The sequence below is a fragment of the Ambystoma mexicanum genome, chromosome 8 (genome assembly GCF_040938575.1).
Source record: "Ambystoma mexicanum isolate Mex_15411 chromosome 8, UKY_AmexF1_1, whole genome shotgun sequence".
Taxonomy (NCBI): Eukaryota; Metazoa; Chordata; class Amphibia; order Caudata; family Ambystomatidae; genus Ambystoma; species Ambystoma mexicanum.
The window spans coordinates 819160224-819694708 of record NC_090929.1 but is presented as its reverse complement, the minus strand read 5'-3'; the positions used below and the strand labels follow the sequence as shown (position 1 = coordinate 819694708).

General features: G+C 45.4%; 1 protein-coding gene and 1 long non-coding RNA gene across 3 annotated transcripts; both read right to left on the bottom strand.

Moving 5' to 3' along the window:
- Window positions 1-61215: 61215 nt before the first annotated feature.
- On the bottom strand, window positions 61216-317362 carry LOC138473679 (uncharacterized). Of its 2 annotated transcripts, XR_011268848.1 has the most exons (4): window positions 317101-317362; window positions 193827-193934; window positions 71254-71314; window positions 61216-61478 (listed from the first exon to the last, which is right to left on the bottom strand). It is a non-coding gene; the product is annotated as an uncharacterized lncRNA (long non-coding RNA). The 2 variants fall into 2 exon arrangements; XR_011268849.1 differs by lacking the exon at window positions 193827-193934.
- Window positions 317363-388932: 71570 nt separating this feature from the next.
- Window positions 388933-533811, bottom strand: MYOZ1 (myozenin 1). The gene is made up of 6 exons (XM_069610691.1): window positions 533585-533811; window positions 494162-494263; window positions 490485-490675; window positions 407485-407740; window positions 396985-397171; window positions 388933-389596 (listed from the first exon to the last, which is right to left on the bottom strand). The coding sequence occupies exons 2-6, from the start codon at window positions 494235-494237 to the stop codon at window positions 389365-389367; spliced, it is 942 nt and encodes a 313-aa protein (XP_069466792.1). The 5' UTR covers window positions 494238-494263; window positions 533585-533811; the 3' UTR covers window positions 388933-389364.
- Window positions 533812-534485: the final 674 nt, after the last annotated feature.

The window sequence follows — 534485 nt, the reverse complement described above, 5'->3', positions numbered from 1 at the left end:
TAGAAACATGAGATGTTAGGCCTTGGTTAACTCTGTGTAAGGCATTAATGGTATCTTGGCTAGAATGTTTTGCCGGAAGGGGTTTCTGGGTTTTATAATGAGAGGGATTTATGCGGTGACAAAAAGCCATTAAGAAAGTAGGAATTATGAGGTCTTCCTCTCTCGAAAGTGGAGAATTCTGTGTCACCACCTTCCCCTGACAGTCATCTCCTCCCATGCGATTCTCCTTCAGAATACCACACCTAGGGTCAGGATCAGGGAGCGGCTGCCATCCCCTGGCCGCATGGGAGGAGATCTCTGGCTGGCGTAGATCTCATCACATATTGTAAATGGGATGGCACAGCCCACATTTTGTAAAGTACTTCAAACAAACCCTGATAGCCCTACTATGCCATGCTGCAGCACACATAGGCCTAGCCACAATCCCCCAGCAATCAACTCCATCAATGGACATTTCTGCAACGCTGCCATTTCCCCAATATCATTGGTACCCTGCACTGCACACATACGTGCCATTTGTGCCACCCAATTCTACTGAGCTATTGTAGCATAACAGAAAACAGCAATACACACTGAACTTGTAAATGAACTGTGGTGTGGACATGACAATCAAACACTGTTGTGCACGCTTCTCAAGATCGACAGACAACTCAATTGCCCTCTGTAACAGTGCCCTCATAGCTTACATGGCTATGCACAGGGGACAAACGACATGGCTTCTAGGTAAGGAAACACCAGGGAGAAAGGGGTGATTCACACGGTAGTGTTGCACAGAGAGTTTACCAGCAAGTCTGTTTGAAGGCAATGTGGGAATTATCTGCTACATCATGCACCCTGTAATACCAGGAGCTACAAACCATATCATTTAAAAGAGTACATTGTAACATGAGATGAACTCTCAGAATGCTGACACTGACATATCACCACTTGCATATCGGTGATGCAGTCTTTCCACTCCTACCATGGCTGATGACTCCATACTGTAACCTCCGGAGGCATGAGGAGAGGAGATACAATGCTGCACACATACACACACAGGCCATCACCGAGCAAGTGTTTGGAATGTTGAAAGCCAGTTTCAAATACCTACAGAGGATTGGTGAGGCTCCTGTGTATACCCCTCAGACAGTTGGTCATATCATCATTGATGCTGCAATGTTCCCCAGCTCCACAAAATTGCCACACAACCTGACAGTGATGACGATGAGAGTGGGGATGGGCAACTAACTGGCGAGACTCCATCTCATGTAGGTGGAGGAGGAAGGCCTGGTGTTGTACCGCCATGACTGGATCAGGTCTGCCTGATATTGGACCTACAGAGGGCTCACTGGCAGGTTGGTAACGTGGCACTGAATCCCTGGCTGTGATGGGGTTCTAGGTGTCCAGCTGCACAGGAAGTGTCTTCATCATCAGTGTCACCTCCTGCAGTTGGGCTGTGCACTGGTGTGGGCAACTCACCCACTGTATCGGCATCCACTGGGGAAACTGTAATGTGTGTAAGGGAGATTATCTGCACTATGTTGTATCCGCCCTGTGTCCCACTACGCGGTGATGCAGGGCGTCTAAATAAAAGCCCCGCCCTCGCGGAGTGGAGGTCAGTTCCGGGGCAGAGAACCAGCTACGAGTGTCTGTGTGTTATTAGCTCCCGCTGGAGCTGCGCCACTGAGGCCTACCCCTGCGGCCTCGCACACCCTGTCCCCCGGCCGCCGCAGCGCCGGGACAGGATATCACACTGGCGACGAGGGACGCGATGCCCACGGCACACGCACGACGCACCATCAGCTGATTGCCGCAACAGCGACGCCCGCAATTTTTGGAAACCCGGTAGGATAGGGGGGGTGCGACACACAAATCCCCACCCACGCAAAAGAAAAAAAAAAGAATGTTCTTTTCTCTTCCCGATTTCTACGTGTTCGTTTTTGCGGAGTGAAGGTGCCACCTGCAACACATGGCCACCAAGAACTGCCAATTGATCCCCTGACATCTAAGGATGAGAAGAAACACGCGGCACGACGCTGGAAGGCCCCCAACACGTGACAAGTATGGATGGTCGTAGCAACTAGGCATTTTTCCTGCACCTGGGAAAGGGAAGCAGAGCAGACCCATCCACGCCCAACACATGAATACACACGCAAGTGAGACTACAGACCCCTGCAGCAACGCACCAAGGTGAGGCGGAAGCCCCGGTTAGTGGGAAAGTGAGGCCCTGCCATGGCGACCGGCACATCCACCCCCAGGCCAGGCACGCCATCTAGACTGGTTTCAAACTTATCGGTGTCCACACCGCAAGCCCGCCCACAAGGTGGCTCCTATGTAATGATACAGCCTTTTGACCCATTTACTGATCCGTCGTCAGTTGGCCCCCGTTGGCAACTATGGATCCAAAAATTTGAAATGGCAATGGAATGTAAGGATATTACTACCGCCAGGAAAATGAGATCGCACCTGCTGCTGAATGTGGGGGATGAAGTGCTACGTATTTTTAACTCGCTAACCATCGATACCAAAAAGCAAAGGATGCCTTGAAGGCCCATTTTCTCCCACAACTCAATCCTGATTACGAAACATTTATATTCTGTACCACCCTTCAAGCAGAAGAGGATACCTTAGATGAATATCACACCCGACTCAGAAAACTGGCAATATCCTGCGAATTCACTAACATTGAGAAAGAAATTCGGAGACAGCTCATCAATGGCATCCAATCAGAGAAACTGAGAAGGATGGTACTGAGTGAAAGAGGTATCTCATTGACTCGCATTCCTGAATTGGGTCGTCAGAGGGAACTAGCACACGCCAGAGCTGCTCACATGGGCACCACCCTTCAGAAACTACAGCCTGCACTTGCGACAGCCATGGTAGCCCAAGTCACAAATCGACAATGAACGAGGGATGAGACTGGGGGAAACTACATGCATGCCAGATGGCAGCCACGAATCCCGGGGCCCATGGAATGTGGATGGTGTGGAGGACCGCGACATGGACGGCGGAACTGCCCGGCACAAGGAACCACATGCGGCGCATGTGGCAGGAAGGACCACTATGCCAAAGTATGCCGCTCGTCAGGTGCCCAACAACAAACACCACAAGTTGCCCAGGAAAAAGGGTGGGGGCAAGAAAAAGAAACAAGCTAGTGCCTGACGAGTGGAAACAACAAATTCCTCGACTGAGGAAGAAGGGGATAACACGACCGGGGCCCAACAGGAATCCGTCAAGGAACAGTGGAAAAAAGGAAGGAAAGTCTACCTTGTATCAGCTCTTAATCATGGACATGACACGCCAAGGAAAAGACTCAGGAGACGCAAATGCCAGGTCACAATCCAAAGCCAGCAAATTTTGATGACCATAGACACGGGGGCATCCGTGAAGGTCATGCCCATGAGAACCTTCCAGATGCTGCAGCCACAACCGAACCTGAAGGAAACGGACACCCTACTGTTCGCATATGGGTGCAAGAAACCTCTACCCGTGGTCGGCAGGTTTCGCACCACCCTCAGTCACGGCGAAACCACATTACCGTCCAAGATCTACGTGGTAAACGCGGGCATCGAATGCCTCCTGAGTGGTGATGCGGCAGAAGACTTGGGGCTGGTGAGTTTCATCTGCGAAGTGAAAGACTCACAAGAAGTCGAGAGGCTCCTAGGAAAATACCCCAACCTGCTAAAAGGGATAGGATGCTTAAAAGGAAAGGCGATCAGACTCCACATTGACGAGTCGGTCCAGCCAAGAGCCGTAAGACACAGGAGGACCCCATTCCACATGCGCGAACAAGTGGAAAAAGAGCTCAGAGTGCTGGAGAAGGCTGGCATAATAGAAGAAGTAACAGGACCCACGCCGTGGGTTTCCCCTATGGTGGTCACAAAAAACCTAAACAACCTGGCAAAGTTCGAATCTGCATAGACATGCGTCTACCAAACGCCGCCATCAAGCGGGAACGGCACATTACGCCGACACTGAACAAAATCGTGGCCGACCTCACGGGGTCCAAGATATTTTCAAAAGTGGACCTAAAAGCAGGCTATCATCAGCTGAAGCTACACAAGGAATCCTGAAACATAACCACTTTCTCAACACACATTGGTTTGCGAAGATACAAGCACCTGAGTTTTGGGATCTCTTCAGCTGCCGAGGTGTTTCAACAGACGATCCAAGAAGTAATTCGGGGCATACCGGGTGTTCTAAATGGAAGTGACGACATCCTGATCCATGCCAATGACGGAGAGGAACACATGAAGAGGCTTCACATGCTCCTTGGCAGACTAGAAGGGACAGGACTAACCATTCACAAAGAGAAATGTGAATTCCTAAAAACCAAAATATCCTTTTATGGCTATACGTTCAGCAGCACCGGCATTTCACCGGACCCCCAGAAGGTTGCAGAAATCTAGGCCGCCAGTCCACCCACCACGCCGACCAAAGTGCGTAGCTTCTTGGGGATGGCCACGTACTGTGGGAGATTCATCCGAAATTTGGCCACGCTGTCGGAACCCCTTCGAGAACTTACCAAGGTCAACAAAAAGTGGGAATGGGGGCAGGTTTGCCAGGAAGCTTTTAAAACATCAAAGAGTCACTATCAGCAGACACCACAATGGCGTACTATGACACCACGCTCCCCACGGAATTGTATGTGGACGCCAGCCCCGTAGGCCTAGGGGCCATCTTCACACAAGTGACAAAAGAGGGTGAGCAAAGACCAATTGCATACGTGTCCAGAGCTCTCACGTTGACAGAGCAACGGTATTCCCACATTGAGAAGGAGGCGATAGCCATACTATGGGGGTGTCGCCATTTCCATCTTTACCTGTATGGCAGAAGGTTCACAACATATACAGACCACAAACCATTACTGCCCATCTTCATGGGCACATCCTCCCACCCGCCGTCCAGAATTGCCAAATGGCTATTACACCTCCAACAATACAATTTTGAACTGGTTTATCAGCCGGGAAGTGGAAATCCGGCAGATTTTCTCTCAAGGCACCCTCAAGCAGCGACTCAACAGGAAATTCAGGTAGCAGAGGAGACAGAGGAACATATCTGCCAGATAGTGCGCACCATGAGACCAAAGGCAGTCAGCCTGGACGACATCGCAGAAGAAACACACAAAGACCCGTGCTGCAACCTGATAAAGGACACTATCATTTCAGGGGAATGGAGGTCATTCCTGAAGAACACCCACAACAGGACAACAGAAGCAAAGGCGTTCCTCACGGGGATGTTCACCATAGGGCAGGACATATCCATCACGGAACAGGGACTACTACTCAGGGGGGATCGAATCATCATCCCACCGAGCCTCCAGGAAAGAATAGTGGCATTAGCACATGAGGGCCGCCAAGGAATGGTACGGACAAAAGCTCGCATTCGGCATCGAGTGTGGTTCCCGCAGATAGATGATAAAGTCGAGATACTGATTAACACCTGTCTACCATGCCAAATAACCGGAGCTCCACCTGACCCGGAGCCGATCCAATCGGCGGTGCGAGGACTTGGCAGATGGAACGCAATAAGCATCGATTTTTGCAAGCTACAAGAAGGCCTCCACCTCCTAATGGCCATTGACGACCATTCCCGATAACCAGAAGTCGAGATTGTAGACTCCACAGCAGCAGAGGTGGTCATTCCTGCGATTGAGAAAATGTTTGCGACGCATGGACTGCCAACAAGAATCAAGAGTGACAATGGACCACCATTCCAAGGGGAGGAGTTCAAGCAATACCTATAAGAACTAAACATACGCTACCACCACATCATGCCAAGGTGGCCACAGACGAATGGGGACGTGGAACGATTTATGAGGACACTCAACAAGGTCCTGAGGGTATCAAGGGCAAATGCTAGTCCCTGGCAAGTTGACCTATATCGGTTCCTGCGAAACTATAGGGTCACACCTCACAGCACAACTGGCGTCCCGCCGGCAGACCTGATGTTTGGCACAGTCATAAAGTCGTCCATACTGCACCACCCCAGAAGAAGCCCGGACAGAATTGACATTGAGCGAACAGAAGAAAGGAGAACTGGAGCCAATGCACACATGAGTGCCAAGAGAAGGGCGAAACAATCCAACCACTGGGTAGGTGACCAGGTGGTCATGCTGTGGAATCCGACGAAATCCAAATTGGACTCTCGCTATGAGGCCGTCCCATGGACAGTCAGCAAGAGCCAAGGAACCATGATAACCGTGCAAAGAGGACACCGACAAGTGACACGAAATGCGTTGTGGTTCAAGGCCGTGCCAAGAAACCTGTGGACCGACAGGGACTGTCCCCAAGAAGACAATGACCACCTGCCGAGTGATGGAGAACCTGAGAACCCGCATGGCGGAGAAGAAGCAGATGACAGAACGTTGGAGATGTGGAATGAACCAGAAATGGGTGAGCCGGACACTGAAGGTGAGACACCCAATGAGACAGTGGGGCCCAGTTCCCGGGGTGGGGAATATTAGTTGCGAAGCGCCACCAAGCCGCCAGCTCGGCTTAAAGACTATGTGTGGTAGTCAGCCCCACAAGTACTCTAAGAAGGGGAGGCACCCTGGTTGTAGTTTACGTAGTTGTAAAATGCATGTGACATGTTTTGTTCAATTGATTTAAGTTAAAATAAAGGAGGAATGTTGTATCCGCCCTGCGGCCCGCTACGCGGTGAAGCAGGGCGTCTAAATAAAAGCCCCGCCCCTGCGGAGTGGAGGTCAGTTCCGGGGCAGAGAACCAGCTACGAGTGTCTGTGTGTTATTAGCTCCCACTGGAGCTGCACCACTGAGGCCCACCCCTGCGGCCTCGCACACCCTGTCCCCAGGCCGCTGCAGCGCCGGGACAGGATATCACACCGATCTGACCTGCTGTGGATGAATAGGAGTGGATGTAGGGTTGGGCTCTGGAGTCTCCAGGGGTCTCTCAGTACCTGCAATCGGTGTACCAGGTGTTGTTGCCTATAGGACTGGTAGGGATGGCTCTGCCAGCATCTGCAGTGGCATGGCTTTTTTGCACTGGGTATGGGTCTCTGTGGCTTGAGTTGGTGTATTTGGCCCTTCTCTTTCTGTTGCTGCTTGGCATACAGATGTAATCGTTGTGGCCTTCCTCCAGTCAGGCCCTGTGTTGCCCGAAGTTGATGTACCTGGCCTCACATCCATCATACTGTAACAGGAGGACGATCAAAATTGTTGTTCCAAGGCATATGAACAGCCAGCAGGCCCCTTGTCATTCAGTGAATTCTCATCCAGTCCTGTTTCTTTCTTTGCATTCTGAGCCTTTCAGTCCCAAATTCACTGTAAAATGGGAAAAACAAAATACTGGGCTCAATAATGCAACACATTGAATGTGTACTGTGCTTTCTCAGTTGTTTGTGTCTGGCTGTTCCATGCACTGAGTTAAACCGGCTGTAACAGACGGGTAGACAATCCCAAGATTATTTGATATATGTAACACAAAATGATGCGGATAACTCTCAGATCGTGACTACTGCTAATCAGGCCTCACTTAATGCTTCCTGTTAATAAATTATAATCAAAACATTGCGATCAAACCTATTTTCCAGATAGATCACTTAAAGTATGGATCTAACTCCCACACTCATTTCAATGCACAAAGATATTCTTCTTTATTAAATCAATTCATTGTTAAAACGCATATATTCAAAACATCACCTCTTATTCAGAGATCAACTATATATATATATATATATATGAAAAGCCACCCACAATTTAAAGATATCTTCATATGTCCCCACACAGTTTTGTAGACAGAGGAATGAAATAGACAGCAGCAACATGGTGGCCACCGAGTGAAGCCGTGCGGCAGATAGGATTCATCCTCAACCCACAACCGGGATTGAATGCACATTTATAATGCGGCCAATTGGAATATACACATGAGGAATTAGTATGAAAAGAGGAAAGACGTGCACTAGGAGTACGGCTTGGATACAAGTAAAGTAGGGGTCATTGAAGAGGGGTGTGAGGATCAAATAGGATCAGATAGAAAAATAAGGAAAAGTGTACATAAGGTGTACGATTTTGGACACGAGGGAAGCAGGAGTCATTGAAAAGTATAGTGAGACATAACAGAGCACATGAAGCCAAAGTTGGGAGATGTACAAAGGTATTTCTCCTGATGAAGGGTGAGAACATGAGAGCGTTGGTGATGTGCTCATGAGGCCGAAACACTATGTATCGACATGTTCTTCTAGGCAGTGTCATTTACATACATTGTAAAATCTAACCAAATCATAAGGTGTATTAGGATTATCCCTGATGAGAAGGGGTTGACAAATTAAGATTTGTAATTGTGATCAGTGAGCGTCAACAGATATATTTGTTGTCTATCTCATTCTTGTGTCTAAAAAACTGTGTTGGAACATATGAAGATATCTTCAAATTGTGTTTGGCTTTTCATATGCATATATGTATTGTTGATCTCTGAAGAAAAGGTGATGTTTTGAATGTATGTATTTTAACAAATGAATTGATTTAATAAAGAAGAATATATTTTTGCAATGATATGATATATTTTATTTATATCGCGCCCATACACAAGTGTTTCAGTGCGCGACGAGGCAAGGGAGGGGTACAAGGTAGGACAAAACAATGATCTTACTAGGCCCAGTGACATTGAGAACACACAAGTGCAGCGAAGAGGGAAGGGGGAAAGTGCAAGGGGGAGGGGAGGAGTGGAAAGTGCTGAAAAAGTGATCAAAACAACGACAGATAGTGCGGCCAGCAGGTGGCAAGTGCAAGAATTAAGCGTCTGATAAGTGCAGGTAAGGGGACTGTAGGGTTGCAGATACAGACCCAAGTGCAAGGGTTGCCAGGAGGCAGTGTGGGTATGCAGCTGGGTGGGCAGGGAACCGGGCCCACATTCAGAGGGCAGCCAGGTGCCCAGTGCAAAAACAGGCAAATCAGCAAGGGAGAGGAAGAGAGAAGGCAGAAGCAAAGAGGAAGGTCTTGAGGTGCTTCCAGAACCGAAGATGGTTCTCCTCCAGTTTCAGAGAAGCAGAGAGGCTGTTCCAAAGGGAGGCTCCAGCTGAAGAAAGAGATCTACCACCTATATTCTAAAGGAATATATCAATAAATCCTTGAAAAATGGGTTTATCGGTCACTCACGATCACCGTCAGCTTCTCCTATGTTTTTTGTACCAAAAAAGGAAGGAGATCTCAGATCATGTATAGACTACCGTGCCTTAAATGCTATTACCATCAGAAATCAATATCCAATTCCCTTAATATCTGTTCTTCTTGACCAACTCGGTTTTTCCAAGATCTTCACTAAACTAGACTTACGAGGGGCTTACAATTTAGTCAGCATGAGGGATGGGGACGAATGGAAAACGGCGTTTAAGACCAAATATGGTCTTTTTGAGTATTGTGTAATGCCCTTTGGGCTGTGCAACGCCCCGGCTACGTTTCAACTTTTCGTTAATGACATTTTCAGAGATATGACTGACCGTTTCCTTGTCATTTATCTTGATGATATTCTCATTTATTCCGATTCCTATGACAATCATGTACAACATGTTCGCCTAGTTCTACAACGATTAAGGGACCATTCCTTGTATGCTAAATGAGAAAAAATGTATCTTTCACGGGAAATCAGTGGAGTTTCTTGGGTATGATATAACAGACCAGGGAATACAGATGAGCAAGACCAAAGTAAAAGCAGTTCTGGACTGGCCTGTTCCAAAGGATCTAAAAACATTGCAGTCATTTTTGGGCTTTGCCATTTTTACAGGCGTTTTGTACGTTCATTCTCTGAAATTGTCGCTCCTCTGACATCCTTGACTAGCAGCAAAAAGACATTTGTCTGGGATCAGAAGTGCTCAGGATGCTTTTTAAAAAACCCTCAAATTAGCCTTCACTATGGCCCCAGTACTCTAACATCCCAACCCACTTCAGCAATATGTGGTCGAGGCGGATGCTTCCGATACAGCATTAGGAGCTGTTCTATCACAGGCTTGTCGTGACCCTACGGCCCTACATCCTGTAGCTTACCATTCCAGGAAACTCTCCGTTCATGAACGGAATTATACTATCACTGAGCGAGAACATTTGGCCGTAAAAGACGCATTCACAGTCTGGAGGCATCATTTGCTTGGTACCACAATTCCTGTCCAGGTATACACTGATCATCGCAATCTGGTTGCCATTCGCTCAGTGAAATGTACCACTGCCAGATTAGCTCGGTGGCATGAGTTCTTTTCCGCTTTCAATTTCACGATCACTTATCGGCCAGGTTCTTGTAACTCCAAGGCGGATGCCCTGCCTCGTATTCCAGGAATCGATACATCAAAACCGGTTCCTACTCCACTTTTGCTCCCGCATCAGGTGATTTGTGGGTGTACAGTCGACCCAAAGTTAAGATCTCTCCTGGAGAACTGGGTAGAGCAAAACCTACAGACCATTAAGGATGAGGGTATCGTGGTCATGAATTCGCTACCCTATCTTCATGAGAAAATATTTCTTCCCAACAACGTGACTCGTTCAATGGCATTAAAATGGTGCCATGATTCTAAGTTTTCTGCACACCCAGGGATTAGAAAAACCATGCAATTACTAGGCAGATGGACTTGGTGGCCTACCATGAAGTCTGACACTAGCCAATACATCAAGACTTGTGCTGTATGTGCTCAAGGCAAGTCATCTCATGCGAAACCTATGGGGTTGCTGAATCCCTTGCCCGTTCCCAGGTTGCCATGGACTATGATATCTATGGATTTCATTGTGGATTTACCACCGATCAATGGCCACAACACCATCTGGGTTGTTGTTGATTACTTAACGAAGTCAGCCTTGTTTATACCTTGTTCAGGATTGCCTTCTGCCCCAGTCCTAGCTGCCCTGTTCATTACTCATGTGTTCTGTCGTTTCGGTCTTCCTAGTGTCATTGTCACGGATCGGGGGTCACAATTCACGTCGCGTTTCTGGAGGGCTATCACTTTGTCCTTGGGCATAGAAGGCAGGTATTCCAGCACCTATCACCCTCAGACTGACGGGAAAACTGAGAGAATCAACGCAACTCTGGAACAATACCTCTGTTGTCTTCTGCTCCATCACCAGGGTTCTTGGTTATCCTTTTTGGCCATGGCTGAATTTGCGTATAATAATTCTTTGCATACGGCCACAGGGGTCACCCCATTTTTTGCTCTTTATGGACATCATCCACGTACCTTGCCATTGCCTTTGTCCTCTGGATCCAGTAACCCAGCAGCTAATTCTTGTGTCCAATCACTTACGATCTTGCATTCCCGAGTGAGACAACACCTGTTGGAGGCTCAACGGCATAGTAAACGACATGCGGAGGCCCATCGGTTGGCATCTCCAGCTTACACCCGAGGTATGCAGGTCTGGTTATCCACACGGAATTTGCGCTTACCTGGTCGCAGCTCCCTCCTGCCACAATTCTCTGGTCCTTTCAGAGTGTCTGAAGTGATTAACCCGGTGGCTGTTCGTTTACAGCTTCCTTCCACTTGCAAGATCCACCCTGTTTTCCATGTCTCGCTTCTGAAACCTGTTCAAGGGGGTTCTCGGTTACTGGTCCCGAAACGTCCCTTACCTGTTATTGGCTCGGATGAGTACGAGGTTCATCAGATTCTGGACACCAAGGTTCGTCGTGGTATCGTCTCTTTCTTGTTGACTGGAAAGGGTATGGTCCGGAAGACCAGACTTGGGAGCCTTTGGAAAACATCCATGCTCCGACCTGTTTACGAGATTTCTGGTGTTCCCGTAGAGGGTGGTGTTCTTTGGGGTGGGGTACTGTCAGGAATTGGTCCGGGATCACTAGGATGCAAACTAGGCTAGCGCCGTCCCCATCGTCTCAGATACAACAGGGACAGTCTATTTTGCATCAGCGGACACAATCCCTTCGGATTCCTTGTAAAAGGGGGATACTTCACTGCCGCAAAAAGTTGGTAAAGCCTCATCCTTCCATTTTATTGCACTGGCGGTTGCCATGGAAATTAGGGCAAGGACGTCGACCCGCACCACATCAGCCGCACGTTGCGGTCATATGACCAACTAGATAAACGCTAGCCTGCAGTGAACTTGTTGCTTCTGATTTTGAATTGGAGTCTGCTACGTATCCTGTGTCAAGTCTTGTTGCCTGCTATCGACCCCTTGCCTTCCTGTCTCTGCCTCGCTTCCTGCTTTCCTGCTTTTCTGCTTCAGCCTTGCATTTTGAGTTTCCTCGAAATTACGGCTCCTGTAATTGGAATCCCCATTGATCTCCCTCCTCCTGTCTGTGCTCTCCCCCTTACCTGCTGCCTGCCTGCTCCTTTCATCCTCCCATCCTACCCACGGAACTATCCCCGTTCTGTTCCGCTACTCCTTGTTGCCAAACCGGACCGTGCCCAGGAATTGCCATTGCCTCACGTTTTGATCATCTCTAAACTTCCCGTTGCCGACTCGGAACTCCTCCAGGATTGCTTTGCCTCACATTTTGTCTTTGTGAATTTCCTCAAATACCGACCTGGACTGCCTTATGGATTGCTATTGCCTCTCGCCTGATCAACGTTGTTTATGACTCGTCGTCAACGTGGACTGCATAGGATTGCCCCCTGTTTCTTGGGATCCATGTGACCAGTGCTCCTCAACTAGACTGCAGGTACACTACTCCTTTCCTCTTCCCCGGTACGGACTAGAGACTGCTGTGGGGCCATCAAGGGCTGAGATGGGAGCGTCTTCGTTTCGCCGGGTATTGTACTTCCAACACCTAGGGGTACGCGTGCCGGCGGGAATAGTCCTACACCCCTGTACCTGGCCGTCTTACTATAGCATTGGTTGTCTATGGAATACTTGCTATCAATCCCATGGTAAGAGTGTCTGTCCTTATGTTTGTTTCTGCTTTTCGATTCACTGTGTGTGAGTATTAAGGATTGTTGTTTCTTGTGTATTGTAACAGCTGTCATTCTGCTCCTTGTGATTTCGGCATAAAAAAGCATTACCTTGTGTCAACTGGAATACTCTCGCACACGAGGGAGTCTTCTGCCACGCGTTTTGGGTCCATTCTTCCAAACAATTGATCCCTGGTGCTGGTTTACTTGTATCCAAACACAGGGTTACATTGTAGGGTAGAATTCTTCTTCTACACTATGGGTGCAACTTAAGAAGGCAATCTTAACACCCAGGATGTGGGATACAATGTTTAGAGCAAGGAGACTGGCAATAACACAGCAATGGAAGGGTGGGAGGGTACCCATGAAAAAGGAATGGAAGCAAACATTGCGGGACATGATGGTTATGGAGAAACTGACAGCTTTGGGCAATGACCAAATAGGGTGTTTTTGGGAGGATTGGGAACCTCTGTTATCCAGATGGCAGTGAGACCATACCGATCCTTCTGGAATGAGTTATGATAGAATGTCTATGAGGAAATGTGCTTCCATGAAGGTCATGAGGTTTTATAAATATTACACCTAGGACTCTGTTATCCTCAGTCAGTGACACAGATAGAACCGGAAGGACTGGTATAGTTACAGGGGAGAGGGGGGGTGGGGAACAATGTATTTTTCTTTGGGTATAAAGTATTGAAATGTTGTGGTTTGTAATAATGAATAAATGCATATAAAAATTAAAGTTTATAAAGGTGCCTCCCCAATGCCTGGTGGCAGATTGATAAATACACATAAATGATGTCTGGCTTAATATAGTGGCCTTTGGGAAGCTCCAGTTATAATTGACTAAAACCCATTTGATGTCTTTTTATTCAAATGAATTTCTAGCGATCCCTGCATCTGTACGAATTCTATGTATTACTGTTTAGGGCTGGGTTCCCCCAACACCAAGATGTTAGGCCTAGCCCTAGAGGTTTCCGTTTTTATTTCGTTAGAGCTCTTTACAACTTCCTAGGGAAACAGACTTTGCCCCTGGGCGCAAGGTGAGAACCATGTCCCCAAAGAAACTTCTGCCTGCACAATGGGGTTATCACATCAGGAGGATAATGACTGGAGTCACTTTGATGTAGATACAAGCTGAGGAGAAGAGTTTTCCTCTGTGGAGACGTTCCACAATCTTGGACTTTCCTAGACCATCAACAATTCCTGCACTGCCTTCCAAATTTCAGACAAAGAACACTGTAAGTGACATTACCAGTTAAAGACTCTTGTTAAAGCAGCCGGTATGGCAACTTCACAAAATGTTTGAAATGGACCCATCCACTGTGGCAAAATAACTACATCAGGGGTGAGACCCGTGTCTCCCTTTTTTAAAAAACTTCTTTGGAATACAGAAGAAGGTTTCACCTGAATACTTATTGTATTTGTATTTTATTTGTCATTTGCATAGCGCTTTACACCAAAGTGCTGCACAGTTCAAACTTACAGTACAATAAAATCAGGATAAAAGGAAGTACAACATTTATCAGATTTTACACCATGGCTGGAAGAGATGGTTCTTTAGTGTAGAATCAAATGAGGAATAAGAAGTGAAGTGAAAGAGGCAAAGAATTCCAATGGAAAGGCACCAACACTGAAAAGCAATGAAACTGTGATTGGGTACAAGGGGGACGAGGATCTGATAATATGAATTGAGATTGAGAATGGAGAGAACAATAAGGTACATGAAAAGAAATAGAAGATGAAAGATTAGAGGGCGTAAAACCATAAAGTGATTGAAAAACAATACAGAGAAAGTTAAATTTAAGATGAAAGTGAAATGAAAGCCAACCAAGAGAGGATAAGTACGAAGGGATAGAATCTCAAGGAGAATGTTAAAACATGGATAGAGGCATTAAAACAGATTTTAAAGGAGCCAGAAGAGAGGCGTGAAGACCAAAAAGTAAGAAGGAGCAATAGAAAAGACATGAAAAATAAGTGAAGAAACCAAGAGTTTAATGGTATTAAACATGGGAATAGGGCAAGCTTTATAAATATTGTAGAGATGATAATGACAACAGCGAGAAAAGATCTGTGTGAAGATAAACACCAATATTGCGAGCAGTAGAAGAAATAGGAAGTAAAGATGGGGGAAAAGAAACAAAAGAAGGAGGAGGAGAAGGAATAGCATTAGCCGGAAAGAAAAGAACTTCAGTTTTGGAGGCATTGAGAACAACAAAAATGATCCGACATCCAAGATTTGATAGCAAGAAGACAAGAGGAAAGGTTATCGTGGAATTAAAAGAGGCAAAATACAGAAAAAGTTGGGTATCATCTGCATGGAAGTGATGAGATATCCCATAAGATGAAATAATAGCTACCAAAGGAGACATATGAAGAGAAAAGAGAAAATGACCTAAGACAGAGCCTTGAGGCACCCCTTGGGAAAGAGGCAAAGTATTAGAAATAGTTCCAGCCCAAGAAACTGAATATGTCCGATTAGATAGGTAAGAACAAAACCAAGATAAACAGAACCAGAAACGCCAAAGGAAGCAAGAAAGCTAACAATAAAGTATGACCTGCTGTGTCAAAAGCAGCTATTAGATCCAATAGGATAAGTAGAGAAGATTGTTTAGAATAACAAGCAGAAATCAGAGAGTTACAGACAGAAAGGAGAGCAATTTCAATAGAATGAAGAGGACGAAAACCAGACTGCAAACAAGGAAGAATAGAGTAATCAAAAACAAAGAGAGGGACCTGAGAATAAACAAGGCGTTAAAGTAACTTAGAAAGATACGGAAGAATAGCAATAGGTACTGCGAATAAATACTCCCATTATCACGAAAATGGCAGACAAAGGAGGGAAAATAGTGCTTATGGAATCTAAAGATGACTGGCTAACTACGAGCAAGCATTGGACAAACTTGGGCCTCTTAACTGAGGACGAATACAATTTCATGCATAATTCATCTCCTATTATGACAACAATGTACTAAATCCCTAAGATTCATAAACCTTTTGACACCTTTCCAAACTGCAGACCTATCATCAACGGTATTGGATCTTTAACAAAGCCTATTTCACAATACATAGACCATCATTTGCAACCATTAGCTTCAGGTTTAGCATCTTATATCCAGGACACCAAACATCATTCAGCAATTAGAAAATATCAATTGGGAATCAGACTATAGATTAGTCACCTTGGACGTCACCTCTCTCTATACCAGTATTCTCCATGATAAAGGCATTGACATTATACACCATTTTCTGAAATCTAGTAAAGTATAGTACTATTCGCAAAATCTAATGCTTACAGAAATGCTGCATTTCACCCTGAACAATGACATCTTCACTTTTGATAACCAACTATATCGACAGAAACAAGGCACAGCGACGGGTGCAAAATTTGAAGCTTCATATGCCAACTTATATATGGGACATGTTGAACTGAACTTTGCTTGGCAACATCCGTGTTTCACCATCACCAATCAAATAATATATTGGGGTCGATATATCGACAGTAAATTTCAAATGAAGTCACTGGGCAGAAAACAGACAGGACCAATTATTAAATTACAATTCCTACGTCTCAGGTCACCTGCAAATAACTAAATCTCCCTTTTAAAAAAGCTAACCATCACTCATGTAGATGTTTATCCCTAGTGAGCGCTGGTGTAACACCTATCTTGGTTAGGGATAGATAAGAGACTCGCCCTACCCTCTCTCACTACTTTTTCTAATCTCTGAAAATAGATGCACACTTTCGGAAGTCAATTTTGTTTATTTTATTCATATTGCTTCCTTCTCGTGTGACTTATCACCTCCAATCAGAGGTTTTGCTAAAAATTACAATCTCTTTCGATGACTGGTAGATTGTTGTGTCTGTTATCTATTTTTCATTTTATAGAAACAGACCCTTCTTCTAAAATGATACCATTTTACCAAACTGGTAAATTGTTATACATGTCTGAGCTCAGGCCATCACCCTGAACATTCTGGGCCCGATTCATGGAATACATCTGTGCTAAAAACGGGGCGCTTGCATGCAAAACGCGCACAAGTGCCTGTTTTCCGATTCATGGAACACATTGCACGTGGCTTACCTGAAACCTGCGTTAAATGTGCACTGGTCCAACACATCACTGCAACACTAAGAAAATCTTGTGCGAGACGCCTAGTGGAGGTGCACACCGTCCAGCGCACACACCTAAAAAGGGGCGGAACACGTGGAATGGGGAACAACAAGCGTAAATGTGGGCGTTACGTGGGAAGTACCACAGTAAAATACTCGCAACGCTCACACGCACGCTAACAACACGTATTCATGGAATTGAACTGGGCGCACCTAAAACAATGCATAAAAAGCGCATGCAAACACAAATGCACATATACAGCTACGATGAATGTACCATTCCTCGCAGCAGTGATTATGGGACACCAAAGGAGTAGGAGGATAGCCAGGCCCCACATTTCTTTACCCTGGACTAGCCTTTTTGGGTTGCCTGATGACCAGGTCTATGGCAGGTATAGGTTTCCACCTCATATCATCCTAGACCTGGTGACTGAGTAGGAGGATGACCTTACATCACCCACCATCACCTTACATCTCCCAAGCACTGAGCCCCTTGGAAAAGGTGCTCAATGTACTGCATTTTTTAGCCACTGGGTCATTTCAGCGGACAACTGCCATAGTTGGGGGCGTTTCACAGGCCACGCAGTCACGCTGCCTACACCAGGTGTTGGCAATCATGACTGCACATCCCTCAGTCCGCAGGCACATATACATGCCCAGAACACCTGCAGAAAGGTAGGCTGTAGTCCAGGGCTACTATTGGGTGGCACACTTCCCCAAAGTGCTTGGTGCCATTGATTGTACCCATGTGGCCCTGCGTCCACCTAGGGCCACAGAGCACATCTATCGCAATCGCAAGCACTGGAATTTCATCAAAATACAGGTTGTATGTGATGCCAAGGGAATCATCACCTCTGTATATGCTAACTATCCAGGGTCCACCATGATAGTTTCATCTACAGAATGTCACCCCTACACCGGGCCATGGAAAATGGGTGGCATGACAACACATGGCTCATTGGTGAGTACAAATGGCCTGCCAATTGCATGCATGTCTTACGCAGACTAAACCACATTACTGACAACTCATCTCACCTCCACATGGGACAGTGCCTACCCTCTGAGCACCTACACGATGACACCAATACGGAACCCCACCACACCACCTCAGGTAAGATACAACGCAGCCCATATTGCAACTAGGTCCATAGTGGAACGCACATTCGGAGTGCTAAAGTCATGCTTTCTGCTCCCTTGACCACTCCGGTGGACAGCTACTATATGCACCACCAGTAGTGTGCAGGATCATTGTGGCAGCATGTGTCCTGCACAATGTTGCAACATGGCAGGGAGTACTGGTGGACATGGTGGTTGAATGGGAGTGAAGTAGTGTGGAATTTATTAGTTAATCCAGCCATGTTATTTTTCTTTAAACCCCATTACTGTGGTTAGGCTTAGAAGTAACAAATAGATTTAGATATTTTTGTTCATGTTGTAATCCTTGACTTTGTGTTTCCTTAGGATTATCTGTACACTTCTCTTTCCCGGTGTACTTAACTTGTCACCGTTGTGGGTTGGTTGTTGTTATTTCCTTTTTTTTGTTCTCCTTTTTTTGTTCCTTTTTTATGTAAAAATATTTTTATGTAAAAAAAGTTTTTATGGATTGTGTCAAAGATTTGTATTAAACTATGAATCATGCCATGTGGGCATTTTTATGATGTATATTTACAATTGAAGGTTAAATAAAATTGATAATTGAATACTTGGTTAAATGCACATTGTTTCTGCATCCACTCCCCACTGTGCAGTGCTTAATACTGAAGTACAAATGATTAGAGATATGATAACTGTTTTTTTTTCCTATCTCTATTCCTGCTTCTAATTAGCGAGGTTGGACACGTGACCTTGTGACACCACACTGTGGACCATTTCTTTAGTTTATATTTTTTAGGTGTTCCTAAAGTTAGGGGGCTTTTTTGGTCCTACAGTTTAATCCCCGACCTCTTTTGTATGCATTGCAGGACATGGTGGTGCCTCCACATCCCCAACCATATGCACGGTGGCTGCGCATGGGAGGCTGCCTGTACCCAGCTTGTGGCACAATCTTTCACCTAAAATCCAACCCCTGCGAAGTGCACACAGCCCTGGCACATGCCAGGTCACAATCAATGATGAGAAAGGGACAAACATCTGTCCAAGCCTTACCACCCTGAGCACTGAAAGCAACACAATCTGGCGTGTACAAAAGGGACTCATGGAAGAAGGAGCTTCCAACCACCACCATGCCAAAGCAACCATCTAAATGCTGGTATGTCACCCAAACCCCCACACAATTCATGTCACCTGTCCCACACAACATTCCATGGCATGCAATTCCCAAGCAGAGAAATGGCCAACACATAACACCACTGCCACAAAGTGATGAACAATCAATGGACCAAGTCCATGAATCAACCCACCATGTCAACTAAACCCAACAATGTACACAGGAACAACAATTGGCCAGTACAACATACCAGACACACAGCACCCAACAGTGAAGCCCTCCTCCCGTGATCAGACACAACTGCACTCGTGCTACAATGTGCGGCGACTTGCGCATGTCACCCTTGGACATTCGTGTGTTCCAGACAACCAAAGGGATCATCAAATTGTATACAGCCATAATGCCAACACCAATGAAGACAGAAAAGCAAATAAATTAAGTTAACATACCAACAAAGTATGAGACTAAATGCACAAACCAAAAGGGACAATCATGATTCCCACTAGGGGTGTATGCACATGTTGGACTTGAGACTGCTCACAGATATCATGAAAGCCCATTGCCAATGTGTAAGTTACTTTCACACGATGCACTCCTTGCAAGCCCATGGAAAGGGGAAGCAGGAGGCGCACATGTACCTGGACCCCAAGGCACAAACAAGGAGGGTACCAACATGAGACAAGAGATAAGACTGCATGGGTCCAGCTGGAAACAACAGTGAATGCCTTTGGATGCCACGCAAAGCAACACGCTGTCACATAAATGCACAATAGACAGAAAAAGATTAAAAAGAGAGAAAAATCTAAATTGCCCATGTTGGACTTGGGGGGTACACAGGAGGGATGATGTGCAGGGTGCACACCAACACCCATATGTGTGGATGATTTGTGAGAAAAATAAAACCTCCATGGGTTAATGGGCCGCACAGCTATCAGGGATCAGGAGACCTGTCGCTGCTGTCATCATACTCTGGTGGTGCATCTGAATGTGGAAGTGGCACGGGAGGTACACCACGTATGGTCCTAGTCTGGTCCTCGATGGCAGTGGCTGCGCGGGACTGAGATGCATGCAGCTGCAACCTGATGACTCGGAGGTCTCCATGCAACACCTCACGGGATGCACGCAGTTCCTCCGGGATGGCACGAGTCATCAGTTGCAAATGCTGTTCAGACCGCCTACTGCTGGATGCCTGGAATGCAGCCAGTGTTGTCCTGAGGGACCTCTACTCCAACCTCAGGGCTTCCCTTTGGGCCTGACCTTCTGCAGCCAAGGATGCACGCAGATCCCTCAGGTCCACCCGGCGGCTCATGTTGCTGGCCAGCATGCTCAGCCTGTGTGAGCGGAATTTGTGGTCCGCAATGCCTGCTGCTGTTGCTCCACCTGTCTAGCCGGGGGATCATGAAATTCGCTACTCTATCCATGCCCTGAGCCAAAATTTCCTGTGAAGCAGCCTGTTGTCGTGCAACAGCATTCATGGACTACTCCCACACAGTAAATCCAGTTGATGCACGGCCACCGCGTTGGTGGGTCCCACACCCACCCTGGCCAAGGAAACCTGGCCCTTCATGTGATGGTGCTGCCTGTGGCTGCAGGACTGCATCCCTCCCCTGATCAGCTGACCCAGGCCCAGTAGTCAAGACTGTGGAGCGTGGCCCTGCAGCTGTAACCACCACAGATGGACGTACCAGCACAAACTGGCCCTGTGAGGGTTTTCCCCCACTTCAGACTCTTGGGATGCAACAGGATCCACACTCCATGAACTCACCTGCGACATCACAGAGGCATCCATGTCTGTTTCACCACCTGAGACATAGGCATCTTCAGAGGCTGACTCAGACTGAGTCACGTCCAGGATGGCTTGCAAAACCAGTGGATTGTCATGGGCTACCACCCCACGTCCTCCACTGGTGGTTGGTTGTGGTTCACTATCCTGTACCTCCTCCTCCTCCTCTGCCTCCAGTGCCTCATCACCTACACATAGACAGAAAAACACATGATTAGTCATGGAAACAGTGTAGACCACACACATAGCCACCACAATGTCGACATGCAAGACATCAACCTGCCCTGTCACAATCTCACACACGTACGCAGTGTCAATGCAAGTGATGGACAGCATGAGAGAAGACATGGACATGTGTGGGAAGGGCAAAAACACATTTGGTGCATGGTGCCCAGCACCTGCTCCAACCATGGAGCACTTGAATGGCATAGTCCATACACCAACATCCATGATTGAAACACACATATGCCACATACCATAGCCTTGCCTTGATCTGCTAAATGCAACAGATGTAACATGCATACCACTGTCACAGAGCCATGAATGAGGGATGTGACATGACATGACATGTAACACAAAAACTCCATACACACAAGTCCCAAAAGGTGACAAGATGCAAGGATGCAGTGAAATGTTGAATGTGGATACACACATCCCATGAGTCCATGTCACATCAACACCAGTCAAGTAAAAATGCACGTTGGAGGTGATCCCAGTGGATGTAAGTGGGAGTGGCCCATTCACCACAGGTGAACGTCACACGAATCAAACACAACACACTGACAACCCATGGGAATGTAGCGGCCAGGTGGAAGTGGAAGTGCATACAACAATAGCGTGAAGAGGGTTGTAGGTGTACATCCAACCTCCCCCGAGTGTGGTGTATGGCGTGGATGCAATGCACGTGTAAAACTGTTGTCTCAAAGGCCTGTGCCTGAGGACAGAGTTTGTGCAGGTGACTTGTGCATTCCATCATTTATCGTGGATGTCAGCAGAGGTGAGGAGTAGTGAAAGCACAACACATGTCCAATCACCATAAGAGGGACCTGACCTGGATAAGGATCACCTTCTGTCCAAATTAGGCACGGAGCCCATACCAGAGGGAGCCCACTGCCAAAGAGAGACCCTCACCACCAACTGATTGCAATGTGAGAAGTGACTGACCCTGAGTGAACAGTGAAGACAAAAGAACATCCCACACAGTCCAGCTCAGGATGCGTTGCAGAGCACAGTAGTAGGAGCACATATATATTGCTAGAGGACTTTGCAGTACCACACCGCATGTATGACCAGTCCCCTGTAGACTGCGGGCCACCGTTGGGAAAGGGAAGCCACCCGAGCCGAGGTTTGGCTGGCAGGGTAAACAATCAGAGACGTCAGAGATGAGCAGAGAGAGGGACAATGTTGAGTTGAATATGGTCACAGCCCATCAGACATCACAGGTTTGATCAGTAAGAGGGCCAAGAGGTCCCAGACAGAGGGTGTAACTGGAGGATTGAGCACGTGTGCATGTCCGTTGTCAGGGAGTGCAGCACGTCGTGCAACAGTAGGCTGCAGGACAACAAGTATGTGTCAGAACACCATGACATGGTACACCCATTGTAGTCATGTGAATGCATGCAGAACTGCCAGACAATCGACACACGGCCATGACGCAACATACACATGTCCTTGACACACACCCATCACCACTCACCAGACATTGCCCCATAATTTGGAAGGTCCCCCACGCCCTGGATCTGTTCTGCATCAATCATCTGACTAGTGATGTCCTCATGTGGAGTGAGTACTTCTTCCTCCGCTGCTGGTCCACCTCCAGTCACCAGAGTGGAGGAGTAATTGGCACCCATCTTACCCTTGGCTCGGCGCCAGAGGTCATTCCAGCGCTTCATTGCCTCAGAAGCTGTGCGCCTCTCAATGCCCAGGGCGTTTATGCGATTGACGACACACTGCCAGTGGGCCATACGCTGGGCGTGCGTATGAGTGCTACCTGCCCGCACAAGCATGTCAGCCTTGTGTTCCTCTTCTTCACCGTACAAGTCCTCTGTGCTGTGCCTCGGGACTGAGCCTGTTTGCCTACTGCCCGTTTACCCTTCCTGCAGGTTTGTGCAGTACCTGTGTTGCTGGGACCACTTGGGTCAGTAGGGGCTGAAGCACTTGTGGCCGGGCTGAGGCATCAGCCACTGATAATGTGGTTGGAGGTGGCCCTGCAGGCATGTGCCTGTGTGCTGGTGGCAGGTCCCTGCAGCACACGCCTCTTGGCCTTGGTGACATGGACATGTGCCCCTTGGTCTCCCTGGGCTGGGGCCAGGACCACAACAGGCATGGCAGGAGGACCCTGAGCCTGGGTGGCCGGCGCTGCAGCTGCCCCTGCAGCTACCGGCCCCTGGCTTGTCAGGACAGCAAATGGAATTGCTTGCCCTGGTTCGCCTGCGCTGGTGGCAGGTGCCTGCACCACATGCCTCTTTGCCTTTGGGACATGGACATGTGCCCATTGGTCTCTCTGGGCCGGGGCGAGGACCACAGCAGGCATGGCAGGAGGACCCTGAGCCTGGGTGGCCGGCGCTGCAGCTGCCCCTGCAGCTACCGGACCCTGTTGAGAGGGGGGCCTGTCCCTCCCTGCATGGACCTGGGAACCCCGGATTCCTCGGCCACCTATGCCAGCTCCAGCACCTCGGCTCCCTTGCCTACCTCTGCCAGCTCCAGCACCTTGGCCCCCTTGGCTACCTCTGCCAGCTCCAGCACCTCGGCCCCCTCTGCCATCTTAGCCTCCCTTCCATGGCACAGATGGAATGGTGCAATGGGGGGTGCAGCAAACAAAAATCAACGTGTACACGACCCCTTGGCAGCTCACGTGTGATGAAAAAATGTCCTGCAGTACGCTGTGGCACCCAGCAACACAAAAAATGCATACGCGAGGAGCACGTAAGCTAATCTGCGCCCAAAAATGAGGTATGCGACACACGGGGGCAACCACAGAATGAAAAAGGTGTGCACGGCTCACCGTCTGCCTTGTAGAAAGAAAAAAACACATGCGTGTGCGCGTGGGCAACTCCCCGCCAAAACACTATTCGCGTGTGAACCCACAAAGAAGTAAAGGTCACACGTCTGTCCCCACGAAAAGCACGTACAGTGCACTGTTGTTCAATGCAGGCCTTTAACCCGATGCTAAACGGCAATGCCCAACGTCCAGCGCGCGTCAAGTAACTTACGCGCTTAGGGCCTTTCCTCCGATTACAAGCTAATGCGCTGTTTCCGCACGTGCGGAGTCACTCTGTTTCTGGCTGGCCACGTGAAAGAACACGGAAGACCCACGCTCCTGCCTACAAGGCCATTTACCTGCCTCCAACTGTCCTGATCTGCCTCCTAGAGCCATCTGCTGCTGCCTGCCCCCTCTGTGTGCCTGCTGCCCATGTGCCCTGCATTTAGGTGCCTGCTCTGAAGCCATTGCCAGTGATCCTGTTGTTGTGACCATCTCTGCTGATCCTGAAGACTCCCAACTGCCATACCACTGCTCCACAGCCCAGCCCCAGGACCACCTTTCCCACCCATACCTGCCTCGGGGATTGCCATGTCTGACCCAACACCATCTGAGGCAAGTGGCAACCCCCCACCTGAGAGGCAGAGGGCTGTCAGCTTCTCCTCCACAGAAGTTGACATCCTGGTGGAGCAAGTCCTGGGGCATCATGATGCCCTCTTCCCTGGACCATCGCGAGTCTACAAGGAAGGACGGAGGAAGATCTGGGCGAACATCATGGGTGCCATCAACACGGAGGGGGTGGCACCCCACGACTAACAACATGTCTATAAGCGCTGGGAAGACTTCAAGTCCAGGACCCACAACAAGGCCCGGTGCCTCTTCAAGGCAGTTGATGATCGAGCCAGGCGGCGGGGCCAGTTGACTACCGAGGAGATGAGGGTCCTGGAGCGCTTGTACCCAGTGGTGTACCCCCAGGTCTTGGAGTTGGTTCTCCGCCTGGAGTCGACTGGTAAGTGTTCATGTGTTCTTGTCTGGAGTGTGCACCTTGCCCTTATGTCTGGCATGCCTCCTGTACAGATGTCTGTGTGCATGTCCCTGACAGTGCTGCATATGAGTCCATTCAGGCGTGTCCCACATCAATGGTGTCTGTGTTGCAATGCGTGATGCGCACCAGAATGTTATGAGTTGCACATGTTTGCATATGTGTGTCTGGACTTGGGCATGCGAGAGGTGTGACACGTGGGTGCTCATGTCACCATCATGGACATGCATGGTGTACATGTGCGTGTGTCAGAGTAGTGAGTGTGTGATTGGCAACCCCATGGATGCATGACACATGAGCATCTCAATGCGTGATTGACTCATGCGGCCCAGTTGTCCCCAAGTGCACTGTGACAGGAGATGTACATGGCCTGATGCATGACTGTCAGGTGATGTGTGTGTATGTGATGTGCATGTACCATGATGCATGTGAGGTTCAGCCCCTCTTCTGATGTGCTTGCAGTGCCTTGTACATGGATCGTGTTTGGTTTATTTAGGTATGTTATCCTGTATGTAATATCAATTTCCTTGTATTAATACACAAGATGGAAGTTTTGTTAGAAACACTATCAAATTGTCAATATGTTCTGTTGTGCAACCAGAGTCACCCTGATCAATTGTCTGTATACATTCACCTATAATGTATACCTGAAAGACCAATCTCATAAAATGACTGTTAAAGGAGAAAGTCTGGGCCATTCAAACCATCCAATCAGAAAACACTACTTTTCCCTCATATCCAAACAAATACCACCATTCTGTTGTAACTCAGAGACACAATAAGTACCACCATGGAGCAAAAAGAAAAACTGTCTACATAATTGTAGATTCGTGGGTTAATTGGCTAATCATCTACTTCACGCAGAGAAGAATTCCTCAGCATCTTGGGTTACTCAATGTCCACATAAATCAGAAAGGGATTAGAGGCATGAGATTTGAGCAAATATTCCATGTATTAGTAAAAGTGAGATTGGACCATCATCCACACATCATCATAATTCACTGTGCAGGTAATGATGTTGCTTATTGCAGAGGTGTTCTATTTCTATTAAAATGGAACATGATTGAGTCTTTGGAGGATAGCTCAAAGGCGACGTGCTCGCCTTGGAAGCAAGACGACATGGAGCATCACAAGTTCTATCCCCAGGTCAGCGCTTAGAAACCTCTGGGTATTAAGCGTGTTATAAATAACCTATCATATCATATCATATCATTTGCAAAATCTGAATGACATGCTTCCAAACACATCTTTGGGATTTTAAAATATCACGCAAAGGCAAAAATGGAAAATGGTGCAGACACTTAATAAACAAATTGAACAACATAAAGTAATTTCTGCATTCTTAGCCGACTGCCATATTTTGAGTATCTACAATAACAATATCACATACACAAACAGTGAATTATTTAGACAAGATGGGGCTCATCATACTGACATTGGAAATGCTTGTTCCTCCTGAATATCCAAACATACCTTCTTCACTTCTAACTTACAAACTATTGACCCAAAAGTCCTGTTAAGGACTACCTATAACCATAAAGTTTTTTTTTTAAATTACAAAAAATCCCTCCAACGGGAGGTGTACTCTGGAGGATAGCTCGGGGGGAACGTGCTTGCCTTAGAAGCAAGATGACATGGAGCAACACATATTGGGTCCGCGCTTAGAAACCTCTGGGTATTAAGCATATTATAAATAACCTATCACATCATATCATATCATGCCACCAAAATCTTTTGCAACTTTTTACAGCTTTTATTCCCTCACTGAAAATGAATCGAGAATTCGTGATATTACGAATGATGCATACAGTACCTAAAACAAATAAGAATGTATTGGGAGGCAATACTGACAAATCTCTAATCATACTGTTCCCTGGTTCACATGTATCGAGATTCACACGTACTCTCATTTAACATACACACCAATCCACAATATAAACAAAACAAAAAACGGACTTATTTATTTTCGAATCTCAAACCACAACTACGAAAATCTGCAAATGGATTGGCCCACGGGCACATGCGTGCTAATGAAATTGAGAATTGATTAGTTAATACAAACACACAGATCTTGAATCACCCATACATACTGCAGGAAATCTTCAATTTAATCATTGGTTTTGACACAAGTTCATCCTTTGTTGTACTTTGTTTTCTGTTTGTTTCTTTTGATTGTTCTGGGAAACATGGAAGGCCTGCATCAAGACGATGTTGAGTGGGTAGAGCAGCCAGCTCCACCAAAGAAGTACCAATGAAAGAGCTTTACCCCATCTCTCTGCTGGCAGTACTTTAGAGTACCTAAAGGCACACCTCTTTCAGAAGTAGAAAAGGCAAAGTGCACATTATGCGGGAGATGTGCCGAAGAGGATTGACACAGTTGCAACACAGAGCTTGGGCACCACTGTGTTTACAGACCATCAATTCAGTAACTGGTTCATGAAACAAGCTATCTCAATTTGGTGCACTGCTGTTGACACATTCTCCACAACAGGAACATCAGAGTCCACAGAGGAAGCACCACCACCAGATACATCTTCCTCTCCACTTCCACCATCTTCCTCATCCACTGCTGCCGATGATGGGTGTCCCTCCTCCACTACCTCTGTGCTGGCACTCAACGTCAATGCATATTTCCAGATGGTGGCGTTTTCACCTGCAGGAGGTGCTTCATGCCAATAGCATTGAATGCAAATAGTTTTGAGGCAATTAAGGACGAATGGGTGGAGCACGGCAAAAAATTGAGAGTAGTTCTTTGATTGTTTTTTACATGTTTTTTACTCTTTTTCAGGACTGTTTTCCCCCGTGTTCATTTTCTAAATAATCAACAACAAACATGTCCAAAAAGAAAAAAAGTGGAAAAAGTCTATTTTTCACCTATTTAACCTACATCCTCCCACCACCCATCCCTTCCTTTACCCACAAAAGGTTATTTTCCGAAACACACAAAACATTTAAAAAAAGATCTAAACTAGGGGGAGAGTGGGTTTAAAATTACGCAAAAAAACTCAGGTCCCTGCATTGGACTCAGGCAATATACATCAAGGCAGTGTGCTGCCCCTGCCTATAATGGCCCACTATCCAAGTTAAGGGCCTGAGTAAACCATGGGTCACTTAACGCAAACGTCCGTGCCATTATCACTAGAATCCTGTCACTGAGCTGTATATCACCATTACAACCTGTGAAGTTTTCTACACAGGTGGTACGGGTGTTTACTTTTTTAAAAAAAAGGAAACTTGCCTTTGGCCTACAGTGCAAAACTGCCTGGTTCTCCTAAAGTCCATTTTCAATGTTGATGAGCTCATACGGACCACATGGCCCCACACCACAAACTACAGATCTTTCACTTTATTGATCATTTGCACCAATTAGAAGCCACCCACTGCACAAAGAACACATGAATGGGTGCAATTTATGTATGAACATTCAGATTATCTTTTTTAGCTCTGCACATTTGCACAAATAAGAGGGCATCTCTGCACATTTAAAAGTGCATCCAAATTTCACAAACAGGATGCATTTTGTGAAGGCATCATGAAGTAAGACACAGACAACATACTTAAAGTTCAAAATAAGATAATTTATTAAATGAAATGTCAGGATGGTAGAAGGCCTAACTTGCCCTTTGCTAAGGTGGGATTTCCCTACCTGATTGTAACTAAGGAAAGTCTGTGTCAAAGAGTTCGACTTAAAAGTCTGTCTGTGTCCAAAACCTATCCTTGCCCTCACAACTACAATTAACCACATGTAGGGATTTCAAAGTCAAAAGAAATAGTGTTCAACTCAAAGTTCTGAACCTCTTCCAGCTCACAGCTTTCTTCTTTCAACTCGCTTTGCCAAACATAAGAAAGTTCCATGAAAAAGTCTCAAAATGACCTTTCTCCAGTTCAAAGTGATACAGTTCAAAACCAAACCTTGGGGTTCCCTTCCCCAAGTTTGAAGTAGCACAATCCAAAAGCAAAAAGGGTCTTAAGACTCCGGTCTCAAGACAACAATAGTAGTTGCTTTAAGTCTCATGGTTCCCTTCCCCAAGACTTCAACTCCAGCACCTATACTTGCTACAGTCTTTCCCAAAAAGTCTCAACAACACACTAGGTCAACCTGACATTCTTTCTGGCTCACTTCGCCAGTTTGTATGCAGCGGTTTCATTAAGCTGTTGCTCTGTATTCTTATATTTCACCATTCAGGGGTCTCTGTTCTAGGCGCAGTTGTTAGACTGCATTGTCCACCCATTACAGGTCACGCAGCCAGGGCCCTGGGATACCTCAGCACACACAAAGGTTCTTTGGCACTTGCTCCTGTGCCCCAAGTCACCTTCACTTAGTTCTGTTTATTGGACTCTTGGCTTTATGGGTATTCTTGTACTTCTCTGGCTTCTCCTTATTAGCCTCATGGCCCTACCACCATGTGCTACACACCTACTGCAAAGCTGTGGCCTTGCCACAATGCATTCACTCATACACGTTCACTGTTTAACTCTTATTCACCTTTAATACTCTTGACTTTGATGTTTGAATTAAATCGTTGTACAACATGTACTCAATTCAGTTCAGTGTTCAATGTGCACCTTTATTACTCAGGTTTAAGGTTCTATTCAGTTCGATATTCAATGTGCACTTTTTGGTTTCAATGTTAAGTTTCCATTTAGTTTGGTATTCAAAAGGCATTTATTTGTTCAAAGTTAAGTTGCCCTTTAGTTTGGTATTCAATGGGCATTTATTTGCTTCCATATTACGGAGCGTTGTTCACTTGCGGTCCTGTTAGAGCTTCTATGCCCTTCCGACACTCACCGGCCTTCTGTGCTTCTTCTCCAGTGGTTCTGACGACTTCCCTTCTGCTTCTGAAGTTGGGAAAACTTACTGGCGCAAACCCTGCTTGCCTTGCAGTGCGCCTCTCTCCACGCACCAGCAGCTTCAATGCTTCTTTCAGCACGTGGGCAGCGTCCTCTCTGCTCCGGCCCCTCGGCCGCTCCTGCGGCTGACTCTGGGGTATGGAGGCTTCCAGGCTTGGGGAAGTTACACGACCAGTGCACATTGGGTCCCCCAAGTCCGCTGGGATGGTTGCCAGCATCCAGTATTGGTCTCCTTCCACCATGGCTGCCTCCTCACACAAGTCTTCTGCTGCTCTCCTTGTTGCGCTCCCACTCTCTTTTTCTGTTTGGCTGATCTCCCTTTATACACCTGAAGCCCCTTGGCAGGCTGCAAGTGTGGATGTCTATCTGTCCGGTCTGACCATAATTAAAGGGACATGCCTGACCCTCACAGCTCTTAGTAGGAATCTTCTTCGTCCCATTACTAAAGTGGTCAAAAAGGTGTAATCCTCATTGCTCTTAGGGGTCTCTTCTTCGTCCAACTACTGTTAAGTGCCGTATGTGGAAAGATGAAGGGAACCGGCTTATAACACCCCATGAAGGTTGGGGAAGTGTTGGGAAATAGGGAAAGGGGGATATCATGTTGCGCTCATCTTACATTTAACCCCTTTGGCCGTCTTTCTGTTACATCTGAACTGGTGGTATCTCATATCCTTTTCTTGGTCAATGGGACATGGATATCAATATCCCATAACTGCCTTTGGAATAGAGGGTTCTTCCTGGATGGGAAATGCAGAATATTGTATCTCGCCTGAGAACATCTCATTCCCAATCCCCAAGGACCCTCCACCAAGGTGATCCTCCTTCGCTTCTCCATCCCCAGGGTCGGGATCCAAGAGCGATAGCCTTTCCCTGGCCACTTGTGTAGAGGATCCCAAGGGAGTAGAAGTGAGAATACCCTCAGATTTCACACCATTTTTAAATGTGCAGAAATATAAGGCAACCCCATGCTCCTGTGTGAAAGAGGAGCAGACGGGGTGCACGTTGCATGACAGGATATTTCCTGAATCTGTCATGCAATTTTTCGTAAAGAGGGGCAGCAGACATATGAATCGCTGTTGTCTCACTTGCATTTCTATTCCTCAAATGGGATAAGATTATTTTTTGTTTGAATCAAATTTGACAGTGACATGCCTTTTAAGGAACCATCATGAAGGTTCCATGTCCCATTGACCAAGAAAAGGATATGAGATACCACCAGTCCAGATGTACGAGAAAGACGGCAAAAAGGGTTAAATGTAAGATGAGCGCACTGAGAGCCTATACAACATTAGTGTCAGGTGAGCGCTCCCAACGCCAATGTTATTCAAAGTAGATAGCAGCACATAATTTACGCTACAACTCAGCCCCCTGGAAATGCACATGTGATCTTTGTGAATAAGGTCACCAGCCCGTTTCCAGAAATGGGGCATCTACAAACAGCATGTCCTCTGCCGTATTTTTAGATGTTCCATTTCTTGAGGATCGGACGTAAATCTACATTTTTAAAACATATTTTAAAACATATTCACAATATGGAGGGGGAAGGAGAGAAAAAGAAATGATGGACCATATGGAGAGTGATGGGCAAGATGGGCAAGAAGGCAGAGGGAGAGCAGTTAGCCAGTGGGCAGTGAAACATGACACAGCACAATGCATGAGTCATGAAATACCCAAGACCAAAGTTATAGGCCCAAGCAGTAGAAAATACTTAACAATTGGCTCTGGTCCTGTTATCAATCAGTGCAGCCCACCATTAAATATATTATACATATTAGTACCCCGTATTTTGAACATACAATGTTACTAGCAGTAATTTGTGTTTGAATAAACAGGGCGCAATCTAACAGCGTCCCATTCATTCAAGCAAAACAGTTAGCTAATATGTCCATCATGCCCTCATAGGCCATCATTTAATGCAAATCACTTCACTCACGTACCTATTAACACGTCTTCCATCAGCAATAACTATAACACTAACAATATTAAAAGTTATAAAAACAAGCAAAACCAATATTTTCAAGTCAAGTCAAATGAGCTTTATTTCGGCGTTAGCCAAAAAGCAGCAAATAATACAATGGCCCTCATTACGACCCTGGCGGAGATCGTGGTGCAATATGCACCATGGAGCACGGCGGAAAGCTGCCGATACCGCCATGGGGGTTGGCGGATTTACCGCCCCATTCCGACCTTGGCGGGGCGGTAAATCCCCATTCCCCATTTTACCCTTCCCCATTCCCATTTTTGCCCCATAGGGTATAATGGGAGTGGGGAAGGCGTTAATTACGCCACCGTAAAATACGGTGGCGTAATTAACAACAAGGTCCCGTAGCGCCATGGATTTCTCCGCCCGGAAAAACCAGGCGGAAACCGCTCCATGGCGCTACGGGAACTCGTAGTAGGGCGGAAGGGTCCGCCGCGAATACCGCTGGCGTAAACCCACTCCGCCAGGGTCGTAATGAGGCCCAATAACATTTAAAAAAAAGATATATATATATATATATCATAACTGAGAATAGTTAAAATGCAAAGACATGATCAAAGATAAAATCAATAAAACATTAGATGGACAGTTGTGCAAAACAAGGATGTTATAAAGTGTCACAGTAAAAAAATGTACATCATTGGCGGTCAATGCTAGGTCAAGGACTAATTAAAGGGGGGGCCATTACTTCATCCATTTTACTTCGCTTTAACCATGCCCTATGAATATATTCAGATGCAAAGTAAACCGTTGTCATGCTATTGGCATCCTTACAATAGTTTAGGGCGATCTCAACATGGTGAATACCAACTAATCTAAAAAGTGGTAGTAAATATTTCTCACGATAGCCTTTATAGCCATTGCAGAAGAACAGAAAATGGGCAATGGATTCTTTTATTGCCCCACATACCAGGCATGCTTTAGCCTTTGACCCTCGTCAGTTCTGCGTGAAAGATGCCACCTTTAGAATATTGAAGCAAAACTGTATGTATAAGCACTGCGGAAATCGCAGACTAATCATGTCCAGATAGGACTCAAACCCAAACTCGGGTTTGCACAGTATATAGTGCGGAAGAGTGGTGTATTCCTCTACCAGCTTACGACGAGATCTGATGCCTCCTGCAGATTTGATCTGTCACCTTGTGGCCCTTGTCATCAATTCAGGGCTCCTCCAGTACTGGTCCATGTTCAATTTAGCCATTTCTGTTTTTACAAATTTGAACCATGGGAGGGAATTGGCCCCCACCAAACCAAAGGACATGCACCATTGCATCTTTATAGATAACCAAATCTGGTGAGGTCCATAACCTTCTCCAGTACAAGAGGGGCTTTAGTCTAGCTTGGTCTTTGACCGGTTGAAGGTTGCGTTCCAAAAACATACTGGCGCTTGGTGTAGATCTAGATAACATGAGTAGCATTTTTGAAAATTTCGCCTTGGCTGTACCCAGTGATTTCACTCCCACGCCGCCGCATAGTTCAGCAGCGTATAGTGATGTGGCAACAGCCTGCATCTGGTGTAATTCTAGGGTTGGGCTGATAGCACCACTATAATGGGTACTATGAAAACCCCCTATTTCACCACAGTACTTTTAGAGTGTTAATGATGATTTAATTACCTGTTGGGTCCACAGACCGTTCTCCGTAAACCTAACTCAAAGGTATTTGTAGGATGAGACTTGTTCCAAAATGGCACCATCCACCTCAGTGTACACCTTTAAAGATTGGGCTAAACGGGGTCGGAATACTAATGTTTTCATTTTTTCTTTGTCCAATTCAAGACCCAATTCATTGCATTCCCCTATAAACTTTGACAGGGTGCACTTAGGACCCATTGGCGAGGAAGCCAGCAGAACGGTGTCATCCGGGAATAATAGGGCAGGAAACGTAATGCTCCCCAATCTTGGCCGATCAAGGCTGTGTGGCTCCTCAATGACCTCATTGATATAAGTGCTAAATAATGACGGATTCATATATTTAAATCCACTAAGATTGTCAGCATGTCTTATGTCTTATGCAGACAACATTATTATTCTTGATCAGACTCGCATTGGCTTGCAACGATCACTAACTGCGCTCGCTGATTATGCAAGGGATAACGATATAGTCATTAATAAATTGAAGACCAGAACAATGTGCCTTGGTGATAGCCACACAGCAATAGAAAAATAGAAATGGCAATTGCATAATACTGTACTGCAAAATGCACAGGAATTTACATAGTTGGGTTTCCCAGTAAAATTTGATAATCTTCCACATACTATGAAGCTTTTGTCTGTTTCTGAAAAAATGTAGAAAAGATGGTTAGTAATTAAGAATTTAATTGTATACAGTGGGGGGGGGGTGAACTATTTGTGGCTTTGTAGAAATCTACAAAATAAGTATAATTCCATCAATGTTTTATGCGCTTGAAGTATTATCATTAAATCAGGTTAAGTGGCTGGGAAAGTTAGAAGCAAAATTGTTACGATCTATCATCAACCTGTCGAAAGCAGTCCCGGTTGAAGCTTTGGGACTTGAATATTGCCTTCCATCCTTCCATTCGCTGTGGAGTGCTAGAAGAGTATTGTTATATGCCAAACTGTGCAAATAAGACCGCAGCTCAAATGCTCTCGTACAGCTGTTGGGTAAAGGGATGTCTTTTGATTGTTTGAATCCATTTATTGTAGAATTAAAGGGATTCACTAAAAATCATTTGTCAATGCTGGGCCTTGAACAGGAAATGTTTGAAACTCGTCCTGATTATGAAAGAATAGTCAAACTAAAGACCCAACAATGGGATTTGGCTTCCAACATTGAGAAGCTTCATCAGCACAAAACATATAAGGAATACTTGTATCAAAGTTTTAAGGGAAATATGGCACACAGCTACTTAACCAAATGTTGTAGTTCTGAGCTAAAGCCCTTTATTTTGCACCTTCGATTTAATATACTTCCCACCAAGTGATATACTAGTCGTTGGAATGACTCTGTCTTACGCGATGGATGCCCTTTGTAGATGCTGTAATCTAGAGATTGAGACTGGTCGGCATGTACTAACCTCACGTGTTGCATTGAAGGACTATTACAAGATGGGTATAGTAATTTTGTGAGTTCCATGAACAACATAAGGGAGGACCAATTTTGGTCCACATTAATGGGGGCTGAATCTGTCGTGATAAGTGCAGCTGCTTTTGCTATTTGGAATCTAGTAACAAATGCAATAGAGACTTCAGAGTGTTTAAATGACTAATTATAGTGTTTAAATAATGATGAATTTTAGATTTGATTGAATGATTTATATGTTTGTATTATCTTGTGACTGAATTTTAAGGTGATTTTAAAACTGTTGTTTATTGGAATTTGTAAAGTGCTTAAAGTTTATTTGTAATTAAACTAATGCACACAAAAAAGAAGTGCTAAAGAGCAGTGGGGCCAATTGGGTCTGTCAGTTCACCCTTCAATCCCCAGCGTACAGATGCTGTGTTGCAGGTATACAAAAGGTGAATTGGAGTTAACAGGTTTTGGGGGATGCCTGTATTACTCAATACTTGCCACAGAATATTTCTGGGGACGCTATCGAATGCAGTCTTTAGGTCGACAAAGACAGCATATATCCATGCTCTAGTAAGGCTGGTATATTTATCAAATATTAGTTGGAGACGAAAGCTCTGCTCAGTAGTACTAAACCCTTTCCAGAAGCCGGCTTGCAGGTGACTAATAATACCAGCTATGTCCACACAGCAGTGTAAGAGCTCTAAAATGACCTTAGCAAAGGTTTTACCCACCCCATCAAGGAGGGATATTGGGCGGTAGTTTTCTGGCTGGTCCGTGTCTCCTTTCTTGAAGATTGGTATGATTTCTGCATTGCACCATGACCTTGGTATCACTATACTCAAGTGCTACATTAAATAGATGGCACAATAACGGGACCTATATCGACAGCTGTTTTTTTTTAATCGATCCACTGGGATCGTATCTGGGCCTGGTGCTTTTCCGCCTGATTGTGCTTGGATCGCGCTTTCAACCTCATTCTCTGTTATCTCCAAGACATTTATGTGCGGGGCTAATACATTTTTTAGTGGAGCACATTCCTCCATCTGGGCCACCCTGGATTGGTATGATATTTATTCATATTTTTATATTTTATTATAATTCATTTATATTTTATTTTTTGGTAAAGCTCCCCAAAATGCTTATGCCTTATGAACGAAGATATGCTGCACTACTGGGTATTGGGGCCATAGTCTCGGGAGGATAGCTCAGGGGCAACGTGCTCGCCTTGGAAGTAGGACGACACAGAACACCACTGGTTCGAACCCCGGGTCCGCGCTTAAAAACCTCTGGGTATTAAGCGCATTATAAATAACCTATCATATCATATCATAGAGATCTTTCCCTGCCAGCATTTTCCAGAACAGGCAGGAATCGCCAGTTGAACATGCCCGAAAGCAAAGCGTCCCATCTGTCCTGGTTAAAGGCTGCCTTTTTCTTCTGGATCAGATATTTATAGGCTGTCCTAAGATTATGCAGCCTTTCTTTATCTACCACTAAGCCCTCCTTCAAACAATGCCTTAGATCACACTTTGCAGCTCTACAAACCTCATCGAATCACCTTCGTTAACTCCTTTTTCTTAATCCGCCTAGCAGGCTTGGTTAAATGGCCTGGAGACTTTCAATCATGGCTTCATAATTACCCAATATAACTTTGGCACTGAAGTTAGGAGTACACATTTCTTCGATGTCACACAATATAGAGTGGGAAATGTTGGCGTTGAAGTTGTTCGTTAGTTCATCTCCCCATTTTACCCTTCATTTTGCCAGACCTGTTACCTCAATGTCTACAGATCTATGCGGGGTAGATGGGATGGTGCCCCACATGTAGCTAAATGAATGGAGCACATGAGTGGCTTGTAATTGCTCTCATTGCAGTCAAGTACAGAAAAGCTATGAATCAAGGGTCAGGCTTTGACATTTATCCACATATAATCGATACAGGAGGACCCTTTTGGCCCAGAGAAAGTAAGCGCAGCGGGCTGGACAGCCCTATGTCTACCATTGCAGGCTCTCAGGCCCAAGATGTTCAAAATACAGGCTGCATTAATGGCATGCGGATGAGTTCTTGGAGGGTGGTGGGATGAATCCTACGGACTCCTCACTAAATCCATACCTAAAGTCTCCTCCTAGGTGGCCAGGGAAGAGCAGATGCTTTGTGATCCTGACCTTGGGGTTGGTGTTTTGAAGGAGGATCACCTGGGAGGAGAAAGCACCCAGGAGAATGAGAGGACTCTGTGGGATGGGACGCAGCATTTGTCTTCCTCTTGGGAAGATATCTCCTCAATAACAAAGTATGTAATGGCTTGTTGTAATAATCATATTTTCGTCCCACAAGCTCAGCATATCAATATGGGTGAGAACAATCACAAAGTCATAGGCATCGGGAGAAATACAAATCTTTCCAAAATCCTGAAGACTTATAAAGCGAAAACCCTCCCTAATGCCCAAAGGTGCAGTGAAAGAAAATCTGTAAATAACAGAAGCTTAAAAGAACTGCATTTCTCTTTCCAACCAAGTCTGACGACTGACCCTTATGATATTCCTCAAAGAATATTATAGGGAACAGAAATGAGTTTAATAGTGAAAATCAATCCCGAAAAATGTACTTTGCCATTGGGAACTTCCAGTCCCATAATTCCCCAAGTACTGGGACGAAGAAGAGGGCTGAAAGGGTACAATGTTGAAGGAGTGGTCAGATTGTTAACTAAGATGACCCACACCTGAGGGAGACTAAGAGGCTTAAAAGGTCCACTCAGGTGCAGGGCCTTAGCAAGAGCAAGGGGAAGACCAAGGAGCAGAAGCAGTGTGATTCATGCAGGCAGCCAAGGCAGAAGTTGGAGGAGGGAGAAGACTCCAGGACCACTGTTCAGCAGATACAGGCTGCCGGTCATGAGAGCATCTGCACCTCCAGAAGCCTGAAGTGAAGAGGTCGTGCAGGGGGAAGTGGGCAAGAGGGAAGCTTGCCCTCTGGGGACCTGTTCTGTAGAGGCTGCACAGTGGGAAGTGAAAGCAAGGGTAGCTTTCTTTCCCAGGAGGCTGTCTCCAGTGGCTGACATGCACCAGAAGACCTCAAGAGAAGAAGGAGCTCCTGTTGAAGGTGGTGTGCGCGGTGCAGCACTAAGAGAAGCAGTTTGCCGGGTCACAAGGAGCCATAGAAACAGAAGTCCTGCGAGCGTCAAGGGGATCGGACGCCTTACCTATTGAGCTCACAACCTGGTAGTGACCCTAGAGCGATTCGCACCCATTCACGTGTTCAGGGCAGACATTCACCAATTAAGTGGCACTCGCATATGAGTGAAAGTGGTTCTAAAAGTAATTTTGAATACAAAACCATTGAAAAGCAGAGAAAGCATTAGATAACAAAACCAAATGACTGTACATTTAAAAGTATGAGTTTGTGGAATACCCAGCAACCCTATGGGGTGATATTTTTAAGAACTAATACCTACAAGCATTGCCCAAGCCATGTGAGACTAAAATCAAGGCAATTGTAATCCAGCAGATATTGCCAACGGCAGAACGTGGCAAATGAAAGGTCCATAAATTGTGAAACTTGTTGCCCATACTTTGTACAACATATAGTAAAAGCTGGTTATAAACTGACATTGCCAAAGCCAAGGGAGAAGCAGAATGAGACCCTATCCTTGTCAGTATTTGGTTGCTTATGCGTTGGGGAAACAAGTGGCAAAAGTATGCCCTACTGGAAAAGGGTATTCAGAAGGAGAGGCACATTATTACAGAGGAGTATTAAAGAGCATCAATGTGAATCAATGTGAATCTTGTTTTCCCTGAAGAGTTGTTAAAAGTTTGAAGCTGCAAAACTGTGAAGCTGTTGTGAACCTATTCTGAGTTAAACCTAACCACAAAAGGCACTTGTTATTGTGAAACGCTGTTCAGGCAGGGAAGTATACTCGGATGGCAAATGTTCAGAGGAGTAGACCTGGCATGGGAATAAACGAGGTGTGAACTGAGGTAGTAGGCGTGGCATGGAAGTAAACCAAGTATAAGTTGATGAAATGCTATAAAATATCCTGACAAAGACAAGTTATGTTGCTAAAGGTGCTGAAGAAAGAAATGTGTTAAGCTGTTACAAAGCAAGTATATTTCTTTAGAACTTCTCAGTTGTGGCAAATCATCCTGACCAAGACAATTATTGTTGCTATTGATGAACTGAGAACGTTTCCTTTATGTGAGGAGGATAAATCAAACATTTGTCTAAGGAAGAGGAAGAGCCTTCCATTTTCTTTGTTGAATCACTGGAGTGTTTGAACTTTCTGCTGACAAATTGAAGTTGCAAAGAACTGTGCTGGAACTTTGTTGCAAATCAAAATGTCCTTACTTTCTTTTTGGAACTGTGAAGCAGAATCCTGCTCTGGGGAATGGGAATTTGCCCAGGTTATAAGGAGAGACTGTGGTTACATTACGGATTCACTTATTATATTATTGTCTTTGAACTGCAATGCATTTCCTTATTTATTCATTATATGTATACGTGTGAGGGACAGCTATCCTTTGTTAGAGAGTTTCCTTTAGTTTATTTTAAGCAGGGAAATCCTTGTCAGGGTAGGGATAGTAAGGCGTTTATCCAACCTTCTACTTTAATAGATGGCATTTGTTGTAAAACCCTCACAAGGTTTTCTGCCTCACATTTCTGACCCCTCACAGTGGTCAGCAATCAACATAGCAATTCCCCAAGCAAAACCTTGATCCACCCATTTGTTTATTCCCACCCCAACATCCCTGGATTTTCTACCCTCATAACCCCACCCCAACCCCATCTCGACTCATTCTAACCCATTACCCCACTACTCTATATATATTTATTTCATATTTTCTGTGTTTTTCGGTATTATGGTCTTCGGTAAAATGTACCACTCTGTTTTGTTTTCAGTAAAATGACCGGGTACCCTCTTGCAGTGGCTCAAATTGCAGGTTGTGTGGGAGCGAGGGGCCAATGTGCCCCTCTCTACCGTCACGTCTCAGTACCGAACTTGGTCCAAGTGCCTCTAAGTGGTGGGTACGCCCCTTGCCCTTATGCGATACTAACTTTTAGTTATATTCGCGTAGATGGGACCACTGAGCAGGACACAGGGCATCCATTTTCTGTACCCCCTTTCGACTCCATCTTGGTAACTAGGCCTCACTGCGATAGTACAAAACGCATCTCTCCCCTTTGCCTGCCGCCGCAGCTCGGAGCACATAGCCCCCACCCTCATCCCCACACCAACTGGAAAAATCCGCGCCTCCATTCTCATGCTGAGGCTGGAGCTGCTTGCAACAAATAATGAATGTAACACATCCCTTTTCCTGTGAGATCACTGTCCTGCATGTGAACCGACATGAGCCAAGCACAGAGTGCGTCCATCTCCACAAAAGTGTCCTTGCCCTCTTACCCTCGCCAGTCGAAACTTATTGCCATTCTAACCCTGTGTCCTTGCAAGGCATCCCTTTCATGTGCCAGACTGCCAACCTCGCTATGAAGCCCACCCAACAGACCCACCAGCTAACATTAGACCCCGGTGCAGTATATTGTGCCCAGTACTAACAATTGCCACATACCTGAGATTCTTGTGAGACTAACCCTATAGTTCAATGACAGTATTATAGTGGTCAAGGCTCTTAAATCTGTGACCTGTGTAACCCAAATGTGTAGATGGTGTAAGCCCTTGAGTGATTTGTATAACAACATGATACACTACTAAGAGTCTTTTGATCAACTGTTATTTAGTCCATGCATTATTCAGAATGTATTTTCTTAGCTTAGATAGGGACCATTGTGTTTCACAGCGACCTGACCTTTACCCATCCGGAGTACAATGTCTGACGTCAATCCTCCCGCCAACCAAGCAACCAACCTGGAGGAAGAGATGATGCCCACACCTAAGTCACCACCACGGCTGACCAATCCTGGTCCAACGTAGCATCATGTGTCAAAAGTGTAGATGTACTATATAAATGTGTTGTAACTTTGATGTGGTCAGAGCGCTCTCAGAGATCTAGATAAACCTTCCTTGGAACTCTCGCAGACTGCGCTTTTGTGCCTTATTCCCTGTCCAGGGAGTGTCTGTCTTATTCATTTTTACACGTGTTAGTCAGGGTGGGCACAAACATTTGGTGACCCTCTGTGACGTGATCGGAAAGGTGCCTCGAGGCCGGCGCCGAGCGGCGAGATACGGGTCGCCCCCCAGCAAAACCATTGCCTCCGCGGTCGACCAGCCTGCGCGCACTACGAAGAAGGGTCAAGGGTTCCCGGTTGACGAATACCCGACTGAAAAGCTGCTCGCCGATGCGGGCCACGGCTTGGTTGGGGTGCGAGCCTGACTGGGGTCGGACTGCGAGCGGCGATCCTCGGGTCACCTGACTGAACACGTGAGTGCCGGTTGTGAAGGTTACAAAGGAAAGGTAAGGGGGAAATAGGGAGGACAGGTGGTAACGGTTAGCAGGGAAGAGTAGGGCCTGTGTGAGTGATGATGAGGCTTTTCTGATCTATCCTTTATATGGCCATTAGGTTTTGGTAAGAAGTGAAGAGAAAAAGATAAGGGGTATCCTAGCCCGAACGGGGTAGAAGGCGGCGCCACGTAGCATTGTCTCGTCCAGTGCAGAATAAATAAGTGAAGTTACAGAGAAAATAGTAGGAGTCTCGTATATTAAGTAGACTCGGAGTAGTTATTTAAAACATTCTTTTTCTGGGTACGAAAGGATTCTTGGAAAAGAGTAAGAGGGTGTAAGAGGTGGGGAGTGAATGAGAAGAGTAGGTGAAACGGGAAAGGGAGTGGGAAAAAAGGGAGAAACGGGGAAGAAAACGCGCGCAGGTAGTGCATGTGCATGATAAGTGTTATATGTGGTTTTATGTTCTGTCCATTTTTTGTCAAGGATATCCAAGTACTGTGATTAATTTGTGGTTAAAGTGGCAAACTATGCAACAATGACCTGTTGAATTTGAACATGCAATAACTAAAAGGCTAACGTTGAAAGGGGGGGTGATATATATATCTTGATACATATATATATATACAAATTACAAGCAATTGACAAAGTTTGTGATATATTATCCAACTGGTGAAGAAGTGATTAAGTGGAAAGGGAGGTCAAAAGGTAAGTACAGACAGAGACATGGAAGGAAACACATCATCATGGGAGGAATAACACCACTAGCACATATTTGTCAGCACCTTCCGTTATACAGTGAGAAAATACAAAAATATCATGATCATTGGTTGACGGAGATAAAAGGGGATAGTGTGACACCAATCTGGCCAGAAGGTGGGTCATTCGACAAAAGAGTATTAGATCTAGTATCTACACACTTGTTAGCAAGGTATAAGGGGAAACAATTGCAAAACAGAAGGGAAGTACTAGACCTATGGCGAATGTTTGAGGAAGTTGCACCTGCAGCGGAGGTAAGCAAGGAGAAGGGGAATGAAACACAGAAATCACAGGAAGAGGTAAGTGGAACACCAAAGGGCGAGTGCACAACCACTACAGCTGAAGGCGATACAACGAAAATATACCCTCTAATGTCCAGACCAGCAGTAGGATATAGTGAGCCCCTGAACGTACCAGCATGTCCAACTCCTACACCTACAACAGGAGCAGTTGCCACAGCACCACCGCCTTATGATAAAGGAGGTTTGTATGGCCCAACAAGTGCACCCCCCGTGAATTTACCACATATCATTGGAGAATTAGACCGCCAACTAGCGCATGCACAGATGGAGATAACGCGGCTACGAGCATTGTGCGATAGGAGCCAGATGCTACCACCATTATCTATAGCGGATCTAACACCAACATTAAGCACAGCATGAGAAGTGGCACAAGTGATCTCAGAGCCAGCACGGTCAGTATCATCACAAGGAACACGCATACCACAAGGGCAAGAGAAGGAGGGGCGGTCAGGGGAGTTCCTATTCCATCTAAAGGACAAACCCGTGAGGATTATACGCCCACCTACCCCAGAAAGTGAGAGAGGAGAAGGATGTGAAGGGAACAATGAGCAAGAATCAGAAATAGAAGTGTGGAGTGACTTAGATGAATATAAAGAGGCAGCTGCCGATACAGGGTCCTCACTGCCAAACCGCCGGTACCCAGACACACCATCGCCACCACTATGGCAGGGTAGGTTAAGACAGCGAGAGGGAAATATGATGGTAAGTAAGACAAAGAAAGGTGCAGTAAGTAAGATAGGGAAGAAACACAAGTTGCAAATGCCATTGATACATAAAGGAGCAGGTAGGCCACATTACATTCTGTGGGCACAAATGGACAAAAACAACTTGCTAAAGGTCCTCCCCCCACTGTCAGGAGGGGCCGGGAAATGGATACACGCCTTCGAGAAAAACACAGCAGGAGTGCCGCTAGCAATAGGGGATGTGAAGAGCTTATTAGTGTCAGCAATCAGTGACCAAGCAGACGCATTGTGGGGAAGAGCCGGATTCCCTGGAGTAACGATGAGTTGTGATCGCCACGATGGATCGGCGTTCAATAATGTTCGAGCACAGGTATGGGATGCATTGAGGCGCATGTTTCCAGATATTGCAGATTTACATTTAGTGATGCATTGTACAATGGAGGAGAACGAGGATCCTACGCAATTCATACTACGGGTGCAGGATTTATGGAGAAGTGAAACTGGCACGGTGTGGAACCAGTCCACCGCCTTGTTTTATTTTATCATCAAGAAGGGGCTCCCGAAGGAGGTGCAGAAGGCGTTGGACGAAATAGCTGGGATAGAAGCCAAGGGCTGGCCTGAAATACAGAGTATAATTGTGCACCACTGCAGGAGGATCAAAGAAAGGGAAAAGGAGATAGCACGAAAAAGGCTGGCAGACAAGGCGAAGCTGGTACAGAACAAATTAGTGAAGTTCGCCGCCGTCAACGCCAGCGTAACCACAGACCGAGAAAACGAGGGGGCCGAAGGAGCAGGGAACAGACCAGCAACAATAGCAACACTACGGGCTACAGGAGGGCCAGGACAGTGGAACGGAGAAGAGCAATACGGTGGACAACAGTGGCAAGACCAACTGGCAAGAGGAAGAGGTGGGTACCGTGGCCAGAGAGGGGGGTTTGGAGGTATGGGAAATAGGGGATTTGGCGGCCAAGGAATGAGAGGCAGACCACAAGGGTCATGCTGGAACTGTGGGAGATGGGGACACTACTCTAGAGATTGTAGAATGCGGCCCTCAGGGTATTTCCAGGGGCAACAGCCCATGGAGAACGAACAAGGTTGGGGGTGTCCGCACCCAGGTGTGGAAACAGAGAAATTGATATGAGGCCGGGAAGCCCAAAAGGAAACACACCAACACAGGTTACAAAGGACATACAAAGCGCTTTATTTCAAAGTTACAAAGTTACCAAAGTCAATTGACATGCGAATAGCTATTCGGCCCTCTGACTAACATGCGAACCTTCAACGTTAGGTTCGCACTGAAAGTGGGAGAGACCGATCATCGGGATGCTCGGGTTTTTATACATTTTGTACTGCATTGGCCAGCCCTCTTGTAAGTTAACCATTCTTGGAACGACGGCTAGGGTTCGTAGCCAGGTCGAACATGCAATTTCCATATATTAGATCGGTTCCGCTGATACAGTTACATATTTACACCTAGGTTAAACAGAGGACAGGGTCTTAGTTCATGACCCTAACAGGTAGCCTGCGGACATATTATTCATTCACGTGTGCGGAGGTCACCATAGCCGAAGACTTACTCGAAATATCATTCGGCCTCCATTTTGTGATTCGAGGTGACTTTCACACGGCAAGAGTACCTACAATGGCGGCTAAATCCAAGATGGCAGCTTTCACGATACATTAAGGTCAAGACCTTGCCGCGGAACCTATGTACATAATATTCTTTAGACAGCTTGGCGTAGGCCAACATACATTTAAACAATGCGATTGGGGTCACAATATTATATCGATTTCCACACAGGTAGCCCCTACGGGCTACCAATGGGAAGTGGGAGGCAACAAGACTACTGCTATAACGAACCTCAGGTACAGCAAGGAAGGCAACCACCACCACAACCAATGGCAAGACAAAATGTAGTGGGAAGCGCAACCAGTAATTGTTATGCAACATCTGCGAACGGTGCACCTGCACCGTACCGTGGCGTGACAGTGATCGGAGATAATGTCTTCTCCATGCCAGGGCAAGAAAGACATTCAGAATAGGACAGCCCACAGGGAACGCTTGCGTGTCCAGTCCTATCCACCACCCTATGTGCAGAAGAGGAACCACTAGTGGGGGCAGAGATAGGAAATAAGCAGTTTATCTTCATGGTAGACTCTGGAGCAGAGAAATCATGCCTTATGGAAGGGCGGTTTCCACTCTCAGGCAGGAATTTAGAGACGCAGGGGTTCTCTGGGGCTATTTTAAAAGTTCCTTACACTAAAGATCTTGTTATAACGGTGGGGGGAAAAAACGTGCGCGCACCCTTACTGTACCACGAAGACGCGCCAATTAATCTGCTGGGTAGAGATTTGTTAAGCAAATTGAATATGACGATCTCTTTTACAAAACGAGGAATAGTGTGCTTAACACCGGATTGTGCCCAGTACGAGCAATGTTGATGATCAGGACAGTGATGAATGAAGTTGTGGTGTGAGGGGTACCCATTGATATAAGCATGTTCATATATGGTATCAAGGTGTTGGCACGGGTGGTTCCAGAGATAAAGAGAAAAGAATGGAGAACACCATCACATTTCATATTTCGCCCAATTGCACACACAGACATTGTACCAGGAACGATAATGTCCATAGACATTGAGGCAGTTCAAGTATCCAGTAAATGTATTGTGGTCATAGGACTGGACGCGCAGGGGTGCGAGTGGAGGACTGTGTTGTGCATAGACCCAAATGTAATGCTACGAGACATAACAGATGAGGAATTGTTCACTGATGGTGAGGATGATGGAGAAATAATAATGGAAATAAGCATACCATGTGATATTATGGTCGAATACAGAGAGGTACATAACCCATTGGGCCTCATTACGACCCTGGCAGAAGACCATGGTGCTATTAGCACCATAGTCCATGCCGGTAAATTACCGACTCCGCCATGGAGAAAGGGGGAATTACCACCCCATTACAAGGTTTGCGGGGCGGTAATTCCCCCTTCCTCCATGGCCCTTCCCCATTCCCATTTTTGCCCCATAGGGCTCAATGGGAATGGGGAAGGCGCTAAGTATGGTGCCGCAAATTGCGGCATCGTAATTAGCACCAAGGTCCCTTTGCGGGTCCCTACTTTAACAGCTGGTCTACAGCAGCCGTTAAGGTCGGGTCCCGCAAAGGGACCTCGTAATTAGGCGCTAATAGGTTAACGGCGCCGCAGCCTTTTACGGCGCCGTTAACCCATTAGCACCTGGGTCGTAATGAGGCCCATTGATGGCTAGTGTTAAAGCGACACTAACTATATTTGAGGAAGACATGACAAAAGTAGCACCTGAAATTTGGACTACCGGGCCCCACGATGTAGGGCTGCTGCATGAGGTGACACCAATAAAAGTAAAACTCAAACCAGGTGCAATGCTGCCGAGAGTAAAACAATATCCCATATCAAAGGAAGTGGAGGAGGGAATTAAAGAAACGATAAATGCACTCCTGAAACAAGGCATTATAGTGCCATCAACCTCCCTGTGCAATACAGCGATTTTTCCGATCAAAAAAGCAAAGGGAGGGGTTGGAGGATGATCCAGGATCTCCTCCCACTCAATGACGTCATTCAAAAAGAGTTCCCTCTAGTCCCTAACCCGGCATCAATACTGTGTAGTGTGCCAAAAGAATCAACATGTTTTACTGTAATTGATTAATTGATTTGAAAAACGCCTTCTTCTCAATACCCCTTGACCCAGGATCCCGATACCTAACAGCATTTACATTAGGGAACAACAGGTATGAACATTGCAGACTCCCACAGGGATATTGCGAAAGCCCCAGCAGTTTTAACAGGGTGTTACAGGAAGACATTGGAAACATAGATGTAGAGAGCACCATCATTCAATATGTAGACGATTTACTGGTCTGTAGCCATACAGAAGAAAAGTGTTGAGAAGACTCGATAACACTACTGAATGTGTTAGCTGCCAAAGGATAAAAGGTAGACAAAGGGAAATTGCAATACTGCCTTGCCGAGGTTGTATACCTCGGACAGCTGATATCTAAAGATGGGAAGCGAATACTCCCAGACCGAGCAGCTGCTATACGCAATGCCCTACCTCCCACCATCCGTGGCGAGGACTCCCTCACCACCTTCCGCAAAACACTGAAAACTACCCTCTTCACATAAGGACCGACACATCAGCACAAATACTTATCATTTAGGTTTGTAATTATAGCCCAAATGCTATATTTGTAACAACAGTATGATTTCCTGTACTACTCATAATGTGTCAACAATCGCTATCATATGTACCATGTAACTAAGTTATTGCAAGTAACAGCGCCTCAATGCCCCTGGGCTGCTTGCGCGCTATATAAATTTAAATAAATAAATAAATAAACATAATAATACCAAAAACTGTGAAAGACATGCAAAAATTTCTTGGCATTTGTAATTATTGCCGAGCTTGGATCCTTGATTATGCGGCATACACACGCTCTTTACTACAAGCATTAAAAGAAGCACAGAAGAATAGGGCGACAATAAAATGGACGCAGGAAATGATAACACAGTACTTGAAATTAAAAGACCTTATCGCAGACGCCCCAGTCCTCGCGAACCCAGATTATGAGAGGGAATTTTTCTTGTTTTCCCACTGCAATGGGACACTGATGACAGCAGTACTAACACAGAAGACATCACTAGGTCACAAACCATTGGCTTACTACAATGGGACACTAGATCCAGTAATGCAAGGTCATTTCGCGTGCGAACAGGCCCTCGCAGCTGCGGCCTTCGCGATTGAAAAAAGCACCACCATTGTCATGGGATGTTCGGTAAGGCTATATGCGGAGCATTCCTTGTTCGCCATCCTTGAGCGAACAAAATCAACACTAACGACCCAACGAGCAACAGCGTATGAAGTAATAATCTCAAGCCCCAACATAAACGTTGTGAGGTGCAAGACAGTAAACCCTGCAACATTTATTACAGAGCCATGCACGACAGAGGACATACAAGAACACGATTGTGCCACGTATGAGGGGGAAGGTGACGATATCCCTAAAGCAAGTGAGAATGCCCTACAGGAGGGAGAATTATACTTCATAGATGGGTCAGCATCAATAGATCCCGAGACAGGAGAAAAACACGTCGGAATGGCGGTAGTACGCATGGAGGAAGATGAATATGAGACAATTGTGCAAAAGCGCCTTCCATCCCATTATTCAGCACAGGCGGCAGAATTAACTGCATTGATTGAAGCACTGCACACTGCTAAAGGCTGTGCAGTGACAATATACTCAGACTCAGCCTATGCAACTACCACAGTGCACTCAGGGCTGTCACTCTGGCATAGAAGGGGATTCAGGAGGGCAGATGGTTCTCCAGTACAGCATGCAAAATTGTTGAATGAGCTAATAGATGCATTAGCAGTACCATCAGTAGTGGCTGTGGTGAAGTGCCAAGTTCATACCAACAACACAGACGCAATCTCATTGGGAAACGCGGCAGCCCACGCAGCCGTGAAGGAGGCCTCGTATTTCAATATGACACCAACACTTGAGTGCATCACAAAAGCAACTACGATAGACCCATGAGAAGAAGCATACAATAATACCCCAATAGCACAGATAATAGAGTTACAAAAACGTGCATCCCAAGAGGAGCAAGAGCTGTGGAGCAAACAGGGATGTACACAATCAGCCACAGATCTCATTTGGAGACAAGAGAGACAAGAGGGAAGGTTGTAATGCCCATAGAGTTACTGGAAATAGCATTCCAGCAGTTGCAGTTGGGGCCATGTAGCAAAACAACACATTGCTGCAGACATCCAAGAACACTGGTTCGTCCCCAACTTACAAGAGCACCTGTCAAAATTCATTGTAGAATGCATAACATGCCAAACATATAATTCTGGAATGACATTAAGAACACTACGTGGCACCTTGCCACGACCAACAGGACCATTTAGAGAGCTCCACATAGACTATGCTGATATGGGAGAGCGGTGTAACGGAGCAAGAAATTTGATTGTGGTGGTGTGCCCCTTTTCAAGGTGGGTGGAAGCAGGCCCATGCGCCCACCCAGACGTAAAATGTGTGGCCAAATTCCTTGTGCGGGAGGTGTTTTCGCGATGGGGGATGTGTGACGTCATTAGATCAGATAATGGCACGCATTTTGTGAATGACCTCTTTAAGGAAGTGACCTCACTTTTGGGGGTGAAGCACAAATTATGCTCGATTTATCACCCAATGGCGAATGGAGTGGTAGAAAAGATCAACGGGTTACTGAAGAGTAAGTTGTCTAAATTGTGTAACACATTGAAGAAGAACTTGGTTTATTGCTTGCCCCTAGCACTGTTCCAACTCAGGACGCAGCTGTGCAAAGACCACCACCTAAGCCCCCACGAAATTGCGACAGGGAGGCGAATACACACACCAGTATCCCCAATCAGAAGAGCCTCGGATGCGCACAGGGCTGCCACAGTGCTGGGGGAAGAGTTCAAGGAATACCTAACTCAGTTAATACACGCAGTACGTAGCATAGCTTGACAAATAGCACCGCCTTTTACTGAAAATGTGATGACTGATACTACTACACCGGCCGCAGACAGTTCAAGCGGGCCACTAATGCCGGGGGCACATGTGTATGTCCGCAGCTTTGTGAGAAGGTGGAATTCACCCAGGTTTCATGGCCCCTACGAAGTCATTTATAGTACCCCCACTGCGGTGAAAGTGAAGGGATTGAAGTATTGGGTCCACTTATCCGATGTGAGGAGGGCACACAGTAGTACAATCCCCCCAGAAGAGCAAGACAGCGCCACTGGGACCACAAACGAGGTTGTAGGAAAATAACAAAAGAGTCAGTTAAAGAACATGCAGAGATAAAAATGATGATATGTATTTTGTTCTGCACAACTTGCTTCCTCCTTCCTTCTTTCCTGCCTCTTCCCCACTCTCTTCTTCAATTGGCCAAGCATACTATCTATACCTCACCTATCTCTCCCCCTCTATCTCCCACCTTCATTTTTTAATGGCTGTCTCTACAGTAAAAGAACATGAACAAAAGAGTAACAGAACAAGCCTGACTGAAAATAATGATTAAATGTGAAGTTGAACAAGACCGTAAATAATTGTGTATATTATGATGACTTAACAAATTTATATCGCCCCTGCAGGTGAACAATGGCCCAACGACCCACGATCGGAGAGAGCAAATTAATGTTAGATAGCGATAGGGTCGCCATTAGGGCTAAAAGGTTCAGTGATGTTGAATGCATTTTGAAGTGTGCTGCAATTTTTATGTCGGTAATGGTGTTTTTTGCAGCATGGTATTACACCCTTTTATCTCTTGTTGATGACATGCAAAGGGGAGGGAGCAGGGCTAACTTGGTAAGAGAAGGATCACAAATGATATGGACTGGGGTAAAGACAATATGGCAGGAGTCACATGGACTTAATGTTAACCAAACAGATGGAATGCACCCCTCAGAGTACATCACTGTGGAATCAACAAGTGTGTCAATGTTACGTTTCAATGTAAATACGAGTCATGCTTATGCATATAACGAATATGAAGGAGATTATTATTGGACAAATGATTTAATTAACACTAGCATTAATGCACAAACAACCATACACTCTACCTCGCACAAAATTGCTGCTACTGATGATGATACATATGCCATATTGAATAGTAATGATACAACATGGGCTGGGATGTTTCCGATACAGTACAAAAGGGTGAAAAACAATGATCAGGAATGGAGGAGGAGGAGGAGGAAAAGGGGGGCAGGAGGGAAAAGATACATCTATCACGACCTAGGATTAGATGAAATAGAAGATCCCCGCCACCCTGATCAATCAAATAAATGGTATTCTGACTTGAGTGCCACGGCGAAGCAAGCAACAAATGAGAGCTGCTACGTCTGTTCACTCATCCCGCACGCATCAGGAACACCGAAAATGTTAGTACCACAGGAAGTGCCCTTGTCGGAGGCCCAATGTTTGATTCATCTGGTTCTATTTAGAATAAAGAGCACATTCCAGGCACACACTGTCACATTGGAAAAGCTGGAGAACGAGAAAACATGCACAAGCCGACGCCAAGGAGTAGTTTGCCTCGAAGAACCATTTCTTGTCATCAAGGGGACACGATTTGCAGACAATAAATGGCACGAAGAAACAATACAATGCAAAGCAGAAGCGCTTTGAGGCCTACCAAATGACACTTTCCAATGGATAAAAGGGGCATGTAACCACATCTGGTCGCAACACGTCGCAAAGCTAACATGGGTCACAGCACTAGAAAAACCTATCAAAATACAAAAAGAAGTGCCACATGAACTGTGTTTCTGTGGGGAAGGAAAGGTAAACATGGGAGAAGCAAGGAAATGTAACAAGACGGTAATAATCCCCGACATGAAGAAAGGCACAGCTGTACTAATGGACATGTATTGGGTTTGCGGCAAACAAGCTTACCTGCACCTCCCCGCATCGTGGAAAGGAACTTGTGCTTTAGCGACCCTCCACACAGCCCTGATGGTAATACCGGAGAGCCACATCCAGGGGGCAGCAGAGCAATCGGCTGGCATATCGGCAGCAGAGCAATCGGCTGCCATATCGGCAGCAGGGCAATCGGCTGAACAATTGGCAGCGCCCCAACTAACGCGAACAGAAGCTCCAGCATATGAACTATTGTCAGAATATGAACTAAAGAAAAGATTGACATGAAGTAAAATATCCTCCAATTACATCTCATCCGAATCATCGAAACTACTTGCTGAGATCCCGCAGAAATACAAGCTCTTTTCATCAGCAGAGACATTCTTTGCCTCACTTCTCGCCCCTGGACTACAAGCACGAGCAAACGCCAAATGGTTGCAGATCGTGGGCTGGGAGCTCATTCAATTGGCTAACGACACTGAAGAGGGGTTCAATGTGATAAAGATAGAACTCAGTGCGTTGCGCCTAATGACAATGCAAAAAATCGATATGTCCTTGATCTCCTCACGGCGATGGACGGTGGTGTTTGCCAATAAATTGGGGGGGCGTGTTGCACATTCGTGCCAACTGAAGATGCTGATAACGGGACACTCTCCCATGTGATAAAAGCAGTACACAACCTAGGGGAAAGAATGAGAGCGGAAGGAGGAACAGAGGAAAATACGTGGTTTGACAATTTGTTCAGCTGGATACCATCATGGGTAAATGTGGCAATGAAAATACTGATCCCCATCATCGTTTGTGTGCTCTTACTCTTTTGTGTGTTCCAACTGGGACTGCGGTGTTGTGAGAAAAGCATGCCAACCTCGGCTATGATGATGGTGACAATGGGCCGACCGACAACGGTAGCTACCATGATAGATGCCCAAATGCAAACAGGAGAGTACACCACACCACAGTACAGAATGACAGCAATTTACAGGCAATATGGGGACATAGTGGATAATTTGCATTACACGACAATAAAGGAGCCAAGAGAGTTGCAATGGTACCAAGAAGTATGGGTATATCTAGATGGGGATGGAGGTATTTACTTAATGTGTACCCCAGATGAATATGCCAGAAGAGGGAACAGCCTAAGAAGCGTCTGCAGAGCATGGATGCCCGTAAAAGGTACCCCTGCGTGGGACGAGGCGGTGGCAGAGGCTGAGTACTACCGAAGGGAAAATGAAAAGAATAAAAAGTAGAAGAATTTGTTACTTTAGATGTAACGAAAGGGGCGAATGTGTGGGAGCGAGGGGCCAATGGGCCCCTCTCTACCGTCACTTCTCAGTACCGAACTTGGACCAAGTGCCTCTAAGTGGTGGGTACGCCCCTTGCCCTTATGCGATACTAACTTTTAGTTATATTCGCGTAGATGGGACCACCGAGCAGGACACAGGGCATCCATTTTCTGTACCCCCTTTCGACTCCATCTTGGTAACTAGGCCACACTGCGATGGTACAAAGCGCATCTCTCCCCTTTGCCCGCCGCCGCAGCTCGGAGCACATAGCCCCCACCCTCGTCCCCACACCAATTGGAAAAATCTGCGGCTCCATTCTCACGCTGAGGCCGTAGCTGCTTGCAAAAAATAATGAATGTAACACATCCCTTTTCCTGTGAGATCACTGTCCTGCATGTGAACCGACATGAGCCAAGCACAGAGTGCGTCCATCTCCACAAAAGTGTCCTTGCCCTCTTACCCTCGCCAGTCAAAACCTATTGCCATTCTAACCCTGTGTCCTTGCAAGGCATCCCTTTCATGTGCCAGACTGCCTACCTCGCTATGAAGCCCACCCAACAGACCCCCAGCTAACATTAGACCCCGGTGCAGTATATCGTGCCCAGTACTAACAAATGCCACATACCTGAGATTCTTGTGAGACTAACCCTATAGTTCAATGACAGTATTATAGTGGTCAAGGCTCTTAAACCTGTGACCTGTGTAACCCAAATGTGTAGATGGTGTAAGCCCTTGAGTGATTTGTATAACAACATGATACACTACTAAGAGTCTTTTGATCAACTGTTATTTAGTGCATGCATTATTCAGAATGTATTTTCTTAGCTTAGATAGTGACCATCATGTTTCACAGCGACCTGACCTTCACCCATCCGGAGCACAATGTCTGACGTCAATCCTCCCGCCAACCAAGCAACTAACCCGGAGGAAGAGATGATGCCCACACCTAAGTCACCACCATGGCTGACCAATCCTGGTCCAACGTAGCATCATATGTCAAAAATGTAGATGTACTATATAAATGTGTTGTAACTTTGATGTGGTCAGAGCGCTCTCAGAGATCTAGATAAACCTTCCTTGGAACTCTCGCAGCCTGCGCTTTTGTGCCTTATTCCCTGTCCAGGGAGTGTCTGTCTTATTCACTTTTACACGTGTTAGTCAGGGTGGGCACAAACAAGGTTCAGATCTCCCATGACCAGAACACATGTGCTACTTCTGGCACATCTGTCCAGGGAGCCAAGTGTCTCCTGCATCAGAACAGGTGGTTTGTTTGGAAAGTTCCCAGTTGGTCTATTGTAAATATTGACCATGTGAGCTATTTTATATGTCCATGTTGTTATTGTGAGATATTGCAAATCCGGGCAGCCTGTGGAGCTTTCCACAATTGACCAGTCAAGGCCTTCCTCTAGGGCCTTTGCCAGCAGGGATTGATAAAACACTGTATCCCTGGATGGAAGCTACTTCCCTAGCTCATGCCTTCTGGTAACAAACAATATTGTAGCAATGAATGAACTTCATGGAACATCTAGGTGCTTTTTTAGGCCAAACACGTAATGAAAACTCTCTTTCGTACAAACGCGCCACACTAGTTCAATATTATCTCCAAAGGTTGAGATCAACCTTTGGAGATAATATTGAACTAGTGTGGCGCGAAAAAAACTCTCTAGTGTAGAGAGTTTTCATTATGTGTTTTGACTATAGAGGTTGGAATGTGAGCCTCTATCTCTCTTATCAAATGCGACGTGTACATAAGACTTGTCATCTGATGTCAAACTAATTCTAGGTCGCAGAGGGTGAAGGTCAGCGCTAATCCACTCCAGTATTTGGGTTGCTTTTTTAGGCCAGCAATGTTCCAGGACAAAATCCTGCCAGTCGGACGAGGTTCCGTGATAATGGTGGCAGGAAGAGCCTCATGGGGCCAAACTCTGGGATTGAGACTGTTATAGGAAGTCAATCCACACCCTGCAAACCACTTTCCCTCCCCTGTGCTCTCTTGGCTATCCTTCTTGCTCCTTGAAATCTTTGGGCCAGGTGCTGTTCGGGATGTGCGGCTCTCATGGGTATTCTGGAGCCGGCCCAGGGGATTGGAGCGCGGATATCAGACCATCCACCATGTGGGCGCTAGCCAGTGTTACCTGGATGAAATCATCACCACCCTGTGACATGGGCCTATGGGAGCACCAAATAATGTCCTCTCAGATAATTGATTTACACCTTCTGACCGAACAGAGCCAGCATAAAACCTTGTTGACTAAGGACTCTTGGCTCTCGGAGCTTACCCTTGACAACCGCAGTACGTTGTACATGTGAACACTGCAACCAGCTTTGTGCGGCAGCCTCATTGCATTGTACATGGGTATTTGGGTCCCTACCCCCAGATCCTCTAAAAAATGAGGATATATCCATCCCCTTAATCCAAATAGCAGTGATGGGCTGTTTGTGGACATGGCTCCCATATTCCACATATGAGTGGGAGACACCAAGGTCAGCCTGCCATGCCATTGATTGGACTCCACATGTCTTTTAATCGCGTCATTGATTGGTTTTGACCAATTCCTGCCCTTGATTGATTGAATATATATATATATATATATATATATATATATATATATTAGCATTTTCAACATAATCAAAACATTCCCACCCCTCTTCTCCAACTTCCCCCCTCCCCATGTCTGACTTCTACCCCTGCAAGACCTTACATGCACTCCCTTCTCAACCTTTGATTTAGCGTTTGCGCTGTATCTAGTATTTTCAAATTCTGGGGTCATCATTGTTGCATATAGTCTCCACGAAGGTAGTCCAATATCATTCCCCATTATTTGCGTAATTTGTCTCTTACTCCTTGTATCCCGTATGTCACCCATTCTATGGCTAGTATCCCCCAAACCGTATGCAACCATTGAATATTTGTAGAAGCCTTTTGTTTCCATTTTCTAGCCAAAATGGACAAGGCCGCTATTAACAATATCATGAATGCTTTCCGCTGAGGTTTTGTAGGGATTTGGAACTCTGGGTCGAAGAGACCGAACATCCATTCCATTGGGGAATAGGTTGGCTGACCTGTCCGCATACCATTTGTTGTATCTGGGACCTAACATTTTCCCAGAAGCTCTTCAGTTTTAGGCAGTCCCACCATACTTGTCTCCAGTCCCCTCTCCGCGAGCAGCCCTTCCGACACTCTTGCGTTACCCCCGGATACATTGCAAGCAACCATTCTGGAGTGTAGTGCCACTTGTGAGAAACCTGAAGGTGTCTCCCTAGCTAGTCCCCGGGGGCCTGTCATCCAGGTGGCCAGGACACGGCCATCGCTATTGGAACCAGTTCCTGAGGGTGGACCAGTGAGGGAGGATCACCTGGATGGGGGATCCCTGGGCAGTGGGAGTGGGACACTGATGGGTGAGACGTGGTATCCCCCTTTTTTCAATACCTTTTTGCCCATCCTACCATGTAGGACATTGGAAAACACTGCACACCCCCTTTCCGACACAAACACTTTCGCACAACATGAAAGACAACGGACTAACACCGGAGCCGTTTACCTGAGATGTCCCAATACAAGGGTCAGGCAAAGTCAGGCAATTGACCAGAATCACACACACTTCCTTTCCCACAGGGATAAAAGGTGGAGTAGGAGATCACAGGACGGGCAAGGCAGACCGCACAACGTGAGAGCTAACTCAGCACAGCAGTTTAAGAGGAGGAGAAAGACAGTGCAAACCGAGTGGGTGACAAGGAGAGAAGCCACCTTGCACTTGAGACCTCTTTAAAAGGAATTGTAAGACCACAAACAATAGCTCAAGTGTGTTGCAGTAGATGTCAACGTGGTACCAGCCTTGACTCCAGATATGAAACAGGCCAAGCGGTTCATCACAGCCAGTGAGTCGAGGAGCGAACTGATAAAGAAACCGAACTGTGTTGAATGAAAGTTGCAATGTGGCAAAGTGCAAAGAACTGTGAATTGTAGAGGGAAGACCAGCTGCAGAGGGATTAGACACCACGTGGGTGCTTACTCGAGAGACTCTGGTCAATGCTGTGTTTGTTGAAACTGCTAATACGAGAATGCCTCAGAGAGGCCGCAAAGGAACTGTCAAAGTGATCATACAGGGGTCTTTCAAAATCCTCTGTATCATTGAAAGACTTTGACCAACAGGTGATTGAGAAGGGTGCGATTGATAAAGTTCGCAACAGTGAACCTGGCAGAGGGATGCCAATAAAGAGGGGCAAAGTCTAGCATCCCAGGAAACAGTGTGTTGACAAAAGGTGAACCCGCCAGAGGGATGTCCACGTTGTACTGGGTAAAAGACACCATTGTGAAAGAAAAACTGAGTGAGAAAGCCATAGTGAACCCGGCGGAGGGAGGCAACCACTCGAGAGGTATCGGAACTCGGCGGAGGGGGATCCAGGGATGAGAAGCCATCATCCCCACTACATGTGAATGCAAGAAGACCTTAGAAGGGCTGAAAGGGAACCGTTAAAGTGGTCATACAGGGGTCTAGCAAAAGCCTATGTACAATCGAAAGACTTTGACCGGCAAACCATTGGAAGCCACAGAAGACAAATCCTGTTCGACAGAAAAGGAGAAAGAACTATATTTGTGACAGGGGTGAACCCGATGGAGGGATGTCAACAGTTCATTGTATAAAAAGGACATAAAGACTTGTGATTGCCTCTGGCACCAGGGTGCCAAATAGAAGTTAACAGTCATGAGGAGTCTGAGCCTGGTAGAGGGGGATCCAGGGGTGAAGAAACACGCACCCCAAATTACAATTGAAAAGGAAATTTGCGTTTGTTATTTTCTGATCATCGAAGACAAGAGATCTTCTAGCGGAAAGAGACTTGGCCATCAAGGTTCTTGAAAAGTTGAGAGTTGAGAAGTTGAGAGCAGAGCTGTCGTCTCATGCTGGAGAAGCTTACAGGTATTTCTTAGTGTCTTATGCCATCGAGTCATAAATGTAGTACGGTCTGGGCCCTCCCCTTGTAAGATCATGTATAGCCTTGATACCTACTGCCTGACTCCCGTATGTGTTGTGATAAACCTCTCGCATGGGGTCAAACCTCTTAGCGCTGCCTTCTTTATGTCAGGTTGTTTTAACCAGTGCCTGAACTGATAGTATTCCAGCCTGTCCTTCTCTGTGAGCCTGAATTGTTGTTTACACTCCTCGAACACCCTAATCTCTCCCGCCACCATCATATCTTCCCACCTTTCTACACCCTACCTCCTGCCATCTTACAAATGAGCCTTGGCTCATCCCCGGAGAGAAATGTGGGTTCCCGAATAGAGGGGTAACCAAAGATGGGATTGTCGTTAGATACCCCTGACTAAACAGGTGATCCCAAAGATTGCAGACTACCCGTAATATCTGGCTCAACCCAACATTCTGGGGCCTGTCTTGCCTTTTTAACTATAGCAGTCCCTCTAGGGGAGTCCCTGCTACCGCCTGGTCCGTCCTGGCCCCCCACTCAGACATGTCATTCGAGAATCAATCGCATACGACTCGCAATTGGGCCGCCTCATAATATTTAGCGAAATTTGGTAGCCCCAGCCCGCCCCCAATCTAGGTGCCTTCAAATTCTCTAATGATATGATAGGTTATTTATAACGTGCTTAATACGCAGAGGTTTCTAAGCGCGGCCACGGGGATCTTACCTGTGTTGCGCCGTGTCGTCTTGCTTCCAAGGCGAGCACGTTGCCCCTGAGCTATCCTCCCGAGACTCAGGCAATTCTAGGCGTTTTGCCATACGAATTGTGACACCAGTTTGTTAATGGCCTTAAAATATGATTGCGGCACATTGAAGCGCCTGGAAGTAGTATAATAGTTTATAAAGTGTAGTCATTTTTATTGTAGCTATCCTCCCTAGCCAAGATATGCGCATAGGAGTCTATCTGCATAGATCTGCTGTGAGCTTGGAGAGCAGTCCTGGATAGTTTGCCCCATATAAACCTGAAATAGATTGTGTCCAATGTACTCCCAAGCAAGCAATTGTACACTTAGTCATTTTAAACGGAGAGAGCGTTGGCAGAGTCATTAGCTGACTTTCAGAAAGACCCAGGTTTAGCAGCTTCGATTGAACCATATTGATCTTTAGACCCGCAACCCTTTCCATATCAGAGAGTTTGCTGAGCAGAGCCGTATTGACAATTCTGGGTCTGTCAGGTCATCATCATATCATCAGTGAAGGCTCCTATCTTGTGCTTCTCCTCCCTGAATTGTGTCTCCTTTATGGCCGAGTTTTGCCTAATGGTTGTTAGAAGTGGTTGTAAGTAGACTGCGTAGAGAAGTGGAAACAAGGGACGTCCCTGCCTTGTCCCTTGTGAGATTTGTACCTTATATGATAGGTCAGAATTAATTGAGAGCTGCATCGTGGGAATGCTGTAATTGGCCCTGACTATGTTTATGAATTTAGGGCCCATCCCCATACGTTCCATTGCCTTAAACAGAAAGAGCCATTCGACCCGGTCGAAGGCTTTTTCAGCATCAGCAAAATCAGTACCGCCGGAACCCGAGGGCACTTCACTTTATCAGATGAGCCAGTCTCCTGGTGTTATCTCATGTTTGTATTCCCTTCATGAACCCTGATTGATCTGTACCCACTAGATATGGCAAGAGAGGTGCCAATCTAGCTGCCAGGACTCCGTATACATTTTTGCATCTAGGTTTAATAGAGCAATAGGGCGATAGGACCAGCATATCTTTCGGGTCTTTATTCGGTTTGCTAAGCACCACCACCTTCGCCTCTGTCATTGATTGGGTCCCGGAATCCCTGAGGCTGAACACGTTAAAGAAACAGGCCAATTTTGGGCTCAGTTGTTTACTAAACATTTGGTAGAAACACGTTTGGAACCCATCTGGGCCTGGCGTGTTGTTCCTCTGAAGGCCTTTAATTCCAGCCTCCAGGTGCTCCCTCACCACTTCATCTGCAAGAATCTCCCAGGGAAGTGACCAGGCCCACAGCCCTCTACATGGTTCCCACCTTTTTATCTTAACTTCCAACGGTGCCTGGTCAGATAGTGATATCGCTCCTAGAGTGACCTCCTCCACCTCTCCCAAGAGGGCTGATGACACCCAGACATAGTCAATCCTGGACAGGGTCTGATAGACGTGTGAGAAACAAGTGAACCCACTTTCTTCATTCGCCAGGGATCCTTTAGGGCTATATTGTCAAATGCCTTTTTTAGGAGTTTGTTAGGGAGGCTCCCTCCATGTCTACTCCCTGAAATCCTATCCTTACTGGGATCCCACACCAGATTAATGTCACCAGACAGGATAATTTCACCTACTGCAAACTTTCCTAGCTTCTGCAGCAACCCCTGTAGGAAACTTTCTTGTCCTGTATTTGGTGCGTATAGCATTCCCAGAGTCCGGTTAACACTTAAAACCTGTAGTCCGGTCTGTTACCAGCATTGTGTATGCCCAGACGAAACAGCAATGCAGAGTAAGGCATGCCCGATGGCTCAAAGGGCTGCCAGAGTCCGACTCCCTTCCCTCACTCCCACACTATGTAAAAAGAAGAGAGAGAACCCGATGGGATAGTACTTTGCCAAACTCCTTTTAATTGTGCTGGTGGACCTTGTCAAAGGGACAATTGTCAAAAGGATAGTTCTCAACAGTTCTTAATAGTGGTTGCTGTATTAATACCAAGTTATGACCAATAAGGAGAACATTGTTGGACCTCCAGGATTCAGGATCCTAATCGGTGCACCACTAGGAGGAGCCTTGGAAATGACCTGGCTAGGAGAACCGCCCCCTTCACAATGGTTGTTCACAACGGTTGTTCTGTGCAACCTATGCAAGCCTAACTGACTTGGAAGCTGCGAACTCGTTGCTGCATACAATGTGATATCACCTATGGGCTATGCCATGTGATGGGGTTGAGGAACAAAGTGAAGCAAGGTCCTGAAACCCAAACAATGATGAGTACATTTAATGTAGCTTTTACAGGTAATCTGATGAGCCAAGTTTCCAATCTGCGCCGCTACACACTGCTACACTCCATACACCCGTGTTCCATGTGCCATGTGCCCAAAAGAGCTCTTGCAGCGGGTGCCCGTTACACAAAACAGAAGCAGTTGCGCACAACATGATGTGGTGTGTCAGTCCACCCTCACGCCTCACAACAGAATCCTGAAGTCTTAGGTCTTAGCGCCGAACAGGGCCAAACAGAGTACCGGGCTTATAACATCGGGCTTAACGCTGCAAAGGCGGCTTGTGGCAGGCTTTATGCGTTCATCCTCCTGGGACCAGACCTCCTTGCTCCCACAGCTGTACACAAGGAAATCAGTGCCAAGCAGGTTAAAAGGCTTACAACACTGGGCTTAAGGCTGCAAGGGTAGCTTGAGGGAGGCTTTATGCGTTCGTACTCCTGGAGCAGGACCTCCTCCCCACCCTCAGCTTCACACAAGGAAAGGAGCGCCAAACAGGGTAACTGGCTTACAACAACAGGCTTAATGCTGCAAGGTCGGCTTGTGGCAGGCTTTATGAATTTGACCTCCTTGGGCAGGACCTCCTCGCTCCCACAGCTGCACACAAGGAAAGCAGCGCCAAACAGGGTAACAGGCTTACAACACTGGGCTTAACTTTTAAAGAACTATTTATTTTGGCGGGAAAGTGGCTGTAGGTATTATCTTTCTATCTTCAAAAAACAGAAATCACCTTCAGTATGTAAAATGTCCACAATCACACTAACTTTCTTTTAAGGTCCATGATTTCTTTTTTGACAGTCACCATTTCAAAAAATACCCTTAAATTGGTTTCTAGATACTTTAACTTCATCCTTTGACAAGTCCTGAAGTGGAGGATGAAGAATCCTCCTCCTCATTTGAATTACTTCATCACCTATTAAAAAGAAATTAGAAAATATTATAAAACAATTAAACACATAATTGACTTCAAAGTACTTTTAAAAGTAGTACACAAATTACAAGCCAGTAAATATAAATACCTCACTCACATATTTCACCTTCAATACTGTCTTCTTTGCCACACTAAGGTGAACCTAAACCCCTATCCTCTCTATTACTGACCTTTATTACTTAGGTCATAAAAAACATGACACCGACTTACAAACCCAACTGAAACAATTACCTTAACATTAACCTTATGATAAAACCAGACCCAATAAATCCACTGCCCAGAAGTATTCATGCTTATTATCAGGTTGTATACTAATTGACCTTTTCACAATTGACCTTGGGAGAATTGACCTCGGGAGAATTTACCTTATTTAGAAGGTCAATTAGGACATATATGCGGGGGGAAACCCCCCGCAGCCCCTCACCCAATACAAAACCCCCTGCTACCACCCACCCAATCCCCTTATATTATTTATAATCCAAAACCAACCCAATACATATATAAAATAACTAAAATAATGTAAAGGTCAATTGTGCAAAAGGTCAATTGTAAAAGGTCAATTTGGGTAATACTTATTATCATGGTGGCATGTTCCTCCCTCTTCATGCAACTCATGCTAACACTGACCTATGGCCTAAACCAGACGCAAATGAAGCAAGTATCTTAACATGACACCAGGTCACTACAAGAACCAATAACTGCCGTGCCCAAAGGGATTCAATGCTGTTATCATGAGGGCCTATTTTCCCCTTCCATGGCATTCATGCTAACACTCAACTATGGCCTGAAGCTAAGCTACAATGAAAAACATAATTATATATAAAACACCTCAATCAAATATTTCAATTTCATGACTATGAAAGCAGAAGAAGTTCCAGACCGTGTTTGCCTGTGTTAGCCAGTGGTGCCTGCAGCCATCAACCAACATCGACCAACAAGGTAGGAGACCAGCAATTACTGTTCTTCTGTAAATTGCCCAATCCCATCGAAAATCATTCTAACCCCAACGGTTGAGTCTTGTCACAATCACATATGGCCCGCAGCCATATACTGCCTCTACCGTAGTTTGTGCACAATAGCCATATATTGCTCTAAAACAGCTTGTCTAAACCAGGGACATATTTCACTCTGTTTGTCCTAAGCCAAACAATTCCTTCAATAGATTGCGCAAACAAGCCACATGGGCCACATAGCAGTTTCTCTCATTTAGATTGACTGTGCCAGATAACCTAATTGTGCCAGATATCAGCCTTTCACATCTAGCCTGACTGTTCCAGATAACCTGATTGGGACTGACAGCCGCTTACCAGAACTGGCCTGATTGTACCAGCTAGCACTACTCAAGAATTTCAAACTTAGACATTCGGATTACTGCCTGCCTTCTGTAGTACTGTTATTGCATCTACTGTTGTGTCCCTGCTGTAGGCCCTTTCTCCCTCTATCCAGGTGTTCCAAATCTAGGTGCTGCTATTGCATTTACTGTCATTAAATTTACTGTTGTGCCCCCGTTGTAGGCCCTTTCTGGCTCTATCCAGGTGTCCCAAATCAAGGTGCTGCAATTGTATTTACTTGTGTAGCATCTACTGTCATTGCTTTTACTGTTGTATTCCCGTGGTAGGCCTTTTCTCCCTCTATCCAGGTGTCCCAAATCTAGGTGCTGCTATTGAATTTACTGTTATAGCATTTACTGTTACTGAATATACTGTCGTGCCCCCGTGGTAGGCCCTTTCTCCGTCTATCCAGGTGTCCCAAATCGAGGGGCTGCTATTGAATTTACTGTTATTGCATTTACTGTTATTGAATATACTGTTGTGCCCCCGTGGTAGGCCCTTTCTCCGTCTATCCAGGTGTCCCATATCGAGGCGCTGCTTTTGCATTCATTGTTATAGCATTTACTGGTATTGAATATACTGTTGTCTCCCCATGGTAGGCCCTTTCTCCATTTATCCAGGAGTCCCAAATCTAGGTACTGCTATTGCATGTATTGTTATTGAATTTACTGCTGGGCCGCCACAGTAGCCTCTTTCTCCTCCCACTATTCAGCTGTCCCAAAACCTTGGTGCCACTATTGCATTTAGTGTAATTACTCTTGTGCCCCTGTGGTAGGCCCTTTTCTCCCTCTGTGCAGGTGCCCCAAGTCTAGGTGCCACTATTGCATGTACTGTTATAGCATCTACTGTCATTACATTTACTGTTGTGCCCTGTTGTAGGTTCTTCCTCCGTCTATCCAGGTGTCCCAAATCTAGGTGCTGCTATTGCATTTACTGTTATTGAATATACTGTTGTGCCCCGTGGTAGCCCCTTTCACCCTCTATCCGGGTGTCCCAAACCAAGGTGACACTATTGCATTTAGTGTTATTTCATTTACTATTGTGCCCCCGTGGTAGGCCCTTTCTCCCTCTATTCAGGTCTCCTAAATCTAGGTGCTGCTATTGCATTTACTGTCATTGCATTTACTGTTGTACCTCCGTGGTAGGCCCTTTTTTCCCTCTATCCAGGTGTCCCAATTCTAGGTGCTACTATTGCATTTAGAGTTATTGCCCTCCTAGTGGGCCCTTTCTCCCTCTCTCCCAAACCTAGCTGCTGCTATTGCATTATCGCCCACTGGATTCCTGCTATGTTAGTCTTAGGTGGTTCAACACAGATACATCCCGCCCTAGCCCTCTGTATGTGCAGCTACTCTCTAACCCCCTCATCACACACCTGCTGCACTACTTCATCCCACAACCATGACTGACATCCCCTTCCTGATGGGGATACCACGATAACAAAGCCCGCCTCTCTGCCCCCACAACCCTGCCCCTTCTGCACCACAAACCACAATGCACCCCACCTGGCTGATGCCCTCCGTATTAGCGCCTTCATTCACAAACATCGCCTGCTTGCCACTTCAGCTCCCCATCCCACACCGCTGCACCCGAACACCCATACACTCTGACCCCCCTCATCTGCCCTCCAATCACCATTCCCCCTCTAACTCTAAGATCAGAGGAGTGCTCTGGCGCACCAAACACCACCCGTCTCCTACCCTCATCTCACACATCTCAGCCCAACCCCTCTCTCGTCCTCCCTCTGATCCAGGGTATCTATTTGAAATTACCCTCTACCCCCCATTTGTACTCACCACACAATTTCCAACTCACAAGCCAGAGGAGCTTGTTGGTGCTCCAAACAACAAGATCCCCCGGGCACTACCACAATATTGGTGCAGTCACACAGGAACTCCCCCCCCCAGACCAGCCACCCTGATCTCAGCCCTCCCCACCCCTGCACTAACTCTCTCCCACTCGTGTAGAGCTCCACGTCACACCAACATCATCAACCCTCCACCTACATGCACCCCATCCTTACTCCCTACACCTGTCCCACACCTCCTCACCACCAACCTCCCCCCTTCGAAAAACCCAGTGCCTCCTTGGCAGCGCAGACCCACGAGGACAACCGCTCCACTCGCAATCTGCACAGCTCAACGACCCCCTTTCGGCTGTGAATCCCTCTCGTCCAACCACCCACACCACCTCCCTCCACCCACAGCTCCTGATCAACCCCCATTCCCAGACCTCCACCTTCAAACCCTTCCCCTTCTCTCAAAGTAGCACATCTTGCCCTTTTATAAAACCGTCTCTTCATCCCCTTTCCCCTCCATCCCTCCCACCCTCTCTCACACGCCTCTTGCAGCTAAATGTACAAGACGTGGAAACGATAACTAGCTCTCTCACTCGACTCTCCATAGCTCACCACTTCTTCATCGGTCCAACATCCCATCCTTTTCCAGCCCTGCCGTCAGACCCTACCCTCCTGTCTCTCCCCGTCTCCACCTCTTTGAACTGGATCTCTCACCCAGTACACCTAAATTCATAGCACCCTCCAAACTTGAACCACAATCAACAACTTGCCTGACCCCACACACCACACGTGCACAACTCACCGCCCTCACTACCTCCCGTAATCCTCCCTACCACATCTCTTGCATGCCTACCACTGCGCACCTACTCTTCCCACTCCCCATCAAGCACACCCACTCATCCCCCAAGAGCACTTGCATCCCAAAGTGCATCCACCACCCCTCGGTCAATCGATTGACACGACCACACACTCCATCGCAATGACTGACTCCTTATCCCCTACCTCTCAATCCAGCTGACACCTCCGAGCCATGAGTGTAAAAAAAAACATCATCCCACATTAAATCACCTGCCTCCTTTTCAATGTACGCTCCGTGGTGAGAAACAGACACAACATCTTTGACCTCCTATCCTCTGACAATCCTGACCTTTTTTTCATTACTGAAACTTGGTTCTCAGATGACTTTGCACCAGTGGCACACAAGGCATTCCCCCCTGGCTAACCGCTTATCCCCCGCAACGGACCTTCCAGAGGTGGCAGAGTAGTGATCCTCTACAAACCCAATTTCTCCATCTCACTCACCGAAACCCAGCCATGCAATGCTAACTGTGAATCCCTTCTAGTAAAACTCTCTCTACCATCAACACTCACTCACAGCTTCCTACTCATATAAAGACCCCCGGGATATAAGAGACATTTTGCCAACAATGTCTGTGACTCGCTAGCTACCATTCAGGTAAACCACCCAACACTCACATTACTGGGGGACTTCAATATCTGGTTTGATGTGCCCAACAACCCCATGACCCAACCCATGGTCGACAGTCTAGAGGCACTAAACCTCTCCCGACATACCAAAGGCCTTACCCACTCCAGTGGCCACACCCTTGATGCAATCTTCAGGTCCTATGACCTGGTCTCTGTATCTAGTCCCAAACCGCTAATATGGACAGACCACTCTGGTATCCCTTTCTCTGTACACACACTACCCCCTCCACTCATGGCTTTCCCTGGCCTCAAACATGATCACAAATGCTGGAACAAAGCCTAGGTACACCCTGGCCTAGCCAAAGCCCTGCTACACAGTCTTCCAGCACCGTGGAACTCAGATAGACCCTTAACCATCGAATCCTTTGACTCTTGGCTTAAAGAATCACTACTTCCTCTCACCCCCTCACGTCCCGCAGCATTTCGCAAAGGACAGTTCCTCAAATGGCTCATGCCCCACCTGAAGACTTTCAAAAGCCAAAATAACTCTCTTAAGAGTAAATGGCGAACATCTAAAAACACTTGCAGCAGACCTATGTTCGCCCGACACCACCGTAATTACAAATCTGAGATCAGAAAGGCCAAAAAGGACTATTACAATAAACAAATCCAGAACTGTCACAGCAGCATCAAAGAGCTTCACAGGATCATCTCCAAATTGGTTAATCCCACCTGCACCACTGCCCAGGCCACGCCCATACAAATGATCTGTGACTCCATCTCGCTGCCTTTCTACAACACATCACTAGACAGGAATGGCAACACTTAATATCAAATCTTCCACCCTCACCCCCTGCCCCACACCTGCCCCTCCCGATCCCATTGCTCTGTCTACCGCACTGCCATCCTTCGACTCTTTCAACCCCATGTTGAGTGATGAGTTCCTTGATTTACTATCTGGCAGCAGACCCGCCTGCTCTCCCCCTCAACCCCTGTCCCACCTCTCTTCTGAAATAAATATTCCCCTCCACTTGTTCAGGAGAACAAGCAAGGTCCATACTAAATGACTCACTCACCTCTGGCATCTTTCCCGAGGCCTTTAAAATAGAGCATGTCAAACCACTTCTAAAAAAGACATCTCTCGACCCCCTTGACCCCAAGAATTACAGACTGATCTCTAACACCCGATTCCTGGCGAAACTCATTGGCTGCGTACTCCCAGCTCAACCGCTTCATAGAATCCCACAAACTACTTGACCCCACTCAATCAGGTTTCAGACCCCGCCATGGAACGGAAACCACTCTGATCTCGATCTGGGATGACCTCAAGGTCGCTGCAGACACGGAGGACTGTGTAGCGCTGGTACTCCTTTACCTGTCAGCAGCCTTTGACACAGTTAACCATTCTATCCTCCTCGACCGACTCCACTCCCTAGGAATCCGAGGCCCGGCACGCAAATGGATTGCCTCCTTCCTCAACAACAGGAAACAAATCACTTTCCTCTCCCCTTTTGTCTTAACCGCTCGCACCGTGAACACTGGAGTACCCCAAGGCGCCTGCCACTCTGTTCTCTTTTTCAACCTCTATCTAACCACTCTACCAGGGATCATCCGCACGTACAACCTCACCTGCTACAACTACCCTGATGATACCCAAATTATCCTGAGAATTCCAAAAACATGCTCCAACCCACGTCCCAACTGTGAAGCATGCCTCAGAGATATTGACCGATGGATGACAAGAAACCACCTCCTCCTGAACCCAGATAAAACTGAGATCATGGTGTGCGGCAACACTGTCTTTCTCTTACAACCACTCCATTGGGCCCCCTCCCTTTGCACCCTCCGCCCCCACCTCCAATATAGTTAAAAACCTTGGCTGCACTATGGACATGGGCTTAACCCTCTCCAATCAGAACAATAATGTATCAAAATCCTGTCAGTACCTCCTGAAACGCCTAAAACGCATTTTCCCTTACCTCACCTACCCCAGCAGACTCGCCGCTATTATGTCCATTGTTTTGTCGAAACTGGACTATGCCAGCTCCTTATACCGGGGTGCACCTGCATACCAACTTAAAATGCAAAGAGCCCAAAACGGTGCCGCCAGACTCCTCCTTGCTCTGGGACACAGGGATCACATCTCACCCACTCTCTGCACCCTTCACTGGCTCCCTGTTGGACAAAGGGCCACCTTCAAAATCCGATGCATTACCCACCAAGCAGTGCACATGACTGGCCCAGCATACCTACAAGAGAAGATTACACCCTACCACCTATCATGCACCTTAAGGTCAAGCAATGGCCTCTTACTAGTGATTCCAGCCTCCAATTCAGCCAGGATTGGAGGGGCTGACTTCTCAAACTTGGCTCCAACTCTGTGGAATTCACTCCCTCCAAACATTCGACACAACCAAGACTTCATGGCCTTCCGCAAAGCTCTAAAAACCTGGCTCTTTCCGTAATATATGATTAGGACCATCTAAGCCTGCTGAAACCCACCAACATCAGGAATCATAACTTCAATGACTTTACTTCAGAAAGTAATTACAGCCTACCGACAAATGTTACAACCAGCTGACAAATGTCTGATCTGTCCTTAAGCATCATTCCTTCTGTATGACTACGTTGGTGCAAGATATCTCCTGTCCTATAACCAATTAAACTACCTACCCTGCAACCCACCTAAACTACAACCAGACACCCGGAAAATGGGATCCTGAGACACATTGTGCTGACCCTGAGAATAGTGACCCTCTAACTGAGCAAACCATAACTTACTCCGGTCCAACCTGTGAATGTACCTCGGAGTGCCGCTACCGCGAAACATGACGACGGCCACTACCAGCTCATCCAGATCAAGAATGTAATCCAAAAGCAGTGAGTTCTGAAAAGTAAATCATCCACTCCAGACACTCACATCTCCTACAGCTATGCTCACTCTCTACTTTACACCAACACCCAATAGAGCACAGCTATTCCCCTCTACCAATTTCGACCTAGCTGCACACATACAAACACTACTCCATGAACACCTCACCATCCTGCTAGAACGCAGCTATACTGCATGATAAAATCAGCCTAGCTGCACACATAAATGTCTTACACAGGCCTAATGCCGCCAGAATGCAGTCTCGCAGACCAACCACCTGACTGCACACATTCAACTGATCTCTCAATACCAGGATGCAACTACCATCAGGCAATCACACTAGCTTCACACATATTGAGTACAGACAAGCACCCTATACTACCCTACTCTCTCGACTGACTTGGACTACGGTCCCCATGGGCGTTCCACCCACAAGCACTTTGAGATCATACCAATGATATATAGGGTGCTATATAAATGCCAAATAACAATAACTATCTACTTTACGACCATAAGCAATACACAAAACCACAAGGATCTCTATAACTGACATTCATTAGTCTTTAATACATTGTATAGGAACAAACACAATAAACTCACATAATTCAGAACTGTAACTTCCTCTGGGCTGTGGCACCTCAGCTTACTTCTCCTGCATTTTCTCATCTGAATGGAAATTCTCCTCCAACAACTCTTGATAGCTATCCCGAACATTTCAATTTTGAATAGCGTTCTATGATGTTGAAATTGGAGACTCTCTCTTGGCCACTCTCGATGATGGAGGTAAGGGCCCATTTGCTCTCTTGGGCATTTATATGACTAGAATGCTATTCTGAGTTTCCTTGACACACGTATGTCAAGTGAATACTTGAAGCTTGCATACTAAATAAAAGTTCTTTGATTGAAACACTTGATAAGAACTAGGTACTAGAATCACAATGCCTCGCCTCCATTTTATTCTTGGTTACAAAGTGTGAATTTTAAAGAATCCTTTGAAGAATTGATTTATGTCAGACCAGGTGACATCTCTGGGGCCACTGCCGCTCATTAATGTGGCAAGCCATCCAGGTGAATGATAGCTGTATGTTATGGGAGATGATCACACTATATTTTATGATTACCAAAAGACCTTAAAACTAAATGTCTTTCTTCTTTCGTTTATTCATTCTATAGATTTCTATACTAAGAATCTGGAGAAGATTTATGTATACATTGCTCCTGTTGAAGGGTTAAGCCTGAACGCTTTGAGCTGAACATTTTTAGTTGTATTTTTTTTAAATTAAATTCTTTTTTTATGACTATGCATGGCCTTAACTATTTGTTTACACCATTTACACCTGTTTAGTGGTTGACTGTATTTCAGTATAGTTGTGTGCAAGGGATGCGAGTGTCCTTATCTGAGGTCACTTACTTTTGTTCTTATTTGTTCAACCTTGTGCCAGTGCTATCCATTCTCAAGCAATCCAAACACAACACTCTCCAAAAAACACTCAAAATCCTCTCTTTCTCCTCTCTTGTTAGAATGAAAAACTAAAACACATTAGCATGACAGAGAAGGAGGTATTGTTTCTATTTGATTTTTCATTGGTGCCCTACTCTTCATAGAAAGTGACAAGTGGCCAATAGAGCGTGAAGTACCTCACATGTTCTTCAGCTTTTGAGCCAATAATACAATGGGTCTCATTACGAGCATGGCGGTAGCCGTGTCTGTATGGCAGGCACAGCTACGGCCTTGCTCGCAACCGGCACCGCCTCCCGCGATTGTGCAATAACCGCCCTTTTACGAGATGAATGGGCCGGTAATTGCCCATTCACGGGTGGTGGTATTGCCGGGCTCCCGATCCCCATTCTGCCCCATAGGGCAGAATGAGGGTGGGGAGCATGGATGCGCCAGCACCGGTGATAACGGTGCTGGCGGGATTACGAGTTATGCTCGTGGGTGCCGCACAGCCCGCCAGGTAAGACCTGGCGGGCTGTCAGGAACACGCGAGCAGAACTCGTAATGCGGCAGGACGGTTTGAACGGTACCTTACCAGCACCGTTCATACCGTCACCGCCAGGGTCCTAATGAGGCCCAATGTAATGGTATGACTGACGACTCCATGGACCAATTCAAATTCAATCTAGTCTCAGCACATTAACTGCCTTCCTTGCCTGCCATTGCACACCTTACTATTGTACAAAATGGGTGATGATGGTTATGAGAGCATCATTTCAGATGACCTCTATTCGCAAGAAAGCTACAGTGATCCTACCAGTAGAGCAGGAAGCACAGTAGATCATGATGATGGTGAACAAAAACATAAAAGTGTGTATAGTTTTTTTCTTTACCCGCAGTTTAGACGGTATTGAAGATAAAATTGTCTCTTACGCAAGATGTGGTCAGCTTTTCCTTTGGAAAGAATAAGAAAAAAGAACATTGTGAGTTAATCAGATCACTAATTGATGGCACAGCAAACTGGCACATGAAAGCTACTCTTTGGTGATTGTTTCTCAGACACACTGAAACGCCAAAGGCTCTTTTAAGAGCCAACAACATACTTAATGGTAAACATAGGAATGTTAACACAACACCATGAACTTCTAATATGCAATCAACAGTTTGAATCAAGAATCCATTTTTTTTACAATCACAAGATATTATTCAAATCTAATAAGCACACTAGCTATAAAATGTAAATTAATCCTTTCCTTTTCCTTATCTTTACTTGTACCACTCGTCACGAATCTTGAACGAATATCCATACATCCCCCTTACTTGTTTTACCTTTACTCATCCCAGTGCTTTACGAAATAGTATCTCCGTGCACACCACATCGTTCACAAAACTAACACCACTCCTTTATACCATTCACATCCTCTTTTCCACGAAAGAAAACATTAAACAATCCTAGCATCTTTGACAAGATCTGTAAAAACGCCAACTTTGAAAATCACGCGGAAGAGAACACTGAATCGAGAAGTGCTACTTCAGAACATCTCATCCAATCAAAATAAACCACAAAGGTAACCATGGCTCGGCCACCAATGCATCTCAGTGACACACTTTATTTTCAGAAAATAAAGTTTCATAAAACACTTCTCGATATCAATATACAAAGAAAAAAAATAGACTCACATAGTGTGTATCTTGCACTTAACATATATAAATAATATAAATTTTTTACATTGTACACTCTTCGCTAGTCACTACTTAAGAATCAAGAAATCATGTGAAAAAATGCATTTATCCCCATACATTCTGCTTCTTTTCAAAACTCTAGACAAAGTCTTACTTTGAGATTGGCTCCGAAGAGAACACTGAATCGAGAAGAATTCCTACATATCACGTGAAAACCTCATCCAGTCAAAACAAAACAGAATGTAACCATAGCTCGGCCATTAACGCGTCTCAGTGACTCACTTTATATTCACAAAGCAAAGTTAAATTAAACAGTTCTCAATCTCAATACACAAACGCAGAACGTTTAACCACAATAATACCATCACTCTACACATTTGAAGTTAATTTAGAATTTATTTTTTAAAAAAATATATTTTTTAAAAACCTTCCTTAATTAACTTGAAATACTCATCTTCCCCTAACTAGCAACCACATTGATTACCACATCTTAATGTAGCAGTGTTCTTGACTATTTGCTCTTGCTTTTTGCAATTTGTGCTGTTTCGCGATTTCGGTTATCCTTAAGCCCAAAACCTTCACCAGTCATCATTCCTCACCCTGCCCACATGCTGCCTGCTCTTAAAACCCCCTGATAACACCCGTTATATAATTTTAGAGCCCTTTTCAATGTCGACTAGAAATTTGATTCTCTAATTGCGTAATGGTAGACTTTCAGAACTGAAACCGGTTGACATCAGCAATGCATTATGGGAGATATGACTAACTTTTTGGCTGCAAGGGCACCCTGCTCTGTAGCAATGTTTATAAAACTACTGGACTGATTTGCACCAACACAAGGAAGGACTTTCTGTGAGTGCTTTGTGCCAGACTTGTTTCTTATTTGGTGCAAATCCGCCCAGTGGTTTGCGCAGTGAGCGTGAGCAAATGTTTGACATTACATTTTCCAATGGGAAAATGAATGGAAAAGTGAAAAACACACCCTTTTTTACCTTTATATGTTATGAACCGTGAAACAGATTTGCACAAAACTTTCCAGTCCTGGGGGGCCCAGGCCCTAATATCGAAATGTCAAATGCCATGCTGATCTGTCCTCCAGCTCAAAAGTTATTAACCATAGAATCCTTGCTTTTCCTATGGATGATAGGTTTCACCTTAACTATAGGGTGGCTATTGCTGCCATATAACAGATAGTATAAGGTGGTAAACTGCTTTAAGAAAAAACCAGTTACACTACACCCCTGCTAAGATGGACAAGTTTGTAGAGGTTTTTACGGGGAACTGTATGAAATGTGCTGCACCAAAAGCGGACGCCTTCCATATGTACTGGACATGCCCCCCTGTGGCGAGATTTTGGGGTGAGGTCGCAGATATCCTGGAGGAAATCACATCAATCCCTGCATCCCCGTCCCCTCTGAAATACCTGTTCAGGGACATTGGTAAGGTAGCCGAGACTCCCCGACGATTGTTTAATGTTACCTGTGTGGTTGCAAAACGCTGTATATTGAAGTACTGGAAATCTTCTAATGCACCCCGCTGGGAAGACTTCCTCAGGGACCTCACGATGGTCAATGAATGTGAAGAACAATTTATATTGACTGTATCAGCAACGTGCCACCCTAAAGACATTTGGGCCTCGTTTAGAAGCTACTTGTGTATTATGCTTTCAGATAATGACTTCACACCCTCGCCAACACCCTGATACACTATTCACTATGTATCGTGCTCACTGAAACCAAGATGCTGTGTTTGTTGTGATACTATGTTGAAACTGTGACGTCTTTGCTGTGATGTGAATCTCTATAAAATAAAGTTTAAAAAATCATGATCTGGATATATTTAATAATTGAATAGATGACTACCGCTAAAGAGGAAATCGTTAAGGATGACTCTCTTAAGTATTATGAAAATATGGTCATTTGGACAGTCAATTGTATAAAACCCATAACGAGGAAACAAGAGAATATGATTATCAATAGTAAAGGTGCCATGCTCTGATATGGAGGCTAAACAAACAAGCATCAGCAATGCCAATAGTTGTGGCGTTTACTGCTGTTCTATGTATTTTTCATTTATAGACACCAGGCTGCAAGGAGGAGAGTGCACATTTTCAAAGGAGGATGTAATAAGGGGCGCACATGTGCAGTAGAATGAGATGGGGAATCGAGCAAGAGAGGAAGCCGCTGATAAAGGTGCCATCGGTGATGAACAAGAGGAAATATGAGTGAGCTTGGATGAGAGTGAGAGGTGTGGGGGGAGAGGTGGTATACTCCGCCCCCTGCACCATCCCGCCCTCTGTAAATGTTAAGAGAGCTACGGGGGGGGGCATTGCTGCCCCTCCTGTACAGATTTGCATCTCCCATCTTCCAATATAAGTGTATAAACGTTGTGCCAATGACTGTAGCTTGAACTCCATTTTGTGTCTTTGCAAATGCCATCTTTTTCTGGGAACTCTGCCCCTCTGCTGAGATGTCCACTCTCCCTCTCCCAGCGCAGCGTACAGCCAGCCCCCTCCATTTCCACCCTCTCTCAGCCCAGCACGATTCCTGTTCTCACGGAAACATGATCATTCATTGTTGCAACTAGCAAGTATCGAGCCCTGACCCAGTGCGCTCATCCTAGAATGTGAGACCAAGGCCTGCCTCAGCCGCAGTGCTCCATCCATCTCTGCTGACCGACTCATGCCCTCTCCACCCCCTCCCTGCCAGGCCTCGATCCACTGAACCCAGGCGCCCTATTCCCTTTGAATGCATCTGGCCACCAATCCCTTCCCCCCGACCCACCATATACTTAATCTAGAGGTGCCATATATTCTGATAACACTAACAATTACCTCCAATGTGTTTGAAATCGCGAGGCCACCGGGACCACAAATCGCAGATCGCCCCTTCTGATAAGGCACCTAGAAGAACAACCCCTAACCCATGCTCCTGTAAAACATAGGTTAGAATGTACCTATTTCACCCTAACAGCCCTTTGTAAAGTGACAATTTATGCCTGTAATTATTTCATGCAGGCCAAGTCTTGTTGTTTAGCTTAGATATACAAATGCTACATCATCTCTGCGAAACTCGCCTGAGCTTCACCATGCAAGGATGAGCCCAGCTGACCCATGTGTTGCCTGCCGAACCTCCAAGCTACCAGCCAATCACATGGTGCCAGTCCCTATATCACTATAATGTATCCATGTATTCCTCCAATCCTGATGTAACCCTATGTACCTATAGGGAAACGTCAGTAGTGACGTCTCCAGATCTTATAATGTACTGTTCATGTAATGTTTGGTACAGCACTCTCGGGCAGCAGAGTTCTTTGCTCCATTTATTTGCTTATATACATTTTGGTTTCCTTGCAATTACTCTCCTGGTCTCATTAACTAGTGGGGTGTGTACTTTATTCTGTCTATTGGACACATGCATGATAAGGTGCCAGCCATCAGAGGGTAAGAAATAAAGCGAGAGTGTGAGAGGAAGGATGAGAGGGGATAGGGAGAGGAGGTAAGGTGGGTGGGTGGGGGAATAGAAGAGGTAGGGTGGGGTAAGGTGGGTGGGGGAATAAAGGGTGATGGTAAAGAGAGAGGTAGTAGGATTGAGTAGAGAAATGGGGGGTAGGATGGGTTGTGGTAGAGAGGGGGTAGGGTGGATGGGGATAGAGAGGGGGTTGCGTTTGTGGGGGTAGAGAGGGTGAGGTTAGGGTGGGTGGGGGTAGAATGAGTTAGTATTGGTAGAGAGAGTTGGTAGGGTGGGTGGGAGAGAGAGTTGGAAGGTTAGGTGAGGGTAGAGAGAGTTGGTAGGGTTGGTGGGGGTAGAGAGTTTGGTAAGGTGGGTGGGTGGAGGTAGAAAGAGCAGGTGTAGGGTTTGTGAGGGGGTAGGGAAGGCGAGGGTAGAGAGTGGGGGTTGGGCAGGTGGGGTAAAAAGTGTGGGACTAAGGTGGGTGGGTGGCCGCAGAGAGAGAGTCGGGTAGTGTGGGTGGGAGTAGAGAGAGTGGGGTAGGGTGGGTGGGGGTAGATAGTGGGTTAGAGTGGGTGGGTAGGGGTAGTGAGAGTGGGGGTAGGGTGGGTGGGGGTTGAGAGATTAGATGTAGCATGGGTGGGGGTAGAGAGAGTGGGGGAGGGTGGCTAGGTGGAAGTAGGCGGAGTGGGGGTAGATTGGGTGGGGGTTGAGAGAGTGGATGTAGAGAGTGAGGGTAGGGTGTGTGGGGCTAGAAAGAGAGGATTTAGGGTGGGTGGAGGTAGGGCGGGTGGGGGGTATTGGTAGAGAGAGTGGAGGTAGGGTGAGTGGGGATTAAATGGGTGTTTGGGGGCAGGGAGAGTGGGATGTAGGGTGAGTGGGAGTAGGGAGAGTGGGGGGTGGGGTATGGTGTGGTGGTAGAGAGAGTGGGGGTAGGGTGGTTGGGGTAGCGAGAGCAGTGGTAGGGTGGGTGGGGTGGTGTAGAGAGAGCAGTGGTAGGGTGGGTGGGGTGGGGTAGAGAGAGTGGGGGTCAGGTGGGAGTAGGGTGAGGTTTTAGAGTATGGGGGTAGGGTGGATGGGGATAGAGAGAGAGGGGGTGGGGTGGGTTGGCAGGTTTAGAGAGGGTGAGGGTAGGGTGGATGCGGTAGAGAGTGGGGGTAGGGTGGTCATTGGTAGAAAGAGTGGATTAGTGTGGGTGGGAGGAGGTAGAGAGAATGGAGTGGGTGGGAGAGTAGAGGTAGAGAGAGTGGTGTTAGGGTGAGTGGGGGTAGGGTGGGTTGGTGGGTGACTATGGAGGACAGGAGCAACAGACTCCTTTAATAGTGCGATTAAAAGCATTTTCAAGAGAGGACAAAAGAATGACAAGTTTTGTCATGCACCCACACCAGCCACATGTTCCCCTAACCCTCACAGCATACACTCCACCATCCGTGTAGCGCTTCCCAACACTTACCTGTGTCCTCCATCTTGGCGCCTGTACCCTTTTTTGCATCTGCTCACCCGCCTTCCTGATCGCCCACACCCCCTCCCTTTCCTCTCCTCCTTCTGCCTTAAAACTGACCCTCCTGGGCAGCCCCCCTGCCCGGCAGCCCCCTCGGCTAAGGGCCCCTTAGGCAAAGGGCGACTCCTACGGTTGCGGCTCCTGTTGTGTCTGCAGGTGTCCGCAGGGGACGCCAGGCGCCAGTTATCATCATTGTTAGCTCCACCTGCTCTCCCGGCCCACCCCACCTACACCCGTGTCACTTAATTACGCATTGTGCCAATACTTACTGTTGTTTCCTGCACTGTGTTAAACTAGGCCTTTTTCTCCCCTCTCAGGATCCTCAAACTTAGGTGGCCTCTCCACCAGTTACCTAATACGCATTTACTGTTGTTTCTGCACTGTGGAAAACTAGGCCTTTTTCTCCCCTCTCTGGATTCTCAAACTTAGGTGGCCTCTCCATCGGTTACCTAATACGCATTTACTGTTGTTTCTGCACTGTGGTAAACTAGGCCTTTTCCTCCCCTCTCAGGATTCCCAATCTTAGGTGGCTTCTCCCTGGTCCCATATTGAGCACTGTGAGATCTTTAACCCTGAGAGTCCGTCCTACTGCACTACTGGCTTGCCGCTCACTATCTTGTCCGCTTGCTCTCGTCTGTCTCCCCCCCCTCCTCTCCCTCCTATCTATGGTGCTCTCTATCTCACCTATCTTCTCGAACTGCTTCTCCTTTGACTATCATGCTCTCCACACTAAATCCGGTAGGAAAAAGTTTAAAAAGGACATCCTGGTCTCCAACCCAGGCCTCTCTATCGCTGACACCTACACTAGTGCCTCCTCCAAGGAAGCTCTCACCGACATCCTCTTTTTCATGCCTTCACCTGACCTATGGACCCTTCATATGGTCTCTGTGCTCTCTCCTTTCTCCTCTTCTCCCATTAATGGTGGCACCCGTTGGGATCTCCTCTTGGCCTCCTTCCACTCCTCTAAGGCCATCATTAATGTCTACTCTAATGGGACCATCTTGCTCCAAGGCCCTCAGGCCAACCTTCACCTCTTTGATAGAAGTTTCCCACGCCTCATCAACTTCCTTTCCTCTCCTGCTGTCCCACCTCCTCTGTCCTCGGCTACCTTGCCTTCCCTCTCCCTCCCTGCCCCCGCCCCGCTCATGCTCCTTCTTCACGTCCACAGGGCGTACCTCTGATCTGTACCCCTCCCCGGAAGTCCTTCAAGGATGGCAACCTTCTCCACATTGCCACTCTTAACTCTCGCTCTGCTGTCAAACATTCCTCTGATATCTGTCGCCTTCTTGAACAACTGGACCTTGATGTCCTCGGTCTCACTGTGTCGTAAAGTCAAGCACTAATGAAAGAAAGCATAAAGTTGCTGCCGGAACAGGTATGGGTAAGCCATTAAGCAGATGTCATTTGTGTCCAGGTTGCAGATGTGCTTTGTGTGATAGCAGGACAGTTAGAAGCAGGAAGAGCCTTGCAGCAGGACTTCAAATCCCAGCAGCCTCCGGGCATAGGACCACAGCCCCAGCTGCCCAGACGACTCTCTGGAACAAGCCAGGCACACAGGGCCTGCAAATGGCCCAGGCAACGCCCAAGCCCACGCCCAAGGCATCGCGCATGCGCGAAAGAGCTACCGCGCATGCGCAACCCGCGAACGCTTGTTCGCGCTTGAGATTGCATCGGACAGGACGCATTCAGCAGAGCTCCGGCAAAACCTCTCGTGGGGCCCGTCCTCGCCGGAAAACACCTTCTTTGGCCCCACGCTTCATAAGATAAGTGCCGCTCTAGTGTTAATGCTACGGATGTTTTCCGGAGCGTGTTTCTGACACGTTTTGAAATACTAACTTCTGGGAAGCGACCACGAGAGAATTGCGGAACGCTTCAACATACTAACTCCTAACTGCATGCTACGTTATGCTCGCCAGTTGCGGGCATTGTTTGGGTTGATTGGGAGAAAACAGGATCCACGCACCTCTAGGGAGCACGCACTAACAATTTTCTTTTTTGTGTCAGGAACGAAAACGCCTCGGTCCTTGCAGCCTACAGAACCCACCCAAACTGCAAGGGAGCAAGACGCTTGGCGAAGCCAGAGCTAAGTGCCTATAAGTTATTTGCCTATGCATGAAAACTGTCTGTCTAGTTTGTGCACTGCGGGGCACTCGCTGGAGTGCTCGTTCCAATCCAGTAATTTCTCTGAACAACTTGAGACACCTTAGAGAACAGATAAGAACGTGAATAGAATACTGTTACGTTATTGTCTCTAACCTGCAATTCAAATTCCACCTCTGTGCTGATCATAACGGAGTGTGGAGCTACAACACAAGGGGGTAACGCATGCATGAATGTTGAATGCATGTTTTGACCTCAAAAAGGGTAACGCATGTATGAGGGAATGCATGTGATGTGGAAAATACCGTGAAGACTTCGGTACCTCTGCCTATTGTAACAGATTAGCCGAGGACAGAGCCAAGGAGAATGCCTTTCCTAGAAATCCCCTGCCTATCCATAACCACTCCCTAAACCTCAACCCGGTGTACCTAACAACCCTCTACCCATCCAATCCAAGGACCCCAACCCTCTTTCCCCGTGGGGGTCGCAGTGACCTGCGTTTGCCTAATCCAGGCACCAAGACCACCAAGGGGAGGTAGGAGTTCGTGCTGCTTCTGCGTGGAACGGAACTCGCCTTGACAGAAGCGCAAACCCACGTATTACTCATACGCCCAAGTAGCACAAACTCAGAAAAAAGAAATGGAGGACATAGCTCGTGTCTTAAACGAACTGCAGGCTGCACTAGAACTTACTAGGCAGGATTATGCTACATTGACCACTCGAGTGCAGTAGCTTAACGCTCAGGGTAGGCCACTCCCAGGGGGGCCCCCTCCAACCCCGGTGCAGGTCCAAGTAACTACTGAGCCACCTATGCCCTTGGCTGCCCCAGAAAGGTATGGGGGGACCCACACAAATACTCGATATTCATGACACAATGCCAGTTGCACTTCCTCACAAAACCAACTATTTTCCGTACCGCGCAATCCCGGACCGCTTTTCTTATTTCTTATCTTACGGGAGATGCCGCAGCCTGGGCAACCCCGTTAGTGCAAAAAGATGATGCCGTTTTGTATGATTGGGGGGAGTTCCAAGAAGAATTTGGGAAAATATTCAATAGGAAAGCACCCTCTTTGGTACGGGATTGGGAACTCCTCACTTTGCGACAAGGAAGCAAGGATCTGATTTCATATGTGACCACCTTCAATCGTCTGGTAGTGGAAGCCGAGTGGCCACACGAGAAGAGAATGGCCCTCTTCTATCAGGGACTTCGGGAGGAGCTAAAAGACTTGATAGCACAAGTAGATGCCCAACCAACCACGTGTACAGCAATGATAGATCTGGCCTTACGCTTAGATCATCGTCAAAACGAAAGAAGGCAAGATAGAAGGAGATGGGAGAATAAACCAAACTCAGCTAGGCTGGACTATCAGAAAGGCCCGATCAGTTCCGGTAAGGCAGAAAGAACTCCAGAGTCAGAGCCCATGCAGATAGGGTCAATTAGAGGACCGATTTCCAGAGAAGAAAGGGAGAAGCGGCGGCGAGAAAAGCTTTGCTTGTATTGTGGCAAAGCAGAACATTTCGTAAAAGAATGTGGAGTAAAACCAAATAAAATGTCATCGCAGGGAAGTTCCGGCACGCCTTCGGGAAACGCCAGTGCTCGCCAGTGAGTAGGGCAAATCTGTCGAGCCAAAACCATCACAACGCCCCTAAGCACACATTGGGTAATGTAACTTACGGCAGTAAAATACACATTACCGTCACAGGGATTCTACAGACACGTCAAGCTGATCAGCCCGTCACTTTAATGGTGGATTCGGGAGCCACGGGCAATTTCGTGGATGCTGCTTATGTTCAAAAGATGGGCTTACCAGTACAACTTAAAGATATACAAGAAGCGGTCTGTTCAGTCGATGGATCTCCATTGAATTCCGGACCTGTGACGGAGCAAACGGGGGAGATGGTATTGGACATTCGAGGTCATAAGGAACTAATCAGATTTGATGTTATTGCGGCCCCCCAATTTGGATTCATCCTTGGTCTGCCTTGGCTCATGTTACACAATCCGGTTATTGACTGGCGTTGTGGCACGGTTCGCTTTTCCTCAGAATATTGCAATACGCATTGCACCAAGAACGTAAGGCATGTGGTGCAAGTGTTGGGGGCCACAAAAGAAGATGACCGTAGCTTGTTAGGGGATTTGCCTCAAGAATATGAAGACTTCTGCGATGTTTTCAGCAAGGCAGCCGCTGAGACGTTACCACCGCATAGATCCTTTGATTGTAGGATAGATTTGGAACCCGGAGCCACCCTACCATGCAGTCGGATATACGCCCTCACAGAGGCAGAAAACCAGCATCTTAAGGAGTACATAGACACCAACTTACGAAATGGTTTCATCCGCCATTCTACTTCACCAGTCTCCTCGCCATTATTCTTTGTCCTGAAGAAGACCGGGGACCTTAGGACGTGCATCGATTATAGGGCGATAAATCGGATCACGATTAAGAATCAATATCCACTCCCCCTTATACCAGTCTTATTGGACCAAGTACGTGGAGCGACAATCTACACAAAATTGGACCTACGCGGGGCCTACCATCTGGTGCAGGTGCGTCAAGGAGATGAATGGAAGACCGCCTTTAGGACAAAGTTCGGACTCTACGAATATCAGGTCATGCCATTCGGTCTCTGTAATGCACCCGCCGCCTTTCAACACTTTCTGGATGAGGTTCTGCGAGGATTCCTGGATGTCTTCGTCGTGGTCTACATTGACAATATCCTGATTTACTCCCGTAACAAACAGGAACACATAGACCATGTTCAGTCTGTATTACAACGTTTGCGTGAGCACCATCTATACGCCAAATTGGAAAAATGTACTTTTCATTGTACTGCGGTGGAGTTTCTCAGGTTCATTCTATCACCCGATGGAGTCAAGATGGATTCGCGTAAAGTACAAGCCATCCTGGATTGGCCGGCCCCACGAAACGTCAAAGAAGTGCAATCTGTGCTGGGTTTCGCAAACTTTCATCGAAGATTTATCCAGGGATTTGCGCAAAAAAGCTTAGCCATCACTCCACTGCTGAGAAAAGGAAAACCATTTTTGTGGGGGCCTGAGGCGGAACATAGTTTTCAACAACTGAAAGAAGCATTTACTTCAGCGCCTGTTCTTCTTCATCCAGATCGCACGTTGCCTTTTTTGGTGGAAACAGATGCTTCTAGTTACGCATTGGGGGCTATATTGTCACAACGGGACCAGTCTGGACAGTTACATCCGGTAGCCTACTATTCGAGAAAACTCAATTCTGCAGAACAGAACTACACCATCGCTGACTGTAAACTACTTGCTATCAAAGCCGCCTTTGCGGAATGGAGACACTATTTGTTAGGGGCGAGGCACACAATAACCGTACTAACGGATCATCGTAACCTTCAGTTCTTAAAATCCGCACGTGCCCTTACCCCACGACAACTACGGTGGGCTATGTACTTCGCAGACTTTGATTTCGTTGTAACATACCGCCCAGGTCAAGAGAATAAGAAAGCTGACCTGTTATCCAGGTATCCAGAGCCACCAAGCTGCCCTACCACTGACGAGGAAGCAAAACCTATAGTGCCTTCAACTAAAATCATAGGAAGTACAACCAATACCTTATTGGAACAAATTGGTGATGCAATGACGGCACAGGAATTTCTCCAGTGGGAAGATCCAAAACAGGAGCGACGATTGAAAGAAGGGATACCGTATCAGGGTAAGGTCGTGTATCTACCAACTCAAACACTGCGAACCCAAGCACTCACATGGTGCCATGATTCGCCATTAGCGGGACGTCCAGGCATTAATAAAACTCAGGAGTTGATTCAACGACATTATTGGTGGCCGAACCTTCATAAGGAAGTTCGAGAATATGTAACACAATGAGAAGTGTGTGCTCGGAGCAAGACAGACCACAAGAAACCCATGGGTCTGCTTAGACCCTTACCAACACCATGTCAGCCGTGGCATACCGTGTCACTGGACTTTATTGTGGAATTACCTCCGGACCGGGAATACACAACCATATTAGTTGTGATAGACTCATTCACTAAACTCGCTCACTTTGTTCCTTGTCAAGGCCTACCGACTGCGGGTGAATTTGCGGACTTGTTCTTGCAGCACATAGTCCGATTGCATGGAGTACCACAACACATCATCTCAGATCGGGGGTCTCAGTTTACGTCCCAATTCTGGCATCTCTTCTGTAAAAAGATTGGTATACAGTTACAGTTGGCCATCAGTTACCATCCTGAAACGGACGGACAGACCGAGCGCTTGAATCAAATTCTCGAACAGTATCTTCGTTGTTTTACACATGGGGCAGAGGAAAGCTGGCTGGAAACCCTGTGGCTTGCAGAACTAGCATACAACAACTCACAACATACTGCCACTGGGTACTCACCGTTCTTCGCAACATATGGGTATAATCCACATGTGCAACCATCTACCGCAGTACTTCCAGATACTTTACCATCAGTGCAGACAAGAATAAACTTGTTAACAGAAACTTGGAAAAAGGCTCATCAAAATTTGATAAAAGCTAAAATCACGAACAAAATATATGCTGATAAAAAGCGTCGTGCCAACCCAGACTATCAAATAGGTGATAAGGTGTGCCTTTCAACCAAGCATTTACGTATATCAGGCCCTCAGAAGCTAAAACCACGTTTTATTGGCCCGTTCTGTATCACACAAGTTATAAACCCAGTGGCCATGCGACCGCGTTTGCCTTCCCACATGAAGGTCCACCCTATTTTTCATGTGGCTCTCTTGAAGCCTGCAGCCCCTCACATACGAATGCAAAGACCACCACCCATTGTAGTCGAGGGGTTTCCGGAATATGAGGTAAAGGCAATACTTAATTCATGAATACGGGGAGGCCAGTTATTTTACTTCATAGACTGAGTGGGTTTTGGCCCCGAAGATAGATCATGGGAACCCGCCTCTAATGTGCATGCTCCTCGGCTCATGCGCCTGTTCCATCGCAGCCACCCCTCTAAACCAGGCCCTTTGGTGGGGAGGGGGTGTACTGTCGTAAAGTCAAGCACTGATGAAGGAAAGCATAAAGTTGCTGCCGGAACAGGTATGGGTAAGCCATTAAGCAGATGTCATTTGTGTCCAGGTTGCAGATGTGCTTTGTGTGATAGCAGGACTGTTAGAAGCAGGAAGAGGCTTGCAGCAGGACTTCAAATCCCAGCAGCCTCCGGGCATAGGACCACAGCCCCAGCTGCCCAGACGGCCTGCAAATGGCCCAGGCAACGCCCAAGCCCACGCCCAAGGCATCGCGCATGCGCGAAAGAGCTACCGCGCATGCACAACCCGCGAACGCTTGTTCACGCTTGAGATTGCATCGGACAGGACGCATTCAGCAGAGCTCCGGCAAAAACCCTCGCCGGAAAACACCTTCTTTGGCCCCGCGCTTCATAAGATAAGTGCAGCTCTAGTGTTAATGCTACGGATGTTTTCCGGAGCGTGTTTCTGACACGTTTTGAAATACTAACTTCTGGGAAGCGACCACGAGAGAATTGCGGAACGCTTCAACATACTAACTCCTACCTGCATGCTACTCCTTGCCCACCGCATCGCCGCTCTCTGCCCCAACTTTCAGTGCTATGCGGATGATACCCAGCTCATTTTCAGGCTACCCTCGGCCTCCTCCTCTCCTTCCCTCATCTCTGATTGTCTGTCTGCTATCCAGGAATGGTGTGCCGTCAATTACCTCTGCCTTAATGCCAGTAAGACTGAGATTCTACTCATTGGCACACCCACTCCCTCCTTCTCTGCAACTCTCTGGCCGGCCTCTCTTGGCCCTCTTCCTGCTCCTACCTGCAAGGCAAAAAACCTTGGGGTCATATTCGACTCCACACTCTCCTTCTCTCCTCACATATCTGACGTCTCTAAGAAGTCACACTACCAGCTGCACCTCCTCAGAGGTATTCTTCCATTCCTCTCCTTCCCCCAGAAGCTCACTGTCTCCAGAGCCCTGGTTCTCTCTAAGCTGGACTAGTGTAACAGCCTCTATATAAATCTGCCTGCCTCTACTCTTCGCCCTCTGCAACTCATCCAGAACAGGACTGCAAGACTTGTCCTTGGCCTCAAGCCCAGCGACCGTATCTCTCCAGGACTGAAATCTCTGCACTGGCTCCCAGTGGCTGCGAGGATTAAGTTCAAAACCCTCTGCATTGTCCACAAGGCCTTCTGGGGCCTGGGGCCAAAATACCTTCAACAATCTCTTCCTAAATATCTTCCTTCTCGAGCTCTTCGCTCATCCGCCTCCAACTCCCTCAGGGTCAGCCGCTTCTCCAAGCAACGAGTTGGGGGTAGATCTCTCTCCGCGGCAGGGGCCTCCCTCTGGAACAGCCTTCCTGCCTCCCTGAAACTTGAGGAGAACCATCTCCGGTTCTGGAAGCACCTCAAAACCTTCCTCTTTGCTTCTGCTTTCTCTCCCCCTCTACCCTGCTAAATTCCTGACTGAAACTGCACTGAATCTGCAACTGGGCCACTCTCACCGATCTCGGTCCTTGGCCCAGCCCCTCTCCCCCTTGCACTGCCTCCCTGGCAGCCCCTGCACTGCGGGACTGTCTCTGTATCCCTACAGCCCCCCTTCCCAGCACTTGTCTGCACTTACCTCGCACTTGCCACCAGCTGGCCCTTATTATCTATCTTGTATTCTACCACCCCTGTACTGCACTTTCCCCTCTCCCTTTCCCCTTGCACTTTCCCCTCCCCTCTGCCCATGCACTTGCGCAATCTGAATGACACCTGGCCTAGTAAGATCGTTGTCTGTCTCCCTTTGTCCCCACTCACTGCCTCGTCGCGCCTTCAAACACTTGTGTATAGGCGCGTTACAAATGCCATATCATATCAAATCATCATATCATGTCCGGTCTGGGAATCTGCAGTCCGATGGGCGCTGCCATGTTCCTCTCACCACGCATGCGTAGTGGCCCAACTTCTAGGTTCCGCGCATGAGCAGAGCAGCGGAATCTGTGCTGGTTGGCAAAAGATGACTACCAAGCACTTAGGTGCCTCAATCTCGTGCCGCAGGAGTATTTAAACTCCCTATTGCAGAACCCTGGCGCCTCTTATTGTGCTCCAGCAGTTAACCAGGTTGCTGGCGTCCTTCTGGCCACTTTTGCTGTTCTGCCTCTGTTTTGGCCTGTCTCTTTGTCCAGCCTGAGTTTTTCCTTGCTTCCTGGTTTCTCCCAGTCCTTCCACCTCTCAGTCCTGTACTGTCTTTATTTTGCTTGTGGTTCCTTTGTCTTCTGGATCCCTTCGATCCTCATATCAGCCTGCTCTTGTTCTCCTCTGTTGGATTTTTGCCAGCCTGTTTCTGCCAGTAAACAAAGACTTGCCTGGGTCTTTTCCTGCCTGCTCCTGCTTGCCATCTCTGGAACGTCCTGAAACCAGATACTGCCAGACCTGCTCTGGGCCTCCCCTGTCAGTGTTTGCACTGACTTACACCACGAAAACACAGGGGAGGAGTCTACTTGGTGTGGGAAGTCAGAACAACAACAAGAGGTTTACACTTTCCTGGGGTGTGTCGAACTGGTTCCTCGCATTGCATAAGATCACGTTGTGTCAAGCCCTTTCGCCATGGTGCTATGCTTACCCCTTGCATATGGCTCTTCGCGCTGTAGTTCTGCCGTAGTTCTACGTTCATTGTTTCTACAGTTCTGCAGTTTATGAAAACCGGAGCAGTTCATTGTTCCTAAACTTCCCACACTATCAGCATTCTAGCTGAAATCAGCGGCACTCAGGTTTGAAGTCATGCAGGTGACACAATACAGTGCTTTTGTAGTAATGTGGTTGACAGGAAATGTTGCATGTCTCTTCAATAGTGTCCGCAATGACATTGTCCATCACATTGTGGCAAATGTCTCATGATAATTACAGAAGCTTTATATCCCATGGAAGTTGAGGAATGTATGCCATCTCCAGAGTACAAAGCTTATATGCTTCAGCCGTACACTTACAGATATGGCACTTCAAGCTTACACGCTTCAGCCCTCCCCGTACAGCACTTATGTTTTAGCTGCTGCTGCCTAGGCTGTAGATCTGGACACCAATAATGTTGCTGCGCAGCCTCCACACTCCAACTCAAAGTAGCTGGAACCGATTTACGTAATTCATGCTTTTCTCATTGTCAGATTAAGGTGGCTTGTTCCAGGGCTGGACTAAGAATATTTTCTACAAAGAAGCATTGGTTCAGTTCATTAAATAAACGTCAAACTAAGACTGAAGTAGGAATGACTGTGCGAAGCACCCGTACACCTGCTAGTTTACACTAATAGAAGATCGCTCCCTCAGTAGTGATATGACATGATATGATATGTTATGGCATTTATAACGCGCCTCTACACAGGTGTTTCATCCCTCTTCCTCGTCCCAGTACTGAGGGAATTATGGGACTTGAAGTCCCTGGCAACACAGTTAGGTTTTCTAACACTTTGTGATTTGCTGATTTGCCTTTTAATTTCAACAAAATTCTTTAAAGGAATTTCATTCAATTCAGTGATCTGTCTTGTTGGGAAAGAGGAATAAGGTGTTCTAGGCCTTTGGTGATTCTTATTTACACCGTTCTATTACCTCCTTTATGAATTAAGGAAGCCTTTAGCTCTAGAGGCGTTAGAATAGGTGTTATACATTTTTATACCACTGGAACTTTGGCTTTTTTTGCCCACATTTAGGTGTTTAACAAGTGGAACAGTTGTATCATTGTGGCAACAAGTGGTTAGGTATTTTGACACTTGTAACATATCTTCCTTAGGGGAAGATAAAAACTGTGTCTCACCCCATTCATTCCTGTCACCTCCCTGAACCTTTTCTCCTCCCAGGTGATCCTCCCTCAGAGCACCACCCGCGGTCAGGATCAGGAAGTGTCTGCCTTTCCCTGACCACCTGGAAGGAGACTCTAGGCAGGGATTTGGTGAGGGATATATAGGATTCATCACACTATGTGAGAAATATCTGGGGCAACCTTAGCAACTAAGATATACCTAAAGATCTTATTGCTCCCATTTAACAAAGCCATATGTATATATAATGAAGTAAGCAGTGGGGTTTTATCCTTATTTGGGGATATTAGCATATTAGCCTGCTTCCAAGACTGAGGGGGCTGTCTGCTCAGCGTTACCTGCAGACTACATCATTGTTTATCATTGAATGTTTATTTCGGAAATAAAACATTTCCATGAAAACAGCAAGATAAATACAGAAGCGGCATCCATATCCACAGCCGCAGCATACAGGGGCCTGCCTGACCCTGTCTCACCACCCTGCCTGACCCTGATATGCCGGGCGCAACGCGGCATGAAAACGAGGCTCAGCCTCGATAAGCAGCATTAAGGCGAATTCTGCATCCGCCGGCAGGCGGACGCCGGCGGCCACACGAAGGCCATACTAAGGCCTGTTGGGTGCCCCAGATACCCCACTCCGACGCACTCGCCAAGGAAAAGGGCAGGAGCCCTCTCCCCCTCCCAGAAGCGGCATCCATATCCACAGCCGCAGCATACAGGGGCCTGCCTGACCCTGTCTCACCACCCTGCCTGACCCTGATATGCCGGGCGCAACGCGGCATGAAAACGAGGCTCAGCCTCGATAAGCAGCATTAAGGCGAATTCTGCATCCGCCGGCAGGCGGACGCCGGCGGCCACACGAAGGCCATACTAAGGCCTGTTGGGTGCCCCAGAGACCCCACTCCGACGCACTCGCCAAGGGAAGAGGGCAGGAGCCCTCTCCCCCTCCCAGAAGCGGCATCCATATCCACAGCCGCAGCATACAGGGGCCTGCCTGACCCTGTCTCACCACCCTGCCTGACCCTGATATGCCGGGCGCAACGCGGCATGAAAACGAGGCTCAGCCTCGATAAGCAGCATTAAGGCGAATTCTGCATCCGCCGGCAGGCGGACGCCGGCGGCCACACGAAGGCCATACTAAGGCCTGTTGGGTGCCCCAGAGACCCCACTCCGACGCACTCGCCAAGGGAAGAGGGCAGGAGCCCTCTCCCCCTCCCAGAAGCGGCATCCATATCCACAGCCGCAGCATACAGGGGCCTGCCTGACCCTGTCTCACCACCCTGCCTGACCCTGATATGCCGGGCGCAACGCGGCATGAAAACGAGGCTCAGCCTCGATAAGCAGCATTAAGGCGAATTCTGCATCCGCCGGCAGGCGGACGCCGGCGGCCACACGAAGGCCATACTAAGGCCTGTTGGGTGCCTGTTTGGAGCCGTAGGAGCCAGGGGCCAGGACCTCTGCCCTTTCCACTCCAGGTTCTTCACAATTAGAAGGTAATGCCAATTCAAATTAGTTTGTATGGACTGCAGATATATACGAACTTTGGGATTAGATTATGAAGTTGTCCCCTGAAGCTGCCTCTTACATTGCTTGCTTACATTACACAAATAGACCACAACTGATTGTGTTCTGCCCTGATTTATGCTGCGCCTTTAGACTCTTTAGTCTTTGGCCCTTGCCTCTCACTGCCAATCTGATCTTAGGTGGCCCCTGTCTATGTACATGGTTGTTGTGCCACCCAGCTCTTATCTTTCACCTTGGTAACCAGGACATTCATCATGCACATCAGTGTACTCCTCCCATTACTGTACACACTATCCCTTCGACTTGCCCAAGCTCTCCAGCTACCTACAGTAACAACCTCCACACTCTGGATTAAAATGGACCAGCCTTCCACCAGCACGTCATCCCCACGACCTCTCGCATCACCTAGAATAAGCCCGGCAGCACCCACTGTAGGCCATACCAACCAATACCTCAACAACCCTGCTTTATGGCTGGACCACTTTGCTAGGAAACCTACACCTAACCAACCCTGCCCCCTTTCTCTTAGAAATAAGAGACTAGGCACCAGATTCCGCCTACGCCTACGCCACACCCGCCACACCACCAGGAAACAAACCCCCCTCTCTCCTGGATCTCTGTCAATTGCCTCCACATGCAAACCCACCACCACCGAGGTTAAACTGCCCATGTTCAAAGGTGCCCTCATTAATGCCAGATCCCTCACTGCACACGCACTTGACATAGCTGACCTCATCACCACGTCCGACCTTGACTTCTTAGCTATCTCCGAAACATGGCTTCATGCCGCATCTGGCCCCTTACTAGCGTTAGCCCTACCGCCAAACTACGGCATCACACGATGTGACCGCTCCACCGCCTCTTCCAAAGGCGGCGGTGTGGCCTTCATCCATAAAAATTCTCTTGACCTAAGAGTGTTACCTGATTCCAAACTCACATCAGCCGAATTGCTGTCTGTTAAACTAGCACTCACACCTAACCAAACAGCCACCATGCACCTAATCTATAGACCCCCAGGACCCGCACCAACCTTTGTCAGTGAAATCTCCACTCTCCTCCTCAACAATACAAAGATCAATTCGCAAACAATCATCCTAGGCGACCTTAACTTAGGTCTTGGTGACTCTAAAGATCCTGTGGCCTCTGACCTGGAGATCGCACTATCTGACCTCGGCCTTACCTTATACATCCAAGAGCCTACCCATATTAAAGGTAGAACACTTGACTGGGTAGCTGGCTCCAATTGCAATATCAAGGTCCTTAACAATACCCCCTGGCTATGGTCTGACCATCACATTATAACTTTCAACATTGAAGCCACACCACGAATCCCCTCACCATTAGCCCCAGCTCTCCCAACTCGAAGCAAAAAAGATATAACCAAGGAGAAACTCCTCCCATTGTTACTCCCGTCCCTTAACACAGCCACCAACTCTTACTCTGATCCAACCTCACTAGCACACACCTACAACCAAACAATGCGAACTGCCATTGACTGTATAGCACCTCTCAAACTTAGAAAGGCTAAACCTCAAGCTTATCTTAACTCATGGTTCACACCACAGTTAAGATTGCTCGGCAAAGCCAAACGCTGTGCCGAAAATCGATGGAAAAGCAACCCTCAGACGAGCATAAAGACAGTTTCCTTCTAGCCTCACTCTCCTACAAAGATGCCATCATCACGGCTAAAAAGGAATCTTTCAACAACCGCATTATTCAAGCCGACTCGAACACCAAGGAACTCTTTAAAATCCTAAGAGAGCTTGAAACTCCAGTCGCCCCCCCTGTCACATGCGTGAAAGATAGTAAATGGTGTGCCAACATCCAAGCAGCCTTACTAAATAAAATCTCCACACTACAAGACAAAATCAAAGATAAACAGGACAGCCTGAAGCGCGACAACCACGTTCATTCCCTCACTAAGGCCCCCTTGCCAGACTCTACCAATATCACACCATTCGCATTCTCTCCACTTACCGTGGCAGAGGTAGAAAATATAATTCTTAGAATTAAGCCAACTAACTGCCAAGGTGACCCGTGCCCAGCCCCTACTATCAAGGACTCAGCGCATGAGTTGGCCCCATTCATCACGGCCTTCATCAACTCCTCCTTTCAAACAGGTATTGTCCCAGACAATCTGAAGGATGCTTGGGTTATCCCACTGCTTAAAAAACCTTCCCTAGACCCTAACATTCCCACTAACTTCCGACCTATCACCACTGTACCATTTCTGCTCAAGATCCTAGACCGTGCCGCATACTTTCAGATCCAAAATTACTTGGAAACTAATAACTTGCTAGGTCTACGACAATCTGGTTTCCGCCCCAGACACGGGACAGAGACCGCATTATTAGACCTTAAAACTCAAATCGAGGTTCTAAAGGATCAAGGCAAACTAGCATTGCTACTACTTCTCGACCTTTCAGCCGCATTCGATCTGGTCAACCATCAGATCCTGTGCGAGCACCTCCATTCAGCTGCCAACTTCTCTTCCTCAGCTGCGGCTTGGATCAAATCTTTCCTGAGCAACAGATCCATGAGAGTCTTTGCCCCATCCGCAGCCGCGGACCCTTCCCCGATTCACTGCGGCGTTCCTCAGGGATCTTGTGTGTCACCTACACTTTACAACATTTTCACGAAACCACTCTTTGATGTGCTTGACTATCTGGGTGTCTCCTATACCAACTATGCGGACGACACCCAGATACTCATCCCCATCACTGGTGATTATCTAGGTGACACCAAGGCCCTTAACGACGTCTACTTGGTCATCCAAGCCTGGATGGCCCAACATCAGTTGTGCTTGAATGATGACAAGACGGAGCTCCTGATCTTGGGCACTGCACAACGCCTGAGCAGACTAGAGCCGTCCTATCAGTCATTCAACATAGATGGTAATATCATTTGTGTCTCAAAAGATACCAAAACGCTAGGTTTCTACCTTGATGCCACACTCTCATTAACCCGACAAACTAATGCTGTCAGATCTGCGTCTGCATACACATGCAAACTTATTGCAGCTTGCAGACCATTCCTCACTACGTCTAACAGCGTTACGCTAGCGAGAACCCTCATTATGGCTAAAATTGATTATTGCAGTGCTCATTATCTTGGCACCAGCCAAGAGAACCTGAACAGACTTCAAACGACACAAAACAACGCCATTCGTGCTGCTTTAAACATTCCCCGACACCACCACATCACAGAAACCATAAGTAAGTTAAATTGGCTACCTGTCAAACAGAGAATCTCACTCAAAACACTCGCCCTTACGCACAAATGCCTAGCCAACAAAGCCCCGATCTACCTTGGTAGTCGACTATCGCGCCACTCTACCTCACGACCTCTAAGAACAGCCCAATCCCACTGTCTAGCGATCCCCAGATTTAAATTGCAAAAAGCAGGGGGCTCAAGTTTCCCCGTCTTAGCTTCCAAGTTATGGAACTCCCTCCCTGTTTCAATTAGAGCGGAAGACTCTTTCAATACCTTCAAAGCCAATACTAGATCTTGGCTTTTCAACCAGCTTTAAGGCCGGCTTCGTGCCTCTTCCCGACCTACCCTGACTTGCCGACCGCTACTATCACCTATCGGCACTGAAACTACTGTACATATGTATATAATATCCTCTTGCAAATGTATATAATGATTCTTTGTTAGACTTGCATATCGGAACCCATGTGTAATGATTCTCTGTTATACCTGCATATCTGTAACCTTGTACAAATTGCGCCCTGATGCCTCCGGGCCTGTTGGTTCGCGCGTTATAAATAAATAAAATACAAATACAAATATAGTGCATATATCATTAGAATACAAATGAATACAAATATATATGCGTACAGACCATCCAAAAAAAGATTATGAACTTTGTTTATTCCTCAGACCTAAGCAAGTACATTCCCAAACTGCTGAACTGTGCAGCTGAGTTTTGGTCCATACCAACCTTGTGAAAATGTTGATCCTTCAAAAGTTCTGCATATCTGTCAGGTGCTTTTGATGTTAATCATTAAAAATCCACTCTAGAAATTAAATAAATGGATATCCTGTTTTTGTGTTAGAAACCCCCCTAACCCTGACTAAGCATATGAAAGATTGCTTTTCCATACCAAATTTCCCAATGTAGAAAAAGGAGGCCTGATCATCTCCATTTCAAGGCATTCGTCATATATCTAATATGGTACATCTGGAGGCACACCAAATATACTGATCTGAATTATTTAAAGAGCATCCGTGTTAAGAGTTTACATGCTTGTATAAGAAATCAGAGGTAGATGCAGAGGCAGGAAAGTTAGGGAGTCTACATATCCATCATACACATATTTATATTGCCTGCAGGAAAGGGTTTTCACAGGGTATCTCCAACTATGAAAAGAATATTTTGCCAATGATAGGAATCCTCGATAAAGATGGGATGTTACTCTCTATCAATCAGTTCCAGTGGTTCTTTAATTTACAGAAGCCCACACTGTATCTGCAAATACAGAATTACCTCTCCAATCTTTCCATATCCTCTTTTGACAATTGGACTTCAGGTAAAGGTGCTACTTCTCCGTTTAATAGGAATATGTCACTTAGGGCTTAATTCACTTTTAATAATGGCAAAACCCCATAAATAAGTGCTTTAGCTTCCCAAAGAGCCCATAAAAAGCTCTGCAAAAATGGGCCACCGAGCTTTCACTGTGAAATACTGTTGTTGAATCTATTGTTTAAGTCTCAAGTTCTGTCCCTGAATGTGTCTTTTTCTGAAACACTTGCTTCAGCATCATAAACATCTATTTTAATACTATCTATACTCCATATCAGTTGAGCTGTTGCTAAAAGATCCAGTTTTCCTTGGTGCTCTGAGCTTTCACTGGCTTGATCCCATTGTTTTTTACATGCAGTAAACTACTTACCTACCAGTCTTCCATTTGATCAGAATTAGCAGATATACTTTAAAAAATAAATCTGAATTAAGCCATGCCATACTGAGCTTTTACCTAGCGATGAACTGGGATCCCCGTCAATGTATATTTTAAAATCTTTTTCATAGCTTTTTTGAAAATATCCAACAAATGGAATGACCGGATCTCACCTAAGGGTGAGTAATGGTTCAAAAATGTCCCTGAATGTTATTACTTGGTAAATTATGAGATACTCTTTCCTTAATGTCCTTAAACAGTTGTGTGGAAGGAATTAGTGCTGTTGTAAAGTTGTATCAACGCAAATTAGAACAAAAGGACTCTAATCTTATCGAGACTGGACAAAGCAAGGTATCATTTATTATCGGTTTGCAAACCGCATAAACGGACAGCAGCCCATTTGCCCACCGGCCAAACTAACCCAACCCACCCCCAATTTGCCTTTGCCTTATATCTCCCCACTGCCTGGCCCTCATAATATACATCATTTCCGTTTGACCTCTCCCGCCCTTGATACATAACACTAACCCATCTTGTACATTCCCAGAGTCTGCCTTAAGTTTCCCTCGCCTTCTCTCGTCATCACATAGTCCTCTGCTTCTGGGTCGGTTGATCTGGTCTGACAATATCCAATGTCCACCTCCTCAGGTGAGGGGTGTAGGGCTGCTGCCCCAGTCACACTTCCCGCCAAGAATAAGGTTCCATTGTTCTAATCGGTATATGCCAGCAGAATCAGAAAATGGTGACCAGTCGTCCTTCACCCAGTCACCAGAAGGGCTCCTGAAAGCATTGTCTCAGCAGTCCTACTGTGCATGTCCCTTTACAGGGCCCTCAGGGCAAGTATTGCCTAAAGCAAATGAATGGGTATTTCTCTATGCGTTGTCCCCTAGAATAAAAAAAAATAACAAACACTTGGATATTAATATCTATTACATGGCCCGCGGTAGTGGCGTGTAGTTATGTTTAAGTTGCTCAACTCATAGGAAGACCACTTTTTTGGTGGCTTATAACTTCGCTGCCCCTGGAGGAATCGTCACCAAACTTTGCAAAAAAATATGTTATAAGGCCGTCTCTGAATTCTTTCGCCAAGTTGGGTGAGGTTTCGTGCATGGGGGGCATTCATAGACTGAATGGGGAAAAACTTTGTGCACGGCTACAGGCCGAACGGCTGGACGGATTTTCACAAAATATTCGTGTGTTTGGTGGATATCAGAACAGAAATTAAAGAAAATCCCACAAATCAGCTTCGTTCCCTTACCGCTCAGAGTGAGCCGACCTAGATGTATGTACACTTAATCCTTTGCATTTTTTAACCCAAACAAAGGGCACTTCACCATGTGGTTATCGAAAAAATACACATATTTTAATATTTATCACAACATGTTATCAATTCAAATATACAATGTTAAAACTACACATCAATTTGTTCCAAACACATACTCAACCACATATCTTTGTGTGTACATATTTCTTCATTTCTACTAAAAGCATAGAAATATATGCTTAGAAAACCTTTTCTATGCCTTTCTATGGTGTATTCTCCTCTTAGAACCACCACTCTTATTTATGCCCTTCCCAATTTCTCCGGGCAAAAAGGACTGTGCCAACACTTTCACAAGAATGTGTTTCTAGAACCAACATAGAATTGTATCTTTAAGAATAGGCGAGGCAAATAATCCCTATTGCATATCCTGTTGGTACTGTCTTCAGGGCACTCGGGCTTAGTTCATGTTCTGGTTTTCACACACTTAATAGTATGCCACAATCTTTCTAAAAAACAAACAAACATTTAAACTTTAAAACATGGTAATTAAAACATTTTTTGTGCAAAGAAAGTACTCCAAAACATCTGTAACAACTTTATCTCTATTACCAATATGGGCAGCAGGGATATATTAATACTTAAGTGGTCTAATTATTGTCCACTTTCACACTTTCCCTAGCATTAAGCATGATTTACTCTCTTCGTTTCATGTGTCTACAATTACACATTCTCCCTTTTGGAAGCTCTATTTCATTAGGCTGACGGTCTCCTGACAGAGAAGACTCGTTGTTTTACTTTTTCTAAAGGGGGACACTTTTGATGTCATCTTTCCATAAAATGTCCCTCTATGTTTACTTATCACCCGTTTATAAGCCGAGTCACCTCAATGCTCACCCTTCACTGGGTCTTCAATCTTTTTGCCCCGATCGAGCTGACTCGCATTTACACCGTTCGGGCAGTGTTGCTTCCCGGTTGTATTCTCTATGTCACGGGTAGAGGCAAGAGTAGTCTCCCTACTAGTTTACAGCCTTAATCTATAACAGAAGAACAGGCCTCTATTGTTTATCAATGTGTTGACAATAGTCACCTCAACATTCTATTGTATTGAAATGAAGCTTACCAATGTGTAACGCTCACCTGACTCCCACGGAGGTGCTGGTCTAGTCTGGGTTGCTGTGGCCTCTTCGAGCGTGATGCGCAGAACTCGGAACACCGACTGAACAGGACCCTCAAATCTTGCTTGTCTGGCCCGTAGGAATATCCTTCTGCAGATGAGAAAGGGGATTAACAGTCTGCAGAATAGTGTGCTTGCTCCCCCTTCCCCCCTTCGTTCTTCTCTAACTTCCTCCGAAATCCCCGGTTGAAGCTCACCTTATGGTTTGAAAGGATGAACTCTCCATCCTGCTTCTGGTGCAGGGGCGCGTGTTTGTCCAGTTACTTCACTGGTTTTCAGAATGGCGCTGGCAAAATCCACTTGACTTTTCCGAGCGGAACGCCGTAAGTATGAAGATTACAAAAGTTCAAGTGTAGAGCCTCCTTTTCTGTTGCCTTCCTAACTTGTGATCTGTCCTTTATTTCAGGTGCAGAATGAAGGCGATGCGTTGAGGGATTGAATTGCCGATGGTAAACTCAGGTGAGTTAGCGATGGGGGCGATCCCTCTTAATGCCTTTATATTCCTCCAGTAATGTCTTTTGTCCTTTCCCCTTAGGCGCCGGGGTGCGGTACCTGCCAACGAAGCGGCGCCAACCCGAAATGAGGAATGGTCCATCAACAGAAGACCGGTAAGTGTTATGGCGGAAAATTAGGCTTTCCTCATATGTTCCTTCTGCTCACCTTTTGTCTCTTCTTCTCTCCCCTAGGCGCAGAGATGTGGTGACCGGTGCAGACAGTCGCGGTGGAGCCAGAAGAACTCCCGAGGACAGGTGAGTGAAGCGCGGCGCTGCAGCGAGCAACGCGGTGCTTTTAAATGAAAGTCTTTTCTCAGGAACGCTGGCGTGAAGGTTCCGGATGCAGGTAAGAAGTTTGATAAAATTCTTGGTTTTCACCTTTCTCTTCTCTTCTTTCCATACAGGTGTTCTAGGATCGAGGCGGGCGTGGCTGGAGACCAGATGCAGGAGCAGACACGGTGAGCGTTCAGCTGCTTGGATGCAGAACAACGCGAAGCGTGAGCTACTGTCTGGGCGTGGCTTAAATAGCCCCCAAAGTAGTTCCCGGTAAGTATCCTTCCCTGGCCACGCCCGAGTGGCAAAATAGTCCCAATGAAAAAATAGTCCTTTCAGGTCTCAGGGAGGCCTGAATCTTGCAGCATGGTCTGCATCAGGTAAGTGCACAAAACACCTTCCTTTATGAGCCTGGCGCCTATGGCGCCAGGACTGATGTCCAACATGGGCCTGGCGCCAACGGCGCCAGGACAGAGTCAAAGAGCCCCTATAAGGGGCCGCTGGGCTTTTACCCTGGGGCATGATGCCTGCTCCCGGGGGTGCTGGGCCTGGCCTGGTGCTCCGGGGGTAGGCATCATGACAGCACTCCCCCCCAAGGCCCCTCCCAAGGTCGTTCCCTCTGGAGGTTTCGGTTTGTTTGGGAAATTCCGATGGAACCTTTTTACCAGCCGAGGTGCATGTACGTGGTCGCTGGGTTCCCAAGACCTTTCCTGAGGCCCGTACCCTTTCCAATCAATTAGATAGAAAAGTTTTGATTTTGAGATCTTAGAATCCAAAATGTTCTTCACCTCGAATTCAGGCTCCCCATCTATCTGGATTGGTTCTGGTGGCTTTATTAATCTGGTTCCTGGTTGCACTGGTTTCAAAAGTGACACATGAAAAACGGGGTGAATCCGCATGTTAGCTGGTAGATCGAGCTTGACTGCCACTGGGTTAATTATAGCTTTGATCGAGTAAGGGCCCAAATACCTTGGATTAAAGGTTCGAGGTCCCTTGAGCAATAAGTGTTTGGTAGCCAACCATACTTGATCCCCTATTTGGTATGGAGGCGCCTCACTCCGATGCAGATCCGCATTCTTTTTGTATTTCCCTTTCGCTTGTTGCAGTTGCATCCTTGAAGGCTTGAGTTATCGTGGAATGCAAATGGTCCACTGCGGGCATTTCAAGGCTCAGAGGTGAGTCCAGGTCTGAAGTACGAGGGTGATGTCCATATAGGGTATAAAAGGTGCTTTGTCCAGTTCCAGAGTGTACCGAGTTATTGTATGCATATTCGGCCACCCATAAAATATCCTTCCAATTACCCTCCGATTGGTGCAACATACATCGTATGTATTGTTCAAGGGTCTGGTCCGTTCTCTCCGTCTGACCATCGGTCTGTGGGTGGTGGCTGGTTGAGAGTCTTACGTCGATTTGTGCCAGTTGACAACACTTTCTCCAAAAATGAGAAATAAACTGACTTCCCCGGTCGGAGACTAGTATGGATGCAAACGGATGATATTTTCGAGGAATTCCTTGGCTAGGACAGAAGCTGAAGGTAATCCTTTCAACGGAATAAAATGGGCCATCTTGGAAAATAAATCCACCACAACCAGAATAGTATTGTATCCATTACAAGGGGGCAGGTCCGTGATAAAATCTAGTGACAAGGTGTGCCAAGGTGCTGGTGGAATGTCTAAAGGCTGAAGAAGACTGGCGGGTTTTGTCTTTTGGCCTTTGTTTTGGGCGCAAACTCCACAGGACATCACAAAAGATTTAATATCCTTTCGCCAGGAAGGCCACCAGAATTGTTGTTTAATTTTTTCCTCAGTTTTGGCAATGCCAGGATGTCCTTCCATCAGGGTATCATGATGACGGGAAATAACCAGTTCTTGCAATTCCTTTTCTGGCAGAAATAAGCGTCCTTGGAAGTAAGGTAGGCCATCGTTGACCGAAAAGTAAGACCCCCTTTGGATCCAATCCTGCAAAGCTGTAGAGTCCAGGAGTTGTTTTACCCGTGCTTGAATGTCTTCAAGGGTTTGTAAAGAGGTTATCCCCAAAATTCTTTGTTCCGGATTTATCGGCACAGGTTCAGAGTTTGTGTCTATTTCTCCCATTCCTATTCGAGATAGCGCGTCCGCTTTGCCATTCTTACAGCCGGGGCGGTAAGTGATTACAAAATCGAACTCAGCAAAGAACAAAGCCCATCGGAGCTGACGTGACGATTGAGCTTTGGCAGTTTTTAAATATTGTAAGTTTTGGTGATCAGTGATCACGGTGATGGTATGCCTGGCGCCAAGAAAATAATGCCGCCAAGCCTTAAAGGCGGACTTAATGGCTAATAATTCCTTATCGGTGATTGCATAATTTACCTCAGGCGGCGAGAACTTTCTGGACCAAAATGCTACGGGGTGCAGTTGGTTGGTTTCAGGGTCTCTCTGAGACAGGACAGCTCCCATGGCTAAGCTGGACGCGTCGGTTTCAACTACATATGGGAGATCGGGAAGCAGGTGCTTCAAAATAGGTGCGTACGTGAATTTAGCTTTCAATTCCTGAAAGGCCTGTTCGGCTTCCTCGGTCCATTCGAAGCGTTTATTTTTTCACAAGAGTGCAGTGATGGGTTGTACCACACGTGAAAATTCCGGGATAAATCTGCGATAAAAATTAGCAAAACCAAGCATGCTTTGGACACCTTTCACTGAACTAGGTGATGGCCATTTGAGGATGGCATCCACTTTTCGTGAGTCCATTCGGACCCCTTTAGGTGTCAGGATGAATCCAAGAAATTCAACCTCGGTGGTATGGAAAACGCACTTTTAAAGCTTTGCAAACAGTTTGTGCTGGCGCAATTTCTCAAGGACGGCCCTGACATGCTTTCTGTGATCAGATTCCGAAGAGGAGTACACAAGAATGTCATCGATATATACGACAACACAAACATCGATGAGTTCCCGAAGGACATCGTTCATGAAGAATTGGAAGGCAGCAGGCGCGTTGCACAACCCGAAAGGCATCACCTGGTATTCGAATAATCCATATTTTGTACGGAAGGCCGTTTTCCATTCGTCGCCTTCTTTTACTCGCACCAGATGATAAGCCCCCCGGAGATCTAACTTGGTGTATACGCAAGCGTCCTTCACGTGGTCAAGGAGTTCAGGGATCAGAGGCAGAGGGTAACGGTTTTTAACAGTTATCTGGTTCAATGTGCGGTAGTCGATACAAGTTCTAAGGTGGCCTTCTATTTTGGGCACGAAGAACAAAGCCGAGGATGCCGGAGACTTTGACGGGCGAATGAAACCATTGGCTAGGTATTGATCTAAATATTGTCTCAAATGCAGATTCTCAGGTTCAGTAAGGGCATAAATCCTGCTACAAGGGGGTTGTGTACCGGGCAATCGTATGATCTGTGGGGAGGTAACGTGTTGGCCTGTTCCTTTTGGAAGACGTCCTGAAAGTCTTGGTATTCTGGAGGTAGTTGCATGGAGACAGAGGTTACAGACGCTAGACTAATCTTCAGATTTTCTGGGTAGCAGGTTTGTGCACAATCCGGGAAGGTTATTCTCTTCGCTCGCCAATCAATTCGAGGATTATGTGTCTCTAACCAAGGGATTCCGAGAATAACCTGAAACTGTGGAGCCTTGATTACATCAAACACAACTGCCTCCCGATGGCCGTCCGGACCTATAAGTGTCACCTCAGCAGTGGAATGTGTTACCGGTCCAGAGGCAATTTCGGTTCCATCGACTGTGGTGATGACATCTTTGCTGGTTTTAGGACGCAGAGGGAGGTTAATCCTAGAGACCAATTCACGATCCACATAATTTCCTATAGCCCCACTATCGATGTATGCCTTTATTGCATGCAACCGCTTAGGCTGTTCCGGATCTACGAGGACCATTGGCACAATGAAATGCGAGGTCTGAGAGTTAGTTTTCAAGCTCGGCAAGCGGACCCCTACGCTTGTCGGGCTTGGTCGTTTCCCGAAACAGAGTCTTCATGGTTTTTATCAGGGGCTCCTACCACCTTCTTGGGCGGTTTTGCCGGGCAATCTCGTAGAAAGTGTCCAGAGCACCCACAATAAAGACATAATTGCATCTGCCGTCTTCTTTCGCGTTCTTTTTGAGTTAAAGGTCCTTTAACCCCTCCGATTTGCATAGGCTGCGAGACATCAGCACCCTTGGGGTTAGCGTGGGTCTTGACCAACACCCGGGTCTCAAACTTGGACCGATCTGCTTTTCTGTTTTGAAGTCTGTGATCCAATTGGACCACTAAGTCTATATATTCTGTGCATTCTTGGGGCGGATTTACAACTTGGGCCAAGACATCTTTAAGTTCTCCGCGTAGACCTCGATAAAATAACGTGATTCTTTTATCCTCTGGCCACCCAGTTTCCACAATTAGTCTATTAAAGGTTGCAATGTAGGATAGGAGGTCCTGATTGCCCTGTCGCAGGGATAGGAGTTTGTCATCCAGAGCCTGCCCCTGAGAGTGTCGAGCAAATAACCTTTCCATGCTTGCTTGAAATCCTTGAAAATCACAGAGAATCGGGTCATCTTAAGTAACCAGTGGAACTGACCAATCGGCAGCACAGCCGCTGAGATATGACAATACAAAGGCTATCTTGGTCTGGTCATTAGGGAAGGCCCCAGATCTGCATAGGAAGTGCAAACGACACTGATTCATGAATACGGCGAATCGTTTGGGGTCCCCAGCAAAGCGTTCGGGTGGGGCCAGCGGCATGTTTCCAGGTAGATTAATCTGCACAGGGTTACTGGGAACCACAGGAGCGGGGTTCCCCCCGGAACCGGGTAGAGGAGTGTGTCCAGCTTGACCTTGCAAAAACTGTCTAGCCAGGTCATCAGTTCTTTCCTTTGATACAATCACTTCCCTCCTGAGAGCATTAGTCTCTTGACGAGCGGCGTGTACTTCGGCCCGTAATTCCCCCAGTAGTTGGGCCAACTGATCAGTCTCAGAAGTTTCCATAGCGCCTGGGTGGGAATTTTTAGGAAGGCTTTGCGTTCTGTAACGCTCACCTGACTCCCACGGAGGTGCTGGTCTAGTCTGGGTTGCTGTGGCCTCTTCGAGCGTGATGCGCAGAACTCGGAACACCGACTGAACAGGACCCTCAAATCTTGCTTGTCTGGCCCGTAGGAATATCCTTCTGCAGATGAGAAAGGGGATTAACAGTCTGCAGAATAGTGTGCTTGCTCCCCCCTTCCCCCGTTCGTTCTTCTCTAACTTCCTCCGAAATCCCCGGTTGAAGCTCACCTTATGGTTTGAAAGGATGAACTCTCCATCCTGCTTCTGGTGCAGGGGCGCGTGTTTGTCCAGTTACTTCACTGGTTTTCAGAATGGTGCTGGCAAAATCCGCTTGACTTTTCCGAGCGGAACGCCGTAAGTATGAAGATTACAAAAGTTCAAGTGTAGAGCCTCCTTTTCTGTTGCCTTCCTAACCTGTGATCTGTCCTTTATTTCAGGTGCAGAATGAAGGCGATGTGTTGAGGGATTGAATTGCCGATGGTAAACTCAGGTGAGTTAGCGATGGGGGCCATCCCTCTTAATGCCTTTATATTCCTCCAGTAATGTCTTTTGTCCTTTCCCCTTAGGGGCCGGGGTGCGGCACCTGCCAACGAAGCGGCGCCGACCCGAAATGAGGAATGGTCCACCAACAGAAGACCGGTAAGTGTTATGGCGGAAAATTAGGCTTTCCTCATATGTTCCTTCTGCTCACCTTTTGTCTCTTCTTCTCTCCCCTAGGCGCAGAGATGTGGCGACCGGTGCAGACAGTCGCGGTGGAGCCAGAAGAACTCCAGAGGACAGGTGAGTGAAGCGCGGCGCTGCAGCGAGCAACGCAGTGCTTTTAAATGAAAGTCTTTTCTCAGGAACGCTGGCGTGAAGGTTCCGGATGCAGGTAAGAAGTTTGATAAAATTCTTGGTTTTCACCTTTCTCTTCTCTTCTTTCCTTACAGGTGTTCTAGGATCGAGGCGGGCGTGGCTGGAGACCAGATGCAGGAGCAGACACGGTGAGCGTTCAGCTGCTTGGATGCAGAACAACGCGAAGCGTGAGCTACTGTCTGGGCGTGGCTTAAATAGCTCCCAAAGTAGTTCCAGGTAAGTATCCTTCCCTGGCCACGCCCGAGTGGCAAAAAAGTCCCAATGAAAAAATAGTCCCTTTCAGGTCTCAGGGAGGCCTGAATCTTGCAGCATGGTCTGCATCAGGTAAGTGCACAAAACACCTTCCTTTATGAGCCTGGCGCCTATGGCGCCAGGACTGATGTCCAACATGAGCCTGGCGCCAACGGCGCCAGGACAGAGTCCAAAGAGCCCCTATAAGGGGCCGCTGGGCTTTTACCCTGGGGCATGATGCCTGCTCCCGGGGGTGCTGGGCCTGGCCTGGTGCTCTGGGGGTAGGCATCATGACACAATGAGGTAATCTCTACTGCCTTGGAGTTTCCTTTATTTATATAGGGGGAACTTCATCTTTCATCACGGTTCGTCTAACCGCTCAAGGCGTGGTCTAGTTTGAAAGAGATAACAATAAAAGGGAACAGGATTAGATTTCCCCTTTATGATGGACGCCTCATTGCTAAATGTCTACATCATGCCTATGTCTCACCTCATAGATTTGTCTGTAACCTGTCGTACCGCTCGCGATGTATCTGCAACCGGTCGTCCCGCTCGCGATGAACAACTGCTACTCGGCAGTGCACCGAGCCTACTGTTGGGTTAATACGTCTTAAGTAGCAGGTGTCGTAATGTCACATGATATGCGAACGTACTCACGTGTCGTAATGTCACGTGATACGCGGCCAACTTCTTATAGGTGTATCTTTCCTGCAGAGTGTTGCTGCCACTCTAATGCAGCATAGATGTCTAATTACAATTGTTATGCATTGAATAGCTCCAAGAGAAATTGTCATATTGTTGTCAAGAGATGCGCAATATGCTCGCGTGTCTGATTCACACGTGACCCGCGGCCATCTTACTATGGGCATGCCATCCAACAGTATATTGTTCCAGTGATTACTGTATCTGCTGCTCACTCATTCCCACAAAATATCCCTAAGAGGGTATTCATGCCGTTCTTCACAGAGTACATGTTTTGTGAGAATACTTGCAGCCCCTATGTCTTGTTCACTTTTTGTGATGAATAAAAAGGGACCACTCAATGGAAACATTTCATCCGTTTCTTACAGTGTTTAGGGAGTATATCCATTTCTGTTCTGTTTGTCTCAGCTTCAAATCTCTGTTACCGCCTCTGGGTTGCGCAATTATCACTTCTATAATGAAGCAATGAATATCATGTACTCCATGATGGGCACTTTTAAAATGTGCCACTAAAGGTTTTTCAGGTACCTGGTTCTTCACACAGGATCTGTGTTCACAGATTCTCTGGCGGATAGGTCTCTTAGTTTTGCCAATATATAACAAGCCACATGGGCATTTAATGCCATAAACTACCCGCTTTGAGGTACAATTCGTAAAATGCTTCAATTCCCATTTTCTCCCTTTAAGATCTACATGTTTCATGTTCGATGTTAATTCACACACGGAGCATTTACCACATCTGAAGTGGCCGACCACCGGGGGTAAGTTCCACAGTGTCAATTGGTTGGTGGGCCTATCCTCGGACGGTGATTTGTATGTATGTACGAGTTTGTCTCTCAAGTTAGGCATGCGTCGAAACGCAAAACGTGGTTTACTAATTGAGAAATCTTCGGTGTTAATAATATTCCAATTCTTCAATATGCATCTCCGCAAGTCGTTACTTATCGGAGAAAATGTGGAAACACAAGTAATCTTTTCCTCTGTGACTCATGGTTGTGGTGTTAGGCACCTATGTCTTGGAGAGTTTTTGGCTCTTTTCATGGATCTGCGTACTATGAATGGTGGATAGCCTCTTGCCCTCAATCTAGTTGTTAAATCTTTGCTGTGAGTCTCAAAATCTTCTTTATGGGTACAGTTCCTTCTAACACGTAGGAACTGTCCAAATGGTAAGTTTTGCCGCAAAGATTGAGGGTGGAAGCTTTCAAACAGTAACAAGGTGTTTTTATCTGTAGCCTTCCTAAACAAAGTAGTGCCCAATTTGTTCTCTGCATCTTTAAAAATTTCTAGATCCAAAAAAGGGATCTTTTTCTGGTTGAAACTCATGGTGAAGTTAATACATTCCTCTTGATCGTTGACCCAGGTAACAAATGAGTCAATTTCTGTTTCAGTTCCTCCCCACAACATGAAAACATCATCAATGTAACGCACCCAGATTTTCATGAGATGCTTAAAAGGATTGTGGTCTGCATAGACGGAGCGTATCTCCAGATCGTCCATGAAAAGGTTCGCAAGATCTGGCTCGAAACTAGAACCCATGCTTATCCCATGCTGTTGCAAATAGAACATACCTTCTTCGATGAAAACATTGTTGGTGAGAGCAAGTCTGATGCACTCCAAAATAAATGCCGTTGGTACTGTCTTATCCCTCCTTTTCTCTAGATATTGACCCATGATTCTGACACACTTCATCTGAGGAATACTAGTATACAACGCCTCTACATCCAAGGTAACTAAGATGTTTGTGGATGCCACAACTATCGTGTCTAATACCTTAATCATCTGAGTTGTGTCCTGAATATACGAGCGCATAGTTTTAACAAATGGCCTCAAGAAGAAGTCAGAGTATACCGACAAGGGTTCTAAAATAGACCCAATGGCTGCCACAATGGGCCGCCCTGGGGGAACCATGTGATGTTTATGAATCTTCGGTAAACAGTAAAAGGCCGGTGTAATAGGGTGTTCTTGAATCAGAAAGGCTTTCTCATCGATGTCAATCCGCCCTTCACTTTCTGCGTGATTCATTAGACTTGCTATTTCATCTCGAATTCTAGGTGTGGGATCACATGGTAAAGGTTTGTAGAAAGTGATTCTTTCAAGTTGTTTCTATACTTCGGCCCGGTACAATTCTGTACCCCATAAGACCACTCCTCCACCCTTGTCTGCAGGTTTAATCACAAACAATTTGTTCTCAGCTAGATCTTTTAAAGCTATTCTTTCCACTTTAGACAAATTATCCCTATGCTTGTTTTGTTTGCACAAGAGTTTTCATCTTACTGATGATTTTGTTCTCAAAACTGATGATTTCTGGAGAAACCATCGAGGTTAGAGGGGTAAAAGTGGAAGGTGGTTTCAAACCAGAGACACTTTTGTCTCTAGGTCTTTGATCGTCGTGATCTTTAAAGAAATACTTTAATCGAATCGTTCGGAAAAAATTCCACATTTCTATTTCCGTGGTGAACTGATCGGCTTTATTCACTGGAACGAAAGACAACCCTTTGCTCAAAACACGAATTTCTGCTTGCGTGAGGATATGGTGACTTAAATTAAAGATGGGGATCACCAAGTCGGCGGACCCGGCTGCCACTGTCGTGTGCGCATCCCGTGGTTGCCTGGTTGGCGGTTCCTCCCTCGTCTGCCCCGGTTCTGAAAAGGGCCTCTTTGTGGATTGCCTATATTGGCCCCACCAGTACTGGACCCACCATCGCTGCTGTTAGATGAGTTTGAAAAGGTGACAAACTTCCTGAATGGACGTCTATTGTTCCCACCTTGGCTCTGGCCTTGATTTATATTGCTCTGTGTGAAAAAACCTGGCACCAGATACGGGTTAGGTCACCTCTTCCTTGTAGTACTGAACATCTTTTTTAAATTTCCACAATTTCTTGTCCATGGTGAAAGTTTTGAACTTCCCCATATCCTCTTCTATTTTTTCCAATAGAGCTTTGGCATTAGGTATTATTGAATCTTCCTTGATTTTCTTCTCTAATTCTGCTAGATCCAGTTTTTGTTTTTTTGCTTCCTCATTTGCCATCGATATAACTAAGATAATCCAATCCCGGGAACACTTATTCCCTACACCACTAAAATTTGCCATGAATTTGGGATTGTCTAGAAATACCCGGGGTATATTTTTCACTTGGAGACCCTCCGGGATGATCCCTGCTTTTAGATATTCCACCATTAACTGGCCGTGGGATTCAGTACGTATTAATTTCTTAACTTTCTGAGTTAGCAAATCTAGATCATTGGTGTTAGATGGAGTGGGCTGTTACCGGGATGGACTGTCCCAGAATCGATAGCAGTTCAAAGAATTCTTTGAACTGATCCTCCGAAAAGGAAACTATATTCACATTTTCCATTTTATTAAGCTAATTAGCTCTACCAACCAAAGGGTTGTCCTATAACATCAAGTTTTACGTGAGCTACAGTAATCCTCTTTTTAGGGGCTGAGTGGGTGAGGATAATGAAACACAAATTAAAGAAAATCCCACAAATCAGCTTCCTTCCCTTACCGCTCAGAGTGAGTCGACCTAGATGTATGTACACTTAATCCTTTGCATTCTTTAACCCAAACAAAGGGCACTTCACAATGTGGTTATCGAAAAAATACACATATTTTAATATTTATCACAACATGTTATCAATTCAAATATACAATGTTAAAACTACACATTAATTTGTTCCAAACACATACTCAACCACATATCTTTGTGTGTACATATTTCTTCATCTCTACTAAAAACATAGAAATATATGCTTAGAAAACCTTTTCTATGCCTTTCTATGGTGTATTCTCCTCTTAGAACCACCACTCTTATTTATGCCCTTCCCAATTTCTCCGGGCAAAAAGGACTGTGCCAACACTTTCACAAGAATGTGTTTCTAGAACCAACATAGAATTGTATCTTTAAGAATAGGCGAGGCAAATAATCCCCATTGCATATCCTGTTGGTACTGTCTTCAGGGCACTCGCGGAGATGCATATTGAAGAATTGGAATACTATTAACACCGAAGATTTCTCAATTAGTAAACCACGTTTTGCGTTTCGACGCATGCCTAACTTGAGAGACAAACTCGTACATACATACAAATCACCGTCCGAGGATAGGCCCACCAACCAATTGACACTGTGGAACTTACCCCCGGTGGTCGGCCACTTCAGATGTGGTAAATGCTCTGTGTGTGAATTAACATCGAACATGAAACATGTAGACCTTAAAGGGAGAAATGGGAATTGAAGCATTTTACGAATTGTAACTCAAAGTGGGTAGTTTATGGCATTAAATGCCCATGTGGCTTGTTATATATTGGCAAAACTAAGAGACCTATCCGCCAGAGAATCTGTGAACACAGATCCTGTGTGAAGAACCAGGTACCTGAAAAACCTTTAGTGGCACATTTTAAAAGTGCCCATCATGGAGTACATGATATTCATTGGTTCATTATAGAAGTGATAATTGCGCAACCCAGAGGTGGTAACAGAGATTTGAAGCTAAGACAAACAGAACAGAAATGGATATACTCCCTAGACACTGTAAGAAACGGATGAAATGTTTCCGTTGAGTGGTCCCTTTTTATTCATCACAAAAAGTGAACAAGACATAGGGGCTGCAAGTATTCTCACAAAACATGTACTCTGTGAAGAACGGCATGAATACCCTATTAGGGATATTTTGTCGGAATGAGTGAGCAGCAGATACAGTAATCACTGCAACAATATACTGTTGGATGGCATGCCCATAGTAAGATGGCCGCGGGTCACGTGTGAATCAGACACGCAAGCATATTGCGCATCTCTTGACAACAATATGACAATTTCTCTTGGAGCTATTCAATGCATAACAATTGTAATTAGACATCTATGCTGCATTAGAGTGGCAGCAACACTCTGCAGGAAAGATACACCTATAAGAAGTTGGCAGCGTATCATGTGACATTACGACACGTGAGTACGTGCGCATATCATGTGACATTACGACACCTGGTACTTAAGACGGATTAACCCGACAGTAGGATCGGTGCACTGCCGAGTAGCAGTTGTTCATCGCGAGCGGGACGACCGGTTGCAGATACATCGCGAGCGGTACGACAGGTTACAGACAAATCTATGAGGTGAGACATAGGCATGATATAGACATTTAGCAATGAGGCGTCCATCATAAAGGGGAAATCTAATCCTGTTCCCTTTTATTGTTATCTCTTTCAAACTAGACCACGCCTTGAGCGGTTAGACGAACGGTGATGAAAGATGAAGTTCCCCCTATATAAATAAAGGAAACTCCAAGGCAGTAGAGATTACCTCATTGGTAAGCTTCATTTCAATACAATAGAATGTTGAGGTGACTATTGTCAACACATTGATAAACAATAGAGGCCTGTTCTTCTGTTATAGATTAAGGCTGTAAACTAGTAGGGAGACTGCTCTTGCCTCTGCCCGTGACATAGAGAATACAACCGGGAAGCAACACTGCCCGAATGGTGTAAATGCGAGTCAGCTCGATCGGGGCAAAAAGATTGAAGACCCAGTGAGAGGTGAGCATTGAGGTGACTCGTCTTATAAACGGGTGATAAGTAAACATAGAGGGACATTTTATGGAAAGATGACATCAAAAGTGTCCCCCTTTAGAAAAAGTAAAACAACGAGTCTTCTCTGTCAGGAGACCGTCAGCCTAATGAAATAGAGCTTCCAAAAGGGAGAATGTGTAATTGTAGACACATGAAACAAAGAGAGTAAATCATGCTTAATGCTAGGGAAAGTGTGAAAGTGGACAATAATTAGACCACTTAAGTATTAATATATCCCTGCTGCCCATATTGGTAATAGAGGTGAAGTTGTTACAGATGTTTTGGAGTACTTTCTTTGCACAAAAAATGTTTTCATTACCATGTTTTAAAGTTTAAATGTTTGTTTGTTTTTTAGAAAGATTGCAAATTGTGGCATACTATTAAGTGTGTGAAAACCAGAATATGAACTAAGCCCGAGTGCCCTGAAGACAGTACCAACAGGATATGCAATAGGGATTATTTGCCTCGCCTATTCTTAAAGATACAATTCTATGTTGGTTCTAGAAACACATTCTTGTGAAAGTGTTGGCACAGTCCTTTTTGCCCGGAGAAATTGGGAAGGGCATAAATAAGAGTGGTGGTTCTAAGAGGAGAATACACCATAGAAAGGCATAGAAAAGGTTTTCTAAGCATATATTTCTATGCTTTTAGTAGAAATGAAGAAATATGTACACACAAAGATATGTGGTTGAGTATGTGTTTGGAACAAATTGATGTGTAGTTTTAACATTGTATATTTGAATTGATAACATGTTTTGATAAATATTAAAATATGTGTATTTTTTCGATACCCACATGGTGAAGTGCCCTTTGTTTGGGTTAAAGAATGCAAAGGATTAAGTGTACATACATCTAGGTCAGCTCACTCTGAGCGGTAAGGGAAGGAAGCTGATTTGTGGGATTTTCTTTAATTTGTGTTTCATTATCCTCACCCACTCAGCCCCTAAAAAGAGGATTATTGTAGCTCACGTAAAACTTGAGGATATCAGAACAGTACATTTTTTGCAAAGAACTGAAATGTACGTCCCAAAAAATGTGTGATATCTCGGTCCACTCCGCGGATTGAAGTCTCATTGGCCTGCAGTACGCCATGCTGTCGGTGAACATTGGACGCGACAGGTGGTTGGCTTGAGGGAAGCGTGCTGTGCATCAAAGGTTTTGGGAAACGCCCCCATGGTGTATCGGAGGACCCGTTCAAAGAGATCATACGTGAGATGCAGAGAACTTGTGAAAAGTCGGGCAAAAGTCAAGTGGAAACTGCTGTTGAAAATCATAACAGCAGAATCGCGTGCAGCGATTTCATATTGAAACCCATACATCAATTGGCGACCCGTAGGACCTTTTGTTTTGAATGGTCAAGTTGTGAAAGTCTATCACGAAAACACCACTCAACTCCATCTTTTTAAAACCCTTTGAAATGACAACATGTCGGGCCTATGAATTCAGACCCATTGCTCAAAAAGGAAGCTTAAAAGTACGTTCTACTATATACCATGGGGGTATAGAAGAATAACACAATGTTTAAAGAAATGTCCTCGTCCTAGAGATAGTGTCTTATTGGGAAAGTGGCCGAAACATGTCGACTATCTAAACAGACCGTAACTAATTTCTATGTTCTGGTCTTGTGTTTTTGAGTCTAAACAGAACATAAATAAAGTTTAGTGTCCTATAGAATGATGGGTGTGGACACATGATGACATTTTCAGATATAATGTTCAAAAGCCTGCTGACAAAAGTGTTAGATAACACCATAGAGTGTCCAATTTGTGTTCAAAATATTTTTTCAACTTTTTAATTTTATTTATTTGTTCTCAATTCTTTTCAATTTTTCTAATTTTGCTTTATAAATATATTTGGAAGCTTTTGATATAAGTAAGAAATCATTACATCTGCTGACCCATTTATTCTATCTTTCCCCATTTAATGTTTTTTTACCCCCTTGTTTGTGTTCAATTTGTCATTTTTGATCAAAAGTACGTTTTTTTTAATGATTGTTAATTGACATCACACTTGTGCTGGAAAATAAAAATGTTTATATGTCTGAATAAAATTAATTGTATTAAGGAAAGCACCTGTTTTGTGATGCTCCATGGCGGTGATCTTTAAGATGACTCTTAGGTGGAAAATTCTTTGAAATAGCTACATCCGCAATCTTGGGACAGAGAGGGGGAAATCAGTTTTTGTTTTTGTTGATGTTCTGAATTTTTCCTGTTTAAAAACAGATCCCCCGTAAAATAAAAATCGGGGAAAATACCCAATTCATGATTTTTGCCGAAAGGGACTGACAAACGTACTTTAAGCCATGTGGTGGTGGGAAGAAGGGAACGAGAGGGTGGGGGAATGAGAAGTGATTCATGTGATATATGTCAGTAGGTGGAAGTAGACGGTCGTATGTCTGCAGTATCCGTGCGTATTGAGCCAATTTGCGGCTACCTCCACAGGCGACTACCTTGTGTGGGGGCTGCAGGCAGTCTGCGTTACAGCACCGTAGCTGGTGAGGCAACCTGTTTCCATGGTCACTGATGGCACAGCAATGTATAAAATGTTGGTTCCATGGGAGTGGGGATTGGTAGCACATCGTACAGTGTTTACTGCATGCCTGGACCTCATGGAGTGACCCGTCATGTAGTGTGCCCACAGTGTGTAGTGGTGAAGTACTGGGTGCTTAGAAGTGGCAGGGTTGCACGGTATTTACCTGGCCACTTGTTCACCTGCATGACTCTGTTATGTTCTGCTGGGTGTGGGCAAGACCTACACTGGTGGGTGCATGGTGAAAGGCCATAGGCAAGGCACCACAGAGCCTAGGCCTGCATTGTTGCCATGGCAACATAATGCAGGCATGCAGTTTAAATTATGCATGTCTCCGACGGAGGGGACGTTTAAAAAATGGTGGGGCAGGAAATTGTAAACGTGGTAGAAGAGCAGAAGTAAACTGATATACATACAGTACCATATGGTGTACATTATTGCACGTATTGCACAATAGGGAGCCACATGTTGCCACTTACCTTTGGTATGGGTTACCCTTTATGCCACCCATCGAATGTTACATTTGTGGATTGCGGCATGCGACAAATGTTCCCATTCATTGCGCCAATATGTTGTGCGGGGTCCGGGCATGGCCTAGACTTTTGGGTATATGGCCAAAGGCAGCAGGCCGTTGGTCATGCACCCAAGAGAGTAGGCCTTGGCCACACCCAGCACCACATAAAGCTGCCATATAGGGTTAACTCTGCATCTCTTCGAAGATGATGACCTTTGAAGAGTGGTTGTCGAGAACATTTTACACTTGGTGGGAAAAGCAAAGGGAGGTAATATGCATTCACTAGCGCATGTTGTAGGTCAGTGAACACGTTGCAGATTAGGGACCAATTTCTTAATATTTCCGTTTGCTATGGGTTGCCCTGTACAAGACACTTGCTTAAAGTAGTGTTTTAACAGATTGCGCCATGAGAAGAAGTCGTCAACATCACTAAGTACACGTGTACTGTGAGTGTGTTATGGTACGCCTGGAGTGCTGTACAGAAATGATAGTGTTCAATGCAGTGGTCTTGCATGTGATTGCTACATGTTTGTGTGACTATTTCATACTACCTAATGAGGGAGTTTTGTAAATGTAATAGTGGAAATGGAAGGACTGTGTCTGCTTTTCTTGGGTGCGGTCATAGCTGAAGCTCGGAAGAGGCACATGGTGCATTCTGCCCTTCTGAGCATGGTAGCCATGCAAATGGAACTGTGGGGATTATCCAATCAGGTGTGGAGGGTGTGGTTCACAGGAAGGTGCGGTAGCCTTTTCACCCAAAACTCGATGCAGTGACATTGGCAGAGATGGCGAGACGCAGAGTGCTAATCGTGGGTGATCCCTTTGTGCAACATATGCACATGTATGCCGTGGAAAAAGGCTTTGCTGCTAACTTTCAATTGGAAAGAGTGGAGGCTTTTTGGGGCACAGTCTATGAGTGGGGTTTCGGGTGCATGGATCTCCTTTGCACATGTGTGGCCTGTGTCGGTACTATTGATGTGGTGGTCGTGCATTCTGGAGCACTACATTTGGGGTACATGTCTTGCTCACGTTTGCTCGCTCACCTAAAAAAGTTGATGACAGCAGTGATGCAGATGTTTCCCACTGCCAGGGTGATTTTCTCATCGATAACACCAAGAGGAACATGGTACCATGCTGGTGTAATTTGTCCACAGCCAGAGGTTGGGAGGAATTGGATAAACAGAAGCATGTGTGACTTTATGTGCAGTGCTGGGATGTTCTGCACCGACTATGAAAGCATTAATAACCAGCAAGATTTCCAGTGGTTGCAAGGAAATTGTATTTTTTGACATCCATTGACAATGCTGTTTTGTTTGGCACTCTGCACGAAGCGTTGCAGAGAATCCTGTAGACATGTAAGAGAAGTGTTGACCTTCAGTCGATAGAAATGTCAGGAGGAGAAGCAAGCAGACAGTCAGCGAAAGAGAGAAAACACAAAAATAAATGTATTTACGCACGTACATAACAAAAACACAACAGAGAGTCAGTACTAAAGACAAAATCCCCTAACCTGTTTTACATCCGCTCCACCCCCTGCCCCTCCTGTTCCTAGCACGGTAACTCTGCAGATTCTGCTGTACTTTGAGGATTAGACGTGCCACATCCTGCTCTTTTCAGGATGGCAGCTATGGCATTGGCACTGTGGAGGCTAAGGCATTGCGCAATGTGGTTGCTGGTTGTGGTGTGTACACAAACACTGTGGCAGAAGGTCTGTTTGTACTGAGAAATGTAGGAGGCTATGGTTAAAGTGTGCAAGGTAAGTGGCAGGCATTCTGTTTGTATGTATGCACTGCACGCACGTGCTTGACATTGGTAACATATATTCCGTGCTGCTTTTGTGGGATCACTTTTCCAACATTTGTAGTACATGGATTACAGTTTAAAGAGCATTCTGTGAAACTACAAGGTATGTGGCAGGCATACTGTTGTAATGCATGCATAGGATATGATGTGATATGGTATGCTGTGGCATTTGTACCGTGCCTACACACAAGTGTGTGAAGGTGCGACGAGGAAAGAGAGGCGGACCAGAGGCCACACAGAGACATTGATCCCACTAGGGCAGGTGACACTGAGAGTGCACAAGTGAATGGGAAAGGGGGAGGGCAAACTGGAGAACATGGGAACAACAAAAAATAGCAATAAGTGTCACTACAGCTAGTGCTGGCAAGTGATATGATATGATATGATATGGCATTTGTAACGCGCCTATACACAAGTGTTTCAAGGCGCGACGAGGCGGGGGGAACAAAGGGAGACAGACAACGATCCTACTAGTCCAGGTGTCATTCAGACCACGCAAGTGCAAGGGGAGAGGGGACTGGGAAAAGTGCAAGGGGAAGGGGAGAGGGGGAAAGTGCTGTACATGGTTAGTAGAATACAAGATAATTAATAGGGCCAGCTGGTGGCAAGTGCAAGGAAAGTGCAATACGTGGTTAGTAGAATACAAGATAAATAATAGGGCCAGCTGGTGGCAAGTGCAAGGTAAGTGCCGGGAGAAGGGGCTGTGGGATACAGAGACAGTCCCGTAGTGCAGGTAGGCAGTGCAGGGAAGAGAGGCTTGGCCAAGGACCGAGATCGGTGAGTGGCCCAGTAGCAGATTCGGTGCAGGTTCAGTGATTTTAGCAGGGGAGAGAGGGAGAGAAAGCAGAGGCAAAGAGGAAGGTTTTGAGGTGCTTCCGGAACCGGAGATGGTTCTCCTCAAGTTTCAGGAAGGCAGGAAGGCTGTTCCAGAGGGAGGCCCCTGCTGCAGAGAGAGATCTACCCCCAGCTCGTTGCTTGGAGAAGCGGCTGACCCTGAGGTAGTTGGGGGTGGATGAGCGAAGAGCTCGAGAAGGAAGATATTTAGGAAGAGAGAGTTGAAGGTATTTTAGCCCAAGGCCCCAGAAGGCCTTGTGGACAATGCAGAGGGTTTTGAACTTAATCCTCGCAGCCACTGGGAGCCAGTGTAGAGATTTCAGTCCTGGAGAGATACGGTCCTTGGGCTTGAGGCCAAGGACAAGTCTCGCAGTCCTGTTCTGGATGAGTTGCAAAAGGCCGAGAGTAGAGGCAGGAAGATTTAGATAGAGGCTGTTACAGTAGTCCAGCTTCGAGAGAACCAGGGCTCTGGAGACAGTGAGCTTCTGGGGGAAGGAGAGGAAGGGAAGGATCCCTCTGAGGAGGTGTAGCTGGTAGTGAGACTTCTTAGAGACGTCAGATATGTGAGGAGAGAAAGAGAGTGTGGAGTCGAAGATGACCCCAAGGTTTTTTGCCTTGCAGATAGGCGCAGGAAGAGGGCCAAGGGAGGCCGGCCAGAGAGCTGCAGGGAAGGAGGGAGTGGGTGTGCCGATAAGTAGAATCTCAGTCTTACTGGCATTAAGGCAGAGGTCGTTGGCGGCACACCATTCCTGGATAGCAGAGAGACAGTCAGAGATGAGGGAAGGGGAAGAGGAGGCCGAGGGTAGCCTGAAAATGAGCTGGGTATCATCCGCGTTGCACTGAAAGTTGGGACAGAGAGCGGCGATGAGGTGAGCAAGAAGTGCCAGATACTGGTTGAACAGCCAGGGGGAGAGGTTAGAACCCTGGGGGACACCACAGGTAGAGAAAAAGATGTCAGAGATGAAGGAACCCAGTTGGACCTGGGAGGGTCGATTGGAGAGGAAGGAGGTCAGCCACGCCAGAGCCTGACCAGTGATACCCAGGTTATCACGGAGGCGGTTGAGCAGGATGGTGTGGTTGACAGTGTCAAAGGCAGAAGAGAGGTTGAGCAAAATGAGAACACAGGGGGTGTTAGAGTGAAGGTTAGAGAGCAGGTCCTCACGGATGTTCAGGAGAGCAGTTTCCGTGCTTCTGGCAGCTCTGAAGCCAGACTGATGGTCATGAAGACTACCAACAGATTCAACATGGAGATTAAGCTGGGAGATGGCCAGTTTCTCCAGGAGTTTGCCCAGGAAGGGCGTGATAGAGATTGGGCGATAGTTAGCTGGGCAGGAGGGGTCGGAAGAGGGTTTCTTAAGAATGGGGTGCACAAGGGAGTGCTTGAGGGGGGACGGGAAGACTCCTGAGGTGAAGGAGTGATTGCAGAAGTCAACCAGGGCAGGAGCCAGGGAGTCGATGTGGTCCTTGATAGTTTTGGAGGAACAGGGGTGGACCTGTTTTGACGAGACTTTCATAGATCGGACTTCGTCAGCAGAAAAAAGGGGAAAGGCAGAGAAGGAGGGAGGAGGGGTGGCTGCAGAAGGGCCAGAGGGAGAGCAGGGAATAGAGGGGGGGAGGTGATAGGAGGAGAGTGAGGACAGGATGTCCTGAGTTTTTTAAATGAAGTGAGAGGCCAGAGCCGTGCAGATGGCCTGAGAGGGGACAGGAGAGGTGGAGACTGCAGCAGGGTTGGCCAGCTCCTTGCAGATTTTAAAGAGTTCAGCCGAATTGTTAGATGCAACAGAGATGCGAGCTTGGATAAGGGCTCTCTTCTTAGTGAGAACGGAGAGCCGGTATTGCCTTTGGAGCAGGCAGCAGGCCAGTTTGTCAGAGGATGAACATGAGGCACGCCATTTCCTCTCTGCCACCCTGCACTTGCATTTAAGGGTGACGAGATATGTATGAGTCATACCAGGAGTTACATTTGGCTTTGGGCTTCAGGCGGATCCTCATGACAGGGGCAAGGATATCAAGGGTATCAGATATAGCAGAGTGGAGAGTGGAGAGGGCTGTGTCAGGGTGGGAGTCAGCCGAAGGGGGAGGAGGGGGCAAGAAGGTGGTAGCAAAAGCCTCAACTGACACGCTTTTCATGGGTCGGATGACCGCGATTGTGGGTGGCAGTGATGAGGGTGGCTTTGCCTGTGGGGAAGGGAGAGTGAGGTGGGAGGATAGGAGAAAGTGATCACTCCAGGAGAGAGGAGTGGAGAGAACAAGTGCAAGGATAAGTGTAGACATCAAGTGGTGGTTGGACTGTTAGGCTTACAGAAAACAGTCCCCAAGTGCAGGGGTTGGCAGAAAGCCAGTGCAGGGGTGAAACTATCTGGAGGGAGCTGGTCTGGGGCACCGATTAGAGGGTGGGTAGGAAACCAGTGCAAAATCAGTTTTAGGCAGGAAGTGAGCAGGGGAGAGGAGGGGACAGAAGAAGTACATGGAAAGGTTTTGAGGTGCTTCCAGACCCTAAAATGGTTCTCAGGTTCCAGGGAGGCAGAGAGCCTGTTCCAGAGGGAGGCCCCAGCAGAAGAAAGACATCTACCTCCAACTGCTTGTGTGCAGAAGCAACTGACCCTGAGGGAGTAGGAGGCGGATGAGGGAAGAGCTCGAGAAAGCAGATATTTAGGAAGTGAGAATGGAAGGTAATGAGGTCCCAGGGACCAGAAGGCCTTGTGCATAATGCACAGGGTTTTAATATTTTTCCTTGCAGCAACTGGGAGCTATTGCAGACATTTTAGTCCAGTAGAGATACGATCCCTGGCCTTCACAACAAGGACAAGTCGCAGAGTCCTCTTATGGATGAGGTGCTGAGGGCGGAGAGTAGAAGTTGGCAAATTTAGAAAGAGTCTGTGGCAATAGTGCAGCGTTCAAAGAACCACAGCCGTGGACACACTGACCTTTTGGGAACTGCCTTTAGGTTGGTAAGACACATTCAGTGGTGGCTTTGGTGCCATATTTTTAGGATTTATGTAGGAGATTGGTTAATGGGGAACACAATTTGTAGCATTGTCGGAAGGAAAGAAGAGAGTTCCTGTTTCGCTAATACACTGTATGATATGGGTAAATGAAAACGTTGCAAGCAGATAGCATTGAAGTGCCACTCCATGGTAGGAAATGGGGGAAAAACAAGTATGCTTTGCAAAAACATAATGGACGCTTAGTGGCAGATATCGTGCGCACTTATGACAGAGTTGTAAACATACTGCCAAAAAAATCTTCATACCTTTATTTTGTGGTGATGGGTGCTCATGTGGATCAACGTGCATGCACAAAACTTGCCATTTTTCACTAAACTTTACACTGGACGTGCTTTCGAATAACAGCACACTTGCAACCTGATTTTGTGACGGTACAAATGATGTCTTGTGGAGAACTGACAGTGTTAGATGCTGACTTCTTGGATGGCATTGGTGGATGCGTGTGTGACTACCTAACAATACCCAATGAGGGAGTGGTGGGAAGAGGATAGTGGGAAGGGAAGAAGGACTGTTCCTGCTGTACTGGGGCGTGGCCCTCATGGTACTTTGGGAAATGCACGTGCCACATTCTGCGCTTCTCACCATGCAGGCCAATGGAAATGGAATTGTGGGGTTTATCCAATCAGGTACTGAGGTTGTGGGTCACAGGAAGGGGTGGTAATACTGGTATTCATTACTCTGCATAGTGACGCTGGCTGACATGGAGAAATACATTGGGCCTCATTAAAAGGAAGGCGGCCACGGAATGAACGGCGCCGGTAAGGGACCGGCACTGTTCATTCTGGGCCGCCTCATTACGAGGTCTGAAGCGGGTCCCGCTCTGGAAGCCTGACCAGACCAGACGTGCAGAGCGGGACCCGATAGCAGACCAGGATGCTAACTACGGGCCCGTCATTAACAGGCCCGTTGTTAGCATCCTCCCCATTCCCATTGAGCCCTATGCGGGCTCAAATGGGAATGGGGATGTACCGGGTCTGGGTCCCGCGAAAGGGAATTACCAGGCCCTCCAAGGTCAGAATGGGCCGGTAAGTCCCCTTTTGCGGGACCCGGACCCGGTACCCGGTACCCGGTTTGGGGGTAGCCATGACACTAAAATGGCATGGCTACCTGCAAACTCGTAATGAGGCCCATTCTGTTCACTTTGGGTGATGCCTTTTTGATAGAGATGCAAAAGTATGCCCAGGAAAGACACTTTCATGGAAAGTTCATATTGTTCCTCATGCTGGATCTTGATCGTTTTTTTGAGTGCGGTGACCCATGTCAGTTTTGTGATATGTCATGTCCAGGTTTGGGCACATGTGTCATCCATCCATTTCAGCCTCTCATCTGATAAACCATGCAGTGCTTCATGCAGTGCACATGACTGTTGCATCTTGCCATTTATTTCCTGCAAACATTGTCCCTTTTATTGCAAAAGCAGGCTCCTTGAAACACTTTGCACCTTTAGGTTTGTTCTTGCAGATCTTCTCAGCTGGAGGAAGCAGTTGTAGTTTTATTGTGTGTGCGTGGAAGGTGCTTCTGATTCTACATAGTGCGAGATGAACGAGACATTGGGTTTCTACTATTGGGGTCTCTTGAGACACTAAAACCTTAGGCATTCCTGACGCATGAGATATCAGTGAACACACATAGCAGCTACCCTTCAGGGCCTGTCCCCCAGTGGTGCTCATGTCAGAGTACCATTTGTTAGACTGGTCCGGATGGCGGAGGTCCTCTACCTTATCCAACCCCAACCCCAACCCGTGATACGCATCATATTTGTGTTGTTGCACTTGCCTTCTCCTTCTGTTGGTTATTCGATTTTTATCACCTGCAAGGGATCTTTTGTATCGCTAATTTGTGGCACCTGGGAGTTTATGTAAATACATAGTTTTCAGGCGGTAGATTGGGAAAATACCAGTGTTCATGTCTACATTGTGATCAGTGTTTTGTTGCCAATATGGGGTATCTGATAAGACATTTGGGGCGGTATTAGGGAACATATCATACAATTCGATAAGTGATGAGGTAGTCACATTTTCAGGTTGTGAGGTAGTTTGTATTGTAAACAAAGTGGGCGTCGGCCCCATGACTATTTCTTCATTATGAACATTCATATTCTCATTATTTACAAATCTTTCAGTCCCTGAAGTTGCATTGGTTATATTCTTGTGCAAAGTAGCAAGGTTAGGCAGCATGGTGTTATCCCAAATCAGATTTACCCCATCCCATATTAAGCTTCCTCCTTCCCATATTAGTTGTCCCCCACACCCCTTCTTTCATATCTCCCATAATAAAAGAAGCTACCCAATAAATCCGCAAACCTAACATGACAATGCAAAATACAATTGCTACTAAGTACAAGCCATAATCTTAGCTGTATGCCCTTGTGTTACTTATTCTATTCCTACTGCTATCTATAGGAGGTAGCTGAGTTGTAAGTGGTGTTGTCTACAGCATCGTGGCACCTACAGAAAATACTATACTGTGACTGGGGTTAATAAAAGGTAGATGTTGAATAAGATGTAAGATGAGATCGGGAAGGAGAGAAAACATGGGCAAATAGAAGAGAAGAGACATTTTCACCTAACAGTATGATCATTTACTTCAAGTAGGTATCCTAAATATTACAAAAGAGGTGGGGTTCTGGGAAACTCTCTACCAGCACGAACACAGCCCATTGACTTGTTCTTGGGTGGATGGCTCCTGGGAGAGTCTCAACCAAGTCTTTAGCTCACTGTTCTTTTCACAGAGAAGAAATAGCCCCACATATCAGTTTTTGTCCTGCCCAGGGGCAGTCCAGCACCGAAATGCTAGGCAATTCTCCTCTGAACAAGAGTACCACAGCAACCCCATACACATGTTTCAGCTTAGTTGGGCATCATCAGTGAGGTGAAGCTGTGTCTCTCTAAGAGCAGTGAGCAAGGGGTCCACGTCTGGAGTCCCCTGGTAACTTAGGGTGAGACCCAAAGTTACTTGGTATGCAAAACAGGGGGGTCTAGGAAACTCTCTACCAGCACAAACACAGCCCATTGACTTGTTCTTGGGTGGATGGCCCCCGGGAGAGTCTCAACCAAGTCTTTAGCTCACTGTTCTTTTCAAAGAGAAGAAATATCCTCACATATCAGTTGTTGTCCTGCCCAGGGGCAGTCCAGCACCAAAATGCTAGGCAATTCTCCTCTGAACAAGAGTACCACAGCAACCCCATACAGGTGTTTCAGCCTAGGTGGGCATCATCAGTGAGGTGTAGCTGTGTCTCTCTAAGAGCAGTGTGCAAGGGGTCCACGTCTGGAGTCCCCTGGTAAACTTAGGGTGAGACCCAAAGTTACTTGGTATGCAAAACGGGGGGTTCGTGGAAACTCTCTACCAGCACGAATACAGCCCATTGACTTGTTCTTGGGTGGATGGCCCCTGGGAGAGTCTCAACCAAGTCTTTAGCTCACTGTTCTTTTCACAGAGAAGAAATATCCCCACATATCAGTTGTTGTCCTGCCCAGGGGCAGTCCAGCACCAAAATGCTAGGCAATTCTCCTCTGAACAAGAGTACCACAGCAACCCCATACACGTGTTTCAGCCTAGTTGGGCATCATCAGTGAGGTGAAGCTGTGTCTCTCTACGAGCAGTGAGCAAGGGGTCCACGTCTGGAGTCCCTTGGTAAACTTAGGGTGAGACCCAAAGTTACTTGGTATGCAAAACGGGGGGTTCGTGGAAACTCTCTACTAGCACGAACACAGCCCATTGACTTGTTCTTGGGTAAATGGCCCCTGGGAGAGTCTCAACCAAGTCTTTAGCTCAATGTTCTTTTCACAGAGAAGGGCAGGACAAAGACTGATATGTGGGGATATGTGTATGGGGTTGCTGTTGTACTCTGGTTTAGAGGAGGATTGTCACAGGTATCCCCCCTTCTTACCTGTCTGTGTTCTTTATTTAGTTGGAGTTCTTTGAAGGAGTCTTCTTGCGCACAGTTCGGGTCTTGTATAACCCTGTGCGAACGTCCTCGGGTTCCATCGTGCGCTCATCGTTCCGACTCCTAGAACGTTCAGAATGTCCGGGAAGTCCTGGAAAACAATGAAGAGTGTACTCGGAGACGGGTACACGGAGATCCGGGATGCAAGAGGTAATAAAGAGGAAGGGAATGAATGAGGAGGGAAAATTAGGGGCCAGGAACCAGGAATCAAAGAAGGTAGCAAAAGCGAACTACGGCAGCACACGTCTAGCCACTGCAAGCAGTAGCATTGAGATGCGCGGGCCACAGGGGCATGTCTTATTTATAGAACGTGCTGCGTCCAACGCGGAAGCTGGTAAACAACGTTCCGTGTTTGACGGCCATGTTGGGAGTACTGCTGAGTGCAAACCCCTATGTGTCAGGGACCAGGAAGTCCAAAAGGGACGCGTCTGATGGTTCATGACAGCATGCCTCCTCCAAAGGCCTGTCCCTCTGGGTTTGCCCGGGTGTATAAGATGATACCTTCTGAGTAATCTGGGGGCATTTAGGTTTGAGATTCGTTCCCAGGTGCGTTCACTAGGAGGGTACCCTTTCCACTCAACCAGGTACTGTAGCTGACCATGTCTGTACCTGGTGTCACATATTCTGGACACTTCGCATTCCAGCTGGTCATCGACAATTACAGGGGTAGACCTTGGGGCAGTCCGGGAGGACTGGACGTACGGTTTCATTAGAGACGTGTGAAACACTGGATGGATCCTCTTCCAGGAGTCTGGTAGTTTGAGTTGGAAGGCCACTGGGTTTATGATTTGCTTTATGGAAAAGGTGCCATTGTACCGGGGAGCCAACTTATTCGGTCGTAAATGTCGAGGCAGTAGTTTCGAGGATAGCCAGACCTTATCACCCACTGCATAGGATGGTCCTGGTCTTCTTTTGGAGTCTGCATAATGCTTGGTGTTAGTTCGGGCCCTTTCTAAGTGTGCTTTGGCTTCCTTGTGTACGTTGATGAGAGTTTCAATCCAGGAGTCGACTGTAGGTACTGGTGTAGGATGTGGGAGAATGGAAGGTAGAACCGAAGGGTGGAATCCTTGGCTGCAAAAAAAGGGGCTGGTCTTGACAGCCGAGTGATCCGAATTGTTGTAGGCGAATTCAGCCACAGGTATTAAGAGTGACCAATCGTCCTGTACCTTGGTGGTGAAACAACGAAGATATTGCTCTAGAGTTTGGTTCACACGTTCAGTAGCTCCGTTAGTCTGTGGATGATAACCTGAGGAGAGGGCGCGTTGGATTCCTAGTATACGGCATTAGTGTTTCCAAAATTGAGAGACGTATTGAGGTCCTCTGTCTGATATGATCTTGGAAGGAAGTCCATGAAGTCGAAATATGTGTTCCAGGAAGATTCTAGTGAGTTCTGAGGAAGATGGTAGTTTATACAATGGTGTAAAATGAGCCATATGAGTGAATAAATCAATGGTGACCATGATAGTCGTGTATCCCCTGGAAGGTGGCAATTCCACAATAAAGTCCGTAGCGATGAATTCCCAGGGCCTTGTCGGTAGCGTAGGTTGAAGTAGGAGACCCGCCGGTCTCTTGTTATCATGTTTGTTTTGATTGCAGACTGAACAGGCTTGGATGTACAGTTGGATGTCAACTTTCATCTTTGGGCACCAAAATTGTCTTTGTATTAGACGGAGGGTGTTGGTGGTGCCACGATGTCCTGAGTGAAGGGTATCGTGACAGAGGTTTATAATCCTTTGTTGTAGTCTCTGTGTGGGAATGACCAGGCCATTATCCTTGAACAGATACCCATCCTTTGTTCTAAGATTCCATTGATTCTTCCCTGTAAATTCCTTCCAGATCTCAGAGGACTGGGTTTGCATCCAAATGTCTTCCAGGAGGCTGATTGCTTGGGCTACAAAAATTGTGTGGGGGACCATCTTTGGGAAGGACCGATCTTCAAGAGTTTCGTAGTCGGGACGTCCGGATAAGGCGTCAGCAATTATGTTCTGTGTTCCAGGGACATGATGGATCTGGAACTGGTACTGGGCAAAGAAGAAGGCCCAACGGGCTTGACAACTATTCCTACATTCCAGAGATTGCAAAACTTTAAGATTCCGATGGTCCGTACAGACCTGAACAGGATATTTTGATCCCAGAAGTAGATGACGTCACTCTGCGAAGGCATGACGGATGGCTAACAGTTCCTTTTCCAATACGGAATAAAGAGTCTCGCTAGGAGTTAGAGTTTGTGAAAGATAAGCAATGGGATGTTCTAAGTTATCCTCAAATTCCTGCTTTAGAACTGCTCCTATTACGTAGTTAGAGGCATCCGTCTCCACTAGGAAAGGTCGATTGATGTCAGGTTGAGCCAGGATGGGGGCTTGTGTAAACTCTGCCTTTAATCATTGGAACGCTTCATCTTGGGCTGCTGTCCAGAGAAAGGGAGTATCTTTTTTCAACAATGTAATAATCGGTTGAACTATCTCAGAAAAGGAAGGTATGAATTTCCTGTAAAAGTTGGAAAGTCCCAGGAAGGATTGAATCTGTTTCACGGTAGTTGGAACAGGCCAGGATAGTATGCCTTTTACTTTTGAGTGATCCATTCCAATTCCTTCTGGACTAAGGACAAATCCTAGATAGTGAACAGTAGAGACATGGAAAAGTTATTTCTCGGGTTTAGCCAGGAGCTTGTGTTCACGTAGCCGCTGTAAGACTGCCTTAACATGCTCTTCATGCTTAAGATGGTCCTTGGAGTATATCAGAATATCGTCCAGGCAAAATATGATGAACAGGAACAGCATATCGGAAAACGCCCGGTCCATGAAACGTTGGAAGACCGCTGGGGCATTGGCGAGTCCGAAGGGCATGACCAGGTATTCAAAGTGACCAAAGGGTGTTCTAAAATCTGTTTTTCAATTCGTCACCCTCCCTAATACGGATCAGATGGTAGGCACCTCTGAGATCCAATTTCGTGAAGACTACAGCTCCTCTCACCGCTTCCAGGATATCTGAGATTAAGGGCAGTGGGTAGCGGTCCTTGAGGGTGCATTGATTTAAACCACGATAATCAAGACAAGTCCTAAGCTCTTTAGTATCTTTCTTGGGAACAAAAAACAACAAAGCCCCCACTGGATATTTGGAAGGTCATATGGTGCCTTTTTCAAGGTTGGTATCCAAGTATTCTCGGAGGGCCCTTTTCTCTGGTTCGGATAAAATGAACATCCTTCCAAAAGGAATCACTGCTGACGGTTCAGTATCAATAGCGCAGTCTTCAGGTCTGTGAGGGGGTAGGGCCTGAACTATGGTAGTTGAAAACACATCAGTGTAATCCTGATAGGCCCTAGGAACCTGGATGATATTTGAGACCATGAATGGGCCTTGCTGGTCTGTCAGCGTACCTTCAGAAGATGTCGACGAGGAATCCAGGGATAGACAGTGAGACATACAATGCTCAGAACCAAGAAACAAGGATCCTGCTGCCCAGTTGATGTATGGGTTGTGCTTCTGTAACCAGGGCATACCCAGTGCCATTGGGTAATGAGCAGACTTTATGATGTCAAATTTGATCACCTCTCGATGATGGATCTCTTTGGTTTGTAGGGTTATGGATCCTGAAGAGAGAGGTCTTCCATCGATGGCCTCTACAGGTTGCATGATGCCTCGAGTTTCATATGGAATGTGGTGGGTAGTGACCCAATCTTGATCTATAAATATCCCATGGCTGCACAATCCACCAATGCCAAAATGGGGTAGGTTTCGTTCTTGGATGGTGATAGAAAGGCCTGCAAGATCACAAGATTGTTTTGTCCTGGAGAGTTCAAGGATGGAATAGATGTAGAACAAACATCTCTCTCCCGAAGCTGTGCTCCATCTAGGATTGGGAGCTGGCATTTCCCGAACGCCATGGAGGAGCTAAGGGACATTCTCTCACAAGATGTTTGTCTGAGGTACAATACATACACAGCCCAGTGTGAATCAGTCGCATTCTTTCTTGCGGGGATATGGGTCCGCGGAAGGCCCCCAGTTGCATAGGTTCTGGATCTGTAGTGGGGGCAGGAGTGGGCTCAGCTTTAGAGGAAGGTTTTATGGAGGTCTTTTGGTAAGGCATTCTAGTCTTCTTATTTTCTGCCTTCCTTTCCTGGACACGGAAGTCAATCTGTAAAGAGAGGTCCATAAGAGCCTGGAAGGAACCTGGGCGAGCCACTCTGGCTAGCTCATCTTTTATTTCTTCATTGAGTCCTCTTCGAAAAAGGGTAAAGCAGGCTTCTGAGGACCAATCTGCTTCTTTGGCCAGTTGCTTAAAGCATGTCACATATGTAAGCATATCCTGGGAACCTTGTTGGGAATCCAGTAGGCGTTCCTGGGCACTGTAGACCTGTTCTGGGCGGTCAAACATGGTCTTTAGGGCCTGTACGAATCCATCATAGTCATCCAGGAGGGCATCTCCAGAATTAACTAAAGGTGTAGCCCAAGTTAATGCATTCCCGGAAAGATGCATAATCATAAAGCCCACCTTTGCCCTGGGGGTAGAGAAGTAGTCGGGCTCAAAGGTAAAGTGGACTAAACACGAATCAAGGAATCCGCAAAGGTTTTTTGAAGAACCGTCATATTTATCTAAAACTCTGCCCAGCAATACGCTTTTCTTGGTCGCGGAATCACGGGACAGGACTAATTGTTTTAATGCATATTCTCGGCTTTAAGATTCTGCACTTCTGTTGTTAACTCCTGCATGCCGCGCATGAGGTCTTGAACTGCCACCTCCATGTCCGTATCAATTTCAGTTTGTTGGCATCTCAATCTGTCACAGGTTTCCCCCCTTCTCACCTGTCTGTGTTCTTGATTGGAGTTCTTTGAAGGAGTCTTCTTGCGCACAGTTCGGGTCATGTATAACCCTGTGCGAACGTCCTCGGGTTCCAGCGTGCGTTCAGCGTTCCGACTCCTGGAACGTTCAGAATATCCAGGAAGTCCTGGAAAACAATGAAGAGTGTACTCGGAGACTGGTACACAGAGATCTGGGATGCAAGAGGTAATAAAGAGGAAGGGAATGAATGAGGAGGGAAAATTAGGGGCCAGGAACCAGGAATCAAAGAAGGTAGCAAGAGCGAACTACGGCAGCACACGTCTAGCCACTGCAAGTGGTAGCGTTTAGACGCGCAGGGCCGCGGGGGGGGTGTCTTCTTTATAGAACGTGCTGCGTCCGACGCGGAAGCTGGTAAACAACATTCCGTGTTTGACGGCCATGTTGGGAGTACTGCTGAGTGCAAGCCCCTATGTGTCAGGGACTAGGAAGTCCAAAAGGGACGCGTCCGATGGTTCATGACAAGGATTGCCTAGCATTTTGGTGCTGGACTGCCCCTGGGCAGGACAAAGACTGATATGTGGGGATATTTCTTCTCTGTGAAAAGAACAGTGAGCTAAAGACTTGGTTGAGACTCTCCCAGGGGCCATCCACCCAAGAACAAGTCAATGGGCTGTGTTTGTGCTGGTAGAGAGTTTCCCACCCCCCCTGTTTTGCATACCGAGTAACTTTGTTAGTTGAGTAAGATACTCTTTGAATTCCTCGCCCAATACTGTGGCAGATCTGAGCGTGTCTGACATTCTCCTTACTGATGACAGCGGTGTGTGCATGAGTCTCCCAGTTACTATTTCATGAGGGGACAAGTGGTGGTCTATGCTGGGCTTTGTGCGCAACTGGAATAGGGCCAAAGGGAGGCAATAGACCAAATTCTTTTTCAGAGTAGGGCATAGTTTAGACAATCTGGTTTTAAGAAGACCGTTGATTTTCTCGACCAGTCCGTTAGCTTGTAGGTGGTAAATTGAGCACATTTTGTGTTTTATCCCCAGTAAGGTGGTTACTTCCTTGAAGAGATCGTTTATAAAATGTGTTCCGTTGTCGGACCGTATGACAACACATATACCCCAGTGCAGGAACACTTCTGTCACTAAAAATGTTACTGTACACTTCGCGTCTGGTAGGGTCCTGCTCCCACCCAGCACAAAAAGGGACAGACCACCACAATTAGGTATCTTGCTCCATTGCACCTTTCTCCCATGTCTGCATAGTAGATGTGCAGCTCACAGAAGGGTCCCAGTGGACGTGGCAATGTTCCTCATATCGTTCTGAGGGTCATTCCTGAATTGAATGTTTGACATGTGGTACATTCAATTGTCATTTTGTTAAGATGTTCCTGGAGGTTGGGTACAAACCAATCCTCCAGGATATCTGCAGCAATGTGCTGTTTTGATGTGTGGGCTGGAAAATGTAGTTGTTGGAATGCTACTAGTAATAGTTTTACAAGCATTATTATTTTCCCTGTGGTATCATGTCTCCATAGGAGATCAGTGGAGGACTGAGTGCACCCATTTTTGTCCATAATTCTTGTCCTCAGAGGGTGCTCCTTTTTGCAATTCGATAATCTGGGCTATTGGTAGTGCATTATATCCCTTCCCCATTGGGTTCTTGTTGTTTCCCTTTTATCACACACTCTGGTGTTATTGTTTTTTGGAAATAAGCTGCTTGTTTGTTTCCAAGCGATATTTCGTTGTTGTTGTTTGTATGTGCTTGGCATTTTACCAGGGCCACTACAGATGGCTCTGCAAGTGCTTCAATCAATTTGTTCAATAATTCTGCATGTTGTACTGGCGACCCATCTGCTCTCCTGAACCCCCTCCATCTCCATCGAGATAACCCAGCATGTACCATAGTGGTGACATAAGCCGAGTCAGAATATATCGTTACTGCACATCCCTTTGCTGCATGTAGTGCTTCTATCAACGCTACTAATTCTGCTGCTTGTGCAGAGTAGTGCATTGGCAAGTGTTTTTGTACCAGGATTTCATACTCCCCTTCTTCCAACCTTACTACTGCAGCCCCAACATGTTTGTTTCCTGTTTCTGGAAAAATAGACGCTGTCCCGTCTACAAATAACACTTCTCCCTCCTCCAGGGCCTATTCACTAGCTTTTGGGATATTATCATACGCATACCACATGGACATTTGGGCTTGAAATTATGATTTCGTACGCTGATGCTCTTTGTGTGGTGAGGGTCGATTTGGATCGTTCAAGGATGGCAAACAATGAGTGTTCGATGTATAACATGACGGAACATCCCATCACAATTGTGGAGCTTTTCTCTAATGCAAAGGTGGCAGCTGTGAGAGGTTGCTCGCACACAAAGTGCCCCTGCATTACTTAATCAAGTGTGCTGCTGTAATAGGCCAGTGGCTTGTGGCCCAGGGTTGTCTTTTGTGTTAACACTGCAGTCATCAGTGTTCCGTTTGCGTGTGAAAATAAGAAACATTCCACTTCATAGTCAGGTTTTGTTAGGACTGGTGCTGCACTTATTAGCTCTTTCAGTGTTGTAATTGCAGTGTGCATTTCAGGTGTCCACTTTAGTGACACTTTGTCGTTCTGTGCTTCTTTTAGCCCTTGTAGTAGGGGTCGGGTGTAGGCGGCATAATCTAATATCCATGCATGGCAATAATTCCAGATGCCGAGAAACTTCTGCATATCCTTGACCGTATGTGGTGTGGCTGAGGCACGCACTGCTGCCGCTCTGTCAGCTATTATTCTTTTATCATCCTTGGAGATCAATTGGCCTAAGTACTTTTCTTTTGTGTACTTTGTGCCCCTTTTGGGCCAGCAATGTTAGGAGGGTGACAGAATCTTTTCTGCAAGCTTCTTCTCCTTCACTACACATCAGGAGGTAATCTACGTATTGAATGACCGTGATTTGGACATCAATATTGACATGGTGATTGTAAAATTTTCTGTTCGAGATACTTGGGCTCTCACAGTACCCTTGTGGTAGCCTGCAGTGAGGTATTGAGAATCTGTATCGAGTGGTACTGAGAAAAAAGCATTTTTCATGTCCACTACCGTGAAGTGGGTGGCCTGTTTAGGGATGCTGCACAAAATGGATGCCGGGTTTGGGACTAGAGGGAACTCTTTCTGAACAATATCATTCAGGGGGTGGAGGTCCTGGATCATATGTCACGCCCCTCCTGGCGCTTTCTTAATCAGATAAATGGCTGTATTGCATGAGGAGTTGGAGGGGACAATGATGCCTTGCTGTAATACTGCATGTATTGTGTTTTTTATACCTTCCTCCGCTTCTCTGGACAAAGGGTATTGTCTTACCCTGGGAAAGACAGTACCTGGTTTCAGTTTTATTTTTACTGGGGTCACTTCCCTCAGCAACACTACATCATGGGGGTTTGAGGTCCACAAATATGGCGGTACTTGTTGTAAGTTCGCGTCACAGAAAGATGGCAGTGCTGGGTCGGCGGCCATGAGGGGGTTTGCCACCCATCTTTTCTAAATCATTATATCACAGGGCATGCAAATCTCTAGTAAATTTCCCCGTTGGTGTCGTTGTCAATGAACAGCTCTTCGTCTGTCAATTCTAGTAGTGGGATATTAGAATCAATACACAACACTGTCTACCACTCACACCCATGTGGGTCCATGCCAATGGCTACAATACGCTTTGCTGACACCTGTACTCCCTGTAGGTCAAGAGAAATCATTGTACCAGGCACTATTTTGGGTGTGGTCACAGGGCGGAAAACAAAATCAGAGGGTACTCTCCATTCTTTTCGTGTTAGCTCAGGTACTGCTCTTGCTAATACTTGTATCCCATACGCAAACATGTCTTTATTGGTCGGTGTTCCTCGCACAGTTGTCTCAGTTGTCTCATTTGTTAAAGTCTGTATCAATAACATTGCTCAGAGTGCCCACATTCCTGGGGTGGAACATACTATCCCCCTATCTGTGAATGCTATTGTCATATTGAGTTTACTGAGTAAGTCCCAACCTAATACATTTATGAGGGACTCTTCGTGGTATAGTTGAGGTGCTTGGATTGTCTTTCCCCTATTCTAACCTCCAAATCTCTTGTGAACGGAACCGTGACCACAGCCCCAGAGAATCCCTGCATCTCAAGATTTTTGCCAATTAACGGAAAATTACCTTCACATAAACAGGATTTTTCCGCCCTGAGTCCACCATAAAGATGAACTGTTTATTCCCTATCTCTGCCCCACCAGTGGTTCCTCATCTGGGCGTAAGCTAGTAGATAGGACTGGACATGCAAGGGCTCTCTGTGGGCTGTGCTAGTCTGGGTGAGTTTCTGTTCTGGGGCAAGAGAAAATATTTTCATTGAGCACACAGGGTCCACGATACAGTGCAGGTGCGCCAATGGCAGTAGTAACGAATGGATTTGCATGTGTATGTGCCATTTGGTTTTGGTGGGTAGGGCGAGACCACATACAGTGCGGGGGGTGTCTGAGCGTATTGTACACTGGTATAGGTCTGCTATCGTGCTTCCTGCCTGGTTCATAATTTCCTATGGGCAGACCGTACAGGCTCCCTGTGTGTGGGTGTCCGTACTGCTGTTCACTGCCACACCTTTGATTGTTTTGGTAATTGGCCCCTGGTCTAATTCGGCATTCCTTGGCAAAGTGACCCCACCTCCCATACGACCAGTACGTTCCGGGTCCACCCCCCTTCGGGCCTTGTCCTCCATATCCCCCTCCTCCTCCCCATGCTCCTCGGTACCCAACTCTCCCTCAGGTGGGTCTTCCTTGCCATTGGGGTCCCATATAATGCTCCTCTCCACCCCACTGTTCCTGGCCATTGTCTGCCCATGCTGCAGCCATCCTAGCCTGTATCACTACTGATACCTACTTTTCTTCCCCTTGCTGATTTGGGGCCAGCACTGCGGTTACTGCTGCAACCTTCACTAACTTACTCTGCATCAGCTTTTCTTCTTCTGCTAATCTCCTCTGAGCTGTTTCTTTTTCCCTTTCTTTGATCCTCCTGCAATGGTATACTATGATGCTTTGTATTTCTGGCTACCCCTTGGCTTCTATCCCAGCTATATTATCAAGGGCCTTCTGAACATCCTTCGAGAGGCCTCTTTTAATGATGAAGTAAAATAGGGAGATGGACTGGTCCCAGGCCGTGCCCGTCTCCGCCCTCCACATCTCTTGCACTCGAAGAATAAACTGCGCAGCACTTTCCTCATCACCCATGTTGCATTGCATTATAGAGTGTAGATCGGGGGTGTCGGGGAAAGTCCTCTGCAGTGCATCCCACACTTTTGCTTGGACATTGTTAAACAAGGCCCCATCATGTGTATAATACCCTGTGGTGACACCTGGGAACCCTGCCTTCATCCACACTGAGTCTGCTTTGTCGCCCAGTTCGGATACTAGAAGGCTTTTAATATCTCCTATAGCTAGAGGTACACCTGAAGTGTTCTTTTCAAATGCATACATTAATTTCCCTGCACTCGCCGTGAGCGGGGGAGGAATTTGAGGAGGTTGTTTTTGTCCATCAATTCCCAAGGCACATAATGGGGTCGACCTGCTCCCTTGTGAATAAGGGGCATTTGTAATTGTGATCTCACCTTCCCTTTACTTGCCTTCACTCCTTTCTTTTTTGCTAGGGCTATTCTCCTTATTCTGTTTCATAGCCTATGCTCTCATCCCTCTTCTTACCCTGTCACCTATGGTGTGGTCCATTGTATTTGTTGTATTCCTCCCACAGCCCCCTCATCTGATTCCTCAAAATCGCTCCAAAATTCTTCCTCCCTCTCTGAAATCACTGTGTCATATCCCACGCTTTCTACTTCTCCCTCTCTCTCCACTCTAACCATTCTAATTGGAGCACTATCGATTCTGAAAAGAAAGTTCCCTTGATTTCCATTCATCTTCAGGTATGAGAGAGGAGCTCTTTAAGGGTAGTGGAAGCCCTCTCCCGGGGGTTGAGTTGGTTCTCATATTGCCCTCAATCGTGCTCTCAAAAATTCAGTTTGAGTTGATGTTAGTTCCAGTTCTAAATCTCGAGTGGGTCGTCCCTGAGTGACAGGTGCACTTATCTGAGGGACATAAGGAGGTGGGGGTGCTGTGCCAGGTGTGGTAGGCGTGCTTCCCCCAGGTACATAGGCCGGATATGAGTATCCATATGAGTATCCATCCGCAGGTCTCGTGAGCAAGGGATATATTTTCTTGGGCTCTTCATTTCCTTTTTCACCTTTCACCTCACCTTCCCCCGTCTCTCCCCTCACGGGCCCCCCTTCCTTTCCTTTGCTCTGCATTACACGTGTTTCCTCAAACATTTTCCATAAGTCTAGCACTTCATGTCTGTTTTGGAGCTGTTTCCATTTGTATTTCGCCATTAAATAGGTTGCTACATGGTCTAACGTCCCCTTATCAAAGGACCCTTCTTCTGGCCAGGCATGGGGTGCTCCCTCACCCTTCATTTCTGTAACCCATTGACTATGGTATTTTTTAATCCTGTCTTGGTATAGGGGGAGGTTTTTACAAATATGGGTTAGTGGGGTATCCATTCCCATGTTCTAGGGGCCTGATTCTCTCGCCCCCTCTCCCACTGTCACCTCTAAGTGTTGACCCTTGATATCACAATAACTAAACTATATATATATATATATATATATATATATATATATATATATATATATATATATATATATTAGCAACAGAATTTTTCTGTGAACCTTGCAATATGGCCAACTCCCAAACCAACAAAGAGGCAATTAGAAAGACACAAGCCGTAACATTGTTTAATGAAACCTTTCCAGCCAGGAGCATCAGCACCCCTACTGCAACGGCACCCAAAAGTGACAGCGAATTGGGTCTACTCAAAGAATTGGAGAAGTTACAACGCAGGGAATTGAGTAAGTGGTGGGAGGAATACTCACTCCAAAATTATATAGAAGTAAGTAGAATTCCACGAGGTTTGAGAATTCTGACCATCCCTTCCTTCGAGGAATTAGACCCACAAATGCAGTTATTGGTAAAGTATGCTGGTGCAGACCACATAAAGACATTGGAACAAATCAAGGAAACAGAAAAACAACTAAAAAAGATACCTGAAACCGAGGAGGGCAAGAGGTTAAGGGGCAGCATGAAGAAGAGTTTGGCCGAATATGAAGAGGAAATAAAGCAAAGGAAACAAAGAAAGTTTCTTAGAGACAAAGAGGATTATGAAAGAGGGAGGGTCTACACATTTGCAAAAAGATTTGACCAGATGAGACAAGCATCCCTATCCAGACCAAGTAGACCAACTGAAGAAAATGGAGAACAATCGAATGATAACGCATCAACCTCTGAATCAGATTTAACAAGCAGTGAGACTGATGAACCCATTGTTCGCATACATTTTTTAGACGAAATGCGTTTACTACTCCAAGATGGCAGAAAAAACAAGCCACAAAGAGGTGGAAATCAGAGTCGCGGGAAAGGCAGAGGCGGTCGAAAACCACGAGAAGGGGGAAGAGGAGCAGGCAATGTAATGAGCAATACCCCGGCCAGATAGCTGCGCTCTGGAAAGTAACAGAGCAAAATACTGAGGATGAAACAAATCTAAGAATAATCAATCTATCAGATCACGTCCTCACCCCCAACCAGATAAAAGTACTAAACCTGGGTTTAAATTTCTGCCCCAAAGCTAAAAATGACTACGTGCAGACACAAATCGACTTTGATCGTATGTAAAATACGTCTAAAGAAATTCTTTGCAACAAATGAGTTCAAAAAACGCCCCAGAGATAGAGAGATGGGCCAGACTGAGGTTCAAATTAAGGAGTTAATCACCTTAACAGATTTGGTTGACTTGGAAAAAGGTATAGATGTAGGGGTTGAGGGTGAACCCTTAGACTTTGAAGAGTTGAACATCAGAACAGACTGGACCACTAAGAGCCAACTGAAACCCAAATCCAAGTTTAATCCAGTGGCAAACCTTGGTAATAACATAGAGGCATTTCAGAGTCTAGTAATTGAAAATCTGAAAAAACTCAGAAGAAAGGAACAGAACAGGATTTGGAATGATAATCTATCATTCGGAGACAGACATGCACTACAAGAGCTGCATGAACTGAAAAATGGTATCATCAAACCCTCGGACAAGGGGCGCAACATAGTCTTACAAAACAGGAAAGACTATATAAGAGAAGCTTATAAACAGTTGAATGACAACAAATGCTATATGAAAATTGCTCAGAATCCCATCAAAGAACTTGAAAGCAAAATCAACACGCTACTCACAGAATGGGAAGCAAAAGGTCTGCTGTCCGAAGAGAGCTGCACATTCCTAACGACTACCAACTCAATTACACCTACCATCTACTTTCTTCCCAAGGTACACAAAAATATGAAGAAACCCCCAGGAAGACCTATTGTCTGCTTGATAGGTTCCGCATTGGAAAATATGTCGAAATACATAGACCAAGTTCTTTTTCCATTTGTGTCAGTATTGCCATCTTACTTAAAAGACACGACAGATTGTCTATCAAGAATAGAAGACATTCCCTGGGAGAAAGGATATTTACTTGCAAGCATGGATGTGGTTTCGTTGTATACATCTATTGGCCATGAATATGGGAAACAGGCGTGTCAACACTTCCTACAGACCCGATCCCTCAACTATCTGGAACATAATCAAATGGTACTATCAATGATAGACTTGTGTTTGACGAACATTTTCCTCTTCAATAATGAATATTTCAAACAACTACAAGGAACCGCTATGGGCCCCACATTTGCGCCGTCCTATGCAAATCTTACAATGGGTGCATGGGAAGAACGAGAGGTCTGGACAGATATGAACCATGAACACACAGACAACATCATTCTCTGGCTGAGATATATAGATGATCTCTTCATAATATGGAAAGGAACTGAACAAGGATGGACAGAGTTCGTCAACCGACTCAACCTCAACGATAACAATCTCCGATTTACAGAAACACATAGTCGCACTTTGATTACTTTTCTTGACGTGAATGTGAAGATAGTAAATAATAAGATAACCAGCAAATTACATAGAAAAATCACAGGGACTAATGCCCCCCTCCATGCACACAGTGGACATCCGAAAAACCTGATATGAGTGTCCCTTACGGAGAGTTTATCCAGTTGCGAAGAAACAACAGTACCTTGAAATCCTATGATACGGAGAGTAGAATAACTGCTCAAGGGTTTGCTAGACAAAAATACCCTAAGAGAGTGGTTGAAAGGGCATATCTCAAAGCGATAGCTAAGGAACGTTCCAGTCTCATAGCAGGAACCGAAGATAATGAGAGGAAGAATACGGTGAAAGACAGCACCCGACTAATTTTAACCTTTGACACTCAGGCACCTAAGATTCAACGAATTTTAACTAATCACTGGAGAATCCTCATGGCAGATCAGGATCTTAATAGAAACCTCCGAAATAGCCCACAGATAACCTTTAGAAGAAATCGATCTATAAAAGATGTCTTGGTGCAAAGTTACATGACCCAAGAAGAGGAGAGCAACAAGGCAAATTAGTTATCCACCAACAGAAAAGAGGGCTTTTTCAAATGCACCCACTGCAACATTTGCAAATATGCCAAATCTCGGAGCCCCTTCAATCACCCCATTACCGGTCAAACTGTTTGCATATCGGGTAAAATTACCTGTGAAACGGGATACGTTGTTGTTAAGACGGATTTCTGAACTCTGTCCTGGTGGCGCAGAAGTTCAGAAGGCCAACCTAATTACTTGGAACAGGGTAACCTCTAGACGAGCCAGACCAATCAAGGTAGCGATCGCGGCGGTCAAGACTAGGTCTTAAGAGGGGAGAGGGTGACTGAAAGCCCACAATTAGCACATAAAGCAAGATCACTTACAAACTACTCCAAACAGTTGTTATATTAAAAATATATACACATTTATTTCAAGGCCTTTAAAACAATGACCGTAGCGAGAAAATCACAATATAACGATATTAAACCAACACATACCATATCAACACAATATATATACAAATACGACAGTCTCAAGCATTAAATGCACGAAATGGGTAGTCCACCTAAAAGGGAAGGAAGACAGGCAGTGCGAAATAATGCTTAGACCCAGTTCGCCTTCAGGGGCACCTAACTAGATGGAAGTCCGAGCCCTGCGAAGAGTGGAGCCTTGTGCTCAAAAGTACCTGCACACGCTGGTGCCAACGGGCAAAAGGAGAAGCTCTTCGAGGGAAATCAGGCAGTTCAGTTTAGTGCACAAAAGAAGAAGAACAAGTTCCGCGACTCAAGCGCAGCCTCCACAGTTGGCAGAAGCAGAGCGCGAGTACGGACAAGGGTGCTGTTTTACACAGCGGGGAAAAGCAATGGGCTCCTGCAGGAGGGCGACCAGATCCTAGCTATGCTACTCACCGGTCCCCGATGCAAGCAGACCCAGGCTTCTCTGCGTCAGTTTCAGCAGCTGGCAGGTTCAGAAGAGCAGGGAACGCCTCGTCGTCGTTTTGAGTAAAAAGACGTCCCAATCGAAGAAACCCGCACAGTTTGTCACCACAGCAGGGCAACGGAGCGGCCGTGTGTATTTGAGCCAAATGTACACTACTCACTTCCGACCTGGGAACGCCAAGTGTACGAAGCGTGTGAGAGTGACCAGGACTCGAAATACTACACAACCTGGCGGCGGTTACAGAGCAAGACTCCCGTGTAAGCTGGTCAGTCAGCTGGATGGCCCAGAGACGCTTCCGAAGGCTTACTGGCAGGAGATGATGAAGATGCCGAGAATAGCTGTTCCCGCTATTCCAAGGGACGAAGCACCAGTACAGGCCTTCTGGTTCGATCCAAGGTGAAAAGGGTTTCACAAGGCGACAGCAGTGCAGAGCAGAAGTCCTTCAGCGGGTCACCAGCGATTCCTCGGTCCAGCCTCTTGTTTGCAGGATACTTGGCTCCTGTATTCCTTCGTTCGTGAGAACTCAGGAGATCGACATGGTAGTGGTGTTTCCAGCCCCCTCTTATCCACGGTTCCCTTCGCGCCAAAACGGAGGGGACCCAATGGGAGATCCGCTCATCAACATTCACACCATTCGTGGACCAATCACGGACCACGGTGGTCCCAGGCATTCACACCACCCTAGACTCTCTGGCACCCAGGATGTGTATTGGGACCAGACATCCCAGCCCACATCCTGGAGGCACACACAAGACATGTAGAAGCCCGCGAAAGCATCCGTGTTTCGCGGGAAAGTACATGCCCAAATAAGGAAGGCCCCGGGTCGGCTCGACCTGGGGAAGGTGAAGGGAGCAAGACGGTCAGCGGACAGGACAAAGGAGCCTCGTGGTCTGGCCATTTTGGGAGCCAGGCCACCATTTTGGGTTAAGCGCGAAAAACGCGCTTAGAACGCCAAAAGGAGCTCAAAACACAAGAAAACGATCGCTGCCACCATTCCCATCCCTGAATCACTTGCACCGATCAGATACAATCCTAAACGAGTATCTAGGGCCTGTAGAAGGCTAGAGACCCAAGAGAGCTGTAACTTAGCTTACAGTGCCCTCTTGTGTCATGTTGCACGAAAGCTGCAACATGATAAATGAAACTACGGGAAACAGCGTTCCCCGGTACTGACTGTCTTAAGGGCATGTCAGTTTCCCCGTAAGAAAGGAGCGAAAGCCCAGAGGAGTGCGGCAGAAGGCTGCACTTCTCTGGCAAAGTCAAGAACAAGGTGAAAAACAACAGCAAAAAGTTTAGGGGTTGCCACATGGAAGGAAAATTACCTACAATTACGAAATCTTTCCTAACACTTGTCTATGTGCTGACCTGTGCATGCAACAAGTGGTACGTAGGGAGCACCAAATGTAAATTAAAGACACGTATCCAACAACACGTACGGGCCATTGTCAATAACGACGCCAACTACCCAATGGCCAAACATTTTGCGGAATTTCATGAGAAAAACATGGCTAGCTTTGGGTTCTTTGGTGTGCATAAAATCGAGATAGGACCCAGAGGAGGCGATAAAGAAAAACTCCTGAGACAGAGAGAGACCCGCTACATATTGCACTTTGAGAGCAAAACTCCAAATGGACACAACATAGACGAGGAATTGTATACATTTTTGGGCCAGTGATCAATCGTCAAGTAGGAAATCTAGCTGTGCCCATTCTCCCCTATTGTTGTTGTCTGTTCTCTCTTTCCTCTTTTCTCTTTCTGCCTTTGCTCTTTTCCTTGCTCCCCTGTTTCTTTGCCTCCAGAAAGTTTCAGAGTGTACCAACAACAAGATAAAGGATTTTATGTGATTTTGCTAATGTTGTGTCCAGTAATACTGTAGGATTCTCATATTTCATCTGTTCCACTATGTAATACAATGGATGAGGAGTACAGTAACTAGCCCTGCCCCTCCTGTCTTTTAATAACATTCTTTTTATATTGTTTTATTTCATACTCAATACGATTTTATTTCACTAGGTGGTTGTCTTTTTACCAACAATTTTACACATATGTGATATTTGACTGTGCCTTTTTAAACCAGAGTTTGATTTAGAACTAGTAACACAGAGCCTGAACTAACAATTGCCGAGTTATAATACGAATAAGATGACATGGTAGGCTTCCAGACCAAATCGGACAAGTCTTAGATCGGTATTTGGTGCACTTTTGCATTTCACACGAATTAAGACATTTGCACTATGCACTTTATAGTGATCGTTGCACTTTAGAGAGACTGTTGCACTTTATCATGTTGTTTGCACTATGCACTTTATAGTGATCTTTGCATTTCATTGTGGCACCTTAACAATGAAATTTGATATATAATTATCTGGTCAAAGAAGGATATTACTCAAATTATGTCATTGTTGAAATATTGATTCATTTAAATCATAACATAATGGGTTGATTAGGCATTCATGCCACCATGCATAGAACTGGGAAACAGGAAGTTGAGAAAATTGAACTTCTATGAACCGCAAATGATGTTAATGATCATTACATGCCCAAACCCGAGAGAAACAAACAGGAGGTCAACAAACACATGTTTTGCATTCCTAATAGGTATTCGGCACAGAGGAGCTCCGCTGAGACACGCTTACCCTTCGTGGCAGACCATGGCGGACCAACATTGGATTTAATTTAATTATTTTTATCCAGACCCCATACCCAAAAGAAGGGCAGTTGACAGGGACCACACAGTTAGATCATGGCGAAGTGGCATGCATGAGCATGCCATTAGTGTGGCTCAAACAATACTAAGATGTCCGCCATGGGTCAGCTACGAATGGGCCGCGTTTCAAAACGGAGTCCCTCCACTATGTTGGCACAAATGGTTGCCGTCGGCTCTGCACAACAGTTCAAAACTCTATGGTTTACTGGGAACGCATTGTTGTGATCAAGCGGCGAGGCAAGCCGCGAAACGCGTTAACGTTCCTAACGCGCACAGAGATTTTTGCACCTTGGGAGAGCCTCACTGTAATGGCTTTTTAACCTTTTTTTGCCACATTGCAAGGCATGAATAAAGAATATATTTTATTTCAACTCTGACGTCCGGATTGTGCTAATTGCGAAAGAATGAAGAGTGCTACTCACCCTGCCTGACGTTTCTCAGTGCTTTGATACCTTACCCATGTGTGTTCCCTTCCCTTATTAAAAAAATCTCATAAACAAATGTTCCCACTTTTCCCTTATTTGTTTCTCTCTTGCAATTAATACTCACGTGCCCGTGTTCTTCCAAGAGCCTCTGTTTGCGGTCTATCCACAAGTGGGGGCCTCCCCGCAGGCGAGCAGTTGGGCATTCGCAAAGCCGGGACCCACAAAAACTTCTCCGCTGCGTACGCGTTTTTGGGGACTGGTCAGCCGTAGATGGGGGGTGGCCCTTTCGGGGAAGCACTGGATCTCGCTGCAAGTACGGGGGTGTCTCGAGGAATATGACGTATGAGTGGGTCACCAAATGAAGGTTCCCGCCCAACATGCACGTATGTACACTGGACCAAAATAAAGGACACACCCCAATAAGGAATGAGACCAGGAGAGTAATTGCAAGTGAAACTAATGTATATAAGATATGGAAATGCAAGCAGAAGACTCTGCTGCCCCAGAGCGCTCTGCCAAAACAAAACACGGGCAGCACATTATGTACCAAAATAACGTCATTGGTTGGCCCTCAGGGCAGAGCATTCTCTATGGGTGGTATCGGGCTGGAATGGGCTGCTGTGCCTTGGTTGATTGGCTGGCACGTGGGTCAGCTGTGCTCATCTCCGGGGTGTGAAGGTCCACCTTAGTTCACAAAGAGTTACATTTCTGACTAATCTAAGCTAAACAACAATCATTGGCATACAAAGAATAATGGCGGACATAAACTGTTATGGGGATGGGGGGTCGTTGTAAAGCATAGACAGATATATGGGCATTCTAACCCTTGCATTTATGGGGGTCTGATGTTACTGGGCCCCTCTTCCAGGTGCCTTATCTGTGGGGTTTGATCTGTAATTTATGCTCCCTGGTACCTCCCGATTCAAACAAATATATAGACGGATGTTAGTTTAGGAGAGAATATACTGCTGCACAGCATTAAGTATATGGTGGGTACTCTGGGGTGATCTTTGGGAGGGGTCCTGCGAGCAGTTACCTTCAAAGAGAGTGGAGGGCTGGAGGCCAGTGGACCATGGCCTGGATGGGAGGTGGTAGAGAGGGCACAAGTAGGTCAGCTGAGATGAATGGGCACATGGGTTGGAGCTTGCCCCGGTTCCACACTCTGCAGTGAGCAAATTCTGTCAGCATTTGATAGTAGCAAATTGCAACAATAAATGGCTGGACTTCCGTGAGAACCGGGTTCATGCAGAGTTGTCAGGGGGTGGAGGAGCCAGTCTTTACGCAGCGCTCGGAAAGGGAGAGCTGACATCTCAGTGGAGTGAATTTGGGCCTAGTAAAAGATAGTGAACGGCAGGATACAAGATGGAGTCTCTAAACACATGCATACATTGGGTTATTTGTATACTGGGCGATGTTATATTGTGTGAATAGGCACAAAGGTGGTGGAGGTGCCTCCCCCCTGGGCTTACCCGTGGTCCACTCATTGCAGGAATGATAAAGGGGGGTGTGACAATGCCACCTCTCCCCCAACACCTTCTTCTTCACAGTCCCTGAGGGACTCTGCGAATTGTAGTTTGAGTTAGAAAAAATTGATTTCTCTACTTCTTCAAAGGATGTGAAAAAAAATGTTTTTTCCTCAGATTTTATTAGGGGAAGAATTATAAGGTTGAACCTTTTTAGAGACAGAAGGAATTGAAAGGTTACATGTTCATTGCCCATGTTGGAATACTTTTGGTCTTGTGGAGGATATGGGACTCTAGGTATACAGACAATTGTTTTCTTGGGATCAACACAAATTGGAGTCACTCTTTCAGGTTTTACCCTTTTATCCAATAATAGAGGATCTAGAGGTACAGAAATGGTAATAAGCAGTTCATCTTTTAAACTTGGCTTACCAGTATTCATCTTTAACAAGAAATACTGTGTCTCACCCTGCGCAATCTCTCCACGTCCCTGGGCCTGGTCTCCACCCAGGTCATCCTCCCGCAGTACACCACCCCCAGGTTTGGGATCAGGAAGCGTCTGCCCTCTCCCTATCCTTGCCACCTGGGAGGAGACTCTAGGCAGGGTTTTCGTGGGGGATCCACAGGATTTTCCACACCTCCCTGAAGCCCCTTGTTCTCAGCAGAGCCCCCTGTGATCCAAATTGAAGGGTCACCATTGTACCTCCTTGCTTCTGCTACACATACTCCACTTCATGAGTCACATGAAAGGGGTCATCAAGTATTGTTGATGTTGTTTTCTTGCCCCACCATCTACAGGGGCTCTACTTCCAAATTCTGCATCAGGAACCAGCACGACAACTAAAACGAAATCCCAATGCCGGATCTGACAACTGCACTCCCGACTCATCGGTTTAATGTACTTCTTACAGGATCTTGGGCCACATTCCTGTGGCTTCTCACCTTCACTCCACACCTGGTTCTCTTCTCCAGGGTTATAGGGCATTTGTTCAGTCCTCCTCGAAGGCCAATCTTAACACGGTAGCCAGTGCCAAAGGGCTATGCTCCACCAATGCAACCTTTCTTCTCCAAGGACTCTTGTCATCTTATCTGGCTCCGGAACCCTTCTGGCATTGTCATATAGATTTGCTATGGGGGCCTGGCAAAAAATGCTTAGAATTGCGAGAGTATGCCACCTATGTGATGGATCTTGCATTGACACAGCAAAACATCTCTTGACGTAATGTGCACATCTCGAGAGGCTCAGACATCAGGCATTTAGATATGCTGGCATGTTTGGGAATTCCAATACGGAAGAATTGTGGCTTATATTTATGAGTGGTAATTATGCTGCCTGTATTTTATAAATGACCATCATCTGGAAACATTTTCTACCAATATTACAGACTCCTGGGCCTTGACCATTTTCATGTCCTTTTTGTTTGGGGGATCATGTTTTGAATTTGCAGATGTTGTATGCTATCCAGAAATCTATGCATGCATGGATTGTTCTTTTCTTCTTTTTATTTATGTGGCTTGTATTAAAAGTTGTATCATCAACTGTTCAATACTAATTTAAAAAAAAACATAACATAGACTTGCCAGACCAAAGGTTGCCCTATCTTCAGCTACTCTTGGATGCTGACAATACGTAATGCTACTTTTCTGCATAACAACGGGCTGCCCATTGACTTTGTCCCATGCAAGTCGATATACAAACATTTGAGAGTACCCAAAACTTTAAGTACCCACCAGTGAAATTGTACTAAATACTTGTTGAGGTAGGGTTTGGTATTTTCAGTAACACTTTTCTGATTGTTATCTGCGTATCTTTTGTTGTTGAAGGGCTGGATTACTTTTACAGACATCTAACACGTATTTAGTCTTGTAAAATAGCCTATGCATTTTACTTGTAAAAATATGTGCTGCTTCTTTAACTTGCATTATATGTCTTTCCTAGACACTTTACTGTTTTTATATTACTTGCATGCACAGTAGATACTTGACTTCATAATAGAGAATACATATTTTAGTTAATATACTGTGTAGACTTACCTTTATTGTGTGCAGATCTATGACTAACTGTACATTAGTCTTCTTCTAAGAGTGAAGCCAGACTGCTCAGTCACACTACCATTGTGAGGGTCAAGACCTACTTGATTGAAGCCCTGTATGCATACTTCAGGTTGGTCTTCACAACCCTTCATAATAGGGCTTATAGAAAAACCTATTAACATGTACAGTCAACATATCAAGGCTGCAACACACCAAATATTGCTATTGCCCATCCTTTAGAACTCTGCCCCTCGTCCACCAGTAATGATGGAGAAATAGATTCTGCTGTTGTATTACAATAATGGCAAACTTGTATTTTGCCCATTTGCTGACACTCTCTTGTACTTCCTGTGAGAAACCAGAAGGTGTTTCACCCGCTAGTCCCCGGGGATCTGTCATCCAGGTGGCCTGGACACGGCCATCGCTTTTGGATCCAGTTCCTGGGGTTGGTCCAGTGAGGGAGGATCACCTGGATGAGGGGCTCTTTGGGTTGTGGGAGTGGGACACTGGACGGTGAGACACGGTATCCCCTTCTCTGTAACACCTTTTCCCGGCCAGGAATTAAAGCTGAAGAAGGGTGCATTGTGTGTCAAAGGCACCCGGGACTCTCCCACATCGATAGCAGAGGTTGGGAGGAGTGATTGCCGCCAGAAAAGTCAGCAAAGCTGGTGAGTCAAGGAGACCGTTAGCATACCGGTCTGTGTTAGAATTGAGGTTGCAAGCGGCAACATTGTATGAAGATATCTGCAAAGAACAGGGTGTGAGGCGTATTCAAAGGTCTCTGTTAGGTATCCAACTGAGAGTGTAAAGTTGTGGACTGTGAAATCGAAGTGGTCCTGCAATGGGTCAAGCTAAACCCAGTGCACATTCGAAAGTCTTCGATAGCTAATACAAAATGCAATTGGTCTGAGCCCGGTTGAGGGAGACTGATTGTGTAAAAGGTATCTGAGCCCGGCTGAGGGGGAGCCATGGTGAACCGTGAGCTACCCGAGAAAATATATTCTATAAGCATTGGAAAAGAGGATCTGAGCCTGGAAGAGGGGGATCCAAACTACAGATTGTGGTATAAAAAGAATCTGAGCCTAACTGAGGGGATCCAAGTGACTCACCTGACTTGAGTATTTGTCAAGGAACCTTTCGTTTGTTTTGGTAGATCAGGCCCTCTGAATCAAGAGACGTTGATAACTTAAGAGACTTGGGTACAGAAAGCCCTGATGATGGTAAAGGAACAGTGTCCTCCTGCTGAAGAAGTATGAGACTGTGCTATGCACGAGTGAACTGCCTTGTCCCGTGCTGCAAACATGGGGAAGTGAGGCCAATGGTGTGAACATCCTGACTTATCATTTTGTGAACACTTCTTTATTTTTCATGAACAATATCCCACACTATTTGTATTTAGCGCTAAGGATTGGCAATAGGTTTTTTAGTATAGGCCCTTTTAATTTTGACAAGACTCCTCTAGACTCCACTAGGACTGCATTATTATTATTTGATGGTGGTATCTTGCTCCCATCTGAAGTTTTAAAATTAGATAGGCGTTTATCACACCTTTGTTAAAGTTCAATAAACACCCTTGAACTGTGGTCACTTGTGTCTGTCTTACCTTGACAACATGCCTTCCTTACATTCCTATCCCACCACCCAAGACCAGAGACGCTGTTGGCAGAACACTTAGACAAGATACCATGTAAGCCTGACATGCAAATCACACATTACACTGATGATATTCCGATTCAGGGCAAAGATGAGTGCAGTGTGCAAAATCAACTGAAAGCAATCATTGAGGGATTGAAAAAGGAAATTCAAGGGCCAGCTGAGACTGTGATCTTTTGGGGAATGCAATGGCATAATTGCCATCGAGAGATAGTGCCAAAAGCCAAGCAAAAGATACTTGAATTTATCACTCCAGTGAACAAGGAGCAAGCTCAGCAGTTTATAAGGCTGTTTGGGTTTTGGAGACAGCATATGCCACATTTAAGGAAAATCTTGGCCCCACTTTACAAAGTGATAGGAATTTGAATGGGGCAAAGAGCAACAGAAAGCATTTGACTTGGCAAAGGGCACAGTGCACCGTGTGCTTGATTTGTGTCCTTTTAAGTCAGGAGAAGAAGAGCTGTATGTGTCTGTGCAGGAAAATCATGCTACCTAGAGTCTGTGGCAGAAGCAAGACATTAAGCAAGACCCTTTGGGATTTTGGAGTCACAAATTACCCGAGGCAGGTGATAAGTACATTCCAATTGAGAAGCAATTGCTAGCATGTTGTTGATACAGAACAACTGACAGTGGGTCATGATGTACTGGTTAGACCCGAGATCCCAATTTTGCAATGGGTGTCGAGTTCTCCTAAGACACACAGAATAGGACATGCTCAAGAGGCCAGTGTAATCAAATGGAAATGGTACATTTAAGACAGAGCCAAATCAGGAAAAGGTGGAGTTGCAAAATGACATGAACAAGTGACCAATATACCACCCATAGATTGCATACCACAGGAAGTGGCTGAAGTACATGAGTCTCCAGTGAAATGGGTAATACCTTATAGAGATCTGACGGTGGAGCAGACAGAGCATGCTTGGTTTACTAATGGCTCTGCTCGATATGTAGCGACTGAGCGCTACTGGAAAGCAGTGTCATATAATCCCAAGACAAAAAAGATCTTAACAACGACAGGGAAAGGGAAGAGCAGTCACTTTGCAAAACTATGCAATCTATCAAGCTTTGAAACAAGAGACACCTGGTCAATGTCATTTGTACACAGATTCATGGTCAGTGGCCAATGGGCTAGCTATGTGGCTGCCAACATTGCAAAGGAATGGGTGGAGAATAAATCCAAAACAATTGTGGGGAAAGGAACTGTGGGAGGATATCTGGGAAATGCTATTACTAAGTGAAGTAACACTGTAATAATGACTCATTTGAACGTTGGTTTCTTTCTGTTGCAGATGAACAAACCAAGATTTCATCTGTGGATGCAGAGGCTCAGGAGGACGATTTGGAGGGTCTGGCCAAGTGGGCTCACCAGAAATGTGGGCACTAGGGGTGTTGCTATGTCTGGAAAGGATCCAGGGCTACGCTAATATTTGGACTGTTGGGACTCAGGGCTAGCTAGCCTTTTGGTTGTAGCCCCTGAGCTTCTATCCAGGGCTACAACCAAAAGACCTGGGGCTATAGGCCCCTCAGCCCCCCCTAGCAACGCCTCTGGTGGACACCTTGGAGAAAAAGCTGCTTGCAGGCAGGTACACGCTTGAGGGATCATTTTCCCTTTAGAGGTAGTGAAAACAGTAATTTGGAATGTCCGGTGTGTTAACATCAACAGCATAGACCCATCCCTCATATTGTCCAGGGCACGTTGCGAAGAGTCAAGTTACCATGTCAAATCTGGCAAATCGAATATGTCTGTCCTATGCCAATCAATAAAGATTGCCAATAAGCATGTACGATTGGGGATACTTTTTCAGGACATTTAATGGTGTTACCATGCAAGAGGGCCACATAATTGAACACCATTAAGTTATTAGACCAAATGATATTGCATTAGTGAATGCCCTTGCAAATTCAGAGTGACAATGGCACACATTTCAAAGGCAACCTAATTCAGGAGTATTGTCAAGAGACCAATGTTGAATGGCTCTACCATGTCCATTACCACCCACAAGGGGTGACCCTGATTGAGAAAATGAATGGACTGTTGAAAGAGCAATTGCGTAAGTCAGGGAATGGGAGCCTGGTAGGTGTGGATGAGCATGTGTTTGATGCGGTGCAGGTGTTGAATAATCACCCAGTGAGTGAGTGTGAGACACCCTTAACATGCCTGTTGACGCCTATGGTGCAGATGCAACTTCAGTTAGCTACAGAAACATTGTTATACTGGGAGTTTACGCCATGTGCTATAGTTCCTTACCGAGCAACTCCAGAATCTGTAGGATACACTTCCATGCGCAGAGAGAAATCAGATTAGAACCCAAAAATATGATTGTCATGGAGACTGGGAATGGAGTACAAATTCCGCTAGAATATATGGGATGGATTTCCCCTAGATCTGGATTAGCCTTGGAGGGCATCCAAGTGCTGGGAGGAGTGAAAAATGCTGGCTATCAAGGAGAAGTAAAAGTAATTTGAATGAACAGTGAAGATCAGATTTTGCCTATCCATGTAGGAGATAGGATAGCCCACTTGATTGTCATACCTTTTAAACTGTCCATGATCAAAAAGGGGGAGCCTCCTACAGTGTTAACAACTCAGGAGGTTGGGGGGGGGGCGTTGGTTCATTAGACCACATGGAAGCAGGTGCAAAAGTGTGGGTAGAAAAGCCTAGTGGCCCACCTGTACCTGTAGATGTTGAAGCATCAGGCAGAGACCAAGTGTTCTGGTCATGGAGCCTGGCAAGAAAAAATTTAACTATGGTCCCGCTGAAAATGTTACTTAAAAGAATAATTATCAACACTGATATGCCTTTATCAGTTTTGTTTTACAGATTGTGTACATGATGTGCCTGGCTGGCATAAGTGCACATGTCAATGGTCTCCATTGGGAAGGATCAGATCAAGTAATGGAGAGGCCAATTTAAAATGCCACATTTGAGCAAATGATCAATGTGAATGGAGAATGTGACTTATAAGTCACTTGATCCCAATGCCAAAATACCAGCCCCAGCAGGCACGAAGAAACCGATTTGCAAAGCTTTAAGGAGTACACAAATACCAACTGCTCTAACAGAAAATATCTGGAAATATTTGACTAAAGAAATATTGACATCTATTTCTGCCAATTAGATGCACATAATGGAATGGACCTACTGACAACATGTCTGGTGGCGGTGCCAACACCAGCTCCAACTGTGAAACAAACCTTCAGAGTGATACATAATGACTCTACAATAGAGGTTAATGATATCCGGCAAGAATTTTCTGTTTATAAATATTTTAAATTCTGCCAGGAAACCAACGACAAATGGAGAAATATGTCAAAAATACATACCTATAATATTTCCAAAGGAGATATCTGCTTCTGGATGACTTATCAGCCAGAAGAGGTTGGCAAGTGTCAACAATTGAAACTGAATCAAGAAATCAACCAAACTGTGTTTGAACAAACACTATGGGCCTCATTACACGGTAGGCGGTAAACCATGGTGCTATTAGCACCATGGTTGCCGCCGGTACCATACCGGTACCACCATGGAGGAAAGGGGAATTACCACCCTATTCCAAGGTTGGCGGGGCGGTAATTCCCCCTTTCTCCATGGCCCTTCCCCATTCCCATTTTTGCCCCATAGGGCTCAATGGGAATGGGGAAAGGGCTAATTACGGTACCGCAAATTGCGGTACCGTAATTAGCACCAAGGTCCCTTTGCGGGTCCCAACTTTAACAGCTGGTCTACACCAGCCGTTAAGGTCAGGTCCCGCAAAGGGACCTCGTAGTAAGGTGGTAAGGGTTTACCGGTACCAGTGCCCTTACCGGTACCGGTAAACCCCTACCACCTACCGTGTAATGAGGCCCTATGTACGCATGCCTCAAGCGTATGCACCAACGTGACCAATATTATAACTTGTAATCATACAATTGTGGCTGCCAGTCATATGCAACATCTTAAACTTCTAGTAGGATGGTTATTTTCATGTGGGAACACTACCTTTCCCTACATTCCTGCTAACATCTCTGGAGGTGCATGTGCAGTTACACGATTAGTTACCTAATTATAATTATAATTAGTTACCTAATTAGAAACCTTGTTTCCTTTGCAGCCAGCTTTAGGTAGAGTAAAGAGATTGATTGTTGAATCTATAGGGCTACACACAGATTGCGATTCAAATATAAAATTATTGCCTGAAGCTGATGTATTAGCTCTTGCTTACTCTTTGGTAGAAGTCTGAGGATTAGCTGATGGAGGCTATAATGCTTTAATTAAATTATCGTGCTTAGTAGTGAAAGGGTTGATTCATACCTCTCAAACCTTATAAGAATTGCTTTTAGATAGCAAAGTTATGAGAAAAGCAGTTTTGCAAAATAGAGCTGCTATTGATTACTTATTACTGAAGCATAATTTAGGGTATAATGCTTTTGAAAGAATGTGTTGCCTTAACTTAAGTGACCATTTCCAGTCTGTGCAAAACCATATTCAGAAATTAAAATATCTGACAAAGGAGGTTACTGTTTATCATTCTGGAAATTGGTAGGATTGGCTATTTTCATGGATCCCACAAATCGGTCAAACCCTGTGTTATTTTCTGGCTTGCATTTTTATTATTTTGGTGATCTTGATTTGTTGTGGTTTGCAATGTATTTCTAGCCTAGCTATGATGCTTCGCAGATTAAAAAAAACCAATTTGCAGCCACTAGGTTATGGAAGTCAAATGTCCAAGGGTGAATGTAATGCATTTAAAAAATGTAATATCTTTGACTCAAAGATGGAGTCTATTGAAATGCACCTGGGTGCACAAATGAACATTTGACTCCAAGCCCAAGTGAAATCTCATTTCGGAACACCGTTTGCATTTGCTGAAGTAAGAGAACAACACCTTGGTTTTCTGTTCAGACAAGGTTTGTTTTGCATTCCACAAGAAGCCGAAGAGCAAGTTCTCTCAGCTCCCATGAGAAACAGAGGTGAGACTTCAAAGCGCTATAATTCAAACAAAGTAGAGTAACTGACACAGCGTTTCAAAATTGCAAGGTAAGATTTATTTTACGCATATCATACACTTGAGCAGACTTCAGGTTCATCCAAAACTAGTATTTCATGGAGAGTGGAGAAGTGAAGTGTCTGACTAGTACACGGCTTCCCCTTTTATACAAGAAATGAAGCCTGCATCAGCATAGGTCATTTTGTTATTCATTTGCAAGAGATAACAACACAAATATGTTCAGACTACATACATAATAAGGCCCTGATTCCCAGAAGGCATAACACATTGCATATTCAACAGATGTTATTGTTATACCACTTTACTTATGGCTTTAATTACAAGCTCTTTCTGCCAGTTCAAGGACGGTGACTTATGTTTGAGACCTTAAATACAGAATCTACTCGCCCTCCGTTCCAACAATGGTCACCCTATTTGTACAACCTTAAAAAGATACAGTTTGTATGTTTAACAAAGTGGATGGGCTGAACACTATGGGCCCGATTCATGTAGTCGGGTCAGAAAAGGTGCAAGGACCGCGCACCGAGAAGGACTCTGCACGAGCCGCGGCACAGAGAAATACTTGCGCGGCATGCGCTTTCATGGATTCCCAGAGGTATCACTAGCTGTCTCGCAAGTAACAGCAAGCTGCGCGCGGAACTCCCCAACACGCCTCCACGCACACCAAAAAGCAAATGAAATGCCTAACACAGCGCAAGCCTACACCAGCTAAATTGTGCGCCAACACCTCGCAACATGCAGTCGCACCCCAGCAAAATCGCTCAAAAACACCCCACAAACACTGGCCGCACCCCATAGAAGACGCGTGCCCTCCCACGCACAGCCAGCCCCTACACCAGGCTAATCGCGCGCCATCACCTCACAATCCCCGGTCGCAAACCAGCGTAATCACGCAAAAACACCCTGCAAACCCCAGCTGCACCCCATAGAAGTTGCATGCCCTCCCACGTATGGCCAGCCCTACACAAGCCTAATCATGTTCATACACCTCGCAATACCCGGTCGCACCCCAGTGTAATTGCGTGAAAACAAATCCTGCAAACCTTGGCCGCACCCAATAAAAGACGCGTGCTCTCCCACACAAGGCCAGCCTCTACACCAGCCTAATCGTGCACCAACACCTCGTAATACCCAGTTGCACTCTAGCGTAATCGCGTGAAAACACTACGCAAAGGCCGGACACACCCCATAGAAAACACGAGCCTTCCCACGCAAGGCCATCCCCTATACGAGCCAAATCGCACGCCTACACCTTGCAATCCCCGGTCGCACCCCAGCGTAATCGCGTGAAAAAACCCAGTGATCCACGGTCGCATCCCCCACGTAATCGCGCATCACCACCTCGGAATCCCCTGCATGCAGCCCCCTCCAGACAGGACACCCCACCCCAGCCCCCTCACCTGTTGCCCCCACCCTGCAGGCAGCCCTACCAAATGGGTCAACCCCAGCCCAGGGCCCTCACCTGTTGCTCTCCCTGCAGGCAGCCCCCACCAGACGGGACACCCCTACCACAGCCCCCATTACCTGTGACACCACCTTCCAGGCAGCCCCCACCAGACGGGACACCCCCCACCCTAGCCCCATTACCCATGACACCACCCTGCAGGCAAGCAAGCTAATAGCCCCTCAGAAATCTGAGATGACAACCTGGTCACTCCAAATGAGGACATGAATCCTCTTCAATTAAATTTCATTGAGTATAAGTATGTTTTACATACTATTCCTCTTCTGCACAGTAAACAAATCTTTTTTTATTTTTTTTAAAAAAAACTTCAAAACATACAGAGAATAAATGTTCATTACAGTCACCTATCGTCACTGAAGTAAGTATTTCACAATTCTAATCAGAGTTCCAAATTCAATACGAACCAATTCTTATTAGAATATAATAGATTAGAAAAATAATTTTGAAAAAAATGTGTGTATTTATTTACATCACTGATTCAAAGCACATTCAAAGTAGTGTGTAGTACAATCAAGTAACAACCCTATATTGACCCAACAATATTAACATCGTATTGTTCTCCAGCAGTCGATCAACATATAATACGACGCATTTCGGGGTTCCTTTGCCCACTTCTTCAGGTATGGATGTTACTTTTAATGTCCCTATCTGTTGAAAAATAATAATATTTCAGTCAATAACGTATAATGCTATTACCTTTTCCAAGTCCATGTGTGCTTACAGATTAAATAACTTCACTAACCTTAATGTTTCGGGGTAACCTGCGCCCCTCCCAAATGGAATCAAATGGAACCTTGAGATTGATGTCACCAAAAATCTGTGGACAACTGTCCATACAGTATGGCAATACCTAATTAATTAAAAAAACACATTTCCTGTGTTGTAAAAACTGCAACTCATATCTAGAAAAACTTTCAAAGAAAAAAAACCAGGCCGGACACCCCTGCCCCAGCCCCTCACCTGTTGCCCCCCCACCTGTTGCCCCCCTGCAGACAGCCCCCACCAGATGGGACACCCCCACCACAGCCCCCTCACCTGTTTCCCCTCCGTGCAGGCAGCCCCCACCAGATGGGACACCCCTACCCCAGCCCCCTCACCTATTGCCTCCCCTGCAGGCAGCCCCCACCAGATGGGACACCCCCATCACAGCCCCCTCACCTGTTGCCCACCCCTGCAGGCAGCCCCCAGCAGACAGGACACCCCCACCCCAGCCCCCATTACCCGTAACACAACCCTGCAGGCAGCCCCCTCTACAGGGGACATCACCTGCATGCTGTACCCTGACATTGTGACACATCATCACTGCACCGATTGTGTGTATGAAATGAATCACCTGTGGCACATCCATTAGTGCGGCATCTGCTCACACACAATTGCTGGCCGTATCCATCTCCCAACATACAAATGTGACAAGTGATTGTGAAAGTGATTGTGAAAGTGACGCCCTGCTGCCCATGTGACAAAACATTTGGTCCCTGTCATCAATTCCCAGGGACCAAATGTTTAACAACGACACAAGCAAACATACACTCAATGTGTGCCACAAGAACAAATGATGGAATGGACAGGTGGCTCACAGCCTGTGAGCCTCATTGAGCTGCTATTTCCAGAAGAGATTCCATAACAAACCCATCACAGGTCTGGGCATGTGTAAAGGACATGGCAATCAGAGAGTGCACAACTCACAGAGACAGCTGCATTGGTCATCCAATGTGGAATATGAAGAAATGCTAGTAGTGTATTCCAGTACAAGAGGTTGAGGAATACCTGAGATAATGAATACTGTAGAAACACATACTGGTGAAGGGTGAAAGCACTAAGAGTGTTGTCACACAGCATTAAGTAAACAATGTGCCATTATCCTGAACATGTAACACTCCCACAGTCAAGCCACCCATCTCCCTACCAAACACAGTGAGGGCTAACACAGAGTGATGCAGCACGTCAAATGAAATACCATTTGACATTGCACACCCATACTTCCACTTCACAACCCAGCACAGGTCAGCCACATGTGTATACTGCCCTCGGAACCCCCCCCCCCAGCAACAATACACATGCATGTAAGCAACCACACACATGACTTCCAGTGGTCAGAACTGGGCGACAAAATGGACTACCAAACAGGCACACAGCAAAAAGAACTGCTACAAACAGTGACTGTGAGTAAATAAAATAATATATTCTACCGTTGTATTATTGCACACAGACTGCAAACAAGAATACAAAAGGTGTCCATGAAAAATATTTAAAAAATAAACATCAACATATGTAAAAATATATGTACAATCTAAAAAAAAAGAAAGGTCCACAAAGTCTGGTGAAAAGTAAAAGTGATTGCTGTATGTTGGATAAATAGTAACAAAAACTTCTTAATTAAATGAATGTAGGACAGAAAATGTTTAATGCACATTTCTGAATTGTTCGATGAAAATCTTTTAAACAGATAACACATAGAGCATCCATCGAAAATTGTCCATAATACTATGGTGTTAGTGCCAATGCATTTCGGTGAAAACCTTCATCAGGGCAGTATTATAGCTCAACATGATATATTCTGTATTTATTCTATTAACAACAAAATTAACAATATTATCGACAAAGGTTGCAAAATTCATTGAAATGTAACGAATGAAAAAACACGTACCCATTCGTGAAAACACATCCGTGTGGAAAATTGGAAACAAAAGAAAAGGCAATTCAATTAATATTCTATGGTACTAAAGAGTGTGTGAGTAATTCAACAAGCTTACAGATACTCCATACCTTAATTGAGTCTCTGAACGCCTGGTTAACCTCGTCGCTTGTTAGCGAAACGTGAAGATCTGGAATGAATTGTAGTTTTAGAACCAGGGGTAAGCCCCTCTTTAATTTAGACTTAGCTATAAATCCTAGAAATCCTAGGGAGTGTCAAAACTTACCTGACGGTTTGTAAGACGATTCAACCGCAAGTGCAGCGTCCAGCGCGCTTGCGGTGTGAATGATTGTGTATTTAAGGGTAACCATGGAGACGGGGCGAGGCGTCGTGGTCACGAAGAAGCACGTACGCCTCGCGCCCCACCCCCTGGCGTAAGCCCTGGGGCGGGGATATCTCCATGGTTACAAGAAGCTTGTCGATTACAGCATTCTAGATAAACACCAGTGGTTACGTTTTTATATGAGAACCGGGTAAGTAGTATCTAAAGTACACTCTTAGGTCTGGCGGGGAAAATTCTATATACACTCTGTCTCGTGTAAACGAGGACGTACGGATGGCGAAGTGTTAATGTCTATGATGGACATGATTTTATCCATTGTTTACTATTCACGTTCATCGCTGAGATATTAGAGGAAAATTAATAGGGGACATCAGATTGGTGCCTTATACAATTAATTACTTACTCCAGTACTTTAAAATTTTGTGGTAGTAGAAAAAAACGCACACATAATTTATGTCCATAGTAATAAAAAAGGAAATTACTACACTTTAAATGTGTATACCCACTCAAACAGGAGTGGAAAATACCAATCAAACAGTTAACAATTTATAAACAGAAAAACATTTATCACAGCAAAGTATGTCCATCTACATAAGATAACTAGCCCATTTATCTCAACCTTGTTAAGGAACTGCAGCCTGATCCTGTTGGAGAAAATTATTATTCATTGAGTCCCAATACTTCATAGATAACACATATAGTTGATCTCTTCATTGAGCCCTCTCGGTGTGAGGGAGCTCAAACGATCAATCCAAAAGGTCTCTCTTTGGTCCATCTTTCTTTGGAGATTCTCATGCATGTCTTTTTTCGTGATCACTTCTAGGATCACAAACCGGATTTGGGCTAAGTTATGTTTTTTCTCATCCCAATGTCTTGATACTGCTGAATTCACGTTATGGTTCCTTATGCAAGATCGGTGTTCGTTCCATCTAGTCTTTGCTGTTCTGATAGTTTGGCCCACATAATATAGACCGCATGGGCATTTAATGGCATAAATAACATTTTGGGAATCACATGTAGCAAAACTCTGTAGTTTAATTGTCTCTCCTGTGTAGGGATGCTTCACTGTCTCTCCTTTTATGACGTAGCTACAGTTACTACAGTTCAAACACGGGAAAGTGCCAATCTTCGTTGTGAATTTCCCTTTTAGAGGTGGTTTTGTTTGAACCAGTCTGTCCTTCAGATTCTGGCTCCGCTGATATGCAAATGTAGGAGTTTCCTTAAACAGTTGTTCAACTCGTTCATCGCATCGAAGGGTATTCCAGTGTTTCTTGATAATACACTTAATGCGATTGCTCTGGCGTGAATATTTGGATACGTAAACCAGCGGTGGAGCTTGCTCTTGTTTTGTATTCACCTTCAATAGGTCTTCCCTCCTCTGGGTGGCTACCCGGGATTGGGCTGCATGTACTTCTTCTTCTGAGTATCCTCTATCCAAAAACTTTTTGCCCATCTCTAGGATGGCCTCCTGGTAATCTTCTGGGTCACTTACGAGTCTTTTCACCCTCAGCATTTGACTGTATGGGAGGTTCTTTATGAGGCTCGGCTGATGGAAGCTAAGACGATGAAGTAGATTATTCCGGTCTGTTGGTTTACGAAAAATGGTGGTCTGGTATCCCAAGGTGGTGATCTTAATGTCTACATCCAAAAAATGGATGTTACTGAGTGAGTATTCATGGGTGAATTGAATTCGCGTATCAATGTTGTTCAAGTATTCAAAGAAATTTAGCAATTCTTCCTCTGTGCCTCTCCATATTCCAAATATATCGTCGATATATCTTATCCAAAGACCCAATTTAGAATACCAATTCTCATTCTTTAGTATTTTTTCCGATTCAAATTTATGCATAAAGGAATTCGCATAGGAGGGGGCCATAGTGGCTCCCATAGCTGTACCTGCTACTTGAAGATAATATTCATCCTTGTATCTAAAATAAGAGTTGTTGCTAATAAATTCAAGGAGTACCATTATAAACTCTTTCTGGGCTGGTATTTCTTCTGCATTTAGTAGCATCCACTCTACGGCCTCTCCCCCTAAGTCGTGCGGGATCGACGTGTAGAGGCTCTTAACGTCGATTGTGAAGCAGATATTCTGAGCTTCAAATCTGGTGGAATTCAACAATTGTAAGAAGTGGGTTGAGTCCTTTATGTATGTATTTGTTCCCTGAATCAGTGGTTGCAAGAAAAAATCTACATATTTGCCTAAAGGTTCTAATATGCTGTTCATTCCTGCCACAATTGGTCTCCCAGGTGGACTAACCGGATCTTTGTGCACCTTTGGCAGTGTGTAGAAGTGTGGTATTTTAGGATGAACATTTGTCAGAAATTTCTTTGTATGGTGATTTATCCACTCCAATTCTTCCGCCTTGTCAAGCAAATTCTTAAGATTGTCTCTTATCTCTGGTGTTGGGTCATGTGGTAATTTAGCATAAGTATTGGTGTCACTAAGTTGCCTTTCACACTCTTGTTCATATTCTTGTGTGTTTAACAGAACAAGGCCTCCTCCTTTGTCTGCAGCCCTTATTGTGATCGATGAGTCTCCATATAAATCTCGTATCAATTTTAATTCATGAGGTTTCATGTTTCGTGGTGAATGTCCTTTAAACTTGAGTTTTTCAAAATCTCTTGTCACCTGTTTTTGGAAAATTTCAATAGAAGGTACACTTATTGGAGGAATGAACGTGCTTTTACTTCTGAATTCTTTCAACTCTGTCTCTTCTTTGGCTTGTTGATCTTCCAGCTCGTTGAAAAACACTTTAAGTTTCATCTTTCTGATCAGTTTGTAAAGTTCTATTTTGGACTCAAACAGTGTACTGTCATACGTAGGGACAAAACTTAATCCTTTCTGAAGTGTCTCTATTTCTTTACTTGTTAATACCCTTGCGGAAAGATTCATCACTATGTTTTCTTTTGTTGTAATCTCGTGTTCGGTTTCCCTTTTTGTTTTTCTCTTCCCCCTTCGAGTTCTCCTCTTCCTCTGTCTAAAAAAGGGGCAGCAACGTTTCTTGATGGTGCTTCTTCGGTTGCTCTCGAGGAGGTGCTGGCCTCTTCCCGACTTGTAGGTTCACTCTCGATATCTGCGCCTGAGCTGGATGTCTCACTAGAATTCGTGGGTCTGGGTTTCCTTAGTGGTGGAGGATACTTGTCCATCCAATTGTACACTTCATCCTTTAAATAGTCGTAAGTGTCTCTTTTGAATTTCCGGATTTTCTTAGATTCTAATTCCACTTTGTATTCCACCAATTTTTCATTAATGTCTTGCAGGATTGCATCTACTTCTTCCCTGTTTAAGGTTGCCGTTAAAGCTGCTTCGATCTCTTGAATCTCCTTGTTGAGATCAGCTAAATCTTTTGCCAACTCCTGTATGGTCAGTAATATCAGATCTAGAGAGCATTTATTGAGTATTGCTTCCCATTTCTTTACGAAAGACTTACTCTCCTTGCATAATGTGGGGCGTAATTGAATGCGTAGTCCCCTTGGAATTCGTTGGTTCTTATGGTATCTTCCTAAGGTTATTGCATGTAGTTTGCGATTTATTTCTTTACGTATAAGGTACTCTAGTTGTTTAATCTGTTGTGTGGGATCTTGACGTTTGCTATTCCCAGTTCCGAAACCACTGTCTTTTATAAGACCCAATATAGCATTTGCTTCTTCTGTCGAAAAGCCCAATGTGTCAGCCCGATTTGTGGTCAGGGCTTCGATGTCTGTGTAAGACATCCTAATTTTAACTACAAATGTTATTTGCGTATTTGTATATTAAAACTTATTAAGCTGTGTGCTCCGCCTCTTTGTGCCAAGTAGGAAAACAAATGAATAAGGAAAGGGAGGAGGGCACCACTGGATAGTAGGAAATGTTTATACCTCTTAATGGAGGAGAATCTATACAAATACTTTAGCCTGGAGCAGCCAGTCCATAAAGGATCCCTTAGCACCGGGATCTATTCAAACCAATATTCTCCAAAAAACAAAGTGGATCCACTTCGTTAGGAAAGGCGCTTCTCAGTTAGCCCCAATAAATGGTTGCTGTATGTTGGATAAATAGTAACAAAAACTTCTTAATTAAATGAATGTAGGACAGAAAATGTTTAACGCACATTTCTGAATTGTTCGATGAAAATCTTTTAAACAGATAACACATAGAGCATCCATCGAAAATTGTCCATAATACTATGGTGTTAGTGCCAATGCATTTCGGTGAAAAGCTTCATCAGGGCAGTATTATAGCTCAACATGATATATTCTGTATTTATTCTATTATTATTCTACCCCTGGTTCTAAAACTACAATTCATTCCAGATCTTCACGTTTCGCTAACAAGCGACGAGGTTAACCAGGCGTTCAGAGACTCAATTAAGGTATGGAGTATCTGTAAGCTTGTTGAATTACTTACACACTCTTTAGTACCATAGAATATTAATTGAATTGCCTTTTCTTTTGTTTCCAATTTTCCACACGGATGTGTTTTCACGAATGGGTACGTGTTTTTTCATTCGTTACATTTCAATGAATTTTGCAACCTTTGTCGATAATATTGTTAATTTTGTTGTTAATAGAATAAATACAGAATATATCATGTTGAGCTATAATACTGCCCTGATGAAGGTTTTCACCGAAATGCATTGGCACTAACACCATAGTATTATGGACAATTTTCGATGGATGCTCTATGTGTTATCTGTTTAAAAGATTTTCATCGAACAATTCAGAAATGTGCATTAAACATTTTCTGTCCTACATTCATTTAATTAAGAAGTTTTTGTTACTATTTATCCAACATACAGCAACCATTTATTGGGGCTAACTGAGAAGCGCCTTTCCTAACGAAGTGGATCCACTTTGTTTTTTGGAGAATATTGGTTTGAATAGATCCCGGTGCTAAGGGATCCTTTATGGACTGGCTGCTCCAGGCTAAAGTATTTGTATAGATTCTCCTCCATTAAGAGGTATAAACATTTCCTACTATCCAGTGGTGCCCTCCTCCCTTTCCTTATTCATTTGTTTTCCTACTTGGCACAAAGAGGCGGAGCACACAGCTTAATAAGTTTTAATATACAAATACGCAAATAACATTTGTAGTTAAAATTAGGATGTCTTACACAGACATCGAAGCCCTGACCACAAATCGGGCTGACACATTGGGCTTTTCGACAGAAGAAGCAAATGCTATATTGGGTCTTATAAAAGACAGTGGTTTCGGAACTGGGAATAGCAAACGTCAAGATCCCACACAACAGATTAAACAACTAGAGTACCTTATACGTAAAGAAATAAATCGCAAACTACATGCAATAACCTTAGGAAGATACCATAAGAACCAACGAATTCCAAGGGGACTACGCATTCAATTACGCCCCACATTATGCAAGGAGAGTAAGTCTTTCGTAAAGAAATGGGAAGCAATACTCAATAAATGCTCTCTAGATCTGATATTACTGACCATACAGGAGTTGGCAAAAGATTTAGCTGATCTCAACAAGGAGATTCAAGAGATCGAAGCAGCTTTAACGGCAACCTTAAACAGGGAAGAAGTAGATGCAATCCTGCAAGACATTAATGAAAAATTGGTGGAATACAAAGTGGAATTAGAATCTAAGAAAATCCGGAAATTCAAAAGAGACACTTACGACTATTTAAAGGATGAAGTGTACAATTGGATGGACAAGTATCCTCCACCACTAAGGAAACCCAGACCCACGAATTCTAGTGAGACATCCAGCTCAGGCGCAGATATCGAGAGTGAACCTACAAGTCGGGAAGAGGCCAGCACCTCCTCGAGAGCAACCGAAGAAGCACCATCAAGAAACGTTGCTGCCCCTTTTTTAGACAGAGGAAGAGGAGAACTCGAAGGGGGAAGAGAAAAACAAAAAGGGAAACCGAACACGAGATTACAACAAAAGAAAACATAGTGATGAATCTTTCCGCAAGGGTATTAACAAGTAAAGAAATAGAGACACTTCAGAAAGGATTAAGTTTTGTCCCTACGTATGACAGTACACTGTTTGAGTCCAAAATAGAACTTTACAAACTGATCAGAAAGATGAAACTTAAAGTGTTTTTCAACGAGCTGGAAGATCAACAAGCCAAAGAAGAGACAGAGTTGAAAGAATTCAGAAGTAAAAGCACGTTCATTCCTCCAATAAGTGTACCTTCTATTGAAATTTTCCAAAAACAGGTGACAAGAGATTTTGAAAAACTCAAGTTTAAAGGACATTCACCACGAAACATGAAACCTCATGAATTAAAATTGATACGAGATTTATATGGAGACTCATCGATCACAATAAGGGCTGCAGACAAAGGAGGAGGCCTTGTTCTGTTAAACACACAAGAATATGAACAAGAGTGTGAAAGGCAACTTAGTGACACCAATACTTATGCTAAATTACCACATGACCCAACACCAGAGATAAGAGACAATCTTAAGAATTTGCTTGACAAGGCGGAAGAATTGGAGTGGATAAATCACCATACAAAGAAATTTCTGACAAATGTTCATCCTAAAATACCACACTTCTACACACTGCCAAAGGTGCACAAAGATCCGGTTAGTCCACCTGGGAGACCAATTGTGGCAGGAATGAACAGCATATTAGAACCTTTAGGCAAATATGTAGATTTTTTCTTGCAACCACTGATTCAGGGAACAAATACATACATAAAGGACTCAACCCACTTCTTACAATTGTTGAATTCCACCAGATTTGAAGCTCAGAATATCTGCTTCACAATCGACGTTAAGAGCCTCTACACGTCGATCCCGCACGACTTAGGGGGAGAGGCCGTAGAGTGGATGCTACTAAATGCAGAAGAAATACCAGCCCAGAAAGAGTTTATAATGGTACTCCTTGAATTTATTAGCAACAACTCTTATTTTAGATACAAGGATGAATATTATCTTCAAGTAGCAGGTACAGCTATGGGAGCCACTATGGCCCCCTCCTATGCGAATTCCTTTATGCATAAATTTGAATCGGAAAAAATACTAAAGAATGAGAATTGGTATTCTAAATTGGGTCTTTGGATAAGATATATCGACGATATATATTTGGAATATGGAGAGGCACAGAGGAAGAATTGCTAAATTTCTTTGAATACTTGAACAACATTGATACGCGAATTCAATTCACCCATGAATACTCACTCAGTAACATCCATTTTTTGGATGTAGACATTAAGATCACCACCTTGGGATACCAGACCACCATTTTTCGTAAACCAACAGACCGGAATAATCTACTTCATCGTCTTAGCTTCCATCAGCCGAGCCTCATAAAGAACCTCCCATACAGTCAAATGCTGAGGGTGAAAAGACTCGTAAGTGACCCAGAAGATTACCAGGAGGCCATCCTAGAGATGGGCAAAAAGTTTTTGGATAGAGGATACTCAGAAGAAGAAGTACATGCAGCCCAATCCCGGGTAGCCACCCAGAGGAGGGAAGACCTATTGAAGGTGAATACAAAACAAGAGCAAGCTCCACCGCTGGTTTACGTATCCAAATATTCACGCCAGAGCAATCGCATTAAGTGTATTATCAAGAAACACTGGAATACCCTTCGATGCGATGAACGAGTTGAACAACTGTTTAAGGAAACTCCTACATTTGCATATCAGCGGAGCCAGAATCTGAAGGACAGACTGGTTCAAACAAAACCACCTCTAAAAGGGAAATTCACAACGAAGATTGGCACTTTCCCGTGTTTGAACTGTAGTAACTGTAGCTACGTCATAAAAGGAGAGACAGTGAAGCATCCCTACACAGGAGAGACAATTAAACTACAGAGTTTTGCTACATGTGATTCCCAAAATGTTATTTATGCCATTAAATGCCCATGCGGTCTATATTATGTGGGCCAAACTATCAGAACAGCAAAGACTAGATGGAACGAACACCGATCTTGCATAAGGAACCATAACGTGAATTCAGCAGTATCAAGACATTGGGATGAGAAAAAACATAACTTAGCCCAAATCCGGTTTGTGATCCTAGAAGTGATCACGAAAAAAGACATGCATGAGAATCTCCAAAGAAAGATGGACCAAAGAGAGACCTTTTGGATTGATCGTTTGAGCTCCCTCACACCGAGAGGGCTCAATGAAGAGATCAACTATATGTGTTATCTATGAAGTATTGGGACTCAATGAATAATAATTTTCTCCAACAGGATCAGGCTGCAGTTCCTTAACAAGGTTGAGATAAATGGGCTAGTTATCTTATGTAGATGGACATACTTTGCTGTGATAAATGTTTTTCTGTTTATAAATTGTTAACTGTTTGATTGGTATTTTCCACTCCTGTTTGAGTGGGTATACACATTTAAAGTGTAGTAATTTCCTTTTTTATTACTATGGACATAAATTATGTGTGCGTTTTTTTCTACTACCACAAAATTTTAAAGTACTGGAGTAAGTAATTAATTGTATAAGGCACCAATCTGATGTCCCCTATTAATTTTCCTCTAATATCTCAGCGATGAACGTGAATAGTAAACAATGGATAAAATCATGTCCATCATAGACATTAACACTTCGCCATCCGTACGTCCTTGTTTACACGAGACAGAGTGTATATAGAATTTTCCCCGCCAGACCTAAGAGTGTACTTTAGATACTACTTACCCGGTTCTCATATAAAAACGTAACCACTGGTGTTTATCTAGAATGCTGTAATCGACAAGCTTCTTGTAACCATGGAGATATCCCCGCCCCAGGGCTTACGCCAGGGGGTGGGGCGCGAGGCGTACGTGCTTCTTCGTGACCACGACGCCTCGCCCCGTCTCCATGGTTACCCTTAAATACACAATCATTCACACCGCAAGCGCGCTGGACGCTGCACTTGCGGTTGAATCGTCTTACAAACCGTCAGGTAAGTTTTGACACTCCCTAGGATTTCTAGGATTTATAGCTAAGTCTAAATTAAAGAGGGGCTTACCCCTGGTTCTAAAACTACAATTCATTCCAGATCTTCACGTTTCGCTAACAAGCGACGAGGTTAACCAGGCGTTCAGAGACTCAATTAAGGTATGGAGTATCTGTAAGCTTGTTGAATTACTCACACACTCTTTAGTACCATAGAATATTAATTGAATTGCCTTTTCTTTTGTTTCCAATTTTCCACACGGATGTGTTTTCACGAATGGGTACGTGTTTTTTCATTCGTTACATTTCAATGAATTTTGCAACCTTTGTCGATAATATTGTTAATTTTGTTGTTAATAGAATAAATACAGAATATATCATGTTGAGCTATAATACTGCCCTGATGAAGGTTTTCACCGAAATGCATTGGCACTAACACCATAGTATTATGGACAATTTTCGATGGATGCTCTATGTGTTATCTGTTTAAAAGATTTTCATCGAACAATTCAGAAATGTGCATTAAACATTTTCTGTCCTACATTCATTTAATTAAGAAGTTTTTGTTACTATTTATCCAACATACAGCAACCATTTATTGGGGCTAACTGAGAAGCGCCTTTCCTAACGAAGTGGATCCACTTTGTTTTTTGGAGAATATTGGTTTGAATAGATCCCGGTGCTAAGGGATCCTTTATGGACTGGCTGCTCCAGGCTAAAGTATTTGTATAGATTCTCCTCCATTAAGAGGTATAAACATTTCCTACTATCCAGTGGTGCCCTCCTCCCTTTCCTTATTGAAAAGTAAAAGTGAAACACACCATCAAAAACTATGTACAAAATAAACAGTGAGGGTTGTCCAATTAGTCCACTCCAAAACAAACAAAATCAAAAGGAAACTTACACTTAGAGAACTATGTACAAAAAAATTGAGTGCTGCTCAAAATGTCAGCTCCAAATCATATGAAAAAAGGAAACTTACATATACAAAACTATATAGACAGGCAGCGGGCTAGTCCTCCTCGTCACCAATCTCATGCAATGTCTGGTCGAGGGCATCATCGAGGACTGTGTCCAATTCCCTCAGGCGGGCCTCCATTCTTCCCTGGAGGACTTGTAGGGCCTCCAGCATGGTCCTCTCCATCCCCTCTGCCTCCCTGCAAGTTTCCTCCAGGATGGCAGACTGCCTCCTTCCCCTATGCAGTGCAATCTCCCGAGCCCGCTGCCTCTCTGCCCCGATTTGCTGCCCGTAGTGCACAAACACAGAGACTGTTTCCACATTTGCGTCCTGCCTTACACCGGATACCTGCCCCCCTCGTGATCGTATGCCCTGAGTACAATAGCCTCCTCCTCAGAGCCTGCTGCTGCCATAGTGCCTGGTGACGTCTTTGTGTTGACACCCTACGGGCTGATGACATTACCCGGGGGTTTCTGGCTCGTGCCCTGCTCCTGGGTGCCTTCTCTTCCTCCATTGCTGTTGCTCCTGTCATTGCCAGGATCGGCATGGTGACCACCTCATCTGATCCAATGTCGACTCCCAACTCATGCAGGGATGTTTGCTCCACCGGATGGGCCAACATGGGCCGGACTGGTGCACAGGGGGCCCTGTTGTAATCTGGGCCAGAAAGCGCCCTGGAGGACGCCTGGAGCACAGAGGAGCAAGACGAGGAGGGGTTGCATTAGTGGATAGGTCGTGCAGCACATTCGAAACCAGGAATGCTACTAGCCAGTTCAGGAGACACCAGACATCATCATGATGATGTGCAACCACCCAACAGGATGCCTGCACTTCATCACGTATGTCACCGGAACGCCTCCCAATACCGACCAGCAGGATTACCTCTCTGTCCCGAATGACAACAGCCACTGGCATTGGGGTGTCAGTCTGGGTGGAAGCATCTGACACCTGCGGCTAGTTTTGGGTTGAGGCATGCCAGCAGGTGCATTCAGCTGTAGCTGCTGTTCAAGGGACAGGAGTTTGCATAGGCACCTCCACTGTGACCTGCACAGCTTCATGCCCCTGGGGCAGGGCTACAGTACTCACACCCACCTCACCACCCCTGTCTGACCCCATAGCCTGGGTTACTACGACCCTCCCCAGCCATCCTGAATGACTCCTAAGCGTCTTCCGCACCTGATGGCCCCTGTGTTGGCTCACCTGTCCCCCCCGCTGCCGAGGAGTTCACGTCCACCTTTGCCCTCTTGGACTTCCCCTCGGCAGCTTTGGCTGATGGTCCAGATGCAGCACAAGCCTCCTCGCTCCCGATGATGTTGTGTCAAGGGGCGTAGCTGTGCCTTGCGCCTCCGCCTGGTGGAGGCATCCCTGTGGCCTTGCTCCACAGCACCGTCTTCGCCCTCTTCTTCCAAAGCACCTGCAGATAAGGAGACATAGAACACAAACATCAGGGTACTGCACCAATGTGTGCTTGGCATCAAAATATGTCACATGAAGTACACTGCTAAAGGGTACAACCATCATCCCCCTCCACAACACACATGTACATGCAATGTACATACATGCCTGTCCATCACAAAAGACAATCACATCCGGGGACATAGCACTGTCACAACCTATCAATTGTGTATGCTACACACACATGCACCATGTGCACACACACCTGTCATGCAAGCACATCACCTGACAGTCCTCAACAAGTACAATGAGCAATAACATCAGAGTACCGTCAAAGGCAATCCCGCATTATGACCATGTGAAACATTGTAATGCACCTGTTTCATCCATCCATGAGTGATGGCCAGTTACACCATCACATCTTTGACACATACACATGAACACCATGCATGCACATGAGGTTGCCAACACCACCTCATCTGTCACAATTGTCACATGGGCACGTCTCAGACACATGTAACAAACCATGTGCACGTTGTGAAATGCAACAGTACAGCACACAATGCTAATGTAATACCATTGGAATTACACATGGCTCACTGCACACATGTAGAGAACTGTCTGTGACATGCGCGCAGACATCCATACAAGACACATACTTGCTGTAAGACCAAGGTGCACACTCCCAACATACATGAACATGCACATGCACATGCACTGTGGAGCCCAGCGACACATGGACACTTACCTGACGACTCCAGACGTTTCTGCAAATTGCGGACCTGGGTGTGCAGCGCCGGGTAGAACTTCTCCAGGACCTGCATGCCGGTGCTGTTCATCCGGCCCCTGCGCCCCCTCTGTTGACATCGTCCTGGATGAAGCGCAGGGCCTTGATGTGGGTCCTGGATTTTAGGTCCTCCCAGCGCTTGTGCACGTGTCAGAAGTCACGGGATGCCACCCCCTCTGTGTTGATGGCATCCACGATCCGGTCCCAGATCAGCTTCCGTCTTTCCTTGCCGACTTGCGTTGGGGCATTGAAGAGGGCATCATAATGCCCCAGGACCTGCTCCACCAGGATGTCAACTTCATTGGCACTGAAGTTGACAGCCCTCTGCCTCACTGCCGTGGGGTTGCCACTTACCTCAGATGATGTTGCTTGAGACATGGCAACCCCCGAGGCAGGTGTGTGTGGGCAAGGTGGTCGTGGGGCTGGGCTGTGGAGCGGTGATGATGTTCTGGCAGTTGGAATTCTAATGAATCAGCTGAGGTGGTCACAGGGCCAAGGACAGGAGTACTGGCAATGGCTGGACAGCAGACACTCATATTGCAGGGCAGGTGGGCAGCAGGCACACACAGTGGGCTGGCAGCAGCAGATGGCTCGTAGTAGGCAGCTCAGGGCAGTAGGAGGCAGGTAAAAAGACTTGCAGGCAGGAGCCTGGGTCTTCCGTGTCTATTGCATGGGCAGCCGGAAACAGAGTGACGGTTACCCTGCACGTTCGAAATTAGTGCGGACACGTGAAATCAGAGGAAAGGCCCTCATTGCGTAGGTTACGTGACACGTGCTGGGCATTGACATTCAGAATCGGGATAAAGGAGTGCGTAGGAGAAATTAAACTGTACGTGCGAATTGGAGTGGACAGATGAGTGCATTACAGAGAATGTTGCGGTGCCACATAATACGTTCACTACTGTGACAGTGTGAACTTCTTATTTTGGTGGGGGTTCGCCTCCGCGCACACGCACGTGTTCTTTTCTTTTTCAGAGGCTAACGGTGAGTCGTGTATGCATTATTCATACTCTGGGTTCCCCTGTGTATCGCATACCTCCATTATCATCATTACAGTAGCTTTCCTGGGCTTCGCGTGTGCATTTTCTGTGTTGCTGGGTACCACAGCGTATCGCGTGACGCATTTTCTTTTTACGGGAACTACAGAGGTGTCGCATACATGCATTTTAGATTTTTGGAGTGCCTGTGCGTTACACATCCCGTATTGTTTTTTTCCAGGGGTAATACTGACTTTTGTTGGACCACTGAAGTACGTTTGCCATCACGTACACTGCCCCCTCACCTTGATTGCCCAAGACAATTGCTTGGTGTGCCTTCTACTGTAGTAGTCCATCAGTACCATGTGTGGGAAGGCCCCAAGAGGGAAAGGTGGCAGAGGTGGCCGGGGTAGGGGATGTGCAGGGAGAGCTGTCATCCCCCTGAACAGGGTCAGGGAGCTGTAGGGACAGCTGCTGTTGTCCCCCAGGGTCTGGGATCCGCAGGAGGCTACTGCTGTTGTCCCCACCCAGGGTCAGGGATATGCTGGGGCAGCTGCTATTGCCCACCCCATGGTCAGAATCTGTTGAGGCAGCTGCTGTTCCCACCACCCAGGGGCAGGGACCTGCAGTGGTAGGTGTGGTCGTCCTCCCCAGATACACGGACACCCAGGGGCTGATGATGTCCGTCCCTCAAGGGGGAAGGGACATCCCCATAAAGCTCTGGTCCCCACCACCCAGGGTCAGGGATCTGGAGGGGCAGCTGCTGTCCCCATCACCCAGGGGCAGGGACCTGCAGTGGTAGCTGTGCCCCCCCAGGTACACGGACACCCAGGGGCAGATGATGTCCCTCCCTCAAGGGGGAAGGGACATCCCCATAAAGCTCTGGTCCCCACCACCCAGGGTCAGGGATCTGGAGGGGCAGCTGCTGTCCCCATCACCCAGGGGCAGGGACCTGCAGTGTTAGCTGTGCCCCCCCCAGGTACACGGACACCGTGGGGCGGATGATGTCCGTCCCTCAAGGGGGAAGGGACGTCACCATAAAGCTCCAGTCCCCACCACCCAGGGTCAGGGATCTGCAGGGGCAGCTGCTGTCCCCATCACCCAGGGGCAGGGGCCTGCAGGGGCAGCTGCTGTCCCAGCCTCAGTGGATGATGGCATGGCCCAGGCCACTAGTGGTCCAGCATCTGGTGCCCTCAGTGGTCCCAGCCACACAGGGTGTGCACCACATGGCAAGAAGGCAAAGTGTGCACAACAGGAAGAGGCTTAACCCCAAAGCACGGTACAGGACACCGCCACGTCGGGGAAGAGGAGCTTCAATGATGAGGATCTCCCGATCCTTGTGGATACATGCGTGGACACCACCGTGACATGTGCACGCAGCCAGGGAGCACACACACACGCCTGCTCAGCATATGGTGCACAGGCAGCGAGTCACGGATCACATCAATGCCTTGGGGAATGAGCAGCGTACCGCTGCTCAGGTCATGAAGCGGTGGAATGACCTCCACTGTCGCACCAAACACAAGCTGGGTACCAACCTCGCCTCTGCTCTGACAACTGGAGGGTGTTCACCACAGCAGCAGAAACTCACCACACATGAAGAGACCATGAGCCAGTTAATTCATGTGGATCAGGTGCAAGGCGTGGGAGGCCTACCAAATTACAAGGACACGTGTATGTTGATAGGAAAACGTGGCATGAATGTGTTGCTCATGTGCCTGCATATGAATGACTGCCCTGGGCGAACCATGTCATGGTGTACTGAACCGTGCACAGTGCACTGCACAGTGCATACAACACATGTGCCATGCATCCGCTGAACATGCCTTTCTGACAGCATTCATCACCAACCATCATGCAAATTAACTACATTTTCAACATGCCACCGCAATGTGCAATCTGGTCAGTTGCATTATTGATGTAAATGACCCTGGTATGCTAGACTTGCTTGTGTCTGAGGCACATGTGACACATCATGCACTACATGTTGTAGATAGTCCATCCACACATGCACATAGGTGGTTCAATGCTGCAGATTACTTCCATGAACACTCGCAGCATGTCTGACAGTGTGCCATGAGTGACATTGCTGCATTTGTCAACACTCTGTACAGCTATGGCACTGACTGTCCTGTCAAACAATAGTCATGTGAAGAAAGAGGTTGGGTAGGGAGGCACTCCAAATGGTAAAATATATTCAGAATACAAATAATAATAGGTAGCCCATGAGGGTCTTCAATTGTGTATATAATGTTAGTACGTTGTACTTCAAGTGCAGGAGGGAGAAACTCGAGCTCACTCGAGGTTCAGCAAAACGAAAGCAGGAAACACACACCGACTATTGCTAGTCGGTAACCCTCTGCTGCACTTCTAGCGGGAACTAGTCCCAAGTGGTAATTGTACCTTGTATATGCTAAAAACTCCAAGTAAGGAGTGTTAGATGTACAAGGGTAAATGTCAAATAAATGTTGCAAAATAATAGTAAATTTTCTCTAATGTTCAAAAGGCAAGCAGTATATCTGGGGCTCTGTCAATCTGTAAATCTACATACAAGAAAACATCAGGCTGAGAGTAGACAGATAAAAAGTAGACCCATTAGGTAATATATCCAAACATAACCAATTTTAATTTGTAGCATACTCCTCCATCGGAGTGTGTTAACATTGATCGCCTTCACAGATCAGTTTGTACAGGTCAATTGACAATTCAAAAACAAAGGACAAAATTAGATTTGAGCTGAACAAAGTACTCAAACGTAACCTGTTTAGTTAAGAAACCAAATGGTAGGGTAATTCATATGCAGGGTAGTCACCACCTTGGTGTTGCCCTGCTACTGAGCAGTTACATTCACTCTGCTCAGGGTTCCTAAAGACACTCCTATTGGGTAATCATTGCCTACGCGTTTCGGATTAGAGGATCCATCTTCAGGGCAGGACGTGTTTTAGTTTCATCAGACTTCAGTTGATATTCCTACAAAGTATAAGGATACACTAATTAGGTCTAGAGCGTATTTGGAGGAATCTATCGTTTAACTCACATAAATGGAAGTACACTGACCTGCTCTTCTTGAGAAGCAGAATCGAATCATAATCACCTGTATGGTTGAGATAATATAAAATGCCACTTGTAAAAGTTTTGACCTTATGCACGAAACCATATTGAAAGATACTTGTACTGTAGAATGTGGTTACTCACCCAGTCACAAGACAGCTGTGTCTCGCCGGGTGCAAGGGCAGTGTCAGGCTGGATTACCGGGAATGGGTAGCTGGAGGCATGGAAAAGAATCTAGGTTACTGACAACTAATGGCATATAACTATATGCGTTTTATGGGCATAGTGAAAGAAGCACCGTGAATTCCAATAGTCATGTATCATCCCTGTTAACCTCCGACACTCAACAAACACTGCATGGACCATGCCCCTGTCCCTGTTGTGTGTCACTGTTCCCTCTTCCTATCTCCAAGTGCAGGCCATCACTCGCACCACATCACACACCTGGGACTCGACAGTCAGGCGATGTCCACATTGTGAGCACCCCATATGCAAGTCATACACTGCTGTTTCATGTAATTGAAGGGGACTTGGCTGTGATCATGTGTGCACGTGTTTAGAGGTATTGTAATGGCATTTACCATAGCAATAGGATGAATCACATGTGGCAAGTTATTGTTATTAGTTTGCGGTGCCGTTCAGAGATCCATGTCTGTGGGCCTTTTGTCTACTGGCTACATTGTCAGGAACATGGGATGTTGTGGGAAGTCTGCATATGCCATTTTGTGGAAGGCTATTGAACAAAGTGTGAGTCTGCCAATTATGGCATGGTAACATGCATGGCAATGTGTTGCTGGACAAATGTATTGTGTTGATGCCATTAACAAGATACTTCATGTCTTTATGTCTTTATGTGTCCTTGTGCAGGTGATTAGGCACTAGATACAGGGGAGGAGGTAGACGAGTAACGGGAGTCTGAGCATGAACCAACAACCAATGGAGGACGTGGTGTGGCAGCCCATGAAAATCCACTGGAACTCCAGTCCATCCAGGGAATGGCTCACTATGACACCAACTCTGATGAAACCAGTAGTTCTGGTGCTGAACCGAATGTCCAGTCCTCTATGGTGTTGGAGGTGAGGGCACCAAGTGTTGGATCTATTGGAGCGTGTGTTTTCTGGGGGTCAGGTGCCCGCACAGGGCCAAGTCAGTGGTGTCAAATCCATCTGTGGTGGTTACAGCTGCAGGGCCACGCTCCACAACATTGGTTTCTGGACTGGGACAGTTGTCCAGGGGAGGGATGCAGTCCGGCAGCCACAGGCATCACATCAAGGGCCATGCTCCCTAGGGTCAGGCAGGCGTGGGCCCCACACACGTGGTGGACATGTGCAGGCTGGGGAAACAGTGTGGCAACAGTCGATGTTGCATGGTTTCCAACAACAGGGTGTTGCCTATGAGTTGTTGGCTGAGTGCATGGATAGGGTGGCCAATTCCATGATACCACTAGAAACGTAGATAGAGCACCAGCTGCAGGCATTGCGGTTCACATGCCACTCACACAGCCTGCACATGGAGGCCAGCAGCAGGATCCTAAGGGCCGAACTGAGGGCTCTGCAGGCATCCCTGCTTGCAGAAGGTTGGGACCACAGGGAAGCCCTGAGGCAAGAGTTGTTGGCTCTCAGAGCTTCTATGGAAGTGCGAGAGGCAGCCCACAGTACACAGTACCCACAGGCGATGCAACTCTTGAGGCAGACCATCTCGGAGGAAATGTGTGCATCCCGTGTGTCAGGTTGCTTGATTGCAGTGAAGAGTATTGAAACCTCCATCCCCAAGTACCACAGAGAGAGAATACAAAATTACTCTCTATGCGATCATTGAGGCCACAGGTGGGTAGTTCTTGCGGCTCGGATCCACGGGAAATGTTGAAACCCAAGGCAGCTGTAAAGAAAATCTTTATTAGCAATCAACTGAGCACAGTACAAGCAAACAAGCAGAATAAAGAACAGGGCTTACCTAAACTGATGGGTGAGGAAGCCCAGAACCTAAGATAGTGGTAATTCCGTGGATGGGCACGTGAGCTGGTTTCCCCGATGACAGTAGGGAGAAGAACTGTTGGCTGGGTTAAACCCAACTTGCCCTCCTGTAACTTGATGAAACAAAGGACCAAAATCCAAAGTACTTGATAACGTAATGCAGTGAAGAGACCAATGCCAAGTCCAATTCAGGGTAATCTAAGACAGTCCAAAAGCGGTCCGAGTTCGAGATGATCCAGCAAACAGAGCCAAAGACGTGAGCAAAAGCAAATCCAAAAAACAATCCAAGAGTCAAGAAGCCGTGAAAACACAAGGTATCCAAACGCTGTACAGAGTCCTCCAAAGAACAGCTGTGAAGCGCGGACGTGCGGAAGTTCAGTGCTTAAATAGCGGAAGCTTCAGCGTCACCTGATCCGCGACGCATCACGTGACCCGCGAACGCGACACGTGAGCGTGGTCTCCATGATCGCGGACTTGACTTTCTGCGAGCAGCGTCCTGTAGCCGGTGTCTGCGAGCTCCCTCTTGCAGACGCCATGGCAGACGCCAATGAAAGAACGGAGAACCCCTGAGTCTGCATGTGTGCCCTTGGGGTAAACCTGCTCACGTGACAACCTTCCACTGTGAGGGACATGGAGTGGAAACCTGACTCGGGTAACTGGTGTAATGTGAGTGTTGCCTGTCCTATTATCTGACCCTGTCCTATTGTCTGAACTAGATGTTTGCGAAAAAGGGACAGAATGAGAGGACAGCGTGACACCATGAGGTGTTGCATGAGGACCTCTGAGTTTTCATGTTGCAGATGCACTCATCAGAGTCCCGCCTGGCCGCTGTCAACAAGGACCATGCCAGGGCACAATGTGGTCAACCTCCCTTACCACGACCACCTAATGATTATACACAGGAAGTTGGCCACAGCAGAGACATGCCTCCCAATCGAAGATAGCCCTGCGGTCCATGAGCCCGTGGAGGGAATTGTTTTTGCCAACATCTACCCATGTTGGAGTTGACATGCACCCTGCCCCTCCCTCCTCCTGGGTGCCCCCCCGGTCCAAGATGGTCATTTTTACTCTTTGTTTTTAATAATGTTTTCTCTTATACACCCCCATGGTCAGATGTTGGCATTTCTTATTTAGTTTTGCACTTCCCTGTTTTTCTTTTTCTTTTTTCTGTTTTTCTTTTTCTACAGGATGGCATGTGCAGGTAATTCTAGGTTTGTAGTTCCGGTGCACGTGTGTGCTGTGTCAATGGTACTTCAAAATAGCTGTTTCAATATGTTATCCCTTGTTTTTACAGTAAACTGTGATGTGGCGGCGACTGCTGTCCCAGGGGAGACACCGTGCACCATTTGAAGTCCACGCTCTGTATTCCCTCCAACGTTCACTGTGCTTCCTGCACAAAATTAAGAGACACAGTAACTGGTGTAGGTGATGTGGGATTTACACCATGCAGGCACAGTCAGCGGGTAAGCTTTTGCACTGTCTTGCATTTTGAGAATGATTCATTGTTGTGCATGTTTGCTGCATGTGTTGGTTGTTTTATGTGTCCTTTGCATGCTGACATGCCATTGTGGTAATTGTTTTGGGGTTGTGTTGCTCCTGCACTGTGGGTTGTATGCATTTTTCGTTTATGTGATGTATACTGTTCATGTATGTGCATGTTGTTTGTGCTGTGACCCTGTATTGCAATCCTTTTCCGTAAAGCGTATCCCGATGGGGTGCATCGTATGCAAGGCAGGTGAGCACAACGGACAGGTAAGTGCCTGGCTTTTGCTGACACTTGGGGGTGTTTGAATGGGCGTGGGGCACTGTGCGTGTTCACTGCAGATTGACTTACCTTGTGCTCAATCACTATTGCTTGCAGGGGTTAGGATTGCCATGGGGGTCATTATGATGAGTGTTATGGTCACATTCTACAGACGGATAACTGGGGCCACTGTTCACTGATTATGATCACTGTGCTTTCTATCTGTGTGTCCGGCTTTTATAGCTGTTAGAGTGTATGCAGCATGGTCAACTGTTTGTGGACTGTGTCAGGCACAGATGTCTGGTCTAAGGTGTGCCTCATTGAAATGTTCTCAGGTCTAATGATTTACACCTTAGATCACTAGCAGGGTTTTTGGGACTAGCAATGTTTGTCTCATCTGGAAGTTCATAATTCTGTGTCAAGGATTACTGTACCCTACGGCGTTGTGAGGCTACAAACATGTTGCCCTGTCAGGTTTTGTGTTGTTAATGGGTTTTCTCCATTTACTTGTGCATGCGTCAACATGGTGTATGCAGCTTCTACTGCAACGCGTCTGGGAGCATGGTGGTGCAGCATTGCAATGGATGCAGCATTACAACATTGCTATGTGATGACACTGAAGTCTGCATTGACCATGGACTGGTGGTTAGCAGTGTACTTTTGGCATTATTTATTTGTGGTTTGAAATTTCATTTTGCTTTGTGTTGTTGGTTTATGTCTTCGGTTGCAGCTCCATCGGTGTGCAGAAGTACTTTGGCCCATCAAACAGGGTTGCAGCGGAGGTGTAAGAGGTAAGTTACACTATGATTGTCAAGACATCCACTGTAAATTCTCCACAAAATGCTTTAGAGTAGCTTTGGTGTGCAGTTCCAGCACATATGTATTGTTAATACACATGTGTGAATTAACAGACTGGTGACAGGCTCTTCAGACACAACTCTCTGCACCTCCCCAACCCCTGACAATCAGCATCCTTTGAATTCTTTCTCCTCATTCAGTCCTTTGTCCCCAGAAGAAGCGGACAGAGTTGAGAAATACATGAAGGTGTCATCCCTATTGGTGTACATCTCTTCCTACAGAACCCTCATTGCCAACATCTCCTCATTGTGTAATGCTCTGGGGATGTATGCAGACACTCCTTTCCTGGTGTTTAGTTTACATCCTCCATCAGGCAATCACTTGTGCACTCCATCATAACTCTGACATATGTGCTGCCTTCCGCAACAGCAACATACTGGGGCATAGTTTATACACCTTGCTGGAGGAACTGATTGCCAATGTTGTCCACACACTTATGTACACCCATGAGGGCATTCTTGTGGATGTACATCAGCACCAGTGTGGATTGAATCACGCCAGGGCAAGAGACACTGCTCTACAATGGTCACATGATGAATGTTGGCATCCCTCCCGCCCTCCCTCCCTCCCTCCATTATGGCCTGGTGTCCTCATCATCCTTGAGGTCTCAAAACTTTTCATGCAGTGATTAATTCAATTCTCATTTGGATGATCCATGAAGGGATAGTGGACTTGATTAGGTAATTCCAAAAGTAGCAATTCTGAAGATGAACCATGCTGTGTCCTTTCTTCTACCCTACTTCAGCCGCCATCTGTGGCATCATGCTACTGTCCAATCCTTTGCCATGCATGTTTGACATATACATTTGACTGAGGCAACACATCATTGAAGCATGGTCCTACTGCTTCATGTACTATGATGAGGACAGACTACTCTTCAGCACTGTTCCTAGTGACACACTGGCAGACTTATTCACCCTGGACTGGTGCCCTCGATATGACCTTTGATTGTGCACCATTTAGAAAATTGCATGTCTCAATTGACTCGACTGCAGCATACTTCTGCCATTTACTCTGTCCTTCCTACTTGTGCTCACTCCCTCCACAATCATCCCAAGGCAGGAATGTTGGATTATACTTCTACTCCCCCATTCCCTTACTGCTACATTTTAGTGTGCTTGTGACGTATTATGAGTTGCAGCTCTTGATGCACACATTCAATGTACACTTCCACTACACCAGGCTGAGGTGCTATGTTACACGTGCTGTGGTACTCTCCATGCTACACTACTGCTACATCCAGCTCATGAGTGTTCCTTGTTCTACCCTGAGACCCCTACAGATTAGCCAGATAATGTATGCGTGACTCGTCAGTTGACTCACGGACAGGGAGAACATTTCACCGGCAATATGAATGCTTCTGAGGATCAGAGACTCTGCACATATTACATTGTGATACAGGGATATCCTACACAGGGATGTCTATGTCCCGGTACCGTCTTCAACGCTTAATGATGATTTACTAGGCTTCTGTACTCCTGCATTCCTCCTGCAACAACTACCTGTGTGTGAGTCTCTTAGATATTGGAAGCGATGGATGGTGGTGGCTCAATTTGATCTGCTTGATGCCTTATGTGTGGTAGACTCACTGTCCCCATGCACATTGAGGAAGTACTCCTTAGGGTCACATTGGTAAATATTCCGTTCTCTTCTCCATTTCCATCTCCCACTGTATTCTGTGCTATTGATGCAGTAGCATGCATCATATCCATGTGGGTTATGTGTCGTTGGTGCCTTGACCCACCACATGTCTCATGTGAAGTACTGTGTATATGGTGCACAAGGTTAATGGACCAAGGTATGGTGTTGTTGACCTCATTACTTTCTGGCCACCCATGCCATGTGCGCTACAAATGCTTTCTTTCTTCCATGGCTCTTTGTGAGTGTTGCGCTAACAGGGATGTGATCTATCCCTGTAGTGATTCTACGTGTACATGTCTGACTTTGCACGTGTGATTGGCACTTTCACCTTTAGATTGTAGTGTGATGTGGATGACACAGTACTTTATTTCAGTCTAGCATCTGCTGCATCATCCTATTCTCTCATATCTGACTGTGTGTCCATGAATCAGTCATGGTGTGCTCAAAACACCCTTGCCTTGACGCCAGCGGGACAGGGTTCATTCGCATGGTGCCACAGAACCAGCTTTCACGCTTTACCTGTGGCCAGAATCCCTTTCCCGCACAGCCGCACCAACCTGCACAAATATTACTGATTGTGGTCAAGTTTGCCAGACATCCGTACTTCTCACGTCCCATTTCTGTCATGTCTGGGGAGTGGAACTATGTGCTACACCTCCCCTTACTGCTACTCGTACTCCTTAGGTACTGCTACTTTTCTCACTTTTGCCCAGCAGGTCACCTGCACCACAGGCATGTTTTTTCAATGATGCACTACTGCCACTGCGTCTTGGTCAAACTCTGTGCCTGCAATGCTCACCCTCTGTATTGCATTCAGAACATGCACACAAAGAATTATGCTTGACGTAAAGGCCAGGGAACACATCTGTCTGCCAAAGATTGTCCTCCAGTGGCTAGCCATGGCTGAGAGAGTGCAATCATATAAATTATGCATTGTACACAGGGATTTGTGGGGCCTGTGTACTACCTATCTGCCAAAATGCAATCCTCAATGCTGCCCCTCCAGAGCCATGTCATCATGTTAGTCCTACCTTCTTCAGGTGTGCCAGTTCTGCAAGCACATTTTAGAGGGTGATCTTTGTCGTGAACAGGGGCCAGCCACTGGTATACCCTTTCTGCCACCCTCTGTTTTGAGACTCATGTCCTCATGTTCCTGGAACTCCTCTGGACTTTCCTATTCTACTCTTCGTTCTCTCTCCCTCTTCCCTGCTAAGCAAGCCGTCTTCTCTCTCACTCTCCACATACTATTTTTATTGCAGCTTGATGACTGGCTGTTTGATGTACCTCAGGGTCTCACAGGCCCTGGTCACCCCCAGGAATGTTTTGTGTACTTGCCTCCGGGAACGGAACTAATGTCATCATCGCTGCACTTGACTAATTCCCGTAGATACTAACATTTCTCTGCTCTTACCCCAGAATCCACTGACTGCACACACTTGGACCAGCGCTGACCTTGTTCCCACAGTCCAAATGGCAGTCCCCTGTGAACGTCTCTGCACTTGCTCAGTCTGATTGCACCATGCCTGTACGGCGTCTGTGTGTTCCGCCCTGTCCTCAGTCACAGCAGGGTGTCACAATCATGCAGTTGATGTAACTGTAGATTCATCATCATACATAATCAGTGTTGCCACCACTGTTGATTGTATGACATGCATAGAGACAGCCTAGAGTGACTATTTTGTTTTCAGTGATGCAATGGCACTGTAGGAGTGTTATTTTTCAGCCCTTGTTCCATCCATCCTTGGGGATCTTTGAGACACCAGCCTTGTGCATTAGGCATTTCGAGATGCAAATTTGCATGACGTGCCATTCCATGACACAGTATTCTGATCTTTTTAGATGACATATTGAATGGTTTGAGTGACACAGATGTGACTTACTGGGAGGTTTTGCATTTTGGGAGTAGTGTCATTGTGTTGGTTAGAGGGGATTGTCTTTTAAGTTGTAATGGAGGCACACAATTTTGCACATCGAGGGGCACATGCTCAGGGTAGTTTGGGGGGGACAGTTGATTGGCCCATTGTCATTATTGAAGTGCACCTGGAATGTTGCATGGTCGTGTGCACTCCACAGGGGATGGAGTTTAGGTGAAAGAAGTAGCCACAAGCTGGGTACGGCAGCCTCTCCACGTGCCCTTTGGCCAGCCATATACAAGCGGCGTGCCTGTGGGTGTGGATGTAGGGGCACCACCATGTCCACCGTTACGCCATGCTGTGTTGCAACATTGTGCAGGACACATGCTGCCACTATGATCCTGCAGACTACTGGTGGTGCATATAGCAACTCACCCCCAAAGTGGTCAAGGGAGCGGAACCGTGACTTGAGCACTCCGAATGTGCGCTCCACTATGGCCCGAGTTGCAATATGGGTGGTGTTGTATCTTGCCTGGGCAGGTGTCGTGGGGTTCCGTATTGGCGTCATCAAGTAGGTGCTCAGAGGGTAGGCACTGTCCCCTGGAGAGGTGAGAATGTTTGTCATTGGTGTGTATTTGTATGTGTCTAACATGCATGCATGTGCAGGTCCATTGATACTCACCAAGGAGCCATGTTTTGACATGCCTCCCAGCTTCCAGGGCCTTTGTAGGGGTGACATTCTCAATATGTAACTATCATGGGTGAATCCAGGATAGTTTGCCTAGACAGAGGTAATGATGTCCTTGGTGTCACACACAACCTGAACGTTGATGGAGTGCCAGTGTTTCCGGTTGCAATAGATATGCTCCATTGCCCTAGGGGGACGTAAAGCAACATGGGTACAATCAATGGCACCAAGCACTTTAGGGAAATGCGCCACCCCATAAAACTCCTGGACCACAGTCTGCCTTTCAGCACACTGAGTGGTGTGCAGTCATGATTTCCAACACCTAGTGTAGGCATTGTGACTGAGTGGGCTGTGAAATGCCCCCAACTATTGCAGTGGTCTGCTGGAATGAGCTAGTGGCCGAAAAATGCAGCACAGTGAGCCCCTCTTGCAAGGGGCTCAGTGCTTGGGAGCACAAGGTGGGTGATGTAAGGTCATCTTCCCATTCTGTGACCAGGTCTAGAATGATATGAGGGGGAATCATATACCTGGCATAGACCTGGTCATCAGGCATCCCAAAAAGTGTGGTCCTTGTGTGGAAAATCCCGGGTCTGGCCATCCTCCTCCTCCTGCTGTGTCTCACGATGACTGCTGCAACAAACAGTACATTCAACATGGCAGTATACGCGCATTAGTTGATCACGCATACTTTTTATGCATTTTTGGGTGTGCGTGTTGACGTTTCTGCCAGCTATCGCGTGGTGTAGCAGTCTTGGGATTTGCATGCACTATTTCATGTGCTGTTGGTCTCTATTTGAATCCATGAATGAACTTTCTTTGCGCGCTTATGGGCGCAGCAATTGTTTGACTGTGTAGCCTCCCTTGTAACTCCCACATTTTTGCATGTTGTTCCCCATTCGACGTGTTCCACCCCCTTTTTAGGTGACAGCGCAGACCCGGCCGGCCCTTCTCTGGGAGTCTCGTGCAAGGCGTTCGTGGTGTCGCAGTTACATGTTGGACCAGCGCAGATTCCTCGCAAGTCCCTGGTAAGCCCAGCGCAATGTGTTCCATAAATCAACAAACGGGCAATTGCGTGTGATTTCACGCGCAAGTCCCCAATTTTCTGCACAAATTAGTCCCTGAATCGGGGCCTATGACTCAATGTGTAACTAACCTCTGCTTGGTGCTGTCAGCGTTTACATAGCATTTAAAGAAGAGAATATAGCCATATTGGAACAGCCTAACCTAATTCGCTGGATAGAAGGACCTATCCTTAACGTTGTTTAAACTAAGTATATCAGTGAAAGCCAGGCAGCTAAAAAATGCACTCTACATGGACCCAGTATGTTCTTGTAATGACTGACAGAGGAAGCCAAGAACACATTTCTATTTTGTTTCTACTCAATGACTGACAAAAGCGACCCTATTTAAAATATTACTAAAATAACTTGATTTTGATCGCGAAAAAAAAGGGATAAGCTTAGGGCTTAGAAAGATGCATATTATTGTTATATTCTAACAAACACTCCTTTTAGCCTAAGCTAAGTCTTTTTTGGCCAAATCGGTGAGACTTTCAATATCTATGTCCATTAAATTCGGAATTTGCATTTCTTCCATCATCATAGTATTAGTTCTATAACTAGTTTTGGGGAGGCGCTTAATTCTTTTGACTACCCTAACACAACTCTTAGATATAAAGGAACAACATGCAGGACTACACTGAAGACAACAACAGCAACTTAACATTAACCCAAAAACCACTATTAATATAGACAGTAATTTCCATCACCAATCCTTTAGCAGACTCCCAAACCACTGGGACCACCTGTTCTCCTGTCATACCTCATAATGCAGTGCTTCTCCCAACAAAAGTAATCGACCAATAGCATCAAAGATATCTTGAGCTCTATCAAATATGTAAGTACGACAAGAAGAGCCCACTAATTCAAAAACCCCTCATTTTGCAGCCGTGGGAATGTCCAACACCATCCTATTTTGAAGTGCCATCAATCTAATAGCGTTCCGTTCAGTTGTTAAATTCACAAATATATTTGCAGTCTCGTTCAACATACTTTTTACCACTCTACTGGGTCTACAAATTCTTCTCGAGTTAAGAGTACCCCCTAACAACAGTATTATTCCTTTCCCAAAATCTGCTGTTAACTGTGCATCAGTATCAGTCTGGTCCACTTCTCTTTTCCCTCTCTGCAGTTTTACATGCTGGTATATATTCTCTTTGGAGACCACATAAACTCCAGGCAATATAGTAGCAAGATAGCATACACCTGTCCAGCCCCTCTTCAACCACGTATATACTTTCCCGTCCTCAGAAACATAATATCAATTCCCATGAGGAAGGATGGAATTAGTATAATTGGTATAATCAACAATAGTATCAAAGGATTGCATATTATATGTATCCCTACCTATAGCAAATAGAGGTTCTCCTATCCTATGGGTTACCTGGAATAAAGGATATGTAACATTCATATAAGAAGTGTAGGATCTCCATGGGAGGTTAGACACCATTTTAAAACTCGAACGATTGTTATTAAGGGTGTTATTACATATTTCAGGGTTTTTAATAGTAGTGTTAAGCATTATCCTTCAAGGAGGAGCTTGGGCTCTAGCCCAATCATTCATCATCCTACTACGAGATAAAGAAAGTACAGCATACAATATTGATCTATTAACTGGGACTGCATGATAGGTTATCCCTACGCCATCTCCACTGTGCGGAACATGTGAACAAAGCTAACAATGTGTTCAATTAATGGCTTTTTGAACTTTATCCAAAGCATGTACATATTAATTATTACGGTAACCATATCTTTGAAACACATCCAAGGGGTGATGAGTGTGTGTTAAGACACGGGGGCTAAAAGGGAGCTCACTAGTAACCTCTGTGTTTTGGAGAGAAGTGTCTTTAAAAGATGCACAGAATCATGTTCAAGGAACCAGAAAAAGGCAGAAAGTCCTACTACTAAAATCGTACAAAATGTTAATATTACTATACAGTCTTCATTTGTCCATAGTTTTTGTGAGTGAGAAGGTGAAGCCATATCATTGTTTTTCATTCGCGACTGATCACCAAATGGTTACAACTCCATAATGCAGATTCTTCTTCAGTCCTTTGATTCCCTGTTACCTCCTGGTGTGCACCGGGTTCAGGACACGCTGATTTCATATAGGTGCAAGGCTAACCCCAATATCAAACTCGCACTTGTAGGTTTCCAGTGGACACAGTCTGACCTCAGTACCAGATCTGCACTTTGTAGGATTCCAGTGGACGCAGTCCAACCTCAGTAACAGATCTGCACTTTGTAGGTCTCAAGTGGGCACTCCTATTCCTTCTTGTGTCTTAAATTGTATCTAGTTGATCCCGGAATATTATGATCTTTGAACAAGATGGGTGTCTGCATTGAAGACTTTATCTCAGATTTTGACAAACTCACAGGGGTGCAAGAATCCTTATTTCAGATGAAAGAGGATTATGTTCATCAGAGGGTGAGGGCAAAGGAACGAATTTGATGTGAGCAGTGTGGATCCAATGCTATTTCCCCTCTACTCAAATTGCAGTTTGCGTGGGCAATAACACCTGGTATGGTCCTAACCAATGTGGTTCCAGTGCAGAGCTTCGCTGAAAGTTTTTGACCATCACCAGGTTACCAGGCTTCTCCCAATTTCCTTCTCGCAAATTGTTGTCCGGCAAGCTATCCTTCACCTTCTGGTTGATTGAAAGGAATAGTTCAGTCAACTGTTTACAATAATCAACTAGCAGTGGCTTCTCAATGTCTTTCAATGATCATGGTCTAGGAGCACCCCAAACATTAGCTGGTCTGCTCACAACAATTTCATAAGGGGATAGCCCTGTTTTAGATGCAACTGTAGTCCTCTTAGAGAGTAATGCTAAAGGTGAAGCTTCTGGCCATTTAAGACCTGTGTGCGCACATATTTGATCTATTTTGTTCTTTAAAATTCCATTGTGGAACCCAATTAACCCCGTACATTGAGGATGGTTAGCTGTGTGAAATGTCTTTTTGAGCTCCAAACCATTACACACATTTTGTATTATTTCTGCAATAAAGTGAGGGCCATTATCAGACCAAATTACCTTGGGTAATCCAAAACTTTTGCAGTGGAGATGGTGGTATTATCTTTCAAGGGAAAAGCCCCTACCCATTTTCTAAAGGCACAGATTACTACTAGCACATATTTCAAATTATTACGTCTTTCTAATTCAATAAAGTCAAAATGCAACACTTCAAATGGAAAGGTAGGAGGGTAAAAAGTTTCTGCGGAGACCGCAGTCCCTCGAGCTATATTATTGCTTAGGCATATTACACAGTTCCTAACCACATTCTCAGTTGTTGCGTTAATCAAAGAAATCAAAGAAATACACCAAAGATTTTCCAATTGTTTACAAATAGCTTTAGCATATATGTGGGCGGGTCTGTGGGTCATACGCACAACCAGGGGAACATAAGCATTAGGTAACATCCATTGTTTTTTAGACCCTGTGACCCAACTCACCTCTTCATCTGTATAGCAAAGCTGTCTTCCCACCCCCTTATTTCCTCTTCCATGGCCATTGCTTGTATCTCTTTAATACTGACAGAGGTTTCCTCCATACATCCTAAATCCTGACCCCTTCTAATATTCTCTGCATTATATATCCCCAAGGTAAATCTAATGATGTTTGCTTAGCTATGGAGTCAGTAAAATAATTTCCTTTATGAATTTCAGTCACTGTTTTCTGATGGGCAGCACATTTAATTATCACTAGTTTCTTTGGTAGTGTTAGGGATGACTACAGTCGCAATATTAAGGAACCATGCTGTATCTTAGTTCCATGTGAGGTCAAAAATCCCTTTTCCATCCATAATTTTCCAAAATGATGTGCTACTTTAAAGGCATACTGACTGTCAGTAGAAATGTATACAGAAAGGTTTTCCGATAATTAACAAGCACAAGTCAAAGCTATGATTTCTGCTGCTTGCGCTCAGAGGTGTTGCTAGGGGGGTTGAGGGGGCTATAGCCCCAGGTCTTTTGGTTGTAGCCCTGGATAGAAGCTCAGGGGTTACAACCAAAAAGGCTAGCTAGCCCAGAGTCCCAACAGTCTCAAAACTAGTGTAGCCCTGGATCTTTTCCAGACCTAGCAACACCCCTGCTTATGCTGAATTAAAGAGTATTCGTTTAGTTTCTATTATAGTTTTTAAAGTACTAACCGCATAGGCTGCGGTAGTAGTTCCATCAGGCATTTTAAACATGATCCATCACAAAATAATTCTCCTCCCGCTTGCGGAAGGGGGGGTATCTGGCAAATCAATTTGGCCCTTGGTGTCTTCCTCAGTTGCGAAGATATAATGATAGTCAGCTGCCTCAATATCCCCGATGCCCTGATTTGGTATGGGTAATAGTTCAGCGGGGTAGAGTGTGTTGCAGCGCTTAATTTTGACATGTGGTGCAAACAATATCAATTCCTATCTGGTAAGTGGGGCTGTGTCATATATTTGTTCTGAGTCCTATTTAAAAGGACATCGACCGAGTGAGGTACCATCACGGTTAAAGAGTGACCTAAAACCATACCTTCACATTGTTTTACAGACAAAGCTACAGCTGCTACTGCGCGCAAACATTTAGGCTAAGCACATGCAACAGGGTCTAACATGGAGGAAAAATAGCTGCACAGTCTATTCCTTCCTCCATGTTCCCGTGTCAAAACAGCCAAAGCTCATCCATCAATTTCATGCACAAACAAAACAAATTCCTTGTTATAATCCAAAATCCCTAAAACGGGAGCAGAACAAAGCGCTGTGTGCAACAAGACAAATGCCTCTTGATGTTCAACAGTCCATGGCACTGGATCCTATACATGTATAGAGTTGTATCAAAGGCTTGACAATAAGCGAGAAATTGGGTATCCATTGTCTACAATAGGAGGAAGCGCCTAGAAGCCCTCTAACTTGTTTTTGAGTTTTTGCTGTTGCATTTTAGAAATTGCTTGTATTCTATCAGGTGCTAGTTTCCTACCCTCCTTATACAGGAGGTACCCATGATAAGCTACCTCCTGTCTACAATACTGACAGTTCTTCAAAGATGCTTTATGACCATGGCAGGCTAGATATGACAATAACAATATAGTTGCATGCTTACAGAGTTCCTCTGTGGGAGCTGCTATACGCAAATCATCAATATATTGAATCAATGTAACAGGTTAAGGCCATTTCAAGGAATCCAACTGTTCCTTAAGAGCCCTACTGTATATGCTTGGGCTTTCTGTAATCGTGTGGTATTCTAGTTAAAGTATACACTTTCCCAGCGAGGGAGAAAGCAAACAGGAATCTGCTTTCTGGATGTAATGGTATACTAAAAAATGCATTTTTTAAGTCAATTACTGAAAAATATTCTGCAAATGGCGGTATCATGGTATGAATGGTAGTAATGTCTGGAACTATTGGAAACAGAGGTACTACAATCGTATTAATTACCCTTAAATCAATAAAAAGACGATATGGTAGATCTGTGTCCCCTTTTTTAAAAATAGGTAAAATGGGGTATTTGTCATGGCCACAGAGCAAGGACCACAAGTTCCATCACAAAGGGTCCAGTTGGACCCAGTCCTGGAGCCTTTGGCACCAGGCTCATGAGAAAGTGTGCTCTGCACACTTTTATTCTGGTGCAAGTGCTATTTCCTCCCCGGCAGGGTCTCCATTTGCACCCAGATCGGGCGTGGCCATAGGAATACATTGGGCTGCACGTGCAGCATCTTCTGGGAGTGGCAGGGTGGGGCCACAAGGCAGAGCAAAGAGGTGTGGCTGGGACCAGGCTATTTAAGCCTGCCCCGCCCGCATGCAAGCGCTTCGCGTTAGTCTGCTTATAGCAGCGTAACGCTTACCGCCGCCTGAAACGCATTTTACCTGATACCAGCAATACCATCGTCTGAAGTGCATATTACCTGATTCCAGCAATAACCATCGCCTGCAGCGCATCTTACCTGATTACAGCAATAATCATTGCCTGCAGCGCATCTTACCTAATTCCAGCAATACCGTTGTCTGAAGCGCATTTTACCTGATTCCAGCAATACCATTGCCTGAAATGCATCTTACCTGATTCCAGCAGCCACCACAGTCGGAGCCCATCCTTACCTGATCCCAGCTTCCAACTCTTACTCGGGAGCCCATCTTCGGCCAACATCTTTGCGGATCCAGGTATCCATCACTCGCCGGCAGATCTTCGGATAGCAGCGTCCCGTCTGACTTTGCCAGGCCATCCCTGCAAGAGAAAAGGACAAACAAAGTTAGAAACAACATAAAACATTACGCTAACATGCAACACAATCCTCGCGCTTGATCTTGGAACCAAACTTACCAACTATTGGGACATCGTAAACTCCCCAGGCCTCCATTGGGGCTCACTTCCAGCACCGCAATTCCGCTGGGCCTCTCATCACCTATTGGGGAGAAGGATAGACATTACAAGGGATACGGACAATAATCATGGAAAAAAGACATTGCAAAAGAATACGGACAATAAGCATTGTTGAAGAACACTTACCTTTGAAGTGGATCAGCCAGAGCCGGTCTGGGCTGCCACGCACATGGACCAGTGAAGAAACTAGGTCTATCTAAGGCGCCCCTGCAGTGAGAAGCAGGACGGAGAGCTCACCATCATAAATAAACAGGTGAGACTATATGGGTAGGCGCATGCTCAAAACATTCTGAGAAGAAGGGTTTGAGGGAAATTAAAGCCATATCACAGCATTCTCACGGCCTCTGGTATTCTCGCATGCGCAGTTTCAACAACCAGCGCAGTCCATAACACAGGAGCAGGGGAAGAAGTCTGACCCAGGGGAGCCAGTTCCAGGGAGGGCTGCAAACGTGCCCCATCGTCCCCGCAGAGACCAGGTGAGCGTAACACTATTGCACACACTCCCCGTTATTTCTTCTACGATCCCTTGTCTTACAATATCTGAGACAATTCTTTCAAGGGCTGAATAACCTTCAGGAGATACCTTGAACTGAGGAATGCGCGGATAAATTGCTCCCTGTCGAATTTGTATTTTTACTGGGGAAATATCCATAAGACCAACGTCATTATCCGATAGTGGCCATAAAGTATCAGGGATGTTATCAAACTCGGGTTGCAAAGGTTTTGCTAAAAACTGATTCATTTTCGACAGACATACCGTAATGTGTACTCTGTCTGGTGTACAATAAATAGTAGCACACAACTTTTTCAACATAACGCGAACACATTTTCTGCACACTGTGTAGTTAATAAAAATGGTATCTCACTAGCTGATGGACCTAAAAGGACAGGCACTGCGGCCGATACTTTACTAACTACAGGTGTTCCAACAAACCCTAATGAAATATTAGTATGCCCACTCAAAGGACTATCTGGAACCTTAGCATGATCTATGGAGCTCTTTTGCACCGCTGTGTCTGCTCGAAATAGATGCTCCTGTCTCTCAACTCTCATGTGAACATAGGGATGGGGATTGGTTCCATTTTCATTCGAGGGCTCTCTTATTCTGAGAAATTCCAAGAGAAATCCCCAATATTGAATTGATTAGTGACAAAAGAATCACTTGGTTTATCAAAAATATTGGTTAATAGGGACTGTAGTAGTTGGCACAGGGCCAATCGCCATCCCAGGTGGTACCCATCCACCCCTACTTCCTACCTGTCCTCCCGATTAATCTTTTTCTCGGATACCACCCTTTTGAGCTGTGCAACTATCATAGTGGGAAGGTTAAGTACTGCCAGAGCGGTCCTTTTGCCAGCTGTCCTGTTAGCATGAAGCTGAAAAAGTGCGTCCCATGTCCTCCCCTATGTTGCAGGGTCAGTGACATTTCTAGTTGGTGTCCAAATATCTGATGGCAAAATTACTGAGAACAATGTTTCCAAATCCCTACTGGGGAAGACAGAGGTATTTAAAACGGTCTCCAATTCATTATAAAACCCTGTAGGATTGTTCTTAATATCAGGGATTGTCTGTTTCTAATGCATTTAATTCTTGCCTGGAAAAGGGCACATGAACAAATTGGATATCATATTTAGCGGGCTGCATATTTGGCTTTGTTTGATTTTCAAAGACAGGGCTTCCTTGAGCATCAAGCATAGCCTGCTGTGGTATGGTATATAAACAGGCACCACCACTCGCATAGGGAGCTTTCAATTTTAAAAGTGCCGGTAAGTGAATGAGTAGCTCATGGATACTCATTATGGATGCTTTATCTATTGTAGGTTTTAAGTGTTGCAACTAGGCAGATTTTTCGAACTCACCTTCCTCATTCTGTTACATAATTGCATCCAACATGACTTTCATAGCATGCATCTGCATCTGGGGGACATACTGACAAAAAGTACTGCAAATGACTGGAAGAGGGGTCATAGTGGTGGCCCATTTAAGAGCAGTACGTATTCTTAACTATAATTCTTCATCTGGCACACAAGATTCTTTACATGCTGTAACGATAACAGGCTGTTGGACATATCCAGAAGTATTAGTTTCAGTTTCTAATTCCAATTAGGTATTCTCTAGTCCCTTCATTTCATCAAATATCTCTCAAAGTCCTTTAACATGTGAAAAGGCATCCTTCTACGTATTAAAAGAGAAGGCAGCTGAATTCAAATATAGTAATTCCCAAGGAACTGCCGAGGGCAATTTTTGTTCCCACTGGATTCGAATCTCATCACCCAAACAGTCTAACAAAATTAGTTGCTAAGGACAGTGAGGGGTGGCAGACTGTCTGGACTATTCAATAGATCCTTGACCAATACTAAGTGTGTATCCAATGCAGACAATCCAATCTGTGGGAAAGGACCAGGGCTATAGTTACAGCTACACTGTATGTGGAGTAAGTGCCCAAAGTAACACGGACCACTCAAAATGGAGAGAAACGCAATCTTACCTAATTAGTATGAACCAAATACCAATAAATGGTTGGATTACGGCGTGACCACTATGATTTTTTTCCTTTTTATGACATAATTTCACGATCATACTGGACATTAACATAAATGGTCTGTTTTTCAAAATGGACATCCACAAGCACAGATTACACTATCGCTAGGCGTGCCTCGAGGAATTGCCACGTCGACACGCTCAAAATGGCCACCGATATAAGTATAGCAATAGCCAAGACAACCGGTCTAATTTTGCTCACAGGCTGCCGGAGGCTCCAGTGCCCTGCAGCTTCGTTCTAACGCTTTGCGCTAGGTAAGATTATTGATCCTCTTCTTAACGTTCTTGGTACAGCACGCCAATTTAATTCCAACTAGTAATCTACTGGGATGGGGGTTATACTTCCTTGCCCTGATATTCTGTGCCTATGCATTCGCTAGTGAGAACACCTAATGGAGGAACCTGTGTTCGTTTATGTCACTTTGCAGGTGTGATCCTGGGGACGCACCATTTTCGATTCACGGACACATTAAATTCCACACACCGTAATCCAACTATTTATTCTGATTTTGTTCATTCTAATTAGGTAAGATTGCGTTTTTCTCCATTTTGAGTAGTCCGTGTTCATTTGGACACTTACTCCACATACAGTGCAGTTGTAACTATAGCCCTGGTCCTTTCCCACGGATTGGATTGTCTGCATTGGATACACACTTAGTATTGGTCAAGTATCTATTGAATAGTCCAGACAGTCTGCCACCCCTCACTGTGGTACTAATCCATTACGGTGAGAACCTGCAGATTAGTCTCCATTGGAGACACCCCCTTTTTCCTAATGATGCATTGATTGCCTAAGTAATTACTATGTGGTTCAGATTTAGATTCTCACACACACTCCTTATACGTCTCTCTGTCCCATTTTTCTGACAGAGCCCGCATGAAGCTCCAACCTTCACCTATCCCGTCCTGATGAAGGCCTACTTAAGAACAGCTACAATGCAGCTCTTTTAGGCTGAAACACAGTTGTGTTGACCATATGACTTTGAGTCTCAGTGTCCACCTCACACTTATTTTGTTGCAGTCATGCACTATGTACTGTTTGTTTAAAATGTTGTTACTCATGCAATCCTTTTAGGTTCCCAGGGTATTTACTTGCCATGTAATCAAAGGATCCAAGACAATGACGTTGGATTTGCACTAACTGTATCTTTTGTTGATTTTGTATATATAAATATTGAGCATCCTGCTGTGATGTACAGTAAAACGTGTGAATAACCAACGAATACTGTGGAAATTGTTTAATCCAAGATATGAGTGTGTGCTTTAGGTATCAAAGACACTGTTCATTTTGTCTTATTGAATGGAAAAAGAAAGAGTCAATTTTGCTTCTGCTGGATTGAAAGAAGGTAGACACATCTTCTTATCCAGTCCTTTCCCATGTTGAGCGTCTCTTTGCCAACCTGGGGTTTTGAAAGCTGTCCAGTGAAGTTCCTGGCAAACAAGGAAGTGGTGCAAAGAAAGGCGGATAGTGATGTAATCCTTTCCTCTATTCTGTGTTTTTATTCTGTAACATATCTGAGTTAATAAATGGGCAGACAAGCACCAGCTTGAAACACTTGTCTATAGGTGTGTTATAAATGCCATATCAAATCTCTGAGCACTGAGACTTGAGCCAGCAAAACACTTACCAAATGTATGAACCTCCACAATTCATGAAGGGTATGGAGGGGTTGTTAAGACCAAGCCACATGTGAAGGAACAGCTATAGTTCCCTGTGGTTGCTAGCTGGTTGAAAAAGTGGGCAACACATGCCTTCTATGCCAGGCGCTGGTATTGCTCAGTACTCTGCTTTAGTCTACCCACAAGAACAAGGAAACACATTGGGCCTCATTACATGGATGGCGGAGAACCATGGTGCTATTAGCGCCTTGGTTCATGCTGGTAAAATACCAGCACCGCCTTGGCGGAAAGGGGAATTACCGCCCCATTCCAAGGTTGGCGGGGCGGTAATTCCCCCTTCCACCATTGCCCTTCCCCATTCCCATTTTTGGCCCATAGGGCTCAATGGGAATGGGGAAGGCGCTAATTACGGTACCGCAAATTGCGGTACCGTAATTAGCTCCCTGGGTCCCTTTGCGGGTTGGTTTTTAACGCCTGTAAAAAGCAGGCGTTAAATCCCCCAACCCGCAAAGGGACCGCGTAGTAAGGCGGTAAGGATTTACCGGTACCGGTATTTTACCGGTACCGGTAAATGCTTACCGCCATCCGTGTAATGAGGCCCATTATGTGTAGGCACACTATAAATATCCAATAAATAAATAAGGATACCACCACTAGAAAAAAATAAGCACAGATTTCTGAACTCTTTCAGAGGATTCTTATCTTCAAGTTTAGGGGTTTATCCTGGATACCTTACGTTTTATTTGTTTTCTCAAAACAGTGGATTTGCCACACTTTTTGTTAAAAAGTAGAAAACTTTTGTCTTTCGTGCAATTATTATTTATTTATCCATTGTTTCATGTGGACTCATAGTCCCAATTGTGGTCAACCGACACGTGTTTCGACCGCATCAGTCTTTATCAAGGCAATTGGTATGGAATAGATGCCCCAAGTGGGGTAAGGTGGTGATGAGCGGTCAGTCCAATGGATGACGGTTGGACTTCAAGTATGCCCTTAATAATATTCAATCTGGACGCAATCAAGCCCAATCAAGAATATTCTTATCTTCCAGAACTGATACATTTCAAGAAGTAGAAATGTTGAGATCATCTATTGCCAAGGCAGACATTTCCAAGCTGGAGAAGATGCTAATGAATAGTGGCATATCAAAATGGATAACGGTCCACTATGCCAAAGCAAGAACATTTGGGAATACCTAGACAGATGAGGATTAAACAAAATCTACATCACCCCATGCTACTTTTAGATGAAACGAGATGCTGAAGAGTCATGTGGGCTTGTAATAATGTTATGCACATCGCACAAGAAAAGGAGGTGGATCTAGTAAAGGAGTTAGATATTAACCGTCCCAGTCCTGTGAGAGCAGTGCACCTAGACCCCCCCCCAAACTTTAAGAAAAATTGCCTTCACGCTTTCGCAACAGAGCTCATGGCTACTTAGCATTCCGTCATGTGAAGCCATTGATATGCAGAGGCAAAACAACAATACCCAAGTGAACTTCAGGAGACATATATCACCTTCATACACCTACCCAGAGTATTAATTAGTTCACAGGAACAGACATCAGCAACAGAAAGTCAATAATCCTTTCAAAACCATCTCCTTGACTGTAACCCATATCAACATCACTATGGTGAATGCAGAAGGGCCCAATGGATCAGGGACTTAAAACTTGTCAAGTTAAAAAAGCCTGAAGGGGCCACCGGTGGTGTAGTTCTTCAACTACAACACTCCCATAAGAATCTGATCTAGAAGAAAACATTGCTGACTCCTACCAGTAGCTGCCTTGAACCATCATTCAATCAAGACATGATCATGCACCAAAACAATGATATCTAGGGAACACCCATTTCAACCATTCCAACACCAGTGATGAGTAGGGAGATCAATAATCTCAATATGAACTGCAGTATTTGACAAAGAATGATATAAGGCTATGGATACAATTATACACGTTGTTTTTTTAAATGAAAGTATCACCATTTTTTATGTTGTGGTTTATCCAGTTAAAACAACAATGCACTGTGCTTCTAATTGATTCTTACCTTTGTCAGAGCCTCTGTGCTAAGTATCTGTTGTGATTTAACCACAGCTCTGTATAGGCAATGTTCACCTGGTTCACTTGACTAAGTCCCCACCTCTGTGTTAGATCTCTGGAGGAACAGAAGATTCTGATTACAGAGGCGAAAACTGCTTACTTCACTGCCACCATTGTGGCAGCCTCTAACAGGAGTAACTCTTTGAATTGAAATAGTAAAGCATTATAGCAAACCCTCACCCACCCCCGAGGTACCAGCAACTCAGGGAAAATATGACAGAATCAACACATTTTTAACAACAAAATCTGAGAGACCATCAAATCAACCTCCCACAGCAGTAGCGCCCCCACTGCACTCCAACACACACACTGCCCCTCTGGACCGAATTATCTCTTATCTCCCTCCCGGATCTCCTAAAACTGATTGCCTCCCTCAAATCTACTTCTTACTTTGACGATATCATCCCGGCCTCCATCATTAAAATACTGACGGCCCGGCGCTCAATGCGCTCCTCAGCATCATTAATGTTTGTATTTGCGCAGACACGTGGCATATCGCAGAGCGGTTTCAGGAGCTCTGCTCTCCTGCATTGTTTATGTATTTTTCCCCTGCACTCTGCTCCTCTCTCATCCACGTCCCCCTGCAGGGTGACGGGAAGCGCTGACATCCTGCGCAGTGACGCGGCTGTGTGTCACTACATATCCCCTTTTTTATTAGTCCATTACATAGTCTTTATATTTCCCTGTTGATATACTCACCCTACTGATTCTTAGGGATCTGGTTTCTTTGCTGCCTTCTCTTGTCTTCTGTGGTATATTCGGATGTGCTGTTTCTCCTTGCCACTCCATCTCCATATTGTCTTCCATAGGTTCCGATTGTAAGGAGGGCTGTTCTGTTTCAGAGAGTGTCTGGTGGTTCTTCTCTCATGTCAAAGTTCCTGCTCCATATTGGCCCTCTTCTTGATTCCTTCTGTTCTCTTTGGGTTCTCCTTAGTTTCTGTTTGACTCTGCAGTGCAATTCTGTCTCTGTTCCATTTCTTCGCATTTGCAGCCTGGGTGTAATATTCATCTAACTTGCTTGGATAGGAGCACTATACTTAGACATTGTCCGCTTGTGTTTGTGTGGCATTCTGATCTTGACCCAATCTCCTCTTTCAACGTCTTTCCTCGCATCATGCACTTCCTTTCACTTACTCTAAGTTTCTTTCGGCCTGCCTTGTGCTTCTGTTCGTTTTTTCTCCATTGTCTTTTCATTTTTCTTTATCCATTGCAGTGAAAGTCTCATGTTCGTTAGTCTCTTCCTTATGTAAAATGGGGAAACACCTGTGATACTGTTTGGAGTCATCAAACGTGCTGCTATATTTTTGCTCGCTTCTTCTTGACAATCTAGTCCACATCTGTGGTTGCCTGTCTGATTCTTTTCACCTATTGATAGATTTGTTTCCACTTGTCCATTTGATTGTGGGTGATACAACGTGGATTTCTAATGTTTCGCATAATTCTTTCGTAGGGACTCTTTCATCTCTTCAGAGATTAACTGGATTCCATTTTCTGTGACTTTTTCTTAGGGTATCCTACTCTCCTGAACACCTCTTAAAAACATGTTGTAACTGGCGTTGGCCCTCATTATGTGTTTGGTGGTGTGGCCAAGAACGGGGGTAATGCAGTGGTAACTCAGTTACCACTGCATTACTGCTACATTACCACACTGCTGAACTATGGGTTTGGAGGTAAGGCAGAGGAATAAACCTCCAGCAGATGCTGGAGGTAATTCCTCTGCCTTACTGCCAAGAAATTGCCCAATTGGCAAATTGCAGCCGGTGGTATTTCTGCCAAAGTCCTCATGGAGTCCTATCGACTCCAATAAATGAGAATTAACACCACTGCTTGTAATTCAGCTGTAATTCCGCCTGACCAATTGGCGGTAGCGGGCAATCCATTTGGTGGTATGTTAGGGGTTTTAACACCAAAATACCACCAAACTTCTAATGAGGCACTTTGTTGTTATTTCCACCATGAAAGGACCTCAGACCATTTGGATACGTTGCATTCTTTTGCTCAGCTGGGAGGTATTCCATTGGTCCTATGAAATCTACTCCTAGTTGATCCCATACGTCTTTGGGCCATTCTACTATTCCCAACAGTGCTATTCTTGTAACTCCTGTAGCCATTCGTTTGCCTTGTCCCTTGCAAAGGGTGCAGTTACTCAGAGTTCATTCGGTCTCTGTGTCCATTTGGGGCCACCAATATTGTTCCTGTATTCTTAGTTCGGTGAGTGTCGCTCCTGTATGTACTTTATGACCCCGCCATATTATTTTGCTGCTGAGGCTGGTGGGAGGTATCAGTATGTTCCTTTCCATTAGAACTAATTTATGCTCATGTAGTTCAGTTAGTATGTTCCAGCAGCTTTGTATTTCTGGCACTAGCATTCTTTCTCATGGCCACCCTCTGCTGGTGTACTCCAAGGTTTTCATTATGGTTTCACATTTTCCTGATTCTCTATGCCATTCTTCTGTAGTTATGGTTGGGTCATTCTCCATGATGGACACTAATACGCATTCGTCTTTCAGAGAAGTCTATTTTGCAATCTTTCTCTATGCTCTATCTGAAAGTTATACTCTTGCATGTTGGTGCTAGTCTCGCTAAAGCTTAGTGCCTGATTTCCTGTACTCCTGGGTCCCAATATAGTTGCTACTGTCTTGTGATCTGTCCACAACTAAAATCTTCTTCCCATAGTTTGTCCATAAATGGTTTACTGCCCAGTTGCATGCTAGAATCTCTTTTTCTAACACAGAACAATGTTGCTCCTAACTTATCAGTGCCTTTGATTCAAATGCTACTCTGTAGGTTTCCTTTTGTGTCTGTTGCTTAATGGCTGCACCTATCCAATATGCACTGCCACCTATGGCTATGATTTTTCTGTTTATTGCATCCAATGGTTTAAGGTTTGGTGATTCTATTATGTCCTACTTTACATTGTTGAATATCAACCAGCATCAATCGATACATTCACATTTTTCTCCTTTTTTCAGTAGTCTCCTCAATTCTTCTGTCTTGCTAGAAAAGTCTTGTACAAACTGCATAATATTCTGCCATTCTCATGAAGGACTTCAGCTGTTCTGTCTGTGGTTCCGGGGCTTCCGCTTGCACCAGGCTCTCCTTTGGTTCCACACCTACTGCTGGCACTATGCATTCCAGGAATGTCTTTCTTTTTAGCCGTAAATCCTTTAATCTTCAGTCTTTCCAACACCTTTTCCAGGGCGGCATCATGCACCTTCTTGGTGATACCGTATATGAATACGTCGTCCTGAAAGATCTTGACATTATCTATGCCCTGTACCTTTTTGGTTATGATCCTGTGGAAGACCGATGCTGCTGAACACAATCCGAGTGGCATGAGTTTGTACTGATAAGTGCCATAAGGAGTCACGGACACTGTTAAATGTCTCAACTTGGGGTACTGTTTGACTTGATGATATGTGCTGTTTATATCTAACTTAGAAAATATAATGAAGCACTTGTGCATAGGCGCATTATAAATGCCATATCATATCATATCACTGCTTCTCCTTGCAAGGACTGCATCATCTCAGATATGTTTGGAAAACGATAATTATCGCTTACCACCTTTACATTCAGCGCTCTTAGGTTTATGCACATTCTGAGCTTGCCAGACCTGTTCCTCCCGGTTATTACTACAGGACTAAGCCATTACGTGGCTTCTGCAGTCGCAATGACATTTTCTTCCCGCAATTTTTTAAACATCTCTTGCAGCTCCTCTCTTGTTGTGACTGCCACTAGTCTCACTTTTTGCTTGACCAGTGCAATTCCTTCTCGCAATTTAATCTTGTACATGCACCATTTCAGTATCCATATTGTGTCCTAAAAGATTTCTGCATATTTTTTGAGTATTTCCTGCCTTTGGCGTTCAGATCTAGCTTGATGTCCAATTCAACTTAGTGTCGGCCATTCTAGGAGTTCATCTCCTACATCTGTGACATATACCCTACTTTTGTTTTCCTATCCTTAAACTGGATGTCAGTTTTGAAATACCCTAATATCTTTATTTCTGTGCCACCGTAGACTATCGGTTTCGATCTGGATTTCTTGAGACTCGACACGTCTCTCTTCCACCTCTGTTCATACGGTTTTTCTGATATTATCATGAGGTCGGAACCTGAGTCGGCCATCATTCTTATGGACTTGCCTCCTACTCGCACCTCACAGTGCGGTTCTTCTTTCTTCCCTTTTTCTTGATCGCGTTCATACTCAGTATTTTGACTAGTCTGGGTTCAGGCTCTTCTTATTCTTCACTTTCCCTCATTTCTCTCTCTACTTGCGTCACAGTTTTGGTCCTGCACATTCTTGCACAATGGCCTATCATTTGGCATTTTGAGCACTTTCTTCCTTGGGACAATCTTTGTCATGTATCGCTTGTCTGCGCATGCCACACTTGTCTGCGCATGCCACACTTGTAACACTCTCTCGGATTCCTGGGTTCTTCTGGTTTCTGACCTTCCCTTTTTTCGGCATTCTCCAATCTTCTGGGTCTGTTGCTCTTTCATCTTACTTCGTTGATTTGAGTAATTTCTTTCTCTGAATTGTGTTTTTGTTGTTTTTGTTTGAGCAGCATACTTTCTTCCACACTGTGTGCTATATTCAGGATTTGTTCTAACATGCGTGGTTTACATTGCAGCACCTTTTCTTGTATTTTGGCGCTCCTCCACCCCACTACCAACAAATCCCTTAACATAGTGTCTATCATGTCCCCAAAATGGCAATCAGTTGCTAGCTCTCTGAGCGCTGTGAGATAGTCATCTACCGACTCGTTCACCCCTTGATTCCTTTCATGGTAGTGCAACCTGCACCTCAGTTCGTCCCTCTCTTCTCAAACCTCTTCTTCAAACTTTTTAGTGCTTCTTTGTAAGGACTCTCAGTGTTTGAGCAATCACGTTCTTTCTCTACTGGAAGCGTGTAGAATTTTCTATACTTAATGCATTGCTCAATATGGCTGCTTTTCTTTTTTCACTCAGTTCTTGAAGACCTGATGCCTCCATATATACATTAAGGTTCTGTAGCCAAAGTTTCCAGGGTCTGGTTGGCCTACCTGGATTTTCCAGAAACACTGGAGGAGTTGCCATGTACTGCGCCATCTTTTTTTTGTCTCTCCTGGTGTTTCTTTCATTCTCCAATTTGCCGGTGGCCCTCTTGACCAGTGGATATCTATCTAGATCCACTTGTGTGCTGCTCCTTGCTTTCTTTTATTTCCATCAGGAGAATCATTTTGCCAAAATGCCAGGGGTATCGGAAGTGACATCACACAACGCTTGACCTCTGATGACATCACGGGAAGTGATGCAATTTGACCCCACCTCGAAGTGACATCACAGGAAGCAATGAAACACGACCTTTCACCCCTTGACAAAACAGGAAGTGGCATCACATAGCATTGTTCCTAAGTACACTACGAAACATATGATTACGATATCACTAATGTGATATACATTTCATACAAGAATGGGCCACCATATGTATTGTTAATGTCAGTGTGCTTAGGCCCATATTACCAAATTACTGTGAATGCAAGCAGACGTCCAAGGCTAAATGATAATGATGTGTTATTATATAGCACTTACGTTAAGCACTTTATATAGAACAAATATACATACAATATAACCCAACCTGTGCTGGTACTCATTTATCGAATTCAGAAGGATTAAAGGCTGAGTTGGTCTTGCAGTGGGAGATTCAAACCTTCAACCTGCAGATCACACTTACACATTGCAATAGCGAGCGCTGAACCCACTGAGCTATTTTACCGGTGATAGTAAAATGAGCAATTACATGTCTGAATGTTCTCAAAATCAAAAAGCAAATTACACTCTCTAGTGGATACCATTAAACTGGTAAATGAGATTTAACAGCAGGCCAGTTCATCTGCAAGTCTGGAACAAAGTTGGCTGCATCTCAAGCCTGATTTCATCTTCTTTTCAGGCTTCAGAGGTTGGCAAAATAGGGAAAGCAGTGCACTGAGACAACATCCCATACTCTAGGCACTCATTACCTCATACATGCAAACAAACATCCTGAACAGCATGCCAGGGAGATGGGAATGATAGACACATTAAAACAAAGCATGAATTGTGGCACAATGAAATCCATAGCCACTTTATGTTCTATGGTCAAATATTTCTACACTGTACACAAGCTTTTAGGCACAAGGGTTGTGTCAATTGGCCGAGGACACCGAGATGGAATGTTTGTGATAATCGTAACAGAGACAACGGCAGAAAAAACATGCTATAACTGCAACTTGCGAAAAACAAAATACATAGTCCGAAACGGATGCTTATTCTACTCTAAAAGAGTTTTGGACATTTTTCTTTACATTGCGAATTTTAGGTGTTTAAGAACAGACTAAATCAGTGACTCACCCCCTGAAGTGTGCCTGAAATAAACCTTTAATGAGTCTAGCAATTAGTGTATAGAATTCCAGAAAGACAAATGAGTTGTTATTCCTATTGTTTCTTATTTAGGGTCACTGCTCAAAGTGTTACACTTGTGGAGCCCCCTGTTTTTTTTAAGAGGCCTGAACAAGAATGCCAGCCACTCCAAAAAACAAAGAGCCTCATGGTGCTGGCCACAGTGCAGGAGCTTCCATTTAAAAAAAATAATGTTTAGGGGTAGCAAGGGAGACCACAGGGGTAGCAAGGAAGACCTAACTGCGGGCCCCACATGAGGTCCCTGACTTCCATCCCATACTCGTCGCCATTGTAGGTCTCAATCAATAAAGGACACAACCATCAGATGGACGTTGCCAGCATGCACACTTTTATTAAGGCTCTGCATCTGGCTGACATGCTTATTCATATATCCATACCTATGTGCGTAGGCACGCGCCATATTAAAGAGCGGCCTCAAGGGCTCCGCTCTCCTGCCGTGCTCGTGCCTTTTCCTCCTTCGCTCCACTGCCATCTGCCCCCTTCTCCCCCCCACCCATAGGCCCCCCATGATGACGGTCAGCGCTGTGGTCCTGCATCTACACAGCTATCTATAGTTTCAAGGTCAGTGATGTGTGACGCCGTGGTCTGCAATAAAGGTTCAGGCACTGAACAATGCCCGAGTATTCTTTTGATAAGCTGCCCTTTTTATGCTCCAGGTCATCATACAGTAAGTTACAAGATTGAAAACAACTAAACTAAAATGAACATTTTGAAGGTTAAAAAGCTGACAAAGGCCTTTTTGTTGGCCGATTGAGAGCAGCCTGGTCAAGCAACGCTGCGTTACTGGCTCTACCGACGCACGGCTCCTTGAAAAATAGAAATACATGTTCTGTTTTAGGATTCATGTTTTGAGACGGCATTGCAAAGGGCCACTGCCAAAAAAATATGATTCTGGCAATACAAAGGCAGGCAGATTGGATAGGAAATGCTTTGTCAAAAGGGTACTTCAAGCTACCGTATTTTTTACTCTTCACTTGCTGAATTTCTTTTTAAAGCTATATGTATGTTATGTTTAATACTTTTGCACGTTCCAAACTATCTATAACTAGGATTCAGCGTCTGGCTTTATGTTTTTTGCTAAAAATATAAGTGACAGGAGCATACAAATAACAGTTTGTTTTCCCACTATTAAAAGCAAAATGGGTGACGTGACAGACAGTGTTTATATCAGCAGATGGGTGAATACAATATTTTATACTTGGAAGAAGTGCTAGAAGGGTTAAGGGTGGCTTCTGTTTTCTACAGAAGCAGTTGCGAGCTGCACCTGCTGCCAACCTGATAGGAAAAAAGAAATTCGAAAACCACCACAGAAACAGAGAAAACAAATGAAATAAAATGGTATCTTCCAGGATTTCCTGACAGGGTGGGACTGCATCATATTCACGTGGCCTATGGCCGGGTCCCTGAAAATGAAAGCAGATACATTTATTTTATTGGTGCGCTTTCTATAACATGTCTCCTCGACGAGGGTGATGCTTGAACCTTCACAGCCTGTTGTATAAGGTTATGTGCTGTGAAACCTAAAAAAATAACCATCTGTTTTCCGAGCTACTTAACAAAAAAAAACACGTAGGAGCACCTACTTGTAGGTTTTGCCTGACATGCAACTTGTGTGTGATCTGACAAAAAATGAAAGCACTACAACAAAAGCACATTTTTCAATACCTAATAAGCAAATCAACTAAGCAGTTTAAAAGCAAAGAAGTGTATTTCGTGATTCCGTTTTCTTTAAATAATGAATTGCTAGCTAGGTGTCTATGAGGCCATGAGGACAGATGCAGCTATTGCAGTGGGAACCATTTGAAAAGTCAAACTGAATAGGAAGACATATCACATGCACTTGTCACTCTAGTGGACATTTTCCACTCACTGTTTTGAATACCCCAGGAGGCAGAGACACCCATGCGCACTGTCTCTCACAGTAGAGCAGGTAGAATGGCAGGAATGGGAGGGAATCCAGGTATGTGATTTGGGGGTCGCAACTGCAACCCCTGGCAACTCCCGTACGAGCCCTTTCTAGAGAGAAACCGAAAGTAAAGAGGGCTCTCAAAGGAGAGCCTTCTCTGTTAAATCCTCTCTCTCCGGTGTGCCGGCGGGAGAGAGGAATGGAGTAGGCCCCGCTCGGGAGGCCTGGCCAGGGGAGCGCAAATAACACACACGCACGCATTGATCAGTGTGTGCCCGGAACTGCCCTCACTCATGGCGTAGGTGGTCCTTTATTTCCTTGCACCTGACGTCACTGCGTTCGCGGACGTCAGGTGTACATAACACCCTCTTTACCAGGGACCTCATTTAGGGGCCGCCAGAGGTCGCAGCTGCGACCTCTGAGGTCTCCCTTGCGACCTCTAAAATAAAAACCAAAAAAATATATATTATTATTATTTTTCTTTTTTTAATTGCAAGCTCCTGTGCTGTGGCCAGCACCATGTGGCTTTTTGGTTCTTGAGTGGCTGACTTTCTTGTTCAGGCCCATTAAAAAAAAAAATGAAGAAAAATAAGAACCTGAGTGTCACAAGTCTAACACTTTCAGCACTAACCCTAAATCAGAAAGAATAGGAATACCAAATAATGTGTCTTTCTGGAATTCTATACAATAATTGCTAGACTCATTAAAGGTTTATTTCAGGCACACTTCAGGGGCTGAGTCACTGATTTAGTCTGTTCTTAAACGCCTCAACTCAGCCTTTCATCCTTCTGAGGTCGAGAGTACCAACGCAGGTTGGGTGATATTGGGTGTATTTTTTTTTATATAAAGCGCTTAAGCGCAAGTGCTATTCAATAACACATCATTATCATTTGGTCATGGACGTCTGCTTGCAGTCACAGTAATTTGGTAATATGGGCCTATACACACTGATCTTAATGATACATATGGCGATCCATTTTTATATGAAATGTACATCACATTATAGTGATATTGTAACCATATTTTTCGTAGTGTACAATGCTATGTGATGCCACTTCCTGTTTTGTCAATGATTGAAAGGTGTGTTCCATAGCTTCCTGCGATATCACTTCAGGTGGGGTCAAATGACATCACTTCCTGTGATGTCATCAGGGATCAAGGGTCGTGTGATGTCACTTCCGCTACCCCTGGCATTTTGGTGAAATGACGTCCCTGCTCTTTACATTAATTTCTTTTTGAAGTCAATCTGACTTAAGAAAGAAATGATTTCTGTTACGGTTTTCTGTAACAGAAATAATTTCTTTTTGAAGGCAGAATGACTTCAAAAAGACCTCCTCCCCACAGGAAATGTAAGGCGCCGGCTTCCCTGCTCTTCACATGACAGGACGCAGAGGAGGTTCCTCATGGGAGCCAGAGAGGGCTGCCTGCGCAGTTGTTCCTTAGAGCAACAACGGATTCGGGAAAAAGTAAGAACATTTATACTTTGTAAATGTGTTTTCGTGCGTGCATGCAAGGGCGTGTGTGTGTATGTATATTATATAATGGTGTAAGTCCATGATGCATGTGTGGCTGCGTGTGCGTGTGTGAGTGAATGATGGGTGGGTGCACGGTTGCCAGACATTTGGTCGAAAAAAATTGGTCGACCAGACAAATGGTCGAACCAATTTGATCGAAAACCAAATGGTCGAATTTTTTATTTTTTTATTTTAACCCTTTTTTTTTTTTTTTTTTTTGGGGGGGTCCCCCCCAACCCCCTTTTTTTCTCTAAAAACCCCTTTTTATACTAAACGAAAACCCGAAAAATAAATATATAAATAAAAAAAAAAATTCGACCATTTGGTTTTCGACCAAATTGCGTCGACCAAATTGCAGTCGACCAGTTTTTTTTCGACCAGTTGTCTGGACACCTGGGTGCACGTGTGACTGTGTGTGCTTGTGTTCAATGCCTGGATGACTTACCATTAATCATCATTACTCCTAGTCCGACCCTTCCTTGTCCCAGTACTCACCTATGAAGCTCCTTGCTTCATAGGTACTTGGATGAGGAGAGGGACATTGAGGTAATGCTGAGCCAAGGAGCTGATTTTGGGGGTTGGAGGAGGAGAGTGGGAGGGAGAGGAGAGAAGATGTGTCGGGAGGGTGGCGCAGGAGGGGGTGCGTTAAAACACGAAATGGGCATCCATGATAAAGCAGGCACGATATGTTCTATGTGAGACAGGCATGGTATCAAGAGAGACACAGATTCAAAGATGATTAGTTAGAAAAACATTTATTTACTAAAGTCCCTGGGTTGGTGTAATGCCTAACTGGCCCTAACACTAAAGGGATGGTTCCCTTAACTGATGTTTCTATGGGCCGTCTAAGTTGTTTTAAAGACCAAAATGAAAATCTGTCTGTGTCTAAACCTATGCTTGCACTTACACTTTGTCAAAAATGTGTTAGGAAGTCTTTCAAAAGCAAAAAGTGGTGGTACAACAAAAATAGGAAGACTAGGATTGGTTTCAGGTGGTCTTTTTACCAAATGTAGTTTGGACAGCTTCAAAATGATGAGTTCAATCCAAAGCACCTGTTAACAGGACCTTCTCCATAGTTCAAACAATGTCAATGTCTTTAACGCCTCAGGGTTTCCTCCCAAAAGCTGCAGTTCCTTCAGTAACCCAAAATCATCAAGATTTTACTTCACATCCCCTTCTTGTTCCCCTCTGTTTTCTTGACTTTCTTTCTTGTGCCCACTGGCAGCTTTCTTTCCTTCTCCTACACACTTGCACACTCCCCTTCGAATTGGAGCAGGACGATTTGGCGTTGGCCGATTCGGTGCAACTGTTTCGGCACAGGAGACATTTGGGCGCGCCCAGTTTGGCGCACCCAGTTTTGTGCTGGAAGGTTTCGCTGCAGGGATCTTTTGGTGCAAGGGATGCCACCCCGATGGCAGGGAACAAAAAGTCAATCACATTCTATATATAAAGACATAACGTGATATGTCTTTATATATATATATATATATATGTGCATTCTTTCCGCCCCCCACATTATGATACTGTCATTAAAAAAAAGATATTTAGAATATTTTATTTTTTATTACGAAATTGCATTATGGTAGTGAAATATGTAACTTGGGCACATTTAGATAACATTGCTAGTTTGGCCTTGTGGTTAAGTTCTCTGCCCAGCAGTCTTACGGGCCATGGTTTGTGGCTGAGCTAAAGCTAAATTTGTTTTTAATATTCTCCTTAAAATAAAAATAATGGAATGTTTTGCACATTAAAAAATATTAAAGCTTTAGCCCAGCCACGGACCATGGCCTATAAGACTGTGGGGCAGAAAAGTTAACTGCAAAGCCAAACTTGCAATGTTACCTGAATGTGCACAAGTTACATATTTCACCACCAGAATGCACTATGGTAAAAAAAAAAAAATACATATTACAATCAATGCGATTGATTTTGATTGTTAATGATTTTAATGATTTTTAATGACAGTATCATCAACAGTATTATTACAATTTATCATCTCATTAGTTAGTCATCCATCGGTGTAGCTACTTATAGAGCCGAAGCTCATCTGCAAGTAACCATTTGCATTTGGCGTCAGGGCGTTTAGACGTGGCTGCAATGTGTTTCGGGTTGCTTGCACTATCCTGAATATAGACCTTTTCCTTTGCGTTCCTTGCACGCTCTGCTTTCTGACTTACTCTTTTCTTTTTCTCCCTCTCGTTACTCTAATTTCAATCTGCTTTCTTTACTAGTTTCCTTTTATTTACTCTTTTCCGCTCTGTGTCGCTTTATGTATTTCCTTTCGCCCACCTCGCTTTAGCCATTCGCATGCTCCAGAGTCTCTCTCTCTCTCTTCCATGAGACTCACCTGGACATCAGCGCGGTGACAAGCAGTCCCTCATGGTTGTGCCGGCATGAGGTCAGGGTCTCACCCCCTGCCCCTCAGATACCCTTTGGGCTGGCACAGGTCCCAGGAATGCGCAATGTTCCAACCGCCAACAGCAGCCTGCAAGGTGCTTCGCTCCGGCTCTCTGGAGACACAGCTCCCTAGCCACGCTGCAGCCCCTCAGCAACACCGAGCTAGCATCTCAGCACGCCGTTCTTCTCTGAGCTGTCGATCCTGCTGCCCTCTGCTGCTTGGCTTTTCTGGTCTAAACAACGTCCCAGCTCGCTCATTCAGCTGTGCAGAACCACACCTTCTATAGTTGGAAAAGCAGTCAGGCGGAGTCAGGTGTGAGTGAAATTAGTGAATACCTGACTCTGCCTGACTCTGTCAATGGGATAACTTGAGTTTTTTTCTACAGCCAGTTTCCCTTACACTCCCCATGTTATTCCTATGAGAAATCTTCACTACTCCCGGTTACTCTTCCTCATCCCAGTATTTGTTGGAAATGGGGCGGGGGTGATGGTATGGGTGTTGAAATACCCCATGGAAGCTGAGTGAAAGGGTTTTGGGGTGGAATGGGATTGTAGATTAGATTGATGATTAAGTCTATTTACTAGAATACTAGTAGGAGATTGACAGCGGAGATAGGAACAGCCTCTAGCATTGTTTTTATTTAATGAGATAGCTTCACCCTGTGGCAGAGTATTCCATCTCTCTGACATTTTATTATACAAGCATGGGTCTTGATAGTATTCACTGTGGTCTAAATGGGTAACAGATGAATGGATATTAATATCAAAGCCCTGTCTCTGTTGTGCTTGATCTTTCTTCTCACCAGATCTCATGTACTTAATTATTTTCCTCCTATTACTTAAACCATGCATAATGGGGTTTGAGGAAGGAAAAACAATGTTAGGGTCAAGAGTTTTAAAAGGGTTCCTTCTCGCTAGCCATCCAGGATATTTGATCTTCCCTTTTCGCGAGGGAAGGTCGAGGGGTAGGATGGGACTCTGGTGACAATATTCCATGAAGAAAAGGGTGGGTTGGATGGATTGGGGCAAGGAACAGGGAGATACCATGTCTCACCTTCGGACGCCCTCCCTGCGTTCGCAGTGGACCCTATGCCTAGGTGATCCTCCCTAGCTGCTCTGCCCCCAGGATTGGGATCCAAGATTGATGGCCATTCCCTGGCCACCTGAGCAATGGATCCCCGGGGACTACTCGTGATAACACCCTCACGTTTCTCGCAGTTATTAGTGGCTAGACTGGCATTTTGGTGCAGCCAGTCAAATAATTTCTTACTGCAGCATGACATTTGTACTGGGCATCTATAAGAAAGTAAGCATGATAAATGTTATTACCTGTCTAGACTGGCATTTTGGTGCAGCTAGACTAACCATTTCTTACAGTGGCTTGACATTTTGTGCTGGGCATCTCTGATAAAGCAATCAGGATAAGTGTAATGACCTAGCTAGACTGGCATTTGGGTGCAGCCAGTCCTTACTGTGGCATTGCATATTTTTCTGGGCATGTATGATAAAGTAAGCATGATAAGTGTTATTACGGTTAGATTGGCATTTTGGTGTGGCCAGTCTAGGTATGTCTTAGTGCGGCATGGCATTTTTTACTGTGCATCATCAAAGCTACAGAAAACATAAGTGTTATTACCTGTTTCGCCTACATTGTGTAGCCAGTTTTGACATATTTTCTTATGGTGGCATTGCATTTTTAATAGCAAAATGGTAAGATAGCTCAGCAGGCTGAGCGCTCGCTGCTGCAATCTGTGTGTGATCTGCAGGTCACAGGTTCAAATCCTGGCAAGCCAACTCAGCCTTTTATTCTTCTGATGTTGATAAATGAGTACCAACTTCGGTTGGGCTGATAATTGTATGTAAATATGTGCTAAGTACCACACTTTGGCGAAAGTGCTATATAAATAACAAATCAGTACCATTAATTAAAGCATTATTGCTCCTGTGTACTGTAGTGACATGCATCTATTGGATTTTTGGATACTGTATTATCAAGGCAGCTGGCAATGTAGGAGCTCTACTTTTCATATAATGACAATAACTGACATGCAACTATAATTGGCATAATATGGAAGTAACTAGCCATACAATGCTGAAGTGGCATATCTGTGGCAGCGCCTCAGTCTATGTTGTTCTTTTGGGTCTAATCCTGTCATATCATGACCCCATCCATGGCATATGAAGGCAACGCCCTTCTTAAAATGTGCTTGGTACATGGTTGTGGAATATTTTTAAAAATCTACTTGCCCGAGGGACAATATGTTTGAGAAATGTACTTGTCCTGTACAAAAATCTACTTGTCAATCTGTGCCCTAAATTTTTTAAATATGGCACACAGACAGAACATGCTGTTCTATATTTGTTAACTGTCAAATAACAGACAGATACCTGCTTAGAAATGAATGCAGCATAGCATGTTCAGCTTACTAGAACTTGGTCTATCCAAGTGTGTGGCTTCATACTTCAAAATAGAAAAAGTATGGGATAGCATAGCCAAGGCCTCTCCTGCATAATCCCCTCCTTCCCAGCAGTTCAAACTTTGTCACCTTGATTCCACTCTTCCTCTATACTACTTAGGCATTGTCACTACTCCCTTCCTTTCTATGGCTCTCACCATTCCGGTTCACCCCTCTTCCCATTCCACCTTACCTTCCTACTGCCCTCATTCTCAAAACCCCAATAATCATATTTGGATCTCCCCCACCTCTTTTTCTCTCTCTCTCTTTCTCTCTTGCTTGTACAAATGGGCAAAGATTAAACACTCACCAACTAAACCACTGAGAAGCTCAGGATATTACAATAGTGGCAAATCAAATGGGATCAAGACAATTGTCTGTCCTGCCTTCAGACAGTTAAATATATGTAATCCTCAATCCACTTCAAATAAGCACCAACAGAGTCTTTCACATGCACTTTCAATCGCTGCACTCCGCTTGCTATTCAAATCTTGATACCCAGTATTTCTTCAATCTTTAGCCAGATATTGTAGAGGGCAGTCATCAACCGCAAACTTTTGGAGTTGATGCAATGGTGCCAAAAGGATGGATATAGTGAATAAAATGTGTCATACTACCACATTGCGTCAGCAAATGTCTAGCTGTCTCTAGTGCATTACTCGCTGTTAGGAAAGATTTCTCAATTGTGGGTAATTTTCCTTCCATGTGGCAACCCCTAAACTTTTTGCTGTTGTTTTCACCATGATCTAGACTTTGCCAGAGAAGTGCAGCCTTCTGCCGCACTCCTCTGGGCTTTCGCTCCCTTCTTATGGGGAAACTGACATGCCCTTAAGACAGTCAGTACCGGGAAACGTTGTTTTTCGTAGTTTCTTTATCATGTTGCAGCTTTCGTGCAACATGGCACAAGAGGGCACTGTAAGCTAAGTTACTGCTCTCTTGGGTCTCTAGTCTTCTACAGGCCCTAGATACGCTCTTTGGATTGTAAATGAACGGTGCAAGTGAATCACGGACGGGATTGGTGGCAGCGATCGTTTCTTGTGTTTTTGAGCTCCTTTTGGCGTTCTAAGCGCGTTTCTCGCGCTTAGCCCAAAATGGTGGCTTGGCTCCCAAAATGGCCAGACCACGAGGCTCTTTGTCCTGCCCGCTGACCGTCTTGCCCCCTTCACCTCCCCCAGGTCGAGCCGACCCGGGGGCTTCCTTATTTGGGCATGTACTTTCCCGCGAAGCACAGATGCTTTTGCTGGCTTCTACAGGCATGTGTGTGCCTCCAGGATGGGGCTGGGATGTCTGGTCCCAATACACATCCTGGGCGCCAGAGAGTCTAGGGTGGTGTGAACGCCTGGGACCCCCGTGGTCCGTGATGAGGTCCACAGATGGTGTGAGTGTTTTATGAGCGGATCTCCCATTGGGTCCCCTCCGTTTTGGCGCGAAGGGAACCGTGGATAAGAGGGGGCTGGAAACGCCACTACCATGTCGATCTCCTGAGTTCTCATGAACAAAGGAATACAGGAGCCAAGTATCCTGCAACCACGAGGCTGAACCGAGGAATCGCTGGTGACCCGCTGAAGGACTGCTCCTCTGCACTGCTATCGCTTGGTGAAACCCTTTCTACCTCGGATCGAACTAGAAGGCATGAACTGGTACTTCGACCCTTGGAATAGTGGTAACAACTATTCTCAGCATCTTCACCATCTCCTGCAAGTAAGCCTTCGGAAGCGTCCCTGGGCCATCCAGTGGACTGACCAGCCTACACAGGAGTCGTGCTCTGTTACCGCCGTCAGGTTGTGTTGTATTCCAAGTCCCCGACACTCTCACCCGCTTCGTACACTTGGCGTTCCCAGGTCTGAAGTGAGAGTGTGCACTGGGCTGAAATACACACGGCCGCATCGTTGCCCTGCTGAGGTAACAATCTGTGCGGGTTCACTTCGTTTGGGACATATTTAACTCAACTTCTGCTACTGAGGAATCTACACGATGACGAGACGTCCCCTGCTCCTATCTGAACCTGCCAGCACTGAAACGGACACGGAGAAGCCTGGGTCTGCTTGCATCTGGGACCGGTGAGTAGCATAGCTAGGAACTGGTCGCCCTCCTGCAGGAGCCCATAGCTTTTCCCCGCTGTGTCAAACAGCACGCCTTTCCGTACTCGCGCTCTGCTTCTGCCCACAGTGGAGGCTGCGCTTGAGTTGCGGAGCTCTGTTCATCTTCATTTGTTCACCGAACTAAACTGCCTGATTCCCTCGAAGAGACTCCCCTTTTTGCCCGTTGGCACCAGCGTGTGTAGGTACTTTTGAGCACAAGGCTCCACTCTTAGTAGGGCTTGGACTTCCTTTTAGTTAGGTGCCTCTGAAGGCGGACTGGGTCTAATTATTATTCGCACTGCCTGTTTTCCTCCCCATCTAGGTGGTCTACACATTTCGTGCGTCTAACTCGTTAGACTCGTTTGTATTTGTATATATATTGTATTGGTTTGGTATGTGTTGGTCTACTGGAGTTTTATTGTGATTTCTCGCTACGGTCAATGTTACAAAGGCCTTGTAATAAATGTGTATATATTTTTAATATAACACCTGTTTGGAGTAATTTGTAAGTGTCCTTGCTTTGTGTGCTCATTGCGGGCTTTCAGTCACCCTCACCCCTCTTGAGACCTAGTCTTGACTGCCGCGATTGCTACCCTGATTGGTCTGGCTTATCCAGAGGTTACCCTGTTCCAAGAAACTAGGCTGGCCTTCTGAACCTCTGCGCCTCCAGGACAGAGTTCAGGAATTCGTCTTAACACTCGCTTTACATGATGAGCAGATACGTAGTTCTTACAACCTCTTACAACTTTGGTACTCAGACGGGGTACTCACGGTTCTTCGGAATCCAAGATCTGACGTGAAGAGGTAAGAAGCGTCCCCCCGGAGGTCCAGAGGCCAGATAATCTGTGCTCTGTGCTCCCCAGGGGGCCGCTCCCTGGGACACCCTCTCGGGGAAGAAAACCCAGACTGTGCAGATGTAGAGGAGGATCAGATGCACAATGTCCGTAGTGTCAGGTAGAAGGATGAAGAAGATTCCAATCCAATCGGTGCAAAATGACTGAAGATTCTTGAATGCAGTAGAACACTTAGACGGCTGTAGCAGGAAGGAAAGGAATGGGGCAGCAGAATAAAGAGACAGAGGAAAGACAGAAGAATGAAAGGAGAGAGAGAAGGACAGCTGGAGTCTTGAAGAAGAATGATTAGGTAAGTCAAAGCGGAGATAGAGGAAAGGTAAGTGCAGAAAAAAGCTGCAAGCGGCTGAAAACAGAAGCTGCAAGCGGAGGCTCCCGAAGCCGAGGAAAAGAAATGCTGAGGGCGGTAGGAAAGGTAAGCGCTAGAAATAGCCGTGAACGGCTGGAAAAAAACAGAGGCCAAGCGACGGCGATAAAGGATACGGAGGGAAAGGATGCCAAGGGCGGCGGAAAAGACAGAAAGCAGAAAACAGTGCCGAGGACGGCTAATATGCGACAAGCTCCGAGCGGAATAGTCGGGAGCGGGAGGAAAGGAAATTGGAAAAAACCAAAGAAACGGTAAAAAACGAAGGAAGGGAAAAAGGAGGAGGAAAGGGGGAGGACTCAGAAGGAGGTCTGAGTGGGAGCCGGTACCAAAAGATACGAGTGAGCAACAACAAGGGAGCAATGCGAACATAGTAGCAACGCAGTTACCAGTTTGTTCGCGGGGAATAAGTACGAACAATTGGTAGAAAGAGAGGACAGACAAAGTGAAGGAAAAGACTAGACCTGTATTGTTAGTGGATAGAGATGTTATCAAGGAGCCGCCATCTTGGATTCCACTGGTATATCATGGTTGATGTAACTTCCAGTGTCTCCATAGGCTTCTAGGAGTTCTTCTAACAGTATGCCCTCCCCGTGGGGGGAAAGGACCGGGTTTTCAAGGATGGAATCGATGGAATTTCCTTACCAAAGCAGGTGCATGAACTGCGGATGCTGGTTCCCAAGTTCTATCAGATGGACCGTACTCCTTCCAATCAACCAAGTATTGTCGGGTACCTCTGTGATACCTGGAATCAGCTATGGCGGAAACTTCATATTCCGGTCCTTCTGGTGTATCAATAAGAGGGGGTGCTATCACTCCTTGTCTGCAGAATCTGTCAGATACATGAGTCTTTAGTTGGGAGACATGGAATACATTGTGTATCCGCGACCAAGAAGGTGGTAATTGTATCTGATATGATACCTTTCCAATAGCTTTGAGTACCTGAAAAGGACCAAATAATTTGGGAGATAGTTTGGAGAGTATCAATCTTTTAGGTAAATAACGAGATGACAACCATACAAGATCCCCATGTTTGTACATTGGTTCTTGGGATCTTCTTTTATCCGCTTGGACCTTGGTTCTCTGTTGAGTGTCTTTCAGGATGGTACGAGCGATGTTATGTCCAGATTGAATGTGTGCCACCCACTCCTCTACAGAGGGGGAGTTTGTTATCCGAGAGGCTGTGATGGGTACAACCACAGGATGGAACCCATAGTTACAGTAGAATGGGGACATCTTGATGGCGGAATGTTGAGAATTGTTGTAAGCAATTTCAGCATATGGTAACAGCTCAGTCCAGTTATCCTGTGTAGCGGATACAAAGCATCTGAGATATTGTTCTAATGATTGATTTAATCTTTCGGTTTGACCATTGGCTTGTGGATGGTAACCTGAGGTAAGATTCCGGTGTATGCCTAAAGCTTGGCAAAGATTCTTCCAAAAGGCGGAAATGTATTGTGGCCCTCTGTCAGAGATGATGTTCTTTGGTAGGCCATGTAAACGAAAGATAGTCTGTAGGAAGCATGATGCCATCTGGGCAGCCGTTGGAAGTTTAACCATGGGAATGAAATGCGCCATTTTAGTCAGTGAATCAATGGTCACCATAATGGTGGTGTTGCGATTGGAAGGAGGCAATTCCACAATAAAGTCAGTCGAAATCCTTTCCCAAGGTTGATTAGGAATGGGAGGTTGAACTAACTTCCCTATCGGTAGTCTTCTTGGTGTCTTTTCTTGAAGACATACAGGACATGCTGTAACGTAGTCTCTTACGTCCGAAGAAACAGATGGCCACCAGAAATGTCGATTTACCAGTTCGAGGGTGTTGGCTATTCCCCTATGTCCAGCGATTTTGTGGTCGTGACACATGTATAATACCTGTTTTCTGAGGGACTCAGTAGGCACGTAAAGCTCTGTGTTGTGATAGTACAATCCTTGTTCTTTCTGGAGTTGGTACTTTTGGATATCCATTTCATTGATTCCATGGAGCTGTTTGCGGATGTCCTGCAGAAAGGTGGATACCAAAAAGATAAAAGTGGCTTGAGGTAATATCTTCTCTTGAATGTGGGTCTCTTCTGTTTGTAGACTCCGGGATAAGGCATCCGCCAATTGATTGTTGGTTCCTGGAATGTGAGTAATGATGAAGTCAAAGGAGGAAAAGAAGTAGGCCCAGCGGGCTTGGCGACTGTTCTGGCATTCATAGTTTTGGAGTACCTTCAGATTACTTTGCTCAGTTCTGATGGTGATAGGATGTCTTGCTCCTATTAAGAGATGTCTCCACTCTTGGCATGCCTTCTTAATAGCGAGTAGTTCCTTTTCAAGGACTGTGTAGTTTTGTTCCGAAGGGAGTAAGGTCTTTGACATGTATGCTATGGGGTGTTCGAAGCCCGACAAGGAAGCCTGTTTTAACACTCCTCCAATAGCTGAATGTGAGGCATCAGTTTCGAGAACAAATGGTCTTGTTTGATCTGGTAATCTCAGGATAGGTGCAGTAGAAAAGGCAGTCTTAAGTTTGTCGAAGGCTTGTTGTGCCTCGGTAGTCCATATATATTTCTTGCCCTTTTGAAGAAGAGTGGTCAAAGGTTTGATGGTTTTTGAGAAGTTAGGGATATATCTGCGATAAAAGTTCGAGAATCCCAGAAATCTTTGGAGCTCTTTTACCCCTTGAGGAGCCTTCCATTGCAGTATGGCATGTACTTTTCGTGGATCCATGGAAGCCCCTTCCGCAGAGAGGATAAAACCCAAATAGGGGATACTAGTTTGATGAAACGAACATTTCTCCAATTTAGCAAACAGGTGATTGTCCTGTAAACAGTGGAGTACCTCGGACACATGGCCTACATGTTCTTGTAGATTTTTGGAAAATATCAATATATCGTCTAAATAGACGATTAAGGAATGGAGGAGTAGATCAGAAAACAAATGGTCAACGAACCTCTGAAAAACTGAAGGAGCGTTCGCTAATCCAAATGGCATCACACGATACTCGTAGTGGCCAAATGGTGTGCGGAACGCGGTTTTCCATTCATCTCCGCTTTTTATCCGAATCAAATGGTACGCACCACGTAAATCCAGTTTCGAAAAGACTGAAGCACCCCTGACTGCTTCGAGGATGTCTTGGATAAGAGGTAAGGGGTATCTGTCTCTGTAAGTGACCTTGTTTAAACCTCTGTAGTCTATACAGGGTCGAAGTTCTTTGCAATCCTTCTTTGGTATAAAGAATAGGGAAGCCCCTGCTGGACTTTTGGATTTGGTTATCAATCCATTGCGTACATTAGTTTGTAAATATTCCCTTAAGGCTTCCTTTTCTGGGTTAGAAAGAGTATACATTCTTCCAAATGGAATTTGAGCATCTGGTAACAACTCAATGGCGCAGTCATCTCTTCTGTGGGGAGGCAACTCCTTGAATTCCTCGTTGGAAAAGACTCTGTGAAATTTATGATAGCTCTCAGGCAGCAGATTTAGATTCAGTACTACAGAAGAGGAATTCTGTGGTGCCACTTGAGCTTGGGAGATATGTAGGCCAGTGTCACAGTGGGGTAAGCATGTTGCAATGCAGTACACAGATCCCAAAAACATAGTTCCGGCCTTCCAGTTGATATAGGGTTATGTTTTGATAACCAAGGAATTCCTAGGCTAATAGGATAATGTGCGGCCTTGATAAGGTCAAAGATCACCTCTTCTTGATGTGTGTTTATCTTCATAGTAAGGACCGAAGTATTTTCTTTGATGAAGCCTGAGGACAGTGGTTCTCTGTCTACTCCTTCCACTGGTATAGCGGTGGTCTTGTATAGATGGGGTATCTTATGTTTGTATGCCCAATCAATGTCCATAAAAAGACCTGCCGCACCACAATCCACCAGTGCTGGTACCTTTTCGATTATAGTGTCCTGGAATTGGATGGTTAACGGTAACACTACCATTTGCGGGGCATTAGTTACGCAGTTGAGGGAACGCTTCAAAATGGACCCGTTCACGGTTCCCCTTATGAACGGGTGGATGCGTTTCCCGAGCGCCGTGGAGGAACCAGGTTACAGTCTTTAAGTACATGTTTGTCGGATCCGCAATACATGCACAACCCCAGAGTACGTCTCCTGTTCCTCTCTTCAGTTGTAAGAGGGCCTCGAGTAGTGCCTATTTGCATAGGTTCATCTTCGGTGGAGCGGGATGTCTTGAGTGTATCGCTTCTAAGAGAAGATGGTATTCCTTTTGCCTTTCCTTTCCTTCTCTCCCAATTTCGTTCTTGGATGCGATAATCCATTTGAAGAACAAGAGTGATCATCTCTGCAAGATTATGTGGGCGGGGAGCACGAGATAACTCGTCCTTTAATTCCTCGTTAACATTTCTTCTGAACATGGTTAAGAGGGCATCATCGGACCATGCTGTCTCGTTAGCCAAGTGCTTGAATTGTGTTATAAAAAATTAGTTCCATGGTTCCTTGCTTTAAATCAAGAAGGTTTTCCTGGGCTGTAACCACTAATTCTCTGCGACCAAACATGGCGTGTAGACTATTGAGAAAGCCTGCCAAGGAGTCTAAGAGTTGATTGTTAGTGGTGACTAAGGGAGTAGCCCAAGCTAGAGAACTACCAGAGAGGTTAGATATAATTAAACTAACCTTGGACTGTTCTGTAGGAAAAAATCCTGGTTTCAGCGTAAATTGTACAGTACAAGAATCTATAAATTCTTTAAGCTTCCTGGGGTTGCCTTCATATTTTCCCATAGGTAAGGGTCCTGGAGGTAATTCAGTCCTTGTATTTGCCATTTGGCGGAGCAGGGTGTTTTCATTCCGTAATCCCTGCATTTCTGTATTCAAAGTCTGCACCGCAGCCATCAACTGCTGGATTTGTTGATCCATGCTTCTATTTTTAGGGCGTTGCTATCTTTTACAACCTCTTACAACTTTGGTACTCAGACGGGGTACTCACGGCTCTTCGGAATTCAAGATCTGACGTGAAGAGGTAAGAAGCGTCCCCCCGGAGGTCCAGAGGCCAGATAATCTGTGCTCTGTGCTCCCCAGGGGGCCGCCCCCTGGGAAACCCTCTCGGGGAAAAAAACCCAGACTGTGCAGATGAAGAGGAGGATCAGATGCACAATGTCCGTAGTGTCAGGTAGAAGGATGAAGAAGATTCCAATCCAATTGGTGCAAAATGACTGAAGATTCTTGAATGCAGTAGAACACTTAGACGGCTGTAGCAGGAAGGAAAGGAATGGGGCAGCAGAATAAAGAGACAGAGGAAAGACATAAGAATGAAAGGAGAGAGAGAAGGACAGCTGGAGTCGTGAAGAAGAATGATTAGGTAAGTCAAAGCGGAGATAGAGGAAAGGTAAGTGCAGAAAAAAGCCGCAAGCGGCTGATAACAGAAGCTGCAAGCGGAGGCTACCGAAGCCGAGGAAAAGAAATGCCGAGGGCGGCAGGAAAGGTAAGCGCTAGAAATAGCCGCGAACGGCTGGAAAAAACAGAGGCCAAGCGACGGCGATAAAGGATACGGAGGGAAAGGATGCCAAGGGCGGCGGAAAAGACAGAAAGCAGAAAACAGTGCCGAGGACGGCTAATATGCGACAAGCTCCGAGCGGAATAGTCGGGAGCGGGAGGAAAGGAAATTGGAAAAAAACAAAGAAATGGTAAAAAACGAAGGAAGGGAAAAAGGAGGAGGAAAGGGGGAGGACTCAGAAGGAGGTCTGAGTGGGAGCCGATACCAAAAGATACGAGCGAGCAACAACAAGGGAGCAATGCGAACAGAGTAGCAACGCAGTTACCAGTTTGTTCGCGGGGAATAAGTACGAACAATTGGTAGAAAGAGAGGACGGACAAAGTGAAAGAAAAGACTAGACCTGTATTGTTAGTGGATAGAGGTGTTATCAACGAGCCGCCATCTTGGATTCCACTGAGTATATCGTGGTTGATGTAACTTCCAGTGTCTCCATAGGATTCTAGGAGTTCTTCTAACAGTTGTTCCATTTGGATATGCTCTCTTTTACCCATGACCATCATGGTCGGGAGCTGTTCCATTCTGAGTAGGAGTAGAGTGGTCTCTGTCCACTGGGCTACTCAGTGCCGGCTCCGTATGTAATAAAATAAACTCTCTAGTGAACACCTTTTTCCACCTTAATCTTTACTTTTTCTGTCTGACTGAAACCTGGATCTCACTATCGGACACAGCCACCACTGCCTCTGGTTTCTCTCCAGCTACTCACATCTCTCTTTCCCCTGTCTCCCTAGGACCAGTAGCTGCACTGGCAGTCTCTTCAACTCCTTTATCCTTCTCGCCCCATTATCCTCTCTTCCCTCATTTCTCTGATTTGAATATCACTTTGTTGCATTCTCCAAAGCCTACCCTATCACCTTTCTCATTATCTACTGCCCCATGGTTCCCTATCCTCTTTCTGCGATGTCCTTGAATCCCTTCTTTCCTCATTACTTCCCCTTTTGTTTCCTTTCTTTCACCTTGGCGAGTTCAACCTCTGTCTATCAACTTTTCACACTTTCTGTGCTTTTCCTTCCTCTCCGCCAATCTTATTCAATACTCATCTCCTCCTTCTCACATCTTGGTGCCCTCCTTAGATCTAATTATCTCTTCCACTCTGACTCTTTCCCTTATTATGGGGCTTTCTTCTTTTTCTTCTGATCACTTTCGTCTTACTTTCCCCTTCTTTCCCTTCCTCCCTCTCCTCCTTCTTCTATACCCATGCTCTCCTGTTATACCAGTCATATCCAGAGTCCTTTGATACGCCTTCTTTTATCTCTTCTTAACCTGCTCCTTACCATGTCTCTCATCCTTTTCCTCACTGCTCTCCAATGATGATCAATAAAATATCATATATAAAATATCATATAATATCATATCTTGCTCTTCTAAATGTTACCATCAATTCAACCTTTGAATCCCTTTACACACCCCACCCTTTCTCCCCATCCCAAAAGCCTTCCCAATCCCTGGCTTATACATCAGATCCATTCTCTATGTGTCACTCCCCACTGTGCAGAGCGTCAATGGAAAAATATCTTGTTCTACTTATGACTACCTTTTATTCTCATCTCTTTCCTCCTTCTATGACTCTACCCTCCATGCTGCTAAAAAGCGCTACTTATCTCTCTTTTCTTATTGACCCCTTCATCTTTTTCAACTTGTACATTACCTCATCTGCCTCTCCTGATCCTGCTTTGTCCTCCCCTCGTTCCTCATCTGACCTTGCTACTAATTTCTCCAGTAAAGGTCTCCAATTACATTTCTCTCTCCCTTCTCCTCTTCTAACCTACCTCCTGATACTACTGCCCCTTCTTCGTGGCTTTCATCTTTTTTCTTGCCTACATCCGATTCTGATTCTGCACATTTCCTTACTCGTGCCCATCCCACTGCCTTCCCTAGCTGACCCTTTACATACTCTTAATCCCAAAGTGTCTCCTTTTCTCAGCCCCATCCTGACTTCCCTCCAACTCTTCCCTTTGTTCTTCGACCTTCTGTGCAGACTTTAAGCACCCTTCTATTGTGCCTATTCTGAAAAAGTCTTCCCTTGATCATTCTCTTATTTCTAAGTTTTGGACATCTCCCCTTTCCCCTTTCTATCTGAACCTCTGGAATGTGTGCTCTAGTCTCAGTTTGCTATATATCTTGAACACCACTCTCCTTCCTATGGATCAATATGGTTTCTCTCCTATGCACTCTACTGAAACTGCTTTGCTCTTTGTCACCAACTTTCTTCTAACTGTCCAGCCACGGAAAACTCTCTTCCATTCTGACCCTATCTGACCTTACTACCACCATTGATACTGTTGATCACTCATCGTAACACACTCTCATCCCTAGGCCTTTCACGCTCTGATTTCCAATGGTTCCCCTCTCATTTATACAACCACACTTTCTCAGTCTCTTTCTTGGACTGCCATCTGCTCTTCTTATCCCCTCCAGTCTTGCATCCATCAAGGCTCTGAGCTTAGTCCCCTTCAATTCTGTCTTTACACCTCTCCCATTTCTGCTATTATAGCCAGATGTGGCTTTTCTATCTACTTTTACACCAATAGCACACATCTGTGTCTCCTCTGATTCATCTGACAATCTTCACTCATCTGTAATCACCTATCTCCTTAAACTTCAAACTTGGATGCACTCTGGTTGCCTCCATCTAAATCCTTCTGAGAATTAACCTATTTTTCCTCTCTTCCTCTATTTCTCCCTCACTTCTGTGAGGGGTAAAAATGCGAGATGGACACACAGGTATAGTAATCTCAATGTTTGCCATTTATGAAATGAAAAGGGGTTAGATGAACACCTATCTTTCCCTATCCTAACAAGGATGTCCCTGCCTAGAAAACTAAAGCTAAAGAAGGATGACATAGTGTCCAAAAAGTCTGTGACCCTCACACTAATACACACAGCAAAAGTAAATAAGGAATATGTGGCTGTTTTCAGTTCAACAAAACAGTATAAAAGTTCAAACGTATAGGTTTTTATAAAGTATTCCTTGTGACAGGGGTTGGGCTCCCTCCCCCTGGATCAATTCAGGAATACACTTTGAAATGTTCTGATCAAATAAAGTTCAGTTCAGCTTAACACAACATGTTTTTTCCCTTTACTCCATTCTTCCACTTGATAACGTAAATGTCTCTTCCACAAATACTAAAATCAAAGCAATTGTTGTTTTCCTTTCTTGGAGGGCAAATGTCTCTCTTACAAAACACAAGTTCATAAACCAAGGCAGTCGTTCTCATCAGGATGTAAAGACATTATTATCATATCACACTTATTCTTCCAATGGAATACTTTTGTCAGGATAGCCCAGCAACTACCTTTGGTGATGCAAAAGTTTGTCAAAATGATAATGGAGTTAAAAGGTTCTTTCCACCACACCCGTTTGCCACAAACACACTTCTTCAAAACATCTTCTTCTTTTCTGGTAAACTCGTCTGCCAGGAAAAAACGTCCCACAACTACAATTGATCTTATTGGCAATCTTTGTTGCAAGATTCTCCACACCAGTATCCCATGTGAGGAGGGCTGAACAATGGCTGCCTCTTTTTTATAGTCTCTTGAATCTTGGCAATGTGGGTTACAGGTTACCCCAAACTGGAAACTCAACAAAGGAGAATTGCACCCGAGTTGCCTCTTGACTGCTTCTTGCCAGCCTCTTGGCTGTTGGCAATGCGGGTTACAGGTTTCCCCCAGTTGGTATCCCATAAAAGGGGAGTTGCACCACTGTCCCCTCTGTACTGCTTATTTACAGCCTCTTCCTTGTTGGCAATGTGGGTTACAGGTTTCCCCCAGTTGGTATCCCATAAACGGGGAGTTGTGCCCTTGTCGGTCCTGCACTACTTCTTTACAACCTGTTGTCCGTTTGCAATGTGGGTTACAGGTTTCATCTCGGTTGCTATCCCATGAAAGGGGAATTGCGTCCTTGTCACCTCTGTACTTTGTTTACTCTGTATTTAAAATTATTGTTTACTTCAATTGTCCTGTTCGGAGCACACAAGGGTCACCTTTAACTTCAGGCTCACTCACCAGTCTTCTTTGGCATCTCCACTGCACTGTCAGTTGCTGCGTCGGATCTCCTGCGTCCTGCTCACTCCGTTGCCAGCTCCCGCGTAACTTCGGCAGACTGCATGGCTCTTCGCCGGAGCTCTGCCAGATCAGTTTGACCTCCACGTCCTCCCGCACACCGAAGCGCCACACGTCGGTTTGGGAGCACGGTTCCCCTATGGTTTGGCTTCTTCTCCTGTTGCCGTCCATGACACCGCTTCCTGCTGTGCACACTCTGCAATGTCACGTGCCTTCTCTTCTAGCCTTGGCATCAGCTGTCACTCTTCTTTCTACTTCTGTGGCAACCCCAGAACTCTGGACAGCTTCTGCCTCTGCTACTCCTTCCACGTCTCTCTTACGCTGAAGCTCATTCTTGAATTTAAATGTCCTGCTCAGGTGTCTTGCTCTACAACCACTAGACCGCACATTTTGTTTAATAGCACCTTTGATCCTTACTAACTCTGAGTCCCTCTTCTTTGTCCCATTACCACAGGCATTATGGGTCATGACGTCCATAGTGGTTTTGGTCCTTTGATATTTAGTTTATTTTGATTGCTTTGTGAAATAAGAGTTTTCAGAGTAAGGGATTGTTGTGTAAAAGGTTTGTGGTTTAACATTGGGGTTAGGACCTCTACCTAGGACAGAATCATAACAATTAGAGGATGTTCTATTTTATTCCTGAACTCCCAAGGTGCAAACCTTATTCCATTTAGATGACTTTTCATAGCATGTTCTTTGGGTAATTTCATGGGAGGGACTTGTGCAATGACAGCATGCCATTAGGTATTTGTGAATGATGGGACCCTCATCCTCACAAGAAGATGAATACTATGTCTCTGCCAAAGGAGTCATCACTACCCCGTGACAGCCATCTCCTCCCATGTGATCTTCCATCATGTTACCACCCACATGGTTAGGATCAGGTAGCGGCTGCTTTCCCCTGGGCACATGGGAGAAAATCCTAAACTGTTGTTCAGCAATGACTCTGCAGGAGTCATCACACCTCCTCCAACCTGTTGTTCTCACCTTTTCTCTCACTGCTCGCATACGTGATGTCCCTTAGATTCAACTCTTAACTTCTCCACCCATATCACCAATATATATCATATGTCATTTTCAATTGTTTAGTAATTTACGTTCCTTCACTGCATCCAAAACACTAATCGTTGCTTTTGTTTTCTCGTAGCTCTTCTACTTTGAATAAACCCTCCCTGCCTACCAATTCTTCACTTTCTATAATTTCTCAATTTGTATTACCTTTTGCCTCCCTCCTTACTTTTGTATATCTGCTTTCTTACTCTCGCTACCCTGGCTCTTTTGTATGCAGCCATCTCTTTCACTTTCTTTCCATGGTCTTTAACTGCCCGATTCATGGAATTGATTGCGCCTAAAAAGGGGGGCTTGCGCATGAAAAGGCGTGCAAGCGCCCGTTTGTCGATACATGGAACACAATGTGCGTGGCTTACTGGAGACATGCAATGAATCCGTGCGGGTCCAACATGTCACTGCGACACTATGAACGCCTTGCGCGAGACTCCCAGCTAAGCAGCGCACCGTCTTGCGCAGGCACCTAAAAAGGGGGCGGAACACATGGAATGAGCAACAAGCGTAAATGTGGGCGTTACGTGGGAAGTACCAGAGTAAAATACTCGCAACACCCACATGCGTGCTTACAACACGTGTTCATGGAATAAAACAGGGGTCACTGGCTCTCGGGAAAAGACACGCTAATCCGGAAATACGTCCACCAAGCGAAAGCTGGCGTAAGCGTCACCGCATACAAATACAATGCATAGATAGACACGCAAAACACAAATGCGCATATACAGCTTTGATGAATGTGCCAATACCCGCAGCAGTGATCGTGGGACACCGCAGGAGGAGGAGGATAGCCAGGGCCTGCATTTATTTACCCAGGACCAGCCTTTTTGGGATGCCTGATGACCAGGTCTATGGCAGGTATGGGTATCCATCTCATATCATCCTAGACCTGGTCAGGGAGTGGGAAGATGACCTCACATCACCCACCCTGTGCTTCCAAGCACTGATCCCCTTGGAAAAGGTGCTCAATGTACTGCAATTTCTGGCCCCTCGGTCATTTCAGTAGACAACTGCCATTGTCGGGGGCATTTCACAGGTCACGCAGTCACGCTGCCTACACCAGGTGTTGGCAATCATGACTACACGCCCCTCAGTCCGCAGGCACATATACATGCCCAGAACACCCACAGAAAGGCAGGCCATGGTCCAGGACTTTTATGGGGTTGCCCACTTCCCTAGAGTGCTTGGTGCCATTGATTGCACACATGTGGCCCTACGTCCATCTAGGGCCACTGAGCACATCTATCGGAATCGCAAGCACTGGCATTCCATCAATGTGCAATTTGTATGTGATGCCAAGGGAATCATTACCTCTGTATATGCTAACTATCCCGGTTCCACCCACGATAGTTTCATATACAGAATGTCACCCTTACACCGGGCCCTGGAAGCTGGGAGGCATGGCAACACATTGGTGAGTACAAATGGCCCTGCAAATGCATGCATGTCTCACACAGACTAAACCACACCACTGACAAGCCATCTCACCTCCACAGGGAACAGTGCCGACCCGCTGACCACCTACATGATGACGCCAATACGGAACCCCACCACACCACCCCAGGTAAGATACAACGCAGCCCATATTGCAACTAGGGTCATAGTGGAGCACACATTCGGAGTGCTAAAGTCAGGCTTCCGCTCCCTTGACCACTCTGGTGGAGAGCTACTATATGCACCACCAGTAGTGTGCACGATCATTGTGGCAGCATTTGTCCTTCACAATGTTGCAACACAGTGGGGCGTACAGGTGGACATGGTGGTTCCCCCACATCCCCAACCACATGCAGGGCCGCTGCTCATGGAAGGGGAATGGGCACGTGGCGAGGCTGCCCGTACCCAGCTCGTGGCACAATTTTTCCCCTAAAATCCACCCCCTGCAGAGTGCACACAGGCCTAGCACATTCCAGGTGACAATCGATGATGACAAAGGGACAATCATCTGTCACTACCTTACCACCCTGAGAATCTGTCCTTGGAAGTGTTGCATTGTGTGCATCCCTTAAAACTAAAACTAAATAAATCTGGTGTGCACAAAAGGCACACATGGAAGATGCAGTATGCCACCAACCTCATGCAAAAATACACATCCAAATGACTGTATGTCAGCTAAAGCCTCCCAAACTAGATGTCAACTGTTTGGCATGCCAAGCCATGACAAGCAACGTCAACAGTGACACATAAATGCCCAAAACATAACAGTACTGACACAAAGCACCCAGCGATAAACTGAAGAAGTACTGAAAAAACTCACTCTTACACATCAAAAAAATCATGTACACAGGAACATCAATTGGCCAGTATGACATACCAAAACACAGGACACAACAGTGAATATGTCTGACAGTCACCAATCAGAACACCACAAGTGCCTCAAGGTGCCCTAACTTCCACATGGCACCCTTCCATTAGTAGTGTTGGCCTGCCAACTAAAGGTGGCATGGAAGCACATACAGCAGGAAGGCCAACAACAATGGAGACGGGCAAGCAAATACATGAAGATGGAACATGAACAAAGGATGCATCTCAATGTCAAAACAAAAAGGGATGGCAACCATGAACTGGACAATCATGAATCCCACTAGGGGTGTATACACAGTTTGGACTTCAGACTGCCCACAGATGAAACAGAACCTCAATGTCTCTGTGTAAGTTACTTTCACACGCTGCACTCCTTGCAAGCCCATGGAAAGGGGAATCAGGAGTTGCATATGTGTCTGGACCCTAAGGCACAAACAAGGAGAGTACCAACACGAGACAAGCCTGTATGGGCTCAGCTGGAACCTAAAGTGGATGCCCTCGGATGTCACAGAAAGCAACACACTGTCACATAAATGCATAATAGTCAAAAAATATAAAAAGAAATCAAAAATGCCCATGGTGGACTGGTGGGGGGAGGGGGGCCACCCAGGAGGGTGGAGGGGCAGGGTGTACCTGAACACCCAAATGTGTTGATGCCAAGGAAAAAAAAAACCTCCATGGGTTCGTGGTCCGCATGGGCATCATGAATTGGGAGAGCTGTCACTGCTGTCGCCACCCACTGGTGTAGCAATAGAAGGTTTCAGTGGTAAGGGGGGCTCACCACGTATAGCCCTGGCCTAGTCCTCCATGGCAGCGGCCATGCAGGACTGAGGTGTGCGCATCTGCAACATGATGGCACGGATGTCTGCATGCAACACCTCACAGGATGCTCGCAGTTCCTCAGAGATGGTGTGCGTCAACTGTTGCATGTGCTCTTCTGACCGTCTACTGCATGCTGCCAAGTGCAGTCAGTGCAACTCACAGTGACCTAGCCTCTTCCCTCAGGGCAGCCCTGTGGGTCCAACCCACTGCAGCCATGGCTGCGGGCAGAGACCACATTTCTGCCCGTCGGCGCCTGTTGCTGGCCTGCATCTGGAGCATGTGTGAGCGGCATGTGGACCGCAATGCCTGCTGCTGAAGCTCCATCTGTCTTTCTGGGGTGAGCATGGAATTGCCCACCCTATCCATGGCCTGAGCCAACATCTCATCTGAAGCCCCCTGCTGTTGTGCAACAGAATACATGGACTGCTCCCACACATTATCGCCTGTTGGCACACGGCCACCATGTTGGCATGCCCCATGCCGGCTTTGCCCAAGGAAACCTGGCTCTTGATGTGCTGGCGCTGTCTGTGGCTGCAGGACTGCATCCCTCCCTTAAACAGCTGTCCCAGGAACAGGAGCCAATACTGTGGAGCGTGGCCTTGCACCCATAACCACCACAGACCGATGTTGCAACACTGACTGGCCTTGTGAGGGGTCTTCCCCCACTACAGATGTTTGGGATAAGCCAGCACCCACAGTTGATTCACTCACCTGCGATAGGCTTCCTCAGAGGCAGAGTCACAGTGAGTAATGCCCAGGATGGACTGTAGCACCAGTGGATCTTCATGGGCTACCACACCATGTCCTCCACTGGTGCCTGGTTGTGGCCCACTCTCCTGCACCTCCACCACCTCCTCCTTGGCATACAGTGGCTCATAACCTGCAGAAGGACAGAAAAATACATGAAGACACTTTTAAGTAGCATAGCCCACACATATAGGTATCACAATGTAGTCATGTCAGTGAGGTCACAAGCTCTGGCACGTACGATGTGTCATTGGAAGGCAAGGGTATCATGAAAATAGACATGGATGTGCGTCAAAGAGCACAACACCACATATAGTGCATGGTACATAGCACCTGCTTCACACACAACCACCAGACTGGCATAGTTTCACCAGCATCACTGATGCACACACACACAGATGCCACTAGCATGGCCATGCCTGAACCGTCAAACGGCATGACACAGAAGTTGATAACTACTGTCCCTGATCCATGTACAATGCTTGTGACATGACATGATATGACATGTCATGTCATGGAAATACAAATTACAAAAAACACAAGTGTCACACAGTGCTACAATGCTAGGGTGGTGGGACAGAGTGAAGCAGGAACACTGATTCCATGATTCCAGGTCACATTGACAGAACGCAAGGGCATAGGCATGTAGAAGGTGAGACCTGGGTTTGGAACTGTGAGGGTCCATTGCAGTACATGGAAACCTGCTCAACGTACAATAAAACAACATCATCCGGAAATGCAAAGTTGCGGGTTGATGGCAGTATAAGGGCAAGTGCATGAATCAGGTGTCAAGTGTCGTCAGTGGGTTGTAGGGATCTAGCAAATACCCTCAAGTGCGGGTTGAGTCTGGGAGCCAGTGCCATCATCACAGTCCTAGACAGATACCTGGCCCAAAACAAAAGGACCATTCACACAGTCCAGTCCTGGATGAGTTGCAGAGGGAAGAGTGTAAAAGCACTGAAATATTTGTATAGCCTGTCGCAGTAGGCCAGCATATGAATGACCAGTCCCCTGGAGACAGTGAGCTGCTGGGGAAATGAGTTGAAAGGTAGGATACCTCTGGGGTGGTACATCTATCAGGATGACCTCTCACAGGAGAGGATGCGAGTATGCATAGGAAGATCATCACAGGCAATACGCCATAACAGGTTGCAGCTGGAAGAGGGCGAAGAGAGGCTGGAGAGAGAGTAACATGGAATGAGTGAGCAGGATTGGTGATGAGGATTGACCCAGTGTGCAGCACATTGTCCGCATGCAGTCTGTATGTCAACAAGCACATACCAGTCTACCATGACATGGTCAACTCATGTCAGCCATGAAAATGTGGAAATCACTGCAAAACAATCCTTACACTTCATCTAAGCAACATACACATGTCCCGGACACACATGCATCACCACTCACCGGATGATTCCTCATAAATCGGCAGGTCTCCCACGCCTTGGATCCGCTCAACATCAGTGAGATCACTGACAATCTCCTCATGTGGAGTAAGTCTTCGTCCTCTGGTTGTGTCCCACCTCCAGTCACCAGAGTAGAGGCATAGGCGGCACCCAGCTTATCCTTGGCTCTGCGTCGGAGGTCATTCCAACACTTGACCACCTCCCAAGCTGTGCGCCTCTCATGGCCCATGGCATTAATACGATCTGTGATGGCCTGCCAGTTGGCCATACGCTGAGCAGGTGTATGTGTGCTCCCTGCCCGCAAAAGCATGTCACGTTTGTGATCCAACACGTAGTCCACGAGAATGTTGAGTTCCTCATTACAGAAGCTCTTCTTCCTCAACGTGTGGTGCTTCTGTGCGGTGCCTTGGGTTGGAGCCTGTCCCACTACTGCACGCTTTTGCTTCTTGCAAGGTCGTGCAGACCCAGAGTGGCTTGGACCACGTCGGTCAGTAGGGGCTGGAGTACTGGTGCACTGGCCCATGACATCAGCCACTGATGGGACGACAGTAGGCTGGCTTGCAGGTATCCGTACCAGGGTGCTGAGGACAGTAGCTTCCACCAAACGTCTCTTGTCCTTACGGACAAGAACATCAGCCCCTGAGTCACTGTGGGCCTGGGCTGGGACCACTACAGTCCGGGCTGGCTGGTTCTGAGCCTGGGTGGTGGTAGCCACAGCTTCCCCTGCAGCTTCCACACCCTGGCAGCTCTGGACAGCAGATGACACTGCTGGCCCGAGACCACGGGTGCTGGGGGATGTCAGCATCAGCTGCATCTCCCTGACTCTGTTGGGTGGGTGGCATAGCTCTCCCTGCACGTGCCTCGACACCTCAGACACCTTGCCCACGTCGCCCATGCCGCCCACCTCACCCACCTCGCCCACCTTTGCCTCCCTACCCACTTGTTGCCCTCCCAGTCATGGCACTGATGGATTAGCGCAGTGGGAGGTGCAGCTATCAATATTGCTGGGCAATTGGTTGGAGTGAGGGGGCAGGGTATGTGATGCAAGGCTCTATATAACCCCTGGTGAAAAACATAACGGGTTGCGTAATGCACAGGCACCCCAAAAACAAAAATTAATATGTACGTGACCCCTCGGTAGCCCACGTGTGAAGTAAAAATGTCACGCAGTACACTGTGGCACCCAGCAATACAAAAAATGCATACGCGAGGAACACATAGGGTACTATGACCTCGAAAATGGGGTATGCGACACCAAGGGGCAAACACAGTATGAAAAATGCGTGCACGACTCACCGTCTGCCTCGTAGGGAAAAAAAAGAATTACACGCCCCGCCAAAACATGTGTGACCCCAAAAACTCTGAAGTCCATGCATCAGTCCCCACGAAATGCACGTACATTGCACTGTTGTCCTACGCTCAGCTTTATCCCGATACTGAACGGCAAAGCCCAACGTACAGTGCGTGTCACGTAACTTACGTTCTTAGGGCCTTTCCTCTGATTCCATGCAAATGCGTTGTTTCTGCACATGCAGCGTCTCTCTGTTTCTGGCTGGCCATGCGAGTAACACGGGAGACCCACTGTCATGATTCCTGCCCCTCATGTCCCCAGCCCTCCAAGATGTCACGCTGGAGCCAGGCCACGATCACCTACATGGCCCTCAAGGGCCTCTTCATCCCTCCAAAGAGCCCCTTGGAGTCAGACTTGGCGCTTGTGGCACCAGACTCACTCACTCCCATAGGATAACATTGGGGATTGGACTTGTAGTGCATTGATGGGGACAACATGGATGCCCCCACATATTTCGGTTCCAGTACTGCATTTGCGGTCTAGACTTTTGGGTGTGATTCAGCCCAGAGGCACCTGGGATACCCAGAAACTATTTAAGCCACACCCAGGCTGAGAAACATGCTTTGCGTTTTCTGCACCTGCAGCGTGACACTCACCGTGTTCGGATTGGTCTCCAGAAGGCCTGCATCTTTCTTCTGTGCTCAGCTCCTGCAAGAACAAGAACACTGTTAGGAACAGCCTTACCTTGCGGACTTCTACCCATCAGTCATCGCTCCTTCTGTTCTGCGGGCATCTTCGGCGGTGTCATTCCCATCCCGGCACGCCGCTTCCTAAGGAAAAGGGAAAAGAACAGAAAAAAGGCATTAGTAAGCATTCTGCCAATCTTTGCTTATTTTTAAATACTGTACAAGCTTCAAACGCTTACCTGAATCCCAGCCGCTCTGGGGGAACTCTGGCTCCGGAACTTCTCATCCATCTGCAAGAGGGAAAAGACACTCCAGGTTAGCGTGGAAACATCTAGAGGCGCCGCATACCGCGCTTACCCACTGCATTTGTTCTTCATAACCGGCATCCACGCTGAAAACGTCACGGCACCTAAAAGACATAGAAAAGGAACTCAGTTCAATGCAAATACGAAAGGGGTGCATCGCACCTCGCGCTCTCACTCACCTTCAGCGTTACTCATCTCAGCAGCACGCCGCCATCCCCGGACACCGGCCATCATCTAAGGAAGGAAAGGAATGAAGTTAGAGAACTGTTCAAAAGACTCATTATACTTACCTGTCAGACTCTTGCCAGTGAAGTAACTAGGCAGCAACGAGCCTGCATCAATCAACGCGCCCCTGCGCTGAAGGCAGGACAGAGAGCACACTATCAAAGAAAACAAGGTGAGCTGTGGATCAAAGGGAAGGTTTCGACCCCGGGGAAGAAGGGGTTCAAGCACACAGAGACAATAGGGAGTTAAACTCTACCAATCCTGTGTTTCAGGCCCAGTCTCCAGTCGAATAGCCTCCAGGGAAGGGTTCGAGGTTGTAAGAGGTCAGAACAGGCTGAGTGACGTCCCTGTGGATACCAGGTGAGCGTTACACCCAGGTTCCTGTACACCAGCCAATTTACCTGCCTCTGAGTGCCCCGAGCTGCCTCCTACGAGCCATCTGCTCCTGCCAGCCCACTCTGTGTGCCTGCTGCCCACGTGCCCTGCATTTTGGTGTCTGCTCTGAAGCCATTGCCAGTGCTCCTGTTGTCGTGACCACCTCTGCTGATCCAGAAGACTCCTGATGTGCCATACCATCGCTCTACAGCCCAGCCCCAGGACCACCTTGCCCACCCACACCTGCCTCAGGGGTTGCCATGTCTGACCCATCTCCATCTGAGGCATGTGGGATCCCCCGGCAGCGAGGCAGAGGGCTGCCAGCTTCTCAGCCAGGGAAGTTGGCATCCTGGGAGTCCTGGGGCATCATGATGCCCTCTTCCATGGACCATCGCAAGTCGGCAATGAAGGACGGAGGAAGACCTGGTCGGACATCGTGGGTTTCATCAACGTGGAGGGGGTGGCACCCTGTGATTACCATCATGTCCCCAAGCGCTGGGAAGACTTCAAGTCCAGGACCCTCAACAAGGCCCGGCACCTCCTCAAGGCTGGTGATGATCGAGTGGGGTGCCAGGGCCGGTTGACCAATGACGAGATGCGGGTCCTGGAGAGCTTCTAGCCAGCACTGTACGCCCAGGTCTTGGAGTTGGTGCTCTGTCTGGAGTCGACTGTTAAGTGTTCATGTGTTCTTGTCCACCATAGTGCATGTTGAAGTGTGGCTGTGAAAGGGGCCCCTTGGGGACCCTGACGTCTATGGAAACAAGGCGAGTCACCACACACGATAGATACGCCAGACACGAGGTTGTATTCCCAAAGCTAGGGTTTATTGCAAAGCAAAAGTCTCAGTTGGCCAACTCGGTCTCACGCCCCGCGACGTGTATCTGTAGACCTCGAGGGATGCAATAGAGTGAATTACGTACATCAGTTACATATATACAAAATGCATATCAAACAATCAGCTATGACATGTTTAACACCCCCCTTTTATTGGGTTTCTTTGAACTTGGTGTGATGATGGACATCTCCGACAACTATGACACCTTGAAACATCTATTCTAGTAACAATTTGCGAGTGCGAAGGCATCTTTCAGTTGTTGAATAGAACACAGCGCTTCTGTTCTTGGAAGCGATCTACATATGGGGGGAATAGTTCCATTCCGGGCCTTGCTATCTATTAGGTGCTATTTGTGTCCTGGGAGCCGACACGCTCTAGCGGGCTCAGCAAAGAGGGGCCGTAAGAAGAGCATAATTCAAGCCTTTAGCTGTATTATTCTAACATATTCTACCATATAACGAGACTGGCTGGCAGCTGTGAAATGATTAAATGACCTGCAGCTCTGCTTCAAGGCTACATTCGGGAGGGAGCCGGGCATTCTTCCTGGCACTGCCTACGTTTGTGTTTCAACAAACTCTTGTTATCCTCCCGGCCCTGCGGCCTTGTCCTTTTTACATACAGACAACCATGTTTTACAGTTGAGCAGTGTAAGCGGAATATATACTGCGAAGCAATAGGATAGAAAGCAATGAGCAATGGTTATAAAACAAAATGGCGATTCTTGTTACATCAAAATGGCTGTTCATTGGCAAACTCGAAAACCTATATTCTGTCATATCGTGCATGAGATGGTTGGCCCACGGCCACCAAAATACGTTTGCGGTCACAAAGTAGAGGTATCCATTTTTCTAGACTGACAAACCCTCCTTTGGCCGTATGCCAAATGTCTCATCTATTTATTGAAACCTCCTCTAGTGATGATGAGTCGGAAGTACTTATGTCTGAATTTTGCATGCTATCGTAAACATCATCATCTTCATCAATATCTATTGCCATTAACTCTTTTACTGCTCTCATCTCATTTGGGTATTGGTCAGTTCGACCATGAGGTTGTTTTTTCTTTGTCATCATATGCATACATCCTTCCGTACATCCCTCAGTTACCTCAGCGCAAACTATGGGTAGACAATGTATGCAACAACAGCACATTAGGAATATTCCAAACACCACTACTAATATTGAGATCAACTTCCATCCCCAAGAACGTAGTATTCCCCAAAACCAAGATCCTATTCCCCAGCTTCCTTCTCCAGTAGGGAGTTCAGAGCTTAGGATATGCATTTTCTTTATTACTTCAAAGATCGTAGGAGAATAGTCATCGACATAAACGCAACACGCTGATCCCACTATTTTGCAAATTCCCCCACGATCAACCAGGATCACATCGAGAGCCATTCTATTTTGCAACGTCATTAACCTGATTCCTCTTTCTTCCAACGTCATGTTAAATAGTATATCTGTTGTTGTGTTTATTGTATTTTTTAGGATTCTGGACAGTTGCCTTATATTATAGGAGTTCACTATCTGCCCTAAGAATGGAATGAATGATTTTGCTACATCAGTTGCTATTAAAACACCCTCGTCAGTCCTTTTGACTCTAGTTCTGGATAGTCTGGCCATGTCTGCTGTTTCTAAGAGGAATACTCCTGGGAACAGTAGACCTAGGTAACATGTACCTCCCCAGTTTCTGGGCAACCAAGGATATGTTTTCTCTCCACATATAAAATAAACTGGATCACCTACATATACTGGTTCTATTTCCCATTTTAATACCACTGTATTCATGCATCCAGTATATGTTCCGACAGAAAAAGAGCCTTTCTTTTTTAGACAAAAAGGGACAGTTCTTGGGCTATAATTCCCTGTGTAAGATGGGGGATTGCGTCTTTGTCCCCTTCTGTTCTTACACAAAACGTCATTACAGATGTCTTTTCTGGTGGGGACAATCTATCTCATCTATTTTGTCGTGTTATCTTTCGTGTACTTTTCCTCGTGAGCTCTGGGGCTATTACTTGTGCTTTATGGAAAATAGAACAACCCACAGGCTTTATTATTATCTCCTCAAACTCATTCATGTTGGTTCTGTCTTATTGACCCGTTCTACTCTCATTCCATTTCCCATAAAACATTGCACCTAAAGATGCACTACATGCAGAACCTAATGGTATTGGCTGTACATACCACCCTATTCCTTTCCCAGCATGCTGTGGTAAATGGGCACATACCCAGCAATTTGTTTTCTTCAGAATTGCATGTGTCATGTTCATGATTAATAGCAAGGTATTATTTCCAAAACCTTCCCTGTGTCTTTCTTCCATTGGGGGCAGGGTATAGGTAATCACCTGAACCGGGCTTTCAGTAGTGAATATATAAATTATTGGTAAAAACATTTCTAATGGGTGTATCGCTTCCACATACCATAATATTAGGGCTGTCGATATTGGTGCTACCACGCTCATAAAGCACATTATTATTGTCAGTGCCAGCATACAATTCGTTTTACCATGCGTTTTTCTTGAGCTTACAGTCTTTATAATTGACTCATTCTCAGCAGTGGTGGTGCAGGAGGAGGCTGTAACCGGTCCCGGCATGCTTCTCGTCATCCTTCTTCTTCCTTATTACAGTTCGTTATGGATATCTCTCTTCGTTGCGCTTGCTCTGATGTCAATAAGTTCAACGGATTTGTCACAGTTCAGTTCTGCCTGTCCTTTTAGCCTGGATTTGTTTATTCATTTTTAGGCAAGATCACTTGTCTTTTCTTATACTGCTCAGAGGACCTTTGATCAGTTATCTTATCGCCTTAGTATCATGTGCGCCCAGCTTGTCCGCTCTGGTTCCTGACACATGTACTTTTAATCAGTTATCTCATTTGCCATAGTACCATGTGCGCCCAGCTTGTCCGCTCTGGTTCCTGACACATGTACTTTCATGATCGCACCGAGGAGCCGCGAGTCTTGAATTGTCCGACTTGCACAATTCTCACGCTTCTCTCCTCTACACCTCTAGTTCCTTCTCCGTCCATGAGCTGAACCAGAGGTTGACATAAACACCAAAAAGAACTGCGGATCACTTTGTCTTCCGAGGCCGCAAGTTGTATCGCCTTACTCCTGGTATCGTGTGATCCGTGAACAGTGCCGGTGCACTTCCAGATTCAGGCTCAAAGTCAGCCTGTGGCGCTACTGCAGGTGCTGGTGTGCGCCGCTCCAATGATGCAGATCCATTCTTTGGCGTGCTGGAAAGTGCTGGTGGGCACCAAAGGGGTACACGATTTGTTTCTGCTGGTATTTGCGAGGCAGATTTTGTGTCGGCCAGCAGTGATGTCGATTCGGCTGGGCAACGTTGGGGCACTCTTTGCCCTTCCCCCTCTTTGGCAATCGTCTCAGGCTTTGTTTCGCGTTTCAGTTCTCGTTTTGGCAGATTAGGTGGCTGCTTGCTGGCAACAGTTTCTTTCGTTTCTAGGACCGCTATCTCTTTCTGGTCATCAGTGTCAGGCAAGTCTTTCAGTGCAGTTGGAATCTTCTTGGCATGGGTGGCATGGATCCACGACTTCCTTCCATCCACCCGTATTGCCGTCTGCGTCACCAACAGTACTTGATAGGGCCCACGCCACCTGGGTGCTAATGATGACTTTCTTTCAAAAATTTTAAGCAGCACCCAGTCGCCTGGCTCCAAAGCGTGCCCCGGACCGGTGTATCTCACTGGTAATGCCTCCTGCACCTGCTGATGAATCATACGCAATTTCTGCATTAAAAGGCCACAATAAGTACTAAGCACAGGATGTTCTACCTCACTAAGTCGTTTTGGCTGTGGTGCGCACCATACATTTGCCGGCCGCCCCATCACGATCTCGTACGGGGAGAGCCCAGTTTTAGCCTGTAGAGACGTACGCATGCATAATAGTGCTATTGGTAATGCATCCACCCAAATCAACTTGCTTCCCGCACAAATCTTGCTAATCTTTGATTTAAGAATCCCGTTGGGCCTCTCCACAAGTCCGGCAGAACTTGGATGCCTTGAACTATGGAATCTCTTATCAATCTAAAGACCAGCACATATCTGTAATACCACTGCGCCCACAAAATGTGGTCCATTATCAGACCATAGGACACGGGGCAAGCCAAATCTGGAAAAGTACTCCTTCAACATTACTTTTGCCGTGCTCATTGCTGTGCAGTCCTTCAAGGGATATGCCTCCACCCACTTACTGAATGCACAGATTACCACCAAGACGTATTTTAAGTTTTGGCACCTCTCCATCTCTGAAATCAAAATGGATCACCTCAAATGGCATATAGGGCGGGCCAAAACTGACTGTTGGAGTCACTGTTCCCTTCCCTACATTGTGTTGCAAACACGTGATACAATTCTGCACTAACCTCTCTGCATTCTTTTTTATGTTTACATTCTGCCAAACTGTTGAAAGGTGCTGTATTATCTTCTTTGCACAGATGTGCATAGGGCTGTGGGCCATTTTAACCATTGATGTCACGTACGAATTTGGCAACATCCAGTTTCTAGTTCCCTTGTCCACCCAACAACCCTCCAGATCCAACTCAGCAGATCCCTCTGCCCACCCCTGTATTTCATTGGCCGTAGCTTCGGCCTGCATTTCTTTGACAGTGGCAACTCCATTTTCTATCATACAGGGTACTTCCTCAGTCCGAACGTCATCATTTTGGTATTCAAATCAGTGGCAGTTTGTTTCGCAATTCTGTCTGCAAACGCGTTTCCCTCTCCTACTTTGCATGTTACTTTTTTATGTGCCTCGCATTTCAATATTGCTAGGCGCTTTGGAAACATGAGTGCAGACAGCAATCGTACAATCAAAGGGCCATGTTGAATTCTGGCGCCATGTGATGTCAAAAATCCTCTCTCAGCCCAGAGTCGACCAAAATTATGAACCACTCCAAAAGCATACTGACTATCAGTATATATATATTCACATTCAAATTTTCAGAAATCTTGCAGGCTCTGGTTAATGCTATTATCTCTGCGCCTGTGCTGAAATTATAGGGAATTATTTTGCTTTCAACAACGCTCTCTAGGGTAGTGATAGCATATGTGGCAGTTGTCGTGCCATCTGGTAATTTAAAACATGAGCCGTCACAAAATAACTCTCCATCTGGCTCTTTCTGTGGGATATCACTTAAATCAACTCTCCCCTTAGTTTCTTCCTCAGTGACCATTAAGCAATCGTGGGGGGGGTGGTTCATCCTTCCCAATTTCTTTTATGGTTGGTGGCATTAATTCTGCAGGATTCAAAGCGCTACACCTCAAAATCTGCAAATGGGGCGTGAACAAGATAATCTCATATCTTGTCAACCTAGCAGAGGTGAGGTGTTGCGTCTGTGTCCTATTTAATAGAACATCTATGGCATGTGGCACCATCAAAATTAAAGTGTGCCCCAATACCATCCCTTCCGTTTGTTTCACTGACGCAGCAGCCGTCGCGACAGATCGCAAACATCGTGGTAGTGCGCGCGCTGCAGGGTCCAGCGCAGAAGAAAAATAGCTGCGCAGCCTATTTCTTCCACCTTGTTCCTGTGTCAAAACCGCCAATGCACATCCTTCACTTTCACACACAAATAGTCTAAAAATGTTCTCATAATGTGGCGTACCCAAAACTGGAGCCGAGTATAATGCAGTTTTCAATCCATCAAATGCTTCCTGACATTCCTAATCCCACTGCAAAGGAATACCGCATCCTTTCTAGTCAAATTCACCAACGGCTTCACAATTAATGCAAAATTACCAATCCATTGTCGACAATATGAAGCCATGCCTATTATGGCTCTGACTCCTTTTTGTGTCTTTGGAATAGGCATACAAGAAATACTTTCTATGCGTTCTGGCGTTAGTCTTCTCCCTCCTTTTGAAAGTAGGTAGCCCAAATAGGCCACCTCCTTTCGATTATATTGAAATTTCTTCAAACTAGCTTTATGGCCATGTGCCGCTAGGTATGACAGTAGTAATACAGTGCTTTCTTTACAAATCTCCTCTGTGTCTGCAGCTAGCAATAGATCGTCTATGTATTGCAAGAGTACACAACCCATGGCTAATTCCAGCTTGTCTAGCTGCTCTTTTAATGCTCTACTGTAAATACTTGGACTTTCCATGTAACCTTGCGGAATCCGCGTAAATGTAAATGATCGTCCTCCTAATGTGAACGCAAACAAATATCTGCTGTCCTTGTCCACTGGAATACTGAAGAATGCGTTTTTCAAATCTACTACACTAAAATATTCTGCTGAAACAGGTATCATTGTCAATATTGTAGTGACATCTGGCACTAGAGGAAATTGTGGATCTACTACCTTGTTCAATGCGCATAAATCAATTATGAAACGGTATGGTACTTCATTGCCTCCTTTTTTATAAACTGGAAGAATCGGGCTATTGCATGTACTGCCTGCAATTTCCTCGATTACCCCTAATTTCACCAAATCTGTAACAATACTTTTCAATCCTTTCTCACCTTCAGCCGAAATTCTGTATTGGGGTATTCGCGGTAGGGTAACACCTTCTTTCAAGATGATCTTTACTGGCTCTATCTTTAAACATCTTACATCATTGTCATGCATTGCCTATATACAGGTTGGTACTTTACTTAGTTCCCCTGGTAATGCTTCAGACATGAATTCTGACACAGGGGCATCGTGTGGCCAAATCGTTAGAAACACTCTGTCTGCCATGCAATGTATAACGGAACCTAGTTTTTTCAACAAATTTAATCCCAACAAATTCTCCCCACAATTATCTGTTAAAAGGAAAGGACAATGTTCAGTAAATTGTCCTATTGTAACTGGGACTGGTTTGGACACTGGGTTTATGACTGGTGTACCTGCGAAACCTACGGAAACATTCTTTTGCCCTGACAGTGGTATATCCGGAACCAAGTGGTGGTCTAGTGAACACTTCTGCGCTCCTGTATCTACAAGAAAGCGGTGTTCCTCATTCCCGACTCTCATTTCTACGTAGGGTCCTCTCTGATTCACGGGAATAGTCACTGGTTCCGACCCCTGTCCTGGGTTGTCCTATTGGGGAAATAACACATTGTCCGATGTGTAATCATTACTATTACTGTAATACGTGTTTGGCTGTGTATCGAAAACTTTCCCACTCTTTCCTCTATTTCCCCCACTCTGGTTTCCGTATTGTTGATTTTGCTGTCCCTGACTCTGATTTGGGGCATTTTGATTTTGGTCTTGGTTTTGATTACCTCCATTATTGTGATGCTGCTGCATACTATTCCTATATGGTCCATTCGCTCCTGATGTCTCCTCTGACCAAACCCATTTCTATTCTGTAGATGCGGACATTGAGCCCGCCAATGTCCTTCCTCCTTACAATACGCACACTGATTCGGTCCCACTATTCCAACATGTATATTCGAATTACTCCTTCCTTGTGCATTCCCTCGCCCTACATTATGCCCTGTTACTTGCTGCAATAGTACCTGTGTTCTCAACAGACATTCTTTCAAGTCTGCCCCCACCTGTTTTAGCAACGATAATTTGTTCACCATCTCCTTCTGCCCCGATGATGGTAACTGCTACCGTTTATTATGCGACCCCTTTTCCCCCTTCCCAGGTCTCCCGATATCCCTACTCCTGTATGCAGGTGTAGTAAACATTTTGACAGGTGTAGTAAACATTTCGACATAATCATTATCTAATTCATCTCTAAGCTCAAAAAGTATATACACATGTTCTCTCACTTCTTCATCCCTCTCCCTACAGCGTGCTAATGCATTCAAATCTAACAATCGCTGCAGTGGTAATTTCCCAATTAACTGTTTCCATTTCTCTACCAAATATTCACCCATGCATTCCAACACTACCTGTCTTTCGTTGCTCCTTCGGAAGTCATACATCGAAGCCAATGCTGCCGTCCTATCATTCCCGTCTATATACATCTCTGCCTGTTGCTGCAATTCCACCTTCCTTTCTTTGCTGATTGCGCTGCGAGTTACCCTTGTGCATCCCCGTTGGTCAGTCCCGCCTCTTGCCCCTGTGGTTTCAATTTCAACCCCAGGAGGAACAGATGGTACTGAGTCTGTGTCTTAGGCGGGAGGTGCGGATGGGACAATGGGAACAGGGAGTGTCTGTTGTGGGCCTGGTTGGCTAATAGGAAGTGTTACGCACGGGGTCTGTGGCTGTGGGGGGGCTTGAGCTACCGGAGGGGGGAGCTTGGGCTACGGGCGGGGTCTGGGCAATAGTCACTGACGTGTCTGGTCTTACTTCTGATCTTGGGCCTTGTTTTGTATGGGTCAATATATTTTCTATTAATTCATCTGCTATGTGTAATTCCCGTTGTGGATATATTTTTTCTATATTCAACTGGTCTCGCCTACCTGCCCTTCTTAGACTCCCAGTCCACTCCTCCTCCTCTTTCTCTTCCGCCACTTCACCTTTCGATTTATGCCTGCGCGCATGCTTCGCTCTTCTTTTAAATCGGAGCATTGCTTCCTTCCTCCAGTCTTTAATAGTCTCAAATGCTGCAGGACGCGCTTTCTTTCTTATCAACACCCTTTCCAGGTTGTCTATCCTCGCTATCTCAAAACTACCTTGAATCGGCCACTGATGGTCTTGTTGCTTTCTGGTTTGCCTATGCCAAGTCTCACAGAATATTATCGCACCCACTCCATACTTCACATACATCTCATACGCCAGCGTTCCCCCAGGTGGTACATGTCATGATGCCTACCTCCAAGGAGCCAGGTCCGACCCAGCAACCCCAGAGGCAGGCATCATTTCCCCCAGGGAAGTGCCAGCGGGCCCAAGCTGGGGCCCTTTGGACACAGTCCTGGCGCCTTAGGCGCCAGGCTCATGTTGGACCCCTGTCCTGGCGCCTTAGGCGCCAGGCTCATAAAGCTAGACATGTGTTCAAGTGTTTTAATGTGCACTTACCTGCTGCAGACCATGCTGCTACATCCAGGCCCTCTTGAGGCCTGAATGGAACTACTTTACCTGTGGGACTACTTTCCCTGGGTGTGGTCGGGGAAGGATACATACCTGATCGGTGGAAGGATACATACCTGGAACTTCTTCCAAAGCTATTTAAACCACGCCCGATCAGCAACTCACGCTTTGCGTTGTTCTGCTCCTCGCAGCTGGACGCTCACCGTGTCAGCTCCTGCATCTGGACTTCAGCCACGCCTGTCAGCATCCTGGGTCACCTGCTAAAAGAGAATTGGAGAGAAAGAAGACCTTACCTGCTAAAGCTGCATCACGGAGACATCACACCGACAATCCTGAAAGGGAAGACATCAATTTAAAAGCATTTCGCTTCGATCGCTGCAGCGCTGCATTTCACTCACCTTTCCTGGGCACCTCCATCTTCAGCAGCGATCATCCAGATCCGCAGCCACTTCCCAGAGCCTAGAGAGAAAAAGACAAGAACACAAGGTGAGAGAAGGAAGGGAATAGGAAAAGCTCAGTTTCCTTCTAAGACTTCCTGTTGGGTCATTCCCATTTCATTTCGGGTCCTGCCGCTTCCTGACATTCCGGACCCCGGCCCCTATGGAGAAAAAAGACAAAGACATTGAATGAGCGAATGCAAAGACATTACCCGAACGCTCATCCAGAACTTACCTGTCATTTACTGGAACTGCACGTTTCACTTCGGGTCGGCGCCATATCTCCGGCATTCCGAACCCCGGCCCCTAAGGGGAAAAAGACATAAGCGTTAGCGCTTGCTGCAATAAGACAATGAACATTATTATTAAGCTTGAACTTTTGAACTTGCTACAGAACTCTTACAGCGCCTTACCTGAATAGTCAAGCTTATTTGAACTCCCATCAAACCTCAATCCAGTGAAGTAACTGGGTTTCAACGCGCCCCTGCATCAGAAGCAGGATGGAGAACTCATCCTTCCAGACCCTAAGGTGAGACTTCACGGGTAATCGAGGAAGGGTATCGTGGAGGGTTGGAAGGGAGTGGGAGGCTTGAGCATTATTCCGTCAGTAGGTAATACTCCCTTTTCACGCACAGGGGAATATTCCTGCGAGCCAGTGAGTCCATCTTCAGAGTCCTGCGCTTCACCATTGAAGAAGCATCAGCACTCGAAGCCAGACCTGCGCCTCCGTGGGAATCAGGTGAGCATGACAGAACGCGAAGCCTACCCACAATTTCCCACCCGGGCGCTATGGAGACTTCCGAGACAGATCAGCTGGCCCAGCTTTTGGGGGAATTACGGGCAGAAGTGCACTCAGCCCGCCAGGAGACTAATGCTCTCAAAAGAGAACTGATCCTATCCAAGGAAAGAACAGATGACCTGGCCAAAAGGTTATTGCAGGCCCAGGCAGGGCACACTCCTCTAACTAATTCCGGAGGTACTTCCACATCAATGGGTTTGAATAACCCGGTACAAATCAATCTACCTGGACACATGCCTTTGGCCCCGCCTGAACGTTTTGCGGGGGATCCCAAGAAATATGCCGTCTTTATGAACCAATGTCGTTTACACTTTCTATGCAGACCCGGGGCCTTCCCTAACGACCAGACCAAGGTAGCCTTTATACTATCTTACCTCAGTGGCATTGCTGCCGATTGGTCTATTCCATTGGTAAATCAGGATGATCCCATTCTCCAGAATTTTCAGGGTTTCCAGGCCAGCATGGAAAGATTGTTTGCTCGACACTCTCAAGGACAGGCCCTTGATAACGAACTGCTATCCTTACGACAAGGTAATCAGGATCTCCTGTCCTACGTTGCCACCTTTAATAGACTGGTTGTGGAAACTGGATGGCCAGAAAACAAAAGGATCACATTGTTTCATCGAGGCCTGCGCGGAGAGCTTAAGGATGTTCTAGCTCAAATAGTAGATCCACCCCAAGTCTGCGCAGACTACATAGACTTGGTGGTTCAACTTGATCACAGACTTCAAAATAGAAAAGCAGATCGGTTCAAGTACGAAACCCGAGTACCGATCAAAACCCACGCTAACTCCAAGAGTGCCGACGTATCCGAACCTATGCAAATCGGCGGTGTTAAAGGACCATTAACACAGAAGGAACGAGAGAGAAGGCGGCAAAAGCAACTTTGCCTGTATTGCGGGACTTCCGGTCACTTTCTTCGAAATTGTCCGGTTAAACCACCTAAGAAGGGGGTTGGAGCCACTGATAACGATTTATTGACACCTGATTCGGGAAACGACCTAGCCTGACAAGCGTAGGGGTCCGCTTGCCGAGCTTGAAAACAAACTCTTTGACCTCGCATTTTGTCATGCCAATGGTGCTCGTGGACCCAAAACAGCCTCAGCTGTTGCATGCTATAAAAGCATACATCGACAGTGGAGCTATTGGAAATTACATAGACCGTGAATTGGCTTCCAGGATTAAGCTCCCTCTCCGCCCGAAAGTAACCCAAGATGTCATTACTACAGTAGATGGAACCGAAATAGCCTCAGGGCCTGTAACGCATTCCACTGTTGAAATGACACTGGTGGGTCAGGATGGACATCAGGAAGCAATCGTGTTTGATGTGATCAAGGCCCCACAATTTCAAGTAATTCTTGGAATTCCTTGGTTAGAAACACATAATCCCAGAATTTACTGGCGAGCAAAGAAGATAAGTTTTCCTGATTGTCAACCAAATTGTTACCCAAGAAATCCAGTTATGGGTCTAGCCTCAGCAACTTCCACCCCTGTACAGCTACTGTCAGAATACCAAGAATTCCAAGACGTTTTTCAGAAGGAACAGGCTAACACGTTACCTCCCCATCGGTCCTATGATTGCCAAATCGATCTGGTACCCAATGCTCAACTACCTTGTAGTAGGATTTATGCTCTTACGGAACCTGAGAACCTACATTTGCATCAGTATTTAGATCAGTACCTAGCCAATGGTTTTATTCGCCCGTCCAAGTCTCCTGTCTCCTCAGCTCTGTTCTTCGTACCGAAAAAAGAGGGCGACCTTAGAACATGTATAGACTATTGCGCCCTAAATCAAATAACGATTAAGAATCGTTACCCTCTGCCCCTGATCCCTGAGCTTATCGACCAGGTGAAAGACGCTTGTGTGTACACCAAGTTAGATCTCCGAGGAGCTTATCACCTGGTGCGTATAAAAGAAGGCGACGAATGGAAGACTGCATTCCGCACCAAATTTGGGCTCTTTGAATATCAGGTGATGCCCTTCGGTTTGTGCAATGCACCTGCCGCCTTTCAGTACTTTATGAATGATGTTCTACGGGAACTTATCGACGTCTGTGTCATTGTTTATATTGACGACATCCTGGTGTACTCTTCTTCAGAATCCGATCACAGAAAACATGTTAGGGCAGTTCTTGAGAAATTGCGCCAGCACAGACTATTTGCAAAGCTCGAAAAATGCGTTTTTCATACCACAGAAGTGGAGTTTCTCGGATTCATCCTGACACCTCAAGGAGTCCGAATGGACTCGCGAAAGGTGGACGCCATCCTCAAATGGCCATCTCCTAGCTCGGTGAAGGGAGTTCAGAGCATGCTCGGCTTCGCCAATTTCTATCGAAGATTCATCCTGGAATTTTCCCGGACAGTCCAACCCATCACAGCTCTCCTAAAGAAAAACAAACGCTTTGAATGGACTCTTGAGGCCGAACAAGCCTTTCAGGACCTGAAAACCAAATTCACCTCTGCATCTATATTGAAGCACCCGCACCCAGATCTCCCTTACATTGTGGAAACCGACGCATCCAGTTCGGCCATGGGAGCTGTCCTGTCGCAAAGAGACCCAGAAACTAACCAACTACACCCTGTGGCCTTTTGGTCCAGGAAATGTTCTCCTCCTGAAATCAACTACGCAATTACCGACAAAGAGTTACTGGCTATTAAATCTGCTTTCAAGGCTTGGCGTCACTACCTTCTCGGGGCAAGACACACCATCACCGTAATTACGGACCACAGAAATTTACAGTATTTAAAGACGGCCAAAGCTCAATCTTCACGACAACTCCGATGGGCACTATTCTTTGCGGAATTTGATTTTGTAATTACCTATCGCCCTGGGTGCAAGAATGGTAAAGCGGACGCCTTATCCCGGATTGGCATGAAAGAACCCAATTCGAGTTTAGAACCTGTGCCAATCATACCTGAACAAAGAATCTTAGGCCTAACTTCATTGCAAACTATTGAGGACATCCAAACGCAAGTAAAACAACTTCTAGACTCTTCAGCCTTACTGGAATGGAGTCAAAAGGGTCCTCATTACACCGTTAAGGATGACTTACCCTACTTCCAGGAGCGGTTGTTTCTGCCTAGTAAAGAATTGCAAGAACTTGTTATTGCCCATCATCATGAATCATTAATGGAAGGACACCCTGGTATCGCTAAAACGGAGGTAAAAATCAAACGCCACTTCTGGTGGCCTTCTTGGAGAAAAGACATAAAGTCTTTTGTATTGTCTTGCGGAATTTGCGCCCAAAACAAGGGTCAAAAGAAAAGGCCAGCCGGCCTACTTCAACCCTTGGATATTCCACCGGCACCATGGCACACCTTGTCAATGGACTTTATAACTGACCTGCCTCCTTGTGCTGGTTACAACACTATCCTTGTAATTGTGGATCTATTCTCCAAAATGGCCCACTTTATCCCTTTAAAAGGTTTGCCTTCAGCTTCCACCTTGGCCAAGGAATTTCTGGAGAATATAGTTCGCATACATGGGTTCCCTTCCATATTAGTCTCGGATCGTGGAAGTCAATTTATCTCCCATTTTTGGAAGAAGTGTTGCCAACTAGCACAAATAGATGTGCGGCTATCCACCAGCCACCACCCCCAGACCGACGGACAAACCGAGAGAACCAATCAGACTCTCGAGCAATATCTTCGGTGCATGTTACACCAATCCGAGTTAAATTGGAAAGACATCCTTTGGATCGCAGAATATGCATACAACAATTCAGTGCATTCTGGAACCGGACAAACTCCTTTTTATACTTTGTATGGTCACCATCCTCGGACCTCTGATCTAGATCCACCTCTGACCCTGGAAATGCCCGCAGTAAATCATCTGCATTCCACAATAACCCGAGCCTTCAAAGAAGCTGCAACTCATTTACAGCAAGCCAAGAAAAAGTATAAAGAAAACGCTGATTTGCACCGAAGTAAAACTCCTCCTTACCAAGTAGGAGATCAGGTATGGCTAGCAATGAAACATTTACCCCTCAAGGGCCCCCGAACCTTCAATCCCAGATTCATAGGACCTTATCCCATCAAGGCTATAATCAATCCCGTGGCCTTTAAACTGGATTTACCGTCTAACATGCGTATTCATCCAGTTTTTCATGCATCACTTTTGAAGCCAGTACAACCAGGGACCCGACTGTCCAAGCCTCCAGACCCAGTTCAAATTGAAGGGGAATTAGAATTCGAAGTTAAAGACATTTTAGACTCCAAGGTGTTAAAGTCCAAACTCTTCTATCTTGTTGACTGGAAAGGATATGGACCTCAGGAGAGATCGTGGGAGCCTAGTAACCATGTTCACGCACCTCGATTAATACAAAGGTTCCACCGGAGATTTCCGAACAAGCCAAAACCCCCGGAGGGAACAACCTTGGGAGGGGCCTTGAGGGGGGGTACTGTCATGATGCCTACCTCCAAGGAGCCAGGTCCGACCCAGCAACCTCAGAGGCAGGCATCATTTCCCCCAGGGAAGTGCCAGCGGGCCCAAGCTGGGGCCCTTTGGACACAGTCCTGGCACCTTAGGCGCCAGGCTCATGTTGGACCCCGGCGCCAGGCTCATAAAGCTAGACATGTGTTCAAGTGTTTTAATGTGCACTTACCTGCTGCAGACCATGCTGCTACATCCAGGCCCTCTTGAGGCCTGAATGGAACTACTTTACCTGTGGGACTACTTTCCCTGGGTGTGGTCGGGGAAGGATACATACCTGGAACTCTCTTCCAAAGCTATTTAAACCACGCCCGATCAGCAACTCACGCTTCGCGTTGTTCTGCTCCTCGCAGCTGGACGCTCACCGTGTCAGCTCCTGCATCTGGACTTCAGCCACGCCTGTCAGCATCCTGGGTCACCTGCTAAGAGAGAATTGGAGAGAAAGAAGACCTTACCTGCTAAAGCTGCATCACGGAGACATCATACCGACAATCCTGAAAGGGAAGACATCATTTTAAAAGCATTTCGCTTCGATCGCTGCAGCGCTGCATTTCACTCACCTTTCCTGGGCACCTCCATCTTCAGCAGCGATCATCCAGATCCGCAGCCACTTCCCAGAGCCTAGAGAGAAAAAGACAAGAACACAAGGTGAGAGAAGGAAGGGAATAGGAAAAGCTCAGTTTCCTTCTAAGACTTACCTGTTGGGTCATTCCCATTTCATTTCGGGTCCTGCCACTTCCTGGCATTCCGGACCCCGGCCCCTATGGGGAAAAAAGACAAAGACATTGAATGAGCGAATGCAAAGACATTACCCGAACGCTCATCCAGAACTTACCTGTCATTTACTGGAACTGCACGTTTCACTTCGGGTCGGCGCCATATCTCCGGCATTCCGAACCCCGGCCCCTAAGGGGAAAAAGACATAAGCGTTAGCGCTTGCGGCAATAAGACAATGAACATTATTATTAAGCTTGAACTTTTGAACTCGCTACAGAACTCTTACAGCGCCTTACCTGAATAGTCAAGCTTATTTGAACTCCCATCAAACCTCAATCCAGTGAAGTAACTGGGTTTCAACGCGCCCCTGCATCAGAAGCAGGATGGAGAACTCATCCTTCCAGACCCTAAGGTGAGACTTCACGGGGAATCGAGGAAGGGTATCGTGGAGGGTTGGAAGGGAGTGGGAGGCTTGAGCATTATTCCGTCAGTAGGTAATACTCCCTTTTCACGCACAGGGGAATATTCCTGCGAGCCAGTGAGTCCATCTTTAGAGTCCTGCGCTTCACCATTGAAGAAGCATCAGCACTCGAAGCCAGACCTGCGCCTCCGTGGGAATCAGGTGAGCGTGACAGTACAATTTGGCCATCTTCTAAAGATTGTCTACCACAGCGTAAAAACCCCGCTAAGGTGGACAATACCCCAGGCATGTTTCAACGTTCCCCCTGGTTAATCAACCTTACCTAGGGCGTTTGATTTTGCAAAGTCAACTCTCAACCAATATCAGGATTACTTTGAATTGGGGAATGACTCACCTGATAAATCAAGTTGTCTGTATACTGATGCACCAAAGGACGTCGTGTCTGCGTTTCTTGGCTTCCGCCTCGTTTCGGGACCCTCGCCTCCTTGTTCTCTAGCCAGGCACGTCGATCAGGGATCAGATGTGTGCAGATCTGCAAAGGAGTCTCTCATCACTTTTACAGGGCGCTCCGAACACCTCTTGATCCCGGCTCGATCGTCCCATCCTCGCCGTTCTCCGCCTTACTCAATTACAATGTTCTGCGATGGAACAAGTGGGGGAGGGTCCCTATTCAGGCGTCATCTTGAAAGGGGCCCCTAGGGGACCCTGACGTCTATGGAAAAAAGGTGAGTCACCACACATGATAGATACGCCAGACACGAGGTTGTATTCCCAAAGCTAGGGTTCATTGCAAAGCAAAATTCTCAGTTGGCCAACTCGGTCTCACGCCTCGCGACGTGTATCTCTAGACCTCGAGGGACGCAAGAGAGTGAATTACGTACATAAGTTACATATATACAAAATGCATATCAAACAATCAGCTATGACATGTTTAACACTCCCCTTTTATTAGGTTTCTTTGAACTTGGTGTGATGATGGACATCTCCGACAACTATGACACCTTCAAACATCTATTCTAGTAACAATTTACAATTTGTGAGTGCGAAGGCATCTTTCAGTTGTTGAATAGAACACAGCGCTTCTGTTCTTGGAAGCGAGCTACATACGGGGGGGATGAGTTGCATTCCGGGCCTTGCTATCTATTAGGTGCTATTCGTGTCCTGGGGGCCGACACGCTCTAGCGGGCTCAGCAAAGGGGGGCCGTAAGAAGAGCATAATTCAAGCCTTTAGCTGTATTATTCTAACATATTTTACCATATAACGAGACTGGCTGGCAGCTGTGAAATGATTAAATGCCCTCCAGCTCTGCTTCAAGGCTACATTCGGGAGGGAGCCGGGCATTCTTCCTGGCGCTGCCTACGTTTGTGTTTCAACTAACTCTTGTTATCCTCCCGGCCCTGCAGCCTTGTCCTTTTTACATACAGACAACAATGTTTTACAGTCGAGCAGTGTAAGCGGAAAATATACTGCAAAGCAATAGGACAGAAAGCAATGAGCAATGGTTAGAAAACAAAATGGCGATTCTTGTTACATCAAAATGGCCGTTCATTGGCAAACTTGAAACCTATATTCTGTCATATCATGCATGAGACGGTTGGCTCACGGCCACCAAAATACGTTTGCGGTCACAAAGTAGAGGTATCCATTTTTCTAGACTGACAGCTGGAGTGTGCACCTTGGCCTTATGCCTGGCATGCCTCCTGTACAGATGTCTGTGTGCATGTCCCTAACAGTGGTGCATGTGAGTCCATTCAAGCGTGTGCCACATCAATGGTGTCTGTGTTGCAATGCGTGATGCGCACCAGCATGTAACAATGTGCACATGTTTGCATGCCTGTGTCTGGACTGGGGCATGCAAGAGATGTGACACAGGGGTGCTTATGTCAACATCATGGACATGCATGGTGTACATGTGCATGTGTATGAGTAGTGAGTGTGTGACTGGCCAACACTCCAGGATGTATGTTACTTGAGTTCTTGATTTGTGATTGCCTCACGCTGCCAATTTGCTCGAGTGCACTGTTACGTGATAGCTCCATAGCCTGCTTCATGACTGTCAGGTGATGTGTATTAATGAGACGTGTATGACCTATGATGCGTGTGAGCTGGAGGCACAATTCGGAGGTGTTGCCAGTGCGTTGTCCAAGGATGTGAATGTCTGTTGTGAATGAGAGACATGATTGTGCATGTGTGTGAATAGCACTTCCCTGTGTGTAGTGGATGGTGATGATGCTTGTGACCTCTGACAGTGCCACTGATATACATTAGCATTGTGACAAACACACATGTGTTCAGTACCCTGATGTTTGTGTTCCATGTTTCCCTATCCACAGCAACGATGGAAGAAGAGGGCGGAGAAGGTGCTGTGGACTACATGGGCCTTACTACAAGGATGTCTTCCGTGTTGGAGCGTTTTGGCCAGCAAATCGTAGCAGAGTGGCAGCGGGCACGGGAGGATAGACTCACCATCGCCAGGGCGGAGAATACAATGCGTCGGGCAGAGAGGTGGGCAGAGGTCCTCCAGGAGACTTGCAGGGAGTTTCGAAGTAGCATGTAGGAGTCCCTGCAAGCCCTCGAGGTGAGAGCTGAGGCCCGCCTAGGGGAAGTGGACGCAGTGTTCGATGATGCCTGGTGGAGACATTGAGGGGACATGGTGAGTCGAAGGACGAGCCCGCTGGCATTGTGCATAGTTCTTTAGGTGTAGGTTTCATTTTTATATTTTTTTATTTGGAGTTATTGGACTTTGCTCCACTTTTTGTATATAGTTCTTTTTTGATTATATACTTCTGGATTATTGCACATGGTTTGGGACAATGGACCCTGGTTGTTTGTATATAGTTCTCTTTTTTCAAATGTATTTTTCACCTGAAGGAATGGTTTTCTTTTCATTTGTGTTTTCATTTGGACATACATTCATGGACATGTACCACATCTTTGATTTCATTTTTAGTTTGTTCGCTGCCAATGTTTTTGCTTTTTAACACTCTTATTTATTGACTCATTTCATGGTGCTTCTATTTACATTCTTTATATGAGTATGACTTGAATACTGTTTTTAATATATATTTTTTCATGTTAAATCAAAGTGGTGTCTGGTCCCGATGGATTCGCCCGTGTTTGGCTCTTGCTTACTCTGTTCTATGTCCATGATGCTGCCCTATGTTGTTCATGTGTGTGCACACATGCATGCATGTGTCATGTTTGACTTCCAATGGCATGTGGCATGTTGTGGTATGCATGAACAATGGATGGATGTTAAGGTGCACGTGTGGTGGCATTTCATTTCACATCTGCTGCATTTATATTTATCGGTCCACATTGTGTTGGGAGGTGGGGGTGTTCCATGAGTCAGGGCCTACCTGCAGGTTGCTGTCACAGGTGTGGGGGTGGACATGAGGCGGGGCATGCCTGCAGGTTGCCGTCACAGGTGTGGGGGTGGACATGCGGCGGGGCCTGCCTGCAGGTTGCCATCACAGGTGTGGGGGGGATATGAGGTGGGGCCTGCCTGCAGGTTGCCGTCACAGGTGTGGGGGGGCCATGAGGTGGGGCCTGCCTGCAGGTTGCCGTCACAGGTGTGGGGGAGACATGAGGCGTGGCCTGCCAGCGGGGAATGGTGACGGGTGATGGGGGGAGTCCAATGTGGTGTGGGCTGCCTGCGGGGGTATGGTCACGGGTGATGGGGGAGTCCAATGTGGTGTGGGCTACCTGCGGGGTATGGTCACGGGTGATGGGGTGATGGGGGAGTCCAATGTGGTGTGGGCTGCAAGAGGGGTATGGTCATGGGTGATGGGGGTCTCATGTGGTGTGGGCTGCCTGCGTGGTATGGTCACGGGTGATTGGGGGAGTCCCATGTGGTGTGGGCTGCCTGCGGGGTATGGTCACGGGTGATGGGGGAGTCCAATGTGGTGTGGGCTGCCTGCAGGGTATGGTCACGGGTAATGAGGGGAGTCCAATGTGGTGTGGGCTACCTGAGGGGTATGGTCACGGGTGATGTGGGAGTCCAATGTGGTGTGGGCTGCAAGAGGGGTATGGTCACGGGTGATGGGGGTCTCATGTGGTGTGGGCTGCCTGCGTGGTATGGTCACGGGTGATTGGGGGAGTCCCATGTGGTGTGGGATGCCTGTTGGGTATGGTCATGGGGGATGGGGGATCCCATGTGGTGTGGGCTGCCTGCGGGTATGGTCAAGGGTGATGGGGGGCCATATAGTGTGGGCTGCCTGCGGGGTATGGTCACGGGTGATGGAGGTCTCATGTGGTGTGGGCTTCCTGCGCGGTATGGTCACAGGTGATGGGGGGCCATGTGGTGTGGGCTGCCTGAGGGGTACGGTCAAGGATGATGGGGGGCCATATGGTGTGGGCTGCCTGCGGGGTATGGTCACGGGTGATGGGGGTCCCATGTGGTGTGGGCTGCCTGCGGGGTATAGTCACAGGTGATGGGGGGCCATGTGGTGTGGGCTGCCTGCGGGGTATGGTCAAGGGTGATGGGGGTCCCATGTGGTGTGGGCTGCCTGCGGGGTATGGTCACAGGTGATGGGGGGCCATGTGGTGTGGGCTGCCTGCGGGGTCTGGTCAAGGGTGTTGGGGGGCCATGTGGTGTGGAATGCCTGCAGGGTATGGTCAAGGGTGATGGGGTCCCATGTGGTGTGGGCTGCCTGCGGGGTATGGTCAAGGGTTTTGGGGGGCCGTGTGTTGTGGGCTGCCTGCAGGGTATGGTCACGTGTGATGGGGTCCTATGTGGTGTGGGCTGCCTGCGGGGTATGATCACGGGTGATGGGGGTGCCATGTGGTGTAGGCTGCCTGCGGGGTATGGTCATGGGTGATGGGGGTCCCATGTGGTGTGGGCTGCCTGCGGGGTATGGTCACAGGTGATGGGGGGGCCATGTGGTGTTGGCTGCCTGCGGGGTATGGTCAAGGGTGATGGGGGGCCATGTGGTGTGGGCTGCCTGCAGGGTATGGTTACGTGTGATGGGGTCCCATGTGGTGTGGGCTGCCTGCGGGGTATGATCACGAGTGATGGGGGTGCCATGTGGTGTGGGTTACCGGCGGGGTATGGTCACAGGTGATGGAGAGGCCATGTGGTGTGGGCTGCCTGCGGGGGTATGGCCACGGGTGATGGGGGCCATGTGGTGTAGGCTGCCTGTGTGGTGTGTTCACAGCTGATAGTGGCACGTGCTGGCCTTTCCACGTGATTTGGCTGGTGCGAGCGGGGTACGCGATTAGACTGGGGTGCGGACGGGGTACGTGCGGCCCTTTGCACATGATTTGGCTGGTACCACCGGGGTGCGTGTTAAAGCTGGGGTGTGGAAGGGGTACGCGTGGGCCTTTCCACGTGGGTTGGCTGGTACAACCGGGGTCTGCACAGGCCTTTCCACGTGATTTGGCTGGTGCGACCAGGGTACACGAATTCGCTGGGGTGCAGAATTTTTCACGAGATTACGATGGGGGCTGTGTTCTGGCCCACAGATGGCGCAGGGCCTTGCGCCGTATTAGGCAGTTCACTGGCTTTTTCCTGCGCACGGGGCATGTTGGGGGCGTTACAGGCGCTGCTTGATGTTCATTGCGCCACGGCTACTGATGACTCGTGAATTCCATGAATACGTGTCGCGCAATTGCTGGTTTGCGCCACAGCAGGCGCACACGTGGCACACGCTCCTTCTCAGCGTGCAGGGTTGCGCTACTTCTGCGCTGGATTCCATGAACTGGGCCCATTATGACATAGTGGTATCTCTCCTCCTTATCCTTTCTCCCTCATTTTCCTTTACTCTCCATCCGTCTCGTGCACTCACAATCGCATTTCCTTCTTTCTGTTCCAAAGCTGGCCTGCACCCTGTCCCGCTTTGCTCTTTCTCCTTAACATTAGAAGGCTCTTCCTCTTTCTATTCGCTCTTCTATTTCACTTCTGCTTTTCCGTTCTTGACTAAAGTCATTGCTTTCCTCTCCGGCCCAATGTAACCTCATTGTTCAAATTTGTATTCATTTTTTATTGTCCCTCTCCAATTATACAGTGCTTTGGCGTAAAGCACGCTATAAATAAAAGAAATATATATACCAGATAAAGGTATATATGACGTGGACAGCACAATTAAGTACTTAAGCAATGCTGCGAAAAATTGTAAAAAAGCATTTTTTTAACCAAACCAATAAAAATTCAGTTTCCAGATCACACTTTCTAACACATGCATTTAATAGTCTACAGGATATTTGGCAGGTTTATTCGAGCTTCATTTTGGTTGGGGCGGGAGGACCGTGGAAGAGGGGCTTTGAGCTTTAAGGCCAAGTTGGTAGGTTTCAACTATAATCATAAAACAAAGCATGGTTCTCTGTTCTGGCAACTGAAAAGAGCAGAAAGATGGGGTCTGCACAAAAATAAAATAAGCTTTACATTATTAGCACTATTCCGTCACAACATTTAGCATGACCACTTCTTCAAATGATGTGCAATTAATTGAGAAACTGAGGTGGGGCAAGAATTCTCTAAGCAAACGGCAACACATTTACATGAACACAAATATAAATGAGCAATTGTAGCCACCTGAATGATCTACTCACTGCCATTAAGCTGTGACAAGTCTCGACCCCTTCGCTAGAGTTGTGCCACTCAGGACCAAACCTACGCTCATTCTGCCTCACTTGCCTGCTGAGCTAAAGCCACTTTGACCAGTATTAAAAACACCGAACTGAATGTCCTTTAGATTGACCAGAACTTTACACTCCTTCTTAGTCCATTCTTTGCATGCTGTGGCTACCCAAAATTGGATTTCAGTTCAGTGCATTTTAATGTGCAACTGCAGTTGGCCCAGCATTTCAATGTAAAAGGAGACTGATTGCAATTTTGAAAGTTGGAGTCTGTTAACACTCCTGCCCACTCTGACAATAGAATTCCCCCACATCAATGCAACCAACACACTTGCTCCAGCCATGCAGCAGAGCCCCAAAACAACTTGATTGCCATGATGCACCCTGTTACACAATAGCTCAAAACAAGTATTTTGAAAGTCCAAAACCCTATACAGACTTAACCTACTGTCTACTTGCCCAGGGGACAATGGCCCTCATTATAGGTTTGCCGGTATCCCGCTTGTATTACCAACGACATACTGGCAAACTGTACTACCGTTTCTGCCACTTAGTCTGCCGGAATTACCGGTAGATTCAAAGTGGCGGAAACGCCAGTAAATCCCCATTCCATGGAGTCTCATAGGACTCCATCGAGGCAAGGGGGGGTTACCTGTATTACCGGCACCAGTGTTACAGTGCCGGTAATACCAGTGTTTTTTTGGCGGTAGGGTGGCGGATATACCTCCTGCTCTTAGCTGGCGTTAAATCTTTTACCTTACCAGCAAATGTATTGTTGGCTGGTCTGGAAAAGTGCCAGTACACTTTATTACCAGCATTTTATTCCCAGACCGTCCAACTTATAATGAGGCCCAATGTTTATAAAAAAACCTCTTGTTCTTGACAATAAAGAACTTGTTCTGGGAGGGGGGCTATAGGAATTCCAGACCCTTGTGGTATCTAAAATATTCTTGTCTGCTTCAGTACCTATTTGTTATTTTAAAATGGTTACGTGTATGTACTTTTATTTTACACCTGCTCGACACTTCCAGTGGTGTCACCAGGCCTAAAGAGGAACTGATGCCTGGGCCAAAGGTCAAGTGACATCTCTTCCAGTGATGTCATCAGGTCTGTGATGTCACTTCTGCTGCCCTTGGCATTTTGGTGAATCAATGTCCTTGTCTGGGTCCTACATTTTTTAACACCCAGCTCTTTTCCAGCCAAACAACTACAATCATAATGCTCTTTGGCTTACACAGAAAATGTCATTGCTTCACAGTGAATACCAGTAGCTTCACAACATTTAAATATTAGCTGTTAATATTACCCAACTAAATAGTGTTCATTTTATCGACTGTGTAAAGATGAAAGACAGAGATGGCCCTTTCAGAATCCAAATATAGGCAGGCAGGATGAACAAAGATCTCTGGAGATTTGCACATGTGTTAACCAACTGAATTGGTATAAGCAATTCTTCAGCTGCACAGCAGCCATCTGCATGCAAATTAACTGCAAAATATTAGAATTCTAAAGCATTATAAAACTACAAAATTGAAAGAAAAACACCATCCATTTTTCTCACCTAACATCACTACTTTATGCATGTGCTTGTTTCTAAAAACATATTATGAAACAGGTCTCTCAAATCATGTTCAATAAGTGCTGGCATTTAGTAGTGCATGACATTTCTGCATTCCTGTACACATTATAACTGCAGGCCTGTATCCAGTGTGATGCGGTCCTAAACCTTAGGACTGTTTTATTACTTTATACTTGACATGAAACAACTTGAGATATCTGGAAACTACAGTGTGGTTCTTACTACATCCAAGCTTAAATACATTCCAATATAGCACGTAATGTATGGCAGTCAGCTGCTTGTAGTACATTCTGATACATATAGGTGCCTTGGTACTATGCACAAAGTGCATTCCATTTGCACATCTGCAAATAAAGGCATTACAAGCCTTTTGAACATATTTCAATTTTAGCAGCCTACCTTCACCTGAGCTGGGACTATTTAGTTATAACAGAAAAAGATTTGTATTTTGTTTAGCAGCATGGTCTTTCTGATTATGCTTCCAGTGCTTTCATTTTTATCAGAGTGTTCAATGCTTCTTAATATGGATGTGTAGCTTCTCTATGCACATGTACATTATGGAAAGAACATATATGATTCTGCAGTCAGAGAAGTGAACTGCTGCCTGTCAAGGTGTGTGTTTAATACAGCGCCCAGGCTCCACTTTGAACTAGGGGATAGGTGACGTTATTGTATTGTACCTAATGGAGGACACCAAACTGCAGAGACATCCCTGGGGCTGATGGGGCTTTGAGGGTTTAGTACTCTTTGAATTCCCTGTGAGATTGCTTATGCCACTTTTTAGAGTGTTCATTTATCTGCACCCTTGGAGCAGCATAACTCATGAACGGTAGAAGCTACCTCTTACTCACTTCTCCCGCATGTTGTCAAGAAAATCTATACCGAAGAAAAGTATCCACAGAAAGAAAAGTGCCAGTTAAAAAACAAACATGTGAGCTGCAGTCTGCATAAAGCATCTGAAAACTGACATGTGCAAGGACATGTGCGATGTTAGCAGCCCATCTACAATCAGAATATATATCCTAAGTAGCTGAATCCCCCCACCTCCGAGATAGATACTTCCAGTTAACAGGAAGAATTCAGCATTCTTTTTTTTAATAGGAGAACTGTTCAATCTGGGATTTTTGTATTATTATTATTATTATTATTATTATTATTATGGTATTTTCTGAGCACGGACCTAACATCGAGAAGCAACAGAGCGCTTTACAGAAGTATACAACACTACAGATGCTTTCAAGCTGGATGAAAGCATAACAGATTATGGGAAAACGAAATCGGAATGTGTCTTTGCTTTGTGTCTGAAAACCAGCTTTGTACAAAGGAACATACAGAGATATAAAAGATATGTCTTTGAAATGAGTTTGATTGTAAAAATGTGATGATGTTGCTCTGTTTGTGGAATTGGTAAAACAAATGTGGGGAAAATAAAATGACATTTTAGAGGCTGCATTTCTGAACTAAGCAGCAGCTTTGGGCCAAGAAGGCAAAGGTGCGAACAGCCCCCAACAAGCTGGAGGACATGGGGGTTGCGGACCTATGAGAAAGATGTGAACATTGGGTTTTGAAGCTCACCTTAAAACCATATAACTTTGCCTGGAGTTGGTTCTCAGGAACAGGCCTTGCAATAAAAAACAAATGCTCCCCATTTACAGCTTCCATCTGTCTCTGAGTTTAGGCTAAATCCCCTTAAAATGCAATTTATTTGCTCTGTCTCAAGTAATCAAATTCCCCATCTTCCAGGGGGAAGGAAACATTACACATTTGAAGTCTGGATGTTTGGTACACGGACAGAATGTGGCTGCAATAACTCAAGGGGCAGGGGAACTCGGTCAACAAATGGCTGAGCAGTCGGATTTCAAAGGACTTTTGCCATGACGACCAGGCGTCTCGGTCACAAATGCCCCGTCCTTGACATGAGGGGTCATAAATGCGAGGCACACAACTGTTTGAATATCGTTCAAAATAGGCCATTTTTTTATATTAAAATGTCACACTGTCCCTAATCTACTGAGGAATTCTCTGCCTAGTCTGAAAGCTAAGGGAACACGCTCTAACACAGGATAACTGGCCCTCACACTAAACAACAAATACATAAAAAATAGGTATGGCAATTCAACATGACATGAACAATATAAACATTTCCTAAATTGCCTTCTAATGCCCTGGTTGATTTCTCTTTCCCAGTATATAAAGTCACTTTAACAAAATGTTCAACCTTGAAAAGAAAATGTCTTAACTCAGTACTATAAGTTAAAAATGCAAAGTAAAAGTTCATCAACAAAAGTTCCACTGGCAACAAATCGCTTCTTTTGACAACATTTCCACTGGCAACAAATGTCCTCTTTTGGGTGAATGTTTCCACTTTCCACTTAAAAGAGAATAGCCTCAATGGTAATCCTGGCGACAATGCTTTTTCAATCCCATGGGAAGATTTGCCAGTTCAGTTCAAAAGAAAATGCAATATACACACTGTCAATGATACACAGTTCTTGGTAACAGTTAGGATTCCTGAAATTATAAATTCAACATTCAAAATTGTATATTTGTCAGGATGACTTCTTAGTACTGCTGCTTCTAATTCAACAACTATATTTCTACTTGTTTTACCATGAGAACAGTCACTTTTGTCCCACAGTATTTCACCTTGGTTTCGACAACTGCAATGTAGCATCTACTGACAATCAGATATACCTCTTGAGTTCCGATACTTTGGACTACTGCCACAACTTCAATGACTTTTAGACAGATTTTGACAAGCTAGATGTTACAGTATTTCAACCTCCTCAGGTAGGCAAGGCATTCTTCCTTCAAATTGCTTTCTTCAAAGGGGAAGCCTCTTAACCTCTCTTGTCAAAATGTCAAAATAATAACCTGGATTTTCCTCCTAGACTTACTTCTCTCTGGTCTCTACAGTCTTGGCAGTACAGATTGACAGGCCGATTCATGGAATAATTAGCGCGGCGCAAGTGGCCAAAAACGTGCGATTCGCAGTGGAATAGCGAAAATCGCAGTGGAATAGCGAAAATCGCACGAAAAGCAGCGCACATCGATTCATGGAAGGCCGTGCGCGAGAAAACCATCGGACGTGCGATAAGAAAGTGCGCGGCGCACGTTGGCGCACAGGCCATCTAACGGCATGCGCCAGGTCACAGCGAAAATCGCACAGTCCACAGCGAAAATCGCACATAGCGCGGCGCACGCAACAAAAGTAGGCGGAACACGGGGCGTAACACTCGGAATGGGGAACAACTTGCCAAAATGTGGGCGTCACGGGGGAAGCACAGGGTAAAAGTGCGCAGAACGCCCACACGCTCGCCTACAACTCGTATTCATGGAATAGAATAGGTCAAAAAAGCGCACGCTCAAACCAGCGCACAGGCACAAACACGACCGCCACAAGAAAGCAGGCGGTAGCGTCTCAGCGGCTGTAAGAAATGTGCGCCAAAAGGTGCGCCAACAAATAGCACCCATATACTGCCATGATGAATGTCCTATACTGTGGCCCTCCAGGACAAATGACGTGCAAAGGGGTACCCACAAACACGGACACGCTGAAAAAAAATACGTGTGCGCGGGAAGTCTCACACGGGATTTGGCCGTGTACGTGGATTTCAGGGGTGCGCGGGAAGGTCCACACGCGATTACAGCAGGGTACGTGCATTTCAGGGGTGCGCGGGAATTTCCACACGCGAATAGCCTGGCCGCGTGTATTTCAGGGGTGCGCGGGAAGTCCCACACGCGATTACAGCAGGGTACGTGTATTTCAGGGGTGCGCGGAAAGTTCCACACGCGAATAGCCTGGCCGCGTGTATTTCAGGGGTGCGCGGGAAGTCCCACACGCGATTACAGCAGGGTACGTGTATTTCAGGGGTGCGCGGGAAGTTCCACACGCGAATAGCCTGGCCGCGTGTATTTCAGGGGTGCGCGGGAAGTTCCACACGCGAATAGCCTGGACGCGTGTATTTCAGGGGTGCGCGGGAAGTCCCACACGCGATTACAGCAGGGTACGTGTATTTCAGGGGTGCGCGGAAAGTTCCACATGCGAATAGCCTGGCCGCGTGTATTTCAGGGGTGCGCGGGAAGTCCCACACGCGATTACAGCCGGGTACGTGTATTTCAGGGGTGCGCGGGAAGTTCCACACGCGAATAGCCTGGCCGCGTGTATTTCAGGGGTGCGCGGGAAGTTCCACACGCGAATAGCCTGGACGCGTGTATTTCAGGGGTGCGCGGGAATTTCCACACGCGAATAGGCTGGGCGCGTGTATTACAGGGGTGCGCGGGAAGTCCCACACGCGATTACAGCAGGGTACGTGTATTTCAGGGGTGCGCGGGAATTTCCACACGCGAATAGCCTGGGCGCGTGTATTTCAGGGGTGCGCGGGAATTATCACACGCGATTTGGCTTGGTACGTGTATTACAGGGGTGCGCGCGAAGTTCCACACGCGAATAGCCTGGCCGCGTGTATTTCAGGGGTGCGCGGGAAGTCCCACACGCGATTACAGCAGGGTACGTGTATTTCAGGGGTGCGCGGGAAGTTCCACACGCGAATAGCCTGGCCGCGTGTATTTCAGGGGTGCGCGGGAAGTTCCACACGCGAATAGGCTGGGCGCGTGTATTTCAGGGGTGCGCGGGAAGTTCCACACGCGAATAGCCTGGGCGCGTGTATTTCAGGGGTGCGCGGGAATTTCCACACGCGAATAGGCTGGGCGCGTGTATTACAGGGGTGCGCGGGAAGTCCCACACGCGATTACAGCAGGGTACGTGTATTTCAGGGGTGCGCGGGAATTTCCACACGCGAATAGCCTGTGCGCGTGTATTTCAGGGGTGCGCGGGAATTATCACACGCAATTTGGCTTGGTACGTGTATTACAGGGGTGCGTGCGAAGTTACACACGCGATTAGGCTGGTTGGGTCCTGTCACCCTCGACGGCCCCTGCAGGCAGCCCACAAAACAGGGGACTACCCTGCACACCTGCTCATGTCTCCCACCACCCCCACCCCCCCAGTCACCAGGGGTACCCTCCACCAGGCCCCCACTCATGTCTCCCACCACCCCCACCCCCCCAGTCACCAGGGGCACCCTCCACCAGGCCCCCAACCATGTCTCCCACCACCCCCACCCCCCACCATCCAGGGGCACCCTCCACCAGGCCCCCAACCATGTCTCCCACCACCCCCACCCCCCACCATCCAGGGGCACCCTCCACCAGGCCCCCACTCATGTCTCCCACCACCCCCACCCCCCACCATCCAGGGGCACCCTCCACCAGGCCCCCACTCATGTCACCCACCACCCCCAACCCCCCGCCATCAGGGGCACCCTCCACCAGGCCCCCACTCATGTCACCCACCACCCCCACCCCCCAGCAGTGCAGGGGCAGCCTCCACCAGGCCCCCACCCATGCCTCCCACCACCCCCACCCCCCCGCCACCAGGGGCACCCTCCACCAGGCCCCCACTCATGTCACCCACCACCCCCACCCCCACCCCCCCGCCACCAGGGGCACCCTCCACCAGGCCCCCACTCATGTCACCCACCACCCCCACCCCCCCGCCATCAGGGGCACCCTGCACCAGGCCCCCACTCATGTCACCCACCACCCCCACCCCCCCAGTCACCAGGGGCACCCTCCACCAGGCCCCCAACCATGTCTCCCACCACCCCCACCCCCCACCATCCAGGGGCACCCTCCACCAGGACCCCACTCATGTCACCCACCACCCCCACCCCCCCGCCATCAGGGGCACCCTCCACCAGGCCCCCACTCATGTCACCCACCACCCCCACCCCCCAGCAGTGCAGGGGCAGCCTCCACCAGGCCCCCACCCATGCCTCCCACCACCCCCACCCCCCCGCCACCAGGGGCACCCTCCACCAGGCCCCCACTCATGTCACCCACCACCCCCACCCCCCCAGTCACCAGGGGCAGCCTCCACCAGGCCCCCACTCATGTCACCCACCACCCCCACCCCCCCGCCATCAGGGGCACCCTCCACCAGGCCCCCACTCATGTCACCCACCACCCCCACCCCCCCAGTCACCAGGGGCACCCTCCACCAGGCCCCCACTCATGTCACCCACCACCCCCACCCCCCCAGTCACCAGGGGCACCCTCCACCAGGCCCCCACTCATGTCACCCACCACCCCCACCCCCCCAGTCACCAGGGGCAGCCTCCACCAGGCCCCCACTCATGTCACCCACCACCCCCACCCCCCCAGTCACCAGGGGCACCCTCCACCAGGCCCCCAACCATGTCTCCCACCACCCCCACCATCCAGGGGCACCCTCCACCAGGCCCCCACTCATGTCACCCACCACCCCCACCATCAGGGGCACCCTCCACCAGGCCCCCACTCATGTCACCCACCACCCCCACCCCCCAGCAGTGCAGGGGCAGCCTCCACCAGGCCCCCACCCATGCCTCCCACCACCCCCACCCCCCCGCCACCAGGGGCACCCTCCACCAGGCCCCCACTCATGTCACCCACCACCCCCACCCCCCCAGTCACCAGGGGCAGCCTCCACCAGGCCCCCACTCATGTCACCCACCACCCCCACCCCCCCGCCATCAGGGGCACCCTCCACCAGGCCCCCACTCATGTCACCCACCACCCCCACCCCCCCAGTCACCAGGGGCACCCTCCACCAGGCCCCCACTCATGTCACCCACCACCCCCACCCCCCCAGTCACCAGGGGCACCCTCCACCAGGCCCCCACTCATGTCACCCACCACCCCCACCCCCCCAGTCACCAGGGGCAGCCTCCACCAGGCCCCCACTCATGTCACCCACCACCCCCACCCCCCCAGTCACCAGGGGCACCCTCCACCAGGCCCCCACTCATGTCTCCCACCACCCCCACCCCCCAGCAGTGCAGGGGCAGCCTCCACCAGGCCCCCACTCATGTCTCCCACCACCCCCACCCCCCAGCACTGTGGTGAACCTGCCAGCAGGCCCCCACACATGTCCCCCTGGCCCCAGGTCCTGACGATACACAATCATGGCAGTAATGGCCAGCATACCCAGCACAAACACCCAGGCAAGGATTGCATCCACCCACATAGTGAATGCAATCACATGACACAACCCCAATGCCAAGTATGCAAAAGAACACATGTCCGTCACACACACATACACAATGGGTGCAAGTGAATGTCAAAACCCATATCATGACATGTAACAAACCAATGAGAAAATAACACAAGTGTAAGAAAATATAAAAAATGTATTAAATACCAAAAATAAGTGAACTTTTCAAACATACAACGATGTGGCTAAGTAAATAAATGGTCCATGTCCGAGAACAAAAGTGATAAACAAAAAAACAAAGGAATAAAAAATTAAAAAGAATTTGTCCAAAGCAATATCATGTCATAGGAAATTAATGAAAAACCATTACGTCATGGTGAAAACAATAAGAAATTAAAAAAATGTATCTCCCAAAAAAACAAACTATATACAGGAATGTTCCAGGGTCCATGAGCCCAACACCAAAAATGAAACCTACCACTAACTAATGAAAAATATATGTACAAAAAAGTGGCCATTGTCCGAGCGGTCCAAAATAATAAAAATAAATAAAGGAAACCTAGCACTAACTAACTAAATAACTATATACAAAGGCAGCGGGCAAGTCCTGCGGCTCACTTGGTGATGTTGCTGGCCAGGGCATCATCGAACTCCATGTCGATGTCCTGGAGGCGGGACTCTGTCCTGGCCCCGAGGTCTCGCAGGGACAACCCCATGTCCACCTCAAACTCCCTGCGAGCTTCCTCGAGGCACTCAGCCCGCCTCAATGCCCGACGCATGGAGAACTCCGCCCTGACCATGGCGAGCCGCTCCTCTTCCGCCCGCTGCCGCTCCGCACCTATCCGCTGGCCAAACTCCTCCCACACGGAACACACCACCATCCCAGGGTTGCCCTGCCCTCCGGCCGATGCCTGCCCCTCTGATCTTGATGGCCCCGAGCCATGATGCCTCCCACGTCGAGCCCGCTGCTGCCTCCGACGCCACTGCCTCTGCCAGCACGACGGCATCCAGGCTGATGGAAACCACCGACGCCGTCGTGCACGTGCCCTGCCCGATGATGCCGTCACATCTTCCATCTGCTGGGGTCCACTTGCTGTGTTGTCCACCCCTGCTGGACCTCCGACTCCCAACTGTGGCAGGGATGCGATCCCCACCGAGCTGGCTGCATTGGTCGGGGCAGGTCCACAGGGGGCCCTGGTGGCATCTGGGCCGGAAGACGGCAAGGAGAACGACCGGTGGATAGCCTGCACAGAGGAGGAGAGGGCCGTCAGATTGGCCAACACATGCAGGAAACCCCCGAACATGGCCGATCCCAATTGGGCCACGTCGGCACGGTGCACTTCGTGATGACGTGCGTGCTCCTCCCGGGAAGCACGCACGTCATCACGAATCACAGCCGTGCGCATCGCGACCCCAATCAGGACCTTCTCCACGCGGCCAGGGGTTACCACGTCCGCAGGTGGAGGGGAGTCAGGTGACATGGACATCCCCTCTACCTGCGGACGGGCCTGGGACGGGGCATCCCTGCTGGTGCATGGTGGTGCACTCACAGGGTCAGGGACAGTGACATGCACAGGCCCCTCCACGGTGACCTGTGCTGCCTCCTGCCCCTGGCCCTGGACTGCACCACTTGCACCAGCAGGGATGCTCCCACCAGGCCCCATGTGTGCACCAGTGTCGGCCTCCTCCTCCTCTGTGCAAACCACCAACCTGGATGGCTCCTCACCGTCTCCCGCCGTAGCAGGCCCCTGTGGGGGCTCACCCACCCCTTCCGCTGCAGCCGTGGGGGCATCCCCGCCGCCTTGCTCCACAGCGCCGTCTCCGCCCTCTTCTTCACTAGCCGCTGCGTAGAGGGAGACAAAGGACACAAGCATCAGGCTACTGTACAATGGTCCCCTAGACAGGAAGCAATAGCAGATGAGCACCACTGTCAAAGTACACTTCCATCATGTCCCTCCACAACACATGGGTCAGTCCAGGCAAAACACACACAGTAACAGGCACGGTGCATGCCATGGACATTTCCATGCATGTCCAATGGACTCTAGAAACATTCAATGATATGTAACTCACATGCATCATGGCTCATGCATATCACATGCACACACTTCACCTCAGTCACATCCATCTGGCCCCAAACACACCGAACACAGGCGAAACAAGGGTAAGTTGGGTGCGTCACTGAATCTGTGCATTGTCACACACATGTGTCATGCATCCATGGCATGCACAAGTCACAGACACGCAGGTCAGGCACACAGACATGGCTACCATATATGTACCTGGCATCAGCACCCATCCTTCACCCCCATCCATGTCCAGGTACAGAGACTGGCATGCTCTCATGTCCAAAATCTGCATAGGGCTCCCCATGCCGCATTTCAACACATGCAACAACCATGTGGGTCACACATCACTGGTCGCACATGCATTACCATGATGTCCCTGCACACATACATGCATACATGGCCCATGGCACACATACAGGCAAGTATCATAGAACCAGCACACCGCAACATGCCCTGTCTCACACAGTAATGCTTGGACACATACCGCTCAACTCCAGACGGGCCTCCCTCTCAAGGACCTGGGCGTGGAGCGCTGGGCGTACGCGTTCCAGGACCCTCTTCTGGATGGAACTCATGCGGCCCCGGCCCCCCTCCACGAGGCGCCGGGCCTTCACAAGGGTCCTGGACCTCAAGTCCTCCCAGCGCTTCTTGATCTTCTGGACGTTGCGGGTTGCCACCCCCTCCGCGTTGATGGCAACCACACAGTCGGCCCAGATCCTCTCCCGTCCTTCCTTGCTGGCGCGGGACGATCCAAAGAGGGCATCATACTGCCCCAGGACATGCTCCACCAGGACACCAACTTCGGTGGCAGTGAAGCTGGTGCCCCTCTGCCCCTCTGGCCTGGGGTTGCCACTGGTGCCAGATGTGGAAGTGCCCGACATGGCAACCCCAGAGGCAGGTGTGGGTGGGCAACTGGGTCCTGGGGCTGGGCTGTGGAGCGATGTAATCCCAGTTGGGAGTCTTCAGTTCCAGCAGGGGTGGACACAGCAACTGGACCCCTGCAGATGGCTGATGTGCAGGCACCAAATGGCAGGGCACGGTGGCAGCAGGCAGGCAGGCAGCAGCAGATAGCACGTGGGAGGCTGCTCGGGGCACTGGGGGGCAGTAACTCGGCCTTCTGGGCAGGAGCGTGGTGTTCCGTGTGTTTTCGGGTGGCCAGCTTGATACGGAGTGATTTGGCACGTGAAAATCCTGCACGTCAGCGTGAAATCTGAGGAAAGGCCCTTAGCGCGTAAGCGCGTCAGCACGCATACGCGATTCTATTGGACCAGAGTCCCTCAGCGCGTAAGCGCGTCTGACGTGACCCGCACGGGCGTTCCCCACTCAGCACGTGATGACGGAACACACGTGGAAATACTGCACGTCAGAGTGTCATCGCGCGATTGGCCTATGTACGTGTATTTAATGGGTGCGCGGCCACTTACACACGCAAGTACGTCAGCGAACCTGTATCCCGTGGTGCGTGTGAATTTCCACACGCTATTGGACTGGGAACTGGATTCCAGGGGTGCGCGGGTCACACGCTGTATCCCGTGGTGCGTGTGAATTTCCACACGCTATTGGACTGGGAACTGGATTCCAGGGGTGCGCGGGTCACACGCTGTATCCCTTGGTGCGTGTGAATTTCCACACGCTATTGGACTGGGAACTGGATTCCAGGGGTGCGCGGGTCACACGCTGTATCCCGTGGTGCGTGTGAATTTCCACACGCTATTGGACTGGGAACTGGATTCCAGGGGTGCGCGGGTCACACGCTGTATCCCGTGGTGCGTGTGAATTTCCACACGCTATTGGACTGGGAACTGGATTCCAGGGGTGCGCGGGTCACACGCTCGCCTAGAACACGCGCAAAGCATAAAATTGCGGACTTTAACAATAGCAAGCTCAGACGCCAGGATGAACATACCGTTCCTAGCAGCAGTGGCAGTGGGCTACCAAAGGAGGAGGAGGAGGATAGTCAGGGCCAGAATATTCACACCCAGAACCAGCCTTTTCGGGATGCCTGATGACCAGGTGTATGGGAGGTACAGGTTTCCACCACACATCATACTGGACCTGGTGAGTGAGTGGGAGGATGACCTCACATCACCCACCCTGTGCTCCCAAGCACTCAGCCCCCTGGAGAAGGTCCTCAATGTACTGCACTTCTTAGCCACTGGATCATTTCAGCGGACAAGTGCCATAGTGGGTGGGGTGTCACAGGCCACCCAGTCACGCTGCCTACACCAGGTCTTGAACATCATGACTGCACGCCCATCAGTCCGCAGGCACATATACCTGCCCAGAACACCTGCAGAAAGGCATGCTGCCGCCCTGGATTTTTACGGAGTGGCACGATTCCCCAAAGTGCTAGGTGCCATCGACTGCACCCATGTGGCTCTACGTCCCCCCAGGGCATCAGAGCACATCTATAGGAACCGCAAGCACTGGCATTCCATCAACGTGCAGGTAGTATGTAATGCCAAGGGAATCATCACCTCAGTATATGCCAACTATCCCGGGTCCACCCACGACAGCTTCATTTACCGAATGTCCACCCTATGCCGGGACATAGATGCTGGGCGGCATGGCGATACATGGCTGCTTGGTGAGTATGTATGCCACTGCACATGCATGCATGTTGGATACTGAGCAAGGTCACAACCCCACCAATGATACCAATCACCACCTCCACAGGGGACAGTGCCTACCCTCTCAGCCCCCACATGATGACGCCAATTCGGAACCCCACCACGCCACCCCAGGTAAGATATAACACAGCCCACATTACAACCAGGGGCATAGTGGAGCGCACATTCGGAGTGCTAAAGTCACGCTTTCGCTCCCTTGACCGTTCTGGCGGGCAGCTGTTATACGCTCCCCCAGTAGTGTGCAGGATCATAGTGGCAGCATGTGTCCTGCACAACGTTGCAACACGCCGGGGCCTGGCCGTGGACATGGTGGTGGCCCCACATCCCCAACCACATGCACAGCCGCTGCGCATGGGAGGGGAAAGGGCACGGGGGGAGGCAGCCCGTACACAGCTAGTGGCTAATTACTTCACATAGAAATCACACCCCTGTGGAGTGCACACTGCCCTGGCACATTCCATCTGACAATCAATGATGACTCAACCTGACACTGATCCTGAATGTCTGGAGAATGAACCGGGAATACCATGTCAGCCTGAGATTGTTCACCTGGAAGTGTCACAATGTGTGCATCCCTACCCACACAGACACCACCAATGCAGTTTTGTGAAGTTACACATTGAAGCAGCTAAAATGAATACCCACTTGCAAAATGCAACAAGAGGACAGTGCCATGTCAGCCAACCCAACCCCAGCACCGCCACACGACACACCGTGCCATGTCATGCTAATTGCAGGTAAACAAAGTAATCCCCACAACATGACATCAGTCTCACTATGTACAGTGGCACTATTAGAAACCTGCAACACCTGAAATGCTCACAGCAATGCCGGACCAACAACATACTTGAGCACGTAGTACCATTAACATTACATCACAAATGTTACATATTAGTAGTCTCACCACCTGGAAATGCCTGCACTCCCACCACTACCAACTGTGCAGTGTTGTCGCCATGTAGAGTTGTAGGTGCACTGCTGCCAACATGGTCCCCATCTCCAGACTAGAGGTCCTTGTGTGGACATGAGGAAGGGACCTGCAAATTGGGAGGTAGACACAGAAGAAGAGTTACACATCAATGCAACATGCAGTGTACAACACAACAGCAATATGCACTATGAATGTATACACAGTATTGACTACAGACTGGCCACACAGCTCATGGGAGTCCAACGTCACTGTGTAATTCACTGTCACTTGGGCACACCCTTTGCAAGCCCATGGAAACGGGAAGCAGGAGGGGTGTGTGTGACTCAAACCCAAGCATCTGAACCAAATACATTACAAGCCTGCATGTGCCCAGCCACAATGCAGCGTATGCCCACAGGAACCACGGAAGCCAACAGATCGAAGCCAACAGATCGAAGCCAACAGATCGTCCCAAAAAAATTGGGAATAAAAGAAATCAAAATAAAAATAAAAATAAGAAACAATCAAAAATGGCCATTGATGGGCCCGGGGGGGTTGGGGAGGCCACCCAGGAGGTCCGAGGACAGGATGCACACCAGAACCCACCTGCGTGGATCCTGGGAAGATAAAACACCTCCATGGGCTCATGGCCCACACGGCTACCCTATTGTGGGAGTATCACTGCTGTCGCTATTATCACCCTGTGCAGCTGCATCCGGAGGTGGTTGCACTATGGGAGGCAGCCCACGCAAGGCCCTAGTCTGCTCCTCCATGGCTGCAAGCATGCGGGTGTGGTAGGTCTGGTTCTGGAGGATGAGTGTGCGGAGGTCCCCATGCAACAACTCACGGGATGCCCGGACCTCCGCCCTCGTTGCCTGCATCTCAGCTGAGAGCGTACGGGTGAGACGCTCCAGCTGCTGTTCTGTCCTTTGGTGTGTTGAAGCCTCAAGCTCAACAAGAGTCGTCCTGAGGTGTAGGAGCTCCTGCCTCAGGGCTTCCCTGTGGCCCTGGGACTCAATGGAGATGGCCTCCTGCAGAGTCGCCAGTGCCGCCCGCCTGTCCTTGTTGGACCCCAACATGTCCTCCCTGTGTGACTGGCAGATAGAGTCGGTTGCCTGCTCTAGTCGCTCCATCAGCCTTTCTGGGGGGACAATGGAAGTGGCCACCCTATCCATGGCCTGAGCCATCATCTCGGATGATGCAGCCTGTTGGGTAGCCATACCGTAAATGGATTGCTCCCATGCGGTATTGCCGGGTGGCGTACGGCCACCACGTCGGCGGGCACCACACCTGTCTGGGGCAAGGCGAACTGCGCCTTGCTGTGCCAGCACTGCCTGAGGCTGCAGGACTGCATTCCCCCTCTGATCTGCTGGACCAGGAACAGGATCAGATGTCGCGGAGTGTGACCCTGCATCCGTAACCACCGAAGGCGTAGCTGCCAACACTGACATCCCCATGGAGGGTACTGACCCTGGTGCAGGTGGGTGAGACAGAACAGAATCCCTCCCTGGAACACTCACCTGCGACGGCACGTAGGTCTCATCCGAATCAACACCTGAGTACAGCTCGGGGGAGGTGCAGCCAGAGACACCCCTTGAGAGCACGACCTGCAGCACTTGTGGGTTCTCCCCCACCACCACACCACGTCCCTCACTGGTGGTTGGTCGGCCCTGGGACACCTCCTGGGTCTGCACCATCTCCACAACCCCAGCAGTATCAGGTGCGTCTTCCCCTGCAAAGACATGTAAACAAAGAAATGGAAACAGGCATTAGCACCATGGCACACATTGAGGGCTGAGAAGCAAGAGAACCAGTACTTGATTGACACATGTCCCACATGACTAAAACCCTCCCATGCATGCACCCTCACTGCGTATGAAGTGCAGGCAAATGGCACACACTGATGACACCAAGATGGAAGATGAACACATTTTCTGCATGCTGCCTGGCAGTGGCATCACACATTGGCCTGTGATTGGCAGGTGAAACACACATGCCATCACACAGATGGCATGTACCATTGCTATTGAGTGAAGATGGAGAGGAGGGCAGCACCTATTCATTCAGTCCAGTTCCCGCATGTAATAGCTTTTCTAATTCTAACAGGTCAGATTTTTCACCTGGAGCTGCCAGTCTGAAATGGTCAAATTGCACAGGGACATGTGTGTACAAATGATATCCAGGTAACAAAGTCACTCCACTTTACCATACCCATGTCAGACATGTGACTAGTGGACAGCGACATGCCTAGTGAAAGTGGTGGAATGCAAACAAACTGACTGAATGAACAGTGAAAAAGAAGCAAATATGTTGTGTCAAGGTGACACTTCAAGGGCAACTGGCGTGCAGTTGTGCTAGATGTCTACTGTTGGCAGAAGGGATACTGCTATGGCCAAATGCAGCTGCGCAGGAAGGATTGCATGAAGCACATGGCTGACCCATACGACTCAGGCGCACACACTCTCACCTGGCACCCGAACAGAAGCCCTCACACACACACCATGCACATGGATGACACACACATGCATGTGCACTCACCGGACAATGCCTCGTAATCAGCCAGATCTCCCACGCCTTGGATCTGTTCCTCCGTGACGTAGGTCCCAGCGACTGACTCATGTTGAGTGAGTTCCATGTCTACTACTGGAGACCCACCTCCAGTCACTAGAGTTGCGGCATGACTTGAGGCCAGCTTACTCTTTGCCCTGCGCTTTAGGTCATTCCAGCGCTTATAGCAATCATTGGCTGTGCGCCTCACGATTCCAAGGGCACTTACGATGTCCGCAACGGTCTGCCAGTGTGCCTGGCGTTGTGCAGGTGTGGTCTTGGATCCTGCAACAATGACCATCTCGTTGTCATGTCCGGACACATACTCGACAAGTGCATTCAGTTCGTCATCCGTGAAGCTGGGCTTCCTGGACGGGCCGGACTGTGTAGCCGTGTCTGGGGCATCAGCCTGTGCCGGACGAGCACTCTTCCTCTTCCGCTTGGAAGGTGGTGGTGATCCTGAGTGTCCTGCGCCGCTCTGGACACTAGGGGCAGGAGCCCTGGTGGACTCTGTATCAGGAGTGTGGGATTGCACACTCAGCATGGGAGTTGGTGCAGGCATTGGCTCTAGTGTGATGGTGTCAGGGGGAATGTCAGCAGCATGGACTAGGACCGACACTGTCCTGGCTGGGTGTGTGAGGGCTGGGGTGGATGGAGCCGCAGCTGCCCCTGCAGCCTCTCCGCCCTGCCTCCTTGGTGCAGCAGATGACCTTGCTGCCCCAGATCCACGTGGCATGATGGCATCAACGTGCACCAGCGCACGTGTCGTAGCCCTGCTGACCTGGAAGTCAGCCATGGAGTCAGCCAGGTCTGGTGCCACAATGGGCTGGTCCAACAAGGGCTGAGCATGGATGGTGTCAGCCACTTCAGCCTCAACGGGAGGGGGGGGTGAGGGGGGGGGATGATGGGTGCCCTTGACTGGTCCTCCACACATGGGGGGACAGGCTCACCCTGCAAGTTACGACCACGTCCCCTACCGGATCCACCACGGCCACCACTTGTGGCTCTTCCACCTTTGCCACCCTTACGGAATCCTCGCCTCCCAGCCATGGCACTGATATTAATGTGCGTATGGGAGTGGCTGTAGACAATTGTCCTGGGCAATTGGGGGTCAAAGGGGTTGGGTACCAGATGGTAATTGTACCCTAGTGCTCTAGCACGGCTGATTGTAACCCCTGGGGAAAGATGACGGGTCACGCAACGCACAGGAGGCCCAAAAAAGGGAGATGACGTGCACGCAACCCCTCCTAGACCACGTGTGCAGAAAGAAAAACCTGCACTACGCTGTGGCACCCAGTAACACAAGAATGAACGTATGCGTGTCACACGCAGCCTAGAATGACCTCTGAAGGGGTAGGCTACACACGGGGCAAGCACAGAAGTTGGATACGTGCGTGACTCACCGTCTGCCAGGTAAAAGAGCGTGAAAAATGAGCGCGTTTGGCTGGCTAAACCCCCGCCAAAAGAAGATGTGTACGCTGTCTGAGAAGACAGGACAACAGTAGAAGGGGACACTGTTTGAGGGAACAGGCCCAGGTAAACCAGTAAAAGAGAAAAAAGAGAAAAAGCTGTCAGAGGTAACAGGGAATACGAACTGGAAACGCCGTGAAGTAAATCGCGTGTGAAACGACAAGAAGTACAGAATTCACCCACTCGCTCTCCACGAAAAGCACGTACAAGGAAATGGTGTTCTACATGTACCTTATATACTGGCCCACACGTACAGCGTCACTTACGTGGCGTGTACGTTCACCAATCACACGCTTTGTCACTCCTGCGTGTAGATCCATTTTCACCAATCACATGCTTTGTCACTTCTGCGTGTAGATCCATTTTCACCAATCACACGCTTTGTCACTTCTGCGTGTAGATCCATTTTCACCAATCACACGCTTTGTCACTTCTGCGTGTAGATCCATTTTCACCAATCACACGCTTTGACACTGGGACGTGTCACGCAACAATTTCCTGCACGTGCAGGTGACTATAGGCGCGCATATGCTGTTGACGGGTTTACGCGCTAAGGGCCTTTGCTGACGTGTGGGATTTCACTCCCTATCAGGCTGTCCACGCGTTCACACACGAGAGACCACGCTCCTGGCCAGGAGGCCAAATTACTGCCCCCCAGAGCCCTGAGCACGCTCCCACCTGCTGCTGCCTGACTGCCTGCTGGCCACGTGCCCCACAGTGCTGGTGGGTGGGGGTGTTGGGAGACATGGGTGGGGGCCTGGTGGAGGGTGCCCCTGCACTGGTGGGGGTGGTGGGAGACATGGGTGGGGGCCTGGTGGAGGCTGCCCCTGGTGGCGGGGGGGGGGTGGGGGTGGTGGGAGACATGGGTGGGGGCCTGGTGGAGGGTGCCCCTGGTGGCGGGGGGGTGGGGGTGGTGGGAGACATGGGTGGGGGCCTGGTGGAGGCTGCCCCTGCACTGCTGGGGTTTGGGGGTGGTGGGAGGCATGGGTGGGGGCCTGGTGGAGGCTGCCCCTGGTGGCGGGAGGGTGGGGGTGGTGGGAGACATGGGTGGGGGCCTGGTGGAGGCTGCCCCTGCACTGCTGGGGGCTGGGGGTGGTGGGAGGCATGGGTGGGGGAATGGTGGAGGCTGCCCCTGGTTACGGGAGGGTGGGGGTGGTGGGAGACATGGGTGGGGGCCTGGTGGAGGCTGCCCCTGCACTGCTGGGGGTTGGGGGTGGTGGGAGGCATGGGTGGGGGCCTGGTGGAGGCTGCCCCTGGTGGCGGGAGGGTGGGGGTGGTGGGAGACATGGGTGGGGGCCTGGTGGAGGCTGCCCCTGCACTGCTGGGGGCTGGGGGTGGTGGGAGGCATGGGTGGGGGAATGGTGGAGGCTGCCCCTGGTGGCGGGAGGGTGGGGGTGGTGGGAGACATGGGTGGGGGCCTGGTGGAGGCTGCCCCTGCACTGCTGGGGGTTGGGGGTGGTGGGAGGCATGGGTGGGGGCCTGGTGGAGGCTGCCCCTGGTGGCGGGGGGGGTGGGGGTGGTGGGAGACATGGGTGGGGGCCTGGTGGAGGCTGCCCCTGGTGGCGGGAGGGTGGGGGTGGTGGGAGACATGGGTGGGGGCCTGGTGGAGGCTGCCCCTGCACTGCTGGGGGGTGGGGGTGGTGGGAGGCATGGGTGGGGGCCTGGTGGAGGCTGCCCCTGCACTGCTGGGGGTTGGGGGTGGTGGGAGGCATGGGTGGGGGCCTGGTGGAGGCTGCCCCTGGTGGCGGGGGGTGGGGGTGGTGGGAGACATGGGTGGGGGCCTGGTGGAGGCTGCCCCTGGTGGCGGGAGGGTGGGGGTGGTGGGAGACATGAGTGGGGGCCTGGTGGAGGCTGCCCCTGGTGGCGGGGGGGTGGGGGTGGTGGGAGGCATGGGTGGGGGCCTGGTGGAGGCTGCCCCTGGTGGCGGGGGGGGTGGGGGTGGTGGGAGACATGGGTGGGGGCCTGGTGGAGGCTGCCCCTGGTGGCGGGAGGGTGGGGGTGGTGGGAGACATGGGTGGGGGCCTGGTGGAGGCTGCCCCTGCACTGCTGGGGGGTGGGGGTGGTGGGAGGCATGGGTGGGGGCCTGGTGGAGGCTGCCCCTGCACTGCTGGGGGTTGGGGGTGGTGGGAGGCATGGGTGGGGGCCTGGTGGAGGCTGCCCCTGGTGGCGGGGGGGTGGGGGTGGTGGGAGACATGGGTGGGGGCCTGGTGGAGGCTGCCCCTGGTGGCGGGAGGGTGGGGGTGGTGGGAGACATGAGTGGGGGCCTGGTGGAGGCTGCCCCTGGTGGCGGGGGGTGGGGGTGGTGGGAGGCATGGGTGGGGGCCTGGTGGAGGCTGCCCCTGGTGGCGGGAGGGTGGGGGTGGTGGGAGACATGAGTGGGGGCCTGGTGGAGGGTGCCCCTGGATGGTGGGGGCTGGGGGTGGTGGGAGACATGAGTGGGGGCCTGGTGGAGGCTGCCCCTGGTGGCGGGGGGGGGGTGGGGGTGGTGGGAGACATGGGTGGGGGCCTGGTGGAGGGTGCCCCTGGTGGCGGGGGGGTGGGGGTGGTGGGAGACATGGGTGGGGGCCTGGTGGAGGCTGCCCCTGCACTGCTGGGGGTTGGGGGTGGTGGGAGGCATGGGTGGGGGCCTGGTGGAGGCTGCCCCTGCACTGCTGGGGGGTGGGGGTGCAGGGGGACATGAGCAGGTGTGCAGGGTAGTCCCCTGTTTTGTAGGCTGCCTGCAGGGGCCGTGGAGGGTGTACAGGGAACACCTGTGAGGACCCACCCAGCCTAATCGCGTGTGACTTCCCACGCACCCCTGTAATACACGTACCCAGCCAAATCGCGTGTGATGATTCCCACGCACCCCTGTAATACACGTACCCAGCCAAATCGCGTGTGATAATTCCTGCGCACCCCCTGTAATACACGTACCTGGCCAAATCGCATCCCTGTAATACACGTACCCAGCCGAATCGCGTGTAAAACTTCCCGTGTACCCCTGTAATACACGTACACAGCCAAATCGCATGTGATAATTCCCGCGTACCCCTGTGATACACGTGCCCTGGCTAATCGCGTGTGAAACTTCCCGCCTACCCCTGTAATACACGTACCCTGGGCAATCTCGTGTTCAACTTCCCGCGTACCCCTGTAATACACGTACCCTGGCTAATCGCATGTAAAACTTCCCGCATACCCCTGTAATACACGTACCCTGGCCAATCGCGTGTTAAACTTCCCGCGTACCCCTGTAATACACGTACCCTGGCTAATCGCGTGTTAAACTTCCCGCGTACCCCTGTAATACACGTACCCTGGCTAATCGCATGTTAAACTTCCCGCATACCCCTGTAATACACGTACCCTGGCCAATCGCGTGTTAAACTTCCCGCGTACCCCTGTAATACACGTACCCTGGCTAATCGCGTGTATAACTTCACGCGTACCCCTGATATGCACGTTACCCGCTTTGCGTTCCTTGTTTGGCAGCCCTGTAAACTGGTCCAGGGTTAGCGCAGCCCTTTGCGATGATTTTGCGATTTTGATGGCTTTTCCTTGCGCGAGGGCGTTCTTGGGGGCGTTACTGGCGCTGCTGCAGGGTCGCTGCGATACTCTGCGCCACGGCTGGTTTGGGAGCCTAAAATCCATGAATACGCTGTGCGCGGAAATCGGTTTTAGCGCACGTGCCTGGCGCAGTCAATCGCACGCGGACACTCTGCGCCAGCCGCTTGCGACACTTTTCTGCGAAATTCTATGAATTACCCTGTGAGTCTGCTTCAAAATAGTCTTTACAAGCAGCCAATTCCCCTTCCCCAACTTTAGCCGCATCTTTCTGCCAGCTGTGAAGGCATCACAAATGAGACATAGATAACAGATTAAAGTTCGATCAACAAACTTATATTAACTAAAAATGTAGGGTGGAATAAGGCCTTATTTGCCCTATGCTAAGGTGGGATTTCCCTACCTAAAGAAAACTAAGGATATTCTGTGTCAGGAAGTCCAAAGCCACTGTTTCGTCTTGACAGTGGTGCTTGATTCATTCACATATATCACCCCCTCTTGGCATTGTATAGTGGGTGATTTGCCACCATGGACATGTTGTTCTTTCTTATATTCTCCTTGCTCTTGTCAATGCTTGGATTCTCAGAACTGACAGTTCCTTAAATTCCCTTGGCTCTTGCCAATGCTTCTTTTCTCATGTCATACAGTTCTTCTTCAAGTCCCTTGTCTCTTGCCAGTGCTTGTTTTCTCTTATAATACAGTTCCTTGAATTCTCTTGGGTTTTGGTACTGCTTGTTGTCTCATATAATACAGTTTCTTGTATCCGTACGTTCCACAAGCTTTCCTTCACCCTGGTAAGTATCCAAAAGGGCTCACCCTTGCTTTACTTCGATCAATATTCAAAAGTGTTTAAACATGCTCTCACTATGATCGTTATTTGAAGTGCTTAAACTTGCTTTCACTCAACTCGATATTCACAGAAATGTTTGCTTTCATTGAAATCATTATTCAGCGTTTGCTTTGCGTGCTCGCCTACCATCCTGGTGTCCTTCCCCCTGCTTGGTAGAGTCACCGGTCGGATCTTACAGCTTGCCTGTGAGGTACCCGGTCACCCAAGCTCTCTCTTTCATGTGCGTTACCTCGCATAGTCTACCAGCAGCTCTCCATGGCTTCGCTCATCCAGCGATGCATCCCCTCTAGCTCGGGATTCCTATGCCCACTTCATGCAGTCTCCCTCTCGTGGTCTGCCAGCGGCCTGCAGCATCCTTCAGCTTAGCTTCCTGCTGCATACGCTCTGCATCTTCCAAAGGGTCTCAAGTGCTCCACTTGCCATGGCCCTTTTCCAGAATGGTCGTCTGCTTTTGCCCAGCTGTCCATAGCCCTGCTTCCACAGCTGCCTCCAATTGCAGAATACTTCCTGCTTTTAAAGTTCCTAACATGATGAATGGTCCAAAAAGGATTAGACCGCTCACTATTGAAACAGTAGTCCTGCATTACTCTTGCTGGCCTCCTCCTCGTCCCAGTACACAACTGGTCTTTCTTGGGGAATGTTTCATGGTTAAAACAGGGAAGGGACTGACAATAGCCTATAAAGGCTTGGGGGGGGGGGGGGGCAGAGGTGCGCAGAGGACTCATCCTGAAAGGGAAATGAGGGATACCATGTCTCACCTAAGGATGTCTACTCCCCAAGTCTCCTCCAGCCAGGTGATCCTCCCTCAGATATCCACCCCCCAGGGTCAGTAAGAGCAATGGCCTTTCCCTGGCCACCCGAGAGGGGGATATTTGGGAAAAGAAGTGAGGATGCCCTCAGGTTCCTCATACTGGTTTCAGCCCAACAATTACCCAGAAGCCTTGGTGCCACTCTCTAAGTTCAGGTAATACTTGCACACTTGTTGGTTTAGGCCAATTAACTGTTAATAACTTCACAGTCTTGCTGGATTGATTTTTTAACTCTGAGAAAGGGTCAGCTTCACAATCAGTATGGGGTACTTCTTGGCTTAGGCAATGTTTGTTCTCTTCTTCAATGATTTAATGTAAGGTATGTCACTTTTACACAAAGTATAATGTTCAGTCCTTTGGCAAAAACTACAATTTGGCACACATGACCACTCTTTGATGTTGTTTTCAAGCTTTAATGTTGGGTATGTGATTGTATTCCGATAGAAGAAAAGGATAGAGTTCAGGCTGCCTTGGGGAATCACAATAAAGCACACGCAACCTTTCTTTAATGTAGTTTTCCCACGTTGAAGTCTGTACTCTTATATTGTCACGGTTATGTGTTCAGAAATGGTCTTCTCTGCATTCCCTTTCCTTAGCTAGGGACACCCGGACACGCAACCACTCTTGAACAGGTATAGGGCCTCATCAGAATTTACAGAGGATACCTCCAACGCAAATGCATTACTGCAACTCAGTCCGGCGCTATTAGTGCCAGATCCTGAGTTGCGGCAATGCTGTTATTCCCCATTTTCTTAAGATTCGATATGACTCTATGGGGCAGTATTGGCGCTATTACCGTCGGTGCAAATATCGCTGCGTTAATAGCACTGCAAATGGACAGAAAGTGACAAGATTTACCACCAGATAAAAGCTGGAGGTAATTCTGCTACTTTCCATCCGAACTCGGCATTGGGCGGAGCGGTAATATGGCAGTAATAGCGTGACCACTGCTTTTATTACTGCTCCGCTGAACCCCTGATGAGGCCCACAGTCTTAGAATAGTGTAACAATGGGTGTTTATAGCATTTGCTCCTTACACAAGTAAGCAGCACTATACCTTATATGCGTGTGTTACAATTCCATTGTTCAGAAGTTTTTTTATATAAAGATCAACTTCTACTGTTACCGGCAAGGCTCCCACAATGTTTTAGAATGATCTGATTCACTGACCGGCTTCTAAAACTCTTGCTGTGTGGGTCACACTGCTTTCCCGACTTCGGCTGCAACTTCTACTGCTTCTGGCTTGCTGGGGATCCACACACTACTCCTGAACAGGTGTTTCCGTTCTGGCCACTCATTGTGGAAGTCTCCTTTACTCCGAAGACCCTCAGCTTGCCAATTGCTTCTTTCCTCAGTCTCTGACATTCCAACAGCTCAGCCAACACAGCAATCAGTGATCAGTCTCACATGGGGAAAACCGTTTCTACTGCACGGCTTCCACTGCACGGCTTCCACTGCACAGCCTCTGCACTTCAGAGTTTGGGAGGGCAGGACTCTTTCAGAACATGCAGGTGAAATCTACGGTCTGCACGTTCAAGCGTCCCTCTTGTTCTCCTACCTCTGCTTGGTTTTCCAGTCTTGTGCCTTCCTTCTGCTTCCACTGATACAGCCTTCACTCCAACCAACGTTTCAGCTTCTTCCACTCCTTCCTTCTGGCTGCACCTGAGGGTGCTTTTTATGCCTCCCAAGTTCCCTCAGGTATGGGCTGTTAGGCCCAATTGCCTGACCACTACAGTGGCTCTTAGGATTTATTGCCTGACTGTTGAATCTGCATGCCTCTTCAGTCCTCTTCCTCATCTCAGCCCTTCTTGAACTCTGGGGCTTGTAGTTCTCTTCAACAAAGTTTTTTTTTCTAACATTTATGTTACTTTCAAGGATACATTTAATTCCCTTAAAGTTGTTAAACGATGGTCTATGAGAATTAGCTGATATAGAGGAAGGTAGTTTATTGAAGACAACATTTACATATTCCTTTACATTGTACCCCTGGGATTGGGGAAGGTGTTTAGTTTTGAATACCCCAAAAGATCTTTCTTCTGGTAAAGTGTGCTCAGATCTTGCAACCTGAGGGTCTACAGCCTTAGAGCTAATATAAGGTTTAGGTTAATTAAAATGACAATAAGCCATTACCTCTTCAGGTATCTTGGGAAGATTCTTCCTTCTAGAGGGAAAATAATGTGTCTCATCCCATGGAATCTCCTAACCAGTCTGGGCCCTGTCTCCTCCCAGGTGATCCTCCCACAGTACACCACCCCCAGGGTTTGGATCAGGAAGCTTCTGCCTTCTCCAGGCCATCTAGTAGGAGACTTTAGTCAGGGTTTCTGTGAGGGATTGGTAGGAATCTTCACATTGAGCTCCAAAAGGAACTGACACCATATGGCTGTACCAGCCAGGAACTGGAGATGCCAATTAAAATGCACTTTTTAAATTATATGGAATTACAAGTCTGTTTATAACTTTTAACAACATTTTGCAGAGAGTTACTTTTATTTAATTGCTCGGGGGTATAAAAGCTGATAGCAAAATAATGTTTGTTCACATTTAGTTAAGTATGTAAATTAGGCAAATGTAGATATTTACATGCATAAACGGCATAAACAATTATTCATATAATTGACAATGACTGCTAGCATTTGTTCCAGTGAGCTCATTATTCTCAGCTGGGAATTGATTTTTTATGTAAAAGTATCAGAGCGAAAAAGACGGAAATCTATATCACACTCACAATATGTTGTGCCAAAATAAGAATCACATGATATAGCATCATATACAATGGGAGAGAAACTGGGTTTATCAAGACACTCCCATTACACTGCCCTCTTAATTATTATGTCCAATGAATAGAAAGGGGATGGTTTAGCATGATGACACTTTTGCTAGTTTCTGAGACTTTACGATGCTTGCAGCCCTTTTTTGATTTCTCATGTGGTGGTGATGTCAATGTCTTATTTTAGACTGCTCGTGGTTGATTGAGATACATTGGGCCTCATTACGAATGTGGCGGAAAGGCAACCACGGTGCCGGTCGTGCTACCAGCGCCGTTGTTACCTCCCTGACACATTACGAGTACTGCTTGCCGGTGCTGGACTGCATGTGTGGTCTGACCAGGCATGCAGACCGGCACCCACGAGCAGAACTCGTGATTACACCGGCACCGTTAATAACGGTGCCGGTGCAACCATGCTCCCGACCCCCATTCTGCCCTAAAGGGCAGAATGGGGATCGGGAGGCCAGCCGTACCGGCACCCGCGAATGGGTAATTACAGGCCCATTCATCTCGTAATGGGCCATTAATTCGCGGGTGCCGGCAGCGAGTTTGGCGGTAGGCATGCCCTTAATAAGGGCACGGCTACCGTCAAACGAGTATGGAGGTAGCCATGCCACATTTAACGGCACGGCTACCCCCATACCGGGTACCAGGTCTGGGTTCCTGGAATGGGGGATTACCGGGACATTCCGAGCTTGGAGGGCCGGTAATTCCCTTTCCCGGGACCCGGAACCCGGTACATCCCCATTCCCATTTAAGCCCCCATAGGGCTCAATGGGAATGGGGAGGATGCTAACAACGGGCCCGTGAATAACGGGCCCGTTGTTAGCATCCTGGTCTGCTAGCGGATCCCGCTAAGGACGCCTGGTTTTACCAGACGTCCTTAGCGGGACCCGCAAGCAGACCTCGTAATGAGGCAGTAGAGGGTTACCGGCGCCGGCAGCTCCACCGGTGCCGTCAACCCTCTACCGCCTGGGTTGTAATGAGGCCCATTGATGTATTAGCTCTGAAATTACTTTTACATTCAGTTGGTCCAAAATGAATGGAAGAACCTTTTTGAAGATGTTTAATTAAAGATTTGGGGAATGTCTCCGAAAAGAGTTACTTGCATCTAAAGATAAACTCTGTCCTTGGAATCTGTGTCCATTTTGTGTGCACACACATATTTAAGAGAAGACCCAGTATTTTTGTGATCACAATTGTTTTACAGGGATGGTGTCAGGGCCTTTCAACATTTTCAAATGAAAAGGGACTCTAGCCTCAGAGGGCCCTCCTCAACCGCCCCCACGTTTCCAGTCAGCAGTCTTTCAATATATTAATTTCTCCATTTTTGTTCTGGAGTTTACAATGTGTGCTTTGCAGCGCTTGCATTACAAGCTGTGTTTTATCTTCCCACAGGGGATACAGAAGTGTTATAACCTCATTGCCTTCTAAGACTGGTTCCTCCACATCCGCCATTTGCTGACAAAGAAGAGTTTGAGCTTTTCAGTGGGCATTTCGTGATTAGGCTCCATGGCAGCTTGCCATCTCGTGATAATTGGCAGCTATTAACCTTATCTTTGTCACCATTCTGTTGAAATGGGCCCCACACATCTTCAGCCAGGCCTGCTTGAGTAGAGTGATCACCAATCTACGGTGTGGGTGCCTCTATCATTACTGTATTTGCAAAACTTCCCCACAGAACAACCTGCTCTCGTACAAGATGGAGTGACCCAACCTTGTATGAGAGCATGGTGTTTGGTGGGGAAGTTGCGCAAATACAGTAATGATAAGTTGTTTATATAGCGCTTTCACCAGACCACTTCACATAGTATATATTTACAACACACAGCATCACTCAACCAGTGTTGGTACTCTAAAAAGCTGACGTATTTGCAAGGCAAAGTCGAGAAAAGTTACTTTTGAACACATAATACAGATAACATTCTAGGACTGTTACCTAGTATCTAATGTATGCATTCTGTATTGCATTTCCCTCTAGTTGTTTATTGACTGCTGTATTAACATTAAACATTTGTAACAAACAATTTTTGTCCTCATTTTTTTGGGGTGGAGGATGGCGCCAACGATGCTTCCCGCCCGGGGTGCAATCTGGTCTAAGACCGGCCCTGGGTATTTCAATTGAGTTTTCTATAATGCTGTTTTTAATTTTGACATGTACATTGAGTAAGAGGATAGGTATCTATTTTCAGTAAAGGGGAAGTAGAGAGACTGAGAAAGGCAGGGGTATTTGTATTCAATTTTGCTTTATCAAATGAAAGCTTTATCCAGAGTTCTCATTACATTTCAATCCATAGTGGATGACCAGTTAGGGTACATCGAATGTATACATGGTAATTTGTGTGTTTAAAAAAGTCTAATAAAGTAAATGTAGCATACACAAGTGTTGGACCAGAATATTGATCATTCTTCATTCAAGTTGGAATTTTATAGATGCATAATTTGTTTATATTTAAATTGATTCCTTTATTTCTATTCATTAATAAATGTACCTCCTGTGTAACCCTTCGTGTTTCTTGACCCGAAAGGGGGGGAGGGGGAACTCTAGGGAATCAATATTGTGCGTGCCTGCTTTGGGGTGGGGTAAAATTCCCATGAACTAGTTGTCACCCAATTAAAACATCCTACAAAACTTGTGTTCCCACCGAGATATGATTTCAGGGATTACTAGTGTCATTGCAATATAAATCTTTATTAACCCAAATTGTGCAGAGCCCACAAATGTGTCTGGATGCTTTGTGTTGCATTGCATTGCATTGCATTGCATTGCATAGTGTTAATACCATAGCCTCATAAGGAGATACTAAGGTGTACACAGAAGTCTTAAGTTGTGTGCAATAGCTCCACCAGTGACTGCATGACAGTGGTAAAACATGAGTAAGAAAGGTTAACATTTTTCTTGTTAGCGAGCATATTGGAGGTTGATTGCTAAATTTTTAAAAGAGAAATGTGTGATATAGAAAGGCCTGTGGTTAAAGCCCATGAGCTTTCCAAGTTATATTTGAAAGGGAATTGGACAGCCACATATAATGAAAAATGGACAAAAGAATTGATGGAAGGTATTGCATCTGTAAATTAGATATTTACGATGAACAAGGCCCTTTAAATCAGTCCCTACAGAGGATATATATGACTTCTACTGTCAACGAGGAAAACCTTAAGCTGTGATATGCCCCTCTGGAGACCTGTACCAGGTTAGCAGACAGGGTTGTTCAGATTAAACAGTGCCAAACCCATTAATATTCGACCTCTTCAAAGGGATCCTCGTAAAATAACCCAGAGAAGTTCCAGAGAAAAGAAAAACGTGAGGAGCCTGTCTCCCATGCATCTAGAAGGAGTCCCGAAATCAGAATAGTAGCGAGGGCCTGGATATCCACAGGAAAAGGGGTTCCAGCAGTAGCTCTGAGTCTGAGAGTGGACTCGGGTTCAATGATACAGGAAGAGCAGTTCACAAAATAGTTTAATTAAAGACCCCATTACACAAATAAAACAAATAAAAGCCATTAATAATTGTATGACTCCTTATCGCAAGAACACAAACTATTCTGTGTGGGAACTTCTAGAATTGTATGAACAAATGATGTCCTAATTTGGAATAAATAATTACATCAATAACATGGAGAATGCAAGATTGATGTTCTCTCCTGAGTTTTCTAGCTTCTTTGCATGGCGGGAGGACCAAAAACACCATTACTGGTCAACTTATATGGTGGCCATTTTAAAACACTTTTCTACACACAGAAACCCCTAAGAGGTAAAACTGGATACAATATGGTGTGTGGCATGGACCGATCTCCAAGAGAATTTTCCCAAGAGTTGAAGCGTGCAAACACGCAACTTTTCGCCAGGTAAATACTAACAATACGGAGTTCATTTTCATGCTCTTCCAAAATACATGGTCACCCAATTAGTAAGGGACTTCAGTGATCCACAAAGTCTCGAATGGGTGATATTACAAGATACAATGGTTTATAAGGTCTAAAAGCCTACAGAAAGTTAAAATAATCCCCAAAATCCCAAACCACCTACAATTCCCAGCACCACAAAAGTGTCGGACATAAAGACCACTCCTACTTTGTATCTGGAGTCTGGCGGGGGTGGAAATAAATGTTCCTCCTATTACTAAACAAAATGACCAACAGAGTAGGCCTTCTGCCCAGTCCCAATCGAACGTTGCTCAACACGTGTTCCAAAATATAGACCCAAGAGACACCAGTACATATATAAGTCCACAGTCAATGGGTTATGTACTGTAGGAAAGGCATGGTATGACCAGTAAGACAGACACAAGTGACCACAGTTGAAGGGTGTTTATTGAACTCCAAAAAGGGTTGGAAAAACACCTATCAAATCCTAAATCTAAAGATGGGAGCAAGCTACGACCATCAAATAATAATAATGCAGTCCTAGTGCTGTCTTGTCAAAATAAAAAAACCCTATACTAATAAGCCTATTTCTAATCCTTACCTCTAAATACAAATAGTGTGGGAAACAGTGTTACGAAAAAGAAAGTAGTGTTCACAATATTATATGTCAGGATGTTCAGGCCGTTGGTCTCCCTTCCCCATGTATTCAGCACGGGGCAACGCGGCATCCTCAAGCTTAGCAGACGCTTTGGCTTCTCCAGCATGAGGATGCAGTTCGGAACAAACACCAGGGCCTTCTGCGACAAAGTCTCTTTCACCTTGAAAGTCTTTTATATGTAGAATACCATGGAGTGCAAAATAATATTTAAAGCTTCCTTCTCTTTCAGGTTTACACAATTGAAACTGGATATCCTTCTCCAAACTTCTAACTTCCAGATTCACTTTGCTTTACTGTCACAGACTTTTGAAACTATATGGCTTTGCTCTAATCCCGTACATGACCACTCTGACACTGCTGCATTCTGGTACTTGTATTTCTTACGATCAATTCCTTTTACTTTACATTCAGTTCTGTTTTAAACAAGCCTTGGGGATTCTATTCACTTTTCCTCTACTTAGTGATTTCCCTGTTTTGGCTTTTAGTTTCATTTGTTTCAGTGTTCACATCACTTCCCTTCACTTCAGGGACTTCGCTTTCATTTTACAGAGACTTCTGACATCCTATTTCCTCAGATGGGGTCACTCTGTTTTTTTGGCTCTTATTATCTTTCAGGTATCACTTTCTTGGGTGATTCAGGGTTTACCACAGATGCCCCTCAGCCGGACTCAGATCCTCTTAACACAATGTTTAATTAGTCTCCCTCCTCTGGGCTCGGACCAATTTCAATTCAACTCAAACTTGCGTTAACAAAAATCTCTCAGCTGATCTCCCTCTGCCAGACTCGGACCAACTTCATGTATGTTATTAGCATGGACTTTCACCTTCCTTTTTGGGGTCGGGCCATTCGCCTGCTTTACTTGGTGCCTTCCCTCACACGCTCTGCTTCCCATCTGCTCGCCCAAGTCTTTCTCACTCTCTCTTTTGATCAGACTCTCCGGGCAGTGTTGCAAGGTCAGCGGCTCCTTCCTTTGGCGTGGGGATGAGTTCAGGGTCTCACCACCTGCACATCTTCATCCTTGGGGTCGGCACTGGCCCCAAGGGAACAAGCAATTGTCTGGACCTCAACAGCAAGGTCCTGGTTGCCTGAATCCAGCATGTAGGAGGCACGGCTCCTCTGACATGCTGCAGCCCTTCCATCTCACTGGGCCAGCGTCGCTGCACGCTGTCCTCCTCTGGATTCACCTGACAGCTCCCAGCCTCTTGGTTTCTTAGTTCCAGACAATCTTCTCAGCTTGCTTTTGGTGTTTGGGATTTGAAGAGGGATCCTCTGCCAGTCCCACCTTGCTCTCCCAACTGCATCTGACCTTTGTCTCTCAGCAGCATCCCTTTATGCACCTGTGTGAAGTTAATGGGAAGCAGGTGTGTGATTAGGGTTGGGTCTGCTTGACCTTGCCTGACTTCATTAAGGTGACAACCTGCAGTCAGAGTGTTGCAGTCTGTCTTCTGTGCCTTAGTGGGGTTTTCACTGGTAATCCTCACCCGTCCAGGTTGCCTCTTCTTCTTCTCAGTATTATGCGAAAATGGGGGGGCAGATGTTGTGTGTTGGAAAATACCCCAAAACGACAGAGGGTTTGTGTGGTTGTGGATAATGGGTGAGTGGGGGATACCATGTCTTGCCTAAAGTATTCCCATGAGAATGACCCCAGACTCCCCTACCCGTGTGATCTTTCCACACTGGCCACCCCCAGGGTCTGGATCCAAAGGCGATGGCCGTGCCCTGGCCACCTGAATAGAGGATTCTCTGGGTCTAAATAGGAGAATACCCCAAGGTTTTTCACTGTACCCATTGTGGGCTATGGATGCTCTCCGTTGCAACAGGGGAGATCAAAATCAAGGAACAATTCGCCTAGGAAATCCCAGTGAGAAATTCTTGCAGGAAAGAAATTCAACAACCCCTCCAAATCAAAATGTCCACAATTCTTATCCTCCAAATTAAAATTTCCCAAACAACTACCCTCCTCCCCCAACATTGTAGTACAAAAGAGCCCATAATCAAGGGGGTGATGATCAAGAAATGAATTTTAAAGTAGTAATTTTTAGCAATACCTGACTTAACTTGCAAGGAGGGATAATTACCCTTCCAGGGAGCAACGATAGTATGACCAAAGACCTCTCCAAAGCTTTGGGGGAGAAGAAAAGATCTTTGAACTTGAGAGAAAAGCCAAGCAATCGTCAGGGAACATTGGACAGATGTTGATGGCCCAACAGAACCCTCAGACTGCAATCCCTCAAAATGACCCACTCTCCTTGTCAGGTGCCTGCGGGGAGCAATGACAAGAGCCAAAGAATTCAGATAATAGTGTCCTAATGTAAGAGGAAAATGGGATATGGAGGACAAGAAATGCCAACCCTTTGAGGAAGCTTCCTTTCTAACCCTGTAAAAGACCCCTAAATTAAATAAAGAAATGCCAGGAACTAGTAGCAACAACTCTTTCCACTGCTAGAGCATAAGAACAGAGAAAAACGGTTTATAGTGATAAAATTGAAAACAAAAAGGTCGAAAGTCAAAATATCGAAAAAAATGTCGAAAAAAAGTCACTTTTTTTATTACGTTTTTTATTCGAAATGGGAGGGTTCCCCCCAAACCCCCCCTTTTTTTTGTTTTTTTTGTTTTACCCATTTTTTTTATTCCCGGACCCCAAAATAAATATATAATTTTAAAAAAGGAATTCGACTTTTTTTTTTTACTTTTTGTTTTTCGATATTATGACTTTCAACATTTTTGTTTCGAAATTTTGACTGCACACCGAGAAGAACAGTAGAATTTCATGAAAGTGAAAATAAAATAGTCACTGTTGAGAGGGAGGAGAATCCAAAAAACCCCGAAAAGAAGGTCTTTTCTTTCAGAGACGGTGTGGGACCTCCTAAGGAAAAGCAAGTCAGAAGAGAGGAACCTGAATTCGATGCTATTCAAAGAGAGACCAAGAAGGGCAAAGAAAACCCTAAACATGAAACTCAATCTGATAAAATATAAACCAAGAAATTCCAGAAACAGTAACAGTCCCTCCCTAAGGATTCTGAAGATGGTCCTGTGAAAGGGGAAGACAGCAAAGTGTCTGTGGAAATGGGGAATACACCTACTGCATATTTTATCTCCAAATGCGTGTTTATTCGGACAGGTGCCCACACCAACTCACTTGAACCTGATCTCAAGCAAGGAAATACATACATTGGGGTGACCCAAGGCCAAATTCGAGAAATAAATGATGTAAAGAAAATGCATGCCGAACTGCCCAGTAACTCACACTTTCTTTGTAATCTAGAGTTTAAAAAAGGTAGATTTTATGCTCCTCTCCAGGTTCAAGGTCAGTGTGATTTATCAGCTCTGGTAGACACAGGGTCCCATGTGACCTTGATTTTAAAACAAATCTTTGACAAAATCAATCTAGAAAGGGAAAGAGTCATAAAACCCCTCTCAACCCTCTCCTAGATGAATTACAAAACTTTGATGGAAAAAATATGTCCTTCAATGGGATTGCGGATACGGAGATCAAAATTGGACACCACCATCTGAAATACTCTGTGATTGTCATGGCTCCAGAGGGCACACCCTGTTTTTTTTACTGGGGAATGATTTCCTTCGGAGGCTTTCCCTTCTGATTGATTGCATGAACCAGGTTCTCTGGACCTAAACAAACTGTCAAATCAAGCTGAAGAGGAGTGCTTGAATGGCACTTGTCACTTGATTGAACGATACCCAAACCCAGTTGAATTTAATTTTCAGAACAATAAAGTTCCTGAGATTAGCATTAGCTCAGAAGGAGAACCCCACTTTAGGCCACGTGGACATTAAATCAACCACCACTATCACATAGCAGCTTCTGACCTCAGGACAATTGAGTGGCCCCAACAAATGAACAGCCACAGCTTCCCAAGGCACTTTAGACACTTCCGGGATAACCATGGGAGAGACAGATGGCTTTAAAACGTTGTTGCTCTCCTTACAAACAGCACACTCCACTACACAACGCTCAATGTCTCCATCCATTTGTCTCCACAAAAAATCTGCCTTAATAACAGACTTGGTTCTTGAAATCCCCATGTTACACTTATGGCCTAGCCCAATCACAACAACTTCCTTCATCTTCTCTGGGACTAGCAACCTTTCTTCTCTATAAATTAGACTATTCCAGACACTTAACTCATTCTTGACTCGTTTAAATGCTTTGATACCTGAACAATTATTATCCAATGCCTCTAAGTCCACGTACCGCTACTTCCCTTCTGTGAGACGTTTCACTAACTGATACAATTGATCATTATCACACGCCTTAGACCAACTGTCCTGATCCAAACATTCCTCAGCAGCAAACATTTCTTTGATATCCTTATCAATTTCCTCAACATGAAGTGACTCTTCATCCACCACCACGTTGTGAGACAAACTATCAGCAACTATATTTCTCTTGCCTTCTACATGTTCCACAAAAAAATCTAACCCTTGTACTCTGGTCACCGACTTGACAATCTGTCTGGAGACTCCATCCAGCCCCCCTCTGTTGAAGATGTTGAAAAACGGTTTATGATCGCTTCTTACAACGAAGGATCTCCCAAACAAACAGACATTTATTTTCATCACTGCCCACAACACAACCAGTGCCTCCTGCTCAAAAACAGAATACCTTCTTTAAACATCTTTGAGCATCCCGAATGCAAAAGCAATGGTCTTCTCTCACCCCGTGCCATCTTCTTGCATCAAGACCGCTCCCAAACCCAGCACACTTACATCAGTGTATACATTAGTCTGAATTCACTCCTGAAACCACTCAGCACTGTAGCTTCTTAATCACCTGAAACTCACTCACACAATCAGTGCTCCACTCAAATTTGACCCCTTTTCTTGTGAATTTCCTAAGGGCATGGGTACAACTAGCCAATTACTTCACAAACTTAGCATAATATTCCATGAGACCCAATAAAGATGCCACTTCCATTGTACTCCTCGGCTCGGGAATCTCCACAATGGCTTTGACAGCACTGATCTTTGGCTTGACTCCCTCACTAGGCAGATTATGTCCCAGTTACTCAACCATACTTTGTCTAAAATGATACTTCTCTAGTGTCAACGTGAGGCGAGACTCACCTAGCCTCTCCAACACCACTCAGAGTCCACAATCACGCTCTTTGATGTTAGTCCCCACACTAAGATGCCATCTTGATAGCACTCAACACCCTGAAGATCTCCTAGGATAACATGCATGACCCTCTGAAAAACACTCACTGCAGAGAGCAGCCCAAAAGGCATGTACACACACCTGAACCTACCCACATGTGTTTTGAATGCCATCAGAACCAGTGAATCCGGAGTCAGAAGTATCTGGTGATAAGCTGACTTCAAACTAAAAGAGAGAACACCTTGGCTCCTGACAGATCTGAAATCAGGGTATCCACGTGTTGAACCAATAAGGGGGTCTAACACCCGAATCTCCCCTTAGTCATCATGTTCCCACATTGTGATTCAGGTGAATTGATTTGTGCTAAATTATGGATCCACCAGTACTTTGGGTTTTGTTTCTCTTGCCCTTTTCCCAAGTATATTGGCTGCTTTCCAAGTGAAACATAGACTCCTTTTATTCGATTTCTATGGAATGCAGACTTCTAAAAGTTCTAGGCCATTGAGTAATAGTTTTATTCCACAGAACGGTAGTGTGTGGATTACTAGAAACACAATTCAAAAATAAATGAATGGACTGAGATTGCTTGGTAGATTCTCCTGTACTCTGGGAACAGGAGTGGTTAGGATTTCTTGGACTTCGTTCCTAGTGTAGAAAATATTGTGGTCCTCTCTCTTGGTTCATAGGAGGCTCAGTCTGTAGCCTGGCTTAGAGCTCCTGCTTCTTCATTTATGTTTGCCAGGGTACAGAGAAAAATCCTACCGGTTTCAGGGCTGTTTTTGACTGGCACTGAGTGGTGTGCTGTCTCTTTATTCTGTTTCAGCATATATCAATTGGCTGTTTTCAGGAGGTCCCACCCTCATATTAGGATTCCCTTTGTGTGGCGGTCCTTCTCAGGCGGAAGATAGACATTTCGCTTCCAGCCAGGGGTACTCACAATAGTGCATAACAGGAACATTACATGTTCCCTATTGTGTCCTGGTATTGTGGTGCTGCACTGAGTCAGACCGCATGTCTGAAATCAGCTCATCAATCTTGGGTAATGAAAACTATTCCGCGGTCACATTTCTGTTCAGGTTTCTCAAATCAATGCATAATCTCATGGACCCATTGCATTGGCCTTCCTCGCAACCACAATGGGACTAACCCACTCTGATGCTTCTACAAGCTCAACCACCTCCTCCTTAACCATCCGATCAAGCTCCGCCTCAACTTCTTTCCTGAGTGTGAGTGGCATTGTCCTGACTTTTGCTGCTGCTGGTACAGCATCAATCCTCAATTTAACCTTGTGCATGAACTGTTTCCTGTATTCAACCTCTTTGACAAAAATCTGAGAGACGCATGTCGCGATTTCTGCATTCGCCTCCCGGCTCACTATTGCACCTTTCTACTCCCTCACATTGGGAACACTCATACTTGTGTGTTCACTCATTCTATTCTCCTTGTCTTCCATTGTAAAACAATTCACTACTGAAGCAGGCGATAAGCATTGGGGTAGATCTTGATACCCAATGCCGCCTGGCTGCTCCATGAAAGCAAATCACTTCACACACTTGCCCCATACACTTTACCTTTGGCACACCTCCCTTGAAAACGAAGTACAGCACCCATCTCTGCGATAATGGGTATGGGATTCTCTTAATATGCATTGGCCTTTACTATGGCCTCCCTAAGAATACATAGTTTAAACTTGGATATCCATGTCTCTCTTCCAATAAGATTGTAGGCTTCCCCACTATCTATTAACATCAACAGAAAAACAAAAAAATCAACACATTGACTCCATTAACAGTGACTAACTCTCTGTGTTTCTTTAACCCCATCACCGCATTCACCACCAGTATCACCCTCACACCACCATAGTATTCCGACTCAGAAACATCCTCCTCACACTCATTCTCCTGAATGCTTCCTGATTTACTGGACATCCTGTACCATCTAGCAAGGTGGCCTCTAAAACCGCTCAGACAACACTGCAACTAGACAGCTGTGCATTCTTTAGAGTTCGCAAAGTGCTGTGTGCTCCCACATCTGACATATCTCTTCTGTTGCTGTCCACCGAAACGTTCAAACTTTCCCATCTGTTTCTTTGGTTTGTTTAACTCCTTCTTGTCTTTATTAGACTTGAACCTGCGAACATCATTATTTCTCTTACTATTTCGACTCTGATTCCTGGTGGAAGAAACAGCACTGGCTCCAGATGCATCCTTCTCTCTGAGCCCTTTGTCTCCCTCTATATTAATGCAAAGGGCAGTATACTCAACTTGCTTCACAATTTCAATCGTTCAGTCAAGGTTGGGATCTCTCTTCTTCCACAACTCTTCCCTGATCTTGTCATCTGAACATTTAATCATCAGTTCAGCCTGTATGTGTTAATCGTGATGAAATTGACAGAAACGGCACTTGATGACTAAAACTCTCAAGGCAGTGACAAAATCCTCTATCATCTCTCTGTCCATCTGTTCTCTTGTGCCAAAGGGGTATCTTGTGAAAATCGTATTCTCCGTAATTTCATAATGTTTTTCTATCTTGGCAATACTGATGTCGAAGCTGTTACACATACTTGTCTCTGGTGGTTTAGTGGGTTTGGGTGTCTCTTGAACACTTCTTGCCCTGCGTGTCCAAGGCAATGATACAATAAAGTATCTTTTCTTTCCACAGCATAATTTGTGCCATACTGCGCTATCATACATTTTAGGAAGTCCTCCTTCCAGTCTCTACATTTTACAATCAGCTTTGCAGGTTGTGTAAAAGGATGTATACTAATTGACCATTTCACAGTTGCCCTCGGGAGAATTGACCTCGGGAGAATTGACCTAATTTAACAGGTCAATTAGAACATATATGCGGGGGAAACCCCCTGCAACCCCACACCCAATCCAAAACACCCTGCAATCCCCCCCCCCCCAATCCCCTTATATTATTTATAATCCAAAACCAACTCAATACATATATAAGATAACTAAAATAATATAAAGGTCAATTGTGCAGAAGGTCAATTAGGACCACTATAATTAGGTCAATTAGGACAAAAGGTCAATTGTAAAAGGTCCGTTTGGGTAATACTGTGTAAAAAGAGTGATTGTCCTGGTATATTTTCCATTGTTTGTGAAACTCCAGGTAATTGTATCTATGAGCATGCAGCACAATTTTCAAAGCCAATTAACTATACCTGTTGATGTGTACTACTTAAACCATTTGTGGTACTTGTGCTACACTCTTTGTTTATCAGATGTTTTGCAAGTTTGTTAATTCGCCAAGCAGAATGTGGCAAACATTTTGCAGCACTTGTCTCATACGCTTTATTTCACTTGTTTTCTTGCAGATTGCCGCTCTATAACACAGCGCAGCTTCCCAACGATACAGTGCATTTCTTGTTTAATGTTTCTAGGAAACTGGAATCTCTGATGCTTGGCCGATCGCCATTGCCAGACAACGGGACAACAAATCTTCTCAATGGGCGGACGCAGTGCCACATCACAATCCCTTTCCAATTAATGTAATCTGCGAACATGGCTGCACGAAAAACCGCACATTGCTAGGGCCTTTCCTCTGAACCTCTGGAATCAGCCACACTGTCCCGTAGGACACGCTGCGCTCACAGCTGCAGCTAAAGGTAGGCTCTAACATTGACTAATGTCAGTTCGCTGATTTCATAATCAGGAAGGCACACCACTCGTTGTTTCGTCACGTTTCACCACTAAGCATTTTCTGGAAAGGCAAAACACAGCAGAATACTTTTCCCACCTGAGCACCTTCCAGCGAGTGCAGTAATGTGCAGCCTCCTCACCTCTTAGTCTTAGTTGAGCGCAGGGTGTAGACCTAGTTGCTCATAATATTCCTTTACTGAGCACTGTAACACGCTTCTTGCCAGGTCTCCATGTTGATGATCAGGGCGAACCTTCTGCTGCTTGTTGCCTCTCACAGTGGGTCTCTGCCTTCCTCCACCACAGTCCTGGTGGAACACCTCTTTGCCAGTGTTATAAAGGTAGCTGGGTACTTGAAAGCATCACAAGTATGAATTGATAGTGGGTTGTGATGTTTATTAAGATCACAACTAACAAGCTGTGGCTGATTCCTCCAAGGTCTTCAATCAACAGTCTTGGAATCTCAAGGTCAAGGCAAAACATTGCAGTTCTAACAAGAATGCGCCATTTCATGCATTCCAATGATGATGAAAACTAAGTACAAAGGAACAGCAGAATAACTATATACAAACAGAATAAAAGCAATGTGACAATATAATTAAGAACTAAGTAACATCACAACAGGGACCTCATCACAACTCATGAAAATTAATCTCCTTCCTAATAGCAAATGGTCTTCCATGTTCGCAATGGATATCTTGAAGTTCTACACTCAGGAGGACCCCAAAGAAATCCAAAGTTCTCCCGAAAAGAGTTCAGAAAAACATATTCACAATTTGACTGACAGAGTATATGCTACTTAACACTCGCTCTCTTGTCAAACACGCTATCGAGATCTCCAATTATATAGAACTCTATAACCTGGATTTATGCGCCTTGATGGAAACCTGGGGATCTAGTGCTGCTGGCCCCACCTTTAACTTAACAATCCCTACAGGCTATGTAATGATCCGAAAGGATAGAGCTGAGGGCAGAGTTGGGGGGGTGGCGTTTATCCTGAAAGAGTCACTTTCAATATGAGAATCCCATGGACATATCTTAGAGGGAGTCGACACCCTTTACATAAAAGTAGGAATGAATGCAGAATCTACCATAAATATCCTTATTTTATAGCACCCCCCTTCATTGATTGTAAATTTGGCAGAGGCCATTAGTAGCTTTGTGTTACCCCTCATGAAACCCGCTTCTCGGTTCATTATTCTAGGCGATGTCAATCACTGGTTGGGTGATGGTGACGATCAGCCAGCAAGAGAGTTACAACAGTCCCTTTCTGACCTAGGCTTCACACAGCATGTGGTGACACCAACTCACGTGCTGGGCCATACACTGGACTGGCTTGCGGTCCTTAATATTACCTGTGTCCATATGCTCACCACGTCTTGTACGTGGTTAGACCCTTTCTTTGTGCACTTTACGCTTTCTGTCCCGTTTCCTGTGAATTCCAGGAATATGCAGAGAGGCTTTAGGTTACGAAATTTAAAACGACTCACAGCGAATAACATTGAAACTTTATTGGACAGCTCTCTTCATTTCTTTTCAGAGATGCTTCTTCAGGTTATGTCTACGTCCCTATGTCACAAGTCTCTCCCCGTCTCACCTGTTTTTGTTGAGTACTTGCGACCTTCTGGGATTTCTTCTTTTTTACAGTCTGGGATTTGTATAGACCCGAACGCTGATCTTCGGCATCCAGCGTGAGGATCGCGGTTCAATTTCCAGGAGCGTTCAGAAAGTCCAGGGTAACACCAGGAAGCAAACAAGTTACGCTCGGAGGCAAGGAGGACCGTGACTTGAGCGCAGGAGGTTTTCCAGGAGATTGGAGAGGGTACGAATAGGACAGGGAATCAAGGAGCTGGGAACCAGGAATCAAGCGAGAGCCCCGATCGAACTCCGGCAAAGCACGTCCGACTACAGGTAGCGGTAGCGTTGAGACGCGCAGAGCTGCGGGGGCGTGTCTCTCTTGTAGGATGAGCATCGTGGAACGCATAGACTGATCCGGAGCGTTCCATTCCGAGCGGCCATGTTGGAAGGAATACTGCATGCAATCCTCTGCGAGTCAGGGTCCAGGAGGACCAGCAAGGTCGTAGACGACGGTTCATGACAGTATGCCTCCTCTGAAAACCAGCTCCTCCGGGTTTGCCCGGATGGATCAGATGAAATCGTCGAACCAATCTGGGCGCATTCATGTTTGACACTGGTTCCCACATACGCTCACTGGAAGGGTAACCTTTCCACTCAACCAGATATTGTAGTTGACCTCGTCGATATCTTGAGTCACAAATCCTGGAAACCTTGTATTCCAGTTGATCATTTACAATAACAGGGGTAGATCTAGGAGCTGTTCGGGATGACTGAATGTATGGTTTTAGCAGAGAAGTGTGAAAGACTGGATGAATCCTTTTCCAAGATTCAGGTAACCGAAGTCTAAAGGCCACTGGGTTGATGATTTATTTTATGGAAAAGGGACCATAGTATCTGGGAACCAATTTATTAGGGCGCAGGTGTCTAGGAAGGAGCTTCGAGGATAACCAAACCTTATCTCCTACTGAATAGGGAGGTCCAGGTCTTCTCTTAGAGTCAGCATAACGTTTGACATCTTTTCGGGCCCTTTCTAAGTTTTCTTTAACCTCCTTATGGACTGTGATGAGGTTTCCGATCCAGGAGTCTACTGCAGGTACTGGGGTAGGATGTGGGAGTACGGAGGGTAGGACAGATGGATGGAATCCTTGACTACAGAAGAAGGGACTGGTCTTGATAGCTGAGTGATCTGAATTGTTATAAGCGAACTCAGTCATAGGTATTAGGAGTGACCAATCGTCCTGAACTTTGGTGGCAAAACAACGTAGGTATTGTTCGAGAGTCTGGTTGACACGCTCCGTGGCTCCATTGGTTTGTGGGTGGTAGCCAGAGGATAAGGCACGTTGGATTCCTAGAATACGACACACTTGCTTCCAAAACTGAGATATGTACTGGGGTCCTCGGTCTGAAATGATTTTGGAAGGCAGCCCATGAAGTCGGAATATGTGTTCCAGGAAAATTCCGGCAAGATCTGATGAGGAAGGTAGTTTGAATACGGGTGTAAAATGAGCCATATGAGTAAACAAGTCAATAGTGACCATGATTGCTGTGTAGCCTCTAGAGGGTGGTAATTCCACGATAGAGTCAGTGGCGATGAATTCCCAGGGTCTTGTTGGTATTGCTGGTTGGAGTAGGAGTCCGGCCGGCTTCTTATTGTCATGTTTGTTCTGATTGCAAACGGTGCATGTTTGGACATGGATCCCAATGTCATCCTTCATCTTCGGCCACCAAAACTGTCTTTGTACTAAATGGAGAGTGTTGGTAATTCCATGATTTCCCAAATGTAAGGTATCATGACATAGCCTTGTGATTCTTTGTCTCAGTCCAGGAGTGGGAATAACTAGGCGATTGTCCTTGAATAAATATCCATCCTTTGCTGTAAGATTCCATCTGTTATTTCTCTTGTGCTACTTCCAGAGGTCCGAAAGTCGAGTTTGGCCTTGGATGTTCTCCAGGAAGGTGAATGCTTGAGCAACAAAGATTGTGTGGGGAAACATTTTTGGAAAGGTCCGATCCTCAGGATTTTCATAGTCAGGTTGTCTGGAAAGGGCATCGGCAACTATATTCTGTGATCCAGGGACATGATGGATGTGGAACTGATACTGGGCAAAGAAGAAGGCCCAACGGGCCTGACGACTGTTCCTAAACTCCAAGGATTGTAGAACTTGAAGATTTCAATGGTCCGTATGGACCTGGACTGGATGCCTAACTCCTAGGAGAAGATGTCGCCACTCTGTAAAGGCTTGGTGGATGGCTAATAGGTCCTTTTCCAAGACAGAATAATGAGTCTCACTGGGAGTCAGAGTTCGTGAAAGGTAAGCAATGGGGTGCTCCAATTTGTCCTCAAATTCCTGTTTTAGGACTGCTCCTATGGCGTAGTTAGAGGTATCCGTCTCCACTAGGAATGGCTGGTTAATGTCGGGTTGAGCTAGGATGGGGGCTTGAGTGAACTATGTCTTTAATCATTGGAATGCCTTGTCTTGAGCTACGGACCAGAGAAATGGGGTATCTTTCTTCAAGAGAGAAATGATCGGTTGAACAATTTCAGAAAAGGACGTATGAACTTTCGGTAAAAATTAGCAAGTCCCAGGAAGGATTGAATTTGTTTCATGGAAGTGGGAGCAGGCCAAAATAGTATGGCCTTTACCTTTGAGGAATCCATTCCAATTCCTTCTGGACTAAGGACAAATCCTATGTAATGAACAGAAGTGATGTGAAATAGGCATTTCTCGGGTTTAGCCAGGAGTTTGTTTTCACGTAATCGTTGTAGGACTGCCTTAACATGCTCTTCATGCTTTAGAAGGTCCTTGGAGTAGATCAAGATATCATCCAGGTAGACGATGACGAAGAGGAATAGCATATCCGAGAACACCCTACCCATGAAACGTTGAAAAACTGCTGGGGCATTAGCAAGTCCGAAGGGCATGACTAGGTATTCAAAATAGCCGAAGGGGGTTCTAAAGGCTGTTTTCCATTTGTCACCTTCTTTTACACGAATGAGATGGTAAGCACCCCTTAGGTCTAATTCAGCAAAGATTATTGCACCTCTGACTGCTTCTAGGATATCCGAGATGAGGGGTAAGGGATAACGGTCCTTGAGAGTACACTGATTTAGACCACGGTAGTCCAAACATGGTCTGAGTTCCTTGGTATCTTTCTTTGGAACGAAGAACAATGAAGCGCCCGCTGGAGATATGGACGGGCGTATGGTACCATTTTCCAGGTTAGTATCCAGGTATTCTCGGAGAGCCCTCTTTTCAGGTTCAGATAATATAAACATTCTGCCGAAAGGAATCACTGCAGAGGGGTCGGTATCAATGGCACAATCCTCTGGTCTGTGAGGGGGTAGAGCTTGAACTATAGCGGTTGAAAAGACATCAGAAAAGGCTTGGTAGGCTCTGGGAATCTGGATGATGTTAGAAACGGTGACTGGACTTTGTTGATTCTCTTGAAAGTCTTCAGAAGGCTTTGGTACGGTATCCAGGGATAGGCAGTGAGCCATACAATATTCAGATCCAAGAAACAGTGAGCCGGCTGCCCAATTGATGTAAGGATTGTGCCTTTGTAGCCAGGGAACCATCGGATAATGGGCTGATTTAATGAGGTCAAATTTGATCCTCTCTTGATGGTGATTAATAGAAAGTAGAATCTCCTTAGTCTGAAGGGTACTGGGTCCTGAGGAAAGAGGCCTTCCATCAATGGCCTCTACTGGTTGCATTGTTACTCGGCTTTCATGTGGAATGTTGTGAGCAGTGACCCAATCTTGATCTAGAAATACGCCCATGGCTCCACAGTCAACTAATGCCAGGATGGGGTAGAATTCTGTCTTGGAAGGCAATAGAAAGGCCTGAAGAACCACAAGGTTGTTTTGTCCAGGAGAGTTCAAGGATGGAATTGATGTGGAGCAAACATCTCTCTTCCGACACTGTGCTCCATCTAGGATCGGGAGCTGGCGTTTCCCGAACGCCATGGAGGAGCAATAGGACATTCTCTCACCAGATGTTTATCAGAGGCGCAATACATGCACAGACCAGTATGGATCCTTCGCATCCTTTCTTGAGGGGTAATAGGTCCATGGAAGACTCCTAGTTGCATAGGTTCGGGATCCTGGGTAGAAGGAACAGTAGGCTCTGCTCTAGGAGCATGTTCCGTGCTGGTCTTTTGGAAACTTGCCTTAGACTTCTTTTTCTCTGCTCTTCTTTCTTGGATTCGGAAATCTATCTGTAAGGATAGGTCCATAAGAGCCTGGATTTGTATAGACCCGAACGCTGATCTTCGGCGTCCAGCGTGAGGCTCGCGGTTCAGTTTCCAGGAGTGTTCAGAAAGTCCAGGGTAAAACCAGGAAGCAAACAAGTTACGCTCAGAGGCACGGAGGACCGTGTCTTGAGCGCAGAAGGTTTTCCAGGAGATTGGAGAGGGTAGGAATAGGACAGGGAATCAAGGAGCTGGGAACAAGGAATCAAGCGAGAGCACCGATCGTACTCCGGCAAAGCACGTCCGACTACAGGTAGTGGTAGCGTTGAGATGCGCAGAGCCGCAGGGGCGTGTCTCTCTTGTAGGATGAGCAGCGTGGAACGCATAGACTGATCCGGAGCGTTCCGTTCCGAGCGGCCATGTTGGAAGGAATACTGCATGCAATCCTCTGCGAGTCAGGGACCAATAGGATCAGAAAGGTCGTAGACGATGGTTCATGACACCCTACCCCTAAATGTCAAACATTACAAATATTCTAACCCTTTTGAAGCAGAAAAAACTAAATAAAGAGGACAATAGAAGCAAACCTTGGTTTTCAATAGAGCTGCAAAACCAAAAAACTCTGACCATGAAAGCATTTTACTCTTGGAAATAATCCCTGAGCCTTGCCTCGTTAACAGCCTATAAAAACATACTAAGGGCATACAAATCTGCTATTCTGGATGCAAAAAAGAACTTCCACAATGTTAGAATTGCCAATGCCCAGTCAGATGCAAAGGAAATGTTCAAAATCCCAAAAGAACAGGAGATAGTTCCTCCCCCTGCGGAACAACTAGTGATAAAAGACAATGGGCCTCATCCAAGTGGTCCCTAAGGTGAAGACCCTAGGCATGATGGTCGATTCAGCTGTTGACTCTCACGCCCAAACTAACTTCCTCCAAAAAAATTCAGCTTACTATCTTAGGCTCATGAAAGCAATCAAACCATTGCTTAATGAAGCAAACAGGGCAACGATAGCCAGAGCCATCATTCTCTCACGGCTAGACTATGGGAACGCCCTGCTGTTGGGGGCCACATCCAAGGATCTATCTAGTTGTCAGGTGATCCAGAACAATGCGGTCAGAATAGTAAAAAATCTGAAAAGGAAAGACCATGTCACTAAAGAGAGGCTAGCGCTGCATTGGCTCAGGGTAGAGGAGCGCATTAAGTTCAAAGCCCTCTGCCTGGTTCATAAATGCCTGTATGGCTCAGCACCTTCCTATTTGAGAACACACTTAAGGCCCTATAATCCCACCAGAAACCTTCGCTCGGGTGGAAAATGTCTTCTGCTTGTGCCCAAGTTTAAGCTAAAAACAGGGTTGGGTAGATCCTTTCTCGTGCTGGCTCCTAAACTGTGGAACAGCGTCCCCGAATCACTTAGGTCCGAAGCCAGTCTCCCAATCTTCAGGAAGAGGCTGAAGACTTACCTCTTTAGATAAGAACCTGTGGACGCAGGTCCTTAGTTAGAATTCGTGAAGCTTCTTAGCTAGCTGTACCATTTGTTCGTCCCTTACGTGTTGTTTGTCTTTGGTCTTGTAGCAGCAGTGTTTTATGTACAAGCGCCCTGATGCCTGCGGGCTACCGGCGCTATATAAAACTAAATACATACATACATACATACATACATACATACATTACGACCTGTGCGGAATGCGTTTAATGGCACCTGTAATGGTGCCTGCGCCGTTAAACGCATTCTGCACTATTACGAGGTTCCCTCGCGGGACCTGATGTGGACGTCTGGTTTTACCAGACGTCCAGAGCGGGTCCCGCGAGGGGACCAGGGAGCTAACAATGGGCCAGTCATAATCGGCCCGTTGTTAGCTCCCGCACCCATTCCCATTGAGCCCTGTCAGGGCTGAAATAGGAATGGGGAAGGTCCGGGCCCGGGTTCCCTGAAGTAGGAATTACTGGGCCCTCCAAACTCGGAATGGCCTGGTAATTTCCCATTCAGGGAACCCGGACCCGATTTTGGAGGCAGCCATGCCCTTACTAATAAGGGCATGGCTGCCTCCAAAGTCGTAATGAGGCCCAATAACTGGTGTCAGCTTATACAGGTTGGTCTGCAAAATAAACTGCTTGGCATAAGAATGGAAATGCTAGAAAAAAAGAAGGCATTTCCTCCATCAGGGTCAAATGAGCCACAGAAATTATTCCAGCGTAACCCAGCAGTGGCAACATTTTATTTTCAGCCCATATCAGAGATAGCTCTGATGAAAGTTATTGAACAGCTTAAGGCAACCCGCTGTAGAGGGGGTGCTTGCTTCTCCCTAATAATAAAAACATGCCCTCCCTCCTTGGTAAAAGCAATTTGTTTATTTGTTAACACCTCTTTGAAGGAGGGCAAGGTCCAGGATGACCTTAAACAAACCATGGTCACCCCCATTTTGAAGAAACCTGGACTCTCTAGGGGCAACCCCTTGAACTACTGCCCCATATCCAATACCCGATTCTTGCTCAAAATATTGCACAGGGTTGCTTATGGTTAGATCTTGGAGCACTTAGAGCAGTTCCCTGTCCTGAACCCCCACCAATCCGGCTTTAGGAAAAGATTTGGGACAGAGACATCCCTCCTTGAGTTGAAGTCAAGACTACTTGATCAGGTGGACAAGGGCGCTCTCTCTCTTTTAATATCTTTGGACCAATCGGCCACATTCGACCTGATCGAACACTCTATGCTGACTTCCAGATTGGAGGAGATTGCCAATTTTTCCTGCACAGCCGTTTCCTGGATTGCCTCTTTTCTAGAGCATAGATATAGATGAGGCTCTTTGGACGTTGCTGAGGCCTCTCTCATTCATGTTCTCTTTGTTGTGCCACAGGGGGCCAGTACTTCCCCATGTTTGCAGAACTTATTAATTGCTCCTTTCTTCTTTATGTTAGAATCAGAGGGAGTCATGTTTTCGAACTACGCTAACGACACGCAATGTGCCGTCCCTCTCTCGTGGTTGTCATGCGCAGGATGAATTGGAAATTAATAGAGTACTTAACCTCATAGAGAAGTGGATGCTTGAAAACTACCTCGCTCTAAATAAGGGGAAGACGGAACTGATGATAGTAGGTAGCCCAGATTCCTTGCGAAAGCTGGACCAGACTTATAGCTTATTCACATTAGGGGACAACATCATCATCCCTCTCCCTAAAACTAAGATCTTGGGAGTGATCGTTGATCAGTCACTTTCCATGAGACCCCACGTAACCAGTGTAGTCTCTGCATCGGTCTACTAAGTCATGCTGCTCTTGCATCTAAGGCCCCTTATCACTCAGGCAAGTGTCAAAACTATTGCCACAGCTATAACAGGGGCAAAGCTCGATTATTTTTTGCAGCCTGTTGTCTTGTCTGTGTAAGCAGGATGTTTACAAACTTCAGATAGTTCAAAACTGGGCAGTTAGAGTCATTGTAGGCCTGTCCTGTCGAGATCACGTCTTGGAGGCTAGGCGCTACCTTCACTGGTTACCAATAGAGGCTTGGGTCAAGTTCAGGGTACTGGTCATCACCTTTAAGTGTAGACTCGGACAGATGCCACCATGCCTGCAGATGCATATCATTGAAAAAGTTAATGCAAGGGCCTTGAGGTCTTGTACTCAGAATTACTTATTTCTCCCCTGGTGTAGAACATCGAAAGCAGAGAATGACATATCTTTTTTGATAGCACAATGACGTATCTTTTTTGACAGCACCTAAACTCTGGAATCAACTACTGGCAACAATGAGAAGGCAATGCTCCCTACAAGTTTTTAAGAGAGACTTGAAAACGCTTCTATTCTCCTAATTTGCTGAGGATTTCTCACCCCAGGCTTTGCTTCAGGGATCGTAGTCTATTCAATGTCTCCTTTGTGTCATCTGTCAAGTTGTCTGTGCCTTCATGCCTCAGAGTCCACAGTGCACATTACAAATGCTGTAATGTAATGTAATGTAATTCAGAAAAAATGCAAACACACCTTCTTCTGCATTCCGATAAATGGAGGGAAAGATTCTGTGCTCACCAGAGTCTGTCTAAACAATTGGCAAAGAACTTCATAAGCAAAGCACTGTTTTGGTGACTCCGAAAAGATCAGACCGTTCCCTGTTTTAATTTGGCAAACAAATGGAATGTTAGTCTGGTAACCCAAAATTCAATACATGTACTACCTACCAGGTGCATGTTAAAAATGTCAATTGCCGATAAAACTATTGACCATAGTTCTTGTATCGTTAGAGATGTTACTTCTGAATTGTATATGGGTAGTGATATTCTCCATCGATTTGCAATTAATTTGGATCTTACTACTAATAAAGTTTGGTGAAGTCTGGGGGTAACTCAATGGGCTTTGGCAATGTTGAAAAAGCATTTAATTCAGCTTAGCTGTTGCCCTGTGCTGTTGAAGTCCAATCAAAGAAGAGGTTACTGTTCCGGAACATGTGCAACAATTTACAATGCCTCTCAAAATGAAGAGAGGACAAACCCTGATGAATAAAGAAGCATTTGCAAATTTGAATCATACCCTCCAACAACAAGGATTGTCCCAACATCCAGCACACTAGTCAATTTAGATGATGACACCATTTGAATATTGGTGTTCATGACAGCGATCCTTAAAGTATTACTTTGAGCACAGACACCTCTAATGGAATGGTGGTTGATTCCCAATACTATCCTACTATCCTACAGTAAAATAGAATTACTCCAGGAAAAAATACAATTTAAAGCTCTACCAGTGCTTGACCTTCCTCCCCCGCCTAGCCCCTGTCTTAAAACCCCACCAACCTACTCTTCTCGTTGCGTGACATCACAGAACCGGAAGTCCTCAAACTCATCAAACTTCTTACACCATCGATGTGCAAAGCGGACATCTGCCCGCCAAACATTAATAAAGAATGCGCTGAATCCTTGGCCCCGTTCATCATGGCTTTCATTAACACTTCATTTACCACAGGCGCCGTCCCTTCCAGCCTCAAAGAAGCCTGGGTTCAGCCCCTACTAAAAAAAAACTCCCTAGATCCCACTTCCCCTAACAACTACCGCCCTATCACTACTGTTGCATTCCTCCTCAAAATCCTGGATAAAGCTGCCCATAACCAGATCCAACAGTTCCTCGAATCCAACAACATCCTTGGTAAAAGACAATCAGGTTTCCGTAAAGGCCAAGGCATCGAAACCGCCCTTCTGGATCTGAAAAACCAAATAACCAACATCATGGACAAAGGCAAACCAGCTCTCCTCCTACTCCTGAACCTCAGGGCTCCTGCACAGCACCCGCTCTCTACAACCTATTCACCAAACCGCTTTTTGACAAACTGGATTCCCTCGGCATAACTTATACCAACTATGCTGATGATACACAGGTTCTCTGCCACTCTCCAGTGCGTACGACCAAGACGCCACAGCCCTCCGCCTCATTTACACCACTATCCAAGCCTGGATGGTGACCAATGGCCTCTGCCTCAATGGTGATAAAACCGAGATCATCCTTATGGGCCCCAAATAAACCTTAGCCAAACTCAGCAAATAATACTGCAATTTCACCACTGCCAACTCTATCATCCCAGTCTCCTCATCAGTCAAAACGCCAGGGGTTTATCTAGACTCCACATTGTCCATGACACAACAGGTCAGTGCCATCGTTTCAGTGTCTGCCCACACCACTAAGCTAATAAATGCTGTCAAACCATTCCTCTCCAACCAGAACTGCCTATCCATAGCTAGAGCCACTATCGGGGCTGAACTAGACTATTGCAATGTACTTCTAGCAGGCACATCCGCAAAAAATATAAACAGACTTCAAACATTCCAAAATAACGCTCTCAGAGCAGCACTCAAGATCCCGAACAGAGATCACATCAGCCAGGCTAGGCGAGCTGCTCACTGGCTTCCCGTAAAGGAAAGGCTCACCTTCAAGACGCTCACCTTGGGGCACAAGTGCTTAAGCCTTTATGCCCTCCCTTACCTGTCAGAGATAATTGCCAGAGACACCTCATCACGACCTAAAAGAACCTGCCATGCTAACCAATTGCGCATCCCACCCATAAAAAGAACTAAAGCGGGGGGCTTGGCTTCTGCCACATAGCACTTAAACTATGGAACGCCCTACCCAATGCTCTCAGAGCCGAGAACTCCCTCCCAGTCTTACGGAAAATGCTCAAAACCACCCTCTTCAACTAACAGCCCCACCACCCCTCCCTCCCCCTCCTTTCCTGCTAATCTTGTAACTAAGTTTGATTCTTGACTGTCTTAATGTACCTAATATGTGGTATGCAACCAAGAGCTGTCTGTAACAGTGCCACGATGCCCAAGAGCTGCTGCGTGCTTTAAAAATGCTAATAAATAAATAAATATTGACATGGAAAATAAAATTATAGGTCAGATTCCTGAAGATTGATGTGACAAACAGACATTATCTGACCAGAAAAGATTCATACCCGACAAGGGGGGGGGGATTTCTTGGTGTATTCCTCATGCCATTATGGGGTAGAAGAAATAATCTGTGTCATCTTGGAAGATGAGGTAGTATTAAGAATTCATAATAACTATCTCACATCCATGGAAACCCCTGCCAGGTAAACACCATTAAAAGAGATCTCTCCACCCAGCTGGAGTATACTTCTGAAATATCAAAACCGGAGGTATTTATGGGTTTCTGACAGATGGTTGAGGAAAAGATCAATCAAGCTGATGCCTGTGAGACTGATGAACAGTGACAACAACTGAGACAGATGTTGCTCGATTTCCAGAGCATCTTCTCATTTGACTCCTATGATGGTGGGCATACAACTATTCATCCAAGAACACCACCTGTGGACCAGGAAATGGCTCCTGTGTTTGTAAGACAATAACAGTTGTCTCTAGCATCCATGGAATCATTCACAGAGTTTAAAAGAAATCTGGAATCCCATAGGCTAATTAGTCTTATGCATAGCACCTTTAACAACCCAGTACCTTGGACCCTAAAACTTCAAATGGACAATTGAGATTTGATGCTGACCTGGGGGAGTTGAATAAACTGGTCCACATGTCAAGGTGGCCTCTTACCTCTTTTGACCAAGTACGGACACAGATCCAAGGATAAAAAATGTACTCAGCCCTTCACCTGAAAAATGGTTATTGGACCGTACCCGTGAATAGGGAAGATCAGTATAAACTTGCGTTGACCTTTGGGGGGAGGGACAATATACTTGCACCTGTATGCCCTTTGAATACATCAATTCAGGAAATGAGTTTAACATTTTCTTTCACATGTCTGTTTCTGATCTGCATGGAAGATGAAACTTGTTCTATGTGAATGATCTGTTGATCAAAAGCTCAATAGTAGAAGAACATCTGGCAGAAATCCCATATGTTTTTGCCCAGTTGGAAAAAAGCTAGTGTAAAATTATCTTTCCAGAAAGCATAAAGGTGCAAAACCAGAGTGAACTTTCTAAGATAAGACATTACTGCTGAGGGTCTCAATCCCCAGAAAAGGAAGTTTGAGGCTCTACTTAAATTAAAGAACTCTAAAACTCTGTGTGATTTGCAAATCCTCCTTGAACTATCTAATCATAGTCAAAAATGTATCGATGACTATGCAGAGATCACTCGACCTTTGAATGACTTATTGAATGCCAGAGTGAAGTGGGAGTAGGGTGAAGTACAATCTGAGGCAGAAAAACAACTGATGAGAAGCTTGTCTCAAGCTCCTTGTTTAGCTTTTGCCATCAAGAATATGGAGTTTTTCTTAGAGACTGGCTTCTCAGATACCTTCTTGTTCATGGTGTTATATCAAAAACATGACAAAGTCAACAGGGTAATCTCCTACACAAGCTAAAACATATCCTCTGTAGAAGAATAATTGTGAGAAGGAGCTCCTGGCAATGGTGTGGGCATTGTAAAACGTATGTCCGTTTATCCAGGGGGAGCACATCATAGTACAGACAGGCTGGGAATGTTTCCAATTCAAGAATTACTTCTTGGATTCTTTCAGTGCAGGCTTTTTCTGTAGACGTCAGGTATGGCCAAAATAAGAAGAGCCCAATAGCTAAAGCATTGGCAGACCTACATAACTGTGCTGAAGAACATTGTCTCGAGGATGAAACTCTAATAACTACAAATAATATGGAGGCATACCTGGCGACCCCGCACACAGTATATGAAGAAAACACTTGTCAGGGGATACCCACAGTTTACATGGATGGATGTTCCTACCATATTACTAAAGGCGGGGAGAAATAATGAGTTTCTAGCATTGGGAACACGTTTGTGATTAATCTTCCTGAAAGTTCAGCTGGTTTCAAAATATGTCCTTGAAGTAGTTAGGTGGCAGAGCTGATGACAATTTATCAAGATGTCCTCACTACCATAAACCACCAACTCATAGAACTGGTTATTATCACTGATTCTGATTATGAGAGAAATGGGTTTGTGGCACGCCTGATTAATTGGAAAAACAAAGAACATGCTTTGTGGAAATAATAAACCATAATAAACCATTAAAACTTTTTTATCCAGACTATAGATGATCTGTTGATGTCTAATGAAATGACCATATATTGGAAAAAGATCAAAGGTCATTCCAAGATAGAGGGTCCTGATAAAACTAGAAATGATTTGGCTGGCCATTTGGCTAAAACAGGAGCTCTACAATTAGGGACTTCATAGATATGGAACTCATCCGAGGAGGAATCGAACTTACAGCAGTGACCACATCACAAACTGTCACTGACAGTACATTTCCAGCTACTCATTGGAGTAAAGATGCTTCTGATGAAGATTTGATCTCTACTCAAAAAGAGGATCCCATCAATGATAAATTCTATAAATATTTAGAAAATCCAATCAGTCTTCCACTGACAGAATCAAATTATCAAGGAAAGGAAGACCTCAGCATTCTTATAAAATTTCAGATCATGTTGAACATTCGATTTGGATTTGGTGAGGAAACCCAATCTGGGGATGACCAGTGGGTGATAAATCTGATAAGTCTGATGGTAAATCATGCCCATGACAGGTCTACCGCAGGTCAAAGGGGTTTTCAAAAGACACTACAAATACAGAGAGAAGGTGCTTATTGGCCACACATGGGCCAGGATCTCAATGCATATTTAAAATGGTGTCTCATGTGTTCACAGTACGAGACAAGTTCTTGCACATGCAGCGCTCCTCTACAAAAAAAGGGGAATGACGTTACCATGATCTCATCTACAAGTAAACTTCATTGGACCAGTCACTCATTCTTCCAGAAGAAACACATACACGTTGACGGTGATATGTCATTTAGCGCCTAGATGCCTCTGGGTTGTGTGCGTTTTATAAATGTCAAAATAAAAATAAAATAAACATGCCTCTTTACAAAGTGGATTGAATGCCTTCCTGCCCCAAATTGAAAGGCAGAGACAGCCGCCACTTTGATAATCAACCACATCTTTTCTTGTTTTGGTCTTCCTCATAGGGTTGTGTCTGGCAGAGATAGTCATTTTATCAGTCAGGTGATGACTAAGATGTGGGAAATTTTAGGAGTGGAAAGAGAACTCCACACCACCAACTGCCCAGTATCTAGCGAGGTGGAGGGGGGTGGGGGTAGGAGAAATACAACAAAATAATTTTGAGTATCTTGAAGAAGTTTGTGGTTGATTCTGGGCCAAGTTGGGACATTCAAATATTGCTTGTCCTGATGGACCTCAGATCTACACATTCTTCTGCCATCAAGAGGCCTCCATTTAAGTTAATGACTGGACGAAAAATGGTATTACCTCAACATCTGCTTTACCGAAGTCAGCAGCAGATGTTGATAAATGCTTGAATAAATTGAGAATTTGATGATTGCTATAGACTTTTGTTTATTCAGGAAAATAAAGAGAAAACCTAACTTACCTTGACTCTTAGAGGGGATTCCTTGCCTCAACTAAAAGGCTATGGGTTCTGTCAGAATGTCCATGTAAATCAATAGTCCACCGTCCTGTGTCAAACACTGTGTTTCTGTCCTTTACACTTAAAACTAACCTACAGATAAAGTAGACCTTCTTGGTCTGGAAGAATGAGTCACTTCTTCAAGACTGGGGACAAAAGTTCACTTCCACTCTTGGGTTCTTCTTAGGGGAATGGCTTCCTTCACCCACCAAGTCAAAATTGTCTTCCAACATGAAAAACAAAGTTCAAGCACTTTTCCTTGGCAGACACAATGGGCCTCATTACGACTATGCCGGTCTGCTAACAACGGTGCCGGTAAGCCTTCCGGCACCGTTGTTCCCAGACCAGCACAGTACGACTCTGCAGGCAGGTACCGCCTACCGTCCTCCAGGGACTGACCTGGCGGGCGGAACATCACCTATCTGCAGAGTTTCACAGAAGCACTGCCACCGTTATCAACGGTGCTGGTACGCTGTGGTACCCATTCCCATTGAGTTCAAAGGGACTCAAATGGGAATGGAGACTTACAATTACCGGTGTAGAGGAGGAGCCAAGTACCCCCACTCCAACTGCCCTGCCTACATTACCTGAAAAGTATGAACCAAAGTATGGGACATATCCTGAACAAGTAAACCAGCAAAGAGAAGAGCGTGGACTCTGTGCAGTACCCATAACAATGCCTATACCTAAGAGAATATGGGAGGTAAAGTACACATTGAGGAAACCATACCTGCATACAAGACAATATGATGGCCATTTGAACGAAATTCCTGAAGAAACAAAGAAACTAAATGACAAGGATGAATAGTGACGTCATACAAAGTTGAATCGACACCCATATAGGAAGATAACCGGACCAGAGAGGCAGACGATTTATAAAGAACAATGAAGTACCAAGAATAAGTGACATCTTGGGATCAAGATGAAGAAACTTATGCCACAAACCTGATGATGATATTTAGTTAGTTTAAACGTGTGCAGATGCAATGAAACACAAGCAGCAAAGCAATCATGAAGCTAGCCACATGCTTTTAAACAGTTAGACCGTGGAAAGCACCAACATATACATATATACCCCTATAGATACATATGGACAAGTAAAGGATGCATGTGTCCACTACGTATAAAGCAGTACTGAACAAAGCAAAAAGGCCTCATTTCAGTGTCGCAGTTAAGAAAAGCAATTGAATTAAACAGAATAAAAGTTCAGCTAAGAAATTCACTGAGCCAAGAAGGCCAAGGTCTTATCAAACTGGAATTGGCTGACATTAGATACAATTAACGTGAAAGAACAGACGCTCCTGTTCGGAGAGGTCAAGCAAAAACAAAGAAGTCAGAGGACGATTTAAAATAAAATCAAATATACGAAAAGGCTCAATTTCATGGTGTCCAGTCACGTGATAGAAGGAAGTTGGACGAATGAGAAGATCACACCTACGCATGGAAGCTGGTTGGTGCCCCTACTCCTTAAAAATTCTCAGAGAACAGTAAAAACTCAAAGCCAACTTCAAAGCATTAATTGACACTGGACCATTGAGGTGATGATGGATGATATGCTAATTGGTGGGAAGCTGGTGCAAAGACGAGCTCACCTGGACCTGGTTGTTCAGTTTGCATGCTGCTAATGTAGGTGGAAAAGTACTGACGGGGGTAAGAAGCCAACGGGACGTTGTACATTAGTGACGTTCATAGTGGCCATTTTAAAAAGAGGGCTTTGTTATCCAATTCAAGCTAGAGACCTAGTAATAGTACTGGGTTACACAACCGCTCTCATTTGGGCCCACCTTGGGCACGTACTTATTTCTGGTTCAGGACAATGTATTCAGGTATCCATAGTGTACCATACTTCTCAAAAATAGAGAGATGAGTCTGTTTGGTTTATATCAAAATGATGATTTATCCAAAGTAATTCAAATGTAAAGCTATCACCAATAATCCTTAGTGAGGAAGCAGTTGCCACAATCCATATGTAATAGACTAAATAAGCCAATGCATTTCGGAAAACATTTCCTTCATCAGGGCAAGTCTCATAGGTGTGGCCAATGGTGAAAAACAGAACGTCCAACGTTCATGCCCACTTAGCAGTGGGTCGTAGATAACGTTATTAGTGGAGGAATGGAGTGAATCCACTCGTATTCACAAAAGAACAAGATCTTTCCCGCTGGTGTCATCTTTGCGCGAGCGCGAAAGATCTTTTCCTTTCCTCACTAAGGATTATTAGTGATAGCTTTACATGTCTCCAGACTTGTCACAGCCAGCTCCTCCTTAGCGGGATGAATTTTTTTGAACATTTAATTCTGACTTTATACCTTCTTGAACATTTTGAACAGTTCGAACACTCTGTGGTGCCCCTTCTCCTCTCTCTCTTTGTTATCCAATTACCTCTCTCTGTTACTCCATACAGATATAGAACCTATGCTTAGTTATTCACTTAGGACCAATCCCACCTCCCGTTAGGTTTTTGTAGTTTGCCACGTAGGATGACGTTGGTAATGATGCAGGTCAACACATCAGTAATGACCAGTTATGGGTATAAGAACCCAGTTTTTTAATGAAATAGTTAGAGTCAGAGTATTGAGTTAGAGTCAGAGTATTGAGAGATTGCTGATGTTCGTTGTACTCCCTGTTTTAGATACTAGACAAACTTTGCCAAACTATTTGTTCCATTTTGATTATTGATTTATGAATATAATCTGCATCTCTAGGGTATTGCTACTCATCTTTGAGAGCTGTTTGGGAACACCCAGCTCACTTGGTCGCGGAGATCGGATGGTTAGATAAGATAGCCATCGGCTGTCGACATTAGTTACTTTAGAGTCTCAGCAATATCGCATGACCTTTGCCATTCGGCTGATAGAACGTGAAGCTCCCTGTAGAAGTGGTTAGAATAGGCAACTCCTTGCAAGGGACAGTTTGACGGGACCCCTATTTTAAGATAGAAACCCCCCCACATCTACGAGAAGTGGATCGAAAAGTGGGTCGAAGAGGCGGTAACAAAGGCAGTGATCCCGAGGGTCCGAAGACGAAAAAGATGCGAACGGTGAGTAAATAGACCAAAGAGTGTGGCAAAGGGATGTATGCATAGTAAATAATGAAGAGTAATGGAGGGAAGTGGGATAAAATATAACGCAAGAGTAAGAGTGTAATATATATGTACATGGGAAACAAGATATTGGGCCCCATTACGAGATTGGCGCTAAAAAGCAGCCATTAACGGCATGCCGTTAATAACATGTCCGTCTTGGCTCGAACCCGCAAACAGCGGGTGATTAAGAGTGTGCGAGCACGCGCACCCCTCCATGCTGGTAATAGCCGTACCCATGCCGGTTAAGGACGACCCTCAAACCCCCAGATAGCGGCATCAACGAATGCGCACATAACGGCACCGGCCTCGACAACCCCCAAATAGCGGTACCGGTATCAACATAGTGCTAAGAACGGGCCCGTTATTACCAGACCCGGAAGTAAGGTCATCGCGCCGGAATGGGAAATGCTTAGGCGGCCATCTTCAAAAACACAATCCATTGCCATCCTCCACATACAGGACCTTCACCACCAGAACTTCTAGCACACCACAGACAAAATATCGAAGTCTACCCAGAAAGGCACTGCCCAGCTGCGTAAATCACGGTTCAAGGATGAGGAGCTGAACATGTTAGCTGACACCCTAGTGGCGAATGCTGATGTGGTGTTCTGCAGCGACCTCAGGCCTCCAGCCCAGCTGAAGAAGAAGGCCATCTGGGAAGAAATTGCCTGGAAAGTAAGTGCAGTCGGCACCACCGCACGCACAGTGCGATATTGCAAAAAACTATGGGGTGACTTCAGGCTGAGAGTTTGGAACATCCTGTCGGCCAATCTGGCAACAGGTGGAGAACCTCACTCACCAGTGAAATTGGCCAAATGGGAGGAGACTTGCAGCTCATTCATAGATGTGGAGTCTATTGAAGGAGTTGGTTGAGCAGAGTTTGGTGTGCCAACATCAGCAGATGAAGGTGAGTGTCCCTACAAACACACAACTAATCATCACCATTGACCTCCAAATGTGAAAGCAACGCCAGCCAATAAATGGCCCATCATGCACACCAACACATATCCACATACACATGCTGGGCCCACCACTATCACATCCCTATGCATGCTGCATGCTGCGCCCATACACGAATACACACCCGACACACAGATGACCTGTACGTGTCACACAGCACGTCACTCCCAACAAACATCAAGGTCCAACAGCAGCCACAATGGTGTACATGTGAACAACTGCACGATTCCAAACAGCACCCCCCAAACTTGCATGTACCCAGTCCGCTGCGAAGCCAGGCATGCAACTGATCACATGGCATCACCTGCACAAAGACAAACGCATGCATGATGCAAGCACTAACATCACTGATGCCCTGCCACTCTCTGTCCCCCACAGGTACGGATGCAGACAGCGAAGAAGCACAGGGAACTGCACAATCAGGGCTGGACTGGGAACCAAAAGTGGCCCTGGAATCTTTTTCAAAAGTGGCCCTATATTCCACTGAAGGAGAGTCAGTCTCCCCTCTTTCTGTCGCCCATTGGACAAGCCTGTTGGCAGTACCACTGTCGCAGGAGTGATGAGTTGAGTCTCAACATATGTCATACCACCATATTCTCGTTTTTTTAAAAAAATGCAAGTACTCATTAATTCTCGTCATTTTGTCACACCGCCCTCCCTTAGTCCTTCTCTTCTGTCAGTTCCCTCAACCCTCCTCTTAAACCTCTTATCCACTGTTCAACCCCTCCCTCCAGCCAAAACTCTTCTTTCCTCTCCTCTGTTGTCATATCTCCCTCCCATCCTGTTCTCTTGCTACCCTTTTCTTTCCATCTCTCCCATCCCATATATCTCACCTTCCTCTTGCTATCTTCTGTATCTTCAACCTACCCTTCACTTTCTTGCTGCACCTCTTTCACCTTTTACCTCAGTCTTGCAACATATCCAACCGGAAAAGACATATGTTCTTCATATTAAATTTAGGGCACTTAGCATCGATTGATGATGGTGTTTTTCTGCTCTTCATTTGACACGTGTTCCCCTGCTCTGAACATCATTTTAATACCTCCCTTCCATCCTTGCGCACTCAATGGCTAGTCTCTTCCTCTCCTTCTTTCTCTCTATATTAGTACTGCTCCCTTACCATCCTGCTCCTTGCAAAGTATCCTACTCTGTCCTGATTGTTCTCCACATTCCAATGCCCCTTTATTTGTGACCACCGTCCCACACGTACACTTTTCTTCCATTCTAACTTCCAAAGCCTGATTCTCTTATCTGCTTAACCCCCCTCCCACTCACTACTTCCTTCCTTTCTCCCTGATTACCCCTTTGATCTGGATTGCAAATGACCCCCGTGCAGATTAATCCTACAGAATACTAGTGGAATTCCTACAATTTGACTTAACATCACAGCCAAGAAAATATTAATCCTGCAATAAGGAAAACACCAAGAATGCCGCCTCTACGGGAAGGTAATGGGTAGATAAATGAATGACAGAGCATTCTTGCATCACAAATTACAGCACAACCGACCCTAGACATATGCCCAACCACCATACCATTAAAAGTACACTTTACATACCCATTTGCGCCGTTAGAAAACGCAGAATTTTTAATTGAAATCCACATTTGAGTTTTACCTGAGCAGCAGCATGGCTATTGAGTGCCACCCAAACACACATTGTTGCCAACCTCGGGCATGTCTGAAAATGAGTGTGCCACTCCTTCGTGAACCACTCCATGTGCTCCCCAGTAAAATGTCCCTCTTCCTTCTGTGCCGCATCCCACAGGATGGATCTGGCACTCAGAATTTCCGGCTCTCTAGGCTTGATTATTTTTACAGAGCTGTTGCTTTGTGGGTGCAGTGGCAATGTCCTAGTTCTTAGGGTCAAACAAGGACATAAGTGCCCCTGTGCTCCGCTGCCAAGTGCCTAATTCCGCCAACTTTTTGTTACCAAGCTTCAAAACTTGATCAAAAACACTTCATGAAAGAAATGGAAATCGCTCCTGCGTTTTTCCCCATCTTTCTTCATTTTATGTTTATCAGGAAAAGTTTTTTTTGTTTCATATTTCTTTATTGCAAAAGAAAAGACATACAATCCTTAACATATAACCTGTCGATAAACAGTATCAATGGTTCATCCCATCTACAGCGCATTCCAATGACCAAAACCCAGCAATAATACTTCTGCCCTCTACATATGTGGGGTGCAGTATTCTTAAACTCACAGGTAATGGACACTTTCTCCTGGGCATATCACTCCCAGTACTTACACTATCCACTTCTGTTTTCCACCTTAGACTTACATCACGTGCAGTGATTTTCATCCCATCCCGAGTATATACCCTCATGTGCCGTAGCTCAGGCTGGTTCAGTCTAATATCCCTTTTGGCCGTTGCCCACTTCATCCTGTCTTTGGCCCAACTCCCTAGCAACCAGCCCGCCACTGCCCTCACTTCAATGACATGCTGCCTCTTGGCAAATGTAAACATTTCATTAACAACCCGCTCGTTCTTTTACTGGGGATAAAGCCCAACAAACACATTTTGATTGTCGCTGACAGGGACCAGCCTTGCCTTGCACTTGATGACACTCCCAGCATATGTGTATACATCTGTACCCTAGACAGCCACATTTAGGGCAGTAAGCACTACACTGTAAATCCTCTGTAACGTGCTAGAGATATGCTCCTTGCAAGCATTTAAAGTGTATCACATATTGCGACAGTTGAGCTCTGCTCCATTCTGTCTTCTAATACATGACTGTACCGGTGCCACAGCTTTCCCCTCATGCCTAATAGGTGTGTTTGGAGAATATTCAAGACACCCCACTGTCCTCCGGCTACTTGCCTCTATCTTGGCATACACTAGGAAACCGGCTCTTCCCATATCCCAGGGTAGAGGGGCACTTTTAAACTCACAGACCTGTCCTCCTCATTTAGCTGTCCACATTGTTCTGTTCCCCTTGTCACTGGGCTTGCCAGTGCAGGGCATGGACAGATCCCACCCCCCCCCCATACTGCCACCTGCGAGATATACTTGTGCCCTTCAATTCTGCTGCTTTTATGACAGATTTAAGGAATTGCTTGTACTTTCACTGGCAGTTGCTAAGTTGGGGGTATGCAATAGTTTCTGAGGCAGGAGTATTGCCCCCGGAAGCAGCGTTATCAGATCCATAGTGCAAATAGTGACGACTACAATCAGGAGCGCCAATCCCCCCTCCTCTGCATTGGAAGTCACCGTCAGTTACTAATGTGGGAACGTCCTGAAATATGGGCAGCAGTCGAGAGAAGGCACCATTTTAGATACTGCCACTGTGCCGCTCTTCTGCCCATTTCTTGAACTGATTCAGGGCTTGTGTGACATCTGGGTTTTCAGCAAAACCCAAGCAAATAAAGCATCAACGTCACAAAATAGATTGAGCTGAATTTGACAATCTCTACATTTTAATGATTTAGTTCTGCCTTGGCATATTAGGTATTCAAAAAAGTATCTCTCCAAAGCCGAATATATGAATTATGGTTAAGTCAAACTTCAGTACACCCACCCCAAACGAGGCTGTTTCTATTAACTTCTTTACACAGCAGACAAGACAAGCAAGTTTACAAATTCACTGTGCAATGAAGCGCTAAATGTAAGAACACTAATGGTGTAATACATCTGACGGTATATTACCTTAAACGCATAGCTTGACCTGCACGTCCAGGCGACTGCATATGATACATTTGCAGTGTGACTATGCATAGGCCAAGGAAACTGTCAGAACTTCAGCTAATCCCGTGACACAGTAATTAGCTAATGCACCCGATCTGTGCAGATTTCAGCATTGAAACGAAGGGAAATGAAGCAATGTGCGCAGGATCACACACGGATGCTGAGATTTGAGCACAGGACTTTTACAAACGATACCACTCATTTAAGCACTAGCCAAAGTGCACTACTTAATACTTTAATGTTGACTTCTCTGTTACTTACCGGTGTGCATTCTGAAATCAAGCACGCACAAGCTGACTTTATAGCACAAAAACAACATATTTAGTAGTAATCGTAATCGATTCGCACCAGAAATCAGTCAAGAAGTGGCAGAGCTGGCGGCCCACGGCCTGAGCACACTGACCTGCTGCTTGCCTCATCGTCAGACTCGGTCTCAGAGCACTCAGCAGACTAGCACTGACTGAGTACACCCGGGCCGCACCTGCGCTGCAAACTGCCATGTGATGTCAGCCCAGTAGGACTGCAGGGCACGTTCGTTTCCCGGGCGGTGCCCCCTCGCAATGCGCAGGTGCAAGCCTGGCCCGTCGGCCCCAGACAGCAAAGAGAAATGCAGCAGCCAACAGCTACTGTGATAGCAAACCATCAAGGCCGGCATGGATGTTTGTTCAACGTTTATGATTTCTGTATCCTTCCCTCCAAGCCCCCAAGCAACAATAGAGGCCCAAGGCCCCGAGGCCTACCGGGGAAAGTCCCGGTTTCCCGGTGGGCGCCGCAAGAACAGAATGATAGTCACGTGTCTAATCAGCTGATCTTGCCCGCGATGCAGGTACACAGACACCGCCCTTTGGCATCAGCACAAAAGGAAGCTACTTCACCACAGCGCTGCTTCTAATTACAGCGTTACTCAGAACTTGTTACTGCTTATCTACAGACCTGGGATTATCCATCTCAACCTTCTTTTGTCTTTTCCTTTTGTACTCTACTGACCGATTGTTGACGAACCAGAACTCTTACTGGACTCCTCTGCCTGCCTATTATTGTGCCTTGAACCAAGTTGCGTTGTCCGTGCGTCTCCTGTTACTCGTCTTCAAACAACACTGCTTCCTGAACAGCTCGCTACTATTACTATGCACTCTGCTACACTAAACAGCGTTTTCTGCTTGATAACTACTGCTCGCTGCCATTCTTGTGCATCCTGTTACGGGTAGTGCTCCATGCCTGGTAAGACACGTAGCGGCTCTTAAAATTTCATGACCTGATTCTGGTGTTTTCTAACTCAGTACCCTTCCAATCATACACACTTACCCAAGCCTGAAATGACCTCTGGTCATCTCCACAACTACTGCACTCTTCTATAAACACTGAACGCTTTGCTGTTCTGGTGCACCAACACAAACCTAGTGCATCCCTCGTTCCGCTGGGGGAGTTTCCCTATACTAACCGTCCCATTTATTATTTGACCCTTCCATTGTTGATTGGCTCCAGGACCTATGATATGATAGGTTATTTATAACACCCTTAATACCCAGAGGTTTCTAAGCACGGACCCGGGGATAGAACCTGTGGTGCTCCATGTCATCTTGCTTCCAAGGCGAGCATGTTGCCCCTGAGCTATCCTCCCGAGACATACAACCTATAATTGCTTCAACTCACTACAGGTGGCAAGCCTTTCTTAGACACTCCTTCCTCAGCTCCTTTACAAAAGTACTTGGGCTCAGAGTGTTTACACTACTTGTTTTGGGTTTCCTCATAGGCTCATCCACCATAGACCTAAAGGCCACAGTATCAAGTATTCATAACACGTTGAGGTCATAGTTTGTTATTTGTTTCACTCGCCCTGTGCTAACCTGTTTGTATTTCTTTACAGCTTTGGTGTGGCGGTGTGGGTATTCCACGCTCTTTTGTGTAATCAACACCTCTGTCTGTCTACACGTTTAAACAGCAGAGGGGTGTATTGCAAAGAAGAGCTCCCTCAGGTTGAGGAGGCCGCGTTCTGGGTATACCTTAGGGAGAGGAGAGGTTGCTCAGAACTCTGGCTGGCGAGCTGTTGTCCAGAAGAGGTCATCCCTTATCCTGGTCCTTCGCCTCGAGGTCTTCTAATCAACGCCCCTGCCTGATCGGTGGTGGTGAGTAACACACGCCCATTTTAAGGATATCCTTGATACCATTCAGTTTGCTTGTCTGGTTGGCTGGAGCTCTCACCGTAGGGTGAGGGCAGCATTTTATGGCAAGTCCACACATAGATACCTTTCTGGAATATACCTTTGGTAACACTCTACTTTGAATTGGTTGTGTCCACCAGATCCTGTGCCTCTCTTTTTCTTGGTTAGTCGAAGTAGTGAAGGGTTTCTTCCTGTAGTCTGGAAAAGACAGCACTGTAGTCAAGAGTGTTGTAGCAGTAAAGAAGAGAGAGAGATACAGCTGTGTTGTAGTGGAAAACATTGCGCTCCTTTTATTCTAGCATGAAGGAGAAATTTCAGAGAAGTAAAGAGGATTTTTGGCCCGCATGTGTTTTTATAATATGCTGTCTTTTGTGTATGCCTGAGGAGATGGATGTGGGGAAAGTGAATAAGGAGAGGAGAGTGAGTGCAGGAAATTCTTTTTTTTATAGAAAAGGGAATGGAAAAGGGATTTATTTTTTGGGTAGTGATTTTTTGTGCTGCTGGTTTGGTTCTTGGAGTGTATCATGCTTTTTGAAAATGTGTTTAAGTTAGATTGGTTTTAAGTATGGAGACTACATTGAATCAATTATGTCAGGTGCTCCTCAGAAATAGCCGGTCAAGTGGCACAGCGAGTAGAGCGCTCGCTTTGACATCCGTGCAGAGCCTGTTAACGCAGGTTCGAATCCTGGCAAGGCCAAACTCAGCCTTTCATCCTTCCGAGGTCGATAAATGAGCACCACACACCGTGGGTAATAATAAGCAGCGCTCAGATACCTGAGGGTTCGTAGCGCTATATAAATGCCTAATTATTATTATTATTATTATTATTATTATTATTATTATAAGCAAAACATTTTAAAATATCATCGAGAATGTTTGAGGGAAATGAAAGGTCAAATACTTAATTCTTGGACTAACAAAGGGTATTACGATAGGGGTATGTTGGAGAACTTGCATACATTCCTAGTAACTATGTACAAAGGTTCAACATTGGAGAATAGATTGAACATCTTGGCGGGAAGGCCCATAAAATTATAACCATTGAGGAGGGGAGGAGAAAGAAGGCTATCCTTTGTCACCTGCAGAAAGATATACCAACCCTGAGTTTGAGCCTCCATATTCTCTGGTAACGACTCTGGTGGTTACATGACGTACAGGGGTGACACATCTGTTGGCTCCAATTTTCGAAAGACGGTATGATGAAGAGGGCACAAGGATAACACCTTCTTTAGTGTACGTTATTGACGGGTCTCGAATGGAAGCTGGAGCAACAAGAGCCGGGGAGAACTGTAATAGGAAGGAGCAATGAAGAGCTAAGAAGGGAGGAGGTGCCCCCTCCCATCACCGGAATAGTAGATAGACTGCGGATGGCAGTAGAGTGGCAGGAGCAACAGAAACAGGAAGACACAGTAAGGTTAGCAGAGAATGAAGTAGCACGGTTACAACAGTAGGTGTGAAGAATAAGGAGAAGGGAACATGCAAGTGAAAGAGGTTGAGGAAGGGAGATGGATGCATGGTCAGATCTTTGTTAGGCTAGACAAATCCGTTATAAAGGGAGTAGATGTGGATCACAGGTACAGAATCAGAATGAGGAGAAAGAGAGGCGGTATGCTACGGCAGTGCTGAATATGCTTCCATCCCCATACAATATTTGGGGGAGTGGTAACACAGACAGAGGAGGAAGAGGATGAATGGGAAACAGATGATGAGAAGGGAGGACAAGAGGTAATGGTTATACCTCCTGCTCCAGTAGTAACCAGGGAACGCACACCATGAGGCCTTCAGATGTGCCATGGAGCTCACATGACTGTAGTGAGAGGCCAAAGACAGATGGGGTAAGCCCCAGTAAAGGTAGAGGCAACTCAATTCCCACTACTCCATAAGGGTAAGGGGAAGGTAGCCTATTGACACACATTGACCGGATTAACCTAATGAAGATACTTCCTTTGCTTACTGCAGGGGCTGGGAAATGGATTTACGTTTTGGAAAAACTAACTGCCGGTATCATGTTAGCGATTGGGGGCATGAAAAGCCTTTTCAAGACTTTGATAGTGGAACCGGCATATGGGCTCTGGGCAAAAGCAGAATATCCAGGGGTTCAGTTGAACATGAACACCCATGATGGAACGGTTCCATGTCATTTCATCGCGGCATGTTTTTTCGCTGGTTTTTTTACCAAGATTTTTTTTACGAAAAAACCCATCAAATTTTTTTTATTATTTTTGGGGGATCCCCCTTAATCCCCCCATTTTCTAAAAAATGAGATGAGTTTTTTTTAAAAAAAATTCACGCTAAAAAACGCTGCGAAAAAACATCCCGCGATGAAAGGATGTCGTACTGATGGAACGGCCTTTAATAATTATAGGACACATGCTTGGGGGGCGTTGAGGATGATGTATTCCTATACGCCCGGCATAAACTCCATTTTGGCAAAACAATTAAACTAGATGAGGATCCTGATGCCTACATGCAATCAATTCAAGAAATGTGGAGGGCAGAGACTAGAGAAGCTTGGGACAAGAATGTGGCTATCTTCTACCACCTGTTATAGAAAGGACTCCCCACAAAAGTCTAGCATGCTCTGGATAAAGTGGTAGGAACACAGGCCAAGAGTTGGCCATATATTCAAGCACACATTGTGCATTTTTGTAAAAGGCAGCAGGAGAAGGAGAAGGAATGCATGCAACAAGCACAGAAAGCAGAGGCCAAGCGGGTTCAGAAAAAGCTGGCAAAGCTCTGCTTAGAAGAAGCAATTATAACCAGCTCCACAGAGGGACTGCAGGGACAGCAGGGACAATCAGGAAAGCAGGGACAAATGCAAACTGGAATGGGACACGGATGAATGGACGAGTACGCACCTGGACCAAGACCGATGAGAGGATTTCCATGGGTTGGTGGGCCATTTGGTGATTTGGAGGGATGGGGCCCCAGTTTAATGGGCCGATGGGAGGAGGCTGTGGAGGAATGTATGGAGTGCAGTGTTGGGGGTGTGGGAGAAAGGGGCGCGTGGCATGGGACTGTCAAAGCCGGCCACAATATTTAAATGCCATAGATCAGAACCCAGGAACTGGAATGGCCTACCAATCCCCACCAACCGTGTCAGCCCAGGCACTGGTACAGGCTTGGGAGAAAAACCCTCTACCCCATGGGACAATCACTCACTAACTACACTGGAGCAAGTGTGTTTGGAGGAAAGCCTTTTTTGTCTCCTGGTGCTCATATGTACCAGGAATAAGACAGCCCACAGGGCTCTCTTATGTGTCCAGTTCTGTTGGTTACTTCTGATCCAGAAGATCATTTATGGTCGATACAGGGATCACAAAATCATGTATCAAAGAAGGTGAGGTTCCCCTGTCAGGTAAAAAGATCGACAGACATTGATTTTCTGGGGCTGTCCTGTCAGTTACTTATACCGAGGATCTGCTTATCAAGGTAGGTAAGCAAATCTGATCTGCTCCCTTGTTATACTGTAAGAATACTGCAACAAATATTTTGGGAAGGGACCTCCTGAGCAAGCTTAATATGTTGATTACTCTTTCGAAAGATGGCATAGTATACCAGACTCCAGGCTTGTACCGGTGGGAGAAGCAGCGCTTTCCCCCAAATATTACAGTGACAGCGTGACCATGGGGTGCCACAGCATTCAGCATTGTTTCTGTATGAGATGATGATAGTGTTTAGTTGGGTCCTGGGAATAAAAGATTGAACATGGCTTGTACCTTTTTGTTTCAGTCTGCTAAGTCACAGGAAATAGCGCTAAGGACTATTGTTTCCATTCTGTTAGGAGCAGTGGTTGTCAAGAGGGACAGGATGGTTCTTTCAGCCACCGATAAGGAAGGAGACTAATGGCGCACAGTGCTGAGTATCGATCCAACCTCATTGTTAAGAGACATGTCCCATTAACAATTGTTCGAGGATGCGGCAGACACAGAAGAGATGGTCTTTGAGATTGGGATGCCTTGCCAGGTAGCGATAGAGCGAAGAGGGGTACCAAAGACCATGCTCATTACTAGGAAAGCATTGCCATATTGGAAGGAGGATTTGGAGAAAGTGCCGGCCCACTTGTGAACCAGCAAACCTCATTGTGTGGGGTTATTGAAAAGTGTAGGAGCAGTACAGATTACATTTAAACCACTAGCAATATTGCCAGGAGTTAGGCAATACCCCACGTCTAGGGAGGCAGACAAAGGGATGTTTAAGACCATTATGGCGTTATTAAAGCAAGGCATTATACAACCATCTGTATCCCCATACAATACAGCCATCTACCCTGTGAAGAAAGCAAAAGGGGTCCAGTTGGAGGATGGTCCAGGATTTGTGGCCACTGAACAACATTGTTGAAGCAGAGTTTCCAGTGGTACCAAATCCTGCCACCATTCTCTTTAGCATCCCTACTGGGCCGACTCATTTTACCGTAATTGATCTAAAAAAAATGACTTTTTCTCAGTCCCTTTACACCCCGATTCCCAGTACCTTACAGTGTTCACGTATTGTGGACAGAGATTTGAGCACATGAAGTTACCCCAGGAGTACTGTGAATCTCTTAGTGTTTTTAACAGGGTCATTCAAATGGATTTGAGAAACGTACAAGTGTTCAGTATCGTCATCCAGTACGTGGACGACCTATTAGTCTCTAGTGCTCCTCATCCTGCCCACTGAGAAGGGGTACAAAGTGGACAAAGATACATTGTAGTACTGCCAGACAAAGGTAGTATATTTGGGACAGGTAATATCATTGGCAGGGAGAAAGGTGATGCCTGAGAGAACCACTGCAGTCCGGAATATGCCTCACCTAGTTACGATAAAACAGATGCAGCAGTTTCTGGGACTCTGTAACTATTGTATGTCATGGATTTTCAACTACTCCAGTTACACGAGGACCCTACTTCACGCACCTAAGGAAGCACAGAAGGAGAAGGGTCCAATTAAATGGTCGGAGAAACTCAAGACTGCGATCAGCGGGGGCGTGGCCAGCGAGCACAGCATGGAGACGTGATCTCTCGGTGCTCCCGGCCCGCCAGGAGTATCCTGCAAAATCCTGACGAAAATAACGGGTGCAAAAGTGTAAAAAGGACACCTACCAGTAGCAGAAACCTGCCTTTATGCATCGCTGAAATCTGAAGGCGGACCGGCAGTGAGAACCAGTGAAATCTGCTGTGGGAAGAAAGTGTGACCAGCATCGTAACGGACCCAAGATGGCCGCCGAGCGCCAAAAAAGAAGAAACGCTCCGTATCCTGACACCATTTGAAGCAGGCAGAGCGAAAGGGAAACACCAGCGCTCCGACACCAAAACCCACGTCTCTGAGGCTGATGGCGGCGAGTCCAACCAGACTCCTCCACTGCGTTCTACACTGGGAGACCGAAGGCGACTACAGGAGGGGAGGGCTGCCACAACGGCGGGCTGTGCTGCGGTCCCCGACCTCCGCTCCCGGGAGTGGGATAAACAAATGATTGCGGGCGCTCTGTATAACGTTGAGCGCCTAACTGACCCACGCTCATCGCCTGATACAGCAATCCAGCCGGCGCGTGAGCAAATACAGCGGTAAAGAGAGAGGGAGGCGGGGAGCAGATACCAGATACTGGATCCTGCGGATAGAGCGGCAGGAAGGAAGGAACCCCTTCCTGCCTACCTGGCTGAGCTGGCTTGGCCCATGAACTACAGATCCCAGGCAACCAAGATCTGACCCACCAAAGGGAGAGAAGGGGGGAGAGGCTGTAAGCAAATAACAGACACTAATCAACAGACAGCTCCCAAATAACACCCCTAAGCAGAGATGCACGGACTGTAACGTGGTGGAAACATACATAAGGGTTGGAAAGGCAAGAACTGTACGTCGAACAGGAACAAGCAAGAACAGAACCACCACGCAACCCAGACAACCGGGGAAGATACCCCTGGCCAGCCCCCACAGCCAAACTGAGAACTGAACCAAACCCACAGGCAACCCACTGCATCAGGCCCTAATAAAACGGAGAGCTCTAGCTGGGGGCAGCTGGAGAAAGGGGCCAAATAAAGGAGGAACACATGAAATGGGTTAACCCCCCCATGCAAATACTCATCCTAACATCGGAAGCTGATAAAGGAGCTGGGTCAGAGGCCCCAGAACAGTGAGACGAGTAGGGACCCGCTCGCCAACGCCACTATATAACTGCGTGATTCCACGCCACAGCGCACTGTGCCATCCTCACACTGGTACACACAACTCACTTGATTCCACAAGGGCATGGAAGTAACAGTGGAAACCTGATGCCACCTCAACAGATAGGGGCATCCAACCTCTGCATGTACTGAAGCAACCCGGACAAGCCGTGCACAGTAATAGAGAACTACAAACAGACAGTAACATTGTCGTACTGATGAGTGGCACGGCTGAATTACCAATCTCCTCCTTGACCACAAGCATCACAGGGTACACTTGGCTCACAATCTGAACCGCTCCACTAAACCACATACTCTACAAGACCACAAAGGGCAAACACATAACTGCCGAAATAGGCAAAGAAAAGGCCAAGAAAGCAGCCAATCAGAGCAGAATGGAACAATATACGACATCCGCCCCGGCTCCCCCAGTGGACCAAAATAGGCCTGGTGAACCACAAGACCCTGATGAAGACCTATCCCTAATAGAAGTGATGAATGCCATCCCCAACTCGCGAGCCTCCATTGAAGTCAAAATGGACAGCATTAGCACAGAGGTCTCCCTATTGCGTCACGATCTTCAGAAGCTATCGTCCTGCACCGGTGAGGCCGAGACACGCATATCTATAGCAGAGGACGAACTGAGGGGCATGGGCCAACAAATGAACAGAGTACTGGAATGCATTAAAGTGCTGGAGGAGCGAGTGGAAGAGGGAGAGGGCCGATCGAGAAGAAACAACATCCAAATTCTCGGCCTGCCCGAAAAAACCAAAGGAGCAAGCATGGAACTCTTCCTAGAAAAATGGCTTGCCGACCTATTTGCTCCCAAAACTTTATCGAAATTCTTTTCAGCAGAGCGTACCCATCGAATTCCAACTGGCAGACCGCTCCCGGGAGGACAACCACGAACAGTGATAGCTAAGATCCTGAATTATAGAGATCGAGATGCGGTGCTCCAAATGGCCAGAACAAAGGGAGCTATAACATACAACGGCTCTAAGATAGCCTTCTTCCTTGACTTCACTAGAGAAGTACAGAAAGCGAGACAATCTTTCGACCCTCTCAAAAAAACGTCTTCAGGCACTGAACATGAAATATGGTCTGCTATTCCCAGCACAGATGAAAATATATCATAACGGCACGACGGTACACTTTACGGATCCTAAAGAAGCATGGAACTGGGCAGAGCGTAACCTAGAGGGAGACTGGGGCCACTGGAGACAGCAAGAAAATTGAAGAAACAGACCTGCGACCAAACAGACCGCCAGAATTGACACTACAGCAGGAGATAGAGGCAATACCGCAGAGGGGAGATGAATAACCACAAGCAGCAGATAAGCAAATAGGTATACTCATCGTGTGGGAACGAGTGAAAGCCCACCTGGGATACACACCAGCCGGGAACCAAACGCATCTCGCAAGATGGCTGGCGGCCCACGACCCGCCACATTACATCCTCCCGTTCCAAGTGCACACCACGGTATCGCTAATACCAAGGTGACAAGAGACACTTAACATTAGTCTAGTTGATTAGAAGGTTGGTTTAATGGGTGACAGATGCTTCAGTTGGGGATGGAGTTTGGGGGGGAGTTGGGGTTTGAACAAGTTATTTGTTGGCAGCAGGGCAAGCACGGCTCAAACGATCACATTGAACACAAAAGACAACAGAGCACCTCAGATCGAATCAGCACAAGATACCTCTTATGGAAGCTGTGGCCACTTACACATAGAACCGCACAAGACGAGCAATTAATTCAACAGGGCCTAATGCTAAGAAACTCACCTTCATAACATGGAACGTGAACGGACTGGGAAACAGCATCAAGATAAGGCTGGTAACACATTATCTAAACCGACACAATCCAGACATGGTGCTCCTCACCGAGACGCACCTGGCAGGCACAATGTGCCAATTCTTCAAGATAACCAAATACCGGATAGCAATACACGCAGGCTTCTCCATGGGCTCGAGGGGAGTTTTAATACTGATAAACAAGAGAACCCCTATAGATATATCTAACATGATACAAGACCCCGGAGGAAGATTTGTTAACATACAAGGCACACTGTGGAATGAAACAGTGTGCAGTGAAAAAGTTGAAAATATTATGTTGCAAGTCATAATGTCGAGAAAAAAAATGTCAAAATAACAAATTTCTAATGTTTTATTTTTTTATTTACATGTTTTTTTTGGGTTCCGCAAGTAAAAAAAAGGGGTAAAACAAAAAAAAATATACAAAAAGGGGGGCTTGGGGGGATCCCCCCCATTTCAAACAAAAAAGAGAAAAAAATAAACATTCGGCAAACAAAATGTGCTACCTTCACAGCAGCAATGGGGCTGAGGGATGCATGGAGAGACCTTCACCCAACAGAGAGACAATACACATTCCACTCGGGCGCACACACATTGTTTTCTAGGTTAGATTACTTCTTCCTTCCTGGCGAAAATATACATAAGGTAATGGAAGCAACTCTGCACCTCTGAGGGATATCAGACCACTCCCCGCTAGTGATGCTACTTGAGACAGAAAGACCTCAGCACCCTCCGACCTGGCGATTAAACGCCTACTATTTAGGATTTCCAGAACTGATAGAGAAGATCCAGGAAGCAACCTCATCATACTTTGAATTAAATCAAAATTTGATAAACGATGAGTGGATAATATGGGAAGCATACAAGGCAACTCTCCGAGGTGAGATACTGAGCTGGACAGCTGCACACAAAAAAGCGCACAGGCAAGAGGTCAAAGACGCAGAAGCAGAGATGAAAGACGCTGAGGCACAGTATATAAGCACAGGTGCAGCTGAAGACAACAGAATACTACAGGTGGCACAAAAGAAATTACATAACATCACGCTGACCTGTGCGAAGCAGGCACATAGAACCATGCGTGCTAGACTATACGAGACAGGTGACAAAGCTAGCAAGATGTTAGCATGGCTGGAGAAGAGAGAGGAAAGTCACCTCCAGGTACGCCGCATAGGCACCGCAAATGCAGAATGGATTTCAACTGACCCAGGCATTGCAGAGAGCTTTGCAGTGTATCATGAGGCGCTGTACGCTCCTCCGACGACCCCGACGGATCCCAGCATATTGGACACACTCACCATCCCATCATTAAACAACACACAAAGAACGAATCTAGAAGCAGAAATAACGGAAGATGAGCTGACAGCAGCTATATACCAGCTCCAAAATGGGAAACCCCCGGGACACAATGGCTTCCCAGTCGAAACATGGAAAAAAATTGGCACTGGGGAAATAGTACCCCACATGCTTAAAATGTTCCTGCACTCAAAAGAAAAAAGGAATTCTTCCACCAGATCTAAGAAAGGCCAGTATAGTGGTGATACACAAGGAAGGCAAACCGCCAGATGCATGAAGCTCCTATAGGCCGATCTCACTTATAAACACAGAGGCAAAAACACTGGTGAAAATACTAGCCAATAGACTACAGACAGTAATAAATTCTCTCATCCACCCAGATCAATGTGGCTTTATGCCACAGAGATCCACACAAATGAATATTCACAGACTCCACGCTGCCATTGAAAAGACACCAGCATTACAAGACTCACTGGCACTCCTCACTATTGACTTTGAGAAAGCCTTCGACTCGGTCCACTGGGAGGCCCTGTGGTACATAATGGGTAGGATGGAATTCGGTGACCAATTCATAGGCTGGGTCAAGCACTTATATAATTATAACAGCCCTTGTGGCGAAATAGGCATCTACCGGAGCACAGCAAACTCCCGAAATGGGCAAACTGGGAAGCAGCTGGGATACTAAGGCTGGAAGACATGATACAAGACGGGGAAATAGTATCATTCCAGGCCCTGAGAGACCAATTCAAGCTACCCTCCACAGAACACTTTCACTACAGACGGATGCGACATGCACTCACCACAAGTGAGATAGACTTTCCCAACGTGCCAGAGTGCACTCCGATCGAGAGAAACATCGTGATGGAGCATATTGACAACAAAATAACCTCTACAATGTATAATGGATTGCCTCATTTGCTACAACGGAACTCACAGACCTTAAAGCGAGTGGGAAAGAGACGTGGTGCACCTACAACCGGAGGACTGGACCACAGCCCTCATGTATCCTAGAGAAACAGCCATATCAGCCAGAATCAGACTGATTCAACTTAAAATTCTACACAGGATATATTATCCAAGAGAGGCCTTACACCAATGGTGGAGAGCAACGGATCCCAACTGTTTAAGATGCCAACAAGCGAGAGCAACATTTTTCCACATCCTATGGGAATGTCCACAAATCCAGAATTTTTGGCAGAAATGCTGTGACAGACTTTCAACAGTAATTAGTCGTGTGATACCAATGGACCCTAAGCTGATAATACTGGGGATAGATGAAGACATAGAGATATCCCGATTAGAAAAACGTATGCTCGCAACGTCCACAGGCCTCGCAAAAAGGAACCTGGCCCAGTTTTGGGGCTCTGCCTCACCCCCACAATACGAGCAATGGGTAACAGATATAGACATGTGTGTGTCAATGGAAACAAGAGTATACACCACCAGAGGATGCTCAGGGAAAGCAAGCAAGATCTGGCAACGGTGGGAGGACACTTAGAGAAGCCGAGATGCAGTGCATAAGACGTGATGGATTGCTGAGATCCACTTGAACCAGGCGTATAATGGAAGCCCAAAGACTTAATATATAAAGTACCCTTCAGAACGTGAATGAACGAGCCTTGCACCGAGAATGATTGTATGCCTGTTTGTCTAGATTATATTGATTAAGTATCATTTGTATGTTTATTGTAAAATGTATATAATATGTTATTAAAAAAAAAGACTGCGATCAGCAATGCTCCAGTTTTAGCGAACCCGAATTACCAGAAATCGTTTCAATCTTCAACTGCCGTGCTTGGATAGCTCTCTCATCGTGCAGTCTGTCTTGCTCATAGTGTGCTCTTGTGCTCCACATTTTATCCCTGTGGGGAAGGGAAATGGCCCTTAGGTGTGTGTGATTCTCGTCAATTGCCTGACTTTACCTGACCCTTGTGCTGGGACACGTCAGGCAAAAGCTCTGCTGTTTGTCCTTCGTCTTTCGTGTTATGCGAAAGGGAAAAGGTGTTATAAGATAGGAGATACTGTGCCTCACCCATCAGTGTCCCACTTCCACTCCCAGAGGACCCCCCATCCCAGTGATCCTCCCTTACTGGTCCACCCCCAGGAACTGGAACCAATAGCGATGGCTGTTTCCTGGCCACCTGAATGACAGATCCCCGGGGACTAGTTAGGGAGATACCTTCAGGTTTCTCACATACCCTTCCTCCATGCGATGAAGACGCATTTGTTTCACAGGGGAACCTTGAAAGAAAATCTACATTTCCCTGGTCTTTTCCTTTTCAGTGTTCCACAGTGAAACAATAGGGTTGTAGGTCTAGAAACCATTGCATGACCCAAGGGTTGGAGTCTTTGCATTGGCTCATCCAAACTAGGGGTGAGTGATAGGTAACAAGTGTACATTTTCATCCCAATAGGTAGCACGAAGATGGATAATGTCCCATTTGGTGGCTAGGGCCTCCAGTTTCCCGAAACACAGAGTAATTTATTTTCACGTGGGAACAGCTTGTGACTAGTGAATAATATGGGGTGTCCCAATCCATCGCAAACGTGGGGCAGGACGCCTCTTAACCCTGTAAGGGAGGCATGTATCTATAATACAAACTCTTTAGAGAAGTCGATTACCTTCAGGATTGGGTTCTGGCATTCTGTTTCAAGGTGTTGTAGCATATTTCATCCTCATCATTCCAATGAAGTTTCTGGGGTTCGGCATTCATACTTTTATCTTTCAGCCGGGCTGTTTTGCCCGAAATATTGGGGATAAACCTATGGTAATATCCTATTACCCTGATAAAATCTCTAAGATCTCTTTTGGTGTTATTGGTTGGTGTATCTAAGACTGCTTTTACCTTCTCATGTTGGGGCTGTACAGTCCCATTTTCTACAAAGAAGCCAAGGTATTTTACGGCTGACTATGCCAATCTGCACTTAGCTGGATTTGCAGTTAGTCCAGCGTTTCTGGGGACTTTCATAATGGTACCAACATGGAAGAGATGTTCCTCCCAAGTCATACTATAAATGATAAGGTAGTTTTAGGCTCTAGGGTTGGAACCTGCCAGTGCTGAGCTCCAGTTATATTGATCATGAGCAAGATCACAGGAGTAATTGTAGGGGTTTAGCCCAAGCCCCTGTTTGGTTGGATAAGAAAAATGGTGGTCTCCTGGTTATCTCGCTTGGAAGTTAGTGAAGTAATTACTGTGACACTTTATTCCATACGAATTGGTTCGTTTTTATTAGTGGTGGTTGTACTTGCATTGAGTTTTACATACTCATAGTTGTTTTTGAGAAACACTGTTTCAACCTAGATAAGCAAGTTAGGTCAGCCGACACGTGTTTCGACCCGTACGGTCTTTCTCAAGGCTGAGCAATGGTCATGGTGCCAAGTGTGGGGTGTTATGTGACAATATAGTGACATATTGCAATAATTCATTTGTGGTGTGAAAGTGATGTGTAAGTATTGTGACAATATATGACATTGACATCAAAAACATTGATGTTTAGGCAAAACATTTTTACATTGTATTGTAGGAGGAAAGGAAGAGAAAGGAGAGGTGAGCAACTGGTAGAGAATGAAAGCTTCATTTAATATGTGAAAAATTGGGGGGGGGGAAAGATAACCCCTTACCATTTAATTCTGGTGTGTGCCCTCTGTGGGGTTCTGTTGGAATGTGGACTGTCCCTACGGCAGTCCAGGCTCCTGTTGGGCCCTGCAGGAAAGTAAAAGTAGTGAGCTTGTACTGCGGCTCAGCGGATACAGATAGTGCCCTGTGCTAAGTCTCCTGGGTCCATGGACAATCCCACCCGTGCCGAGTCTGCTCCTAATTGTGTTGTGGTTGCCTTTTGATGGGCAGTGCAATATGAAAATCACATCACGTGCCGTTGTCCATGGCCATGTGTGTTTTATACTGCTTGGGTCGTTTTATCTGTATGATGGATTATCCGAGATGAGACGTTGAATGAGTAAGGATGGGTTTGGATGAACATCAAGAGCTTGATTGAAGTTCTTGTGTTCCCCAAGCCCATGATGGCCGTTTGGATTGGTGCTAGCGCTGGAGCGTCAGGGGTAAAACAATTCTAAGTGTAGTCACCGTCTCCCCGCGGTGTGCGAGTAAGGTGGCTGCTGTGGGGTTCCGTGGAAGGGGCAAGTCACTGTCGCTAGTGCTGGAGGTCGGGGGGATTTGCAGGAAGGTTACCTGAGTGCTTCTCTGTAGTCCTCGGCGGCGGTGCGCTGCTGCTAAATGAGCCGTGCGGCGCCGCCATTATGTAGTGTTGTAATTCGTGTTGAGTCATGTTAATAGACTCAGCGCGCATGCGCATCACTGTAGTGGCAGTGGTCTGCGCATGCGCGTGCGGGCAAATTACTGCCGTCTGACGCTGGTCCATGCGCATGCGCGTTTCGTGCTCGCGGTTGCGCATGCGTCATGGATCAGCTCAGAGAGGGAGCGTACGAGCTTCCATGAGTGCGTTCCATTGAGAACAGCTGGGTGCAGCCAGTGTTCTGGGGTTGGACTGTTGAAAAGGGGGTCGCAAGGGGAACCGTGGCTAAGAGTGTGTCCTGGTCCATGGGTGCTAAGTAGTCCAGGATTTCAAGTTAGCAGTAGCGGGCCTGATTGCCCTATTGTAGTCTTGGGTGGTCATATAGTTTGTCCTATGACCAGTCAGTGTTGTGGGGGGGGGGTTTGTTTTTTCCCCCCCTTCCCCCCCCCATGGTAGTTAGAGGGATTGGGGTGACTAATAAGGGGCTGCTGGAGAGGCCCTAGGACCCCGTAAGGGCCAACATGATGAAGGTCCATCCCTTTGGTGGTTTGTAGAGAACTTCAAAAATGGAAGACAGTAAAGGATCATAGGAAAACATTAAAATCATGATCCTTATTCAAGCCATTTTTTACACATCTGAAGTGGCAGATAAGACGTGCTTCTTCTTGTCTGAGTTTCAGGATTCTGTCCCCTCCTCTGGGGCCAAGCCGGACCATCTTGAGTCCGATGAATCGTATGTCACTCTTGTTCTCCATTTGGTGATTCTTTTGCCAGTGGTTGGCCAGAGGGAGTCGAGGGTCCTGTGAATGTATACTGTTAATGTGCTCTCTAATTCTGAACCGCGTCTCGCGGATTGTACTGCCTATGTATATTTTTTGGCAAACACATATTAGGGCATATACCACAAACTTTGTTTTACAGTTAATGTGCTCTGTGATGTTGAACATTGGGCAGCCTGAGAATTTTCCACATTTGGTCTGAGTTGCATACTTGCACATAGTACATGTTCCACATTTGGTAAATCCATGTGGTGACAGCTTGCTAAGCCAGTCCTGTGCTGTGATCTTTTTTTCTGAAAGAAATGAGGGGCTCAGTAGGGTCCTCAGAGTCGGTGCTCTACTGTATGACATGCTTGGATACGATTCTAGTTGTGTTTCTATATGTTCATCCATGCGGAGTAAACCCCAGTGTTTTGTCAAAATTTTTTGAAGCGCATAGCTGTCTTTGTTGTATCTGGTGACAAATCTAATCTTGGGGTTTTCATCCTGTCTTCTTGGTTTCGGTGAGAGTAGTGATGATCTTTCAATTAGGCAGGCTTGGTTTCTTGCTTCAACCAGATTTTCAGGGGAGTAGCCCCGATTTCTAAATCTTTCATCCAATAGGTTGCATTCATCTATGAAATCTTGGTCTGTGTTGCAATTTCTTCGTGCCCGAATGTATTCACCTTTCGGAATATTGCGGATGACATTTTTTCTGTGGCAGCTCTGTGCATGTAAGGTGGAGTTGACTTCCGTCAGTTTGCGGAAGGTTCTGCTGGTAATTTTGTTGTCTACTATCTCAATTTTTAGGTCCAGAAAATCGATTTGGATTTTACTGATTTGGCTGGTTAGTTGGATACCAAAGTCATTGGTGTTGAGGAAGTCCATGTATTCTTTGAGTTCCTCCTCGGTCCCTTTCCAAATTAGAATGATATCATCAATGAATCTGGCCCAATTGACAATGAGCCATTTAGAGATAGCAACATACAAGAAGACCTAAAACAGAAATTTATGAGGCTTGAGAAATTATCCAAAAAAGAGATCAACACATTTTGGGAAAAAACTACGATGCAGGAATATGGTGAACAAAAGAAAATACCAAGAGGCCTAAGGATCCTTATCTTCCCAGATTTTGATGATCCACTTGACTCAGACCTAGCAGACGAGTGGGAACAGAACCTTATATTTGGATCAACTAGAATGATAGAATTACTAATAGAACATGCCAAAAGGAAGCATGATAGGGTTGTGATTCTACTAGAAGAGTTAAAGAAGGAAATAGAAAACTATGACGGACATAAATCAACAAAGGAAAAAAACTACAAAACCATGTACAAAATCCTGAAAACACATCAAGATGAAGTCAAAATGAGGAAACTTCACAAATTCTTCAGGGATGACAAAGACTATAGAGAAGATAGGGTTTTCACCTACCAACCAAAATTTGACCAGAACCAACAACAAATCAAATCCACAGAAAGCACCCCTAACACTTCGGGAGCCAGTTCTGAAATAGAAAGTGACCCAGAAGAAGCACTGGATCCAACAGAAAAAACAATAGACAAACCATTAATTAAACAGAGTTTTTTAGACCAAATCAAACTACACAAGAACGCAAGTCGTTTGAAACCACAACCAAAAGACAAGCTCAACAAAAAAAAGGTATCCTTCGCGAGACCACTAACAAATACAAAAACCCAACAAGAAGAAATAGAGGAGGAAGAAGAGTCAGAAGACACAAGACAACTGGAAGAAGAAATAGAACAAAGACAAACAAGATCCCAGTCACAGAAAACTGGGGGACAGAAACAGAACAAATTCTAATTATGAACCTATCAAAAATGGAATTTTCAGTCCTAGAAAAGAAAGTACTCAACAAAGGACTATCCTTTTCTCCGTCCAGTAACAACAACTTCGTTGATATACAAATAGACCTATTCAAATTTACGAGACGGCTCAAGCTTAAGAAATTCTTTGCTACGAAAGCAAGGGAATACAAACCACCGGAAATAGCACCCATACCAAGCATACTAACCATTGGGGATGTTGAGGACATCCATCTCGTCAGTACGCTTGCAGAGAACAATCTAAGTAAACAGGAATGCTTACTAGAACTAGGCATCCAGAATGTAGCAATGGCAATTCCTGAGCTTAAAACCAAATCTAGATTCACACCTCAACTCTTTTCAGAAAACTATATTGACACCTTTCACCAAGCAGTCACCTCGGACCTACATAAATTGGAAGATCGACGAACCCATGTAACAGAGACCAAGGGCAACCTCAGCATAAAGGAAAAAAACATACTGAAAAACCTACGTGAAGAAAACAACATTATTATCAAGGAAGCCGACAAAGGTGGTAATATAGTTATAATGGACAAAACAGATTACATAAAAATGGCACTCAACCATTTGGAAACACCAGGCAACTATGTCAAATTGGATAATAATCCTCAAACTAACATTTTAAAAGAACATCAGGCATTATTAACCAAATACAAAACAACGGGACTCATAACGGACGAAGAATACAACTACCTCAGGACAGACCACCCGATTATGCCAACTATTTACTTTCTGCCAAAAGTGCACAAAAATTTCGAGACTGTTCCAGAGGGTAGACCAATACTGAGTGGTATTGGAGGAATAACAGAGACATTAGCCAGGTATATCAATAATGTCATACAACCACTGGTTACCAAAATCCCCAGCTACCTGAGGGACACGATGCACACTTTGGAGCTACTGGCAAAAATAAAATGGGAACCCCATTTCTGGCTGGCCACACTTGATGTCAAGGCCCTATATACATCGATTGACCACGAACTTGCAACAACAAGCATGGGGTTCCTTCTCAAACAAGAGTCAGCATCGCATTTGGAACAGGTGGAAATGACTAAAGCCTTCCTTAAATTTTCACTGACAAACAATATATTCATATTCAATGGTGAATATTACAAGCAGACAAAAGGGATCGCAATGGGAGCCAGTTATGCCCCAGCACTAGCAAACTGCTTTATGCATTCATACGAAAGGAAACATGCTATGAAGGAAGACAAATTCACCGGGCTCATTGTCAATTGGGCCAGATTCATTGATGATATCATTCTAATTTGGAAAGGGACCGAGGAGGAACTCAAAGAATACATGGACTTCCTCAACACCAATGACTTTGGTATCCAACTAACCAGCCAAATCAGTAAAATCCAAATCGATTTTCTGGACCTAAAAATTGAGATAGTAGACAACAAAATTACCACCAGAACCTTCCGCAAACCGACGGAAGTCAACTCCACCTTACATGCACAGAGCTGCCACAGAAAAAATGTCATCCGCAATATTCCGAAAGGTGAATACATTCGGGCACGAAGAAATTGCAACACAGACCAAGCTTTCATAGATGAATGCAACCTATTGGATGAAAGATTTAGAAATCGGGGCTACTCCCCTGAAAATCTGGTTGAAGCAAGAAACCAAGCCTGCCTAATTGAAAGATCATCACTACTCTCACCGAAACCAAGAAGACAGGATGAAAACCCCAAGATTAGATTTGTCACCAGATACAACAAAGACAGCTATGCGCTTCAAAAAATTTTGACAAAACACTGGGGTTTACTCCGCATGGATGAACATATAGAAACACAACTAGAATCGTATCCAAGCATGTCATACAGTAGAGCACCGACTCTGAGGACCCTACTGAGCCCCTCATTTCTTTCAGAAAAAAAGATCACAGCACAGGACTGGCTTAGCAAGCTGTCACCACATGGATTTACCAAATGTGGAACATGTACTATGTGCAAGTATGCAACTCAGACCAAATGTGCCAAATTCTCAGGCTGCCCAATGTTCAACATCACAGAGCACATTAACTGTAAAACAAAGTTTGTGGTATATGCCCTAATATGTGTTTGCCAAAAAATATACATAGGCAGTACAATCCGCGAGACGCGGTTCAGAATTAGAGAGCACATTAACAGTATACATTCACAGGACCCTCGACTCCCTCTGGCCAACCACTGGCAAAAGAATCACCAAATGGAGAACAAGAGTGACATACGATTCATCGGACTCAAGACGGTCCGGCTTGGCCCCAGAGGAGGGGACAGAATCCTGAAACTCAGACAAGAAGAAGCACATCTTATCTGCCACTTCAGATGTGTAAAAAATGGCTTGAATAAGGATCATGATTTTAATGTTTTCCTATGATCCTTTACGGTCTTCCATTTTTGAAGTTCTCTACAAACCACCAAAGGGATGGACCTTCATCATGTTGGCCCTTACGGGGGCCTAGGGCCTCTCCAGCAGCCCCTTATTAGTCACCCCAATCCCTCTAACTACCATGGGGTGGGGAAGGGGGGGAAAAAACAAACCCCCCCCCCCACAACACTGACTGGTCATAGGACAAACTATATGACCACCCAAGACTACAATAGGGCAATCAGGCCCGCTACTGCTAACTTGAAATCCTGGACTACTTAGCACCCATGGACCAGGACACACTCTTAGCCACGGTTCCCCTTGCAACCCCCTTTTCAACAGTCCGACCCCAGAACACTGGCTGCACCCAGCTGTTCTCAATGGAACGCACTCATGGAAGCTGGTACGCTCCCTCTCTGAGCTGATCCATGACGCATGCGCAACCGCGAGCACGAAACGCGCATGCGCCTGGACCAGCGTCAGACGGGCAGTAATTTGCCCGCACGCGCATGCGCAGACCACTGCCACTACAGTGATGCGCATGCGCGCTGAGTCTATTAACATGACTCAACACGAATTACAACACTACATAATGGCGGCGCCGCACGGCTCATTTAGCAGCAGCGCACCGCCGCCGAGGACTACAGAGAAGCACTCAGGTAACCTTCCTGCAAATCCCCCTGACCTCCAGCACTAGCGACAGTGACTTGCTCCTTCCACGGAACCCCACAGCAGCCACCTTACTCGCACACCGCGGGGAGACGGTGACTACACTTAGAATTGTTTTACCCCTGACGCTCCAGCGCTAGCACCAATCCAAACGGCCATCATGGGCTTGGGGAACACAAGAACTTCAATCAAGCTCTTGATGTTCATCCAAACCCATCCTTACTCATTCAACGTCTCATCTCGGATAATCCATCATACAGATAAAACGACCCAAGCAGTATAAAACACACATGGCCATGGACAACGGCACGTGATGTGATTTTCATATTGCACTGCCCATCAAAAGGCAACCACAACACAATTAGGAGCAGACTCGGCACGGGTGGGATTGTCCATGGACCCAGGAGACTTAGCACAGGTCACTATCTGTATCCGCTGAGCCGCAGTACAAGCTCACTACTTTTACTTTCCTGCAGGGCCCAACAGGAGCCTGGACTGCCGTAGGGACAGTCCACATTCCAACAGAACCCCACAGAGGGCACACACCAGAATTAAATGGTAAGGGGTTATCTTTCCCCCCCCCAATTTTTCACATATTAAATGAAGCTTTCATTCTCTACCAGTTGCTCACCTCTCCTTTCTCTTCCTTTCCTCCTACAATACAATGTAAAAATGTTTTGCCTAAACATCAATGTTTTTGATGTCAATGTCATATATTGTCACAATACTTACACATCACTTTCACACCACAAATGAATTATTGCAATATGTCACTATATTGTCACATAACACCCCACACTTGGCACCATGACCATTGCTCAGCCTTGAGAAAGACCGTACGGGTCGAAACACGTGTCGGCTGACCTAACTTGCTTATCTAGGTTGAAACAGTGTTTCTCAAAAACAACTATGAGTATGTAAAACTCAATGCAAGTACAACCACCACTAATAAAAACGAACCAATTCGTATGGAATAAAGTGTCACAGTAATTACTTCACTAACTTCCAAGCGAGATAACCAGGAGACCACCATTTTTCTTATACTATAAATGATGATATTATCAAGGTATGCTCCACATAAATCAGAATAGGGTTGTAGGATTTGATCCATGAGGTTTTGGAAAGTGTCTGGCACAGCGTGTAAGCCAAAAGGCAGGACTTTAAATTGAAATAGTGTTACAGGCATTGAAAACGCCTTTTTTCCTTCTTGGGCCCACATACCGCAACTTGCCAATACCCTTTGGTTCAATCTAGGGTAGATAGACAGGTGGCTGCTCCGAGTTTATCAATTAAGTCATTGATGCGTGACAGGCGATAGGCATTGAAGTCTGAGATGGCAATAACTTGACGAAAGTCAATGCAGAATCTCCAAGAACAGTCAGGTTTAGTGACCAACACAACAGGAGAGGACCATAGGCTAGAAGATGGCTCAATTATATTGGCTTTCAACATTTTGTTGACTTTCTCGATCACTATCTGCTTACGGGCTTCTGGGAGTCGATATGGTTTTAAATGAACCACATAACCTTTAGATGTTCTAATATAGTGGTATGTGCCCTTTTCTCTTCCTGGTTTCTCTGAGAATACATCGAGAAATGAGACGACTACATCTTTTAAATCTTCTTGTTGTTGGATAGATAGCTCAGGAGGAATTAATTCAAAGTTATCTATCTCTTCAGGAACTTCACAGGTTAGTATCATGGGTGGCTGATGGGTTCTGTTTCCACTCTTTCAAGAGATTTAAGTGATACAAATGGACCTTCTGTCTTCTGTCCGGTTGAGCAACTTTATAAGTGCAGGTTCCCATTTGTTCTTCTATCTCATAAGGCCCGTGCCATTTGGAGACAAGTAGGTTTTCTGAGGTGGGTAAGAGGACCAGTAATTTATGTCCAATGGAGAATTATCTTAAATTCACTTTTTTGTCATACGTGGATTTTTGTTTGCTCTGGGCCTTTTCCATATGCATACAAACTAAGTCTCAAATCAATTTCATATGTTGTCACATTATGGTGGTGGTTTGCATGATGGGAATGGGGGCCTCATCTCCTTCTTCCCAGGTTTCCCGGAGCATGTCCAGGACATCTCTGGGCTCTCTACCATAGAGCAGCTCGAAAGGAGAGAAACCTGTGGAATCCTTATCCTCACCCTAATGCACAAATGCATCAATCGCACTGCCCCACCTTACCTATCAGAAACCATTTCAAGGGAAGCCTCAACACACCCTAAAAGAAGCCAGCACGCCAACCAACTATGCATTCCAATCGTCAAAAGAGCAAAAGCCGGAGGCATTTGCTTTCCACAGAGAGTGCCTAAACTCTGGAATGCCTTACCCAATGCACTTAGAGCCGGACCCTCACTATCCATCTTCCGCAAATCACTCAAAACCATTCTGTTCAACTAGACCCTCCAACCGCTCACACAGTGTATATGGTACCTAAGTTGATTGCATCCTATGAAACCGCCAAGATGATATGTTATCTAAGTTGAATGCATCCTATGAAACCTATAAAATGTAATGTAACTTATGATTGCATTGAATCCTTCCTCCTTTGCAACCTCTAAGATGTATTTTTACCTTTGATGCCATGTAACCACTAAGCATTCTTTACACCTTGTAACGAGCAAGATTCTCTGTAACAGTGCCACGATGCCTCAGGGCTGCTGCCTGCTTTAAAAATGCTAATAAATAAATAAATGCATATTTCCTTGGGAAAGCCGACCCTGGAGAAATACAATAGAAGATGTTTAAGGATCTGCTGCGTGGTATTATTTTGCACTGGGAATGCCTCAGGTTATCGGGTGACATAATTTACAATCACAAGGACATATTTATTGCTTAACCTGGATGTCTCTAGAGGTCCAATTATGGCCATACCAATTCTTGAAAAGGGGTCTTCTATGATCGGTAACGGATTCAGAGGGGCAGGTAATGGAATGGAATGGAATCGGCGTGGATACCTGGCCAGTTAAACTTCCCACTAATATGCACCTGGGTTTTAGATTGTCCAAAATGTGCCCCGGTAAATTGGGGATGCACGATCTGCAGTACAACCTCTAAGTGGCTCTTGGGTATCACCAACTGTGTTTTTACTAAACTTTCCATCTATGTATAAAGCAATCCTTGTTTTAAGAAGAAAAAGGGACTTCCCTTCTCTAAGCCTTATTCTTCTGGAATTGCTTGTACAAAAGCTTCAGCGAGAGCTGGATCATTTTGCTGGGAAAAGGCTAGGTAGGGATAGATGGTGGGCTCTTCTCCCTTCCTTTCTTCGATGTTAAGATATTTATCAGCTTCCCCAAATCTTAAGTCACCTCTTCCTGTTTTATCTAGTTCACTTTCTTTAAAATGAGGAAATAGAGCTCTTTCCAAAATTCCCTGGGCAATTTGATCTCCCTGATGTACCTCAAAAGGGATCTCACCATGATTCTGTAAGAGAACCTTCACATCTCCCAAGCAGTCAGGATCAATAACGCCTGCTAAGACATCTATCTTGAATTTCCACGCTACGCCAGAATTTGGGGCCAGTCGTATGTAACACCCAGAGGGGGTATCAAAACCAAGTCTGTAGGAATTATTCCTCTTTTCCCAGGTGGGATAATAGCTTTTCTACTACTGCAGATATCAAACCCTATTGATTCCTCGGTGGCGATGGAAGGGCTAGAAGCTCTCTGGCTAAGTTTTTGAAATTGTAGGGTTCCCCAATTAGTTTCAATTGAGTCACATCCCACTGCTGACACCATAGGTAAGGAACTCATGGTGGCAACAGTAAAGACAGACAAAACTGATCACAGTTCAAGGGTGTTAATTAAGCTGTATATGCGGGTTAGAAATATGCCTAATCTAAACCAAAATCTAAGATGGGAGCAAGCTATGACCATCAAATAATAATAAGGCCGTCCTAGTGGCATCTTGCCAAAATAAAAGGGCCTATACTAAAGAAAACCTATTGCCAATCCTTACAACTAATAAATAAGAGTGTGGGATAGTGTTCACAAGAAAGAAAGAAGAGTTCACAAATGATAAGTCAGGAATGCGATAGCCGGGCGTCTCTCTTCCCCACATTTTGATCACAGGACAAGGCGGGACTCCGGAGCACAGGACGCGCTTTCCCCATACGGGACTACAGTTCTGCTCTCAGGTATCAGGACATGGTTAAGTCTCTTCTCTACAAAAAGTCTTTTTCCTCCGAGGACCTAATGTGTTCCAAAAATGACAAACAAAAAGTTCCTTTCCGTAGGTACGTTGGGTAATGCCTTTTCACACCTGGCTCTCCCTCTTCCGGGCTCAGATCCACAACAGGTTCCTTTCTGATTGCACTTGAGTGAGGATTGTTCACCCTTGGGTCCCCCACTTCTGGCCTCAGACCCCTATCGAATATCAGCATCCCTCCATCGGGTTCACCTTGGTTTTTATTTAAAAGATTTCTCGGTTGCATTCATGTGTCGGTGGGTGATGACTTTTCACCCCTGGATCCCCCTCTTCCGGGCTCAGAGCCTTCTCGAATGTTTGCCTCCCTCCGTTGGGTTGACTCTTGCCAACTTTACATTTCCTTCTAATTTCTTATGATGCACGATTCACTTCCCTTGGGTTTTCACTGGTTTGTCAGTCAAAGACTTTCAACTGTACAGGGGATTTTGGTAGACACCTTTGTGACCACTTTGACCTTTTCCTTGCGGCTCTCTTAGGGCCTTCTGATATCGATAGTTCTAACAAACGCAGGATCAACCAGAGTCTCTTGAATGAGCACCCACGTGGTGCTGGACCCCTATGCAGCTGGTGTTCCCTTAATGTTAACAGTTCTTTGAACTTCCCTTATTTTGCCTTTAGCAAGTTCATTCATCACAGTTTGGTTTCTTATCGGTTCTCCCCTCGATTCACCGGCTGTGATGAACTGCTTGGCTTTACTTGTCTCTGGAGTCAAGGACCGTACCACGGTAGCAATTGTCTCTCCCTGGCTTGGTTATCAGCGGAGGAGGGCTCTGTTTACCGTTTACATCTCCTGCAACACACGCCGGCTATTGTTCGGGATCTTACCTTTCCTTCCACTGAGGTTTCAAGTGTCTGGCTTAGAAAGGGCAAGGTTGCTTCTCTCCTTGTCCCCCCTTCGGTTCTCGCTGCCTTTCTCCTTCTCTTGAACTCCCGTGCTTGGATAGCTCTCTGGTCGTGCAGTTGTCTTGCTTATAGTGTGCTCTTGTGCTTCACCTTTTATCTCTGTGGGGAAGGGAAAGGGCTGTCAGTTGTGTGTGATTCTGGTCAATTGCCTGACTTTACCTGACCTTTGTGTTGGAACATGTCAGGTAAATGGCTCTTGTGTTTGTCCATCGTCTTTTGTGGTATGCGAAAATGTTCATGTTGGAAAAGAGGGGTAGAGGGTTTGAGTATCCTATGTGGTAGGATGTTGAAAAGTGTTATAAGAAGGGGGATACCGTGTCTCACCTGTCTGTGTCCCACTTCCACTCCCCGACGACCACCCCATCCAGGTGATCCTCCCTCACTGGTCTACCCCCAAGAACTGGATCCAATAACGATGGCTGTGTCCTGGTTACCTGGATGACAGATCCCCGAGGAATAGTCAGGGAGACACCTTCACGTTTCTCAGAGTAATGACAGCTCTCCTGGCTCAAAAAACATTGCTAGGTCACAAACCATTGGCTTACTACAGTGCGCTTTTAGATTCAGTTATGCAAGGCCAGTTCCCATGTGAACAAGTTCTCACCGCAGCGGCCTTTGCGATACAAATGTTTTCAACCATTACTATGGGCTGCCCGGTAACATTGTATGTGAAGCAAGCAGTTTTTGCAATTTTGGAATGTCTAAGTCAACTTTGACAACCCAAAGAGTGTCAGGGTAGGAAGTTATTTTGTGAAATGCTTCCACACATCCGCAAAGATGTCACCTAGTCAATTCAGCGACATATTAGCCGAACCATTGAAACATGATAATGGTTGTTGTAGATCTTATGGATGGGGAGTACTTGGCCGGGGTGGAGAAACGGTTGCCTTCACATTACTCAGCTCAAGCGTAGTAACTGGTGGCACTCATTGAGGTTCTAGAGATTAGTAAGGGGAGGCAGTCACTGTCTACTCTGACTCTGCATATGTCACCTCCACAGTACATTCTGGGTTATCTAATTTGCAGACAAGACGGTTTACAAGATCTGACAGGGCACCGGTCCAGCATGCAGCGCTGCTATCCCGACTAATTGAAGCTCTAACATTGCCTGTTGAGGTAGGAATATTGAAGTGCTTGCCGCACACTGACAGAACTGATTTAATAGTGCTTGTTAATGATGTCACAGCATATTTGCCCTTTTCACAACTTTTGAAGATGGAAGTGGTGTCCCAACAGTTGCCAGTCCCATATACCGCAGTCCCTTTGCTTCAAATAGTAGAAATGCAGGGAAATGCACATCAAGAGGAGAAGGGGCTCTGGGCAAGGAGGGGATGTATACTCTTGCCCACAGATGTGTTGTGGAGACAGGAGCTGGCAGGGAAGGTAGCAATGCCCGTAGAGCTGCTTCTTGTGGCTCAAGAGCAACCACATTACCCATCAGATACGTCTTGACAACAAATAGCAACAGAGCTCCAGGAGGAGTGGTTTATACCAAACATTCACGAACAGGTAAGTAGGTCTGTAGGGAATTTCAAAGTTTGTAAAGAATTCAATCATGGCAACACCATGAAGGCAGTGCGAGGGGTAATTACCGGCCTTCAGGTCCTTTCAGAGAGCTTCATATCAACTTTGCTGATATGATACAGAAGTGCAATAATTTTAGCTACTTGATTGTAATTGTATATCAATTTTCCTGATATCTTGAGGTTGGTCTCTGCATACACCCTGATGCAAAATCAGCAGCTACATTTTTTTTGAAGGAGGTATTTCCACGGTGGGGAATATGTGAGGTCTTGAGATCAGATAATGGGACCCATTTCTTTAAAACATTATTTGCTGAGATTACATCACTTCTGGGGATCAAGCAAAGGTTGCGTTCAGTGTATCACTAGTAAGCCAAAGGAACAGTGGAAAGACTTAATGGTTTGCTTAAAATGTAGTTGTCTAAACTATGTAGTGATCTGCTAAATAGTTGGTTGCATTGTCTTCTGTTGGCCCTGTTTTACTTAGGAAATAAGCAAGGGAAAGATCACCACCTCAGCCCTCATGAGGTGGTGACGGGCCGTAGATTGTATACACCACTCTCACCCGCACGCACAGCTTCACCCGCACATAAGTCAGCAGAAATTCTTGGAGAAGAGTTTGGGGAATCTCTTAGGGCCTCAACTAAGAGCATCCAAATTGTGTCTTTGCAGGTTACTGCGTCACATCAGCAAGCAATGTTAGACCAGAAACAACCCTATAGTATGTATAGTATGTATATTATGTTGTCCAGAAACCAATCGCATCATGTGACAGACATCGCAATCGCAGAATCGTCAATGTAACCAGAGGGCGTCCATTTTGTGAAATGTCCGCCATTTGCTTTTTTCCTTTCTGTCAAAACGCTTTGCAAAATGTATTCTATGCTTAGAACTCACACACGGTGCAAGACCACGGCCTAGATGCTGAAAGACTAACACAGACAGGAATGCCAAACAATACAGAAATACATTGTTTTCCTCCCTCATGCAGTCCTTGGAGGTGAGCAGGAGCCGCATCTAATCAGCAGACCAGGCGCCGGCCTGTCTTGCAAACGCTATAGTAAAAGGCAGTTAAAGCATGAATTATATTCTTTTAGTGGTACTCCTTCACAGAGACTAGTATTTTCTTCCTCAGAACTGTCTGACCCTTGGTTCATGAATAGAAACACATACATAACATGCTAAGGAATGCTTCTCTCCTACGAACATGATATCCTTGCTGAACTAAGAGCTTTATGTTCTCCACAACAAAAAGCTGTCTCTGGTACTGTTGCTAGAATAAGCATATTTAGACTGAATAGAGGCTTGTCATAACGTGTCATAATTGTCAATGTTGTCAATCATCGAACCTTAGCCTGAATGATACATTTAGGGGCGGTTTTGAATTGCCTTCAAAGATTGATTGCAATGTATATATATTGTTCCTTGAGCGTTGCTCGCTCTCTTGCGTCTCACAAGGTCTGGGTACACACGTTGCGAGACGTTTAGACCCCAGTCGGCCAACTGAGAATGCTTTGAAATAAACCAGACTTGTTTGGAAATCGAACCTTGTGTCTGTCGTGTCACTAGAGTATATGGTTAGTGTGCCCTAGTTTCCGTATGCGGTCTTTATGGCCTAGAATATGGTGCCTGAATAGCGACCCTCCCCCTTTTGCTCCATCGTATAAGTTGAGTTTGAAGAAGGCAAAAACGAGTCGAGGACGAAGCCGTTGAGCCGGAATCGAAAGGTGTTCGGGACGCCCCTGTAGAAGTGATGAGAGACTCCTTTGCAGATCTGTACACAGCTGATCCCTGATCTACGAGCAGCGCCCAGAGAGCATCGAGGCGAGGGTCCTGGAACGAGGCAGATTGAGCCAGACACGCAGTCACGACGATTCTTGGTTGCATCTGTATATGGATGAATTGCATCCTGAGTGATGAATTGATTGATCAGGTGAGTCGTGCCCCCATTCTTAAACGTCCTGATATTGATTGAGAGTTGCTCTTGCAAGATCAAACGCCCAGGGTAAGAGAAGGGTAATGATTAATTATGCCTGGGAAATTGTCTTCCTGCTTAGTGGGATTTTTCCACTGCGGTAGACAATCTTTGGAAACTGGCCAGGTCGTGCCACCTACAGGGTCGCAGGCATTTGAAATGTACGTAAAATATGGTATAGGAGCAATAGTGTTTAATGCGATTTGGCATAGGCAGACCAGACATGTATCAGACTTACAGTGGCCTAATGATAGGAGCTTTGAATCAGCACGTATAGAACATCTAGAATCAGTATTGCTACGTAAGAAGGCTAGACTGGTCGATGTCGTGAGAGACTGGAGGAAGGAAGCTAATCTCTGTTTGAGAAGTAGAGAGAAACACGCGTGCAGACATAAAACGAAGGCAGAGAAAGCGCTAGAGCTTGATCAGCATGAACAGACAGAGGACCTTAGGAAAATGGACAGGGCTTTCCAATTAGGTGTACAGAAAATATATCCACACCAAGATTTGCATACATCAAATGAGCTAATAAACAAAATCTTGAATGAGCGAAGAAATGAACACCAAAGTACTGACCCGGTTGCACCTCCTTCTTATGTACCTCCCATTTCCCATGTTCCATCTGCACCAGTAGCAAGTTCCTATCCCCCTGTGCTTGTGAGATAGTTTCCTCCACCGCCTTCGGAGCATGAGTTAGCCACTTTGGTAGTCAGTTCTACAGAGATGGGGCCTCGGCAAGTAAGCAGTAGAGTGACTCGTAGTACGGTTAGCAAAGACAGAAAAGAGGAGCTGAGAACTTGGGCAGAAACATATATTGAAGGTGGCCATGAAGCAGCTGTGCAAAGTTCTATATCTGATCATAGAGGCCATGGTGAACAGCAGATATTGTTAGAATGCATGGGGAATTATCTTGTGAAAATATGGAGTGATTTGATTGACACAGTGGCACCACAAGAGTTGCGTGATTTGGTTGTTCTTTCTCATTTACGGGATAATGCGATGAAAGTACAAGAACATGTAGGCCGAATATTTGTGTTTAAGCACAAGCTTGATCAATTGCATAGAGAAATGATGAAGAAAGATAAACCGCATGTGTCATATGTCCAGCAACGATTTTTTCCGCTGTTGAAACCTTTTAGTGAAGAGATGAGAATTTATACGCGAGATGCGCTTAGATGGATTTCGGATGCCGTCATTTCTCCAATGGAAGTGCATGATACGTTTAGTCAGTATGCACCAGAAATGCAGAGAAAGGTATTACAGGTCATAGCAGAGTATTTGCAAGATGAATGTATGAAGAATAAGACATGTTGTCCCGCTGATTTAATGACGTTTTACAAAAGAGCATTTTCACCTGAAGCTGGAATGGCTGCTTTTTCTCTTGATTTAGCTTTATTTCTCAATAAACGAACAAATGTAGAAACACCTAGTTTGCAATTACCCATGAGGGAAGTGCCTCCCACGTTTGTCCCAAAAGTAGAAGTTGCTGCCACTGCAACGACTGTAGCGCACACAATAGAAGCCCATTATACTACGTAGTTTGTGCATGTCACTTTTTCTAGACAAGAGGTAAATAATATCAGGCAGACGATCCCTGATATTAGGAAAAACCTGTCAGGATTCTATAAAGAAATTGAATCTGTTTTGAATTCATCTGTTTTTACATTGAGTGACATTAATTTATTGTTTCCCGTGATTCTTCCTGTAGACATATTGAAACAGGTTAGAAATATAAATGATGCAGCGATATTAGGTGATACATGGGAGAATTTGATTAGAATTGATGGTGAGACAAAGGCTGGAGAAAAACCGCTGCAAGTCATGTTGGCTTTGCCATCGCGAATAGTAGAGAAATTTAAAACGTTGGTACCAGCGAAGAGAATAGTTTGGGATAAATTGACTGCTTGTTTACAGGGCAACGAAGAAGGAGCGACTGATTATTTTAATCAATTTGAAGAAGTATTTGCAGACTTTAGTGGTCAAGACTTGAGTACTGAACCTGGGAAGAGATTGTTTGTTGATAAATTTGTGCGAGGATTGTTACCAAAAATTCAAAATGTAATAATGACATCTGAAAGTGCGGAGAAGGACATAGAATTAAGGGACAAGGGGAATTTGAAAACAAGAGTATTGATGCAGCAAGTAGCAAACAATAATAGAGGTGGTGGGAACGCACAATCCAGAGTCCAATTTTCCAACATGCAAGGTGGTCCAATATGGATTAATCAAGTGCCTATTGTAGACAAGAAGGCCATTGGCGAGCACAGTGCCTGCAGATCCAGAATCGAAATGAGACTTTCCCGAGAAGACAGAATAGAGGTCGCCCGGGAACACAAGGACAGAATAGGAACCAAAGAGTGCCACAATGTCAGAATAACCAGGGGAATCAAAATCAGAATCAGAACCAGAACCAACAGTGAAACAGCACAAGTGATGGAAATGTTTTTGACAATCAGTCCAATGCATATTACACTTGAGACTTTACATGTGACGATGTATTGTTTTACTAGGACAGCCCGGGACAGGGGTTGGAACCAGTATCTATTCCCGTAGACCAGAAAGGGCCCTACGTAGAAATGAAGGTTGGGAATAGGGAACACATTTTTCTAGTGCTCAAAAATGTTCGATTGACCATCAGCAGGTTCCAGATATACCACTGTCATGGCATAATAATGTCTCAGTAGGGTTCTCAGGTACACCAGTAATTAGTCCAGTGTCACAGCCAGTACCTATAACACTAGGTCCATTCACTGAGTTTTGCCAATTTCTTTTGACGAAAAATTGCAGTGAAAATTTGTTGGGATTCAATTTGTTGAAGAAATTGAATGCGGTTATTTATTGTCGTCCTGATGGAGTGTATTTGACGATATCACCACAAAAAACTCCGGTTTCATAATTTTTATCTAAGCCATTGAAGACTGAATTGAGTAAAGTACCGGCTTGTATATGGGCAGTGAACGACAATGATGTTGGTTGTTTAAAAGTAGAGCCAGTGAAAATAGTTTTGAAAGAAGGAATTACATTGCAGCGTATTCCGCAATATAAAATTACGGCCGAAGGGGAGAAACCATTGAAATGCATTGTGTCGGATTTGATTAAAAGAAACGTGATTGAAGACATTTCTGGTAGCACTTGCAATAGTCCGATTCTTCCGGTTTACAAGAAAGCAGGTAATGACAAACCGTACCGTTTTATAATTGATTTGCGCGGAGTAAATAAAGTTGCTGATTCACAATTTCCATTAGTCCCAGATGTGACTACAATTTTGACTATGATTCCATTATCTGCATCGTACTTTAGTGTAGTAGATTTGAAGAATGCGTTTTTCAGTATTCCAGTACATCCAGATAGCAGATATTTATTTGCTTTTACTCTAGGAGGACGTTCATTTACATTCTCCACAAATTCCACAGGGCTAGACTAAAAGTCTGAGTATTTATAGTAGAGCATTAAAGGAACAACTAGATATGCTAGAACTACCATCAGGTTGTGTTTTGTTACAATATATAGACGATTTATTGATAGCAGCAGATTCAGAAGAAATTTGTAAAGAAAGTACAGTTGCACTATTGACACATTTAGCAGCACATGGACACAAAGCTTTGCTAAAGAAATTCCAGTATTGTCGAAAGGAAGTAACCTACATGGGCTACCTCCTTCCGAAGGAGGGAAGAAGATTGACACCAGAAAGAATAGAAAGTATGTCTGATATGCCTATTACAAAGGCGCAGAAAGAAGTTAGGGCTTTAATTGGCATGGCTTCATATGGCATGGCAGTGGTCACAAACTTCTCTATGATTGTGAAACCAATAGTGGCATTGACAAGGAAAGATGTTACCTTACCTTTGCCATGGAACATGGAATGTCAAGAAGCATTTGACCTGCTCAAAGCTGCATTATGTTCAGCTCCAGTTTTGGGCACACCAAATTATGACAAGAGTTTAAAGTTATTTGTGCATGAAAACAATGGTTGTGCTTTGGCTGTTTTGACTCAGGAACAAGGCGGGAGAAATAGATCATCCGGCTACTTCTCTTCCACGTTGGATCCTGTTGCATGCGCTTTGCCGTGCTGCTTGCGAGCTGTTGTTGCAGCCACTGCGTCAGTAATACAAACCGAGGGTATGGTTTTAGGTCACGCTTTAACCGTCATGGTGCCCCATGCAGTGGACGTTCTTTTAAATAGAACGCAGACGCTACACCTTACATCAGCCAGATTAACAAGGTATGAAATTGTCCTCTTTGCACCGCATATCCAAATTATAAGGTGTTGCGCTTTAAATCCGGCCGAGTTAATACCCCATCCCAATGAAAAAGGGGGTGAAAAAGAATTCCCCCATGATTGTTTATTGGTTACTGAACAAGAGACAAAAGGAAGGATTGATCTAACTGATACCCCACTGAAAGAGCCAGATGGAGTGCTGTTTTGTGACAGTTCTTGTTTTAAATTACCAGATGGCACATCAACTGCTGCATATGCCATCACTACAATGAAAAGTATTGTAGAAAGCAAAAGAATCCCAGACAACTCAGCACAAGCCGCAGAGATAATAGCGTTAACCAGAGCATGTGAAATTTCTGCAAACCTAAATGTAAACATATATACTGATAGTCAGTATGCATTTGGAGTGGTACACAATTTTGGTCGACTTTGGGCTGAAAGGGGTTTCCTGACATTACACAGAACTAAAATCCAACACGGCACTTTGATAGTGAGACTGTTGTCTGCACTTGTGCTTCTCAAACGATTAGCAATAATGAAATGTGAAGCACATAAAAAAGTAACATGTAACATTGGAAAGGGAAACGCATTTGCAGATAGAATTGCGAAACAAACTGCCACCGATTTACACACAAAAATGTACATTGAAAAAAATTAAAGAAGTAATCTGCATGATAGAAAATGGGATTGCCACAGTTAAGGAAATGCAAGCAGAAGCTACCGCAGATGAAATAAAAACATGGTCTGAGGGTCCAGCAGAATTAGATTCTGAAGGTTGTTGGGTGGACAAAGAGTATAAAAGATGGATTTTGCCAAATGCCTATGTGATGGCAATGGTCACTATGGCCCACAGTCCAACACACATATGTGCTAGAAAAATGATTCAACATCTAGATTCTGTAGGGCAGAATCCACATGTTAGAAAAACTGCTGACAGATTGGTTCAAAATTGCACGACTTATCTACAACATAACATTGGAAAAGGAACAGTGACACCAGTAGGACGTTTTGCCCCCCCCCATGCCATTTGAAGTAATCCATTTTGATTTCATAGAAATGGAAAGGTGCCAAAACTATAAATATGTCCTCGTGGTGGTCTGCACATTTAGCAAATGGGTAGAGGCCTATCCCCTGAAAGATTGTACAGCTATGTCCACAGCTAAAGTTATGCTAAAAGAGTACTTTTTGGCCTACCTCGTGTCATATGGTTAGATAACGGCCCACACTTTATTGCAGCCGTGATATTACAAATTTGTGCAGGTCTCCAAATTGAGAAGCGATTCCATTTGGCCAGACACCCGATGAGTGCCAGTTTAGTGGAACGTCAGAACGGCATCTTGAAGAATAAATTGAGTAAACTCTGCGAAGGGAGTAATCTGAAACGGCCCGATGCATTGCCACTAGCTTTGTTGTGTATGAGAACCTCTGTACAGGCAAGGACTGGTCTCTCCCTTTACGAGATTGAGACGAGCAAATGTTTGGAATGCTCTGCAGACAAAACGGCTGAGAGACATAGAATACCCGTTGCTTATTAACTACTGTAAACATTTAACTCAAACCTTGCATTTAATTCATCAGCAGGTGCAGGAGGCTCTTCCTGTCAGATATACCGGCCCAGGACATTGTCTGCAGTCGGTGACTTGACACTGATTAAAGATTTTGAGAGAAAATCTTCACTCGCACCGCGATGGAAGGGGCCCTAACAGGTGCTCCTGGCTACACAGACTGCAGTCCGAGTGGATGGCCGCAAGTCCTGGATCCACGCAACACACACAAAAAGAATTCTGTTTCCTTTGAAAGAGCTGCCTGATCCTGACGCCGAAAGAAATACAGCTGTACTTGATCACAAAGATACCATCGCCGGTTCTCTGCCAGAAGTGCTTCCTAAGCCCGAGAAAGGGCCTGGGGAGATTGCAACAAAGATAGAAAGGCCAAAGGTGCCTCAACCTTGTCCGACTACTGCCACATCATCACTCATTGCGTCACAAGCTGGCACTGATCCTGCATCTGGAAATGAGAGTGCATTATTCATCGATCATACTGTACCTGGAGCCATAAGATACAATCTATGTTCACAAAATCAGAAGTGATCTGTTTTGTCTTGCCTCTATTCCCAACATGGATGAAGTGGGAACAGAGGCCTAGGGAAAAGGAGCGTATGAGCTGTATCAAGCTGCATTGAATTGAAAGCTCTGAAACGCAGTTTCCCGGTGCTACCATTGAAAAGTGAAGGACCAGTGCGACCCCATGGGGACAAGCGGGGGGCATATGGTACCGCCACAATTGATGCTTGCTCCTACCTTTTTTGAGCTCTGTGCGAAATGACATCAGCTTGCTGTCATTTATTAAGCAGGGTAGCCTGAACTGCCCTGAACGCTTTGCTGCTACTTGAACACTTTGCTGTTAACGTGTGTTGCTGTGGAGAAAATTTCTGCGACAAACATTGAAAACTGTTCCTGAGATAAACATTACAGACAATGGGGCCTCATCACGACCTCGGCGGTAGCGGTGGCGCATTTGGTGCGGGGGCTATTAGCGCGACCGCCATAGCCCCTGGCGCTAATAGTGTGGGATCATGAGTTGGGCGGACTTGGAAGTCCCCATTCCCCATTGAGCCCATTCGGGAATGCCCCATTCCCCATTGGGCTCAATGGGGAAATTTTGCGCTCATACCGCCGGCGGATTTCCCGCCGGCGGTATTAGCACGAATTCTCGGCGGATTTCACACCAGCTCAGAGCTGGTTTGAAATCCGCCGAAGCCATGGCTTTGCTGGATTGTGGTGCCGCTGGGGTATTTATGGATACTATGTGGGCACACCTTGTGGGCACACCAACAAGGTCTCCCTCTGCTACAACGGGAAGAGTTCCAGAAGGTAGAAGGAGTAGATGGTTCCCCGCTTTCATCGGGGCCAATTACCCATTCCACAGTATCCTTGAAGGTCCGCATTTTCCAGCATTCGGAACAGATACAATTCGACTTGATTCGAGCAGCCCATTTCCCAGTAATCCTTGGGATTCCCTGGCTGAGGAGGCATAATCCGCTCATCGATTGGGCGCAGAACACCCTGGCCTTTAACTCCCCATACTGTAAACAGAATTGTTTATTTCATTCTTCAGAAGAATTGGTCCAAGTTCTTACTCCCCAACAAGAAGGAGTAAATGAGATTTGTAAAGTTCCCCCGGAGCTGGCCGAATTCAAAGAAGTCTTCAAAGACAATCTTGTCTTAGAGTTACCCCCACATAGGCCCGAAGACTGTGCCATCGAGCTGGTGCCAGATGCCCTGGTTCCGTTTAGCCGCATGTTTTCTCTGTCTCTACTGGAGAAGAGGACTCTTTGCAATTATTTGGACTCCCATCTGACCAATGGCCTCATTCGTCCCTCCAAATCTCCGGCTGGAGCCTCTCTATTCTTCATACCTAAGAGGGATTCCTCTGAGTTAAGGCCATGCATTGACTATCGGGGTTTGAACAAGGTCACGGTTCGTGACCGCTATCCAATGCCTTTGAATACAGACATATTGGAAGCTGTTCAGGGTTCCACCACCTTCTCTAAGTTAGACCTCCGAAGTGCCTACCACCTCCTCCGTATAAAGGATGGGGACGAATGGAAGACCGCTTTCCGGACTCCGTTTGGCCTTTTCGAGTATCGAGTGATGCCATTTGGCTTGGTTAACGCTCCTGCCATATTCCAGCGTTTTATGGATCGCCTGTTTTCTGATCTGTTATACCTCAGTGTCATAGTATACCTGGATGACATTTTAGTTTTTTCGAAGTCCACCTCTGAACATACATTACATCTCCAGACGGTCCTACATCGTTTACAGTCCCAACATCTATTAGTTAAACCCGAGAAGTGCCTCTTCAATATGTCTTCCGTTCCTTATTTGGGATACATTCTTTCCCAGGAAGGCATCACCATGGACCCGAGGAAAGTATCTGCCATCCTGGACTGGCCCACACCCACCTCTCTGAAAGACGTTCAACGGTTCCTGGGTCTAGCCAACTTCTACAGGAAGTTCATCAGTCAATTTTCGCAGATTGTGCTGCCCATTACCTCTCTACTTAAAAAAGACGCCAAACCTTTTCTCTGGTCGGAACCAGCTAATCAAGCTTTTATCGATCTCAAAAGAAGATTCTGCTCCGCTCCTATTCTATCTCAACCCGATCAAGACCAGCCTTTTATAGTCGAGGCCGACGCCTCTGCAAGCGCCTTAGGTGCGGTACTCCTTCAACTGAAGTATGGCAAGGAACATCCTGTAGCATATCTTTCCAAGACTCTTTCCACAAGTCAACAGAACTACTCTGTTATTGAAAAAGAACTTTTGGCTCTCAAGGTGGCCTGTGAAGAATGGAGACACTTTCTGCAAGGCGGAACACATCCGTTTACATTACGTACTGACCATAAGAATCTGAAGATTCTCCGTAATATGGAATGCGTCAATTCAAGGCAGGCTCGCTGGGCGCATTTTTTCAACCAGTATGACTTTACCATTACCTACATACCTGGCACCCAAAACAGCTTGGCGGACGCCCTGTCTAGATGTCGGTCTGCAGACTACCACTCTCCCTCCGTTAGCCACTCTATGTTTCCTCGAAACAGAATTGTGGGGATAGTTTCCTCGTTCCTGAAAGAGATTAAGACAGGAACTAAACCTGATTTAGCAACCACCGTACCCGGTGACTTACGTTCTCAAATCCATTGGTCTGAGGGTCTCTTACTGGTGGGGCAGCGTTTGTACGTTCCCTCTAAGTCCTTACAACTTAAGGTTCTGGAATGGGGTCACAACCATGTAACCGCAGGGCACAGGGGAGTCCGAGGTACCTTAGAGCTAATTTCTCGATCTTTTTTTGGCCTTCACTCTCCCATGATGTAAGGCAACACTGTAAAACGTGTGTGGTTTGCGCCCAGAATAAGAACTCCACCCACAAACCCTACGGGTTGCTTATGCAGCCGGACTTGCCAAGCCGGCCATGGTCCCAAATTTCCACTGACTTTATAGTAGACCTGCCCAAATCCCAGGGGTCGACTTGTCTTATGGTCACAATTGACACATTCACCAAGCTGGCCCATTTTTCCGCACTACGGGGAGTTCCGTCTGCCACCGAGATAGCCGAAGTTTTCCTCAGGGACATTTTTAGGCTCCACGGACTTCCTGACAAGATTATTTCTGACCGGGGTAGTCAGTATACATCTCGATTTTGGGGTGCCCTGTGTCAACGGTTAGGGATAGAGAGGGCTTTGTCATCAGGCTTCCATCCTCAGACCAACGGTCAGACAGAGCGGCTCAATGCCACTCTCGAGTAATACCTCAGGTGTTATGTCAATAATAATCAGGACAATTGGGTGAACCTTCTGCCCACTGCCGAATATGCTTATAATAACACTGTGCACTCAGCAACGGGACTTAGCCCTTTTTTCTGTTCTTATGGCTATCACCCTCGCAGTATTCTCCCAGTTTTTTCCTCACCTACTAATATACCCACCATCGAATCCACCCTGGATCAAATAATTGCAGCCCACACTACAGCTCAACGGAGTTTGGCTTCGGCTAGACGCAGGTATAAGGACCTATCTGATCGAGCTCGTTTACCCTGTCCTGACTGGAAGGAGGGTGATCGGGTCTGGTTATCTACTAGATACTTGCCTAGGTGGGTACATTCGACCAAACTTACCCCCGATTTATAGGACCCTTCAGGATAATCAAGAGGATTAACCCAGTGGATTTCAAATTGCAACTTCCCCAGTCCATGTCCCGGGTGCACCCGGTCTTTCACTCCTCTCTTCTCTGCCCAGTTGATCCAGACACCCCAGTTAATTAGACAACCGGGCTATTGAGTAATCCCGAGTCTATACCTGAAGAAGATGAGGTGTCTGCCATCTTAGATTCCAGATATCGCAAGGGCAGGTTGGAATACCTGGTGTCATGGAAGAATTATTCTAGTTCAGAGGACTTCTGGGAGCCCAGGTCTTATGTACATGCGCCTAGGCTTGTCAGGCGTTTTCACCGGATACATCCAGGGAAGCCCGGAGGGTTCGGGTCTGGAGGGGGTATACTGTCACGCACGGCAGTCGCTGGCAGCTGTGGAGACGCTGGCGGTGGAGCGGCCATTGATTTAGCCATCACGCCGTCCACGCTTTCCTCGGCAGCGGTCTAGTTCTTCCAGCCCTTCCGACCAGCGACGTCCTTTTAACGTGCGCCAACCCGGAAGCCAGCGCGTTGCAACCGTTCGCGTTAGGCTTCCGGGTTGGTACGCTTCAGTCCTTTCCTCCGCGGCTGCTGCCGCTTCCTTTTCTCCCGTTTGCTTGCTGGCTTTCATTTGCTCTGGGCACGCCTCGCTCTGTTGGAGCTTCTTCTCCGCTCCACCTTGGCTCTCTCTCTCTCTTTCCTTTCTCCCCTGTTCTCCTGGTTCCTTCCCCCTCAGCTCAGGCATTAGTCACCCCATCTTTGTACTGTTGTTTTCTCCCCTGGAGCAGTCACCATACACCACTTCCTGTGGATTTCCTTATCAGCTGGATCCTTCAAGTTACACCGTTCCACCTCGTATCCTGCTGCTTTCTTCATCTAAGAAGGGGTTTTTTGCGCCTATCGGCTTTTTCCCCTTAACCGGACTGCCCCGGTACGGGGGCCCCCTCGGCCCCGTGTTAGAGGGGCAGGGTGGCTTCCTCTCGAGGCAGACCTCATCCACACTCCAGAGAGGAGGCATTGAGATTAAAGAGATTCGGACTCACATCGGACGAGGAGAACACAGGTGAGCAGGAGGGTGTGAGGGGTACTCAGGGAAGAGGGGTGAAATTGACGGAATCCAGGAGTGAGCCTGACAATATGACACATGCTATCTTGAATAGGTCCAACTGTTGGGTCTGCTCCCATTTACCCCAGCATGGTGGGAAAGGAATGGGTTGGTATGTACATTCTTTGCCACTTAATACTGCATGTTATGCATCATTGAGAGTGTTATTTTATGTAAAATGGAATGACAGTGCTACTGGTCAGTTTGATGGAACAAACATAGATGAGTTTGAAAGAGTGGCATTGGAACCAGCGGGTTGTTCCATATTTGCAAGCGCAAGCAAAATAAACACGGTAAAAACGAATCCAGTAGATAGGCTCTCTAGGCCTTACAAATCCCTAATCACTTTTAACATGGCTCCAGTAGAAAACAAAGATGCTGTGCCTCCCTCCTACACTATTAATCACAGTCCACTTTCTGTCCCGTTTTGCTTACGGAAAAAGGGTTCCTATCCAGTGGGAACATTTACTAGATGCATGAATACTGCCGTACTTGGGCAAGAGGAGAAATCATTATATATAGGAGGTTCTGTTTATATTGTATGTGGAGATCAGGCCTATCCTTGGTTACCTAGAACTGGGGAACGGACCTGTTATTTAGGTATACATTTTCCTGGTGTATTTCTTTCCAATACTTCTGAAATATCGAAACTATCCAGATCTAGGCCACAACGAGATGATACCGCAGGACAGATTGCCGGAGATATACTGAAGTCATTCATACCATTTTGGGGACAAGCAATAAATTCATGGAAAATAAGGAAACTGTCCAGGGTGTTAGAAAAAACGATACATGGTACTACAGATATACTCTATAATATGACACTAGAACAGAAAGCAGTTAGATTAATGGTACTTCAGAATAGAATGGTCCTTGATATAATTTTGGCCGATCGTGGGGGGTATGCAAAATCGTGGGGTCAGCATGCTGTGTATTCGCAAGTGACTCCTCCCCACGATATTTGAAGCAATCAAGAAATTGCATGTCTTGAGTTCTGATATTCGTGTCCCCACAGGTGGTTGGAATCTGAATATAAGTTCATGGTTTTGGGAACTGCTGCGATCATGGGGATGGAAACTAATTGCAATTTTGGTCATGATATTTGGAATCCTCATGTTCTTCTGTTGTTGCATACAATGCCTGCCAATCTTCTGCTCCAAAAGTACAAATGAATGTGTACACGCAATCAAAACGAAACCTCCTCGCGTATTAAATGAAGGTGCACAACATGAAAATGAAACAATCAAACAATTTATGGCAATCAATATTTCTGATGATGATTATAGTAGTATGCATAGTTCAGAATTAGACATGCGGTCAGATGAAGATGCGATGTATGGATGATGCTCTTGGTTTACGGCCAAAAGGAGGGTTTGTTAGACCAGAAACAACCCTATAGTATGTATAGTATGTATATTATGTTGGCCAAAAACCAATCGCATCATGTGACAGACAGGGCAATCGCAGAATTGTCAATGTAACCAAAGGGCGTCCATTTTGTGAAATGTCCGCCATTTGCTTTTTTCCTTTCTGTCAAAATGCTTTGCAAAATGTATTCTATGCTTCGAACTCGCACACGGTGCAAGGCCATGGCCTGAATGCTGAAAGACTAACACAGACAGGAATGCCAAACAATAAAGAAATACATAGTTTTCCTCCCTCATGAAGTCCTTGGAGCTTGGAGGCGAGCAGAAGCCACATCTAATCAGCAGACCAGGTGCCGGCCTATCTTGCAAATGCTGTAGTAAAAGGCAGTTAAAGCATGAATTATATTCTTTTAGCAGTACTTCGCAGAGACTGGTATTTTCTTCCTCAGAACTGTCTGACCCTTGGTTCATGAATAGAAACACATAGATAACGTGCTAAGGAATGTTTCTCTCCTACGAACATGATATCCTTGCTGAACTAAGAGCTTTATGTTCTCCATAACAAAAAGCTGTCTCGGCTACTGTTGTTAGAATAACTATATTTAGACTGAATAGGGGCTTGTCATAACGTGTAATAATTGAAATGATTGTCAATCACAGAACCCTAGCCTGAATGATACATTTAGGGGCGGTTTTGAATTGCCTTCAAAGATTGCATGTTATGTATATATATTGTTGCTTGAGCGTTGCTCACTCTCTTGTGTCTCACGAGGTCTGGGTACACTTGTTGCAAGACGTTTAGACTGCAGTCGGCCAACTGAGAATACTTTTAAATAAACCAGACTTGTTTGGAAATCGAACCTCGTGTCTGTCGTGTCACTAGAGTATATGGTTATTGTGCCTTAGTTTCCATATGCAGTCTTTATGGCCTAGCAGCAATGGGAAAAGATGGCAAGGAACAAGAAGATAAGCAGCTACCATTGCTACTCCCTGGGCACTCTATCTACGTGCGTTCCTTTGTATGCCGCTGTAATGAACAGTGTTTCCATGGGTCGCACAAGGTGATTATTGCCACACCAACTGCAGTCAAAGTGGTGGGCAATAAGAATTGGATCTACATCCATGACGTGCAAAGAGACACCAGAGTCCCTCCATTGACACCTAGGAAAGAGCAGTACTCAAAAAGATAAGTGTGCCCTAGGGAATCGCAGTTCACGCCTGTCAAAAAGGGGGAGCGCACAAAGATCGTAAAACAAAAGAATGGATTTAAAAATGTGTATGAGAATGTGTAGATTTATTTCTCTATTGATTTCTATGTTATATGTTTTTAATAGTAGCAATGTGAATGGATTTGAATTCTTAAACACTATGGATACAGCAGAAATATTATTAAGAGCACAACAAGACCTTGAAATAGATTTTGTAAATAATGCTGATGGTGAAAATTTAGAAATAGTAAATGATGCACACAGCTTTGCAGCAGACAACCTATGATACCATAATATGAAAAGGGTGGAGAGAGAGATAGAATCATGCTACATTTGCTCTCTTAACCCCCTTGCTTCTGGTGTCCCTAGATTATTTATTCCCGATGAGGTAGAGGTGGCGGAGGCACAGTGTCTAGTGCACCTAGCCTTTTGCAGGGGCTGAGGACAGTTTCAGGGGAAATCTGTAGCAGTTTCTATCCTTCCACTTCAGGAAGAATGTTCAATATCAGATTGGGAAGAACAGATGGATAACTATTGCATGCAAAGAGTATAGCTCAATCTTGAAGGATTTGTCACTGTGAACAATACATGGGAGCACAGGGTGAAGAATTGCAGAGCAGGAGGGTTGTGGGACTCTCCAAAGAAGGGGTGTCACAAATCAACCTAGTATGTGGAAGTGTATGGAAAAAGTACTTGAACTTTTTGACATGGCTCAAAGAGCCAGAGAAACCTGTTAATAGCCAGTTACTTACACATTTTTCTCTGTGTTTTATGGGTGATGGTACGGTGCCTGTAAGCACAAATAAAAAATGCAGCTGCACGCTGTGCATCAGTGATCTGGCTGGAGGTATGACAACACTCCTATAAGCAGTTACCTCTGGCATGGCGAAGCATTTGCAGTCTCACCACCCTGCATTTGCCGTCCTTGCGGTTCGTTAGAGCCACTTGACACTTGCCAATTCAAAGTCTGTGTCTACATTTGTGCCCCTTTTGTCCCCTGTGCTCCTTGCATCCCTTGCTGCATCAGGTATGGACAATCCATTAACTTTATGGACTTTCTGGGAAATTGACTCATTGAAATGATTGAGAAGGTCAAATTATATCTCATTGCATCCACTGAGGCTCTTATGAACATTACAGAACAATGACGACTATTTAGCCGGACTGAGATGTTTTTCACTTCCCTTTTGTCTCCTGGCATACAAACTTTGGTGAACTCTAAATGTTTACAAATTGTCCGATATGAGTTATTAATATTTGTGAGTTAAGCTGAGTCAACATTTAGGGCAAGTCAATTAAAGAGGAACTCAGGCCCTTGAGGTTTTATAGCATTGCAGAATCAATATATCCTCAACCTCACAATAGCTATGGAGGGTGGGGTTTATCAGAAGATCAGGAGTACATGTTGTACATACGAACTTCCCAATGATTTGGACGATGGAACTCTGGCCCTGACAATTTCCGCACTGAACAACTGGAGTGGGGCCATGGAGAGGGAGGTGGAACCTTCTAATTACTCTTTTTTGGGCTCTCTGTTTTCTTGATTGCCTTCATGGATGAGCATAACTATGATGATTCTCGTGCCTATTGTTTTCCCCATAATTATATCTTATTCCTGTCATCTGTGTCATTAGTGCTGTTCTGCCAAAATGCCTAAATCTGCTACCATGATGATTGTGACCCTGTCAAAGGCTAAGGCCACTGCATCTAACATGGATACTGAAACTGATTCTGTTCAGTGCAGGGGTGGTTTTGTGTTCTCCGCCAGGTTGGGGTGAATGTGTAGAACAATGGGTAGATTGCAGAACTGGTAGAAGAGTGGATTGCGATTGTCCAACAGAGGAGCATGGTTATGGTGGGACCAGTATGAGAGATGGCTATGAGGTTTCATTCCCCCAAGATCAGTGAAGTAGAAATTGGTTTGTTAGTTAATGTATTAACTAAAGGGAGAATGTTGGGTTAGTTGATAGAGGTCCAATGGGTAGAGAGAAGTTTGATGTGCACGCACCATATTGGACACTGGGGTGCGACGGCGATGTTGATGCAATGTTGCAAATTGGCACAAATATATTGTAATTAATGGGAATGGGATAAATGTTACTTTTAGTGTCATTTGTGTATGATTATACATTTTTAGATTTGTACGCATGTAGCACTATCATGACAACTTGGATATAGATGCAATGTAAATGCATGGAATGCCACTCAGCCTTAATGAGATGCGAGGAGTTAAGCATGTGCACACAAGATAGAAGGCTGTGAATGGAGATTGTGATGAGGGGACTCAGTAGTCTATAACGCACACCTGCATGGACATACATACATAGGATGCTTTTTGGGATAGTTGTGAAATATGGGGTATATTGTGAATAGATGATTGTGTGTCCCCTCATTGTGGGGAGTTTGTGTGAATCACTGAGGCTTGGATCTGTGAGGTAAAACTCTGAATGGCCAGGAAACTGGCTTTTCAAGATTGAAGGTTTAGAGAGCAGCACCTGTGCTCAGTTTTGGGCAGGCCTGCTTTATGACCTGGTGCTATTGTGGAGGAGAGATGTAACAACTGTGTACAGGCACATTATAAATGCCATATCATATCATAACTTATCATATCATGGGAGCATGTTATTCAATGACTGAGGGATTCCAGCCACCTGGCACAGTTGGGTTTAAGGGCCAGACATGTAATCTGATGTAAGGGTTGCTTGCGGGGAAGATGTTAATTAAGTTGTCAGGGTGTGGGTTGAGACAATTTGTGCTGGAATGGTAAGTAGAATAGTTTAGAATGAAATATGGACACCAACAAGTTTGGGCGGATAAAACCAGCACACCTCTTCACATCAATGGAATTTCCATTGAATGGCTGTGTGCGTCACAAGTCGGGGGAAAGGTTTCCAACCAGATGTAACCTGTAATAATTGAAAACTGTTTGTAGTTGTGTAAGTGATAACTAAGCGATGGGGCTGTGACCAAATACGGAAGGACCCCAGACAGGAGTGTATTGTGAATGTGAAACATGCAATTATAAGTTTAAAGAGGATGGGGCCTAAATTAATGTATCCAATGAGAAGTGTGGAAACTGAAGGGGATATGATTAAATTGTATACGTTTGATCAATCATGTGTTGGGGGGTTGACTTTGTAACGAAACCCATGGGAGTGTTTTCACTGTTGCAAAGTGTATAAAATGTGTGCTCTTTGTGTGGTTTGAGGAGACTATGGTTAGTTTGACTCTTCGCTGTCATCTAGGCCCTCCCGGCCGTTTGAACAATAAACTTGCTTTACGGATGAACGCGCACTTGCTCTTTAAGTGGTGGGCCTACTTTGGGTTAAGATGATCAGAGGCCCACTCCTACAAGATGTTATGTCTAAAAGAAAATTATTTGGAGCTGCCAAAAGAACCGCTAAGGAAAATAATATTAAAGTATTCCTCTTCAAGCCGGCAACTTTAAAACTCATTCTGCTCAATGGGATGAAAATGACTCAGGACCCTCTTCAGGCTTGCAGCTTGCTTAATGAGGGTATGGATGGAAGAGGGGCTCAAAGCATTTAAATCCTGTACCATTATTTAATCTGTTTTATTCCTTCATGTCATTTTGTTCATGATTTATTTTTTCAGCGCTGTAGACATAATGTTATCTACTTTCTGATTGTTAACTGTTGTTGCTATCATTTTTTGGTCAAGTAATTCTAAAGGCTCCTAATGGCCGCAGAGCCACGTGCACATGGAATGCTTATCAAATAAGGAACACTGTATGGCACTCCATACCTGTGCCTGTTCCACACCTGGCTTCTAGGTTTGTGACGCGTTCTGAAGAATGGACGTTGCTGCAGTGGCTCAGCCAGGGAAAGGCAAACTAACGACACCGCTGTTTGCGCAAATGCAACATACTGATTTTTAATAATCCTACTAGATATGCTAAATGATGATTTGACAAGAAAACAAGAATTTGTAAAAAAAACAGAAGCATGGTACTGCAATGCCCCCTACATTACTTGCAAAGACAGGACTGCATGCGTATACGTTTTTCTTCTTACAAAATGCTAACATGATGATTATGTATATTCCAATATATTAATTTTGTGAATTATATACCGGATATGAATGTGAATGACTTAATACTGTGCCCAACGTTGTAATTGCTATTACTATTAATTGATATTTCATTCATCTTGCTGTATTGAGATTATAGTTATTGTAAGGATTCATGGGGTTGTACATTTTGTTTATTTTGGGTGATGGGGTATAGTGTTTTTTGAAAGATTCTCTTGACTTCCTTTTCTGGTGCACTCACAGTCTTCCATCCAATTACTATTGTATTCCTAGTATTCCCTGAACTCCTCCTCCTTGCCTACATGCTATTCTTTTTTAAGTGTCCTTTTGTAGTGCATATATATTTCTCTGTTAGAGTTCAGGGACTCTATTTTTTTAATCTATTTATTTAGTTTCTCATACTTTTCCATACTTACCTGGTGTATTACTTCTTCATATTTTCTATCTCTAAATACTACTGACGTTAGTACTACCTCTTTACAATGGCAATCCTCTCCTGGAATACTAAAATCCAGAATATTAAATTGGTGTCATGGAATGTGAATGGACTGAATAATACTACTAAACGCAACACGATTTTAGATAGTTTGAAATCTATGTCATGTGATACAACCCTATTGCAGGAAATCCACAGTAATGATGTAGAAGCAGAGAAATTTAAATGCAAGTGAGTGCTTCAAATAGTGTACTGTACATTCAATACAAGGGCGTCCATCTTATTTTTGAAAAATATACCCTTTAAAGTTATATCATGCAATAAGGACTTGGAAGGGAGAATTATGTCAGTCAAAATCAAGATACAAGATGCAGAAATATTACTGTTGCATTTATGCTCCAAATTCTGATGACTCACATTTCTTCTATGAACTTGCACAACATATACAAAACTGTGATAAAAATCCTGTCATAAATGGAGGAGATTTTAACACAGTAATTGGCCCTTTGCTAGATTGCTCTACCTCACGCTCATATAGGGTTAAACATGTAATGAGATTTAAGAGAGTGTTAGATTGCCTGATTGAGGAATTATATATTGCAGTCATTTATGTTGTGATTAGATCACCCTACTGAGCGGGACTACAGCTTTCATTCAGCATATCATGATGTATATTTCTAAATTGACTATATCCTGGCATCAAGTCGTGTGACTCCAAATTGCTATAAGAAAGAAATAGGGATGATTGCGGTCACTGACCATGCACTAATATCTTCTTATCTGGCCCTGAACCACACACATACGTCATTTCTTTGCTGGATGAACGTGTCTACACTTCAAAATGAGACAACCAGGGCAGTAACTATCATGGAGATGGAAGATTTCATTGAGCAGAATAAAACAGCTGGTGTGTCCTGTTCAACCATATGGCAAACTCTTAAGTGATACATGAGAGGTATCTAAATGAATACAGGTGGACACTACAGAAGGGAAAAAAGAACAGGAATCCAAGAGTCTAACCCACAAAGCTAAATCACTGCAGCGCTAATATATAATACAAATGACCCAGTAATACAAATTGAGCACAAAAGGAAGAAATATGAACTGAACAAGAGTCTTTAAGACAGAGTGGAATCCATGATTTTCAGGAGTAAGGTACATTATTTTGAGAATGGAGAAAGGAGCAGCCGTCTTCTGGCTAATAGATTAAAATTGGAAGGAAGTGAAAGGGCTATCATGGCTGTCAAATGTCTGGAAGATACCCTAGATGTGACACAAAACAGTATTAATGATGCATTCAAAAATGTTTATGAAAAACTCTATGCCTCTGAAACCACGCTCGACGTTCCAACACTAGAAAATGTCCTTTCTGAGGTTGATCTGCCTACATGTATAACCAATGCTGCAGAAACCCTGGATGCAGAAATCTCATTGGAAAACATTTGTACGGCAATTCAAGCCCTGAAAACCAATGAAACTTCCAGCGTGGATGGACTGCCAACAGAATTTTATTGAATACTACCAGGCTCTGCTGTCAGACTCGTTTGTGAAATGCTCACTGAATCTCTTCAATCTGGTCACTTGCCAGAGACCATCAAACATGCTCTCATTACCGTCCTCTTTGAAGACAGACAAATCTCCAGCTCGTTGTGCTAATTACAGACCTATAAGCCTGATAAACACTGATTGCAAGATTTTGTTGAGAATCCTAGGGAAAAACACCTGGAAATCATATTACATTTGTTAGTGCATGAGAATCAAGTTGGCTTTGTACACCGACGACATGTTGCTAAAAACATGAGAACATTATTGATGACCATAGACCATGGCAAACAAGCCCCAGTGCAGTAGCAGCTATATCGTAGGATAACAAATTTGATAGAATCCAATGGGGCTACATTTATACAACTTTGAAGCAATTTGGATTTGGACAACATTTATACATGGGTAACTCTCCTCTGCACTGACATTCTGCCAGTATTCTTACCACTCAAGTAAGTTCGACCTCCGTAGGGGCACTAGGCAAGGATGCCCCATTACACCATTAACATTTATCATTGTAATGGAACCACTGGCTACAATGCTGAAAAGAAATGGTGATGTCCAAAGTATTGGCTGTGTTAGAGAAACAGCGAAGAGCTGGTTTTACACTGATGACCGCTTGATTGGGCTGCAAAATCCTTCTCAGAGTTATCAGGATAAAAATAATTGGCACAAATCTGAAATCTTGCTTGTCCCCCTGTCTTGTGTGAAACATTTGTTTGATCGATGGAACTTCACTTGGTGCCCAACCAGTATGAAATATCTGGTAATTTGTCTGTCTCCTAATCGGAAGGACAAAAAAATACAGATCACCTTTGCATAACAAGTACCAAAATTAAAATCAAAATTAAAATCCGACCTGGAGAGATGGTCTCTCTTAAAACTTCCCCTATGGGGCAAAGTCAATAGCATTAAAATGAACATTGCACCTAGAATTAACTACATTTGTCTATGCTTCCTCTTACACCACTTAGAGGTCTCTTTAAGGAATTAGATGCTATGTCACAGCGATTCCTCTGGGAGTACAAACCACCTCAGTTGGCATCCTTGAAATTGCAAGTGCTAACTTCTTTAGGGGGAATGAATGTCCCCAACTTTCGAAACTACCATCTGGCTTTTCCTGTGACAAACATCTACAAAATGACAAGAGCAGATATGTATGTTTGGGCACAGGTTGAATATAGCTGAATTTCGCCATTGTAACCAGGTTTGTTAATAGCTACCAAATCTAGAATATCGTCTGATGAGAACCACCTTACAGAATTCCTAAAAGTCAGTTGGCATACTATATCATGTATACTCGGCACATACCCTTTTGCTTTCCTTGATGCATTTATTTGGCAAAACCCCAAAATCAAACTTCGTGGTACTAGTGTATTCTGGCCAAAGTAGTACCTGGGTAGAGTTTGCTATATTACAGACCTGTTCGGAGATGGTCAATGGATCTATGTCAGCAATACAACCTCAATGGCTCCACATACTCAGAATACCATCTATTAACAAAGATCTTGAACAAAACTATGGAAACTGCAACTTGTTTACTCTCCAAGAGTAATGCCTGGTTAAAAATGGAAACTTGCATGACTAGCGTACACTTGACGGCATCCTTTTACCGATGTCTAGTGGTAGATCACAGACGTATTACCAATGTGGACCCAAGAACTTGGTGAAAACGTAAGACCTGAGAGCTGGGCAAGGTGCTGAAATAATATTCAACACACATCACAGGACGGGAGCTGGAGGACCAGCCAGATTAAACTGCTACACTGGGTTTACTGGGCACCTGATGAGATGTATCCAAGGAACTTACATCAAAATGACTGATGCTGCAAATGTCATAAAGAAAAGGGTCCACTGGCTTACATGATTTGGTTGTGCCCTCAGGTTGGCCCCTTCTCTTTAAATATAGGCTGAGCTATAAGCTTGTAATGACCCAGCTTACCCAAAGGGATCCCGATCCCCTCCTAGACAGTACATTGAGCTACTATATCCTCACTTTTCCACCTTATGATTACCCTTACATGATGCCCTAGGGACTTGGTACCCTAGTCTCCCAGTGCGTCTTACATCACCTACACTTTTATTCCTTTTGGAAATATTCTGGATATTCCTTTTTCTCCTATTTTCTTTTTACCTCCCCATTTCTACTGCTTATAATGCTACTTGGACACCATTTACCCTTAATATGCCCCAGGCATACCAAGATAATTCTATACATGGATAAAGTAAATACATTTTTTGTAGCTTTTTTCTGATCACCTAAGACACACACTATCCGCTACAGCAATTCATCTCCCCGTTTCACTTCGTGCGCACATCGCGCTGCATGATGACATCACATGTTCACATGTGACATCATCGCACGCATGATGTTGTGACGCGGATGACGCGCCTGATGCAGGCAGCCATTTCCTGCATTTCTAAAACGAGTTACACTCGTATCCAGTTGCATGGCAAATAGGCAGCCCATCCTTTAAGGACACAGGAGCATGATCACTTGTTTTACAACTTGGAGAGCTTAAGAAGGTAAGAACTTTTAGGCAGATTTAATAGCATAGGTTCTAATTAATGTTCCAGTTAATTTCACTGGGACCTACCTACTCACCACTCTATTATGACACCCTATACGATATTTAGAGTCATTCTACTATCCCTTTTTTCTCCTTTTTAGGAGATCCAACCCACATTGGTTCCTACCCAGGGAGGACAGGAATCCCCCCTACTTTCTTTGAAGCTTCAGCCACCCCCATTATGGCACGGCATGAACATTATAACTTGAACTTCAGGCATCATTGAGAGTCTAGCCACGGCATCTTATGCTCCTTTCGGCCCTCAAATCAAGGTACATTTTCTTGTAATTTGGCTGTAGCTTGTATGTTTTCCAGAAATATTTTGTTTCCTGCACTTAATGGACTTACCTTTGATTTTTAGGGTACATACTTACCTATTTGGGCCACAGAAGGTTTGATTGATTTCATGATCAGCCACTTAGACCCATAGATACAACCTCGGGGTACCAATGTGAGGTAGGAAGTACTTTGCTAACTTGATGAATGCAGTTGGTAAGAAATACCTGTTGTTAACTAAATGAGCAAGATTCCATCTGAGAATTATTATTTCTCTTATAGATATCAAGAACTTCGTCCTTGAAGTTTAGAAATTGAAGAAAAGTTATGGATAGAAGTAGACCTTTACATTCTTTAACACTTACTCCAGAAGAAGGGATTTTTCCCGAAACGCGTTGAGTTTTTAAGTATTGTCACGTGTGAGATATTACAGAGACTGCTAAATGTTCTGTACAAATGTACACCACGCAACGATGTTAGTTGTGAACTGTATGCAAGTTATAAACAGAACCTGACTAACAATATTTGTGAAATAAACAAATATATGAATATATATTTCTCTCTGAGAACCTAGAGTGACACTATTGGATTTAATTACTAATTTTTTCTAACTTACTAGTTGAAACATTTACTATTGAATGAATCTTAAGAACTTTTCCATACATCTATGGACCTACATGATTGGAAATAATTCCATCTAAAGAACTGAATGTATTGACTGTCCACGGACAGTAACCTTGAGTGTGCAGTGGACACAAGGGGTCCACAACTTGTGGGTACCCTCCCTTCTCCAGTTTTCTCAAACCCGCAACCTAGTGCCAGGGTTGTGTTACATTCCTCAGCACCTCACTATCAACCCTAAAAACCAAGAAAGAGGTTTATTCCTCAAAGAACCTTAGGTGTGCATAGGTGTTCATTCTTTTTGATGATTTGGTTGTGTCCTAAAACTGATGAATTTCGGAAAGAAGTGTTGGAAGGAATTCATTTAGTACTGGAAACAAGCATTCAGATGAAAGCTTCCATTTCTGTCATGGGTGATTTTAAATTGACACGTGACCTGCCGAAAGCAAAAAAGGTCTGGCTGTTTAGAGCATGCATATTGGTGGAGAAAATAATTCTGCGTGCATGGAACTCAATGCATATTTTGAATATAGAGGACTGGATTCAAGACCTGCTGACGCTTTCTACTTTTGAACGGATCATATACAAATGCAGAGAAGAGCATGACACATTGCAGGCAATCTGAGGTCAATTTTTGGAGACATATGGTTAACATATACATAACCAGCTTGTCAGTCTAGAAAAATGGATACCTCTCATGATTGACGGCAAACGTATTTTGGTGGCCGTGGGCCAACCGTCTCATGCACGATTTGATAGACATATAGGTTTCCGAGTTTACCAATGAACGACCATTTTGATGTGACAAGGATCGCCATTTTGTTTTCTAACAATTGCTCATTGCTTTCTGTTCTTACTGCTTCACAGCACATTTTCTGCTTACACTGCTCGACTGTTAAACATTGTTGTCTGAACGTGAAAGGACAAGGCCGCAGGGCCGCGAGGCTAACAAGAGTTCGTTGAAACACAACATAGGCAGCGCCAGGAAGGAATGCCCGGCTCCCTCCCGAATGTAGCCTTGAAGCAGAGCTGCAGGGCATTTAATCATTTCACAGCTGCCAGCCAGTCTCCTTATATGGTAGAATATGCTAGAATAAAGCAGCTAAAAGCTTGAATTATGCTCTTCTTACGGCCTCCCTTTTACTGAGCCCTGTAGAGTGTGTCGGCTCACAGGACACGAATAGCACCTCATAGATAGCAAGGTCTGGAATGTGACTCTTCCCCTGTATGTAGCTCGCTTCCAAGAACAGAAGCACTGTGTTCTGTTCAACAACTAAAAGATGCATCACATGTTTATCACCCGCTCATACCTTTTATGTGATACATTGACATTTTGTATATTATCACAGTTGCATGCTACTCTCCTGTATAACCACTGATTGGGAAGATTGATACACATTACAGGGTTTTTGTGTTTGTTCTATCTTATACTATATACGTTTCTATGCTTTTGAATAACTTTCCAACCTGTTATTTTCATCTTGGCTCTTACACGTATTTGTCATGCCAATAAAAACTGTTCATCCATTTTTTTAAACTGTTTGTTTGTCCCCTTTTTTCCTATTATTACTTATGTTTCCATGCCAAATAGATATGTATGGTGGGTATAGAAAGTAGTCACAATTAGGTCCGTAAATTTGGAATCCCTAAGTAAAGTTTGAGAATCTGACTGCAAGTTGAACTGATAATAAACTCAAGACCCAGCAACCTAATCCCCACAGCAAATCTCAAGTTTAATTCCTGGAAGTACAGGATATTGACCACCGATCCTGTTGAAACTGCTTCTCTACAGGTTATACTTTAAATGAACCAGGTTGTAAGATAATTTGAAATGACCAGGTTCCTTCATTGGAACATCTTCCTTGTAGAAACTCTTGTACTGACACTGGCTCAATAAAAAAATAAAAAAACACAGCGATTTAGCTATGGTAGCCTTCACTACATCCAAGACTTGGCACGGTCTCTGGGGGTGAAGGCCTTTTTAAACAGAATGAATCTACTGATATTGGTGTTTCCTGAAGGTGAGAAAACAACTTCAGATCCTAATGAAGCCACGAATTGGCTGAATGCCTCACAAAACCCTCTAATACAATGGAGTAATTAGAATGTGCCATCCCCCACTTCACATGTATTTTTATGTCAACGCCATCCCCACTTCACATGTATTTTTTATGCCAGTGTCATCCCCAGCAAAACATTTTTTTTTACAATATAAGAAATCATTTTCTTATTTCATTATGTCACTAAAGTGACAAGAAAATTGTGCCGTGTAATTTTACAGTTAAACCAACTCTGGAGTTAAAGAATACTCACCATTGTTTTGAACACTAACAATACGGCCCTGCAATGCGATAGTGTTCGAGTAAAGGACCCATCATGCTGTGTCGTGCGTGCGTCCTAGGAATCAGTTGAATGAGATGTCCATTGCCGGAAGTAATGGATTCATAAACGACGGCTGATGCAACGCGGACGCGGATTACTCAATTGGGACGTAACTCAACAATTGGAGATGGTTTTATAAGGACGGAATACGTGGATATTGGAGCTCCATGGACTGCTGTGACAGCTCATGCAGGCGGAAAGGGGTCAATTGAGGGACGGTTCCGGCTGAGACTATTCCTTTTGTAAGATCACTACTTTAGCGATCCTTATGGCTATTCTACGAGCATATTTTGACATGCATTAAATATGCAAGAATCGCATGAGGAATGTCAGGCAAGATGGATCCCTGAGGGTCTTGTGCTTCATAATATGCAGACACCTGTTATTGGTCCATACTGCTGTCTGAATAGTTGCAGCTGTTACAAGTATGGCAGAAATCAAACCCTAATTGCATCAAAACTGAGGAATTGATGACCACCTGCAGTTTTGCTCTCACAAGCATTTTTTGATATTCATGCTGATCAAGACAACATTGAGACCTTGGGAAATGTTGAATGGCACCCATAACCACAATGCACCCTCAAATGGTTACAATTTGACGATTACAACTTAATTGTATGTTCATATTTATCCCCATTATATTCAATGCAAGGTTTTTGGTTTAATATATGAAACAATGAGTATCCTACAAAAGATTGCTTGTAGCAGTCTTTGATGAAATATTGGGTTTAATTGAAGGGTCTTCATCAATGGAGAATATGCAGTTGAATTATAATCATTTTGTACCCCTTCTTTTGGACAATGGAGAGTCTGGAATTGAATATAAGTGAATTCCTGTTTGTCATCTGCTCTTTTGATTCATTGGCCACTGGTTTGCACTGGATGTCTCTTGATTTCATGAAATATGATAGCCTCCTAGAACTCCAGAACCTTACAATGTACTTGTGCATTCTGGTCAAAACAGTTATTTTGGTGCTATTTACCCATCTTTGCTATGTTTTCTGGTCCATTCTGGAATAATCAACATCAGCTTACAAGTTTATGGCAAATTTACAAAATATGTTTGTTGGCATTATATAATATGATCATTTTGGATTCTTATTTAATATGTATGTAATGCACTGCTCTTTAGAAATATGTGAATTTGGGGATTATGGGATGGACTAATCATCAACTAATGGTTCATGTAGTTGATATTGTGATATTGGTGTTTAGATCTGAGTTAGGAGAATGAATCAAAATCAAATGGTTATTGTGAAAGTTTGGTACAGATTCAGGGGAAACAAATCTCATGTAAATGGAGACATCTTAAGATGGTGGTACAAACATTATACATTTGCATGAATGGTATGAATATTTTGTGTTTTGTTGGTAGTGTAGGGGTTTGGTGGGCATGCATTGGCTATTGAGTGGAGGAATGTGGGGCATTGGGTTGGGAGTCATCATTGATGGATTCAAAAGTGTTTGAGTTCAGTTAAATTAGGAGAGCTGCCCAGGACGTTGGGCTTCTTGGAATGTGGTATACAACTTTATAACTGTTGTTGTTCTTTGTGTTTTGCATCTATTTTGGGGTGGTTGGGGTGGGATTCACATCTACATACTTTATAATAGATCAGGGGTCTTTTATTACCTATTTTCTAGGGCTGGAATATGTGTTGAGGATGAATTTGAAAATGAATGATAATTTGGGGGTGGTGTTATGACATATTTAAATGATCTGAGAGGCTATGTGTGTCTTATTCAAGAAACACATTTTATAGAGAAAGAAATGGAAGTTCTGAAGAAAGGATGGGTTGGAAGAGTGTATGGGTCCACTTTTAACTCGAAATCTAGAGGGGTGGCAATATTGATTAGGAAAAACGCCTCTATCAAAGTGTTGAAAGAAGTAAATGAGGGGGTCGGCAGAATTGTTGCAATTCTGACAAATATTGAAGGCACGGAAATAATTTTCTGTAATATATATGCACCAACAGTTGATGATGGTACTTTTTCAGGAAAGTTGCACAAATCCTACAGAATTTGGGATCATGAAATATAATTTTGGGTGGAGATTTCAATACAATTCTGCACTTGAACATGGATGGGATCAGTACGAGATGAAATAAGAATAATGACATGCATTCTAGGGCGTTGGAAAACCTACTGCAGGATCTGAATCTAAAAAATGGTTGGAGGTTGGAAAATCCTTCATCCAGGGAATTTACCTTCTATTCCGGTGCACATGCGATCCATTCAAGGTTAGATATGCTTTTGACATCTGGGAGAGTTTCCGAGAACTACTTAACAACCAGAATTATAAACATAGTATTGACTGATCATGCACATGTTGCAATGGATTTGAAATTGGACTTCACGTTAAACAAACAATATACCTGGAAATTAAATACCTGGGTGTTGGATAATGTGGTTGAGATGGATAGACTCTCCTTGGAAATTGATTGTTTTGTGAAAGAAAATTGCACGGGAGAAGTTAGACAAGATATTGGCCCTCATTACAAGTCAGGCGGTGGACCATGGTGCTATTAGCACCATGGTCCATGCCGAATTCCGCCATGGTGAATGGCGGAATTACCGCCCCATTCCAAGGTGAGTGGGGCGGTAATTCCCCATTCACCATTTGCCCTTCCCCATTCCCATTTTTGCCCCATAGGCATAATGGGGATGGGGAAGGCGCTAATTACGGCACCGTAAATTATGGTGCCGTAATTAGCACCAAGGTCGCTTAGCGCCTTGGACTTTAACGCCTGCAAAAAGCAGGCGTTAAAGTGTGAATCAGGCGTTAAGGGTTTAACGGCGCCGACGCTCTTTACGGCGCCATAAACCCCTTAACGCCTGACTTGTAATGAGGGCCATTGTATGGGAAGCTTTCAAGTGCACAGTACCTGGTATGCTTATCAGTTTGGCAAGTGGTTTAAAGAAAAAATCTGACAGGAGACATTTGGAATTGGAATTGAAAATGAAAGATATCACTAAGAGTTTAGTGGTTAATCCAGCGAATTCAGAATTCATTCCAAGGTGAGTGGGGCGGTAATTCCCCATTCACCATTTGCCCTTCCCCATTCCCATTTTTGCCCCAAAGGCATAATGGGGATGGGGAAGGCGCTAATTACGGCACCGTAAATTACGGTGCCGTAATTAGCACCAAGGTCGCTTAGCGCCTTGGACTTTAACGCCTGCAAAAAGCAGGCGTTAAAGTGTGAATCAGGCGTTAAGGGTTTAACGGCGCCAACGCTCTTCACGGCGCCATTAACCCCTTAACGCCTGACTTGTAATGAGGGCCATTGTATGGGAAGCTTTCAAGTGCACAGTACCTGGTATGCTTATCAGTTTGGCAAGTGGTTTAAAGAAAAAATCTGACAGGAGACATTTGGAATTGGAATTGAAAATGAAAGATATCACTAAGAGTTTAGTGGTTAATCCAGCGAATTCAGTTTTAATCCAAAATCTAAAGAAACTGAAAATGGAACTGAGAAATCTAATTTCAGATCGAGTGAATAAGAACTACTTTTGGCTTTTAGGCTGAGGAAAAAAGAATCTGAACGTACAATTATTTCTATCAGAAGATTGGATGGACAAATCACTTTCAAGCCTACAGAAATTAATGCAGTTTTCAAGACATTTTACACAGACCTATACAAAAATGAATCTCATAATGCAAATCATGGTGGATTCTTGGATGGATTACAACTTCCAAAAATGTCTTGGGAAGAGTCTAGAAAATTGGAAGAGAACATAACATTTGATGAGGTAAATAAAGCAATTGGGAACCTTAATACTGGCAAGTCACCTAGACCAGATGGGCCGCCGATTGAATTCTATAAATGGTTGCCAAATTCAGAATTCACTCTCTTATTGAATATGTTTATATCTTCTCATTCTGGGGGTTTACTCCCACCAACCACAAGACATGCTATGAGCTTGGTGTTTTTAAAGAAAGGCAAAGATGAGACACTGGCTTCGAGCTACAGACCAATTAGTCTTATCAATGTGGATAACAAACTTTTGGCTAAACTACTGGCGATGAGAATGGAGGATCTGAGGCCAAAATTAATACATTAAGACTAGTCTGGTTTCGTTAAACGAAGAAGAATCTCTAGTATTATTAGGAAGATGTTACATACCATATCTATGGCAACTGAGTCAACAGAAGATTTGGCGGTCCTGTCATTGGATGCAGAAAAAGCCTTTGACAGAGTGAATTGGCAATTTATGTTCACGATACTGGAGAAAATGGGGTTTGGCACTCATTTTTTATCTCTATTCCAGACCAACGGCTGATGTGAACACCAATGGGCAAAGATCAGAACCATTTGAATTGGAGAGGGGAACAAGACACGGATGCCCCTTGTCCCCTTTATGTGTGTGATAGGAATAGAATCATTAGCTGTAGCTTTGAGGATGGAGGAAGGCCTTCAATGTATCAGCTTTTGGGGCTTACAACAAAAAGTTTGGTTATATGCTGACAATTTGTTATTGGTTCTTAAGAATTTAAGACATTCATTACCCTTACTTATGGATATTTTGACAACATTTAATCTATACTCTAGTTATAAGATAAACTTGGCTAAATCTGAAGTCCTGCCCTTAGTACCGATCTGTGATAAGTCATATATATGGCCTGATTGTGGGAAAATATAAAAGCAATGATCTATTGAGAGAGGAGTGAAGTCGGAGGATTGGGTGTGACACTGATGAGTCGCGTATGTGTGCTAATGTTAGACTTTGTTCTTTGAGTTTGACTGAAAGGTCACGCCAAATTAAGATCTTAAACAGGGTCTTTTGGACACCGGAAAGGTTAGAAAAAAGAGGAATGTCGGACAGCTCTGATTGCTGGGCTTGCGTCCATGATAGGGGCACATTTTAACATATGCTATGGAACTGTACCAGAGTGAAGGGATTTTGGTTTGAATTTGGCAGAATTTGTGAAAATGTTCTTAATGATAGAATTCCATTTGATTTTAATACCTTAATACTAGGAAGCAGTATACTGCTAGAGGATATGTCTATGTGTAGAAAAAAATGGATCTTTAGAGAAGCGATGATGGGAAAGAAGATAATACTTAGAGGTTGGAAGACAGTGAATCCTGTTATCATAGATGCATGGATTGATGAAATGCATGATTTGGCAGAGATGGAAAGAGTTATATTTCAGAAAGATGAAAAACTTGCTTTATTTGAAAAGATCTGGGGGAAATTCCTTACATTGTACTGATCAATTATATATGATGTGACTCTTGGGGTGGGTGGGTTAGGGTCTTTTTTTTTTTGTAACTTTCTTTATTGGTTTCACAACAATGAAATGATAAGACATTACCAGACCGTGCACCGGTCAACGAGATCCCTTATCCCCCCTCCCTCCCTCGGAACAAACCCCGCTTGATATTTAGCACAGTTTCTTATCAGTTCTAGTGTTTTAGTTATTCGGCACTCGTGGCTGCTATTGAGGTATCCAGTTGCTCGTGACAGTTCTGTGTTGGTGGTGGAGACTGTGAAATCGAGTCATCGTCTGCATTTAACAGGTACGCTATGTAGAGGCACCAGATATCTGGGGGGCATGCTTGGAGGGGCAGGGTTCATAAGTAGTTCATTTTGACATCTTGACATTAGGTGACATCATGGAGCCATTGCTTTAGTTTTGGTGGCGGTCCTCTGCCCCAGTTGCAAGCTATTCATCTGCGTGCCAGGACCAAAAGTAGGTTCGCCAGTTTTCTGGTATGTTCTGGAAGTTGGTTGGTTAGGCTCAGCATGGTCAGTGTTGGGTCGGGATCTAGTTTCACTCCGATTATAGCTGAGATATTCTCTAGGACTGCTGTCCAGAACGCTCCAATTTCGGGGCACGACCATGCCAGGTGGACAAAGTCGGCTTCCGAGTGCCCGCAGCAAGAGCAGGAGGCAGATATTGTCGTCCTCTGGCCATGTAGTTTTACTGGAGCATGGTAGACCTGATGGACAAAGTTGAAGTGAATTTGTTTGTACCTTGTGTTTATTGCCACTTTCTTTGTGAGTCGAAGTATGTATGACCAATCTTCATCGAGTATCGTAATGCTAGAGCTCTTTCCCGCCTTGTTCGAGCTTTTGAGCAGCGAGTGAGTTTTTCCGTTAGCAGGGCCTTGTAGATATTTGACACCAGGCGGCCATCGCCTTGGGCTTGTATCACTCCGTGGAGCAGTGGCCAAGTCGGTGGTTGGAGTGGGAATGTAGGAAAGGTGGTCTGCATGGCGTGACGAGTTCGGTAGTACATGAAGACGTCAAGGGCATTGTTGCCACCTTTGTCACGGGCTTCTTGAATCGACAGGAACGAGCCATTTGGAAACAGATCGCCCAATGAGTGGATTTGCAGTTTTTTGGTCCAAAGCTGAAACACTTTTTCAGATGTTATAGGTATCCCTGGAATGCTTCTCACCGGGAGGAGGGGAGAATATCTGGTTTGGATTCCATTTCTTTTGGCGATTTTCTTCCAAATCGTGTGCGTCGTGACCATGGTGTTCATTGGCGTTGAAGGTGTCGGTGGTTCGTTGAGTATGACTGCGCAGAGTAGATAGGGTGTTGCCAGATCTCTTTCGATTTGCACATGTGGCCGGATGAAGTGTGTCGCATACCAATGGCTCAGAAACTGGGCTTGCGCTGCCCAGTAGTAGCCTTCTATATCGGGTAGAGCCAATCCACCTTGCGTTATGGGCAGGATCATAATGCTGTATGCTATTCGGGCAACCTTGCCTGCCCAGACGAGGTCAAGAAGGATGGACTTAATTCGTCGTAGGAATTTTTGCGTGAGTAGTAGAGGGATGTTTGTAAAGAGGTAGAGTAATTTGGGGAGGATTACCATTTTCGCTAGGGACACTCTGCCCCAAAGTGTGAGGGGAAGCGTTTTCCATCTGTTCACTTTAGTTTGGATAGTGTCGAGTGTCGCCTCGTAGTTGTCTTACATGATGTCAGTGCTGGTTCTGGACATGAGGATGCCCAGGTACCGGACCTTCGAGTGTTGCCAGTGGAAGCCAAAGTCGTCCTGGAATTCTTTGGTTGATTCTGTGAGAGCGAAAATTATCGATTTTGCATTATTCATTTTTAGTCCTGAGAAGTTGCCGAATTTGAGGACTGCTCGCATCACCGGATTCAGGTTGTCGTATGGGTCACGAAGGAAGAGTGCTATGTCGTCGGCATAAAGTGAAACCACCAATTTGTGCAGGTCGAAGGCGAGCCCTCTGTGCAGATGGTACAGCCTTAGGTCAGACGCTAGGGGTTCCATTACCAGGGTGAAGAGTAATGCTGACAGCGGGCAGCCCTGTCTGGTCCCTCTGCGTAAAAGGATTTCGGAGGAGCTTTTGTTTCCAAGTTTAATTTTAGATGTTGGGTATTTGTAGAGGAGGCCTATCATTTGGATGAATCGTTTGCCGAGGCCCATTCGTTCTAATATTGCAAATAGAAAGGCCATTCCATAGAATCAAACGCTTTCTCGGCGTCGAGAAGCACTGCTACCGCTTGGTTTTCTGGGTTGAGGGCCTCCATTGCTCCAAACATTCTTCTGAGGCCGAATGTTGTGTTTCTGCCTGGAACGAATCCTGCTTGGTCTGCCAGAACCATTGCGGGCATGAGTGGCATCAACCTTTTAGTTAGGATTTTTGCAAAGATTTTGTTATCCAAATTTATTAACAATATGGGCCTGTAGGAGGCACAATCTTCCTTGGGTTTACCTGTTTTGTGTAGGAGAATGATATTCGCCGTGTAAAGGGTTAGTGGTAGTTGGTCTTCGGCTATGGCTTCTTCGTAGACCTGGAGTAAGAACGGGGCTAGAATATCTACGAAAAATGTGTAAAATTCACCTGTTAGGCCGTCCGGTCCTGGGGCTTTGGTGCTCTGTAGTTCTTTGATGACTTCTTGGATCTCTGCCGTAGTGATGAGTGCGTTCAACATTTCACATAACTCGGCGCTCGTCCAGTATAGTTCGGTTGTATTTAGGTATTCTGTTATTTCGGTGGGCTCCCTGGAATAATTGGAGTCGTACAGGTTTTGGTAAAATTTGCGGAATGTTTCCAATATGCCGTCTTCAGTGTACACGAGGGCTCCCGACGTGTCAAGCACCGCCTCGACAGTCGTGGGTTTTCATTCTGCAGTGATTAGTCTTGCAAGTAGTGCACAGGGTCGTTGCCCTTCGCCATACTGGCGGATTTTGTGGTGGCTTGCTAGGAAGTTGACTTCTCTGTCTGCTAGGGATCTCAAAGGTTCCAATTCTGCCTTCAGTGCAGCCAGCGAGCTGGGAGTATTCGTGACTGTTGCTGCTTGTTCGAATGTTTTGAGACGATTTTCGCATGTGTTTAATTCCTCCTTTAACCTCTTTAGGATTCCATTTTCTTTTGCTAGGCACACTCCTCTGATAAAACATTTCAGCGTCTCCCAGAGTGTTCCCGGCGAAGCCACCGTGCCTTGGTTTGTCTCAAGGAATGTGTTCAGTTCAGAACGTAATTCATCGGCAAAGAGTTGATCATAGAGGGCTGTGGGTTTGAATCTCCATTGGGGCCTGGTGAAGTCGCTCCGAGATGTTGTGCACACTAAGGTGACCGCTGAATGGTCTGAGATGGACCTGGGTAGTATTTGGCAATCGCCCCATTGGAGTCTACTATGAGCCGACACGAAGATGTAATCGAGTCTCGAACTGGATTTGTGAACCCATGAGTAGAAAGTGAACTCCCGGGAGTCACAGTGTTTGCTTCTCCGTATGTCGATGAGATTGTGTGCTTTGCATATTTTGGTTATTTGCAAACTCGCCTTGGATAGGGGGGTGGTTGTCTTGTGTGTTTTATCTGTGCGTGGATCGAGCGGGGTGTTTAAATCGCCACCCCATATTAATGTGGCTTCCCTGTTTGATGCAATGTGGGTTTGGACCCAGTCGAAATTTTTGGAGCCATCGATGTTGGGGCCATAGTAGTTAATCATGATTATTTCTTCCCCGTCTATGGTGCCGTGGACTAGCAGTGTTCTCCCTTCGGAGTCGCTCTGGGTCCGAAATAGCCTGAAGTTTGTTGTTTTGTTGATGAGTATGGCGACTCCTCTTGCGTATGAGGAAAACGAGGCGAAGTATCTGTGGCATCCCCATGTTTTTGCCCAGTGGTTTTCTGAGTTAGGTCGCAAATGCGTCTCTTGGATGAGGGCCACTTCGACGTTGTGGTGTCGGAGGTAGTGTAACAACTTCCTGGTTTTGGTAGGCTGGTTGCCCCCTTTAATGTTCCATATAGCTAGTTTGAATTTGCTTAGAGTTGCTGCGTTGTTTCCGCTGCTCTATTGCTGTTTGGTGATTTTGGGTGCTTAAAGCGTTTTTTCTTGAGTGCCTGTCGATTCGAAACGGATTTTCCTATATTCGAGGTGGAGGTGTTGGTCCCGGTCGGACTCGGGTGGGGCTGGTTTTGGCCCCGGTTGGTGCACGTTTTAACTGTTGGCTCGTTTCTTCTATGAACTCCTCAACTTGAGTCCCATCTCACCTTTTCTCCTCCGTCGGGCAACCCCCAACCCACCCGAAGATGACCCCTCCCTAGATAACTTTGTGAACAGTGCTGTGCATGGGAAGCTGGTGCCCTCCAAGAAACACCCATCCCGAGGTGTGTGTAACTGACTTTTGCTCATTTTCCGATCTCCCAGGTTGAACTGGATGTAGCGCACTTTTCAGGGCGGATGGCTCCCGTTGCTCTCTCTCCTTCGTGGTCTAGGCATTTCGCGTAATGGGCGACATCCAATATTGTCGAGAAAGATGTTGGCTTCTTCTGGTGATGTGAAGAATTGTGTTTTTTCAGCATGGAGGATGCATAATTTGGCTGGGAAAAGCATTGAGTATTGGATTTGATCCTCTCGGAGGCGACGTTTAACTCCACCGAAGGCTCTGTGGGACGCTTACACTGCCGGTGAGAAATCAGGGAAGATTTGGATTTTGTTGCCATCAAATTGAATGTCGCCTTTGTCCCTGGCCAGCCAGAGTATTAGATTGCGGTCTCTGAAATTCAGCAGTTTGGCAATAATAGGGCGAGGTGCCGTTCCTGGTATTGGGCGGTTGGTCGGGATCCTGTGAGCCCTTTCAACCACAAATAGTGGCGAGAAGGTGGTTGCTCCGAAGATTCCTTTGCATAGTTGTTCCACAAAGTCTTCCATTTTTGCAGGGTTTTGTTGCTCTCTGATCCCCACCAGTCTAATGTTGTTGCGGCGGCTGCGCCCTTCTAAGTCTTCGTTTCTGGTGACAATTTCTTTTACTTGGCGCTCTAGGGATGACACTTTGGAGGACAGGGATGTGGCGTTATCCTCAAGTTCGGAGACCTTCTGTTCAACGGTGTCAAGCCTCTCGCCTCTCGCCGTGTTTATCAAGGCGGTGTTGTATTTGGTAGACTTTGGATGAGAGGGTGTCAATTTTGGCATCAAGGTTGCCTATGCCTGTTTTGAGTTCGAGCAGGATTTCTCGTATGTCGAGGGATTGGGAGGGTGTCGATCCGGTTTCCTGTTCCATGCTTGGCGATGGTGCTATCTCTCGATTCGTCTGTTTGGGAGTTTTGGCTATGGCCCCGGTTTCGAACATTAATTTTCGCTGCGATTTGTCTGTTTTGCCCATGCTGGTATGGATTCTTCATTCATGCCCCCTAACTCCTTGTCCTATTAGCTGGCAGTGGGCGTATTGGGGGCAGGGAGTGGGAGAGAGCTGGCAAATCCGTACCATGGGAATTTTTATAATAATAGGTGTCATCAGCCCTATATCTTGGCAATTTCCAATCTAAGAGAGGACTTTCAAGGAAACCACTTGGGAGAGGGAGAGGCCAGGGGAACTGCCTAATCAATTGGGGCACCACCTTGCCAGGGGAACAAAGCTAAATCAAGGCCTATCTAGAAGGAGGGAGAAAAGGAGGCCAGGGGACTTTGCTTGGAAATCTGGGAGCCCTATCTGAGAGAGGCCTGTGGCTGTAGAGACCTGGCTGGTGGATAGAGGCTTGAGGTGTGAGCTGCCTGCCTGAAAGAGGGTCATAGGATCTGGCAGGCTTCCTGAGCTAAGAACAGAGATCGCCCATGTAAGTAGATATAGCCCAAAGCTATCAATTGTGTGGGGAGCTACCTTCCTTAATAACTTCCCTTAGAGGGTCTGGGGGGGGGCAAAACTGGGTAGACCCTGTCCATAATGAACTTGAAAGTTAACTCAATGAATTCCACTATAGGAAATCACCCTATGGATTTAAATTGAATTGTTTTGGGAATTGCCTGCCTTAATCCTTTCCATTAAATTGTGGGTAGGGGCAAAGCTGTGTAGATCCTCAGCAGATTGCATTGAAGTTAAATCAATTAATTCCAATATAGAAAATCACGGGATGAGTGTTGTTAGAGTTCAAAAACTAACAAAGTTCTTGGCCAGTGTGTTAGAGCGGGAATGGACAATAAAGTACTTGGGTGACTCTTCCTTTCTGAAAACCCTGCCTTCTGTACCAAAGGGGTTGTCCATAATCCCAAAATAAGTAACGCTGCTATTTTTTCATTGTGTCTATTTGTCAAATTCTACCTTTTAATAACAAGCCAAAACGATTTTGCTACTGTATTCCCACTCCCTGTGCCTTGAGATCAAAGGGGCCATATCTAATTGATGCCTGGAGGTGGGGGTTGCTTGGAGAAAGGAGTATTATGCCAAACAAAGCAATTCCTGTGTCTTTTGCATTTTTCCTATTAGTTCATTTGCAAGAAATCTGATGTAAATTGTGACTGCCAGCTTCAAAAGGGTACCTGTGTCCTATCACAACTGAAAGTCCTTTACACCTGTGTTAGTCAATTGGTGCAAGAAGTTTTAATTGGTGATATTTTGTAGCACCACAGAATTAGTGGCTGATGTTTTGGTTGCTTTTACAATTTGTCAAACCTTAAATAAATAGACATTATTACTATACACCGGCTTGGTTCCTAGCTCATTGCTAGTACAGAGGGTATTTGCTGGGGGTGGCGCGAAATAAGTTGGAGGCCTCACTAAAGTTGCATCTCTATAAGTGCATTGGGTGTGCACCACGTTGCTTGGGGGGAAAAAGGAACTCCCTGAGTTGAGAGTGACCACCTAATTAATCAGGACAAAACCAATACTGATCTACCTTGACCGACTACTCTATGGTTATGGTTGTTCTATAAATCCAGCCGACACGTCCGTGTGATACCTTTTTGTCTTCTCACGACTCAAAGGCATCATAAAGTTCCCCTCGGATGAAACAAGGGCTGAATGTGTCCGGAGGGTCTCCTCCACTGATGGCTGCAAGCATTCTAAACTGAACACAAATACTTGTTTTATCCTTTTTGTACTCTCTCACTTTTGCTTGCCCGTCTCGCTTTTGGTTATCTCAGTTGATTGTATTAATATTATTATTTTCTTATTACGTGCAAAGTTTTTGTTTCACTTACAAAAATGAGAAAACTATAACTCTGTTTCCATTTCCTTACCTTGCTAAAGGATGTTCCATGCAAGGGAGTTATTCTCTGCCAGAATGGGCATTGTGCATGGATGCAAACACGTAGTTGTGCTGATATTGTGGACAGAAAGTGTTCCATTTACCATTAGTACCAGCATATGACCGCTACCAGCTCCTACTTCCTGCCGCAAATATATTTTTTAGGCTGTTTTTGCTTTAAACATTTGGACTCCATTCAATTGTAATTCTTCAGCCCAAATCAAGATGCCAGGCTGCTTCTAGGTTGTATGCTTCCCAGTTGAATATCATCACCCCGGTTTCCAAACACAATCACCATCTTCTCCCTGATTCAAAATGGCCAATGTAGTAGCTGAGTAAAGAGTGTCTTCTTGAATGCTGCTGTGAGCAGTTGTGACTGTGTTGCTTATGTAACGTATTTATGGAAATACATTTGTGTCTCCTGTTTGCAGGAGAAGTTGGTGCGGAAAAGATTATGTTACCTGCACGTGTGAGAGTTGCTTTGCATACTGATGGTTTGCAGGCCCATACCATTGTAAGAGCAACAGCAGAATATCCTTGTGTGCCTAAAGGAGGAAAACCCATAGAAAGGAGGGAGTTATTATGACAGGGCAAAATGGGGTGCTTGGAACTCCTAACTTGCCCTCTATTACCAGTGCCACTAATTCCTTTCCTAGGTTCGGAGATGGCCCTTAAAAAACTCAACCCCAGTTATGCCTCTGCTAATATTGACAACGTCATCAAAGTGATGCCCGCAGCACTTACCATTAAGAAGTAAGTCAACTCACTGGCATCCACTACAGCCTACACCTCAAACTGATCCGGGCCTGTAGGCCTTTTCTCTCGGAAACCAGTTGCATCACCCTGGCCAATGTACTTATAATATCCAAACTAGACTATTGTAATGCATTGTACGTGGAAGCTAATAAATACATCTTTGACAAACTGCAAAGACTTCAAAATAATGCCCTTAGAGCAGCTTTGAATATCCCCATCAGAGAACACATTTCCTCATTTAGAAGAGATGTCCACTGGCTCAAGATTAACAATAGGATCCTCCTCAAAACACTCTCACTAACATCCAAATGTCTGAACAATATGGCGCCACCATACCTTGTACAAAGAATAAACAAGAGACTTACCTCCTGTCCCATGAGATCTGCCAATGCCTACACCCTACAGATTCATAGATTTAAACGCACCACAGCTGACGGCTCTAGCTTCCCGGTCATAGCTGCGCAATCCTGGAATGCACTCCCCCTAGATCTGAGAACGGATCAACCCTACTCTAGATTTAGACGGAAAATTTTCACCTGGATAAGAACAAATGACTCCTAAGTGTCCTTACCTGTACTATGACTACACCTGTTACCGATTGCAGGCCAGGCCCTACCTCTCTCAATATATCTGTTACCACTGCATTACCTGACTCTATTCATGTTATACCCATATGCACGAGCCACTATGTAACCTAACGTGACAGTAATTCTGGATATTTCCTGTATCAATGTACCCTAATTACTCTGTAACTAAGCTTCAAGTCTACTTGTCATTTTGCGTCCAGCTACCCGAGGGTTTGGTGCGCTTTATCAAATAAATAAACAAACAAACAAACAAACAAACAAACAGACCAATTGGGTATTATACTACTGGGTTTCTATTTTTCGCTGGCCCACTTTGCCACCTGTTCCCAAAAAGAAAAAAGGCCTTGGGGCACATATTGGACTTGGCGCATGGATATGGTGCAGACTCTTAGTACATGAGTCAAGGCTTTCAATGTCCTTCTTTTGCTACAAATATCCTTCAAGACTTCTGTTCTACTTTACGCCATGTGGAATCATCAACTCTCCTCCTTCCAATGTAAAATATTCCAGAACTTTTTCTTTCTGGACTCGACCTCCCCTTGCCAGGCTATTTATTATCACCCAGGAGCTACTGACTGACCATTCCAGAGTCCACATTGTTGTGTTCAACGAAGTAACAACATACATTCTTCTTCTATGGTGAGCTATGTGCCCTGCCCAACCATATCCCTGAGCCTCTGAAAGCTTTACGAAACATTGAAGCGTTTGCCACCATTGTGGGCAAAACAACAAATTGCATTCACCCTTCTGGGAGTGTGCTCAAATTACAGTATTAGGGGAGAGCCTTGTAGCAGACACTTTTGTTTTTTAGCAGTCACTTAATACCTGCTCTAGTTCTGCGATGGTATATTGTATCCTACACTGCAAATGCCTACCTTGATTCACGTGTGCTTCGTAGATATCTAGACAGGGCTTGATACGGTTGTGGCCTAATTACTGAAATCTCACCCATACAGTGAATGAACGACATCAAAATTGATTAAAGCGGTTTTCTTGCACCCTGTGTTTTTTGAGAGATAATGAACTTGCACATTATGGTTTAAGCATCTAGGAGTGTTTGCAGTTAAATACCAAAGCCAAGAACCATTTAATTAAGTAACAAGTGTTGCCATAAACTGAAGCTCCAGATTAAACAAAAATATGTGAGCACCAAAACATGGCTAAAAGAATGAGGGCTCAAATTGGGGAACATTTTCTTCAGATCTAGTACAGCACATTTTTCTGTAGTCTTGGCACAGATCTCCAAACACAGCCCAGGCGTTCTTAAAAGCCCCTCAGCGTCTCCAATAAACAAAACCCCACAAATCAAACCAATGGAAGACAGTAGGTCTACAATAAAGCTATAACATTGAGCACAAGGGGCATTTGAACAAGACCAATCCCCGATGGGTGACAATACATGCTTTGTGAATTCTCTGGACCATCGCATGCTACTGAAAAGCCTGGACAGAACTGTGCCCATCAATGTCATACTCTCCAGGATTTTCTGCCATGTGTTGCTCTCCTATAATTTTGTCAGAGACGTTCTCAGAGAAAACGTATACTTCAATGAGGCAATATTACATGAGGCCGACCCTATTAGTAATGGCCTGCCGCCCAAGATAAGGGCACGAGTGAAGCAAGCGGGCGGTGGTGCCATTATCGACAGAGTGTAATATCGCCATTAGCACCCGCGTAGTTATCTATGCGGGTGCTAATTTTCTTTTTTTTTTTTATGAAAGAAGCTTACCTACATCCCTCAGCCGGACAAGGTATAGTGTTTTCATCCGGGAAGTCCATTTTCAATGTTGATGACTAATGTCATCAACATTGAAGAGGGATTGCCGTAGGGACGTCATTTAGGGACCGGCAAGGGTCTCGCAATCGACTCCCGAGGTCTCCCTTTCTATCCCTGTGGTCTCCCTTGCAACCCCCAAAAATGTTTTTTTTTTAAATGTTTAAAAACAAATATTTTAACAAATTGAAGCTCCTGGGCTGTGGCCAATGCCATGTGCGTCTCTGTTTCTAGAGTGTCTGGATTTCTTGTTCAGGCTTCTTAAAACACTTTGAGTAGATACCCTGAATAAGAAAGAATAGGAATAACAAATAATTTGTCTTTCTCGAATTCTAAACAATAATTTATAGACTCATTAAAGGTTTATTTCAGGCACACTTCAGGGTTTGAGTCCCTTATTTTGTCTATTCTTAAACACCTCAAATTCACAATGCAGTCAAAATCCTCCAAAAAGCATTTAGAGTAGAATAAGCATCAATTTCGCACTATGTATTTTGCTTTTCACAAGTTGCCGTTATAGCGTGTTTTTTTCTGGCAATACATATGGTGATCCATTCTTGTATGAAATGTATATATCAAGTTACAGTGATATTGTAACCATATTTTTCATAGTGTAGTTAGAAAAATACTATGTGATGCCACTTCCTGTTTTGTCAAGGGGTAAGCAGTCGTGTTCCATTGTTTCCCGTGATGTCACTTTGGGGTGGTGTCAAATGGCATCACTTCTTGTGCTGTCCTCAGAGGTCAAGGGTCATGCAATGTCACATCCGCTGCCCCAGGCATTTTGGTGAAATGACGTCCCTGTATTGCCTGGATGACAGCGCTGCGCAGCGCACAGCTGCAGGATAACGGTATGGTTCTTTTTTTCGTTTAAAAAACACACCAGTAGCACCTGTGTAGGGAGCTACATGGATGCTAAGGTGAAGGGAGAGCAGGGAAGGGAAGTACCTGACACTAATGAAAATGCACAGACCGCTGCCTTTCCTTAGTGAATACAGCCCGCGGTCCCAGCATTCTCATTGGTTGACGGCGCTGCACAGGGTGCTAATGAACAATATCCGCAACTCCCTTGGGAAGAATGTGGCGATATTCTTGCAACCACTGCACTTAAATACTTATGTTTCTCCCCATCATCTTGCTCTCATCTTGATAGTTAACTTGAGGGGCCTGATTCGCAAGACTAACTCAAAGATGCTCCCAACGAAGAAACCGTCTTGCTTGAACATGGCAGGATACAAGGTCAGGGAAGAAAATACATCTAATGCCTGTTCACTTTTGGGATAGATTTGAAACTGGTAAAAAAGGAAAATAGGTTTTCATTGTTAGGGTGTTTTATTGAGGTTTGACCGAATGACACAAATGAAAAAGGTTCATCAAGGAAAATAACTTTGCAGAGCTCATACACGTGGCATTAAAATGAAAAAAAACACCATCTCCCTTTTGTTTTCGTGCCTCTTAACAAAAAGGTTAGCTTTTTGCTCGCTTTCTCATTATTACCTGTACTTTCCCTCCCTCTATCGCTCCTGTTCATTCTCTCTCTCTCTCGCTCTCTTGTTCACGTTCGCTCTGCCCATCTACCTGATTCAGATATGAACAAACACCACAGCAAAGACTCTTTTCAGGACACAGCACAGTGGGTAAGCCAGCTGACTTGAAATAAGCAAAGCTCACTTAGGTGTGATATGTCGAATAGATGTATTTCCCATAAACCTACAGGAACAAAAGTGTCCTTAGCCATGAAGGACTTAGAGCTCATCGGTTTCACCATCCATTGGCACATTGAGTTCAATGTTAAGATTGGAGACCTCGCCCGATCCCAGCCAGCCGACTGGAGTCCTGTTGAAGGTAGGCCTGTTGACAACATCTTGGTTGTAGACCTCGACAGGCTCTGTCTCCACAGGGGTGGCATCGAATTCTGGCATCTGGAAAGTCATCAGTTTGGATGCCTTCTCATATCCACCATAAGGCATTGCAGACCTGCCAAGAGAAAACAGCAACATTAAAAGTTGCAATACAAATCCTGTACAGCGTGCCTGAACTTCTGACCTTGTTTCAATTACATGTCAGCTAGAATAGAAGAGGCACATAGGCACGTGTTTGTTCATAGTCACACAACCTCTAGTGTAAACAATTGCAATTGCCTCTCTGGCATTTGTTTGTTAGTGGTAGGACTAAGAATTCCTCTGTGGCTTCTAACAAACAGTTTACTAGATATTTTTGAAAGACTGCGATGTGAAGAATAAGAGCAACTTGGATAGGAATTTGACAAAACACTATCCTGTTCTGAAACACAAGTAATTTCTTCTTCAGCTGTTTCAGAATCAAACACGGAAACCTCAGCATTTCTTTCCCTCATAGTGGATGTTATCTAAATGATTGATTGTTCTGAAACACAAGTCATTGGGTCCTGGACGGGCAATGAATTCCTCAAGTTGAAGACCTTACATATTTGGGGTATAAGATCTATGCAAGCCCAGCCAATTGCAAAATTGAGAGAGACATCATCATTAAAGCCCATGCGCTAATTCCTCACCTGATCAAAATTTGGAACAGATTCTGCAAATTTTCAGTTGTCCCAATGGTAAAATATTACCTCAGCAAAATAGTTCCAGTCCTGCTATATGGAATAGAAGCCAAACCACAACTATGGAACTTCAACTGGGATAAAATAGAGGGAAGAATTTGGAAAAAATCCCTAAATCTGCCATGGAGTACATCAGGGGGACAGCTACGCTTTGAATTAGGTCTGAAGTCTTTAAACTGCCTGGCAGAATGGAAACTGATATCCTTCTATAGAGAAATCATAAACCCTAAAAAGGGCTCCTTATATGAAGATATCAAAGAACATCATAGCAAACTAAGATCTGAAATGCTACAGAGTCTGGACCAAAAAACAAAAACTGCAATATCAAGAGCAGAATCAAATATGGAAACTCTGGTGAAAAACCCACTGAAGATAAAACGTGAGTTGGAAACTTTGGACTGGATAGATACGATAGGAAAAACCAGATCTTCAACACTAAAAAACACCTTCCTGACAGTTGACAAAAAAATAGGTACACTTCCAAGATACCTAGAAAAATTTCCGGACACAAAAATCAGAAATAACTTCCTCAGAGTGGGAATGAACATCTTATTAACGGGGGAAATTCTGAACATTCGGAAACAGTCGGAAGGACAGTTATTTAATGTAAGGAATGTGCAATCCCAGGAAACCAATCCTTAAAGCATCTGCTCACCGAATGTTAGGGAACGGGAACCTGCGATTGAAAAAACTAAGAAGATTTGTAGAAAGAGCCGACTGGTTAACATCCGAAAACACGTGGCACAGAATAATTGCCGGCCACGAGATCCAGCTGACAGCAGCAGTAGTGAACCTACTTCAGTCCCTACACTTGGTTTAGAGGAACAACAAAGGAGGAGGGAAGAGGAGAGAAAGCGAAGAAAGGGGTGAAAGAAAAAAAAGGAAAAAATATCAAGATGCAAAAGATTGGAAAAAAGGAAGCCAGAACTGCAATTGTAATTAAAGTTTTGGTCCTGGAAGAATTCATGAGCAGGGTCAGCCGGAAGACAATAAAGAAAAGAGGATAAAGGAAGAATAAAACAACAGAAACTGCAGAATTACTGAGTTGCTACCGACTTGATTAACAATTCGAGAAGACCAAAGAGAGGGGCAAACCTTCCGTAAAGCCTCCAGCCTACCCTGTCGCACTTGGGGCTGTCATGTTTTTGTGGTTCTTACCAGATAAACACTCTAGTATATTGTGCCTATCTTATTTCCTTTCTTGTTCCCCCTTTCCTTGGATACTCGATTCTCCTTCCTCTTATTTTTTCTTCTCTTTCTTTGCTCACTCCTCTCCACTATTTTAGAATGTATTAATTTACCCCTTCTTAAGAGGGGTAAGAAAGTTGTTTATTTTATTGGTTTAAGAGAAATAACTCTCCTCTTCATCGTTCCTTCTTTTATCCTAATAAATTGTAAAGGTTTTTTTCATGTCTGTGAGACATAGATTGTAAACCACAAACAATAAAACATTTTTTTTAAAAAGAACCACAAGTCATTTCTTCTTTAAGCTGGTTCAGAATCAAACACGGAAACCTCTGAATGTATTTTCCTCACAGTGGATGTAATCTATGTTGGTTGATTTTTGAATACACATGTGGTTGAACTCATCAGTGTGCTGCTCCTATTTATGCAGCCCAAGATAAAACAAGCAATTCAAAATGTTAGGGTAGTGGAAGTGACACCACATGACTGTGGACCCCTGACAACACTACAGCAAAGTGACTTAATAGGAAGGTTCATCATCATCAGAAGACATGACATCACATGATCTTAGGCCCAGGTGACATAACAGACTTCCAGATGAAAGATCAAAGTACAGACAATACTGATCTGTACGTAGGGCTCTTAGTCGCACTGCACTGACTGGCAATCCTCGAAAGTCAACTCTTGAATGGCTTTGCATCTCTTCCAAAGTCCTACGGAAAGCCTGCCTAACTCACCTGAAAAGAAAATTCCAGCAAATACCCAATATAAATCCAGAAACTGTAAATTTGCTAGTTCTTCCTTACTACCTGCATTTGCCGCACCGACTTGAAATACGCCCTGGCACAATCTGCATCCCCTCCTGTAAACTGTTAAAGAGCTTCCCATTTAAGCAAGCATTACTTTATGCCATGGGCTTACCACCCTTGAATACTGTATTCATTTTATCAAATGCATTTGAAAAAGCATGATGGCCCTCATTACACTGAAGGGGTTAAGGGTTAACGGTCACCGGTAATGATACCGGTGACCGTTAACCCTTACCGCCTTACTACGAGGTCCCTTTGCAGGTTGGTACTTTAACGCCTGTTTCTTAGCAGGCGTTAAAAACCAACCCGCAAAGGGACCAGGGTGCTAATTATGGTACCGCAATTTGCGGTATCGTAATTAGCACCTTCCCCATTCCCATTATGCCCTATGGGGCAAAAATGGGAATGGGGAAGGGCAATGGGGGAAGGGGGAATTACCGCCCCACCAACCTTGGAATAGGGCAGTAATTCCCCTTTCCTCCAAGACGGTGCCGGTATTTTACCGGCATGGACCAAGGTGCTGTTAGCACCTTGGTCCACCGCCTACCGTTTAATGGGGCCCATGGTCCTAGCCGGATACCATGGGGGGAGCTGTACAAAACATGTTAACAAAAGTGATATATCTCTACACAATACATAGTAATACATGTTGCAAAATATGTCAATGCTTTCCACTGAATTTCACAAATATTACAGATGGCAATCGAACGCATTAAATAGAAACCGTTCACAGAGAATAAAACAAAAAATTAACTCTAACAAATAAAATATTCACTTTAAAATAAAAAATTAATAAACAAAAATGATATAATAAAACATTGTGAGTTATATAGCACTTCCTATCGGATTCTATGCATTGTAATATTCGACGTCATCGTTATTGCACACTCGTAACTGCTGATTTATTGACCTCGGGATGAAGGGCTGACGCATGGTAAGCAGGATTCTCCAACCATTTCCCATGGCATCGTCCTGTTATTAAGGCAAGTATGTTGACCTTGAGCCATCCATCTGGTTTAATCGCTATTTCATGAAAGGGAATGTTTTTATTTCCTCACGAAACACCATCAACTTGGAACATGGAGCAGAGCGGAACGGGAAAAGGCCAGATGTAGGATACAGGTTTTAAGGCCTTTTTTTAACTAGTTTCTTCTGCCACAAAAGGTTTTGCTGCGAACTCTGGTACTGTAAAGTGCCTCAGTATCAGCACATTATATGTGAGATACAGTACCCCTTACCATAAGTTACAAAGATATTGCAAGTTCATTCTGAAGGCCGAGTTCCTGTATAAGGCCACAGAAGTCCAAGGTAACTTGCAATATCCTTTTTAGTTTGGTCTATTAGGTGGTGCCTGCACCACCTATACGCTGAACCTATTGCAGTAGAGTACAGATATGGAAAAATGGCATATGCGGAGGGACACACAGCTTGCAGGTGTTGTTTGGTTATTTGTCCACGCACTGACTGCCCACGGCCATGCTAATCCCTATGGCTATTCCTACTGAGTGCCTGTCCCTCCTCGCCAAAACCACCTCCTCATGTGAACTCTTTGAGCTCGCTTTAATGATATGATATGATGATATGATATGGCATTTGTAACGCTCCTATACACAAGTGTTTCAAGGCGCGACGAGGCGGGGGGGGGGAAACAAGGGGAGACAGACAACGATCCTACTAGGCCAGGTGTCAGTCAGATCGCGCAAGTGCAAGGGTAGAGGGGAAGGGAAAATGTAAAAGGGAGGTGGAGAGGGGAGAGTGCAATACAGGGTTAAGAGCATACAGGATAAATAACATGGGCCAACTAGTGGCAAGTGCGAGATAAGTGCAGAAAAGTGCTGGGAAGGGGGGCTGTAGCGATACAGACACAGTCCCGCGGTGCAGGGGGTTGCCAGGGAGGCAGTGCAGGGGAGAGTGGCTGGGCCAAGGACCGAGAGCGGTGAGTGGCCCAGTTGCAGATTCAGTGCAGTTTCAGTAAATTTAGCAGTGGAGAGGGGGAGAGAAGGCGGAGGCAAAGAGGAAGGTTTTGAGGTGCTTCTGGAACCGGAGATGGTTCTCCTCGAGTTTCAGGGAGGCAGGAAGGCTGTTCCAGAGGGAGGCCCCTGCAGCGGAGAGAGATCTGCCCCCAACTCGTTGTTTGGAGAAGCGGCTGACCCTGAGGGAGTTGGAGGCAGATGAGCGAAGAGCTCGCGAAGGAATATATTTAGGAAGAGAGAGTTGAAGGTATTTTGGCCCAGGGCCCCAGAAGGCCTTGTGGACAATGCAGAGGGTTTTGAACTTGATCCTCGCAGTCACTGGGAGCCAGTGTAATGATTTCAGTCCTGGAGAGATACGGTCCCTGGGCTTGAGGCCAAGGACAAGTCTCGCAGTCCTGTTCTGGATGAGTTGCAAAGGGCGGAGAGTAGAGGCAAGCAGATTTAGATAGAGGCTGTTACAGTAGTCCAGCTTCGAGAGAACCAGGGCTCTAGAGACAGTGAGCTCCTGGGGGAAGGAGAGGAAAGGAAGGATACCACGGAGGAGGTGGAGCTGGTAGTGTGACTTCTTAGAGACGTCGGATATGTGAGGAGAGAAGGAGAGTGTGGAGTCAAAGATGACCCCGAAGTTTTTTGCCTTGCAGGTAGGAGCAGGAAGAGGGCCAAGAGAGGCCGGCCAGAGAGCTGCAGGGAAGGAGGGAGTAGGTGTGCCGATGAGTAGAATCTCAGTCTTACTGGCATTAAGGCAGAGGCCGTTGGCGGCGCACCATTCTTGGATAGCAGAAAGACAGTCAGAGATGAGGGAAGGAGAAGAGGAGGCCGAGGGTAGCCTGAAAATGAGCTGGGTGTCATCCGCATAGCACTGAAAGTTGGGGCAGAGAGTGGCGATGCGGTGGACGAGGAGTGCCAGATACTGGTTAAACAGCCAAGGAGAGAGGTTAGATCCCCGGGGGACACCACAGGTAGAAAAAAAGATGTCAGAGAGGAAAGACCCTAGTTGGACCTGGGAGGGTTGATTGGAGAGGAAAGAGGACAGCCACGCCAGAGCCTGACCAGTGATAGCCAGGTTATCACGGAGACGGTTGAGCAGGATGGTATGGTTGACGGTGTCAAAGGCAGAAGAGAGATCAAGTAAAATGAGAACACATGGAGTGTTAGAGTCAAGATTCGAGAGCAGGTCCTCACTGATGTTCAGGAGAGCAGTTTCCGTGCTTCTGGCGGCTCTGAAGCCAGACTGATGGTCATGAAGACTACCAACAGATTCAGCATGGAGATTAAGCTGGGAGATGGCCAGTTTCTCCAGGAGCTTGCCCAGGAAGGGAGTGATAGAGATTGGGTGATAGTTAACAGGGCAGGAGGGGTCAGAAGAGGATTTCTTAAGACGGGGGTGCACAAGGGAGTGCTTGAGAGGGATGGGAAGACTCCAGAGGCAAAGGAGTGATTGCAGAAGTCAGCAAGGGCAGGAGCCAAGGAGTCGATGTGGTCCTTGATAGTTTTGGAGGAACAGGGGTGGACCTGTTTTGACAAGACTTTCATAGATCGGACTTGTCTCGAAACCTCGTCAACAGAAAACAGGGGAAAGGCAGAGAAGGATAGAGGAGGGGTGGCTGCAGAAGGGCCAGAGGTAGAGCAGGGAATAGAGGGGGGGAGGTGATAGGAGGAGAGTGAGGACAGGATGTCCTGAGTTTTTGAGATGAAGTGAGCGGCCAGTGCCGTGCAGAGGGCCTGGGAGGGGACAGGAGAGGTAGAGACTGCAGCAGGGTTGGCCAGCTCCTTGCAGATTTTAAAGAGTTCGGCCGAATTATTAGATGCCGCAGAGATGCGGGATTGGATAAGGGCTCTCTTCTTGGTGAGGACGGAGAGCCGGTATTGCCTTTGGAGCAGGCGACAGGCCAGTTTGTCAGAGGATGAACATGAAGCACACCATTTCCTCTCTGCCACCCTGCACTTGCGTTTAAGAGTGACGAGATCCAAGTCATACCATGAGTTACATTTGGCTTTGGGCTTCAGGCGGATTCTCATGACAGGGGCAAGGATATCAAGAGTATCAGATATAGCAGAGTGGAGAGGGCCTTACTATAAAAAGTGTACTCATTTTCCCTGCCAGTTGTTATTCAAAGCAGTCTTCTGAGAGTTAATGACTTAATTGGAGTTGTAAACCCACTACTGGTGTAATAAAAATGTCTTAACCAGGTCTGCCTTCAGCCACTCTATTTATAAGCACTATGTGGCAGGTACTTCACTGAAGTCTTGTTAAAAAACAAGCATTGGCACAGTTTTGGCTTGTGTAAAACGACATGGCATTTGCTAGACACTGCTAGTATATGCCCAAGTACTCACACCATTTTACTGCTACTACCATTGAAGGCTGGTTAATACCACTAGGGCAGTGCATGGCAAATGCATTTCCCATGCCTACACAACAGCCCAAACTGTTGGCATTGCAAATGCTTGTTTATAGGTGCATCTTTTCTGCATTACAAATATTAACTCCCCATCAGGTTCAAACCTTATCCTTGAATAATGACTCCAGGTATCTTGAGTCTCTGAACCGACTCTGCACTTTTCTGCAAAGAAGTGGGGCCAAAGATAGATCTTTTCAGAGTAGCTTGCGTCTCTTTTAAATGCGTCCTTTTTCAAATTAGAGGCATTTAGCATTGTGTTTCCTGTAACTGGAAGGGCTGCTTCCCGCCCCATTCATGTACGTGCCATGAGTCCCTCCTCCACCCCATCGTTGAGATACTTTACTGTATCGAGGTGCACTGGCTCTTGATTCCCTAAACCTGTTCCAGAGAAGACATTTTCATGTGGCCTCACCTGTTAAAAGACTTGTAATCGCAAAGTTCAGATTTGGGACCCAAAGATAGCAAGTCTATGCCGATGGCTGTTGCTTGCGTCGGGTCAACTCCCATGGCTTTCTCCCAAGGGGAGATATAGGTCTTGAAGATAGTAACTTGTTTTCCACTTCCTCCTCCACTGCCAGCCTTCTGATCCTGTTGGCCACCTATAAACGAATAGCAAGAAATATTATGTGAACGTCACACAGTGTAACAGAAATTATTGTCTGGTTTCTTTACTACGGAATGCAAACGATAGCAGGGAATACCAGCCATCACTTTTTAATTTTTTAGTAAGTTGTATTTTATTGGATTTGTAAAGTGCATTACATAACAGTGCGACCCATCCATATGTATTGACCCCTCCTTGGCTACCTGGTTCCCCTGGCATTATACATGATCTGTAAACCGGTGAACGGCCGTTACACAATCCCCCGCTGTAGTTTATCCATCAAGAGTAAACACAATTCTGCACAACAATTTTTGAAACTAAAGTAAACCCCAACCCCCACTACCCATCCCCTGCCCCGGATCAATAAGCAGCCTTTATAGTGATTACAATGTGTTAATGCAACCCCCTCTCCCTCCCCGCTCTTTTGTTATTGTCCCATGCTTTCCTCCTTCCATCCCTGTTGGGCTCTAGATCCTTCAGTGTCCCCATCCAAGCTCATGTATTTCGCTACAAATGGGAACCATTCCACCTTGACGTTGCGTTGTGATTCACGGAGCATACAGGGCAGCTTTTCCATGTTACATATATCCCGAACCACTACTAGACGTTCCAGTTTTCATGGCAATTTCTCAATTTTCCACTTTCATACACGGCCAACTCTTGCCGCTAAGAACAAGTTGTGTTCCATATGGCCTAGAGATTGAAATAGCTCTTCTTCTTACTCTAGCCCAAAAAGAGCCAGCCATGGGCTTAAGACTCTTAAGATATGATCTAATTCCCGTATCTATGATAAGACTTCCTGCCAATAGGTTGGTACCTGCTCACGTGCCCACCACCTATCCCAGTAAGTGCCCTCTGTCATGCATCCCCTCCAGAAGTGAGGACTGCTTTTAGGGTCCATGCTTGAAAGTCTTTCTGGTGGATATTGCCATTGGTGAAGGAGTTTGAAGGCATATAGTTGGTATTGCGCTGCTATTGACGTTTTGGCCACCCCGTGCATAATGCCTCGTCTACCTCTTTTTCCCGATCTGGTTGCCATTGTTCTCTCACCTGTAATGTTTCTCGTGGTTCAGCCCCCATAATCAGTTTATACATTTTGGAAATCCTTACTCGTTCGTTCTCCTCATAGTGTCATTATGCCCACTCTCACAGACTGTTAATTACCTCCTCAGGTTATAATTGTTTTTTAATAGTTACAATTGTTTTTTATAACAAGCTTAATACCAAAGAGGTTTCTAAGCGCGGACCCAAGTTCAAACCTATTTTGCTCTGCAGCGTCCCCTTCATTCCATGTCAGCCTTCATTTAAATATAAGAAGTGATATGATGCCCAGACATCAAAACAATGATGAAAATAACTCCAACCTCGGCCACTCTCAAATTGGACAAACACTCAAACCAAAGAACTAACCACGACAGAGCATAAGATATTATGGAAAATAGCCACAAAAGGAAGGCTCCAGAGACTGATCACATGCCTAGACCCAGACGAAAACCCCCAAGTGACTCTCCCACTCGTACGTACCAGACGAACCATATCCAGACCGACAGACACATCCAGATAGAATTGTGTTTATCAGCATGGCCACACTTAGATGGAATTGCGGATGTTGGCCTGTGTTGCATTTAGATGGGACTCTGAATGTCGGCATACCCGCACTAGGATGAAGCTGTGAATATTGGCGTGGGTCGCAAGTGGATAGGACCTTGAATGTTAACATGCCCACACTTAGATGAAACCTGAATGTCAACCTGCCCACACTTAGAGTTGTGAATATTGGCCTGCGTCGCATCGGGACAGGACATTGAATGTTAGCATGCCCGCACCTATGCGAAACCTGAAGGCTAGCATACACCACACTTAGAATTGTGGACATTGGGCTGCGTCGTATCTGGATGAGATTGATTGAAGGATAACATGCCCGCGCCTAGAAGAAACTTGAATGCTAGCATGTGCCACACTTAGAATTGTGAACACCAGCCTGCGTAGCCTCCAGATGGAGTTGTGAATGTTAGCATGCCCACACCTAGACAGATTTCTAAACACTTACCTGCACCGCATCTAGATAGGACTGTGAATGTTGGCATGACCACACATGGGTAGAATTCTAAGCATTGGCCTGCGCCGCATCTAGACGGGATTGTGAAGGCCAACAAGCACCACACTTGGACGGAACTATGAATGTTAGCATGTTAAAGGACAGGTAACCCACTAACCAATATAAGCTCAAACTCTGCATACTTATCTCACTCAAAAAACTCACACAACCATCTCTCGCACAACAAGCTGCATGCACTTCACAACACTGCAACAACACATACGCCGGAGCAACAGCACACGCGGACTGACACCGATCCGATACCTGCACCAAAGCTCAGCACCCGGTGTATACCGAGTTGAAGCTGCCAACAGTACACCACTCCTCTCACTATCCTACTCCCTCTTCACCTTACTAACCAATCCCACCTTATCGTATACAGATCCGCCAGAGCACCTGGGGACCAATTCCGTGGGTGACTGTGTGCAGTACAAATACACAACATTTAACATTTGACATATGATAAGTCATTTCAAACACGCCTGTACACAAGTGTTTCTTACACAAACGATCGTACTAGGCCTTGTGTCATTCAGTATGTGTAAGTGCGAGTAAGGGGAAAAGGAGAGGGGAGTGCAGCAACACTCTGAGTAAGTGATCAAGGCGGAGCCTGGTACCCAGTGAGACTCTGAGGGTAGCCAAGCAATCAGTCAGTACAGCAGGACAGGTAGGTCAGCAGGGGCGGTAGAGAGAGAGAGAGAGAGAAAAAGCAGAGGTGAAGAGGAACGTCTTGAGCTGCTTCCAGAACTTCAGGTGGTCCGGCTCAAGTTTGAGAGGGCCAGAGAGGCCATTTCAGAGGGCGGCACCTACAGAGGAAAGAGATCTACCCCCCACTCTCTGCCTGGAGAAGCGTCTAACCCTTAGAGAGTCGGAGGTAGCTGAGCGAAGGGCTCGAGAAGGAAACCAGGGTGTGTACCCAGGAAGATAACTCAGGGGAAACATGCTTGTCTTGTAAGCAAGGCAACACACAGCAACACAGGTTTGCATCCTGGTCCCACACTTAGAGATTCGTCTCTAGTATTAAGCATGTTACAAAAAAACGTTGGTTAACCGTTAACACGTGAGCTATCAGAAAGTGACCGAACAACACTGTTTTAAAAATGCTTTCGTTAAGAGGTTGTAAAAGGCATTAAACAAGTCTTACTATCTACAATAGTCTTGCCATTTCAGAAACTAAGTACAATTTCTGGAAAAGGAGTAAATCATAAAATTAACATTTTTCATGAACATTCTCCAAAAATGTGTTTGTTACACATTACATGCTGAATATTGCGTTTTACTTCGACAAGTGCATATTTTACACACGTTCTACATGGTTTATAGTGAAAATGTCGACTGCAAAAATGTCGAAAAAAAACAAATTTTAATGTTTTTTTTAATTAATTTTTTTATTGGGGGAGTTCCCTCCCAACCCCCATTTATTTTTACTAGCTAGACCCCAAAAAAACATACAAATAAAAAATTCACATTTGAATTTTTTTTTCGACATTTTTTTGTCTCGACATTTTTGCATTCAACTTTTTGCAGTCGACATTATAACTGGACACCGTTCTACATATCTGCAGCCAGACCATAGTACAGTAGATCTGAAGCCAGAATCCCCCCTCCCCCTACTGTGATGCTCTATATGGCCATGGAACTCTTCGATGACATTCAGTATCCTTGTCACCCACTGTTAGGCTACGTTATTCTATGCATATTTTGTGTATTTCCAAGTGTGTTGTCACAATGTGGTGTTGGAAATTAGTATACTTGTCAGTGTGCAATGCCCTCGTCGTTATGATGGTGCCCTTTTATGCATATGAGTGTCGTTGTCCTTGTATTAGCGACCGAGGGCGTGGATTTTTGGCACCTGGACAGTGTGCTCAGTGAAACCCCATATACAGCATCAGCAGTATGGCCAATCTGCTGCCTGTGCAGAGTGGTGGCCTTCGTTGGCCCTTTTACTGGGGAGGGTGCTCCTTGAAGATCCACAGATTCTGTGAACAGTGAACTGGGGTTGACACCCCTAAAAACACACATGGCTGCAAAGGGAAAATGCCCTCACAACCGAACATGTATTTCAGGTTTTAAAGCCACAATCAAACCAAATAACAGGCAGGATTACAGAGATTAGTTTAGTTTAGTTAGAAGGGGAAGCGGGAATCTATGGGGGTTACGGCTGTGGCAACCTTTTCTTAAAACGATACAAATGAGGAACCTTCTCTTAACATGAAACAAATGAGTCGTATACAAAACCAAGCAACTTCTTTTGTATTTTTGTTTTTCAATAATTTCTTAAACGGCTTTAAAAGTGAGCGTCTAACATGTCCTAACAGTGCAGCATGACACGCATACAAGGTCCCCTTCTCTACCCTCTAGCTAGAGCCTCTAGCCTCCATGCAGCGTTCACTGTGACTTGGAGAAACCCCTGGAGAAACCCCTGGTGGGGTGAAGCGGTGAACAGAGCCGTACAGTGAAAGGGCTCCTTGAGCCTAGCGATCACTGGGGTTGTTGGTGAGAATGAGAATGTGCGGTGATCTCGGTATCCAACTTCCTCGCCCTCGCTGCTTACAATGGTGTTTACACTGGTCCCACACTGATCCTGCGCGGACTGGACAGCAGGTCTTCAGGGGTGTGTTGGGCACTCACCTCTGATACCCCGTTCTCAAGCCTACTTGGCTACCTGGCTAGCCCTCCTTGATACTGCTCTACTGCAGTACATAAAGTGCTGCAAGGTTGCATAAGGCACTAGCTCCAGAATAGGGACCTGTAGAAGGAGTGTGTGGTGTCCACTGGTGCTACTGGTGCATTTGGAAACAGAGTCCATTTCAGTTTAGTGCTTGGCGCATAGATCATAGATCATAGATTTTAGCACTTAGTACCGTTTTTGTAGAGGCTACGTTGCCATACAGGTTTGCATATGGTATAGCTAGGTCTGTATTTCACACTAGCAGTCCTTGACACAGTGGTGACTGTTGGGTCATAGGCCCGGCCCTTTGAGCCGCTCTTGGGGTATCCCCCAAGTGTGAAGTGTTTTGCTTAGTGTCTGGGTGCAGCTGGAAGTCTGGACACAGATAGCCAAATATTTCACAAAGGGCTGCCTTGGAATGCCGCCAAGAATCATCCGGCAGCCCAATTGTGGGGTGAATTATGATTTAAGAAATAGAAGACCAAAGGGTGGTGGAAATAAGTGTATGCAAATACAAAAAGCTCAGGGAAGCATGGCTCTGACTGCTGAAAGAGAAAAAGAAGAGGAGGGAAATGCGAAAAAAGCAAAAAGATTGCAGATTTTTACTCCCTGGGAGAAAAATCAGTAATACATAATAAAACGGGGTCCGATCGGGTCAATGGACGTGAAAATGATCAATCGGATTCCTTAATAGATAATAATTCTCGCCTTGAACTCTGTTATTCTTTACAAAGCGTGGCTAAGGTCCACCCTACACATGCTGTTGGGCGGGTTTTGGAAGAAGCTGGTAGTAGTGTCCTTGCTGAACTGCATGCGGGAGAGTCCTCTTCCTCAAGACTATCAAAGTCTCCCAATTTGGCGCTCGAGGTGAATGACACAGTGCAATCCTCGGGAGACTAGATTAAAATTGAAGAAATGCTGATTTCTACACTACAATTTGCCACAGAAATGTTGCTGAAATGATGTGGGCGTATCCAAGAGTGCAAACAGGATAATGGTTCCACATTAATAAAATTGGGAGAAAATCGATTCCCAACGTCGCGGGACCTCTGCAAAGCTCAAGTCGCTGGGGCAGGCTATTGAAGACTTGGATAAGAAGCCGTGGGTGACGGGTGAGCGAATATGGGTCAAGAAAACTCGCAGGTGCGTTTGCTGGAGCTAAATAATGACTAATTTGTCAGTGAAGTATCAGTGGCAAAGTTGACTAGGTAACAACGACGAAAGATAAAAGGATTAGGGGCACAGAATCAGTTAGAACGAAACAATGTGGATGCCTGAACCCTGGAGCAGGTAGAAGTGAAACAGGTGCAAGGCGCTAATAAATCAAACAAGAAAATAAATAGGAAATGTAAGTGACGCAAGCAAAGAACGCAGGTATGCTGACAAGTTAGTTAATACAACATCCTGAGTAGAACATAAAGGGTGTGGTAAAGGGAAGTATAAGAGAAAAATGTTTGGGTGTGGACATCGAGGACTCCGAGGGTCAATCTTGTGAAGTAGAAGTGAGGGTTCTTACTGAGGAAGAACTCTCAGCAAAAGAGGTGAAAACAACGAATAGAGAATCACAGAAGGTGAGTCAGATGGCCAAAACGCAATCACCACTAGACGTCAAATCCTTTACAATCTGGAGTATCTTTTCCCGACGATGTGCGCAAAAGAATGAACAGATCTGACCGGTTACAACTATTGCAGGTAACACCATCGCTACCTATCTATGACACACAAGACTTTTATTTTATAGACCCCATTGATGAAGAGGCCGGACCTACATCACGGGTGCATTGCTACAGAACAGAGATGGTGATGACGATGAGAGCACAACAGAAAAGTTTCCTGATCCTGGGGTATGAGCTGGATGCTGTATCTATCCTGTCCATTCCTTCAGCAAACATGATAGGGGTAAAGTCTAACAATAACCCCCAGACAATAAATACAACTACTGGCTTTCCTAAAGCAGTGGATATCCAGCAGTTTCTGAAGCGGTTCACCAGTCTGGTACCTTGAGAAACACCAAAGAAAGCATGAGTGACCACAATACTTGTCTGGAACACACAAGGTTTAGGCCACTGCCTTGCAAAGGGGGGCAGGGAGATTCATATAAGCTGGTGGAAAAGAAGGACATGTTGTTTGCTCCATGAGACTTGGTTAGTTGCAAATGTGCATATTGACTGATAGAATATTTACCAGCAGTGTACAACAAAGAGTACTTTGGGAAGGCCTAGTGGTGGCACTGCAACACTTGTAAGTAATACATTTGCACACATAAAATAGCACCAACGTGGATTCACGTGAGACTTGAAGACATGGGAGTCAGCCGATAGGAAGCTAGCTCATTTAACCAATGATGGACTGTGACATTGCATTTTTCCTGCGTGATATGCCATTGATGCAGTGTCTCAACAAAATCAGCTTCCTCAACTAAGAGTACTTTGCCTAAACTCTGCCTCTGGAAGTTTTCTACAAGCTAATGATGAGTAATTAAAGGGTAGCCATTATAGCACCATATATTTTGAAGCCATTATATGAGGAAAGCTATGAATCATGTAATGCTGTTTATATTAGACTATCAACAATTGTGTCCATTGCTCATGAACAGTCACAACCTCCATTACATTGTAATGCATTTTTGTTGCTGCTTTGTAAATGAAATATTTAAAGTCAGAGAAGAACTGAGTGTCAAACAGAAATTCTTATCAATTGTAGCACCTCACTTTTTAGAACTGCTTGGCAAACTAAGAGTTGACAGATCTTATTCCAGATGTCCCCAGCCATAGCTGACACAATCACAGAACTGCTGAACAACTGACAGCCCAATAAGTGTAAGGTCGACCTCAGTCCCCGATTGGGTCCTGAAAGACCAGACACTCATCCTCACTCGCTCCTATTTTATAGGAGTTCATAAATAAATGTCTAGTAGACGCCACTGTACCAGGCTACCTGGCCGTGGCAAAAAGCTATTATGGATGCGTCAGTTTTCTCTCATTTCATTCCACTGGCACACTTCCATTCAATTAAGACAGTCTGGCAACGATTCATGTTATCAAACAATACGATTTCTTAGATTATTATCCTCTATATGCTTTCAGTCTGGGCTTAAACCCACGCATGCGTCTACCTCACTGATGAAGGTATTTTGAGACAATGCATGCCACTTGGTAGAAGTCTGTAGTGTTATTTGGGCAGGCTCGGACTGGCCTATAGGGCAATAGGACAATGCCCGAACCAAACCCACAAAATGCTAGTGTGGGCCACTTTTTTGCAGTTTGATAAGTTACTTCACCATGCGGCTAGTCGTTTTGACCAGTGTTACTGAATAAATATTCTTTAAAATGCACAATTTGCATCACATTTGATAAAAAACCTCCCTTTGGGTATTACTCAAACAGTCTGTCACAAAAGGAATGAATTGCCATTTGCAACCCGTGGGACACTTTTTTATTGGTGCCTGAGACAACGTTATGCCCCAGTCCGACAACGTATGTCTACTTATACTATGACCTTCTTGTGGTCTTGGCAGCCACTTCATACTATAACGTCGAGACACGGCCTTGTTGACATATGACATATGTGGTGCTCCGAGCAGCCCGTCTCTCTTCTGTCCTTTTGAATATATGTTTGGCTCCACTGCTTTTCTTCTTGGGTAACTTCCTGGTTTGAGAAATAGTACTCCAATGATACCCGCATATACCTCAGTCTCAATTCTGGCACTAATATCTTTCCCAATGGACAGGTTTGTCTTTTCTTCGGTCATTGAATGGATGTAGTCAAGCTGGCTGAGGCTGACTTGTAGCAAGATGATCATGCACGGGGGTCTGACAGGTGGTCTGCTTTAAAGCATTTACGAGGCTAATTTATGCTTTGGTTTAAGGCGCTTAATAAAATCCAAATACAATAGAAAAACAAATGATTTGGTGAACTTGCTGAATTGGCACAATTCTCCTGAAATGGAAATTCTTTGTTTTCTCTGCACACGCGAACATGACTTTACAACCACACATCAGTGCGGTGGTCAGAAATGGATTCCCAAAACGACATACTCTGATCACTACTTTGCTCTTTGAATAGCAACCATTCAATCTCATGTTAACTCTGGCAATGCAAGCTTTGCTGGTCCTTCATTGATAAATGGGACTACATCTGCCATCATCTGGTCTATGGGTGGAGAACGCCACTCTTCCTCACTGGCTGTCAATGATTGAAAGAATCTGGTTTAAAATGGACTGTCTAACTTCTAAGTAACATATCAACCAGGCTGCTATGTATTTTACTTGCAGGGCTGGACGCTGCATCCGGCCTCACCATCTGTGAAGGGCTATCATTACATACTATTGGTGAGCCCATTTTGGCTCAGCTGCAGGAAGTGGAATTAGATGTGCTGCCTAATCAGCTAAAACATGGAACTCTTTCCTCATCGTGACATTAAGAGGGAAGCTAAAACTCTTATGTACGCCATTATGTCTCCTTGTGAATTGTGTTAGTCAGTGTTTGATCTAGATTCATAACACCTCTTTCTTTGTTGGATTTGCAATCCTGCAAGGGGCAAGGAATCTCCCCAAAACATTACTCTTTTGCGTGAATCATGCCATCGTTAATTCGCAGTTCATTTTCATACAGCTATCACATTATTTGTATTGTGACGCAGGTGAAAATACTACCACTCTTAAGCCACTCTCTGAGGTTTGGATTCCGGGTTATGCACTAAACTGGTAATAACTAATGCTACCTAATTTTTTTGTGAAATAGGAGTGATTGCGTGTCACTACACAAGATTAGAAAGCGTGATTCTTGAGGAGAAGCATCAGCATAATTTATGGAGAACCTGGACTGATGTTGCTGAGTCTAATGAGCATTCGGAATATAAGAATTAAAGTTATTCTCGGAATAAAATACATTTAAGAAAAGCCTGGTAATTTTGTAGCACTGCCAAATACTGGGAATCTACCTGGGCAAATATTGGTGCTCCTTATTTGCAAAGTTGCACCATGTTTGGTATTGGCATGCCGGAGTTTCATTGCCCTGTGCTCAGTTTTAGAGAATGGGCCTCATTACGAGGCTTGCGTTCCCGTAAGGAAGGGTGCCGGTACGGGACCGGCACCGTTCACTACGGGATGCCTGATTACGAGGTCCCGTAGTGGGACCCGGAACAGACGTTTGGTAAAACCAGACGTCCTTTCCGGGTCCCGCGAGGGGACCAAGGAGCTAATAACTGGCCCGTTAATAACGGGCCCGGTATTAGCTCCATCCCCATTCCCATTGAGCCCTATGGGGACTCAAATGGGAATGGGGAATGGTTTTGTGCACGAGGAATTACCGGGTCCTCCAAGGTCGGAATGACCTGGTAATTGCTCATTCACAGAACCCAGTACTGGAACCCGGTATGGAGGCAGCCATGCCCTTATTAAGGGCATGGCTGCCTCCATACTCGTAATGAGGCCCAATGTCTTTTTTTTCCCAATCTTCTAGAGAACAACTCATATGTTCAAATGGCCATTCAATTGCTGCTATTTGGCAGTAGTTGGCTGCTGCAGGAAATACTCACCTTGCCCACTTCCACCTTCACTTCCACCAGTCCCAGCTCCTGCACCTGTTTGGCCACCGTGTTGCCCTGCTCCAGGACCCCCATGGTGTCCAGCACTTCCAGGTTTGGGTGCGGGCATAGGCGGATGTTGCTGTTGAGATCCGTACCGGCTCACTGATATGCTAGACACCATCTGGCCGCTTCCATGCATGATACCATAGCCGCTCCCTTGAACACCACCTTCTGTGCCAGGTGGGATAAACTTCTGGAAGTGATCCTAGTAGGGAGAAGAAACCAGAATGTCAATAAAATATGTTTCTTGACAAGAAAATAGTTCATTTGCTCCTGACTGTACTGAAAACCACCTAGTCCCAGCATGAATTGTTAGGCTCAGTCCCACCCATCTGGTTAAATTTCTAAAGGGTCAATGTTGAACCCTATTGTTTACTTTACCACACTTGAAAGTTCTATGACATTGTGAGCCTCTCCTTTTTGCAACAAGCAATGTTTTAATCCCTAATTTTCTTTCATATTTTGAAACATCTGGCCACATTAGAAGTGCTTATATCTGAATTTTAATTGTGATGATCATCTTAACACATATTTTTACTGTGTACAGAACTACAAGTTTGCCTCTTGCCATGTTTTTTTTTTAAGTCAAGCTCATGTAGAAGAACAATGTTGAGTGGCACGGCAAATGAACTGTAGGACTACTGCTGTTGACTTGTTTGGGTTCTCGAAAAAACTTGTCTTGCTTGTTAAACGTGATTGGGACAGAAGTGGAATGTGTGCCCACCAGATTAAAACGGCTTGGGTATAACTCCCCTCCACCCACCTTTAAAAGAACTTTGACATATTGTGTATTCACAAGCACCTTTTCAGTTTGTTGTTTTTCAGAAACTAGAAAACTAGAAAACTCTTTAGGATCATCCAAACTCCTCTTGATTCATCTGCTTGACGTTGGCCAGCAGAGTAAGGCTACAACCCAAAAATCCCCTTCTTGACCTGAATCACTGTTATATTAACATCTATATTCAGAATCCAGGATTGTGGCATTCCTTTTGAATATGTAACCCATTTCCTATTCCTCTCGTTCTTATTCCTCTTGTGCATGTTTTTCCTTTTTGTTGTGTTTTAGCCTTGATGGAGGTGTTACCGAGGGAAAGATCAATGACCCCTTTAAGGAGGAGGGACTCAGGACGATCGGAGGTAGCAGGTGATGGGGAGGAAAGGGAAGGACCATGGGAAGAGTGGGACAGAATGCAGGAGGAGCAATAAAATGAAGGTCGACAGAAAGTGGGCTCCCGTGTTGTTTGTGAATGAGGCGTAACAAGGTCTAGTAGAAGCATAACAACTGGCGACGAGGACCGATGAGTCCCCACGCTGTGCCCAGCTGAGTATACGGAGGACGAGGAGAGCCCAGCAGGCAGAGCTGACCACAGTGGCAGTACGACGGGCATGCAGTGCCCAGCAGAACGGAAGGTGCAAGGCGCCCAGTGAGCAGCGAGCAGCGCCTGGCAACACGGAGGGTCAGCAGTGCCAGCAGAAGGATGGACGTGCAGTGCCCAGCAGAGTGAGGGAGTTTCCAGCCAAGCGGACTGCATAGCAGGCAAAGTGAAACCCGCAGCGATGAACCGCGGTGGGCCCAGCAGCATCACCCACCGCGGAGGAGGAGCGGCCAGTGGGAGCAGCCCAGCAGCAGTGACACGGCTCAGAGGAAGTGAGTGGCTGAAGAGGTGTACACCAGAGGCGTGGCCCCACATGCCCGTCCCAGTAGAGCAGCGACCATGCCGAGACTGGCACACAAGCCATGTGTGCACCCAGAGAGGACGGTAAAGAGGACCTGGGCCCAGCCATGTAGTGACACAGGCCAAAAGGGGTCATGACTGACGAAGAAAACCACCCCACCATCCACAGCCCAACCACACCAGCCATAACGGCACAAGCCGAGAGGGGCGCAAATAAATACTAGCACCACCCCATCAGCCACAGCAGTGGACGCTGTAGGGGGGCGCAGCCAAGCACCACAAGCCACCTACGCACGTGAGCCATATCGGCACAATTCGAGAGGGGGCGCAGCCAAGCACCACATGCCGCCTAAGCCCAGAGACACGCGGTGCCTCAACACAGGCCACCGGCAACCAGAGCACCACCCCAACCCAGGCCCACAGCTACAACAAGCAAGATCTGATGCGCAGCTGCTGGACGCACAAGGAGCACAGCAGAGACAAGACCAGAGAAACCAGATAGATCGGGACCGTCACAACAACAGGACCAACACACCTGGAACAACCACTGAAATGCAGCACCAGCCTCACACGCCACTTCACCAACATGACGGACAACGTGCAAGGAGCGACAGATGCAGGCACCCAAGCCCTCGTACACCCAGGACCAGTGTCCCGTGCCATGTTCTTAAGACGACCCAACCCGTTCGCCCTCCACCCACACCACAACAAAGGCCAAAGGTGGGAAAAATGGGTCAAAGAATTCGAGGACTTCATGAGGGCAGTAGGAGATCATGACTCGCCAAACAAAGTGGACTTTTTCGCCAACCTGGCAGGAAAAGAGATAAAGGGATCATGAAGACGATCCCTGTTCAGGAAAGAAGCACATATCAACGGCTTCTAGCTGCAGTCAACAACAAATGTATAGTACTCCCCAACAGACTATAAACGATATGCATTCAATCAATGCACGCAACTACCACATGAGTCCATAGGAGAGTTTATCATCCGTCTCCAGAGGAAAATCAAGTACTGCGACTTCGCCAACTTTAGCGATGACGAGGCAATACGACTGAGAATCATAGAAGGATGCACCTCGTCATTGTTCAGAAAGCATTTACTCAAGAAACCCCTGTCCTTACAAGAAATAATTGACCTGCCAGGATATATGAGTGAGTGGATGCTCAGGCAGCCGCCATTGAAAACCCCAAAACGTGTGAAACCATCGCAGCCGTTGCAGCCGGACAGCCAGGATACAATAGGAACATGGGGCCCTGGGGAAGACAAGGATTCAGAAGCCCACAAAGCTGCCCCCAGAGCGACAAACAATGCTACAAGTGCAGGTTTGAGTTCCCCCACAGAGGACCATGCCCTGCCATTGGACAAAGATGCATGCGATGAGGCCAGGAGAACCATTTCCAGGTGATGTGCAGAGAAAGGCTTCCCACACCCGCTGCATACCGACCATCCGGCCAGATGACTAGAACAAGCAAGAGGACCCAGCGACCGGCTAGCCCACCAGAGGGACCAGGAGACGTTGCAGGAGAGGTACATGGGTCTGTCAGCAGTCTGGCCTGACATCATAAGAGCCATAGAGGATCTGAGCATCGACCCACCCAGGTATCGCTCTGACACATACTATTACTAACCGAGTCCACACTACCCCGACTACGAACCCACCCAGAGTCGGGCTACCCAGGGAGCCAATGGCCTGATCAGGAGTATGGCACAAACTTTCAGCCCGTCACACGATATGATCATGACCCGTATGAATATCCAGCGCATTATGAGACGTCAGAACCTGGAGATAACCATTACTATACCCAAGACAGGCACAGCAGAGAATACGTGAGACTCATCAGCACTACGTCAGAAGACACCATGGCAACCAAGGTTGCCGTCCAGATCGGAAACCTACACAACCAGTTTGTTGTGGACACGGGGGCAACCGTGAATGTTATGAATGAGCAACTCTATCAAACCATAGCAGAGGCATACTGACTGTGCAAATCCCAAGCCCACATATTTCAAAAGGGACCAACACAGCTGCTACAGTCAAAAGCACAGTTCCACTGTGACCTAACCCACAGAGGTCGGAGAGTGTCCACCGCCATCCATGTGATACAGAGTCCCTCCATAAGACGCTGCCTCCTCAGCTATCGGACAGCACGAGCCCTTGCCCTAATCGACATTCAATACGAACCGTCGGAAGTCATCGAGGACCTCCCACCAGGCGCACAGGTGGTGCGATCAATATCCCACTGCTCGCTGGATATCGAAGGACTCAAAGCCTGAAATTATTTGATGGAGTGGGCATGCTGAAAGACACCATCATCAGTCTCCACATAAACCCAAATGGTACCCCGGCACCCCAATATTGTGGGATGTATTTACCCATGCATCCGAGCCATACCTCAAAACTGTGCAGTACTGACATGGAAAACATCATGATGGCCAGAGCTTCCCAGAAAATGCACAGGGAAATGCATGAAGAATAGGCTGCCATTCATTTTTGCCGATGTTATGGGCACAGAAGGAAACTGCCTAAAACCACCATTGGACTACCCACACAGTAGTCTGAAACCATTGGGAATGGCAATGCGGATTGCCAAATGCAACCTAGAATTGTTGGGAATTCATTTTCTTAAATCCCAAAAATGGGTGCAGTACCAGTACTCACCACTATCCAAAAGCCGGCAGTTTAAAACCACCCTGTGTTTCTCTGAAGGCAGGCTCAAACTGTCTATTTTAAACATTGCAACACATCTAAAAACTCACTGGACACCAGCAGACATTTGGTAGAATGGAGTGTTGTGTGCCTACAAAATCTGGGAAATGAAGAGCCCAGAAAAATGCTTATAACAAGACTGGCTGCGCTGTGGATTTCAGCAGTTTAAGTTGCATTGGACTGAAAGACACTACAAATCTAAATGTTCAAATTGACTGAGTGACCTACTTTTGAGTGTCACATAGGTTGTAACTGTTTAAATGTCATAGTTTTAAACTTAGAATCAGCCTTCTAGCTGCATATGTGAAAATGTTTAGTTTTATTTGAATGCAGAAACTGGGGAACAAAAAGTGACATTTTATCTGAAACCTGGCTTAAGGAACTGAATTCTGCCTGGCAACTACCCCCATCAGGAGTGAAACTTGAGTCACAGCTGTGTTCCCAGGCCTAGCTGCCCCTTTGCTGCTCACACTAAGGATATGCCATCTATCTGATAATTGAATTACCTGTGCTCTGCAGGAAAGTGAACAAAGCCCTGTCCTGGCTCAGGCAAAGGTTTTATTGGCAGGAGTCGTAAATGGTCGTAAAAAGTGGCTTCCTCCTGAGGAAAGGGGAGGAGCACTGCCTGTGAGAGCAAGCTGGCTTGGCAGAACTGGAAAAACCAGTATGTCTACCTTGTGCTGAGGGTAAACCACACCCCTTTGGAGCCAGAACATAACTTTAAAAAGATGGATCATTCATAGAGCGGACATGTGAAAATTTTATAAATGATACCATAATTCTTGTGATTTTTCTGCCCACATTTTAAGAGGTTTTTCGACCCGGTGGCGTGTTCAGGGGGGTTTTAGCGGAAAAGTGGATATTACTCTAAATGTATGCATGTTAAAAATCTGAAACTTCATCAGTTAATGTCCATACTCCCTACGCACATGTATGTAAAGTTGGGTCAATGTCAGAAATTGAAAAATCAGTTAAAAAGTCAATTATGTGCCATTTCTGAATGCAAGCTCTTAGAAACAGCAGATTTGGACAGAGACATGGCTAAATTCAGCCACACCATGTATATGTAATTTCAAGCAACTGTGTAACTGTGAAATATGTCTTTTATTATCAAATATAGAATATGTGCAATCTGACAGAGGAGTGTCCTATCTGCAAGCCATAAAATGACATCCCTCTGACTCACAGTTCATTCCCCAATCAAATGATAAATGGAAGTTTGACCAATTAGAAGCTGAGAGAGAGGTAGGGTCAGTGATGCTAGAACACACCCACATTCTAAACACATAAAAGCAGACAGACAGGACAGATAGGGACCTTCAATTCCATTTGCTGCAACGCGCTCTGCCGGACCATACAACATCCAGAGATCCAGACTTTACCTCCATCAAACCTCCAGAGAGCCAAACTAGAGACTTCAATCTATCCAGAACTAGAGACCAGACCAGAGGGAGAAAGCAGTGCTGTACCCAGAGAGAAAGCAGTGCTGTGCCCAGAGAGAGACCCGAGCCCAGTCCAAAACCCTGACCAGATCCATGGCGAGGCCCATTTCACTCAAGAATATAGTGTGAGTACCTAGAAAACTGTGCAGAACCAATCTCTTAGTTAAAATAATATAATTCAATCTATTTAATCTAAGTAGAACTGCCTCCTAACTGTCACCTGTCATTTGTAAAGCTGTCACTTGTCATTTTCTAGTCGCAAGCTGCACTTGTCTTTTTGAACTTTAAAATTTCAAATCTGAAAAATGACCTTCACAAAATCGCTCATATCTCCGCAACCGTTTGTGCTAGAGACTTGCAACAACTTTTATTTGAAAGCTTAGAATCTTAGCTTTGAATCGCACCTAGAACCGCATTCCTACCCCTTATAGTTTTACCGCAATCGCGGAACACGCATCCGCGAATTTTGCCGCGATTTGCAAATTTCTTCACATGTAAAAACTGCTGCTGCTTGCCTTCCATTTGCCAGAAATTCGTTTAACCTGCTAACTATCCCTGCCCCATTGCTAGTGTGAGCCTGGACTAATATTAACTAGATACCACTCACCCTGAACCTCTGAAAGGGAATTAAAAAGCATTTCCAGCATATTTCTCATCCATTGCTAGCACATATCAAAGCATTTGGGCCTGTGTTTTCAAAACTCCTATCTGTGTTTTAAACTTCTGTTGTCTAAGCTTGGGGGGGATTGAACTGATTACATTGATTGCATTTCTGAGAACTGCGTGCTTTCCTCCCATTCCCTTGCATTGCATAAAGAGGGGGGGAGTGAATAGCCAGAGAAAAGTGATTACATTGTTTTGTTGAAATCATATTGAGTATTTTCTGTACTGCATTCATTGATTATTGCATCCACCTGAGCTTACATAAAGCATCCTCTACCACATTATACTTTTGTTCCTATTTACCAGTGTGCTACCTTATCCATTTCATGTCAACTCATTAGTGATTATAAGAAGTGTGCTAGTGCCAGATTCTCCGTTGTTGATCTTTATCATATTAGATTAAGTGTGATATTCAATTATTAATTTATTATAAAGCGTGATATAATATATATCTATTTTAAATTATCAAATAAACCTTTTAAACTTGCAAAACAGAACTACTTCTTGGCTCAGTGGGGTCAGGGGGATTCCAAGAGAGGGGTGTTATATAGGGGTAGTCATCCAGAACGCATGAACTGGACATAAAGATATATCAATAAGGGTTTTCATTCAGTATTCTAGACTAGGCGTTAACTTAGCTGTAGTGCTGAATTGAATCCTCTTACAAATATCCCCGCAGGGTCGGATTCCACCTCCAAGCACAGGTGATGCAGGAACTCCAACTACTCCTGCAAAGCAACATCATTGAGAGGGTGGAAGGCCCCACGCCAAGGGTGTCTCACCTGGTAGTGGTCCCCAAAGACAATGGACGACTGCACCTATGCATAGACATGCGCATCCCGAACTTGGCCACACAAAGAGAAAGACACCCGGGACCCACCATTGAGGAAATGCTAGTGCGGCTCAACCAAGCCACTCGTTTTTCCAAATTGGACCTGATCCAAAGGACCCACCAGCTGGTGATTGATCCCGCATCCTGACAAATCACTACCACTCACAGAGGACCATTCCTATACAAACGACTCAACTTCGGGATTTCCTCTGCTGCTGACATTTTTCAGGAGACAATACGCAGATTAATATCCCCAGTGCTCATTGCCCTCAACTATAGTGATGATATCCTTATCTTCGGGGCCACTCAAGAACAGCATGACAAGGCATTAACAGCTGTATGCAACATTCTCCACAAAGCAGGCCCCACACTCAACAAACCTAAGTGCACCATCAACAGAAACAGTCTGCGTTTCTTAAACCACATCTTCTCAGACTATGCCATAATGGCTGATCCCAAGAAAATCAGTACCATCGTCAACCTGAACGCACCCACGGGAGTTGCAGAGCTAAGATCGTTACTAGGAATGGCTCCCCAACTACGCCACCATCACAGACCTACTTTGGAACCTCCTCAGGAAGGATGCCCTGTTCGACTGGAACAAGCAGTGCCAAAGCACTTTCCTCACCATAAAAGAAGAACTGTCCAACCATCGACAACTGGCGTACTTCTACCCGAAGTGGGACACCGATCTCACCATTGATGCCAGCCCCGTTGGCCTTGGGGCAATCCTGGCACAATCAGACCCTGATGACAACCGCAAGCACAACATTGTTGCGTACACTAACAGAGCCGTATCACCCACCGAAAAGGCTTACTCCCAGGCAGAAAGTGGGAGCCTTGCAGTTGTGTGGGCCTGCGAAAGATTTCATCACTTCATTATTGAGAGGAAGTACACCCTCATCACCAACCACCAAGCGCTGTTATCTCTCATCGGCAACCTCAAGACCAAGATGCCCCCCTGCATCGAACGGTGGGGCATCAGACTTCAAGAGTACGATTACAACATCATTTACAAACCAGGGGGCGATGCCAACCTGGCAGACTATTTATCCCGACACCCGGAAAGGTAAATGGAAAACACCACAACACAAGAGGCAGAGGACTACATCACGTACCTATCTGTGAATGCCCTCCCCCCGCCGTCACAAAGGAAACATTCACTGTCAAGAGCAGAGTCGATCCCACAGTACAGGCAGCCGTGCGCCTCACCAACGGGAATAAGTGGAAACACCTCGACACGGAACACTTCACAGAAGGGGAGGTCGACAAGAAAGTCCTGGTAAGACTGGCAACGATATGAAGGGAGATCGCCATGACAAGCGAAGGGCTACTGTTAAGGGGCAACCGACTAGTAGTCAGAAGGGCCTCAGGAAAGGTCTGGTGATGATAGCCCACAAAGGCCACCGAGGGGTTGAGAGCACCAAAAAGATGCTAACCATCATGGAGGATGTACTAACCCACTGCGGGCCCTGTCAGAAAGCAGCGCCAAGCAACACCCCATTCCCCTTGCAAATAGTACCCCTGCCCGACGGACCATGGCAGAGGATAGCCATGGACTTTTACGGCCCACTGGAGGAAGGGGGACACCTATTCGTCATAGTTGATGAGTACTCCAGGTTTCCCCTCATCAAACATGTGCAGTCTATGGCATTCCATTACATAGCCGCAGCGATAGACAAACTGTTCACTGAGTGTGGAATCCCCGCTACAGTGAAGACAGACAACGGCCCGCCATTTCAAGGGCAAGACTTCCGAATATTGGCCAGTCACCTAGGCTTCCACCATCAAAAGGTGATGCCACTTTGGCCACAAGCCAATGGGATGATGGAAAGGTTCATGGCCACCATCAAGCGAACCAGACAAAAGGCTGTGATAGACCAAATGGCGCAGCCGCAAGCAATATGCCAAATGCTGCAGAGCTACAGGAACACCCCGCATGAGACGACAGGGCGAACTCATGGTGAAGTACCAGCCACGGACCCGCCTTGCCCAAGTGGAGGATTACCCCTCTGAGCAGGATGCAGAGATCTGGAAAGGGATGTAGAAAAGAAGAGGAAAGCCAAAGAATGGGTGAACCGCATGCCAAGAGCCAAGGAGCAGCAAATCCTGATTGGAGAAACTATCATTGTACGACAGAGACTACAAAGAAAGACTGACTCCCAATACAACACAGATCCCCTTATAGTCACAGCAGTCAAAGGACCAATGATAACCGCGACGGGAGACTGCGGGGAGATAACGCAGAATTCTTCTTTCTTTCGCAAGCTATACAAGATGGAGGAACCGGGACCAAGGGAAGAGGCGGCAGCTGAGACAGAGGAAGCAGACGAAGAGACAGACGAAGCACCGCAAGAAGAAAGTTCAGGCGAGACCCGCGAGGTACCCAGCCGATCCCATCGGGACACAAGGAAACCCCAGCCTCTGATTGAACAGATGTAACCTGGGAAGTGTCATGCTAAGTGAGGGGGAGGTGTTACTGAGGGAAAGACGAATGGCCCCTTTAACGAGGAGGGACTCAGGACAATGGGAGGTAGCGGGAGATGGGGAGGAAAGGAAGGAACAAGCGGAAGAGCAGGACAGAATGTAGGAAGAGCAATAAAGTGAAGGTCGACCGAAAGTGGGCTCCCATGTCGTTTGTGAATGAGGCGTAACAAGGCCTAGTAGAGGCCTAACAGGAGTAAAAAACAGCTTGTGTGTGACCAAGAAGATGAGGGAGTAAACTGAGAGGATGGTTGAAAAAAGCATGTGTGTTATCCATCCAAAGATTAATTAGAATTCCGTGGCCAAGACACAAGAGTTTTCTCATTCAAACAAGAGTAATATATTGTAATATATTGTACACAATGTTTCCAAAGACCTTTCTTGCTCACTTACTGCACCCGCCCTCCCACTCCCAGTGCCCACGCTGCCACAAGTGCCTTCACTGCTGTTTAACAGTCCTTTTAATCTACCTAGGCATAATTCTCAGGCTTCTTTCTAGGACCAGAGCAAGGTTTGAGGCCCTGGCCCTGATTTATGAAAGACGGTCTTGGTCCTGAGTAAACACAGTGCTTTCACCAACATAACCCCTCTTTCTGTTTCCATGAACATCGACTCATATAGCTTTCATGCCTGGGGGGAGGACTGGGCATTAACGGCCCGCCAGCCCAAGCTTGAGTAGGCCTGTGAGAAGCACAAGCCTCAGCTTGGGCTGCGGGCCGGGAAAGCTCATGTCCACCCCCCAGCAGGGGTGTGAAAGCTATTCACATCCCGGGATTTACCGGGGTGGGGGCGAGGGGGTGGGCAGATAGTTTTATTTTGTATTTTCACCTGACGGGAGAGCAGCTCCACGCAACCTCATCTCCCATCAGAGAAAAAAATGTTTAAAAAATGCCCCTTTTGCCCTCCCATAAAGACATCTCTGGTATTTTATTATGGAGTCCTATTGAATCCGCCTTATATTTAACGGGCGTAAACCTGAGGCGCATTTCACAGGACTCCATTTGTTTTACGACTGCATGAAAATATCATGCAGCCATAAAAGCGGGTGCTCTTCCAAGGTGGAAGAGGAAAGCAAAGTGGAGATGCAAACCCTGCTTCCTTCCCGCTCCTGCCGCCTTAGAAGGGTGCAAGAATGAGGCAGTGTTTTAAATGGAGGCGCTTTGCATCATGCCTCGCTTTTTTTGTCTCTGTTGAACACACCACCCCACTTAAAATGACCCCCTGTGACAGGAAGGTGGCGAGGGACATTTCTAAATGTGGCACCCTGCAGGCGTCTGACGCTGATTTGTTGAGGCCTCTCGAAGGAGAATTGCTTGCTCATTGCAGCCAAAGCTCTTTGATTTGAGCAAAATGCTGGAGCTTTGGCACAATCTGTTGAATTCACATGAACGGGCCCTGAGTCTCTCACCAGCGATTTCATCGGATTTTGGTATACAACCGGCATTCAATTAAAATAAACTCTGCAGTATCCCTGGATGACTCATGGGATTATTATGTTGGTGTTGCAGCGGTAGCTCCATTTTCTTTTTCATCTGCCTGTCTTTGGTTGAGGGGGAGGGGGCTGGAGCTCTTGGCCGAACGTGACTTGTCGTAAATATACTGTAGTTCACACAGGCAGAGAGAGAGAAGCATTTTCGAGCTGTCAACTGCTTCCCAGCCCAGCTGTTGCATCAGCTAAAAATAGACGGTATAAGTGAAAGCCTAGCAGGGCCTGCAGATTATATAACTTTCTGTGCTATGGCTCAGGAGACCAGAAAGGGGAGGCCTGGGGGAGAGGGGTGTGAAAACGCCACAACACAGGCAGCCGTCTAACCGGCTAGCAGGTGACACACTATGCTTGTGGTGTTTCTGGGGTTTCCAACAGTTTCAGAGATGAATTCACTGTGGTGCTACTGGCCCTAGTCAAAATGAAAGACACCTGTTCAAGGGAGGATGGCACAGTCCTTTGAGGCACCCAGGCAATGCAAACAGGCTGGCGTGGGCCCTTTTTTCTGGGCCAAGGTCGAACAGTTGAAGGTCCTAATGCCTTGGACAGGTCCATGGTGGTTTAAAAACTTCTATTTGACATACATGCGCCAAAAAGGAAAGGAGGTGAGAAGTAGAAGGGGTACAAATAGCCACGAAACAATATGTGTATGCGGGGACCTAAGAAGTATCAGACGCAGACCATGAAGCATAAATAAGGAAACTTTAAAAGAGGTGCTGCCTATGTAACCAATTAATTATTATTATTAAATGAGTTGCCTAAAAGACAGTCAAGTTTTCCATCTATTCCAAAATCAACCTACCACGAGAAAGAGGACTGACTATCTGTTTAAAACGGACGGTTAAAAGCAATTCTGTTAATCATTAGTAAAAAATGAGTGCTTACATTTTCAAATAGAAAAAAAACATCAATATAAAATACGGCATTGCAGGTTCCTTTCCCTGTAAAATAGCTCAGGCAGTTCAAGTGCTTACTGCAGAGCTGTGCTTGGAGCATGCAGGTCGGCAGTTCCGATCGCGGTAAAATAGCTCAAAGGGTTTATGAACTTACATCAGCAAACTGCATGTAACAGGCAGTGTCCTAACATACGGCTACAAAAATAAATAAAGAAAACAATTGAAAACTTCTTATTGTAACATAAACGGCGGTGCGCTGGTCCCGAGCAGGGTTTTACTTTGCGCCCGGGAATGGACCATAGACCTTGGGCAGCTTCCCGATTTTCTATGTTGCCACCTCTGTGCTGTGGCATGGCTTAACCTTCGAAGGCTGGAGACCTTGAGGAACAATAGCAGCCAGTTCGATGTTCTCACACATGCGGGCTCAGTGTATCCAATTGGCCCCCTTTATTCTTCAAGGCCTCCGGGCACTGTACGTTAAACCCTGCTGTGGCAGGGGCAAGAGCATGGCTGGAGAGGACAGCTGGTCCCCTCTCAAAGCATATTGGAAACTTGCTGTCCGCTTACAGTCCTGTTGCTAGGCACAACCCAAAACAGTTTCATTCGCGGCGTGGGCCGCTTTATTTGGAGGCCTATTTTATTTCACAGGCCAACAGTGGTTCAGAATAGGGTTTAGACTAGAAACGTTTGAACCTCACTGTCACCTTCTGTCGGTCGCCTTCTCAAGTGTTTGAGTGCCCACACAAGGCACTGTGAATGACTTGCACTATGCCTTGCACCACATATAAACAATGTTCAAAAACAATGGTAATTGCCAGTACCAAGGTTATGTTCTAACTACTAGTTGTTTTTAAACCCATCAGTGGCTTAATGTATCAGTTAATAGAAAAAAATGGTATCCAGTGATTTCAGCGAAAACAATTACAGAGAGGGGATTTATAACAAAACAAAAACAGCGAAAAAAGCACTATAAGAATATAGCCTGAACTCTCTGTGGCATTGACCACACTCTCAACATGGCGCTAGAGCTTTTGGGACCCATCTGGGGCCGCGGATCTGTGCGTCCATCGGAGTAATTTTAGGGGGGGCAAGGGTGTCCACCCCCCTACCCCAACTTTGGTGGCACACCATTTTGTCCCCCTACATTGGGCTGGGGCTCCTCTCCTTTAGATGTCATGTCACCCCAATATTTTCAGCAAACTTACTCCACTGTGTGTCTTGTATATTGTTCAAAGAAATGCAGCATGGTACATATGGTTCCACTGTGCAGCCATGTTGTGATCCAGGCAATGCAAACCAGTAGCGTAGCGGCAATGCAAAGACCTCCCACAGAGCTTTCTTGGGCACGAGTCTCCTGATAGTTGTGCAAGACTCGCAGAAGGGGGGGCAGTCTCCCGGCAGAATGCATTGCATGGTCTGCACAACACCATATTACAGTGGGCTGTACAAGCATAATGCGCAGAGGAAAGCCATGCAGCACTTTTCTAATTGCATTTTAACAATCAGCTTTACATAAACTATTTGACTTTATTGTACATATGGTGCCAGTAGCTTCTTCAGATCGTGTGCTTGCCAATTATTGCCTTCCGCCAACTTGGGAGCAGGAATGATACTGCGATAATAACACCACCCCCCATTTCTAAGGCTTAATTATGTGCTATTGGGAATCTGTGTATCCCACAAAAGTGCAGAAGGCCTTGCTTTGCTTCCCAAAGCCAAAAGCCACCCTTTAGTCCTTCCGAAAATACCTGAAAATCTGGCTATTGACACTTGACACTTGAATCCCCTAAAGCCCCCTTGACCCTTCAGGTAGGCCTACTGTTTATTCTCAAAGTAACAACACCATAGGGCTGGGCTGCGCCTTATTGTAACCAGCACCCAGCTACATGCGAAATGTGAGTTGACCGACTGCTTTGTTCTCACTTCCATGAATTCGCTGCAATGACTATAAACCGTGTTGTATTATTGGACGCTCTGAAGTGAACCAACAAGTGTTTATTTTATCTCCAGTAGTGCATCCTCGTTCCACCTGGGGGCAGTCCTTACTAACCCACTAACATTCCCTTCCTTTCGGTCATTCTTCCTTGTCCATTTTAATCTCGGCATTTTCCTTCTCCTGGAATTTAACATACTTTGTCCAGTTTAAAATCTGCATATTCCCAGAGTATTGGCTCCGGATACTATAATCAAGGTTCGTGCTCTTTTGCATTCTATGTTAGTTCCATGTTGAACTTTTTCCAGTAGCTCTGGTCTTCTCCTTTCTTCCTCAGCTTGCCATGTACTAGTAGTACCTTACTCTTTCGATTGAATCACAGTGGTACCCGTTTATTGTACGGTTAGCATAATGTCTCAAGAGAAAGGTTGCCCTCTCTTGAGGATACCCTTATTGGGTTCAAGTTGTGATCGTGGGAGCAGCATCCCAGTTGGATCTCGACAAGTACCAGATTCCAGGTGATCTGATCCTTGGTACGTGAGTACTGACACTTATGAAGATCCCCACAGAGTAGCCACCTCCCCTGAGTGCAAGTGAATGCATTCCACCTGCTAGCTTGCCGATCGTCACCTGAAGCTGATCTACATTGTGAGCGCTGTTTAGTTTGTCATCGAGACAGATCCCCAGATATTTGGAGGTGTGGACCATTTTGATCACCTACCCACTGAGGAACCATAGAGAATTTTTCATTTTCTTGTATATTGGATAGAAGGCCATAATTTTGGTCTTGCAGGTGTTAATCATTAATGAATTCATGGCAGCGTAAGTTAAGCATATTTAGAGCTTCTTGCAAGCGATGTGGGTCGAGGTCTAATTGGGCCCGGTCATCTGCATAGGCTAACCATTGTAGGGGGTGTCACCTAATTTGGACGGGAGAGAGTTTGAGTTTTCAATGGCCTCCCAGGTCTGCTAGATATAAATTAAACAGCGTGGTTGCAAGAATGCACCCCTGCTTGAGACCCTTGTGCAATCATTAAGTTGAATAATTATCTTCAGGAGTCCTGTCGGTATATGCCAGCTACTCAACTTCAGCCGCAGCCTATGCCTGCACTGAAGTCGCTATAGCCATCATAGATCGGTCGTTAGCGGACCAACCAAGCTTGCTGGACAGTGGTAACAAGAGTAAGGCTATTAATGGTGATACTGTAGCCTTTCCTAAATCCCATTTGGTTGAGGGGGATGATCTTAAATTTCTCAATCCAGCTGTTAAGTTCCTCACGTCCTCAAGGAACACACCAGCACAAAGAAATGTACCTGTGCATCCAGCATAGCCAATAGCTGCTAGTTCCGTGGATCGGTGTGAAAACTCCTCTTATAAACCAGAATGATGACACTGTCCTTCCATGAAGGAGGCAAGGTTTGGGTCACACCGATCCAAAGGCACAAGCAGGAAAGCCCCTCAGCTGAGATGTTACTGTTAAGCTTGAGAAGCTCATTGCATAACCCATCGGGTCTTGGAGCTCTTGATGATTTACTTGCTAGTATCAAGTTTGCAATGTCTGTCTGTGCTCTATCCAAGTTCCAGTCATCAGTCAGAAAATCATATGAGTGTCTTGTGAGTGCCACCTCCCAGGGTGGAGTGTATGTCGGAAACCCACTCTTTTTCAGGCACCCCCACAACACTCTAGCCTGCCCATCTTCACCATTAACAAGCCTCCAAAACTGTTTATGATGGTGGAACAATACACAATACACCAAGTTGCGCCACTTAGCGCAATCTGCCAAAATTCTATACTCCTCGTGCCAGTGGTGGTACTTGGCCTTGAGCACTCTTATTTTAACAGCAAAATTCTCTGAGTTAGGGTGAAGCCTAGGCATTTTCCGAAGGTTCTTCCAAAGCAACCTTTTCCTCGACCTGACATCTTTGTCGTATTTATGGCAATGACCCGTAAAGAATCCATCACCATTCCTTGCAAAACCCCATGCATTAACTAATATACCGGTTTTAATCTGATTAACACTTTGCACGAAGTTCTGCATAGCAGCAATCACGCTCCCTGGATTAGCCAGTATATCAACACTAATGCACTCCTGACAAAATATGGGCAACAGCTCACATGCACCAGGAAATGCGATTACATTGAGAGTACCATGTTCACTTAAAGCATTCTTAATGGCAGATTCTATGAATGGCAATTTTTCTGTTATATTAAGGCTTTTTTGATTTACTAGAATGAATGCTACAGGTAAAATGTTCAGAACAATATCTTACAAATATATTACAGTTATGCTATAATATCTCTGATGCCCCACCAGACGTGTCACTCATGCTTCCATGCAGCCTATGGTGCTGTTTCAATTGGGTGGTGGAAAGGAACACAGTATTGTTTGAAAACCTATTTTCAAAGACATGTACCTCACAAACTGCAAATTCAGATATGAATGGACAAAAGTATTTGAAGCTTGTAACGTATGTAAATTGTCAAATGGATTTTGGGGCAAATTGTTATTTCTGCTTGCATTTTTTTATACCCATTTTATCTGCTGCAAGTTCGTAAATCGAGATTAAAACAGATCACCAATAGGCAGAAAGTCCAAAAACAGGGTGCAGTCTTAGGGGTGCTCCTCAGATGCAATAGTGTGGCACCTGTGTGTTTAGAACGGGTTCCAAAGTGGCCAGGCCACCAGGATTTTGAGGACAGACCCTCCGTTTAGTGTGGTAATTATCTTAGTAAAAGGAGTTTAAATCAGCTCCAATACATTGCCACAGACTTCGGAAAACATCTTGTGAGGTCTCCAAACACATCCACCAAAACGGATATCTGCCCAATGAGATTAGATTTTATTTACACTTTCGGCTAATTTAGCCTTTTGTGACAGCAATAGTCAGAATAATAAAACATATGCCATATATGTTCAATAAAAACAATGACAAACACATTAGTATAAAATACAGGATTTCATATACATACAAGATGGCCACGATTTTACACAGTAGATTAAAGTAAAAGATACAAAGGTATCGTCGTGGTCACATTACACTCTCACCACCCTACACGCCATCCTAATATAGACTACTCCAATATGATGCTTAGAAGTGACCCAGGCGAGAGTCAGGGGATAAAAGTCTGCAAAGTCGCCCTCTCATGCAGCCCCTCGGACAACCTAAAAACCTCTAGTCGGAGTACGCGCAGCATAGTTAATCTTTGACGTCAAGCCCCGTAGATAAAACCGACTGAGTGATGTCACAATCAAAGTTCCCCATTAGAAGGAACACAGCTGCAGTCCCATTCTCTGAGAGACCTTCCTTCATAAATGGAGTTCCAGACTTCTTCACCTTAAAGACTCGTTGCTGGGCATGTGAGGGGGAAATGTTGCAGATTTTCACCCCCCCGCCCCTCCCGCCGCCCCACATTTTGCAAATTGTGCTTTGTACGTGTGGTGTCACGTGACCCTGCGCGCGCAGGCACGTGACACCGGTTTAATAAAGGAATCACCGGAACTGACGGAGCCACGTCAGTCCGGGTTTAGGCACCGAGTCAAAGAGTCTGTGTTTTATTATGCGCAGCTGTTCCCGCGCTGCGAATCCAATCAGCCCGCCCCCGCGCGTCGGCGGAGGCCTCAGCAGACACGCCGAGGCCCTGGCAAATCCTTCAACATCACACTGGCGACGAAGTGATCGACACCCACACCAGCTACAATATCCTGCAGCTGAGCATAACGCTGCACACACGGTGGTTGAAGCCCCACTCTCTGATCAGGACAGGGGCTCCCACACACGGCGCAGCTGAACCATCCTACACTCCTGGGAGAATCCAGCAATTTTCAACAGGTACTGCGCAGCGGTAGACAGACTAACCGCGACGACCCCTCTAACGGTCGAGATGCCACATGCCACACCGCCACCCTAGGCCCACGTCCCAACGCTTAAGAGACCGCACATACATCTAGAATGTCGAGTCCAAGTACCAGCCCTGGGAGAGCCAGCATGAGCCCGTCTTCCAGGAGGAGCATCTCCTATGAACATCCCGACCCAACGCAGACATCATTTATGCCGCCATTTGACCCGTTCACCTCAGGCGCCGCCATCAGATGGGAAATCTGGCTCCAACAATTTGAGATGCACCTCGAAGCCAGAGATATCACTGTGCCAAAGAAAATGCGCACGTTCCTCCTACTTAACATTGGAGCAGCAGCCCTGCGACTCTTCAACGCAACACCCAACCACAGCAACGCAGACAATTACGACGCAGCGAGATCGGCACTCACGAACATGTTCAAGCCTGACCTCAACCCAGACTACGAACGGTTCCATTTTTGCATGACGAGACAGAGAGAGAGAGAGACAGTGGACAAATTTCACGCCCGCCTTCGCGAAATGGCGGTAGGCTGTGAATTCCCGGACGAAGAATTCGCCATCCGTCTCCAGATCATCAACGGGATATCCTCCGAAAAACTGAGACGGGCCATATTATCGGAACGCAACATACGCCTCTCACGCATCCTCGAAATGGCGCGTCTCCGTGAGCAAACGGAAGACCAGGTAGCAGTCATGGAAGCAGCAATCCAGAAACTACCTTTAGACAGCCCCAGACCTGCGGAAGACGTGGCAGCCATTTCCAGACGCCAGAACGCCCACACGAGGCAAGATTGGAAGCCCCACCCACCACAAGGGCGAGACAAAAGCTGCAAATGGTGCGGAGGCCCGTGGCACAAAGGCGACTCCTGCCCCGCATGGGGATCCACGTGCAGGAAATGCAACCGCCTCAACCATTTTGCCGCAGTCTGTTTAAACCCACCAGACAAAGACCCTGCCCCACGCCAGACACAAGAACGCCGGAAAAAGTTTGCACCCAGAGAATCCTCACAACTCCAAACACGAAAAGGCAAGGCCAGAGCCGTCGATGAATCCCAAAGGTCCCCAGACTCGAGCGACAGCGTCGACAGCGATAGCAGCACGTCCCCCGAAAGAGGTGATAAAGGTAGACGGAAGAAGGGAAACAAACGGATACACCGAATACATCTCATATTCGCAGTTGAACCACGTCGATCACGGCAGAGGAAAAGACCGTCGTGCACCGTCCTCTCCAATGGAGAACCACTAAAAGTGGTCATCGACACTGGCGCAACAGTGAACGTCATGCCGGTGGCAGCATTCAACAGACTTCGCCCAAAACCCGACCTCCAACAAAAAAGAGTCAGGCTATATGCCTACGGTTGCAAGAAACCCCTCCCCGTGCGAGGGTCATTCAAGTCAAACTTCGCCCACGAGAACACCAATTGCCGTGCACGCATATACGTAGTAGACGCCGGCTGCGAGACGCTACTGAGCTGCAGGACAGCAGAGAAGCTGAAGCTAATACACTTCGCGTTCAGCCTCCAACAAGATGAACTCAGCAGCCTACTGAAACGACACAAGAAACTATTCCAGGGCATTGGGTGCCTCAAGGGGAGAACCATCAAACTTCACATAGACCCCACCATTGAACCGAAAGCAGTTCGACACAGGCGGATCCCGTTCCACCTAAGGAGCAAAGTAGAAAAATAACTGGCCAAGCTTGAAGAGGAAGGGATCATCGAGAAAACATCTGGACCAACCCCGTGGGTCTCACCCATGGTGGTAGCACAAAAACCCAAACAGCCGAGCGCAGTAAGAATATGCATAGACATGAGGCTTCCCAACGTCGCAATCGGAAGAGAACGCCATGTAACCCCCACGATCGACGAACTCATCGTTGACCTCACCGGAGCAACTGTCTTCAGCAAGCTCGACCTCAGATCAGGCTATCACCAGCTACGCCTATCCAAAGAATCGAGATACATTACCACCTTCTCATCTCACCTCGGCCTGATGAGATACATAAGGCTCAACTTTGGAATATCCTCTGCAGCGGAAGTGTTCCAACATGAAATCCGCAAGGTCATCACGGGTTTAGAAGGGACCACAAACATTAGCGATGACATCCTAGTATACGCCCCAAACAAAGATGTACACCATCAACGCCTAGCGGCGGTCCTGAAAAGGCTCGAAGATGCAGGCCTAACACTCAATGCAGAGAAATGTGAATTTAACAAGAGTGAACTGTGCTTCTTTGGCTACATATTCAGCGCAGAAGGAGTATCCCCCGACCCGTCGAAAGTGAGAGACATCAAAGACTCCAAAGCGCCACAATCAGCCTCCGAAGTGAGGAGCTTCATGGGGATGGCCACCTACTGCGCACGCTTTATCCCCGACCTCGCAAGCGTCGCAAGTCCGCTCAGAGAGTTAACAAAGAAAGACCAGAAGTGGGAGTGGACCGCAGTCCACCAACAAGCGTTCCAACAAATCAAGGACACTCTATCTACCTCCACCACCATGGCATTCTTCGACATAGGAAAACAGACTGAACTCCTCGTGGATGCCAGCCCTTGTGGCCTAGGAGCAGTGTTGACCCAAACAGACATTGAAGGAGAGTGTTCCCCATCGCATTTGCCAGCAGAGCCCTCACAAAACCCGAACAAAACTATGCGCACATAGAAAAGGAAGCTCTAGCCATCTTGTGGGGATGCCGACACTTCAAGGTTTACCTGCTAGGCAAGCAAGCAAAAATATTCACGGACCACAAACCATTAATCCCGATCTTCCGAGGCTCAGCCCCCCACCCACCGGCACGCATAGAGAAATGGATGCTGCAGTTACAACCGTATAACATTGAGGTGGAGTATCGCCCAGGATCGGACAACCCAGCAGACTACCTGTCCCGTCACCCAAGGCCAGCTACTAACAGTGAACAACACCACGCGGAAGAGACCGACGAGCATGTATGTCAGGTAGTCGCTTGCGCGAGACCAAGAGCCCTGACTCTACAAGAAGTTGTGCGTGAAACAGAAGAAGATTCCGTCCTACAGCACACGGCGACAGCCATCCAGTCCGGCAACTGGAAAAACTATCTCATGTCCATTGCCCAACGCACAACACCGGCTCAGACCAAACTCAGAGCGCTATTTGGGATCAGGCACAAACTCTCAATAGCTCCGGAGGGAGTACTACTGAAGGGGCACCGCATCATAGTACCAGAATCCCTAGAGGAAAGGGCTCTCAAGTTAGCCCACAGCGGGCACCAAGGAATCGTAAAGTCAACAGCCTACCTCAAGTCCAGGATGTGGATGCCAAACATGCAGCAAAGAGTGGTAGAACTAGTTGAATCATGCGCGGCCTGCCAAGCATCCAGGAGGCCCGAACACCCTGAACCAATCAGCAGTACCCCAAGGAGCTGCACATGCTGGGACGCGGTCAGCATGGACCACTGCACCATTGCTGGAGAAGGATACCTGCCCGTAGTGCTCAACGAGTTTATCAGATATCCAGAAGTCGAACACGTAACCTCGACTAACGCCGCAACCACCATCCTCGCGCTGGAGAAGATATTCGCCACCCACGGAATCCCGAGGAAAGTGAAAAGCGACAACGGGCCCTCCTTCACCAGTCAAGAACTACGGGACTACTTTAAAGAGGTGAACGTCAAGCACCAGCGGATCACCCCGAGATGGCCCCAAGCAAATGGAGACGCGGAAATATTCATGGGGTCACTTAACAAGGTTATCAGAATTGCCAAAGAATAAAAGCACCCGTTTCTGAAAGCCGTATACCGGTTTCTGCGGACACACAGACAGACCCCACACTCGGCCACCGGGATCAGTCCCGCCGCCCTCATGTTCGGGGTACCGATACAGGCAGAACTACCCGTACACTCCCACTGGACAGCCCCAGAACCTGACATCCCAGCGATAGACGCCAGGCGGCTAAGGAGAAACGAACAGGAGAGCATCGCCAGGCGAGCCAGTCACCGAGAACTGACCCCAGGAGATACCGTTATCGTCAAGAACCACGCACCGCCCAAGAAAATGTCCCTTAACTTCGAAGTACGACCATGGACAGTCAGCGCAACCAATCACAGCATGGTCACCGCCACCCGAGAGGGAGAGACCGTGACACGCAACGTGTCACACTTCAGGAAGGTACCGCCGGAAATGTGGGAAGAGCCATCAACACCCCCAAGGGAAGGCGAAAGAGAAACACCGCAAATCTCTCGAGGGCCGGCACCAACGGAGAGTCGTGCTACACCAGGAGACATAGACAGATCGCGCTCACCCGATGGGAGAACCGAAGCGGAGACCACGGAAAAGGACGTGCCCAGAGAAAGAAACACCCGCTACCGTCTGAGAGAAAAACCCAAGCCGTCATGCCGTCTCCGAGGGTACATAGTAGACGGAATCTACAAGCGATCGCCAACGCCATGATGAACCCCGAAGAATGAAAACAAGAACTTTAAGTCGCATGTTATTGTGCAAGTCAGAACAGTTTATAAGACCCCGTGTTGATTACCATGTTGTTAAATATAATGCACAAATATCTCCAAGTTGGGGAGGAATGTGGTGTCACGGCGCGGTTTAATAAAGGAATCACCGGAACTGACGGAGCCACGTCAGTCCGGGTTTAGGCACCGAGCCAACGAGTCGGTGTTTTATTATGCGCAGCTGTTCCCGCGCTGCGAATCCAATCAGCCCGCCCCCGCGCATTGGCGGGGGCCTCAGCAGACACGCCGAGGCCCTGGCAAATCCTTCAACATCACAGTACGCTATTCAATTTCCTCAAAATTTTGCTAGAGAAAGGTTATCTACCTTGGCCAAAGCAACGAGGTGTCTGACTTGAGGATAGGAGAAATTCGAAAGGTAGGGTTGGTGAGCCCACCCTATTGGATGCCAGCCCAGACGCGCCAGCTCCTCTTCTTCAATCCTTCTTGTTCTTTTCAACAGGGCATATGTATGTGTTTCTGCTAAGTCAAATATCAAAACAATACGATAAGTGCTACTCAGGGTCTCATTATGAGTACGATTATAAGGGGATTAAATACCCACATTTTAGGTTTTGGCTATTAGGTGGCGCTGAAAGCACTGCCTATAAGCTAAAGCTATGGTCATGGGAAGTGAAGGTAGGCGAGAGATGGCATGGGAGGAGGGACACACAGCTTGAAGGTGTTGTTTGGTTATGGGCCCTCCCCATTAACGCCCATCGTTAAGCTAAGGCTGATGTGAATTCCCTCGCTCTTCCTGCCCCCCCACCCAAAACAACACCCACTAAGGTTTCTTTGAAAAACATTTTTGGTTCTTTTTCAATGTTCACCATCTATACCTGGACTATGTTTACTTTTATTATGCTGACCACTCCTTAGGCTGCTACTTCTGTTTAGTTACTTTGATTTCCCAATAACGTAAAGGAGGTATTCCCTGCCCCTTAATGAATGAATCTTCCTGACAACCCAAAGTGGCTGGCTGTCTAATGCTTATGCACTGTGTCTTAGCAACCACAGGCACGACGCATCATACGTTCTTCAACAGCTAACTGGAAAACACGAGAAGCAAAGACCAGCCGAGGAGGTAAAACACTAAACTATCTGCACACAGAAATAAACGGGACTCGTTTTGCTTTTTACTTTCTTTTTTTAAAAACTAAATACCAGGTTTATTAAAGACATCTTCATTTGAAGATGTTGTCAGAAAGTCCACAAACTGAAAAATGCACACTGATTGCTGATAAAGTGTTAATGCTCTGAGTACTTATCAGTAATCTTAATTACTCCTAGTCCTGCTCTTCCTTGTCTCAGTACTCACTCATGAGGCACCAGCCTACACAGCAGGAACCCGTTTTCTATTTCTTCTTTCTCCATTGCCCTACCCTATACCTGGGAGTATAACACCCTCCTTACTTCAGCATGTCTCTGTTTCCCCCAGCTCATCACCAAGACGCTGGGACCCATTACATGCCAAAATGAGAGCGATAGGTGGCACGTAAGCACAGAGACAAGGAAGAGCAAGATTAGGAGTAATGAAAATGATCGTAAGTAATCAGACTACTACCTCCACGTCCCTCTTCCTCATTGAGTACTTACTTATGAGGCATACCAACGCCACGAAGGAATGGGTAGAGAAATCTGATGCTGACCGGAGAATGCTGTGCGCACACCCTGTCACCACTTCACAGAAAGGGCCGGGCAAACCCCAGATCCTGACGTGCCAGCACTCAGAACATGCTTACTAAATGAGGATGCCTCGTCCAAGTGCAATGACAAATGAAAGTGTCCTGCAAAAGTGTTGGGTACTGCCCACTACGCAGCTAAGACTACACAAGCTCAGGAAGTCGACATTCCGCCCGTGGAACTCCCCTGTATCCCTTTGGGAAGGAGCCTGTAAGCCAGCCAAAACATATGCCAGTCACGGGAGTATAGCTCAGCGGCAACGTGCTCGTTTTGGAAACACGGCGACACTATGCACCACAGATTCGATCCCTGGGTCCGCGCTTAGAAACCTCTGGGTATTATGCGCGTGAAACCCCAAAATTAACCAATTGGCAATCCGCTCTACGCATGCAAGCAATGCTGTTCAAAGACCGAAGAACAGCCGGCGGACATGCAGAGCACGTCACTTCCCCTGGATAACCAAAAACCCTAACAAAAAAATGGAAGAACAAACGCTGACACCCAGGGGTGGAATGGCCTATAGGGAACTCTGGAGATTTCCCGGTGGGCCTCTTTTGTGTGGTATTTCCACATTTTATCATAGGAAAAGCATAGGGCTTGCTGAAAATGTGTTTGAAAATTATTTCCAGGGCCTCTTTTGGTCCCCAGTAATTATTTCCAGGGCCTCTTTTAGTTCCCAGTCCACTGCTGCTGACACCAATGGAAACCTCGAGACCACCTCAGACCACCTCAGGCTGAAAGTTGCATAACATCACAAATACAACGCAGCAGAGCTAATCTCCAAGTGGGGGGCCGTGAACAAAAGCATCCTGATTCCATCCAATTAACCAGCCAAGGCGACAGACTCGGGGAACATCACCTTAAGCGTGACAAAGTGCAAGTCAATATCCTGCAAAACCAATGGCAAGCCACCTGGCAAGGACAGGAAGCAGGGAAGCCTGTTGTATCGGAAGGAAGAAATGGCCAAGCCCAAAACAACCCCCAGACTTTGCAAGGCAGGCAACTCCCTTCCAGAGTACCACTCTGAGAAAGACCCCCAGGGGTAAACACACAGTAAGGTGGCCATTATCCATGGACAGTGCACCCTCCGTGCCAACAATGGAGTCAGATCTAGCCTCTGCAACCCCAATTCAGAGACCATGTCCCCCAACGAGGCACCTCTGACACTGCTGCACCCAACCCCAGAATCAAAGGACACAGGGAGGCTGGCAGTAGAAACACCGGAGCAACTGCCAGCCAGCCCCATCGTCAAAGGGAACCACAATCTCCTTGGCCAAGAGGGACCCAGGAGAAACACCTCAACTGCTGAATCCCTGACCACAACCTTTATGATCAATAAGGGGAGGAGGGAAATCAACCAACAGGTCCACTGGCCACGAGACAGCCATATCAGCAACGCCCCCAAGCCTCCACTGAGGGGAACCTGGAACAGAATCTCTCCACCCATGCGTCCCAAAATGCTGACAAACAACTGAAAACACATCCCGTTTTAGGTACCAGGATGTTGCCAGAAAAACTCCTGCCCAAGCGGTCCCCCACCAAATGGTTCTCCCCCTCGATGCACGCAGAAATCACAAACAACAATATGCCAATCCCTCTCGATCGGGGACCATCTTGCTCGTTCACACAAGCCAAGGCCGAAGTACTGTCCGTCCTGAGAAATACAGCCTGTAGAACCCAGCCAGCAGCCACAGTCCCATGCAATTCCCACTGTACCCGATGCATGAGGTGTGCCCACATAGCACCCGACCGCAGATCGCTGGTGTCGGTAGGAAGCGTAATCGAACAAGGCTGATAGAGAGGGAACCCCACAGGAGAAGCAAGGGATGTAACCATAACTGGAAATTACCGTTCAGGACCTCTGGGAGGAGTTGCTCAAATCACTGTGAGTCCACCTGCCAGAGCATGTGTAGGCAAGAAAGGAGGGACTTTATGTGCAACCTGTCCCAGGAGACCAAGGACACACAAGAGGCAAAAATAAAAACCTCACTGCACCCTACTGTAGATCCAACAAGGCCTGGGCCAGGCACTGAATTAAGACCGCATTGTACGCTGCCAAAAGCACCAATCCCTCGGCCAGCCAGAACCAGGCTCCAAGAAGGTTGAGGCCCTGAGATGGATGTAGATGAGATTTTCACTGTGAATCCGACTCCCACCCATTGCAGGGAGCTGCAAGGGACTACCACCTGTTGCAGCAGCACCTGGCGGGAGGAGGCCCTAAAAAAACAGTCATCCAGAAAGTGAACAATTATATTCCCTGTGCACGAAAATCCACAACCACATCCCCTAGAATACTCGTGAAAAATCTAGGTGCAGTCTGTAGGCCTAATGGCACAGCCTGGAATTCATATGAAGGCTTCCAACCACAAATCTCACGAACTGCTGAACTGCCCTCCAAATGGGGCATGCGAGTAGAACCCTCCAGATCGGGATTACGTTTGGACGCTCCCCATGTTAAACCTTCGGATGGCCACATGCAGGTTCAACATTTGCAGGTTCAGGGTATGCTGCAAACCCCCGAAGGCTTCAGAACCAGGAACACGAACAAGCAAAATCCTGGCCTTTTTAGACCCTTCGGAACTTGCAAGATCACTGCTTTGACCAACGTTCATGGCAGTCTTATGGATCTGCTCCCCAGCAGAGGGGCGAAGAGCCCACCAGGCAGGGTATGAGGAGACAGAAAGACAATCATATAACCTCATCTCCACCACCCAGTTTAGCCAGACATCTGAAGACAGAGCGTCCCCAGGCTTCTTAGGCGAACAGTAACCTGGCACCCAACTGTCCAGCTTCAGTAATTCAGCGAACACACAGGGGATGGAGCCTTTCCAGATCCCTCTGGGATTTGTTGAATTCCTATTCCCCAGGGTTCCTGAAAACCCCTGCAGGGCTGCTGAGTTCCGCCACACCTCTCAGATTCACTCGAAGGACCAGGCTCAGGCTTAGGGCTGGTGCGTAGCGGAACCATACATCCATATGCGGGGAAGATGGCATGAACTTCGTTCAACCCAGCACCAAGCATATTTCCCTCAAACAGCAACCCGATGGGACTCCATATGCCCATCTCGAACATGCACCTGACACTGGCCTGCAATAGCTGTTCCCATGGACAGGGCTGCCGTGTTCACCTCATCACAGGTCAGATCCAAAAGGAACTCAATCTGCCCCCTAAGGACATGCAAAACCGGAGCATAATCAACACACTCCTTCAAGCTGTGAGCCAGGGCTCTAACTGACCTGCAAGGCCATTTCTGCCAAGTAAGAGACACGGGTCACTGCCCGAAAGGCAAGGTTGGAACCTGAATAGACTGCATCCAGACCGGAGGTAACCTTCCTATCAATATCCTGCACTCTGCCTTCTGGGAAGCTAGACGATTTCCCCACCAGACAGGGTAAAATGGTGGCCACCATCACAGCCGGTGTGGAGAACCTACACTAGAACGCACAGCGAGCAAAGCTCTGCCATGAACCGAGGGGCACCAGTCTTCTGTATGGACCTTCGATTCCCGTAGAACCTCCTCCATCACGTCTTTAAAGAGAGGAAGGCCAGACATTAAGGTGTGCCAGAAAATGGGGAAGGGTGGGACAATCCCTGTCGCACTCCGTCTCTCACTGGCCCCTTCTCTGGGGAACCTATGCATTCTGTCACCTAGATCAGAAATGTGACAATGATCCTGTACCCAGATACTTCCCTGCATGAGCCACCTCCTCCAAGCCAAAACCTGAAGAGGATGATGAGGGTGTAGAAGATGCAGAAGAAGGGGAGTCCCCCAACCTTTCCTCAGAAATGCTGCCACTCATCTTGACAGAGTAACAGGACACAGACCCTGTACGTGAAGCAGCATGTACACCTCGCTGTGGCCACCACCAAGCTACCAGCCCCGGGGTGTGTCTTCCAGCGATGCCAGGGTGTGCTACTTCACCCACACACAAGCATTCTCCCAGCAATATATCTAAACACACAACGGGACCACAGCTCCAGCATCCCGGAACGTTATCTAGGCACCCAGCAAGCATGCTCCAGCGTTGCGGCACAATCTAATCCCCAAAACCTCCGGCGTGCCGCCACTACTTAGCTGAACACTCAGGTGCAGCAATTCCACGCCCTGGTCAGAGGAAAAGGCAGCTTGCTGCCGAGGACAGCAGGTGGTAGGTGCGTTCTCCCTCCTGGCACCGTCTGCTAAGTAGGGGCCCACAGGAGCCACTGCTGTCCACAGTCCACCAAGCAGGGACTGCAGACTGTGCCACTCTGCTCAATCACAGCCCCTTGCCTAGCAGGGGCCCTGGAGTTGCTTGGCCCTAAAATCAGCCTGCCAGCTGGCATGCTGAGTGAGAGGAGTGTTACACTCCAGGGTATAGGGGAAGGCCCTGGAGAAGAAAAATTGAAAAAGGGTTCCTGTCTTGGAGACTGGTGCTTCCTAAGTAAGTACTGGTCGAGGAAGAGGGACGCAGAGGTAATGCATTTGCATCACTTCCCCAGAATACAAGGGTGAGATTGCAATGGATTGTGGGTATGCAGATATCCTATTCAATGAGATCCACATTCCTAGAATCCTTTGCCACTCACCCTAATTTTTCAGGGAAGAAATGCTCATGGTAAGTGAAGAATTTACAGTTTCTTTTTGTGTGTCTTTGTGCCTTTTACACAGACAATCTTTTATAAACTTTGCTTACAAGTCAAGAGGTTATAAAATGTCCTGTTTGACAATTTAGTAAACTATCCCTTGCCAGCTCAACAAAAAGATCTCCCTCTCAAGAGCATGTGCAGTATTGCAGTTAATATTAAAGGAATAGTGCCCTCTAAAATTGTATTGGCTCAAAAGATAGGCCATGATCAAAAATGTATATAAAAAATATTTTTTAAGAAAGCTCCTATGTAAACATTGGAGCAAATAAGGCTCAAAGTCACACATTTGAAACACTAGGAGGCATCCATTTTGTGAAATGGATGAGCCTCATGTGCTTGTGTTAATCTCTGCCCTTGCGCACTAATGAAGCAAAAGCCAGCCAGCTGTAATAAACAAAAGCTACCAGCAGGTGGCTTTTGCTTCATTATTGCCAGAGACCAGAGATTAACACAAACTGGTAAGTGCTTTTAATTTCTTTTTTTTTTCAAAGCACTGCAAAATAAATGCTGCGGTTTTCTTTCTAACTTAGAAAGAAAACCGCAGCATTTATAACGTTGTATTTATGTTTGCTGTGGCTTCAGCTTTGAGTCTCCTGGGCTCCCCCGGGTCAAAGTAGCCCAGGAGACTCAAAGCTGAAGCCACTGCAAACATAAATACAATGTTGTTGTTTTTATAAATGCTGCCGTTTTCTTTCTACGTTTCTGGCTCAAAGGAGCCTGGCAAACGTGGAAAGAAAACTGCAGCATTTACAAATACAACAGCGTTGTATTTCAAACTGTGTCAGCTTTTGCTTTGAATCTCCTGGGCTCCCCCACTATATCTTAACATTCTCAAGCGAATTGCAAACTGCTTCTGTCATATTTTACATCACATAACTGTCTCTATCTGCCAAGATCACTGGCTCTGGAGCCCTTCTCCTGCACTGGAGCCTGGCTCACAATTAGTATCACTAAGATTACGTGATAAAGGAAAACAAGTGGCTACAATTGTAAAGATAATCATTGGGTGTACATGTGTCCACTCACATCCTGTTTACACTGCTCCCTAATAGTGCTGCTCACTTCCTTATCCTTTCTACCTAAGCCGAATGAGTTTCACTTATGCTGTATTTTATAAAACTCTGAAGAAAGAGAACATTCATCTTGTAATACGTAAGTCAAGCACAACAGAAGGGGATCTTTACTTGGAGGGTACATGTCCTTTAGATTGGGTCTGTAAATGCTGCACTCGCAGCACAGATTCTGCTGCTATAAAGGGACTTATCTACCCCTTCTCTATTATATCCTTCTCTGGTGCCTCAAAAAGTCTTGTACTTTAATAGTAATGGAGGAGTGGAAACATTACATCTTTCCAATCTATGGAAACTAACTTCAAACAAAAAGAGTCTTGTACTGCATGCACTCTCTAGTAACAAAAAAGGGTACTGCATCCCCTTCCAATAATGTCTATTCTCATTCATTGCAACATAGCAAGATAGGAATGCATGAAACCTGTAGGGTACTAGTGACATTATTTTGATGAACCTTATTACAAGATGGCTTTTCTCAGACTCAGAATTACAGAATGAGAAATCCCCCCAGAAGAATTTAATTTCAAGTGAAATCTTCTTCAAAGTTTAATTAAATTACTGAAAGTGCTTGCTTGAAAGGTGTTCAATGTTCAGCATGTGCATGTATCCAACTTATAGGGTGAGCTTAAGAGGCTTCAGAATCAATGTATTTTTCTACGGGCGTAAGCTAAGTGATGGTTGGATGGGAATTGTCAACTCTTTCAACGCTGGGCCTTTCAGCTCGAAATACATATCCCCATTGTACAGTTGTGTATATATATATATATATATATATATATATATATATATATATGTATATATATATATATAATAGGAAGCAGAATTCCTAATGTTCATTATTTTGTTGACAGTTTTAGAAGTACATGTTCGTTGGAAAATACCTGCCTCACGGTCAACTCTAAACAGTGGTTGCACGCTCACTATGACCGTGTCCACAACGACTCAATCCAAGACAGTTAAATGCAGCTGATTGCGCATATAAACATTCCATCGCCACACGTAAAGAAAACCATTTGCAGGAAACATTGATCACACTCCTACCTCAGCGCATATGTGAAAGCAAATAATGCGCACACATACACACACACAAACACACATCGTCAGTGACCTTACGTTCACACTGTACATATGCCCACACACTGTCCATAACTGGACAGGTAATGCCAATATCTTTCAAAAGGTAGACGTTCTTGGAGATATGACACTGGTGCTTGATACATTCTTATGTAGTGCTGAAACAAAAGCCCAAACTATTGGCATTGCCATTGATTGTTGTAACATACCGCCTAATTATGAGGTGGGATTGCATACAATGTTTGCTACATGGTGTGCATAGAAAGTACTTTATGTGGTTATTGCTTTTGGAATGTGGCGCCGTTGCTTAATTAACTTGCAAATAAGCACCCTTTTCCAAAACTATAGAACAGGCCTCTGAGCACTGCCATTAAAGACTGCAACATGCTCTTAAGTTCTCTTGATTGAAAGGAGAACAGCCATTCTCACCCTTTAGCATGTGGCACAGAGATGCTCAGTGATTAATAATATTCCTCTAATGTACAATTTGGGGTACATGGTTTTGTTAGCTCTACTTCCTGGCCCCCGCGTGATGTGTACAAGAAGCGCTGCTTGCACACAGCAGCAAAGTGCTTCCCAAATCCCAACATGCTCTGGCAAATGCCACGGAGGCGGAGGCGGCCGTCAGCGCGGCACGAAGGGCTTAGGGAGTTAGGTCATGAAAACTGATTCCTCACAAAACGTGTCCCTTCAAGCGTCCAGAGCCCTGGAGCCACTGCTCGGGGAGGCCAGGAATCACGCACACCCTGACGCCCAACAGGGGATGATTGAGACCAGCACATGTGTTTCTATTTCCGCTGCCCTGATGAAGACTTTCCCAAATACTTGCAGCCTCGGCTTTAAGTTACAGCGCATCTCCTTCTGGGCAGCAGCAGCCCCCATCCGGCTCCTTTATTCTGGGAGCGGATCACTTAACACTCACCTATTCCAGTGGTCAACAAGAAGGGGGTGTATTTATATATCGTAATATGGCTTAAGGGCGAAATTTGATGCCTTCTGAGTTTTAAGGGACAAAGCAAATGCTCATCCCAATAAAGGGGCCATTTTCCTTGCCTCGAAGCAATCAATGCTCATGTGCTGCATGGCTCAGCGGTCGCCACATTCCTTAACCATTTCTAGAGGCCTACTTTACCATGAAAACGCGCAGGGACACGCCTCCTCCCGAACCCTATGACGGGATGTCCACACAAACGTAAGGCGCAAGCAGATCCTGCACGTAAACACACATTCCCATTAGTGCATTCCCAAAGGTTACATAATCTGCACGTCTATTTCCTTTTTTGAAGGAATGCATTTTACTCGTGTGGGGAACTATACACATTGTAAAGTGGATGTCAGTGCAGATGTCTTTTTGTGAATCAGCCAATGCATTTTTATTGATAAAAAAGGACACCATCGTTTTCGAGTTGACTCCCATCACTCTTTATTTCTTAGCCATTATAGTCTATGCTATTCTATTTAGATTTATAACGCGCCTAAGCCCGCAGTCGACAAAACGCACATATTGTTTCCTTATTTATTTATTTGGTCATTTATATAGCGCACCAAGCCCCGGGGGCATCTAGGCGCTTTATCTCAATAGGATGGTTACAGGTTACAGTGGTTGTCTGCAGTGGTGATAGATTGCAAACGTTATCCTGACTTACATAGGTATTCAGTTGCTTACAGTGATGATATTGGTTTTGTGAAATGCATTGTGTGTTGTAAACTTTATTCATCTTGTATTATTATGGAGTGGGATCACAAGTTAGGGGCAAACAATCACTGAAAAAGGGAACATCTGTTATAGAAGAGTATTTTCATTTGTTTCTCATCACTAATACATCATAATTACAAAGGGCCCTTTAGAAGGTGGAAGCGACAAGTCCCCATTTTGCAGTTGGGATACATGAGTGTGATTTAGAAGACATATGAGTCTGCAACCTCCTTCAACGTTCCCGCTCCTCTCTTACTTCACTTTTTCCCACCATAAAGTCAGACTAATTTCTGGGTCCCCCAGAAGTGGGCAGAATATGCCACACACGAGGACTGGCACTTTGAAACTACTATGGTGGTGATTTGGCACAGAGCAAAAGCATTGTAACAAAACCTAGGTAATGTATCCATGGGTGTGTCTGTAAATAGCGCAATGGAAAGGCCCATGCGGCCCCTGGGACAGGTGCCTCATATTCACAAAGAGGCTACAGTCCCACCTCAGATCAGCAGAGGACTAGGGCCAGGGACCATCCGGTAAAAAAAGCATGCCCCCAAACTACAATCTTGCAAAGACCCACAGGTCCAAAGACATTAGGCACGTGTTTACTGAACAAGGGGTGTGCAGGCTGTCTTCAATATAGTTAGAGTCTTCAATATAGTTAGACTTTCCGTATTTCGGTGTACATATTTTCCTGTTTTTTTAAAGAAAATATGAAACCTGTTTTATCAGTGTTATACATTTTCTTCGCCATTAATTCTGGACAGCAGCGTGTTTCCAGTGTTTACACAACATTTTACTTTTTTCTGCATCCACAATATGCATATTTCTTTTATAATTAACATTATATGGTTTGGCCATTTCCGAGTAGTAGAAAACTACCGGGAGGATGGGAGAGAGGAGGATTCCTGGGGAGAGAAAGAGAAAGGGCAGAGACAATAGAAATATAGAGAAAGAACAGGGAAGAAAAGATGCAAGAGAGACGGGATGAGGAGAGCAGTAGATAGTGAGTGTGTGTGTGTGTGTGAGAGAGAGAGGAAGACAGAAAGAGAAAGACAGAGAGAGACAGAGAAATAGAGGGAGAGACAGAAAGAGTGTGAGAGAGAGAAGAAAAGATGAAAATGAGGAGGAGGGCAGGCCTTGAAGGAATAGGGTCACAAGATGACACCGTGCCAAAGCGACAGCACATTGTCAGTCTTTCTCTTTTCCTTTATTAATTACTTCTATCATGTGAGTTAATCCAATGGGTTCAATTGAAGTGAACCAAGAGCACATCTCCCTCAGGATACTGTAGCTTAAACCATCTGGTTATTCTGTGGAGAAGCGAAACCTCACCACAGCTGAAAGAGACTCACTGGGCCTCATCACGAGCTGGGTGGTAGCCCTTAAATGCGGCGGTAACGGTATTAGAGATGCATTTAAAGGCTGGCCCTTTCACGAGTTTTGCGCTAAATGGGCTGTTTTATCTCCAGCTTTTTTCTGGAGATGAAAATCCCATTTAGCGACCTGTATTACAGCCGACTGTATTAGTGTGCAATGGGGAATGGGGATTTATAGTTAACGCCCAACCTGTGATCCAGCGGTAATACCGTCAGAGCGGTGGGTGCTAACGCTATTGCAGTTGGGTGGTATTACAGCCGGGATACTGCCCAACTCATGATGAGGCCCACTGACACCTAACTTTCCCACCCAACGGGAAAGAGGAAGACTGGCATAATGGAGTCCGGTGTGGGGGCTGGGCGATTAGGAGGGAAGCACCAACACTGTGGTTGCCTTACAATGACCATCACTGCCAAGATAAAAGAACCAGTTCTGACAACAAGGTGCCCTGACGTTACTGTAAATAACTGTGAATTCTATTACCAAACTCAATGCTATTCATTTAATCGAGCACAGAAGGATGAAACGCTGGGCCTGCCCTATTGGACTTGGAGTATCCATGGGCTGGTTGTACCCAGATTAACGCCTTTCAGCATACGTTGCTGGAGCTGTACATAGAGTACCGGCTGGCATGCAATGAACTTGAAGGTCATTTGGAAGTGTTTCTCCTCTTTCACACACCAGTAATCTTCATGCAAAGCAACTGCACACAAGGCACATTCAAATCGTAATTACTTCTAGCAATGTTGAAAAACTATTCATTTTCTCCTGAAGCCACTCCCTACACTTGTTTTCCCAATAAAATACAGAAATGGAGTTCATAGATGATGTTCTACAAACCCAGTCTTTTGAACTCTTCTAAGAAAGTATAAGGACACTCAGTGTCTGCTAAAAGCAGACCTTATTATGTTGTTATTCTTCTTCTTCTTCTTCTTATTATTATATATTTTTTTATTGAGCATGACCTAGCTTCAGGAAGCAACAGAGCACTTTACAAGTCATAGTGGGAAGTACACGTTGAGGGAAGTAGATTGCAAGCGATCATTACAAGGGACGGGAATTTTGCAGCATGTGATTGAAAAGCAACAAGTGGAGGATACATGGGGAAGCAGACCGTCCTGTCTCAGGTTAGGTGGGGAGTGGAGCTGGTGTCGACCGAGGTGTTAAGGTCATGATCTTCGCCTCCTTTTCATTCCTCTCTACTCAGAGCTATAACTGTATCTCGGAGTGCCGGCCTGCTCTTCTATTCTGAAAACATCTTGCTCACTCACAATGACCAACATTATTTGGCTTCATGCTTTTTCGCTCTATCCTTGCCCCCTCATCTTTTTTGAACCGTTTTCACCATACCTTCATACTTTCTTCTAATGCCTGCATTCTGGGAATACGTTTTGGGGGGATTTCTCTGTTTCTGCTCACATTTCCTGTTTCACTAGAACCCGCTACACATTATTCGTGAAGTTGGCCTCTTCACGAGCACTCAGACACCCAAAGCTCTCCTCCTTGCTCTTGCTTTCTTCAGTTTGGAAGATTGCTCCGCTCACCTTGGTCGCCCCACCAATGCCGCAGTTGTCCAGAGAATCTATTTTCAATGTGTCTATCTGTTGTCTCTTCAAGATTCGCTCCACAGATCATCTATTCTAATATTTCGCCTCTCTGTGCTGGCTGCCAGCTCCCTGTTTAACTTCCACTCTGTCGTCTGTTAGTGTCCACACATCCCTGCGCCTCTGTGTCTCTCTTTTCTGATCGCGGTTCATGTTCCCTCTTGAAACCACCACTCTCCCATTGAAGTGCTGGGTGCTCCCTGCACACAGTTTTTCTTCTGTTCCTTTTCTCTGATGGTCACCAAGTTCTCGAGCACTCTGCCGTAATCTAGCCATCTGCTTCTGCCCTTAGTTCTTCTTTCATCTTTCTCAATAGTTCTCTCTTTGCTTATTTACCTAGATATCGTCCTTAGTTACTGTATTATGATTAACTTGGTTTATTCGTACTGTACATATTAGCAAATGTACGATTATTTCGTAAGTGGTATACAAATTAAATGAAAGTTATTGAAATTGATGTAATTGACTTTTAAAAATAAGGCATAAAAGAATAAAATGGCACTTTATCCCAAACAAAAAAACAAGATCAGGCTTCAGTGCTGTTTGAAAGCAGAATTTGTCTAAAAGAGCTATTGTACTACGTCTGTTGTCGGGATTATGAGTTGTTGCTCGCAGCGTCCACAAGGCATTTCTAAAAGTGGCCTCTATTAAAGATTCTTCACGCTCTCGCACTTGTGCAATGCTCTCGCACTTGCATGATGCTCTCGCACTTGCATGATGCTCTCGCACTTGCGCAATGCTCTCGCAATTGCGCGATCTGAATGATACAAGGCCTAGTAAGATTGTTTGTCTTATCCTCCCTCTGTTCTCCCTTCCTTGTCTTGTCACACCTAGAAACATTTGTGTACAGGCACGTTATAAATGACATATCATATCGTATCATATCATATCATGCTTACCAACTTTAAGCATGTTCTTCACTTTGACAGTGCATGTCTTTTACTGACTCGTTTTATTATATGTTTATGTACATTATTTTGGCTTGCTCAATTAAAGAATTGAAAATATTCAGATATCACAAAAATATTGAAACGATGCTCTAAGTTGTTAAATTTGATCTACATAATGCTTCAGTTAGGAGAAATCTGTGTGATCTCTGCAGCCTCTCCTCAAGCATCAGAAAGTATTAACAGTTCTCTGCCGCACCTTTGATCTTTTTCCAAGCAGTGCTTCTGTGTTCTGATAAGTGAACAAGTTAACAATGCCTTGCAAGCCTTCTGATGCTTCCTGTCTTCCTGTCTCAGTATAGAGGGGTCCAGTGTACCCTTAAAACACCACCTTTAGCTTGTAGGTATGGGGACCAGAATGGCCTTGCCAAAGAGATCTCCACCAAGAGATATGAATCTTACCCTGAAGTGGCAGTCAATGACTTCAGTACATCGATAACTCATACATTATTGCAACACCTTTCATTTTTAAGACCTTGAATTTAAACTCTAAATAATGTATGTGCCAAGTTAGTTGGGATGCTTCTACCAGACAGTGACTCGCCCATATCAGTTATGAGCTTCTCAAGCTAAGAGCCTGCTGAAGGTCACTTATATAAATGCCCACTTGTCCAACGTGAACACCGCTGGCATTTCTTATTGGTTGCTTTTCAAAATAGTAGGTTGAAGATCACAGAACCTGCTAACACGGCCAAGTTGAAATGAGCAGCAGGTGTTGCATGAAGGTATCGTTTCCTCACTCTCTCCTTCATGCAATGGGGGAGAGCCAAGAGTTGCTGTAGATCGTCCATCTGTAGTTCAAAGGAGTGGCCACCAATCCAAAGCGGCCCTGAAGCTGTAGGTGCTAGATGCAATTCTTGACTTTTTTCTGGCAATAGAGAATGCTAACTATTATAGTGACACCACTACTGACCTTGAAACACGTTTCCACCGAGCACTTAAACGCTTATGATATGATAGGTAATTTATAATGTGCTTAATAACGAGAGGTTTCTAAGCGCTGACCCGGGGATCGAACCTGTGTTACTCCGTGTTGTTCTGCTTCCAAGGCGAGCATGTTGCCTCCGAGCTATCCTCCCGAGACAAAAAAAATAACCAATCATATCCTATCACTCAAACGCTGTAAGAATCTTTTGTGTGGACTACCATTGAGTCAAAGGATCACTTGGGAGTGCTTCTAGAGCAACAGATAGTTCGGGGTTATTTAAGGGAAACACATATTTTGCTTGCAGTTGCTCCGGCGTCACCTCGCTGGCATTAGGTATCATGCTCTGCAATAACTGTCTGGCATTGACAAAAAAGGATGTTTGAGCTTGCTTCTCCATAACATCTGTGAAGGAAGGGAGGACACACTTTAGTGGGAGCATCATAAGGGAAAGCAGGCTGGGGTCATGTATGAAGAGGCAAGGGGATTTGTGAGACCATGGGATACTAAATTGGGTAACAGTCACTGGCAAGAGGGTGTAAGGTACAGCACCACTATACCATGGCATACTAGACTGGGTAACAGTCACTGGCAAGAGGGAGTAAGGTACAGCACCACTATACCATGGCATACTAGACTGGGTAACAGTCACTGGCAAGAGGGAGTAAGGTAAAACACCTCTATACCATGGCATTTAGATTGAGTAACAGTCACTGGCAAGAGGGTGTAAGGTACAGTACTACTATACCATGGCATGCTAGATTGGGTAACAGTCACTGGCAAGAGGGAGCCAGGTACAGTACTACTATACCATGGAATACTAGATTGGGTAACAGTCACTGGCAAGAGGGAGCAAGGTACAGCACCACTATACCATGGCATACTAGATTGGGTAACAGTCACTGGCAAGAGGGAGTAAGGTACAGCACCACTATACCATGGCATACTAGACTGGGTAACAGTCACTGGCAAGAGGGAGTAAGGTAAAACACCTCTATACCATGGCATTTAGATTGAGTAACAGTCACTGGCAAGAGGGTGTAAGGTACAGCACCACTATACCATGGCATACTAGATTTGGTGACACTCACTGGCAAGAGAGAGTAAGGTACAGCACCACTATACCATGGCATACTAGATTGGGTAACAGTCACTGGCTAGAGGGTGTAAGGTACAGCACCACTATACCATGGCATACTAGATTGGGTAACAGTCACTGGCAAGAGGGAGTAAGGTACAGCACCACTATACCATGGCATACTAGACTGGGTAACAGTCACTGGCAAGAGGGAGTAAGGTAAAACACCTCTATACCATGGCATTTAGATTGAGTAACAGTCACTGGCAAGAGGGTGTAAGGTACAGCACCACTATACCATGGCATACTAGATTGGGTAACAGTCACTGGCAAGAGGGAGTAAGGTACAGCACCACTATACCATGGCATACTAGATTGGGTAACAGTCACTGGCAAGAGGGAGTAAGGTACAGCACCACTATACCATGGCATACTAGACTGGGTAACAGTCACTGGCAAGAGGGAGTAAGGTAAAACACCTCTATACCATGGCATTTAGATTGAGTAACAGTCACTGGCAAGAGGGTGTAAGGTACAGTACTACTATACCATGGCATGCTAGATTGGGTACCAGTCACTGGCAAGAGGGAGCAAGGTACAGCACCCCTATACCATGGCATACTAGATTTGGTGACACTCACTGGCAAGAGAGAGTAAGGTACAGCACCACTATACCATGGCATACTAGATTGGGTAACAGTCACTGGCAAGAGGGAGCAGGGTACAGCACCACTATACCATGGCATACTAGATTGGGTAACAGTCACTGGCAAGAGGGAGTAAGGTACAGCACCACTATACCATGGCATACTAGATTGGGTAACAGTCACTGGCAAGAGGGAGTAAGGTACAGCACCACTATACCATGGCATACTAGACAGGGTAACAGTCACTGGCAAGAGGGAGTAAGGTAAAACACCTCTATACCATGGCATTTAGATTGAGTAACAGTCACTGGCAAGAGGGTGTAAGGTACAGTACTACTATACCATGGCATGCTAGATTGGGTACCAGTCACTGGCAAGAGGGAGCAAGGTACAGCACCCCTATACCATGGCATACTAGATTTGGTGACACTCACTGGCAAGAGAGAGTAAGGTACAGCACCACTATACCATGGCATACTAGATTGGGTAACAGTCACTGGCTAGAGGGAGTAAGGTACAGCACCACTATACCATGGCATACTAGATTGGGTAACAGTCACTGGCAAGAGGGAGTGAGGTACAGCACCACTATACCATGGCATACTAGACTGGGTAACAGTCACTGGCAAGAGGGAGTAAGGTAAAACACCTCTATACCATGGCATTTAGATTGAGTAACAGTCACTGGCAAGAGGGTGTAAGGTACAGTACTACTATACCATGGCATGCTAGATTGGGTACCAGTCACTGGCAAGAGGGAGCAAGGTACAGCACCACTATACCATGGCATACTAGATTGGGTAACAGTCACTGGCAAGAGGGAGTGAGGTACAGCACCACTATACCATGGCATGCTAGACTGGGTAACAGTCACTGGCAAGAGGGAGTAAGGTAAAACACCTCTATACCATGGCATTTAGATTGAGTAACAGTCACTGGCAAGAGGGTGTAAGGTACAGTACTACTATACCATGGCATGCTAGATTGGGTACCAGTCACTGGCAAGAGGGAGCAAGGTACAGCACCCCTATACCATGGCATACTAGATTTGGTGACACTCACTGGCAAGAGAGAGTAAGGTACAGCACCACTATACCATGGCATACTAGATTGGGTAACAGTCACTGGCAAGAGGGAGCAGGGTACAGCACCACTATACCATGGAATACTAGATTCGGTAACACTCACTGGCAAGAGGGAGCAAGGTACAGTACTACTATACCATGGCAGACTAGATTGGGTAACAGTCACTGGCAAGAGGGAGCCAGGTACAGCACCACTATACCATGGCATACTAGATTGGGTAACAGTCACTGGCAAGAGGGAGCAAGGTACAGCACCCCTATACCATGGCATACTAGATTGGGTAACAGTCACTGGCAAGAGGGAGTAAGGTACAGTACTACTATACCATGGAATACTAGATTGGGTAACAGTCACTGGCCAGAGGGAGTAAGGTACATCACCACTATACCATGGCATACTAGATTGGGTAACAGTCACTGGCAAGAGGGAGTAAGTTACTGCACCACTATACCATGGCATACTAGATTGGGTGACACTCACTGGCAAGAGGGAGTAAGGTACAACACCACTATACCATGGCATACTAGATTGGGTGATACTCACTGGCAAGAGCGAGTAAGGTACAGCATCACTATTCCTAAATCCAGATGCACAAGATGACTACAATCGTGGTGAGGATTAGGGATCTTTTCGGCTGCCGCCAAAGGTGAATTGCATATTCTGCATGGATTCCAGAGAGAAAGAAAGAGGTAGTCGAAATATCTCGGTGTCACTGTCCTAGGGTTCCGGCTACAGCTGCATTCCTCTGAAGATTCGAAGCTCCTCCCCAAATGTATAAGGGTTTAGATATGGAGGTGGAAAAGCCAGAAACTGAAGATTTAAATGTGTCGGAACTACTTGTCAAGCTAGATTGGCAAAGCTTTCTCGTTCCTTCCCCTAGACCAGCCGGGCTGCTGATGTATTTCTAGACTTCTTCAGGGGCAAGCTGGGCGCTGCCCTTACCAATGAGGAATATTTTCACTAGCGGCTCAGGGGAAGTGCTTAAAGCTGGCCTCAGATGCAGTCACTCGATTCCAAATGCTTTTTCTTCGTCTTGTGGATCTCCCTTTAGTTCTAGGTATGGCCAAGTGATTTGCGGGGTACCCCAGGCAGCTATCAAGTGGTTGAGGCTCTCATGTTGTTTTGTGGGCTAACGTTTCCCAAAGTTGACGTTTCTGGAGCTGCCAAGGTAATGGACGAAGAAACAGATGGCAAAGCATCCATCTTAGTGGCTGGGCGTGAAGGTTTAATTGTTCCAACCACAGTGGATAAACAAGCAGGAGTTGTAGAGGTGCTGCCCAGAGCGACAAAGTTAAGTGAGCAAGAGAAGAGCTCCCCAGAGAAGAAGGTAGAGCAGGAGAGTGCCCAGCAATCTTGCCCACAGGCAAGGAGCACAGAGGACTAGGAACACTTAAATGAATTCCGGGAAGATGCAGCCACCGACGCTGAGGAGGAACCCAGCTGCCATAGGGAAAAATCATAAAAGCAGCAGCAGCCTTTTTCAATGTCAGACAACCAGAAAGTCACAATTATCAATAGAGGCTTCATCAAGCAGGCAGTCCTTGTATTGAGCAAGGCCTTAAGGAAATGAGAGAAGCTACTTTACAAGTGGACCGGGATTGCTTAGAACTGTTGTTGTCATCCCACTCACCCCACACTCACCCCACAGCCAACTTGGGCCAACCCCAAATCCATTTGAATCAAAAGTTAAATAGAACAGTCAGGCATTTACCTCCCAAACCTCGAGGGAGATTGAAAAGCGGCACAAGTAACTCAAACTACTGTAGAAGAGGGGGAATGACAGCAAACAGATTAATTGCTGCTCCTTTGTTGATTTTTGTTGTATAACCCCTTTTCAGTAATGCTCCCTGATAGTTGAGAGGTATTACTCTCTCTATAGTCTGACTCGGGGTTTCTGATAAAACGTAGAAACACGCCACTAGATGAAATATACCTAGAACTTATTTTTTGTAAGCCAGTTGCCATCCCGTACCCTTTCTTCTACGTCTTTTTTTGGGTTTTGTGGTAATCTAAATAGGTGTAGTTGGAATGCAAATGGCTTCAGTTCCTAAAGAAAATGTGCTCACATGTTTAAGTATTATAAAGAAATTAAACGAGATTTAATATGTCTACAAGTAACCCATGTCACATACCAAGAGAGACATTTTTTTAAATACACATTGTGTTCAGTCTGCAGTAACTAATCGGGACTTTAGATTCTGTGACACAGCTTTGCAATTCCATAAACCCCAGAATTTCACATGCTACATCTAATGTTGGCTGGACACAGTTGATTGCCAGTGTAAACACTGGGATTATTTTTCATACACGGCCTGTAGCTCACGCGCCCTATAGGCTGATGTACGCAAGGCCACGTTCAATACATAGGCCTGTAAGGGGTGTGGCCTACAGGGAAGACGGAAGTCAATGGCACTTGTTGAGGTAAGTGGGTTATGCAGTGTGGTAGCGTGGCTGTGCAGTGGGAGAGTGGTGCGGGGGGCATTTACTGGGGGATCGAGGAGCGAGGCAAAAGACAGCCTTTGCAGTGGTCGGCCTTCTCGGCTGCCTTCTGCCAAATCGGTAATTTGTATTCAGGATTTAGACCCCAAGCCTCATTTCCTTTTACATGTATTGCTGTGTATGCCCCCAATGAGGATAACTGATATCTCTTTTTAATTAGAGGTAGGGCTCTGTGGTGACTTTGATTTCGCACCAAACCCCTTTGTTGACCATACCCTTGGATCATGGATAACAGAATATCTACAACCTAGAATTCTGTAAATGCTCCTTCCCAACACCCTAGTGGATGTTTCAGGGTTCCAATTGTGGGTTCTGGGATTAGTCATCTATTACAAAAACACCACAGAATGATTCGTGTTTAGATTATGTTCTGGCTCCTGGATTTCAAATTAATTCATGTTAAGGATGTTTATCTGCATATTTCAAATTAATTTACCACTGTTTTTGGGGAAATTCGAAAAATACAGTGCCAAGGGATATAGTCAAGTCTTATTTCCGAAGTTTGCATATCACATTTGTTATTGCGAAAACTCAGAAGAAAAAAAACAATGCCATTTCATAAACACTCTCAACAATCATGAAAGCAACACATTACACGATGTGCGCCGAGATCCCACTACTTCCTAAAGGGCGAATACTGCACAAGTGGAGAAACATGAGTATAATGTAGCATCTGGGAAAATGGTGGCATCTTGTAGTAGCGAGGTAAGCAGCAGTCAACATGTATCTCGGATTAACTGCAAAGAAGGTAGGGGTCAAATAGAAAGAGATATTTACAGCAGCGGGTATTTGGAGAACCCTCTGAATATCAAGTGCTGTCAATATTCATCCCGCTTCAAAAGCTTCAGCAACGGTAGACGATGGCATCCAGCTAAAGGTTAAGAGTGCATCCTGGCCTGCTATCATTCCTTTTTCTTTATCAGTGTTTCTATATGTTCTTAGGACTTGAGAAATCCCAGACGTATTCAACTCTGATCTGCTTAAAAATATAGGGGAACACCCTAGATTCTGCTCATTATACTGCCCACTAGCTCTACTTAACTCAGATAATGTAATATATGCCAAGATCTTGGCTAAAAGTTTTTCTAAAGCTACATTTGAGGCAGCATGAGTTTCTTCCAGAGGGAGGAGCTGTAGAACATACACACTTTGCAGCTGTTGTTGACATTGTTCCAAAGGGCGTTCCCAGCTGGCCTTGATGCAGGAAAAGCATTTGACAGAGTCTGCTGGAAGTTCCTCTGGAGTGCTCTTCAGAAGATGAGTTTTTCTGTAGCTTTCTGCAGAACTATACACTCACCATATGAGAAACTGACTCCAAGTATTATTATATTGGGGTATGATCCTTGATACATGGGTGGGTTCGTTCGAAGCAGACGCTGCTAGCTAGCACTGCGACTTGACAGATCTCCACACTCCCTATGCTCCTGGGTCCTTTCCTCTGCTCTGTCTGGTCCAGATTCTGATGTCTTCGCAGTCATGCCGGAGTCGAGCAGTACTTATAGGACATGACACTGGAGCTCATGTGAGTATTCTAACTGGGATAACCAGGGTATCAAGAGACTTTGCTGAGTGGCGTGGACTGAGGAAGAGCCAAGGAAAAGCTGAAGAAAGCTCTTCATGGACTGTCACGGACCAAAAGGCACAGTGGAAGGTGTGGAAGATGCGTGCGCCTATGCCCCAGGAGCCGAGTATTAGTGACAGCGAGCAGTGGGAGACCAGTGGGCAGCCTGTATTGTGTCATGATGCCCTGTGCTGTGGACATAGGGTGCCTTGCAAGCTGGTCACACAATGATTCTTTGTAAACCTTGTTGAATTGCTGCTCTCGTTTTGGGGGTGGGGGGGTCAAGCCGAGGGGTTTAGCTACAGTCACTTGGTTCTATGAGCCTGTGTGGCATATTGCAGGTTGGGATAGGCATATCTGCGTCTTCATCTGAGCTCATAAAGGGATTGGCACGATATGGTGCTTGCATTTCCCCTGTAAACTGCCGCGAAACTCCATGGTTGGGTTTTTGGTCAGTGTAACCGTTGGAGAAATTACCAAGAAATTATAGAGGTATATGTGACAGACACATGACTGTTAAATGGAATGATACACCAAATGATATACCAAACGGGCATGCAGTTAGGTGAAGTTTGGTGCCAAAGGGTGTCGTAGTTTTGGTCCTAAGCAGTACTGCTTACAATTTGGTGAATTTTACTGCACCACCAAACTGTTGATTGCTTCTAGGGTGCTCGACCCTGAAAGGTACTGTTAAGGCACTGCTAGCCTTCTTTTATTACGGACCACTTGTGGAAATGCTTGTGTAACTCATGCTGAACAACCTCCAAACACTGTCCAACGGAGGACATGACTAAGCGTGAGTTTATATCAAGTTAGTACCATTGGCCTTCATAGTTGGCTGGAACCAGGGAGGAGGATACAGACTTGCTTTAAGTCCCCTGAGTGGGTATCCCCGGTTCAGCAAGCTCTGCTTTCACTCTGTGTGCCCCTAGCTTAGCTTTTTTCTGCTGATCTACCATGTTCTGCGGGATGTCCAAGAGGAAAGAAACCCCTCCTGCCAGCCCCCTAAGAAAAAACCCTCGTCCAAAGGATCTATCATGGAGGCTCAGCACCTAACAGATGTTATAGAGATTCTACTATCCGATTTAGACAATGGTTCTGTCATTAAAGGATCTACGTGTATTGGAAAAGATGACCCCCATACCACCATGAACAAGTCCCCACGAGTGTCACATCAGCAATTAAGTCCACGTCTGGCTGGTTACGATGAGGGTCACAACTTAAAAGTCCTGACAGTCACCCACAACGAACCAAGCCCATATTAGAATGCTCTAACAGATTTAGCATATAAGCTGTGGAAGATTATACTTCATCCAGAAGCTTTAACTGTTCCCACAGGAAATGGGAGCATGGGGACCACCCAGACTCAAGTTGGTGTATCTTCACTTACTGACTGTGATACCCGTGTTGTTGTGCCAGGTCCTCACATGCTGTCTCCCTGGCAGTAAGTTTCTTAATCTGTTTCTCAATCTGTTTTGCTCCAATTGTTATTTATGCTGATACTGCAAATTCTAAACTATGTAACAATGCTTTTCCGAAGGAATGTTTCTCCACTTTGAAAAATTACAGTCTCTTTAATCGCATCGGTGAAGGCATTGTCCAAAAACTTAAGTGATGTATTCCAACTTTTTAAGGATCAACAACAGCTGCTTTTTATTTAGTCAAAGGCAAATTCTCTTGTTCCAGCCACTTGTGGCACTGTTAGCTTTGCTAGTTCATGCACTATAGTACAGGATACTCACATGGCGGTCCAAGGTGCTCCGCCATGATTATCTTCACCAAATCAAACTCCATTGGGTCTACCCCACCAGGTTAGAAACCAAATGCTCCAGTGTGTTATGCAATCTACACATATGCATCCGCAGAAAATAGACTATCATCACCACCAGCAGAGGCCTGCTATCAGAACACCAGCTACCACGCTCCATGTCACCTGTGGCTTATGTAATAGCAGACATTTGTTGGTAGGTCCTGACACTATTTATTTGACCCACATACTCAAGCTCTCAACCTCAGTGTACAAACGTAGAGACTCCCTAAAGAACACGTTTATCGATTGGTTAAGGCATATAAAAGGCTGTCTCTCCATAATAAGATCAGATATTCTAGATATCAAAAGACTGCCTGATGCAACGGACCCCAAATGAGAATGATCAAATTAACCATCACATATAAGGAGTTAGCTATGGGTTTATTGTCCATTGAATTCCGATGTTGATCCCCTGAGCTTCAAATATTCAAATCTGTCAATCCCTACCTGACATTTACTCATATATTGGGCAGCCCACTGGGTTTGCTACTTACCCATGGGCGATAGAGTACCAGCCAGAGCAGCCCTGTACTACTCACCCATCTTCTCAGCCATCGGTCAAGGTACCTACATGATATCCACAGCCCTCACCCGTTCATGACTCATCCGTTGTGCTCAAACTGTTTACCTGTCCTGGCCATCAAGCGGATCACAGGTAATTTTCATTTTGTTTCTTGGAATATACAAGATATCCGTAGTAAGCTAGAAGAGCCAGATTGTTTGGCTTTTCTTTGTTCTCAGGATTTTCCAGGCCTGGAGCAGACCTGGGTTGTGAACAATGTGATAGTCCCCCGCTTTGATGTCTACAGTGCTCTGGCATCAACCTAGTGGCAGACCTAAAAGTGGGCTATCAGTCTGGATCAATCAGCCTCTAAAAGCAAAATGCGTGAAGGTTACTGTAGATATCACAGATTTATAGGTTTTGAGTATCTTACTCCCTAATGTGTTGTGGCTAATTGATATCGATATTTATCTTCAACCAGACCTCTCTAGTAGAGAGCACGGGTAGAGAGCTTTTTGTTACAATCTTTTTTTTCTGAAAGGATGCAAAAGAATAAGCTGAAAATATCAGCCGATTTTAATATGCAATTGAACAATCTACTGAGCTTGAAACGCTGATGCAAGAAGAAAAATCCACATGGGGGTGTCCCATTAGCTTCAGCTTCTAATCCTTTAGCTCCTTTTGTTTCTTCTTTCTGGTTCACACTGGGAATCAGGGCCTGTAATTGCAGGTTCCCAGAGGATATTCTTGCCAAACTCACATTTAGATCTAGGTCCTCACTAATAGATTACTTTTCTATCGATTTGAATCTTTTGCCAATAGTCACGAAATTCCAGGTGTCCTCAAGAATGGAAAGCGACCATGATTTCTAGTTTGTATTTATTTGTGATTTATAGAGTGCTTTATTCCAAAGCACTGAACAGAAATAAATTACAGTACAATAAAATGCAGATTGATTCGTTATGCAAACTTTTCAAAGAAATGTTTTTAGAACTGAAGAAGATAGCTCCTTAGAGAGTTACAGAATAACGAATAGGAAGTAATAGAACGGAAATGGAAGGGGCGAGAATTCCAGTGGAAAGGGGCAAGAAGAGAGAACTAACGGAATCAGGATTTGGCAATGGCGGGCGAAGAATGGATAATAGGAATTGAGATTGAGAATGAAGAGAGCGAGTAGGAGCATAAAAACATAACAAAGACGACAAATAACTGGGAGCAAGACCATAGATGGATTTGAACACAATACACATTAAATTTGAGCCAAGAGGAGAGGAAATTCCACCAAGCAAGGAAAGAGATTGAAAAATAGAAACACAAGGAGATAGCTGGTACAGTAGGTGAATAGAAGCATTGAAGACAGACTTAAGTGGAACCAGGCGGGAGAAAGAAAGACCAAAGAGAATAGTAGAACAATAAAAGATGCAAGAAAAAATAAGAGATGAGATAAGGAGTTTGGTAGGACCAAAGGTCAGAAAGGAACGAGCTTTGTGAATATTAATGAGATGAAAGTGACAAGAACGAGAGGTAATGCAAATGTGATGGGAAAAGGATAGATATGTGTCAAGGCAGGGGTGGGGGAATACTGGTGGCAGGGAATAACAGAACTTCGGTTTTAGATGAGTCCAGGACAAGAAATTGATCCAACATCCAGGACTTGGTTGCAAGCAGACAGGAATTTACATTATTGTGAATAGCCATTGTGAACAAAGAAAAGGAGAGAAAAAGTTGTGCGTCATCAGCATAAAAGTGGTGAGGAATCCCAAAGAACGACATAATCGCAGAAGAAGAGACGTGTAAAGAGAAAAGAGAACATGGCCAAGAACAGAACCTTAGGGAACACCATGAAGAAGAGGAAAGATTTTGGAGGAGGAACAAGCACAGGCAACAGAGTAAGTGTGGTTAGAAAGATAAGAGTCAAACCAAGCAAGAACAGAGTCAGCAAAACCAAATGAAGAAAGAGAAGATAAAAGTAAAGTATGAACAACAGCATGGACGGGTCCAAAAGTATAAGAAGAGAAGAATGTTTAGTGTAGCTGGCAGAGAGCAACGGATCACATACAGATAGAAGAGCAGTTTCAGTTGAGTGGCAAGGACGAAAGCCAGAGTGAAGGGAGGGAAGAATGGCATTTGCAGTAACAAAAGTAGAAACCTGAGTATAGACTAGTCATTAAAACAATTTAGAAAGGTAGGGAAGAAGAGAGATTGGACGAAAATAAGAAGGAAGGGAGGAGTCAAGAGATTATCCCATTGTATGTTCATTTTTGTTACCAGGTAGGGAAACCTGGGTAAAGTTGGGCTGACTACCTCCATGACCCATGTTAGGAAGCACTATGAGTTAAAATAGATCTTGCACTCTCCCAAAGTTATATAGCAGCCTGGTGCCTACACTTCCACACTACGCTGATCAAACTGTTCCTCCAGGTCCAATGGGTTTTTATTCTAAAGTCAAAGAAGTGATTATGCCATTGTTCTCTTGCAGCCCACGAAATCACCCTTCTGCCAATATGGCTAATCGCAAGACCAATTAGTATGAGGCTGAGTGCCGTGCTTCAAAGAAGGACTTAGTCGGTGCGATGAAGGTACCAATTGTCAACGATCAAGAGTCTGTGGCAAGGTTAAGTGCATCCTATAAAGTACTCTTAGTGGAGAAAACAAGCTGCACATGCCTGTGCTGCATGGCTTGAGTTAAAAGGGATTGTTTAGTAGAATGACAAAAGAGCTTTCTGGAAACTAGTTCATAATTTACAAGGGGAGCCATGATGTACCCTCCCTAATCTGATTCTACCGGATTAATGGGGTGCTCATTTTAGTGGCCTAAGTACCAGCTTAGCAGACATATATGATATTACTGTTTTCAGTCCCTCACAAATAATAGTGGGTGAGGTTTTCCTGCCCTTTTCTCTAGCTGAGATTCAATTAGTAATTATCTCGCAAAAATCAGGGAAGGCTACAGGCTCAGATTTGATTCTGGTTCGTTTAAGAAACAACCCACAATATGGGACCCTTTTTGACAAAATGTTTTCATGATTTTCTAGTTCAAGGTGATGTACCTCATTGTTGTTAAGTGCTTTGTTGTTGCCTATTTATACCAAGTGCCCGACCAGCTTACGATCTAACTATAGACCGATCTCTCTCCTATGTTCAGTAGGCAAAATGTTTAGAAACGTATTGGAATCTAGGCTCAGACTCAGGTGCACTAACCACAATATCATCTCATCCCTACAAACAGGATTTCATAAGGGGCTATCCACAGGTGATCAAGTGTTCAGTCTGCTATCAATATTGTACAAATGTGTGTTTCTTAATAAACAACCCCTATGTTTACTGTTCGTGGACTTGGAGGATGCCTTCAATACTGTTTTCTGTCCCGTGTTGTGGAGGTTACTGGAATATCATGCAATACCTTTGCCTCTAATACAAGCTATCCATCTACTTTATATATGGACAATTTTGCTTGTGTGAGAGGAGATAAACAGACTGGCCATAGCAATCACTTCTCTATCAATATTGGGGTGTGTCAGGGCTGTGTCCTGGCCTGCTTATTGTTTCACTCTTTATTAACAACTTAATAAGAGCACTTCATGAGCTCCCAGTGGATGTTCCCCAAGTTGTTGGACAGAAAATCACATCCCTCTTTGATGTAGATGACACAATTCTGCTTTCCAAGTCTTCAATGGGCTTACAGTAGCAGTAAACTGTACTTCACTGGGCTCTTATAGAAAAGGGGTTAAAACTGAACATTGCCAAGACCAAAGTTCTAGTCTGCCATCCCCTAAGATATAACAAACACCATAAGCTAGCATTTCGTGTTCAGGGTGCCAAGATCGAGATGGTAGACATATTTGATTATTTAGGTATACAATTTGACTCTTCTCTTTTTTGGAAGTGTAGTTTTGCACTAGGTCACAGAGGGGAAGCCATATTAAAATTTTCTACTAAACCTTGACGATCGATTACTGTCTAGTGCAGTGGAGGTATATACCAAGCAGGCTGTGTCCACAGCTACATATGGCAGAGAGGATTTTGGAAAACATAGATCCGACCAATATCCAAATAGTGGAGAATAAAGTTGTGAAAAGATTGTTTTCACTTCCCTATAGTGCCCCGACCATTGAATCTTCGCTTGAGGTTGGCGTAACGTATACAATCAAATTATAGTCTTTGTTCTATTGGGTGAAGGTGTGGACCAATGATTTGATATTAGATTATCAGAAGATTCTAACTTCGATTCTGGATTTGCCTGGATCACACTCGCTGGTTAAACTACGGCATGATTGTGAAATCAGGTATTCCAGATTTTTGTCTTTCCCCACATAATTTGGGCCCTCATTCAGAAATGCTCTTAATCAAGGCGTTCGATGTGTGGGTTTGAAATGAGCTTATTCATGTCACGGCTAGGAGTAGGCTGGCTCAGGACTCTCTATGAAGGAATTATTTTCCTGTGTTCAAACCCTACTTCCACAGGTGGGACACTAACAGCCGTTTGATGCTATTGAAATTCTGTTTGGGAATTTTTGCAATTGGGCATTTTACTGCAAAATAGGGGTGAAATAATGATACATTCTGCTATTATTGCAAAATGACTTTCGAAACTATGTCACATTTCTTATTCTTCTGCCCTTTATTAGTACATTTTAGGACTCCTTGGCTGAAACCGTTATTAATTCACGAGGGTTTAAGAATCAACAATGGGGCGCTTGATTTATATAGTCAGTTAAGTGATAACACAAAAGAAAATCACTTGATATTATACCTGTGTAGCGCATGGAAAAAGAGAACCGCGTATATGCAGCCTTCTACATAATCTATTGATCTTAGAATTTTTACTTTTTATTATATGTCAACTACATTTTAAATGTTATTAAAATACATTTTTTGTGATTTTACTTGCTATTCACGTTTTATTTCCCTTCAGATTTGAATCCTGGAACTGCCAATTTAATTCTGATTTTGAGTGTATGCATTTAATGGGAGTGTGCATTCCTTTTATATGAATTTTATTAACTCAATTGTTCCTATTTTTCCTTTTTTAGAATGCATATTTTATGGTATGCTGTATTTTATTGTTTGTTAAGTTTTGGCCATGTGATGGTAAATTGTTTGTATTTGTGTCGCTTTCAAGGCTTAATGCCGAAATAAAGTTTGCTGATGATGTTAGATTATGGTAAAATCTGAGAGGGTCATTGTTAAGAGAGGAACACAAGGTTCTCCAGTCTTACCTCTTTGATCTGTTTTATGTAGTGTGTATTTGATGGAGAATCTGGTTTCCTCTTGACACACCATTTTATTTTCACCTGTTTCAGGCATTCAGCTTCTTTACGCTGCTAATGCTAACGATCTGATATTATTTACAGGCACCCTAACATTACATCCCTAGAAGTAGTCAGGCTAACGAAGGAATTTGAAACGTTGCCAGGACGTAAATGAAAGAAGCAAAAAAACAGTGTCCATGTTATGGAGCATTGTGGCTTTGCTGGGGAGGAAGCTCTAATGGCTGGGCTGCGTGCCTGGGTGCTCAAATGTGTCATCCCTTAAAAGAGATGTGTAAAGTTATAATATTCAACTGGTAAAAAATGGAATAAGACTACCCTCCGGCAACAAACCTGACTCCTGCATGTGCTATCATTCCAAAGTAATCGATTCAAGTCTAATCCTTTTTTTCACTCACAAATTGTACATACTTTTGTGTTCATGTTGGTAACACCTTCAAATTGAACGCTGGGGACTCATGCATGTTAATGCATAAGCAACCATCTGTGTGTGTGTGTAGCTTTAATGAATGCATGAACAATCAGGTGTTATGGGTTTACCATTCGTGTTTACACGTTCAATTGCAAGCAATTTTAAATGCTGCAGCCTATGTTCATGCATGCATGGCGGGAGGCATTTAAATGGATTCCTACTGCATCTGCCAGCTTTTTGAAGTTGCAAAAATGTGAATGCAATGGGAATCCAAAGCATCTCCGCCTGCATCAATCTGATGCGGTTGGAGATGTTGTCAGATCTGTGACATGGAGTTGATGAGGTTGGGGGGAACTGGTCTTTCTGATATGTGCCCCTGCTCTGTGTAACAACCAACTCACAAGACTGGGTTAAAAACATGCATACATGTTTCATGTATGCTTATTATTCACCGTGCATAAACTCCTCCTGAATCAAAATGACATGCTTTTCATCTATACATCTCACTAAGTAAATACGAAGAGACATTAATGCAGTTATCAGTACATTTGTCAAACAGTGTATAGCAAAGAAGGCACACAATCCTGGGTACCAGCTTTCTCTCCTGTGGGAATTCAAGTCCTTCTTCCCAGAAAAAACTTTAGATCTGCTGTCCAAACCGTGGTCTTCTCCCACCTGGATAGTGGCAGTGCCCTTCTGGAAGACCTTCACGCAACTACACTGGGAACCCTGAGATGTGTCCTGCATGCAGCATCAGGATTCCTCAAAGTACTTCGCAAATTCAACATCACCCCAATCCTCATTGAAATGACCGCTTGAGATTCAAACACTTATCATCTTCAAATCTTGCTGCATCACCTACACGGATGTCACTGTTAATTCCCCAAGCTACCTCCCTTGGAAACTCAGCATCTTCAGAGGCCTTCGATCCACCACAACTAAGGACATGTGCAGGCTTGAACTCCGCCAATGCAGGAAGGAAGGAACCAGAAGACAGGCCTTCTCTGTCTACACCCCAAGACTCTGAAACCTCCTCCCCATAAACATCAGATCTGCCCCCTCACTTTTACAGTTCAGGAAGGAGCTCAAGACCGTCCTCTTCAAAGAATGTCTCCTCCCTAACACTGAGGTCCACAGACCCACAGCTCTCCACCCTACCTGATTCTGAGATCTGCTCCCTACTGTTTTCTCCCCTGGGTGCTTGTTGATCCCTTGCTGGCAAATTCCCACCATCCCCCCACCCTTTTGTAAGCTGCCCTCTCCCTTGTTCCTCAACCTCCCTCACTGGGTTGTTCCCCCTATGATTGTAAAGTGATCCATTACGTCCCGAAGCTAGGTCGGAGATCAATAAATACCCTAATAATAATCATGAAAATGATAATTTTATCTGAAATTCATCCCATCTCGGATGAAGAAGTTGCTGCCTTATTCTTTTAATGGACAAATGTGGTGTACCTCTTCCTGATATATAAAAAATCATGCTATTTGGCAGCTTTATTTAACCAGGTGAAATATCTTTGAATATAAGGCCAATCAATACCTGCATATTTAGATTTTGAAGAATAGTATGGGTGCAAATGGGCGACTCTAAATACAGGGTGCATGATGTTTAATCAACAAAAACAATCTGTATTGAATTTTATTGCATTTAATACAATGACAGCACTATATTGTTAGAACATTTGATTAGGATACACTGTAAAAACAAAACAATCCACAACCAGGCAAACAGGGGAAAACAGGTTCAAATAGCATGCAGTTCAACTCTCACAGAGTATAAATAAAGCATATCACAAAGCACACTGACATTTCATACCAATTTACATTATATAGTTTCTCTGGGCCAACACCAAAGCTCATACATTAAACTGATACAGCCATTAATCAGTTCAGTGATCCTGTCCTGATCGTGGCATTAAATAGGTATTAGCATAATTGACCTAAGACATTTGACCTAATTTTGTTGACCTTTTTTTTGGTCAAATTTAATTAAATATGTCTATGGGGGTGGTTAAGGGTATATATTTGATCAAATGTGATTAGGTCCAATTATTTTGCTCAAATAGACCCAAACCATTAAATCAGATGGTTTATCAATCTTGTTTACACTTTATGCAAAACTGCATACATTGTCGATTTCACATCCTAGTGTTTTAGTACAGCTCAGAAATCATGCCCACTGTGTTTGCTGCCACACTTTCGCCTAATTGGAACGAGCCCTATCAGACACAATTTAATTGAGGTTTCGGAACTTCAATCTAGGAAACAAGCGAGATGTGCTACTACCTTACCACAAAGTAAGATATCTTGACACAGCCCCACCACATAGAAATGGCTTAATTTCTTTACACTGCTGCACCCAAAATACATGTCTTCCCATCATTGCACTTATATTGGTGTATTTCCTTTATTTATTTTATAAATAGCGGCATGGCCCCATACCCACCTTTTTTTATCTATGACCCCTTGCCCATTATTACCCTTATACTGCGTGGTTCCTGAAAAAGAGCAACACTGAAACAAATGCACTGGTTTAAGTGCACTAATGGATAGACGTGAGGATGTTAGTGCAGCAAAGCAAAGCCATGTCACTCTAACAAGTTCCATTTACTCCCAGGGTTCATTGCATTATACCCTTGGTATGGCATGAATCTTTGCTCCACATAGGGCTGGCTGATACAACCCAAGCCTCTAGCTCCCAACGGCTCAGTATGCAAAGCATAAAATAAGCAGTGTTGCATAGTAATTTGCTATGCAGTTCTGTAAGTTTGCTAATTAAATTTACACTTGTGTAGCAATGTTAGGTATTGAAGTTACCCTGTTCAATAAAAGCACTGCTCACCCTGAATTCCTCTCTGCCTCTTAAGGCTCTCGCCACCCTCTTCTCTGTTCAGCGCAAGTTTAAAGGTGCTTATGGAGAGCGAGTGCAATAGTAATCATCTTTGTTACTCGTATGTGCCAAACGCCTGTGTGGGAGGGCTAGGAAAGGTTTTTTCTTTTTCAAACAATTGAAAACCAGAAGTAATCTGGATGATACTTTTATTAAGCTACCTATATCCTCTTTGGCAAAGATATATTCTTTTTGGCAAAGACCAGTCTGTGTAACTTTACTAAAAACAGTCATGCAATTCCATTCCTAACAATTTAAGTTGTTGCATAAAGCAGAACTACAGTATTGCTTCTGTAAAACACTGCATTGTCTCCGTGGTTTACAGTAAAGTTATCTAAATCTCATAGTGTCAACTATTTTTTTTGTTTTGTTAGGAAAGATGCATCACATTGATGAAACACTTTTGAAAATGTACATGATTGCACGGCTAGCTGCTTTTAATGGCAAATCTAGTTCTGTGACCTGACCTGCTTGTTGCATTTATCTGTGCAACTGATGGTTAATGCATGAGAGGTTTTATACCAGTTACCCTGAAAGTTAGATGGCTGCAAACTACAACATTCCACCTAGTTTGACCAGTTCTCTGCCTGCTACACCTACTACTCTGCTTCGTTTCTTACTTTATTTCCTCTTACATAATAAATACACAAGGATAACTAGATGTTAATACAAAAGAATGATCAATAGTTCCACCCAGACTATACATTGACACATCTTCTCCAATACCACCCACTGTAGTTGGCCTCCAGAATTCACTTTGTTCTATGATTATGATTGCATTATATATTAATACGTGTGGGAGAAAGCTTCCCAAACTGTTTTCAGAGCCTTTTTATCAAATCTATTTATTTGTGTCCATTCACGTAACTAACCTTTTCCATTTTACAGACACTGAGCAAGAGCTTGGAAAGTCCACTTACCCACTTCCATTGTCTAGTAGATTTTCTATAAAGGTTGAGTACCATTTGCAGCGGATGTTTGAAAACTTTTATGTAATAATTACTTTTTTTGCAGTAAATGTCAAAGAATTTTCACTGTGCATAGCTGGCTTCTGCATGTCAGCAGCGCATTTACATTTGTTGTCACCCGTTGCTGTGGGCCGAGTGTGTTTTTTTTAGGAAGAGTAGGTTAACTAAATTTACATCACCTGGAAGTTTAGAGAAATTTTAAAGAATTTGCAAGGCCTGATTCGTCTCACTCTTACTTCAGCAGTACACACTAATGCTGTATTGAGGCTCATTTCATGTTTTGGATCCAAATAACTTCTGGTGATATTAAACAAATTAGTACAAGATTGCTAATCAAATGGGTGTGTTTGCTAATCAAGAAAAGTTTAATTAGCAAACTTTGTTAATCAATTTTTGAAAACGAATGTATGCCTTGGTATGTGCAAAGCATAAACTAGGACTGATTGAAGCACTACCCCCCCTCACTAGACTCTCAAGGAAGAACATTGCCTGGCACACCTCCAATTTAACCAACAGGTTACACACTGTACAAATTGCTGCCAAAGCCTATAGTAGGCACCTCTCTGTCTCCTTTCCCAGAGTTGCGATCTCCATAAAGGACCAATTACATGGTACACTGACTTCGTATCATCCATGTGACCTGCTAGGCTCAGCCCACAAGGAACCATGCTTTAAATACAGCATTATAGAAGCTTTATAATAGAGCTGAATTCTGGGGTCCTCCGACTCATAAGTAATTTTCAGAAAAGCAAGTGATATTCTGGGTGTCCCACTTTCCCAACAGACCTTACAATTTTGTTGAAGTAGCTGTCTGAGATGATTTTGGGAAATAACTGACATGGTTGGTGAACATGGGAAAAAGCTCACAAATGATTACTGAAATAAGGAATGGGGAGTGTGGTAGTGTAGCGTGAGCAGGCTGTAATTAATGAAGTCTTTTGGCTGTATTATTATGAGAATTACAGTTATGCATATGTAATCAACATGTGTCAACATTGGAAGGCATAAAACGATGACAACCTTAAGTAGTGTTGATTAAAAACTAAACAAGGATTGGGCAAAGCATAAAGTTTTGGCTTTGTTGCAGGCATTGGACGGAGGGTCTGTGGGGAGTGAGGCAATGAGGGGGTGATGAGTGAGTGAAAGAGAGGGCAAATGAAAGGGGATTGAGTGAAAGAGGTGGTGTGAGGGAAAGGAGAGAAAGAAGGGCAAGGATGACCGAGAGAATGCAGGTACAGGTGTAGCTTGTATTGCTCCACCTGCAGATGTTCGGGAGAGGAAAGGTTGAACAAGGATGAACAAAAATACCACTAAACATTTTTTCAAAGTAGTTCAAGATATGTACAAAACCCCATATGTCAGAAACTGGGTCCAGAATAAACTCTATGGAAATTGTGAAGTGGAATTTCCAACAGGACTCGGACTTCAACTAAAAAATCCTGACATCAGAGGCTTGTTACGGCAAAGGTGGAATGTCGTAAGTTGTTCCATGTCAGCTGTTAATAGTTCTTTCTAGTGAAACAGCCAGTTGACATCGAAGAAATGGTTTCTACTTGATCCAGTAGTAACATGTGGGTTCTAATAATGGAATTGACACGATAGAGTAAAATCAACCCAGCAACTTAGGAGACATACATACACCCGTCAGTGAATAACTAAACTCTTTAGAAAACATTTGGAAATAGTTTACTGTAATTTAAGTCAGGACACCATGCATTCAAGAGAAAAGCACAAGTTAGCATAGTCTAATTACAGCAGGGCAGTGATCTGTCATTTGGCTTCTACAGGATCGAGCTCCTGTTATGATTCTTTACTTGACAATTAGTTAAACTACACAAATGGTGAAACATAATCAGCCACTCTTTTTATATGTCAGTTTGCAATACATAACATTCACACTATTTTAATTAAACACAGAACAAACATCTGGCCATTTCTTGACCACACTTCAACAATACAAGGCTTTGTTGTTCCTATATTAAATATATAAAGTGATATTGATATTATAAAAATATCAAAGACCTCTCTTATGCCCTAGAAACAATGGTATCCACACTACTGTTTTGACGAGAGCCGCAAATCGCCCACCTTGTGTCTGTCACCTTCGCGCCTGATCAAAGAGCGAAAATCAAAGCCAATACTAAAGGATCCTTGGCTAGCATTAACTCTAGACCTGAGGGCTGTGTCTGGGAAAAACACATAAGATGTGACATAAGCTTACTTTATGATAATCTAAAAGTGCCTGACAGCAAGCTGAGTGACACAAAGGAGGCTTCCTTAGATTATAGGCGTCAATTGAAGGGATCCCACTGTTGTAAAGGTCCAGGTTCAACGATGCTAAAGGGGGAGCTCGTACCAGTTGCGCAAGTAACGTGGTGACATTGAGAGTGATGTGTAGGGTGTCCTCGGAGGTGGGGAAGTAATTGAACGCAGCGCTGCTTGCATACAGGGACACAGAAGCAGGCGCAGCGTGAGAAGTCCCATGATCAAACTCAATGAGAGTTGGTTGCTTTGGGCGTAGTAAGGGGTAGTTGTATAGAGTGGTCACCGGGTGAGGGTCCAAGGGGCCTTAGGAGGTATCGTGGTAGGGGGACATTTGAGCAATATGTGAACAGTAGAGAACCCATTTTCTTGTAGGCCCATGTTAGGGAACCATTTCCCACAGACAACTCATAATTAAACAGCTGCAGGCCTTTGTGTGACAAGCAGTATTTATTTCTTGAACATTCAGCAGAAACAGTGCACAGAAATGTTACACGACTGAAGTGTCCCAGGAGAACGCAGCGCCAGCGAAGTCACTCTAAGAGATACTTGCAAGGCCAATCATCTAGGTACCTGGGTGCACGAGGGGAATTGACAGAGAAATAGAAATTAAATACAGTTAGTTAAACTCCAGCTATGGCGTGGACATTTTTTTCACACTAGACTTGGCAGCAAAGTGCAAGAAGGAATCTGGGGGGTCAGAGAATTGGGGTAGGGGTTATGGGGCATGTGACAGAGAATCAATCAGCAGAAAGGAGAGCGGATGTCCCTAGGGTGCAACTGTACAGGGTCCTTGCTGATGTCTGCGGGGCACATCATTGGTAAGACTAGGAGTGAATGTCTCGCCCCTTGCCATCTGAAGCCATTTTGTATATTGGACATTGCCAACCACTAGCAATCACGTCTTTTTGTGCAGTCAGCACAATCACATAATTTAGGGGCGGTGTGGGAAGGTTTGTGACTTCAGGAGGGGTGTTAATGTGATTTTGTGCCAAAGAAACGTTCTACCCAATCAGGGTCACTTAACATATACATGCATATAGGGAACTGAGGCAGTTCCATCAATCAGCTCTTGTGACCTGCCCTGAAAATGTAACTAAACTATTATATGATCATTTTGTAATTTGGGTAGCTCATTTCATTCAGTCCAGTTCCACAGGGCTGTCTGAACCGTGCTTCCCAGCTGTTTGGGTCCAATAAATGTGCGTCACTTCTTGCTTGGTGCATGCTCCTTTTTTGGATTGGTTTTTGTTTCTGTGACTACTTTTACCGGAGGTCTCCTGGTACATTGTTGAGGCCTCTGCATTATGAGACGCCGCCCCGTGTTCTACAATGAGCATTGTAGGAAACAGAATTTAATCTGTACTTTTAAAGGAATGGCCCATGACAATAAAAAGTATAAGAGGAGTATTTTGAATGCCATATGGGAGGGATAGAAATGTCCTTAAAGATTTTTTCATCAATCCATATTCTCTCTGATTGTATGTTTTGTGGGGGTTGCATTGTTCGTATGGGTTTTTATAATTTGTATTTAATGGCATGTATTATTCAGTGCAGAGAGGCCTTAGCTAATATGGGCATTGCAGTCTCCTTAAATGTGAATGCCAAATTGTGCTATCTTTATGATTCCTGGCATGATTCTTTAATATCAAGCCTTAACCATGAGGCTTGTTGGCCTATCATGGCGGATAGGAACATACAGGAAATAATTACTGCACCATTACAAATGGATATGCAAATGGCTGAGCTGAGGCCAGAGCCCTATTATAAAAATATCCTCCTGAAAATCTCTAAGCAAGCCCGAGATACAGTTTATGGTTGTATGGCTCTCACTCCCCCATTGCAGCGGTAGCAAGGGAAAATAGGTCCAGGGGCAAAAATATGAATATAATATCTTGGAATATTGCAGGAATTAAAGGCAAGGTGTATGATGAGGAGTGGATAACCAGCAGGATCGTTTTGCTGGGCGAATACTAGATCGGGATGGATGGTAGGTTCCTCTCCCTTCGTTTCTGTGATGTTAGAAGGTTTATCAGCTTCCTCGAAGCCCAATGCACCTCTTTCTGTTTTGTCTGGTTTGTTTTCTTGAGAACTGAGGGAATAGTGCCCTTTCCAAAACCCTGTGAGCAATTTGATCCCCAAAATGTACTTCAAATGGGATTTCACCATGATTCTATAAGAGAACCTTTACGTCCCCTCGGAGGTTGGGGTCGATGACGCCTGCTAAAATGTCTATACTGAACATCCATGCTAGGCCAGATTTTGGGGCTAACCTGATGTAACACCCTGGAGGAGGTATCAAAACCAAATCGGTAGGAATCATTCCTCTTTCCCCAGGGGGAATGACAGGTTCTCTACTGCTACAAATATCGAAACCTATCGATTCTTTTGTGGCCACAGAAGGGTTAGAAGCTCGATGACTACGCTTTTGAAATTATAGGGTTCCCCAAATTGTTTCAATTGAGTCACATCCCACTCTAACACCATATCTAAGGAACCCATGGTGGCAACAGTAAAGACAGACACAAGTGATCACAGTTCAAGGGTGTTTATTGAACTTTATAATGGGTGAGATAAATGCCTAATCTAAACCTAAATCTAAGATGTGGGCAAGCTACGACCATCAAATAATAATAAGGCAGTGCTAGCTAGATTTGTCAAATAAAAAGGCCCTATACAAAAAAAAAAGATTGCCAATCCTCAACACTCAGTTACAAAAAGATTGTGGGATAATGTTCACCAGAAAAGGAAGAAGTGTTCACAAAATGGTAAATCAGGATGGTATGGCTGGGTCTCCCTTCCCCACGTTTTTAGCACAGGTCAAGACGAGACTTCTGAGCACAACACACTCCTGGGCCTCTCCAGCACGAGGCTCACAATTCCAGTTCAATGATATCAGAACCTTCAGGGGCCAAAACTCTTCTCTGCAAAGTCTCTTGCCTTAGAAGGCCTGATGTATCAAAACAACAAACAAATGTTCCTTCGATAATCTTGTACGTTGGGTGATTACTCCTCACCCCTTGGATCTCCCTCTGCCGGGCTTGGATCCTTCCTGCAACTTGGGCCTCCCTCTGTTGGGTACACTACAGCCTTTCAAATGCAGCTTGTAATTTTCCACTGCAGACAACCCTCGCCGGATTCACTCTTGTCCTCACAGTGTTCACAGGTGTATTACTCACAGGCATCCCTCACACCGGGTTTCTCCTTTTGCCAAATATACAGTTCGCTTTACGTTCTCACGATGCAGGATTCACTTCCCTTAGCTTTCTCTTGGCAATGGGTCAGAGACTTTCGCGTGTACAAGGGATTTTACAAGACTGTTGTAGGAACACTCCGACACCTCACACTGCCCTTTGTTAGGGCCTTCGGGTACTTGTAGTTTCAACGCAAAAGGGGCCAGTGAGAGTCCTTCGAATGAGCACCCCTGTGGCACCTGACCACTCAGCAGCTGATCCTTCTCTGGGCTTCCCTAAAAAATCAAACACAAACAAGTTCTTTTTTCTGAAGTACTTTTGTTCATCTAATGTTGCTGCTTGCAACCTTAGGCTCAATATTATTTGGCTCACTATCAGCTCCCTCTGACTCGCCGATTGTGTCGGGTCTGCTGGCTTAGCTTGCTTCTGGAGTCAAGGACATTACCATGGTAGCCAGCGTGCCTCCCCACCTGTGTAATAAATGAGGGAATCCCCTGTGCACTGTTGACATCGGTCACTCCACACGTCAGCTGCACTTCCTGGTCTTGTAATTCCCTTTTCGGAGGCTTTGCATGTCTGAGATGGAAAGGGCAAAGGCAGTTCCCCCTTTGTTATCCTTCCAAGTCTCGCTGCCTTTCTCCTCTGTTTGAACTGCTGTTTTGGTGTAGCTGTCTCCTCATGCATTCGGTCTTTTTCGCATGTGTGCTCTCGTGCACAGCCTTTTACCCCTGTGGGGAAGGTAAAGAGCTGTCAGGTGTGTGAGATTATTGTCAATTGCCTGACTCTACCTGGGTCTGGTGTAGGGACATGTCAGTTAAACGGGTATGCTGTCAGTCCGTTGTCTATTACAGTATAAGAAAGTGTTCTTTTCGGAAAAGGTGGGGGTAGAGCTTCAGAATATCCTACAGGGTAGGATGGGGAAAAGGTGTTAGAAGGAAGGGGATACCGTGTTTCACCCGTCGGTGTCCCACTCATGAGGACCCCCTATACAAGTGATCCTCTCGCACTAGTTCACCCCCAGGAACTGAATTAAGTAGCGATGGCTGTGTCCTGGCCACCTGGATGACAGATCCCCGGGGACTAATCAGGGAGTCACCGTCAGGTTTCTCACACACTCCTGAACAGCATAAGTAAGATTTTCAATAAAAGCCTAATGTATAGGCTTGAAAACTGGGCCCTCTCTAACAATGTATTGAATACAGCACAAGCATGTTTAAGAAAGGGGTTCTCCCCAGTATACTACTGTTTTGTATTGAATACTCTAATTGAAAAATATTGTCTGTTTAGAGGGGGTAAATTATAAGTAGCTTTCTTGGCTCTGGAGGAGGCATTTAATTCAATCGACAGGGACACACTTTGGAAGGAATTGACAACAATTAATGTTCCACTAGGCCTTTTAAATCTCATTCAAACTTGCTATACCAACAGGTATGCAGTAGTGCGATGCTCAATAGCGGGCACCTTTTCCCTGGACTTTATGACAAATAAAGAGGTAAAGCAATGATGCTTGCTAGCAACACTTTTATTTATTTATTTCTTGGCAGATATGAAACCCCTCTCTATTAGTAAAAGTTTGTTTCTGCCGACTCTGCAGAAGATTGCATACGGCTCACTTTTATACACTGACGATACTGCACTGCTAGATCTGACCGGGGCGGCCTGCAGCAGAGTTCGAGAACACAGATCAATATTTCTAAAAAAATAGACTAAAACTAAATATGACCAAAATCAAAATAATGGTTTTTGGCATAGGGAAAAATGGTTACACCTGGCACCAAAATCGAGGGAGAATAGAAGCAGTGGATATATACTACTATCTTGGCCTTACATTAGCCAAGAATGGGAAATGGGCAACCCACATGGAATCTACCATCAAGAAAACCACACTTCGGATGGGAGGTTTAATAAGATTCTACCACAAATTTGGGCTTCGAAATGCCTAGAAGTGTATATCGCCAAGGTGGGTTCAATGGTACTATTTGGTAGCGAAATCTCGGGTCACACCAATTGTACACAATTAGAGGTATTACAGAGTAAAACACTGAAAAGATTAACTGGTATCCCTGCTGGTGCCCCCAATTAGCGCTATACATTTGGAATTGGGGGGCCTACCATTGCTGTCCTTGCGCATATGCAATTTGGTGCTTTCTTTTTCAAGACTCATGTAGTTGGGCTGGAGAATCTGAATATACAAAATGCCGTAGGAGAAATTACAAAATCTGAGGCCAAAGGAAAGTACAAATGGTAAAATGAAAGGTGCAAACCTTTACCGGAAGGGGACCTATGACAGGTGAAAGTAATACAAATTGGTGAGTACAAAAGATGTAAAACGGATTTAACAGAAAAAGTACTGATGCAAGACTGGGAGGCAGAGAGGAGAAAGGTGGAAAATGTACCCTCTCTTTGCTATACAATAACATGAGGCAGTTTCTGGATGTAAAAACTGAAGTCTGCAAAATAAACACCCATGACTGAAGGAGATTCATCTTGATGACTAGACTTAACATGCTACCACTAAATGTCCGCAGACGATGGGAAGGTGAAGCTATGTCTCTGTAGTGTCATTGTGAAATAGAGTCCATGAAGATTTGGGTCACTTCTTACTAATCTGCAATAGGTACATTGATGGAAGAAAGAAGTGGCCAATGAAATGTAATATTCGATTTTATTTGGAAGTACACCTTTTGCTAATTGGAATACTAAACACTTGACAAGTTTGCCAGTCCGGAAACAACTGTTCCGGTAAGCTTACCGGCTCTGTTGTTTCTGGATCGGCAAACTCGAGTCTGCTGGCGGGTGCCGTTTCGCCCGCCAGGTCTGACCCTGGAGGGCGGAATGACATCCGCCAGCAGACTTTCACGGAAGCACCAGCTTTTAACGGTGCCGGTGCTTCTGTTGTCACCATTCCCGTGGAATCCTATGGGAGTCCTATGGGACTCCACGGGAATGGGGATCAACATTTTACCTGCGCCTGATTTACCGGACCGCTGGGGCTGTAATGCCCCGGTTATTCCAGCAAGTCAGGCATCAGTAAATCATTACGGGTCCGGCGGCTACCTTCCAGTTTTTCCGGCATGGTTCCCGCTGGACTCGTAATGAGGCCCACTTTATTTTTTAGCCTGTTTCAAAACATACTAGAGGCCCTTTCTCCACCACTTAAACCATCATGAAATAAGTTGTTTCTAGGGTAACACGAATGGTTTAGAACATTGTCTATAACTTCTCGTGGAGGTTTTATGATTTGATATTTGTATATTTATGTGTTTGTATTTAGTGTCAATGGAGAAATCCGATATTAATACAGATTGATTGATCCTACTCAATATAAAGAAATAATATTTTCACTTCGATGAACCTTCAAAATGCATTTTTTGAAAGACAAAACATATTACCAGTGAGTATTCTGTGAACATCTTTGAAGTTGTGTTCCTGTTTTAATACATGTTTCTTGCGTGTGGTCTTTATATTGAGTCTTGGAGGTGATTTGTATACAATGTATCACAGAGAGGCAAATGCAGACAGACCATGATTTGCCATGTTGCTTTAAAATGTTGCATATAGATGTCTGTGGGTTTGTTAATTTGTTGCTATGCAGAGTAGGCACAGCACCAAATAGTGTTGTAACAAGCAAGCTGTTTGGGCAAAGACCAGCCCTGTGGATACTAAATTCCAGATCATCTGGCAAATGTAAATTGAACGGCAAAGTGGGGCCAACAAACATGCACACATTTCTCAATGGACAATGATACAAAACTGTCCATGTACTCAACCTTAACTCTTTCAGACCAGGGATCACATAATCTCTGAGAGGATATGTGTTCAGCATGGCAAAGTAGAAGGGAAACACTCCATTAGCTGATATATTTAAGGGGTACTTTAAGAATAAACATATAATGAATGATAAGGGACATATTATAATAAGGTCTCGATACATCAACAACATATTCATATTATGGAAAGGAGAGGAACAACAGATGAGTTTATTTTATAGTGAGATTATTGAACAGAATGCTAATTTAAAATATGTTGACTTCAGATAAACAGAAATTAGCATTCTTAGATTTAAGAATCTTCCATAAGGATGATAAATGTATGACACCTCTTTATAGAATAAACAATGGACTGTAAAACACTACTTCATCATTCAGGTTAACATGTAAGATCTCAAAAGGTCAGTATTCCCTTTTCATAATTTCTTTGAATCATGAGAAAGTGTTCATGCAAAGAAGATTATTTTTGATATACTGAAAAACAGATTGAAAAGCAGAGTTAGTATTTTGAAATTGATCCCAAATTCTAGAAGTGATCATTCCATTATTGCATAAGTTTAGTCGCTTCTCATAAGATAGAACCTGCTAGTTAAAGGTCATTTTCAGATCAACTCTCAGGGAAACCGGATAACTTATAACTATAAGAACATCACAAAGATTAACAGGCTGATCACTACTTATTCTTCATTGTCATTAAGATATTAAAATCAAATGAATGGCAACTTGACGGTGAACAGAGTAGCCAAATTGGCTCAGTTGACTGGGAAATAGGCTGCAGGTGCTTGTATTGGTTCTACAAATGCCAGCTACAAAATCTATGACCATCATATTGCAATACGGAAAAAAGAACTTCGGAGACACATTTGTGACGGGCGAAAACACATAATAGACGCAATAAAGATACATTGACTGTTATAACCAATTTAAAAACGAAATACAAACATTGGTTACATTGTCATAAACAATTCGCTATCTAATATTCAATGGCAATTTCTGTATAGAATACTGAAAATTAATGATAACGCCAAATTCTGGAGATTAAGTAGCATTTACCTGAAACATTGTGCTGCTCAATCTCAGAGCACTATAAGTGAATATTAATGGTGAAATCACATATATAATACCTATTGTATCCCAGCAAACCCTGAGGTCTGCTATAAAATGGAGGGATAGTGTACAAATGATTACCCCTTCGATGCAGGGGACATCATCTTCTGTATTAAGGGATTCTGACCAAACGGTGCTCCTGGACTGACCAGATTATCGAATAAACACATAAAGAGTAATCAGGTGTCCTGGGCAAATCTTTTGAACAATTGGTTCAAATGGATATATGAATCTGGTCTTATTCGGATGCCTAGAAATGATTCTATATTATCCTGATTTATAAAAAGGGCCTTAGAACATACCCATGCCATTATAGATTGCTTGCTATGCAAGATGTAATCAGGAAAATCGCCAGCAATCTCATTTTACGTGAGATTCTTGCATGGGTGGAAAAGAAGCAAATACCGCCTCCACACCAAACAGTGTTCATGGTTGGCTATATAGGCAATGGGAAGAATATTCCTGGGGAGAGACTGTACTTGTCGTTTGTGGACAACAAGGCAGTTTTTGACACAGTTAACAGAAGTAGTTTATGGAGACAACTTCAGTCATGGGGCATGCCAAACCATTTGTTGTCATTTGCTCTATGATGACTGTTTAGGGTATGGCAACTTGTGGCGATCCTAATATTCTTGGTTTGTTTTTGTGATTGGATATAATGGTAACTGGATGCAGGCAGAATCCTAATTCTGGGGCTGATCAGAATAGTATAAAATTGGTAAAAAAGGGAGATGGGAATCCGTACAGGTGCACTAACTTTTTATTTATTTGTTGTTGCTCCTTGATTTGTATAGCTGTAGTTCCACTATTTAGTGCAGTGTTGAGCAATAATGGTTTCACTAATAGAGTTTCACACAAAAATGGTCTTCCTCGACACGTGTTTCTCCGTAAATGCGTTGGATGGTTCCTAAGAGTATTGTGCCTTACTTCAGACTTAAATCCATAAGAATATTGTGATTATGTCAGTAGTATTCCCAATAAATCTGGAAATTAATGATTTGCTCTGTTAGATTTGTCCAACCTGTTGGTAATTTTTCCAATATCAGCCTGGTAGAGATTCTTAATCTTGCTGCTGCACTTTTTCGCTCGTAAAGTAATCGGCTTGTGGCATGATAACCATTTGTTGTCATTCCCTATCTGATGACACTTATGTCAAGATTTGCTTAAATGTTAATGGAGAATTCTCAGACGGTATTAGCACTAACAATGGTTTGAAGGAGAGGTGCATGTTGGCACTCTATTATCCAATCTATATATCTCTGACATAGGTAGCCATGTTATGGTGTCAATAATTATCCATCAAACATTAACAACAAGCATTGATATCACTCTGTTATGCTGATGACATTGTTATATTGGATAAGACCCTTATAGGCCTCCAAACAACTCTAGACGCTTTGGCTAGCTATTCAAAAATAAATAGCCTTATGATACATTTCAAAAGTCTCAAAATATGTGTGTCGGAGGTAAATCAAAAACTGGATACTTTACATGAAAATTGATGTTCACACTTTACAACAAGTATCATGCTTTGTTTGCTTCTGCACACTGCTATTTTCACAAAGTTGTACTAATCCACTGAGATAATACATTGAAAAGAAGGTTCATAACAATTACATAAATTAATCATTTTATACAAAATGCAGGTGGAAATTCTTTCCAGGGCCTATTAAAACTCTATCCAACATGTGTTGTTCTTAACATAAACTTTGCCTTCGAACTTTACAGCAAAAAAGTAATATGTTGGTTAAATGTTCTGGAAGGGAATTTATGGCGTAGAATACTAGGCTTAAGTAATGGCATCTCTGTTAAGGCCATAAGATTGGAGCTTGGGTTGCCTTTGCTACTAAGTGAATATAAAATTAAACACAGCTTATGGCTGTTAAAGCTGATGTTACCAGTTAGGCACACAATCTTGGGCGAATTTGGCTTATTATTAAGTCCTATATGGTTTGGTTCAGTCTTGCAATTAATTCCAGGAACACATAAATTGGTATCCACATTTTGAAGATGATTGTTGGCAATATAAGAAAGCAATCCATAGAAAGGCTTATGAATGGGATTGGTCAGGGAATGTCACTCAGCTACACTAAAAAACCTGTTGGAATATGTGAAACATTCTTACAAGCTTTTAATATTGCTGATTATATAAAGGTCATACAGAACTAAGATCAGTGTCACTTCGGAATGCAGCTAATACTGAACTGTTTACCTCCCGTTGCAATAACTAGTGCCTGGATGGTGTCCCTAGGCATGAGTGATACTGCAGTCTCTGCTCGGGTGAAGAGGAAACAACACCCCATTTATTAATTTATTGTCCTATACTTGTTCAAGAATATGAAATGTGTTACAATAAATGTATTTCCAGCTCCTCTGCTACCTCTGTACTGTAACCGTACGAGTGTGCACCGTATGGACAGTGCCCCATTGCTTCCCAGCTAGGTTAGCAATTTTTCTTGTGTGTATATCTTTTTATAAAAATGCTCAAAGAGAAACAAATACAATACAAATCTAAATAAAGAATTAATACAATGATAACAATAAAGCAATATCAACACATACATATATTTTCAGTTTTTAGATTCACAATTTCTATATTGCATACATGCATACAAGATAGCTGAAATGACTGAGAGTCCAGTCTGCCGCTTCCAGGGAGAAGCACATCTAAGGGCAAGAGTAGTGGACATGCTGATGGATATACTCAGAGTAATGTTAAGCCCAAGATGAATCAACTCACATCAGCTTTTGGCAAAGATAAGCAGGGATAGGCGTGAAAAGCTGTGCTGCAGAAAGAGGCTCTGACAGTGAATAGGTCTCAGTGGCTTGTGTATTACAGGCAGCTCAGAAGGCCAAGACTTCCATTGAAAAGAGGACATCAGCAGTTGGGATTGATATCTCCCTGATAAAAGATGATCACAGGAAGGCATCAGACAGAGTTGCAGAGGCTTAGGATCGGGCCGGGGCACCTGGGGCTATGGCGGATAACCTCAAGGTAAAGGTGAATGGCTTACTCACAGTGACAAAGGACTTGCAACAGAGCACAAACGATGCATACAGCCGCTAGAGAAGAAACAACATCTACCTATTGAGGCTGTTAGAGAGAGGGGAGGGCCAGATTCTGGAGCTATCCCATTAGAAATGGATCACTGAGACCTTCAAACTAAGGGTGCATTCTAATTCCTTCTTGATTGAGAGAGCTCACAGAGAGCCAGGCACTAGACCACCACCAGCCTCGGGCTGTTATGGCTAGATTAGTTAATTTTAGAGAGGAATGAAATGCCTGAGGCAGGGAAATGGTGAGGGTTTATTTCCTTCATCAACACAATACTGCTAATCTTTCCTGACCACTGGAAGGGAGCACAGAAGCAAAGAAAATCATTTGAGACTTTTAATAGACAACTGCAGGCGATATTTTCCAGGTACATTTTGTGTTTCCTTCGAGGTTAAACACCATAATTAAAGGCAGAACCCTGAGAATGCATAGAAAGGGCAGGACAAGAGATGCACTAAAGAGTGGCAGCAAAGTAGAATAACTGGAATATCACCCATGTATGACTGGCACCTGCATGCAATGTCACCTGCCACCTCAAGGGTTATTTTCACGACAAGGAGCCTGTGTATGTGGTTTCCCAGAATGTGACTTGATCAATGCATAGCAACACCGAGAAGCCAGAAAGATGGATGTAGATTAACTGTATGGCTTCAACGATAGTGCAGTGGGAGTGCTGGCACGCCCACTGTATGAAATGCTTGTTCCACTGTTCTCATGGTATATTCTATTTAAGTTACCTCTAATTAAGTGATGCTAATGTGATTGTATTGACTGGAATGTTAAATACAGCAGCATATGAGTATCTCACAATCGTAGGTTGGTTTACGTATTGATTACATTTGTGGGGGTGGTCAGACTCTGGGCGGTATTGATTATTTGTTCTTCTAAGATGTGGGCCCAGAGAGGGGACATGGAATGTCTACAGTATTATCACTTGGGAAATTTAGAATTGACACTTGGGAAAGTGCAAAGGATGAACTGTCAAGTAAGAGTAGGGCTTTCGAATCTAGGATTTCCAATGCTAGGATTATATCAAATAAAATTGGTGTCCTACAAATTATAATATTCAGTTGGGCACGCCTTCTAAAAGAACCACTGACGAATGCTTACCGGACGGTAGTTATCTACTTGCTTTGCTGCATCTGAATCCAGAAGTAAGGGTATGATGATGTTAACACAAATTGCTTGTTCAGTATACAGAGCAACCTGGACTGTAAGCTGCAATGGGCTATGGGAGACTTTGGGAGTCCCACTTACTCCTTGGTTCTATGCTGTTTTGCCAACACCAATTCCTTCAAAGTACTTGACTTCAAAGGAATTCTGCAGACAAAACTCACTGATTTGTTTTTCAGGGGTGCCCCCGCAAGCCCCGTTTTCACAACAGCACTCACCCTGCACCTACCCTACCCCTTTTTCCACTTTACCCACACCCCCATATATATATTTCAGTGAGTTTTTCGATGGAATTCTATCAAAGTCAAGTACTTTAATAGAATTCCTGTCGATGAAAGGACGTTGTACCTTATTCCATACCCACTTCTTACCATCAATAGCTGTGGTTGACCAGACGGAGGTGGCTCGCTTCAATGATAGAGGGGTATTATTTTGGAGTCTCATCATGCGGTTACCGTTGGAAAGGGCTATGGACGTATAACATAAATGCAATTATTAGGGGCTTTGTGTTATACTTTTGCTATCCGATTTTTGCATCAAAGTTCTGGGGATGATTCACTGGCAAGCGACACTTTTGGGCGTAGGTTACGTTTCGGTAGAAGTCGTAGCATGATTTTACAGGTGTAATGTACAATTAATTGTTAAATACAGGTCATAGGAGAACAGAGTTTATTGAGTTTGAATTTGGAAGTCATTGAAGGGATAGTGAAAAGAGCAGGAAATTATCCCACCTTCTAGAAAATGTCAATTCTATGCTTCATAAAACGCACCTGTTAGTTTCAAAGCGCAAAAAGTAACAGGCTAGAGGGAAAGGGAGGACATACTCCTCATCTTACTTAATCAAGTCTATTCAGTGACGTGGAGACTATTAAGTATCAAGATGGGAGGTATGTAGTAGTAGTGAGGCCCTAAATGGCATTAAGATGGTGATATTATTTTCACATTAGGGATGGGTGAACAATTAGGCTCTGTCAGGCTCAAATGATTCAAAACATTTGGAGCTGAGTCTACAAATGCTTAGAAACATTTCAACCAGAAAGCAATCCGCTTGTATAGACACAGTATTGAATAGTTCGAATTAGCTCAAATAAAACTCTATGGAAATTCTGAAATCTGAGCTGTTGGTGGCTAAGAAAATTAGATGTTCTTTTCTTTAATATGCTCCTCTAAACTGTGAATTGTTATCTTTTGTAGAAATAGATTTTCTTTTTCAATTTAATTTGCTTTGATTGTATTTTGGCAATCATTTTCATGTGTTTTGCTTTTTTGTGAAAACAGCATCCGTACAAGACATTGGGCCTCATTCTAAGTGCGTTGGTCTGGAAACAAGGCTGCTGGTAAGGTCACCAGCACCCTTGTTTCCAGACCGGCAAACTACGTGTTTGTCTGCCGTGGCCGCTGTGCCCAACAGGTCTGACCCTGCCAGGCCCAGCGGTCACGGTAGGCAAATCCTTCACGGATCCACCGGCACCATTAGCAACAGTGCCGGTACTTCTATTTCCCCACTCCCATAGAGTTCGATAACACTCTATGGAATGGGGACTTACAATTTACCGGCACCTGACTTCCGGGGCCACTGGACTTGTAATAGCCCGGTGGCAATGGGAAGTCAGGCACCAATAAATTATTACGGGTCTAGCGGCAACCCGGCAGTAGCACCCGGCAGGGTTACCGCCTGACCCGTAATGAGGCCCATTGCTTTTTGATTGTGTACATTCCAGTTATCTAGAGTAGAATAGAGATTTCCATTCATTTTATTTGGTTTTGTATTACATTTTTTCTGTAACCAGCCATTTTTCGATACAATATGACACGGTGGCCGCCAGGAAAAACCACTCTGAAGATACAGTAGCGTTCCAAGAGTGTTTATTTTTTTAAACCGACAGATGGCTGTAGATTCTTACAAAATAGCCTATCTGTTCTTTAGGGAAGTTGGAACTTGGGCAATCCCTCTCTCACAACTTCCCTCAGTTTTCCCCCTCCCTAGCACAGACATCCTTAACAGGGATGTTAGTCACTATTGGATCGGGGACACCTATCTGTCTTTCGTCTACCTTTGGTCTATTGGTGGTTTTCCTAAAGCACTAGTTCTGTCTCCCTAGGGATCTTCTAACTTTCCCTACCTAGACCCGCTTAATGTTCTAGGGATGTTAGGGATGGTGCTTTCTGCCACGCTGCTCCACCGACTCGCCATTCACACACTTTCTCACATGACCCTTCTCTACCCTGGATCCTAAGGTGTTCTCCTCCCACCGTACTCTGGCCCCTCCGCTCTCACACTCTGCTTTTGTCACCTCCACTCTTAGATATTTTAACTCTCCTTATTCCTCTAGTTCCAATTACTCTTGCCCAGGGGAGTTGCTAGGTCTGGAAAAGACCCGGGGCTAAGCTGATGTCGTTACTGTTGGGACTGGGGGCTAGCTAGTCTTTTGGCTGTAGTTCCTGAGATTCTATCCGGGGCTACAACCAAAAGATCAGGGGCTATAGCCCCCTTAGCCCCCCCCTAGCAACGCTCCTGCTCTTGCCCCAACTACCACTCTACTACTGCCTCTACTACTAGTTCATTCCCTCGTCCTTACTACTACGCCACCTTTTACTCCCACTTTACCATTACCACTACTGCTCTTGCTACCTCTCCCACTACTATCACTTCCACTACTATCACTATCACCGTCTAACACTCACTATCATCCACTGCTACCAACTACCACGTCCTTCTAGCCTTCTACTCCTCTAACAGCTAGCACTACCTCTGCTACCACTTCCCCCAACTACTACTACCTTCTACCGCAACTAGAAACACTTGTGTACAGGCACGTTATGAATGACATTTCATTTCATATCATACCACCACTACCTCCAGCTCTGCACTCCTTTTGCTTTTGCCTACTCTCGTCTCTTAGATGCCCCCCCCCCCCGCCTCCGGTCGTCACCTAACTAACACAGAGTGCACACTCCTTGAGGGGGTGCGACAGGGGGAGGTGAAGGGGAGGGCTTGTAAGCCCCGCCCCTTTCCATACGGTCTTGGCATAAAGTCTGACATTGTTAGCAGGAGCCTAGTTGCCCCTCATGTCAGGGCCCTCTTGTGGACCTTCTTTAATATTGCTATCCATGGTGGGATAACAGGTCTGTTGGAGCTGTGCCGGTGTGTGAGGCATGCTGCATCCCAAGGCTTTGGGTTTCTGCCTCCTGTGGCATCTGGGTCCGGTGAGATCCTGCAGTGTTGTGGAGACCGTCACCCTGCAGTCCCAGCATTCGGCATCCCCTTCGAGGCCTTGTCCTGCTGCTATCTGCTGCTGCTGTCACCCGTCACACCAGCAGGTAAGAGGAGTTGGGAGAGGGCTTGTTCTCGCTCAAGCACCTTAGAAGGGAGTTAAGGGGTTGGCCCCTGACAAGGCCCGATCCCCGGCCTTGTCACAACAAATACAAATAGTTCATTCTTTTTTTCAGTTAAAATGTTCATTTATTTATTTAGCAGGACGCCAGTTTTCTTGCTCCGTTTCTTGGCTGGAAGTGGATCCAGCTGATTTGATACACATACAATTCGAATCAGCCATTTACCAACTTGGCTTGATTGCACTCGTGAGTCATTTCTACAAGGCTTGAATTGCTGGAGCCGAGCCAAACCATTGTTTTATATTTTCAAGCCAGACTTGTTGATCCCTAGTTCATATGTGCCTAATATTGAAGATCAATTACCAATTATTTTGAGGTGAAGGGTAACATATTGAGATTTTTTGGGACCAGAATATAGTGTATAGTATAATGCCAGAGGATGTCAGTGTGTGATCATATGTTTGTATGAGACAAGGTTGACAGATCAGATAATCAGAATGAGAACGAATCACCTGCATTCATTTTAGCTGAACAAAGGTGGCCTTAGAATTATTTGATATGTAAATGTCCACGATATGCAAACTATTGATGCTTGTCTTCTTTGCATGTGAACACTGATTGTGCGCAAAGAAGCAGGTGCGGCGGGTGAGTGAGGGGGCTGAAGAAGGCAGTGGGCGAGCCAGAGGGCAGGGGTGTTTGTTTGCGGGGTCAAAGCAGGCCACCTGGGCAGAGGACATCGGAGCCTGGCATGCAGTGGAGCAGTGTTCAACTCCCAACCAATACGAGCTTTTGTCAGGGGATCCAGTTGGGTGTTGGAGGGAGCTGACTGTCGGGCTCCCCCACACTAATGGTATTTGATCATCAGAAACGACACTTTTAACATCCAAGAGTACAATACAGTATTTATTACTTGCTCTAAAGAAAAGGATCAGGGTCTCGAACATCAAAAGGAAAACAGTGTTATACTACCCTGAGAGAGAGTAAACATTTACCTATTTCAATCCTTATTGTGTTCTTGTGTTTTCTCCATTGTCGCCTGAGCCCATGCTGTTCAAACTGTGCCCCTTCTCATACCGGACAAGCTGTACAATTCCCCCAAAACGCCACCTACTTTACTCTTACGGGACGCTTTGGCGCACACACATGGGGTATTGGCCACACAAAGTTGTCTAGCAAGCACAACCAGGGAGCTAATTACTCAGGGGAAGGGTAGAAACGCAAGCTGGGAAAGTGACCTTTAAAACTGACACCGTCAGCATTTGGTGGCTGCAAATCTGTCAGTAGTCCAGGGAGGTCATCTGTAGCATCACAAACATGTAACATCATTAAAAGATCATATCACACTGGAAACGTGTATGGCTAGTGCACGTAGCAGGAACGTGCACTTCCCTTGCACCAAACTGCCCTTTTGACATCTGACCAAACTGTGTGACCCTCGGAAAATCACCTTTCGACTAATTTTGCCAAATGAAATACTTAGCTACCTTAGCTGTGCAATTTAGACATGCGTAAAATACACGAAATGACTAAAAAAAAGTTACAGAAGGGTAAATGACTTAAAATTCCCTAAACATTTGAGACCAGTGCTGATTCCTGATCGGATACAGGAAAATATAATGGTCCTGTGGCAATCCACAAATCTTAGAGGGGGAGGGGGCCATAATACCTGCAAAAGCTGGCAAGCCACTACACCACAGCCAGCTGCCCAAGCCCCATCATGTCTGTCTCACTCTTTAAAGTCAGGGTCAGAAGGAGGAAATACTTTGACAAATCTACCAAGGCCCAAGAACCTTCCCTATGGTGTCCATCGAGCCAAGCTGTGCATAACCAATTAAATAACCTCACGGTCAGAAAGACTCTGTAGACCAAATGATTTTCATAGTCGTTAGGCTTTTAAATCAGATCAGTAAACTGTGCCCCTTCTCCTCATAGAGGCACCAGCCCACAAGCATGCCCAATAATGTAACTTAACTAGGTAAACCGTTTAAGAGGGCTCTCCCACTGATAAGGGTTGATAACGGTATAGATTTTATTTATTTATTTATTTTTGGTTATTTGTAATGCGCCTATACATCCAAATGGTGTTTCAAAGCGCTTCAAGAGAAGTTGTGGGGGGGTGTGGAGGGTGGGGGCACGGAAAAAACAAGGTTAACATGATTCTACTAGGTTTTGAGACATTCAGAACGTGCAAGTGCTAAAGGTTTTTAAGCAAAAAAAAATGTTTTTAAAAGATCGGAAAAAATATCAATTTAGAAAGACCGCTCTGTGACCGCCCATAGCGGTCTTTCTAAATGCAACTGTCATGCTCCTGCTACACACGGGTCTGTTTTATTGCCACCGTTCTTTCAGCATTCGGCTCCCTTTTACAATTGACTGTCATTTGAAGGGGTTCTTTCATAACTGAAGCATTTCTCAAGGTCTCTCTTTCTGTTTCCTTGGTCGCATGAATCGAGTTTGCAACTTCACTTGTTCGCACTACTTCTTTAGTTAGTTGTATAGAGATCACCTTTGTAGAGTTCTGTACTTGGTTACGCTCTTCTTTTCCGGCGTTGTTAGTGCTCGCGTCTGAGGTTTAGATTGTAATTTAGTCAAGTCCTAGCATTAGAAATCTGCCTGCAGCATCCAGCATCATTGGTTTGAGAATTGGAGAGGGGATGTGAGGATATATGTGGCCCATGCTGCACTCGTCCACAAATATGACCACTTTCTAGTCGTTTCATCCAATTTGCCTTAGACTGGTTATACAGTGTATAAGCTTGACGACATGCACTCGATTCCGAATTAGCTTATCATTTCTATCCAGCAGCCTTTCCAGAGATAAACATTTGTAATTGTCTGTATTTTCGCTTGACGCTACCATGACGGGTGGCTCCGGTCTTTCACTTTTTCTCATACTGAGTTCCGACTGCTTCTTTGTTTTTCCCAAATCAGAGAAGGAACAAATGGTAGGTGATGACGGTCCTAGGTCTAGTGGCAACTTCTGTGGACCACCCTCCCTAAGGACCAACTGAACCACCTGGACGCACTGAGTTGTTGCATATTTATTTCATTGGGTCTGCTTATAGCGGACCAACGTGGCATGTCTCTTGTCTGATAACTTTAAGAATTCGTTTTTGGGGGTGGCATGACCACGTTATTTTCTTCGCCCGCCTGTAGATCCTTTTCACTTGAGTCGACATTCATTTTTAGCATGGGTTGAAGGTTGATGGTTGAGGTGTCCTGGAGTTCTAGGACACCCACTGAATGAACGGATCAATTTACTGATTCATCTTGGTGTTGTTCCTCAACGATTATTTCTAGTTCTATTTCTTTGACCTCTGCTATCCTGTTCCGAGGTACTTTCGTGGTGGTCTTTTTGACTTTTGTCACTAGTTCTTTAGGTTGGGATTCTTTTTTTAGGAAGATTCATGAGTCGTTTGATTTTGTCTTGTGCAATGGTTGTTGAGGCTTCGTTGACTGGTTGGATCTATTTTTTTCCCATTTATTCTTTTTTGATTGAATATAGGAAATTGTCTCTGACAAACATCACTCACACGTGTTTCATCTTCCCTTGGATTACTGCCCCCACTAATTCCACCTCATCCTGGTCCCGTCTTTCCTTCCTGAGTTCATCGCTGTTGTTTGGTGCATTCCTATGATCGTATGTGATGCCCTGAGCTGCCGCCCTGTCCACCACTTCTTCACTTCCAGTTATCAAGTTCCCTTGACAAGTCACCTCCTTCCTCTGTATCAAGGTTCACTGTTGGCATCCTTCACCTGAATTAGGGAGGATAACTTCCCCAGAGGTGTCCTGGCCCCTTTGTCATTGGACATGAGTGGCGCAATGCAAGTCGTCTTTGTTCCCGGTTTCTCGCTCTGGGTCTTCTGATTGCTCTTTATTGATTGTTTTTACTGCAGTGAGTTAAACTTCCATATGTATTAACTTTGAGTTCATCATTGCAATCAAAGTACTTGTCCCTTAACGTGTCATTTAGGGTTTCATATAATTTTGTAAATGGGGCGAGCGTGAGGGATCACATAGACATGATGCTCTCTGATTCCAGTCAGTGAAATGTCTCACCTGGATAACATTTCCAAATTTTAGGGGTTGATCCTCTATTATTTCTTTGGGATTCTTTTCTGTAAACATGCTGCTTAGAACCTGACTGTTCATCTGATGTCTCATTTCCAGAGATTGAAGAATCTGTTCATTGACTAGTGGAGTACGGTCTGTCTTTGGAGTGTAATGTGGGCAGTTTTTCTGTTAAGCCATTTCCTAATGCCCTCGAGGTTTCATTAAAGGCAGCAGCCCGGGTCACCCGCCCTCCTCTATGAAGTCAATCATTTGCTTGATTTATCGCGATGTCTGAGTTTATTGAACGTTCCATCCTTTTTTCTTGTTCTTTAGCCCTGGGAATGATCCTTCGATTTGCGTCTGGGGTGCTAGTGTAGTTACTGTTTGGTTGCAAAGCTTTCTTGTTAGATGAGTTAGCCTGCCCCTCAATAAAGACTCTCCTTTCTTCGAGTTCCTTGTCACATGTGTAAGTTAAAGGTAAACCCATTGTTGCCATGGGTTCATTTAACCTCCTCTGCTGTTCATCTGTGGGTGTCTGCATAGTTCTCTTTGTGGTGCTTTTCTCGTTCACCAAAGGAGTTTTGTCTATGTTAGTCATTGCGGCTGACCCATTTCGCAAGGTTGAAGCTTGTATTTCTCACAAGATTCAAGCCTTCAAGAATGTCGATGTCCGTTAGGTCCTGATCGCTGTGCCTCCACTGATGCTTTCGTTCTAAAAGCGGTATGCCATTTGAGGGATCCAGCCCTCCTAAGTTGTCCTGCCATGATTCCAATGCGACAAGACGTAGACACGAGTCTGGGAGTAGAGAGACCTCTGCAGAGTGTCGGTAACCAAGTACATTGCCTTTGTTGGCTTCTTGGGTCTTTTCCGTACATGGTTTGTTAACCACTTTGGGCCGCGTGTTCCCAGGGCTTCTGTCTGAGTTATCACAGTTCGAGATCATGCTCGGGTTCATGGTCATGGTTGATACTCTGTTGGTGAGCCCTCCCACAGCAGTTAGTCCTTCTGGCTCATGGCTGAGATGGACCTGCACCTTAACTCTACACTGGCCCTCGATAGCAAGCTCAGCATGGGGTTAAGGTGCCGGCCCCTCTGCTGTTATTATCATGGTCTCTGGGTTCAGGTCAGGCTCCTGCCTCCTCTCCCCAGACAATGTGGTCGATGTCACTGGTGTTGTTGCTGTTAGCGCTGTTAGTGCTGGTCTTGGTTTTGCCAAGTCTCTGGGTTTTGTCCCTGCCCCTGCCCCTGACCCTGCCATCTTATAGTCTTTTGATTTGTCCTTTATTCTAAAGATTGGCTCCAGATTCACCAGGGTCAAATCACTTGCTGAGATAGGTGGGGTGGCGCTTACCAGAGGCTGCAATAGATAAGGAGTCTGGAAAGAGAAGGAAGTCAATGTGGATGTAGAGGTCGAGGATGTTGAGGGTATTAAGGGCATGGCAGTGGCCACCGGGATCATGACAACCACATCCAAGGGTGCATCAGGGATCAGGGAGGACATAGACGCACTGCACAAAGTACTTTCTGGTGCTACTGATTTCGGGTCACACAATGTTCGCTTACCTTCGGCCATGCCAGCGATGCCTTTCGGTATCTTTGTGTTTGCGCTTCTTCCTGTCTCTGGTGCAAGTGACCTCGGAGGAGTCACCTATTCCCCAAACCCTCAAACTCGCCTTCCCTCCTCAAATGTAAACTTTGTAAGTTGCGACTTTCTTCCATGGTCAGGGAGAACAAAGGAAGAGCAAAAAGCACAGTGGCCGGGTCCTTGCATCCTCTGCCGGCCAACTGATGAATGGCTGAACCTGTCGCTGCCGAACTCTCTGCGCCATTGCTCTCAATAGCAGCTCTGTGCACCTTTTAGCCACAGCCAATGCTACCAAGGCCCAAAGACCTTCCCAATGGTGTCCATCGAGCTAAGCCGTGCATATCCAATCAAATAACCTCACGGTCAGAAAGATTCTGAAGACCTTCTCATAGAGGCACCAGCCCACAAGCATGCACAATAATGTAAATTATCTAGGTAAACAGTTTGAGAGGGCTCTCCCACAGATAAGGTTTGATAATGGTATAGGTTTTATTTATTTATTAGTTATTAGTAATGCGCCTATACAGCCAAACAGTGTTTCAAAGCGCATCAAGACAAGGGGCGGGTGGAGACAAGGAAAAAACCAGGTAAACATGATACTACTAGGCCTTGGGACAATTCAGATCGTGCAAGTGCTGTAACACGAACTGCAGGTGAGATGGGGGAGAAGGGGGTTGCATGTCGTGGAGGACAAGGTTGAAGAATGAAAATAAAGCGAAACAAAAAACAATCCTACTAGGGCTTGCGACAATTCGGAACGTGCAAGTGCTGTAACATGAATGAAATGAAGGGAGAGGGGAAGAAGGGGTAGGGGGGTGAATCGAGGGGAGGAACAGGCGTGAGGGGCAAAACAAAACAACGATATTACTCAGCCCTGCGACGATAAGAGACATGCAAGTGCTCGAAAATAAAGTGCAGCGGGTCAGGGTGAGGATGGAGGGAGGAGACAGGGGAACAAGTTCAACACGGAACAAGTTTGAATGAGGAGACAGTGGGGACAGTGGGGAGGGCAGGAGGTGGGAAGCATCATTGCAAGGTGAAAGGGGGAACGGGAAAGCAATGACAGGTAGAGGTGACAACACAAGGAGCCACAGGCTGGCGAGCCCATCTCTAGGAGCGAGGGCCACATCAAATGAATTGCAACAGGTAGGCAAAAGAGTGACAAGAACGGCAGTGCAAGCTTGAAACCAATTCTTATGTTACACAGACAAATTACAGAACAATTTACAACCATGAGTAAAACAGTGAAGTCTGGCAGAGTAACAAGAAAAGAATAGGCAGGTATACAAGTGGCAGGCATCAACAGCGAACGTTGGCACAAACAAGTAGGAGTGGCAGGCCCAGGAGGCGGAGGAAGAAGACAATTTAGCAGTTTAGGTAGTCTGGTGTAGCGCAGGGTAACAGAGCCAAGTTGAAACAGTGGAAATGTTAAAGAGGCAGCAGGCTGACAGAGTCACAGGCGGATGATGTCCAAGAGAGCAGGGGGCGTAAGGTGCATGCATGCAACTGCTTAAAAGTAAGTTGAGATGCCATGAGGAATGGAGATCAGGGCTTTGAGAAAAAGCTTGAGGAGTCAAGTAGGAGGGACAGCCAGGCTCAAGTCAGGGCGACACTGTGCGGGCAGGAGACAAGAGGAGGATAAGATCGCACTGAGTGCAGCATCAATGGACCCAGCAGGAAGACAACAAGGCCATAGTAGGGAAGACTGGGGTGGTGCTGTAGGAGCGGTCAGACAGGAAGGAAGTCAAGATGCGGGGCGCACAGCAAAGGCTAGAGAGGGTCCGCACTGCTTACCTTGAGGTCATGGCCATTGTAGATGCTGCAAACAAACGATTGGAGGGAGAGCGTGATCCAAAAGAGCAGCGAAACAGATAGGCCGAGGGTAGAAGCGGGATGAAGAGGGTGGGCGGCACGGCACTCAGGCCACCGCCGGCCAGGCCAGAAAGGAGAGAGTCCTTGGTGCGGGCCTAGGTGGGGGGCTGGTTTCACCTGCCAGCTCCCCCTGATTAGTCTATTAGAAGTTGAAGGCGGCCAATCCACATCAGGAAGGCGGCAGGTAGGGGCAGCATAGGCAATGCTGTGTGCTGGTAGAAAAAGCGCTGGACACTTTAAAGATGTAACGGAGCAAAGATTCCTGATGCTACAGCTCGGCAGGGCTTACCTCGAGAGCGCTGATGAAGTGTGAGTGTGGCGGGCATGCAGGCTGTCTGCAGCGGGCATGTAGATGGTGGTGGGTTGCCCAAGGAGCCTACAGCTTCGATCCTCTCCATCCTCTTCAACTTTAAGCTGAAAGCACTGATATGCTAACAATAGGATGCTAAGCAAATTGAAACTAGGGTCTTTTTATATGTTGTTTGTACATAGATGAGATACATTGTATGTGTGCATGCTTGAAATATGCTTAGTACATGCCATAATTAAGTTATTATGATGAATTCTGAGCTGAGTACCACGTGGTAACAGCTCGCTATGCAAGCAAAGCAAGGGCAGTATGGTCCTCACAACTGGACATTATAGTTGTTAACACCCTGGTCAAATGCGTGGGGTGCTAAGGGTTAGTAATTTGTGTGCCCATGTTTACAAGCAAATATGCCCAAGGTGGAGGCCATGAATATAGTTGACAGGCCTTTGAGCCGACCCTGTCTTCCATTTCCATGGGAGGCACCAGCAAAGAGCAGCAAATATGGAGATGTGAGGATCAGGGAAGAGGGGTTGATGCGAAGTTACAGGTCAGCTGGGGTAAATGTGGAGGAGGTGCAGAGGTAGTTGGTGGAAGGGAGAGAAGTGAGCTGCACGGGGTCAAAGTGCAGAGCAGCCGGTAGGGGTCGTTGTGAGCAGTGCACAGCTTGCTCCGTAACAGGGGGGATTGATTATTATATAAAGCCCAAGTTCTGAGCAACTTGATTGGCTCAGAACCCGGACAAGATTCTAATTGATCATAATATTTGACCTGGCTTAAAACAAAACAAAAACAATACTTTGAAACTATCTAAAGAGCAGACAGATTACTTCAAGGATTGACAAATGACAAAGGGAAAAAAAGACATTTTAAGTCAACTGCACGGATCGCAGAGAACATAAAAAGAAAAGAGTGCCAGGAAATATCAGCTTTTCAACCCATAGCTGGTTCGTAGGCTCATCAATGTTCCCTGGATTTGTTGCCGACATTTTTACTTACGTTCACCTTCTTCTTCTTTGGCTTGTAATGCTAAAGCACCCGTTTGTTTGACCTACCACTGAATTGTCGGAGAATACATCGGGGTTGTTTTCGTAGATGAATTTCTCCACCCTCTTCTGACGGAGTTTGAACATCTTGGACCCCCGGTTACTGAGCAGAGACAGCTCCTCCAGCATGACATCTCTTGGGACACTTATTTTCTTTCCCAGGTTAAGACCGGAGCCATCCTGATCACCTTCACTGTGCACTGCAAAAGATATGAATCGAGTCAAGTTGGTGTTGTGCCCTCCTCTCGACCACATCTCACTGCTGGTCATGAAATAGTAATTAAGCACTATACACTAAGGAGGGAGATTCTACAGGCTAACGGCTGTCAGGCCCTGTGGGCCCTCAGCAGTAATCAGCTGGTAAAATCTTCGTCATAGGCGTAAGTAGCTATTAATACCCTGGCATGCTTATTTTACAGGGAATGCAGTTTCCCGGGGATTACTCATGTCGAATTCTGTTTTTAAAAAAGTACAAACCAAGATGGCCACCATGGATATTGAGTCTCTTTTCTGTGTTCATACGAGTGATGGGGATGGCAGGTCTGATGAGGGAACAGATGGGAAGGTTAGCCTGCCAACTTGGCGCAGGGAGCAAGTGGGTAAGGTGAGAATGGCAAGGCCATGCTGGTGTCAATTCCACCAAGGGGACAGTGTGGCCTGAAGAAATGGCTGCATGCGGGAGAGGCCCCATATGGGCAACAGTAAAATCTGCATTGCTGGCCACCTACTTAACCAGTTTTCTGCTGATGGCCAAGAGTGCCTACCTGACTAACTGATCTCAGACATACAGTCACTGAGAAAAGCAGTCTCTAATGTACTTCCTTTTCCATGACAAATATACCTGTGTAACTAGTAAATCAGTAGACCTTTTTCCGTTTTCAGCAAGATTTGAGCTCAGAAGGAGAGCATGTTTGGTTAATCTACACCTGCTTGCTATGATATGACAGCATCACACTATTAATTGTTAACTGCTGTGCTGGGACCTGGACCACGAAGACCTGAAAAGTCACCCAATCCTCTTTTTGCCTATCGAGTGTCCTTGTGTTCTCACGAATGGGAAAGTGGTGGAAAAGGCAATGCCACAAATGAGTGTTATTACAAAAAAATAGCGTGTGTCAAGGTAGACGACTGATCCGTATTTAAGGCGCTTACATGTGTCACAGGACATCTAGAATCCATGATGGCGAACCATACTGAACTGTGTTGGTTTATATAGCTTGTCCCATATTGACACCCAAAAAGCTAGTGCACAGCATTATAGCTCACGTTGACCAGTCTGCCACTGGAGAAGCTCAATCTGAATCTAGGATTTCCATAAGCTTTTGAATTAATTATAACTACTGCCATTGATGTGGGCAACATTCAATAATACTGTTTTTTCCTACGTTTCTACTATTACAGAAGGGGACCAGCGGTGCTGCCACCCATGGCCATATTCCATTCCAAATAGCTATGCTACGTCGCCTCTGCATGGGAACACAAGCAACCCATGACATGTGTTGGCCTTGTTGGGACTCCTCAGTGAGGTGTAGTGTGGCTCTCTTTCTAAACATACTCCAAAGGCTTGAATTATAGAATATCTTCTGTATTGTGTGCCTGTTAAGTAATTGATATTATCAAAAAAAGAAGAAAACTCGAAACAACAACACTCTGCAGTAGTACACAAGCAGAGGCGTTGCTGGGGCTGGGGGGGGGAGGGGTGAGAGGGCTATAGCCCCGGGTCCTTTGGTTGTAGCTCCGGATAGAAGCTCAGGGGTTACAACCGAAAAGTCTAGCTAGCCCCCAGTCCTGACATTAGCATAGCCCCGGATCTTTTCCAGACCTAGCACCACCCTTGTACACAAGCTTGCTAGAGTAAAGCGAGGACACCACATCTGTTCCACCATGTTGTCTGTATTCCTGATGAGCTCACTTGTACTTGCTGCACAGGCTCCTTTGCTTGTTGCTGTTACCAAACAGATCCTTGTTGGGGAGCCGTGAGATACATTTGCCACAAGTATCAGTCCTTATTGTGAAGCTATTTGGTCAGAGCATGTGCAAACTGTGAATACCAGATAGATTCAGACTGACAGGGAAGCTAGCGATAAACATAGGGCTACCAGTGCAGCTGCATGTTAGTGGGAAACATTGAGTTTTCAGAACTCTGATGCAACCCACATGCACTATTATTTTAATTAACTTTTAAAAGAATGTGCACACATTGTTATGCACAAACCAAAAATACTTGTGAATGAATGTGAAAAGGTATAGATCATGATAGTTATGCATTTTGTCCTTTCCTATGTCTAGTGTTTCATTGCATTATGAATGTTCTGACAGGAGTGCATTCAGCTCATCTGCTCAAACGCCACTGTTCAGGTTGGTGTGCAGTTAAAATGTCGAATCAATAATGTCGAATGCATTAATTTCGAAAAAAATAATGTCGAAAAAGAAAATGTCGAATGTTAATTTTTTTATTTTATATGTTTTTTCGGGGGGGGGGTTGGCTAGTAAAAAAAAGGGTTATAAAAAAACGTAGGGAAACCCCCCATTAAATAAATAAATAAATAAATAAATAAATAAATTCGAATTTTATTTTCCGACATTATTGATTCGAAATTAATGCATTTGAAATGATTGAATTCGAAAATATCACTATAAACCGTTCAGGGTCACTCTGCTTCTGAAAGCACCACCGGATGCGCATCTATAAATGGGCAACGAGAAAGGTCTAATGCTTAATGACTTCACTTTCAACTTTTTTTCTGTGCCCCAACCCTGTTCCAAACTTCGATCCTAAACAAGAGAACGCACTCTAGAGGCTAAGACCCATCCTTGGACACCTAGGGTTCTCTGCATTCCTACAGATAGATAGTAAGTGCTGACCATCTTTCAGTGCATCAAGGACCATCACCCTCCTATATCGGAGAGATCCGCAAATGCAGTGCCACAATGTCCACTGTGGTGTGATGGATCCGACCTCCAAGGAATCGTTGTGTGACCAAGTCACTTGGTCTAACCCAGGGGACCCAACTCCGGTTTTCCCTAGAGCCCTTAGTCAGTGTCTCTCATGGCAGGAGTATCCTGGCCATTGACAAGAACAATGTCCATCTAATACTCTCTAGGGTTCTCTGGAATGGAGTTGTACACATCTATATTATGTTTCTTACCCAGACCCATGGACTCTAAGGATTCAGTGGCCTGAAGACCCATGGGTGCTTCAGCAAATAGTTGAAAGTGAGCACTAGCCATTTGTACTTCTTCCTCTGGGGAGAAGGCTAAGGAAAGGCCCCCATTTAGATTCACTCATTCAAAGTAGTTTTATGGGAGTATCTAGAACATATTTTTCTCATTATTACATAACTTGAAGGACACCCATCTAACACTTCCAAATCCCATCACACTCCTCAATACACTTAAAAATACCACTAGAGCATGAACTGCCAGAGCAAGTTAACCTTTAGATTATTGGCTGTAATCTGTGTACATCTCACAGAATGAATAATACTGTCATGTGTTTTATGTACAAATATTAGAACGGAGCATCAAAATCGGCTGACAGTGATGGAGAGGCCATCCAAATACATACATCAACAATCTAGCATGATCAACACCGATTTGCATGGCCAAGAGTCTATGTAAATGGCAGCAGTGTGTGTTAAGAAACACAGTAACATAACATATCATAACATGTTCAAAGCATCTACCATTGCCCGTCAACTCCATGATGAGCTTGGAAGACTTTTTCCTCTTGTTGGGTGCTGGGGTTCCAGAGAGAGGCATCACTGACTCGGATATTCAAATGTCACCTACAATGAAAAACAATGTAACAAACATAATACTAAATGAATGAGAGTTAAATAGCTTGAAGCAGAAATTTCATGCTTTCCTGTTTTTATTTTATTTATTTAAGTTCATTTCCATAGCGCTAAACAGTCCAAACCAGGGAACCAAAGCACTCGGAGATCACACTTAACAAAGGAAAAATTATACATCAAATAACAGTTTTCAAAAGTGAAGCAGTGTTCAATCATGCGAGCCTCCTCAAGTAACACATTCCAGATCTTCTCAAGATAGTCCTGCAAAGAACATCCCATAACCTTCTCCCATAATAAATGGTGAACTGAGATCAGATACTTATCCCTTGAGTGAAGATTAAAACTGAGATACAATACTTATCCCTTGAGCAAAGATTTCATTCAGGAACATGACATTCACCCTTGTCCTTCAGATAGATAGGCACAGGGCAATACAGAGTTTTATGGGCCAACCCGGCCAAGGGGGGAGTTTTACATGGGCCCTAAGCTTCTACAGGCAATGCAGTCTTATCTGGACATGAGAAATGTGAGCACACCAGGAATGTTGATTCCAGATCTGTCAGCTGTATTCTGTCGAACATGCAGACAGTGGAAGAAGGAGTTACAGTAGACCAACTTACCATTCATTATAGCACGGGTGATGGAAGCACACTTGGAATCAGATAAGAATTGGTGGCTCTGATGCAGCAGCATTACATGATACAACGAAAGGCTAATTATCTCGTTAAACAGAGGTGTGTAAGAGACAACAGCTAGAGATTTCACTTTGACCAAGTCTTAATCTTTGATTGCAACAAAGAAATACGAGGAAACACCATTTTAGCCTGGGTTTGAGGTGGTCAGTCCCAAGAAGGAGACATTTCATTTTAGAGTGATTAAGAGCATGCCAGATCTCTTACACCCAGGCCTCTATAATGTCAATAAGAGATGCAATTAATATTGTCTGAGTTGTTTCCTTCAAATCTGTGTAGAATTTTTGTGTCTTCGGCATTATTGTTTTATTTTTTTATTGATTTATTTGTGTTTCTGGTCTAAGTGAATAGACCTTAACACCACTCATTTACATGCAATAATAAACATATCATAAACACAATCCATGCATCCACAACCCGTTAACTAAAATCGAGCTTCCGCAGATAACAAAGCAGTGCAACTTCTAATTATTTTGAACAGTAATCCTGAAAAAACTGGCCCATATACGATCCCAGGGGTCCCTTCTCATACCCTCAATGAATTGCCCCCAAATGCTATTCCTGGAACTAACAATTCAACACATTCGTCCACTGAGTGCTTCAGTGATTCACCATGTGTGTTGCAATATTGAAATGTCGCCTCCCCCACTTCCTTGTCTTTCCAATGTAATCTATCTTCCTAAGATGGTAGAAGATTTAAGTGAAACCGCTTTAAAGGCATCATGAAGAAGGACACAGACAACACATTGCAAATTCAAAACAATCAGTTTTATTAACTTAAATGTCAGGATGGGAAAAGGCCTAACTTGCCCTATGTTAAGATGGGATTTCCCTACCTAAATAAAACTAAGGTCTGAGTCCAAGAGTTAAATTTAGGAATCTGTCGGTGTCCAAACCCTATACTTGCCCTACAACTATACAATGTGTAGGGATGTCAGCAACTAAAAAGAAAACAGTGTTTAACACAAAGTCCTGAGCTTCTTCCAACTCACACCTTTCTTTCAGCCCCCTTACCCAAGAATAAAACAGTTACAAAAGGCAAATTCTCAAAATTCCCTTTCTTAGAGTTAGGATGCAATAGTCCTATTCCGGTCTTGGAGTTTCCTTTCCCCAAGTAAGGACTGGTGGACCCTAAGTTCCAAGTAACACAGTTCAAACAATCTTGAGATAAAATGTTCCTTGTTAGCACTCAGGGATCCCTTCCCCAAGTTTCAGGTGGCACAGTTCAAAGCAGGCCATACAGACCTTGGACATTTCCAAGGTCAGTTAAATGTATATTTTTGAGTGTAATGTATTACACATTGGTGTTCACTTTAATGTAGAGACACACTTAGTAAAATTCTTGCTTTTTTTATTAAATCTGTATAGGGAACAAGAAAAAACACAATTGACATCATCACCTGAAGAAGGTGTCACCATAACCCCGAAACGCATAGTGGATAAACATCATGTGATTGTGTTGGAATAATTTGATGTATTCGTTGAGTTGATAATAATATATATAAATTCAACCAAAAACCAAAAAAAATTGATGAATTATTGTTTCCAAAACCTATTTTTGTTTATAAGGACCATCTGTATCTTGATTTTGAAGAAACGTTTTATAAAACTATTTTGGTGAATATTTTTTGGAAAATGAATGATGTCATTCAAGAAATTTTTGATGAATTGTATGAGTTTGGAATATAATTGACTGACAAAAAAGTTGCATACTGTGTATCTTCTTCTTTTCTTTAAATTTCACATTCAAATATACAAATATTTTCAACATTTTTTTAGCCTTGCCTGCCCACCATTAAGACAACATGCCTGATTTTACCAGGTATCTTCCTCATCCCAGTACTAGAGTGGTAAAAGAGCATAGTCTTCATAGTCTTCTTTGCTCTTAGTTGCCTCTTCTTCTTCCCAGGAATGTCAAGTTTCAATGGTGGGAAAATGAGGGGAATTAGCTTACAATAGCCCATAACGGTTGGGGAAGGGTTGGGTTAGTCGTTGATAGGGAAAGGGGGATACCATGTCTCACCCAAGGGCATCCCACCCCCAGTCCCCAAGGCCCCTCCACCTAGGAGTAGTATTTATAACTGTACGATTTTTCACCAGTCTTAATCCAGTTGAGGTTGAAGATTGTTTTTCTTGCTAGTCTAGTGGTTAAGGCTACCTCTTCGATACTACTTACAGCCTTCTGCAATTGAGCCGTGTTGCACCACTAGACTTTCACTTCCCAGTCTACCTTGGTCTAAATGTTCCAGCACCGATCTTCGGGGAGACTGAGTTAAATGTATGCACAGGAGTAATAGAAGTATTGAAGTCAGATTGCCAGGTATTGAGCGCTAAGGTACTGTAATAAACAGATGATTGGGGGACTTAGCTGCGGACTGCCGCACTGCTGTGACTCTGTAGGCTAATCCAAAACCTACATAATGAAATAGGGACTAACGTGTGAAGACAGGCGGTGTGCTGCCCTATTAAAATCATATACTGCACAACCAGGGTTTGTGTCGGCAGTGCAAAGTCACTTTTCAGCAGTGCAAAGTTACTTTGAACCGTCCAAAGAATTCCATGAATCAGGACAATAGTCTCAACTGATGGTGTATTTCCAGGACATAGGGGGATCATAGGGACCACCTTCGCATATGCTATGTCAGAAATTACTTTCTCTGTGCTCCACTAATATGGAACCTGCATAAATATGAGACAACATATCTTTTCTGGTCAATATATCATGAGGAGGTATAATGTAGACATTCTTTATTTATGTATTTATTGTTTGCTTGTTAGGCGCTTATACAATAAGAACATACTGTTTCAAAGCACCCACATGGCAGGGAGGGAAGGAGAGAGGGAAATACATAAAGCATTACAATATAATATTTAAGAGTAGTGGTGGGAGATGGAGGGGGGACGACAAACCTACTATGCCTTGTCAGTAACGTGCAGTGAAGAAAGGAAGAGGAAATGGGGGGTAAATGCTGGGGAGTCCGAGCCCATGAGTGGACCATGGACAAAGTGCTAGAATGTTGAGTGCTAACAGGCCTGGGCCAAGGGAGGAGTACGTGCGAATCTCCAGAGTGGAGGGTATGAAGATGCAAAGTGCGTATGGAAAGACAGGAGCTGGGAGGAATTGGTGTGGGAGGTCAAGGCTGTGATGATGCATAAAGGCCAAGAACACAGATTCAGCAACTGTGAGCTTAGCAGAGGAGAGAAGGAGGGAAGGAGGAGGAAAAGAGGAAAGTCTTTAGGAGCTTGCAGAATTTGAGAAGATCCTGCTCAAGGCGTAGGGGGGGAGGCTATTCCAGAGGAGGGAGCCTACAGAGGACAGTGAACGTCCCCTGCCCTCTGCCTATCAAAACACTTTACAAACAAAGAGTTGGTTCCAGAGGAGCAAAGAGGTCTAGGAGGAGAGTATTTAGAGAGATAAAGTGGAAGATAGTGTGGCCACCGGGCCCAGACAGCCTTGTGGATAATGTAGAGGCATTCAAAGTTAATCCATGCAGCAATCGGGAGCCAGTGAAGACTTTTTAGTGCAGGGGAGATGCGATCACTGAGCTTGAGGCCAAGGATAAGACTTGTTGCCCTATTCTGGATAAACTGGAGGGGTCGCAGAGTGGAAGAAGGAAGGTTCAGGAGGAGGATGTTACATTAGTCAAGTCTAGAGATAACAAGGGCTTGAGTAACATTGAGCCTCTCAGGGAAGGTGTGAAAAGGTAGAATTCCTTTGAGAAGGAAGAGCTGATAGTTGGACTTCTGGACAATGTCCTGAGTGTGAGGGAGGAAGGATAGGGAGGAGTCAAATATGACTCCAAGGTTTCTGTCTTCAGTTAAAGGCGCAGGGGGAGAGCCCAACGTGGAAGGCCAAAGTGAAGGGAAGAAGGAGGGAGCAGGGGTCCCAGTGGGAAGGATCTCAGTTTTGCAGGCATTGAGACAAAGATTGTTGGAAGTGCACCAGGACTGGACGGCAGAAAGGCAGTCAGGGATGATGGAGGGTGCAAGAGGGTCAGCAGGGAGTCTGAAGAAGAGCTGTGTGTCATCTGCGTAACAATGGAAGTTGGAAGAGAAAGAAGAGATGAGGCATGCAAGGAGAGCAAGGTAGATGTTAAAAAGTCAGGGGGGAGTACGGAGCCCTGAGGGACCCCACAGGTGGAGATGGAGGTAGGCGAGGAGAAGGGGCTCAGGCTGACATGGGAGGAGCAGTTAGTGAGGACAGAGAACAGCCAATCCAGTGCCCGTTCCAAGATACCAAGTGTATCGTGGAGCCTTTCGATGAGGATGAAGTGGTTAACTGGTTAACTGTATCAAATGCAGAGGAAAGATCGTCAAGGAGTCAAGCAATGCAAGCACTTCTTCACAGGTCTTCAGAAGAGCAGTTTCTGTGCCTCTTGATGCTCGGAATCCAGATTGATGGTTATGGAGGCCGCCAACTAGTTCAGTGTGAGAGTTAAGTTGGAGCAAAGCCAGATTCTCAAATAGCTTCTCCAGGAAGGGGCGATGGAGGTAGGGTGATAGCTGGCTGGGCAGAACAGGGCATTGAACAGAGTCACAACAAGCAGGAGCATTGAGGGATCCCAATTTCAAATTGTATAGATAAAATTCATGGTGATCAAGTTTCCTGGAAGGAGATCTTTTGTGAAGGAAAGAGTGCAACTAGGTTTTGGCCAAGGCATCCATTTGAATCCTTGACATTAATTTATCTAGTAGGATCTAGTGATCTATTGTGTCAAAAGTGTGCAACGATGCAACTGCTTCAGCAATTCGGACCCATCAGCTTCAACAACACAAAGCAAGATTTGTCGTATATACAAGTGGCCAATTTCTGTACCACTGTTAGGCCTAAACATAGACAGCCAGTCACTAAGAAGCTACAATGTTTCAGGACAGTCCTGCAACTGTAAATATGCTTGGTTGTCCAAGATTATTTTGCTGAAATGAGCACTAGATAAGTGTCTTAACTGGAGCTAATGGGAGGGACCAGCAAGAGCTTCTTTAATAGAGGTCTGAACGAAATCCTCTTGAGAGAAATAAGGACAAAAACATCCTCAAAGTTTGTTTGACAGTGGAAGGAAAGAGCAGAGCTAGAGAACCTTCCTTAATAAGCACAGACGAACATGAGTCTCCTGGGCCATTAGTTGGATTCAGTTTCCCTATTAACTGACAAATGTCCTCAGGGAGACAAGATGAAAGGAGAACTCCTGTACCTAATAATGAGGCGATTCAATCAATCATTCAGTTCAATTCATGTTTATTATGATTGTAAAACCATCATAAAGCCATCAAATATAAATAGCAATAAATACCGTCTACAAATCTGAAAACCAACAAGCCTAAATAAAATTTGCAATAAGCACATATATGATCAGAAAATAAATACATTAAAAAGTGTGATTTCTCAGTTTAGAAAGAATACAATCTACACATATTTGTAATATCCCTATGACTGGAAAGGATAGCACGAGAAGAACGAGAAGCACGAGAAGAACGAGAAGCACGAGATGCCAGCATGAGAGGCCGGGAGCGTGCCAGTGATATTACGTAGGGAAATGGAATGTTGAGGACTGGTTGAAGATCAACTGCTGCCAGCCTGGACTGAAGGATGTACGTTCTCCCTCCTCCCGAATGTTCACATATACTTGTTATTATAATTAAACAACACGTTAACTTACTCCGTAGTCTTTTACTGTTAGCCCACCGGACACTTCAAATGGCGACGAGGATGCTGTTTTACATGATCCAGCTGACATCATAGGCCGCTCCGCTCAGGCCCGAGCGTTGCAGCGGCCCGAATTGTCTAACGGTAACGTTGTTAATAGTGTTACATATACGGAGTTCTTGGTGTGTGTTGGGTTGCCGTGACTCCATATTAGCTCCGTGAATTACAGTTCTATTACGTTCATTTACTTCCTTGTTTCCCACACGCATGCGTGTGAATGACTTACTCTTAAAGGGACATACACATCATTTTTGTCTGCATAAACCAAACAACGTTGAGAAAGGAAATTGCTGCTTGTGCTTATTCAGGAACTGTGTTATTGTATGGAAACAACGCTGTTTTTCAAGAATGTGGATGTCAAAGCATTTAAAAGCAATGATAATATATGGAGCGATGCAAATAAACATGTAAGGGCACATTTAGGGCACATTTAGTCAAACTATCTGTGTACTATTTTATATGTGTTGAGGAGATACTTCTCTCCAGTGAACATTATATTAAACCACATTAACTATTGGTGGATTAAATATCATAAACAGTGGGCAGTGAAGGCATTTAGTAGTGTGCCTCCTCCAGCATTGTTTATGCCTGATACAGATGAACCCATCATTCCGTGGAAAAGATGGATACGATCCTTCGAACACTATGCAGGTGTAGTGTGTGGACCAAATTGCAGTGCTGACAAGAGAAAATCATTATTATTGCACTCTTTAGGACCTGCTGGTCAGGAAAAATATGAATCTTTACCAGAACTTACTGCTGACGAAGATGTAAATATTAATGAGTATGAACGCACAGTAAAGAAAATAAACAAACACTATGAAAAAAAAGTGAGTATTATTCTGGAGAGGTACAAGTTTGGCAAAAGAACACAGGAGGAGGGAGAAAGTGTTGAAAAATATGTGACTGCTTTACGTAAACTTGCCAAAACCTGTAACTTCAATGAACAATTAGATGAAAGGATAAGAGACCAATTCATGTTGGAATGCAGAAGTACTAAAGTAAGAGAGAAGCTATGGTCGGAAAATGATCCTTCATTAGATATTGTGATTAGGTTAGCAAAAGAAGTGGAGCACACTGAGGAATGTGTGAAAGAACTGGAGAACACGATGAAATCTGTCAAATTAGAAGCAAGCAGTCTGAAAAGTGCTAAATTAACATGTGAGAATGTTGATGAAAAAGAATCCATAGCTATGGTGACCAACTCCAGAATAAAGAAGAAAGACTACAATAAGTCACATCAATCATCACTGGACAAAGGGAAGCACAAACCTAATCAGAAAAACATTCCAAGCAACTATGGCAGGAAAGAAAATTCCTATATCAACTCAAGAAAGAAACGTCACGGCAGATGTTACAGATGCGATAGTGCTGCAAATCATTGGGCAGATGATCCCGAATACCAAGCATTGAAGATCATATGTAGTAGTTGCAAAGGAAAGGGACATTATTCCAAGTGTTGCAGATTTCATAGCATGTCTACCAACTGGATTGGTGGGAATTCTAGTAGTGACCGCAGTGATCAAGATGAAGGGGAAGAATGTGTCTTTGTGGTCATGGATGATGAAGATGAAAAAGTATTAGATAGTCCCAAGGCTAAAGTTCATATTGATGGTGTTGAAATTGACATGATGATTGATACAGGAGCGAAGTATACATTAGTACCACAACAACTATGGGATAAAAAAAGACATGAATATCTACATGAGACAGATATTAAACCCAAGGCATATGGTGGAGTAAAAATAAATACCATAGGATGGTTTTGGGGAAATCTGAAATTTAAAGGAAGAAGAGCTAATGGGAAGATTTACATCACTGACTCAGGTCAAACTCCCCTATTAAACTGGACACATCAAAGCAAATTAAAAGTGAAAATTGATTCCATTGCTGAAGAATCTGTGTTTGTTGTACAGGATGACATGAACATCGGACAAATAGTAATGAAGTGAAGAATTACACTTCTCAAGATGTCATGACAAAAGTGTTTCGTGAAGGGATCGGATGTCTTCAGGGATATGTGCATGAGATAAAACTTAAATCCAATCATACGCCTGTTGTACAGAAATTAAGGAACATTCCGATATCCATGAGAGATGAAGTCAGGAGAGAGATTAAACTCATGGAAAGTCAAGGCATAATTGAAAGCATAAACGCTAGTGAATGGGTGTCACCATTGGTAGTTCTCAGGAAGAAATCAGGAAAATTACGAATTTGCATTGATTTGAGAGAACTCAATAAATGTATTATACCAGATAGGCATCCCCTGCCTAATATTCAAGAGCTTATATCTACCGTTGGACCTTCAAGTCATTTCTCCACTCTTGATCTTACGTCAGCATATCATCAAGTCAAGTTACATGAGAAGTCAAAACATCTTACAGCAATTATTACACCAGATGGTTTATACCAATTTAGGAGGATGCCGTTCGGTCTCGTGTCAGCAGCATCTGTTTTTCAGAAGATTATGCATAAGCTATTTGAAAGAGTGCCAGGAGTGATATGTTTCCAAGATGATATTTTGATTTATGCTAATAATAAAAAACTTCATGATGAAAGATTGAAATATGTGTATGGTAAACTGTGTGCAGCAGGAATGACATTAAGTAAAGAAAAATGTGAAATTGACTGTGCTGAAATTGAATATTTAGGGCATAAGATATCAGCCGAAGGAATATCTCCAAAAGAACAATTGGTCAATGCAATAAAGAATATGCCCAGACCAAGTAATAAAGAAGAAGTACGTACATTTTTGGGTATGGCAGAATACTACTCTAAGTTTGTTCGTGATTTTGCTGTACATACTGTTCCTTTACGTGAAGCCAATAAGAAGAAGAATTTTGATTGGAACAACGAATGCGAGGAAGAATTTGAATTTATCAAAAATGCAATTGATAAGGCTCCAGCGTTAAAAAATTTCATTAGTGATAAGAAAGTCATAATTACCACAGATGCCAGCAACGTTGGATTACGAGCTGTTGTCACTCAGGAACATGAAGGACGAGAGATGGTAATCGCATTTGCTTCAAGAATTCTTAAGGGTGCTGAAAAATCGTATGCAGCAATAGAAAAAGAAGCTTTAGCAATTAAGTGGTCGGCAGAAAAGTTCAGAAGCTTTATTTGGGGTTGTGAAGTGGAATTCCGGACTGACCACAAACCGTTGGTTCATGTTATTATGTCCAAGGGATTGGACAAGGTATCCAACAGGATTAGAAGATGGGTGATACTCCTTCAACAATATAATTGTAATGTAAGATATGTACCAGGTACAAAAAACATTACAGCCGATTGTTTGTCATGGTTGACTAATATATCAGAAACTACAGATGAGGATGACGATACTGAAAATGTTCTTAATATTGAGTCCACTTCTATTTCAAGGACGGAATGGAGTGATGCCATAAAAGGTGACAGTGATATGGACAATCTTAAAGGATTGATATGCAGTCAAACTCCATGGAACAAAGCGTTGTTTGAGAAAGCCAATCTTTCGGAATATTGGCCTATTGCTGAAGAATTACATATGCATAGAGACATAGTTATGAGAGGAGACAAGATAATTCCGCCTACCAGCCTGAGAAGGAGAGTCATGGAATTAGGTCATGAGGGCCACCAAGGAATGGTGAAAACCAAACAACGCATAAGAAATGACTACTGGTGGCCAGGATGTGACCTGCAAATTGAGAGACATATTAGGGATTGTATCCTTTGCAACAATAATGATAAAAGTTGTGTGGGAGTAAAACAAACGATGGTTGTAACTGAAATACCGGATAAGGCATGGAAGGATGTGGGAATGGATGTGTTAGGCCCAGTGTGCAGTGCTGGTGTACAAAAATATTGTCTAGTACTAATCGACCTTCTCACTAGGTGGGTTGAAGTACTTATTGCACTAAATATCACAAGTAATACAGTGATCAAATTTTTATCGGAAATATGTGAAAGGGAAGGTTACCCGAGTAGCATTTTGACAGCTAATGGTACTCAATTTAGGTCTAAAGATATGAAAGAATTTTGCAAAAAATATTCCATAGTACATAAAAGGAGTGCCATTTACCATCCTCAAACAAATGGTACTGTGGAGCGCTTTAACAAAGTGCTGAAACAAACCATTAGATTGGCATGGTCTAACGGCATGGATTGGGAAAGAGCAGTTAAGGAGAGAATTGTTGCACATCGATTCACACCCCATTCGACTACAGGTCTTTCCCCATTTGAGTTAAGTAGGGGTAGAAAGGCGCACACAAAATTAGCGCCTATGTGGTTAAGCAGTGAGAACAATAGAGTCAACAAGGACTTTGGGTTGGTGTGTGAAAATATAAGAAATACGCAAATGAGAAACAAAAATGTTTATGATGAGAAAAGACCCATGGGCAAGTATGATGAAAGTACTGTGGTAGGAAAAATGGTAAGAATTAATTTACCCCCGGTGCTCAGAGAGGGTCTCTGTAAATGGTCCAAGCCCATTAGAGTGTTGGAAGCATGCAAACACTCTGTCAGAACTGAGGATGGCAGAATCTGGAATGTGGAAAGAGTATGGATATGTGGTGACAACAAACGTTCTGATGGGGGCAGAAGTAGTGGATCAAAGAGAAGTAGGGAGTAAGAAAGATCAGAATGTTGTATGTGAGATGAAGAATGTGCGAGTGATGAGATCCAACAAATCTGAAGTAATTTCCTTGCCCAGTCGCATCAGCGAGATGTCCTGCAAATCCAGAAGTGGGAGAACAATTCGCAAGCCCAGAAGGATGGAGGATTTTGTGTGAAGTTTTATATAAGTTAGTGTCAACACTTTAGGTGTTTCATATTATTGTATATAAAGGAAGGGAGATGTGTAATATCTCTATGACTGGAAAGGATAGCACGAGAAGAACGAGAAGCATGTGAAGAACGAGAAGCACGAGAAGCCAGCATGAGAGGCCGGGAGCGTGCCAGTGATATTACGTAGGGAAATGGAATGTTGAGGACTGGTTGAAGATCAACTGCTGCCAGCCTGGACTGAAGGATGTACGTTCTCCCTCCTCCCTAATGTTCACATATACTTGTTATTATAATTAAACAACACGTTAACTTACTCCGTAGTCTTTTACTGTTAGCCCACCAGACACTTCAATATTCAACTAACAGCTGTCTTCTGGTGCAGAGTGCTTGATTTATGCAATCACTATGTCCATGTTAGAGTCACATCATGCATCAAGAAGCAGTGCAACAAGGTAGGTTTGAATAGAAAAACCCCACTACAAGCCATTCCCGGGATAAGCGTTTCCCTTGATATACATGTGCAAGCTGGGCAAAAAAAGAGAAAGTGACTATTGGGTTCCAGTTCCTGCACACAAAAAGCATAAGACGCGTCCTCCATCTCTGTCCAGAACCATTTTCCTTCCACTGGTTTTAATAGAAGACACTTGAATTTTAGATGTACAAAAATTGAACGATGGTGAAACAGTATGCATCATTCTTGCTAGGGCTCCAGAATCATGTGACATGAAATTAACAGGTGGGCTCTGTTGCGCTATTAGAGAGCTTCAATTCGTAAAGTATCATTTGGATTGGTCCTGGTTGTAAACCACTGCAAAGTGGGAGGCATACTACGCAAACCATTAATATGCACAAAACCAAGTTCAGAGTGGGTGGCAAAAACTGGAGCGCTGCACAGGCGAATTACTAAAAAAATGACATAATGTATTATTTACTATTTATGAGGTTGCCAAAGACTGTGCCACCCAAATCTATTTCCTGTATACCAATAGCACAAGCCTTTACTCTATAAAATGTTAACATCATCATCACAGTCTTAACTCCGTGAGCAACGCAAATTCTCTATGATTGCTTGAATCACCCTGTATGATTGTTTACCTACATGCTTATCTATATTGCCAGATTGTATCCCCAAATTGTTGTACTCTCCCTCCAGAGCAGTCATTGACCATGAAAACGCACGGCAGCTTCTTATTTTTTCCACATTACCAAAACAGATGTTTGATTGCATTTATTTTTAGTTTGCTAGCTGACATGAGCTATGAGTAGTCATCTAAGAGTCTCAGAAGGGGCTTACGGGTCCTAGCCAAAATAACAGCAACATTGTCGTAAACCAATAATGGTATTCTTCTTGTCCCAATAAGTGGGATATCAGGGGCCGACTGTCCTAATCATTTTTGCAAACCTTTTGGGTACAGATTGAACAAATGGATGATAACACACAGCTCTGATGGAGCCCCTTACATGTTCCAAAAGCGTGCATGCATCTACCCCATGTAATATCTCGCCACAGATTCAGTTCCATCATGCAGTGTACATATGAGTTTTAAAGATCCATCAGGAATACCAAGGATAAAAATGATCATCATCGTCATCATATTACTTTATTCGGCATTATACCATCAGCATATAATGAAAGAAGTAATACGTATAGTATGAAACATCCAATATAAGATAACAACCAGCACATAGATAAAAAAGGCACCTAAACAGGTAAAACAATATTCAATTGCTTATTCAAAAACTCCTATGTAACCAAGCTCGATAAATGAATTTTGCCACAAAATATATATAATTAACCAATGTAGTTGATTTACACAGTGCTACAGTGTCCATTACATGGGTAACACTGGCTTTTTTGAGAAGAGATAATAAATATGCTCTCCTCAGATCATTGTATGCTTCACAAAAAAACAAAAAGTAGGCCACACTTTCACTTCATGCACCACAAAGGGCGCATGATTCAAAATGTCCAGGTTTCCAGCCACAGGTGACTTTCGCCGTCCTAAGAGTGACTACTGAGTACTGACTACTGAGTACGCGCATATGGTGGCTAAATCAAGTCCAGATACTCTTCTGCCGCTTGAACTGTTTTCGTAAGCAAATACCCGGGACCAGATTTTAACCTTAGACAGTTACTTATAAGTGACTCATACCAACGTTGTTTAACTGCTGATTTCACCTTCTCCTTGGTACTGGTCCCTAAATGTTCAGGGCTCTGCCACATGCTATCAAAATCAAGCGCTTTCAGCTGCCCCTTAACATGTATTGCCCAGAGGAGTGAAAGGCTTCCAAGATAATTTAACAGATTAAGGAAGGCCTTGTAAACATTTTAGAAGCTCTGGCGTTACCCAAAGCCGAATCCAATAAAATACCGGTTTCCAGCCTATCCTAGAAATGATGGGTCCAGGGCCACATTCCATCAGCAGTGGCAGGGGAGTTGCTAGGTCTGGAAAAGACCCGGGGCTAAGCTGCTGTCGGAACTGTTGGGACTGGGGGCTAGCTAGTCTTTTGGCTGTAGCTCCTGAGATTCTATCCGGGGCTACAACCAAAAGACCAGGGGCTATAGCCCCCTTAGCCCCCCCCTAGCAACGCCCCTGAGCAGTGGAGCATTATGGAAACCTTGTGGGAGTCTCAATAAAAATGTTTTATGCTTGGTCCCCAATTTCTGACAGTTAACGTATCCCCAGACTTCAGCACCATAGAGAGCCGCGGAAGCCGACTGTGTTTTATAGGTCCTGATCGCAGGGGACACTGCACTTGAAAATCAATGAACACAACTGCACACAATCCTCCAAGTGAAAGGTCATAGAGAGGTCCAGGAAGGCCAAAAACAAGGTACTATTTTCAATTATGAATAGTTTGAAGTTTATAACAAAAAATGTAAGATCTGTTTAGTTTTTTCTCAGCTTTTCTCTAAATTCCAATTGAGTATCCCAGAGAATATTACCAATTGTAATCAGTGAAGCGTCTATGAACAAAACTCCCCATAATATTAGAAGAGCCGTCCAAAACGGAGCTTTGGAGGTACAGCTTCTGTAGACACTTATCACCCTTTTTGTAAACTTGTACTATAATTGTACAATGCGATGCCTTATTTACGCAAAACTATGGAGAGGAGTTTGACTGCTGACAGTTTCCGATGCTGACGTCACTAGCATTTACTATTCACCATTTAAAGGAGATTTTGAATGCATAACGAACAGGACTCAGAGAATTCCTGAACATGACAGGGCAAAGAGACCAGCAAGATAGTCCAGTGAGTTCGGAGGGTAAAGGGAGCTCAGATCAGATCTCTGCATGCACACTCGATACATTTCCAAACTCACTGTGCACAGGGAAATGAAAACAAATGCTTCCTTCTGTACTTGTAATCTCCTCCATGACAGCTCATGCACCTGATTTGGTCAGATCTAAACACCCAGGCAACATTTGGCAACATTAAATCAATGCTTTCATGCCCAAATTTCTTCCTGAACAAAGCATGTATTTTGCATTGTTATGTATGAAGAGGCTGACAAATCCTACTTTGAATGCTGAAAAAGCATTTTGAGAATTTGATCAAACAAACTCGGCAAAAGAAAAATAAATGTGTTGTTTGAACTTATTTTGTATCCAAGCCATAAAGGGGTACAAGGGCAGACCTCAGGAGGGCCTGCTGATTTGGGTTATTCTTTCATCATGTATTTATTTGTATTCAGTTCCAGAAGAACTTTTACAAAATTACAAATCACAATTTACGAATCAAATCAAATGACTAAATCACAGAAACCTAAAATCCTAAAATGTAAAAACATTCTATCAAGTCATATTCATGCTATGCAAAGGATAAGAGCATTTATTGCATTTTGCTTTGTATTGTGTTTAGCTATACCTAATCAATCATAGTGTCACATATAATTATTATTAAATATAAAGACATATTTTTCTTTCACTGAATGCAATAGGTGCTCATGTGAAAAACGGAATCCCCATATATACTGGCACTCAGAAAATAATGACCCTGCAGGTAAAGCTATATAATTGTAAACATCTACCTGAGACCCGAGGTAAGTGCAATGAATACATTTGAAAGTGTGTTGCTGTGACTGCTTGATAATGACAGCATTCGGGACAGTATGCTGTTTGGGGGGATTTAAACCTGAGGTTGGAACCTTCTGGTGCTTTACATGGCTTAATAGTGAAATATGATGAGACCTGGGTGATTCCTTCTCTCTCTGCCTGCCCCCATGCCAACCTTACTGGCATACCAAACGGGTTGCATCATTGCTGTTCTTGGTGGGATTAAGGGCATGCAACCGAAGGATGGTTGGGGATAGTTGAGTGGTTTTGACCCAAAGAACACAATCAAAATCGTCTTACATTGAATGTTACTCATCCTACCCAGCTACTCGAATACCACCTTGCCTATCAAACCCATAGATTTGAATAATAAGCTTGCTGATGTCATGAAGCCAGTTGTTACACAATTATAAGAAAGAATACACAAGTGATGATGCTCTATCCAATAATAGTATAACAGAAAAACAGTGGCTGGACTATAATGGTAATTTATACGACAACAATATTCCAAAAGAATCATCTCCCAGTACTAACACATTAAACTATAGCACGGTTTATACTATTGGAAGTCTTGGTAGCATTTGTCTTCCCAAAAATCAAGACAGGAAACAGGGCCTGGTTTAATACCAACTGATATTTGTAAACAACAACATGAGAGATGGAGCCCCTTTCTAACAAAAATGTATATGGGCTGCTGACGATTGGATCGGCCCATGTAGCTGACAGGAGGCAATCTTGGTTTCAATCTATAAACAAGCATTGGCAATGCCAATAGTTTTGGCTTTTGTGTAGATATGGAAAAGGAATTTGCCAGGCTTTGCGGTAATGGTATCAGCTGGTCATTAATGGTAACATCTGGAAAATGCTGCATATACCGCTGAAACTGTTGCCCTTGCTGAAGCTTGCTTTTAGCAGGATCTCAGTGAAGGACACACATACTGCTTATAAATCAAGTGGCTGAAGGCAGACCTGATTAAAACATTTGTATTACACCAGTAGCACGTTTACAACACCAATTAAATCATTAGCTTCAGAAGACTGCTTTGAAAAAACCCTGGCAGGCACTTTGAGTGCAAGGTTTGATTTTACGGCTTGATAAAGGTTGCTCAAATCCCAGAAGGATGTGTTTTGAGTGGGGAGGGGCAGGAAGTATGTGGGAGTGGCCATCGGGATTGGCATGCCCATGGGCAGTCAGTAGGTGGATAAATAACCAAACAACACCTACAAGCATTGTGTCCCTCCTCACATGCCATTTCTCTCTAGCTGTACTCTAATGCATTTGTGTTGGCTTACCGGTGGCACTAAAGCATTGCTAGATTCTTCTGGAAAGATCTTTAGCAAGTTGATGTGGAATAGGTTGGAGGACTAGTGTAATAATCACACATTGTTATCCCTCATGCAAGAGGGTTTTAGGAAAGCATTAAGCTTCATTACAAGTTTAGCAGAGCAGGAAAAGATTTGCAGTAACGGAATTACCGCCAATATTCCTGCTTCTCCATACTATGAGTATGGCACTGGAGTGGAGGATTTACCTCCAGCATCATGCTGGAGGTAAATCCTCTAACTCTCTGCTGAAAAATATTCAAAATCAATAGAATTAGAGTGGCGGAATTACTGTTGCAGTAATTCTGCCAAAAAAGCCCCATCGAGTGGACTAATAAAGTGGGGATTCACACTGCCACTGCAACTTGTAATCCAGCGGTAATACCGCTGCACCAAGTGGTGGTAATGGTAATTCAGTTTGGTGGTATGTGGGCGGATTTACCACCCAGATACCACCAAACTCGTAATGAGGTCCTAAGCGTTTCAGCTCTTATTTTGTATAAGGTTGTCTTACTTAAAAACACTCATTACCTAGCCTTTGTAGATCTTCAAAATGCTTTTGATTTGGTTTCTCGACCTAAGCTAGGGTGTCTATTGGAACAGCTGTCCATTCCAGCTGATTTTATAAGCAAGGTCATACTATTATTCGAAGAGAGTTATGCGATGGTGAGAGAAGGTCAAAATAAGGGCTATACCTCAGAATTTAACTTAAAAGTTGGGGTTAGGAAAGGGTGAGTATTGGCGCCCTTGCTGTTTTCTGTGTGTATGAATGGCTTGATGAATACCATTGCAGAACTAGACGCTGATGCCCTGTCCTTGGGAGGACATAGGATGGTGGCACCCTTCTTGCTGATGATGCCATCTTAATATCTAAAACCGCGATGGTCCTCCAATGGCAGCTAACAACTTTTAAGAACTTGTTGAAGTCAAGGGCCTTAAATTGAATATAACTAAAACATAGATCATGGTATGTCAACCATTGAAAGGAATTGGGCTTTCCGGCCCACGTTTGTAATAAAAGATATAAATATAGAGAATATAGAGAATGTGGATGCATTCCATTATCTAGGCATCTGACCTGACAGCCCAATTAACTTGAAAATCCAAATTGAAAAGGGTAGCAATATCTTAAGCTGAAGAGGTGATGCAACGCTAACATTCTCCAAGTGGTACGAGGACACAGCGATATCAAGTGCCTTGTAGGTTTATAATTCTCAAGCCGTAGCTGACACAATTTATTTCTCCGAATTATGGGGGCATAGCAATATTAAAATTGCGGAAAACAAAGATGCAATAGACTCTTGGAGCTTCCATAAAGTGCCCCGTCATTGCTAAATTAAGATGGAGCTGGGGCTAAATAGAATTAATCTATTGGGTGAAGATTTAGAATTGTGAGCATTTTAAGGCTTCTTGCGAATCTCTTAATGATCTTCTTTCAATGGCATGTTTGAACAAACCACTATGGCTCAAATGTGTTACAACTATGCCATGCACTCTTCACCTCTTTGCGCTATGGGCTACTTCTTTCTTCTATTTAATACATGACACATCTTTACAGAAAGAAGCATATGAGGAGTGCACAATATTTGGTCTACCTGCGAAGGCGGTTGCATATCAAGATTTACCTGGACATCAAAAGTTCAACAGGTTTTGAAAATTATCTTGATAGGTTGGAAGAAAAGGATCTGGCCATTTATTAAAATTAAGGTTGGGCATTCTCTGCATCAGTGTGGAGGGGTGGGAATCTGTGAAGTGCCCACACTTTACAATGCATGATGAAATGATAATCCTTTTCTTATTGCTTTGCCCCCTTTATAAAACATTAAGGGGATGTTGGTTGAAATCTTTGTTAATGGAAGAATTCCTAAGAAATGTACGAGATCCAATATGTTTTCGCAAAGCCACAAATGACTGGGAAACACCAATGAACATTGCCCAGGTATTGGCAAAAGCATGGCAGAAGTGATTCAGATACATTTTGATGAAGCAACAGTGAGGAAGCCAGCTGAAGGTAAGGGTAGCTCTGCTGGCAGGTTGAAGTGAACTGGGGAAAAGGCAAAGGAGGGAGAGGAGGCTCAGAGAAGGTAAGAGAAAATAGGGAGAAAGTGGAGCAAAGGCTAGGAGTACCAGAGAAGAGAAGGCAGCAGAGCCGTACAGGGGGAAAGCCAGTGCTACACGGAGGGAGCGCAAGGAAGGAATCCAGGAATCCCAAATAGGAAAAAGAGATAGCAAGTTGGAGACACAAGGTCGCGAAGCAAACTAGCATTCCGCAATACGAACAATTGCAATGCGAGAAGCCTTCCGACTTAGCTCTATTTATTTCCGGGTATCAGATGTTACCGAACACGTGAACGTGATGATGTCACCGCGTGCCCAGAGCATCTGGGCGCCATCATGGATCGGGACCCAAAGTAAAACCCGATCAGATAAGTGCCAGTCAGAAGAAAGCATGACACTTGCCATGTCCAATAATAGAGAACTGGTTCGATACATTTAGACATTAAGGTTTCAAACCTGGGCAGATTGCCAAACAAATTACATCTACCATCCAATATAGTATTAATCTATTACCCATTCACTGCAAGGAATTTCATCATTAATTCCCAATGGTCAACCTTTGGCCATTTGAGCCTTCTTGTGCTACTGCCCAAGGAAGCCTCACCGACCGCCAAATAAAGATTTGGCATATGCTTCTGTTCTGTGTGAGTTCTAATTCAAGAACACTGGGGTGATGATTGCTAATTACATCCTCGGCTAGAGTAAAATTCAACACATTACTCCAGAAATTCAAAGGAACACAAAAATAATAATGGAACTGCCTTGGGCAGAGGAAAAAGTAACTTTTCCCGGTATGTCATTAGGGAACCTTTTGATTGCATACCCCAGTCATGTGAGTAGTCATGGGGTGAGACATAGAGCCCTTCTCTGGCTAGCCTAATTTTTATCGGACAGATCATAAGTGGTGGTATGTTCCCCCTTTGAATAAGGTATAAAATCAATCTCTTGTGGTGTCTCTCAGGGATCCTCTTTGAGCATCCTGCTTTTTAATTTGTATATGAGGCTTTTGGCTTGTATAATGAGATTGGCAGGTGCCCACTTCTACATCTATGCAGGCGACACACAAATACTTTTTCTAATTGGCAAGGATAATGATCTGTTGAGAGGTAAGGTGGAATTGTGTCTGGAGCAGGTCAGCACTTAGATGCACCAAAATAAGCTCAAATTTAATATTCAGAAGACAGAAATGCTGACTTTTATTTGATTTGATTTATAATGCACATATCCATATAGAACAGGGAAGAAACTGCATCTAGGCACAGATGTAATGACAGTAGGAACAAAAGAAAAAGTGCAAGAAACAGGTCATTGAAACAGATGGGTTTTCAATTTCTTACGAAATAGAGGCAAAGAGTCAATATTACAGAGATCAGAAGGCAGCAAATTCCAAATAGAAGGGCAGCCAATGGAGAAACATCGATTTACATGATGAACAAATCTGGAAAAAGGAATGCTGAGATTTTGGCCAGAAGACCTAAGCATAAGCTGTGGACAATAAGGCGAAACTTAAGAGGCAAGGTAACTGGGTGCATTGCCATGAATGCATTTAAAGTTAAAGCAGAGGGTCTTAAATAAAATCCTCTGCTGCACAGGCAGCCCGTGTAAGGTCCTATGAAATGGAGAGATCAAAGCAGACCTGGGGAGACTGAACAAGAGTCTGACTGCAAGGTTCTGGGCGATCTGAAGCCAGAGAAGCTGTCCACTGGGAATGCCCAGAGGAAGGGTGTTACAGTAATCCAATCTGGAGTTAATCAGAGTCCCTGCGATTATGGGGCGATTTGATTCGGCAAGGAAAGGTAAAACTGATCATAGCAATTTAAGTTGATAATAAATACATTTCACAAATTTGCTGACATGGGAGCCGCAACTTAGAGTCGCCTGCCAAGTACAGCCACGTTTATTGACTTTGGTGGAAAAGATGATCAGACCGCTGATGTGCTCAGCGCATGCAGCTAGTCCTGTACTGGGTAATTCTGGTCAGGAGAGGCGTCAAGATGGATGTCTCAATTATTGCCTCCTTCCATTGGAACTTGCACTTCCCCTCTTACGAAAACTAAGAATGTAGGAGTGTGGCTCGATTACTCTCTTTCCCTGTAGTGAGAGATTTCTCAAGTTTCCAGTACCTGTTTCTTTCATTGGCGAACTATAAAATGTCTGTTGGATGTTGTTGCTTTTGCTCATGAAATCCACATTATGAATGCTTTCATATCCAGTAGGCTTGATTTTTGCAATGCAATGTATCTTGGGTTACCAAAGAATGCTGTACGTAAACTTCAAAGAATACAAAATGCAGCTGCAGGGATGTTGGTGAAAGCAGGACGGAGAGAGCATATATCACCAGTGTTACATGCACTTCATTGGCTCCCGGGGGAGAAACAATTACAATGTAAAACATTGTGGGCCCGATTCACAGAAACATTTTATAATGGCAAAACCCCATTGGAAAACACTCGGTGAATAAGGGCCTGTGTATGGTGCACCAAGCTTTATATGATCAATCAGTATGAAGCTGTGTAATGATGTCCCGGGTGATATTTATTCTCAGCCTCCTCCAATCTGTTGTTGCGCCTCAATTTTGATGGACGAAATGGGGAGGTTGATAGTTTGCCATGCAGGCTGCTTTGTGGTGGAACTCACTCCCGACTGAGTTACAGGGGATTGAGAATCTGTTGAATTTTCACCATAAAGTAAAAACATTTGTTTCCACTTTGAGTATAAGGGTCATAAGGATGAGGGGAAGGGGTTTCTCCTGATACTGGGTGGAGTCTGTCAGTATCCACTTCTTCCACACCTTGATGCCGCCGAGTGAGCTGATTGTACTTAACAAGTGTCCCATACCATAATATCAAAATCCACTCCTTCTCCTATTTAGTTTGCAAAGTTACCAAACGCACCATCTCTTTCGTGAGTAAATGAGATTTAAAAAAAAGAAACTATCCAAAACTTTGTTGTGCCATTGTTATTGAGTGAGTGGTGAAGCTGTTATCCACACTTTTTAAGGTTGCTAGTTTGGTGATTGTTATCAAAATTAACAAAAGGCGATGAATTACTGCATTGGATTACTCAGCCCACTCCGATAATTCAGTGACAAGTGACAATTCTAACAGAATTTTCCTTGTCCTAATTTTAGCAAAAACCTTTAGCCAAAGGATTTTGATGTTTGCGCATATGGAATTCATATGAGCGGTATTAGAATGTAACACTTCTCATCTTGGGCTCCTATCTTTGCCTTGGCATCCCTGGTGACTGTGTTCTTAGGGCTGTAATGCAAGCCGAGAATCATATGTATCTGTGGTATCGCTCTCTGGTACCTGGTACATACCCCCGTTGCCAAGGAGAGACAGCTCTGTCAGTAGTCTTATCCCACTCGTTTTCCAGTAAATTGGAGTAGATTATACATTTCCAATTCAATAAAGAATTCAGTGCATAGTAGCCTATATTATTGGAATGATACTTCCTTTTATGAAACATAGCAATATTCCTGTATTTCCAGGTTTCTTTCATCATGCCACTTGTCATATGTTGAAATGGAGAGCAAAGAACAGGTGCAAATATGCCAGGAAATATTTTGTATAATTGGGTGGGGATCTGTCTAGGCCAGATGATTTTTCATTGGGTACATTGTGTATGGGATTGAGGATTTCACTTCCAGTAAGAGATAAGGATATTCCCCAAAAACGGCTTGGATGCTGTCAACTGTTATCAAAATGCCTTTTACATAGTCCTTAGCATGGTCTTTTAATCACAGCACACACTTTATCTATGTTAACCCCTATTTCATAGTCCTTTAGATTGACTGGTGAACAGCCTACCATTGACCTCATGCGTATTATAGGGCATTTATTGAACACAGACCCACCTTTGGGAAGCAGCGGAGCACTTTACAATCATAGGGGGAATGACACAGTGAAGCGAGCAGAGAAAAAGGGAGCGGGAATTAACAAGGAATGGCGAGGTTGAGCAACTGGCAGCAAGGGATCTGCAATCAACCAGGAGAGGAGACAGTAGGGAGCAGATTGCTGAGTCTCAGGTAAGGTGGGGAGCTGCATGTGTCTGTCTTCCACCCCTGGCTGCATCAACCATCTCAATATTAGTAAGTTGTAGTCCAACCTTACATTTGCCCTCTTCCTGGATGCAGTTCTCAATTTATTGCACTATTCAGCCTCCCTACAGTATACCCACCTCCAATTATTGCCATGGATTCAGTTTGCTCTCTGTTTAAAATAGGGTTCAAATCCTTCACCCTCATCTTCAAATCAGTATATGGACTGGCACACTATCTTACCCAAGCCACCTCTCTCTCTCTCTCTACAACTGTAATTGACTCCTATTGTCACACCAGCAACACTATCTAACTACTCCTAAATCATAACTGAATCCAAAGCAGAGAGAACATATATTGGGGGTATGTTCTGGGTATAGGCTAGTGATCATAACAACTTCACCTTCAGCCCAGGTACTTTAGGGTCTCACACCACGGCTGCCTGTGTCTGTCTTCCATTTTTACCTCAACCTCCAACCCTGGCTGCAGCAACCGTCTCAACATTAGTAAGATATAACCCAAACTTACCTGTGTCCTCTTCTTTGATACAGTGCTCAACTTTGAGCACTAATAAACCTCCACTGTACTGGACTCACCTCCTAGTATTGCCATGGGTCCAGTTGGCTCTCTTTTTACAATATGGTTCAAATCCTTTATCATCATCTTCAAATTGGTCGATGGAGTGGCTCCCTATATCTTACCCAAGACATATTTCGATACATTACTAAGTAAAACATTTTTTTTTCACTTAGTCAAAAATAAAAAAGGTTGCTTTAGAAACACCACTATGAGACCGCTCAGAGCAGTCTTTTTAAAGTGAACTGTCAAGCCCCTGGATGCACACGAGTGTGTGCACAAGCTGACAGGTGCACTGCATCGGAAGAGGGAAGTCGTGGGTGTCCCAGGTAAGTTTGTGTTGCGTTTTGTGTGTGTGTGCCTTTGTCTGTATGCTTGTGTGTCTGTGTAGGGGAGGAGGGGAAATATTTGTGGCCGGGATGGATGGGGGCAGGGGTGCAGCGAGTAACTGTGATTGTGTTTGCTTGTTTGTGTGTGTGTTTGTCAGTGTGGTGGGGGCTTGAGGGGAATGCTTAGGGCAGGAAAGTGAAGCGACGGGTTAGGAGAGGGGGGCTTAGGGGTGAAACCTGTCAATTTCAAAGAAATCCGGTAGCATGGGAGAGAGTGGGGGTAGAGGGTATGCAAGGGATCATCCTTCCGAGGGTTCAGGAGGGTGAACCCACCCCCAAAAGTGTGATGATCATTCTGCATTTGAAGGCAGAAATATCACATAGAACCCTCTTTACAGTACCAACTGACTCCTCAGGTTACACTAACTACACAGCCTTACTACTACCAAATCATTACTTCACATTGTGATTGCGAGCTTTCACAGTAATAGCAGTTGTGCACTGGTATGCACTGCCTCTGGACTAGAGATCAGTGGCCTTGCTACATTACCTGTTTGGTTGGTTTGGTGGTGTTTGTTCGACTGAGAATTGATCGCGGCAAACAGACCGAAAAAACTGCCCACATGCGATCAATTATCAGAGGAACAAAGGCAAACCAAATGCGCGCACACCAACCCAAATCCACTCCACTACTTACCTGTTTGGACGCCGCCTGGTCCCCTTCACCCCTGTGGCGTCAAATCTGTCCCTCTAATGAGGGTCGGATCTGACGCCACAGGGTCCTTTTTTCTTTTTTCTTTTTTTCCAGTCCCCCGCCTCCCATGTTGAGGAAGCAGGGAACACACCCGCAACTCCCCAAGGCTAATACATACTGATCTTAGGGAGTCGGGGAAAACCCCGCAATCCACTTCCACATTTTTTCGGTATTTATAGCCTAAATGTTCGTTTTTATTCGGTCGAATGGTACAGGCCAAATACGGTCAAATGTACCATTCGACCAAATAAAAATGAACAATTATGCTAATACCGTTTGGTTTATGTCTACAATTAAAATAGGAGTTTGTGTGTGCCACCGTGTCTACACAATGCACATTGCTTCCTGATAAGGTTATTAAAAACAGATAATAATTAATAGAATGCGCTACTTTCCCTTACTGTACTTGAGCAAGACATTCCCAAGCTATGAAGGGTGGAATGCTTATGGATTTTCAGGACAAAGGCAAAAGGCAAAATAACAGTTCCAGTGTTTCAAATGAGTCCATATCAGATATCTTAGACCAGGACTCATAATTATTTAACTGCACACAATATACATGTATTGCACAAAATACAGAGTATTACCAATGGCCCATACTCATTCAGAGACAAAGGTTGACATCTTGGGGTGGGCATGGCTAACAGTGCAGGAGATGGATGCTTAGCTTTTGGGTCCAGCATCCCAGGATCTTAGGAGCCCTTCTAATAATACTTCAGCAGCATACATATTTCTACAAGTGGGTTGAAACGCCCTAATTACCCAATGCAAAGAATGGGTGTGTAGAATCACTGTGACACAGAGGCAATGATGGTAAAATATGATGGCGCCCAAGAAGTGCTTGGAAACGATACGGGAACCCCATAAGCCTGCAACAAACCCAGATTTAGTGGACTGGTTTGGATGCCCTTCCCATGACAGGCAAAGCATTAACACTGTAACATTTTTCTTTTGCTGATCCTTTCTTGAGCTGTACTCTACCATCTGCCGTCTTTTGTGTACTACTCTGCATTCCTTACAAAACCTATAAGAGCATGTGAGTAGGCTAAAGTGCGGGAATGTGTTGGCTGCTTGGAGTCTTTGAAGAGGAAAAGGAGGAGGGAGATTGGAAACATAACAGGGGATTGAAGTTCAGCTGAGAAAGCCCCCAACATGTTTAGTCAGGCAGATATCAGAGAAAATCTGCAATCCTGCAAAGCTTAGTGTATGCCTTAAGAACGTAAACAAACTAACAGTTTGAATAGAGTATTAAATAAGGGTTGGAGTCCCTGTATTAGAAAGCCTTTGGTAATTCTTCAAATACCATTGCCTGCTTGTGCAAATTGTACAGAAAAATAGGCGTCAAAGCTGTGGACCTTTGGCAACTTGCCATGTTAAGCATGAAATAACCATGGACAATGATGGTATTGAAATCAAACATTCCAGTTTGTTAAAGTGGACAGGCTAAACATCTTACTAGAGTACATTCCAGCCTGTTGCTGCATATACTAGAGACATGGGGGTGTTGCAATTGGGTTGGCTTGGGTCGGGAGTGGTGATGAGATGTATTTAAGGACTTGACACATTTGTACATAATGGTACATTCTGTGGCATGCACCGAAAATGATGTGAAATTAACTCATGCCACTGCCTTCATGTATTTGTATTTGTATTTGTATTTTATTGAATTTATATAGCCCTTTAATCCAAAGTGTTTTACATGAGAACAACTGTAATGTAATGTGCTGTGGTTATCAAATCTGAAAGCTATGCTTTCACCTAAATTCTCCTAATGTATGGCTATCACATGGGACATGCACTGGTTTATATGCAATACCCAATTTATCTTTGTCTGTCAGGTGGCATCCTATCCTTAGCCTTAGCAACCATACAGACTTTGAATACATATAAATAATGTATCCTTTATTTGTTTAATATTTACTTTTAATCAGTCACTGTTTTTGTAATGTTATTGCATTTTATTAGAGTGCACATTATTTTGCTTTAGATAGAAGTACATTGGGAACATTAGACCCTATGTAATTAATGAACAATTAATTAACAATAAATACCAATGAATAAACAATTGCAGCAAGGTCTGAGACTTTCAGGGATAAAGCAATTAAGCACCCATTTTGATTCACTTTCACCATTAATGAGGCCAATCTGTACACTAATATCATACAAGTCCCCTTATTTTCTAAAAGACTAAGCTACTGACAATAAAATACGTCCCATAACATAACAATCTTCATTTTCCTACACCATTCAACACATTTTGGTGATTCCTCCGATCTCCATGAGGAAATAGTCAATGGTTTTCCAATCAAGGAGCCCAAACAAAATCAGGGTTGCACCCCGAGATCTTTTCAAGAATATATATTTATAATAGCGGCTCAAAAGAGCCATGTTACAGTTGGGCATGCTTCAAGCTCTAAATGTGTTTTTTGTGGCATCATGAAGCTCATATCAAGAATCAAAGTGCACTGGGCAGTCCCAACTCCCAACAAATATGTTCCCATGATGACCATTTCCATACAACTTGTTCCTACCATATGCAATTATCTGATCATATGCTATTTAATGTAAGTAGGGTCTGATATAATTCTTACATGCAATAATATTTGATAAGCCATATGTTGGTGCCCCACAGAATACTGTGTTTCTTTAGCAATTTCTCCCATTTGGAATTTCTTTATATCAACATTTTCCGATTCATGCCACCGCTCTCTGATTTATCAGTTATTATTTTGAGTAATTTTTGAAGCAGCTTATTTATTATAGTGTTCACTGAAGAAGTCATACCTCCATGATACTTGAATAACACCTTAAACATATCCCCATATCCATTCTCAAGCAGAATTGTCTCACTAAAGAAACATCTTAATGACAAAAACATTAAGAACTCTCTGTAAGACTAGATCATTTTACAGAGGTTTTGTGAAAGCCCAGACTCTTGTGCGGAATCTGTCTGCGATCTTTGTTAAAGGCAATTTGTCACACTGAAAAGCCATAACTTATTGTCTTCATGCAATGGTTTAGGTCACCTAATCTAACTGTTACAGCAGTAACATTCACAGGATTCAGCAGAGCTCCACATGTTGCTTGATCTTGAGCTCTATCTCTGCTTGGACTGCATTACTTCATATCTTGTGACTTGAAGATTGGGGCTTAGTACTTTCTAGGAAACAATGGGGTGGACTAGAGGTCACTGTAGGATATAAAGGGCTATTGCCAAATACCTTCTTTGGAAAACTATGAAACCAGGGCAGCCTTTCTTAACCATGGCAGAGGTAGATTCGTTTGTTGGATGGCAAAGGTTGTGGTACATCAATCTATCACATGTATGTGTTCCAGTAAAATATGCTCCTAACTTGTGTTGTTTCTACATTTGGTGTAGTGAGGGATAGCCATATCTATATTAAAGGTATACATTACTTTTCTCTGTGAAATATGCCCTGCAATCATATGTTAAGTCAGATCACACTAGCTGGCTAGGGTAGGTAGGGTCACACAGGTACAGTCAGACACCTTCTGGTTTCTCACTCGAGGTAAGTTGTTGTTCCCCAGGAAGTTATTAAGGGTTCCTTTGAGTGGGCATATCATTAGGCATATCATTATGCATGGTGCCCAGTTCTTGGTAAAGAGCAATTCAATTGTATTTACCTTTCCCATGTACCAGGTTAGATGGATACTTCAGATATAGCATTATTTTCTTGATAAATGTTTTTTTTAATTTGTTTTACAGTCGTCAGGTATTTCTAGAACACTATGTCAAATTCCTACCCGCATTTCAAGTTAATATCAAAAGTGGGATATAACGTACCTTGGTGAAATGTATTGACAGTACCTAGGTGTACGGGTAAGATTTGATAATTGTCGGTTTGGCAAGAATCCTTGCTGATGTTCCTCAATTAGCTCCGCAAATAACTCTACCTGAGCTTAAAAAGTTTAGCATCAACATTTGATAACAAAATTGGCCTGTATGATACACATTGATTAGGGTCTTTCCGTTCCTTAACAATGTATGTATGATTTGGGGGTTTCTTCTCTTGTAATTCTTTGATTACATATGTAGATAATAAATATGTACCAACAGTTCCTTAAACTCCTAGTATACGCCTGCACAATTACATCTGGACCTGGCAACATATCATGTATTTGCTTTTGCGTACATTCTATTAATTATTTGTTTAGTCAGTTTTAGTTTAAACTCTTCCACTCATTTAGTTGGGTCCCCACTGTTTCTATATTCACAGCTGTACCCCTCCTCTGTGCCCCTTTGAATCCTTCACTCCACTGAGTATCTATTCTGTTGTTACCTTTGAAAAGCACTCTGTTATGCATCTGTTCTGTTGTACACCCATGTAAAGGGCTCTGTTGCTTCTTGAAGCTAAGTCCATGCTCAATAAACACCACACTAATAATAATTCATTGGTCTTATCTTTTCTTTGTACAGTGTGATAAAGAATCAATACAATTCATCTTACATTTCCCCTGCACTAGTCACTATTGCTTTTTCCATGAACACTACATTTATGTTGTTCTATTTTTAGCCCTGGTCCTCTTCAAATGTGATACCAGTAATGCTTCTGAACTTCATATTCTAATTCCAGCTTTATAATACTTTAGCTGGTTCTTACTTCTTTTGATCCCATGATGTGGTTGAGACTTGTGTCCTATACATCTTTCCAATTACATTAATTCCTTTTTTGACCCTATCTCTGTTGTTCATTGGCCCTTTCTGCAGCTCATTCATATTGTTTGCAACACCTCCTCAACGTGGCTTTGAGCGCATTACAAACAATAAACAAATCAGCCGACCCTAAATTTTGTTCAACGAAATCATCTATTTCTTTTCAATAGATTATTTTGACTTTACTCTTTGACTCATATTACTGTTCATCTAACAACTTTTTCGTATATAGTACCATCGCTCTATTTTAAAGCTGATCATACAAACAGACTGACCTGAGATGTGCTAAATGGCCTCACCTGTTTCAGTTGTTCGTGTCCCTATTTCTGCATCAACCATTTCATTAACAATTCAAGAAGAATGTCGTCTACATAAATTAAATGAATATATTTTACCATGTGGATGTTTTCTCCACCCATCTAATAGATCAAAATGTATCATGAATTGTTTTGTCACATATTGCATATCCATTTTCCGCAGCTGTTATTTTAATTTGTGTTATAGTTGCTAGATTATAATTCAGAGCCGGTTATCGCTTGTTATAAGGATGATACCCAGTTGCAGAGAAGACACAAAGGCTTGCTTCTATGTACAGGTACGTTTATTCCAGGTAAGCACTTCTGTTCCAGGGTAGGATGAAAGAAACACATTCACAAGACAATCACTACCTAAATGGATAGGATGACACTGTCCCAAAAAATGAACATCGAACACTCATACCTACCTACATTAGCTATTGCGTCACTCACGCTCTCACGCACTCACTCACTTATGTCATGCACACCCAACATTTCACTCACCCATCCCAAAAGAAGCTTCATATACCAGTGCCCTTCAAATACTGTCACTTTTTTCAAGAGTTCTGTAAAGCAACTTGTTTAATCTGAGTTTGGAAACTATACTATACATAGAAAAGATCTCAGTTTAGCCAGGGACATTTTCATAACTGGAACAAAGATACAATTGAATAGGTCGAGAGGAATTCCCTTTGTCAATCAGTGCAACCTGCACTTTTTGTGTAGACCCCAGGCCTTCCCAGACTCAGCTACGAAAGCCGCCTTTACCCTATCGCATTTGGCGGGCATAGCTGCCACTTGGGCTAATCCTCTCATGGAAAGCAACAGCCCGGTGCTTTATGATTTTGACTTGTTGATCACAGAAATGGCCCGAGTGTTTGATACCCGCCATAAGGTGCAGTCCCGAGACTTGGAATTATTGGATCTGGGACAAGGTAGGGGCTCTTTGATTGAGTACATTACCGAGTTCAACCAACTTGCAGCAGAAACTTCATGGCCTGAAAGTAAAAGGGCCGTTGTTTTTTACAGGGGTCTAAACAATGCCATGAAAGATGCACTTGCCGTAGTCCCTGCTCTACCCACAGCATACCATGACCTGGTGGATCTGGCATTACAGGTGGATGCGAGGCGTTCAGAGCGTAGAGCCGAGGCCGATTTTGCTTCTGTGTCAGTGCCATCCTCCTCTACTGCCTCCAGCTCCAATCAGGAACATATGTAGGTAGGGGGCATACGTAGTCCAACCACACCATCAGAGAGGGAGCGCAGGAGGGTGGAAAATGCATGTTATTACTGTGGTCTGACTGGCCATTATGTTAAAGAGTGCCCCCGCCGGCCAAAATTGAAAACGCTGTGTTTTCGGAATGCTCGACCCTAGATCCGGGGACTGGGTCGAGCACTGTCCCTCTCACCCCGGACCCGATACCCGCTTTTGGCCATATCCGGCCCATACGTCTACAGGCCACGCTCCAACCCACACCTGAGATTTCACACCCCGTCACGATCATACTGGATTCCGTGGCTATGGGTAATTACATTGATATTACGCTTGCACACACACTCAACTTGCCTCTTTTGGCTAAAACCAGGCCGGAACCGGTTCAGGCGGTAGATGGCACTTCCCTGATATCCAGACCCATTAAACAGCAGACGGCTCCTATGCTTCTTACAATTCAAGACACACACAAAGAAACCATAAGTTTCGATCTCATTGCCATGTCCCAGTTCGGCCTCATATTGGGGATCCCCTGGCTCCATGAGCATAACCCGCTGATAAACTGGAAGACGGGTTCAGTGCACTTTGAGTCAGAGTTATGTCAATACTTCTGTCTTCCTGCAAACACCAACGATCACACTCCTGCTCAGGCCCTAGGGGCTATAGCCCATTTAACCATAGAGGACACCACGAGTTTGCCAACTGAACACCACGTGGTGGGACTGATTTCTTCACTCATTCCCGCTCAATACCAGGATTCTGCAGGTGTATTCGATCATGGTTCTTCTGAAGTGCTTCCTCCGCACCGTCCCTATGATTGCCCAATAGATCTGATACCGGACAGTACAGTACCCACGGGTCGGATTTATTCCTTGACCCCTACTGAAGACACAGCACTCAAGGAGTATATCCAAAAGTCCCTCCGGTTAGGCCATATCCGTCCATCTACTTCACCTGCAGCCAGTCCAATATTTTTCATCCCCAAGAAGGAGGGCGACCTCCGCCCATGTGTAGATTACAGGTGACTAAATGCTATCACAAAAAAAAAAACGATATCCCATTCCATTGATTACGCCATTACTTATGTCTCTCTCATGCTTCTGTCTTCACGAAATTAGATCTTCGTGGGGCTTATAATCTAGTTCGCGTTCGTCCTGGGGACGAATGGAAGACCGCCTTTTGCACGCGATATGGGTTGTATGAGTATACGGTCATGCCGTTTGGTCTATGCAATGCCCCGGCCACGTTTCAAAGGTTCATGAATGATATCTTCTCCGACATTTTGGATGTATTTGTTGTCGTCTATCTAGATGACATCCTGATTTATTCCCGAACCCTAGAAGAACATATACCCCATGTTCGAGAGGTACTCTCGCGTTTACAAAGAAACTCACTCTTTGCGAAACCAGAGAAGTGCCAATTCCACTCTAACACTGTGGAATTTCTCGGTTTTCATATTACGCCTGGCCGGCTCCAAAAAATCTGAAGGCACTTGAGTCATTCCTTGGTTTTGCAAACTTTTACCGACGGTTTATCTCTGGCTTCTCTTCCCTAGTGACTCCCCTTACTTCTTTGACAAGTCCTCGTGTTCACTTTCTATGGGCCAAAAAACACCAACAGGCCTTTGACTCTCTCAAGACGGCATTTACTAATGCCCCGGTTCTGCAACACCCACACCCGGAATTGCCATTCATCGTGGAGGCTGACGCTTCCTCCTTTGCCTTGGGGGCGGTTTTGTCACAGGTCTGTCCTGCTACTGGTCGACTTCACCCCGTGGCCTTTCACTCCCACAAATTCACGGACACAGAATCCCATTACACGGTGACCGAAAAAGAATTGTTGGCAGTCATGGACGCCTTCCGTGTCTGGCGACACCATCTCTTGGGTGCTAAACATCAGGTCACTGTGTACACCGATCACCGAAACCTGCAAGATATGGCTTCTCTAAAGTGCATTAACAGTAGACAGGTCAGATGGCATTTGTTTTTTTGCAGCCTTTGACTTTGTTGTCAAACATCGCTCAGGTTCAGCTCACGGGAAGGCCGATGCTCTATCCCGCTCCCCTGGGGGGGTCACTCTACCAAAATATCCCAACACTCTCTTGGACTGCGGCAAGGTGGTTTGACTATGTACCCCGTCACTGCCTTTGCTGGAAGCCGTTCGGGATTGGGTCTCCTTGCATCCTGACCAATTATCTGAATGGGATCTCACACTTCATGACGGGCTACCGTTCATTGCCGATCGACTTTTTCTACCCACTACCGAAACTCGTAACATGGCGCTTACATGGTCTCATGATGCCCCTATACATGGACATCCCGGTCAGAAGCGTACTCTAACACTGTTGAAACGCTGGTGCTGGTGGCCCTCTATGAAAAGGGACGTAGAGTGCTATGTTAATACCTGTGGGGTGTGTGCTCAATGTAAAAATCGAAGGGGTCGCTCTGTTGGTCTCCTGCTTCCATTGCCTGTTCCCCCCAGACCCTGGCACACTGTTACTATGGATTTTATTACCGATCTGCCCCGGGTTCAGGGATTTGACACTCTGTGGGTGGTCATTGATTCTTTCTCTAAAATGGCTCGTTTTATCCCCAGCAAAGGCGTTCCTTTCGCTCCAGCATTGGCCAGACTGTTCTTTGAAGGGATTTTTGTCTCTTTGGTTTACCCACGGTCATTGTCTCGGTTAGGGGTCCCCAGTTCACGTCACGCTTTTGGCATGCATTAACCAAACTGCTTGGCATTGACGTACATTTCTCTTCAGCATACCATCCTGAGCCCGATGGTCAGACGGAGAGGCTCAATCAAACCCTGAAACAATTCTTGCGTTGTTTGACCCTGGAGCAAAAAACTTCCTGGCTGAGAGTTGTCCACATGGCTGAGTTCGCCTATAATAACGCAGAACATTCTTCCACTGGGTTCTCCCCGTTCTATGTCTTGTATGGCCAACATCCCCGGGTTCTACCTTTCCTCGCCATGCCTTCCTCAGACACCCCTGCTGCCGCCGATTGTGCTAGGGACCTGTCCTCCATCCACGCTCAGACCACGACTCATTTACTCGAGGCTCAGGCGTCCATGAAGGGTCAGGCGGATAAGAAACGGGTGGTGGCCCTGTGGGTTCTCGTGTCTGGTTGTCCACCCGACACTTGCGGCTAGCGGGATGTCGCAAGCTCCTCCCTCGCTTTGTGGGTCCTTATGTTATCACCCGGGTCATCAACCCTGTGGCCTTCCGGCTTGTGCTCCCGGAGTCTTGGCGGATTCATCTGGTCTTCCATGTTTCCCTCCTCAAGCCTTGCCCCGGTCCGACTCGGCCTCGGGCGCCTGTGGCCCCGGTGTCCTTGTCTTCCCCTGATGTTTTTGAGATCTCTGGAATTCTGGGTTCGCGCCATTGTAGGGGTCGCCTTCATTATCTGGTGGACTGGTCTGGGTTTGGGCCTGAGGAGAGGTCCTGGGTTCCCGCTGAGGATGTTTGTGCCCCGCGCTTGGTGGCGCGTTTCCATAGGGACAATCCTTCGTGCCCACAGGGTCGTGGGCCTTTGGGTGGGGGCTCTGTCACGTCCCTAGGAGTTCCCGTTGTTCCCAATGTCACCCCCAAAACCCCAAAACCCATACCTCCACTATGCCCCATCCGCAGGCTAGGATCCGGGACCCATCGCTGCCTTCTTCCCGTGTTAAAGGGCGGCAGCGCCAACGGCCAGCCCACCACCGCGGACGCCCACTCCATTGGCGTATTCCGTGGTGGTTGCGGGATCGGTCCCGTTTCCTGCTTCCGCGTCACATGGCCGACACCTCCCACTCACGTGTAACAACAACGCGATCACGTGATGCGGGTGCGGACCACATGACCAGAAGACAAACGTAGCGCCACTATTTAAACGCTCGGATACGAGTGTTCAGTGCTTCACAGCTGTTTTCGTGACTACTGTTTGGCGCTACGTTCATATTTGGCTTATTTGGAATTCGACCTTTGGATTGTTTCACGGACTGTTTCTTGGATTGCCCTGTGTTCTGGCTCTTGGATATTGGAACTCTGGTTACGAATCACGGACTGCCTTTGGTCTTCCATTCTGATATTCGCCTTGGTTTTGTTTTTCTGGACTTCTTGGTGGACGCCATCAACAGGTGGGCCCGGTGCCCTTCAAGAACTTTACCTACATTTTTGGGAGGAACAATCTGCATCGAAGGCAAGACTCTGGTGGGTCCCGGAATCCCTCACTAGGTTTAACTGCACCGCATCTATCAGCCATTGGTAAAACCGTTCCTTTCTTGTTGTTTGGTTTGTGATTATTGTTGTGGCTAGTTACTTAACCGGTGTTTATTTGCAGTGGCCCAAGGGTTCCCAGAAGTACGTGGCTCTGGAAGATCATCTCCCACCTGTGGCCTCGAGGGCTGCACAGAGAGTGACATTTGTAGTCTCCCTGTGCGGCACTTGTGGACGGAGGTATCCTCGTTCTACACGACGGTCAAGACATAACACCATGGTCCAAACATTATTTCACAGTTCCTGCTGGACTTTCTCTCAGTGGACTTCATGCTCAGTGACTTCTTCCATAATCTATACGTGTTCTTGCATTCCAATAAATGCACCACTACTAGGGCACCACTTACTTTGACCCCAAGGGGAATTCCTGTATTTCTCTCTCTTCCAGTTTAATCTAGGAATGCCATGATAAGCCTTTCGATTGTTTATTAACAACCTCAAAATCATTATTGGGTGTACTCCATTTGATCACCTATTGTCTTTCCCTGGGTATGGTGTGCTACACCAGTGTTCCAATCATACAATGAGCCAGGTACTTACAAAGAAAAGACTTTGTTAAGCTAAAAGGAAAGACAGCTAAGATATCAAATTGCTGTAATGTAGAAAGAAAGGTGACAGAGTTCACATGTAGCCTGAGAGACAGAGCCCATTAGGGTTGCATCTGTTGTAGCTCACCTCACTGAACACTTTTTTCAGAGATTCTTGTTTTCAGAGTTCTGGGAAAACAAGTTAAGGGTGTGTACGGTACTCAGGTATCCATGTTCCGACCAGCCCTGACTCCAAATCATTTGTTTTCATGTCTTCATCTTGTTATGGGCCAAGAGCAATGGAAATAATAGATTTTACCCGAAGTAATGCAGCTCAAGTTGATTCAAAAGCGACCTTATGTAAGCCAGGATCCAGTAAGCTGCAGCTAGGGCAGCAGGAATTGGAAACCTATTCTATCGCGGTAGAAGGTAAGTAAGGTGCTTAAAATTGAATGTGACACCCTGATGAGGTCAGGAAAACAAGTTTTCTAAATATAAGCAGTACTGTCAATTCATCAGCTGTTCATGTTGTGTCAGGGACCAGTTAAGTATCAGAACACATGATGACAAGATTGGACTATATGCGTGAACACAGGACCAATCTGGTGTTTGGGCATGTCCAATGGAAGACCAATCCAGTGCTGAGATGCAGCTTAAGTCCTCCAAAATGAGGGCAAAAGGACCATCAGAAATCGTTGTGATGTAATCAGTCGTCATGACATTGATCCAATTCTGATGTACAAGTAATAAATCCAGAGGCTGAATTTGGCACTCACAGCCCAACAGGGCATGAACGACTCCTGGATATTCTTGACAGTGTTTCCTTATTTCAGCCATAAGTGACCTATAGAATGTTGTTGGTGCTCATGTCACTTCATGTGTTTGCTTGCATTCCATGGCTGTTTGTGCATTTCTCATAACATGGTGATTGCTTCAGACTTTTCCTCTTCATTTCTGCATCAATGCTCTCTGATTGGTTTAGAGATGGTTACATGTGTTTCCTGGTTCTGCTTCAATTTAACGGACAGGGGTGAGGATTATTGGTGTGTAACCATCTTCCTAGAATACTGTGGCATAACACAGTTTATGGAATCCTCTTTGAAGTGGGAAGTAAGGAATGAAAGTGTTCCGTAGACTTTGCCGTCAGAAAGGCTACCATAAGCCATGTGATAGCAGATTAAATTCCTGTCCCCTCCCTTCTGCCATAGCAACTTTCCTAATGTGTGTACATGTTGTGCACAGCTACTTTGAACTATTGACTCGTGTTGCCGTCACATGGCAACCAGTGCCAAAGCACTGTCCACTCTGATTCTCCTTTCAGCCAGCATGAATTGATTTGTGTATGTCAAGGACTGTCATTACGTTCAGTGAAATTACATTTTTAAATGTTCAAACACACATATACTTCTGTAACTTTCAACCCAAAATGATCGACTGTTATTGGCATACGATTAATACGATATGCATACATTGAAAAGGGTACGTGCTTGCAGCTCATGTCACATGGAGAGATTCATCCATGGTCATGGGCTTCACAATTCGAAACTAAATGTGGATTAACCTTCCTGTAAGAATAGTCATATATGATGTGTATGTTTTTCTTGATACACCATCATGGCATTTGTATGTGTGCTTATTTAGCGTATACCTAGTAGGAAGCATCATAGAGATATAGAAAAGCAGAATGACTTGCTGTACAATACCTATCTTCAGCATCTTGTCAACTTTATTCATGGGTTTTAAAATAGTTTTAAAGCGTTTTAGCTTTGTTTGCAAGTCAAGCAGTGTGAAGCCCTGTTGAAGGCTGGTGGAAGCACGCTGCAGTTGCTATGTGACAATAGTGGGGGTAGCCTGAATTCCCACCAGAGAAGCGAAATCGGCAAGAAATATGCCCCCAAATTCGCTTTGCTGACAGAGCAGATTTTTTCACAATTGAATACTTTTTGGCAAATGTCGGTGTCAAGGCCAGAATGTCTACCTTGTGTGCACAATTTCAGCCAATTAGGGATCGCGAAACGTTTTGCAGCACACTAAGGAGGTGATATTTCTGGCAAACCCGCAAAAAAAAGAAATTTCGCTTGTCAAAATATTACAAAATTACCAATTTCCCTGCTGGAGAAATTGCCAAAGTAAAGGATTCTGCACAGAATTTGGGAATTTCTCTGCCATTTCGCCTACCTCTGGTAATGGCCCAACGGTCTTGCCGAGGCCCCCACTTGACATGGTCTTGCTCAAACTTGACTTGTGAATAATACATACAATCTGAGTAAGCCACGTGATCTCTGCCCCTCACAAGTCAATGAATTGTTGCATTAATGTGAAGTCAAGGGCTTTTAGGTCACACCTTGCACCTGACACCACCTCCCTGCTCCCTACTTTTGACTAATATTCTGAATATGCAGCCCCCTGAGAATTCTCGTGTAATGCCTACTTGTGTGTTTCTGTGAAATATCCCATTTACTCTCTTAGCACATACATTACACATTACACCACTGAGAGGTGTGGCAATAGGGAGGAGAAAGTGGGAAAGAGTCCAAATGTCCTCTGAAATTAGTTTTACAGAAGAGATTTTAGGGGTTAAAAAGGAACACAAATACATAAACTATGCTAATTCCAGTTGTCAAAATCAGGTGTTTGGAGAGATGCCAAAAAGCACTATTTTGGCTTTCTTAGTAAGAGTGGGGATAGCAGCACTTGCAGTGGAACTCATTAAACTAAACATTCTGAGGTTACAATAGACAGCTTGTTTTCCCTGACATATCCTGTCAACCTCATTCACAAGGAGTGTAGGTGAACTTCTGGGGATCCTACAGAGCGCACGTAGTCTCTCTGGGACCCTTCCGACACCACTAGGCCACACCTATTCCTAACATTAGAACAAGCTATTCGTCTAAGGTGTCAGGGAATCTACTTTTGCACCCATCCTTAGCCCTAGCTATGGAAAACGTAATCCTGTGACCTGAGCCCAGAGCCCAGAGAGGCTGTCTTGGACTGGATCCAGGCAAGCTCCTCACAATGCTTAAAATAGACAAGTACTTGAAAGTACCTTTCATTTCATGGGTCGAGTACTGACACGCCTCTGCAAGTCCATCGGGCTGATTCTCAAAAATTACTCGTAGTAACTCTGGTTTACTCTTGACTTACTTCTGACTTACTCCTAGATGGAGACTGTTTAATTTGCAGATAAATTACTATCAGCAACTATGTCTTACTCCTCGAAAAAGAGTAAGCCAGGAGTAAGTCAGATACTCCTGGCAACTTCTGTGTGAATAGGGCCTTAATTTGCTTTCTGGGCGCAGTGCCAGCAGATGCCACAAGTAAGCAAGGTAAGTGGTGAAGAGCTTTGGCCCATAAACCCGACTGCTGGATCTCCAAACAGATGATACACAGTTACCCCCGAACCCTGTATCTCTTCACACGGCAGTTCTAGGAGAGCGGGATTTCAGGGAGCTTAGAAGGCAGGCTAACACCGTCTCCAGCCAAAGTGTAAGTCCACAGCTGCGTTCTTCAAGCATGTCACAAACACTCACCTTTTCAGTGAAACAGCATACAAAATGCCACTACATTCAAGCCCAAAGTACTGTGTAATAAGCTTTGGGCAGCAGAAATTGCCATGCGTGTTTGGGTATCAAAATAAAAGGAGTGGCATGCGAAAGCCAGCTGTGATGAAGCCATAGTGATTTCGGAACTCTTCCCTTTTCCAAGCTTAAAAGTCATAAGCGGGCAGGCCAATAAGGCAGGGAAGCATTGGAGGGGGCTCAGGGCAAGGGCAGATGGCGAGTCATGTTACCGTGCTGGAGGGTCGGGGCATGCACTAGGCACGCAGCTTGTATCCAAAGTTAGAACACCCCACCAGCCGGCTTTCCTTCGACTGCCTCTCGGTCTCAGCTGAACAGATTCGTTTAAATGGATAGCCTGTTCCTCCCTGCTGTTGTAACAGCCACCATGAACTCGTTTCGCCACATGGATTACCATTGACCTACTCATAACTGAGTGGAGTGTCCCACAACTGAAGAAGTCTTTCTTGCAATCAAAAATAACTTACCTTAGTGTTACTCGGCGGGTCAGTGGATTCGGCTTGGACTCCTGGCTGTGCCGTTTGCAGGTCTTGGTGTGCTTTGTAGGGTTGTTTCCTTGTTGTGGGGGTTGGAATCCTCGGGCCCCGTGTCCCCGCGAGGAGCAGCACACTTGTGGGAGATGTTGTCCAAACGGGAGTCTGCTCAGCACAAACTGCTGATGCAAAGAGCCGTGAATTTGACTCCTATGGGGTTTCGCTTGCAGAGGCATCCTGGCGTTTATTAATAGTAGAAAGGGTGAGGGGAGGCTCGGGTGGCAGCAGCAGCACACATGAGGGACGTGGGCAAAGCGTGCATCTCAGCACTTCTGAAACACACTAATGTTCGGGTCTGAGGCTGAAGTGCAAGACGTTATGATAAATACGCCGACATCTTCCCATATTGAGGGAAAAGCCTTGTCTTTTAGCAAAGTCGGACACAGCATATTTAAAAGTTATGCGATCAGGGAAAGATGAAGGTCAAAGTATATATGGGTGTAGCAAAAGGCGTGCAATGTTTGTGGAAAATAATCCCTCGACTAGTTTCCACTTTATTTCCCTCGGCTACATACACATGTGGTTGCATTTTAAAAGCATACTTTGTGATAAAACAACATCTACATACCGTAAACATTTTCATGAAAAAGTTGTTAAAATGGCAGAAGGAGAGTCAAAATGGCTACAACACTTTGAGCTTTCCTGAAGGCCTCCCAAATGTTGCAGGGGTTTGGTGCCCTGGGGTAATTTCTGTCATGGCCGAGGGAAGCGTTCCCTGGAGAAGGTACGCAGACCTGAGCTCAAGGTATTGAACAATAAAGATACCCCGGCTGGAGGGTCCTGGCTGGAGGGCCCCGTCTGGAGGGAAGAGAGCTGCTGTGCATGCGTGGATTAG

Bases quoted from the DNA above. Each gene is read 5' to 3' on its own strand.
- MYOZ1 (XM_069610691.1), bottom strand. From the start codon at position 494,237: ATGCCTCTCTCTGGAACCCCAGCACCCAACAAGAGGAAAAAGTCTTCC. The intron at 397,172-407,484 runs GTGAGTATTTCC...ATTCGTTTATAG, and splicing joins TGAAGGTGGAAGTGGGCAAG to GTGGCCAACAGGATCAGAAG. The intron at 389,597-396,984 runs GTGAGGCCACAT...TTCTCTTGGCAG, and splicing joins GATTACAAGTCTTTTAACAG to GTCTGCAATGCCTTATGGTG.